The 576,716-nt window shown below is 39.5% G+C and overlaps 3 protein-coding genes and 1 pseudogene across 57 annotated transcripts, besides 36 other annotated features; 3 read left to right on the forward strand and 1 right to left on the reverse strand.

The window, feature by feature from the left end:
• Positions 34,578-35,077: an enhancer, noted in NCBI's record as "H3K4me1 hESC enhancer chr2:153183153-153183652 (GRCh37/hg19 assembly coordinates)". NCBI's record gives its function as "activates a minimal SCP1, AML or CMV promoter by ChIP-STARR-seq in primed H9 embryonic stem cells {active_cell/tissue: H9 hESC(primed)}" and the evidence as "EXISTENCE:reporter gene assay evidence [ECO:0000049][PMID:30033119]".
• Positions 42,913-43,562: a silencer, noted in NCBI's record as "silent region_12011". NCBI's record gives its function as "represses an Ori minimal core promoter by ATAC-STARR-seq in GM12878 lymphoblastoid cells {active_cell/tissue: GM12878}" and the evidence as "EXISTENCE:reporter gene assay evidence [ECO:0000049][PMID:35858748]".
• On the forward strand, positions 43,113-357,765 carry FMNL2 (formin like 2). Of its 14 annotated transcripts, none has more exons than XM_011510531.2 (28): positions 43,113-43,659; positions 229,882-229,965; positions 250,678-250,758; positions 256,960-257,036; positions 266,679-266,762; positions 268,822-268,974; positions 283,075-283,183; positions 286,827-286,903; positions 288,895-288,988; positions 315,278-315,352; positions 319,434-319,544; positions 322,790-322,939; positions 325,030-325,131; positions 326,785-327,097; positions 327,448-327,657; positions 330,476-330,496; positions 333,377-333,501; positions 334,464-334,666; positions 336,238-336,472; positions 337,595-337,663; positions 337,764-337,844; positions 339,947-340,076; positions 344,366-344,529; positions 345,512-345,613; positions 347,897-347,995; positions 348,730-348,853; positions 353,373-353,466; positions 355,735-357,765. In XM_011510531.2, coding segments are annotated over exons 1-28 (3,285 nt in total). In that variant the 5' UTR covers positions 43,113-43,542; the 3' UTR covers positions 355,736-357,765. The 14 variants fall into 14 exon arrangements, 13 of the variants coding, with proteins under 13 accessions (XP_011508833.1, XP_011508835.1, XP_011508832.1 ...); XM_011510533.4 differs by having other exon boundaries at positions 353,373-353,419; XM_011510530.2 differs by lacking the exon at positions 353,373-353,466.
• Positions 44,073-44,172: a silencer, noted in NCBI's record as "silent region_12012". NCBI's record gives its function as "represses an Ori minimal core promoter by ATAC-STARR-seq in GM12878 lymphoblastoid cells {active_cell/tissue: GM12878}" and the evidence as "EXISTENCE:reporter gene assay evidence [ECO:0000049][PMID:35858748]".
• On the forward strand, positions 97,524-98,788 carry NUDCP1 (nuclear distribution C pseudogene 1; annotated as a pseudogene).
• Positions 109,488-109,989: an enhancer, noted in NCBI's record as "H3K4me1 hESC enhancer chr2:153258063-153258564 (GRCh37/hg19 assembly coordinates)". NCBI's record gives its function as "activates a minimal SCP1, AML or CMV promoter by ChIP-STARR-seq in primed H9 embryonic stem cells {active_cell/tissue: H9 hESC(primed)}" and the evidence as "EXISTENCE:reporter gene assay evidence [ECO:0000049][PMID:30033119]".
• Positions 109,990-110,489: an enhancer, noted in NCBI's record as "H3K4me1 hESC enhancer chr2:153258565-153259064 (GRCh37/hg19 assembly coordinates)". NCBI's record gives its function as "activates a minimal SCP1, AML or CMV promoter by ChIP-STARR-seq in naive H9 embryonic stem cells {active_cell/tissue: H9 hESC(naive)}" and the evidence as "EXISTENCE:reporter gene assay evidence [ECO:0000049][PMID:30033119]".
• Positions 113,214-113,508: an enhancer, noted in NCBI's record as "tiled region #2662; HepG2 Activating DNase matched - State 5:Enh, and K562 Activating non-DNase unmatched - State 22:ReprW". NCBI's record gives its function as "activates a minimal TATA promoter and a strong SV40 promoter by Sharpr-MPRA in HepG2 and K562 cells {active_cell/tissue: HepG2 | K562}" and the evidence as "EXISTENCE:reporter gene assay evidence [ECO:0000049][PMID:27701403]".
• Positions 131,612-132,338: an enhancer, noted in NCBI's record as "NANOG-H3K4me1 hESC enhancer chr2:153280187-153280913 (GRCh37/hg19 assembly coordinates)". NCBI's record gives its function as "activates a minimal SCP1, AML or CMV promoter by ChIP-STARR-seq in naive H9 embryonic stem cells {active_cell/tissue: H9 hESC(naive)}" and the evidence as "EXISTENCE:reporter gene assay evidence [ECO:0000049][PMID:30033119]".
• Positions 132,339-133,064: an enhancer, noted in NCBI's record as "H3K4me1 hESC enhancer chr2:153280914-153281639 (GRCh37/hg19 assembly coordinates)". NCBI's record gives its function as "activates a minimal SCP1, AML or CMV promoter by ChIP-STARR-seq in naive H9 embryonic stem cells {active_cell/tissue: H9 hESC(naive)}" and the evidence as "EXISTENCE:reporter gene assay evidence [ECO:0000049][PMID:30033119]".
• Positions 160,514-160,808: a silencer, noted in NCBI's record as "tiled region #469; HepG2 Repressive non-DNase unmatched - State 2:TssF, and K562 Repressive non-DNase unmatched - State 21:Repr". NCBI's record gives its function as "represses a minimal TATA promoter and a strong SV40 promoter by Sharpr-MPRA in HepG2 and K562 cells {active_cell/tissue: HepG2 | K562}" and the evidence as "EXISTENCE:reporter gene assay evidence [ECO:0000049][PMID:27701403]".
• Positions 161,090-161,681: an enhancer, noted in NCBI's record as "NANOG-H3K27ac-H3K4me1 hESC enhancer chr2:153309665-153310256 (GRCh37/hg19 assembly coordinates)". NCBI's record gives its function as "activates a minimal SCP1, AML or CMV promoter by ChIP-STARR-seq in naive and primed H9 embryonic stem cells {active_cell/tissue: H9 hESC(naive and primed)}" and the evidence as "EXISTENCE:reporter gene assay evidence [ECO:0000049][PMID:30033119]".
• Positions 161,354-161,648: a silencer, noted in NCBI's record as "tiled region #8392; K562 Repressive non-DNase unmatched - State 22:ReprW". NCBI's record gives its function as "represses a minimal TATA promoter and a strong SV40 promoter by Sharpr-MPRA in K562 cells {active_cell/tissue: K562}" and the evidence as "EXISTENCE:reporter gene assay evidence [ECO:0000049][PMID:27701403]".
• Positions 161,682-162,272: an enhancer, noted in NCBI's record as "NANOG-H3K27ac hESC enhancer chr2:153310257-153310847 (GRCh37/hg19 assembly coordinates)". NCBI's record gives its function as "activates a minimal SCP1, AML or CMV promoter by ChIP-STARR-seq in naive H9 embryonic stem cells {active_cell/tissue: H9 hESC(naive)}" and the evidence as "EXISTENCE:reporter gene assay evidence [ECO:0000049][PMID:30033119]".
• Positions 164,048-164,638: an enhancer, noted in NCBI's record as "NANOG-H3K27ac hESC enhancer chr2:153312623-153313213 (GRCh37/hg19 assembly coordinates)". NCBI's record gives its function as "activates a minimal SCP1, AML or CMV promoter by ChIP-STARR-seq in primed H9 embryonic stem cells {active_cell/tissue: H9 hESC(primed)}" and the evidence as "EXISTENCE:reporter gene assay evidence [ECO:0000049][PMID:30033119]".
• Positions 209,131-209,706: an enhancer, noted in NCBI's record as "OCT4-NANOG hESC enhancer chr2:153357706-153358281 (GRCh37/hg19 assembly coordinates)". NCBI's record gives its function as "activates a minimal SCP1, AML or CMV promoter by ChIP-STARR-seq in primed H9 embryonic stem cells {active_cell/tissue: H9 hESC(primed)}" and the evidence as "EXISTENCE:reporter gene assay evidence [ECO:0000049][PMID:30033119]".
• Positions 273,007-273,096: an enhancer, noted in NCBI's record as "active region_16648". NCBI's record gives its function as "activates an Ori minimal core promoter by ATAC-STARR-seq in GM12878 lymphoblastoid cells {active_cell/tissue: GM12878}" and the evidence as "EXISTENCE:reporter gene assay evidence [ECO:0000049][PMID:35858748]".
• Positions 320,241-320,320: an enhancer, noted in NCBI's record as "active region_16649". NCBI's record gives its function as "activates an Ori minimal core promoter by ATAC-STARR-seq in GM12878 lymphoblastoid cells {active_cell/tissue: GM12878}" and the evidence as "EXISTENCE:reporter gene assay evidence [ECO:0000049][PMID:35858748]".
• Positions 326,156-327,355: an enhancer, noted in NCBI's record as "BRD4-independent group 4 enhancer chr2:153474731-153475930 (GRCh37/hg19 assembly coordinates)". NCBI's record gives its function as "activates an origin of replication core promoter dependent on BRD2, P300/CBP, MED14 and CDK7 cofactors, and independent of BRD4, by STARR-seq in HCT116 cells {active_cell/tissue: HCT116}" and the evidence as "EXISTENCE:reporter gene assay evidence [ECO:0000049][PMID:35650434]".
• Positions 353,551-354,750: an enhancer, noted in NCBI's record as "BRD4-independent group 4 enhancer chr2:153502126-153503325 (GRCh37/hg19 assembly coordinates)". NCBI's record gives its function as "activates an origin of replication core promoter dependent on BRD2, P300/CBP, MED14 and CDK7 cofactors, and independent of BRD4, by STARR-seq in HCT116 cells {active_cell/tissue: HCT116}" and the evidence as "EXISTENCE:reporter gene assay evidence [ECO:0000049][PMID:35650434]".
• Positions 357,766-359,670: 1,905 nt separating the features above from the next.
• PRPF40A (pre-mRNA processing factor 40A) lies at positions 359,671-425,958 on the reverse strand. Of its 28 annotated transcripts, NM_001354432.4 has the most exons (28): positions 425,770-425,958; positions 425,295-425,564; positions 423,934-424,065; positions 420,243-420,306; positions 402,481-402,561; positions 400,977-401,007; positions 398,901-398,917; positions 389,165-389,275; positions 387,291-387,411; positions 386,995-387,048; positions 385,390-385,414; positions 384,344-384,718; positions 381,537-381,645; positions 380,917-380,981; positions 380,398-380,562; positions 379,212-379,320; positions 378,170-378,320; positions 377,076-377,209; positions 372,077-372,191; positions 371,815-371,918; positions 371,594-371,710; positions 370,974-371,111; positions 370,542-370,637; positions 367,209-367,295; positions 367,032-367,128; positions 366,887-366,948; positions 365,828-365,959; positions 359,671-364,337 (listed from the first exon to the last, which is right to left on the reverse strand). In NM_001354432.4, the coding sequence occupies exons 5-28, from the start codon at positions 402,559-402,561 to the stop codon at positions 364,245-364,247; spliced, it is 2,589 nt and encodes an 862-aa protein (NP_001341361.1). In that variant the 5' UTR covers positions 420,243-420,306; positions 423,934-424,065; positions 425,295-425,564; positions 425,770-425,958; the 3' UTR covers positions 359,671-364,244. The 28 variants fall into 28 exon arrangements, with proteins under 28 accessions (NP_001341361.1, NP_001382406.1, NP_001382402.1 ...); NM_001395477.1 differs by lacking the exon at positions 420,243-420,306 and having other exon boundaries at positions 371,815-371,906; positions 425,295-425,370; positions 425,932-425,958; NM_001395473.1 differs by lacking the exon at positions 420,243-420,306 and having other exon boundaries at positions 371,815-371,906; positions 425,932-425,958.
• Positions 359,852-360,557: an enhancer, noted in NCBI's record as "NANOG hESC enhancer chr2:153508427-153509132 (GRCh37/hg19 assembly coordinates)". NCBI's record gives its function as "activates a minimal SCP1, AML or CMV promoter by ChIP-STARR-seq in naive H9 embryonic stem cells {active_cell/tissue: H9 hESC(naive)}" and the evidence as "EXISTENCE:reporter gene assay evidence [ECO:0000049][PMID:30033119]".
• Positions 370,559-371,758: an enhancer, noted in NCBI's record as "CDK7 strongly-dependent group 2 enhancer chr2:153519134-153520333 (GRCh37/hg19 assembly coordinates)". NCBI's record gives its function as "activates an origin of replication core promoter dependent on BRD2, BRD4, P300/CBP, MED14 and CDK7 cofactors, with strong dependence on CDK7, by STARR-seq in HCT116 cells {active_cell/tissue: HCT116}" and the evidence as "EXISTENCE:reporter gene assay evidence [ECO:0000049][PMID:35650434]".
• Positions 402,298-402,347: an enhancer, noted in NCBI's record as "active region_16650". NCBI's record gives its function as "activates an Ori minimal core promoter by ATAC-STARR-seq in GM12878 lymphoblastoid cells {active_cell/tissue: GM12878}" and the evidence as "EXISTENCE:reporter gene assay evidence [ECO:0000049][PMID:35858748]".
• Positions 408,814-409,441: an enhancer, noted in NCBI's record as "H3K27ac hESC enhancer chr2:153557389-153558016 (GRCh37/hg19 assembly coordinates)". NCBI's record gives its function as "activates a minimal SCP1, AML or CMV promoter by ChIP-STARR-seq in primed H9 embryonic stem cells {active_cell/tissue: H9 hESC(primed)}" and the evidence as "EXISTENCE:reporter gene assay evidence [ECO:0000049][PMID:30033119]".
• Positions 408,814-410,127: a biological region, named in NCBI's record as "MED14-independent group 3 enhancer GRCh37_chr2:153557503-153558702".
• Positions 408,928-410,127: an enhancer, noted in NCBI's record as "MED14-independent group 3 enhancer chr2:153557503-153558702 (GRCh37/hg19 assembly coordinates)". NCBI's record gives its function as "activates an origin of replication core promoter dependent on BRD2, BRD4, P300/CBP and CDK7 cofactors, and independent of MED14, by STARR-seq in HCT116 cells {active_cell/tissue: HCT116}" and the evidence as "EXISTENCE:reporter gene assay evidence [ECO:0000049][PMID:35650434]".
• Positions 410,400-410,901: an enhancer, noted in NCBI's record as "H3K4me1 hESC enhancer chr2:153558975-153559476 (GRCh37/hg19 assembly coordinates)". NCBI's record gives its function as "activates a minimal SCP1, AML or CMV promoter by ChIP-STARR-seq in naive H9 embryonic stem cells {active_cell/tissue: H9 hESC(naive)}" and the evidence as "EXISTENCE:reporter gene assay evidence [ECO:0000049][PMID:30033119]".
• Positions 425,100-425,399: an enhancer, noted in NCBI's record as "active region_16651". NCBI's record gives its function as "activates an Ori minimal core promoter by ATAC-STARR-seq in GM12878 lymphoblastoid cells {active_cell/tissue: GM12878}" and the evidence as "EXISTENCE:reporter gene assay evidence [ECO:0000049][PMID:35858748]".
• On the forward strand, positions 425,587-470,335 carry ARL6IP6 (ARF like GTPase 6 interacting protein 6). 15 transcript variants are annotated; one of them, NR_146425.2, is made up of 5 exons: positions 426,025-426,058; positions 428,472-428,525; positions 440,470-440,519; positions 442,933-443,065; positions 467,686-470,324. NR_146425.2 is itself a non-coding variant. In NM_152522.7 (4 exons), exons 1-4 carry the CDS (start codon positions 426,564-426,566, stop codon positions 467,777-467,779), a joined length of 681 nt encoding a protein of 226 aa, NP_689735.1. In that variant the 5' UTR covers positions 426,559-426,563; the 3' UTR covers positions 467,780-470,335. The 15 variants fall into 15 exon arrangements, 3 of the variants coding, with proteins under 3 accessions (NP_689735.1, NP_001358901.1, NP_001336997.1); NR_146427.2 differs by lacking the exon at positions 426,025-426,058 and adding an exon at positions 426,263-426,519; NR_146428.2 differs by lacking the exons at positions 426,025-426,058; positions 440,470-440,519 and adding exons at positions 426,559-426,963; positions 427,837-427,943.
• Positions 425,800-425,899: a silencer, noted in NCBI's record as "silent region_12013". NCBI's record gives its function as "represses an Ori minimal core promoter by ATAC-STARR-seq in GM12878 lymphoblastoid cells {active_cell/tissue: GM12878}" and the evidence as "EXISTENCE:reporter gene assay evidence [ECO:0000049][PMID:35858748]".
• Positions 425,948-426,653: an enhancer, noted in NCBI's record as "NANOG-H3K27ac-H3K4me1 hESC enhancer chr2:153574523-153575228 (GRCh37/hg19 assembly coordinates)". NCBI's record gives its function as "activates a minimal SCP1, AML or CMV promoter by ChIP-STARR-seq in naive and primed H9 embryonic stem cells {active_cell/tissue: H9 hESC(naive and primed)}" and the evidence as "EXISTENCE:reporter gene assay evidence [ECO:0000049][PMID:30033119]".
• Positions 425,948-426,729: a biological region, named in NCBI's record as "NANOG-H3K27ac-H3K4me1 hESC enhancer GRCh37_chr2:153574523-153575228".
• Positions 426,120-426,189: an enhancer, noted in NCBI's record as "active region_16652". NCBI's record gives its function as "activates an Ori minimal core promoter by ATAC-STARR-seq in GM12878 lymphoblastoid cells {active_cell/tissue: GM12878}" and the evidence as "EXISTENCE:reporter gene assay evidence [ECO:0000049][PMID:35858748]".
• Positions 426,210-426,299: an enhancer, noted in NCBI's record as "active region_16653". NCBI's record gives its function as "activates an Ori minimal core promoter by ATAC-STARR-seq in GM12878 lymphoblastoid cells {active_cell/tissue: GM12878}" and the evidence as "EXISTENCE:reporter gene assay evidence [ECO:0000049][PMID:35858748]".
• Positions 426,530-426,729: an enhancer, noted in NCBI's record as "active region_16654". NCBI's record gives its function as "activates an Ori minimal core promoter by ATAC-STARR-seq in GM12878 lymphoblastoid cells {active_cell/tissue: GM12878}" and the evidence as "EXISTENCE:reporter gene assay evidence [ECO:0000049][PMID:35858748]".
• Positions 426,770-426,819: an enhancer, noted in NCBI's record as "active region_16655". NCBI's record gives its function as "activates an Ori minimal core promoter by ATAC-STARR-seq in GM12878 lymphoblastoid cells {active_cell/tissue: GM12878}" and the evidence as "EXISTENCE:reporter gene assay evidence [ECO:0000049][PMID:35858748]".
• Positions 426,870-427,069: an enhancer, noted in NCBI's record as "active region_16656". NCBI's record gives its function as "activates an Ori minimal core promoter by ATAC-STARR-seq in GM12878 lymphoblastoid cells {active_cell/tissue: GM12878}" and the evidence as "EXISTENCE:reporter gene assay evidence [ECO:0000049][PMID:35858748]".
• Positions 512,792-513,003: a silencer, noted in NCBI's record as "fragment chr2:153661367-153661578 (GRCh37/hg19 assembly coordinates)". NCBI's record gives its function as "represses an EF-1alpha promoter that drives an FKBP-Casp9 reporter gene in an ReSE screen in HepG2 liver carcinoma cells {active_cell/tissue: HepG2}" and the evidence as "EXISTENCE:reporter gene assay evidence [ECO:0000049][PMID:32094911]".
• Positions 554,250-555,449: an enhancer, noted in NCBI's record as "MED14-independent group 3 enhancer chr2:153702825-153704024 (GRCh37/hg19 assembly coordinates)". NCBI's record gives its function as "activates an origin of replication core promoter dependent on BRD2, BRD4, P300/CBP and CDK7 cofactors, and independent of MED14, by STARR-seq in HCT116 cells {active_cell/tissue: HCT116}" and the evidence as "EXISTENCE:reporter gene assay evidence [ECO:0000049][PMID:35650434]".

The following is a 576,716-nucleotide window of genomic DNA, read 5'->3' on the forward strand; positions in this document are numbered from 1 at the left end:
ATCTAATGCCTGATGATCTGAGGTGGAACAGTTTTATTCCAAAACCATCTCCTCACCCCCACCCCACCACCATCCATGGAAAAATTGTCTTCCATGAAACCAGTCACTGGTGCCAAAAAGGTTGGGGACCGCTGATACAGATGATATGCTTTCCAGATGGCCTAAACCCATAGTGGCAAGGATAAAAGCTGAATGAGCTCTCAATGAGAATGAGAGGAAAGGGATGGGATTAGGAAAACCATCAAGTCCACATCTAAGAGAAAATAAAGTTATGATCCAAGTCAGTCAGTCGAAAAACCAAGTCATTCAGCCTAAATCATTTTTGACTTGACACAGAAATAATTGGACTAGGCGGGGTGGTTCATGCCTGTAATCCCAGAACTTTGGGAGGCTGAGGTGGGTGGATCACTTGAGTCCAAGAATTCAAAACCAGTGTGAGCAACATGGCAAAACCTCATCTCTACAAAAAATACAAAAATTAGCCAGGTGTGGTGGTGCACACCTGTAGTCCCAGCTACTTGGGAATGAGCTGAGATCATGCCATTGCCACTGCACTCCAGCCTGGGTGACAAAGCAAAATTCTGTCTAAACAACAACAAAACAAATTCCCCCATCTATGTGTGGTAGAAATGGGTAAATCCTAACACTTTGCAGGGAACTCTGATTCCTATGTGTACCTATTTTAATGAGATACAAATCATAACCCCTTCTTGGAATTCTGTAACCCCTGGAATACAGGGACTCATCCATCTCTCCCTCTCACTTTTTCTTGTTCCCTTATGCCTCATTGTTGAATTTGCCCCCTTAGCTTAAATATATTTAGATAGAAGCAATAACTGGGCTTATTGTTGTGAAGTAATTGTATATATTCCTTTAATAATAAAATATCTAGTTTTGACCATTATAAAAAGGAATATCATGGTCTTGATAAATAATAAAACACCCATCTAATCAACAGTAAATTTTATTCTCAGTGCTTCTTTTAAGGCAAGAGCTTTGGGTGTACTAACAGGCTCAAGTCAAGTAAAGCCAAGGAAGTTCCATCATTGTAGCAGATAATTATCCCCCTGGCAAAATCCCAGGTCTCACACCAGTGTTGACTTGGCAAATTAGCCTGGATGTTTCAAGTGCTTATTAATTGTATGTCTTTTTAAAAATTGCTTGCTTAGTGCATTTTAGCTGATAACTTGCAGGCATAGGTTTAAGGGCACAGCAAGAGAAATGGTGGCCATTAATAATGGTAACACTTGGATCATCTTAACACATAAGGGGACTGTGTGTGTATGTGTGTGTGTGTGTGAGAGAGTTAGAGAGAGAGAGAGAGAGAGAGAGAGAGTGAGAGAGAGAGAGAAACATGCCACCACGCCAACATTCCATTGTTCATGAATGGACCAGTGCCTTCACAGCAGCTGTGAGCAAGGTGAAAGAACACCAGACTTGCTCTAAGAAGACCTGGGTTCTCGTTCTACCACTGCCACAAGATGTTGGTGACCCTGTCAAGCCCTGGGACTTCTCTGAGACTCTGTTTGATGTAACGAAGAGCTTGAATAAAATGGTGTTGGAGTTTCTGCCAGCATACAATATTCTAGTATATAATTCCAAGATTATTAAAGAGGCTCATAGTTTCTTTCTATCTTTCTCTAGCTCATCCCACTCCAGTAGAAGGTTTGCATTTCCCTAAGACAGCTCCCTTCATCATTATGCTCCTGCCTATCCTTGCTCCTGCACACCAAATTGGCTCTTCTAATTTCTTATATATACAGATTATATCATAATCTGGTTTATTTCTGAGCCAAGAAGCAAGTTGCAAAAACCCCTCATCTCCAGTTCAGTCAGACTTGAGGAATTATGATACACTCCCTAAGAGCCAGGATGTGGTGCCCTGTGCCAAGCACTGGATGCTTTGCTATGCTCCAAGTTGCAGGTCCCTCCATATTCTCATGCTCTGATAACTGGCTTTTAAGTTTCTTCTCCTGACTCCTCCTCTCTACCCTAGGCCAAATCACTGGGCTTCAGGCTTCTCCCTATATATTGTTCCACTTTCTTATTATTAAAGTTCTACATGATCATGAAAGGAGATTTGAAAATTAAGAAACAGAGAAGAAACAATATATAATAATTCCACTACCCAGACAACCACCTTAAACTTTTCGGGTACATCTGTGATAAATTGTTGCAGCACCTCCCTGTAGCCGTACCCTCGAATATTCTTCTCTGACTCTGGGTTTGGCCAATGGGACAACAGCAAAGATATCACAGCAGACTTTTAAAATGGTTATGATTGGGCTTGCCCTTTCTTGCTGCTCTTGGAATATACTGCCACCATGTAAACAAGCCTCTGAAAGCCTGTTGAATGAAGAGAGATACGTGACCCCATCACATCAGCCAACACCTCAGGTGATGGCAGCTCAGGTGATCACCTGAGGTGATCAGGCAAAGCCTCAGGTGATGGTAGCTGAACACAGACATGTGAGTGAACCTAATCGAGACCAGCAGAACCACAGCTAAGCCCAACACAGAGTGCCAACCCACTGAATCCTGAGCTAAGTAAATGATATTGTTTAAACCACTAAGCTAAATACATAGTATTGCTTATACCACTAAGCCTTCTCTTTTCTTTTTCTTTTTCTTTTTCTTTCTTTTTTTTTTTTTTTGAGAAGGAGTCTCGCTTTGTCACCCAGGCTGGAGTGCAGTGGTGGGATCTTGGCTCACTTCAACCTCCACCTCCCAGGTTCAAGTGATCCTCCTGCCTCAGCCTCCCAAGTAGCTGGGACTACAGGCGCATGCCACCACGCCCAGCTAATTTTTGTTTTGTTTTGTTTTTTGAGATGGAGTCTCACACTGTCGCCCAGGCTGGAGTGCAATGGAGTGATCTTGGCTCACTGCAATTTCCGCCTCCCAGGTTCAAACGATTCTCCTGCCTCAGCCTCCTGAGTAGCTGGGATTACAAGTGCCCACCACCACACCCGGCTAATTTTTTGCATTTTTAGTAGAGATGGGGTTTCACTATGTTCGCCAGGCTGGTCTCGAATTCCTAACTTCAGGTGATCCACCCACCTTGGCCTCCCAAAGTGCTGGGATTATAGGCATGAGCCACCATGCCTGGCCTAATTTTTGTATTTTTAGTAGAGATGGGGTTTCACCATGTTGGCCAGGCTGGTCTTGAACTCCCGACCTCTGCCTGCTTCAGCCTCCCAAAGTGCTGGGATTACGGGCTTAAGCCACCACATGCCTGGCCCCCACTAAGCTTTTATGTAGCAAAAGCTAATTGGTACAATAATCCTTTAGCCTTTTTATATATAACAAAATCAACATTATACTGTATCTACTATTCTTTTTTTATTCCACAGCCAGTGACTGATGAATCTATATACTATTCTATAGCCAGCTCTTTTTCACATGACATTTTCTCAAGTATTTAATACTATTTTCCTCCTTATTTTAAGTTCCACTAGTGTGAGGATTTATATCTGTTTTGTTCAATGCTGTATTCCTGGCACATAGAACACTGCTGCAAACAGTGTTCAATAAATAAACAGACTCAATAAATATTTCTTAAATGAATGATTAGAGGACATATTTTTTTGATGGCTAAATAGTGTAATATAGAGATACTATCTATGCCCCATTCTAAGTTCTTGTTTCTGTAAGTTTGGCATCTCAGCTTCCCACTAGGACTGGAACTCAAGTGAGCTCTTCTACTACCCAAGAACTGAACCTCTGCTCCTAAATCCCAGCTAGGAGATAGGGCTTTGCAAAGCAGTCTTCAAAATTTAGTTCAAATAGCATCTCCTGTGAGGCATGCTTGTCCCTCATGAGGGTTTGCATATTGTGTTAGACGTCTATCATGGCATATGTCAAGTCAGAGCATGTAATTTACAATCTATGTCTTCTGTTGTCTTGTGAACTTCTAAGGATAAGAGTTGAGCTCCCAGAGTGCCTGGAACTTAGTGAACATTCAACCCAGTGCCTGTGGATAACTGAAAAAATTAACCATGCACTGCAAAGGACTCCTCTGACAGCAGCCCATATATAAGTTTTTGGTTGTTCTTGTTTTAAGAACTATATCTTTATTAGAAACAATACTTATAATAGAGATTACTGGCCAGGCATGGCAGCTCAGGCCTGTAATCCTAGCACTTTGGGAGGCTGAGGCAGGCAGATCACTTGAGGTCAGGAATTCGAGACTAGCCTGGCCAACATGGTGAAACCCTGTCTCTACTAAAAAGACAAAAATTAGCCAGTTGTGGTGGCACGCACCTGTAGTCCTAGCTACTCTGGGGGCTGAGGCATGAGAATCGCTTGAACCCAGGAGGCAGAGGTTGCAGTGAGCCAAGATCATGCCACTGCACTCCAGCCTGGGCTGCAGAGTGAGACTCCATCTAAAAAAAAGAAAAAAAATAGAGATTACAATAATATCGTGATGAAGCGTATTTATATCCAGAAGAAAAAGTCATAATTAGGAAAAATCACCAAGGAAAAATTTCTTACATGGCTTTAATTCTATTTGGATCTTTTTAGAGGCATGAGGAAATGAAGAAAGTAGGAAAATGGGAAACAGAAATGGGACATAGAGAGAAATAACACTCTAGTGTACAGTTTGTGAAGGTCCATTATCTACCACAGAGATAAGGGAAGCAATATCAGGTTTACAAGTTGGTTTAAACTAATTAAAACATATAGATTAAAGCATGAACTTAGGGAGTCTCTGAATCCGCTGTGATTCAGGGGGCTGCCTGATAAAAAATTTAACAAGAAAGCATGAACTTAGACTAATGTCAAATAAAGAAGGAATATTAGGTCTGCCAAAGATTCTAGCTCAATTTATGTTTCTCTGTTGAAAGAAATGCTATGCCTTTGTGAAAATTGCCATTCTGTAAAAGTACTACTGAAGAATAGGACTCTGCTAAGGAATGTTAAAACTTGTGTTATTCACACATTCACATGTGAAATTCCAACACATTACTCTGATCGCTGTAATAAACCTATATGATTGGTTTAGACAAGCAGTCAGGCCTTGTTATATAATAAGAGTGTATGCATAAATTTTCATTAATTAGTATGATGCTGTTCTTTCCTTTTAAAGGATGTTGGCTTAAGTTCTAACTTCAACCAAACATAATCCACATACATGAACATTTTAATCTAATCATCATATATATTTCTATTTCCAGCAACATTGCTGGTCATTCCATAACTACCAGAGGGCAGGAATAACATCTATTTTAACTCTCTCTCTTTTTTTTTTTGAGATGAAGTTTCGCTCTTGTTGCCCAGGCTGGCATGCAATGGTGTGATCTGCAACCTCTGTCTCCTGGGTTCAAGTGATTCACCTGACTCAGCCTCCCGAATAGCTGGGACTACGGGTGCTTGCCACCAAGACCAGCTAATTTTTGTGTTTTTAGTAGAGATGAGGTTTCACCATGTTGGCCAGGCTGGTCTCGAACTCCTGACCCCAAGTGATCCACCCACCTTGGCCTCCCAAAGTGCTTGAATTACAGACATGAGCCACCGTGCCCGGCCCATTTTAACTCTCTCAGACTTATGAAAAGTCAGCTCTGTCAAGCCTTTGTTTCCAGCCAGGTGTTTTAACTGTTCTAGAACAGTTTAGGGGAGCTGCTCTACTCATCCCTCACCCTAGATTCAGGCAAGCAGCTCTGATGGTATCTGATTTGTTTAAACTTCCTTGTAAGATTTCATTCAACAAAGATAAAAACAGGTTTTTATGTCCCAGTGCTATTAAGAGCAAGGCCTTCCAATCCCCACCCCTCCTATTCTCACCTATGGTTGTGGTCCCATAACTGCAGACTGAACCTGAAACCCTGACTGTCCACAAAAATGAAGCAGAGAGAGGCTGGGTCAGAGCAGGTGGCAGGGAGGCCAGGATAGCACCCCTTGGCTGTCCATTCAGTACTAAGAATTGGAAATCACCGAGAAGCATTTGTACGGCAGACACAGGCTGTTAGTTTCCTCTAAAATATCCAGTGAAACAACAGGGATTACAACAGCATTGTCAGGTAGCATATTTATATCCCAGAAAAGTCTGAGTTACAAAATAACAACAAGGAGGAAATGCCTCTTCTTCCTTGCTAACAAAATTCCAATTTAGTTCAGGGCTTCAGTGATCCCAAACCTAGGCCAAATAATGATGATTGGTCAATGTCAATCATGATCATTCTTTCTCAGCCTTTTAAAAAATAGATTTTACTTTTTAGAGTAGTTTTAGGTTCACAGCAAAACTGAGCAAAGGTAGAGAGCATTCTTATACACTCCTTCTCCTCAAACATATCACATCCCACACCACAGCGGTACATTTGTTCCAACTGATGAACCTACATTAACACATCCTTATCACCCACAGTCCATAGTTTACATTAATGTTCACTCTTGGTGTTATAAATTCTATAGGTTTTGACAAATGTACAATGTCATGTATCCACCATTGCAGTATCATACAGAGTATTTCACTGTCCTAAGAATTCTGTGTCCTGCTTATTTAACCCTCCCTCCTCACAACCCCTGACAATCACTAATCTTTTTACTATTTCCATGATTTTGCCTTTTCCAGAATGTTATATAGTTGGTAACGAACAGGATGTAGACTTTTTAGAATGGTTTCTTTCACTTAGTAATATCTGTTTAAGTTTCTCCCATGTCTTTTCCTGGCTTAAGAGTTCATTTATTGTGGCACTGAATAATAAATATTTCATTGTCTGGATGTACCACAGTTTATTTATTTATCCATTTACCTACTAAAGGACATCTTAATTGCTTCCAAGTTTTGGCAGTTATGAATAAAGCTGCTATACACATTTGCATGCAGGTGTTTGTGTAGACAAAAGATTTCAGTTCATTTGAATAAATACCAAGGAGTGTGACCGCTGAATTGGATGACTCAGCTTTTAAGAAATTGCCAAACTGTCTTCCAAAGTGACTGTACCATTTTGCATTCCCATCAGCTGTGAATGAGAGTTCCCATTGTTCCATATCCTTGCTGGCATTTGGTATTGTTAGTGTTTGGTGTTTTGATTGTTTAAATAGAAGTGTAGGGACATCTTATTGTTCTAATTGGCATATCCCTAATGATATATGATGTTGTTTATCTTTTCATATGCTTACTTGCCATCTGTATACCTTCTTTGGTGAGGTGTCTATTCAAGTATTTTGCCCAGTTTAAAAATCAAATTGTTCATTTTCTTATTGCTGAGTTTTACAAGTTTTTTGTATATCTTGGATAACATATACAAGTTATGTTCTTCCTTTATCAGATACATCTTTTGCAAATATTTTCTCCCAGTCTGTGGCTTCTCTTCTTATTCTCTTTGCTTTCACAAAGCAGAAGTTTTTAATTTGAACGAAGTTCAGCTTATCAATTATTTCTTTCATGGATCATGTCGTTAGTGTTGCATCTAAAAAGTCACCGCCATACCCAAGGTCATCTATATTTTTTCCTATGTTATCTTCTAGGAGCTTGAAACTTTTGTGTTTCACATCTAAGTATGGTGCCAATTTTGAGTTAACTGTTGTAAAGGGTATAAGGTCTGTGTCTATATTTATCTATTGCATACAGATGTCCAGTTGTTCCAGCACTATTTGTTGAAAAGACTACCTGTTCTTTATTGTATTGCCTTTCCTTCTTTGTCAAAAATCAGTTGACTATATTTACATGGGACTATTTATGGGCTCTCAATTCTGTTCCATGATCTATTTGTCTGTTCTTTCACTAATATCACACTGTCTTGATTGTTATAGCTGTATAGTAAGTATTGAAATTGGGTAATGTCAGTCCACTGACTGTTCTTCTCCTTTAATACTGTGTTGGCTATTCTGGGTCTTTTGCCTCTCTGTATGAACTTTGTAATCAGTTTATCAATAGTCGTAAAATAATTTGTTGGGATTTTGATTAGGAATGCATGGAACCTATAAATCAAGTTGGAAAGAACTGACATCTGTTGAGTCTTTCTATCCATGAAAATGGAATATCTCTCTATTTAGATCTTCTTTGATCTGTTTCATCAGCGTTTTGTAATTTTCCTCATAATACTGTACACATTTTGTTAGATTTATACCTAGGTACTTAATTTTTTGTGGTGCTAATGTAAATAATATTGTGTTTTTAACTTCAAATTCTACTTGTTCATTACTATTGAGTTACTTGTTCATATCCTATATTCATTTCATGTATAGGAAAACAATTGACTTTTGCATATAAACTTTGTATCCTGTAACCTTGATATAATTACTTATTAGTTCCAGGAGTATTTTTGTCAATTCTCTCAGATTTTCCACAGATGGTGATATCACCTGCAAACGAAGACTGTGTTATTTTTTGCCAGTATGTATACCTTTTATTGCCCCTTCTTGTCTTACTGCATTAGGTAGGACTTCCAGTGTTGAAAAGGAGTGGCGAAAACATATATCTTTGTCTCGTTCCTGATCTTATCAGGAAACCTTCTAATATCTCACTGTTAAGAACGATGTTAGCTGTAGGGTTTTTGTAGATAATGTTCTTTGTCCAGTTGGGAAGTTTTCCTTGATTCTTAGTTTGCTGAGAGTTTTTATCATGAGTGGGTGTTAGATTTTGTCAAACGTTTTACATCATTGTGATTTTTCTTCTTTAGCCTGTTGATATGATGGATTACATTAATTGATTTTCACATGCTTTCTCTGCATTTTTAATGGCTGGGTGTGGGCCTTGTGACCCAGTCTATTCAACAAGGTCTTAAATAAAGTCCGCTGGGTATGTGTAAGTGGATATGTTCTGGGAAAGATTTCACTTTCTTGATAAACAGGAGGGAATACAACTAGCACTTGGCCTCTCTCTTTAATTTGGTCTTGAATGTGGATACAATCGCTGGAGATACAGCAGCTATCTTGCCATTATGAGGGAGGAAAAGGCTAGAAGAATTGCAGAGACATTAGCTGTAAAATCACTGCGGTGTTGTTAGCAAATATCTACCTCTAGACATCTTGCTGTATGAGAAAAATAAACCCCATTTTGTTTAAGCCACTGTAGTTGGGTTTTATGTTAAATGTAGCCACACTTGTTTTCAACAAATACGTCTGTCATTTCCACAATAAGACACATGGAAGTCATCAAAGAAGAGCATGTTATTGCTTTGGTTCTGCAAGTGGTGCTCTCATGCCTAAGCTTAGGTAAGACTGACTAGGAAAGTGTAGTTGGCAGGGGCTGGAAGGGAGGGTTGTTGAGTGACACGAACAGAGCATCTGATTGCTAGGAAACCTCCCAGTAAGACCAGTTCCGAATAGGGAGATCAACACATGGCCAAGGGCAAGACCCACATCCCAGGGAGAAGGTGGAAAAGTATTCGAGAAATGGCAAAATATAGTGATGAAGCAACATAATGTAGTACAAAGTAGATGACTCTAGGGGCCAAAGAAATGGGAAACTGAGTCCTAATTCTGCCACTTCTTCTTGGATGTATGACTTGGTGAAATTATTCCACTACTATTGGCCTCAGATATCTCTTCTATAATATGGGGAGAAAAATTGTCTGCCTCATAAAGTCAGTGTAAAAATTAAAAGCAATAATGTACTATATTTAAAGCCCACAGTCATACACCTTTGTTCCATTGCCCTTTTCACATACTCAAAGTCAAAGTAAGGTTAGCAAAGAGATCAAGGCAACATCTGTCAGAAAGACATAAATTGGAGTGAAGCTTAGGTGGTAGTGAGTTACACTGATAGAAGCTCTGTGAATTAGAGGTCTTTTAAAGTCAGCAATCAGGCTGGGTGCGGTGGCTCATGCCTGTAATCCCAACATGTTGGGAGGGCAAGTTGGGTGGAACACTTGAGGTCAGGAGTTCGAAACCAGCCTGGCCAACGTGGTGAAATCCTATCTCTATTAAAAATACAAAAACTAGCCGGGCAAGGTGGCAGATGCCTGTAATCCCAGCTACTCGGGAGGCTGAGGCAGAAGAATTGTTTGAACCCAGAGGGGGAGGTTGCAGTGAGCCGAGATAGTGCCACTGCACTCCAGCCTGGGTGACAGAGTGAGACTCTGTCTCAAAGAAAAAAAAAAGTCAGCAATCAAAAGTATCTACCTGGATTTGACCACCCTTAAATGGGTCAAGGCTAGGGAGCAAAAAACCCCTCCAAACCTAATTGAATAAAGAAGTCAAGATATTAATATTCCCAGGCAGAAATACAGAATTACTGGCATCTTCTTTGTACTGCTGGCAATAATAACCTGAATGTTTACAGTAAATATTTGTTGAACTAACAATATGTTAGAACACTAAATCTCTTTAGGTGTCCCTATAACAATATTTACTTGGCTTATAAAATCATTTTAGTATTTGCTTCCAGTTATAACTGGAGGGAATTTTTCTAGCTTCCACCCAAGAAGAGGTCTAAAATGAATTAAAGAACAAACACCTTGAGAGTGTTGAACCAATCTGATATGATAGTTCATCACAACCAAAGTAAATTAAAATTATATTAGTTTAGGAAGAAGCAAAATACAAAGATTTATGTAGTTTAACTTATGAGGTTATGTGGATTATACTAATTGAAGTTGGTATTAGGGGCACGTTTGGTGAAAATTGCAAATATTTCTATACAGTAGGAAAGATTTCCCATGACTGGATTTCCTTCCAAAGTTAGATCTATTCATTCCTTAATCCAACAAGCAACTAGTGAGAATCTTCCACGTGCCAAGCATAGAACTGAAAGTATCTGGAGTATTAAAAAAACCCACAACACTACCATTCTAGTACCTATTCTTCCAGTGCAATGGGTCCCAAACTCTGTATGTGCAAGAACTACATAGGTAGCTTTTAAAAAATGCATACTTCTGGCCGGGCGCGGTGGCTAATGCCTGTAATTCCAGCACTTTAGGAGGCCAAGGTGAGTGGATCGCCTGAGGTCAGGAATTTGAGACCAGCTTGGCCAAAATGGTGAAACCCTGTCTCTACTAAAAATACAAAAATCAGCCGGGTGTGGTGACTCACACCTGTAATCTCAGCTACTCGGGAGGTGGAGACAGGAGAATCGCTTGAACCTGGGAGGCAGAGGTTGCAGTGAGCCAACATTGCACCACTGCACTCCAGCCTGGGCGACAGAGCAAGACTCCATCTCAAAAAAAAAAAATGCATATTTCTTGGGCTTACCATATAAATGCTGAGGGTGAGGCTAATAATCTGCATTCTCATAAAGCACTTTAGATGATTCAAATGCATATGGATGTGAACCACACTGTAAAGCACATTATTCTACAGCTAGAACTTATAAACTAGTCTGAAATATTTAAAATATGTGTGTGTGTGTGTGTGTGCGCGCGCGCATGTGTGTGTGTGTATGACATCTAGATAACATAAACATGTTCAAGGTAATGCAAAATAATGAGTTTCTTTGCTTGGAAATTAGGGGGGTGTATGAAGTGGGAGGAAGAGAGGAGTTTTATCAAGAAAGACTTTGCTGAATAGTTAAGGTTGAACTCCAAGATGAATAGGAGCCTGGATACTTGCCAAGAGATCAGCAGGAGACAGCTACACCTGGGAAGAAGAGTTAGCTAAGGTTGAGGAAAAGGGAAACCAGTTAACATATTGCCTTGAATCCTGAAGAGTTTAGCTCTGATTCAACAGAAGCTTAAGAAAACAACTGGCATAATGACAATGTGAGCTGAGATTTCTTATCCTAGAGCCTCCAATTGGGGTGTTCTGGAGTGAGAAGAGATTCAAAGTGTCAGGGACATTCGAACCAGAGCAACTCCATCTTGAATAGGGGCTGGGTAAAATAAGGCTGGGACCTACTTGGCTGCATTCCCAGGAGGGTAGGAATTCTTAGTCCCAGGATGAGATAGGAGGTCAGTATAAGATACAGGTCACAAAGACCTTGCTGATAAAACAGCATGCAGTAAAGAAGTCGACCAAATCCCACCGAAACCAAGATGGTGATGCAAGTGACCTCTGGTGGTTCTCACTGCTCATTATACGCTAATTATAATGTATTAGCATGCTAAAAGACACACCCACCAGTGTCATGACAGTTTACAAATGCTGTAGCAATATCAGGAAGTTATCCTATATGGTCTAAAAAGGGGAAGAACCCTCAGTTCTGGGAATTGCCCACCCCTTTTCCAGAAAACTCATGAATAATCCACCTCTTGTTTAGTATATAATAAAGAAGTAACAATAAGTATAAGCAGCTGAGCAGCCCATGCCCTTGCTCAACCTATGGAGTAGACATTCTTTTGTTTCTTTACTTTCTTAATAAACCAGCTTTCACTTTATGGATTTGCCTTGAATTCTTTCTTGCATGAGACCTAAGAACCCTCTCCTGGAGGCTGCTTTGGGACTCCTTTCTGGTAACAAAAGCAGGAAGCTGTATCTATAATCCAGACCAAGGCAAGATGGTCTAGAACATGTGAAAACAAGGAAGAAAAGCTAAGAGGCTTACAAAAGAGATAGAGTCGAGCACAATTCCAAGGTGTGAGCTTTGGTAAATGAGAGGAGAATGATACCATTTGCCATATTGGGGAAAGTCATGAGGGGGCTGTTGATGCCAGGACCATAAGTGGCAATAGGTCAAGTATACAGGGTGACAGACCAGGATGAAGGGTGCCAAGGCAGAGGTAGGAAACCAAAATATGCTGGTCTGGGGAGCAGATGGACCTGGGGTTTCCTAGGAAGCTGTGATCATAGGAAACTAGAGCTAGACAAGTAAACAGTCCCAATAACAAAACAGAATAATTCCATAAGTTGAGGCAAAGCAGTGACTGAGACTGAGCAGAAGCCCACAGTAATCAAGGACAGTCAAGAATTGCAGATAAAAAATATGACTAGAAAGAAAGAGATCCTGATTCTGGTGGTAATTCTGTTTTATCCAAAAGTTCCCTACATATTTCCTATTGAGATAGAAGCAGTCCGAGGGTGTGGCTTGCAAGCAGAAGCAGGGAGTGGTGTAGGGAGAAAGTGGAGGACTGAAATGGAACCAGGGAGCATGCCCACACTTGGAGAGCAAGAGGCCTGGGAATGTAAAATATGCTGCTCTGGCCTGAGTGTGGTAATGTCCTAACTCCTTTGGTGTGGTAATGTCCATTTCACTGACTTAGCAACTGATAGTCAGCCAAAGACAGGGGTAATGATGAAAGCTAAGAAACAACCACTTCTTTCCAATATACCAGCCAGTCACTCCAGAGGCACCAGAAACACTGGGCTCTCAGTGGACATTCTCCGTGAAGGCAGATTTCAACATTAGGCATCAGTTTCCTCATCTGCAAGGTAGCAGTTAAGAATAGATCGAGACCACGGTGAAACCCCGTCTCTACTAAAAATACAAAAAATTAGCCGGGCGTGGTGGCGGGCGCTTGTAGTCCCAGCTACTCGGGAGGCTGAGGCAGGAGAATGGCGTGAACCCGGGAGGCGGAGCTTGCAGTGAGCCGAGATCGCGCCACTGCACTCCAGCCTGGGCGACAGAGCGAGACTCCGTCTCAAAAAAAAAAAAAAAAAAAAAAAAAAAAAAAAAAAGAATAATACCTAACTGATACGGTGGTAGTATTAAATATATCATATATAAACCACTTAATTTCCTGGCTTGCCCACAGTTAGCACTCAAGGTAAATTATTTATTAGTATTGTCATTATTAACCTTGGCCTGGTGTTTTCTTTAGGACCTAAGCAATCATAGGCCACTACTTGGGGTCTTTCTGATACTTTTGTTAAAATTCTAGGGCTGGACACGGTGGCTCATGCCTGTAATCCTAGCACTTTGAAAGGCTGAGGTGGGAGGATTGCTTGAGCCTAGGAGTTTCAGACTAGCCTGAGCAACATAGTGAGACCTCATCTCTACAAAAAAAAAATTTTAAAGTTAGCCAGGCACAGTGGCTTGTGCTTATAGTCCCAGATACTGGGAAAGACAAGATGGGAAGATCGCCTGAGCCTGTGATATTGAGGCTGTAGTGAGCCAAGGTTGCGCCACTGCATTCCAGCCTGCGAAACAGAGGGAGACCCTATCTCAAAAAGCAAAACAAAGCAAAACAAAACTCTGTTAGCTGTCAATTTAATTTTGGGATGTCTTTCCAATAAACAGTGCTAAGTAGCTGAGACCACAGTTGTGTGCCACCACGCCCAGCTAATATTATTTTTTAATATTATTTTTATAGAGACTGGGTCTTGCTATGTTGCCCAATCTGGTCTTGAACTTAAGGGCTCAAGGCATCCTCCTGCCTCAGCCTCTCAAAGAGCTGGGAACTACAAGCATGAGCCACTGTGCCCAGCCCTGGCTAATTAAAAAATTTGATCCTTCTGGCTGGGCATGGTGGCTCATGCCTGTAATCCCAGCACTTTGGGAGGCCGAGCCGGGCGGATCACAAGGTCAGGAGATCAAGACCATCCTGGCTAACATGGTGAAATTCCGTCTCTACTGAAAATACTAAAAATTAGCTGGGTGTGGTGGCAGGCGCCTGTAGTCCCAGCTACTCAAGAGGCTGAGGCAGGAGAATGGCGTGAATCCTGGAGGTGGAGGTTGCAGTGAGCCAAAATCACGCCACTGCATTCCAGCCTGGGTGACAGAGTGAGACTCTGTCTCAAAAAAAAAAAAAATTTGATCCTCCTGCCTCAGCCTCCCAAAGTACTGGGATTACAGGTATAAGCCTATCTAGCCTGAACTCCCACTTTTAATCATTATCAGTGCAATAGAGATTTAAGAAAAAAATTATACATATATATATATACACATATAATTATATATGTATTTTTCTTTTTGCTTTGGGGGCTTGCTTCTTTCTCATGGATTTCAATTCAATATTTTGAATGGTTTCTTTAAGAGTCTTAACAGGCCAGGTGTGGTAGCTCACACCTGTAATCCCAGCACTTTGGGAGACTGAGGCGGGTGGATTACTTGAGGTTGGGAATTCGAGACCAGCCTGGCCAACCTGGTGAAACCCTGTCTCTACTAAAAATACAAAAATTAGCCAGGCGTGGTGGCGCACACCTGTAATCCCAGATACTAAGGAGTCTGAGGCAGGAGGATCACTTGAGCCCAGGAGGCAGAGGTTGCAGTGAGCCAAGATTGTGCCACTGTACTCCAGCCTGGGCAACAGAGTGAGACTCTGTCTCAAAAAAAAAAAAAAAAAAAAAAGAGTCTTAACAAAGACCTCGTACCCTAAACTCAACAGAACAAAGCAAAGAGGCAATGAGAATTGGAGCTAAGACAGGACTGTCTGGCCCCTATTGTCAGCACTTTTCTAGTACTGTATAGATAGATGCATGAGGTTAGTGGAGGTCACTCTCTTGAGAGAGGATGAGCTCTGCAGATGTTTGTGACTAGTGATTACAGTGCAGGCAAAGGGCTTGATCCTTTGAGAGAGATCTTTTAGTTCTACTAATTAATTGCCCAGCCCTCCCCAGCTTCCTTCCATCAGTGAACTTTTCTTTGATCTTAATTGTGTATGGAAAATGATTGCAACTAGAATGACAGAATGCAATAAACATTTGTTAGTAAAATTAATCTGATAAAATCAAAATGATCTAAGTAACACTCAGTAGCTCTGGACAATTTAATTTATTCTATGCAGAAATGTAATCTTTGGCATCTATTGTCTATTTTTGGATATAAGTATGAATTGAGGGGTCAGGAAAAAAAAACTTGCACAACCAAAATTCCACCTCAATATTTGGACACCTGACAAAGCTGCCCCCTAACCAGTAATTATGTAACTGCACAACTTACATAATTGAATCAATTATGCCTTATTCTCCAAAACCTAAAAAGCATAGAAAATGCAAATGTGAGAACTGGTGACATTTTTAAGAACTTTTAAAAAATTGCATAACATATTTTAAAATGAACAATTTCTTTGGCTGAAATAACAGCAAATACAATCTTTAGAGCAGTGTATATGCTATAATTATTTCAATAGCTTTAAAATAACTTGGCATTGCTCCATAAGTAGAGGCATTATTGTTTAATTGCAGATGAGTCACTTCCCAATCCCAAGCAATTAATCAGTGTTTCCTAAACTTGTCTGAAATGGGAACCACCTGGAATTTTTGTTAAACATACAAATTCCAGGGCTCACCCAAGACCTACTGAATTGGAATTTCTAGGGAAGGCATATGGGAATCTGTATGTTCAACAAGTATCTAGGTGGATCTTATTATCAGGCAGATTGGGAAACACCATTTGGATTTCTTTGACAGTGGCATTAGCTTCGTGGTTACTATTACACTGAGTGACCAGAATGAAGTTTCGTCATTGGAAGAACCAGGACATTAGGAAGCACTCTTGACTATGAACCAATGCATGTTCTATTTTATGTAAATATATCTTCCTGTTATTTGAAACAATTACTTTGTGTTCTCCCTTTATCCATTCAGGTACTGCAGAAAATTTTATTCCTTGAGGCTGGGCGTGGTGGCTCACACTGGTAATCCCAGCACTTTGGGAGGCCGAGGTGGGCGGATCACCTGAGGTGGGGAGTACGAGACCAGCCTGGCCAACATGGTGAAACCCCATCTCTACTAAAAATACAAATTAGCTGGGCGTAGTGGCACATGCCTGTAATCCCAGCTTCTTGGGAGGTTGAGGCATGAGGATTGCTTGAACCCAGGAGGTGAAGGTTGCAGTGAGCTGAGATCACACAACTACACTACACTCCAGCCTGGGTAACAGAGTGACTTTATCTCAAAAAAAAAATATATATATATATATTCCTTCAATAATAGGTCCAAGATTAAATCCATTACCACCTTGAAAAAAGAACATAAGGAAGAAGGAAAACTCTCTTATCATGCATGAGGCATGATCCTGATGGTTGGTTTACATAAATTATTTTCCTTAATCTTAACAATTAACTCAGGCCGGGTGAGGTGGCTCATGCCTGTAATCCCAGCACTTTGGGAGGCTGAGGCAGGTGGATCACTTGAGGTCAGGAGTTCAAGTCCAGCCTGGCCAACATGGTGAAACCCTGCCTATACTAAAAATACAAAAATTAACCAAGCGTGGTGGTGGGCGCCTGTAATCGCAGCTAGTCAGGAGGCTGAGGCAGGAGAATAGCTTAAACCTGGGAGGCAAAGGTTGCAGTGAGCACAGATCATGCCACTGTACTCCTGCCTGGGCGACAGAGCGAGACTCTGTCTCAAAAATAAAAATAAAAATAAAAAAATTAACTCATGGCATAAGTATTTATTTCCATTTTACACATGTAGAAACTGAGACTTGAAGAAGTTAATAAATTTTCCCTAGATCACTCAGTAAGCAAGAGAGACAGGACTTTAATCCACCAAGCACATGATCTTACAAGGATACTAGCCTTAAGAGTATAAATTGTAAGTCGAGGAATTCAAATTCACCGAACAGAATAATTATGGGATCATGCGTTTGAGAAATTTTTTTCTCTGGAAGCCAAACAAAAAAAAAAAAAAGGGAAGAAGAAGAAGGTGGCCAGGTGCAGCAGTGGCTCATGCCTGTAGACCAAGGCTGCAGTGAGCTATGATGCCACCACTGCACTCCAGCCTGGGTGACAGAACAAGACCCTGTGTCGGGGGCGGGGAAGAGGCAATTTCTCATATATTAAACAACAGAGGGAAGAAAGGATGGGAGATTTCAGAAAGTTTGATTAACTCACATAGGTTGGCAAGCCTCTTTTCTTCCTGTGAAAGAAATTTACAGTTGTCCCCTAAAAATCAACTCTCCCAAAGAACAAATAAGAAAAGTAAATAAAATTGTTGAGTCAGATATGTAATATGTGTAATATGTATCTGTGGAATTGCATTTTACTCCAACTTATTCTCTTTCTTGTTCCCTCGAGTAGTTTTTTTCTCGTTGAAGTGGATGCAGCCAGAAACAAAAAGGCCCCGTTTGGGCTTTCTTGTTTTAAAAAATCTTTTTTTCAAAGCGTTTGTTTTCTTAGACTTGGAAGGTGTTGAAAGGTGCCAGATGGATAGCTCTGGAGATTGTGAGTCCTGTGTTTATCTGCAGAGGAGGTTAGGTGTGGATAGGATATCCTGGGCATCCCGTGCAGCCCAACTTAGGAACTCTTGCCCTCCTGGACAAAAGTTAACATTCAGTTGGGAAGTTGGGAGTACACCCTCAAATAAGAGCAAATACTGGCCGGGCTCAGTGGCTCACGGCTGTAATCCCAACACTTTGGGAAGCCGAGGCTGGTGGATCACTTGAGCCCAGGAGTTCGAGACCAGCCTGGGCAACATGGAGAAACCTCATCTCTATAGAAATACAAAAATTAGCTGTGCAGTAGTGGTTTGAACCTGTATTTCTAGCTACTCTGGAGGCTGAGGCAGAAGGATTGCTTGAGCCTAGGAGCCAGAGGTTGCAGTGAGCTGAGGTTGTGCCACTGCACTTCAGCCTGGGTGACAGAGCAAAACCCTTTCTTAAAAAGAAAAAAAAAAAAAGCAGCCAGGCGCGGTGGCTCACGCCTGTAAGCTCAACACTTTAGGAGGCCAAGGCAGGTGGATTACAAGGTCAGGAGTTCGAGACCAGCCTGGCCAATATGGGGAAACCCTGTCTCTACTAAAAATACAAAAATTACCTGGGTGTGGTGGCACATGCCTGTAGTCCCAGCTGCTTGGGAGTCTGAGACAGGAGGATCGCTTGAACCCGGGAGGCGGAGGTTGCAGTGAGCCGAGATCATGCCATTGCACTGCACTCGCTGCAGCCTGGGTGACAGAGTGAGATTTCATCTAAAAAACAAAAACAAACAAAAAAAACCCCAAAAAACAAAACAAAACAAAAGCAGACACCACAAGTCAGCAGTATATTCCTTTTTTGCTGCCATTGTTGTTGATATCATAGGCTATAAGACTTTCCCATTCAATTATTTATAAGGTAGGATGTTAAGGAGGATTTTTTGGGAGGCAAAACAGTACACAACTGCAGGATGAAGGAGAAGATGAGAATAGGTGATAACATTGTTTTTGTTTTGTGATATGTCTTTGTTTTATGTTGTCTTGTTTTTGCACGAGTTGCATCCAGAGCATCTCATATGACTTCTAGATGATAACTCATACAGTCTTCACAAATTCACAAATTCAGCTGCTTTTAAACTGGCCAATTGTTGGAGCAAGGCAGGGGATGGGTACCAATATTTAACAGCCCATTCAGAAGACCTCAATTTTTCACCTATTTTTTCCTCCTTTACCATTGGTTTATAATTCTTGATGTGTCTGGATTCCAACAGAGACATGCCTATTTAGTATATATTTAGTATATAAGCCATTTTAAAACAAGCTTTAATATATTTTTTATATGTGTGTATTTACACATATATTAAACTTACATAAATAAAATGGTTTCTATGTTACTATTTTCATGTCATTAAAAAATGACCCAGATGGAATTTTGCCAAATTGGCCTAAAGAAGATGGTATCTCAGAGATATAGGTTAGATAAGAGCTGGAATTTTAAAATTTACAAATAGTTAATAATTTTCTGCAATGGTGTCGGAGAGGTTGGAATCTACCAATGTTTTTTAAATTATGAAGGTAGCATTATTTAGTTAACATGTAATTAAAATTCACAATGATGGCCAGCTAGGATTCACACCTGTAATCCCAGGACTTTGAGAGGCCAAGACAGGTGGATCACTTGTGGTCAGGAGTTCCAGACCAGCCTGTCCATCATGGTGAAACCCCATCTATACCAAAAATATTAATGCCAAAAATTAGCCATGCATGGTGGTGTGCGCCTGTAGTCCCAGCTACTCAGAAGGCTGAGGCAGGAGAATTGCTTGAACCTGGGAGGTAGAGGTTGCAGTGAGCTGAGAGCCACTGCACTCCAGCCTGGCAACAGAGCAACACTCCGTCTCAAAAAAAAAAAAAAAAAAAAAAAGAATGGGAACTTTTACTAGAACTCTCTCACCTAGAACTTCTACCAAAATAGCATCAGTGAAATTTAAATCTCAATGAAAAGGAAAAATGCTAGATTGAACATGTCTAAAGAGTTTCTGTATTGGGAGGTCTAAGGAAATCAGATGGAATGCAGCAAAGGAATAAAGATATGAAAAATATGAAAGAATAATTAAGACAATATAAATAGAATTAGAAAATCAATGTGTAAGCTTCAGAAGGAGAAAAAGAGAAAATGAGGAAAAGATAATTTTTAATTTTTGTGGGTACAGAGTAAGTGTATATATTTATGGGGTACATGAGATGTTTTGATACAGGCATGCAATGCATAATAATCACATCATGTAAAATGGGGTATCCATTCCCTCAAGCATTTATCATTTGAGTTACAAATAATCCAATTATACTCTGTATTTTACTTTATTTTGTTATTTTTGAGACGAAGTATCGCTCTGTTGCCCAAGCTGGAGTGCAATGGCACAATCTCTGCTTACTGCATCCTCTGCCTCCCGGCTTCAAGCGATTCTCCTCCCTCAGCCTCCCGAGTAGCTGGGATTACAGGCATGCATACCACACCCAGCTAATTTTTGTATTTTTAGTAGTGACAAGGTTTCACCATGTTGGCCAGGCTCGTCTTGAACTACTGACCTCAGGTGATTCCCCTGCCTCGGCCTCCCAAAGTGCTGGGATTACAGGCATGAGCCACTGCTCCCGGCCTATACTCTTTATTTTAAAATGTACAATTAAATTATTATTGACTGTAGACACCCTATTGTGCTATCAAATTCTTTCTTTCTTTCTTTCTTTTCTTTCTCTCTCTCTCTCTCTTTCTTTCTTTCTTTTTTTTTTTTTCATTGACCAGCCCCCTCACACTTCCACTACACTTCCCAGCCTCTGGTAATCCTCCTTCTGCTCTCTATCTCCATGAGTTCAATTGTTTTGATTTTTAGATCCCACAAATAAGTGAGAACATGCAATGTTAGTATTTTTGTGCCTGGCTTATTTCACTTAGCATAGTGACCTCCGGTTCCATCCATGTTGTTGCAAATGATAGGATCTCATTCTTTTTTTTTTCATCTCTGAATAGCACTCCATTGTGTATATGTACCATATTTTCTTTATCCATTCATCTGTTGATGGACACTTAGGGTGCTTCCAAATTATGGCTATTGTTAATAGTGCTGCAACAAACATGGGAGTGCACGTATCTCTTTGATATACTGATTTCCTTTTTTTGGAGTATATACCCAGCAGTGGGATTACTGGATCATATGGTAGCTTTGTTTTAGTTTTTTGAGGAACCTTCAAACCGTTCTCCACAGTGGTTGTATTAATTAACATTCCCACCAACAATGTATGGGAGTTCCCTTTTCTCTATAGCCTCACACCATTTGTTATTGCCTGTTTTTTGGATATAAGCCATCTTAAATGGGGTGAGATGATATCTCATTGTAGCTTTGATTTGCATTTCTCTGATGATCAGTGATGTTGAGTACTTTTTCATATGTTTCTTACGTTTCCCATTTGTATGTCTTCTTTTGAGAAATGTCTGTTCAAATCTTTTGTCCATTTTTAATCAGATTATTAGACTTTTTCCTGTAAAGTTGTTTGCATCTCTTATATATTCTGGTTATTAATCGCTTGTCACATGAGTAGTTTGCAAATATTTTCTCCCATTCTATGGGTTGTCTCTTCAGTTAGTTAATCATTCCCTTTGCTGTGCAGAAGGTTTTTAACTTGAAGTGATCCCATTTATACATTTTTGCTTTAGTTGCCTGTGCTTATGGGGTATTATTCAAGAAATTTTGGCCCAGACCAATGTCCTGGAGAGTTTCCCCAATGTGTTTTGATAGTAGTTTCATAGTTTGAGGTCTTAGATTTGAGTCTTTAATCCATTTTAATTTGATTTTTATGTATAGTGAGAGATAAAGATCTTGTTTCATTCTTCTGCATATGGATATTAAGTTTTCCCAGCATCATGTGTTGAACAGATTGTCTTTTTTCCCAGTGTATGTTTTTGAAACCTTGTCAAAAATAAGTTCACTGTAGGTGTGTGGATTTATATCTGGATTCTCCATTCTGTTCTGTTGGTCCATGTGTTTGTTTTTATGCCAGTACCATGCTGTTTTGGTTACTATAGCTCTGTAAAATAATTTGAAGTCAGGTAATGTGATTCCTCCAGTTTTGTCCTTTTTGCTTAGAATAGCTTTGGATATTTTGCTTTTGTTGTGCTTCCATATAAATATTTGAATTGTTTTTTCTATTTCTGTGAAGAATGTCATTGGTATTTTGATAGGGATTTAATTGAATCTGTAGATTGCTTTGGGTAGTATGGACATTTTAACAATATTCATTCTTCCAATCCATGAATATGGAATATCTTTTCACTTTCTGGTGTCCTCTCAATTTCTCTCATCAGTGTTTTATAATTTTCATTATAGAGATCTTTCACTTTTTTGGTTAATTCCTAGGTATTTAATTTTATCTGTGGCTATTGTAAATGGGACCACTTTTTTTGTTGGTTTTATCACATTCACTGTTGGCATATAGAAATGCCATTTTTTGTATGTTTTATGTTTATGCCATGTTTTTTGTATGTTGATTTTGCATCCTGCAACTTTACTGAATTTATCAGTTCTAATAGTTTGTTTTTTTTTTTCTAGATGGACTCTTGCTCTATCCATCTGCTGCACTCTTGCTGGAGTGCGGTGGCATGATCTTGGCTCACTGCAGCCTCCGCATCCTGGGTTCAAGTGATTTTTCTGCCTCAGCCTCCTGAGTAGCTGGGACTACAGGCCTGTGCCACCACATCCAGCTAATTTTGTATTTTTAGTAGAGACGGGCTTCACCATGTTGGCCAGGCTGGTCTCCAACTCCTGATCTCAAAATCCTGACCTCAAGTGATCCACTTGCTTTGGGCTCCCAAATATCGGGATTACAGGTGTGATCCACCAGGCCTGGTCTTTTTTTTTTTTTTTTTTTTTTGAGACAGAGACTTACTCTGTCACCCAGGCTGGAGTGCAATGGCGCAATCTTGGCTCACTGCAACCTCTGCCTCCCAGGTTCAAGTGATTCTATTGCCTCAGCCTGGGATTACAGGTGCACACCACCACACCTGGTTAATTTTTGTATTTTTAGTAGAGACGGAGTTTCACCATGTTGGCCAGCCTGATCTTAAACTCCTGACCTCAGGTGATCCACCCACCTTGGCCTCCCAAATTGCTGGGATTACAGGCATGAGACACGGTGCCCAGCCAATCAGTTCTAATAGTTTTTTTTACGGAATCTTTAGGTTTTTCTAAATATAAGATTATATTGTCTGCAAACAAGGATAATTTGACTTCTTCCTTTCCAATTTGGATGCCCTTTCTTTCTTTTTTCGGATTGCTCTGGCTAGGACTTCCAGTGCTATGTTGAATAATAGTGGCGAAAGTGGGCATCCTTGTCATGTTCCAGAGGAAAGGCTTTCAGTTTTTCCCCATTCAGAATGATATACTAGCTGTGGGTCTGTAATATATGGCTTTAATTAAGTTGAGGTATGTTCCTTCCATATGCAGTTTTTTTGACGGTTTTTATCATGAAGGGATGTTGAATTTTATCAAATGCTTTTCCAGCATCTTTTTGTCTTTCATTCTGTTGATATGATATAGCACATTGATTTGCATATGTTGAACCATCCTTGCATCCCAGGGATAAATCCCACTTGGACATGATAAGTTATCTTTTTAATGTATTGTTGAATTCAGTTTGCTAGTATTTTGTTGGGGATTTTTGCATCAATATTTATCAGAAAATTTGGCCTGTAGTTTTCTTTTTTTATGTGTCTTTTTCTGGTTTTGGTATTAGGGTAATACTGACTTCATAGAATGAGTTCAGAAGTATTCCCTCCTCCTCCATTTTTTAGAGTAGTTTGAGTAGGATTGGTGTTAGTTCTTCAAATGTTTGGTAGAATTCAGCAGTGAAGCCATTGGGTCATGGGCTTTTCTTTACTTGAAGACTTTGAAATTATGGCTTCAATCTCATTACTTGCTATTGGTGTGTCCAGGTTTTGGATTTCTTCATGATTCAACCTTGATAGGTTGTATGTATCTAGGAATTTGTCAGTTTCTTCTAGTTTTCCAATGTATTGGCATATAGTTGCTCATAGTAGCCACTAATGATATTTGAATTTCTGCTGTATCAGTTGAAATGTCTCCTTTTTCATCCCTGATTTTATTTACTTGGATCTTCTCCTTTTTGTTCTTAGTCTGCTAAAGGTTTGTTAGTTTTGTTTAACTTTTCGAAGAACCAACTTATAGTTTCATTGATCTTTTGTATTGTTTTCTCCATTTTGATTTTTTTTATTTCTGCTCTAATCTTTATTATGTCATTTTTTCTACTAATGATTTTGGGTTTGGCTTGTTCTTGCTCTTCCAATTTTTAAAGATGCATTGTTAAGTTGTTTATTTGAAGTTTTTCTTTCTTTTTTTTATGTAGGCACTTACAACTACAAACTTCCCTCTTAGTATTGCTTTTGCTGTATCCCATAGGTTTTGGTATATTGTGTTTCCATTATCATTTGTTTTAAGAAAAATTTCGATTTCCTTTTTAATTTCTTTATTGACCCACTGGTCATTCAGGAGCATATTGTTTAACTTCCGTGTGTTTGTATCATTTCCAAAGTTTCTCTTCTTATTGATTTCTACTTTTATTTAATTGTGGTCAGAGAAGATGCTTGATATTATTTCAGTTTTTTTGGAATGTCTTAAGACTTGTTTTGTGACCTAATATGTGGTCTATCTGTGAGAATGATGCATGTGCTGAGGAAAATAATGTGTATTCTGCAGCTGTTGGATGAAATGTTCTGTAAATATCTATTAGGTTCATTTGGTCTATAGTGCAGATTAAGTCCAATGTTTCTTTGCTGATTGTCTGTCTGAAAGACCTGTCCAATCCTGAAAATAGGGTGCTGAGGTCTCTAGCTATTGTTGCATTGAATCCTCTCTCCCTCTTTAGCTCTAACAATATTTGCTCTATATATCTGGGTGGTCCTGTGTTGGGTGCACATATATTTAAAATTGTTATATCTTGTTGCTGAATTGACCACTTTATCATTATATGGTGACCTTCTTTGTCTGTTCTTATAGTTTTTGTCTTGAAATCTATTTTGTCTTATATAAGAGAAAATATTCCTGCTCTTTTTTGGCTTTCATCAGCATGGAATATTGTTTTCCATTCACTTATTTCCAGTCTGTGTGTATCTTTATAGATGAAGTGTGTTTCTTGCAGGCAACAGATCATTGGGTCTTCTTTTTTATCCATTCAGCCACTCTATGTCTTTTTTCTTTTTTTTTTTTTTTTTTGAGATGGAGTCTCACTCTGTCGCCCAATCTCCTCCTCCTGGGTTCAAGCAATTCTCCTGACTCAGCCTCCTGAGTAGCTGGGACTACAGGCACGTGCCACCACACCTGACTAATTTTTGTATTTTTGGTAGAGACAGGGTTTTACTATGTTGGCCAGGCTGTTCTCAAACTCCTGACCTCAGGTGATCCGCCCACCTTGGCATCCCAAAGTGCTGTGATTACAGGCATGAGCTACTGCACCCGGCTCACTCTATGTATTTTGATTGGAGAGTTTAGTCCATTTACATTAAGTGTTATTATTAATAAGTAAAAACATGCTCATGACATTTTGTTATTTGTCTTCTGGTTGTTTTGTGGTCTTTCCTTCCTTCTTTCTTTCCTTCTTGTCTTCCTCTTAGTGAAGGTGATTTTCTCTGGTGATATGAATTGGTTTTTTACTTTTTGTTTTTTGTGTATCCATTATGTGTTTACTGGTTTGTGGTTACCATGAGGCTTGCAAAAAATATAACCCATTATTTTAAGCTGATAACAAAACTGTTTGCATAAATAAGAAAAGAAGCAAAAAGAAAATTAATAAGGACTATGCCTTAACTTCATCCTCCAGCCTTTTAACTTTTTGTTGTTTCTATTTATAATTTATTGTATTGACTATGTCTTGAAAAGTTGTGGTAGTTATTATTTTTTGTTGGTTCATCATTTTGTTTTTCTATTGAAGATAAGAGTAATTTACATACCACAGTTACAGTGTTATAATATTCCAGGTTTTTCTGTGTACTTACTATTATCAGTGAGTTTTGTACATTCACATAATTTCTTGTTGCTCATTAACATCCTTTTCTTTTTGATTGAAGCACTCCTTTTAGCATTTCTTGTAGGATATGTCTAGTGTTGATGAAATCCCTCAGTTTTTGTTTGTCTGGGAAAGTCTTTATTTCTCCATCATGTTTGAAGGATGTTTTCACCAGATATGCTATTCTGAGACAAAAGTTTTTTCCTTCAGCACTTTAAATATGTCTTGCCACTCTCACCTGGCCTGTAAGGTTTCCACTGCAAAATCTGCTGCTAGATGTATTGGAGCTCCATTGTGTGTTATTTGTTTCTTTTCTCTTACTGCTTTTAGGATACTTTCTTTGTCCTTTACTTTTGGGAGTTTGGTTATTAAATTTCTTGAGGTAGTCTTCTTTGGGTTAAATCTGCTTTGTGTGTATAACCTTCTTATACTTGGATATTGATATCATTCTCTAAGTTTGGGAAATTCTCTGTTATTATGCCTTTGAATAAACTTTCTACTCCTATCTCTTTCTTTATGTTCACTTTAAGGCCAATAACTATTAGATTTGCCCTTTCGAGGTTATTTTCTAGATCCTGTAGGTGTGCTTCATTGTTTTTAATTCTTTTTCTTCTGTCTCCTCCTCTGACTGTGTATTGTTAAATAGCCTGCCTTCAAGCTCACTAATTCTTTCTTCTACTTGATCAATTCTTCTATTAAAAGACTGATGTTGAGGCCGGGCACGGTGGCTCACGCCTGTAATCCCAGTACTTTGGGAGGCCGAGGCGGGTGCATCACCTGAGGTCAAGAGTTCAAGACCAGCCTGGCTAACATGGTGAAACCCCAGCTCTACTAAAAATACAAAAATTAGCTGGGCATGGTGCAGGCACCTATAATCCCAGCTACTAGGGAGGCTGAGGCAGGAGAATCGCTGCGGAGATTGTACCACTGCACTCCAACCTGATCCACAGAGTGAGACTCCATTTCAGAAAAAAAAAGAAAAGAAAAGAAAAAAAAAGACTGATGCATTGTGCACAGTGGCTCACACCTGTAATCCCAGCACGTTGGGAGGCTGAGGCTGGCAGATCACCTAAGGTCAGGAGTTCAAGTTCAGCCTGGATAACATGATCAAACCCTGTCTCTACTAAAAATACAAAAATTACCCAAGTATGGTGGCGCTCATCTGTAGTCCCAGCTACTTGGGAGGGTGAGGCAAAATAATTGCTTGAACCCGGGAGGCAGAGGTTTCAGTGAGCCAAGATCACACCAGTGCACTCCAGCCTGGGTGACAGAGCGAGAGTCTGTCTGAAAAAAATGAAAAAGCAACAAAATTGATGCATTCTTCAGTATGCCAATTTCATTTTTCAGCTCCAGAATTCCTGCTTCATTCTTTTAAATTATCTCCATCTCTTTATTAAGTGTATCTGATGAAATTCTGAATTTCTTCTGTGTTATCTTGAATTTCTTTGCATTTCCTCAACACAGCTATTTTGAATTATCTGTCTAAAGGGTCATATAGCTCTGTTTCTCCAGGATTGCTCCCTGGTGCCTTATTTAGTTGATGTGAGGTCATGTTTTCCTGGATGGTGTTGATATTCTTCAGTGTCTGGGCTTTGAAGAGTTAGATATTTATTGTAATCTTCTCAGTCTGGGCTTGTTTGTACCCACCCTTCTTGGGAAGGCTTTCCAGATATCTGAAAGGACTTGGGTGTTGTGATTTAAGCTGTATCTGCTTTAGGGGGCACCCCAAGCCCAGTACTGCTGTGGCTCTTGCAGTTTCATAAAGGTACCACCTTGATGGTCTTAGACAAGATCCCGGAGAATTTTCTGGATTACCAGGCAGAGGCTCTTGTTCTCTTCTCTTATTTTCTCCTAAAAAAATGGAGCCTTTCTGTTCTGAACACCCTGGAGCTGGGGTGGTGTGACACATGCACCCCTGTGGCCACCACCACAAGGACTGCACTGGGTCAGACCTGAAGCCAGCACAGCATTGGGTCTTGCCCAAGGCCTGCTCTAACCACTCCCTAGGGATGGCCCATATTTACTGAAGGCCCTGAGGCTCTATAGTCAGTAGGTGGCAAAGCCAGCTAGGCCTATGTCCTTCCCACAAGGTGGCAAGTTTCCATGGGCCCCAATCATGTCCAGAGGAGCTATCTGGGAGCAAGGGTAGAGTTTAAAACCTTAGAAGTCTACCTGATGTTCTATTGTACTGTGGCTGAGTTTGCACTCAAACCACAAGATGCAGTCCTTCCCACTTTTCCTTCTCCTTTCCAAAGGCAGAGGAGCCTCATCCTGTGGTCACCACCACAGGCCCATGGGAGTTATTGCCAGACTACCACTGATGTTCCTTTAAAGCCCAAGGTCTCGTATGTCAGCCTGTGGTGAATGCTTCCTGGCCTGTGACTCACTATTTAGGGCAGTGGACTTCCCTCTGACACAACGCAGGTCCAGAAATGCCACCCAAAAGCCCTCTTGGTGCTCTACCCTGTGTGGCCAAGCTGGTACCTAAGGTACAAGACAAAGTCCCCTTTGTTTTTCCCTCCACTTTTCTCAAGTCTCCTCTTACGGGAAGGAGACTCATCCCATAGCCAGCATATCTGGAAATGTGCTGAGTCTCATCTGAAGCCACCAAATCTCAGAGTCTTACCCAAGCCCTTGACATAGTATCTGGGTATCACTGCTGGTTGTTCAGGGCCCAAAGGCTCTTCAGTTAGCAGATGATGAATCCTGCCAAGACTGGGTCCTTCCCTTCAAGGCAGTAGGTTCCTTTCTAATGTGTCTAGACATGTCATCTGGGAACTAGGGCCTGGAAAGAGGGACCCATGACTCTGACCGGTTCCCTATCCTTCCATGGCTGAGCTGGTATCCAAGATGCAAGAAAAAGTCCTCCAAACTCTTCTGGCTGCTCCCATCAAGTGGAGGGAGAGTCCCTTTTGGAGCTACAATCTGTGCAGCCTGGAAGTAGGGGAGGGGTGAGGCCAGCACTCCCTTAACTCCCCCACCTGCTGTCTCAGTAGATTGCATGCCCTCGCAATCCACTGTCTCTGGGACCAGTTCAGCATTAGGACTCACCTAGGCATTGCAGTCCTTGTGGCTTAGCCTGCCTTTCAAGTTTATTTTGGACCCCAGAGTACCTTAGCACACAGTGGTGAGGTTTGTGGGAACTCAATCTCGGATCACTGAAGTATGGTTTCTGCTGAACGCATATCGCTTTCACACCATCATGAAGTAGAAAAAGCATAAGTTGAACCGTTGTAAATTAGGGACCATCTGTATTTTAAAAAATGACCATTAGACTGACAGACCTCTCATTACCAACAATAAGGGTTAGGAGATAATGAAATAATAGTTTCAGAATGGGGAGGGAAAGGACACTTCAGCTTAGAATTCTATAATCAAATAAGCTATATTCAAGACTGAGGGCAAAAAGACATTGTCATATAAGTTTGCATATATGACTCTCAGTGAAAGAACTCTAAGTGACAGAAACGCTAAATAATGCATTTCAGTAAGAAGAAAAATAAATCCAGAAGAAAAAAGTAGCATGAAAGAAACAAATGAATTTGTAACCATTTGGTAACTCTAAATAAGGATTTGCTATGCTGCTACTACTACTACTACCACTACTAATGGCTAGTGTTAATAGAAGTTAGAAACAAAGAGGAATGAAAAGAATAGAAAACATTAACATGGAAGAAAGGAGGGGAGAAATTTGAGTTAGTGTTCTAAGTTCCTTGAAGAAAGATAATAGAAAAAATGTTTAATTTTTGACTTATTTATTTTTTGTAACAGCCTTATTGAGGTATTATTAATCAACAATAAACCAAACATATTTAAATCATGCAATGTGATAAGAATGACATATGTATACACTCGTGAAATCATCACCATAATCAAGTAAATGATCATACCTACCATCCCTAAAAGTGTCCTCACGACCTTTGGAATTCTTGCCTCCCAAATTTTCCCACCTCCCCAAACCATCACTGATCTGCTTTCTGTTCCTATAGATTGGTTTGTATTCTTTAGAATTTTATATAAATGGAATAATACAGTACCTACACTTTTTTTGTCTGGCTTTTCTCATTCCACATAGTTTTTTTTGTTTTGTTTTGAGACAAGGTATCACTCTGTTGCCAGGCTGGAGTGAGTGCAGTGGCATATTCACAGCTCACTACAGCCTCGGCCCCCTGGGCTCAATTGATCCTTCCATCTCAGTCTCCTGAGTAGCTGGGACTACATGTGCATGCCATTATACCCGGCTAATTTTTGTACTTTTTGTAGAAATGGGGTTTTGCCATGCTGCCCAGGCTGGTCTCAAATTCGGGGGCACAAGCGATCTACTCCCCTCAGCCTTCCAAAGTGTTTCAATTATAATTGTTAGCCACTGTGCCCAGCCCTGCATAGTTAAGATTCCACCATGTTGAGTATATCAGTGGTACATACCTTTTTATTACTAAAATTCCACTGTTTATATATACACCACAATTCACATATCTCTTCATTTGTTGATAACACTTGAGTTGTTTTAGTTTTTGGTCAAGTTAAGCTTCTGTGAATATCATGTAAATGTCTTTGTATGGCCACGTGCAACAGTGTTGGGAGCTGAGGTCTAATGTGAGGTAATTAGGCCATGAGGGTGGAGTGAATGGATTAATGTTGTTATATGAAAATGAGTTCCTTATGGAAGTTCAGCCCCCTTTTGCTCTCTGTTGCCCTCTCTGTCCTTTCACCATGGCATGATGCAAAAAAAAGTTCTCATCAGATGCTGGTGCCTTAATCTTGAACTTCCAAGACACCAGAACTGTAAGGAATATATCTCATTGTAGGTTTTTAATTTTTTAAAGACAGGATCTTGCTCTGTCACCCAGACTGGAATACAGTGGTAGAATCACAGCTCCTTGCAAGCTTGAAATCCTGGGCTAGGGCCATCCTCCTGCCTTGGCCTCCCAAAGTGCTAGCTTACAGGCATGAGCCAGGGTGCCTGGCCTCATTGTAGTTTTAATTTGCATTGTCCTAATGATGAATGATGTGGAGCATCTTTTCATGTGTTTATTAGCCATGGATATATTTCCCTGGGCGAAGCATCTGTTCAAGTCTTTTTTCCGTTGTACTCTTACTTAGTTTTGAGAGTTCTTTATGCATTCTGGGAACAAGTCCTTTATCAAACATATAATTTGTAAATACTTTTTCTTAGTCTGCAGTGGATCTTTTCATTCTATTAACCATGTCTTTAGCATAGCAGATGTTTTTAGTTGGATGAAGTCCAATTTATCATTTTTTTTCTTGCTGGCATACCTAAGACATCTTTGCCTAACCCAAGGTAACAAAGATTTTTTCCTATATTTTTTTCTGAAGTTGTATAGTTTTGGAATTTGCACTTATTTCTACAATTGCTTTGAGTTGTGTTGTAAATGGTGTGGGTATAGATAAACGTTCATTTGTTGCATGTGGATATCCAATTTCTGTACAACTATTGTTACAATCATTTGCTGAAAAGACTATCCTTTCTCCACTGAAATGCCATTGCACCTTTGTCAAAACCCATTGTCCATATATCTGTGGTCTCACCTCTGGACTCACCATTCTATTCTATTGATCACTCTATCTTTATATCAATAGCATACTCTCTTAATTAGTGTGGCTTTATAATAAGTCTTGAAATCAGGTAGAATTTGTCCTCCCATTTTGTCCTTTTTTTTTTTTTTTGAGATGGAGTCTTACTTTATCTCCCAGGCTGGAGTGCAGTGGCGCGATTTCGGCTCACTGCAACCTCTACCTCCCGGGTTCAAGCGATTCTCCTGCCTCAGCCTCCCGAGTAGCTGGGACTACAGGCGCGTGTCACCACGTCTGGCTATTTTTTTGTATTTTTAGTAGAGACTGAGTTTCACCGTGTTAGCCAGGATGGTCTCCATCTCCTGACCTTGTGATCTGCCTGCCTCGGCCCCCCAAAGTGCTGGGATTATAGGCGTGAGCCACCAAGCCTGGCCTTGTATTTTTTTTTTCCAAGTTGTTTTTCCTATTCTAGGTCCTTGCAATTCCACATGAATTTTAGAATTATCTTATCGATTTCTACAAAAAAAAGTCTTATGGAATTTCATTTTGGAATACAAGAAATCTATAGATCTATTTGGAGGGAATTGATGTCTTAAAAATAATAAGTTTTCTGAGTTTGGACACCATATATTGTAATTTTCAGTGTACAGGTTTTGCATATCTTTTGCCAGATTTATACCTAAGTATTTCATATTTTTGATGCTACCATAAATGGTATTTTTAATTTCAATTTTTTTAAGTTTATTTCTACTATAGAGTAACACATTTGAATTTTGTATATCAATCTTCTATCCTGAAACCTTGTTAAATTCATATATTAGTTCTAGTAACTTTAATAGATTCCGTTAGGTTTTCTACATAAAAGATCATGCCATCTGTTAATAAAGACAGTTGGCTTCTTCATTCCAGACCAGATACTTTTTTTTCCCTTTCTTTCTTTTCCTTTTTTTCTTGTAGATGGAGTCTTGCTCTTGTTGCCCAGTCTGGAGTGCAGTGGTGCCATCTTGGCTCACTGCAACCTCTGCCTCCTGGGTTCAAGCGATTCTCCTGCCTCAGCCTCCCGAGTAGCTGGGATTACAGGTGCCTGCCACCACACCCAGCTTATTTTTTGTATTTTGGGTAGAGATGGGGTTTCACCATGTTGGCCAGGCTGGCCAGGCTGGTCTCGAACTCCTGAACTCAGGTGGTCCACCCATCTCAGCCTCCCAAAGTGCTGGGATTACAGGCATGAGCCACTGCACCTGGCACTTTTTTTTTCCTTTTTTTTTTTTTTTTTTTTTTTTTTACAGAGTCTTGCTCTGTCACCCAGGCTGGAGTGTAGTGGCATGACCTCGGCTCACTGCAACCTCCACCTCTCCAGGTTCAAGCAATTCTTCTGCCTCAGCCTCCCAAGTAGCTGGGACTACAGGCATGCATCACCATGCCTGACTAATTTTTGTATTTTAGTAGAGATGGGGTTTCATCATGTTAGCCAGGCTGGTCTCGAACTCTTGACCTCAGGTAATCTGCCCGCCTTGGCCTCACAAAGTGCTGGGATTACAGGCGTAAGCCACCACGACTGGCCTTTTTGTTTTTTCAATACAGACAGGGTTTCTCCATGTTTCCTAGGCTGGTCTTGAACTCCTGAGCTCAGGCAATCCAGCTAATTTTTGTATTTTTAGTAGAGACGGTGTTTCACCATGTTAGCCAGGCTAGTCTCCAACTCCTGACCTCAGGCAATTCACCCACCTCAGCCTCCCAAAGTGCTAGGATTACAGGCGTGAGTCACCATGCCTGGCCTTTTTCTTTTCTTCAATAGAGACGGTTTCACCATGTTTCCTAGGCTTGTCTTGAACTCCTGAGCTCAGGCAATCCACCCGCCTTGGCCTCCCAAAGTGCTGGGATCGCAAGCATGAGCCACCATACCTGGGCCAAACCTGATGCATTTTATTTTGTTTTCTCAACTTACTGTAATGGCCAGAACCTTTAGGACAATGTTGAATAAAAAGGGTGAGATTGGATATTCCTGCCTTATGCCTGATTTTAGGAAGAAAGAATTTAGTCTTTGTATTTCTTGGAGTTCTCCAGAGAAACAGAAACACACACACACACACACACACACACACACACACACACATACACACACAGTTGTTGGTTTTATTTTTTCCTTTTGAGACAGTCTCGCTTTGTTGCCCAGGCTGGAGTTCAGTGGCATGATCTCAGCTCACTGCAACCTCCACCTCCCCGGTTCAAGTGATCCTTGTTCAGCCTCCTGAGTAGCTGGGACTACAGGCAGGCACCACCATGCCCGGCTAATTTTTGTATTTTAGTAGAGATGGGATTTCACCATGTTGGTCAGGCTGGTCTCCAACTCTTGACCTCAAGTGATCCACCTGCCTCAGCCTCTCAAAGTGCTGGGATAACATGCGTGAGCCAGTGTTCAGCCTATATACACTGTGACCCTTGAACAGTGTGGGTTTGAATTGCATGTATCCATTTCTACACATATTTTCTTCCACCTCTGCCATCTGTAAGATAGCAATTCCAACCCCTTCTCTTCCTCCTCTTCCTCAGCCTACTCCACATGAAGACAAGGGTAAAGACCTTTATGATGATCACTTCCCCTTAATAAATAGTATTTTCTCTTCGTTATAATTCTTAATAACATTTTCTTTTCTCTAGCTTACTTTATTGTAAAAATACAATATATAATACATATACAAAATATGTGTCAATGAACTATATTATCAATAAGATTTTTGTCAATAGTAGGCTATTAGTAGTTAAGTTTTGGAGGTATCAAAAGTTATACGTGGATTTTCAGCTACACTGGGGGGATGGTCAGCACCCCAAACCCTGAATTGTTCAAGGGTCTACTATATATATATTTGGCTCACATGATTATGGAGACTGGCAGGTTCAAAATCTGCAGGGTGGCCAGGTACGGTGGCTCATGCCTGTAATCCCAACACTTTGGGAGGCCGAGGCGGGTGGATCGCCTGAGGTCAGGAGTGCAAGACCAACCTGGCCAACATGGTGAAACCCTGTCTCAACTAAAAATACTAAAATTAGTTGGGCATGGTGGCACATGCCTGTAGTCCCAGCTACTTGGGAGGTTGAGGCAGGATGATCAATTGAACCTGGGAGGTGGAGGTTGCAGTGAGCCGAGATCGCGCCACTGCACTCCAGCCTGTGCGACGGAGTGAGACCCTGTCTCAAAAAAACAAAAACAAAATCTGCAGAGTGGGCTGGCAGGCTGGAGATGAGCCCATTGTGATTCAAATCCAAGGGCTGTCTGCTGGCAGAATTTCTTCTTACATGGAAAGATCAATCTTTGTTTTACTAAGGCCTTCAACTGATTGGATATGGCCCACTTACCTTACGGAGAAAAATCTGCTTTACTGAATGTCCACTGAATTAAATGTTCATGCCATCCACAAAAACACTCACAGAAACCCCCAGAATAATGTTTGACCAAATATCTACTTGTCCCAGCCAAGTTAACACATAAAATTAACCATCACAGCCTTTCATTGTTAAGTATGATATAAGTAGGGTTTTTTGTAGATAGCTTTTGTCAAGTTGAGCAAGTTCCCTTCTATTCCTAGTCAGTTGAGGGCTCGTATCAGGAATGGATGTTGAATTTGTCAAATACTTATTCTCCGTCTAGTGATATAATTATATGGCTTTCCTTTTTTAGTCTGTTATATTGTGAATTATATTATTTGATTTTTTTAAATGCTAAAACAACCTTGCCTTCCTAGAATGAACCCCGCTTGGTCAGGATGTATTATTTTTGTTATATATTATTGGCTTATATTTGCTAAAATTTTGAATTTTATGTTGGCTATAGTTTTCTTTCTTGTAATGTCTTTAATCAGTTTTGGTATCAGGGTAATATTGACCTATGAGTTGGGAAATATTCATCCATCTTCAATTTTCTGGAAGTGTTTGTTTAGGTAGCATTGGTACCCTTTCTACCATAAGTGGGTGGTAAAATTCCCAATATAGCTGTCTGCCCCTATTGTTTTCTTTGTGGGAGGATTTTATTTTATTTTTTCAGTAGAGGTGGGGTATTACCATGTTGCCCAGGCTGCTCTCCAATTCCTGGACTCAAACAATCCACTCGCCTTGACCTCCCAATGTGCTGGGCTTATAGGCATGAGCCACTGCACCTGGCCCTTTGTGGGAAGATTTTTAACTATAGATTCCATTACTTTAATAGATATATGGCAATTCAGGTTATCTGTTTCTTCTTGAATCAGCTTTGGTAGATTGTGTCTTTTAAGGAATGAACATATCCATTTCATTCACATTGTAGAATTTATTGACATATAGTTGTTCAAAACATTCCCTGATTATCCTTTCAGGATGTGTGGAATTTGTAGTTAACTTTGTCATTCATGATGCTGGTTATTTGTGTCTTTTTTCTTTTTTTCCTGGTAAATCTGAATAGATGTTGATAACATTGGTATTGGTATAATATTCTTAAGGGACTAGTTTTTGGTGTCATCAATTTTCCTATTGTTTTTCTGTTTTCCATTTCATTGATTTTTGCTCTAATCTTCATTATTCTTTCTGCTTCGTTTGGTTTTCACTTGTTTCTTTTTTTCTAGTTTCTTAAGTTAGACATTGAGAACATTGATTTTAAATCTTTGTTCTTTTCTTTCTTTTTATTTATTTATTTATTTATTTATTTATTTATTTATTTATTTATTTATTTTAAAGAAAGGCAGGACCTGTCACCCAGGCTGGAGTGCAGCAGTGCAATTAACTCACTGCAGCCTCAAGATCCTGGGCTCAAGCAATCATTCCGTATCAGCCTCCCAAGTAGCTGGGACTATAGGTACACATCATCACAGTCAGTTCATTTTACAATTTTTTTTTTACAGACAAGGACTTGCTGTGATACCCAGGCTGGTCTTGAACTCCTGGCCTCAAGCGATCCTCTTAATTTGTTCTCCCAAAGTGCTGGGATTACAGGCATGGCACCTTGCCTGTTCTTTCCTAACATAGGGATTTAGTGTTCTAAATTCCTAACTGCCATTTTAGCTGCATCCCACAAATTTTAATATGTTGTGTTTTCACTTACATTTGATTCAAAATACATTATAATTTCCCCTTAATTTTTAAAAATTGGTCCATGGTTCTTGGAAGTACATTATTTGGTTCCTGAATTTTAGTTATTTAGTTTTCAGATTTTCCATTGATCTTTCTGTTCTTGATTTCTAATTTAATTCCATTGTGGTAAAGGAATAGACTTTGTAATAGAGAGGGTCGTTGAAATTGCTGACTATAATTGTGGATCTATTTCTCCTTGGAGATCATGTATTTTTGTTGTTGTTGTTGTTTTGAGATGGCATCTCACTCTGTTGTCCAGGCTGGAGTGCAGTGGCATCATCTCAGCTCACTGAACTTCCACCTTCCGGGTTCAAGTGATTCTCCTGCCTCAGCCTACCAAGTAGCTGGGATTACAGGCACGCACCACCGTGCCTGGCTAATTTTTGTATTTTTAGTAGAGATGGGGTTTCACCATGCTGGCCAGGCGGGTCTTAAACACCTGACCTCAAGTGATCCACCTGCCTCGGCCTCCCAAAGTGCTGGGATTACAGGCATGAGCCACCATGCCCGGCCGGAGTTCATGTATTTCGAAACGCTGTTATTGAGTGTTATGTTCTTCTGATGAATTCACCTCTTTATTATTAAATGACTAGCTTTGGGTTTTTTCCTCACATGCATGTACTGATCTGTACTCAAATGAATACTGGAATGGCCACCTCTGAAGATCTCTGGAGATTGCTCTTCTTGCAGCTCTCTCTTTTTTGGTACTCTGTCCTGAGAACACTAGCTCCTTGGGTTCACTGAACAAGCAGCTGTGCCTCGCCAGTCAAGGATGCCCCCAGGCTCAGTCTGGGTTCCCCTTCTTTGCACTGTGCCCTAGGAACTTTCTCCAGGCAGTAAGCTGGGGTAGTCCTAGGGCTTTCTATGTTCATTTCTCATCTCTCAGGGATCACTATTCTTCATTGCCTGATGGTTAATGTCTTGAGGGTTGTTGTTTCGTATATATTTGTCCAGTGTTTTTTATTAGTTTCATGTGTGAGTATAAATGTGGTCCTTATATTCCATCTTGATCAAAAGCAGAAGTCACATTATGCTTTTATATATAAGAATAGATGGGCCAGGCATGGTGGCTCTTGCCTTTAATCCCAAAACTTTGGGAGGCCAAGGATGGAGGATCACTTGAGGCCAGAAGTTCAAGACCAGCCTGTACAACATGGTGAAGCCCCATCTCTGGAAAAAATAAAATAATTAGCTGGGTGTAGCAGCATGTGCCTGTAGTTCCAGTTACCCAGGAGGCTGATGTGGGAGGATCACTGGAGCCCGGGAGGCCAAGGCTGCAGTGAGCCATAATCTCACCACTGCACTGCAGCCTGGGTGACAGAGTGAGACCCTGTCTAAAAACAAAAACAAAAACAAAAATACATGATAATTTCAGAGAAAAATTTTAAGGCAATATAGAATACTGATTTGTGAATCAAAATACCTAATTTCCAAATCTCTCACTTGTATAAACTAGAAAAAAATTACTTTGTTGGGTCTATGCTTCCTTACTGTTGTATTGATAGGATAAAATAACATAAAGGCATTTAGTAAAATATGAAGTCATATACAAATGTAAAGTATTATTCAAAGGTACAAAATATGTGGGGAAGAAGTTAGAAGATAATTGTTGTTTACCCATTGTTTACCCACATCTATTGCCTCCTTGCTATTAGACTCTTGATTTTATCCAGGTGAGGAATATGTCAAGCCACAGGTTACACTTGGCTCTGCCCGCTCTTCTTGCAGCTAGGAATGGGCATATTACTCAGCTGCGGAAAATGAGGAATAATTGGCAGTCTGCCAGTGGTTTGATGTACCACTAGCAAGCCCCTGCTTTCCTGATAAAAGGAACAGGCTTAACTGAGTGTATAGGAGAGGAGATGTACCTGTCAGCCATAACTTAAACACATTCTGAAAATGACCCTGTGGCTTAAGAAGAACGTGTGTTTGGAGTTCTGAGCTAAGGGATCTGGAAGCGACCTATCTCATTCATTCCTTATATCTGTGGAACATCTGGGCCCCCATGCTGTGTAGGGGATGGAGGCCCTTTGTTTTGAGTCAGATGGAGGTTGTCAGGTGGAGGTTGCTACAGGGAAGGTGCTAACTGAAATTCTATATAAACTTCATGCTTGTTACAAGCAGTTGTGTTTCTCCTGTCCAGCCCACCACCACTGGATTACCCTGTGTGCAAGTCCCCCCAATAAGCCCCATATATATATCTCATTCTCTGGCTCTGGGTCATTCTCTGGGTCTCTTCTTCGGCCTCTTGAACATGGTGCCCTTCCTACTGAAGTCAAATAGGGGTCTGGCCATGACACTGACATTGCCCCTTCCCCCCTGCTTTCTGCCTGGAATACAGGCAGACTTGATTCATAGCACCCTGACTGATTCATAGCACCCTGACTGTTATTTTATAAGTACATGGGAAAGGACCAGGCCATCCTACAGATACTGGCTGTAGCCTTACTGAATTGCCAAAAAAAATTTGGCAGCTACCTTTCTCCATATTTCTTGTCATATGAGAAAAATATATTATTTAAGACATTATTAGTTGGGTGGTGAAAGCATTCCTAATTGATTCAGGAGGAGGAGGGGAACTGGAGAGTTAAGTTACATCTTGGTAAGTTAACTGTTTAAAGAAGGCTGTATAAAGCAAAAGGGAAAAAACTCATGTTTAAAATTTGTTTACAAATCAAGAGCAGTGCCTGGCACATAGTAAGTGCTCAATAAATATTCTTCAAATAAATGTAGGTGAATATGTCAATCTTGCAGAACTGTTGTAGATGTAAATTGACAAATAGCAATCCCTCTAAAATCCCAGCTAGTTCTACTTCACAATTTTGATTCAGGACTATCAATAGTTGTATTTTTCACAGAGCACTGACCTCATTTGTACATAATTACACACACAAGGAGAATCTTAGGGTTACTACTCTGTAGCCAAGTTCAGTTAGCCTTTCTAAGACACTAAGTGAACTTACCTGCAGAGCTGTTCCTTACATTTAGAACCTGAGGAGATACCAATAAAACTTAGCTCCAATCCCTCAAACAGCTGATCTTGTAGAAGTATTTGTCCTGAATAATGGAAAAGCTTCTTTGAAAGCAATCACACCATTGTAGAGGAATCCCAGACCAAGCCATCCCTGGCATAGCTTGGAAATGCACATAGAAGATAAATGTTCTAACATTTCAGTGTCCCTGGAAGCTAAGTACAGTTTTAATAGACATTTTTCTTTTTTTCTTTCTTTTTAAGATAGGACCTTGATTTTGCTCTGTTGCCCAGGCTGGAGTAGAGTGGCACACCTATGGCTCACTGCAGCCTCAACCACCCAGGCTCAAGCAATCCTTCCACCTCAGCCTCCCTAGCAGCAGCTAGGAAGACAGGTGGATGTCACACACCAAAAATTTAAAAAAATTTTTGCATATTTTTAAACATTTTAAGCCATTAGGTTTTAAAGGTAGTTTTGTTACATCACATAGATAATAGGTAAAAATATCACTTTATAGTACTTACGATTTGCAAAATATAGTATCTTCTGAGTCAGGGATCAGCAAACATTTTCTGTAAAGGGCCTGATAGTAAAAACTTCAGGCTTTGAGGGCCATATGGTCTATGTCATATCAACTCAACTCCATCCTTGCAGTGCAAAAGCAGCTATAGATAGTAGGTAAATAAATGGTTTTACTGTGTTCCGATAAAACTATTTATAAGAGTAGGCAGATGAATGGATTTGGTTTACAGGCATAGTTTTCTGAATTCTGTTCTAAGTTGACAGTCTAGAAGAAGGTATATAATTCTCATCTCATAGTATGCATCCAATTATTAATAATTAGCTTCTTTGTTGTCTTCAGAAAATTCTGTATGGGAAGAAATCTTGCAGGCTTTGTTATAAAGAATATCAAACTGGCACAGTGGCTCACACCTGTAAACCCAACACTTTGGGAGGCCAAGGCAGGAGGATAGCTGGCAGCCAGGAATTTGAGACCAGCCTGGGCAACAGTGAGATCCCATCTCTCTTTCCCATGATTCTTCCCTTAGGGTAGGCGTTCTGCATGCATGGTGCTCTTCTTACCCTGGGGAATTGAGCACACACAGTGTGTTTAGGAAGTTGTATGCATGCCCATACAACTGGCTTTCTTTTTCTTTTCTTTTTTTTTCCAGTGGAGTGTACCTGGAAGATCATACTTCGCCATTTTTGTCTCTTAATAATTTTGCATTTTTCTTAGAGATGGAGTTTCTCCATGTTGCCAGGCTGGTCTTAAACTCCTGGGCTCAAGCAATACTCCTGCCTTGGCCTCCCAAACTGCTGGGCTTACAGGTGTGAGCCACTATGCCCGGCCCAGACATTTTCTTTTTTGCCAATATTTTGCACATGAGCTGTAACAAATCATATATAATAATAATAATAAATGGAATATACATTTTTAAATGATTGCTTGATTTTAATTCTGTGGGGAGGAAGAGTGCTACAATTAAGGTAATAGAAATGTCTTTTCTTTCCTTTCCCTCCATGCCGTCTCCCCGCAAAGAATTTCCTAAGATTTTGATGGATTCTTATAGAAATTGTACAAGCCTATGGAGTGTTTATTTCTCCTCTTAATAATCACAAATAACAACCAAATATTAGAGATTCCAAACATTGAAATGGCAGGAAAGTTCTTTTGGTTCATAGATTTGCACACTTTTTCCTTGGCTTCCCTCGAAGTGTGAGCTTATGAGAGAGACTAGATGTGATAAGACGTAAGGGGAGAAAAAGGTCTTGGTTACTGGCAGAAATATAGCCGCAGGGAGACATAAATGTAATCAAAAAGGCTTTCTCAACTGCAGAAAAGAATTCCAGCCTTTTTTATCCAGATGGGCAACCCTCTGGGTGGGCTGATTTTGTGAGTCAATCAGATCCAAAGTATATGTCTAGAGATTACAAGGAAATAAATACATTTGTGGGTCAGAAATGTTTCACCTGGTCCGAACTGCTTTCTTTCTCTCTCATTTTCATTAGTTTGGAGTGTGTGTGTATCTAAACCGCCCTGCTTTTCTCTCAGATCAGTAACACATTTGCTATTAACTTTGATACAACACTGCTTTAGAAATACAGGTTACAGTTATTCAGAATTTTAAGTTGAATTTATTTATACTGTCTCCATTCTTTAAAGACTAGAAGTGGTTTAATAGAACATACATGATGTATTTGTGTGTATTTGTGTCATATGCTTTTGGAAAAAGTCACTTGTCAATTCCACAAATAGTTCTTGGGCGTCTACTATGTTTAAAGTATCTTGAAGTTTATAAAGATGAATGAAATGTCCTTGATTGAATCTTGGTGTACTACCTTGTCCAGAAACACTTGCTATTTACTAAAAGGATAACAACCTTACCTGCATATCAAAATCACCTGGGGAGCTTGTTGAAAATACACCGGCCCAGGCTTCGGCTCTCAGCTTAGGGAGATTCTGATAATACGCAGAGCCCAAGGTGTGTGTAGTTTTAACAAAAAGCTTCCCAAGCGAATCTGATACACATCTAGGATTAAGAAACACTGCTTTAAACTAAGAAAGGACTAACTGCAGAAGTTCAGCCACAAGTCAACCAGATGTATGCCCTTAACATTCACATGAGCAGTTGGCTAAAGTCTCTTATAAGGCTATTTCTATTTCCGAGGTTTCAGAACGGGTAGTTATAGTCTGAAATACACCCCAGAGGACAGAGTCAGGTCCAATCTTTTCTGTAAGACACCTTGCTCAAGACTGCTGTGAAGGAATAAGAGAGCTGCAGCCAAAGATCATCCCAAAGTCTCCCAGAACACTCTATCATTATATCCATCTCACATGAAATATGGGTGTGTACATTTTTTCCTTCACTAGATTGGCAAGTATTCCAGCGCAGGGCAAATCTCTTTTTTCTCCCACCAAGGAACACAATATCCCATACATAATAGGTGTTTGACAGGTTTTTTTTTTAAATTGAATTGAATCCTTACCTAGCTCCTAGGGTCTGACTATATATACCCATAAATTATACATCTGTTTATAAAACATTTCAATCACACCAAAGAACATATATATGGAAGAAAGAACGATAAACAAGCACCCATGGACCCACCCCCCCGTTTATGAAACAGAACTTTGCCAGTGCTTTCGAAGTTCCTTACTGAACTAGATCTTTTAAAAACAGCAACGATTTTCTGAATTTTAATCAGAAGGCATGCATTCCTTCATTCATTGATTCGATTCCGTCATGGTCAGACCCGCCTACCAAGTGTCAACATGATATACACGATGTAAGTATTCCACTGTTGGGGTGAGGAGGGTCAAAAGTGACAATATGCTATCTCCAGAGACTACGGATCGCCTTTGCTGCAAATGGTCCCAACCCGGCCTGGCGCTCTAGAGCAGGCGTGGTTTCTGCGCGCGGACACTTTGGAGAGAAACTACGCGTCCCGGCAGTCCGCGGGGCGAGTGGGCGGAGCCGGGCCGGGGGCGGGGGCCGGGCGCCGGGCGAGAGGTGGCATTGTGTAGGGGAGCGCGGAGCTGCATTTGTCTGCTCCAGGTGCTAGCCAGGCAGGCGCAGCCGTGGCCGGCTAGGGCTGGAAGTGTCAGCGGCGGCCGCGGGCCCGGCAGAAGGCCGAGTAGGAGGGACCACGCGCCGGGGGCCGCGATCTCTGGCAGGGGGCGGTGTGCCAGCGGAGCACCATGCACATAGGCGCCCAGCGCCCCAACTACCCCTCCCGAGGAAAAGAGGCCGGGGCCGCGCTGGGGCGGCGGAGAGCATGAGGGAGGCCGGGGGGCGGCTCGGCTTGGAGCGCTGCTAGGGAGCGGTGCGCGCCGCACACCCGCCTGGGCGCGGCGGAGGGCGGGGAGCCGGGCAGGTCGCGCCTGCGGGCGGCAGCCGACCGCCGGGAGCTGTTCTGATTTCCGACGCGCACGCTAGGGGCCCGGAGCAGCCCCCGGCCCCGGCGCGCCGCCGACATGGGCAACGCAGGGAGCATGGATTCGCAGCAGACCGATTTCAGGGCGCACAACGTGCCTTTGAAGCTGCCGATGCCAGAGCCAGGTGAACTGGAGGAGCGATTTGCCATCGTGCTGGTAAGTGCGCGGCGGCGGTCGGGCGCGGGGACCCGGGGCCCCGGGCCGGGCGGCGCAGCTGACCCCCGCCCCTCCCCTTCACCCCGTGCCGGGAGCGAGCCTCCATTCCCGAGGGGGAGGCTCCCGCTTTCCCCTTTGTGGCCCCCCAGCACTCCTCTTCACCCCCCTGGCAGTCCCCCGCGCTCAGTCTCTCGGGGTCCCGGGATGGGGATGGGGGCTCAGGGCCGGCTGCCCAACCAGCCTCGAACCCATTGTCTGGCTGGAGAGGCACCTCACGGCGCGTGTGCCCGGGAGGTGCGGCGTGGGCGTGAAGAGAAGGTGGCGCGGGCTGGGAGGAGGAGGTGGCGAGCCGCTTAGGCTTTTTTTTTAAAAAAAACAAAACAAAACAAAACAAAACAAAACACCCTGAGCCCCTGCGGACCATCCCTCGGGCGGCCAGCCCGGGACCTGCGAAGTCCCCGGCAGATGGGGCGCATGTGGCCGGCCGCGGGCGCCGCGCCGGGCGGTGAGCGGAGGCGAACTTGGAGGGCTCACGTCGCGGCTTGGCCAAGGGGAGCTTCCCCGAAAGGGAAAGCGGAGACCCACAGCAGTGCGGCGCCCCGGCCCTTGGCGAGGAGCAGGGGCATCTGAAACCCAGGCCGGGGAGAACCTCAGCGCGTTCCCTCTAGACTTAAATCTTAAACCACAAAAATGTGGAGTTTTGCGGGGACGTGTTGCGAGCTGTCCTGACTGCACGGGCGACCCCTCCCCTCCTCTTGCACGCCCAGCCAGGTCCCCCGCTCCCTCCTGCATTCCGCTTCTCCCAGCTTTCCAGCTCCTCAAATCCAGGACTCTGAAAACTCCCCTCTTTCTCCCTTTCCTGCTGGGACAGTGTCTGGGCCCCTCCCAGCCGAGGCTTGTGCTGTGAGCTGCAGAGGGTGTGGCGGCTTGCCCCAGCCAGGATCTGGACTGCTGTTGGTCCCCCAGACTACCAGTTTTAGTGTCCCAGCCTCTTCTAAGGGATGTTGGGAGGGACACACACAGGCGAGATTGGGCTCATTCCTACTCCTGACACTTGGACACTTCTCTTTTCCTAGTTGGTTACCTCTAAACTCCACAAGACTAGGCAGCAAGGGAAACTCGTGATCCGGGCAGCCAACGATTGTGCCTGCCTGCGGGTTTTCTTTTCTTCTTTTGTTTTCATGAAAACTTAGAACTTTGGCAGAGGACTCGAGTTCTAGATCAAAAATCGGTTTTCTGAGGTGTGCTCAGCTACAGGACGTTCAAATTGCCTGCCTTCAGGCCTTGAAAAAGGAATGGTTTGGTATGGGAAGTGATGTTCTGGATGGCAGGTTAGCTGTGTGCTCTTTGGGAGAACTGAGCTCTCTCTCCCGCCACCTGGAAACTCTGGTGTGGCCGTCGGGGAGACAGATGAGGTTGCTTGTGTTGCTTTGCATCTCCTGTGATCTCCCACAGCTGCTCCCACCGTTGTGCAAGATGGGACACTGAAATGAAACGGCCTAGGCATAACTCTCAAGGCGGCCTGGGTGCATACTTGACCTGCTTTTCCAGAGACAAACGTTTTTCTTCAAAACCCTCTTCCTACTAGACATATGGTTCTTACCTCCTGGCTCTGGCTTTTTTTCCTCCTGGCTCTGGCTTTTTTGTTTTTCCATCCATGCTGTGGTGCTCTGTGTGTGTGTGTGTGTGTGTGTGTGTGTGTGTCTGAATACTTGTGGTGGAGGAGCCAGTGACACAGGGAAACCAGTGCAGCAGCCATAATAATAACAATAATGCAATTAAGTTCTGCTTGACTAGGATAGCATTTTTTTTTGCTTGAGCTTTCATTTACCCTGCTGATTAATAACACATGGTGTGAATTAATCTTTAGAAAAATAATGTCCCATCATTAACATGGTGGATTTGTGTTCTTGTTAAGGCTAGCAGTTGCAAATATAGTATTTAGACAATTATGATTGTACATCCCAAGCTTCTTGGGGCAGGGTTGTTGTGGCTACTTTTACACTACTGTGTGTCGCAGTTACTGGGTGCAATTCCTTTTAAAATTGTTTACAATATTCTAAGCCTCTCAATCAAGAAACAAAAACAATACCAGGCTGACCTTTTATTGAGTAGAGACAAAGCTTTTGGGGGACCAGGTCAGCTTGGGAACCCTCTTCCTAGGGACGCATTTGGACCATTGATGCGTTCCTTGTCCCAGGTCAGCTCCACTTGCTCTTTGACAATCTGTGAGAGGAGTTGAAACCTTCCAGATCATCTCCGTGGGCCAATAGAAGTGCGCAGTGTTGGTGATTTCTCTTGTTTTTTTTTTTTTTCTGGAGTTGTGTGTGTGATAATCTCAACTTTGCTTTTCTTCATGAGTTGCTTAAGAAATCAGTTCAAACCATTTAATTGTGGACATCAATCTTGAAGGACAAGTTTTAAGTGGCAGATTTTTAAGTATGTATGTGGAGGGCAATGGAAATTGTGTTGGCATTATTGATACCAGTTCAACTTTCTTGTATAATAAAGATCATACGGGTGTTTTGGGAGGAAAACCAGATAGTAATACCGTATAGAAAAGTGTCTAAGCACCTCATTGTAAGTATGGCTAACATCAATAATTAACAGACTGTTTCAAGCTAGGAGAACAGTTCCTCCCAACTTCCAGCTCTAGAATATTTAAGGCCTCAGAGAGAAGTAAACAAAAATTAAAATGACAAAAGTCCATTTTATTTCTTGTTAGGAAAGCCTTAAGAGAGAACAAATCTATTCAATGACTATACCCTCCCTCCCCATCAGTTTATATGGGTTAAATTGTGCGAATATAAAAAATTAGTGGGTATGAATGGAAATGAGAGAATAAAAGACTAATGAATTAAGACTAGAGGGGTGAACTTTGAAAAGTAATCTTTTTAATAGAAAAAAATGGAGTTAGTGACTAGCAAAAATTGGATCCCAGTGTTAGGAGTTTAATCCTCCCAAGGATAGGTATCTTCAGTATCATTATAGTAATAGTTATAAAACTTACATTTAAGGGAAAAAATTACTGTCTTAGTGTATACATTTAAACCATTTGCTTCCCTGTATTGACCTTTCAGGTACAGCTGGAAGGTGAGATACACACACACACACACACACACACACACACACATATATGCATATGCCTTTGTGTGTGTGTATGTGCAATGTTTCTGTTATACTCTAACCTATGTATAATTTATATGGAAGTGTTTCATAAATTATAAAGTCAGCCACGTACTTCAATCTTTGTTCTTTTAGGATGTAAGGATGTATATATTTCATAGGTAATATTAGCCTGTGTTTTTTGGGGGTTCTTCATATCTGTAATAGCCATGTGGCCCTCCATTGTATTTATTAACCATTGTCTAATTTTGGGGGTTACATCAAGCTTGTCAACCACTGCCTGTGGGCCTCATGGGCCCAACGCAAATTCATAAACTTTCTTAAAACATTATGAGATTTATTTCATGATTTTTTTTTAAGCTCATCGGCTATCGTTAGTTTTTGTGTATTTTATGTGTGGCCCAAGACAATTCTTCTTCTTCCAAGTGTGGCCCAGGGAAGCCAAAAGATTGGACATCCTGGGTTACATACACACATCCACAAATACTCCCATGTCTTTTATTTTTAAAGATGATGATAAGAAGGTGGTTCTGGGTGGATGTGGTGAACAACTGATGGTTTTTGTCCGAGAATACCTGTTTCTACATTAGACACTGCATAATATTATTCACTCATTTTTGGCTTGCAGTCACTGTTTACAACTTAAAAGGCACACCCTTGGATGCCTTTGTTGAAGAGCTATCCTTAAAATTCTTTTGTTGAGTTTCAGAGGAAAGGACAATTTTAAGTCTGTGTCTTAGCTGCTGTATCTTGTGCAATATCAGGTGTCAGGCAGCACTGCAAACAGATTTAAAATTATTAGGAAGTAATGGTTTAGGGCAGTATTATATTTGGTATCAGGAACTGCTTTGGTATCTGATTAATTTGAGTCCATTTCCTTCTCATTTTTTTTCTGCATGTCCTGAGATTGAATGTGGTCATTTTGTTTTAGGAAGGAGTGGGAACATTTTCTGAGTATCTACTATGAGTAGGCCTTTTACATGTTCTCATTTAATGCTCACAGTAACTAATGCTATCAGCAATACTATAGATGCATAAGTAATGATTATTTAGGCTGGGCACAGTGGCTCACCCCTATAATCCCAGCACTTTGGGAGGCTGAGGTGAGAGGATCACTTGAGCCCAGGAATTCGAGACCAGCCTGGGCAACATAGTGAGATCCTGTCTCTATGAAAAAAGAAAAAAAAAGATTAGCCAGGTGTGGTGGCTTGCACCTGTAGTCCCACCTACACAAGAGGCTGAGGTGGGAGGATCATTTGAGTCCTGGAGGTCGAGGCTGAAGTGAGCTGTGTTCATACCATTGCATTCCAGCCTGGGTGACAAAGTAAGACCAGGTCTCAAAAAAGAAAAAGATATCTAAGTTGCCTAAAATTATACAGTTATTAAATAACCAATCTAGTCTTTCAGCAGAGATTTGGATCTGTTCCCTACTCCCCCTGGCCTTTCTTTTATATTATGCTTCCATAGGCTTAGAACTGGGAAGAAAAAAAGGGCCTGCGACTAGCAGTAAAAAATTCCTGTCTGGTTAGTGCAAATTTCAGACTGGATAAAGTTGGCAGAAATTCTTCAGAAGTGACTGAAGTGAGGTGCATTTGAAGTTTCTTCTCTTTAGATGTCAAGCCTTTTGGCATCTTCACTGTGCTCTTCTATTTTCAAGCATGGAGTTAAAAATTGATCTGGTCCAAAAAGGTGCTCTTCAGTTTTTCTTTTCAAGGCAGATTTGAAATACCTTGGCTGAAAAGTTTGTTCTCCAAATCAGAAGGAATAGGCAACCTGTCAGTGCAACGCATATACTCCAAATGCGAAACCTGTGAAAAGGAAAGGAAGGTCAAGTTGTTGTTTTTTTTGTTTGTTTTTCTTTTTGAGATGGAGTCTTGCTCTGTCGCCCAGGCTGGAGTGCAGTGGTGCAATATTGGCTCACTGCAACCTCTGCTACCCGGGTTCAAGTGATTCTCCTGCCTCAGCCTCCTGAGTAGCTGGGATTACAGGTGTGTGCCACCATGCCCGGCTGATTTTTGTATTTTTAGTAGAGATGGGGTTTCAGCATCTTGGCCAGGCTGGTCTTGAACTCCTGACCTCGTGATCCACCTGCCTCAGCCTCCCAGAGTGCTGGGATTACAGGTGTGAACCACTGTGCCCGGCCGGAAGGTCAAGTTTTAACATTTAAGTTTACTTCCCACTGCAAGGTGTTGCTCCCTTTCAGCCACTTCCAAGGAAAGCACTTGCCATAAAGTCTGTTAAGCAGATGGGCGGGTGGGAGTGTAGTGAGGCCATCAGATGCTGCTGATTTGTATTCTCACATTCTTTCTCCTGTTGTGAGGGGAAGAGAGTGTGGAAGAGGGGTGGTGGAGTGTTGGCACTTTGAACCATTACAGTTTCACCCTAGGCAGTAACTCCCTGAGCTGTTTTATTCTCCAAAGTGGGAATATATGGTTAGGGCTGTTATCATTATCAGGATGCATTTTTTCCTCCTAATAATACCAGTAAAAACTGTGACAATATATTGGGGTATCTAGGATAGAAGTTGATCAAATGCAAATGTTTGGCTCCAGGAAGAGACTGGCAACAGTGTAAAGTGATGAAATTTGGGGAGAGATGGTATGCGTGGCCTTAAATCCGTAAGTGATAAGAAGTACTTTGGCTTGTGGCCTGTCATTTAGCATTGGCCTGGGAGGCAGGAGACCTAGTTTCTAGAATCATATTTGCTGCACCAACTTGGACAAGTGAAACTCTTTCCTCTGGCCCTTGGTTTTCCTCCTTTGTGAATGGGAATAAAATTTGGCACAATTGTTAACATAGTCGTGAGATGATGGAAATCATACCACTTGAAAACAAAATTTCCAGAACATAATACATTGTGATTCATTAGTTGACATTGGCTTTTGAAGAGCTTTCAGGTGGAAATGTGTGTAGGGGTGTTCTGTGTGGTCTAAAGAGTAGAATTCCCCAGGGTCAGTGACTGAAAGTCATATGAGCATAGGGAAAAATATTCTAACATGTAGAGTTGTTGAAAATGGATGGTGAGTTCTCCGTTAAAGTTATTCAGATAATCTGTGTGACAAACACTGGTGATTGGAAGGCCCTTTGCAGCCCAAGAAGATAGGAAGTACATTATTGGCTCGAAAGTTGCCCTCTTTGAGGTGAGTCTGCAACTTGCAGGTTCTAGACATAGAATTATAACACCTGAGAGTGGGGAAAGATCTCCTGGTAGGTGCTTCCTGGGCTTAAAGAAGAAAAAGATACGTATGGGCTGATGTTTGTTCTGGAAATTCATTTGACTTTATAAGAACTGTTGCTTAAAGGGTTTGGTCTTAATGAACAGTGCTCTTCTTTTTCATATTTAGAGCTTGGGGAATAGGGACAAGGTAAAGTGGGCTCTCCAGCCCTCAGGTTTAAGCAAGTAATAGATGTCAAAAAAGTAGCTAATACAAGAAGCACTGATTATAGATGATTGCCCCTCCTTTGCAAGAGGACGCTGTAACTGGAGTACTTTTAGGAACAAAGCATTGAATCCTTATAAAAGAAGGAACAGCCTAGAGGAACTTAGGAGGGAAGGTGAGTTACAAGCTATACAGTTGCTTGGCAGATCTCATCTTGTAGAGCGGCTCTTTATGGAGTGCCACTGCCATCCCTGCAAATAAGAAGTGTGTCCCTAGGCTTTGGAGTCATGGTTCCTTAGAGAGCCTTCATGTACCTTCTTAGTTCTCACCTACTTGAACACTGGGGACAGAGATAGCTCATTGCTTGTCTTCCCTTTAGAATTCCATCTGTTCATACTGCAGGGTGATCTTCCTCCCTCCTCCCCAGTGACCCCTTCCTCCTTTCCAGAAACCTGTCTTTCAACATAAATGCCAAGGACTATGCAGTTTCCAACTGATAGCATATAATTTGGAAGCAATGTCTAAGGGAAGAGCTGTTAGGTTGGAGAGCTGCCTCTTGAACTGTGATCTCAACCAAGGCCCGGAGATGTGGACCAGACGGGCTTGGAATTCTGAAATTGGGCAACATTCAGCCCTATTTACCAGGTATGATGGTATTTGATGTTGACAGATAAAAATGTACATTCTTTTCACTCTCTGAAAAAACAAACAGAAAAACATGACCATCAGTGTTCACTGGTAGGCAATTATCACAAACTCTCTATGATTTCTAGTCTTGTATAGTTTCTAGGACAAACTTCATATAGTTTCTGTGATTCCATGATCTTCAGTGTTCTTGTTTAGCCTGTAATTGACTTTGGTGACTCTCATTTCACATGTAACCTTAGTCTCCTTTTTTCTTTGCAGAAGTTCTGATGCATTTGTAAGCCCCTGTAACCATTGCCACAGAAGCTGAAAGCCTTGAGGTGTTTAGACCCTGCTATCCCCAGAAGTAATCTCACTTGACTGACTTCTGTGCATAGAAGATGCCCATGGCTTGGTTTTGGGAATGATGTCAAATATCAAATAGTTCATATTTTTTTGTTTTGAGATGGATTCTCCTTCTGTCATCTGGGCTGGCGTACAGTGGCGTGATCTCAGCTCACTGCAACCTCTGCCTCCTGGGTTCAAGCGATCCTCCTGCCTCAGCCTCCTGAGTAGCTGGGATTACAGGCACGCACCACCACACCCAGCTAGTTTTTGTACTTTTAGTAGAGACAAGGTTTCACCACATTGGCCAGGCTGGTCTTGAACTCCTGACCTCAAGTGATCCACCAGTCTTGACATCTCAAAGTGCTGGGATTACAGGCATAAGCCACCACACCCGGCTTAAATAGTTCACATTTTTGACCATGTGCCTGGTGCTGGGACACTAACGTGTGACTGATGGTGCTTTTAAATAACACATCTCACTAGTCTCAAGACCTGTCTTGGTTGAGGGTTTGCTCAGGAACCTGACTTCCCTTCCTTGTTTTTTTTCTCTCCGTGGAAGTTTGGCAGAACACCTTATTTAAGCTAGAATAAGGGTATTGGTAAGTTAAAGTAGTGGTTCTCAAACTTGGTTGTGCATTGACATCACTTGGCGATCCTCAGAAAGTACAAGTGGGCCAGGTACAGTGGCTCACGCCTGTAATCCCAGCACTTTGGGAGGCCAAGACAGGAGGATCACTTGAGGCCAGGAGTCCTAGACCAGTGTGGAGCAACATAGGGAGACCTCATTTCTACTACTAATGAAAATTAGCAGATGTGGTGGTGCATGCCTGTAGTCACAGCTTACCTGGGAGGCTGAGGCAGGAGGATTGCTTGAGCCCAGAAGTTTGAGGTTGCAGTGAGCTATGATCATGCCACTGCACTCTAGTCTGGGCAACAGAGCAAGACTATCTCTAAAACAAAAACAAAAACAAAAACAGAAACCCACAAATGCCTGGGTTCCACTCCCAGAAATTCTGATAAATTTGTCTGGAATGTGACCTGGGCATCAGGATTTTTAAAAGCTCCCTAGAAGGTTTGAATGTGCAGCCAAGGTTGACAGCCACTGTGCTAGATGTTTTCCCCCTTTTTCTTCCTACCCCAAAGACCAAGCCAATTTGCCTATGAGTTAAAACCAGCAGAAAACAAGATAATGAGTGTAATAGAAAAGGGATTGTTTAAGAAGTTAAACAAAATTTTGGATAGATTAGGCAAAATTGAGAAGGTTGAGAAGAGTTAAAAAAATGAAAGATATTTGATTCAACTAAAAGCAACAAGATGAAAAAATACAGAAGAAAAGGATAAATCCTGTTGAATGGTAGAGAGACTTTATTTAACTATTTAAGAAATGACCACCAAATTATCATAATGAAAATTTGTGAGAAAATTCTATACATATGGTGTAAGATTAAGCAATGACCCAGAAGTATACTTCTGGAGTAGAACAATCAATAAATCAATTGCATTTTTGCTTAGGCCTCCATTCTGTAGCCTAATTGTTTGTTGGTTCAATGCAGCCCTTTTGCTTTGATCTCTGGTTTTACCATTTACAAAGACTTGATGAGCTTGGCTTCCTGTAGTGAAATTCAAATATACTTGTGAAATGTAAACAACATTCATTTATTAAGAATCCTATAATCAAGGCAAATTGGCATGCTTATATAAGCAATTAGCCTTGAGAATAGAAAGATAAATAGGATGCTAGGTCAAGAATGAGCTGATTGTTCTCAATGCAAGACTCTAGTTATTTCTTTATTCATTATAATGTAAGCAAATAGACATTCCTCTTATTCATAATTTTTAGCATTTGTGGTTTGGGGTTTGAGGACAGCATATGTGGTTTTCTGGAACTGAGAGGATAGTAGCAATTATTGTTTCATTTTGATTTAGAAATATAAATCAATCTTATAAGGAACTGTAGGTAGTTGATTTATGACTAGATAAAACTTTCTAATAATAGGGAACAGGGCAAGAGAGGGTATGGATTTAAATGGGAATAGTAAAGGATAATAATAGTTTTATTTTGGTGGGGAAGGTAAAGAAGATGACAATTTTACAGTGGCAGAAAGATTGAAAATAGTCTCATCTGCCCTCATTGAATAAATTGAATAAAAAAGGAATAACATTCTTTTTTTTATTGGCATAGAAGGAAGCATTATGATAACTAATAGCAGGAGAAGTTGGATATGTCATGATCAGATTTGCACCATGGCAACACTCAGTTTTGCCCAGTGAGTTCAGTACTGCTAAATGTCTTATTTGTGAAAGCTAGAGAACCTAAAATGCAAAGGCAGTGAATTGGGTGAATAGCTTTGTTAGGTTCAGTTCTGGCCCTTTCATTCCCTGATATGGTCACCTTTGTTGTTCTTCCAAAGAAATTTTCTCTTTGGTGACAATGGAGTATCTTGACTAATCAGGGTTCTTTATTCCCAAGGACTTCTGCCTGGTGAACCTAGGAAGCCAAATGTTTTGGGACCAGGATGCCATAAACTTGGATTCCCAGGGCCTTACCATAAAGTCACTCTACACCAACTAATTTGGCCATCCAGATGCGAACCTGGAGAAGCCATTTAGAACTCTGTGGCCTCCTGGGCTTGTGCAGCCCTTCCTCTTGCCAGTGTTTACACCCTCCAGTGGCCTTTTATAGCAGAATGTTTGGTTTGGTTCTCAGGGTCCACTTTTTGGAAAGCATTGTTTGGCTTAGAAATCTCCAGATCATTTGTGAATTTACCAGGTCTCATTTCTCATTTAATTAAACAAGTCTTTAACATTAAACACCTATAGTTTTTTTTTTCTTTTTCTTCTTTTTAGATGGAGTCTCACTCTGTTGCCCACGCTGGAGTGCAGTGGCACAATCTTGGCTCACTGCAACCTCCACCTCCTGGGTTCAAGCGATTCTCCTGCCTCAGCCTCCAGAGTGGCTGGGATTACAGGTGCATGCCTCTGTGCCCGGCTAATTTTTGTATTTGTAGTAGAGACGGGGTTTCATCATGTTGCCCAAGCTGCTCTTGAACTCCCAACCTCAGGTGATCCGCCCACCCCAGCCTCCCAAAGTGCTGGGATTACAGGTGTGAGCCACTGCACCTGGCCTATACTTTTATTATTTCACCAGTAATTATCAGAAGTTCTGGCAGGGTGTGGTGGCTCACATCTGTAATTCCAGTGCTTTGGGAGGCTGAGGTGGGAGAACTGCTTGAGGCCTGGAGTTTGAGACCAGCCTGGGCAACAGCAAGATCCTGTGCCTGTGAAAATTAAAAAAAGAAACCACACACAAAAAAACTGGCTTAGTGGCACACTCCCTGTAGTCCTAGCTACTTGGGAGGCTGAGGTGGGAGAATTGCTTGAGCCCAGCAGTTCGAGGCTGAAGTGAGCTGTAATCATGCCACTGTACTACGGCCTGGGTGACAAAGTAAGATACCCTATCTCTAACAACAAAAAAAGTTCCACGATTGATTTCCTCTGATGTTTCTAATGATAATGGAGAAATTTAAAAATTCTTTCTTGGTCATTTTTTAGAATGATATTACCTGATCCTCTTTTAAAAAAATCTTTTCATGGCCAGGCACGGTGGCTCAGACTGGGTGCCATGGCTCATGCCTATAATCCCAGCACTTTGGGAGGCCGAGGTGGGCAGATCACGAGGTCAGGAGTTCGAGACCAGCCTGGCCAACATGGTGAAACCCCGTATCTACTAAAGATACAAAAAATTAGCTGGGCATAGTGGCACACACCTGTAGTCCCAGCTACTTGGGAGGCTGAGGCAGGAGAATCGCTTGAACCTGGGAAGCGGAGGTTGCAGTGAGCCGAGATCCTGCCACAGCACTCCAGTCTGGGTGACAGGGCGATATTCCGTCTCAAAAAAAAAAAATTTTTTTTTCACAAACCAGACACAGTTGCAACCAACTCCCAGATCAGGAATCAGAATCCCTCCCTCCCTCTTGTTCTTCAGGAGTGGTGAGACTTGGCTTCTGGTCTCCCAGCCACAGTTATTGCTCACCTGAACTTACTTTCTCAGCGGTCACACTTCATGTGGAAGAGAGTAGGCCACAGGATTGTGCCTTGTGGTCTGACTCCAAGTGACTCTAACCATGAGGTTTCCACCACTTCCTTTGAGAGCATTCCTAGTCCAAGTAGGCCTGAGCATTAGGAAATATTGACACTGCAGCATTTTCTTGTTGCTTTTAGTTATATCATCATTGATCACCTTAATGGTATTTTTGTTTGTGTGTATAGTATCCCTGCTTTTCATAATACTGAGAAGAGGATATTTTGATTTGTGTTCCCAAAGTAAAGCATGAATGGGGAGGGATGGCCACAGAGAAAATGAGCATTTGAAATTTTGGGCATTAATACTTGGAATTACGGATATGTAGGTACAAAATTTATGTGCTCCTTCTCAAGTGTAAGTTCTGACCTTTAGCTTTTGTTATCTTTCTTGATGACTCTTGAAATATTAAAAGGTATAAGACTGTGAATTTCATGTTCTGGTTCAATTTCCCATCACAGCCCTATTGTGTTATTCCAGACATTATTAATAGATAAAATTTGAGGGGCTCATGGCCACGTTTGTTGGTCTCTCTTCTTTTCTCTGCTTTGTAACTCCTGTATCCCTCACAGCCTTCTTCCTGAAGCCAGCTACGACTTGGCCAGACCCATCTCCTCTTCTGTTTCTTTACAAGTCCCTAACTTGGAAGTTTTTTTTTTTTCTTTTTCGTTTTTTAATCCCTGTCCCCAGATTAGGCCTGTGCTTTCTCTCCTTCGTATTTTTTTCCCCCGGTGATTCCCCTGCATAGGATGGGCTCTCTTCGCTTCTCTGCTTACTGAAACTATACCAGCCTTCAAAGTTTTCTACAGTCCCACTTTTTCCGAGGGTCCTTACAGACCCACGTCAGCATGGGGGTGATGAGAAAAACAACTCTCCTTACTTTGATCGCTTTGTGGTATGAATTATCTCTTACTCATGAGGCACTTGATTAAATATCACTTTGTATAACTTCTGATTGTAAAATAGGGAGATGCTTTCATATGTAGCTTTGTAGTTGCTCATTACATTCTTAGCCATTTGTTTGTGTCTTTGTTTCACCTGCCAGTTCACACTGTGGGCTCCTGAAAGGCAAGGATCATGTCTTACGGGGTCTGACAGCTTTTACTTGGCTTAGCCTTGGGAAGGGTCCCAGCAAATGATTGCTGACTTGATAAGGGAACGGTGCCCACTGAAAGAGGACTGGGAATTGGAGTGGCTGCTCTGGATACCTATTTAACTGACCACACTAGGCTGACTATTAATTGCACATAACTTGCCTTTGTGTTGAAATGACACTTGGTCATAGATTCTTATTCATCTTGGTATTCCCCTTATCACTTGACTGTGGTAGGTGTCCAAGAATACGAAACATTCAGAGACAACAAGTTGGCATCATGCTTCCCTGACTCCTTGTGAATTAGCAGAAGAGGAGGAGGGCAGTTTATATTTTCTTTTTTGTTGGAGTGAGGTAAGTTTAAATGGGCAGCGTTCTTTGTTTTGGCATGTTAGTGCTTTGCTGTTTGCAGAGTGCTCTCCAATTGTCTTCTGTGCTTCTAAGGGTTTTTTTTTTTTTTTTTTTTTTTTTTTGAGACGGAGTCTCGCTCTGTCGCCCAGGCCGGACTGTGGACTGCAGTGGCACAATCTCGGCTCACTGCAAGCTCCGCTTCCCGGGTTCACGCCATTCTCCTGCCTCAGCCTCCCCAGTAGCTGGGACTACAGGTGCCCGCCACCGCGCCCGGCTAATTTTTTGTATTTTTTAGTAGAGACGGGGTTTCACCTTGTTAGCCAGGATGGTCTCGATCTCCTGACCTCATGATCCACCCGCCTCGGCCTCCCAAAGTGCTGGGATTACAGGCGTGAGCCACCGCGCCCGGCCACTTCTAAGGGTTTTAAATAAATGAGACAAATAGGGCATGAGACTGGATGGCTTGAAGTTATATAAGAAGGTGGTGAAGTTTGTGATCCAGTCCTAGGTCTTCATACTAAAACTCCGGGGTGCATTCCACTGTAAACTAATGATGTTTATGAATTCTCTCGAGTTCTGTTAGGTGCTTTATATGCATTATCGTTGATGCTCATGACAACTTTTCCAGGGAGGTATTGTCTTCCTTTTACTAATGAGACAATGGGCTGAGGGTGTTAACGTGGCCACTACCCAATCCTGGGGGCAGAGTTTGAATCCAGGCCTGCCTGAGACAGCCTGCTTCTTTCTACTGCACTACACTATTATGTTTTCTGAGTTAGCTCTAAGATGTCATTAAATGTATGCTTCTTGTTCGTTCTTCACATACCCTCTGTACTAAACTCATTATTTCATACAATAGCTGCTTTGAATGAGTCCAACTTGTGTTATATGCTGCAAAATCTGACCTTAATCTCAAGGGACTCAGGATGTAGCTGGGGAAACAAGCAACAATAAGCAACCCAGAGAGCTTCATAATCAGTGTAGATGTAGATATGCTAAGGGTTTGGAGGGAAGGTGCCTTTTCTGAATTCTGAGTGTTCAGAAAATGTTTCCTTGGAATAGGAAGTAGGTGAGATTCTAGCTCAGTCCCAACCACTGCTGGGCTGCACTTTTCATTCTACATTGTGCATTTTTGCTCCTTTGGTGCTTATATGCTTTATTCAGACAGTCCAAAAAATATTTCTTGAGCGTTTACTGTGTGCCAGGCAGTGTTGTAGGCACTGGAGGATGCTGTACTGAGGTGGGATCGATTGAACGTCTGCTCCCAAGGAATTTACATTTTAATGGGAGGGCGTAGAGGGGGAAGCCAGACCTGAAGGGGATGCACAGGTACAGAAATGGAGCGTTTAGATGGTGGAAAGTGCCATGAGGAGAATAAAATGGGATATGTGAAGTGGTGTCATCCCGATAAGGTCTGAGTGAGGAGGAGCAGGCAGCTAGTGTGATCAGGTAAGAGCCCTCGGGAGGGAGGAGTAGCCAGAGTACGATTTGTTTCTCCGTTTGCTGGTTCAGGAGCAGTTTCCAGGGACCCTGGAGCAAGTGAAGGGTCATTCCACAGCATATGGGATATACTCAGCCCAGACAGCTTCAGACCTTGCCCATGGGACAGCCTCAAGGTGGAGGCTCAGGAGTCTGTCCCCTCACTCTGTTGTCGGTAACAGAGCCATTTCTTATAGGTGGTTTTGTGTAGTCAGAGTTCTGCCTCTTGTTAAATTCAGGTGATTTTCAAAGAAATGAGTATTTCAGAATTGCCATTGTTCTAGACCCATGGGACAGACTGTTTGAGAATGGACTGTTTGATCAGTGTGAGCTGTGCCCTAAATGCAGGCACTCTGAAGGCCAGTACTTAGAATGGCTTTCTTTGTCTGCTTGAAGCTATAGGTTGACCTGGGACAGGCAAGGTATTACGGAAGAGAATTACTTTATTGCTGTTAACTTGCTACTAGCTTGTAGCTCAGATTCTTTCCCTCTTTTTCTTTTTTATATTTCCTTTACAAAATTATTGTATTTTAAGGGGCATACAAGAATTTTACAAAGAAGGCTGGGCACGGTGGCTCACGCCTGTAATCCCATCACTTTGAGAGGCCGAGGTGGGCAGATCACTTGAGGTCAGGACTTCGAGACCCACCTGGCCAACACGGTGAAGCCCTGTCTCTATTATAAATACAAAAATCGGCCGGGTATGGTGGCGCGCACTTGTAGTCCCAGCTACTTGGGAGGCTGAGGCAGGAGAATCGCTTGAACCTGGGAGGCGGAGGCTGCAGTGAGCTGAGATCACACCACTGCACTCCAGCCTGGGTAACAGAGTGAGACTCTTTCTCAAAAAGAATTTTATAAAGAGGTGCAATTCTTAAGATAAAAATAAAGTGAAAGTTGTGTATAGTTAAAATTATCCCAAAAATACCTGAAGTTGCCCATGAAAGTACATGTTCAATTCTGTAGTGAAACAACCCTAGAAAGCAATTATTATTTCTTTTAAATTTTACTTTAAGTTCTGAGATACATGTGCAGAACGTGCAGGTTTGTTACATAGGTATACATGCCATGGTTTGCTGTACCTATCAACCTGTCATCTAGGTTTTAAGCCCTGCATACGTTAGGTATTTGTCCTAATGCTCTCCCTCCCCTTTCCCACCAATCCCAGCAGGTTCCATTGTGTGACGTTCCCCTCCCGGTGTCCATGTGTTCTCATTGTTCAACCCCCACTTATGAGTGAGAACTTGTGGCATTTGGTTTTCTGTTCCTGTGTTAGTTTGCTGAGAATGATGGTTTTCAGCTTCATCCATGTCCCTGCAAAGGCCATGAACTCATCCTTTTTTATGGCTGCATAGTATTCCATGGTGTATATGTGCCACATTTTCTTTATCCAGTCTATCATTGATGGGCATTTGGGTTGGTTCCAAGTCTTTGCTATTGTAAATAGTGTTGCAGTAGACATACGTGTGCATGTGTCTTTATAGTAGAATAATTTATAATCTTTTGGGTATATACCCATAATGGGATTGCTGGGTCAAATGGTATTTCTGGTTCTAGATCCTGGAGGAATCACCACACTGTCTTCCACAATGGTGGAACTAATTTACACTCCCACCAACAGTGTAAAAGCATTCCTATTTCTCCACAGCCTCACCAGCACCTGTTGTTTCCTGACTTTAATAATCACCATTCTAACTGGCATGAGGTGGTATCTCATCGTGGTTTTGATTTGCATTTCTCTAATGACTAGTGATGATGAGCTCCTAGAAAGCAATTCTTATGCGTGTTAAAGTTTGAGAACCTTTAAGCATGATTAAAAGAGAAGCCACAAAAGAAAAGTGGGCAATTCTGACTTAGAACTCTCAGACCTCTAGCAGTGACTGGAGGATGGGTGGGAATTTTGGTATCTTCCTGCTTGCCAGTAGGTTTACACAATTCGATATCAGAATAAGTCTTTAAATACATATTAGTGGCTTTGTTTATTGTGAGGATTTTAAGGTAGCCCTAATGTGGGTTTAAATGTGGATTTCATGCATGTTCAGTAATAATACAATATAGGTCACTTGTGTATTTCTTTAATCGTTTCAGTAAACATGAATGGTAGCTCAGGAAACCTGAAAGGTAGGTATATCCCTGTCTCATATATGAGAAACTCAGGATTAGGGAAGTTAAAAATCTTACCTGAGAACACATATTTCTAGTAGGTAATAAAGCTGAAAATCAAATTTCTCGACTCAAAAGCCGTGCTCCTAACATTCTGTTTTGACTCCCAATGCAAAAATATTATGTAAATATAAGCTATATGTAGAATAAATATAAATGTTTCAAAGTAAATTGACAGCCTTGTGATGGCAAGCTCATCATCTTTTCAGTCTGTGTTCATTTTGTTATATACCCAGAACCAACAGTAACTACATATCCTTCAGAAAAATTACAGATAAAATGAGAACTGGATGAATAAAGCCACTGTTCACTATTGAAATAGTAAAGGCCAAATAAGCTTGTGATCAAATCTTTTTTTTTTTTTTCTAGTAACAGTTGTCCTCTGAAGGCTTTCTGAAGGCTCTCTTTCAGACAACTGTCTCTGAACCTTTGTTTTTTTAAATGCCCCTAGTAAAATGGCTGTGTTGTTACAGCTTGAAGGCTGTGTGGTAAGCCTTTGCTCAGCCCTCAGTGATAACCCATAGACTTGGACTTCCATGTGAGAAGAACAACCATTATTATATTGTGTTAGTAGGCCTTGTGTTGGAGATTGCTTATTTTTAAAAAAACAAATGCCATGTGATCTTATTTCTATTTAACCAATGTTTTGCTTGAGTGTACCAAGCAAGGCCTCTTGAGATGCTGGGACACAAAGGTGAATTTTATTTTCCCTTTTGCCTTTGAGTAGTTAACTGCCTAGTAGATGAGATACTGGAGGTAAGAGAATGAAGATTATAGGATATTTAAAGGCATTTATCATACATATATGTGTTATGTTTATAATGTGCTATAGAAGGACATATTAAAGTTGAAGTTTCTAATATTTTAGATTAAGCTGATAAATCTAGACAACTTACTTTGGCTGAAGGTTATAATACATAATTGCATGAATTCTGCTCTGTGCCTGAATGCTTAGAGATTTGAGTGTGTGTCTAGGTATATCTGTGCAAACAACTTGGAAGAATCTGGTAAAAAGTATTAATACCAGGATCAGCCTTTTAGGTGGTAAGAGAATCTACCCCAAAGGCAGTCGACTCTAAGCCTTACTTCTCTAGGTTGCAAGCATCAGAAAGTAAGTATATGTCCCTATACTCACTTTGTTAGAAAGCCCACAGTCTTTTCTGCAAAGTCTATTTAACAAAGCTTGTTTATGATCTTGGACTTTGGACTAAACCTGAGTTTGAATCAGGATTTTGCTGCTTACTAATTGATTGACCTTTCTAAGCCTTGGTAGCCACATCCGTCATGAGCTCAAGAGCTACCTTTTTGACTTGTTATGGATATTAAGTGATATTGCTTAGTACAGTCAAGTTGTGGCAGTCAGGTAAGCACCTCACAAGAAGTGGTTGTTCTGATTATTTTGTACTCTTTTAAAATTTGACTTTATTAAAGCACTGGCTTTAGGGTCCAAGCTGTGGACTTTAACTGGATTCTAGTATATTTTACAGGTAACTTTAGTTAAATCATCATCAACCTCAAATGTGAAGAACAAGTGAAGCAGGGCCCCCAGAACGCCCAGAATTGAACTAATGGTGGCTTGTATTTGCTACTCTTGCCATAAGATTGTACCTACTGACCTTCTGTGATACATCAGTGTTTTCAAAGTTCTGGTCCATGCATGCAGCCCCACTTGGATTTATGTTGACTCTTGTATATTTTGTTCTTTCTAGAAAAAGAGACCCAGGTGTTTCAGGGCATTGGGCTATTCCATTTCAGAGCCTAATGGAAGTGCTAGTGTTTTCATAATTGGAACAGACAACTGCCATGCTACATATGGTGCTGTGACCACTGAGCAGCTTGTTCACAATGAGAAAATACATTGAAGTTGTGACCATTTGAGCCTTGAAGAAACTGCTGTTGAAGTTTTGTTTGGCTCCAGCTCCATCCTGGAATGGATGGAGTCATTTGGAATTATTCTGAATTCCAGTAGTGGCAAAAAAAAAAATTGTGTAACTTGTATATAGATGGTTTTCTGTTTGATTAACAGCATTGTTCAATAAAAGATGCATTGTTTTAAATCAAGAATACGGTGCCATCTGACTTGATCTAGGAGGCACAGAAAGAAGACATTACAGATTACATTCCCCAGTAAACCCCTGCGTTATTTTTTCCAGAAGGTTCTATATTAATCTGTTTGGGTTGCGTCCTACGTGATCTTGCTGAGTCAGACAGAGCTAAGCTTATGAAACAAAGGCTAGTCCCAAATCAAATAAAAACACACCACCATCCAGAAATGAGAGCCTAGAATTTTCTAAAGATGCACACATCTTTCTTACTATCTGGTGAGGAAAATTGCTCATTTTTCTCTCAGCTGATAAATATCACTTTTGCCCTAAATTTTTGTAGTGGCAATCTACTTTTTTAAGTTGGTGAGATAAAAGAATATTTGATAGCACTGTCAGACTAGTCTGAGATAAAATTCTCTGTGTTCTCAGACCCTTAAGGGTTCTTAAATTGCATGGGCGGAAGCTGTGTGCATGTTTTTCTTGGTGCCCTATTTCCATATCAAATAGCCTTAATTTTTGTATTTTAGTAATGAAGGTATGAACCCATTCTGTCAGGCTTCTTATGCCGTTTATTGTAGCCTTTAGTCAGCTTAGAATAGCATGAAAGGAAGTAATAAGCCAACTCTAAGAAGGTCCAGATGAAAAGGATTATAATATGGTACAAAAATAATAGCATGCCTGGCCTAGCCATGTGACTCATTTCTTTTGGAGTATTCCTTTTGACAGCTTTTTTGAATCACACATCAATCACAATGCTGGTATTTTTGGCGGGGTGCTAGACGTTACTCTAATGCTCATGATGGTAACTGCCAAAAGTGAACAAAGAGGAGAATTATAAATGAAACCTAACAGCATCACAAACATTTATTTTTTCTTGAGCAGAAACAAAATTGGGAGTTAGATGATATCTTTTTCATTGCCCCAAGAAAACCACTGCTTTATTCCATTGAAAATAAGACCTTGATGGGTCATCCCCGGTCTTTGGCAGTAGAAACTATTCGTCTTGTCTTGGTTTCCATTCAGGAGCTTTCCTTCCCAAACCTTGTCCCCTGCTTTAGGAGTAATTTTTTTAGGGCTTTAGGTTTTTCTCATGTCCCAGTGACTAAGCTTGCTTTTGGGTGGTTCTCTGTGCTGCATGTAGTCCTTCTGGGAAGAAACTCCCATGAAGTTCAAAGGAGCAGCAGATATGCAGGGTGCATCTAGAAATGAAAATCTGACCCTTTGTCCCTCTCCTTTTCATCTCTCTTTTGTACAGGCCTTCTTTCCTTCTGTGCAAACAGACCCTTGTCATAGTCATAGTCCATCACGCTGTTAAATGATTTCCAGCACTGCTCTATGATGTGCTGTAATTTCAGGGAGTAGTTTTATTTTCTACAACATGTTGCTCTGTAGCACGTGTATTTCACTACTGAGTGGTAGTTCTAATGGACATATTCTTAACAAAATAGTCCCAGCATTACAGAATACTAGGTTAGAATACATACCCAAATAAATAAAATGTTACAGACACAGTCCAAGCTCGTTCTCTCCTGACTTCCTTTCTCCCGCTACAGAGGAAAATTACCCCGAATTGGCACATCTCATTCCTATGCACTCTTGTTAAAAATAACTTATAGTTTGCTTCTGAATTTATAGAAATGGCACTATAATCCATATGTACTTTTGAATCTTTATACATTTGATTTGAGAAGTATTTATGTTGATGCATGTGGCTTTAGGTCATTTATTTTATTTTGTTTATTTTTTTGAGATGAAGTCTCGCTCTGTCACCCAGGCTGGAGTGCAATGGCACATGGCAACCTCTGCCTCCTGGGTTCAAGCAATTCTGTCTCAGCCTTCCGAGTAGCTGGGATTACAGGTGTGCGCCACCACGCCTGGCTAATGTTTTTGTATTTTTGTGTAGACAGGGTTTCACCATGTTGGTGAGGCTGGTCTCGAACTCCTGACCTCAAGTGATCCACCCACCTCAGCCTCCCAAAGTGCTGGGATTACAGGCGTGAGCCACCACACCCAGCCTGGCTAGAGGTCATTTAATTTTTGAATTATGTTCATTGAATAAATGTGCCATAAATTACAGTTGATCCTCATTATATGTGAATTCTGGATTTGCAAATTTGCCTATTTGATAAAAATGTATCTGTAACCCCAAAGTTAATACAGTGCTTTTATGGTCACTCACAGACCACAAAGTGGTGAAAAATTTGTCACCAGATGTGCAGATTCTCAGCTGAGGTTGAACAAGGTGACTCTGCTTTTTTGTTTCAGCATGCATACTGTACACGTGTATCCTTTTTGCTTTCTATTTAGTGCCACACTTTTTGCACTTTTGTGCTTTTTTTTTTTTGGTGATTTTGCTATTTAAAACAGACTTCAAGCATAATGCTGAAGTGCTGTCCAGTGTTAACTAAGTGCAGGAAGGCTGAGATGTGCCTTATGGAGAAGATATGTATATTGGTAAGCTTCTTTCATGCATGAATTTAGAGAGCTGTTGGCTGTGAGGCTGTGAGTTCAGTGTTAATGAATCAATAATATATATTAAGTAATATATATAACGATAAATATTAAATAAGTTTAATATATAACGATAAATATTAAATAAGTTTAATATATAATGATAAATATTACATAAGTTTAATATATCACGATAAATATTACATAAGTTTAATATATCACGATAAATATTACATAAGTTTAATGTATCACGATAAATATTACATCAGTTTAATGTATCACGATAAATATTACATCAGTTTAATGTATCACGATAAATATTAAATCAGTTTAATGTATCACGATAAATATTAAATCAGTTTAATGTATCACGATAAATATTAAATCAGTTTAATGTATCACGATAAATATTAAATCAGTTTAATGTATCACGATAAATATTAAATCAGTTTAATGTATCACGATAAATATTAAATCAGTTTAATGTATCACGATAAATATTAAATCAGTTTAATGTATAACGATAAATATTAAATCAGTTTAATGTATAACGATAAATATTAAATCAGTTTAATGTATAACGATAAATATTAAATCAGTTTAATGTATAACGATAAATATTAAATCAGTTTAATGTATAACGATAAATATTAAATCAGTTTAATGTATAACGATAAATATTAAATCAGTTTAATGTATAACGATAAATATTAAATCAGTTTAATGTATAACGATAAATATTAAATCAGTTTAATGTATAACGATAAATATTAAATCAGTTTAATGTATAACGATAAATATTAAATCAGTTTAATGTATAACTATATATTAAATCAGTTTAATATATAAAAATAAATAAGAAACATACATAGCACAGTTTTATGTATTGATCAGTTGACAAAAATGTTGCAACCAGAGGCTCTGGGGAGCCTAACCGTGTATTTCCGCTAGAACTAATGGTTCAATGGTCAATAATTCAGTGTCCATGGTGACTTTATAGACCATAACTGTGATGGTTAATATCGAGTGTCAACTTGATTGGATTGAAGGATGCAAAGTGTTGTTTCTAGGTGAGTCTGTGAGGGTGCTGCCAAAGGAGATTAACATTTGAGTCAGTCAACTGGGAGAGGCAGATCCACCCTCAATCTGGGTGGGCACCATCCAATCAGCTGCCAGTGTGGCTAGAATAAAGCAGACAGAAGAAGATGGAAGAGCTGATTCACTGAGTCTGCTGAGTCTGCCGAGTCTGCCAGCCTTCATCTTTCTCTTGTGCCCAATGCTTCCTGCCCTCGAACATCAGACTCCAAGTTCTTCAGCTTTTGGACTCTTAGATTTACACCAGTGATTTGCCAGGGGCTCTCGGGCATTTGGCCACAGACTGAGGCCTGCACTATCAGCTTCCCTACTTTAGAGGTTTTGGGACTGGGACTGGCTTCCTTGCTCCTCAGTTTGCAGATGGCCTATTGTTGGACTTCACCTTGTGATCCTGTGAGTCAATTCTGCTAATAAGGCCAGGCGTGGTGGCTCACACCTGTAATCCCAGCACTTTGGGAGGCTGAGGCGGGTGGATCACCTGAGGTCAGGAGTTTGAGACCACCCTGGCCAACATGGTGAAAAACCCCTGTCTACTAAAAGTACAAAAATTAGCTGGGCATGGTGGTGCACACCTGTAGTCCCAGCTACTTGGGAGGCTGAGGCAGAAGAATTGCTTGAACCTGCAAGGTGGAGGTTGCAGTAAGCCGAGATTGTGCCTGGGTGACAGAGCAAGACTGCATCTCAAAAAAAAAAAAAATTCTGTGAATAAACTTCCTTCATGTATACATATATCCTATTAGTTCTGTTCCTTTAGAGAACCCTGATGAATACAATAACTACTGCAAATAATGGGAGTCAACTATCTCTTGTCATATTGATGGACATATGAGGTTATTACAAGTAACGTTACAATCAAAATCCTTGTCTATGTCACCTGATGCACAGGTATAAATTTCTTAAGGTTATATATTAACACTTAGAAGTACAATTGTTGGGTCTTGGGCATATTCAACTTAAGTGATTAGTGTTGAAGTGCTTTCTAAAGTGGCTATATTTCCTTGATGAAGTTGGTGTTAGAGAAATTCATCCCCACAGTGTACACAGATTGTACCTACATATTATGAAATTAGCAAAAAATTTTTAGTACCTACATGGCACTAGATGTGAGTACTAACAGTGAGCTGCCATCTAGGAGCTTACAGTGTATTTCCAGTGATAAGTTTTACAAACATAAATAAAATTATTAATAGTTGCCATCCATTTTAAACTTTACCTTTGAGATGAATATAGATTCGGATTGTTTGTGGAAAGCTTAATATAATAGCAGCTAATATTTATAGAGTCTTTTTTTGTGCTTTTAATGTATTTAATCTTAACAACAACCCAAGGAGATAACTGTAATTAATTCCATGTAACCTAAGAGGAAATTTAGGTGCAGAGTTTGAGCAACTTGCCTAAAGTCACACAATAAATGACAGAGTCAGGATTTGAATTTGAGTCCCCTGGCTCCTAAGTGCCCAATCTTAATTGTTGTGCTATATATTCATCATTTAATTTCACAGTTGTAGCCGTTATCTAAGAGGTAGCCTTTTTTTTTTTTTCACATAACAGGTAAAAACAACTAAAGGAACTAGGGAGAGTCAGGCATTAGGAAGTTAAGTGTGGAGTTGATTTTTTTAAGCTGGGGCAGTGGTGAGACAGAACATACAGAGGATCATCTTGGCTTCTATACTGATTATTCAATCTGTCTTTGATCTTTTGGTGGGAGAGATTCTTAGTATCCCTGTGTTTTTCACCACCCTTTACAAAGCCATTGAGCAATTTTGGAAGAAGGGGAAAATTTGTGTATTCTGTTTGTCCTGGTTTATTTGCTCAAATGGGGGTTTCTCTACTTCTACAAGAGTTGTTTTAATCTTCACTACTTTTTGAGGGCTTTTACTGTGCGATGTTTCATGTGTATTTCTCAGAACAATCCTACGGTATTTAGTATTTACTTAGCAAGTAGTTGAGGGATTTTGGCTGGCCACTCTGACGTCATTTGAACTAGGCACACATTCAACTACTCTGTCCTCTTTTGTCGAAGATAGTGAGAGTGGAGGGCCTGGAGTAGATACAAGTTGGGAAAGTGACATCCTTCAATAACAAGCTTGTAGGCTGTAAACCACAAAGGATGGCTTATTGAAATGGAATATCACTATTAGTTTCTCATTATCCTGTCAGAAAAGAGAAATTGCAACTAAAGCATAATAAAGGGGGTTTTCGAAGCCACAAACCGCATCTTTGCTCTTCAGATGTATCTTACTTGTTGAATAGTAAGTGAATGAGATTTATGAAATGTTCATAGTAAGATGACTGAGAACAATTGTTTCTCCATTTTTTAGAATCAGTTGCTTCTTTTTCTTTTTTCCTCTCTTTTTCTTTCTTCTTTTCCTCTTCTCTTCTCTTCTTTTTCTTTTTTGACAGAGTCTCACTCTGTTGCCCAGGCTGGAGTGCAGTGGTGGAATTATAGCTCACTGCAGCCTCTACCTCCTGGCTTATGTGGTCTTCCCACCTCCGCCTCCTGAGTAGCTGGGACTACAGGTACCCACCACCATGACCAGCTACGCTTTTTTTTGTTTGTTTGTTTCCCTATTAACAGATGGTCTGTATGCTGTCTTCTGAAAGTAAATACTCATGGCCTACTCTGAAGGAATTAAGATTATTCTTTGAATAATTGACAGCGACTGGTGCTAAAATATATTTTACATTTATGGCCCAGTATATATAAGTTCTGTATATTCAAAGGAAATCAAAACAAGCTTCATAAAACAATTCTTATCTTTATATGTGAATGGTATTGCATTTTCTATACCATTCTATTCTTTTAAAACATGTTGGTCTGACTTATTTTAGGTGGAAAAGATGTACTACATGATAATTAAATTCCAGAATTTATTTGTAATACAATATTGAAGCAACCTGGTCAGATATAATTTAAACTCTTTGCTCATAAAGCTCACACTGAAGAAAGGGTTTACTCTTTGGATTTGTTTATAAGACTTCTTAAGTCTTGCTGAGTTGCCAATATCTATTCCTTGTAGTAATTGCTAAGATTGGAAACATTTGCTTTTTCAAATTTTTGACTGCATAATAAACAGTGGGGAATAATTAAGACTCAAGAAGATACTGAGAAAAGGGCTAAATTTTAGCAGGCATACTAATATATTTGGGTCTATAGTCTCATTTTTTTTCCAGGTAAAAGCATTTATATGGAAAGTACTACATTTGTAAAAGGCTTTTTTTTATTCTTTGATAACTTCTAATGTGTATCTCTTGAGTTTTGCATATGTTGTGAGAACTTGGATAATGATAATAATCAATTTTTACAAACTTCTGTTTGAAATTTAGTTTGATATGGTCAACTTAATTTTTACTCACTTGAAAACTTCCAGTAAAATATACATGAAAACCAAAAACACAGGGCAGCCTTTTGGGGTGTGTGTTCTAAATTGTGGCTTATTTCTGGGGCTTTTTATATTGTTTCAATATACTCTTTCACCTTGCTAATAACTTTATAGATAATTATCCTTGTTTATTGTCTGTTTCTACCTACATCTGCGCCTCTTGACTTCAGTGGCAAAATAATATCACAACAGAAGGTGGTTTGATATTTTGTTTCTAGGTGTCTACATTTTACATGGTAGGCCACACAAGATAGCATCATTCTCATAAAATCATCCATTTTCTTGGTTTTAGCTTTCTGATTAACAGTTTAACTATGAAAGCTGGAATGACTTAAACTCAGGGGTTTTAATCCAGCTTTGCCAGCCATGTCCTTAAGATCCCCTGCATTTTAACCCCACCATCCGCAAACTAGATTAACTATCACTGTTACCGTCTTAGAGCATTGATATGGGATAAATCCTCCAAAGGGCTTTTGAGGGAAATGTTTTATATGTAATAATGTGGGATGAGGAATATGAGGAATTACACTCATTTTAGTCTTGTTACTATAAAGTTATCAAACAGAATATGACAAGTTACACTCAATGCCAACCATACCTATAAATACTTTTTTTCCCATTAGTACACATAATATATTCTCATTGTAGAATATTAGAAAACAATTAGGAATGGAAGACAAGAACATTTCTAATTACAATGCCCAGCTATAAGCACTGTTAATATTTTGGTATGTATTCTTCCAGTATGGTTTTGTTTAGCTACATGCATCCACATCATGAACATACTTTCATATCTTTAATTAGAACTTTTGAGTGTTTGCAAAGTGTTACACTAATGAGCATTTCAGTTTAACTAGTTCCTTATTGTTTGACTCTCGGGATGGTTGCACACTTGTGTTCTGAACATACTTGTAACTGAGTCTTGACATACATTCTAAATCATTTCTTAGGATGATATCAAGTACAGTGTAAAGAGTGGTGAAAAATAACAAAATGGGCACTAGGAGAATTAGATGTAAGTTTTAACTTTGCCTTTAATTGTTGCTGAAACTTTTAAATCACTTTCTTCGCTGGGCTTCATTTCCCTTCCTAGTAACAGAGGTAAAATGGAGTAACCCCTGTAGAGGATTTAATTCTGACTGCAAACCATTTGAGATATTTTATGGATAAGGAAACTAGGACTGAAAAGGACTCTAGTGTCTCTTTCTCTATGTTTGAAGGTTTTATCGCCCCAGTCCCCCACCCCTTGCTTGCTTTTTTTTTTGTGATAGTGCAGAAGGTCCTGAGTGCCTTGTGGTTCTTTAGAGTCATGGTCATAATCATCCATAATCATTGATTATTGATTAATGGTGTCTGAAGCTGATTCTATTTTGACTTAAGGAGACCCTTTTATGGACAAAATATCACTTAATACCTTATTAACTTTAACTGTTTCCTTCAAAATCAGGAGTCCCAGCAACTGATGACTAGATAAACCAAATGTAGTATATATTCATACAATGGGATATTATTTGGCCACAGAAAGGAATGAAGTGCTGATGCATGCTACAACACGGTGAATCTAGCAAACTACGCTATGTCAAAGAAGCCAGTCACAAAAGATTACATATTACATGATTCCATTTATGTGAAATGTCCATAACAGGCAAAACTATATAGAGGGAAAGTAGATTAGTGGTTGCCTAGGGCTAGAGACCCTGTGAGGATTGGAGTGGTTGATAGCTGAAGGGTTCAAGGTTTCTCACTGAAGCGATGAAAATGTTCTAAAATTGGTGGTGATGGTTGCATAACTCTGTGAATATACTAAAAACTGTCGAATTGTGTGCATTACATGGGTGAATCATATGCTATAGGGATAACTCAATAAAGCTGTTGTCCCCCCAAAACAAAAAATAATCCCCAAATAATCACACTGCAAATGATTCTGAAAACCTTTTGTTTCAAGTTTCTAGATGTTTGGATTATAACTAAATGGAAACTGGTCATATTAAACTCCTTATGTGTTGTTAGTTTGTTTCCTGAAAATCTTAGTTTAAATCCCAATGTATGAGGATGACTGAATTCTATTTTCGTTTGGAGTTTCCTTTGGGGACTTTTACTAAGATACTTGCTAATTGCAACAATTTATGATCTCTCTTTCTCGTTTCTCAGTGTTTCTGAAGTGCTTTGTAGAATAATCGGATTTTGGTATCTTCAGTGGCAGGCTCAGTGAGTTTTTTTCTTTTCTTTTTTTTTTCCCCCCCAAGACAGAGTCTCGCTCTGTCGCCCAGGCTGGGGTGCAGTGGTGTGATCTTGGCTCACTGCAACTTCCGCTTCCTGGGTTCAAGTGATTCTCCTGCCCCAGCCTCCCAGGTAGCTGGGATTACAGGCGCCTGCCAACATGCCTGGCTAATTTTTGTGTTTTTAGTAGAGATGGAGTTTCACCATGTTGGCCAGCCTGGTCTCGAACTCCTGACCTCAGGTGATCTGCCCACCTTGGCCTCCCAAAGTTGCTGGGATTACAGATGTGAGCCACTGTGCCCGACTGCAGTAGGCTGAGTTTTCTACTTGGTGTCTGGCACCTGCTAGACAATACTCTACATGAATATTTTTTGCTATAGCAGACCCCAAATAACTTAGAGTTAATTTGATTTTTTTGTTGTTGGTGGTGGTGTTTATATTGGAATTCATGGCACTGAGTTTTGTTTTATTTGCCTGAGTGTATTCTTGAGTTGCTCATGAGGTAGTTGCCTGAGAGCCTCAGATACTCCTCTATTGGGACACTTCTTCTCTTAGATATATTAATTACAGACAAGTGAGTTGAGCCAGAGAAAGCAGAAGTAGGGTTAAGAATTGAGTGTCTTGGAAATCCAGACTACATTTGGTCATTTTCAATGAAATTTTCACATCCTTTAGGAGTTTCACATCCGTTAGGAGGTTTGTGTGTTTTTTTTTTTTTTTTTTTTTTTTTTTTTTTACCAGATCCTTAGATATTAAGGTTAAAATTTAATCAACAAATTTTGTTTTTTATTTACAGAGACCTATAGGATACACATGGAGTTATTAAACCTAAGGGGTGAATGAAAAGAAAAATGTTGGCAGTTCTATCTTAAGTCTTTATTGCCTGCCTTTGCATGTTGTCATGATATTAGCCAGAGAACCAGGCTTTTAAACCCAAACATTAGTAAACCGTAAAACATATCTTGAGACAATCTAGTGCAACAAGAGCAAATTTGGCAGAATTTCTGAAGCGATTCCATGACCAGTATTTCCAATACATTAATCTATTTAGATATGCTTTGGGTACTTTTCCTGGCAAAATGGTAAATTGTGCAACTGGCGATTAACTCAGATCTTGGAATTAGCCTGTGACTTTGATCTTACATAAATAAGTTTCCTCAGTAAAGTTTTTGTTTAGTATCTGAAATCCAGCTTTTTTCAAGAGAGCTTTTAGCTGGACTATCTTCTGTATTGATACTGAGAATTCAGAATTCTCTCTCATGAGTGAAATTTGTTAATAAGTTCTTGAGAGATTGAGAGGTCCTGTCCTTCTGTCTAGAACACCCCTCCTGCAAACCCTAAATAATGCCTTAGTTAAGCTGAAGATTCGGAAAATTGAGATATAACATGAAGTAAAAGTATTTTTGAAGTCTTTTCAATCCACCTATGTATTGCACACCTGTGTGCCCAGCACATAATATATGATTATCCATTTAGTGACAATGTATTGGGTGACCATGGTGTGCTGGGTACTGTATTAGAGTATAAAGAGATGAAAAGACAATGTCTTTATGTAGTTAATGCTATAATAGGAATATGTATTAAATGGGAGCCTAGAGGTGATACATGCTCTTTGGAGGCAGAGATTGACGAGGAATTAGAAAAGGAACTTAAGGAGAGTTGACTTGAATTGGAGAGTGGAAGATGAATGTAATGGCTTGGAATTGAGGAGAGGTGGGGAGCAGTTTTGGGAGGAAGTCATTCTAGGGAAAGGCACGGTGGTATGGTGTGTTTTGAAAGACTGCATATAGTTGCTATGGCTAGAAGAACATAGTCTCTGTGGATATGGCAAGAGAAGTTGTGGTCAAACTTATGTTTTAGAAATGTTATTTAGGAGTAATGCTGGGATGGCTTAGAGTGGACAAAGACAGCCCAATCAAAAGTCTCCTGCCATGACCGGGCGTGGTGGCTCATGTCTGTAATCCTAGCACTTTTGGAGGCTGAGGTGGGAGGATCACCTGAGGTCAGGAGTTCGACACCAGCTTGGCCAACATGGTGAAACCCCATCTCTACAACAAATACAAAAAATTAGCTGGGTGTGGTGGTGGACGCCTATAATCCCAGCTATTAGGGAGGCTGAGGCAGGAGAATCGCTTGAACCCGGGAGGCGGAGGTTGCAGTGAGCCGAGATCACGCCACTGCACTCCAGCCTGGGCGACAGAGCAAAACTCTGTCTCAAAACAACAACAAAGTCTCCTGCCATAATCAGACAGTCAGCAGCTATGAGAATAGATAAGATAGGTGTCTGGAAGAATGAAGAAAGGGAGACCGAGAATTGGTGCCTCAAAAGAAAGGACAGGACTTGGATTCAAATTGATCCTTGTTTGCATCAGGGACTCCTGAGATTCTTATGAAAACCATAGCCAAGTGCATATACGTATACCCATGTAAAAATTAACATGTAGTAGCAGAAACCCATTCACAGGCTTTCAGAAGTCATGGATCCCAGGTTTAGAGCCCTTGATCTGTAGAATGATGGAGAGAAAAGAGTCAGTAACCTCCATGTTTACTAGAGCCCAGAAATTTGGAAGATTACTGGTGCAGCCGACAGATTGGGCCAGTTGGGTCATAGCAGGCAAGATGAATACAATTTTGGATGTATTGAGATTTCCCCATAAGAATGAGAACAGTGAATTGAACAATGAGAACACGTGGACACAGGAAGGGGAACATCACACACCGGGGACTGTTGTGGGGTGGGGGGAGGGGGGAGGGATAGCATCAGGAGATATACCTAATGCTAAATGACGAGTTAATGGGTGCAGCACAGCAACATGGCACATGTATACATATGTAACAAACCTGCACGTTGTGCACATGAACCCTAAAACTTAAAGTATAATAATAATAAAAAAATAAATAAAATTTAAAATGTTTGCCAACAACAACAACAAAAAGAATGAGAACAGTGCATTTGCCTCTGCTGAAGTGCTTATTGAACACCTGTGCTAAAGAGCTCCTGATGCTGGATTAATTATAATAACATACACTTGACCAGATGCAGGGTCTAGATAAGCAAAAATAAATATTAATCCTACTAGAGCTGTAGCTTGAAATGTAGTGTACCCTGGTTTAAAATGCTGTAAATGGCCAGGCACAGTGGCTCACGTCTGAAATCCCCGTACTTTGGGAGGCCGAGGTGGGTGGATGGCTTGAGCCCAGGAGTACAAGACCAGCCTGGGCAACACGGTGAAACCCCATCTCTAGAACAAATACAAAAATTAGCCAGGCTTGGTGGTGTGTACCTGTAGTCTCAGCTACTCAGGGTAGGGGGCTGAAGTGGAGGATTGCTTGAGCCTCGGAGGTTGAGGCCTTCATCTGAAGGATGGAGGTGAGCCTTGATTGCACCACTGTATTCCAGCCAGGGCAGCAGAGTGAGACCCTGTCTCAATAAATAAATTAAATTAAATGCTCTGAGCAATGGTTTTATTTTGCTTCTTTAGTTTAGGAGGCTACCCTGTTATTGTGTGTGTGTGTGTTTGTTTTTTTTTTTTTTCCCAGATGGGGTCTTGCTCTGTCTCACAGGCTGGAATGCAGTAGTGTGATCCCGGCTCACTGCAACCTCCGCCTCCTGGGTTCAAGCAATTCTCCTACCTTAGCCTCTCGAGTAGCTGGGATTACAGGTGCCTGCTGCCACTCCCAGCTAATTTTTGTATTTGTGGTAAAGATGGGGTTTCACCATGTTGACCAGGCTGGTCTTGAACTCCTGACCTCAAGTGATCCGCCCACCTTAGCCTTCCAAAGTGCACATTTAGTAGGCATTGACAGTGTTAATCTTTGAGTGGAAATAGCTGGAGAATACTCCGAATAAGGCTGAAAAAATGTGGGATTATCACATTTAAGAGGGCCCTGTTTCTATATACTTAATGCTTTTGCACTGAAATGTTTGATATTTTAGTTGACAGCGTTCTTAAGCAATAATTTTGGCATCAGAGAAGTCACTTAGATAATTTCTTGGATCCCCATGAGCACTGGTAATTTGTAGAACAGGTTGAAAGGGGATTGTGAAAATAGTCAGTCTTAGGTGTGTGAGGTCATCTTGTCTCGCTTCCTCTCCACCAGGTTAAAACCACACCTCAGGGCTCCAGGAAGCTGACTGAGCACGTAGTCCAAAGAAATTTTGCATTCTGGTATTTTTCAGTGTTTTCTTGTGATTTTCATCTTTAAGCTAATTTGTTGAGAAGGGCTTATAGGATTTGCTCTCTTTGGGCAAGCTTCCTCATCAGTATCAATGGCTGTAGTCATGCAGTCCTGTTGTGACCATGTTCAACTGAATTGACAACTAATATGTATCACGCCACACCACTCTGCGGTTTTGCCCTTTGTAAATGTTGGCTTCATCTGGGAAATTGTTAGAAATGAAGATTCTTGGTTCGTGTTCTTGACCTACTGAGCCAGTCTACGTATTAACAAGATCTCACACGTGACTCACGTGTGCATTAAAATCTGAGACTTACTGGACTAGCTCAGGAACATGGCCTCTCAGAGCCCTTTTGCTGAAGTTCAAGGCTTTTTCTGTTTATTTTCTCCTCAGAAGTGATGAGAAACATCTGGTCACCATCTTTCATGCAGTATACATTTTCATGGAATTAAAGATAATGATTTAGGTGCCTCTAAGCTGTCTCTTCTTCAAGCTTAATAACTGAAGTTTGTGTGATCTCTTTCTTCATAGAGAAGATGATCTTTTAGCCTTTCATCCTTTATTGCCTTTGGTCTCTGTTTCCTAGATAAGTTTTTAAAAAACGTCATTTCTGAAATGGGCAGAATACTCTTATCAGAGTGTGGTTGCTACTAAATAAGCAAAATAACTTAACCCATGTATTTTTTAAGATCTAGGGGCATTTGGCTAAATTTTTTGTTTTATTTTAAAAGTTTTTTTTTTTAAGCAGTAAAAATAGCAACTAATTCTTCCTTGAGGGAACTTCAAACCCAAAAAGTACCTCCTCTCTTTTCTGAAGGATGGAATAAGTTGACCAATGGTCTTTGGCATTCTTTTGGGTTGGTACTTCAGGCTAATTTTACAATAGAGGAAGGAATGATGGAAAGAGGGAAAGAAGTAAAGAGAGAAAGGAAAGAAGGAGGGAGAGAAAGGGGGAGCGAAGGGAACCAGATTAATAATTCAAAGCAGAAGAGACTATTAAAAGTCACTCAGGTGGGAAATGAGAGGTTTATTTTTGGTGACTGCTTTACAAATGTTTTGGTTTTGGGATGTGAAGGAGAATTCTTTGAACTATTAACATTTTTTTCCTCCTGACTTTTGAAGGTCAGACTTTTATCCACCTTTTGCTTATAGGAATAGTTCAATTTTGCATGGAATTACATTTGTGGTTTTTTGTGTGTGTGTTTTTTAAGGCATCAGGGTTATATCTGAATCATCATCTTTTGCATGTTTTTAGTCTGGACATCTTTTAATTCAGTGCAAGTTGTAGCTCTGAATGAGATGCTCCTTAGTTTTCTGCAATAAAGCATCCACCTGAGAAAGGGAGAGTAGTCTGAGTGTAGGATCTTCTAAAGTGATTCTTAAAATCATACTTCCCACTTTGTTTTAAAGGAAGAATGTTTGTGCAGTGTCAAAACATTAAAAGAACTGGAGAAACCTTGGCATATTCAGCATTCGCTGTATCATCTTGTCACAGCAGGAGGAGACAATAGTGGCTAATTCACTAATTGCTTCCTATCACATTTACACAAGGTTGTAGGGTCAGCATTACCTTGCTGGGTTGTAATTTAATGAGCCCAAAAGGTTTCTTTATCTTAAATCCAGATTAGTCACATGGCTGATTGGCAAATAAAACTTGGGCAAGTGCTTGCTACGCAGTTAAATTACAGTCTATTGACCTTAAGTATGGCTTTCATTAAACAGTAATGTACTTGCTTGATGCCCTGCCTTTGGTATTTCATTTTATTGAGTTTGCCTGAATCCCTGCTAATCCTCAAAATTTGTGGGTCTGGTAAGGCTGTTGGCTGAATGAAGAGGGTAGAGGTTTATTGGTGCACTTACTGCGTGCCGATTGTCTAGGCCACTGACACATGCAACTTAGCCTCTGTGGCTGGACATGTACATAGTTAACAGTAAAGCATTTCTCTCTTTCCCTAGACAGGACCATGGGGTCTGAGTTAGTGTGAAAGAATGCAAGGATGTGGAAATTTGAACCTCAGGGTTGTTCTTACTGCTGCTGTGTTTCCCGGAAAACAGCCATTGACTTTTCTTCTTTCTTTTTAACATGGGGAAGGCATTTATAGCATAATGGAGTATTGTTTGATTATTTATATGCATTTCCTTGGGTCTTTTTGCTTTTAGAGTTTTGTTGATTTGTTCTTTGCTGTGTATTGTGGGGAATAGGGTATGTGTATTTGCTGTGTATTGTGTGGGGAATAGGGTATGAAGCCTATAGGGAAGAAGGGTGGATGGAGAGGCACTAAAAGTACAGGGATTTGACTTATTTTAACAAGAAAAAATTCTGATGACTAAAGATAATTTGTGAACATGTAGTTATGGCTTCATACCTTTTGTCTTAGTTCAGGCTGGTATAACAAATTAGTGTAGATGAAGTGGCTTGAACAACAAACTTTGATTTCTCACGGTTCTGGAGGTTGTAAGTTCAAGATCAGGGTGCCACCCAGTATGGTTGGGCTCTGGTGAGTGGCTTATTCTGGGTTGTGTGCTGCTGATTTCTTGTATCCTCACATGGCAGAAAGAGAACTAGGAAGCTCCCCGGGGTCTCTTTTTATAAGGGCACTAATCCCATTCATGAAGACTCTGCTGTCATGACCTGTTTCCTCCCAAAGGCCCCACCTTTTAATACCATCAAGTTGGGGGCTAGGATTTCAACACATGAATTTGACAGTGGGACACAAAAATTCAGTCCATGCATCCCTTCAAATAATATGAGCTTTTATTACCATTAGGAGGACTACATTGATTGAGTTGATTGGAAGTAGATTTTCAGAAATGACTTCCAGTTATCTATTGATACTATAAACAAGGTGGTATTTCATTAATGATAGGACCTGTGTTGGTCCCTTAGGAATGATGCATTCTTTGCAGAGAAGAGTTGATCAAGGTGAGTCCTGTTACTTGAACCTTTGTGAAGGACAAAGTAAAGAATCATCCCAAAACAGGAAATGCCACACTTTTATTTCCTGAGGATTGAGTTCATCAGGAAAGATATAATAGTTATCTCTTGTTGTGTAAACAATAACAAACTACTGCAAAGCTAGAGGCTTAAAACTATGGTAAATATTTATTATCTCCCAGTGTCTATGGGTCAGGAATTTGGGTGGTTCTGCCTTAGGGCCTCTCACGAGGTCGCAATCATATGATGGCTTGACCGGGCCACGGGGATTTACTTCAGAGGTGTCTCGCTGATGTAGTTGGTAAGTTGCTGTTGCCTAATGATGTGAAGCCTAAGTTGGTAAGTTGCTGTTGCCTAATGATATAAAGCCTAAGTGCCACTCCATAAAGGAGTTTCTACAGACTGCATGTTAACACAGCATGGCATCTGGGAGCAATCTGAGAGACAGCAAGATGGAAACTGCAGTGGATTTTATTCCCTAGCTTAGGAAGTTCTTTACCATCACTTTCCAATATTCTGCTGATAACACAAGTCAGCCCTATTTATCATGGGGGGACTGGACAAGGGCATTAATATCAATTGGCTAGGATCATTGGAGGCTGGTTGTACCACAAAGGACACTTGATTGGCTTTTTATCTCAGTTGCTTTCTCTAATGTTGTCAGTGCTATGGTTTGAATATTTGTTCCTTCCAAAACTCATGTCGAAATGTAATCCCTGCTGGGCGCGGTGGCTCATGCCTGTAATCCCAGTACTTTGGGAGGCTGAGGCGGGCGGATCATGAGTTCAGGAGATTGAAACCATCCTGGCCAACATGGTGAATCCCTATCTCTACTAAAAGTACAAAAATTAGCTGGGCGTGGTGCCATGTGCCTGTAGTCCCAGCTACTTGGGAAGCTGAGGCAGGAGAATCGCTTGAACCTGGGAGGCAGAGGTTGCAGTGAGCAGAGATTGCGCCACTGCACTCCAGCCTGGGTGACAGAGTGAGACTCTGTCTCAAAAAAAAAAAAAAAAAAAAAGAAAGAAATGTAATCCCTAATGTGGTGGTATTGATAAGTGGGGTCCTGAGGGTTTTGCCTTCATGCATGAATTGATCCATTCATGAATTAATGGGTTATCATGGGAGTGAGACTGGTGGTTTTCTAGGAAGAGGAAGAGAGACATGAGCTAGCAGACTTAGCCCCCTCACCTTGCGATGGCCTGTACCACCTCAGGACTCTGTAGAAAGTCCCCACCAGCAAGAAAGCCCTCACCAGATGTGGGCCCTCCACCTTGAACTTCCCAGCCTCCATAACTACAAGAAATAAATTCCCTTTCTTTATAAATTACCCAGTTTCAGATATCTTATTATGAGCAACAGAAAATAAATGGAGCCAGGTGACACTACAGCTTCTTTAAGCTCACATGTCGGGTGTAGTATATGGAAGATAAGAGTCCTCAATTTGGTGGGGAGAAATCATACATCTCAGGGTAAGGATTTTTCCGTTGCTAATAAAGGTATTTTAGTCGATATAAATACAAGTACTATTTGGCATGCATTATTAGCCTGTTACCTTTGTTGAGCACTAAGAGTACTCTGTAGGTAGGTAAATTATAGTTAGAGGTCCATCTAAGGAGAGTCTAATTTAGCATTTGTGTCAGATTTATGTTTCCTAATGTGTTGATTATATGGAAGGTTCTTTTGGAAATTTGGTTAGTTGCCTGCCTTCAGATAGCTACATAAATTGCACAGCATGCACCATAGGTGCATTCTTTATATGGTTCATGGGAGGATTTGGTTTATTTTTAGAGTTTGACATAGGGTTCTTTGGGAGAAAGTTTGTTACTGCATCTGGGAAAAGATCCTCTTGGTGATGCATCTTCATCTCACCCATTTATTCTTGGGATGCTTTCTGTGTGTTAATGGAGGGTTTTCACTGCATTGTGCTCATGAAGGGCCTTGAACTCCCCCTTTGTGCTTTAACCTTGGCAGGGTCTGTATGGCTGACCTTGCACTTCTGAGAACTTCTCTGCAGTTCCCTTTGGGCGGCCTGAACATTGGCTGTTTAATACCAATTAAAAGCAAGGGCTGTTCCTCTCAGTGGATTGCTATTAATTACAGCCCGTGTTCCAGTAATCTGAGACAGAGCAGCTTCCTCTGGTTTCATTGAAGGCTACTTTAGCTCTCTGTTTTGGTTGGCTGATAAAAATCTGAGAGGCACATACTGATTTGGAATAGGAAGAGTATTCTGACCCCAAGAAGAGGTATCTGGGAGTTGGAAGATGAGTGCTCTGTTCTTATCGTGTCTTTGGGTTAGGTGGGGCATATAAGGGAACATGGTGAAATCAAACAGTCCTGGACCCATGTCAGAGATCAGGGTTCTAGTTCCAGCCTTAACACTAACAGGTTGTGTAACTTGGAACTAATCATTTCATCTCTTCCTATACCAGTTTACTGGGTTTAAACAAAGTTATCTTGATTGTCCCTTCTGTGTCTAAAATTTTGCTAAAAATTGGTTACTGTTCTTATAAATGATATGAAATATTATGAGACTATTCAAGGTTAATTCTTTAACTTGAGATTTTAAGAATCAGTTTTTTAAAATAAGTTTTTTTGGGCATTTAATGGTATGGGTGAAGTCTGGTGGTCCCTGATGATTGGTTTAGTTACTGGGATATTTTCTCCATGAACAGTTGGGGGGAGTTTTAGTTTGTGCCAGAATGTAGATAGAAGGGTATATTTGGGTTTGGTGTTTCTGAAGCACTTTAGTTCAATGAGATTTTGAAGGAAATCCCTGGATAGAGATTATAGTCATCCCTTGGGTTCTGGGGGATTGGTCTCAGGACCTCCTGTGGATACCAAAATCCATGGGTGTTCAAGTCTCTGATATAAAGTGGCATATTGTTTGCATCTGACCCATGCACATCCGCCCTTATACTTTAAATCACCTATAGATTATCTATAATTCCTAACGCAATGTCTACACATCACTTCATTCTTGTGGATTCAACGTAGTACTTGGCATGTGGCAAATTCAAGTTTTGGTTTCTGGAACCTTGTGGAAATTTTTTTTTTTTCCTGAATATTTTGTATCCCTGCTTTGTTGAATCCGCAGATGTGGAACCCATGGATACAGAAGGCTGACTGTATTTTTTTTTTTAAACTCTCAGAAATCTGGGATGTAAGAGTTCAACTCGATTCATGAAGCATAATTTATTACTATTTTTTTTTTGCACTAGAAATCAGAACACATTAATGGTTGAAGGTTTTTTGGCTTTGAGAAGAGGCTAGGAGGTGTTCTTTGCATACAAAACAGTAGATTTTCCTGTATGTTGTGATTGGTTATATGGGCAGAGGAAAAGAATATTTGAAACTATGGTTGATCTGTGTAATTCTAGGCATATGGAGGCTTTGCCTTTAGGTACTTTTCGCCTTCAGACTGCTCTTAAGGGTAGGAAACATCTCAGTTATGTATGTAATAATCATTAAATGAATGTTCCCAAATGAATAAAGAGACTTAATAACAGGTGTAGCGTTAAAAGAGAGGCTGCAAAGGGGAATCCTTCACCCTAAATTCCAAATTCCAAAGTGGAAGAATAACCACTCTGGGGTGGGAGTGTTATTTTCTCAAGTGCTAAAAGGGAGATATGAACTATCCTGCTTGGCCTGTGGGAGAGGGTCATGGTTATTAGGGTTGGGTAATATTTTTGTTACAAATGTGTAGAAGAATGTCATTAATTGTGGCCTTTAGCACGCAGATTTTCTTGATCAGATAATACCTTGACAACTCCAGACAAGTGACTGCTAATCTTGTGTCAGTTGTAAATATGTGTTTGGAAGGTGATATTGAACCAGTGGGTTATTTCAGTCAAGATGTTTGAAAAAGAGGTATACATCAAATGAAAATGACGCGGATTATGGAAAAGTCTTAATTTTAATGGCTTAAAAAAATTCTGCATTAAACCCGAAAAACTAGAGACATAGACCAGCTGGGAGGTACTATGAGAAACTGCTTTACAAATGATTTTCTGTGGAACCCTGTCACCAGCATTTAGTGAAACATGCTTTCCATTTGAATATGCATTTAGATGAGGCCAACTGGCTGCTAGATCATCGTCTAATGGGCCTGTGATCCCACATGAAGATTATTTTCCCTTTGGTCCTAGAACCACTCTCCATCCTGCTCACCCTTATAGACTATATGAGAGGGTCCCTAGGTCTCACTTTCAGGTGGGCTCAGCCAGTGGAAATCAGAGAGGTGTGAGTTCGTGGTATGTATTTTGTCCCTGCTCCCTGCTAGGCTGTCCTGATGCATTTAGACTGAGGTGGTCACTGCTTTTCACTGGTGCTATTGAACTGGAACTATAGTTTCCCATTGGTGAGATGTTGTTACTACAGTTTTTCACATACATGTATATTTCACATACATATATTTTAATTTTTTACATTTATTGTTTCTCCAGTGAGTTAAAGCCTTAGAGGATTGAGTTTACTTTTAGCACCTAAGAATACTACTACCTTTTCATGGAGGAAGATCATTGAAACTGTAAGAGTTTGCAGTTACAGAAGCAGTATCCTCTCTGGAGCACTGAACAGGTGTTGGGGGCCAGAGGATTCAAGCCCTGTCCACCATTCCCTGCTGAGCACCTTCTCTACCAGCAGTAGCTCTTCAGCCTCTGAAGGCATGGCGGAGGCCTGGAGTAGGGCCCTGCCAACCTTGAATGCTCATGCCTGGTAGGTTATGAGGATTAAGTTACATAAGATTGTATGTGCTTAAAATAGGAGTTGGCATAGAACAAGTACTCCTTGATTTTGATCTGGTCTAATTCATTCATATTTAGGATGAAAAAATGGTAGCAATGTTAAGTTTAATTCAGATGACAAGACTTACTAAAAGGTCTTTCTGATACCTCATCTATACATATAGTATTCTACTCTGTGTAGATCATCTAAAATTTCTATAAGTTGGAGATGATCTTGGCTTTTCTGTTTTAAGATTACAATGAAAGACAGTGAAATCTGCAGCTGAATTTAGGGAAGACTCCTTGAAAACATCATCAGTTGGCTTTCTCATTTGGAATACAAATGGACAGTTGTATCCTCCTGCCATTGCTTTGTTATGATTATCTAGGAGTTTTCTTATTTTTTTAAAATGTGACTTTATAGACATTTCAAGTACTATAACATTTAGCCATTGAAGCTCTCTCTCTCTCTCTCTCTCTCTCTCTATATATATATATATATATAATTATTATTATTTTTTGAGACAGTCTTGCTTAGTCCTCCAGGCTGTAGTGCAGTGATGTGATCTCTGCTCACCCCAACCTCTGCTTCCCAGGTTCAAGCGATTCTCGTGCCTCAGCCTCCCAAGTAGCTGGGATTACAGGCATGTACCACCACGCCCAGCTAAGTTTTGTATTTTTAGTAGAGACGGGGTTTCACCATGTTGGCCAGGCTGGCCTTGAACTCCTGGCCTCAAGTGATCCAACCCCCCTTGACCTCCCAAAGTGCTGGGATTACAGGCATGAGCCACTGTGTCCAGCCACTATAATTGATTTTTAGTAAATTCTGTGGAATATACAGCATTTTATTTTTCGATTCATCAGTTGGTGGACGTTTAAATTGCTTCTACTTTCTGGCTATTATGAATAATGCTGCTGTGAGCATTCTTATACACGTTTTTGTGTGGACATATGTTTTCTTAGGAGCTACTCTTACTTTGTTGCTAGCTGAGGCTTCTAGGACTGGGATCCTTCGAACACTGCATGTACCTATAATACTCTTGGAGGAGAGGAGGATTCCTCTGAAGTCAGAAATATCCTCCCTGGAGAATTCTGCAAGGAGTTGGATGGACTCATTGGGGCCGAGGAAGGAGCTTTGAGCCAGGGATGTCTCAGGAATGTGAGAGTTGAAGCACAGCTGTGCAGTGTGGCCTTGGGCAACTTGCCAGCTGCCTTACCTGTAGGGAAAGGGTGATGTTACTACTGAAAATTGTGACCTCCTCCAGACACCAGTGGTGAGGATTAATTAGTAAATGTTGGCTGTGCTAAGCTTTTCCTTTGGCTCTTCTTTATTCTCAGAGGCAGCCCTGCTTTTTAGGGCTGAAGGTAGTAAGATCTGTAAGAAAAAGCCAGAGAAACCCACCTTGTCATTGCTTTCTTGGGAATTAAGGGTTATCTTGTGTTTGGTTAGGACACCAGTTAGTTTCCAGCATTCTCAGTGGAGGTAATCAGATCTTGGAAACTTTGAGGGCATGTGATCAAGCAAACAACAAAACTCTGAGGATTAGAGGACTGATAGAGACCCTGTGAAGGGTTCACCTGGAAGGAGGCAGTATGGTGGTGTGGAAACAACCTGCTTTGTGGAGTCACATAGATCTGGGATGGAAGCCTGGTTTTACCAATCTCTCTCGAGTTACTGAATAGGAATAGTGATGACCACTTGTCAGAATTGTGGCAGGGATGAAATATGACAGCAATTGTAAAGAACCTGTCACAGTGGCTGACATACTGTAGATTATTTGTGATTATTCATTTCCTTTTTCATCTGGTTCATTGCTGAACTTCTAGGCAAACTGCCATCTTACAGAGAGACTGGGATGGAGGGCAAGCCTCCCTTGTAACTGTTGGTATCTATTTGATTTTGGACAAGACTTCCCTTTCCTTCACTAGATCTTGAAAGTTTTTTAGTGTCAAAATTCTCAGATAAGCATCTCATCTTATTTTTAGACATGTAGGAGTTAGTCTATCCTCTTTTAAAGAGTTCTTGTTGAAAGTTAATGCATTTATTTTTTATCTTCTATAGTTTCCTGTTCAATATGGTAGCAACCAGTCATATGTAGCTATTGAAACGTAAATTAAATGTAAATAAAAAATTCAGTTTCTCAGTTGCTCTAGCTACATTACAGGTACACAAGAGCTACATGTGGCTAGTAGCTACTCCATTGGACAGTATATAGGATAGAACATGTATGTCATCACAGAAAGTTCCATTGTACAGTACTGCTCTATGGAATAAGACTCTAAAAAGTGGGAGTTTCAGTAGAAGCTTATTCTTGCATTTGTATGAATCTGTCTGTGGCTAGAACTCTGGCATCCCATTACTTGGGATTGCTAAAATAATCATACTTGCAGTAATGACCCACTGAGGCCCTTGTTTCTCAAGTAGTCTTAAAGTTTTGAACTTAAAGATAAAAGATGGGCTGGGTGTGGTGGCTTACGCCTGTAATCCCAGCACTTTGGGAGGCTGAGGTAGGCAAATCGCTTGAACCCGGAAGTTCAAGACCACCCTGCCTCTACTAAGAACACAAAAATTAGCCAGGCATGGTGGCACATGCCTGTAGTCCCAGCTACTAGGGAGGCTGAGGTGGTAGGATTGCTTGAACCCGGGAGGTGGAGGTTGCAGTGAGCCAAGATTGCACCACTGCACTCCAGCCTAGGTGACAGAGTGAGACCCTGTCTTGAAAAAAAAAAAAAAAAAAAGTTAAAATATAAATTCAGCCTGTGTTTACTCTGCAAACAATCTCACCAGCTCTCCAGACCTCTACCAAGTCATAGGGACTGCCTTGCTTTGAGGTGAAAGTTTATATGCAAGTATCTTTTTAAGTAGGACCATTTAGAAAGAATATGTTTGAATTGAGTTTGCTCTAAGTAATGTTTAACACTTTAATATCCTTTTCTATTTATGGGAATATAAGCTAACAGCATTTATACTTTATTTTCAGAATACCAGTGGTTTTCTTAGCTCTGGAAGAACTATATCTTTAGATCCCAATGTAGACTTAAATTAAATAAATCCGTTTGGCTGGCTTCATCTGGATACAAATGACTACATATTTGTAATAGGTACTTGATTTCATGTTTAACTTACTTTTCTGTTTTTCCTCTGTATTTTGTTTTCAGAGCATTGAGTTAGCAATCAGAAGAACTAATGTTTATTCTCTTCCAAATCCCCTTCTTGCTTTCTTACTTATTAAGCATTGTCTGTGTGATTTGCTTAGGATACAAAAAATGATCACAATGTGGTTTTGGCTTAGGAGGGGCTCATGTGAAGTGGTCCATGACCTGTCTGCCTTATTGCTTTGTTGATGGGTTTGATAGAAGGTTAAGTGTGAAATGCTGTGTAGACAGCTCATTGTTACACAACATCTGTATTATTAGCATCCTTTTTAATGAGATAGATGGAGGTGTGGGCTATGAATGAGATTCTTCATGGCGTGAGTTTTCTGGCGGGATTTTTTAAGAGTGAGAAGAGGTGTGCCTTGAAGCAGGTAAGTAGGAGAACCTACTCCAGATATTGAGAGGGATGGCTAGAGAAGGACTGAATAGACCAGCTGCAAAAAAAAAAAAAAAAAAAAAAAAAAGCCAGGGCAGAGGAAGGAGGTGAATGCCAGGTATCTTTCTGATGACTGTACTGTGTATTTTCTAATATTCTTTGAAAACTTTGAGATCAGCAGAGATGCTGAGCCCTGCTGATGAGGAAGGGAGATTTGTTTAGAGACCGCTAATGATACTTTAAAGGTGCGTGCAGTGTGTCTGTGTACTAGGCAGGTGCCATTTAAGTCAGAAGCCACTTTCCTGCTTTAGGACAGGTGCTGGGATGTGGAAGCTAGGGATGCAAAGTTACAGCTCTGTGTTGGTTTATTGGCCACCTCATCATGAGTGCTTCTACTTCGTTAGTGACCTCTGATATGACTGCTGGATAGTCTTCTTGCAGTAACTTCCTTTAAAACTACGGTGGTTTGTGGTGAATAAAATTTATTTTCAAATTGTATTATTGCTTTTAACTGGTCTCAGAGATCTGGGCTGCCTTGATATAGGCCAGTGTTTAACTAAGCAAAGTGTTATGTCAGAATGTGGTTACTATTCCATTATTTCTTCATCCTTCAATTTTGCTTTAATTTGATCTTAAATTTGCAAGTACCTAATGTTTTTAAGAGTGTTATATATATCATTTTTCCCTAATTTTAAAACCTAAATACTTTAACAAGCTGCTCAACATGAAGAAGGGAATGGTTTGAATCAGTTTATGAAAGAATACTCTGTTCCCAGGTTGGGTGGGTGCCCTGTCAATAGCTTTATTATGTATGGCAAACACAATGCTAAGAAAACTTATTAGAAACTGAAGTCTTAAATGCTTGGGAGATTATAATGTGTTCCGACTTCAAAATTTTAAGTTAACTTCCGCTACCAGTTTCTATGAGACTGATTTCTGTAGTCTGCTTTCTGTAGTCATAGAAAATAGTAGTGAAAGCTATAGAAAGCTGTAGAAATGGAGAGGTGGGTGAGAATTTATTAAGGTGCCTTCAAACATATAAACTAGAAATAGATTCAGTTATATCAAAGATAGGCCTAGATGTGGACGGAATAGTGAATAGTTTCTGGGGCTACTCTTTCAACATGGATCTATCTGGTTAATTGATACTAGTCATTCTCTACTGCTATTTTTATAGCATTCATCACATTTTAATTTTTGTGGCCATCTCATCCTGGGCTTTGAGCAGCCAAGAATAAGGTTAGTTCATCTTTGTATCTCTTGCATCTAGCATGGTACCTGGCACATAGAAAGCATTCAATAAATACTGTACTGATTGAATGAAACATTTTTTACAAATGTGTTTGAACCAAAGGCAGCCTATTGTTAACCTTGGTGAGCCTTGGAAAGCTTTTTGCTTGTGGTGACGTAGCAACTGAAATATTTTGTAAAAAGTGAAAATACCTTCAAATGATTTATCTCTTTCTGATCTTTATTAAGACAGCAGTGTTGTATCCACACATTCCTAACTGTGTGTAGTCAGTTCTTACAAGTTCTTGCCATGCTTGTGTCCTTAAAATGTTTCACAATTTTGGCACTGAGAAGCCAGAGCGAAGTGAAGGAGTTGCTCATTGTTCTCCATACACTCTGGGTTCTCCCACCTCTGCACCTTGGCTCAGGTTTTCCCCTTTAGCTAGAATGCCCTTTTTCCTTGGCTTTGGCTGTCTCCTAATGGATTACTCGCTGTACCTACCCTTCTAGGCTGAGCTCATAGCTAGCATATGTAATCTAACATTTGAATCAGTTGAGAAAACTCTTATTTTCCTGCTCTATACACCCAGTATAGTTGGTTTGCAGGTGTCTGTGGAGTTTGTTTTATACAGTGCCTGTTGGGCTAGAGCTGCATTATAGCTAGTGTCTGTAAGACCGTTCTAGTTTAAGAGCATGCAGGGTGGCGACAGTGAGATGAGACTGGCTGTATCAGTTTATGGCTGTTCAGTTTATGGCAGGTGACTTAAACTGAGCCTTCATTTTCTCATAAGCAAAATGGGAACTTAGTATAACTAAGTAGGAAAATGTATATAATGCCTAGGAATGGCTTTTGCTAGGTGCCTAATAAGTAGAGTTTCCTTTTCTTCTCTTTATTTCAAATGATGTAAAAGAAGCCTTGTTTTGAAACCAAGAGTTGTTAATCTGACCAAATTTCATGAAAGGATATTGATCACAACATATTTGTTATCAGAGTTTGGTAACACCTGACTAATTTTTTGTATTGCTTTGGGATTTATTTAAGCATGTGAGACTGGTATTACCTAAGGTTTTAGTTGACAGAAGATGGATAGCCTGAGAGGTCGAAATTATGAGAGCAAAAGACTTTTGAAAATTTCTGCCATGGCATATTTCATACGTTTCAGCTTGGTGTCCAGGGTTTCCCTGAACAGACGAGTTTGTGACATACGAGCTCATAAATATACTTGCCTGTGCCCTCTTCCAGAAGGGAAAGCCAGATCTCCAGGGATGCTAACTGTTGGGGAGACAATGAGAGGAGCTTCTTGTCTGAATATCTTTGTTCACAGCAGAGATCATATTTGAAGTTCTTCTCTTCATCAAAAAGAGCAGAATGGAAAATGGTTTAATATTCCTGTCGTTAGGGTTTCCGCTCTGTGTGGGGTCATGAGAGTCACAGTCTTTATTCTGAATTCTGAAATGATGGTTTGTTTTACTTTTAAAAATGCATCTCACAGGGAAATAGAGAATTGTTCCTGTGAACTTCCTGCCTGCTGTACTAAACGCAGTTGCTGTGGCAGTTTTTAAAAAGAAATTAAAATGCAGTAATGCTTTAAATGTACTGCTTTAAGAAACTCGATAACTCTTGATTAGTTAGCATAACAAACAGCAAAGCAGAACTTTTTTTTTTTTCTTTTTGAGATAGGATCTCCTCCAGCCCAGGCTGGAGTACAGTAGCACAATCACGGCTCACTGCAGCCAGGCTCAATAGATCTGCCCACCTCAGCCTCCTGAGGAGGCTGGAACTACAAGCAGGCATCATCACACCCAGCTAATTTTTGTATTTTTTGTAGAGATGGGGTTTCACCATGTTGCCCAGGCAGGTCTTGAACTTCTGGGTTCAAGTGATTTGCCCGCCTCAGCCTCCCAAAGTGCTGGGATTACAGGAGTGAGCCACCATGCCTGGCCTAGAATCTTTACATACCGGTTTTAACCATGTTGTTTCACTTTTTGAAGCACTTAATAGGAGGTAAATATACTTTTGAAAGTTACATACTTAATAGAAACACACATTAATGGTACCCAAAGAACCAACTCACTCGTAGATTGTGCTCCATTTTTGTGCGGAAGTTTTTGTGCCAGCCAATTACATTTGCTTCTGTGGTAGATTTCTCTTCATTGGGTCAAAGGAGAGGCGTCATTAAGGAAAGCGCATGTGTCTTTGTTTCCTCTGGGTGTTCTGATGTGAGAGAGCCTGGCTTCTTCAGTAGAAGATTCTGGGAGGTTTTTGATAATCAAGTGTGGGAGGTCTTTTCTAATTTTCAGTGCTTCCTGGTGAGAAAAGCAGATCTCAAGAAGGGCTGAGAGAGGGTCCACTTGCCTCCACAAAGATCCTGATGCTAATAGAGGCTAAAGAGTCACTTTTGGCTTCAACTTTTAACTGCATTCTTAGGGCTCTTAATGTATTATGGACTTGAAATTTGCAATGAGAGTAGATCTCAAGTGGTCTCACCATACACACCCACACCAAGAAAGGAAACGATGTGAGGTGATAGATAATGCTAATTAGCTTGATTGTGGTAATCATTTCACAATATAAACTTATATAAAAAAATCACATACACCTTTATTATATATATAATTCTTGTCAGTCATACCTCAATAAAGCTGGGGAAAAAATAGAAGTGTGTCCATAATATTCAATAAATAATACAGTCATGAGCCACATAACATTTCCATCAAAAACGGACAACAAACTGGTCTCACAAGATTATAATAGAGCTGAGAATTCCTATCATCCAGTGACATTGTAGCTGCCTTAACATAGGGCAATGCATTACCCACGTGTTTGTAGTGATGTTGGTGTAAACAAACCTACTGTGCTGCAAATGGAGAACACATACAATTATGTTCAGTATATAATACTTGATAATGATCATAAACGACTAAGTTACTGGCTTAAAAAAATAGGAGTGTGGTGAGGGAGAGACCAACAAATAGGGCAGAGAGAGAGGTAGTTTTAATTTCTGGGAGAGATGCGGATATTAAATTTACCTCCCTTGGAAACACTGGAAGGAGGATAAAGCAAGAGGGCTCTGGGAATCTAGTGGAAACTTTTTAGGTGTGGACACTTCCGTTAATCCTTTTTTTTTTTTTTTTTTTTTGTAGTTTAGGGGGCAATAGTGTATTAGGCTCTAACTTTGGGTTTTGTGATTTCCTTTTATAAGATAAATTTAGTTTTCTTTTTTGGAGTTTAATTGTTTATTGTAATGCTAATTGTCTTCATGTAGCATGTTGTAAGCTTAAAATGTTCCGTAAGAGTAACCTGGCGTGGTGGTGCATGTCTGTAGTCCTAGCTACTAGGGAGGCTGAGATGGGATGATAGTTTGAACACAGGAGTTCGAGACCAGCCTGGGCAACATAATAAGACCCTGTTTCAAATCAAAAAACCAAAAAATATTTCATAAAAGGTAGCTGCTATTAATAATGGCATAATTATAATAATATCTTACTGTTATTATATATCCAGAATGGTTATAGCAAACTTGGTGCTCTTTGAAAATTACCACAGCAGCTAACCCTGGAAACCAAAGAAAGCCATTGAGGAAACCCTAGCCATCCCCAAACTTAGAGGAAATAAGTTAAGGCATTTATTTAGTCTTCAAGGGTTTTATTTATGGCAAAGAAATGAGGAGAAGTCATCATCAGTTTGATGATTAGCATCTGTTTTATTTAGAGAATTTTGACATCATAAACTAGGAATTTGTAAAACTGTATGTGCATATTTTTCTACATCTGGGGAGCTACCATATGTTATACAGATCTCATCCCTTACATTTCTAGAGTTGTACTGTAGGAACTATGTCTAGTAAAAATCTCACTCTTGGCTTATATGCATTTGGAATTACCCTTTCATATAATAAAGAAATAGGGTATTGATTTCTATTTTTGTGAATGCTTACTTTGTGTATATTTATCTTTTTAAGTTTTCGTAGCAGCTCTGCAAAGTAGGCATTTTATCTTTATTTTCCAGGTGAGGAAACTGATTCTGAGGAGTAAAATAATTTGCTCAAAGTTTTGTGATAGTGGCAGTACTCAGGTTGGAAACAAGGATTGGCTGACTCCAAAGTCCATTTTCTGTTTGTTACTTAAGTTGTACTTACACATTTTCCTAAATTTATTTTTCTCATGACTTGTCCTCACTCCAGAGTCTGGATTACCAGCCCCTGTGGTCTAGCAGAAGTTTGGGATGTTGAGGTAGGGCCTGGGCATTGGGGTGTAGACATCGATATTGCTGGCCAGGATAGGGGCTAGGCCATGGAATGACTGTGGGTAGAACTCAGCTGGTGGGGAGATATGGTCCATTTGATGGCTGACATTAGTGAGAGGGCAGGAGAGTACTCTTGATCAGTGATTGGTTTCCCAGGACAGAAGCAAAGCCTTCCCTCAGGCTTCCTGAGTGAAAGAGCATCCTTCAAACATCGTGCTTGAAAGGTGGACTCTTCTCCTCGGTTCAGTGGAGGCAGCCTGCCTGGGTCCCTTGAGTGCGCCTTCATCCTGGGGCATCTTGGGATTTAGGAAGCTTGTATCTGAATTTTGGAATGCAAGGGCTTCTGGTGGGGGCCATTATATTTTCAGCTAAGATTGGCCTTCCCTGGTCCAGAGCCTGCACACGTTTCTAAAATCTTTTTCAAACTCTCTGCTGCTTCATTAAAGTAAGAAAAAATAGCTACACTCTAGATTTGGTTTCTTGTTTCTTCAATGACACTTTGTCTCCTCATCCTAACACAGTAATCAACTAACCTAGTAAACTAACCCATGTTAGTGTAGCTAATATCCATAAATGTATTAGAGGAAGAATTCTTTTTTAGCAAGAAACTCCGAGGCCATGCTCCCTATCTTTGTCTAACTCCTTGGTGACTTTAGTAATGAGAATTTTAATCTAGAGGCTCCAGGGAGACACCCTCCCCACAAAGTGTGGGATTGCTCCTGTATTCTGTTAATGCCTATTTGTTAAAAGAGTTAACAGTGACCCTTGAACCATGAAGCAACTCTTTTTGGTGCTAAAAGAACACAAGTGCCCAAGAATGCAGCAGCATCGAAACTGGGGATGAAGTGATTTGTTCTTGACATCAGTTGGCAGGTACATTCTCTTGCAGAGAGTAAAGATGAAATAGAATCCCATTCATAGAAGGCAGTTTGTAGGGAGGGAGGCTGGGGATGGGAAAATGAGCTCAGGCTCAGAGGCCTTTTACGTCTTAGTGTTCTCACAAATATGCTTCCAATAAAAACCATTTAAAAGGCAAAATATAAAATTCTTCCATTTAGGAGGACCTTGCTGAGATCTATGGTGGTGGTTTAAACTGTGCCGTGATTAGAACCATGCCCTATGAATGTGTAATATGTTGTCGACCAGATGGTCATATAATGCTCACTGTCCTGGTGAGTTTGAATTAGGGAGCTGGGGAAATCTTGGCTGAGAAAAGGTAAGATAAGGCAAAAGTATATCTGCTTGAGGGGCAAAGTTGCATTCAACTGATTTGGTCTCTGCAGAAGTTTGCCATAGAAATCTGTCAGTGTGTACTGCTTTCTACTATTAATTGGGGTTTTAGTCACATGCTTTGTGGTTTGTTCATGAAGTTTTTATTTAAATGACTTATGAGAACTATCAAAATGTTTGCTCTGAAGGCTTAAATTGTGTTCTTATGCCATGGATTTTTTTTCAGATGATCAACTTACCCATGTGAAAATGCTTGAGCAGGTTGGCTGCCAAATTGTAATGAAAGGCTGTCAGCAATGCCTTGATTTATCTTTCTTTCACCTCTCCTGGATATGCTGTCTGCTTCCTAAGTCTAAGAGGGATATACTCAGTCCTGCAGACAACATCTGTGCTTCTGCATCAGGTTCCCTGCCTTTCTTGGGAGCTTTAAACATAAGAGTATCAGGAAAGGTTCCATAGTTGGTGACAATAGAAGATAGGTTAGTTTTGGGCAAATGAGGAAATGAAATGAGCTTCTCTTTCTCCTAGCATACCCTGCTGAGATTTATTCCCAGCACCTTCAAGGGGGCTATTGTAGAATGCAATCCCCAGTGCTCTCAGTGAAAGGGAGAATTACAAAGTACAGAGTCTTATCCTTTCACTGTAATCCCGGGTGCACACTTGGATTCTTGATCTGTAAGTGGGAGTGTGGTCCAGACCTCATTCAATGTAAAGCTCTTATAGAGACCCTGATTTTTTAAAGGGAATTTCTGCTGTTGCCACTTGTCTTGTCATCTTCTCCCTGAGAATGTTTTACCATAGCAGTTAATAAGTTATGTGATTTTAAATACCTCTTCACTTGGAGGAGTCAGTGCCTGTGGTAAGTCCTTTGACCATTCATTAACTCATTCAAACTCTAGGCTTTAGCTGACAACTTTTTCATTAGCAGCTTTCTTTGCTTGTTATTTTACTTTGATTTTCATGCTTTTCACCTTATATGTGTCTATCTGTTTTCCCTCTAGGACTTTCATGACCCTACATTTTCAGCAATTCATTGTCTGTCTGATTTGATGTTATTACCTTGAGGCCTGGAGATTTCTTACACAGAGGTGTTTTTCATTGACCTGGATAAACTCAGAAACAAGTCATCACTGTCTTTTGGCATCCCGCCTCCCCATTTATGTGTTATTCACCATAGTCTAATTAAATATGTTAAGTAGCAATGCCGGAAGAAGTAGATTCTGCTTTCAAAATGGTTTTAATTTATCTCAACAAAGGTAGAGAAAACCTTTGTTGCTTTAGGAGTCTAGGAGACTCCCCTGGGCAAAGTTTGCTGTTTTTTCTTCCCAGATTCCCCTTGCCCTTCACCATTCCTCCAAGACGCTTGAGGAATGATGATTTAAAAGAAAAAGGTCATGAGGGAGGACTGGTTCATAGATATTTCATGAAAAAGTGTGGCCTGTCTTGGGATTAAACCATTCCTGGGAAGTAGAAATGAGCTCTTCATTGCTTTGTAGGCAACCACAGTATATAAATACTGTAGAAGATCTGGGTTAAAAACCAAAGCCCAACTGTTATCTATAGTGTGCTGTTGCCAAGCTCCCAGTAAAGTTTTAGTTTAACAGACCACATTGTGGCTGATAATGATAATTTTGTGTTATCCCTATTGGATGAGTGGCTAGCCTGTTTCCACAGTAGACAGATGCTTTTCTTAATGGCAGACACCAGCCCAGGGCCTTGCTTTGTAGTAGGCCTTTGATAAATGTTTGTTAGATTTAATTGCCTGCTGACTTGTTGAGTACGGAGTGTGATTAGATTAAAACTAATATGTTGTAATTAAGAACTATCAGTCACAAAACAAATTTAATTTTTTTCTATAAATGTATGAAATATAAAAGTTATAAAATAATTATGACTTATCAAGGGGAAAGTTGTGACTTATCAAGCCCTGCTTATACTGCATTCAGTAGCTGAGGTTCAGTTCATTTCCACATTTGAGTTTGAACTCCATGTCTGGTTGTTTTTTAAATGTGTGTGTTTTTTCTTTTTTTTTGGTGGGAATTGGAGTTGGGGTCTCTCTGTCATACGGGCTAGAGTGCAGTAGTGCAATGATAGCTGACTGCAGCCTCAAACTTTTGGACTCAAGCCATCCTCCTGCCTCAGCCTCCTGAGTAGCTAGGTGTCATCACACCTGGCTAATTAAAAAAAAAATTTTTTTTTTTTTTGTAGAGGTGGTGTCTCACTATGTTGCCCAGGCTGGTCTTGATCTCCTGGGCTCACACAATCCTCTTGACTCAACCTACCGAAGCACTGGGATTACAGGTGTGGGCCACTGCGCTTGGCTGCACGTTTTCTTTCCACAGTTTTTTCTGTCCTTTGTTGAAAGGCTTCATTGTCCTGCTGATAATTAGGCTAATATAATAAGAATTAGGAAGATTCTTCTTTATCACCTGTTCTTAGATGACAAAGATTCTTAGAAATTCTTGCTCTGTTTATTTTGTACTTCCGGGTAATGTAGTTTAGATCTGAAGAGACATAATTGAGGTTAGCTCTCACAGAGGAGGAAAATACTTGTGTACTAAGGATCAGTTTAAATGACTCAAGAAAAGCAATCAAAGAAGTGTTATCTTTACCATTGTATTGGTCTGTTCTCACATTGCTAATAAAGACATACGTTAGACTGGGTATTTATAAAGGAAGAGGTTTAATTGACTCACAGTTCAGCATGGCTGGGGAGGCCTCAGGAAATTTACAATCATGGTGGAAGGGGAAGCAAACGCGTCCTTCTTCACGTGTCGGCAGCAAGGAGAAGTATGAACGGAATGGGAGAAAAGCCCTTACGAAACCATCAGATCTCATGAGAACTCACTATCTTGAGAACAGCATGAGCCTAACTACCCCCGTGATTCAATTACCTTCCACCGAGTCCCTCCCATGACATGTGGGGATTATGGGAACTACAATTCAAGATGACATTTGGGTGGGGACACAGCCAAACCATATCAACCATATTCTGCCTAAATTAGAAGCCTATCTCTAATCACAGCTTAATTATTCAAGTGCCTAATGTCACCACAGATTCTTCTTTTAATTGGTGATTTTCTAATACTATTGCAGGACCTTCTGATTGATAGTTTGTGCACAAGTTTTCAAAAAGAAGTTAGTGTCTCTTTTTAAGAGAAATTCATCAACTAAAGTGACATTAGAACCAGTGATTAAAAATTACTGAGGTCACATCTGTGGATGTCTATGACTGTCTACTTTTTGTTTATAGAACTCATGACTGTTTAAATGAAAGCAGTCACCTCAGTCCTCACTAAAAACAATGATTGTTAAAAATATAAAATTTAAGGTGGCTAGCAGGATGAGGCAATAAATACCAGATAAATGGAGTCATGAGTAAAAGTATTAATGTCAAGGCTTCTTTTTGGTTGAAATCTAAATGCTGTTTTTCAATTTGGACTTAACAGGGAGGGTGCTGCAAATGAAAGGAGCATTTTTTTTTTCTATAAAGCCTAACACAGTGTTAGGGTGTCTTAGTCCATTTGGGCTGCTGTACAGTAACAGAGTACTATAAATTAGGTAGCTTCTAAAGAACAGAAACTTATTTCTCATGGTTCTGGAGACTGAGAAGTCCAAGATCAAGGCATCAGCAAATTTGAGGGGAGGACCTGCCTCCTGGTTTGGAGACAGCCATCCTTCTGCTGTATCTTCATATAGCAGAAAGGATAAGTAAGCTCTCTGGGACCTCTTTTTTAGGGGCACTAATCGCATTTACGAGGACTCCGCCTTCATGATCTAATCACCTCCCAAGAGCCCCATCTCCTAAAACCATTACATTTAGGGGTTAGGTTTCAACCTATGAATTTTGAGGAGACACATTCAGTTTATGGCAGTGGGAGATACTTTGTCTTCAGATAATTAGATCTTTAACTCCGAATTCTTATGTACCTTTTAGAAATAAGGACTGATTTAGACTAGAGTTGTTGGGCCCGGCGTGACCCGAAGTAGTGGAGAGAGCACAGGACTAGAGCGCAGACCTCAGGACGTGGATCCGAGCCGGCGCGATGGGCGGAGAGCAGGAGGAGGAGCGGTTCGATGGCATGTTGCTGGCCATGGCTCAGCAGCACGAGGGCGGCGTGCAGGAGCTTGTGAACACTTTCTTCAGCTTCCTTCGACGCAAAACAGACTTTTTCACTGCAGGAGAAGAGGGGATGGCAAAGAAGCTTATCATACAGACTTTCAGCCACGACAATCAGCTGGCACAGAAGGCCCGGTGGGAGAAGAGAACCCGGGAGAAGGTGGAGCGGGTGGCCGGGCTGGCCAAGGAAGCCAAGTCAGAGACCTCGGGGCCCCAGATAAAGGCAGACAGGCAGAGAGGCTGCAGCTAGAGATTGACCAGAAAAAGGATGCAGAGAATCATGAGGCCCAGCTCAAGAACGGCAGCCTTGACTCCCCAGGAAAGCAGGAGAAGAAGGAGGAAGATGAGGAGGACAAAGGAAAACTGAAGCCCAACCTAGGCAACGGGGCAGACCTGCCCAATTACTGCTGGACCCAGAGCCTGTCGGAGCTGGACCTGGTGGTCCCTTTCCGTGTAAACTTCCGGCTGAAAGGGAAGGACATGGTGGTGGACATCCAGGGGCAGCACCTCCGGGTGGGGCTCAAGGGGCAGCCAGCAATCATCGATGGGGAGCTCTACAACGAAGTGAAGGTAGGGGAGAGCTCGTGGCTCATTGAGGATGGCAAGGTGGTGACTGTGCATCTTGAGAAGATCAATAAGATGGAGTGGTGGAGCTGCTTGGTGTCCAGTGACCCTAAGATCAATACCAAGATGATTAACCCTGAGAATTCCAAGCTGTCAGACCTGGACAATGAGACTCGCAGCATGGTGGAAAAGATGATGTATGACCAGAGACAGAAGTCCATGGGGCTGCCAATCTCAGACGAACAGAAGAAACAGGAGATTCTGAAGAAGTTCATGGATCAGCATCTGGAGATGGATTTTTCCAAGGCCAAATTCAACTAGCCCGTGCTTTTTCCTCCCTGAACTCTTGGGGCTGAGCTACAACCATCCAACCTTCTTTCCCACTCTTCTCTGGCCCTTGTGAGCCTCAGGGCTTGGGGTAGGCATGGGACTGGCCTAGACACACGGATCCCAGGGCATCAGGAGAAAGGCTGGGGCTTGGGGTCTTGTCTTCCCCAGTTGGCCTACTGTTAGGCATTAAAGCAATTTGCCCAGCAAAAACAGAAATAAGTACTGATTTATTTCCTCATTTGTGATGCCAAATTGTAAAGATTAAGGTAATTGTTCTGTTAAGGTATGAAAATAAATGACTTATAAGAGACAGAGGCAGATAGGATATTGGCAACCTTCACACCCTAGTTTGAAAGGTACTGGCCTTTCTTGGCTGTGCTGAGGCATGAATAAATACTATAGCAATAGTAACCACACCTTTGTTGTATTTTATTTCTTCAATTACCATCTGTTGTTGCAGCTTTTAGCTAAAGCAGAGCTTCCCGAACTTCCAACTTGAATCATAGCACTGCGTCTTGGTGAATTGATTCTAGAGGTGGAAGTTAGTGCCTTAAATTTGATGCAGTCACATATGCCTTTTGGGTGACTTCACTTTGAATCCTCAAAGGATGACTTAGAGAATGCCAAATAAACACCCTGGCAACTGGTAATGACCTTCTGGGAGATTCTGACAGATTAAGGTTTCACAACAAACACAGATAAAAGACAATTTTTCAGAAGACAATGGTGAAGGAACTGAGTAAGTAAAGCATAACTGAAGGCAGTAGAGGTAGTTGAGTGGAAATGCATAGAGAGCTGGGAGGAGTGGAGTTCACCAGCAAATGTGTCTTGTGTATCTGGCTGGGAGGTGTAATTGGGATGGAGAAAGGAAGGGCAGCATGCAGGAAGTCATGTGATAGGAATAGAGCTGTGTGCCAGGGGTGGCAAGTTGACTCTGTTGGTTGGTACCAAGAGTTTGCCTTACTGTAGTTAGACAGAGTTAGTTTTTGTTCTGAATGAGACACCGACTTTCCCATATTTCCCGATAGGGGTTTTGAATATAGTGACTTGAAGCAAGAACATTATTGGAACTATGGTATCAGATTTCCTGAAGGTCACATTATTCATTAATAATAATGTTGCTCTTTGAGCCCTTAAAATTGGCCTTTTTCTAGACTCCTAAACTCTATATGTTCTTAATGAAATAACGCTGGCTAGAGCCCTTACCAAACCCTGACCAGAAACAGTGAATTAAAAGATACAGAAGACTGGGAGCTAGAAGTTGTTTTTTTTTTTTTTTTTTCAAACCCATATTGTCTCGAAAACATCTACCTTAGGATCTATTCACATCCTTATTCACATGCCAACTCCTTGATTCATTTGCAAGATTGCCACCCTCCTTGCTATTTACAATAATTCATTCTTTAATTTCAAATTTTTATGCTATTTTCATATTGTTTAAATGAGGTTCTCTACCTACCCAACATGGTAGCTATTTGCCTAATATCTTAGTTGTACCTAAACATTGTGGAAGGTAGTTTCTTTTATAAATTTAAAATGTTTGGCTTTTCAAACCCCTGTTTTCTCATCTTCCTTTGTCAGAGTTCTGTTTGAGGTGACCAAAGCCACTTGGATCCTGATTTAGTGGATGATTTCAGTGAAATTAAGACTTTGGGATTGACTTTTCTCTCCCCCCCACTCATCACAGTGGGAATGCATTTTTCATCTTTTCTGTGGGGTGATTTGGAGAATGACTGAGATGGTTATTCCTTTTTTCCTCCTGTTTCAGTCTGTTCTGTGCTGTAATGACAGAATACTTGAGACTGGGTAATTTATAAGGAATAGAATTTTATTTCTCACCGTTCTGGAGGTGACTGGGAAGTCCACGATCAAGGTGCCAGCATTTGGTTTAGGGAGCATTTGGTGAGGACCCTCTTGCTGCATCCTCATCTGGCAGAAGGCATAAGTGCAAGTCATCCAAATGCGGAGTGAAGCCTCTTTTATAAGAGCCTTAATCCCATCGAGAGGGAGAAGCCATCATGGCTTAATCACCTTTAAAGGCTCCACTTGTAAATACCATCACTTTGGCAACACCTAAATTTTGGAAGGGACACATTCAAACCATAACACCCCCTGTCACCTATTGTCTGCCCTCCTTTTGGGAGTGGGCAGTGGTGCTGACTGACAGATGGATCCTCCAGGCTTCCTTGCCCTCTGGCTTCTAACTGGATTGGCCAAGGGGGAACTTAAGGAGAGCTAAGAGTGGGAGGGGAGAGAGCTGCCAGTCGCCATATCTCTTCTCTCTGCCTGCTTCTCTGCTGCAGTTTTGTCAGTGACTGTGTCCCACCAAGAAACCACTCTTGCCTGGTGGGTCCTCTTTCAGGCCTCCAGCAGGTTACTTTCCTCTCCTTGATGCTTCGAGTCACTTTCTACCTGAATGCCCCTTGTGGTACCCTTCACCCTTCCCTCATCTTTGTAAATAGTCCTTCAGTCAGATGTCTTCATTGAAACTATGTGAGTTGCCTCTATGTAGTACATGTAAGACACTGTTAATTAAAAGTACAGGTAAGACACTGTGGTATCAACACTTTAATATGAGGAAACACATAGCACATTAAATGTACATGATTATAAGATATGTCTTAATTTCAGATACATTAATACTTAGAAACAACACCCATGACTCTTAAAACAGAGGGAAACCTATGAAATTGCTACTGGTTTTTCATTGTGTTAAAGATACCATAATAAATGTCTTTATTTATAAACTTGCCTATATTTGAGATTATGTCCATAGGATAGATGAGAAGAGAGTTATGGACATTTTCTAAGACTTGTTTCTTTTTGCCGCATTGCATTCTAAAAGGGTAAAACATATTTAGAGTGCCACCTGCAGCTTCTTAGCTCTTGTTTGACTGTCCCCCTGACAGCAATGTGTGTTGACTTTTCCACAAATCTTTCCTAATCTGATAGGCCAAAGAGAGTCTTTCCATTTGGAAGTGAAAGTGAACATTTTCTATTTTATTAACAGGTTGTATTTTTCTTTTACTTTAAAAAAATCTCTTTTGCCTATTTATTTATTGGGTCTTACTGTTTTTCATATGCATGAGCTCTTTGTGTAGTAGGTCAGAGGTTAGCTAACTTTTTCTATAAAGGACCAGATAATAGACACTTCAGGCTTTGTGGGCCATACAGCTTCTGTAGGGTGAAAGCAGCCTTAGACAATAGGCAACTAATGAGGATGGCTGTGCTCCCATATGGACGCTGAGATGTGAGTATTATATAGTTTTTTATATGCCCTGGAGTATCATTCCTCTTTATTTTTTTAGCCATTTAAAAATGTAAAAACCATTCTTAGCTCACGGGCTGTAGAAGAACAGGCGGTGGGCTGGATTTGATTAGCGGGCCATAGTTTGCTGACCCTTGTAATAGATGATAACTCATTTAATTTATTTTGACTATTTTCCTCACTTCCTTTTTTAGATAAATTTTTTAGGCCTACAGAAGTTTGAATTTCTTACAACATCAAATTTTAAATTTCTGACCATTTTTGTCATGATTCTGAAAGTTAGAATGTTCTTACTAACGATCATATCCAAAAATACACGACTTAATTTTAGCTTCGGAGACAATGTTTTTTAAAGAATTCGCTTTTATTCATGTGGAATCTAGTTGTGTATAGTGTGATTTGGAGGTCTAAATTTAATTTTTTTGCAAGCAGCAAACCAATTGTGGGTTGCTTTTGAATCCTCCTGGTTAGTACTGGGTTCACTAACTGTGCTTTGGGTACCTTTGATTCTAGATTTACAGCATGATAATTTTCCCACTTTTCATTTATGTTCAAGAAGTATGGTACCAAACTGTGACATGAGTTCCTCTTAGTTCTTCTTGGCTCATCTGTTTCCATATGAGCTGGCATTCACAGGAAATTCAGAACTCTTACAGGCATAATATTAATAGATACATGTGGAAAGAGTTGTTCTCTGAAAAAAAAATTTTGACTTTTTTTTTTTTTAATGAAGAATGACAACTTGATCTCCCACACTAGGAAAGAAAAGTGCAATTAATAGTTTATATTACATAACATTAACTGTTGGGTTTTTTTTTTTTTTGGCCTTTGGAAGATACACTCAAATTTGTGATAAGTAAAATGACTTATTTATCACAGGTTACCATATAAGATTGGACAAGAACGATCTTTTATTTCTAGTCTTTTAGGTTGTTGGAGTGACCTAAAATGTAATTTGAGGATAAGCAAAACCCTGATCTGCTGAAAATTACAAAACCAAATTTGCAGGCATGGCTTTCTTGCTCCTGAGACTGAAAAATTTGTCTGCTTCCAATTCAGTTGACTATAAAGAATAGATAGCATGCTTTTATTTTCTGACAGCACTAAGAGTTATTCCTGCTGAACCAGGAATGCTGTTAGAGTGTCAAGGATGGATTTGCCTTAACTTATTTTTCCACAAAGCTGTAATTTAAAAAAAATCTGTTAACATTTCTTTGTAATTCTTTGGTTCACAGTAGACAGTCCCACTGCAGAAGTCCTGCTCCGGTCAGCCCGTATTTCCAGAGTGTTCTTTCAGAACTGGAAATGTCTGTATATTCAGCTGGGTTGCCATGGTGCTGTGGGACATGAGGTGGCAAACCCTACACAAGAGTTAAAGAGATGAGTAGTGCTTAGGATACAGATTACAGAAAGTACAGCTTGCCATCAAGTTCTAGGCAAGAGATAGAACTAAATGTCTTAATCCTAAGAGGAAAAACTTCATTCCAAGGGACATTGGGTTTAGATGAGATTCATTGTTAGATTATGCCCCAGATGGCCTGTTAGCTTTCTTAGGAAACTTGTTCCCATTTTGTGTCTCCACAATGGTTCTCAGCTACTATCTGGACCAGTCCCTTAAAATTAAAAGTTAAATTAGATGTGATGTGATTTGAAATTTGAAACCTATGTTTTTATTTAACTAGACTACAATGGTACACTTAGAATTTTTGTTCAACTTCCCCACCCAATATGAATTTGGAGAAAAACAAGAATGACTAAAAAATCAGCAGGCTCACATGAAATTGAGAGGACGGTTTGGAAATCTCCTTGAATTTCTTTTTGTAAGCCAAATTTATTTTTATAAGCCTTTAACGGAAGACAGTTTGTTCTTTGGATAATTGGCCCAGGCTTTATCCTCCTCTTTCAAATATGCTTCAACCAAATACCCAACTGTGAGATGAATAGGATAAATGAAGGTGGGAGTCGTAGAGTGGTGGGGGTGGGTGGGCCAGGGGGCGGGGCGGCGGCAGGCAAAACAGTCATGTGGAATCTTTTGTTTCATTTTTAAAATAATTCTTAAGAGCTGCTGTCTTTCGACAGAGTCAGAAAGTCCTTGCTTAAGTGTATTTGTCACTATAGAGAGTGAATGGGATTCTGAAGTCTTTAACGTGGTTCTGTAAATGTAAGTCTTGTTGTTTAATCACGGCATTTCTGCAAAAATGAACTCCTGTACCCACATCCCTCCCCCTCTCCTTTATTTTAGTGTCTTAGAACTCAGCTAAGCATTTGAACAGTCATTGCTAAGTGTTTCCACACTGGGGGAGCTAGAAGAACTTGGCTGGATAGAATTCTGATTTTCATGGGAGGGAATTAGTTTTCCGTTTTCTGCCTTAGAAGTCATATACTATACTTGCTATTTGGGCTGAACTGACTTGAAAAGTCAAACAGGAATGAGTCTAGCTACTAAATTTAGAGAACTGATTCGTAATTTCTTGATCTAATACAGTGGGCAGTCTTGTCATTGACCAGTTATTTATTTCAGTGTTTGCCAAACCTAGAATGAAATCCAAGGCTGCTGCTTAACCCTCTATAGCTCTGGTAGTTCATTTCTACTTCTCCTGCTCATTTCCGAAGATAACATGTATCCAGAGAGCCTGTGAGGTCCTGGCTTAGATGAGTCCTGCATATCAGGGCAAACTTCCATGCCTCTGGACATCTTTCACATTTCAGACATTGTCTTATTTCTTTTTCTTATCCAGTTAACAAGTATGTTTTTATTTAAGTCAGGCTTTAACTCTCCCCTCTCTCCCCTCTCCCCTCCTCAAGGGAAATTTAAATTAAGTGGGAAATTACTTTTTGTATAGATGTTCTTTTGTCTTAAATTCATGCTCATGTGACTTTCCACTTGCCATTTAGAGTAACAGTTATTCAAAGAGCATTACCTAAATTCCATCATTAAGAAAAAAACTTATGCCCCTGCTCTGCTCCTTCACCCCTCATCATTATTTTTAAAGCTCTCTAAATGCCTGTCTTGCTTAAAGAATCATAAGACTATGGAAGTGGAATGCACTTGGCATGTTGTTCACTATTCCATGAATTTGTAGACTAAATATGTTATTTCTGTGGCTCATCCAGAAGATGTTGTCATCCTTTAAAATTGCAATTAGCATTATTGTAAAATTCGTTGATGGAAAAAGATCTATTAAGGTTACGTGTATTTTGGATTTAATGTTGCTTTACCTAAGGATGTTAGGGTTCACCAAATCCTGCTTTGCTTGGGATATGCAGGGAGGAAAATTGAGAAGAAATCTTTTTTTTTCCCATTAATAAATGAAAGAACTTCAATGTGAAGAATTTAAAAAAGTCCCAAGCACAGATGGTTCACCTGGGTAATTTGCAAGGAAACTGGATGAGCATAATGTAGGTGGGGAAGACTTAGGGAAATTATTCGGATAGTTCAGTTCCTTTCCTTTTATCTGTCTGAGCCAGTTAGGGGGAAAAAAAAAAATGAGGTTTTTGGATGTCAGAATTACCTGCTGGAATTTTTCATGCACTTTTCAGAATAAAAAACGTCAAAAGAGAGAAGTTAAATTTTCCAGTATGTTTTAAGAAAATAAACAAAATGAGACATGCTGGGGAAAGTGATAGGACACTTTCAGGTTGTGAACCTCAGGGAGTTTCCTGGCTAAGACAGGTGGCTTGGAGTTTTCCCTCTTTCTCCTTCTCTCCTCCCTTCTACTTTACTTTTCTCCCTCTCTTCCTCCTTTTTTTTTCTTTTATTTGCACACCCAGAAGCATGGACCTTTCCTTCTTTTGGTCCTTCTATCCATCAGGGTCAGGTCTTTCAAGATAAGTGGACACAATACCACTGAATCTGTAAACTTCTGATTTGTATGTCATTCTTCTCTGTGAGCCAGCGTTGTCACTGGTTTAAAAAAAATAAAAGCTTTGGCTGGGTGCAGTGGCTCACACCTGTAATCCCAGCACCTTGGGAGACCAAGGCAGGCGGATCACCTGAGGTCAGGAGTTCAAGACCAGCCTGGCCAACATGGCAAAACCTCATCTCTACTAAAAAATACAAAAACTATCTGGGTGTGGTGGCAGGTGCCTGTAATCCCAGCCTTGGGAGGCTGAGGCGGGAGAATTGCTTGAACCTGGGAGGTGGAGGTTTTGCAGTGAGCCGAGATTGAGCCGCTGCACTCCAGCCTGGGCAACAGAGTGAGACTCCATCTCGAAAAAAAATAAATAAAATAAAAGCCTCAGCATGTTGTCCTCTGGCCTGCGAACTTGCTGAAGTATTATTCCTTGTTGTATCCCCCAGGCTATGTTGCTGTCTAGCCTGTGAATAAGGCAAATTCCATATTATGGAGGTAGTGGGCTGTGTGAAAAGAGCACAGATTTTTTATATGATGAGTTACACGACTTAAGGCTAAGTACCTAATTTGTAAGTCCTCATCTGTAAAATAAGAATAATATCTAGTTCAAAGAGATGCGAGAATTATAAATTCTCCTATGTAAGATGCTTTATATATTGCTTGGTATACTTGGTAGGTCCTCAAGAAATGTTTGTTTCTTTTCTGCTAGGTCTCTAGTAATTGGAATTTTGGATGACTGAACATTCAAACTGATGATTTTTGGATGATTAACATTCAACTGATTTTTTGAGCAATTAATATGTAAGGCTTTTCTAAGTCCTGAGGGAGGTAAAACATGAATGATAGGTAGCATTTGCATGCACAGGCACTGTTTTAAGCCATGTGTACATTTTATCTGGCTTTATCTTCTATACACAGTTATGAGATATGCACCATTATCTCCAGTTTATTGATAAAGAAATAGTATAGAGGATTGATTTATCTGAGACCACACAGCTAGTAAGTGGTACAGTTCGCTGAGGCATAAAGAGAGAAACTGATACATGTAATACAAGGCATAACATGGTACTTATTTTTAAAAAGGGTGAACATGACCAGATGATTGAGAAGAGAAGGCAATTGTATTTGGTTTGGGTAGGAAAATTAGGACAGGCTTCAGGGAGAGGATGTCATTTGAGCTGGGCATAGAAGGAATTGAGTGTGTTGTGGAGAGACAAACATGGGAGCCAAAGAGAGAAGAATGTGGTGGCCACGGAGACAGGAACACTTGGGTGCTGCCCCAGAGCAGCAGACAGCTTCACTGGCTTTCTGAAGAATACTGGATGTGTGATAAACAATCCCAGAAGCTGCCCCTGGACCCTGAGCTGGTGCTGGGATCCCAGACCTGAGGTCGGGTTTGAGAGTGAGGCTTCCTCTGCCCAGGGTTGCCACGTGGCAGTGGTGGAGGCTGAACATTGATAGAGAAGTGAAATCAGAAGGTAGGTGACTAATCCAAATAAAAGTTGTGGATCTGAGGGTGGAGGAGTAGAAGGTGGCAGCACAGGATGAGGGAGGATGTTTGAAATGATGGTTGAAAGGGGGAAGCCTAGAGAAGTTTGTGAGCCCCGGATGGTCTCTGCTGTGCCTTTTTAATAGATGCTGGTCCCTCTGGACGTGGGTGAGGAGCAGCTTATTAAGTATTTTCTTCATAGTATTGAAAGGAAGTAGGAGACAAAAGCCTGGGTGGGGAACCTGAGATGGGGTGTTGGACCCATGGAACCTACCTGCCAGTGTCAAGGTAGAGGTGGAAGGATTTGATAGGCTGTTGACCAGTTTTTTTTCTGGGGTTGGCAGTGAAGTAGTGACATAATGGGGATTATGCTTGAGGAAGATTGATCTGCCATTTGTATGGGGATGGATTAGGTTATTTAGACTTTAGGGAGGGAACTTGTATTGGTGCCTTTACACCTTGGGGCAGAATTTGTAAGGCTTTGCAATCGATTCGATTGAGAGGCTGGGAAGTGAGGAAGCAGTTAAAGATGACCTTAATGTCTTTAATAGTGTTTCTATATGTATTAGATATTTGGGTGAGTTCTATGTGGCAGGTGGAGTGCTAGCTACTGGATGAAGAGTGCTGAGCAAAACTGTGTGAGTAGATAGGTGGGGAGGAAGTGGAATGAAAGTGGCTCTTGGGGTTTGAACCTGGGTCCTGGGGAAAGTGGTGTGACATTTACTGAAACAGGACAGGCAGCAGAGGAGTCGGCTTAGAAGCCCTGATGATGCATTTTGTTTTGATGAGTTGAGTTTGAGGTTGATCACAGCAAGTGATCAATCATAAAATTAGACATCTTGGATAGAGATTGGAGATGGCAACAGATAGAAAGTGGGTTGAAAAACAAAGAATGGGCCGGGCGCAGTGGCTCATGCCTGTGGTCCCAGCACTTTGGGAAGCCGAGGCGGGCGGATCACTTGAGGTCGGGGTTTAAGACTAGCCTGGCCAACATGGCGAAACTCCGTCTCTAATAAAAAATACAAAAAGCAGCTGGATGTGGTGGCACATGCCTGCAGTCCCAGCTACTCTGTGGGCTGAGGCAGAAGAATCGCTTGAATCCAGGAGGTGGAGGAGGTTGCAGTGAGCTGAGATCGCGCCACTGCACTCCAGGCCTGGGTGACAGAGCCAGACTCGGTCTCAAAAAAACAAAAAAAATAAAAAAAATAAAGAATGCTCTTTTAGAGATTCAAGGGAAGCAGGCAGAGGGTATGGCCTTATGAGCAAAACTTAAATTTTAGGGGGCAGAAGGAAGATGCTGCAAAGAGTATGGAGGAGGAATCAGTATAACTTGTATATTTCTACCTACCTGTTTTCTTGTGCAGTTTGTTTCCTTTATGGCTTTAGAACAAGGTTTCTTAACCTTAACACTATTTATGCATTTGGGACCAGATAACTGTTATGTCATAGGTGTGTCCTGTGCTTTGTAGGATGCTGAGTGGCACCCCTGGTCCCTGCCCACTATAGGCCACTGAGTAGCACTGCCTCTTCCCAATTATGTCAACCAAAAATGTCTGTAGACTGCTGAATATGCCCTGGGGGGCAGTCACCCATAGTTGAGCCCCACTGCTTTAGGGGTAATGATTTTGTAGTTTTCTTTCTTTTTTCTTCCCACGTGTATCCTGCCCAAACCACAGCCAGGGAGGAATTGGAGGCAGGCGATGCCAGCAAAAGGGTTGAACCTTCATTTGGCTGCAAGGAGTATGTGACTCAGTTCTCAATAAAGTTACATGTAGGAAGATGTTGGGAATTATCCTGTGAAACAGTTTCATGTACTAGGAGAAGTGTGAACTGCTAAGACTATTTCATTGTAGCTCTCAACAGGCCTGGGCCTGTGATATGACTGCATTTATGGACACTGGGGTGGGATGGAGTGGAGGGAATTTTAGCTCTGAAAGTTTGGGGAATTTATCAGTTTCAAAAAGTATTATTTTACAGAAGTCCCTATGTAGTTCTTCAATGCCTTTAGGAGAAGCTATTAATTTAAATGTGTCCTGTCAAAGAAAATAAATGTGTGTCCTAATAAAGGTCCCTAAAAGTTCACGTTGGACATCTCACCCCTCCAAATGAAGTGACACAGGAGGCATACACAGTCCTAGTGGTTTCTGCATACCTGGCACACTGCCTTTTCACCTGGTAGATGCCCATGAGTTAGTTGAGTTGAATTGAAATCCCACCTGTCATTTATGCTTGAAGAATTCTTCCTTTTTGATCTTGAAAGGGGAAGGAGAAGTGCTTGGAGGCAAAAAGCTTTAATCTGTGCAAAATATCAAAGAATAAGTTCATGACCATGTCAGCGGCATTCACAGTTTCATTTGAAATCTTTATTTAGAGATTGGCCTTGGATTTGGGTGTGCTTGTTAGGTCAGTGGAGGGGAGGCTGTTGATTCAGGTTGGGGCTTTTTTCCATTTCTTAGAGTTCTCCAGGTGCTCCTCTCCTGCCTTTGAGCCTAAAGTTCATTTCTGACAGGTGCTTGATGAAGTGGTTATTATAATCAGTTTGGCCTAATACGCTATTCATAAAACTTGAAAATTGACCAAAAAGAGAGAGGCAGAGAAAAAAACTGAACTATTTTTAGGTAGTTTCAGATGTTGTGTTTAATCTTTTTTTTTTTTTTTTTTTTTTTTTGAGACGGAGTCTCTTTCTGTCACCCAGGCTGGAATGCAGTGGCGCGATCTCAGCTCACTGCAACCTCCGCCTCCCGGGCTCACATGCCATTCTCCTGCCTCAGCCTCCTGAGTAGCTGGGACTACAGGCACATGCCACCCAGCTAATTTTTTGTATTTTTAGTAGAGACAGGGTTTCACCATGTTAGCCAGGATGGTCTCGATCTCCTGACCTCATGATCCGCCCGCCTTGGCCTCCCAAAGTGCTGAGATTACAGGCGTGAGCCACTACGCCCGGCCGTGTTTGATCTTTTAAAAGCCCATAAATGCTAAGCGTTGTTCTCATCTGTAAATAGTGGTGAAACATGAAGGTATGAACAGGTGTGCTCTAAGTCAGAGGGCGGAGTGGAGGGGAACCTGCATGAAGTATCTTTCCTTAGCAGGCCAGGCACATTCCCTGCTGTTTTTGGGGAGCGGGCTCCAGGATCCTTTCCCTCTTGGAAAAGAGCAGAAAGTGCCAATTGGATCTCTGGTCACTGAATAAAACTGATCTACCCTCTGAGTGTGGCCCAGCTCTTAACAGGAGCAAATTGAGACCTCAACTGAATTCTGCCTTGAAGATCTTTTGTGATGTTTACTGGTCCACGAAGACAGGAGAGTGAGGGTAGGAAGGTGCAAGGACAGATAGTTGCTGCCAAAATGAATTTGGCCAGGTTCATTCATCTGCTCTCCCTTGCACACAGCTCTCTCATTCCTTCCTCTTTGACTTTTTAAAAAATAAACTTTTTGTTGTAGTATAGTTTCAGATGTATGGGAAAAATGAGGCTATAATACAGAGAATTCCCACATATCCTGTATCTAGTTTCCCCCATTATTATCTTAAGTTAGAATGGTATGTTTATCACACTTAATGAGCCAATACAGTTACCTTATAATTAGCTAAAGTCTGTGCTTTATTCACCTTTCCTCAGTTGATACTTAATGTTCTTTTTCGGTCCGGGGATCCCATCCAGGATGCGGTGTCACATTTAGTTGTCGTGGAGCCCCAGGCTATTTTTGGTTGTGACAGTGTCCCAGACTTTCCTTGTTTTTGATGATCTTGACAGTTTCGAGGAGTACTGGTCAGGTGTTTTGTAGAATACCCCTCAATTGAGATTTGTCTGTTGTTTTTCTGTGGCGATTCAACTGGGGTTGTGGATTTTGAGGGGGAGGATGACAGAGGTAAAGTGCCATTTTCATCACATATCAGTGTGACTTATCACATGCTGATCCTTATCACTTGGCGGAGGTAGCGTTTGCCAAGTTTCTGTACTGTAAACTGAAAAAAAAAAAAAACCCACAAAACTGTAAAAACAACAAGCAAAAACCCAAACAGCTCTGTCATCTTCAGAAGGACGTCACTGTGTACAGCGTACACTTGAGGAGTGGGATGTTGAGAGAGGAGGATCTATCTAACTTATTTGGAATTCTTCTGCCTGGGAGATTTGTCTCTTCTTCCCCATTTATGTATTCAGTCATTTGTATCAGTGTGGACTCATGGATGTTTTTATCCTTTGGGTTAGAATCTAATACTGCTTTATTTTGTTTGAATCGTTTCAGCTTTGACCATTGGGAGCTCCTTACTTGGCTTCTGTGTCCCTTTCTTGGCATACACTCATTTTTTTTTTTTAAGTACTTCCTTTCTGGCACTACAGAATTCCTCTTTGACTTTTTGTGTGCCTTTGTAATGCTTTCTGCCTGGTGTAGGAGTAGTGACAGATCACATACTTGGTGGCCTGAAAGCTAAGGTTTTGGTCTCAGCTCTGCTGCCCAATTCACGTCACCTTTGTGACCCTGTTGTCTCTAAAATGATCTTTAGCTAACAGAATTATAAGAAATAAATGTAGGGCCGGGCACAGTGGCTCACGCCTGTAATCCCAGCACTTTGGGATGCCAAGGTGGGTAGATCATGAGGCCAAGAGATTGAGACCAACCTGGCCAACATGGTGAAACCCCCTCTCTACTAAAAATGCAAAAATTAGTTGGACATGGTGGTGAGCCCCTGTAGTCCCAGCTTCTTGGGAGGCTGAGGCAGGAGAATTGCTTGAACCCAGGAGGCAGAGGTTGCAGTGAGCCGAGATCACGCCACTGCACTGCAGCCTGGTGACAGAGCGAGACTCCGTCTCAATAAATAAATAAATAAATGTAAAAGGACTTCACACATTGGTTATCAATCCATACCCCCCGCCTTTTTTTTGGACATTGAAGCACATCTTCAGACTTCCATCTCTGGGTCTTTCTGCAGCCCCAGAACATGTTTATTGAATGAATTAATGCATCTTCAATGAATGTAACTGTTACTACTGTGTATCATCGGTTTGTTCAGTTAAATACGTATCAATGGACAAGCTTTTCCTTTCCTACATAAACATTTTGTTTTTTGGTTATCTTGTATCTCCTCACATCCCATAGCATTGCAGTGGTTCACAGGCACTTAACAGAGAAAGGGGACACCAAGCTGAATTTAAATAGAAAAAATAATGAAATATATATCATCTTTGGGGATAATGTCATTTTCTGTTTCTTCCTACAACTTGAGCCCTCAGAATTACTCGTAATGGGGTGTTTGTGTCATCTGATTGCCAATGATGGCTGAGTGAGTGAATGCATATTTGGAGTGACCTGGAATTCTGATGTAGGTAAGGGATTCAGAAGGATTATGTTTAGATTAATTTTTCTGCAGAGTTCTCCAGCAGAGTCCTAATCAAAAATTGGTGGTGGTGGCGGTGGCAGTGGCAGCAGCATTAAACACAACAAAGGCAGAACGGATCCTTATTTGCATCATTCAGTCCAGTGGGTGCCGTTAGCTACCATCCTAGAGTGGGTGTGGAATAAATTATATGTATAAAATTTTTTTGAGAAGAGGAGGATGAGCTGGTCACATGTGGCATTTTCTCCCATGTTGAAATAACATGAGATGGAGAACATTGTGTGTTGATGTCTATCTACAAGTTGATTTTTGTCTTAAGATAAGCAGAGCCTCCCTACAACAGGCCCTGAGTACTGCATCACCTTCCTCCAGTTTGAAAAACTGACGGGGGTTCTTACCAGTCTTTGTTAATTCCTGTCTCCGGAAAGAATGGTTGGTAAAGGCACATCCGTATTCTGACATGTTGAGAAAGAAAGGATACATGCTTGGGAACAGAAGTTGAGGCTGTAAATTGTTGGTGGTCTTACTAGTATTGGGAGGCTGTTTTATCCCTGGCATCTAGCTGCTTGTATGGACGCTGGGGTTCTAGAAATAAGTTTTTACTCCTTTGGCTATAATGAGCTGGGCATTATCATTAACTAGAAGGCTGGATTGGAAAGGTTTGGGAAGCAAAGGTCCTTCTGACATTCAACGCATCTTCCTTTCTGGTCTTTTTTGGAGCAGATTTTTCTTCTGTGCTCTCTAGGAAGCTGATGTGGTTCCTGTCCTCCAACTGACCAGTACCTAGAATGTCAACAGAATGACTCATGTCCCCAACATCCTGTCCTTGTTCTGGAGAAAGGGAACTGTTTGCCTTTGGAAAACACAGTGCTTACCTCTGGAAAAACCCCAAAGCAAGCATAGCTTCAACACAGTTTTCCTTAAAGCTCTTGTGATGTCTTGTGATTTTTTTTCCTTGTGACTTTTTGTAATGAAAGTGTTGGTTTTCCTGTGTCTACCTTGCGTGCCAGGTGGTTGAGAATTAGGGAGCTTTAGGTGTTGGAAAGGACCCTAGAGACCAACTGGTCCAACTCCTCTTTATGGTTTTAGAAACAAAGGCCAAGTTGAAGTAAAGTGACTTGAGATCTAGAAACTGGTCAGTGATAATCAGGACTAATTAGTACCTGGGTCTCCTGATTCCTGGTTCTGGGTCTTTGATTTTTATGGTTTGCAGTAGGTTTTTGAACAGTTCACTTGGCTGCCTTATTGGAAGTTCTATCTATGCAGAATGATATTGATATGGGTGGATATTTAAAACTACATATATTATAACATAGTAAAGTCTTTAAGAATACATGATATACATTGAGTTGTTATTCAGAAGCTAGGGGGATGTAGAAGAGTAAGAATTCTTCTGATTTTCAGGACATTCTGTCATAATTTAGCCTTAAGACAGATTTTGGGCAAGGTATATATATCTCTTGTGACTACAAAAGGAGGCTGGATTAGATTAGTTTCATTTGTTGTTTCAGGCTCTGAAATGTTATGATTCCCTATGTCTATAAGTGTATGCTGCACATTTTTTTCCTTCAGTAGTAGAGAATGTCTGCAATGTGGTTAAATCCTTATTCTTTAATTCCAGTATTATAGAATATGGGTTCCATGTAATTTACATTCATGTTGTTTTTCTTGTCAAAGAGGGAACTGAGATAGTTATCTACTGTGTTCAGTAGCATTTTGAGTGGGGAGAGAGAGCTATAGTGTAAGCTTGAACTTGAGCAGACATTAGCACTCTGTTAGGTTACAATTGGTGTTAACAGTAGAGAAAAGAATCAGAGGAAGAGGAGGAAAGAGACTGGTGTGTGGGAGCTAAGGCCCATTATTTTGTTATGGGCTTCTTCCCCTTTTGAGTGACTTAAATGATGTGATTGAAGATATTTGATAGCTCCATCAAGATGGTAGTCTCAATTCCTTCTACAGCCCACACTTTCTCCTCCTAGATTTGAATTGTTATGATGGTAGCATAATTTTTGACAAATGATGTTTGTGTGGAAGTGTACCTTTTATCTGAGTTGAGTCATTGCTTTTGATATTATCACCTCCATTTTACAGATGAGCAAATTTAGTCTGAGAGAATGGTTAAATTTAGAATTTAACCATATGACCTTCCAGGCACCACGTACTGTTCCACTTTAAGTCTAAGACGTTTCATTTACATTTTGTTCTTACTGATTTAGAAAAGTTTATTGTTTTCATTTTCTCACATTACTTCCTGGTGCCTGGCATAGGACTATAACTGAAACATTTTTATAAATGATTTAAAGGTATTGAATGTGATGAACTGGAAAAGAAGAAAAAAGCTTCCTGAGTCACCCAGACTTCATCCTGGCTCTGTCACTTTGTAATCTTGAGAGGAAAGATTAACTTCTCTAAGCATCAGTTTTCCCACCTGAAAAAGTCAGGAAAATATTATTTTCCATACTGGGTTGCTGGGACGATTAGAAACCGAGCATCTGAAAACTCTTTGCACAGTGCTTAAGGTAATTAATGAGTGTTTGTCATTATACTTATGTTGATGTTAAATTAACATCTTAAAGAACTCTAAAATATTTTTCACTTTCTGTTTTTGTTTTTTTTTTCTTTCCCCCTGAAGCTTCAGAATGTCATTTCCTCTAAATGCCTGCCACCCTCAGGGAGTTCTAGTAATAGGGTGAACATAACATCAATGGAATATGAGGAGTTACTATTAGCAGATGCTATTTGTTTCCCTTTTCATTTCTTTTTTTACAGTCGTTTGGGAGAAACCCTTCCAGCCCTGGGCGATGCGGTGTGTCAGTGTCTGCCTTTCTGCCGACTCCTGACAGCGCCTCCCTTCAGGGGTGTGGGTGGAGCTCTTCATGCCTGCCCCTCCTGCTCACATTTCTCGGTTCACTGGAAAAGTCCCCAAATCTTTTTGTCTGCTCAGTTGTGGCCTAGTAGCCAGAGTGGCTCGTGCATTAAACGAAGAGGAACCTATGTTTCTTCTCTTTTCAGCATTTTGGCTGAATTTTGAATTTTTATCTGCCCCATTGAGTCTGTTGGCTCTGGCTGCTGCTGTACCAAGCCCTCTTTCTGGTGTTCATAAACCAATGAGAGTACAATTTCATGGCCTGGGTCAGGCTTGTTTGTTGGTTTCGTCTTAATTAGAAGCAAACCTCTTTGTCTTCCCTTTTCTTCATCTTCCAGGGAGAAATGGATTTTCTAGGCTGAGCAAATTAATCATAGTGGTGTCTAATAAAAAACAATCACCACTGCAGTACCTGGCACACAGTAGGTACTCAGTAGCTGAAAGAAACAGTTCCTGTAGCTCTTCCAAGGTATCCAGCATTTTGTGCAGGTAGGCTGGGGGCTGCTGAAGGATCTGTTTGTGAAAGACGAGAATTAGCTTAAGTAACTTGGGTTGGAAAAGTCACTCTGCCTTCTGAGTGACATATGGGGGCTGGAAGGTGGCAGAGAACAGGGTTGGAGAGTTTCTCTGGTAGGTGGATTAGTGTTGTTCCCAGCTCAGAATAAGGTACATATTTGAAAGTTACTTAACACAGAGCCTTGGATTCTGCCTGTAGGATAATAGATATTGAGTAGTTGTGATAAGTAATCATATGTAGCACTTAGGTCTTTTTATCTTCAAAGAACTTTTTTAAAAAAAACACTTTTAAACACAATGAATTCTACCTTGTATCTTTATCGTAGCCCTAATGTTCTCTTCTGTGTCTTTGTCGTATTATGTTTCTTAGGACAAGTGAGTAAGCTTTGTCAATTGGTTTATAAAACATTTATGCATTTAAAGCTTCCAGGGAGTGAGAATTGAAATTACAGTATCTGGGGCTTCATATTTGCTGGCAAACTGCTGGCTTAGCATTTTCTTCCCTCTTGTCTGTTTTTCCCAAGCTATAGCAGAGATTAAATGAAATTTAGGAATTGTGTGTGAGATTTTGTTTCTCCTTGAAATACAGATGCTCCTAGACTTACGGGTTTTTTTTTGCCCTGATAAACCCATTGTAAGTTGAAAATATTGACAATATTGTAAGTCAAAAATGCATTTAATATAGCTACCCTATGAAACATCCTAGCCTAGACTACCTTAAACATGCTGAGAACACTGACATTAGCCTATAGTTGGCAAAACCATCTAACACAAAGCCTATTATAATAAAGTGTTGAATATCTCATGTAATTTATTGAATACTGTACTGAAATTGAAAAAACAGAATGGTCGTATGGGTACTGGAATTATGGTTTCTACTGAATATATATCGCTTTTGCACCATTGTAAAATTGGAAAATTGTAAGTCAGGGACCATCTGTAGTTCTGTCAGGATGGGTGAAATGCTTGCTGTGCAGTGCATTGATTTCTAAAGTCAATCCTTAGCAGATACTTTAAAACAACAAAGAACTAGAAGTTTCCTGGTTAAGAGGGAAGAAGGGTTTGCAATTGGCTTCATAAATTTCTTCTCAGGCTTTTAAAGTTATGAGTCAAGAACCTTCGAAGCAGTGTTCGTAGGTGCATCCTTTCCTTCCTCACCCCATATTTCATTTATATAACAAGATACTTCAAAGATGCTCCAAAGAAATAAAGACAGTATAATTCCAAATGATTAGCTCAAATCCGACTGCCACATTCAAGGCTTAAAAAAAATTCTCAATTGCTGTGAGGGATTAGAAAAATGGCAGCTGGCAAAAATGCCTTCAGTATAAAGATGATAAGACGCCACTTATTAATTCTTTATATAAGCAATGGTTTTTTTTGGTGAGGATATGGAGAAAGGTAATAAAATCATGGTCTCTGCTGTGGGTAAAACTAGTTTGAGAGCCCCTCCCCTGCTGCTTTTTTCAGAAGTTTAAAAAGGAGGTCAGGAGCAGAGAGTTAGTTTCCCTGACTGGGGGAAGTTAAGGAAAGGAGTGTGAGTGAGGTCATGGAGAAGGCATGGTGAAGTTTCACAGTCTTGTGGATAAGTTTCCCATTTGATATGGGATATAGTTGAGAGTTACATCAAATGGAGTTGCCACCAACATGACTGCTAATGGTGACTCTGGGTACAGAGGACATGGCATAGTAGTAGTTATGCAGTAATCGGACCCTGATTAACGATGAAGCTGATGATGGCATTGATACTTTATGGAGAACTTTGTATGTGTTTTTCCCCCATTTAATCCTTACAGTCACCATTTTCAGATGGTAGCTGGGAGTAGTAGATAATTTTCCCAGGGTCATATTGCTTAGGGGCAAAGCTGGGATTTGTAACCATGATGCAATACTGCACCTGGTGGATGTAGTCAGGGTTATCAAAATAAAGAAAAATTGACCCAAAGATATATTTTAGAGGCAGAAACAATAATAGCTTAGTAATAGTCTAGGTGTGTGAACTCGAGACAAAACGAGTAGGAAAAAGATGGTTTTTAAGTGACAGTTTTGGAAAAGAAGCAACGGGGGTGGCAGGAATGAACAATACAGTTCTGTCTCGGTCATGTTTATGGACTCTTCTTCCTAGAGAACAGCCAATAGTCTTTCATCAGTGTTGATTTCATCTTTCAGCCTTCAGAAAACAGCTGTCAATCCAAGTGCTTGCTGTCGATATGGAGCACAGGTTGTGAACACAGTGCCTTTGTGCCATGCTTTGGTCACATGTACAGGTGTTGACTCTAGCAGCAGACCAGTACCTACTCCCAGTGGAGCTCAAATTCACACATCACACCATCACATTGTCTTCTCATTTAGCCAGTGAAATGATTGGCGTCTCACTGCAGTAGTACAGTGATAGTCATTGATTGACAAGACCTTCTCTGGGAAGGACTACATTTATTCTGATTTCTCCAGATCAGACTTTTAGAACCAGGAGAGGAAGTCTGTTCATGGTCAGAGTTCTTGCTGAGTCAATGTAGTATTTTGAAAGCTATTGTGCCAAGGCCCCAGGATTCTCAGACCTGGCTGAGCAACATGTAACTGATCCAATTTCTCACTGACTCAGGAGGAATGCTAGCTAAATCTTGAATTTGGTACTGTGACTTCAATAGTGGGCCAGTCAAGGGGCTCACGCCTGGTGGACCACCATCCCTTCACCCCCACCCCACCAAGGTCTGTCTGTGCTTGGCTTTTCGGACTCATGGTGAATGCTTGAACCTTTTTATTCCCTTAACATAAACTTATTCTTCTGGGTAAAAAAGTGAATCCTATCCCCATGAAGGATTTGCTTGATTGAAATGAGACCCCCCCTTGGGAGAGAAGTATAAATGTTGTGAGCAGAGTGGCCTTACGGTAGCTTGCTGACTTCCTAGAGGGGTCGTTGTGGGAGGAGAGCCCTGCTAGTTCCCTTTGCCCCAAATTATTTCCCCTCTGTGCTTGCTACAGAATCACTAAGTGTACTGATAGCTCTTAATTACTTCTAGTTAAAGAAGAGCAAGCCACCTGGTCTCTGAATTAATTAGAGCAATACTCTTTAAAAGAAACATCCTCCTTTCCCTCCTTCTTTGCCCCCCAGCAAAATATTTCCTATTAGAAAAAACATATGAAGCCATTGGTTAGTTTTCACTTCCTTTCCTAAGGGATAGTCAGCTAAATATGCTGTCCTGAGAGAATTTGACAGAAGCAGATAAGATTTTTGATAAGAGTTGAAGAGAAATTCTGGGAAGGGAAGGTAAATTATACTCCCTAATAAAAGCCCTAACAAACAGCAGGCATAATTGGTTGTGTATTTGGGGGTGTGTGTGTCAGTGAAGTGGTGTGTATTCTACATACCACCAGTGGGAGGAAGAATGCTGAAAAAAGAGAAGTAGGTGCTTGCTCAAGACAGGAAATATACCACTTCCCTTAGGAATCTGCCCATAGGCCATCTTTGCTTATATTATCCATGCATTTCATTGGCAGTACTCTCCTGGAGTGAGAAGTGGTGTATGAAGTTGGTCCTAAAATCCACTCCTCCCATCTCCTTCCTAAGAGAAAGTTAACCCACTTTGGGCTAACTCAAGAGCCAGCCAGTTATTTTTGCCCATCACTGTAAGTAGGATTACAGCTCACCTTAAATATTGGGGAAAAGTCCTGATCATTTGTTCATTCTATTAGCTAGGGCCAGGTGTTGTCACTGTCTCTAGCACCGCTTCCATTTCACTCCCATTAAATCTTAGCAAATTCCTAGCACTCTGAACAGTGTATTTTACTTGAATGATTCCCATGTGGCCAGACTTCTGGGAGCTGAGCACATGGTACCCTTTTATTGGGTGCCATGAGGTAACCTTGGTACCCTTTGGACATTCAGCTTTCCTTTGAGGTTATAGCTAATTCTCTGATGAACATTTAAGTGGGTGGGGCTGTGTGTTAGCCCTACTGTGTAGCTTTTGTGATCCAGGGAGGTGTGACCCCATTGTGGTATTCCCATAGCTGAGATCATAAAAGCATCCCAAGTGTCATTTGGAAGCCAAACAGTAGGTTACAAACTCATTTTGGGTTAATCTCCCTCTCCCTAAGCTACTTCATCTCCTTGAATGCTGCTAACTGTAAGCTTTTATTTCCTTTCCTGTGTTATCACTCATTAAAGCCTTCTCTGACCTGTATAAATGAGACTGGCTTTTTCCTCTTAGTATTGTCTTCGAGCACTTGGCAGGTGGCATTTGGAGCCAGAGCCTGATGAAAGTTGCCCTTGTGTATTGTTTTTATAAGCTAAATGAGAGGCACAGAAAGAATACCAAAAGATAGACTTTTTCCCTAGGGTAGGAGGAAAAAGGAGGATCAAAAATTTGCAGTTTATGTATGAATTTTGGTGGAATGCCGTTTAGAGGGAATATTTTCTGATTCTGTCTCTTCTCCCTTCAGTCTTATATTTCCTCTTACTTTCTTCTGTATATTTTATATATATATATATATATATATATATATATATATATATATATATATATATATATAAATTAGAAAAAAATTGAAACAGGGCCAGGTACGGTGACTCATGCTTATAATCCCAGCACTTGGGAAGGCAGAGGTGGGCAGATTGCTTTAGCCCAGGCATTGAAGACCAGCCTGGGCAACATAGCAAGACCCCATCTCTTAAAAAAAATACAAAAATTAGCCAGGTGTGGTTGTGTGCACCTGTACTCCCAGCTACTTGGGAGGCTGAGGTGGGAGGATCACTTGAACTCAGGAGGTGAGGCTGCAGTGAGCCATGATTGTGCTGCTGCACTCCAACCTGGGTGACACAGTGAGACCCTGTCTCAAAAAAAAAGCTAAACTGAAATGGAAATTATTTCCATATCTTTTCTTAACCAAGTAGTCAAGTATTTCTGTTGCCATTAGTTTGGACCATATGAACTTGCTGCTGTTATAGGTCAGAAATGGTTGAATAGCAGCAATCTCATGGCTCAACCTGTTGAACCATTAACCCCAGGAGGGTTAATCAGCTAGCCCCTTTCTAACCCAGCAGATAGAAAACTATGACAAAACTATTTGACTCTACTTTCCTTCCTTCTTATCTTCCTCATCTTAAAAAGTTAACAGATATAAAACATAAAAGATATCATTGGCAAGTCAAGGTGACAGTTTTTGGGGGTGGGCAGGTGGCAACAGACACTAGGACACTAGGACAATGAAACCCAGATTTTAAAACAAGGATACAATAGAGCCAGCTTCTGTAGAAATTAGTGTATTTATTCACCAGTCATTGTGTTTAGTTGTCTGAGCTACATTGTATTGTCCTTGAGGAGTAAGAATTGTGCTATTTTTCATTGCATTCCTGACATGCTTAAAAAAAAAATGCTGCTACAATCTACTGTATGTAGTTGATTGATGCCGGGAAAGTTTGCTGCACCTAACAATGGTCTTTATCCATGAAACACTCCATTGATACTTTTAGAACTCATTACTGCTAACCAAACAGTAGTGGTTTTATTACTATACTAATGGAGCCTGGTACTTGGAGGCTGGGGCATGGGGGAGGAGGAGAAGGTGGGGCAAGGAATGTGGGTAGGACTAGTGGATCCCTTTCCATGATTAATGGTGTCCCCCAGAAAAGTAGTTAGGCAGTTTCCAATAAAACAATGTGATAATCTAGATACAATGCAGGGTCTAATGTGCATATGCAAGGATGCACTAAATGAATTAGCCCTAACAGGGAGGAACAAGGGCTTTCTAAATAAAGAATCAGCAAGACAGCAGAGTTTTCTATGGCCTTCTCCAATAAAGTGATTTGCTTTCCTAACACTGCATGGAGGCAAACAAATGAGTTGTGAAAGATACGGATACCGATGGACACAGCACCATGATAGGCTTGGCAGACTCCTCCTTGTGGGCAACAAGACAGACCCATGTGGTGACTTTTATCCTCTTGCATGCTTTTTGTGATGTACTTGAGTTGTTCTTCTTCCTCACTGTCTTTGTCCATTTAAAAAGGATTTTTGTTTTTAGGTTATTTTATTTGGAGTAATGCATCTGTTTGCCATAAATGTGATTATTGATGTACACGAGCTTATGTTTGCTGTCTTACAGTTTGTTTTCTATTTGATCTACCTGTTTTATGTTTTTTTTTCCTCCTTTTTGACTTTGGATTAGGCACAGATTTTCAGTCCATTTTTCCTATTTCTGAACCTGCTAACTACACAGTATTTTACTCTTCTTGTGGTTATCCTACAGATTATAGGATACGTCTTTGATTTACTACAGTCTAATACAGACTCTTTCACCTCTTTGTTTTTTGTATATTGCTTTCCTTTGGAAAAGCTCATGATTCTTAATGAATCTCACTGGGGGTGGAGTGATGTTACCCTTATTTCCTACTTGAATCTCTCTCATAGTAGCTCTTACTTGCTGAACCTGTTTGTAACTTTCATTAAAGTTATTGCCCAGTATCACTTCTCCGTGGACATGTGTTAGTCAGAAGGGGACATCCTCACCGCTGAGCTGTGAGCTCCCTAGAATAAAGATGGAAGCTTTCTGGTTTCCCATTGAGGCTGAAAGCTCTTTCATAGCAAGGACTATCCTGTCTCTTTCTAGTATGACATCTGGCCCACAGTAGCCCCTCAAGTGGAGATTTGAATGACCAGGTCCACCTAAACCAGATGGCCCTGGCATCTGGAGAGTTCGAGGCCATTTTAGCTGGAGAGTTCGAGCTGGAGAGTTCGAGGCCATTTTAGGTAAGCTCAAGTCTTTACAACTCTGCACCTTCTACCAGTCCTTCCTAGCTGTTTCTTTTGGATGAAGATGATTCTTCTTTTCCTAACTCTGAGGTTGCCCTCTTTCATGTGCATTCACATTAACTGTCAGCCATACCTGTGTACCTCAACACTCACTGGTTGCTGCCTGTAATACTCTTACAAAAGATTTAATGAAGTGATGGAGACCTTGGGTGTCTAGCAACTGCCATTGTTTGTCAGGGGAATGTGAGATATATGTGTGGGAAGGTCCCTGAGTTCCTCTTGGACTTATCAAAATATCACAAAATTCCAGTACAAAGTATCTTTCCACAGATTCAGCTGTGCTGTGGGTCACTAATACTTGGGTCATTTTAAGCTGTGGTGCAGAAACCTACAGCAGAGGTGTGAATCTTCTTCCCTTTGGCAACTTTATGTCAGTTCTGATACATTAAAAAAAAAAAACAAAAAAACCCCAGGGATTGATCATGTTAATGTGAACACCCACCTCTCAGTGATGGAGGAGTTTTTGAATCATGCAGGTTCTTGGCTCGGAGACAGCATGGTCTATACAGAAGCAGCTTGGATTTGTCAAGACCTCAGTTCACCACGCAGCTCTGCTGCATTTTGAGTACCTGTGGGTAAATGACCTCACCTCTTCAGCCTTATCTGTACAATAGGGATGATAACACTCAGCTTACTTCACAGGCTTGTTGTAGGGAGAAGGTGATCTATTGTTTCCTAAAGCTGTTTTTGAAAACGGTGACTCACTCTACAGATATGATTTGTGTCTTCTGTTTTCTCCTGCCTGATGTTTTCCATTTTGGCAACTTAGAATCTAGGCATACCTCAGGTAGAGCTTGCTGACACACTGGTCTATTTTTGAGGTGGGTAATACTAATATTGAGTTCAAGAGAATTTTTTCCCCCCTCTGAACTATGCTATAGTTGGTATCTACTCCTAGGATATTAAGTTTGTTCCAAATAAGCCAGTTGTGGGCTCCATGCTATGCCATAGAAGTCAGAGGAGAGATAGTGCCGCCTTTAAACATTGTAAACTTTCAGAGAAAAGTTTTCCCAAGATAAATTAGCAAGTAGTTTCTTCACCAAAGGGACATGGTTGATGTGAATTGATTCTCTGAAGAAATATTTACCATAGCTGCTTCTGCCAAAGTGAATGTGGTCACCAGGGCAACAATGGCAGCCGTCTTTATCCAGATAAGTGCAAGAGCTGAATTCAGATGCCCCTTCCTAGGGCTGCCAGCTCATGTGAAGTTTGGCATGCAGGAAATGGATGTTCAGTGTTGGCCTCACTGAGTTTTGGAAAAACCCCACTTATTGGAGCATCTGCCAAGCATGGATGGAGGAGGGCTTTTCAGGATTGCAAAACTACTTCTAGAGAGACTGGTGAGTAGAGGGATAGTGTTATGGACATACGGCTCATTTTCCAGAGGTACTATTGAAACTTTCTTCGGTAACCATAAGGGAAGAGGCAGAAGTCTTCTCATCTTACCAGGATGCCTATGAGAGCTGGAGGTTGCTGGTGAAAGAGGATACAAAGATACCTCCAGAGACAGGGCAGGGAGTGTGGTGTACTTACCACATTTCTGGAATTGACTTGGGAAGTGGTGTTCACTTCTTTTATCAAAGCAAAACTAGTAACTAATAGTAACTACTGACTCATTTATTTTTTGTCTTCAGCTTTTATGAAGAATGAACTGACTTTCTAATTTCTATAAGAAACTGCACCAGAGTTTATCCCCCACTGGAGAGGGCTGCTTAGATGGTTGGCAAAGCTTCCATAACATCTCAGTTTCTCTAACATTTGAAGTAAAAGACCAAAGCTAGAATCAAATATGTTACTTCTTTCCATTGCCCAGCTGCAGCTTTTACAAATGCATCACAGTTGAAAGTGCCTGAATCTAGAGTTGTCCATGCTGACTTCTAGCCAGGCCAGGCCAGTGGCACTTCTGTGATTTGGAGGAGACTTTCAATGAAATTAGATTGTAGCTGCTATATTTAACTTTTAATTATACACTATTGGGATGTTTTAATTTCTAAAGTGTCACAGCCAAGGCATGAAAATGTGGATCAAGTAGGCAAATGGAATTAAAAATACAACAACATAACAAACTCTAACATCCACCAATTGTGTCTCAGGTAATTAATTAGAGCAGCCTGTAGTTACTAACCTGTGTGGATGTTTCACTGCTCGGGAAGAATAGTCCCAGTGTTTTCTAGATTAGTGGACTGTTCCAAGGAGGGCTGAAATAAGTTTCAACTTGAATTTGTAGATCTGGATAGTCAAACCTTAACAATACAGGCATAGGTTGTCCTCTGTGGGTATCTGTAGTGAATTACAATTCTGTATTAACTTCTACACGATTACTTATCCTAGTCTCATTAGGGAACACGAAATTACCTGAACAAACCATAAGGTAGCATAGACGTTCAAATCTGACATGTGCAAAGTTCCTTAAGCTAATTAGAAAATACACACATTGATCTGTGAATGGATGCCCTTCTGCTCCTTTAGGGCCAGTGATTGAGAGGTGTCTGTTGGAGGTTGGTGTTGAACTTGTGCTTGAAGTCTCCGGATACAAAACTTCACGGTTCTGGTTTAAGCAGAAGTCTTCATTGAATGACATCGATGTGGAGAGAAAATTCCTTGGCTTTCTGTCAGCTGAATCTGCTGATTTGTAAGACTCTTGGGGCAGGTTAACAGCCTTGTTGGTTGTTGTGCTGTGCTGACAGTGGGACCAAGCGGGGATCAGGAAATAGTCTAGGGCATTGCAAGGTTGGATTTGCTTACATTGAGGTGTTCCTGTGATCTGTGCACATCACCCAAGGTGATCAGGGCCTTGAGGCTTAGGCTGAAAGGCTGGCTTTCGAGGCAAAAGATCAGAAGGAAGAAAACATGCTGGCACCTGATGTATATCCCCTTTTGCTCTGCTTCCATCTACGGTTGCTGCCTGCTCCTCTGACATGTAACTCACCTCCTCTGTGCCTCATATTGTTAGAGCTAAATTTCCCACTGAACCCAGACTGTTATTTTTGACCTGCCCTGCCTATTTATTTGTGCACCAGTGAGTGTGTGAGTAAATGCATTATTTTTATTATTATTATTTTTTCTTTTGAGACAGAGTCTTGCTCTGTTTGCCCAGGCTGGAGTGCAGTGTCATGATCTCGGCTCACTGATCTCGCTGATTGAACCTCTGCCTTCTGGGTTTAAGCAATTCTCATGCCTCAGCCTCCCGAGTAGGTGGGACTACAGGTGCTTGCCACCATGCCTGGCTAATTTTTTGTATTTTAGTAGAGATGGGGTTTCACCATGTTGCCCAGGGTGGTCTCGAACTCCTGAGCTCAGATAATCTGCCTGCCTTAGACTCCCAAACTGCTAGGATTACAGGCATAAGCCACTGCACCCAGCAAATGCATTAATTTTTAAAAATTATAGCAGCTCTTTTGGAAGAATTGAAACATAGAAAAATTACCCCTTAGTCCATTGCATTTACATGGTGATTTTCTTTTTCATTTCATTTTTTGGCCACGTTTTTAATTTTTATTTTTTGCTGTGGTAAAACGTTAAGATAAAATTTACCATCCTTGCCATTTTTAAGCATACGGTTCAGTGGCATTAAGTACATTTGTATTGTTGGTGGTGCAATGATCTTCACCGTCTGTGTCCAGAACTTTTCATGTTCCCAAACTGAAACTCTCTACCCATTAAACAGTAACTCTTCATTCCCCCCACCCCTTCCCCTGGTAACCACTGTTCTCCTTCTCAGTCCCCATGAATATGCCTATTCAATGTAACTCATAAGTGGAATCAGGGAAGTTGTGTCCTTTTGTGTCTGGTTGATTTCACTTAGTATAATGTTGGTAAGGTTCATTCTTGTTGTAGCATTTGTCAGAATTTCATTCTTTTTTAAGGCTGAACAGTAATACTCCATTGCATGGATAGAAACCTCATTTTGTTTATCTATGCATCTATTGATGGACATATGAGTTGTTTCTACCTTTAGGTTATTCTACATAATGCTACTATGAACATTGGTTACAAGTATCTGTTTAAGTTTCTGCTTTCAGTACTTTTGAGTATGTAACTGGAAGTGGAGTTGCTGAATCATATGGTAATTCTATGTTTAGCTTTGTGAGGAAGCATCATACTGTTTCCACGGTGTCTGCTGCACCCTAGCAATGCACGAGGGTTCCGAGCCCTCCATATCCTTATATGCTTGCAAAGGATATGTGTCTTTTCCTTTTTTTTTTTTTTTAATAATAGTCATTCTGATGGGTATGAAACAGCATCTCATTGTGGTTTTGATTTGTACTTATGCATAGGTTTTTTAAAACTATGTTTAAACAGAGTGTACTTATTTTTCATCCTTGATCAGTTAATATTTTGTCATGTTCTCTTTTTGCCTTTCAAAGGACTTTTTTTGTTTTTTATTATATATGGACAAATTATAGTTGCAAATACTTAAGGGGGTACAAAGTGATGTAATGATGTTTGAACTCAATGTGGAATGATTAAATCAAGCTACCTAACCTATTCACCTCAAATATTTAACTTTTTTATAACATTTGAGATTTTCTCCTAGTGATATCGAAATGTACAGTATGCTATTATTGTATTTACCATGCTGTGGAATAGCCCTCAAAAAAGGAAGAAATTCTGTCATTTGCGACAACATGAGTGGAATTAGAAAACATGCTAAGTGAAGTAAGCGAAACACAGAAAGACACCACATGTTCTTACATATGTGGGATCAAAACAATCGAATTCATAGAGGCAGAAAGTAGATGAGTGGTTACCAGGGGCTGGGGGAAATGGTAACGTGATGGTCAAAGGGTACCAAGCCTCAGGAGGAGTAAATTAATTTATTTTTGAGATCTAAAATGACTAATTTTAATAGCTTTTTTCTGGGATCCATCCTGAAGTTACCAGTTTTCTGAAGAAAAGCATTTGAACCAAGAATCCAAATGTGGGCTTCACTACAGAAAGGAGAAACACAGGGCAAAACTGTGTCTAGGCGCCCCTGAGACCACCCCAGGAGGACTGTTGGGCTCCCTGTGACCTGTTTTGGAACTCTGGGGGAGCTTTATCAGGGAATACACTTGCTGGAAGCTGCAGAATATGGGAGAGACTCCGATTGTAACAGGCAAGTTTCTGGTGAGACAAAAATGGATTAAACCAAGACTAATGCCAGGCATCAGAGACAGCAAAATCATCCAATTTATCATCCTTCCCTCAAGGCTGAGAGGTTTTTAAGTAGTTTGGAAAAACTTGGAAAGGGATAGGGAAAGCTTGAGAATAATTTAAAAACTTGTCCCCTGCAGGCCAGTTTGCTAAAAGCCGAGTTTTACCAAAAGGCTAAAGCAGTAATTAAAGCAAAAAGCCTTTGAAAAGGAATCTTGAACTACCCCATTAACAGAGATTACAGGGTATGGTTAGTAAACACCAGAGTATTTAAAAGAGAGTAGTGACACAGAAATGAATGCCTTGTGAAAAGACGAATTTGGTCACCACAAATTATAGAAACTTTCAGAATATACAGAGAATGCCTGTAAGCCAAATGGAACTGTTGGTAGAACTGAGTTAAAAAGTGTTTTCTGTAGAGTTTCATTTGTAAACGTGATTTTTAAGAGTACAAGCTGAATATTACTTAAAATGCCAGTAGGAAAAAAAGTCACACCCCTTTCCTAGTAACTGCTTTTTGAACCTGAAGTTTTTGGAAAGAAGCATCGGTTTCTGAGTATGATCTGAAAGTACTGGCTTTAATAAGGTCTTTCTCCGAGAATTGTTGCTTATCTTACAAGGCAGAAGTGACAAGGATGGTACTCAGCACTGGGGCATTGGGTATCAATGGTGAGCTCATCTCTGTTTCAGGAAGGAGCTGACCAGCGACATCTCATTCCAAAAATTGCCAGATAGATGCAGCACTGAGCTGCCTCCCAGGTCATCCCAACTGATTAATGTGGAGATCTGCAGACTAAAGCAAAGAGAAAAGTGATTTGAATGGACCTGAGGGACTTTATCCTCCACTATGAGGTTGCAGGGGGTGCCTTCTGTGACGGTACCTTTGTAAGTTATTACAAACCTACTGGTGGAAAAACCTTGACTGAGTTCCACTCTGAATCCCAGTTGTAGAAGCATCATGAAATTGAGCACAGGAAAGACTAGGAGTAGGAAGAACTGGGTTTCGGACTCAGATTTGCCTGTTATTCGCCTGAGATGTCTGGCGTTGGTTGCTTGCCTTTCTGCAAGGATTGTAGGGTACCGTCCAACGCATCTTGTATGTGGGGACATTTTGGAAACACATAATACTGTGTAAGCATTGTTATTAGTAGGTAAAATGGTAAAACTGAAATGAAACAACGCCCTGCCCAGCCCCGCCACCCTAACAACTCATTTCCCCTTTAGGCATTTTCTTGTCAGTGGGTACAACACTTCTGTCAGTATCTTTGGCTCTGAGGAAGTCAGTGGAATGAATGACTTCAAGTCTTTGAAAAATAAATTCATGGCTTACTGTGGGCAGTAATTTGTTTTATCCCAAAGCCGGTAATGTGAGGTATTTGAACCAACCACAAATTAATTATCCTACTATATTTGCAGCAGTGTTAGGGTTACAGGTACAACCTAAGCACCATTGCCATATCATTCTGTTTCTGGACAATTAATAACATGCAACCGTGTTGGGACAACAAATCAGTGCTAACCTCTCTGGGGAAACTCAAGTGCAATTGTGAGATGTAAATCTCCATCCACAGGCTCTGCAAAGGGGGAAATATAGGAGTGGCTACTTACTATGTGAAATGCACAGACATGACTAAGAGTAGAGAGTTGTATATTCTGCCTCCCAAAATCCTCCTCATGTGGCTTTCTCCAAAGCCTTCTCAGAGGACACTGAATTCACCTAGGAACTTCGAGAAATGTGAGATGATTCAATTCTGTTGGCAGCAGTGCCTTTCCTGTTACTGATTACTGGCTACCCGGGAGCTCATTTCCTTTGTACTGAGTCATGTGCACTCAGAGAGATATGACCAGGGAGTGATGTTATAGAAATTGCGTAAGTGTAGAGAAAAGGTTTGGTTCCCTTATTTTGCATGATGATCTCTCACTGTGCATTTTATTATGTTTATATTTAACTATGAAGTAATTGCTATTACTGCACTACTGTGTTTGATGCCTACCCTGTGTCAAACATTAGGTATTTTACGTTTATTATCTCCAATCCTAAGTAATGCCTTCAAGCTAGGTAGGTTTATTGATGAGGAAACCGGTGTGGATAGGTCAAAATAAACTGTTTTAGGCCATGCAGGCTGAATTTGAAATCATCTAATCACCTTTGTAAATCTGACAGGGCCTGAGCTCTTTAGGTCAAACCTGCTGCCTCCCATGTTTAGGGGAATAGGCTTAAGAAGTTCAGGGAAAGTACTTGCCTGTTGAGGCATGTTTTCTTAGTTACAAAGGGCTTAAATTGTTTTGTGGGTATGTGAAACATTCTTCCCAGAAGCTGAAAGCCTCCTAGGGATTCCCTCGTTCTGTGTTTTGCCCATTCTTTAAGTCACGGATGCCCAATGTGAAGAGATCACATATGTTCATGATGCCCCGTGATCATCATTGTCATGCTGTTGCCTGAAGGGGGACCAGGAATAGATTGGCATCCTGGATTTTGTGACTTAATAGTTGATTCATTGGATAAATGGTTGTCTCATTCTTTTTTTGTTAATGGCTTTATTGAGGTATACTTTAAATGCCATAAAATTCACTCATTTTAAAGTATAGACCGAAATGATTTTTTTGTGGGGGAGTTTTCCTTGGGAGACAGGGTCTTGCACTGTCACCCAAGCTGAAGTGTAATGACACCATCTTGGCTCACTGCATCTTCTGCCTCCGGGCTCACCTCAAGCCATCCTCCTATCTCAGCCTCCCCAGGAGCTGGGACTACAGGCATGCACCATCACGCCCGGCTAATTTTTGTATTTTTTGTAGAGACTTGATTTTGCCATGTTTCCCAGGCTGGTCTTGAACTCCTGAGCTCAAGGAATTCACCCGCCTAGGCTCCTAAAGTACTGGGATTACAGGCGTGAGCCACCGCAACCGGCCTTGAATGATTTTTAGTAGATTTACAGAGTGGTGCCACCATTGCCACAATCTAATTTGGAAATACTTCCATTGCCCCAAAAGAAACTTTGCAACAGTTGTGTCAGTTTTAAACTGCTCTTTTAAGGTACCCTTCTCTGATGTGCTATTAGGTTCTCTAGCTGGCTATGAAGAAGAAGAAATCATCTTTGAAAATTATTTAAGTAAAATTTTTTTATTTTAATTTTTGTGGGTACATAGTAGGCATATATATTTATGGGGTACATGAGATGTTTTGGTACAGGCATGGAATGTGTAATAATCACATAATGTAAAATGGGATATCTTCCCTGAAGCATTTATTTTTTGTGTTAAAAACAATCCAGTTATATTATTTAATTTTAATCAAACAATATAGCACTCACCATATGTCAGGCACTGTTCTAAGTGCTTTGTGAAGATTAACTCATTGAATTCGTTGATTCCTCTTGACACACTTTGAGAAAGGTACTCTTAATATTTGTATTTTACAGATAGAGAAACAGAAGCATAGAAAAGGTAAATAGATTGGCCAGTGTCACAGAGCTGGTAATGATGGAGTTGGGAATCAAAACGTGTTATTCTAAGCACTCTAAAGCACCTGATGAGACCAGAAAGAATGGGGGAAGCAGTAGCTAACTAGATGGATGGAAGGCATCAGGAAGAGTAAAAGCCAGTACCTTCTAGGAAACAGCCAGAGCTTCAGATAGCCCTGGGTCTCAGATGCCTTAGTACAGAATAAAATAAGATCCGATAAATCCATCCTGGTGGTCTGCATGGCATTTGTCAGTAATCTAGGATTCCTCTGTCCATTTACCCTCCTCTTCTTTGCCTTGGTATCATAGGGAGCAAAACATGCTTTGATGGACTTTTGCTTTCTATATTGGACCTCAGAGAGCTAGAGTGATGTGCTTTTGAGGTCCCTTACCTGAGGGAGTTGGGGGTTGGGGGTGTCTGTGTTCTGGTCAAAAGGTCCTTGGTGAAGGTCTGAAAAGCCTGGTCTGGAATGATCTGTGGGAGGAACTGGGCCCATTGCCCCATATCCTTAGCCCACCTCCTTCCTCTTCTTTTGCAAATGGTTGTATTATAGTTGGTGGGTCTGCCCATTAACCTTGCCTATTTTGAAGCCTGGGACCTTTTCTTTGTTTAGGGGGAAGGCCTTTTGATCTCCTAGTGTGCTAGGATTCTGGGGAGGGAAGCTCATGAGGCTGGTATAGTCATTAAGTTCAGCTGTTCACTAAAAATTACCTTTCTCTGAATTTGGAAGATAGCAACCATGATAGTAATTCCCTCTCGGCCTCAAAGGGAAAATGACCACTCTAGTTTTTGTTTAGCATTCCCCTGTCCTTAGGGCACAAAAACCTTGTGGAAGTATTCGGTGGTACACATGAAGGAACCCGGGCTGGGTGTCTGTCCACCTTTGTATTTAGTAAATATAACGGATTAGCGCGTTTTGGTGGGAGGAAAATTTGACTCTTCATACTTAATGTGTAATGTACTTGGGATTTATTAATTGATTGATTTGCTGCTTGTGTTTTTTGGGCCTACCATCTTTTTTTTTTTTTTGAGATGTAGTCTCATTCTGTCACCCAGGCTGCAGTGCAGTGGCATGATCTTGGCTCACTGCAACCTCCACCTCCTGGGTTCAAGTGATTCTCCTGCCTCAGCCTCCCGAATAGCTGGGATTACAGGCGTGCGCCACCATGCGCGGCTAATTTTTATATTTTTAACAGAGACAGGGCTTCACCATGTTGGCCAGGCTGGTCTCGAACTCCTGACCTTGTGATTCGCCCATCTCGGCCTCCCAAAGTGCTGGGATTACAGGCATAAGCCACCACTCCTAGCCCGGGCCTACCATCTTTTTATTCTACCAAGTTATGCCCCTCCATTTGCTTCTGGCAGACTTTCATCCAGTTCAAGACCCTTTTAACTTATCAAAGGTCACAAGAAGATGCTCAAGAGGGAATCAAAGTGAGTATGTGGAATGCAGGGTATTCTGTCAAAACTGTTAGAATATATTAAAAATTGGAAAAGCCAAAGCTTGAAACACTATGTCTGGTATAACACATTAGTTGCCCATAGGAACATTTTGATCAAGTGATGGCATTGATACAAGGGCGCTGAGTTTGTGTTGTTAATTCACTTTTAACTCTTCATGTATCATTTTTGTTCTAGTTGTAAACTGGAAGAAATTTTTGGAGCTGAAAGGAACTTTAGCAAACCTTCAAAATCAACCTGCTTATTTTACATAAGTAGGCATTGAAACCTAAGAATGGTCAAGTCAGTTTTCCAAACCCCTGTAAAGAGTTAGATGAAAGGAGCAGTCCAGTTTTCTGGGTTAATTTTCTGGTGCTTTCGCATCCTGAAAATCCAATATGGGCCTTATTATAAAGCTATAGACGGGTCTATGAGATCTTTCTAGGTAAGAGTGCTATGTGCTATTTCAGTAAAGGAATTGGAGACAGAGTTATTTGAGATGGAGTAACTGCCAAGTGGTCTTATAATTTCCCTCCATTCTGTCCTGGTGATTAATCCTAAATTGGACTTCAGAATTCTCAGTTCAGTGTGATAAAAATGTTAGTAAAATCTCTGTACATGGCAGTTATAGAAACTTGTTTATTACATAATCTTTTTCTGACAATTCTGTTCTTAAATATCTTTGGCTTAATTTTCAAACAAAAACCAAAAATAAAAATAAATGATTGGTAGTCCTTCTAATACTTGTTCTAATTATACTGCTTTTTAATGATCAAAAAAGTATTTTAACAAAACAGCCATATATCTTAATATGCCAGAACCACTTAAAGTTCTACAGTCGTGTTTATACCAGGTATTTTTATTGTGAAACATGCCCCAAACACATCTTGAGCGGAGCTTTAAGTATGTCTTGTCTATAACATTGGAAAGAGATATGAACCCTCCTTTGGTTAATTGAAGTCAAGGTGTAATGCCTTTGTGGTTTCCCATGTGTTTCTAATCAATAGTTCTTGGCGGTTTCCAAACGACTTCCCCCATCCCATCTCTCTGGTATGAGCACTTCAGGAAACAAACTGTATTAACTTTGGCCAGAATACACAGAGAGGGTTGCAGGACCTTTTAGCAATTTTCTGTGGAGGATTCTCTGACCTGGTAGGTTGAATATCTCCTCTGTTAGCCTTTGGGTATACGTTGTGATAGATTTATGGTAGGGATAAATCATTTCCAGGATGATGAAGAAGTTTTAACATCTACCTCATTGTGTTATATAAAAATATTTAAGTGTTATGGCATCTGAGTAAATGGAGATGGGTGACAGGGAGAAAGGGAGTGAGGAAGAGAAGCTCAGGGTTCTTTAGGCCACAATGGACCTTGAGCTGTGTGTCATTGGCTATTTATTTTTGTGTGTCTGTGGCTGAAATGCTCTCCAGAATAGCTGTAGGAATAACAGCTGTTATTAGGAGTAAGTCAGACAGGGTACTTGTGTATTTAGAAGACCTTTTAAGCACTGGTAGCAGCCTAGACAAGCAGCCGGTAGAGATATAAGACAATGGCCCCTCGGTTGTGGTTGCCATAGCCCTTAGTATGTTTTATCACTTGCTTAGAGTTTTGTTCCAAAGGCAGGAGCCATGTGGCAGTGCACTTTCAGTGCCTCAAGCATTGTTTGTATGTATAGTTCTTGAAAATTCATCTCACTTTGTCACGTCACAAGATGAATACGTACTCAGACTTGATGTGAAATGCTTTCTTTTGATCATCAGTGCAGACACAGTGGTTCGACTTCATTAGTCAGAGGTGGGGCCCAGATACTGATGTTTTTTCAAAGCTCCCCAGATGATTCTGATGGGCAGCTGATACTGAGATTTTTTTTTTTTTGAGAAACACAGAAGCATATAAAACAACAATCTGTTTTGCATATATGCAGTACTTGGTATTTAGAAAAGCTGTTTATAGCCTATTCCTATTGTCAACTTGAATTACCATAAGGAAATATATTTAAAGTTTAGCCTTATCACCTGTTTGCATTAGGCAGTGGTCTCTAAGAAGCCTAACAGGTATTTGTAAGAAAAGTAAATTTTAAGCACAACTCATCCATCTAAAGAAATACATAAAAAATCAAGCATTTGTGGCCCATACTCTTCCTGCCATGCCCGTTGGTCTCTACCTCATGGCTCACATGGCATGTAATAGCGAGTCAGTGTTTTTGTTTTACAAAATCCTCTTCCAACTCCTCGTAGGAGAGGATTGTATCAACCTGGTTTGTTTCTCCTACTCTGATGTTGGAACGGTTAGGAGCAGGAAATCATTCTGATTAGGTCCCAAACTAGCATAAAATGAAAATCAGTGCTAGTAACCCCTGAGTCCTAAAAGATAACTTACAGGAAAGAGGGAAACCAGATGGGAAGTTTAAAAGCAGGAGAAGTTAATGCTTTAAAATCATTGTTTGGCTGGGTGTGGTGGCTCACACCTGCAATACCAGCACTTTGGGAGGCTGAGATGGGTGGATCACTTGAGGTCAGGAGTTCGAGACCAGCCTGGCCAACATGGTGAAACCCAGTCTCTACTAAAAATAAAAAAATTAGCCAGGCATAGTGTTGTGCTCCTGTAGTCGCAGCTACTCGAGAGGCTGAGGCAGGAGAATCGCTTGAACCCTGGAGACAGGTTGCAGTGAGTTGAGATCATGCCACTGCACTCCAGCCTAGGCGATAGAGTGAGACTCCTTCTTAAAAAATAAATAAATAAAATGAAATCATTTTTTGTTGTTTTAATTTCCATTATTGTCTTTTTTTTTCAACATAACATCTCTCTTAAAAATGAGACTAAAACTTTCAAGGTAATATGTGAAATGAAAACATTTCAAAAGGGTAGAACATGGGAAGACAAGACTTCCTCCTCTTCATGTAAATTCTATCCCCCAGTATTAACGTTTGAGATAACCTCTATGAAGCTTCTTATAAATCCTTCCAGAATCGTGTATGCAGTCAAGCAGGGCCCCTGGGATTAGATATATGGATTGTATTTAGATTATAGTAGGAATGACTCCCCCTGGGTTTGTGCAGTGCACATACCCTTGGCCACACGTGGTCACCCTATATGCAGAGTATACTCTACCTTTAAAACAATACAACATAGGATTACATTCAGTGTACTGTGCTATACCTTGCCTTTTTCAATTAACAGTATATAATGGAAACTTTGCCATTGTCTTTAAAGGATATTGTCACACTGCCAAATTGCCACATTCCCCCTTTGTAAAAGGCAACACCTATTTAAATTACCAGTGGTGTATGAGAGTACCTGTCTCAACCCATTCTTGCCAACTTTGCATTTTATCAAACTTGAAAAATATTTGCTGATTGGTAACATATTCATTCCAAAAATGTTTTAAGTGACTTCTGTGTGCAAGGCTTCTTGCTCTATCCTGCAAAACAAAAGCAAATCAGAACCGTGCTTTCTTCTTTTCTAGATGTCTGTGGTTTAATGGCAGTGAGGGACAAAAAGCAAGCAAACCACAATTTACAATTATTTTATGTACAGATTTATCATGGAAACAAAGGGGCAGCTGTAGTAAGCCATTATAGTTTAATGTAAAGTTTAAAATGCCATAGAAATATGGGTTATTGCTCTTTGTGTTGCCTGCAGTATTTTTCTTCTCATTTGTAAATATATTTTCCATTTAGTTTCTTGATGTCTTCTAGGTTAGCTTATTGCATAATTTAAGAGCCTTTTTCCTTTTGCTGCATCAAATATATGGTAGATAGCCAACTTTTTAAGGACTCTCTTTTAAAAACCTTCCTGAAATGATACCATTTTATTCTTTTTGTAAAGACCCCTATAGAATATCTAGGGAGGTTGAGAAGTTTCTAGTATTTTGAAATAAGAATTTATAGCAAACCCTGTGTTTTGACTAATTGTGTTCTATAATTCTGTGATGTGGCTATTGGTCATAAGTCATTAGTGACTTTGGATAGAGATAGTTCGAGTGGTGGGGTAGAAAGTGTTTCTAGTTATAATATGTCATATACCTCAAGGTCTAGTCTAATGTCTGATGCCATTTTTCTGGTCTGTCTAGAGATTCATCTAACACTGCTGCATGAAAATAGTTAAAGCTTGCATGTTCTCACTTACAAGTGGGAGCTAAATGATGAGAACACATGGGAGCATGGTGGGGAGCAACACACACTGGGGCCTGTTGTGTGTGAGGAGGGAGGAGGCAGGTGGGAGGAGGGAGAGCATCAGGAAGAATAGCTAATGGATGCTGGGCTTAATACCTGGGTGATGGGATGATCTGTGCAGCAAATCACCGTGTTTACCTACGTAACAAACCTGCACATCCTGCACATGTACCCCTGAACTTAAAATAGAAGTTGGAAATTTAAAAAAGCCTTAGAGGAACAAAAAAAAAAAAAAAAAAAGAAAGAAAATGGTTAAAGCTGAAGACAGCACGCAGTGTCCGACCAAATGTGTCCATGCAGAGCTGTCCCTTTCTAGGCCGGTGCCCCTGCCTTACATTGTGTGTAAACTCTTGATCCTTTTCTAGAGCCTAGTGAAGGGTCTAGCTGTGGGAAGTGGAGCATGAACTGGAAATAACTTCCTGCCTCTAGCGATTCATTTTTCTTTTCAGCACCATTTCAGCGATAGAGGTTTTACTGAAATTTAAAGAGAGAAAGGCTAAAAGCTTAGTATTTCAATGTGCCAGCTATTGCTGACTTGCAGTAAAGAACTGTTGCCGAATTAATGTGGTTGGTATTTACTGACAGATCCCTTAGATAGCCCACTTCTTTTGTCTTTTTTTTTTTGTTTTCTTTTCCCTTCTAAGACTTCTGTGGCATCTATCTTCAATTTGTCTTCAATTTTGGGGAAATGCTCTTTCTTTTTTAATTTCTAAGTTTTTAGAAATTGATGCTCTCAGATATGTCTGAATTGACACAGTATGATGGGGATCTAAGACCTGCTTTTGTGCCTGGGAGCCATGAACGTTACACTAAGCAGTCGAAATTTCTGTGCTGTAGTTTTCTTCTCTGTAATATGAAGGTGCTGGGATAAATAATCTGACATCTTGCTTATTCAGCTCAACAATTCTGTGCATATATTGCATTTACACATCTATCTTGGATTTTTAAAAGATGTGGCATAGGTGATGGGTTGATAGGTGCAGCAAACCACCATGGCATACGTCGTTTACTTACGTAACAAACCTGCACATCCTGCACATGTACCCCTGAACTTAAAAACAAAAAACAAACCAACAAACAAAAAAAGCAGTGGCAGCAGATGTGTGCTTTGAGCAGTTGGTTATATTGAAATTTTTATAATACTGGTTTTATCAAATTATGACTAATTATCCCTTCACTTGCAAAATAAAGTGGTTTTCATTTTCTATGTGGAAGTCAAGAGACTGTACTGTGCTTGAGTTTTGGAAATGAGTTCTCACGTTAGTCCATTTTAGAACTTGCGACCAGGCTATCCTTTGTCTCTTCCTTGACAGACAGCAGTGGGTTGCCAACGTGCCCTTGTGTGCACACTCACCTTTTCTCTTCTCTTTATTAATGTTCTGTTATAGGCAAAATGAACATTGTGCTGAAGGTGTGTTAACTCATTTAATTGGAGATGAGTGAAATATCATTTTCTAATGGCCTTCTGCATGCCTTAGAGCCCAGGCCTATGGGGTACGTTGAAGACGTGAACATTGTAATGCAAGTTAATGTTTATATACCTACTTTCACTTCCATTCATCTCTTTCTTTAAAGGTTGATTAAAGATTTATTTCAGGCCATGCACGGTGGCTCACGCCTGTAATCCTAGCATTTTGGGAGGCCGAGGTGGGCGGATTGCCTGAGCTCAGGAGTTCGAGACCACTCTGGGCAACATGGTGAAACCTCGTCTCTACTGAAATACAAAAAATTAGCGGGGCATGGTGGCACGTGCCTGTAGTCCCAGATACTGGGGAGGCTGAGGCACGAGAATTGCTTGAACTCGGGAGGTGGAGGTTGCAGTGAGCCAAGATCATGCCACTGCACTCCAGCCTGGGTGACAGAGTGAGACTTGGTCTCGAAAATATATATATATATATGTTTATTTCAGCAAATTCTGGAATTATGCCCTCCCCTCCCCCCTTTTTATTTTTGCTGATTGATGTTTAAAAGTGGACCATTAAAAAATGTAATTCCAAGATTGCCTTGCATCTGTTTTGAATGATTGTGTTTTGCTTTACAAGGGGCAGAATGACTTTTGGGGCCAAATGCTCAGCTGACTTTTTGTTCGCTGTTTTCTGCAGGGATCTTGAGAATAATGGTTCTTTTTAAGGCCAATTGTTACTTTCTTTCTCACACAAAGGAAAAAAGAGACTATCTTTAGGAAACACTGCTTTAAATCATCTTCCTTGAATATTAATTCTCTGTTGCTTCCTCCAAAAATGGAGAAAATAATCCCTACCCTCATAGGCTTATTATAAGGCTCAATTATGATAATGGTGTGAAAACTTTGAAAATTAGACTTCAGAGAAATTGAGTTAATCTGGGATTATTTATCAATGTCTTAGTAACCAAAAGTTTAAAATGTGTTTTGTTTACCAACTGGTTGCATGTACATGGTTAATCCAAAAGGCTCAGCTTTTCAGCAAATGGAAAAAGATTAACTTCTTTATGGATCACATTATGAGATGAAACACATTTCATTCTAGCTGCTGAAAAAATAGCAACATGTTTTTGAAACCATTGTGATTTTGTATTGCAGTCACTAAAACATCAAATATATCATTTTTATGTTAAAGTGCCCTAATTTGTGTTGTTACATAAAACTTGGAGTACCTTGACCAAATAGAAGAAATTAATGTGCCGCGTGTCTGTTTTAAAGATGAAATCTGAGCCCAGTGTGAGGCTCATGCCTGTAATCCCAGCACTTTGGGAGGCTGAGGCAGGAAGATTGCTTGAGTCCAGGAGTTGGAGACCAGCCCGGGCAACATAGGGAGACCTCATCTCTACAAAAAATAAAAAATAGACAGACATGGTGGCACATGCGTGTAGTCCCAGCTTCTTGGGAGGCTGAGCTGGGACAATTGCTTGAGCCAGAGAGGTCAAGGCTGCAGTGAGCTGTGATCACACCACTGCACTCCTGGTCTGGGCAACAGAGTGAAACCCTATCTTTAAAAAAAAAAAAAAAAAAAAGATTTGAAAATTTAAATCTTGAGAAGGATTCTGAAGATTTTTGAGAAAATATTTTATTCCTCTCTCTGTTATCTGTGTGTATGTGTATATACACATACAATTTTATGAAATGTGGTTTATGTGATTGTTTTCAGTATTTGGCTAATATCTATGTAAAAGAAAAATGGGCCCACAGGCTGAATATGTGTTTTCTCCTCATAAATAGGGGACTGGTGGTTGGTTGCATTTCTTTTTTTTTTTAACAGTCTCAGATGATTCTGTCTTCATTTCCACTTTGCTCCCATTCTGGCATTGCCTGTGTGGATTGAGCATGTGAAAGCTTGACATCATGATTCAATCATTCTCTGATTTTGCAATAATTCAAAGCAGAGCGGAAGCATTGTGAAAGAATCATGCCAGTTTTCTTAAGGTCTGATACACCCATCCTAATTTACAGTATTGTTCTAAAGATGCACCAGGAAACACACATGCATGCACACACACACCCTAGTGAGACATCTGAGGGGATTTGGCTGCCTCCCGTTCCTTTCCTGTCTCCTCCCTTTGTTTCCAGATGCATCAGCAGATGGCCGTCCAAAGCTCTAAATTTGTACCTTGTGTGACCTTTAGCCTGGAGAAAGGCAAATTTATTCTGAGGATAGACTTCCCTGCCATTGCAAGTAGACCTTCTGTCAGTTGTTATAAATAAACTCAAGTCTTTGGATGTTCCTTCTGAGGTTGAATTGGCATAGGGGGCCGTTAATTAAACTGTAGCCTTTCTTGGGACTCTAACAAATTTTAAAGATGAGTAAGACAACATTGGAGGTACTCCCTGATAGTCCTGCAGTGTAGGATAATACAGGAGAAGCTCCAGGATCCATCTCCTGAGAGCTGGCTTTGCAGCGTAGGATAATACAGGAGAAGCTCCAGGATTCATTTCCTGAGAGCTGGCTTCAAAAGAAGTTTTCAGGTTGCATGGCAGGCATTGACATGGACTTTGGAGTCAGGCAGACCCGGGCTTGAGTTCTGCCTCTGCTCTATACTAGCAGCGCTTACCTCATGGAGCTGTTAGCATTAAATGAGGAGGTATTTATCTATCTGTCATTTCCCAGAACTGATCCAGGACCTAATAGGCGCTGAATAAATGGTAGGCCACTTAATTTTATATCACAAGAGCACATTCTTAAATCTTTATTCAAGGACAGGAGGCCCTGGAACTAACTAATGAAGGAAAGGGAAATTGCTGTGTGCCATCAAGCAGAGGATCAGAAAAAGAATATGAGAATAATTTTATTAGCACTTACAATTCACTGCGTTTCAACTATTGCAAAATAACAGTATGCAAGAGTGTAGGTTGTCTTACAGAAATGATGTGCTCTTGTTTGTGGCAGCTCATTTTAGGGGAGAAGTCATCTAGGTTACCATGTGTTTGTAGAGCAGAAGACTTAAAAGTGGACAAAGGAAGTTGGCATTATTCTGGAGGATAGAAAATCAACCCAACTTCTCTTCTCTTCCCACCACTGGACTCTGGGTGAGCTTGAGAATGGGAAGTCTTTTCTGTTGCCTAGTGAGTCAACTCTTAATGTAGTCTACCGTGGACATCAGGGTTGGTCTGAATGTAAAGTTGCATGCCCCTGGACACAGTGCTTGGGTGAGAGATGACAGAGGAACAGCTGGACAAAGTAAATGGGGTGAGAATAATGGCCTGGAGGTCCTTGGGGAAAACTTGTCACCACCTTAGGTTGGCTGTGACTATTTACTAATATGAGCTGTGATCAGAGGCTGAGGGATAAAGCAGGCCAACATTTCCTTTTCTTCTTATTACTGATTTCTTCTAGTTCTTCCCCCATAATTGGCCCCAACCTTCTAAAGAAAAGGCTCTGCAGACAGCAGTGGGGGAAAATCAGTCTGATGTAGTCTGGAGAAAATCTTTGTCCTGCCCTGTTTTCCTGTAGCTTTGAAAATCTCAAATGCAAGGCCAAACAACGAATTATTATTAACGTGATAGAGGAAACTGGTACTATTAATGTCATGCAAGGAGAAAGCCCATTTTGAGTAGAAACAGAAGGACATTTATGAGGGGAAAGTTGGCTGGGTAGGGCAAAACTGAGTAGTAGAAAATTTAACTGTAATTATTCCATTGAATTTTTTTAGAAGGACTCTTCAAATTATTGAAAGTTGCTTAGTAATTAGCATAGTAACCATTTACAAAATACACTCTGACCTAGAGCAACAGGGAAGGGAGTCAGAGAGACAAGTTTTGTGCAGACTGTCAGCTACAGCAGGAAAGTATGCACGGTGAATTTCCACGTTAGGTCAGGCCCATGTAAAATTTACAAATGGCAGGGGGTATGGAGGAATAAAGGCATTAGCATTGCATATGACCTGGTGGCCCTTTGAAAACTGTGTTTGGGGTTTATGTTTCTAGTTGCAGCTAAATCTGAATTTGAGGTTTTAATCCTTTTGAACCAAGCTAGGTCTAAGAATTAGACATTTGATCTCATGCATCTTATCCAGCACACAAAAACTTGAGTGCTTCCTTGGCTTGGACATAAGCTGGATCCCAGCTGGCCCCTGATTTTAGTTTCTGTGAAGTGATTAGTGATTAGGTGGCACCATGGTAAGGCAGGGTGCTGTGGTGGCAGGGTCTTCCCCCCATGCAGAAGGGCCCCTGCAGAACACAGCAGTAAGTTTTTTAACTGGCCTACTCCTGCTTGCCCCAGAGGGCTGAGAATTGGTTTTTAGATAGCTGATTTGTTTGTTATTGGCTCTAATTAGGCAGGTAGGCTTAGCTCCTTTAATTATTCATGCTACTTTGCGGAAGCTTAAGCTACTTATTCAGAGTTCCAGGGCCAGGACTTGGGTGGGAATTCTTTGGCAGGGCCAGCTGCAGAATTAGCATTAATGTGATACTAATCCCTGGGATGGCCCCTCAGAGCAGTGTACCCAAATGTTTGTTTTTCACATCTAGAGTCCACAAACATGTGCTCAGTAATGTCCAGCAGGCTCTAGCACTCAACATCTAGATGGCATGGTTTATGGCCAAGGAGCTTTGGAGCATTGGTCAAAGTCTCAAGCAGAGAGATCAGAGATACAGTCTAGAAGGTATTCTTATATTTAATCTCTCTCTGGAGGCATTGGACTCATATGGCCTAAATTTTTTGACTCAGATACCTGTACATACATGTACACCCCTCACCTTGCTCTCTTCACACACTTGTTTAAGGGAAAATGAGGCCAGGCATGGTGGCTCACTGCTGTAATCCCAGCACTTTGGGAGGCTGAAGTGGGTGGGTCACTTGAGGCCAGGAGTTTGAGACCTGAGTGGGCAACATAGCAAAACTCTGTCTTTCCAAAAAATCTAAAGGGCAAATGGGACAGATTATGTAAAAATCATTCAGAAAATAATTTGTATGCAGCAAAATTAACTATATTTAGATATCCCATGTTGGTTATTATACCTGGGTATCTTTTTCTTCTGTCACTTATGCTTAAGATTTGTCTTCACGTATGGTAAATACCTGCATACCATTACTTATGAGATGGCTTTCCACATAGTTAGTGGGATGTACACTGATATTAGGATATTAGGAAGAACCTCAGACCAAGTATAAATGGCTGAAAAAAAAAAAAGCCCTCACAAGTGATGGTGTATTGGTAAAAGTGGTAAAAAGAGATGAGAAGGTCTCTAGAGCGTCTCTCTTGAATATAGAGATTCTAGCATTTTAATTTTGTTCAAGGTGGGATTGACAGATATAGCTAGTTGAATTTTCAGGAAGTAATAGAAAAATAGTTTAACAAACCAAATTGCTAATTATGTTCTCAGCGAATTGCTGTAATATTCTGGTGTTTTATTGTGTGATATTTTATAGGAGTTAGAAGGATCTTGACTGTCCCTTTCTAGAAAAAAGTCAGGGTGCAGAGACTTTACGAGGTGGCCCCCACCACAATACTACCTTGACCCAGCCTGGACTGCTGGTTAGAGCCCCAAAGATTGTTCCCTTCATTTTAGGTTTCCTCTATGGTGCTATAGCATGTATACATAAAACATTGTTTATACCACTAAAAGACGTGCTTAGTTTTTTTTTTTTCTCCATTTCATTCACTGAAGATACCTCAAATGCAAAACACCACGCGGTATTGCAATCCCGTGCTTGATAAGTTCAGGCCTTTTCCAACTTCCTCACCCCATTGCTTTTTTTATTTTTCTTTTTTTTTTGAGACAGGGTCTGGCTTTATCACCCAGGCTGGAGTGCAGTGGCACTATCTTGGCTCACTGCAGCCTCCACCTCCCAGGCTCAAGCCTGCTGACTAGCTGGGACTACTGGTGCACACTACTATGCTTGGCTATTTTTTCCAATTTTGTAGAAATGAGGGTCTCACTATGCTGCCCAGGTTGAACTCCTGAACTCAAGCAATCCGCTGACCTCAGCCTCCCAAGGTGCTGGAATTACAGATGTGAGCCATCTCTCCTGACCTACACATACTAATGTAAAAGTTGGGAACTACATGGTATCTACTATAACACATCTCAAAATTTCAGTGGCCTATTGTGACTCTGACCTAAAAGCTCAGCATAGATGTTCTTGGCAGGTGGGTTGCATATTTCTCTCTTTTTGTGCCTTACTATTCCCTGGGGCTTTGGAGTCCTCTGAATCTAGCTGGCCTATGAAAAAGAGAGGATGAAAACTCTCCATTTTGCCACCTTTGCCTGGAAGTGACGTATATCACTTCCTCCAGTGTTTCTGGTAGTGAGAAATAGTCTCAGTAACCCATCTAGTAATTGATAGAAATGGCCTGGTAAATGTAGTCCTTGGCGGAAAGCTCCTCTCCAGTGATAAGTTCATAGTATGAAGGGGGAAGTGGGAATTTTGGTGGACAAGTAGACCCCTCTGTCCACGATATTTATATGTTCCAAGAATCTAGATTGGGCAATGTCTTAGTTTGGGCTGAAATAACAAAAATACCATAGACTTGGTGGCTTCAACAACACATTTCTCACAGTCCTGGAGAGTAGAAGTCCAGCATCAAGGCACTGGCAGATCTGGTGTCTGGTGAAGGTATGCTTCATGGTTTGCAGATAGCTGCCTTATTGTCTCCTCACATGGTGGAAAGAGAGACCACTGGTTTCTTCATCCTTTTATAAGGGCACTAATCCCATTCATAAGGGCTTTACCCATATGAATTAATTATTTCCCAGAGGCCCCATCTCAAAATACCATCACATTGGAGATTTAGAGATCACCATATGAATTTGTGGGGTGGGGAAGAGGGACAAAAACATTCACTCCATAGCAGATGATATGGATACTGTGGAGCTAGACATTTGATTTGCTGCTCTGTACCTGACATGGAGCAAATATACCTCTTGGGGTATATTTCACCACTGGCCATGCCTGTTTGCATAGCTTGTTGTCAAGATTAATTGAGAAAGAATGTCTGATAGTATACTGAGCAGAGAAACTTACTGTAACTGCAAAGCAGTGGTAGAAGAATAATAATGCACCCCCCCTGCGGTGAAAAAGATGCTCTAGCCCAGCAATAATGGTATTGACTTCATGAAACCACTTCTGACCTGCGGCAGATTGCTGGATTGATTTAGTGCTGCTTTTTTTTGGAAACAAGCCTTGATTATGCCTTTTTACAGTCTATCAGTTTGTGTGAAACTGACTATATTTTACAGTCTATCGGTTTGTGTGAAACTGAGAGCAACCCTGGTGACTCTCATGGCTAGGATACCATGGTACCTTGATAAGAATTCCAGATTCAAACAACAGAAACAAAAGTGACACAGTAGTCCCCCTCTTGGGCAGTCTTCAAGCACATCTTGAAGAGTTATATAGTTGGTCTTTGAATATCACTGCCTTTTGGCTGTTTCTTCGATTTATATAAAAGAGGCCAATTTGAAGCCATTCACTCAGTACTGTATCACTCACATCTGTTGTAAAAGGCATTAGAATCTGTGGAGTGAGGAAAAAACAGAGCCTTTATGAAATGTGCGCTTGAAATGAGAGATGTTTGTCTTAAATTTGGACAGGATAAATAAGAGACTTACATGGAAACTTTGGAAGCTGTTTTAGTGAAATTTGCCCTTAAGGTCTTGTCTTATTCCAAAATGATGAGGCAGAATGCCCAAATGTTAGCATTTGACATGTGAAGAAAAGGAAAAATTGGATAAAAAGTGAAGAATATGTTCAAATTTCTCTATACAAGCATTAGAGAATATAAGAAGGCCTGTTCAGCATTGGGTTTAAATAGGGAATAATTAGGAAATGGTGTAATGTATTATTTACTCACTGTTTTTCTAGGGACAGTCATTCCAGAATCAAAATCAATTGGTCAGCTTCACCTGGTAGCTAGAAGTAAAAGCATGGCAAATTCAGATGCCCTCAAGGGCCACGCAGGTAACCTTAAGTGGGTGATGCAGGTTCTAAATTAGAGTGGGGAATGGACAGATCAAGTCCCTGGAGGAAGAGGGAGAAAGTAGATATTGAAGCTTAATGCAGAAATACAGGACCAGTGTTGTTACGTCTTCAGACTTTTAAAGGAGACTGAAATATAGGTGGTTTTTTTATTTTTTATTTTTTGAGACATATGACTTTTAATGTCAGCTCGGGTGTTTTGAGGTACTGTGTAGGTCAGTGAAAAATTGTCTGCTAGTCTTAATTTTCCTGAGAGCTACCTGTCTGTGGCATCTATTTTAGTGGCCAGGGAAAGCAGATTTGCTTCTTGGCGCGGGATGGACAGGGAGGGCTCTTTGGTTTAGCAACATATTCTCTGAGTAAACAATCAGGCTACATTTTTGCAGTCATAGCGTCAGGGGGCTGATGCCATTTTTAATCACTTGTAAAGCTCTAGGGGCTATATGGAGAACCTACTGTTACTTGATACTCTTTCATAAAGTAAAATTTTATTTACTTTATAAAAATGCCATAATCATCAGTTGCCGGCACTTATGTTTCTAGTACCCGAGATTAGGAAATCAACAAAAATGGTTTATTTGGGATTGGAAACATAACCAATTTAAGATCTCTTTAGTTACTTGAAAAGAAAGTAGAAATAAAAGGCATTCAGATTCTTGGCTGGCCTGTGAAGTGGAAGGAATTCAGTTTAATTGTGTGTGTGTGTGTGTGTGTGTGTGTGTGTGTGTGGCAATAGCTAATTGTAATGCAGGTTTAATGTCCCTATCTTTTTAGTAGGTTTGGCTTTTGGAGAAAAAAGTTGCTTGGTGTAGAAAATAATTATGTCATATATGAAAATGGTCAAAAATGAAATATAATCAAGGGGAGCTGTTAATAGTTTTGCATGTCTTTAAAAAACTGCTAGTTTTATTGAAAATTTATCAAACTTAACCTTTGAAAATAAGACAGGTTATTATTTTCAAGGTTCAAGGTTTATTTTTCCCAAGAGAAGACAAGTTTTGTTGGATATGTGTGTGTTTTGGTTTTTTAATCAAGCCAGGTTTCATTTTCTTACTTTTAAGTAATGGATATATGGTAATTAAATAAGAAAACAGATTAAAAAGACAATTTTTACCTAAAAGATTTGTTGAAACCTGAAAGTGACCTTTGTAAGTCACCATCTTTTTTCTGAACCTTCATCCATAAATTGGGAACAGTTTCCTCTATCTTGCAGATTGTTCTTTAGCATTAAATGAATATCTGTGTAATGTGCCTGTTGCAATACTTCCACGTAATAGGGACTCATTCCTTTCTTTGCTCTCTTTGATCCTGAAGACATCAAGGAGGGTGCTGACTCCCCATACTGATCCTAGCTGGGGAAAGAATATAGCTTGGGCTACTTTTGTTTTGGGGTCATATTTAAGTTAATTTGGTCTAGTATGCCGTGTCTGTGGTTCTTGGGCATCAGCATTTACCCGTTTTATGAAACTCTCTGTAAATTATAGCCATATAGCAGGTGCTTAGAGTGGTCTCACCGTTAATACATTTTTAAATCACATTTGTAGATTCTGGACAGAAAAGTCAGGACCTTAACCACCAGTAGAAAGCAGGTAATGAACTTGTGTGTACTGCCAAGTGACCTCTCTACTGAGAACATCTAAGGATAAGCCACAAAATGAGAAGTGGACGTGAAACCCCTTTGGATCAGCCTGCCTTAACTAAATGGAAGAATTGGGGCTTTACTGCATGTTTATTATTATTTTATTTTTGGTAGGCACCAGGTCTCGCTATGTTGCCCAGGCTGGTCTGAAATCCCTGGTCTCAAGTGATCCTCTTGACTCAGCCTCCCACAGTGTTGGATTAGAGGCGTGAGCCACAATGTCTGGCCTTTACTGCATGTTAATTTGGCGTTTCAGCAGCCAACTCAGCTGGGAAGTTGCTTGCTTGTTGGGAAGACATGGGCAAGAGAAAAGTTTGATAAATGTGCATGCTGTGACTTTATGCTTGCAAAAAACCAAAATCTCACAGTTGTCAGTACAGCCATAAATGCTAACATCTACTTCTGCTTCTTGACAAATGCATTGCTGATAAGGACAAGGGAAATGGCCCGCTTGACTGTGTTTAGGGTCAGGAATTCTTCCCTTTGCCTTAGAATAAAAAATAGTGTTTTCTTGGAATGTTAAGATTGAAAGTGTCTTCACCGGATTCAATTTCTGTGACATCAGTTCTAGAAGCCCTCCTTGATGTATATGGGTAGTTCACAACAGTGAGTAACTGTGGTTAAAAAACAAAGAAGAGTAAGTTGTTACAGGTAGAGGCATGTAGAGAACACATTCTTATTAGTGCCGGAAGTCCTTATCCAAGAGTCTGCATGCAGAACACAGAGGTGAATTTCATTCTTTTTCTTTGAAGCATTTTCTTAATCTTTTCACATCAAAATGAGGGAGGACTTTTGTGGGAATGATGAAAACACTACTTATGAAAGATTGTTAAGTTCTTATTTGAGTCTGAAATATGACTAAATCTTGCCAGCCTATCAGATGCAGTTGAAATGGGAACCTCTGCAAAACTGTGGGAATCAAAGAAAAACTGCCTTCACCTTGTCTTTTTCAAAGAAGGGGATGTAGGGAAGGCAAGATCCTCTTCATGACTTTTTGGAAGGGTGATTTCTATAGTCTTAACAACATTTGTAGACCATGTAATATGTGCAGAGCACTAAATGGGTTTATAGGTAATGAAATTTTAGACTTGGAGTTGACCTTAATTGTAATTTTATTCAACCTGCTTATTTTGAAAATGAGACAATTAAGAGGAAGTTTACTGCCTCTTTAGGAAGTTAAACAGCTACACATCTTTATAAATATTTTTGAGTTTTATGATGTAGCAAGTGATTGATACTCACAAGCACACCCAGCACATTCAAATACAGAGGATCTACAGAGCATTAACAAGTTCGCTAGATAATAGTGATACATTTTCTAGGAAGAGGTGGGATTTGAACCAATTTTAGTAAAAAGGGGAGGAAAGACAGAGTGGTAGTGCATGCATGTAGTGCTAGCTACTTGGGAGGCTGAGGCAGGAGGATTCTTGAGCCCGTGAGTTTGAGGCTGCAGTAGGCTATAATCATGCCACTGCACTCCAGCCTGGGTGACACAGAGCAAGACCCTGTCTTAAAAATGGGGGACAGGAGGCCAGGCGTGGTGGTTCATGCCTGTAATCCCAGCACTTTGGGAGGCTGAGGCAGGGGAATCACCTGAGGTCGGGAGTTCGAGAGCAGCTTGACCAACATGGAGAAACCCCATCTCTACTAAAAATACAAAATTAGTTGGGCATGGTGGCACGTGTCTGTAATCCCAGCTACTCAGGAGGCTGAGGCAGAGAATTGCTTGAACCAGGGAGGCGGAGTTTGCAGTGAGCTAAGATCATGCCACTGCACTCCAGCCTGGGCAACAGAGCGACACTCCGTCTCAAAAAAAAAAATTGAGAGAGGGACTTGGAGCAGTAGAGTTAAAATAGATGAGAACTGCAATAGGAAATGAGAATTGGTGGTGTGTGATAATTTGTGGGATCAGATATTGAGAGTGGGAGTTCCTACCAGTGTGTGTCTGTGTGTGTTTGTTTTTTAAAATAGGAAATGGTGGCTAGGGGAGTTTTTTGTGTTAAATCTGTGTTGTTGGAGAGTTTTTGGTTGGTGAGGGGGGCCAGGGTGACCAGATGAGGAACCGACAAAATTTAGACACCTGAGAAAGAAAGGGAGGAAATGGACTAACATATTCTCAGGTAGTTAACCTCCTCAGCGTCACCTACTGGTCCTTCTGAATGTTATCAGTTCCCTTAATGAGCCATGCTTCTCACTTCTGTCCTTTTTCTTTTTTTCTTTCTTTTTCTTTTTCTTTTTTTTTTGAGACGGAGTTTTGGTCTTGTTGCCCAGGCTGGAGTGCAATGGCGCGATCTTGGCTTACTGCGACCTCCTTCTCCCGGGTTTAAGTGATTCTCCTGCCTCAACCTCCCTAGTAGCTGGGATTACAGGTGCCTGCCACCATGCCCAGCTAATTTTTGTATTTTTATGAGAGATGTTTCACCATGTTGTCCAGGCTGGTCTGAAAAGCCTGACCTCAGGTAATCCACCCACCTTGGCCTCCCTAAGTGCTGGGATTACAGGCGTGAGCCACCACACCTGGCCCACTTCTGTCCTTTTTCATATGCTATTTCATTTACTGATAATACCTTTCTCCGTACCCCCACCCAAAGCTTGAGTTATTGTCTGTTCATTTGTGTGTTTAGACTTTATTCACCCTTCATTTTAGGATGGTTGTTTCTATAATACATAAAAGATATCTACAAATTTGACCTTTAATGTAGGAACAATGACAAACCACTGAAGGCTTTCCAATCAGGAGAGTGATGTGAGCAGATTTATATTTAAAAGCAGTGGTTCCCAAGCTTTATGTTGCATCAGAATTGTCTGAAGGGCTTGTTAAAACACTAATTACTGGGTTCCATGCTCAGTTTATGATTCAGTAGGTCTGGGCTAGAGCCTGAGAATTTGCATTTCTAACAAGTTCCCAGGTGCAGTCTGAAGATCATACTCATTTAGAGGGATCGCTCGGGCCGCAGCAGGAATGAATGGGCATTTGTGGGTGGTTGGGCAGGACAGGAGCAGGGCAAATGACCTGAAAAATGTATCACTATTTCAGGTAAGAAATAATGATGGAGAAAAGTGAGTCTGTCCAGAGATACTTATAGACGGTAGTTGATTAGAGACGAGAAACGAAGGAGGTGAAGCCGGGGTTTCTGGCATGGGGAACCAGATGGGTGGTGGTGCCATTCACTGAAATAGGGAGCACTCAATGAGCAGATTTTCTGAGAGAGGTCAGGAAGCAGGATAGTGATGTGATGGTGTGTGTGGAGACCTGCAAGTCTGTCGGTGCACTAGCCTTCACTTCAGTGGGGAGAGGCTTCTACCACTTTGGGAACCATCAGTTTGGGATTGATAGTTAACCCATTGGAGTAGATGGGATTAGCTAGGAAGGTAGGTGAGAAGAGCACCTGGGACAGAATGCAAAGGGTCACAACTCATTAAGGGAAGCTAGAGGAAGAGGAGAAGGAATTGTTAGAGAGGGTCACAACACCAGAAGTGTACAGTGCTATTGTGGAGACCAAGAGGAAGATGTGTTTAGAAGGGAGGAGAGTAGAGCTGGGCGTGGTGGCTCACGCCTATAATCCTAGCACTCTGGGAGGCTGAGGTGGGCGGATCACTTGAGGTCAGGAGTTCAAGACCAGGCTAACCAACACAGTGAAACCCCGTCTCTACGAAAAATACAAAAGTTAGCCGGGCGTGGTGGCCGGCATCTGTAATCCCAGGTACTTGGGAAGCTGAGGCAGGAGAATTGCTTGAACCCGGGAGGCAGAGGATGGAGTGACCCAAGATCACATCATTGCACTCCAGCCTCGGCAACAGAGCGAGAGACTCCATCCAAAAAGAAAAAAAGAAAAAAAAGGAGAGGAGAGAAACAGCATCAGTTGCTGCTGGGGAATGCCAGGAAATTAAGTACTAAAGAGGGTTCAGTTGAGTTCACAACATGGAAGTCCGTCGTGCATTCACACAGTGCTGACTCAGCCTGCTTTGGGCCAGGCTCTACGCTAGACACTGAGGGTTCAACCATGACTGAGATTTTCTTCCAGTGGCTTGGAAGAAGCAGAAGGCAGCCAGCAATGGGTTAGGAGGGTCAGGACAGAAACTGACTATTTAAGCAGTAAGTTCCAGAAGACTGGAAGGAGAGAGGGCAGCCGAGTAGAGGGTGGGGTAGCTGGGGGATTTTCACGATGATGATGATGATGGAAGAGACTTGAGAGTGTTTAAATGTAATAGGAAGATTCAGAGGGAGAGACTGAAGATTTGGAAGGGAGAGAAAAGCTGGATAGAGGCATGTCCATGGGAGTATGGGATGGGAAGGAGACCACCGCCCAGACCCTGCATGGGTGGTCTGCATGACTATCCCACAAGAACCAGCTTGATATTTAGTCTGATTTGAGGGTGCTTAAAGGCCCCATTCGGGTTTGCCTCACTTAGGTGCCACATAGCCTTAATTTCCAGCATGAAAGATTTATTCCTTTGGACTACTTTCATTTAGAGATATGCAAGATATTCCTGGGGCAGGCAGGATAACACATTACAGAAATAGACTCTAACGAGCAAGTAAATACTTAGCTCCCCTTTATCCTAATGGGAGGTAGTGAGCTTGCGTGCTCAGGAGGAAGAGACTGAATCCTGGAGTCTGTCCTAGCCTGCCTAGTTTCAGTTCTGATTTAGTGGAGACAAAAGGCCCTGTATGATTTTAACATAGTTGTGGCAGCTGTTTCCTTGAGATCAGTTCAATAATGGTATTAAAATATGATAGAGTCGATTGAATGTTCAGCAAGCCTATGGGTAACTCAGTGTCCCCTGCTCCACCATGTGTGAGGTTACAAATGAGGTCATATGACCATCAATATTAAAATGTTGCCAGTAATTGCGCCCACTTAGTTGGTAGGCAGGATCTCAGTCCTCTTCATGACCCCTCTTGATTCTCTCTGAGGGCATCATACATGGTTCACAAACAGTTCTGTCGTTCTCCTCTGGCAAAGCCAGTTGGGGGAGGTATCTTGCTGTTGGCACTGTGGTTTTCCATAAAGATGGAAAGCATCTGCCCAGGAGTCTCCTTGAATCCCAAGTTGCAGAACTTTCAAAGAGCCAGTTTGTGCTGATACTATTGATCCTGACTACATCAGAGTCTCAATTCTTTAAAGAAATGGAGTCTTTTACACTCCAGTCTGTGTTTCACCTGTGTGGCTAACGTGGGCAACAGTGTCTTCTTCTTCCACTGTCTTCCCCAATTCTGTGATGCTTTTCCCTGTGGAAACTGAGTCATGCAGTGGACACCTGGGAAACGCCCTTGAGATTCTGCCAAAGTAAGAATCTCACTTTTGGTGAGTACTCCCCTCCTCCCAGAATAAGAGAAGCCTTGTATTCTGTAAATTAAACTTCAGTTTAAATGTCCTAGACCACTATTGTCCAATGGAACATTTTATAATCTGTGCCGAGTAACCACTAGCTGCTGAGTTAGTGAGTGTTGAAATGTGGCTAGTGTCACTGGGGAACTGAATTTTAAATTTTACTTAATTTTAATTACTTTAGAGTTTAATAGTCACAGGTGGTTAGACAGTGTAGCTCTAGACCAGTGGTTTCGAAATTTTATCATGCATCAGAATCAACTGGAGGACTTGTTAAAACATAGATTGCTGGGCCCTGTCCTCCCCAAAGTTTCTGATTCAGTTGGTCTGGATCAGGGGTTGAAAATCTACATTTCTTACAAGTTCCCAGGTGATGCTGCTAGCCTGGAGGAAGCCACATTTGGGAATCACCACTGTAGACTTTGTTCTAGTATTTAATTAATATGCTAACTCACACAGATAGAATTGCCATCAGCCAGTCGTCAGGGTTCCGGGTCAGCTGGTTGACAAGCAGCCTAGTACCTCCCCTCCTTTCCCATCCCTAAACCACACTGGCTTCTTTTTTCCAAAAACATTACAGCTCATCTTTAAGGGTGATTCATGATACTTTCTAAACAGCCACAGTAGCTGAAACATTGGACTACTGGGGAAATTCCAGCCTTGAACAGACTTTGGTTTTCATTCCAGTTTTACTAATTTGTTCTCTAATCTTACAAGAAATTAGACCATGTGTGTGGCGCATGTAGGCTGTGAGTAATTTTATCTTTGCCAAGCTCATACTTGGCATTATAGTCAGTGATTTCTGTGTCCATGCTGGCTAGCCTGGGCTCAGAGGGACTGTCCCTAAAATCATTTTTTAATGAGTAGCTTTTTAACCCAATGGCAAAATCATTTTTAATACTTACAAATACGGTCTAATAAATATTTTTTTTAGAATAACAGAGCACTGTCTTATGGGTGATTGTTTATACAAGGTCTTTCTCAAAAGCATATTGGAATATTTACAGATGAAATGACATGCTGTCTGAGATTCACTTTAAAGGCCTGGTTGGGGGATGGTAGCTGAAACCAGATTGCAAAATGTTGATGATTGTTGAAGTATACATGGAGGTGCAGTATACTATTCTTTCAACTTTTGTGATTGTTTGAAATTTTACATAATAGGTTAAAAAAAAAGCATGCTCTTAGAGAAACTAAATACAGCATCTTTGTGAAGTACCAGGTAAATAATTGACATTAAAAATGAAAAGTAGTTTGTTGGTTTTGTTTTAGGGAATTCAACTGGATAAAGAATGTAATGGATGATCTAAAGGAAATGGAAGAGAATAGCAATTGTGTAAATGTAATACATTATAGACCATTGTTAAGGAAGAATCTGCAGATATGCAAAGGACTTCGTATGTGTGTATGGTGTTTAAGTAGGGGAAATACACCCCTACTGATTTTTCTGTATACCATTATAGATATCTCTTCTTAACAGTTCGCAACACAACTGGTGCTCACTGTGATGTGTCAAAGTTTTATTTGATTTGGACAAAGGCAAAGATTTTATAAATTTAATAAAGAGGCAGGAAGGAGGGAAGGAAGTGGTAAGTCATACCACTGGAGTTCATAGGCAGCTAAACTTTTCTGGGTGGCCCAGTTTAGATTTTTTTAGTAAAGAGATGATATTTACCCTGAAAGAGAAGAGTTTAAAAAAAAGAGACTTTGTCAATCTTCTAAAGGTTGTGTGAATAAACTCACTTTTTTTTTTTTTGGAGACAAGTTTCTTACTTTGTTGCCCAGGCTGTAGGGTAGAGTGGTGAGATAATAGCTCACTGCAGCCTTGATCTCCCAGGTTCTAGCAATCCTGCTGCCTCAGCTTCTCCAGTAGTCGGGATTATAGGCATGCACCACCACACCTGGCTAATTTTTAAAAAGTTTTTACAGAGATGAAGTCTCACTGTGTTGCCCAGGCCGATCTTGAACTCCTGAGCTCAAGCCATCCTCCCACCTTGGCTTCCCAAAGTTTTGGGATTATTGGTGTGAGTCACTGTGGTCAGCCATCAACTTATTTTTGATTTAGAAAATAATCTCAGATTTTCTTCAGCTAGATGGTAATTGAAGTTGAGTATTTTAAATTTCTTTGACAATTACAGGAAGCAAAGAAGTGGTTTTATTAAATAGCAGTGAGCTTCATGCCATTTTACAGTATGTAACCGAGACCCATGTTTTCCTTTTGATGTAGTCAATTTGTTACCATCTTTTTCCACTTTGAAATGTCTCTTTAAATGCATTTTCACCCCATTTCTATCTTACATCACCTTCACCCCCTAGTGCAATCCCTACCTCCCTCTGCCTGGATTACTGCTGCTAATAACTTCCTTACTGGATAGTCTTCCCTCAAGAAGTGTCCTTTCCCTTCCCTTTCCTCCAGTGATTTTCCTTTTCTTTGACTGTCGTTTGGACCAAACGACTTAGCATCCATTTGTTCTTCCTTGTGTGTAGCTTTTTGTTTGCCAGTTACATAAAAAGTATGCCTGTGTATTACCATATGATATGACAGTAGGTATATAACAGTGCTGGTCTTCAGTTGAAAATATTTATAAAATGTAACAAGACCACTAGTCTCTTTAGTTTTTAATACTTAACTGTAATTTGATAGAGAATAAATTTTCCAAAGGTGGCATCTTCATTGATGTATTACTCACAAGCCTGCAGGTTGAACTCATGGTCATAGATGAGTTTCCACATGTTTTCTCCTATACCCATTGAATTCGTCAAAACATACCTGACTGTATGTGTAAGGGAGCTGCTTAAAGATTTTGGCAGTATAGGTTTTTGCACCTAGCATTTGCTGATTTCTTAAAAAAAAAAAAACACATAATAACAGAAGGCTATTCTGTATCTATTTCAGCACTGCTGAGTGTTTAAGTATTTATTGCTTAATTTTAAATTTTTGGATAAAAGTATTGGATAAAAGTTGCTTAGAAGCAACTTTTAGGGAGTTGCTTCTGAGAGTGTGTTCAAAGGGTACCTTTGACTCTTGTTGGAGTTTGAGTAATGTTCAAACAAGAGTAACATAAAATAATCCTCCAGTGATCTGAAATTGTTAATTGTCGGGATAAGCATAGACTGTCCTCTTAGTTCAAACCAACAGACTGAGGAACTTGTTCATAAAACTCTCTTCTTTGACTTGGAAAGACAGATTAAATGTGGAGTAAAACTCCTCGGGGTTTTCTCTTTTTTGGACTGTCAGTATGGCATAAAAGGAAACCTTCTGTAAATTGAATACTATCTGAAACCAGATGCACTCATCAAAGCATTTGTTGAACTCCTATGCATTAGGCTCTGTAATTCTCGTGAAGCCTTGCACCATTTTCAGCATTGAATTTAAAAGTAGGTCAGTGACCACAGTGAGGTAAGAAAAACATTTTTTGCAAAAAGAAAATCCTTGGAGAGTGCTGCTTTGATAAGACGTTTAAGCTTTCCCTCAGATAGCTGATTACATGCGTGTGTCCGGATTTCCTACATCTCTCATGCTCTTGTCCCTTGAAGAGTCTCTGAAATACAGAACTGTTTAGTGCTTTTAAGCCATGCACTTTGTGTTTGTCGAGAAGAAACCAAAAGACCTGTGCCTGGCAAAGCCATGTTGAAGCCTCTAATGTCTAATTGTCTGTTGGTTAAGATGGCACTCAGTAGTCAAGACCCAAAACACTGAACTCACCAAGCAAGCACAACAGAAGGGGTGTTCAATATTTCTCTTTTTGTAAATGCTTTTGTGCCTCTTAGTTGCTAGAAAGGACTAGATGATGTCTGTTTTAGGCACACTTCTTCCTTCTTTCTCCCTCTGGTTTCTCTCTCTTTAGTTTCTCTTTCCGGAACTATGGGATTTTTGTTGCATGATAGCCTCTTAGATGTGTGATCTTCATGCTTAATATGCAGTGATATGCAGGGAACAGATTCTGGGACTACTTTTTTCCTTTTTTTCTCTGCTCATAGGCCTTGGTGTATGAGATTCCTTTTCAGGATTTTTCTACCATCTAATGGATTTCTGCAAAATTAATTAACAGTGTAAAGTTTCTCAAATTTTTTTCCTGACCTCTCCCCTTAAAATAGTCTGTAGTTTTATGGCAGGACTTGGGGGGCTCTCATCCTTGCAGGGAAGCACCGGTCAAGGTTCTCATGGTAAGTGCCTCTTTGAGAGGTTTAAAATTACATGCTTTTAGCTTCCAGAGAGGAGGGAAAACCTTCCCTTTAGGTCCGTATCATTTGAGAGGAAACTTGGGGTTGAATAGGCTAAATGTTCCTACTTGTGGCCTTGTTTTCACTGCTTGGTTACCTAGTGCAAACAGATTAATGTAAGAGTTACGGCTTTTTAGAATACAGACAGTCGTCAAAAAAATCCAAAGACTTTAGAAAATGGAATTTGCTTGTAGAAGAAGCTTCTCAGATACTGGTGTCAAACAGCTTTGCTAAAGCATTAATGTGGCTACATGTTTGACAGACTGCATAACCTTCCTACATTTTCCCAGAGTAGTCTAATGAGTTATCACCACCTTTATACATTCCATCCTACATAGAAACCTTTCCTCATTCAAACAGATTTCAAGGAAAAAGGTCATACCCTATTCCAAATCTACCTGTTGCCTCTTCTATACTCTCTTCCACTTTTAAGTCCTCTGTAACAACGGCTCCTTCTGTCACCGACATAGAAATATTCCAGTTTTTGAAATAGGCCCGCAAGGAGTTTCAATCACTGAGAGCTTGGGGAATAAAAACTAATTTTAATATTTGCATTAAAAAAACAATTAGACAAATATATTGCAGAAAATTATACACATTTCTAAACCAAATGCATAAAGCCTGTATTAATCAGAACTTGTAGTTAAGCCTTGTTTTTTTCTTTGCTTTACATTAATAAGAAAGAGGCAAGACACAAGAAAAACTGAAGGATTTAACAAATCAACAACAGTTTCCCTTCTGATTAACATAACGAAGTGAGGACAGAGCCAGCTCAGTTCTCTCCTTTTGCAGTGTTCCGTGGAGCGTGGAGACAACAGTACCTTCAGGTACTAAAGGCTTTTCATGTTTTGTAGTTACAGCAGTTAGAAATTTAGTAAGACATTTCAGTGTTATACTTAAAGATGAAAACTAAAAAGCTTTTCTGATTTTAATTAGATTGTTTATTCGAAAAACCATTCATTCTCCTAAAATTTTTGTTTAAAAAAAGATTGGCTCATCTTCATTATCCAGACTGCTGCATATACCATGCACAGCCAGAAGTTGCCATAGTTAGAGGGGCCAGGAGCAGAGCCATCCTCAGCTCCTCCCTACTCCTCCCTTCTCACTTAAGTCAGCCCCATGTGGCATCTCCTCCTGCTGTCTGACCTCCCATCGCAGTCTCCTCTGCCTGACTTCACTGTCTCCTGCCCAAGCTCTCACAAAAGCTCATAGCCTCTTACCTGTCCACTCGTTCCTTAAAATCATTGACGGTTGTCATCTTTACAAACAGGACAAGATCATGAGGTGATGTCCCTGCTCCATGTGTCCATTACCCATGGCGGTGGATTTTGAAGGTTCTTCTGGGATGTGGCAGGTCGCTGGGTCTCCAGGTCATGCCCTTACCCCATCCTCAGTTGGCACAGCTCTACTTTTGTTCTGCCTTCTACGCTTGGAGTAAGATTTTGTTGAATAAAACATTCCAGGTTGTAGAAAAGTTTGAAAACCATGGGAGGAGATAACTGCTAAAATGCTGTGTCTTTCCCTGTATTCTGTTGGAGGTGCTAACTTTGAACTCTTGGACTTCAGTTTTTTTTTGTTGTTGTTGAGATGGAGTCTCGCTCTGTTGCCCAGGCTGGAGTGTGGTGGCACCATCTTGGTTCACTGCAACCTGCTCCTCCCAGGTTCAAGCGATTCTTCTGCCTCAGCCTCCCAAGTAGCTGGGACTACAGGTGTGTGCCACTATGCCCGGCTAATTTTTTGTATCTTTAGTAGATACGGGGTTTCACCATGTTGGCCAGGCTGGTCTCGAACTCCTGACCTCGTGATCTGCCCACCTCGGCCTCCCAAAGTGCTGGGATTACAGGCATGAGCTACTGCACCCTGCCTGTGTTCACATTTCTGACACTTCTTCAGCTTGAGGGGTCCATGCTAATTGGATCCTTATTGTGACCAGTGTTTTTATGCATACTAATTTGTTTAATCTGTACCTGATTGACATAGGTACTAATATCAGCACCGTTTTATGGATGAGGAGACTGAGGCACAGAGATAAACCACCTTGCCCAGGGTTCTATAGTCAGTCAGTGGCCAAGTTAGGATTCAGAGGTTGGAGGTCAGCCCGCTTGCTCCGGAGTCCACACTCTGAAACACTAGACTCTCGAAACAAACTGAATACATTAACATAATTAGGTGGCTTTTCCAGACTTTTGAGTGGAAGAAGTACAGCCACTGGATTCCTCTTTCTACAGACTTCAGTTTCGATTGTGGGCTGAATGTGCCCTCACATTTTGATAAGCCTAGGCCTGTGTGGGGTAAGTTTGGAGGGAAAAGAATTAGAGCAGGAGAGAATACACTGTAGAGAAAAGAGAGGAAAGAGGTCATTTTCCCCAAACCCGAAAGAACCCAGGCCCGTGGGCTCCCTGGCCTTGATCTGAAGTCTGGGAGCCATTGATTTGTATGCCCATTTCATTTCTCATGCCAGGACAATGCCACAGTCACTTTGACCTAATTGTATGGCTCCCCTGTTCCCTTCACTCTTTTCATCAAAGTGAATACATTTGTTGCTTTGGCAACTCGAGGTGTTAGAATCTTTTTTCTTTCCCCATCCCCGAAAGACAGTTGAGGGACTTGCTCCCCGAAAGACAGTTGAGGGACTTGCGTGATAGATTGTGAAGAAAAATCTGGGAATCATTTAAATTAGATTTTCAGGAATATGACTTATCTAACTCTGAGAAGCTGGGCAGAAGGCAGCCTCCTCGCCTGTTGACTCCTTCCTGCCTCTGCTAGCATTTCAGAACAACAGAAGCTTGCCTGGATCTTTTCTCACACGAGTTTTGGTCCTGGAGTCGCCATTGGAAGTCTAGTCAGGGTTGTCACCTTACTGTTGTAGGCAGAAACCACTACGCAGTGGGTTGAAGGAGCAGAAACTTCTTGGCAAAGGCGAATCAATGTGGGTTGGTAGGAATTTGCACTCCTCCCCCCCCTAGTTTTCTTAAAAACACTCTTGTAATGGGACAAATGTGACTGCTCAGAAGTTACCACAGGGGCCTTTTGGAATATTTTCATATTCCCCCATCTGTGGGAAGTGAGGGGCTATTAAGTATGTGTGTGTGTTGGTGGGGAGCAGTAACCGAGCAACTCCTTTGCTGGTGGGAGGGGATGCCATGGGCCAAGGGATTCCTTTGCATACCTTTGTCGAGGGCCCGATGGGGAGGGCTGTCGATGGGGAGGGCTGTCGTACCAGGTGAGATGCAATTAGCCATGGAAGCAGCAGTGTTTGGATCTCCAGCTCTCAGTCCAAGTATAAACCAGAGTTAAGCCTCAGTGTGGTGCTGGATTAGAAAGGAAATATGGCTGAATGGCCGGGCGCGGTGGCTTATGCCTGTAATCCCAGCACTTTGGGAGGCCAAGGTGGGTGGATCACGAGGTCAGGAGTTCCAGACCAGCCTGGCCAACATGGTGAAACCCTGTCTCTACTAAAAATACAAAAATTAGCTGGGCGTGGTGGTCAGCACCTGTAACCCCAGCTACTCGGGAAGCTGAGGCAGGAGAATCACTTGAACCCTGGAGGCAGAGGTTGCAGCAAGCCAAGATCGCACCAGTACACTCCAGCCAGGGTGACAGAGCAAGACTCTGTCTTGGCGTCAGGGGGTGGGGGTGGGGGTGGGGATTACAGAAAGAAAGAAAATACGGCTGAATGAAAGGTCAGGAGTGGATTCTGGGCCCTGACTGACCCAGTGTGATTCACAGACTCCTTCATTAGGAGCAGTCTGCTCAGAAATACCCTTTGCGTATATATTTAAAAGAGCTTTCTGTGTCATGTTTGAACTGTGACTTATTGGGGATTATTAACACTTGGTGGGGAAGGGAGGGAACAAAGAATCCTCAGCCCTTCATCTTAGAGGAGGGGACGATCCAGTTTGTGGATTGCCAGGACGCTTGTTTTGTCCCCTTCCTCCCCTGCTGCCCAGCCTTCTGGCTGTATTACTGCTTATTTGCCTCTTTGTTAGAGGGAGAAACAAAAGGAGTTCAGATTCAATGCCTGCTTTTGTTTTTGGGTTAGCAGCTTTGGTTGAAGTTTAGCTGAATGAGAGAGGAGAGGGAAAGGTAAAGACTGAGCTATCTGTTAAGGTTATTGACTAATTTAGATTGTATGCCATTCTGTCCCTTGCATGCTGTCTGCGAGGGCACAGCCATTATAAGCAGAGAGTGAAAAGGGAGATTGTGTATAACAGAAAGCCAAGGCGTTAGAGCCTAATTGGAAACAATACATGCCCCAAATGTGCTCTCGTGTCCTAGCCAAGAACATGGTTTCAAAAACATGAGAAATAAGGATAATGAAATGAAAAACACTTTAGAAAGCTTAGATACCTCAGGTATTGTATTGTGGGGGAAATGAAAAATTAAGTATTAGATTTATATGTTTTCTGGCTGGGCGCAGTAGCTCACGCCTATAACCCCAGCACTTCGGGAGGCTGAGGTGGGTGGATCACTTGAGGGTCAGGAGTTCGAGACCAGCCTGGCCAACATGGTGAAACCCTGTCTCTGCTAAAAATACAAAAAAATTTAGCTGGGCATGGTGGCAGATGCCTGTAATCTCAGCTACTTGGGAGGCTGACACAGGAGAATCACTTGAATTTGGGAGGCAGCGGTTGAAGTGAGCCAATAGCATACCACTGCATTCCAGCCTGGGCCACAGAGCAAGACTCTGTCTCAAATAAAGAAAAAAAGTGGGTTTTTTCTTTGCAGTTGGGAAAAGAATATGAAATAAAGTGGCAAATATGGCTCATTTGATTATTTTCTTAATCTTTATTTTTTCTCTTGTATTAAATTTAAGACTGTAGACTTCCCACTAGATCTTGGAGACACTAAGGTGAAAATCTTCACACATTAAGTTGAAAATATCTCTTTTGGGTGGGTGTAATGTTTCACTTGTGAAAGAACTGTTAAAATCCTGCTGGATCACGGGTAGCATAGGGTGCAAAGGCACAGAAAAAGCTCATTTTTACTGAAGGAGTTTTAGAGCCTATGTCAGGTGACAAACTTTGTCTATTTCTGCCACCTTCCTGGAGTATTTGCTCCATTGTTGGCTTGCTGTGAAGGAATGTGGGCAGAAAGGGATGCTGGGAGCTCTTCATTAAGATCAAGGCCTAGTTCTTCAAGGACTACTGAATGATTGGACCTTTCATCAGCATACAAGAGGAAGGGATTGAGAGTGTCTGTTCATGCCATTGATTTAATTGGTCAGAGAAAGGGCCAAAGAAGGGGCAATAACCTCAGAGAAGAGCACTGACTGCCTGTAGCTGTTCTTACTCTGATTCTCAGGGCATTCCTGGAGGAGCTCCAGATACTGAGGGGAAGCTTGCATCAGTGCTGCGTCAGGGTGGGAAAAGCCCATCCTGATACCTTACTTTGAAGTAGACATGTCATTGAGAGGGTCCCCAGGCCTTTGTGAGGAGTCCTGGATGGAGGAAGAAACTATGCCACACAGAAGTCCTGGGGATGTTCAAAGCTGGCCTCAGAGGTTTTCTTTTCAAATGAGCATCCCTGGAACTGGGAGACAGCTCTTTCCTACAGAAGCTGAGAAGGGGAGGTCAGGCAGGGAGGGCAAGGGGAACACCAGCACCAGAAGGCAGACAGAAAAGAAAAAAATGAAGCAGATGGGAAGTACACTTGGAAAGGGTGGGAACAGGGTAGGGGCTGGCTACTTAAAAGGCAAGAGGATCAAGGCCTCGAGGAGAAAAAGCAAATAAAGAAGGAAATGGAATCAAATCAGATGAAGTCCTTTTAGGGGAAGGATGATGTGAACGAAACAAACAAATCAACAGAATGAGGAAAGGCACGGGTGAAACCACCAGAGGAAAGTTCCAGCCAGCACACAGGAGGGAGGAAAGCTCTTGTTTGAAATGGAAGCTGATGCTCTAAAGGAGCATTCAGGGTTTGGAGCAACATTTAGATATGGGGGCCACTGAAGCTTCCATTTGTTTACTGAGCACCTACCACAGGCTGGGTGCTGTACTAAGACTTAACAAAATAAAGATGAATACAACACAGTTCTTCATGGGACTCATAATGGATGACAAACATAAGCAGGTAGCTTTTAAACATTACCATAATTGTAGTGATATGGATATATATTTCATGTCATATCATATTTTTCTTTTGTTTTTTGAGAATGAGCCTTGTTCTGTCACCCCGCCTAGAGTGTAGTGGTGTGATCATAGCTCACTGCAACCTTGACCTCCTGGGCCCGAGTGATCCTCCCACCTCAGCCCCCTGAGTAGCTGAGACCAGAGGCAGGTGCCACCACACTTGGCTTATTTTTTAAATTTTTGTAGAGACGGGGTCTCACTACGTTGCCCAGTGTGGTCTTTTAACTCCTAGCCTCAATTGATCCTCCCACCTCGGCCTCCCGAAGTGTTGGGATTACAGGCATGAGCTGCTGCACCTGGCTTCATATTTTTCTTCATTGGATGATGCCCACAAAGTTTCAGTGCAATGTATGTCTTGACTAATGCATTTGAATATAAAGGTAGAACATTAGATAAATGCTAGAAGGGAAGGTTTGAGTCAGAAATTTTGTCCTTTCTCTAAGCTCCCTAAAGGTGTAAATTTATTTGACAAGCTCTTATTTTGATCAAATTTTCTTTCCAACTATCCTCTCACTAGAAAGAGGAAGAAGACTTTGTGTTAACTCAATTTTTTAGAATTGTGGATTTGGTAGATGAGGTTGAAAAGGTAAATAAGTGATCACCTTGATCTCTTACCTGTTTTAGTGAGTCAGAAGCAAGAAGAGTGCTAGAATGTTGATTGATTGTTTTGTGGAGACAGGGTTTCGCCATGTTGCCTAGGCTGGTCTTGAATTCCTGACCTCAAGCGGTCTTCCTGCCTTGGCCTCCCAAAGTGCTGGGAATATAGGCATGAGTCACTGTGCCCAAGAATGTTGAATTTAACACATTGTCTGAAAACTAGATGAGTGGCTTCTTGCTTCTGAAGAATGTGATGTGCTGCTTGATTCAAGACCGATTTATAATATGCCCTTCAGTTTACTCTTCTTTGTTACAATATGGAGAGAAGTGGTGTATTTTGAAAACATTTGGGGCCGGGCGCGGTAGCTCACGCCTGTAATCCCAGCACTTTAGGAGACTGAGGGGGGCGAATCACGAGGTCAGGAGTTTGAGACCAGCCTGACCAACATGGTGAAACCCTGTCTCTACTAAAAAAAATACAAAAATTAACCAGGCGTGGCACCTGTAGTCCCAGCTACTCAGGAGGCTGAGGCAGGAGAATCGCTTGAACTTGGGAGGTGGAGGTTGCAGTGAGCCAAGATTGCGCCACTACACTCCAGCCTGATGACAGAGTGAGACTCCCTTTCAAAAAAAAAAAAAAAAAAATTGCTACAAAGGAATCCCCTTTGGGGGAGTTTCATGATTAAAATATTTTTGAGTGACACTATACTTGCTACCAATTCTGGTTATGATAATGTGTAGCTTTTAGTGCCCGAAGAATGGAGTTGACTGTTAAACAGTCTGGTAAATATTGGAAATAAATTAGAGTTGTGGACAAGAAGTAAAGAAAGTTATCAGAGTTGGATAAGGAATTTGGAGAGCTCAGAGGGAGATGGTAAAAAAAAAAAAAAGTTGAGAAATTAAGATTTGTTTGTTAGTTTATTGAATGTCTACTATGGTAGGATCTAGCAAAATAAAGATGAATACAACACTTCTCCATGGAACTCAGAATGGGGTGACTAACATGAACAAGTGGCTTTTAAACATTCCCATCATTGTGGTGATATGGATTTGCTCTAAGACTTCCCTTGTTTTTCAAGATAAGTGAGGCTGGGAGAGAAGTCTTTGAAGCTGATGTTAGATGAAGATGTGCTAACTAGACTGGTGCCTAACTATCCCTTCTTCACACCTGTGACTTTAAGTCTCCAAAGTAGTGACACTTACCACACAGACTTCAGGGTCCACATTCAACTTAAGAAATCTCTCTCAACTCTTTGTGGTGGGTGGATGTGGATCTGAGATCACAGTGTATAGCAGAGAAGTCCTTTGTAAGAAAAAAATGACCAAAAGATGTATGTTTTCTATTGCTACTGGAACAAATTACCACACATTTAATGGCATGAAATAACACAGATTTATCATTTTATAGTTCTGGCAGTCAGAAGTCCAACATGGGTCCCACTGGGCTAAAACCAAGGTGTTGGCAGGGCTGTGTTCCTTCTGGAGGGCTCTAGGGGACAATCTGTTTCCTGGCTATTTCCAGCTTTTAGAAGCCACCACCTTCTTTGGCTTGTGGCCCCCTTCCTCCATATTCAATGCAAATAATGTCAGGGCAAGACCTTCTCATGCTTGCATGTCCCCAGTTTTTTGGCTACAACCTCAGAAGGTTCTCCATCTATGAGGATTCATGTGATTAGATTGGGCCCACCCAGATAATCCAGGATAATCTCACTTTCACAAGGTCTTTAACTTTAATCATATCTGCAAAGTCTCCTTTGCCATGTATGGTAACATATTCATAGGTTCTGGGGATTGGGATGGGTATATCTTTAGGGACCATTATTCTGCCTATCAAAGAAGGGGGGCTTGGCCCTTTCTGTAGTGCCTGTGGCTCTCTAACCCAGTTGAATGGGCCTCTATATTAGTTTTCCTTCAGATTTCTATACCTGTACCATAATTGCTAGACAGCCCCATTTGATATATTATTCCCTGACTCAGAAATACTCCTTGGCTTGGCACTCAGAGAACTCCATAGTGGGGTCCTTACCCCTTCTTATCTTAGTCCGGAGCAATAACTCTGTTCTGGTTGGATGTGTTTACTCACTGTTGCCCTTCATTCCCTGTTCTGTTGACTGCACATTTCTGACTCCCTGCCTGGGTCATTCCTTCCAAACCAGAATGTGCCCTTCCCTTATTTCTGCCCATTCTTTCTATGAAATCCTGCGACATTGGCCATCCTCACTCCACATTTGGAGTTTATCATAATTACCTAGTACTGTTATTTAACTTTCACAAGAATGCATTTGCTCTTTCCATCTATACCACCATCCTAAAATACTTGGTAAAGTCAGTCTTGGGATTTACCCTCAGAGACACTGATTACATGTTCTGGTATGGGGTCAAGAAGTTTGGCATGAAACGGCCTCTGTGGGTGATGCTGGTATAGGTGGCCCCACGTGATGCTGTGCGGGAAACTCCTTGAGGGAGGATAATTGACCTTTCACCCAGAGTGATAGGCATCATGCTTTACATGTAGGTGGAGGTTATTATATTTCTGGGAAACGATACCAGTTTTCTGAAGGCAAGTTTTAATGAAGAGAGTGTGTCTTGTGGGAAGTGTGTAATAGAGTTAAGGGCACCAAACTGTGCACCATCGTTTTGGAACCAACTGCTGAGTGTGAAAATTCAAAGGTGTACAGAGAGTCAGTCTATGTCCCAGAGTGGACATGGTAAGACAGTACAGTTGAGAATTGGTAATAACCATTGTAATGGCAAAATCACCAAACCTCTAGATTTTTTTTGTTTACTTTTTCTGTGTTTCAGGGACTTTATGCAGATTATCAAAAGCAGAAATTTTGTCATGGAAAAGATTTGAAAAAATGGAAGATGGCCAATTTTTGAGAACATATGGAGAGAACTCTCTGCTTTCAGTGCTCATTGTGATAACTAGTTCTTCTTGATGACTGGAATGCAAAGAACACCCAAAGATCTGAATTCGCACTGAACCAAGCATTTTTGGAATGAGGTCTTTCATGAATATGCCATGATTTTGATTTCTGCTTTTGTTAAGACTGCAATGGAGCCTTTGTTATTTTCTTGATTCCCTGAAGAGTTCTAGATTCCCTGAAGAGTTGAGTCTAAGTGATTGATTTATATACAAAATTGATTTTGCCTTTTTACGTTATTTTGGGATCTTATAGCATAAAATAAAACTTACTAATAGGCATATTAAGCAAAATGTTTTTTGTTTCTTTCAATTTTGTGCCTTTTATTACTTTTCCTATCAACTTTATAGACGTTGAAAGGGAAGACATCTGTTTTCATTGAGAGAAGATCTTTTAAAAAACGAGCTATTTCAGAGTTCCTATTATAATAGGGTTCTACCTATTGTAAATAAAAGAAGTTAATCTGGGCCAGATGAGGTATTAAAAATAACAGATAACTATGTGAATACACTAAAATCTATTGAGTTGCATACTTTAAATGGGTGCTTTGTATGGTATGTGAAATATATCTCAACAAAGCTGCAAAAGAAAAAATACATAAATAGGTAAAATGGAAAAGAAAAAAACCCCAGATGTTTCTGTGAGCTCTTGGAAGCTGTCACAGTGGTGAGACACTTGTTTTAGAAATCACCAAAATTTTCGTTTGAGTCCCTAGTCACCAAATAAACATAGGAAATTTTTTCATATTATCTTTTGTTGAAAGAAGAGCTATTTTAAGATAAATCATGCTAGGCACTTTAATAACAGTGTTTGAGTCAATTTAAGTCAGTTCTCTATTTAACTATTAAATATAAATATTCTGTGAATCAAGTAGGCTGTGAAAATTTATGTCCTTTTCGCAGTGGGCTCATTTATATACGTAGTGGGCATATTATGTTCATTTGGTGGTCTGATGATACCTGATTGAAATAACCCAAATGGGACCAATAGGGACAAAGAATAGCATGTTCTATCCATGTAGAACTAAATTGAAATATTGGTAATTAATGTGTTTATTTGGTTTCATATGTTTGAATTTGTTTTTAGCAGCCATTATATGGTACTGTGTCCTGCCAGATAAAAGACTGAAGAAAGTTATCATCCAAGTTCTTACCGTATGCCTTGCTTCTGGATGAAAACTGATTTGTCACAAAGCTCAGTTAAAATTCACTACAGTGTAATTTTAACAAACTTGAGAGTGGTCAAAGTATTTTGGCCTTGTAATGAATTGAGCCAGTATTTGTTGAATATCTTTCTTTCCCACAACTGCCCTCTTCATAGAGCAGGGGTCCCCAACCCCCGGGCCACGGACCTGTTAGGAACCAGGCCGCACAAGGGGCAAGTGAGCAAAGCTTTGTTTGTGTTTACAGTGCTCCCCATCACTTGCATTACTGCTTGAGCCCTGCCTCCTGTCAGATCAGCAGCAGCATTAGATTCTCATAGGAGTGTGAATCCTATTGTGAACTGCACGTGTGAGGGATCTAGGTTATATGCTCCTTGTGAGAATCCAATGCCTGATGATCTGTTACCGTCTCCCATCACCCCTGGATGGGACTGTCTAGTTGCAGGAACACAAGCTCAGGGCTCCCATTGATTCTACATTATAGTGAATTGTATAATTATTTCGTTATATATTACAATGTAATAATAATAGAAATAAAGCACACAATGAATGTAATGTACTTGAATCATCCCCAAACCATCTCCCCCTTGCCTCCCCACTACCTGGTCCATGGAAAAATGATCTTCCACGAAACCGGTCCCTGGTTCCTGGTACCAGAAAGGTTGGGGGCTGCTGCTGTAGAGGATAAGAAAAGAGTAATATGACCTCTGCCTTCAAAGAATTGATAATTTGGAACAGAGCTGAACAATAGAAATATGTGAACCATATGATGAACTTTAAATTTCCCAGTAGCCACGTTAGGAGATAAGAAAGAAACAGTTCACCTGGTTAGATAGATGGTGAAGAAAATGAGAAAAGAACAGATTTCGGAATTATTTTTAATGTATTTTATTTAACCCAGTATATTAAAATATCATTCCAACATGTAATCAATATAAAGATTACTAGTGAGATATTTTACTTTTTTTTAAACATATGAAGTCTTTGAGATCTGGTGTATGATTTACTCCTAATGCACATCTCAATTTGATGTTGAATTTTTGTTGGAAATATTTGATCTGTATTTAGATTATAAAATTTAGAGTCAAAAAAGTAGATTCACATACCACATTTGTTCCAGTTATACTTAAAAGTTTTTCAATAACTGAGTCAAACATGTTTTAAAATCTGAATTAAAAATTAATTTAAATTAATATTAAAAATTCAATTCTTTCTTCACCCTAAACATATTTCAAATGCCAATAGCCTTGTGCAGCTGGCAGCTACTGTATTTAACAGCACAGATATGGATGTTGAGAGAAGACTTTTCTACCTTTAATACTTAAATAATCAAGGTGATATGTAATTACAAAAAGAATTTTGTTCTTCTTTTGTATAGGATGGTTTTGTGCTACAGACTAGCTAGAGCTTCACTGTCTAATAGAACTTTCTGTGATGAAAATGTGCAATGTTGGCACAGTCCAGTCCAGTAAAGGTAGTCACTAGCCCTACATAGCTTTTTTTCTTTTTAATTTTTTTGAGACAAGATCTCTCTTTGTTGCCCAGCGTGGAGTGTGATGTGCAATCACTGCTCACTGCAGCCTCAACTTCCAAGTCTCAAGCAATCCTCCCACCTCAGTCTCCCAAGTAACTGGGACTAGAGGTGTGTACCATCGTGCCCTGCTAATTTTTAAATTTTTTGTAGAGATAGGATTTTGCTTAAGTAATCCTCCTGCCTCAACCTCCCAAAGTGTTGGGATTACATGTGGGAGCCCTTGGGCCTGGCCACCTACGTAGCTTTTGAAGACTTGAAATGTGGCAAGTACAACTAGGAACTGAATTTTAATCTTGTTTATTTCAAGTGTGAGTAGCTACATAGGGCTAGTGGCTGTCGTACTCAACTAGAGACTCATAAAGGAGCCACAATTTGAATTAGTTTAGGCAGTGAGAAAATGATTAAGACATTAGGAGAATAGCTTAGACCAGTGGTTTTCAAACATTACTGCACACTGGAATTATAGGGGGATTTTTAAAAAAACCTCTGATTGTCTGCCACTCCCACACATTCTGGTTTAATTGATGGAGATGACCTAGTCATTCGGAGTTTACAAAGCTCCCCAGGTGATTGTGATGTATAACAAATTTGGGAACAGATCTATGCTTGTATTATAAATTCTCCACAAATCTATTTCCTTGCTATTCATATTATATGTAAGTTTGCTAGGAACAAGAACAAATAAAGAAGGAACCACATCAATACCTTGTGTTTGCTAGATTCCTAAGACTACTACATATATACTCTTAATTGATCATACCCTGTGCATTAGATGGGGTAGAAATGATCCCACTTGGCTAACAAAAAGAGATTCAAAGGTTAGTTGACTTGCTGAAGGTCACATAGCTGGGGGGTGATGGAGTCCTGTCTTAAACCTGGATCTCATGTTTCTGCCACCACATAAGCAGAGAAATGTAGCGTATCCAGCTTCCTCCAATTCGTGGCTTGTTTTCTCTCTCTTCATAATAGAGCCCTTGTGCTTGGATTTATAAAGAATGTTTCTTTTGATATTTAGGGGGAAAAAATCTCATTAACAATTGGATGTTTGTAGTCCAACAGATTCGTTATCCTCTAAGGGGCACTGTGTTGGGTGTTAGCAGTTCTCTGCTCTCTTCCTGGTACAACATATGATCTTGGTGACCTTGGGTTAGCCAGTTAGCACGTCGGATTTCTAGTTGTTAGAAGAGGAGTTATCAAACCTGTTTGTTCTATCTCTTAAAGGATTGTTGTCAAAAAATATCATTGCTTTGTAATGGAGACCAACATTTATACTTCTGCAGTTATACTTGCTCCTGAAATAAATTTTTTTCTTACCTTTTTGAAATAATAGTTTTTAAAATTGAGCCATTTTCATATGTTAGACATGAATTAATTCAACCCTCACAACAGCCCTGGGAGATAGGGCCTATTACCCTTCTCTTGGTGATGAAGAAATCAAGGTTCAGTGACTTGCTGAAGGTCACACATCTTATTAGAGACAGAGCTGGGATTAGAACCAAGGTGGTTTTGCTTCAAAGCCTATGGTATTATCTGCTCCAGAGAACTAAATCATACCCTTGTGGCCTGAGTGCAATTTGCCTTTAATAGGATGTTTACTGCCTTCTGCATTACTGGTACCAAGGGGTGGCAAGATTTCACTAGTGACTTTGAAGTTCCCCTCTTAGACTTGTAATAGATGGTGGATATTTCCTCAGTCTTAGATAAAATAAAAGCATCTTCAGAAAATATTGCTACTCATGTGTCTCAAATTTAGGAGCAGTGAGCTTGCCATGCAAAGGTAGCTTTCAGACCATCCCCTTTCCCTCTCCCCTAGTTTTTCTAATAGGTATCCTAGAGCTCCCGGTACTACTCAGCCAGGATTTAATTTGAAATGAGTTAGTTTATAATGAATTGAATGTTGTTTTTTTTTCTCCCTGGCTTTTCCCATTTGGAGAAAAACACTTCAAACCTAGAACAGGTATCTGCTTTGTTTGATGGTTAATTTTCTTTCTTCCTTTGTGTGTGTGTATGTGTGTGTTTTGAGATGGAGTCTCGCTCTATCACCCAAGCTGGAGTGCAATGGTGCAGTCTTGGCTCACTGCAACCTCTGACTCGCAGGTTCAAGCGATTCTCCTGCCTCAGTCTCCTGAGTAGCTGGGTTTACAGGCATATGCAACGATGCCTGGCTAATTTTTTATTTTTTTTGGTATTTTTAGTAGAGACAGGGTTTCACCACGTTGACCAATCTGGTCTTGAACTCCTGACCTCAGGTGATCCGCCGACCTTGGCCTCCCAAAGTGCTGGGATTACAGGTGTGAGCCCCCGCACTCAGCCACTGATGGTTAATTTTCAAATGTATCTTCCTCCTCTGCTTTTCTGTGGGTGCCAACAAATAGAATGGTGGGTTTGTTTGTTATTCTTAACTCCTTTGGCTGGCTTTAAACATGTTCTCTTTTTAGCCTTATTTTTCTAAAAGCTTAGTGCAGAAATTTCTTGTTTGGCTTCCACTCTTCAGGGTGTGATAATTCCCAAGGTCTCTCTCTAGCTCCTCAGGAATGTACCCCCCTGATGGACTGAAATTTGTCCACTCCAGTGAAATTGTTTGGGGGAGAAGGGAGCAGAGTACACGTTCAAGATGTTTTCTCCCAGCATTTGTCTGTTGATGAGCTTTTGTAATTTCCATTTCACTGTCCTTGCCCCAGAGGATAACCTTGGATCTCAGTGTAGACTAGATTGAGTGTAAAATGAGTTAGCACAAATGAAGTGGAAACAGATCAGCGTGTGAGGAGGAGGCTCAGACGCTAAATCCTCTAGTTGGGTAAAGTTGAAAGCATTTTCCTCAGAGCCTCCCTGGGAATGCTTGTCCTATTTCTCAGAGAAATAAGCTACTGTGTGCATGTTGTTGCTGTTGATGCCTTTGACATTTGTGCTTAGCGAAGTGGAGGGTTCTGTGGGGGATACCAAAAAATTGCCCTAATCTCTGTCCTCAGGAATCTTATTGAGAAGGGGAGATGACCTGATTGCTAGACATCCATCTAGCTTCCCTCTGCTAGGCACGAGATGTACAAAGGTTTAAAAAGAGCCATGAATGCTAACTTCTTGGCTTACAGCTTAGCAGGGAACTCAGCCATGACTTGTAATACAGTGGGATCAGTACTACCATGGCAGCATCAACAAGAAACAAGTGCGATCTCATAGCCCTGCGCAAGTAGTGAACTACCAGCAAAGTCGGAGAGGCTTCATAGAGAAGGGGAGTTGAGCAGAGTTCTGAAAAGACTCCCCTCTGACTAGTGGGACAGGGCATTCGTGCAGGCAAGAACACCCTGTGCGAAGGCACTGAGGTGTGAAGCAGCCTGGTGTGTTGGTGAGTGCTCCACAAGAGCCATGTCAGACCTCAATTCAGTGCTATTTTGTGTGTTGCAGGCAGGAGGTTCAAAGGAGCCCGAGAGCAGGAAGGCTGACCAAGCCAGATTTGGAAATACTTGGCTGGGATGTTCCTGGTCAGTGGGCTATTTGGGCAAAGTGGTTAAAGTGGGACAAAGGCACAGGGAAGGAATCCATGGAGGGAAGGGGAGAAATGGCTCCTTTAGTATCTTGAATGAGGCTTTTGGATGTGAGTCCAGGTACAGTGCTATAGTTTAATTGCTTTTGCTTCTGTTTCTTTAAGGATACATTGCACTTAAACCCCAGTAATTATTCCAGATTTTGTTAGTGGATATATCCCCACCCCCCATCTGGCTCAAGCTAAGCAGTTGGCATAAGTAGGGGAACAGAAGGCTCAGAATTGTCCACTGGAAGTACTCGGCTTTTCTTTGGAGAGATCAGGTTTCTTCCATGGGAAAATGATGTCAACACACTTATCTTAGCACTTTGCCTCGAGGGCACCTGTGGGCTTGCGCCTAGAGCAAAGGAAAGGGGTTCCCTAAAACTTCCTTTCTGTTTTGGGAACATGGAGATGTGATAGAATATCCCTGATAAAAGCATCAGTTTATGGTGGAGGTGAGAGTTTATGACCAGGACCAGAAAGTTGCTAGAAAGGTTGCTAAGTGGAGAATTATGGTTGGTTATTTTCAGGAAGCAACTTAATGTTGTGGGAAGAAGCACTGGACTAGGATTTGGGAAATTTGAGGTCTAATCTTGATTTTACCTTAACTAATAAGATGATCTTGATCTTTCTGAGCCATGGTTTCCTAACAGGCAAATAAGGAGACTGGTTAGGAGACTCAAGAGAGCATATAGCAGGTGTGGTAAACCATGCAGCACTTTATAGTGTGAGGACTGTCTGAACCCTGTCACTTGGCGCCTCCATCCGGACACCACGTGTGCCCTCCTGCCCGCTGCGGGGGAGGACATGCCCCTGATGGGTCTGGGCTGCACTGGCCTCTGGGTGACTCATTGGCGTTTTGTAAACCACCTTATCTTTGAAGAAAATGTTTTCCACTACTAGTAAAATTTCTTTCTTTTCTGTCTTTATTTGTTTCTCTTTAAAGTTTTCTTAAACTGAGCTAACTTCAAAGAAGTATCTGGAATTCTCTTCTTCCTCCTTAACCACTTATAGCCCCCTTATCCCCAGTCATCATTGTAGTATATCTAATTGTTGGTGGATATAATGTGGGCCACTTTGGATTTGAGTAGTCAAAATCAGAGCCTGGCTAGTAATTGGGTTTGAAGGAGAGTTGAGCTGAAGTCATCTCATGAAACAAAAATGGCAAAAGACCATCCTATTAACACTGGACTTCCTTTGTCTTCCTTCATAAGATCCCTCAGGCTTTCCTTAGTATTAAGGAGCAGGGGGAGAAGACGGTGGCATATACTGCCCTTTAAATATGGCATTTCTGAACTTAGCTCTCCTTGTACTTTATCAAGTGAGTTGTCTTCCTCTCTCAACTAGATCCAAAGAAACATGGCAGCCTCTGCAGTCCCCGTGAAGTGCTGTGAGTGGGATGCCAGCAATAAAATCATGTCTTTCTATGGATTTTTGGTTGGTGTTCTAAGGCTTGCCGCTTCTCTTCCTAATAAGCCTGCACCGATTTTGTCCCTGAAGATTTGAGGCTGTGAAATATTCTTCCTTCTTCCTGCCTCCTCCAGTCTGGGAAGCTTCACTTATAGCCAGAGGGCTGAGTGAGGTACAGCTACTCCTACAATGAGGCAAGCCTTAGTGTTCTTGGCTTGCTTCACTGTGTTTCTGACACTGCCTTACCTTAACTCTTGAGTAAGCCCCGTTTCCTGGGCAGAATCTCACTTCTCCTTTCTTGCTGGTCATTTGGCTCTTTTTTTTCTGACAAGAGCTGGATCTTGCTTGTTTACCATCTACCCCAGCACCTTATTCTTTTTTCTTGGAAGTGCCAACATATTCCTCTACGTGCTGAACCTGTTCAGTAATTCTTGTTGGATTGTCATTCCTTTGGCAAACTGAAATGAAACACACAAATCTCAAAATAGATGTAACCAGACTCCTCAAACTTAATAAATACCGTATGTGCTTACACTAGGAATCTTGCTTGTCCCGTTTGTTAACGGGTACTTCACCCCACTCTCCTGCCTCCTGCTTCTTCCCTCGGCCCCTGTTTCCTACAAATCGAAGGCTGACAGAGCTTTTCCCCTGTGAATGCTGCTGACTTTACCAGCAGCTCATCCTGTGTAGTTACGCTGCATCTTTTGATGCCGTGCACTCGTTTGGATAGTATATGCTGTTTAAGGAACTGTCTGTGCTTGTATTATTTTGTTTGTGGAGGATGTAAATGATATAGGGTTAATTCTGATTGCCATCTTCATAGTGAGCTCGCTGTGGACTTTATCAGTATGTACACAGCATATGCATGTGTGCACACAATAGGTTTTGCCATGGAGTGCTTCTTTCTTCCGAGAGCAGGCCTGGTCAACTGTTGATGCAAGCAACAACATTTGTTTATTGAGTTCTTAATCTGCCAGGCACTGTGCTAAGCTATGTGTGTTTTAGCTCATTTAATTGTCAAAATAACTTGGTTAGGTAGGTACTGTTGTCATCATCACCCCATTTTAGGAGGACCTGAAGCATGGAGTTGTTAAGCTACTTGCAAGTGATCAGAAGATCTGGATTTTCAAGCTGGGCAGTTGGCCTCCAGAGCTCAGGCTCTTACCCATTTCTAAATCACTGCTCCTAAGTTGCTAAGGCAAATGATTGAACCAGGAATTGGTTTAGCCCCTGAATGACAAAGCATAGAGTAGTCATGGCTTCAGTGTAGCACTGATACCTTTATTTGAGGGATTCTGAAGAATTCTGACTTTATTACAGCCCTTGAGGCCTTTGATTAAGAAACTAATTCCCCTGATACATAATGAGATTTCTCTCTTGTTTCCTCAAAAGTGAGTGTGTATAGATCTAGGGCTGTGCCGTCCGATACAGGAACCACCAGCCTTTGAGGTTGTGGAGCACTTGAAATGTGGCTAGTGTAACCTAGGAGCAAACAGTTTAAGTTTATTTCAGTTCAATTAATTTACATTTAAAAACACTTCAGTTACTGGAAAACTTTTTCTGTATTTGGAACAACTTGGGTATGTGAACCTGTTTTTTTTTCATTTGTATATTTTATGAAATCTAAACATAAGTGTATCTGCTGAAAATTTAGCATGTGAATTACAATGTGCTGTAAGTAAAAATACACAAGATTTCAAAAGCTTATTTTGCATTTTTTCCCCTACTTCATTAATAATTTTATGTTGGTTACATATTGAAATGATATACCTTATTTAAGCCAGTATATCCAAAACATTATTGAAATCAGTTTCTTCTTTTTACTTTTTAATGTAGCTACTAGAAAATTTAATTCCATATGTGCTTCTCATTTTAATTCTTTTAGACAATGCTGTTTTAGAGCATAGATGTGAATACTCCCCTGTACAACAATACCTTACTGAAGCAAGTGCTCAAAAGATAATTATTGAATAGGTGATTTGAGGGTGGGAGCTGGCTAGAGAACTCATTCAATGGGGAGAGATAATGGAACCTGATTACTTTGTTGAAATTGGTACTTTAGGATATAAATGAAGTAATAATGATGCATAATAGACTCCACATAACATACACAATGCTTTATAGCCCTTTCTGTAAATTACCTCTTTGACTCACAACGTGATAAAATGAAAGTGGAGAAAATTAACATGAGCCAATTACTCTTGTTCAGATTGAGTTTCCTGTTTCTGCCATGAGCTGGAATACACTGACGCTGTTGATTCGTTTTTCTTCCTTTTGGGTGGATTTTGCAATTAAGCATATGAAGCCCTCCAGGACAGGCCTCCTCCTGGCTTCTTTTGCCTTCTTGTCTGCTGCTCACCACTTCCCTTGTCATCTGAGAACCTTTGCATACGTGTCATTTCAGCTCTTCCTGATATCATGTGTAACACCGAGGAGGAAGTCAGTGCCTCTGGAATCAGAATTAAGTCTCTGCATTGCCTTGGGACACCCCATGCCTTGAGAAGTGACACAGCTATTGTCAACACCTCTCATTATCCACCTACTTCTGACTACTTTTCTCTAGCCTCCTTGGCTAGTATCCCTTTTCCCACATGCTCCCTAAATGTTTGTTTGCACCCACAGCTGCACCCGTCTTCTGACTCATGCCATTTCTTTGTTATTCTGCATGTTGCCTGAGCCTTCCTATTCACTCTCAGGACTTCTGCTCCCCCTTGCGTGGCCTGTCCAGTGGTTGTCAAATTGGGGTGGAAATGCTGAACCTCCTGTGTCCTTATGCTCCGCTTGGAGAGGTCATCAATTGAAAATTCTTTGCTTAATTGAGCATGCAATTAAGAGTAAGGAAATACATGTTCTGATCTTTTTCTTCTGCTATGTTTTCTGGTTATAATTTTTTTAAAAAGAAAATAATGTCTCCGTCCTTTAGTTTTCCCACCTTGTAAAATGGGAGCAGTATGTGCATCCTAAGGCTAGTCTGAAGAAGCATTATGCCGTCATAGAGAAACACAGTAATTCTATGGTGTGCCGTATTTGGCTGTATACTGCATTTTAGAGTAGTTAACTACCATTGGATTTGAAATAGTACATGAAACTGAAACACTGCATTTATTAATGAGGGTAATTTATTCCTAGGAAACCTTTTTAAAAATGAATGTCTCCTTTAAGTGTTTGTTGGTTTCCCCTTTCCTGACCATACCCTCCCTGCTTTGTGTCTGTGTTATTTCTTTTAAAATTTCAAATAGATTTGAATAACTTAGCTTAAAAGATAGCCTCTCCCCTCCCTAATAAAGGACAAAGGTGGCTATTTTAGAGGTGGGTGATATTTGAGGCTGAATAATGCAATGTTTACGGCATACACAGGAAGTGGGAAGACCTGGGTTCTGGTTCCATTTCTGCCTTTTCAATCATTTTGTGAGCTGAGCAAGTCCCGTAATCTCAGGTGATGTGTATGTCCCTTAGCACAGGGCCTGTTCTCTAGTAATTGCTCAATAAATATTAACCATTATTATTGGTTGTCTTCTGAGAATATCACTTGAAGATTTAGATGAAAGTATTTGGAAGATTGCTGTCTACGATTTGTCAACCGTGGCTGACAACTAGGACGTGGGAAAGTAGAGAAGAAGCTGATAAAGATGAAAAGCTCATCTATAGAAAGATATTGAAAATTTATTTCTTCTAGATTACAAAATGACATTAGATATTATACCCTATGAGAAAAAATACGCTTAATCAACCCATTTTCCTCTTATGGCCATAATTAGTACATAGTCGCATCAATAAAGATTGACAATATAGCCTTCTCATATTGCCACTTCTAGATCCACTTGTAGGCTTAATTTTGGATCATATGCCGGATTTGAATTGTATTATGGAATCACAGAGATTGTCATGGTGATATGCAGTTCCAGGAAGGAGTGAATCGTATGTTCTGGTTATTACATGAATGAGAGACCTAAGAGCTCAGTTAGCCAATTTAACATCTAGTCAAAGGTACTGTGGCTAAGGGATTAAATATGGTTCTCATTTGAAAGTGGGAGCAGAGCAGGAACTTTGTAGTTGTGTGTTCTTTTAATAAAGGCTATTAATTTAGTTTTTTAAAAAAGAATTGGCCTCCTACCACCAGCTAACTGTCATTGCTGTTCATTTCTGTTAGTATGACCAAGCCCTGTTCTGTGGAAGTGTTACAGAATGTTTGGCTTCACATAAGAGACCTCCCTTTCATGTCTAAAGAGGCAAGGAATGTAATTTTAGGTTGTTTGGAAGATCTAATTTTCAAAGCTGTGTGATTTAAAGAAAAAAAAAAAAAGCAGAAAAGTCCCGTACGCTGTCGTTTGCTTAGTCTTATCTGAGGTGCCCTTACATTTTGCTCTTTGTACCGTTTGAACAGCCAAGGAATATTAGTTTAACTCCTAGGTAATTTGGGACCACGTTTTGTCTTTTGGAAAATGCAGTTACAAATCAGTTTTTTACAAAACAAAGTGAGGCTGTTCAGCCCTTCATTTTGATCCTCTGAGGAGTGAGGCTGTTTAGATTGAGCAAGTAAGATGTATTTATTCTTGACAAAGAAAGCCAAATTATTTACCAGAAAGCTCTTTTAGTTTCCTGTACCTAGCACTTGACTGCAGGGTGCCTTAAAAAAGCAAGGGACCAAAAATAAGCAAAAGAATGAGCTCTCAGTATAGTCCACGTGGGGGTGGGCGTCCGGCGCCTGGTTCTGTAGCAGCCCCACTCCAGAACTGGAGCCAACATTTGTTTCCTTGTGGTTACATTTAGAAACTTTTAACCTTGGCTTCTCACACTCCCTGAACTTTATAAATAGGAACCTCTTCATATACTAGATGGCTTGGAGGCCTGTTACGAGTTCGTTTGAGGTTCTGGATGATGGTGATGTTTGGGAAATGGTGATGTTTGCTAATAACACTGCCAAGACTTTTCTTTGGAAACGGAAGTCCACCTTGGTGTGTTTTTTTAACCCAGTGTTTCTCAGGTGTAGAAGCATAATGAAAGCTTTTGAAAATTTCAAATTCCAGGCTATACCCTGTACTGCCTGGATCACAGTTTCAGTAGTGCGACTCCGGTAGCAGTATTTTTTAAAGCTCCTCATTCCAGCAATAACCCAACACTAACAGCTGATCACATCTGCTCTAATCTGAGACTGGATTGTGCACTAGCCATAAGGAGCTTTCTTTCAAATGCAAAATGATGGCATAACAGAAGTGTTCTTATTGTGATACTATAATCAAACAGAGTGATTTCATTGCTTCGATTAATATAGTCTTTCTACATTATAATAGCACAGGCTTGATGAACCAAGCATATCATAATTATCCTTTATTGAAATAGAAACCTCCCAGCAGTGTCCTGAAGGGTCTTTAAGTACCTTGAGGTAGTACCTTCTAATTACCATTAATAAAAGATCAACAGGTTTTAGATATCCAATTAGTGTGTACGAAATTATCCTGGTCACTTATGTCTCAGTTTGTGCTTTTTTGTGCAGGTCCACAACCCTATGTTAATATTTTTGATTGAAAAGCTTCAAAAAAGATTTTTTTCTTTTAAAAGAACTCATTTTATTTACAAAGCCTGGCCAGACCTGAGCTCACCTGGCAGCCAACCTGACCTCAGCTAAAGGGAAGCTACTTACAGTCTTTATCCCAGTTGTGTTTGAGTACAAACATCCTAATGCTTTGACTATGGGATACTGCCCCAGATATGGCTGCCTTAAGGAGTACAAGGCGTATGCATTATCTTTATTACCTTTCCAAATTCCCAAAGAATTGTGAATTGCAAAAGACATCAGGCTCCAGGCAATTCAGATAAGGGACTGGTGGACCTGTGTTGTCATCAGGCCAATTCCAGGGTCTCATTTGCAATCACATAGTTTTCCTGCTCATTCCAGCCCTCTGCCACTGTGTGACCTTGGGCAAGTAACTTGACCTTTTTGAGCCTAAGTTTCCTGTCTGTAAAGTGGTGCAAATGATGATAATCTGTCTTAAGGGTATTGTGAAGATTAAGAGAAATAATGTGCACAGAGTGTTTTAAAAATAGAAGTTTAAGGAACTCGTGAATACAAGTTCTTCCTTTGGGCACTGTGATGGCACATGGTAAACCCTGAAATATAGGTTCCTTTTAGTAAGTGAGAGGTCCACCTTGAATTACAGTGATACACAGTAAAGTGTTGTTTTCAAGCTGTGGGCCAAGATTGGGTTTTGGAATCTGTTTATTAGGTTGTGACCTTGAGATCATTCTATATGGAAAAGAAATACAGTAATAGAATAAAAAGTATTTGTGCATTTCATCAAAGAAAGGCAATCTTTTTTTCAATACTTGCACATTTGTATATGTATGATACATATCTTTTTAAGAGTTGGGGTCTCACTCTGTCTGCCAGGCTGGAGTGCAGTGGTGCCATTGTTCACTGCAGCCTCCAACTCCTGGGCTCAAGCCATTCTCCCACCCCAGCCTCCCAAGTTGCTGGGATTACACGCATGAGTTACTGTACCTGGCTTTTATATGTTTGTTCTGAGTCATGATCCTAGTGTTGTGGGAGAGACAAACAAAAAGAGGTTGGAGTAGATTTTTATTAATAATAACAGAATTATTCTGTTCACTCTTTCCAGGGAATATAGATCTCTGTTTTTCATGGTCCACTTATTTTTAGTGTACTGAGATGGTCTAATACACAAGTAATACTCACATGGTGATTGAGATAATTGAGAAAATCATGGGGCTGATATTAGTCAAAAGTTCCTTTTGCATATACTGTCCAAAAAATCAAGGCCCAAGATTTCATATTGATTCAAATGATCTGAATAGTTGCCTTCACTCTTTATTTCATATTGCATATGCAGACCCAGTATTGAAAAGTCTTCATAGAAAATATTGACAATACCCTTCTGTTAGGACAGTCTTAGCATAAGAAATATGTACAATGAATATCTTGGACCATGGAGTATTTGTGTAGTTTATCACATTTGGAATTTTCTGCCCCTTGGAGTTTGTTTAATCGTAAGTCAAATTTATTTATTTACTTACTTAGAGTCTCGCTCTGTCGCCCAGGCTGGAGTGCAGTGACGCAATCTTGGCTCACTGCAACCTCCACGTCCCAGGTTCAAACAATTTTCCTGCCTCAGCCACCTGAGTAGCTAGGATTACAAGAGTGCAACACCACACCCAGCTAATTTTTTTGTATTTTTAGTAGAGATAGCGTTTTGCTATATTGGCCAGGCTGGTCTCAAACTCCTGGCCTCAAGTGATCTGCCCGCCTCAGCCTCCCAAGATGCTGAGATTAAGGGCATGAGCCACTGCACCTGGCCCAAATTTACTTAAAACCAAACTTTTTCTTGTCCCATCTCACTTGCTTACCCAGTGTTACCTGCTCATCCTGTTCCTGTGACACTGACATCAGGAAAGCCACTAGCTCTGTGATTTACAGTTGCCTTTTGAGTATTGGCTGAAGAGAAATTTTACCTCTAAATGTAAAGCTTTTTAATTAAATGGAAAATGAGCTTCACTTACTTTATATAATTAAGATGCAGTCAGAGCTGGGTGCAGTGGCTCACGCCTGTAATCCCAGCATTTTGGGAGGCTGAGGCATGTAGATCACCTGAAGTCAGGAATTCAAGACCAGCCTGGCCAACACAGTGAAACCTCATCTCTACTAAAAATACAAAAAATTAGCCAGGCGTGGTGGCGCACGCCTGTAGTCCCAGCTACTTGGGAGGCTGAGGCATGAGAATTGCTTGAACCCAGGAGGTAGAGTTTGCAGTGAGCTGAGATTGTACCACTGCACTCCAGCCTGGGTGATGGAGCAAGACTCTGTCTAAAAAAAAAACAAAAAACAAAAAACAGATGCAGTCAGCACTTATTTCACGTACCTGTTTAGACTGTGCTTAGTTGCCAATGATTGATAGGCATTAGTTGGGTCTGAATGGACCTATGGAGCCATGGAGCTTTTATTTAACAATTCTTTATCTGATGTCTGGGAAGCAGAGGAGAACAGAGTCACAGAGCCGTTTAAAGGCATAATGTTGTCTTATTTTTATCACTAAGTTGATTGCAAGGTTTTTGTCTTTTTGGAGGCTATACAACATAGTGACTGGAATAAAAACTTCAGTTGCACCCCTATAGCTTGCTCTCCAAGGTCTAAGTGACTGTGGGCAAGTCATTTCGTCTTCCAAAACCTGTTTGCTTATCTATAAAGGAGGAAAATGTGGGTACAGAACTCACCTTGAAGAATTATGCAAAAAATAAGTGAAGTATGTGTAAAACCATTATTGGAAACTGGTAACTGCTATTCAAATATAAAAATGAATGGTGATAGAATACTGGAAAATTTCTGAGAATAGGATCTGTATCTAGTTTATCTTTGGACCCATAAAAATATAGCTAACATGCTTTGTAGCAGTTCATTAAATTCTGGAAGTTAGTTTGCCTGTGGATGACTGAAAGCTGTTAGTTTTATTTCCCTTTTTGATATTTAGATGTGAATATGGAGAGGATGGAGATAGATGTCCAACCTCTTAGACCAAGTTCTTGACACAGAATATGGGACTCATCACGGTTAATAGTAATGTATTGTATATTTCAAAATTGCTAAAAGAATAGTTTTTTTTGGTTTCATTTTGTTTTTTGTTTTGTTTTGTTTTGTTTGAGACAGAGTCTTGCTCTGTCATCCAGGCTGGAGTACGGTAGTGTGATCTCGGCTCACTGCAACCTCCACCTCCCAGGTTCCCGCCATTCTCCTGTCTCAGCTTCCCGAGTCGCTGGGATTGCAGGTGCACACCACCACACTGGCTACTTTTTTTATTTTTAATTTAGTAGAGATGGGGTTTTGCCATGTTGGCCAGGCTGGTGTTGAACACCTGACCTCAAGTGATCTTCCTGCCTCAGCCTCCCAAAGTGCTGGGGTTACAGGCATGAGCCACCGCGCCTGGCCAAGAATAGATTTTTAACATTCTTACTACAAAAAAAAGGCAAGTTGGTGAGGTGATGAATTTGTTAATTTGCCTTATTTAATCTTTCTACAGTGTATACATAGATCTAAAATGACATTGTACCCCATAAATAGACACAATGATTGTCAGTTTAAAAATAGGAAAATTCTGCTCCATCATAGATTTAGCACTTTGAGCAATTATGTTTCTAGTGAGTCCAGGTATCCCTGAGTAGGGTGGTATGGTTTTAGGGTGAGGGTGCCCCTTGATGCACTTCACCTTCTCCTCTTTTATGAATACAATGACTATTCATTTCAAAATTCCTGTCTCAGATGGTATCCTGAGGAGCCTTGGATGATGTCAGCAGTGTGGCTTCCTTTCAGAGAGTCTGGTTGGCATCAAAATGCACCAAGATTGCACTATTCTAGGAATGGCTTTAAAACACCAGCTCTGTTTACCATTTGATGATATATTTGTATTACTTAAAGCACCAGCTATGTTTACTATTTGATTATATGCTTTAACCATTTATGTTTGGTTTCTATTTATTGTTCAGTAAAGGAAAAGCTAGTAGTACCAACATTTTGTAGAAGGCTGGGCATAGTGGCTCACTCCTGTAATCCCAGCATTTTGGGAGGCCAAGGTAGGAGGATCTCTTGAGCCCAAGAGTGTGAGACCAGTCTAGGCTTCATAGCGAGACCCTGTCTCTATTTAAAAAATGAAAAAATTAGTCGGGCATGGTGACGCTTGCCTGTTGTCCCAGCTAGTCAGGAGGCTGAAGGGGGAAGATCAGTTGAGCCTGGGAGGATCATTTGAACCCTGGAGGTTGAGGCTGCAGTGAGCAGTGATTATACCATTACACTCCAGCCTGGATGACAGAAGGAGACCCTGTCTTAAAAAAAAAAAAGAAAAAATTGTAGATGAGAGATAGTTTGGCAGTCCTCATGAGAACCCCCCATAGTGGGCGGAACACCTTGTGTAAACTTGGTATTGTTTCTAGGGTTTAAAAAATATTAATAATTATTATACTAATTCTCAGATTATATTATATTAATTTCTCAGATGTGCAGTTCTCAAATCTGAGAAATAGCTCATAGGAAGAGTTCTAAGCTGTGAGGTTGAGTCCATTTTCTGATTCATTTGGGGGCAGAAATTCCTATCTGGGAAGTTAGAATGATCATTTGTGTAAGATCTTATTTATCGTCTCAAGCTTCAAAGCAGGATTATAAGCACTTGGTTTTCAATGCATGAAAATGCCCTTGGTTAGAAATAAACAAAAAGTATGGGAATCTTAACTTTACTGAAAAGATAGGGCAAGTAGCTTGGAACCTCCCTATTTGGAAAGCTTACCATAGAGATCTAGCACAATTAAGCAAAAAGTTAGTTTCCATGAGGATTACCAAGAATTATAGTGCAGTAAGCCACAGCAGACAGCTAGCTGCTGAAATCTATAAAAACTTATTTAGAGACGAGCTTACTCATCATTAGCCTTCACTTTTGGAGCTAGAGTTTTTATTAGTTAATTTCATTAGTAAAGGAATACTCCTACAAACTGGGGAAGTCTCAGGTGCTCAGATTCTTCATCTATAAAATGAGGATGTTGGAAATAAATGACTTTTGAAAAATCTTCCAAAAAACCCCACAGTGTCTAGATTTTGGTGCTGTTTTACCCCCATCCCAAACTTGTTTCTTCTTCCTTGATTTCCTGTCAGCTCTGATTGCTGTAGATCCTGGATGATGACAAATTGGTGTCTCAGAGTAAGGAGCAAACAAGACAGGAGCCTCAAGCAGGCTGTCCGTTGATTTGTTGTTTGGGTTTTTGGTCTATTTGCAGCTTCTCAGGTCCTAGCCAATACAAATAGGTGAGGTTCTTATATAATTTTACACTGGCAAATTAGAACAAAACAAAACAGTGGAGGGAAGCGGGAGATGGACATTGAGTATAGGTTGGACAATAACGATAGAAAAGTGGTTTGGATTCTTTATAATTATGGTCTGACATGGTTCCAGTAAAGGTGTCTTTGGTTAAATTAGGTAATACGTGGTGTATATATATACACACAAACTATAGACACATGAACATAGCAGCTGCTAAATTTAATGCCCCAGCGTTGCTTCATACTACATGTAGATTTTAATGAGTCAGCACAGCCTGCTAAACCAAGCTTCTGGCACCGAGAGCCTTTTTAAAACTCATCTAAACACTATTATTGATCATTCACAAGTGGTGGTTAAATTTTTTTTTAAATAGCAGAATCTTTGTTACCCAAATTAAAAGTTACACAGAACCACAGTATATAAAATAGTTAAAAGCCAAACACTGCCTTGTTCCTGGGCTCCCTGGGGCCTCCAGGGGACTTTGAGAACTTTGGTTACATTGTTTGAAAAATTCTGACTAAAATGTATATACTTAATATACGTATACATATATACATATATATATATATATATATATTTTTTTTTTTTTTTTTTGAGACAGAGTCTTACTGTGTCGCCCAGGCTGGAGTACAGTGGCATGATCTTGGCTCACTCCCGGGTTCAAGTGATTCTCCTGCGTCAGCCTCCTAAGTAGCTGGGATTACAGGCACGCGCCAACGTGCCCAGCTAATTTTTGTATTTTTAGTAGAGACGGGGTTTTACCATGTTGGTCAGGCTGGTCTCAAACTCCTGACCTCGTGATCTGCTGGCCTTGGCCTCCCAAAGTGCTGGGATTATAGGTGTGAGCTACTGTGCCCGGCCTGAAAATTTTTTTAGTTATTGTTACAAAAAGGCAAAGTGTACCAAATAACAAAATTGCAAAACACCATTCAGGTATTATGGTGGTGATCTGATTGTGTTTTTATTTTAGTAGGAAGCAGTTCTATACATTGAAAATCATTTGTGTTTAATGTTGAGTGGTGTAGAAAATGTTCATAATATAAAGACTAATGTAGGATGAGAGCTAAATTTCAGGAAGGTTCAGTGAGTATAAATTCACTGAAAAAAGTATTTAAAAGTATTATAAAGACAAAGATGAGTTTTACTAAAAAGCTTATATGGATGAAATTAAGTAGAATAAAGATGAAACTTTGTGACCTGGTGAATTTCAAATAAGTATATTAAAACTACAGTATATGCTTGATTATAAGGCAACTCTCAAATGAGGTGATGTCCCACATTCTCAAGAAGAATAACAAATAAGTTCTGAATGTATAAACTTCTTGGGATATAGGTGAAATAATTGAAAGTATGTTAATATTTAGTTACACATATAAAATATGAGATAAATTTTAGAAAACCTTCATTTTCCCACTCCAAGTTTTCAAGAAACAGTTTTTTTTTGTTGTTGTTGGTTTGTTTTGTTTTGAGACGGTGTCTCACTCTGTTGCCCAGGCTCGAGTTCACTGATGTGATCATGGCTCACTGCAGCCTCGAACTCCTGGGCTCAACCAATCCTCCTGCCTCAGCCAATCCTCCTGCCTCAGCTTCCTGAGTAACTGGAACTACAGGCATGCACCACCACACCTGGCTAATTAAAAACAAGTTTTTAGGAGGGATGAGGTATCACCATGTTGCCTAGGCTGGTCCTGAATTCCTGGGCTCAAGTCATCCTCCTGCGTTGGCCTCCTAAAGTTCTGGGATTACAGGAGTGAGCCACTGCTTCCGGCCAAGTGAAGCAGTTTTATTTAAATCCTACATGTGCTTCAACATTACTTCATCACCAGAACCACTTTTTGGCTCCTTCTATAGTTTGAGTATGTCATCTTTATTTCTAAGTCTGTATGATATCAATTTTGCATTAGCACCTCGACTTTGATGTTTTTACATTCTAAATTATCTACATGATGTAAAAAATAATTACTTGGAAAGAAAAAGCTTAAGTACATTGGCTTTAAAATATATATAACTGGGAGATTGATGGATTCATGGATGTTGTGGGTTGTTTTTTTTTTTTTTTTTTTTTTTACTCTGTCATCCAGGCTGGAGTGCAGTGTCGCGATCTCGGCTCACTGCAACCTCCGCCTCCAGGGTTCAAGCGATTCTCTTGCCTCAGCCTCCCGAGTAGCTGGCACTACAGGCACGTGCCACCGCACCTGGTTAATTTTTTGTCTTTTTTTTTGGTAGAGATGGGGTTTTTTGGCCATGTGACTTACGTTGCATGGGAGTGTATGTCCTGCTTTACAGGTATTGGCCTTGGCCTATAACTCGTTCGGCGGAAGAACATAAATGAATGTGATGCAAGCATATACTTAAATGGGATGCCTTAAATGTAATTGGGATTTTGTGCTAATGTGAGTATCATGAGAAACTATGCCCCAGCTACCTGCTACCTCTTCAGCCTGGACACCAGAATGACGTAGGTGGTGTAGCAGACCTGATTCTTAGCCTTAGCAGGCAGGCTGAAGATCTCTAGGATACATCACACAGCAACTACCTGTTGGTCTATCAGATCTAATTTGACCACTACAACTCACAAATCTAATAATAATCTTGCATTTTTTTGTCTGAATTAGCAGAACCAGAAGTTACACTTAAGATAGGTTAGGTAATTTCTAAATTAAAAATAACTCTGGGCCAAGCGCAGTGGCTCACGCCTGTAATCCCAGCACTTTGGGAGGCCGAGGCGGATGGATCACCTGCGGTCGGAGTCCAGAACCAGCCTGGCCGACATGATGGAATGAAACCCCGTCTCTACTAAAACTACAAAAACTAGCAGGGCGGAGTGGCAGGTGCCTGTAATCCTAGATACTTGGGAGGCTGAGACAGGAGAATTGCTTGAACCTGGGAGGCGGAGGTTGCAGGGAGCCGAGATCATGTCATTGCACTCCAGCCTGGGCGACAGAGCAAGACTCTGTCTAAAAAAAAAAAAAAAAAAAAAAAAAAAAGTGAAAATCAGCCTCAAAACAAACAAACAAAACAAAAAAAACTTTGGGGATAATGCCCATCTACCAAGGGCTATGCAGTAACTTGGGATTCTTGGCAGTAGGCATTTTCAAGAATACAGTATACATGGAAACCAGATGCATGCAGTAAAAAATGTATCACCAGCCTTGAGTGCACTGTTCATTTTTCCAGTGAGACCTTCAAAGGGTCTGTGAAATGAAGCCTGGTGTTTTCCTCTTCAAGGACTCATTTTTGAGTACACTAAGAACAAAATTTTGGCCTCTCTGTTAGGCATAATTTCAGAGTCTCTCTCTACACATTCATTGGATTTTGCAAGATATGTCTGTATATATACACAAGTGGCTCCCATCTTAGTCTGCAGATTTGAAGCATATGTATGTGCTTGTGCATAGTCATTCTGCCTCTGCGCATGTTTCACTAAATTTATTGCATGGACTCTTTTATGGCTCTCTAAAGGAAAGTAAACACTTAACTGAACAAAAAGTTCAGCTTTACATTTTAAAAAATTTCTTCTAAGCAGAAGAGTTTGAGATAAAACATGTCTAGTGACGCCTCCATTTATCTACTGCTTACCTAGTTTACTCGCCAAAATAGATCATTTAATTGAAACTATCCAGTTTGTGTGATGTCTTCCTAAAATACACTTAACTGATTGAAGTTTGACCCACCCGTTCATTATTATCCATTTTCATTCAAATAATTAACTTGATTATGACTTCGATATAGCACTTTCAACAGCCAAAAAACAACGTTTTGGCCTTTTTAGTACTTTTCTACCCTGGTATTTCACGTGAGACTCACGTGGGGAGCTTTAAAAAATAGTGCTGCCCAGGCTTTTCCCCCAAGATTCTGATTTAATTTGTTTGGGGTGGAGCCCAGGCACTGGTAGTTTTTTAAAGCCTCCCAGGTGAGTCTAACTTGTAGTCAGAATTGACAGCCACAGCTACAGCTACAGCTACAGCGTTTTTGTAAACTTTATTATTGAAACTAAGCAATTCAGGTTGAAATTTGTTTTACGTGTAGGATTGTCGTGATAGGTCCTCTCCAGTGTTCAGATCAACCTGATAATGTCAGATCTTCTAGGAAATTGGTGTCATGTTTGCAGCGTTATTTATCTCCTATTTTCAACGTACTTTGGGGCCATTCTTGGAAGGCTGATCGGGAAAATTAGTTGCATAAATAAAACCTTAATGCTAGCCTGGGGATAACTACCTTCCTTTATGACTCCAGCTATTTAGGTAGTACTCAAAGTTGCCTCTTAAATCACACTGCCTCAGTCAACTTTATGGAAATGGATTTAAATAGTGGTGAACTTTCCTCCGTCATGGAGAGGAGCCCAGTGGATTTGCTCTGGTGACCTCAGTCACACTCAGCACAGTAGAGCCTTGTTAGGGACCCAGGAGGCAGCAGTCTTACCTTTCTCTGCCAGATGACTATGTAAATAGTCAATGACAGGTCGCTATAAAAGTTTCAAATTCCTAAATGAAAACCAAGTTTTCCAAGGAAGAAATACAAAGCCTTAGCATGTGTACTTAAATTAAAAAATACTTAAGTCTACTGGAACTGTGTATTTTTTTCTACCACATGAATCTTTTTTAGAAGAGGGGATTTTCTTTCTCCCCTAGCCAGTAAATATTTATCTTTTGGATATATAGACCAGCTGCATATACTGCATGGATTCCTTTCCATTCATATGTGAAATAGCACATTTTTTTCCACTAGCCAGCAAGACTCATACTAGTATATTACTCATAATAGGATGCATTGAGTCTTTTTGATTCATTCTTGCTCTTCTAGGATCCTCATCAGCTTCCATGGAAGTTTACGATCAGTTTCTTAAGACTGGCTGCGATGGGTTTTGCGTGTGAGGCAGTGTGCTTAAGGTTCTAGACTCAAACTTTTTGGATTTGAATTCTGGCTTTTCCACTTAATAACTGAAGGACTTAGTTTTTAAAAGACTTCTCTAAACCATATTTTCTCCATCTACAAAATGGGAATAATCATTGCTACCTATCTCATAGGGCAGTAGTGAGACTCAAATGAGGTCTTTCAAGCCTTTGAAACAGTTTCTGGCATTCTGTAAATGTTAGCTGCTGCTGCTACCTACCCTTCTAATTACTGGTGTAACTGCCTGATACTGTCCCCGGTATTACTCTTTGACATAATTATAAAACATCAAGTAAACACAGGTTACTGGTGAATTAAGAAAAAGGATCAACTTTTTTTTCCTAGGCCTCTTGTAGGCAGTCTCTCCTGGGGTCTTCTGTTTCATGAGTCAGAGGCTTATCTCTCTGTGATTACAGGCTCACTGGGGGCAGGCACCTATTTTATTTTACCTAGATAAATAAATAAATCCAATCCCTTCCCATGTAAAATTTTTGTGTATCAGCTGTATTGAATACTTGTGTCTATTAATATGAATCTTATGAATAGTCTTATTGCTGTAAGAATTCCATAAAGACTGGACATTGTTTTTCATGGTATTTTGACTCTTTAAAAAAACACACACGCAAACAGAAACATGGTGGAGTGGCTGAAAATTGGAAGCTTAAATTTCCAAGTTCATGTCTGTGTCACTGTAGACCCTGACTGGAAAGTCATCATTTCCTTGAACCTAGAGGAATGTGCTGAAACAGTAGTAGGTGTTGGTTAAAATTAGAACCAACTATTTCCATAACCAGAATTACAGACACATTAAAAAAAAAAATAAAGTGACAGAAATCTACTAGTTTTTCCTTGTGTATTCAAGAGGTTTTTGACCCAGTTCAGCTAACTACAATTGGATTCTGTCCCTGGACTTGGCACATAACAATGCATGGTAGACTTTCTAGACCTGGCGATGGAAACTCGGAACTCTTCCCAGGTATGAGCCCTTAAAAAAATGTCATCAGGATCTGAACAGCAAATGACAGTGACTTCTCATGTTGTCTCCTTTGTGCCCTCCTTCCCTGATGCTAAGCCCCAGGAAAAGATTCCATGTTGACATTATTTGTGTTTAATAGCTCATTACTGTGTCCACGCTCTCCAGCTTTCCTTTACTAGCAGTGAGCCTGCCAAGGCGCCAGCACTGCAACTACACATGTTTCTAGACTACTGTATGAATTGCTCATCTCTTGAAGCTATTTATTTGTAGCTAATAGCTAGCATTTGTTACCTCTTGAGAACCAGAGAAATGCACACACAGTTTCCATGGAGAGGGGGAAAAAAACCCAAACAACCTATGATCCAGGATCCTGTTTTTGTCTAAGGAATGCAGTTTGCTTGAGCAAGACTCTTAAGATGTATTTGTATAGGGTGCAGATGTTAGTCATTAGTGCTTAATGTATGCTGAGATGGGACCAGCTAATGGACCCTCTACACTGGTCAGTGGTGTTGAATCAAGCTATTGCTGGAAGGTCCTGAGGAAGTAGTTTCCAACGGTAATGGCCCTGATCCCTTTGCATATCGTTTCTTTTGGCCTTTCCTCCCTCCCATGCTGAATTATAACAGAGTCACTGGTGTGCAATTCCAGAATGTCTCAGTTTTTTCATCAGATACCTAACATTTACAAAATTACTTTAAATATTTGCCTCAGTCCAAGGTCTTGGGACTCAGCACCTTTTTTCTTGCTTACATAATTTAAAAAGTCTATGGTGCCATTTTCTCAATGAACAGGACTAGTTTAAAAGAGAGATATTGGGCCAAGTGCAATAGCTTTGCCTGTAATTCCAGCACTTTGGGAGGCTGAGGTAGGAGGATCACTTGAGGCCATGAGTTTGAGAGCAGCCTGGCCAATACAGCAAGACTGTGTCTCTTGAAAAAAAAAAAATAGCTGGAAGTGGTGGTGCCTACCCAAAGTTCTAGCTACACAGGAGGCTGAGGCAGAAGTATTCAGTTGAGCCCAGGAGTTTGAGACCATCCTGGGCAGCATGAGACCTCATCTCTATAAAAAACTTAAAAAATTAGCCGAGCATGGTGGGTAGTCCCAGCTACTCAGGAGGCTGAGATGGGAGGATCACTTGAACCCAGGAGTTTGAGATTACAGTGAGCCATGATGGTGCCCCTGCACTCCAGCCTGGGTGACAGAGTGAGACCCTGTCTCTAAAACATAAAATGAAAAGAGAGCTATCAATGGCTTTAGGATTTGGGCTGTAAACAGTGATACAGAAGAGATGAACTTTGCGAAAGAATAAAAGATGCTCTTAGGGATTGGGGAGTGTCTGGTGCATTAATGGTTCCTGTCTTGGGAAAAAGCTGTGTGTAGCAATGTTCTTGGGTGTTCACAGTAGCTCTTGTATATGAGACGTGGTCATTTTCAAGGTTGTTCACCAGTGGTAGAAGAATAGATGGCATTTGATGCTTGTTATTTTATACTTTTAACTTTTAAAATTATTCTGTAATTTAAAAATATTCTGGGGCTGGGCATGGTGGCTCCCAGCACTTTGGGAGTCCAAGGTGGGAGGATTGCATGAGCTTAGAAGTTTGAGATCATTCTGGGCAACACAGTGAGACCTGATGTCTACAAAATAATGTTAAAAATTAGCCATGCATGGCCGGGCACGGTGGCTCACGCCTGTAATCCCAGCACTTTGGGAGGCCAAGGCGGGCAGATCACGAGGTCAAGAGATCAAGACCATCCTGGCCAACATGATGAAACCCCGTCTCTACTAAAAATACAAAAATTAGCCAGGCATGGTGGTGTGCACCTGTAGTCCCAGCTACTTGGAAGGCTGAGGCAGGAGAATCGCTTGAACCTGGTGGTGCACACCTGTGGTCCCAGCTACTCGGGAGGCTGAAGTGGGAGGATCGCTTGAGCCCAGGAGGTTGAGCCGTGATTGTGCCACTGCACTCCAGCCTGGGGGACAGAGTAAGACTCTCTGCCTGTCATAGATAGATAGATAGATATAGTTTTCAACCTCTAACTGGTTTTGTGTGTGTGTGTGTTGACAATTTATCTGATGGTTCTTTGAAAACTGAAAATGTGTCCTTCATTCCAACATTATACATTTAAAAAATCGAATGTTTTAACATAAATATGGGAGGAGTACTCCATGAAGGTGAAAGCCAGTGATTCTCCTTGAAGAAGGGTATTGTTCTGTGCTAGCGGCATCTCCATTTCGCCTAGCAATTGTAGCAGAATAGAGACTGCATCCCCTCTCATTCTACAGGTAAAGAATAGTTTGAAGAGAAAGCTTAGTGATTTCACTGCCAAAAGAAAGCTTTTAACAAAATTGCTTATTAAACCACACCTCAGGCTGTGCAGGGACATGGGAGGAGCGTGCAATTTCTGAAAAAGAATATTTAGAGGAGGATTTTATTGTATAATTGGCAAACTTCTCATCTCCGAGAATAATTGCTTGATTTCATGGAAAGGACCAGAACTTGGGTATCTTGAGGCCTAAGATAAATAGATAGCAACGGATCATGCTAGTCCCCATGGTTACTGGGAACTGAGCTCAAGTGGATTGTTATCCTGAACAAGTCTGTGTCAGGATATTCTTGTCACCTTTCAGCTCTTTGGTATTTGCTCTCTTTCTTGAATCAGCAAAAGAAATCGCTGTAAAGTTAATGTAATTTACGGGAAGTTCCCGTGCCACACTGCATGCTTTTGTGTGTCACAAGACTTAAGCTTCCTGCTACCCTCTGTTAAAGGAGAACTTTTTATGTTCCTAACAATATACGATTCTTTCAGGAGCTATTTACATAGCTGGGTTGGTTAATAGACAACTGGGGACTGGGCTATAAGCATTTTGACCTGGAAATATTTCTTTGGGGTTATGTGAACTACTGTACAATAAAACCTCAATTAACTAGGATTACTTGGAGAAAAGACAGTTTCTGGTTGAATTTTCTTTTAAATGGAAGGTTAAACACTTTCCTTTTCTCAACCCTTCTTATTCACTTTCTTCCTTTGGCTTTTGGAATTCAGATGTTAAGATCTTGAAAATAAGTTAATGTTTCATTGAGTTAGTCCGTAACAGTGCTTTGGAACATCCTTGAGTTATGAAGCTTGTTATTCAGGCTTTACTTTCTTCAGAGGATTAAGAGGCTTGAACGTGGCTGCTAAGTTCTCTAAGTTGTTTTCTGGGGGGAAGAATAAATTTTTCTGTGTAATTTTGTTTTCTTGTATCTTTATCAGATTCAGAATAAAAAAGCTATCGTAACATGCCCTGCATCAGTAGGCCTTGTTAGTTACGTAATCCTACTATTTGAGGGTTTAGGAATATTCTAGCAAAATATAACAGAAATGAGCCGTTAGTAAATTGCTTAACTTAAAATATTTAGTTTTCTTCTGTGTGTGTTAAAGTCAAGTTATATTAATTTAATAGGCAGTTGGGTTGGCTCTTTTGCATAATCCAGACAATATATGGATCCCACAAATATTTATTGAGTATATACTCTGTGTTCTTCATATACCATGTTAGGCAGTTTTGTAATATCAGTAATGAGACCAGCATAAGTGTATTAACCTCTGATAACCTTCACATAAATCTTATATTCTACAGCAATGAAAACTTGTCCCTAAGGGACTTTGTGGTCACAGCAGTTCTGATTTCCTTGTTTGAAATTTTTGTAAACTTTCCAACTTCTTTGTTTTGCACTCAGTACTTAAAAATAAATTTAATGCCAGAAGTAAAAGTACTATTATTTTCATCAATCATAAGTTATAGATAACAAAAACTCAGAAATTTTTCTTGAACATAGGTAGGGAACTTAGGTGAAAGGACTGCTTTAATTCCATCTAAAAGATAAAACCTAATACTGACTTACAAATATGTTGCTAAGAGTTTAGTGTCTCCAAGTAAAGGTAGAAATTTTACATTATCTATCAATGATATCGGCGAAAACTAAAATTATTAGGAAGTAAGCTAAGAATAATTTATAGTCTAGATTTTTAACTTAAAAGTGGAACCAATTTCCAATGGTTTCTTCCCTTAGTTCTTGAGTTAGCCATACTGTGACCATTAAAAAACATCTTTAAAATGTATGTGAAAAAACCTGAAGAAAATGTGGCAAAGGGTAAGATTTGATAAGAAATGGGTCTAGGTTTATAGGGAATGCATTATAGTCTTTATAGTTATGTGTGTTTGAAATATAATAAAACACTTTTAGATGAATTCTTTCTTTTTTTTTTTTTTCCTTTTTGAGACACAGTCTCACTCTGTTGCCCAGGCTGGAGTGCAGTGGTGTGATCTTGGCTCACTGCAACCTCCATCTCCTGGGTTCAAGTGATGCATGTGCCTCAGCCTCTGGAGTAGCTGGGATTACAGGCGCACACCACCACACCAGCTAATTTTTGTATTTTTAGTAGGAGACGGGGTTTCACCATGGCTGGTGTTGAACTCCTGACCTCAAGTGATACGCCCACCTCGGCCTCTCAAAGTGCTGGGATTACAGGTGTGAGCCACAACGCCTGGCTAGATGAATTATTTCCTTTAGAAATTATTTTCTGTGTATCTGCAAAAGTGTTTCATTTTAGTACTGTGAAATGAATAGGCCCTATGCTGGGTCCTGTTGGGGTTTGTGATTTATAGATGGTAAAATACATTTCACACTTACAAGATGAAGCAATCTACCTCTATATAAAGAGCTTGCCTGTGGGTGGTTGTAGCAAGTGTCTTCTTATTATTTCACAATTGAGGGCAAGAGAGAGGTCAGACCATTGGTGAAACCCTTAGTGCAAGCAAGTCCGCAAATAAGCTTTTTAGCTACTTAAGCCTAGGTGTTTTATTGGCATTGAAGGCCAAGACACACGAGCAATACTTGCACAATCAAAAGTTCTATTTTTCCAAGACATGCTGGTCACACAAGAAAAACTGAGATAACATATAATTTATTTTTCCAAGACATGCTGATCACAAAAGAAAAACTGAGATAACGTATAATTTAGTTACTGTGTATCCACTTTGGATCCAGATTGCATATCTATATCTGTCTGTAAACAGACATATGCACACATATATATACCTGTGTGTATGTATATATGCACACACACACATATATATTTAAAATCACAGTACTTAATTAATTTGCCTCCAAAACTAATGGCCACATTAATGCCTTTGAGCTAAGTTAGACTGGCTGGAATCAGTTGGCAAGATCCTGGTAAATGGTTTTGGTGTCAACTAGGACACAAGCCAGGTGTGGTGGCTCATGCCTATAATCCTTGCACTTTGGGAGGCTGAGGCGGGAGGATCACTTGAGGCTAGGAGTTTGAGACCAGTCTGTGCAACATAGACTCCATCTACAAAAAATAAAAAATTAGCCAGGTGTGGTAGCATGTGCCTACAGTCCTAGCTATTTGGGAGGCTGAGGCAGGAGGATACCTTGAGCCCAGGAGGTTGAGGCTGCAGTGAGCCACGATGGTACCACTGCACTCCAGCCTGAGCAACAGCGAGACCCTGTCCAGCAGGGTAGAGTGCAAAGGATGCCTGTGGAATGGGAGAATCTGTTCAGCATCCATCCTCCTGCTTCCAGGCTAAACCCATGAGAAGAGTGCTGTCAACAAAAGAAGTGTTCCCTACAGTGGGGAAGAATTGAGGTTAGCAGAAAGGGTAAAACAAGAACAAAGTAATTCCTAGCCATCCGAAGAGGTGGAATGGGAAAGGCAACACCTATAACAGGAAGGAAATACTCCATCTGGGGCTGAGCCTGTCTTATTCTGAGGCCCAAGCTTGGCTGCCTTTCTCTTCATTCCCTCTGTGTGCCACTTAACAGTATGCATTTCAACTTTCTTTTCAGGGAGGGGCCAGATGTAGAAATGCCTCACACTACAGTGGAGGAGACCTCACCAGCTACCTGTACCAGTAAGATGGGATTAGCTCAGGAAACGTTGTTGTTTGTTTGAGGGACAAGAATAACATGAAAGAAGGAGCAAGATTAACAGAACAGCTGACCTAGAGCTGCTAGGCACTGGATGGTCCTCTGTGCTTATATACACAATGTAATACTTGTAAGGAAAAAGCAAAAGGCTTGGAGGAGGCTGTGGACTACCTATAGTTGACAGTATTTTCCTTTGTGGGGGTGGTGGATGTGGGACGTAGAATGTAAACTTCCTACCTTATACATTGATGTTACTTCATTGATTATAGTGAACACTTTATAGACTGAAACAAGTCTAAGAAAAATTCATCTTGAGCTGAGGAGATAGAGATGACCTGCCAAAGATTTCACATCCACAAAGTTTGTATGACTGATAGTTTTAATAAAAAAAATTTGTCAGCCAAAACATACTGAGAGTTTCTTAGTCGTATTAACTGATCTGAAACTGTTGCCACTAGGGGATATAAAAGATACTACCTGTATTTTAGTGATAAACCACAAAGAATAAAATGAGTTTTTAATTAGCATCATGCAGCCACTTAAGTATTAGCAAAGAAAATTTGTAGCTGATCTTTCAGTTCTCTGTAATATAGAAAAACAGATGCTGCATCTCTAGTTTTGCCTGTGCCTGGGGGATATTTAAAACTTGTACTAAAATGTTAATTTCGCCATGGTAGAGGTGACGGGGAAACTTGCAAAAAAAGGGGAAAGAGGAGGGAATTGGGTGCATAGAAGTGAGCATGAGGCCAGCAGTAGGGAATGAGTTTACAATAAATAAGGTGTGAGAGTGGTTGGGGGGAGTGGGAGAGGTTTGGGGGCTGGGAAGACAAGGGAAAAGAAAATGCAGGGATATGCTATTTGTGTTCATTTTGTCTTTGAAAATCGTAAGTGTACAGCATCATTCTCGGGCAGAGTCTGGGAGGACTTGAGTTGACTGCTACAGTTTATGATCTTCCCTAAACATCGACGTTCCTGGAAATCTTTGGCCTCTGAGCTGACTTCTTCTCTGTTGCTTGTGAGCCAGGAATTTAACAGCTCTGTTGTATGTGCAGGCTGCAGATGCTTCTCTTCAGCTTTTGCTATCCAATGTGTGTGTGTGTGTGTGTGTGTGTGTGTGTGTGTGTGTGTGTGTGTTGGATAAACTTAAAAAACCTGTTGCTTCCATGCAACGGCCCACACAACTTGGGACTCATGGTCAGCCTCACCTTCCACATTGGCTAAAACTCTACAGGAAACAGTTTATGGAGTTTAAGGAAAAAAAAAAAAAAGGAAAATTATCAGACTCCAAGCAAGTTATTTATGGACCAGTGTGTGAACAGAACATCTGATTGAAAAAAGAAAAAATTACAGATGGGTGGGGATGGAAAGGCAAATGTGTTGTGTAGCTGGCCAAGTAATATCTGGTTGTGTCAAAAAACGGGAAAAAACATCATCTTCAATGAGTTACGTTATTTGTATTCCTTCCATCTTGCCTGCCATGTGCCTTGGATAATGCTGCTGTCTATTAAGCCCTCTGTGTCCTACTCCCTCGCCAGCTTTGCTCCATTGTGCTGTTGGTGGGGACACAGCCCAGGTGGTTGGGTGATGCCTGTGCTTTCCTCCTGCCCTCTTTTGGTGTTGCTATTTGAAAATCACTTGTATAATGAATGTATCCTCTCCCCACTCCCATTGTTATGTGAAAAAAGCCAGTAAAAATGAACATCTGGCAAAGAAACTGTCCCAATTTAAGGAGGAAGTTTGCTAGATTTATGATCTTCCTTTGTAACTCAAGTATAAACTGGCCACTATCTGAGGAGTGAGGTCTTGCTACACAGTTTTCAGGGTCAGGGGGCCAGGCAGGGGTCGGGTAGGGTGAGTGGAAGCTCTGGGGTTGCCGCCTAGGCTGGAAAAACACTGTGCATCAGCTGAATGGCTGCCGGCCTGCCAGGATGCTGCTATTTTCTATCCTGATTCAGTTTTGTGAAAGGACAGTGGGTGTGAATTGTTGGCTGGGTCTCTGGATCACTAACCAGAAATAAGCTTAGCTAAATTGACCACAAGAAATTTCACTGTTTTAAATCCCACCAGCCAACTCCCCAAATTTTGCCTTTTTTGTCTCTTTCCTTGAAATTAGTTTAACATTGCATAGTGTATTTTATCTTCATAATGACTACTTAAAGATGGTTTTAAAACTGAACTATAGATCAGCCAGGGTGTGATGGCTCATGCCTTTAATCCCAGCATTTTGGGAGGCTGAGGCGAGAGGATCACTTAAGGTCAGGAGTTTGAGGCCAGCCTGGCCAACATGGTGAAACCTCATCTCTACTAAAAATACAAAAATTAGCCTGGCGTGGTGGCGTGCACCTGGAATCCCAGCTACTCGGGGGGTTGAGGCAGGAGAATCGCCTGAACTCGGGAGGCGGAGGTTGCAGTAAGCTGAGATTGTGCTACTGCACTCCAGCCTGGGCGACAGAGTGAGACTTCATCTCAACAACAACAACAACAACAAACTATATATTGTAAAATAGAGTTATACTGAGCTAAAGTATACATTTTAATCATTTATGTACTATGAAAAATAGTAAATTGCTTTTGTAAAAATAAAAAGTACTGGCATGAACACAGCATTGTTCCAGTGGAAGGAGTTTGTGGGTTTCAGAAGTTTATTACCCTCTGATTTAGATATGGTCCTGTCTGTTGAACTCACGGTCATGGTATAATGACATCTCTTCATTCCGTCCCCCACCCTCTGCCCCCAGAACAATTACCTTGCTTTATGTAATTTCTTGTTAGATCAGTCTCTATCTCCAAAAGCAACTGGAATAGATTAAATCAAGGCTCATACACAGCCTATAAAAACAGGAACTTCATTTCGGGGAAGATTTTTGTAAGATCGTTTTCTAAAATAGCATAGTATCAGAAATATTTCTGTAATGCTTTTCGGCAAGGAAATTAGTTCAATATTTTTGGCTTTGTCAACTCAGTTCTCAATAATAGCTGTACTCTGTTGTCATTACAGTTTTGGCTTTTCTCAACTGGAGAATGATTTTATATTAAGTGCTTTGTAATTATTTTTTTCTTGCATTTTTATCTAAGGCTTTGTAAGGGGGGTGTTCAAGTACAGCGTGGAACCAGATTCTTCTTTTCCTTATCTTTCATAATTTTCCATGTTTGTTTTGAATTAATTAGTTTTGATTCAAACAAAAAAACTAGCATTTTAAAAGATCTGGTGTTTCAGTATTTTGTTTTGTTTAATCACCCCTTGTTTCTTTTGACACTAAATTTTTCTCAGGAACTAAGCAGATCGGTTATCGTTCCTCTACTTTGCTTTATTGAACTCCCTAAGTGAAATTTGTTTTAACAAAGAGGCAGTGTTTATGTGTTGGTGATAAAAAGAAAATAGCCGATATATTATTACTTTTTTTTTCTTCTATGTCACCTTGTTATGTAAGGTTATTTCATTACCTTTGTAGTGTTTTTCATGGAAACCGTCAACAAGGAAGTACCTAACACTGCCCAACATGAAGCCAACCATAATTGTGGATAGAAATAGTAGACTCCTACTTCCTAGCCTTAAAGAATGTATAATTTAGTTAGCAAGTGAAATCCCAAGGGGTACATCATAAAGCAATGAATGATTCAAATTGGCACTGTAAGAATAAGTTCTAGGTGGTATGGGGCAGCCTATAAGAGCTATTGGAATTTAAAGAAGCAAGAGATTCTTATGCAATTATGGAAAATGTTCTCGAGGTAGAGGAATTTGAGAGTTCAAATTGTTTTCTCATCAAACTTCTCCTCATTTTAGATTCAGCATTTGATAGGTAGGCTTCCAGTGTAATTTCTTTTTTCCTGTTAACAAAATGAACCTCAGAATTCTGAAAAGGAAAGATACTGATTCATTCAAATCTCAAATGTCCTAACTTTATAGAAGAATGTGGTACTATGGAAGGGCACAAATCAAGGTGCTGTTAATATGAGCGGTGTTGTAGTTTGGATATTTAACCCTCTAAACCTCATGTTGAAATGTGATCCCCAATGTTGGGAGGTGGAGCCTAGTGGGAGGTGATTTGGGTGATGGGGGTGGATCCTTCATGAATGGCTTGGTGTCCTAATGAGTCTTCCTGGTGTTATCACTGGTGGTAATGAGTGAGTTCTAGCCCTATTAGTTCATGCAAAATATGTTTGTTAAAAGAGCCTGGCACCTCTGTTGCCACGTGATCTCTGCACACAGCAGTTCCTCTTCCCCTTCTGCCATAAGTGGAAGCAGCCTGAGGCTCTCACCAGGAGCAGATGCTGGCACAATGCTTTGTGTACAGCCCAGAGAACCATGAGCCAAATAAACCTTTTCTTTAGAAATTACGCAGCCTTGGGTATCCCTTTATAGCAACACAAATGGACTAAGACAAATAGTCACCTTTAATTTGGGTTTGTAGGATAGCCAGTGTTTAGGACCCTGTAATTTTGCTTTTAAAACCATGAAAGCTCATTTCAGATATTAACAAAGCATTTGGCTTACATATCTTATTTGCTTGGTGTGTACACAGGCTGGATTAAAAACAAAAGCAAATACAGTTTGGAAGAAAATAAAGCCAGCAGCATCCCCTGGTGAATCCCTTTAACCATCCACCCCAGGAATGTCTGCAGTGCTGGTTAGGGCAGAGTGGGGCAGTTCCTCTGGAAGACGGTATGATAAACGAGGGTCACCCAACTGTGAGGCCAGAGGAAGGGAGACTATCTTCAGGAAGCTGTGAGCTTTTCCTTTTGTATGGAGAGTGTTTTGTTGGACTAAAGTTGTAGAAGGCATTTGACCTCTGTTATTGTATTTAGTGTTTCAACCTCAGCATCTGACCCAAAATAACACATATCTTTTCAGTAACTTGGGACAGAGCTGACAAAAGGCAGTCAAATTCAGAAGGAGTCTCATTGTAAAAGAAGGATTATAAACTACACAAAGAGCAAAATTAGTAGGGAAACTACCACCACAATAATAATGCTGCAGTGTTTTCAGAGCTGATATGTGATTGTGTTTTTCCTGTCTTGATTGTTTTTAAGTTTGGTCTGAAAAATACGGGTATCAAATTAAAATTTCATAAACTGCTACGAGTTTCTCTCCTTCCAGAGAGAAAGGATATTCATTTGATTTGAGAATTGTCGTTTTGGTTTAATTAACAGTTGTTTGAAGGATGTTAAAAATCATCGTGGTGAATTGGTTTTTATCCTAACAATTGCATGATAATTTTAGATTACTCTTGAAATATGCCTCAAAATAAAAAGTTAGATGTAGTGGTCCTTTCTCATGTGCCTTGACTATTGTCAGAGAAAGCCCTGGGTTATCAGCCTGTTTAGAAGAAGTGACCTGGTACGCTTTTTGACTCTTGGCTCTGAAATCTTATCATCAGGAGGACCATGTGGATTTTATTCATTTGACAGATACTTACTGTGCACCTATTATGTGCCAGGCCCTGTTATGCAGAGGACAAGTAGAGTAGAAAATAGAACTACTAACACTTGCAACACACACAGTCAACTCTTTTGTTATAGCTCAGTTTAATTAACAGAAGGAAAAACTTTGCGTTGGGGAATACACATAACACCTGGAAACGCAGCGTTGGAACACCCGATTTGTCTATGATGCTTGCTTACTACTCCTATTATTCTATATATTACAAAGCCTGAATATGTAAATGGCAGTTCAATGGTCTTTTAGGAAAAAAATTTACTGGAAATATACTAACAGGAATAACACTAAGGAATTCAGGAGCTACAAGAATTCTTGGAGTTCTGTTATTTCAGGTACTTTCTTTGAAGTATTAAGTACATATTATCAGTAAGTTTTGTTGTGTTCCTATTCTACGTAGATCATATTATCAGATAGAATGTAAAGATAGATTAAGATGTTCATGCTGGGCCAAGTGTGGTGACTCATGCCTGTAATCCCAGCACTTTGGGAGGTTGAGATGGGCGGATCACTTGAGGTCAGGAGTTCGAAACCAGCCTGGCCAACATGGCAAAACACCGTCTGTAATAAAAATATAAAAATTAGCTGGGTGTGGTGGCACATTACTATAATCCCAGCTACTTGGGAGGCTGAGGCACGAAAATCCGTTGAACCCTGGGAGGCAGAGGTTGCAATGAGCCGAGATCGTGCCATTGCACACCAGCCTAGGTGACAGAGTGAGACTCCGTCTCACCAAAAAAAAAAAAAAGATTTTTTTCATGCCCTAAAAGCTTTTACACCTCCTAGTTGAGAGGACAGGATACACATACACACACACTTCCCTACCTGCCTGCCTGCCTCCAGGAAGCATATACGAAATGCCAATCAACTAGGATGCCTTGTTTAGTGTTAAGAACTAGAGAATGACGTGGATAGCTGTTCTGATTCTACGTTAGTATTTCTTAGCTTCTTTCTTACCCTAGTCATTTCACTATTAGGTTGGCAATAGTAATTCCCCATGTTTACCCCAGCATTAAGCTTGTGTATCTTCTATCAGCCCATACCTTATAGGTGGCAAGATTAATTTTAAAAGAATTTCAGACTTAAAAAAAGTTGCAAACTAGTACAAGGAGTACTAGTTGCTATATAATCTTTCTTACTTTCCCCAAATAATGTCTCACATAATCATAGTGTGATGATCAAAACTAGGAAATTAACAGGGACACAATACTATTAATCATTGTCCTGCTGATGCCCTTTTCTGGGTCCGGGATCTAGGGCCGGTTCCTACATTGCATTTAGTTGTTATGTCTCTCCAGTTTCTTCTAATTTGGAACAGTCAGTCTGTCTTTGTTCTTTATGATTTTGATAATTTTGGGGATTACTGACCAGTTATTTCATAGACTTTGATTCAGGCTGGGCATTTTTGGCAAGAATATCGTGGAAGTGATCTTGTGTACATATTAGTGCATTATCATCACATGCCCATGGTATCTGCATGTCTCGTTACTTTGCTAACTTGATCACTTGGTTAAGGTGGGGCCTGCCAGATGTCTCCACAGTAAAGCTATGATTTTTCTCTTTGTAATTAGTGTCTTGTGGGGAGATACTTTGCAACTCTGCAAATATCTTGTTTCACATCCTACATTTGCTAATTAATTTTAGCGTTTGTTGATTTCCTGGCTGCATCAATTATCACTGTGGTGTTTGCCAAATAGTGATTTTTAAATTTCTGTCATCCCGTCATATGAGTTAGAATTCTGTGAGGGTGAGCTATTCCTTCTCCTCTTATTATTTATTCAGTTATTTATATCTGTATGGATTCATGGATATTTGGTTATGGGTTACAATCTCTTCCTATGATTATTTATTATATTGCTCAAATTGTTCCAGATTTGGCTATTGTGAGGTCCTTAAATTTGGCTTGTAATGTTCTTTTGACATGTTCCAATTTTTGGACCAATTTCTTACTTTTGGTACCATAAGATGTTCCAAGCTTATCTTGGATTTTTTTTTTTCTTTTCCTGCTCCAGCCCTGGAATCAGTCATTTTTCTAAGAAGCTCTAGTTCGCCTTATTAGAGAAAGGTATATAGAAACCAAAATTTGGTGCTAGATGTGCTTATTGTTCCTAAGATGTCAGTACTTCTAGCCGTTCTCAACAGATAGAGCTAGGAAGTATATGTGTATACATATACATATGCACACGTTTGTATCTATATATTAAAAACCTTAGGGTTCATTCTCACTTTCCCCCTTATATGTAACTCTTTTATCTGAATGTGAGAAACCTGGTTGTCATTATCCACAATGTGTTTACTTATTTGTGCAATTCTAAGCTACACACATAGTAGTTTTCAGAATGCTAACACATACCCCACGAGAAATTTGCTAACTAGAATGTAACATTTGTGTGCATTTTTTTTTGTTTTTAGTGTTAGAATAGAGTACTGTTTTCTAAAGTTATTTAGGTTCTTCTCTACCTACTTTGTGCTTTTGTTCATTTGTAATACATTAGGTTCTCTTATTTCATTTTGATTAAAATCATGTTGGTTTTATTTATTTTTAGGTGATGTCAAATATTGTCACAGTTCTAAGACTTATAAATACATGAAAAGTATGCTCAGAAGGTGTCATTTCTTCCTCATTCTTTCTGACTCATTCCTGTCCTCTTTCTGTAGATAATCTCATTACTTCTTGGTTTATCCTTCCTGTATATATATTTTTTACACACATCAGCAGATGCATACTGTATTTTCTTATTTCCTTTTTTTATACTTGAAAGGTGGTATTTTTTGTTGTTGCACAAAAATTGCCACAAACTTAGTGGCTTAAAACAACACAAATGTATTAGCTCATAGTTTCTGTGGGTCAGGAGTTTGGACATGGGTTAGTCGGGTTTTCTGCTTTTCTGCTCAGACTCACCAGGCTGAAATTCAGGTGTTGGCCAGGGTTTCGATATCATCTGAGGCTTGGGAGTCCTTTTCCAAGCTAACTGGTTGTTGGCAGAATTCCATTGCTTGCGGTGGTTGCACTGAAGCCCTTATCTCCAAGAAGCTGCCCACATGACCTCTCCCTGGTTTGTCTCTTAGTAGTGGCTCTGCTGCTTTGGATTTTTCTAATATTTTCTCTAGCCCTAGACTATCTTTAAAGGGTATACTTCTTAAGGTCAGACCCACCCAGGATAATCCCCTTTCACCTTTGCCATATAATGTAACCTAATCATGGGAGTGAAGTCATGTCATACTCATAACCTATCTACAGTTAGGAGGAGATGATAATATATGACATGTGCCCCAGAAAGCAGGAATCTTGGAGGCTATCTTAAAATTCACCTTTTACCATGTAGCATACTATAGGTAGAATTGCAAGATAGCCTCCAAGTGCAAAAATTTGAAAAAGTATTGTTATATTGTCTATGCTTTTTCTCCATGAGATGTAGAGTTTTTGTTCAATTTATTAAAAATACTAATTTTGGCAGTTAGGGTTTGAATTTCTGTTCTAGTGTTATGTTTGTATTTTACCATTTTTTTTAAAAAAATGCCCACAGCCACAGGTTTCTTATTTAACTTTATATTATCTGGGTTGTCAGTTTTTAAGGATATTCTTGAACCCTTACCTATTTCCTGTACACCAATCCATGAACTCAGTCAAATTTCCAGTTTTACTCTTCCTTCTTCTATTTGTTTAAGTCGTATTACTTCTATGTTGTCACAACATATAATATTGTCACATTGTTCTTTCAGCTCTGCATTTCGATCTTCTGGCAGATTTTACTGACGATAATGTTTTTGTGTAACATATATTGTTGCTGTCTTATATCAGGAATCTCTCTACCACCACCCTTTTTCTTTAAAACCTTGAGAATACTGAGATTTGGGAGATCATCAAGGAAAATAAAACTGAAGACAAACAAATGTACTTACCTGAATGTTCAGAGACCTCACCATTCATGTGCATTATTGAAAACATGGCAAATGGTTCCTACTTCAGAAAGAGGCAGAATTAGTCCCCCTTCAACTTAATTAGTGAAGGAATTTGGCATCTTTGTAAACATAAAGGGCCTATGTGGTTCATGTATCTTTCTGTAAGGCAATAACCGTGAAGGGCAAAGGGGCCCTTAGTTAATTATAACTTGAGTAGGATGGGAGGGGTCAATGGCATTTTAACGTAGAAGAACCAAGTGTTAGTAAAGAGCTTTTCTTCTCCGGGAGCTTGGTCAGCTATGTTTTCTGTGAAGCCTGATTGGGGAGTCAAAGTCCCAGTGGAAAAGTGTTGATGAGAAGGCAGATTCTAGAGGATCAATATTTCGAACCTCCTTTTAAGCTCATCCAACTTCACAGCTAAAAAGCTGTTGAGGCTTCAGAAAAAGGAAAGGCACAAAGGAATGAATGAATCAGAATTTGCCTGGATGTGATGTTCCTGATGATGGTCAAAAGTCCTGAGAGTTCCAGCCTTGAGGCCTGGCTTCCCTCTCTCTGCAGGCCTCTTGCTGGTTGCTTTTGGAGGAAGCTGAGTGTTTGGGTTGTTGTGATTGCTGCTGTTGGGGATTTCATATAACATAGCTCTGGAAGGTCTTGTACTCATGACTATTAGTTATTCAAGGCCACCTAAAATCTAAATCAAAGAAATGACTAGACAGAAGTGAAAAAAAGGGCCTGATTCGTGAAACGATTTCCCAACTTTGTGATAGGTCACTCAAGGCTTAGTGTAGGCTTTTTTCAAGGTAGGTGTCTTTTAGGACTGAATCGGTTCCAAGCTATATGAGAAAGCTTGTGTGTGAATAGGTTTCTGCTGGCAGATGGTTGGCAGGCTCAACCATCAGCCTTCCAGACTTGGGATTCTAACAAAATTCTATTCTGTGGCACAAGCCTAGAATAAGTATGATCCATATAAATACATTCATTTATGCACATATTAGCAGTACACTGAGTTCTTGTTTTTGTGATTTTGATGATCTGGTGCTTTTGGTTTTCCTAATACTGGTTCATGGAGAAATAAGTTGTACTGTGTTGGCTAAAACCCGACTCTGGATGCACTAAATAATTCTTCTGAGTTTCTTTCTCTTTTTCCTCTAGCCTGGAGGAAGTCTGTCTGCTTTCTCTTTTGCAGTCTGGAGATAGAGCATTGACCCCTGAAGCAATGCTGGGTTTACTTTATTAGAGCTCACCCGCAGATGTTAATGAAAGCAGAACAGTGAATTAGTGCTGACTTCAGAGCAGAACAACTTGGGTGGGGGAATCTGTGAAGAGAACATGTTGTTATAGGCAACACCCAGGGGAAAATTGACAAATCACAGTAAGAATCATTGGATATTTCTGCCCCACCAAGAGAGCAGGAGGGTGAGAACTAAATCATCCTCTGAAATACACTTAGATTAAGAAATCAGTCTGATGTTCATTTCACAACATTCATCAGAAAGAAAAACAGGACTGATCCCAGGCAAAATTTATTGGTGGGAAAAATGTCGTGTTCTATCTCCTCCTCCTCTCTGCTTAGCCCCCCAGCACCTGATTAATTAAAACTCTGCCATCTACCGGCTCAGAACGTTTTTCTTAGAAGCACCTGAGATTCGTTCAGCTAAAGAATCAACAGCTGTCAACCGCAGCAAATAGATCCCCTACCCTCTACCATATCCCAGTATCCTAACAATGCCTTAAAATGAGCATCAAGCCGGGTGCGATGGCTCACGCCTGTAATCCTAGCACTTGGAGGTCGAGGTCGGTGGATCACCTGAGGTCAGGAGTTCTAGACCAGCCTGGCCAACATGGCGAAACCCTGTTTCTACTAAAAATACAAAAATTAGCTGGGTGTGGTGGCGGGTGCCTGTAATTCTAGCTACTCGGGAGACTGAGGCAGGGGAATCACTTGAACCCCAGCGAGGCAGAGGTTGCAGTGAGCCGAGATCACACCACTTCACTCCAGCCTGGGTAAAACAAACAAAAAAACCAGGCATCAAAACTCGGATGTCTACAGGAGTCAGTTAGGTCTCTTAAATTTGTAAAATCTGCCTGGATTTGACACAAAAGGGAGTGGTGGAACCTTGGCAAGCCTGTGAGTTAAGTCCCTGACCGAGGCAGGCGCCACTCGGCTTTAGCCCATACTGGCAAGGCAGGCCGGTGCTGTGAGGGCTTCCAAATTTTCATGAGAAGATGAAAATTTTGATTCTTCTATGAAATCTTTCACATTTTTCATGACGGTTTTAAAAGTTTTACAGGCAGTAAAAACAATTCTTTGTGCCCTTATGCCCTGAAATCAAACCCTGTGGGCCAGTAATTCCCAAATAGAGTCCTCAACCTAATATGCTTTCCTTAAAGCTAAATGTATTTAAGGATTATCTCTTTATTTTGATATTTTTATCCTTGCTATATTGTTGATGTAAGAATGTAATTGCTTTTCTAAAGTGACTCGGGGATAGGGTTAGCTTTTACCTGCATTCAGTTGAACTTGAAGGATGACCTTCCCAAAAGGGAACTCAGAAAATGTATCTGACTCTTCTAAAAGACATGTAACTTAAAAGCATAATTCTTTATGAGCTGATATTGAGAGCTCCCAATGGGTTGATGGAAATGCTAATGAAGGCTCTATTCAATTGTTAAGTTTATCTTCAATGAGCAGCCAGTACAGAGGCTCCAAACCAAACTAGCCAGCTTGCCCTGATGCTGGAAAGCAAAATCCCCCAGGATGTCCACGGTTTTGGGTGAGAGGGTCTCAGGAATATTTACACAGAAGGGAGCAAAGAGCCTGATTGTGTTCCTGGCTTTAACAAGTAAAGATATTCTGTTTCCATCTGTGTAAATTTGCGTGACTTTTTTTTTTTTAATTTTGAGTAATTAATTGCCAAGACTCCATTTAGAAGGAAGACGATGATGAGAATGAATCTTGTGAAAGTCCATACTGTACTGTTTCTCTAATGGGGTCCTGTGAACCCCCTGCGATTTACATATTGGCAGAAGGTCCAGTGTACACTTTGAATGTGATCCAAACGTTCTAGTTCATTTAAATTTCATAAGTTATAGTTTCCGGAAGGAGAAACTGTAACTGCATGGTAGCAAGTATGGAAAGGAACCTAGTTTTCACTGTTATGCCCTGTCATTTAACAGTAGCTTTGAGTAGTTTTTAAATCAAAAACAAGAAAATGTTGATGCCTTAACTTTTTAACCCCTTGTTCTTCGTGCGAGTCTATAGGGTAAGTTCTTCTTGTGGAAAACACTTGGGTTATTTTGGGCGAGGTGGCGCTAACAGAGTTTTGCTTGAGGATGTGCTTATCTGATTCTCTCTTCCCATTCAAATATAGGATTGATTGTTTTCATCCTTGGAGCACCCACTAGGTACAACCCTGTTGGAAACCTTAATGGTGAAAGCAGCGTCTATTCATTGAATTCTTTTTAATGTGTCAGAAACTGTGCTTTGTGAAACACAGGTTATAACATTTATTTTTCACAATGGTCTATGAGAGAAGAATATAAGAGGGATGGTCTCCAAGATAGGAAAAAATACCGCCTTTGGGCCGGGCGTGGTGGCTCATGCCTGTAATTCCAGCACTTTGGGAGGCCAAGGTGGGTGGATCACCTGAGGTCAGGAGTCTGAGACCAGCCTGGCCAAAATGGTGAAACCATGTCTCTACTAAAAATACAAAAATTAGCCAGGTGTGATGGCAGGCATCTGTAGTGTCAGCTACTCAGGAGGCTGAGGCACGAGAATTGCTTGAACCTGGGAGGCAGAGATTGCAGTGAGTCAAGGTCGTGCCACTGCACTCCAGCCTGGGCAACAGAGCAAGACTCCGACTCAAAAAAACCCAGAAAACCCAAAAACAACAAAATAAGTACCATCTTTATTTCATTGTGCGGAGAGTGGGAGAGGAAGGTACAGAAGTATGGTGGGTTTGCGAGTTTAGTAGCAGGAAAGGGAGCGAGTTCTTGTATAAGGGGGTTTATTTCCTTCATGACATACAAGGGGTGAGGCTATATTGAGAGAAGGGGGTAAGGAGAGGGTATGGAGGTTGGAGGTTGGAAGAGATTGTAAATGGTTGACCAGAAGAAGGTAGATGTTCCCTGGGCAGTGTTGAGGGTAGATGTTTTCCGGGCAAGTGATAGTTGGTGCTCTGTGGTTGACTGATCTTCCTGTTGCATGGCACTCTCTGCAGTCTCAGGTGCTTCTGTATCAGGAGGGACAAAATGGTATTAAAGAGGAATTACTCATGACACTCGTTCAAGATGGTAAGGCAGACTTTATTTAGTACCATCACGATAGGCGTAGGGACCACTGCAGTGGGATTTTTGCAGTGAGGGAGAGAGATTGAGCTCAATTCTGAACAGAGCATGGACAAATAGGAATTTATAGCCAAGGAGTGGAGTGGAGGTCAGTGGATGGAAAATTACTAGGAGGAAACATCAGGGCTATAGGAGTGAAGTAGGGGAAGAAAGGGAGAGAATTCTGGTTAAAGTGATCCTGACCTATTATAGGATTCTTGTTGAAGGCAGGCCAGGGTGATCAGATACCATCTGGGGAATGGGAGAGGATGAGGAACCCAATTAATTAGTGGGGGTGATTAGACATAGAGGGTGGGGAATTCTGGATAAACTGACTTAGAGTTCTTGCCAAAACCAGATTTTATAAGGAAGTGTATACACGGATGTAGGAGAATGTAAAGGAGCCTGACTAAAGTTTGGTCAAGCAAAAAATCTATATCACTGGTCAGTGAGTTTGTCTAGGTTTGGGGGTGTGTTGGGGGCTGTGCTAAAAAGACAGCTAGAGGAGCAAGAAACACTGGTGCAAGATCAAGAACATTATTTACCTGGGCCATGGATTCTAAGTTGGGTAAGGAGGGAACTGCAGAAAAGAGTGAGCTGATGGGAGTTCTTTACTAAGGGTCAGACAAATTTGGGGAAGGTATTGCAGTGGGGAAAAAAATTGTTAGGACAAGAGCCAGGATGTTCTCTCACAACTGCATTTCCACCCTTGCTTCAGGTGGGGGAACTGTTTACACATTCCACAATGAAGAACAATCAAGCTGGGCATTGTAGCACATGCTTGTAACCTCTGCGCTTTGGGAGGCCGAGGCGGGTGGGTCACTTGAGATCAGGAGTTTGAGACCAGCCTGGTCAACATGACAAAATTCCGTTCTCTACTAAAAATACAAAAATTAGCCGGGCGTGGTGGCACGCGCCTGTAGTCCCAGCTACGCGGGAGGTTGGGGCATGAGAATTGCTTGAACATGGGAGGCGGAGGTTGCAGCAAGCCAAGATCGTGCCACTGCACTCCAGCCTGTGCGACAGAGCGAGACTCTGGCTCAACAATAACAAAAAAGAACAATCAGTATGTCCTTTGCTAAGATGACTCCTACCCACATGCAGGGAGGCTTTTTTTTTTTTCTTTTCTTCGAGACGGGGTCTTGCTGTGTCGCCCAGGCCAATCTCGGCTCACTGCAACCTCTGCCTCCTAGGTTCAAGAGATTCTCCTGTCTCAGCCTCCTGAGTAGCTGGGATTACAGGCATGCACCACCACGACCGGCTAATTTTTTTATTTTTCGTAGAGATGGGGTTTCACCATGTTGGTCAGGCTGGTCTCGAATTCCTGACTTCGTGATCCGCCTGCTTCGGCCTCCCAAAGTGCTGGGATTACAGGCATGAGCCACCGCGCTCAGCCGCAGGGAGGCTTCTTAAAAACCTGTTTAGTGTCTCTCCATAGCCGCATCTCATTGTGTGTGTGTGTTTTAATATATTCATGCTCAAAATTTTGAGAAATGAGTAAATGGGTTGTTTACTGAATGTAAGCTTCTATCTCTTATGCACTGAGGCACTTGTTTATCAGTAGACCTAAGAAATTATGTACATACGGATCTCATCTCAGAGGCTTGTAAGAGATGTAGATTCCTGGGCCCAGATCTCAGAATTCCTGAATCATTACTGTCAGGCGGGGGCTTAGGAATGTGCATATCTGTGTATTAATACTCTGAAGACACTCAGAGTTCTAGAAGGTGAATGCTGTCATTCATGTTCATCTTAGGCCTTAAATGTAGAAAATACTGACGTGTAAGGAAAAGCAAAGGTGAAACCAGCAAGTTAATTTTGTCTTGAAATGCCATCACATTTAAAGCACAGTTCTTCAGAAATCAAGTTAGAGGGATATTGCATGATATTTCCCTCTGTTTATCTAAAGTTATTTGTAGTATTTCTGTCCTGTGTATGTTATGAAAAGTCACACACGAGTCTGCTCATTCTTTGAGAGTCTATATTTACTAAGTCAGAAGATTTTTTTTTTTAAACCCTGAAGCATGAGAGATTTTGTGAGAAAGAAAATCTTTGCACCTTCCATTTTTAGAGAAAGGAATAGTAGAGAGTCAAGTGTGAAAACCAGCCACTGGGTTTCTTGGGAAGAAAAAATATAGTGTTAATGAGTAAGAAATGTTGTTTTGTATGAAGAAAGATATTAAAATTTATCTAAGGGCAGGTTGAGTTACAAGGAAAAAAATGGATAGAATTAGAAACAATTCCAACTGTGACTATTTTAAAATGAAATATTAAATTTGTTACAATTGAACAAAGGAGAATTTAGAATTAATGAATTGCTTTTCTTGTAATATTTTCTTTACTCATTTCTTCTTATTTCTTTAAATAAGGAAACCCAAGTCATTACTTGGCTTATTATTACAGGTTATCAACAACTTAGTAAAACGTGCATGAAATCTGTAAGGTACAGAGCCTAATTCGTCAGTAGCTTTGGCAGCTAGATGTGCTGATTCACTGTCTACCCATTGTGACTTCAGAGTCACAGGACTGTGGGTTAGAAGAAGGATACTAAGGGTCATCGGGCTCCAGCCGGCTCCAGCCGTGTCTTCGAGTGTCTGATAATGAGTTATTTAAAAAACTGAAACCCAGAATCACACCTCTCGTTCTTGCTTAGCTAGTAATACAAGCAGACATTCATACCTTGATTTCTTCAACATGTAATTGGCTTGTAAATCAGGGCGGCCATATAATTGATCATCCAGATTGGAGTACTTTTCGAGTGAAAGGGGGCATTGTTAATAATTATGCCAGGACAGCAGGCATTTTAGATTTGTACTCTATCACAAAGCTAAGTTCTAGCAAATGGTTTTGAAACCGTGTTTAGTCTGAAAGATTTCTTTAGAAGTTACATGTGAAAAAAACTTACCTAGATTGAAGTTTATTTGCCAAGGTAACTAGGGTGCTGCGTACTATGTGATAGCCTGGTTACATGGAACCCCTAGGGAAATATCTCGTTTTTATGATAAAAATTTCTTTAGTTGAAAAATTTGTGCATTTATTTCTCAAATCAATGTCCAACTGTTTTAATAATTTCTCATATGCAGCTTAAGATTAAAATTCTTCATAGAGGGCCTTTTATTTTAGAATATGGTCTTTCCTTGGTATCTATGGAGGACTGATTCTGGGACCCCCTCCCCATGGATACCAAAATCAATGAATGCTCAAGTCCCTGATAGAATGTATTTGCCTAAAACCTATGCATATCCTCCCTTATACTTTAAATCATGTCTAGATTACTTATAATACCTGATATAGTATAAATGTTATGTAAATAGTTGTTATACTATATTGTTTAGCGAATAGTGGCAAGAAAGTCTGTACATGTTCAGTACAGATGCATTTTTTTTCAAATATTTTTGATCCATGGTTGGTTGAATCCACAGATGTGGAACCCATGGACACGGAAAATGTACTGTGCTGCGGGAAAGTAGTAATATCAGGTGTGATGGGGGTGGAGGTAGATAGTATCTAGACTAGAGGTTTCCAAACTTTTTCAGTCATAGCATCTTTAGTGTCTCAAAAATTTTCATGGTGCCTCCTAGACCAAAAGAAAAACCTAACCATTCCATTTATTAAGTACTTAGGTCTAAACAACTATTTATGTTCTACTAATTTAGTGGCTGTTTGAGAAAATATTACATATAAATTGTGAGGAAAAAACTCATTTTATTCTTCTAAAAGCATAATTACTTATCAATATGTGTGTAGCTATGGGGCACTGCACAGCTTTCACACGTTGAATTCAGATTGTGCACACACTTCCTTTCCTGTTCAGTTTTCATTTTCTCTTGTTACTTGCTTTTATCACAGCAACTGCTAAAAAAACAGTTTCGCAAAGGTAAGATGTTATGGAAAGGAAATGTTGCGTGACTCAGGGTAGAAACTTGAACCACCTCAGGCTAGTGGCTTGTGCGGTCTCTGATTTTGAGTCTTGTTGCTTCCTTTGGAAATAATCCCATAGCTTCCATTCATTTCACTGTAGTGCTTGGGGGTGCCTTGGCACTCAATTTGAGAACCACAGATCTAGACATTTCTATTTAGTTCATTATTTGGCTGTTAGCTAAACATCCATTGTGTTTATGGCACCAGAAATTTTTATGTCTGTGTGTGAGAAGCTCTCAAAGCCATTATGTTAAAGAAACTAAGATGCTCCAGCACTTTACCCCTCCCTTCTTTGAATTAGGTTGTATCATATTCTGGTACTGAATAGCTAAAGTTTATTGAACACTTATGTCAGGCACTGAGCTTGATGAAACACTTTGCATGTGTTCTCTCATTTTCTTTTTGATTTTCATAACAATCCTGCTATATAAAGCTTCTTCTATCAGGCTCCTCCTGAAATCCGCTTGGAGTAGATACTGTCCTTATTTTACAGATGAGGAGACTAAAGTTCAAGTAATTTAAGTGATTTGCCTATGAACATCGAGCAAGTAGTTTCAGTTCTGTGATATAAACTTAAATTTTCTTATTTTACCTGAAGACTAGAATCTTTGTCTGCAGCCACAGCCTCTTCTGTGGACACTGTGCTACCGTCCATGTGTCTACTACTGTTTTGATAGGTACTTTTTGTGTTTCGTGGTGGTCCTAACAGGGAGATCTTTTTGTTCTCATTTTCAAATAGAAACACCGAGACTCAGAGAAATTTAGTTACTTGCCAGAGTGAACAGCTAGTAATTGGAATTTGAACCCAGGTATGAGTAATTCCAAAGGTTGTAATTGTAATTTATTGTGATGACCAGAAGACGTTTTCTAAAATTCTGGAGTTATTTCAGAGTCATTAAAGAAAGATTAAGTTACGATAATATGGCTTTTGTGTTAATTTGATAAATCGTATTCACTTAGAAATCATGCATGGTATGTGTGGCACCTCTCTATTAAACAGTGTGCCTGTTGCCCAACCATGTGCAATAACAGAGAATATATTGTGCTTATCATTTATAAATATATGTATAGAAGAGAGAGACAATGAATGGACCTATTTGTCAGTGGGCAGCTGACTGGGATGGAACACTGCAGCAACGCTGAAACGACAGACCCCCGAGATAGGATGGTGTGTGGAGGATCAGATTTTAAAGGCTTGTTTAGGGAGGTGTGTAAGTGCTAAGTAGTTTCTCAAGTTGAAAATTAGGAATCTCTTGATCCTGTCACTTCTCTATAAAACCTAATAATCAAACAGGGATTCATTTGCACTTGGAGTTGCATTTCCCTCTGGAAGAAGACAGATCTAAATCAGAGGTATGCTTCAAGTTGGCAAACACTTTGGGTGGGAAGCAACATTAGGTACTGGATGAAGTGCGTTGCATTAGCCCTGGGCTCCTTAGGACTTGAGGTGTAATTTGCAGAAGGATAGATTGGTTCATGTGAGTTAGCTATGGTTCATCTCTTGAGTGATGGGGGCGGAGTTGTTATAGAATGTAAGAATGCAAAGATTGAATGGTCAATGTGGTATTTTGGCATTCTTCCAAATCCTTGTAGCTCTTTTGGAGAAGCATAACACTGCTTTGTAGGAAAGAGAAAAGTGTTTACATCCAGAACATATTGAGTGGGTGTACTGAGTTCAGCAGCCAGGGTCGTGTCCCCCAGGCCTACTGTTGTGGTTTACCCAGCTGAGACGCACAGAGGGTCAATACAGTCAGATTTCTGCATCCTGCCACCCCCCGCCCATTTTCATCTCTGTCTTGCATGCATGCTTGCTTTTTCCTTTTTCTTGCCCACAACCAAGTCCAGCACTTAAAATGGAATAGTGCACACTCTAGGGCCTGCTTCCCAGAAATTCTTTGTCTGTAAATGTAGGTGTGCGCCCACCCTGGAAAATGCTTTCTTCTTATTGCCTTGCTTGGTGCATGCAGTGCACATGTCACCATGCTTCCTTGTTTTAGGCTGAAACCAGACCACACACTTGGGTAGCACTTTACACCTAGAATGTACCACTGTGGTGTGAGAATATAAAACCAGGCATAACTCAAATGACATGGATTTTATTTCACATGAACCTTTTTATCTCCAAATAGACAAACATTGAAAACCTTATGCCCCAACAAGAAAGAGGTACTTCTTATTGAGGTATCTAAGGGTACCTGTTTATAATATGATTTAGTTCAGCCATATTTAATAAATAATCTATTATTTAATGTTATAGTTGTTGTGCATTGTATGTATAAATTCTAAATTTCCATGTACCACACATCAGAATTAATTTTATTATGGGATTTTTTTTTTTTGCTCAACTCATAACTGTTAGATGTGTATTGTGTATCTGTCCATGTTCTGAGTATTATAGAAAGCATCCAAATATGCCAGAGAACTTTCCCTCTCATTGGATAAAAAGTGTACACATGTGAAATGGCAACCAATACGGTCACATTTGGTCCCTTGAACAAGTGCTATTAGAGATAATACAAAGAAAAGGTCACCCCAAACATGGTATATAGAAGACTCAGGTCTTGGGTTGAGATGTAAGTTTGATGGAGAGAAGGTGAGTGGGATGGTAGGAGAGGCAGGTCAGGTCCAGGCCTGGAGTATAAGAGAAGGTATATCTGTACTCTGGACCTTTTTTTTTTTTTTTTTTTTTTTTTTGAGAGAGGGTCTTCCTCTGTTGCCCAGGCTGGAGTGCAGTGGCACAATCATGGGTCAATGCAGCCTCGAGCTCATGGCTCAAGTGATCCTCCTGCCCCAGCCTCCTGAGTAGCTGGGACTATAAGCACATGCAGCCACACCTGGCCAATTAAAAAAGTTTCTCTTTGTAGAGATGGGATCTCACTATGTTGCCCAGGCTGGTCTCCAACTCCTGGGCCCAAATGATCCTCCCACCTTAGCCTTCCAAAGTACTGGGATTATAGGCATGAGCCATGATGCTCGGCCTATCTGGAGCTTTTAAATATATATTTTTAACTTTACAGAGTTGAAGTAAACTCTGTTAGTATTTGTATAATATTTAACAACCACGTACAAATAGATAATGACTAAATTTGACACTTGCTTTTCTGTTCCTAATTACTTATTTGTTTAAAAGGAGATTAAAGATCTTGGAGCAGAATGCCTTTTGTTTATTGAAATGCAGCTTGTTTGGCTGAGCAGAATTCTGTTAGACAATAATTATGCACCATCTGAATACAAGATACTTTATTGGGGTACTGTGGCTGTAAAGAGGACTAACAAATTATTTTTCCTTCCAGGGACTTGGAGTTTTGTAAGGATAGAAAGAGAAGTCAGTAAAATAGAATGTGATTGGTGGTCCCCTCAAAAAGATCTTGATGTTGTTGAGTTGCTCTTATGTCAGTTGTTTTGGGAATTCTTCTATTTTTATGACATCTTAAGGAGTTTAGCAGTTTAAAAAATTATGAAAGTGTTCCCTTAGACATTATGTGTGAATTAACTTGTTGATTGTTGGTGTTGACCATAAAAATACCAGCAACGTTAAAGTATTACTTTAATACCAGGATGTCGTACACACAGATGCAAACACTTACTTCATGGTCTTTTCCGCTACCACGAGGGGTGAGAGCCAAAAGCTAAGTGGCAGGCTAAAGGAGTGCAAAGAAGGAGAAAACTAAGAGCAGAAAAATTAATCCACTTGTCATACACCAGAAGGCCTGCCACGCAAGACTTTCCAGCTTTCCTGCCTATCTTGGCTGGGCTTGTCTGGAGAGACACTGTGGGTTTCTGGAAATGAGACCATCAAGACTGATAAACACGTGTTGTGGTGAAACCTTAAGTTGTCTCAGTGTTACTGTGTGTTTGGATAGGGCAGAACTTTACTTCAGAACATGGCTCCTTCATGAGTTGATAGTTTTATTTTTAATTTTTTTGGTAATTTAATCTTAGGACATCATAACTTCAGGTATCTGAGTCTCTGTTTTTAATTCCTTTGTATATATACCTCATTGCAGAAATGTAGGGTCCTCTGTTGAGTGTGTGGTCAACATTTTCAGGAACCACCACACTGATTTCCATAGTAGGTGTACCATTTTATATTCCCAATAACAATAAACAAAGGTACCAGTTTTTCCAAATCCCTGCCAACACTTATTCCGCCCCCACCTTTTGAAATTACTCTTTCACTTTTAAGGACCCTGTGATTATAACTGGTTCCCACCAAGGTAATCCAGGATAATCTTCCCATCGCAAGGTTCTTAATCATATCTGCAAATCACATTTTAATATGTAAGGAAAATTCACAGGTTCCTGGGATAGAGATGAGGAAATCTTTGGGGGCCATTATTCTGCCTATGACAGCAAGTCTACCTTTGAAGTTGCAGCTGTTTGCAAATGAGAAGCCATGAATTTGAGGCTATAATTTTGATCATGGTTATGGCAAAAATATTCATTTTTAAGACAAAAGCATAATCTTTCTCTTGTTATTTCAGAAGACGTGACCTTAGTTGAACATAAACTTGAACTCTTTTCCTCCTTTGGTGATCCCCATCATAAGATTGAATAGTATGAGGCTGTAACCTGGGCCAAGCTTGAGTATAGAATCCAGGTTCAGTAATCGTTTCCAGAGTGACTGCTGTGAAAGAGAAGAGGGAGACTAGCGATAATCTTAATGTCCTGAGAAGGGAATTACAGATATGTTGCTGGGAAAGGGCTGGGGGAGAGTGAGGCCAGGGTTCCAGGGCAGTGGGACAGGTGAAATTATATACTGCTTCAGATCAGCAGGTGATACAGACTGCAGTCTCATGGCTTTCTTGTGGTAGAATCTTGATATCTAATATGTTACAATTTGAGTTTGGTATCTTCAGTTATCAAATTGAGTTTACTCTTCAGATCTTATCACATAGAAAGTTGACATTCAACAGCAGAATAAGAACACTTTCTCTGGATTTCGATGCATTTTGGTCTGTGCCAGCAAGCCTAGTACCTTAATATATTTGGCCTCATGTTGTCTAATCATTGCCCATGAAGGAGTTTTCTAGCATCTCAAGTGTGGCCTCTTGTGTAACTCCCTCATTCAGCACACAAATGTGTGGATTCAGACACAGCTCCTGGCACAGCAGTTAGCAGACAGTAGGTGAAGAGTTCTTTGAAATCCAGAACATGTCAAGAATCGTTAGACAGCAGACCTCTAATGAAAATCAGACATGAAGTTTGAAAAAAATTGCATGAGTGATTCTTTCCATTATTCTCTTTGTGTTTAAATGCAATAGGAATCTGTATTTTAGGGGCTGGCACTTTGGCCAGAGGAGGGATGTGTGGTTTTTCCATCTATTAGATGTTGAATCACTAAGCCAATGATATGGGGAGTAGTAGGAAGATGGGCTGCGGGAGAGCTTGTCCTTGACTGCTATAGCTGCACCCTTTTGTCCTGTGGACAAGATTGGCTCTCCCACCTAGCTTGGTCTGTATTGATGATAATCTGGCCTTGCAATTAAATAAATACCATAAACATAAATATGTACATAGTGAGCTCCTTTTTTAATGAACTCCTGTTTATTTGCATTTAAAAAGGATGGCAACAGTGTGACTACTTTAAAACAGTAGATAATTCACATGAGATTTAGGGAATTCATTTTTGTCTGTTAGGTTGTGTTCACTGGTTTAAAAAATGGATAATTTTCTAGAGGTTCATAAATTAACAAAATGGGTTGTTTTATGTGGATGGAGCCCAAAATCAAGGAGGAATGAAGACAGTGGCAAGTGCTGGCACTTCTGTTCTAAGAAAACTATAGTCAGGAAAAGATGGAGGTGCATTAAAGTAGCAAATTTCAAGTGTTCCAACTACTTTACATGCGTTATCTGATTTGATCTTCTGAAACTTCTGTATGTGTATTCACACACGTGCACAAACACCCTCCAACATATGTAAGTGATCCTTCTTTCATGTTAAAAGAGAAATAATAAGAGACATGTTGGCCTGAGTTCTCTTTAACAGCTTCATTGAGATATAATGGATACAGAAAAATGGTATATTTTAAACTGCATAACCTGATGTATTGATATACAGTTTTGTGTTGCTTAACAATGGAGACAGGTTCTGAGAAATACATCATTAGGCAATTTCATCGTTGTGTGAACACCACAGAGAAATGATAACCACCTAGAGACATGATCACGAGAGTCAGACTAATTAATATATCCATCATCTCTCAAGTTACCGTTTCCTCCTTTTTTAGTGTGTGTGGTGAGGACTTAAGATTTACCCTCTTAGCGAATGTTAACTATACAATACAGTATTGTTAACTAGAGTCACCATGCTGTACATTAGATCTTCAGAATTTATTCATCCTGCCTAACTGAAACTTGACCAACATCTCTTCATGTCCCCCTGAGCCTGAAGTCTTTGCTCTACCATTGGTAATAACCAGTTCTGTGAACTTGGACAAATGCTTTCACCTTTTTAGTCTGTTTTGGTCACCTATAAAAGACAGAACAGAATGAATGTATCACAAGCTTCTCTTGTAGCTCTGTACTTTTTGATTATAAAAAAGTTATGGAGGAGTCATAAGAAAGCAAGCCTTCTAAGAAAATAGACTGTACCTAAGATTGTGATTGAGAGATTAGAGGTATGTCTCATTACCACAGTTTCCCCAGAAAGGACAGCTTTCTAGTCAGCTTTTATTTCCAAGATGTTACTAGATTAGGGAGAGCCTAATTTCTCCCTTTGTGAGCTTCACTGGCTACGGCGGTGATATTAGTACCCTCAATGATTCAATAAAAATAACAGTGACAATGAAAAATGACTGACTGGTGATTCACTTTGGGGAACTATTTGGCTGGCTGCCTGAGACCTGTGCCAGGAAAGAAGCTGAATAGATTTTAGCAGCATCCTCTAGGCTAGGAAGATAATAAAATTTAGGATGCCAGGTAGTTGTTTGGACCATGAATATAGGTCATGGAAGGAAATGGATTTTAGGTGAGGGGAATTGATGGGCAGGCCATGTGCTGAATTTGCAGCCACCCTGCTGAGGCCCTCAGCTGTTGTAATTTTCAAGTGAACTCAGGAGAATTGGTACATTACTCAGTTCCAAGTGACTTAATTTGATGTCCCAATAATGGTATAAGGAAAAATGTCAATGTAGGAAGAGTTAACAGAGCAGGAGGAATCATTTACCTCATTTGATTTGAAGACCCCTTGAAGACTTTTCCTAGATATTTCTTTGGCCGATGACTTCTCACTGCCATAGAGTAAGTTTGAAATTATCTGGTTTGATGTCCACATGAACTTGGTCTCACGCTACCCACTCCTTACCTCCTGGTTTATTCTGTGTGATGCACAGCTCTTTGCCTTCTCCTGTGTTCATGCCTTTGTTCATATCTTTCCTTTTACCTAAAATAATGAGGATAATATGAATAATATCATTTAACATACTGAGTACTTTCCGTGTACTTACTTTTGTACTATTTTATAGTAATCCTCCCATATCCGTGGGGGATACTTGTCAAGACCCTCAGTGGATATCTGGAACCTTAAATAGTACTGAAACTAATATATACTATTGTTTTTCCTACATATACATACCTATGATAAAGTTTAATTTATAAATTGGGCACAGTGAGAAATTAGCAATAAGTAATCATAAAATAGAACTATTGTAACAATATACTATAATAAAAGTTTATGTGAATGTGTTCTCTCTCTCTCTCACAAAATATCTTATTGTTCTCCACGAACCTATTTTGGGGCCATGGTTGAACTCAGGGAACTGAAATAGCGAAATAACAGAAAGCAAAATCATAGATGTGGGTGAGGCTACTGTACATACATTATCGAATTTAATTTTGCCCAAACTCTATGATGCAGGTAGTAACATTACCACCATCCTCATCACCCTCATGATGCTTATCACTACCATGGTGATCATTTCCATGTCACAAGTGAGGAAGCTGAGATTTAGTATAAATAACTTAGCTGAGATGACACTCTAAATGAGTGGTAGTCATGATTGCAGCCCAGGTGGCCCATCTCCAAAGCCCACACATTAGAAACCATATTGTGTCATTTAATGCCATTCTTTACCATCCTCCCCACACATCCAGGCTCAATGCATAGTATTTTCTACTTTCCGTAGCAAAAAGTAATGGCTCCTTCTCTGAGGTTCTGTCGGATTATTTGACATGCTCCGTTTTATATTTGTGTATTCATCTTCTTTCCTTCTGCTTCATTGATGCCTTGTCAAAGCCTGAGTTTACCATGTATTTGTATCCTCACCTTGATTTGTTATTTGGCAGAGTTTATTAAGTATATATTGATTTGACACTGTACCTTGCTATCTGTATTCAGCCCAGTCAGTTTTTTGGCTCCAGTTTATATTTTTCAACATCTTAAAATACTTCAATTAAAATGCCAGTATCTTATATGAAAATATTAATATCATGCATTTCCACCTTCACTTTTCGTGCTAATGACTGTGTCTGGTTATTTAAGTGGAATTGTGAGATTGCTTAGTTCAAATAAGTCATATTTTAGAAACATTGTAGTTTAAATGTCATGGAAGGGGGATGATCATACAGACCTCTATTCTGAGTCCTGGCTTTGCCACCTACCTCATGCATGGAGGAATTACTTAACCTCCTTGTCCTCCGATTTCCTTCTCTGTTAAATAGAAAAGATAATAACTACTTGTCAGGATTATAAGACAGACTAAATTGGATAATGCATGCAAAGAGCCTAAGTGCCTGAGACATACCAGTCCGTCAATAAATGGTACATCTTGTTGTTTTTGACCCTTGATTTCGATTCTTCAGTTTTGAATTACATTTACTGGCTTTTTCGACTGTGGGGTGTTTACTAATTTCATTTGCTTTAGGATTCAAATAGTGTGGTTTAAGATCACCCGTAATTAGTAGAGTCAGGATTAGAATCTAGCTAGTCTAATTCCAGAGCCCAACTAGCAAAAACTAATAAATGAGTAAATCCTTGCTTGCACCGTCTCATTAGAATTCATTGTGCTACCCAGCCATCCAGTTGAAATCCATCCCATTTCCTTTTTTGTAGCGACAAGTAATGGCTCCGGGGAAGGGAACATGGGGAGTTGTTGTTTGATGGGTACAGAGTTTGTTTTGCAAAATGGAAAAGTTCTAGAGATCCGTTGCACAATAATATTAATATAGTTATAAACACTACTTAAAGTATAAACTTAAAAATGGTTATGAGGTAAATTTTATATTATGTTTTCTACCATAACTGAAAAATTTTTTAAAGTAATGACTCCTTCTTTTGAGTTCCTGTAAACCTCTGTATCTCTATTATTTAAGAGCTCTAAAAGATTGTCTAAGCCATTTCTTTTGTGACATGATTTTCCCTGCTTCCATAAGAAGCACTACTTGCAAAGTCCATGTTTTTTCTCTCTAAGCAAGTGGTTATATAGTAGAAGAGTTCCTGTTATAAAATCTGGTGACTGAATGCTTGTGAGTTTTAATTTAGAGATTACAAGGACAAAGATATATTACATAAGGTGTATTTCATACTGTTCAATTTCCCTCCTGTGTGTCTCCATATCACTGTGGGTTTCTAAGTATGAGCCTTGAGAATATTTGGGTAAAAGAAGGATTTTACAAGTTTGCATTAATACCATGAAACCAGGTCAGGAGCTGATATCAGAAAACTCTGTTTTGCTACCACATAGGTCTATTTGGTTGTGAATGATTTGGGCACCATCATTCTGTTCTGTGTTGTGTATGATAATCTGTGGGTATAACTTGAGATGTATAGGCTACCATAGATTCTTCTTCACCATAATTACTTTCTTTATAAAGTACTCAGGAATTTTGGGATATTCTATTTTTCTTTATTTTCTAGTTATAATTTCTATTTTCAAAAGGTTCTGAGATGGAAAACACATTTAAAAGCAAATTAAGATTGTACAATTATGGATAAAAACCAAAGTAGAGACCATACATGTAACTACCACTTGGAATAGATACCAATCTGAATTAACTGGCACTGAAACAAAGTTCAGATTCATGGTTTCATGGTTTATTGTATGTGGCAGAAGACGCTCATTTTTCTTTTCAGGAAAATATTGCTAGAATTGAAGATTTTTTTCCCCCGTGAGTTTTTTTTGGAAAATAATAAGCAACAGATATTATCATGGAATGATGTTTTACAAGAAACTGAAATACTGTTCAGTGTGTAGACATTGTTAATAGCTATAATATAAATCCTAATTCATTAAGGATATTTGCAGGCTGGGCAGTATGGCTGATTTTGTTTGCTCTTCAGTATTCAACAACCTGCTTAATGCCTACCGTTTGCCATACTGTGCCATACGTTGATGGTTAAGAAGAACATCAAAAATTGTTCTTGAAGCACTCAGTCCAGTGGGAAATTTAGGTAAGCATACAGATTGTTAGGGTACAGTGTACTAGGTGTTATATTAGAGACATGTAAACAGTGCTGTTAGAGCCCAATGAGAGGGTATGTCTTCCTGGAGTAGTGGGGGGAAGGTTCTAATGATAAATGACATTTGAATTGATTCTTACAGTTTGCCAGGTTGAGAGTGGAAAGAAAGGAACAATTTTACAGAAATAATACTCTTGGATGATCTAATTTATTTTAGCTAGGAACTTGTACAATCTAGAAAAACAATAATTAACATCCACTGAACTTTTCAATTCAAATATCATATGTCTTCCATCGACCTTTGGCGATACTTGCAGGCAGTTACTTGGTGATTAAGTTGTCTCAGATGCCTACAGTGCGGACATTCTGGTATATGGTTAAAGCCCAGGAAATATGTTGGATGGAACAATGGATGAAAAGAATGAAAGGAGAGCCCTATGTCACAGATGTCACTAAGAGTGGGTGAGGTAGAGTTGTCACCGTGTTAGGAAGACTCGGAAATTGATTGATATTTTCAGCCAAATAGATGAGCAGTCCATTTTTATAAAGGCAGCAAAGGGACCTGGAGATAGAGCCAATATTTTCCTCACACAGTAACTTGGACTCATGAATTACCTGCTCAAACATTTAGCTTGGACTCCAGAGTCTTGCCCTGAACAGCACAAGAGGAATGAGTTCACTCGAAAGAAGTTTAAAGGCAGTTATTACCAGCTAATCACAACATCCCTGAACTTTAACCAGACCTCTGTAGAGTGTCTGATTTTAAATAGAACTGCTTCCTCATGGTCCTTATGGAATTATTAAGCTGTACAATGTATGTCTGAGTAGCTCAGAGGCTTGGCTCATGGAAGGGGTTATTTTAGATGCTTGGTGAATGATTACCCAGTGGAGCTTTAGTTTGGATGTATTGATGTTGCACTGCTACTTCTGACAATAACTAATCATGCTCAAAAAGACTTCTTAAGTCTCTTCTTGTTCAGAGATTCAGACCTTTCTTTTGACCTCCAGAATCATGTATCTACCTGCCCACTTGAGTGCTCTCTTGGTTATCTCATAGCTATCTCAGGCCTAAACAGGGTCATTTATAAATCTTATTCTTCACCAACTCCTCCAGATTTATTTTGCCTTTTGTTACGTGCCCCTCTTATTAACTGTACCCCATTCACTTAGTGACTCAAGCTGGAAACAAGGTACAAATCCTCCCCAGCCCTTAAGTCTAACCAGTCAGTTTCACTTAATATTTCTGACATTTGTCCACCTTTCTTCATTCAACGTGCCATCGACCCCATCTAAGCTGCCATCATTCACTTGAACTGCTTAGTCCTGGCCTCCTACTGGCTCTCTGCTTTTGCTGTTTCTAATCTGTTCTCCTCATAGCACCTATTGTTATCTTTGAAAAACAACGTCATTATGTTATTTATCTGCTTAAAAGCCTTCAATGGCTTCCCGTGGCACTTCAGATAAAATATATTGACCCTGGTCTGCATGTCTAGGCATGATATGGCTTTGACTCACATTTCCAACTTCATCTTTTTCTCATTCCTTCTCTTTTACTTTCTCTCTGGCTGTTCTGACTTTTTTCAGCTCCTTAAATGTGGAAAGCTAATTCCTGCCTTTGAGGCTTCCCTTGTTCACTGTGCCCAGTGTGCTTTCGTCCGCCCTCTGCCTGGCCAATCCTTCTCATTTATTGGGACTCATTTGTTACTTTTTCCTGAGAGGTTTTTCCAGACTGTCTAATCTAAGACTACCCTCTGATAACCTTTCTCAAGCCTTACCAGAGTTTAAAAAGCTTTGTTTGTTTCATATGTGTCTCCCCACCATAACACAGTGCTCTCTGGGCATCGCGTCTGTTTGGATTCCCACCGTGCCACCCAGCATGTTGCACAGGGCTTGTACAGGGGCAGTGCTCCATAAACATTTGTTGAACGAAAGACTCTTTAATCAAAATAAGAGTTAGTCTGGAAGGGGCATCTTGCCTTTCTCTTTGCAGAAAACGACAGAGCCTGTGTGTAATTCCTGTGGCGATGTTTGCCAAGTGCTTCCACGGGAATGTCTAGTAGAGTACTAATAGAAGGTCATAAGCTATTGCCGTTTTGCTCTCCTGCAAAAAAAGCTTGGTGGCATATTCAGAATTTATCCTTGGGAGCCTAACAGACTAAGTTTAGGTCCTGTCTTTGTTCCTGTAAAGCTGTGCAACCTTGAGCAAGTTAACCAAATTCTCCCGGGTCTATTTCCCTATGTTAAATGGAGAAGATTATGTCTATCCCACATGCTTATTATGAGTATTAACTGAGATTACATATGCAAAGTGTTGAATGGAGTACTTGGCACCTTGTAGGAGTTCAGGCATTCTTTTTCTTATTCCCTTTATATCTCGAGATTAGTGAGGACTCAAGAGGAAAAGAACTCATTTAATTTATAATCTTATTGTTCTTACTTAATGCATAATTATAGCTGGGGTGCTAACATGAAGGTCAACACCAGTTTAAGAGGAAAACCTCCTTCTCTGGAGTGCAAATAAGCAATGATGGACTGACCATTTACCAGTAAATAACATTAGACTTCCTCAGAAAGATACACATGAAATTCTCCTTTGCCTTATCCCAGGAGTTTTTTTTTAACATTGTCAAATTGTAATAACTAATAATTACAAATAGACTTTTTCCATTGTAGTTCAAGTAGATATTCCATGAAGACAGGCCATATGAAAACATTTTCCCATATTAGATGTTTCTATATCTAAGAAGCTTTGGCAGTACCATTGAAAACTCTTTATAAAGTCCAAAGCTCTTCAAAGTAATTGTCAGCTTTGAGGGGGGGTGATTAAAATATTAAATATTTTAGGCCAGGCATGGTGGCTCACGCCTGTAATCCCCGCACTTTGGGAGGCCGAGGCGGGCGGATCATCCAGGGGTCAGGAGTTCAAGACCAGCCTGGCCAACATGGTGAAACCCCGTCTCTATTAAGAATACAAAAATTAGCCAGACATGGTGGCAAGCTCCTGTAATCCCAGCTACTTAGGAGGCTGAGGCAGGACAATTGCTTGAACCCAGGAAGCGGAGGTTGCAGTGAGCCGAGATCGTGCTATTGTACTACAGCCTGGGCAACAGGAGTGAAACCCCATCTCAAAAAAAAAAAAAAATTAAATTAAATATTTTAAAGACAGGTTATTGTAAAATCTGATGGATTAGACTCAAATAGGTGGCAGATATACTTAAGGCATACCAATCTAGATGTTAGATTGAGTTTAAGGGAAAATGCTTGGTTTAATTTATCATAATCAGTGGTTGATTTTCTATCATTAAGTCAGGACAGCATACTCACCTTTGCCTCTGTTAAACTTGTTTCACCCTATAACACAAGACAATAACCATGACCAGGGGAATTGTTTCTCCCTAAGCCAAGTCCTTCAGAGAGCTAGGAGCTTGAGTATTAAAAGTTCAAGACCTTTGCATTTGTCTGCTTGAATATTGACCCAGATAAGGGACTACATTGTTTATTTAGGAATAGGTGTGACTTAGAGTGCTGATGCCAGGGGATAGACAGGATGATAAATAGGTATAATACTTTAATTGACTACTTAGCTCAGTTGTTTAGCACATGAGAACTTTGGGGAGGCCAAAAGAATAGATCTGAATTCTTTCTGAGGCTCTCTTACTCTGCCATGGTCTTTTGCCAAAGACCTCACTTTGCATCCAAACCTAGTATCTTAAAAATGTGTATGATTGGTCATTTGGGACATTAGATTCATGACATGTGAAAGTACCTGGGAAAAAATCCATGACCAGCACTACAGAAGGTGTGCTGTGTTAAGAGGAGGGTTTATACGAGTGCTGATGTCTGGACATCTCTTTTGCCTCATGATTAATTTCCTACTGCAAACTCACCTTCATAAACCAATATAGCTCAACTGAGAATTGTGGTTATTAATGTTGACATAAATGTTAACATATGTCCTCAAGGAATACTGTCATCTCACAGAGGGGACAAAAAATAGTTGCATTGTTGTCTTTTTTTTTTTTAATTCTTTTCCTCATAGTTGTTTATCAAAGTGAGTATAATTTGAATCTATCAGTGATTCTGATCATTGTGTTCTCTTTTGGTGTTTTCTGTTTTGTGTCTGGTGGGGCTACAGTGCTTTACAAAGAAATTGGATACCTTGTGACCTTTTTGTTGAGTAGAAAGGGAGTCTGCCAAAGCGACAAGGCATCACCTTTGCTAAAATGCAAGTCTGATTGTTCAAAGCAGATCATCTCACATGTCCCACCATAGAACTTCAGAATTTCCCGCCTCTCATCTAACCGATTTGATGTTTAAGTGACTTCTGTGGGTGTTTTGGTTTAATCAGATACTAGGAATTGAGAGAAAGTCATGAAAAAACCATAGTGGTATTATTTGGTCTGCCTGCAAGTTACCAATTTGGAAGCCTGCTGTGGAATGTGACATCTTTTCTCTCTTTATTTTTTTTAAACAGAATGCTATGAACCTACCTCCTGACAAAGCCAGGTTACTGCGGCAGTATGATAATGAGAAAAAATGGGAACTGATTTGTGATCAGGTAAGAAACAGTGACACTTTCTTTTATGAAAAAAGTAATGAAAGAAGAGATCCAGTGTGAATTTTATGGTATGTCAATATCATGATTGAAAAACAAGATATTTGCTTCTGCGACAGAGATAGGAAAAAAGAAGAGAACTTCAGAGAAATAACAATATGTTTGTGTGGATCTTCTTTGGATCCCAGTTTGAACAAGCTAATTATTAAAAAGACTTCTTGAGAAAATTGGGAATATTTGATTAGTGACTGAGATGCTTCCAAGAAATTATTGTTGATTTTGTTTGATCGTAAAGTACATAGAATAATACTGGGCACATAGTAGGTGCCTCTAAACTTGTGTGGCTGCCTCTGTTGCTGCTGAAGGGCCCAGATATTAAATATTGTGACTGTTACTGTTTTTATTTTCAACTTGTCCTTAAAAGATTCAGAGAAAGTTATATCAAGTTGATATGGTTTGGCTGTGTCCCCACTCAAATCTCATCTTGAATTCCCACATGTTATGAGAGGAACCCGGTGGGAGGTAATTGAATTATGGGGGCAGGTCTTTCCTATGCTGTTCTTGTGGTAGTGAGTAAGTCTCATGAGATCTGATGGTTATCATAAGGGGGCGTTTCCCTGCACAAACTCTTTGCTCTTTTCTGCCTCCATATGAGACATGCCTTTCACCTTCCGCCATGATTGTGAGGCTTCCCCAGCCACATGGAACTGTGAGTTCTCCATTAAATATCTTTCCTTTGAAAATTGCCCAGTCTCAGGTATGTCTTTATCAGCAGTGCAAAAACAGACTAATAGACAAATATATCATTATCTGTTATCCAAACATACTTTATGGTTTGAATAGCTGTTATATGATGCTGTCAGAAAAAGCCTCAGCTATAGATTTCCAGTCTAAAAATATTACTACCAACCTTATTTGTGAAGCCTTAAAATTATGACTGTGGGGTGGTGTTGATATCCAACATACAGGACACCCCCGGGCCCCAATGCCGTGTGCACGCAAATATTAATACAAATATTAATTTTACTTCTTGGATACAAATATTAATTTTACTTAAGCATATAGCATGGATATAGTATATGTTATTTAGGATACATGTTAACAGGAAAGGTACACAAAGTGATAGATAATGTTAAAGAAATTGATTTCCAAAAGAAACTATATAAATAAGAGTGTGAGGACTTATGGAGAAATTATTTCAGGTTTCAGTTTCATGAAAAATTACCATATGGACATGGTGAATCATGGAACTGGTCATTGTTTTCCTTGGCTGCTAAGATGCTCAGAGACAGATTTGTGGCCTGAGCCACAAATTTGGTATAAATGCTTATAAGAGACCATTTATACCAACTACACAGTACTTCAATGACATGTGTTTTACCAACCTCATCCATGGCTTCATCTCATTATTCCTGCCTGCATTTTCCCTCCACACTGATATCCTCACTGAAAAAAACTTACATGAAGTTGTAAACTTTTGTAAATTATCATTTTGAACAAGATATATTTAAATATATCAGCATTACTGGTGAACAAAGATTATTCTTGCATTGATAACTAAACTGAAATGTTCTCTATGCTATAGGCATTGTACAAATTAGTGCATTGAATCTGTTCTGCTTCTCTCTAAGGAAGCAAATATGGAGTGTCACAATAAATGCTTTCTCATGACTTGACTTTATCATGAAGTGGCCGTTCATTATTTAATTTGGGGCATCCATTTTTTCATACTTCTGTATGATTGCATTAGTCTATCACTTTGTTTTGTAAGTATTTATTTAAGTGTGTCTCCCTCAAGAGTAAGTTCCTTTAGGATATGGGCCTCTAACAACTTGCTTAGTGCTTGAAACGTGCTTATTGAAAACATGTTGAATGAAAGAAATAATGGCTAATATGGAAGACAGTGGAGAGGAAGCTTGCATTATTGGCAGAGAGGGCAGAAGGGAAAAAGCAGTTGAAAGAGGTGGCCTGGAAGACTAAGCAGAAGTTTGCTGTTTCCATATCCTTCTCACCTTCCTCTACCTGTCAGTGTGGTTTGCTTTTGGTAAAGGAAAGCAATTCACTGCTCATTTTTAGGAATTACTTTAAAGAGAGAAGGATAACATTTTTAAATGTAATAATTCAGTGGTACTAAATACATTCATGTTGAAGATAAATATTTCTTAATATGACAGATGCTGATAGGAATAGAGAATAAATTCCAGAAATTCTGTCCCAAATTTAACCAAATTAAGATTAAATCCCAAAGAGCTTTCTATAGTAACAATATTGCAGAAATGCCTCTTGGTCCTTTCCTGACTCATTGCATAAATACAAAGATGACCTGAGCTTCTAGTGGGTCTCAAAGGTGAAAGTAACATGGGAGACGTGTCTAACTAATTCTGGAGGGAGTGGGGCTACGGAAGCCACGGAACAGAGACATCTGTGCTGGATTTTGGGTGCAGTGAGGTGTATCCCAGCGTACCCATTTCTGTGTTATAGTAGGTGAACAGAGTTCCCATGAAGACATTATTAATTTAAGGACTCTGTGGGGACACAGAGGCAAATTTTGTAGTGTGAGCGTAGAAAGCTAGAAATGTCAGGTTTCTTTGATAACTGCAAATAAAACCCCTGAAGCTACTTAGCTGTAAGAGCTCTTTCAGTGGCATTTACACTTATGGAAAGAGAGAAAGCCCCTTAATCTCACTTGTGCCTCAGTTTTTGGTGCAGACCCTGTGCTGCACGTTTTGGTTTTGGAGCTTTGGCCATTTCCCGTAAGTTTAGAACTCTTAGCACAGTGGGTACTGTGGATAAATGCTGGTTTAGGGGGTTTAGAGATCCTGGATGAATTTAGACTTTTAGATCATTTATATCTAGAAGGGCTGTTAGAGACCATTTATCCCAAGCCACTCTGACTTTACTTTTTCTATTGAAAAAGTTAACACATGCTTGTCCAAGAAAGCTTGTGGAGGAGCATGTGGAGTGAAGTGCGCGTCCCTTCGCCTTTCCTATCTGTTTCCCAAGCCCCTTATTTTATAGATGATGAAACTGAGGTTCATAGAGCCTAAATGAGTAGGCCAATGCCAAGGTCACCCAGATAGTGAAACGAGAACATCTGTTTCCAAACTCTACTCACAAGCTTTTTCATTTGTTGCCTGTTATACCAGGGATCTGGAAACAAGCCATTGAAGCAAAAATTATAGTAGGTAAGGGTTTCTTACCGAAGTTTTGTGTGTGGCTGCTCAAATGATTTAGGGGGTGCCTACAGAACTTACAGGTTGTGGATTCATAACTGTGCCCCTGCTGGATGATCAAGTGGAAGTGGTTAGTCAAAGAATTCAGGACATTGGAGATGACTAATGCAGATGGGTGTAGATTCCACCAACATATAATCCAGTCCAGAAGCTGTTAGAGGTGCCATCCCTATGCTGGGTTATAAAAGCTTCCTTCTGTGTTTGCTGTTGCTGAGGGTGTGATTGGTTATTTTCTGTGGTGATTTGGCATGAGTGGACCTTGCCTCCTGATAGCTGGCTGTTGCTTTGCATAGTAGCCTTGGGGCAAGGGCCCAACGGAAGGGTGAGACATGGAAAATCTCCCCTTTCTTTACTTATATAAAGCGATGGAGAGAAGCAGATTAAAAAACAAAACAAAAGATGAGCGTGAAGAGGTAGCAGGAAATTGTAGCCACTTAGACTCAGCTTCCTGTGCGAAGCGTTTCAGGGAGGTCAGACTGCATCTCTCCAGGCTTGGCATGGGTCCTGATCTAGGGAAGGGGAAGCCCTCTGCTGCCACTCAGCCGGAGCAGAGTCAGGCCAGTGGCACTAAGAAGCCTCATTACTCTCATTGTGAGAGGTGATCTCTTGTCTTTTTCAACACAGCTGACCCATACCATATACATGTATTTAATCATTAAGAATATAATTTTTTTTAAACCCTTTACTTGTGGTCAAATACTATTTCTTTAAAAAAGAAGGGCAGGTTTTTTACTGGAGAACGTGCATCAATATTTAAGCCAATTTGCCATTGGAATTAAATTTTCTAAAACATTAAAGAGCAAATATATCTCCATGGTTTTTAGTGTTGGTTATTTTTTTTGAAAGTGTTCATGTTTTTGTGAGCCAGTTAAAGCTCTTTCCTGCCTAGTAAACAAGTACTACAGAATCCTGATAAATTAGTTCCTGTGGGCCATTCCAGGTAAGGAGGACTTGTCCTTGGAGCACCAGGGGTGCTAAATGAGTAGTGACAGTGGTGGCATTTTTATAGCCTATTTTGATGTTGGTGGCTGCTATGTTAGAGTCATTTGAGCAAGCATAGGAAGAGCAGAGACAGTGGTGAAGAAGCTGAAGGAAAAGATGGTGATGCCAGCAATAACCTTTCCCTGGCCCTTTCCCTCCTTTTTGCTCCTAGACTTCAGACTTAGTCTGCCTTTTAGCCCTGTTTCCCAAGTTCCAGGCTTTGATTCTACATTTAGCTATGCTCACTCCTTTCTGGCTTCTCACTCCCAGCTGTTGGGATAGCAGACAGCCATTTCTCCCTCTCCTTCTCCTCCCTTCCTTCTATCCTCTGGCTAACTGACATGCTTCCTGTACTTAATATGTTAAATTGGTTATATTTTTATCAAGTTTACAATACTGTGGTATGATTAAATGCTATTTTAAAATTATTAGGTTTTTGCGATCTGTTTAATTCTTTTCAAATTTTGTCTTTTGACCCTTAGTTTTCTCTTATCATTTTGATATCCAGTCTTCCCCCTCTATACATTCATTCTTTTGATTGTGCATTAGTCAGATTTTTTGTTTGGTATTTGTTTTCTAGTTCATCTTTTTTTTAAAAAAATCGGTATGCACCTTATAAAATTTTTCTCTTGTATTCAAATAAGGTCATCACAATTAAAACGAATAGTAATTTCTTAATATCTCCTGTTGTCCAGTTTATTGTTCTCAATTTTCCTTAAGATGTTCTTCCTATCTAGTTTGCTCAAATGATAATCTGGTACAGGATCAGTCACATATTGTATCTGGCCATGTATTCCTTAAATTACTTTAAACTGGAGTAGACTTTTGTTTATGATGCTCATGTGGTGAATATAGTAGGCAAGCCCTCTTGTAGAAAGTTTTGTTTTCTGCACTTACCTGTTTCCTAGGGGTGCCTTAGCTCCTGAGTTTCCTGTTAACTAGAAGTTAGACTTGAAGTCATTACAGATTGATGTTGAACATCTTTGTGAAGAATATCATAGAAAAATAATGTCTGGTTGTCCCATCATTAAATAAGTTTGGCCAGTGACAACTTGATGGCCCCATTGTGTAACTGTTTTCCCCTTGTGCTGGAGAGAATTCTGTTTGGTGTCACTTTGTCACCATATATACGTCCAGTTACCTATCAACCTTGTACCTAATGGGTTTGAAACCAATTGATAATCTTTTGTTGAATCAGTTTCATTACAAACTGGAAAAAGATTATTTTCTAATCTCTCTTTCCTTCTATTAATACAGTAAACTAGTAACTAGAGCTTTCAACTGGGACTTGGTTTATCCTGGAATATAATTATTCCTGGAATTTTTCCCCTCAATTGCCATTTTTTTAAGTAAGAATTTGGATTAATAGATACCTCATAAGATGACCAGTGGGTTTTCTGTGGTCTCCTTTTTTGAATATCACTACGAACTCATGAATTTTCATGGGTTCATCATGTTTCAATCAATGTGATATTATTTTTGAGGCTCATATGATCACTTCTTTGATCTATGGGAATCCCTTGGTGCTGGTTCTTGTGTCCTTTTCACATGACCCTCTTAATCCTTGAGAGCTTGTTTTATGGTATGAAACATATCTTCTTTGTATCTTAACTTGTATCTTCTTTGCCCAGGCCCAGGATAAATCATTTCTCCAATGATCCCTTTTCTTTTTAGTGGGAGGTAGTATTAGAGATGAGGAAGTGCATGCAAAAGGTTTTTATAGCTGCTGAGTGAATTTGCTTCTCAGTGTAAGTTTCTAGACCTTGAAAATACAGGTCCAGAATTTATGGATTCAATATTTTCAAATCAATTTTCATTAATTTTCTTAATCTCTTTGATTTTATAGTTACCTTTCTTTTACAATGAAATGTTTGATTCCTAACAGTAATATAATTATTTACCTTTTTCTATCATATAAAAACTTTCAAAACAAATATGAGTATCATTACTACCTAAAACATTACTAAGTAAATTACTGACTGTAGTATAAGGTTTTTTGTAGTTTTCTGTGCACCAAATGATAGGGTAACGAATAGATGCTATCTTAGCGTCCTACGGCTGCCATAACAAATTACTGCACATTTGGTGGCTTACAATAACAGAAATGTGTTCTCTCATAGACCTGGAGACCAGAAGTCTGAAATCAGGCTGTTGACTGGGCCTTGTTCCCTCCCAAGGCCCTAAAGGAGATTTCTTCCTTTCCTCTCTTTCCTTCTGGTGTCTCTGGGCATTCTTTGGCTTGTGGCTGTGTAAATCCAATCTCTGCCTCCATCCTTACCTGGCCTTCTCCTCGTCTCTGTGTCTTTTCTTGTCTTTTATAAGAACAGTTACTGGATTTAGGGCCTACATGGATAATCTGAGATGATCACATCTTGAGATCCTTAACTTCATGGCATCTGCAAACACCCTTTTTTCCACAAATGGTTATACTCACTGGTGGTTGGGGGAGGAGGTTAGGACATGGCCATATCTTTTGGGGGCCACCATTCAACCCACTACAGACACTAAGATGTATAATGATTCACATAGTAAGGTTTTAATTTACATAATCAGGTTGGATATTGTTGGCCATTGGGGGTCAAATTCTACACAATCAGGGACCCAGGTGAGGCTATTTTCAACACACAGCTTCCCCTTCACCCTGGGAGTCATCTCTTTCCAGTCAAAGGGAGAAAGAACATGCAAATGCACACCTGGGAAGTCTGTGGGCCAGGCCTGGAATTGGCACATATCACCTGCACTCTTACTTGTTGACAAGGACCTGCAAAAAAGGATGAGAAACGGAGACTAGCTGAGCACCCACGGGGAGAAGAAAATGTTTGTTAAACAACGACTGCTAGTCTCTGCCACGATTACCAATTTTGATAGTCTTATAGTTCATTTGTTTTAGGTTGTATTCAGTATTAAAACTTGCCCTTATGTATTCATTAATTTATTCATTGACTAGGCATTTAGTTTTATAGGTGAGGGAAAGGAAAGAGTGAGGTGAGACATGGAGTGTGGATCTGAGTTTTCCTTATAAGTCAAGGAAAAGGCTCCAAATGGTTGGTAGTACCAATTTGTTTGTCCCGAGTTCCAGCAATGTACCAGACAAGAATTGGCTGTGGGACGAGGTTATTTTTCCCACACCTCAGAAGAAAAAGAAAGGCATTTTGTATCTTTGCTACTTTCTGCTTGAGATTTCGAAGGGACTCTTCATTTTCTTGAGCTCTCCAAACCTGAGAAAAGGCACTGAATTAATTGCTGTTGAAAAGAAGTCAAGTTTCTTTTCATTTCCTTCCTAAAAGCAGTTTCCTTTCCTTTAAGACTCACTCCAGGTCTCTGATTCTTTGATTCTGAAACACTGGAAAAGCAATCAAATAGCAGATGCCAACTCTTTGTATGTTGAGCTTTTGGAGTTTTGGAAAGTTGGGTCTGAACCTAGAAGTGAATTTACATTACGTCTTTCCTCTTCTAGAGGTTTCCTTTGGCCTATAGCTTTCACATGGGAGAGAAAAATGCTGGCCTACCCTACAGAGATTGGAGTCAGGGGAGAGAAAAAGGGAGAAAGGTAGTGAAAAGAGGAGAGGAAACAATTATCCCTTTTAAAACCATCCTTTTTGGTGGCTTGATAGAAATACTCTGTCAGAAATGCTGTTTGGTATTCGTTGCCAGAGCTAGACATCAAGGGCTTAGTCTCGTTTGAAATGTTTAGGCTTTAGAAGGAGCAAGATAAGTGGGGAAGGAAAAAAAAGAAAAGAAACTTTTAGGCTGTATTTTGCCAAAATGTATATCACAGTGCCTGCCTTCCTGCCTAGCAATACAAATGGAATTATAGATCCCCCACTCCCACCCCACCTTTTAAAAATGACTTAATTGCCTGAGCTGGCTTAGACTACGTGGTTGTCTTGTTTAAAGTAAAGTTTATCATATGAATGACTTTTATAAACTTGAGGACACTGAGGTTGATCTTTGACTATCTTTTAGAAAATCATTGCTAAGCAAATTAAAATGATTTATTAAGGCAGGTTAGCTAAGAATTTCTACCAAGTGATACAGATACTACCTTATGTCATTTTAACATTTGACTATTTAACTCATACTCTTTGTTTGTAGAAGGCTGTTGTTGCTCACCTTTCACACACAAACACACACACACACAGTCAAAGGGCTTTCTAGAAGTTGTACAGCAAGTGCTTGAGCTGAAACTAAAACTGAAGTCTACTGATGCCTGATTCTGAAAAATTTTATGTTTAAAAAAGTTTTTTGAGAAAACCACCATACAATTGTAGCTTCTCCACCATCAAGCAATTAAATAATTAACTTCACCTTGTGAAGCGTGATGTGCTAGATGCTAAGACCACCACGCTTCAGAAAATATTATGCTGAATGTTTCAAAACAAGGTTGAAAAAAGATACATACACTTAAAAGTAAACTGTAAAAGACTAAATATATAATGGAATGCTCTTAGCCCAGATACATACTGTTTCCTGGTTGCCTACAGTGTTCTTGATGAACTTTCAAGGAAAGAAAGAGTTTAAAAGAAGTCATTTTCTAAAGTCATTGAGGAAATTGAGGTGTCTACAGTCTTTATCCCTGCTGCAGTAGTAAAACAACATTTATTTAGGTAGCAGAAATACAAGGTAAGTTGGTTTAAATTTCTAATGATACTGTAGGTATTTGGGAGTACAGCAAGACTGGAGGAAAACTAATTAGAAATATGGTTTGGGTTTTGTAAGAAACAGCTATACATAGGGCAGAGACTGTGTATATCCTCCGTCAACATGGCGGATACTAGCTGTGGATGAGTCCAAGGCTTGTAGCAGCATCTTCAGGTACTAGAAATATCCTTATACAGATGTTTCTTACCGGTAAAACCACTGTTGGTTCTCTTCACAATCAATTGGACCACAGCCACTTAGTTATTGATATATGTACCCATATTTTCAGATAGAGTATAACTTCAAGTCAGTCTAAAACCCTATAAGATGAGCACATCTAACAGGTTAGGTGTGTGCTTATATATTTTTGTCCTCAGCAATGACCCATTTAGAGGGACCTCCTTTCTACTTTCCTTCTCTGCCTATCCTTAGATCCTATTTGAAAGTTTGGCTTAATGATTGATTTTGACCATGTGGGTCACAGATTGAAACTATTGTTTGCTTAATCATGGGATCTGAAGATGAAAAGAAAGAATGTGGGGCTAATTTGAAGGGGTGTTTGTGTTTATTATGCTAAATGTAAAATCAAGATGTAAGATCTTTTTTTTTTTCTTGAGACAGAGTGTCGGTCTGTCACCCAGGCTGGAGTACAGTGGCACGATGTCGGATCATTGCAACCTCCCCCTCCCAGGTTCAAGTGATTCTCCTGCCTCCTGCCTCCCGAGTAGCTGGGACTACAGCCGCCTGACACCACGCCCAGCTAATTTTTGTATATTTAGTAAAGACAGGGTTTCACCATGTTGGCCAGGCTGCTTTTGAACTCCTGACCTCAAGTGATCCCAGAGTGCTGGGATTACAGGCGTGAACTACTGTACCCAGCCTAAGATATAAGATCTAAGGGGAAGGCATACAGTGGGATCACTGGAGCCTGGGTTTAAGATGTAGGTCTTCATGTTATTAGCACATGTTGCTTTAGTTTTTATGTTTTAGAAGGAGAATATTTATATATCTAGGAGAATGGGATGTGGTTTAGGGGTGAGGGTGAGGTACAGAAGTTGGATCAAGCTAGTGAATTAAGCAAATATGAAATGACAGTGAAGTCGTATTAATGGTTTGTGGTATGGAGGTACATTTTTAGCCTGACTAAAAAATTGTGGTGCAATTACCATAATTTTTAATTCTTTAAATAGAATTATGAATGATATGTTTTTGAAATAGTAAAACTAAGGTTTATAGGATCCCTTGGAGTACTTTATTTCCTGCAAAAGTATTAATTGACAAAGATGAATATTTGGCTTGTCTCTGGTGCATTTCTTCTTCATTAGGGCAAGATAAACTTTTTCAAGAGAGTTGTGCTCAGTAACAAAGTAAATAAATAATATCTAAAATTACTTTGATATACTGTTTTTAATTATTTTTATTGAGGTCTAATTTATATACAATAATGTTCACCAGTTGTGTTTTCCAAAGTGGCTAGACCATTTTGCATTCCTACCAGCGATGTAATAGCGTCCCTGTTGCTCCAAATCCAATCAACCCTTGGTATTGTCAGTCCGTTAAAATTCTAGCCATTTTTATGGGCATATGGCAGTATCTTACTGTGGTTTTAATTTGCATTTCCCTAATGACTAATGATGTTGAGCATCTTTTTATGTGCCTGTTTGACATTTGTATATCTTTGTTGAAGGATCTGCTCTGTTCAAATCTTTTGCCTATTTTAATTTTTTTTCTTATTTTTTTTTTTTTTGAGATGGAGTCTTACTCTTTTGCCCAGGCTGGAGTGGAGTGGCATGATCTTGGCTCATTGCAACCTCCGTTTCCTGGGTTCAAGCGATTCTCCTGCCTCAGTCTCCCGAGTAGCTGGGATTACAGGCATGCACCACCATGCCCAGCTAATTTTCGTATTTTTAGTAGAGACAGGGTTTCACCACGTTGGCCAGGCTGGTCTCAAACTCCTGACCTCAAGTGATCCACCCGCCTTGGCCTCCCAAAGAGCTGGGATTACAGGTGTGAGCCACTGCGCCTGGCCTCTTTTGCCTATTTTTAAAAAGTGGGTTATTTGTCTTAGTGAGCTGCAGAAGTTTTAAACAATATTCTGGATACAAGTCTTTATCAAACAGATACTTTGCAAATATTTCATTAGTTTTTGTCTCACTTTTTAGTATTTATAATAGTATTTTCTGAAGAACAAAAGTTTTTCTGATTAAATTGAATTTATTTTTTAAGTGGCTCTTGCATTTTGTTTCCTAAGAAATTTTTTGTCTACCTTCAGGTCACAGAGATTATCTCTTATGTTTTCTTCTGGAAATTTTACAGTTTTGGTTCTTATGTTTTAGTCTATAATCTATTTTGATATGTGGGATGAGTTAAGGGTGGAGTTGTACTTTTTCCTCATCTGTCTATCTATCATCTGTCTGTCTATCCATCCATCCATGTATGCTTCTGTATTTATCTAACTTTACCTCCAACTGTTTCAGCACAATTTATTTAATAGACTGCTCTTTTTTTCATGAACTACCTTGGTATCTTTGAAAACCAATTGGCCATAAACGTGTGGGTCTATTTTTGTGTTCTCTATTCTGTTCTACTCATCTATATTTTTATCCTTACGCCAATATGTCTCTGGTTTGATTACTGTCTTGAAATCAGGTAGTGTCAATTCTCCAACTTTTTTTTTTTTTTTTTTTTTGCTAAATTATTTTGGCTATTCTAGTTCCTTTGCATTTTAATATAAATTTTAGAATCAGCTTGTCAGTTTCTAAGAAAAAAAAACCTTCCAGGAGTTTGGCAGAAGATGCACTGGCTCTGTAGATCAATTTCAGTAGAATTGACATTTATACAATATTGACTCTTCTGATCTATGAACATGGTACTCTATTGATTTAGGTGTTTTTAATATCTTGCAGGAATTTTTTGACATTTCTAGTAGTATACAGGTCTTACACATATTTTAAATTTATCTCTAAATGTCATGATTTTGGGTGCTATTTTAAGGGATATATTTTTAAAATGTTTCCAATTTTTTGTTCCTAGAGGAATATTGTTTTTGAACAACCTCCCACCACTTCATTTATGCCTTTGTAGAGAGAGATGGTTTATGTTATATCATCGTACTTACCAAAACCCAGTTTTATAATTAAACACTATTTTATGGCTTCTGTAATAGAAACAACTGCCTTGGATAAAAGTTGAAGTTGAGTGTTTTGAGCTTGGTTCTTATGTTTAAATCTGTGCCTAAATTAAATAAAAGCAAGTGGTAAGGGTAGGATGATTAAGATCTGATGAATTTCTCTTATTTTCAATTATTATGTTCACAAGCATGCTTTCTTTGCATGTATCAGACCCTTCGCACCACTTATTGATTTTAGTGGAAAGCAGCTTCTTTAGCTCCTCCCATGCTACTTGCTTTAAAGTTTCACTGACAATAAAACCGCCTCAGTGAATATTCCAGTTCAGTTTGATTCAGCTAGCACCTATTGAAGTTATGATAATTATACCCACAATTTGTACACTGTTTGAATTGAGGCCAATGGAGTTTCAGATAAGCCAATTAATTTAACTGTAGTCAGAAAAGCAATTCTTAAAATCGGAGCTTGTAATTTAAAAAAATTCTTGAGTAATTGAAAATATTAGTGCTCTTGAATTGCCTAATGGTTTCTACAAGAACTCTTAAGGCTTATTTTGTCTTTTTTTTTTTTTTTTTTCCTGATCAGATTTTGAACTCTGTTCTCTCCCAACCCCTAATGTTTTATTTGTATGATACATGACCATCTCTGGGGACTCTGAAAGATCATCTGTACTTTCTTTTTGTTTGAAAGGCATTCCTAAGTAAGAGGAGTAGGATTAAAGAAACCTACTCAATATTACGTATTAGAAAATGAGTTATAGGATGTTTTGGTCAGGAAAGACTCATTGAACTAGAATAAATTCTCGCTAGTCTAAATAAAAGAAAGCATTTGGAAAAGTCTCATCAGAGGTTATTTTCAGTCTGAGAGCTGTAATGGAACACTTGGAAAGTTGTCCTTTCCTCTTCAACTAGCAAAATGATTTCATATTCAGAGCTGAAGAATGTTTTGAGGCTCTCCAAGAAACTATGGCTGTGGAATGAATCTGTCGTGCTGATTTTCAAGTCCAGTCTAGCGCAGAAATGGCCAACTTTAAAAGTTGGGAACGGAGGAAAGAGGTACACAGTATTAATCATGCACGTTTTCACTATTCAAGACTCCTTGTTGTCTGTCCTGTATTCCTAACCTATTATTTGACATCCACTGTCGTTTGTTCTGACTTACCATTTAGATCCTTTGTGCAATTTTCATAAACTGGATTACTAGAACTCAGCTAAACCTCTTGAAGTTACTACCACATATCCCTCCTTTCTCTGCTTTTGTTCCCATGTTCCTGATCTGGAAAACTCCTCTGTCTCCTGCCTCTTATACTGTCCCAGGATATCTGTGCACTGCCTGCCTTCCAAAATTCAATTCAAAAGCCACTTTCTCCAGGGAGGTTCCTTTGATCATCTCAGTTGGGAAGAGCCTCACCTTTCTTTGAACTTTGAGAGGATCACATATGGCTCTTATCATATTCTACTTTGTATTACAACTATGTCTGTTGCATCTCAGAGATGAGATTTAATACTTTGCAATTGAATTTATTTCTTTTTGTGCTTTTTACAGTGTCTTCTGTAATGTGTTCTGGATAGGTGAAAGAGTAAAAAGCCTTTTTTAAAGTTTTCGTGTTAGTGCCTGGAAACAGGGGATCCAAACATGTTAGTAAGATTTAAAATGTTCAGAGGCAGGGGCTTGTTTAGCAAGATGTTTTCATCCAATAATGACCACTGGGATCCCTCTAAATAGTAGCCCAGCTGGCACTAGCTTCCTCTGGTAGTCATTATACAAATTAGAATCTCATCTGAACTTGCCTTCTTGGCCATCTATTATAGTCAGTAGGCAGAGACTTAATACTTTTTCATTTTCTGTCAATTGTCCTCTCCTATCTCACCATCCCCAACATGCTCATACGCATACTTTCTGTAGATGGGGAAGTCCGCCAGCTACTCTGAAATTTCAGAATTTTTATTTTGGGGGAAACAATGAGCATGCATTCTTTTGGGGACTTTGGTTCTCTCAGTTCTTTGGGAATCCAGGTCTATTTGTGTAAATCATTTTTTATTTGTATAAATGGTTAGCCCTGGGAGGGCAAGGTGTTAGGGCTTACCTCAGGCCCTCCTGTTTAGGGATGCTGATTGGTCTTGGCAACCCTCTCCCCTCTTCTAGCCCACCCTGCACCACGCAGGTGCACTGTTCTTGGCCTCTTCCGTGTTGGATAAATCATTTCTGTCCATATACAATATTATTGCAACATTTTATTTTCATCTTTTCCTCTCCCTGTTACTTGTGTCAGCATTATCTATTTTAGAGGGTAAAACCCTTGAGGATATGAATTATGTCTGTCAGCTTAACTCTGAAGAGTACTTAGCACTAAGCTAAATCTTACAAATTAGTACTTACTAATAGCAATAGTGCTGGTTGTAATATTGGCTCATTTAGAGACTGCAGTTTGCCTACTCAGCCTTTGGAAAGGATGCCCAACTACTTCCAGCTTCCAGGAAGAAAACATTCAAGTGTAGTGACATTATGTGAACAAAAACAACGCCCTTTAAATTGTTACTATCTAAAATGAATTATTTTAGGATCAAGATAATAAAACATTAATACTCACATAATGATGGTGACATCTAATTCATCCCTGAGGATGTTCAAGCAGTTTATGTAGCTCTGCTAATACACCACTGAAATAGAGCCAGTGACTGTGTGGCTATACCAAACGGGAGAGAAACTCAACAGTGTGTGCCCTGAGAGCCATTCATCCCCTGAGATTTCTATTTTCAGATGTCATGTTATAATTTCTTTCCTTAAGCCTCAGAATATGAAGGTATAAGATAAACTGGAATGGAATTCTTGTTTGATTGTGTATCCAAATGTGATTTATGGAGCGGAAATGCTTATAACATGCTTGTTCTGAGTCTAGCTCACACCAAATTAACCCCAATTAATTTCTCATGTAATTGGATAGAGAGGATGTAAAAGATCAGAAATGCTAAGCTAGATGAGTGGAATGTCCAAATTTCAAACCTTTACACAGAAAGGCTTTCAATGACAAACTCTATTAGATTTAAGTGGAGAAAGAGGAGGAGGACATGTAGGGAGAGGACGAACCAAAGAAACAGTTCAGCTTGTTAGAAAGAACTTAAGTCTGCCTGCCTGTGTCTAGTAGAAAAGGCTATGTTGTAGCATAGCTGATGAATTCTGTTTGCTGTGACTTACCTAATTAATTTACTACACCCCTGTCACAGCCCGTCACTTAGTTCTTTTCACAATGGTCTAGTTTCCCACCTTGGGTTGCAGTAGACTTGGTCATTAAGTGGAGTCCAATAAGTGTTTTGTTTTTTCCTTGTCTGCAAGGCAGGTATGTGTATAGGCAGCCTAACGTTCCAGGCAACCAGTAGGGAAAGAGGAAGCTAACATACGCCTTAGGGGATTGGGTTAATGAGGAAACGTATGGTTATGAAAGGCATTAGACGGCTTTAGATCTACGAGAGACACAGCTGCGGCTCATCAGCAAATGTTCTTTGGCTCTGACGTGAGCTTGACTAACTTATGTCTACTGAACCTGCTGGGGTACATCCTGTAGAGTGTGCTTATAGTCTCTTTGTTTACTTTTACATTTAAAAGTTACCCTTAATTTATGAAAGAAGTGACTTGTATGTGACATTTTTAAAAAGTTTAATTCTTTGAACATTGTTGAAGATCAACTGTGTGCCAAGTATTCTTTTACATACTGGGACTCAATGAAGAATAGAACATGTTTCCACCCTTTAAAAAATGTTTATACTATTAAATTCAAGATGAGCATGCTTATTATAGTGTAGTAAAATGAACAAGCATCAGAAAAAGTCAGAAAACTGTGTTTGAACAACAGAAACATTGGGAAAATACATCAGAGACCTTACACATACACACACACACACACAGTATATGATTTCAGGTAAGTCATTTAATCTTTAAGCCTCAGTTCCCTCATCTGCAAAATGGAGATAATATCTACTTGCCAGATATAGAAGCTTGAGTGAGCTAAGAGGTCTAAAGAATGTGATAAACTGTGAAGTATCACTGAAAGATAAGTTAAAAATCAGAGAAACAAAAAGTACTGCCCCACATGAAAAGTTAATTGTATTTGAAATATCTCACTAAAAGATATTTGAAGAATCATCTACATGATGGATTGCACGTAGCTGCTAAAGGCAAGGAGTTACGAATTACATTACTTCTAAATTAACCAGTTCAGGGAAGAGGAAGAGGAGGATTAAAATTCATTATCTGGAATATTTTATATGAGGTTTTTTTTTTTTGTTTGTTTGTTTTTTGAGATGGAGACTCTGTCGCCCAGACTGGACTGCAGTGGCATGATCTCAGTTCACTGCAAGCCCCACCTCCTGGGTTCAAGTAATCCTCCTGTCTCAGCCTCCCAAGTAGCTGGGATTACAGGCACGCGCCACCACGCCTGACTAATTTTTGTATTTTTAGTAGAGGTGGGGTTTCACCACGTTGGCCAGGCTGGTCTCAATCTCCTGACCACAGGTGATCCACCTGCCTCAGCCTCCCAAAGTGCTGGGATTACAGGCGTGAGCCACTGCACCCAGCTGTATTTTTATGAGTTCTTAAATAAAACTCATATAAAACTTTCATGGGAACCATGAAAGAAGGAGAGAGGGAGAGGGAGAAGAGAAAAGAAAACTCGGCCTACATCCAGGGACCCAAATAAAAGTGTTATGGAGGAAGAATACAAAGCCCCAACTGTTTTTGTAAAACTTGGGGTTGCCTGTCTAATATCTAAAGGAACCACTGTTTGAGTTATAAATTCAGCACCTGATTTGCCAAACCTTTTCTCTCTGTTTCAATGTGGCCAATTTGAACAACAGAAACATTGGGAAAATACATAAGAAAATTTCAGCACCTTGCCAAACACATTTATTTTGAAGGACTTCAGATGGATTATGGGCATCCTATTTATTTGAATTAATATATTTTTCCCTCTAAATATTAGAATTTTAGATATTGTATTAAAAGTCGAAACTGCTTTGGTTGGCAGTCTTCCATTACCCACACTTTTAAAACTGCTTCATATCCCATGTTATTTTCAGGACCTCGTTGCCTGCTTGCTTGACATCAATGATATAAGTACCTTTATTAAGTTACCAACTTGAGTTGCACTGTGTAGAAATGTTATTCTTTAGTCATGATGAGCTATCAAAATGAATTGAAAAGGCACCTCCAAAGTCTTGGTGATCTTGCTCCTTTTGATAGTTACCACCCCTCCATTGAGATTCCCAGCTTTTCTGTTCATTTTGATCCTCTTGCAAAAAGCACTCAAAATTGGCAGCTTCCATGACTCCATCTTCTAGAGGGTGGGTGGAATCAAGAGTGAACTTCAGAACCTTCTTTTTCTGTCTTCCTTCTCCCCATTTGCCACAAGCTTTTTCACGGGTTCCATGGCAGCAGTGGAGGTAGAAAGAGGAGATGGGCAGACTATGCCAAGGCAAATGGCCCCACCTGAGTTTTCTTAGAAGTGGATGCAATGTGGACCAACTGTGTTTTAAAGCATGAGGCTTCCTTATTTTCTCTTTCTTAATACATCAGTAAGCTGCTCAAACAAATGAAGAATATGTGGAATACAACGACAAATGCTAAATAAGCATATTTGAAAAAGTGTGAGTTTATTACATGTAGACCTTGTTCATAATTTCAAGTCCTAAGGAAATATAGTCCAGTCAACAGGACCAGCAAATGTATGTATTTGAGTAAGCCTTCTGAGTCGCCACAGTCCCAAATAGGAAATGAAAAAAAGCTGCCTTTACTGACTGTCAAAGATAGGGCTCACTAAATGAGTGAATGCTACTGCGTTACATGTGCTACTCCACCAAATTTTATTATTGTAAAAATAAAATTGAGCCCAGGAGTTCAATACCAGCCTGGGCAACATGGTGAGACCTTGTCTTTAGAAAATTAGCTGGGCGTGGTTGCCTGCACCTATAGATCCAACTTCTTAGGAGGTGGAATTAGGAGGATTGCTTGAACCTGGGAAGTCGAGGCTGCAGTGAGCTGTGATTGTGCCACTGCATTCCAGCCTGGGTGACAGAGTGAGACTCTCTCAAAAAAATTTTTTTTGAATAATTGGAATTATATTATTTAAAAGGATAATATTTATTTATATTCTGATATGTGTTTGGCATCAGCTGTTGTCATACATGAGGTTGGAAATAATGACTGGCTTCTAGATAGCTCATCAGTTCATTTTTCTGAGCTTCTTGTGATTATTTTAGCCCTCAGCTGGACTACTGCTAAATCCCCATGGCAATAGGATCCCCTCTGATTCCTTGGTGAGGTGATGGTGATTTAAAAAAAGTAGTTTATACACAGACACAGTGATGGCACTAGAGATGTTGAATAGTTGTGATTACTTAGAAATTGCTCTCGAGATAGAACATTTGAAGGAATAATTAGAAAAAGTGTGCTGTTCTTTTTTTAAAAGCAGCTTGATTGAGATAGAGTTCATATACTACAAAATTCACCCTGATTATTTTTAAATAAAGGGAAAATATTAATAGGTGTCCTACTACAAACCATTCCCCCTATTTTCAAGGATAAACAATAACAAATATAGATTTTAAATAATAAGATTATCTCATAGGTGGGAATTGAACAATGAGATCACATGGACACAGGAAGGGGAATATCACACTCTGGGGACTGTGGTGGGGTGGGGGGAGGGGGGAGGGATAGCATTGGGAGATATACCTAATGCTAGATGACGAGTTAGTGGGTGCAGCGCACCAGCATGGCACACGTATACATATGTAACTAACCTGCACAATGTGCACATGTACCCTAAAACTTAAAGTATAATTAAAAATTAATAATAATAATAAGATTATCTTTTCAGTATTATTACAGTGGCCTTTAGCATTTTAAAATCTACAAGCAAGCAAGGCTTCAGTGGACCATGCAGAATGTTGTGGTTCCCTGTGTTGGAGAAATACAAGTTTCTATGGGATAAACAAATGCATGCACATGCTGGCCAATTGTCAGAGTGAAATACCAAAAAATTCCGTTGTGGAGTAAGTGATAATCAGATTATAAAGAATTAAAGTAAGAAAATACCTTTTGGGTTGTACGTAGAAAAGAACATGATAAAGATTATCCTCATTTCTTTTTTTCTTTTCTTTTCTTTTTTTTGTTTTAGACAGGGTCTCGCTCTGTTACCCAGGCTGGAGTGCAGTGGCACGATCAGGGCTCACTGCAGCCTTAACCTCCCAGGCTCAGGTGGTTCTTCCACCTCAGTCTCCTGGATAGCTGGGACTACAGGCATGTGCCACCACACCCAGCTAATTTTTTGTATTTTTTGTAGAGATGGGGTTTCACCATGTTACCCAGGCTTGTCCTCATTTCTTGATGAATCTTTATTTTTCCTTTAGAGCTGATTTAAACTTTTTTTTGTGAGAAATATAGCATCTATATAGAAAAGGTAGTTAAGCCCGAGAACCAGCATAGTAAGTAGTATAAAGCCAGCACCTTTGTAACTGCTACTCAGATCAAGAAATAGAACTGCTGGCCTCTTAGGAATGTGCCATATTTCCCCCTTTGATTATGACTTTCCCCACTTCAGTCCTCCAACCATGACTTTCAGGCTGATCATCTCCAAGTACGCATATATACACACAATATAAAACCATATATCTATATGTATAGTGTTACCCCTTGAGTGTGTATCTGTAACCATTAAAGTTTAATGTCACCTATTTTATAAGTGTGAAGAAATGAAATCAGGTGTTCTTCTTGGCTCAGCATCAGGTTTGTGAGATCCATTCATAGGAGCATGCAGTACATGGCTTGTTTTCATTGTAATCTAGTATACCATTGTATGAACGTAAATATAAGTACTGGTTCATTTTATGGTTTGTGGACATGTGGCTTCTACCCAGGTTTTTACTGTTGCCTGTTCTGCTTTGGACATTAGGGTCTATAAAACCTGATACACGTGGCATGAATTTTTCAAAGTATGGTTCCTCTTTTGGCAGCATTAGCATAAAACGTGTTAGAAATGTTGATTCTTGGGCCCCACCTCTGACCTACATTCAGATATCACCTTGGACTGTATATTGTGTATGTTTATGCTTATTCCAGTGACTGCCTTTGCTCAGGATACTTTTGGATCTTCCAGGTTGGAATCCATTCATGTCGGCACACACATGTGTACCCATGCAAACATAACACTCCCACATTCCAGCAATTGACTCGTTGCTCATATTTGAAAAAAATTAGCTTTATCAGTTTGAGTCAAATCTTTTGTTATTTTCAAAGATAAAATAAATATCCAAAAGAGAAAGATTTGCCAACATTGAAGATATTCAAAAGAATATGCAAAAGATTGAAGACCTGCTGAAGGAGGACCTGAAACAGGTTGGGCAAAACACCATTCCTAGAATGGAAGCTGCAGGGCCCTACAGAGAAAGCAGTACTGACTCTGGAGTTGAGCAGATGTGGGTTCAAACCCACATGTACATGTGACCAGCAGTGTCATCAAAGAGAGTTCTGCATTTCTCTGAGCTTCAGTTTTCCTCCTATGCAAAGAGGGGATCACATCTACTACCAAGATGCAAAACAGTTAGTACAAAATGACTGCTCGCAGGGCCACATTTATACTGTGGATGCATTTTGGTCATATTTTGGTAACATAATCTGATGTGGCTGACTGTGTCATGGCTTCATACCTTTCATGCTTTGGACTTTTGTGCTTTCTGCAGGAACGATTCCAGGTGAAGAATCCTCCCCATACATACATTCAAAAGCTCAAAGGCTATCTGGATCCAGCTGTAACCAGGAAGGTAAGATGGATTTGTTTCCACTCTTTGTTATTGCTTCCTTATTAGCGAGCAGAATCCTCCTGCATTGGAAGAGACCTTCCTTCCTCTGCATTAGAGCCTCTGCCAGAGCCTCCACAAAAAACAACCTTGGGAGACCAACAACGTAAGAAGACAAAGGAAAAAAAACAACCTTCTCACTTGAAGATGTGTATAAAAGTTCTTTCCTGACATGAGAGTCACGTACCTCTGATGGTTGTTGAGTCACTGCTATTTCCAATTACGTAGGGCAGTGAGTGCATTCCAGAGGTATTCAGGCCCCTAGAAGAGCAGGCTTTGCAAAGGGAATACTTGCCTTTCAGTTTTTTATGCCTTGGTGCATTTCCAGAGACCTTGAAAAATCACTGGGCCTTTGTCATCCCAGCTGTGCACTCACATCCTGTGTTGATGCTTTTAGCAGCTCCCCCCTACTCCCCCCAACCCCTGCCCCTGGCCTGAGAAGGTAAGTAGAGAATAGCTGATTCCATTCTCAACAGACTCTCCCCTTTTACAAACAAGCCCTGCTTTGTGCAGCCACACAATTGGTTTAAACTGATGCCTCGTGGTAAAGCATGTAGCCTGGCACGGCCCTGTGGGCCTGAATCAGTCCTGGGATGTCTCAGGGCAGAGCTGTCCTTGCTCAAGATGGGTGAAGGGGTGCTTTACCAGATAGCATTTGTTTTTCCATTGACCTACAACTCCTGCTTTTAAGGCTCCTGCGAAAATCTCTCAGGCTGATTCTCTCTGTTGTTTCAGTGTGTGATTCTTGAGAAAAGAATGGTATACTTTACCTAGTTAGCCATTTTCAGGGCTCTTGATGCTTGCATTAAAAAAAAAATCTTTTTCTTTATCTTCTACTCTAACTCTTCCTCCCCTCACCGCCCACCCCCCGACCAAAAAAAAAAAAAAAAAAAAGTCCAGCAAAGGAGAACAGCTATTATTTCCTTTTGGAAGTTTCCTAGGCCTTTCTCTTACGGTTAATATGTAGACAAGGGGAAATAAAATCTAGTAGTGATGATGACAGTGTAGTGCAGAACTTCATCACTGGCTGTATGTCATATGTGACTTGAATGTGACACAACCTTCAATCCAGGAACGTACCTGTCAAAGTATCATGATACTTCTCCCCTCGTAAATGTGGCACACACATTTCTTTCTAAAAGACCTGTTGTCAGGTCTTACACCTGCAAATGAGACTATTGTTCAGTTCTTGTTAACTTCTCTCATTTCTCCCTTTCCCTAAGAATGTGGCAGTCTTAATTTCATCATTTAAAGAGGTCTGTAAAGGAGGATACACCCAGGCCTGGCACAGTGGCTCACGTCTGTAATCCCAGCACTTTGGGAAGCTAAGGTGGGTGGATCACCTGAGGTCAGGAGTTCAAGACCAACATGGTGAAACCCTGTCTCTACTAAAACTACAAAAATGAGCCAGGCATGGTGGCAGGCACCTGTAATCCCAGCTACTCGGGAGGCTGAGGTAGGAGAATCGCTTGAACCCAGGAGGCGGAGGTTGCAGTGAGCTGAGATTGTGCCATTGCACTCCAGCCTGGGCAAAAAGAGCAAAAAACTGTGTCTCAAAAAGAAAAATAAATAAATAAATACAGACACACCCATATACACAAAATACATCCCCAGACAGGTGTTTTTCTGCACTATTTCTTTGCAAAGGGACAGCAAGATTCTGTTTTAGAATCGATTTCTAAAGGTTTTCTGAAATCTCCAAACTTGTAACCTTCAGGCTAGATGGCTCAGACCTCAGCATTGAGTCCTAATGCTCACCCTGAGTTGAGTGTGGCAGAGATGCTGATGTTTATACAGAAGACTGAGACCTTTCCTCATGCAGAATTCATCCTACCTCCAAAAAATTCCTTCCACATTTTTCCAGTTCTGAATAGAAAGGAAAAAATATGCACACTCCTAGGGAGTGCTGCTTAGGCCCCCACTTCCATACCCCACATGGAGGAAGATGCTTAGAAGGAAGAGGTGGGCTTCCTCCTGGCACAGTTCCAATTTTCCTTTAGATCAGCTGTTTCTGGGTTTAGGCAAAGAGAACAAAGTGAAACAAAACAACAGATAAGCTTCCCAGAAAATGTTTTGCTTCCTCACAAATAATAAACTGGAGCAGGACATAAGATGTCTGTTTGGGCCTTCATTCCCGACATTTCTGCCCTGGCCCATGTGCGTTCACCTGAATGGCCATGTTTGGTCTGTGCTTCATCTTTCAAGATCAGTCATTCAGCTCAGAAAAAATAAAATGGATGGTGGATTAACCACCCCTGCTTTAGTAAGATTCTGTCAGGAGCTGGCAGGAGGAAATGATCTGTTCCACACAACATAATTGTAATGCTTAAAGCCTGGAAAAAAAGGAGATTTGTTGAAATAAGACATGGCTTGCAGTTAAAATGAGCTTAAAATTCTCAGCTGTATTATGGTGGGGGAGAAAAAGATTTCAATTCGGGGCTTTAAATTTCAGCCAGACAGTCTAGGTTGGGCAGTTTTCCTTTAACTGTGTCTGGAGTCCTCGAATACTTGATTCGTTAATCTTTTGTGCAAATTGAATAGAAGATACTTAATTTGCTTTTTTTAAAAAAAAATTTTAAGCATTTTCTATTTAGATTTTCTTCTAAATAGTTTTAAATGAAACCTCTCGGGCAGAAAAGGAAGAGCCTAAATTAGATATCTCTATGAACAGAACTCTCCAAACCAGCCTCCTTATTTAATACCAGGAAGTGATTAGTCTGTGTTTAAAGGATTCTGGTCCTTTGCTGGCGCTGCAGTTGTGAGATGAAACCTATTGTAGGGCTCATCCTGGGCTCAGCTGCCTCTGGGGGCTCATCCCAGGCCTCCCTTGATGGGGAGGGAAGGGAGAATAGTACAGACTGCTCATGGATCCTCTGTGGCTCCCCATGGGCACATAATTTCTTTTCATAGTGTTTTGCATTCTGGATAGATTTTAGAAGTGCAAAGTGTTAGCACTCATTGTGTATATATTAGAGAAGTGGACTCCAAGACTTCTCTGTGGCCCAGAATCTAGCCGAAAATTGAGCCGTTCCTTAGATAATGTAATACAGGAGTAAAGTCAGTTTAGTTTGCCTCCGTTATCAGGCAGTTGCAGAAGGGTAGTGCCTAGGTAGCATAGTCAGTGCCCAAAAACAGCGCTGCTGCTGTTATTATTACCTCATCGTGTTTTGATTTAGTTACCTGGTTTCGATACATAGCTCTTAGTCCTTCAGTGGACCCTCTTTTATACTCTGCTATGTCCTCAGTGCTACGCTGGGTGCCCTTGTGCCTGATGGCATACGTAAGGGATGACCTTGCCCCGAGGAAGCAGAAGGCGGCATTAGGGGCTGGGTGTTAGTTCCTTTGTGTTGCTATAAAGAAATACTTAAGGCTAGGTAATTTATGAGGAAAACAGGTTTATTTTGGCCTACAGTTCTTTAGGCTGTACAGGAAGTGTGGTGCTGGCATTTGCTTCTAGTGAGGGCCTCGGGGTTTACAATCATGGCGGAAGGCTAAGGGGGAGCGGGTGTGTCACATGGTGAGCAAGAGGGAGGAGGTACCAGCCTCTCTTAAACAGCCAGATCTCACAGGAACTCTTAGGAGTAAGAAGCCACTTATTATCACGAGGACAGCACCAAGCAGTTCAGGCGCTATCTGCCCCCATGACCCAAATACCTCCCACTAGGCCCACCTCCAACATTGGAGGTCCTATTTCAACGTGGGATTTGGAAGGGACAAATATCCAAAGTATATCAGGGGCCCAGCAGAAGCAAAGGCTGCAGGGAATGAGTCAGAAGTGCACATAACACAGAGCTTGGAAGGCTGAGTTATTTTCTGACAACCACCTGTGCAGGCAGCCCGAGACTTAGGACTCTGACACGGGAGTGGCCACACTGAGCAGCCAGCATATCTGGAAATGGTTGCCTTAGCTGTGTGACCAGAGACCCTAGAATTTTTTGTCTCCTTTCTCTTCCCTTCTCTATATACACAGCAGACTGCCTGCTCCATTCTACTGACTCTCCTCTACTCTATTCCTAATTTTTAGCTCCAAGGAAGAGTTTAAAGAGAGAGAATACCTTTAGCTGCCCATCCTGCATTACTTGCCCCCATTCTTTTTTTTTTTTTTTTTGAGATGGAGTCTCGCTCTGTCACCCCGGATGGAGTGCAGTGGCCCGATTTCGGCTTGCTGCAACCGCTGCCTCCCAGGTGCAAACAGTTCTCGTGCCTCAGCTTCCTGAGTAGCTGGGATTACAGGCTTGTGCTACCATGCCTAATTTTTGTACTTTTTAGTAGTGACAGAGTTTCTCCATGTTGGCCAAGCTGGTCCTGAACTCCTGACCTCAGGTGATCCACCCACCTTGGCCTCTCAAAGTGCTGGGATTACAGGCGTGAGCCACTGAGCTTGGCCATTACTCCCTTTTCAAGCCAAGTACTGTGCCGAGCCTCCTCATTGCTGGGAAGTGGTCTAGGGAGCTCTGGGGTTGGGTGTCCTCCAAACTCTCAAGTATGCCACCATTTGTTAGGCCTGTTTCGACAGAAGAGGGGAGTGCCTCTCTTTTTTCCATCACATTGGGGACATTTTTATTTCCTACTTCTTACTATACCTGGATTCTGGAAACCTGACATGGTCTTTTTAGATTGTCTTGGGAATGGCATTTATGGAGGAACTGTGAGACCATCTGCTTCCTTGGGGGCTCTGCTTAGAAGCAGCTGGTGGGGAAGCCAGGGGCTTTCAGAAGAAGATGACAGGGTAACAGGAGCCTGCTGTGCTGAGCCGTGCTTCAGGCCTTCATGGGCCACCAAGTCCCAGGTGTGGGCGTAGCTCTTGCCACCCCACATTCTGGAATCCTTACTTCCATCCTCCTTCCTTTTCTTCTTGTCCTTGGAGCTGAAGGACTCTGTGTCTGCTGCAATTGTGGCAGCAGAGGAGAGAGGTCCTTTATATCCTGAGCCAGAATTCTCAAAGCTCTTTCCTGTAAACAGTGTGACATAAAGGTGGTTCAGGTTCGTAGCACAGATAGTCTGGAACTCCGCTTAGGAGGCGCTGACATCAAGTTTTCTTCCTTCAAAGTGGCCTGAGACTGTCACTTTATATTTCTGTAGGAAAATGTGTTCCAAAGGACTGATGTGCAATGTAGCCCATTGATATCTTGGAAATGATTTAGGGTCAAGAGGCTAGAGAGGTGTATATTAACACATTTACTATCAGAGGTGGATTCAGTGAAGAAAGAAGCCCCGAGGGATTCCTGGAAGGGTAGGTGGGATTTTAACAGGCAAGGGAATGAGGAAGGGCAGTTCATGTCAGGAGGGTGGTGTGCTCTGGAGGAAGGACCCTCTAAGTGAGGAATAAGGGGCAGAGGTAGCTCTGCATGCTTATTTTTGCAACGTGTTAGGTCACGCAGAAAAAAAATTAACATAGCAGGCCTGAGACTGCTATGCTTAGCAAAGGGCCTGCCTGCAAGGTTGGCCCTTGGCTGGCATCTAGGAACTTGTGTTTGACGGGGGAAAGTTCCTACCATTTCCTGATAAGACTGTTTCGCTGTGCCTAAACAGTTTATGAAAACAATACGGCTTATGCTGAATGCCTCTTTTCCCTCTGGGAGTCTGAATTTGTGTAATGTACTAGGCAGAGAGTTGCCTATTAAACCAGCTCCCAATAAGAACCTGGCCACTGAGTCTCTAATGAGCTTTATGCATGTTGTCATTTGTGTCTCCTCGGGGAGAGGACTCCTGGAAGATTGCACCTGGTTTCCTGCACGTTTTATCCTATGCACCTTTTCTCTTTGCTGATCTTGCTTTGTATTCTTTTACTGTAATACATCATAGCCACGGGTATGACTGTATGCTGAGTCCTTTGAGTGCTCCTAATGAATCATTGAAACTGGAGGTAGTACTGGGGTCCCTGACCCATAGGAATATTGGTGAATACTGTTGTGTGTGTGGGGTAGGGAAATAAAATCTACTTACTGAAAGGCACATTACATAAAACAAGGACTTTTTGTAGTCCTTTCTCAGTAGTTAATTTTCATGGTGAGGAAAATTTGTGTGCTCTGCAACAAAAAAAGTGAGGGAAGCCCATTTTAGAAGTGAAGATATTTTTCATATTGTGTTAAATTTATTATAACTAAGCTTCAGTTATAGCAGTTGCTAAAATATTTTGTGAGAATATGTGTTCTTGAATTATAGAAATTCAGACGGCGTGTTCAAGAATCTACACAAGTGCTAAGAGAACTGGAAATTTCTTTGAGAACTAACCACATTGGGTAAGTATACCCCTTTAACATCTTAGCTCTAAAGCTTTTGGACACTTTACAAAGTAACTGAATCATACCCAAAGAATTGAGCTTCCTTATGGGCCATTATAAATTAAAAGACTGAGGTTTTAGTAGATGAAACCTTGTTAGTACTCAAATTACTTACTGCCCAAGAATCAGCAGAAGCAAGACAGATAGTCCTTGATGTGGAATTTATAACAATTCTATATTTCTTTGAGCGGGTGCAGTAAATATGGACACTTGGTTTCATGTGTGCATAACAATTCTCTGGCAAATCAGAAACCCCCAATAGTGCATGTAGACTGAGATCTTGGAAAATCTCTAAGCTTTTACTGTAGTTCTCCAAGTTGGTTGGTTGAAGCTGCTTTATTTCCCTTTCGTTAATTCTCTAGAGTTTCTGGCCAGAAGGGGACGGAAGCTGGAATAATGTCACTTGACTCACCTCATTGCACTCAGACACATTCTCAGTCTCTTTTTCATACATCTCAAAACCTCAGGACCATGAAGTGTAAATCCACTGTGGGAAAATAAAGTTCAGGGAATCTATGCACTAAGCATTCTGAGTTTCTTTCAGACAATGACATGGTGCTTTGCCTCAGGCAAGAACAGCAATATTATATTCTCCCTTACCCCTGGGTGGCCTAATTGTACTATGTCTTAAAACAAGATGGCTTCTCTCTAAGGTAGAATGATATCAGGTATCCTATTTTGTAGCCCTCCTTCTGCCCAAAGCACCTGCGTAACATTGGGCAAGCTATTTAACCCCTTTGGTTTTGATTCTTTGAGCTTTACAATGAGAGGACTATCGACTTTTAGATCTTTTAGAATTTTCCCATGACATTCTTTGCAAGTCTATTGGAAATTAATTTTGATGTATATATATTGCACTTTAGTTTTACAGAGTATGCTGTAACATACAGTAAGTTCTGTCTCGTTGATAGTTCTTCTTGAAAACCATGAGTTTAAGTGAAATAATGTTGTTATAAAACCTTTTCCCCCCCTCATCAATGTCATAATGAAATAATGTTATTTGAGGTTAAGTAAGGACTTGATGTGGATTTATTATGTAGATAAAAGTTTACTTCAGACTGCTGTAAGCCATTCAAATGGTTAATTAGCATAGTTATTTCAAAATAAACTTTTAGAAACTGTAGAAATGCTATTGTGATTGATAGGTGATGGAACTTGGGTAAGAATGTGCATTTCTTAAATGATAACCAGCAGGTTTTTCACCTTGAGAATGAAATATTCAGAAAATGAATTAATTCTAGACTTTGTCCCTGGAAATGGGCTATAGAACAAAGAATCATAGAGTCATGATTTTAGAACTGGAAGAGAAATTAAGAATTGCCTGATGCCTACTTTTACAGATTAAAAGAATTAAAGACCAGAGAAGGTGAGTGAATTGCACAAAGTCTACAGCTGTAGAGCCAGGTGCTTTGGCTCAAGTTGCTCTGTTGTTTTTCCTGTATGACTTATGCTGGCAGCCGTTTCCCTGAAAGTAAATAAGATTATCAGGGATCTGGGATCAAAGCAATGAGGCTTGTCTGCTGGGGATGAACATGGTAGTAGTTTAATACTTTTGGGCATTTAGACTCAGCACATTTAAATACTTTCTAATATTTATGAATCAGGAGCTAGATTCGATTTTGTTTGGTCCAAACCTTTGCCTTTGGCCCTTTTAACTGAAAATGGTGGAATGAACTGCAGCCAAGATTTCTACAAATTGTCAAAAAGCATTTCTTAGGCTGTGCGTGGTGGTTCACGTCTGTAATCCTAGCACTTTGAGAGGCTGAGGTGGGTGGATCACCTGAGGTCAGGAGTTCGACACCAGCCTGGCCAACATGGTGAAACCCCATCTCTACTAAAAATACAAAAAATTAGCCAGGCATGGTGGTGCGTGCTTGTAGTCCCAGCTGCTTGGGAGGCTGAGGCAGGAGAATCACTTGAACCTGGGAGGTGGAAGTTGCAAGTGAGCCGAGATCATTCCACTGCACTCCAGCCTGGGTGACAGAACAAGACTCCATCTCACCGAAAAAAAAAAAAAAAAGCATTTCTTTAAGCATTGCCGAAGTAATGTGAAATTGACCATCAAATACAAAAGGAAGATGATCATTTCCAACACAAACTTGGCTGAATAGAAGAACCTTGGTTGGGTTGAAGCCAGTGCAGTCTGCAAGCAATTGGAGTGGTTTGTTGTTGAGGATACTATAGGCATATTGAAAGATTCTTAGATTTCTTTCATCCTTACCAGGTGAAGTTTTCCCTTGCCCACCATCTATGTGAGGAACTCTGAAAGCTTTGGCTTTAGCAGCAGAAAAATTCATGGAGATGCATTGTCTGATTATATGCAACCAATCACTAGCATAAACTTACGTGAAGTAAAACCACACAACCAGATTGTGACCATCTTGCCTGTTCTGAAAACCCAAACCTGAACTCACTCTTTGTTATGTAAACTAACTGGCTTGCTCTCACTTGATAGGGATATCTTCTGAAAAATTACTCAATAATGATGAAAATAATCAGTTACTAAAATGAAGAATTCTTGGAATGCAAGGTGCTATTTAAGGAAGCCATATATTTTATTGTACTGTTTAAAATACTGTAATAGATAGATAATTCAGTGAGTGTGGTGACCCACGCCTGTATTCCCAGTACTTTGGGAGGCCGAGGCAGGACGATTACTTGAGCCCAAGAGTTTGAGACCAGCTTGGGTAACATAGTGAGACCTTGTGTCTACAAAAAAATAAAATATTAGCCAGTCACAATGTCACGTACCTGTAATGCCTGGGACACTGAGGCAGAAGGATCAATTGAGCCCATGAGTTCGAGGCTGCAGTGAGCAGCCATTGCACTCTCTGAGTAACAGAGTGAGACCCTGTCTCTAAAAATAAAAAATCGGTGCCCATTTGCTCAAATTTTTGCTATGCCCCTTTCTAGTTATTTGACCTTAGATAAGTTATGTAAGTTTTCTGCACTTACTATGTGACCCAAGTTAAATTCTCATTGATAAAATTAGTATAATACTTACATCACAGGAATATTATAAGGATTAGATGACATAACTTGTAAATTCCTAATAAAGGGTCTGAAACATAATAGTTACTCAATATATGATAGTTGTTTGTTATGCTTGTTGCAAATAATTACCTGCAGTATTCAACAGTATTATATATCTCTAAGGATATACATCTCTTATATATATCTCTAAGGAATTCCCTAAGGCAGAGAGTATTATCATCTTTATCTAAAATGATCCTGACACCCAGGAGATTATGATACCCAGAAATTAAAAAGGAGGGATTACATTTACAATCTACTTGTCCTAAAAAAATTGTTCTGGGCACATGCTTGCTTTTCAACGTTAAAGACTTGAGCTTTCCCAAGATAACATTCTGAGCTGCAGCTTTGTCAAGCAAAGGACTTCTTCTGAGTTTTGATATAAGCCTAAAACTCTATAAATGGAACAATCTTCTGAGAAAGAAAATTAATTTTCTTTGAGTCAAATTGAAATAAGAATTGGACTAGAAATAATCCCATTCACTTACTCTTAGGAACTATAATAATAGAGAAGAATTGGATTATGACTTATCTAAGCTTTTGAAATTACTTGAAATACCCTTGAAATGATCCACATAGTGTTAGAATACACTAGCCATGCAGTGTGAGTAGGCAGATGCCATGGTGCTTAAGATGTCAGAGTGATAGGATTTAAATGGTGGTGAGGGTGAACTGGACAGATTTACCAGCTTTATTCTATGGAACTGATGTGTACACTGTCTCTCCTTGCAGGGAATTTATTGTAGTAAAGCTACCTATAATGATAGAAAATTACTTTTCATCCTCAGTGCAAGGTCACAGAAGTTCTGAAAGATGCTCATTTCACTTTCTCATTGTGGTGTAGAGAGAACAGGCATGAGATGGCAGAAGGAATGTGGCAAGTTGGCAAGGAGGGGAAGGAGGTTTGTAGAAAAGGGAAGATGCTGAGGAACTGCTTAGTTGATGTCTTCTCTCCTGCCCACCAGACTTCTTTATGAATCAGTGCTGGCTGAGCCAGGCCAAAAGAAGAAAGACAGGAGAGTGACAAAGGCTGCTTTTAACATGCATACAACACGTATGGGAGTGTATGTGTGTATCAAGCTGCCTTATGATTAACTTATTCCTAGATGGTACTTTTTTAGAAACCATCAAGGTTATAATCATTTTGTCATTTATTAAGCACGGTGTTAGGTACTTTACGTTTGTTATTCTGTGTATTTCCTACAAAAATCTTATTGACCATTAGCCCTGAATCCCTGTTTTATGGATGAGAATACTGAGGGTCATTTATTAAGTACCTTGCTCAATTCCACACAAGTTAGAAGCACCGAGATTTGAGCCTAGATACGGTCACTTCTAAAATTTATTACTAAACCAGCAATTCTCACATTTTTTTTTTTTTTTTGGTTTTAGAGTGCCTTTATACTTTTAACTTATTTTTGAACCCCAATAAGCTTTTGTTTAGATGTGTCAAATCTATTAATGTTTATAATATTAGAAATTAAAACTGATAAATTTTAAATGTCTTTAATAAAATGTAATATTTAATAACATTTAATTTAAATACATATAAAATAAATGTTATGTATTAACATAAATATTAATACATTATAAATTAAATGACATGTTTTATGAAAAATATTCTTCAAATCCAAAAAAAAATTGGTGACAAAGGCTGCATTGGTTTAATTTTTGCAAATCTCCTTAGCATCTGGTTAATAGTTGGCAGCTAGATTCTCCTGAGTCAACATTCAATTTGTCGTGATCTGTTTTGATTGATGTATATGTAGAAAATTGGGTCTTATACACACTTAGAGATGAGTTTTTTAAATGGTCTTTTCAGATAATTGGGATATTCTTTTTTTAGTAGTACCCCCAAAATTGAACGGCTAGTAACTAATTCTTACAGATAGCTATAATGTAGAGTCTGAAATCATATCAGTGAACTTTTTGTGCTCTGTTATATTAAAATCCATTGGCCAGGTGCTGTGGCCTGCAGTCCCAGCAACTTTGGAAGGCCAAGGTGGGCAGGATGGCTTGAGCCTGGGAGTTTGAGACCAGCCTGGGTAACATGGTGAACCCCTGTCTCTATAAAAAATACAAAAATTAACCAGGTGTGGTGGCATGATCCTGGAGTCCCAGCTACTCAGGAGGCTGAGGTAGGAGGATCACTTGAGCCCAGGAGGTTGAGGCTACAGTAAGCCATGATTGTGCCACTGCACTTCAGCCTCAGCAACAAAGTAAGACCCTGTCTCAAAAAATCCTTTGTGCTGTCTTACACTTTGATTGGGTCTTTTTATCCATACATGAACTTGTGACATGATTTGTTAACATCATGTTGGTCATTTGGAAGATCAGAATAACTCAGTAAAATCATGTTTCTCCACTGTTGAAGCATATCCCTTTACAATGTTTTTAAAAATCACATTTGTTAATAACCACCAGTCTGATTAGAATATATGTTAAGTATTGAGAAGCTGTCAAACTGACGGTGGTGAATACAGGTTTTCCAGAATTCTAGTTTTTGTTTGAAAGCTCAAAGTTGGTCATCAGCAACAAATACTGTGTTGTCCTTGAAAGGATGGGCTCACTTCATATTTGAGTAAATGTCTGCCACATACCCCAAACTGAATCACCATAGTTTGTCAGTTATTTTTACAAGTAAATTGACATTCCATGAAAAAATGGCTAGTTCAGCTCGCAACTCAAACAATTTCACAGGTGCTTTTCCTTGAGACAACTGTGCTACTTGAGCAGGTAGCAGAAGTACTTTATGTGAGCTTCCTGTTTTGTCACACTGAAAATGAAAAAGATGTGTACTAAATGAGTAAGCTTTAATAAAATCAATATTTTTTATTGCTTATCTAAGGGCGTTCTTAAGTGAAGCTGGCCTTTTCCCCCTCCTGAGTGCACGGAGTGACAAATACAATAAATAAGTGTCTTCTTTGGTTGCAGCAGTTTTATACAGTATTTCTTTGGCATTGTAAGTGTCAGTGTCAACAGATTGAAAACAACTAATGTCCTAATATTTTTGTGAAAACAGTTTTACCTTCACAGGCGCCCTGAGAGGGTTTCAGGGACCCCTAGTGGTATATGGGCTATACTTTGAGAATCAGTTTGCAACACTGCCTAACAGAGTAGATCTGATGACCAGTGTTGAATCCACACAGTGCTTCTTTCTCTTGCTTTTCATGATTTTTCATCAACTTCAGTTCCCAACATATGTCTGTAGGACCTCTCTCTAGAGGAGGCTGGCAAAAGGAATTAACTGCTTTTTCCTTTCTGTTGTGCAACTTTGGGCTACTTGGCTTGATCTTAGAAATTGAAAGCCAGGAACATCTCTTAAGACCTATATGAGGAGAAATAAGGTTCTAAGATTTGGGGAGACAGAACAAAGATTTGATATTAAGCTGTGACCAGCCTACAATAAAACAGTGACTGTTGGCATTGGCACTTACATCTCTTCCTTGCACCCAATTTCTTCCAGAGCTATTTGTCATTGTCCCTGTCTTTTCCAGCTCCTAAGCATCTGATTTAGAATTTGCCTAAATTCAGATGTACAGCATATGGTAATTACATTGAATCCGTGAGGCACTCAGGAAGTTATGCGTTCTGTCAGAGTCAGAAATAATTCAACTTTCCAAAACCTATAATCACCCAATTTGAAACTGTTTGCCTATTGGCAACATATTAAAAAGTGTGTGTAGCATGCACAGAGGTGAAATGGAACTAATTTGCTATGGGAACCCTGAATATATGATATAGTCCTTGCATGATCATTTACATAAATCTGCAAAATGAGGCATCCATATTCTTTGAATGCCTTTAGATTCCAGTTACTGCTTTGAAAGTTGCCCGTTTTTATCTTTACCTGTTTTCTTTCCTTACTCTTATATTTCTGTAGAAGTTCACTTTCAACTCCAATTGAAAATGGCCAGTTCTCTCCAATACAGAAAGTTCCAAGTCAAGAAGGGGTAGGGACTGAGATAATAGTTAGAAAAATGGGGGCTCTTTTTTCATGTCATCCATACCCTTATTGCTGAAATGACTTTGCTAAGCTAACCTGATACCATTTGATAAAGTGGGGAAGGTAGCCAGCCCTGAAAGACTGATCTCATTCTTTCCTAAAGCAGCTGGGGGTGTCAGGACTAGATCAAATCCCAGGGAGGATCTTGTAGCTTTGAAAAAGATGTTAACTGCATGAAATTAAATCAGGGGTAAAACATGTCACACTTTAGCTGACCTTTTAGGAGGTAGGCAGCAGGCTGTTACCTTTTACTCAGAAAATTGTCTTTGAGGCCCTTTCACTCAAAGTCAGGAAGTGGTGATGGGGGCATGGATAAGGACTCTGAAGTGAAGTAAGAGGAGCCAATGAGTATTCTTTATCCCTGCATTAAAACGTATGCATATTAGCATGTTAAGCGAATTGTAACTCTGGCTGTACTTGGCTATTTCCTACCTTAAAAAAATTTAGTTTTTCTTCTGTAGGTCACTTGCCTCTTGTCCAATTGGTGGCTGAACTTTCCAAGTGAGATGGAGGTGCCTGCCAGTAGTTGACACAAGGGCAGGCACTGAGTGCATTCTGAATGGTCTGCACTCTACAGAGGCTGCATCTGGAAAATCAACCAGAAGAAACGACAATGGCTGTTTCTCTTAGCTCCTAAATTAGTGTGTTCTTATGGGCCACTGAGAATATGTACAACTGAGACTGCCCTGAAAAATCTGCCCCCCTCCCCCCGCCGTGATTATTTTTCATATTAAAAAGACACCCACCACCGAGGGCCAGTTTAAATTGTACAATCACAGCCCATAGGCCACCAATGGAAAAGCCTAAGCAAGGCTAAGGGGCTTGAATTTAAAGATTTTCTAATCATCAGATTTTGATATTGAGTTCCAGACTTTAAGTCTCCAGCCAGTTACAAAAAAGAAAAAATTCTTTTTACTATTTCTAAGCTTCTAATTACTAGTATTTAAACGTGATCAGTGTCTCCTGAGACCTAGCACCACAGAAAGTACTTAAAATAAATAAAAAATAAGTATCTAGTAGGTGCTGTGAGATTGTGTATGTGGCTGTTTTGAAATGAAACTTCAGCCTCCACCAGTAGCCAGCCCTGTTAGTTTTGTCTAGGTCTCATAACAAAGCCACTTTGTGAGGCCTACCAGGTGGTATTTTCTTTGCCACCGTTGCCACTCCAGGTCTCTCTTAAATTAAATGTTATATGTTTACAGGCAGCTATGCCAAGTGCATAGGTTTTGCAGTTGCCTCTCTGAGGCGCTTGAGGGGAAAACACAAGGCAATCTTTCCACTTTCCCACTTTGCCGCCTCCTGGAACTACCTGCAGACCTGGGCTGGGTTTGCATCATGGAGATGACAGGACTAGAAGAAAGAATGACCTTGAGGATGAAACAAAGAACCCCTTCCCCCTGCCAAAAATTAAAACAAACAAACAAAAAACCAAATATCCTGATTCCATGGGATTGTTTTCTGCCTTTTAAGACAAAGACCTCAAGGGGTTGCTCATGCTTAAGGGATACTTGGTAGAATTGTCCTACTGTTATTTTAATAACTAACAAAACTGGCTTCCATAGTCACTATCATGTCCATAGCTGGTCAGACTTTTTAGCTTGGTGTTTCTGGAGGAAAGCAACCATTGTGGAATGCAGGTGGCAGATGTACCTCAAGTGGCATTTCAGCGATAGTAGTAGATCTTTTAACTTATTATTTGTTGGAGTTTGAAACTTAGTGAAGGTTTAATCAGGTACCATATGTTGTTTGAAGATGAATGCACTGGAGGAAATCTGTAAAAGGGGGTGGTGACATTTTACATCCATCTCCCTAAAGATTCTGTTTGACCTCCCATCAGGATTATTATGAAGAACAAATAAGAATGTATAAGCATTCTCCATGCACTGTGGAGCACCATTCAAATGCAAGGAGGTATTATTTAAAAATGAATTTTTTAAAAAACCTGATATTTGTCATGTGCCGGCCTTGATGATAGTATGCGGTGCCTGCAGCTTTTTAAAAAGGTTTTAACATTCATGGAAAAAGTTAAGCAAATCATTATCCCTATTGAATTTCTAGAAGCCCATAAACAGTGGTCTCTCATTGGCTAGTTTAGTGGTTTCTGTAGCTTAGTGTGCCAAGGACTTGAACTTGGATTTGGAATCCCGCCTGGATTTTTGTGGTTATGTTGTCATGTCCCCCATCTGCCTCATTGTCCATAGTCTTGCTTCCTTCCACAAGCAGGCTGTAGATCAATTGTGGTGGAAAAAGTACATTAAGCAAGTGCCTTCTTTAAAGAAAGTTTCTTACAGATTATCTTAAATCCTCTAAGCAGTAAAATGCAAAGATGGCCCACGTGTACTTTTTGGCCCTTATTTTTGCACATTAAAAAGTTGTGGTTTTCTTAGTTACCATATCTGAAAAGCTCCTGCCTCATGTGAAGTAGTCTAGGCCTTCCTCCCTATGTCCTTTCAGGCAATGAAAGTTTCTGGTGGAAAAAACAAAACTTTGCATTGTGTCCGTTCCATGGCAGGTCATGTGATCAATTTCTCCAATGATTTTTTTTTTTTTTTCCCCAACAGATGGGTCAGAGAATTTCTGAATGAAGAAAACAAAGGTCTTGATGTTCTAGTGGAATATCTCTCATTTGCACAGTACGCGGTAACGTAAGTAAAACTTGGCTTGCTTGCATTTGAATTTTATGTGGTCACAGCAGATGCTACTCAGTGGTAAAATTATACACCACAGAGAGGGCAGAAACTCAGAAGCAGATGTGCTAGGGCTTAGGGAGGTTTGTTTCTGTTTGGGTAACTAAAAACAAATCACATAATGGTATTAGAAATGCCTTTAAGGCAGAAGTAAAACAGGTGAATAAAAATCACTCTTAAAGGAGCCCTTATTTTCAAAAGTAACGCTTTCTTTAGGGCTTAAGTTACATATATGGAAGAATAGTCTAACAGTTGGTGAAAGAGGTATGTGATAAATCACTAGGCGATGCAAAAGAGTGACTCCCTTTTTCTTTTAAAAATGATGTCTGCATGTATATTTGCATATGCTAGTAAGTGCATAGAAAATGATTGCAGAAACAGATACCAAACGTAGTGGCACTGGAGGGAGAGGTAACAGGAGGCTGTTCCTTTTTCCTTGATATGCATTTGTATTGTTTTGATTTTCTGCCCATAAGCTGAAGGGGAGTAAAAACTGGAGTGCAGTGGCATGATCTCGGCTCACTGCAACCTCTGATCAAGTGATTCTCCTGCCTCAGCCTCCTGAGAAGCTGGGATTACAGGCACCCACCACCATGCCCGGCTAATTTTTGTATTTTCAGTAGAGACGGGGTTTCACCATGTTGGGCAAGCTGCTCTCGAACTCCTGACTTCAGATGATCCACCCGCCTCGGCCTCCCCAAAGTGTTGGGATTTCAGGTGTGAGCCACCGCACCCAACCTAGAAGCACTCATTTCTATGTGTGTTTCCTTTTTCTGCTGTGTGAGAGTGAGGATGAGCTGAGAGGAACACACGCTGAATGGCGTGGGAGCTGTAGAGTAGCCTAGCGAGGGCATCAATGCCACGAGTGATTTCAGGATGCCCTCCTCGTCTTACCTTCTCTCATCTCAGTGATTGCTTTCTCTTTTTAGCAGTTAAAATTTTATTAGATTACCCCATTCTAACTCTTTTATGTTCAGTATTACCTCCTGCAGCCAAAGGCATGACAGAATTGTGACCAGTTGCCTCCATGGACTTTGTGCATCTATCTCTGCTATCTGATTAGTCTTTTATAGGTGAAAGTCATCACCAATTTTCAGATGAAGGTTCTAACCAAATATTTTATTTTGGCAGTTATACTTTTATAAAAAGTTACACTTTGATTTCCAATATGTATTATTGTTTTTTCTTCTGCAGTATCCTCTAAGATTTTCCTGAGGATATTAAGTGTAGCTACCTTCTGATTGTTCTACTGTCTGATCAGGTGTTGCTATGGATAGAAACAATTAATACAATTTCTTTTTTTTTTTTTTCTTTTGAGAAAGCACAGTTACTTTGTGAGGGGGGAAATGCATGGAGCACAAAAGCCTGTCTGTTTAAAAACTTTGTTCCTAAAACTATACAAGAGTGAGCAAGTTAACTTGTCATTTATTCTAACATGGTTAACATGAGTAATAACCTCAAAAAATGTCAGAGAAACAACAGTCTTACTTTAAAGAGCACCACACTGGGAGGAGATTCCAAAATCAAAGCAAATCCATAACTTTGCTAGTAATGTATCACATATGCTTGGAAAAGTACACTTGCCAACACACTAGGAGAAAATGCTCAGTGAAAATTGATGGGTAGGAATAAATTAGTATAAGCCTAACATATTGACTTGTTAAAGCAAAATGAAGACAGCTGTAAGATCTTTTCCCCCTTCCATCATACCAATGTTAGTGACTTATATATTAGCAAGCCTTATAAAATAAAATACAAATAATATATCACTATTTAATTTTTGCTGCTCATTGTTCCATTATTCTTTTGCCAGACCCATTATTTGTCATTCTGTATTCTTAAAGCTAACACTGAGCCCATAGAAATTCCATTATATTTCCTTTCCAGTTTTCTTTGTTTACAAAGACTTTCCATACTAAGGTGCAGATGTCTTGTAGGAACAGCAAGTTATACATGTTCGTTTATACATGTGAATGTGAATTTTTCAGTCTTCAATGGCATTTCTCTTTTGTTTTAGTTTTGACTTTGAAAGTGTGGAGAGTACTGTGGAGAGCTCGGTGGACAAATCAAAGCCCTGGAGTAGGTCCATCGAGGACCTGCACAGAGGGAGCAACCTGCCCTCACCTGTGGGCAACAGTGTCTCCCGCTCTGGAAGACATTCTGCACTGCGGTGAGTTCGTTTAATCAGGAGGCAACTTTGGCAGGATGCACTGGGACAGCAGGCTCCTACTTCTTTTGATGATTCTGGGCACTGTATCTCATAAATTGCCATACAGCACTTTCATTTGCAATGACTCTAAATGAATGTTTCTTTAGGAGTTCATGGGATCTTCCCTTGGGCAATGTTTGATAACTTTAAATAGCTTCTGGAAACACCATACCTTGATTCAGCATAGAAGGTGGGAAAATTCTGCTGCCAAGTGATAGAACAGGATAGTCTCATAGGCAGATAAGGTTTTGAAACCAGGGGAATGTTGACATCCTGATGGAGGTACTGTTTCCAGGGTAGAGGCAGCACTTAGAGATCTGGGATCTCTGCCCTTTGTTACCCTTTGTCCTTCCGCTCTCTTTCATTTCTCCAGTGGTAGCTCAGGTTGTGTGCTGTGGGTGTTTTCTTAGCCATAGGTACAGAATGCTGTAGTGATAATTTTTATTAGTGAGATGCCATTAACCAGTGTTCCTTTGATTAGATATGCTTCACTTGTCAACCTTTTTTTTTTTTTTTGAGATGGAATCTCGCTCTTGTTATCCAGGCTATAGTGCAGTGGCACAATCTTGGCTCACTGCACCCTCCACCTCCCAGGCTCAAGCGATTCTCCTGCCTCAGCCTCCCAACTGGCTGGGATTACAGGCACCTGCCACCATGCCCAGCTAATTTTTTTTTGTAATTCTAGTAGAGGCAGGGTTTCACAATGTTGGCCAGGCTGGTCTCGAACTCCTGACCTCAGGTGATCTGCCCACCTTGGCCTCCCAAAGTGTTGGGATTACAGGCATCAGCCACCACACCCGGCCAGTTGTCAACCTTATATTTTCTCCTAAGTATTCCCTTTCTCATCTCTTCTGGCTAAAATAGTACCATGCTAAGGGAGGATTGGTGCTGACCACCTGTACTAGTAATGGGTTTAATATTGCTGAGGTTGTTCATTCACTCATACCTACAATCATTCATTCACTGAAAAATATTTTTGTGCTTCTTATTTGTCAGGCGTAACACTTAATACTAATTGTATGTTGGTGGATAAATCAAACTCCTGCCTATGAGGACAGAGATATCATCTAGAACAAGTTTGTAACGGTTTCTGTGGTTCATGATTTTAACATAAAATTTTATTAATAAGACCTTCATTCCAAAATGTTGCTTATTCTTTCCTTTCATTTTTTTCTACACTACCCCCTTACTTACTCTTTCTAGCTTAAAGTGTTTCTATCTTATTTCAGGCATGATCTGGCAAGAGGACATTATTTCTCTAAGTGTTTACGATCACTCCGGGTATTCAGTCATTGTTGTAGAATCCATATGTCAGATTGCAGCCAGTGAATATGTGGCTTTCAGACCTTTGGATTTGGTTGTCTAATTACCTCTTGTCCCTTTGACTTGGTTTTTGGTCATGGAAAGTTAAACATTTCTCTGTAATGAAGTTAAGTTCTGCTGAAGGATTTGATATTTGAGTATGATACCTCCAGTAAATCATTTAGATTTTCCTTGTTTAGAACTGGAAAAAAATGTTAATGGGTTTGGAATGAATTGATTCAATATTAAGAGCAGTGTTTCAATTCACCTTATTATATTTGCAGTAGGCCAAAGGTTGTGCAACCTGCTAATCTGCATCAGCTTCACATGTGGGCAGGAATATATGGGCTGATTTGGCAGATATATAAAGAAAGGCTAATTGTCTGAAGAATTTCCTGATCACCTTGGAAATTCAGGATGAATTTCCTGATCACCTTGGTACTGGAATGGAAATTCTCACCACTAGTTTAACTGTAATTATTTGTAAGGGATTTAATTTACAAAGTACATTTTAATTTGGTTTTCTATCATTGGACACTTAGAAAGTATCATGTATTGCCAAGCTACCACCTTAGTAAGGATTTGTTTTTCTGGTTAATAATTCAGTATGCTTACTTTTTAAAGTATTTTTTCCAGTAGAGCAGAAGAATCGGGAAAATCTGGGAAACTTCCCAGGTTCAGGGAGGGATGTAACCCTGGATGCTGGAGGTCGAGGGACATCCAAGGCCAGCCTGTTTTGCTTCACAGTTTTGCTTCAAAGTGGATCTTGCTAGAATTAATTTCAAATTGGAAAGTCAGACCAAAAGCATGCAGATAGGGAAATTGTATCTGGAAAAACATAGGCATTATATATATGATGTTTCTGGTTGGCAGGTGTGCTTGAAGATGACCAGCTAAGAAACCAATACCACATTCTTCTGTTTTGTGTTTTAATATTTTCAAGCTCAAGAACAGAACATTTAAATTTCCTTTGATTCTGCTTTATGGTTTCTAGTAGCCCAAGAAAGCTGATAAGGCAGTAACTTTCATGCCACTTAAGGACCTGAAGCTTAGATTTTTGTTTTGTTTTTTAAACAATGTATATCAATAGTTTTCCAGCTCTTGTGGTTCATGGATTTATGTCTGGATTCTAATTCTGTATTTGGTCATTGGATATAGCATCTGTGACATAAAAACAGCAATCAGAAGTACAGGCATATGGTACATGTTGCTTTTCATATACCCAAACATTGTTTACATTTTTTTCTTTTCCTCCTTCTCTCCCCTTTCTTTCTCTTCTCCACACGCTGCCTTCACTTTTGGCTTTCTTTTTACCATCCTCCCTTTTCTTTTAGCCATCTCATTTCTGATTGTCTTCTCCTCTTCTACTTTGTCCTTTCTCATCCTGCTGTCTCCTTCTTCTCTGGTTTCATTAATCTCTCATGCCACCACCAGATTGGTTTCTCTGCCTGAGTATTTTCAGTTCCATTGCCACTAGAGCTGCTTCTCCCCTCTTGCCTCTGGAGCAGCTTCAGTTTACATACTGATGATGAGGCTTCAAACCGGAAAATCTCATAAGTCTCGGGTGAAAACGACATCCAAGCGAGTTCACAGTGCATGCTGGCAGGGCAATCCGACTGCTCTCCATGTTATAATATGATAACCTTGTGGCTTTGTGCTGACATGCCATACTAGAATAAAGCCTGCTGCCTTTTAAACTTTGATACACTCTGTTATCATATTATGATTCCTCATTTTTAGAATTTGAACCTTTACAGTATCTTGCATTTTAATAGCACAGGTTGTTTTTTTTTTTGAAAAAGAAAAAGTATATAAATTCATGCTCTATGAAAATGATTTATTCTGGTAGCTTTGTTTAATTAGTATATGTCTTCTGTATCCAAATGCAGATTTTAGTTTCTTCTTTTTAATCTCCCGATAATAAGACAGACATATTAATCTTATCTGATACCACTTGGCAAAAGGATTGGTTAATCTTGGAAGAAAAAAAATGAGATTTCAGGAAATTTAAAACACATTGTAAATGGGCATGATTAAAGAAAAAAATGAAAAACACTGTGTTCAGCTGGGCACAGTGGCTCATGCCTATAATCCCAGCACTTTGGGAGACAAAGGTGGGAGGATCACTTGAAGTCAGGAGTTCGAGACCAGCCTGGCCAACATGGTGAAACTCTGTCTCTACTAAAAAACAACACCAACAACAAAAACTAGCTGGGTGTGGTGGTGCACACCTGTAATCACAGCTACTTGAGAGGCTGAGGCATGAGAATTGCTTGAACCTGGGAGGCAGAGGTTGCAGTGAGCTGAGATCATGCCACTGCACTCCAGCCTGGGTGACAGAGCAAGACTCAATCTCAAGAAAAAAAAAGACAAACACTGCGTTCTAAAATACAAGGTTGGTTTTTTTTTTTTTTTTTTTTTTAACCAAATTCTAATGTTGACACACATTTTCCTCCTTGTAGTCATACTTTACTTTTTAATTATTCAAAATTGATTGTTAAACATTTTATGTCATAACATACCCCTTGAGTCATATCAGCTATGGGATTCTGTATTACCATGTATTTGTCAGCTTGGCTAGAGGGAAACTGTTGCTATTGATGCAGTAGAGACCTGGTTTGTATTGTCTTCTAAAATTAGAATGTGGTGTGCCTTCGGTTAAGATAGGTTTCTGTCAGTGCGGCTACAGAGCTAGCTAAATTTAACAATGCCATATAGGCACATATGTGCACATCAGATCTATGAAGACAAAGGCTGTGTTATTTCAGATGCAAGAGAAAATACTTTCTGATTTTTAAGAAGGTCCAAGTTAATGCTATTAACTCGAGTAAGAAATGACATAGCAAGTAAATGAGTTTTTAAAGAAAGAGGTGGAGTACTAACTTAGGGTTTGGAGGAAGGGACAAATTTAAACTGGACTTTAGGCAATGTCCAGAGTTGGTCCTCAGGGTAAGGAAAGGTTGCTCCAGGTGGAGGGGAAGTGAAAGAACATGAGTTGAGCACAGCCCTATATAAAGATCAGGTGTGCTAGGGAATGAGAGAAGAACCTGTCCTTTCAGGAACAGGTGCTTTGTGATGGAGGTGGAGAGCTGTCCAGTGGAGAGAGAGTCATAAGACAGAAACCAAGATTCACCCTTGCTATTGATCTTTGTAACCAAGGATGATCTTTTCAAAATAATTATATAATCCCGCTCATTTTTTCCTTAAAATTTTTTTGTCTTCTTTTACTTTCCTGAATATGCCCATAGTTTACATATTCCCATTGCAACGGTTTATTTTCAAATAATATCTTTTCTTTAAAAACAACACCAAGGTCCACATTGCCTTTAATACATTAACTACCATTAATATTTCTTCTACACTCCTCCAGAGTAAGAGTTTGTTTTTCTTATGATGATGATGATGATGACGATGATTTTTTGAGATGGGGTCTTGTTCTGTTGCCCAGGCTGGAGTGCAGTGGCACGATCATAGCTCACTACAGCCTCAACCTCCTGGGCTCAAGAAATCGTCCCCCTTCAGCATCCCAAGTAGTTGGGCCTACAGGTGTGTGCCACCACGCCTGCCTAATTTTTAATTTTTTCTGTAGAGAGACGGTCTCACTATGTTGCCCAGGCTGCTCTCGAACTCCTGGGCTCAAACAGTCCTCCTGCTCAGCTTCTCAAAGTGCTGGGATTACAAGCATGAGCCACCATGCCTAGCCAAGATAATTACTTTAATGGAATGGCATTTCATGAATAGTCCTTATCTGAATATTTACCACTTGTATCCTTAGTGGATTTACGTGAAGAGATGAAGAATTCAAATGTAGGTCCTTGTTTATATATTTTTAACACTGCAGTCCCATTCCTGGCGATGGTTTTCATAGAAGTAATTATTAAAAGTATTTTTCAGTGGTACAAAGATACAGATAGCGTTGATGTAATTTTTATTGGTGAGAAAGCCTTTTCTTAAATGTCTGTTGTGTGGCAGCCACTGTACTAAGGGCCTCGGGGGATTTGCTGTTCACAGTTTACTGCCTCTGTGAGATTGCTACTGTTATACCACTGTGAGGAAACTGGGGCCTGAAGTAGTAGTGAAACAACTTGCCTTGGGTCGAACAGTAAGTGAAGGAGGCAGGATCTGAATTGAAGTGGCTTATCAAGGATTGGAAAAAACACTGAAGAGGCCTCAGCAAATTCTTGTAGCTGTGGTCCAGTGCCTTCATGGGCAAGACTGATTATGGACTTAGTTTGTAAAGGGTGCCTTGCCAAGGGTTAAGGATACAGAAAGATATATTAAATAATATATTTGTATATGATTTGTGGCTGACAAGGGACTTAAGTATATATATGTTTGTGTGTACACATGTTTGTGTACATGAGCACATATATGAAATGTCATGTGAGTGTAACAAACTCTAACAATACGGAAATGTAGAGGTGAGAGTAAACAGCAGAACCTAGGGAGTGATTCACGAGACTTGGTGTGGATGTGAAACAACAATGAGTAAGACCCAGAGGGGTGGCTGGGAAAAGGGAGAAGTCAGGAGAGTGATCTGAGCGGAGGTTCAGTGGTAAGACCGCATGCTTCCTTTAGGAGACAGTGAAGAGATGAGCCTGGCTGCAAGTCGTTTAGAGACAGTTTATGTACTATTCTGAAGGTTAGTCTGTGAAATTGTCACTGCAGCTCATTGGCAGTGATTTTGTTGGTTTTTGAAAAGAGGGGATAATATGGGAAGAACATAGAAATATTTCCATTTAAAGGTCACAGGAGTGAGATGGTTTCCTTGGACACATTTCACATGGGGCTATGTCCTGATTAATTAGCCCCCCCAATAGCAAATGCCTTTGACAAATGGAATATAATGAAAAATAAGAAAAATCAGGCTAATAGTGACTCTCCATTCATATGATGGGTTGCCAGCCTCCCCTTTCATTTGCTCCATTCAAAAAGTATGCACTGAAACCTTTGATTAGAGGCTCTGATCTAGCTCTTATCTGGTCCTCTAATGGGACGTATAGACAGCGTTTCAATGCCTGATTTAAAAGTTCATTAGGAATTTTGTTTACTTTTTTCTTTCTTTCCCTCTTTCTCTTCTTGATCCCTCTACCTCTCCTTTGAATTATCTGGATTCAGCTGTTTCAGCTCTATTTCTTTTGGCTGTAGAGACAGTCAGAAAACTGCCTGGCCCCTTTTTTTAGCATCATATATTTTATGAGTTTAATTGATAGAAAAAATATGCCCAAGTGATGTCATGTCTGAAGGATAAGAAAGAGGAAACCTAAAACCCCAAATCTTGGTTAAAGTTCTATTAGCCCAGACCTTGGAACCATAAAAGACTGGTACAATTCTGCCAAATTCTGTAACATACCTCATTGGTGTTGCATTTCAGTGGGTTGAACCCTTATGTCAGCTTCCGAGGGAGTTCTATACTATTCTTTATTTATAGGTAGATATTAGTTTGAGATCTGAATAGTGTGACAGACTGCATTTTCCTTACAAAAATGCTTTTTGTCAGCGAGAAAATATAGCTTTTCTTTTACTTGTTCCCATTAGGGCTTAGATATTATGAATCTCACAAATGTTGGCATGGAAGCTCCATAGAAGGCTTGTGGAAAACCTTTTTGCTAGACTCCAGGAAAGCCTGGTTAGTTCAATTCAGGAAACATTCTTTCAAGGTTCTGCGGTATTATGTAGTCTGGGTATTGAAGCTCAAGGAGAAAGACAGACATATACACAACTCACATACTAGAATAAGTCTAAATGTCTAGAAATAAGTGTATATTGTTGAGACAATAGATGGGTGATCACAGTTACTTCAGGACATTACTGGGTGAGCAACGGCTTCCATTTTGGTGGGTTTTTTTTTTTTTTTGAGACGGAGTCTCACTGTGTCACCCAGGCTGGGATGTAGTGGCGTGATCTCGGCTCACTGCAACCTCCACCTCCCAGGTTCAAGCAATTCTTTTGCCTCACCCTCCCAAGTAGCTAGGATTACAAGCACTCACCACCACACCCAGCTAATTTTTGTATTTTTAGTAGAGCAGGGTTTTACCATATTGGCCAGGGTGGTCTTGAACTCTTGGCCTCCCAAAGTGCTGGGATTACAGGCGTGAACCACCGCATCTGGCCCATTTTAGTGTTTTCTAAGTGCTTGGTGCTTTACATGTATTAGCCTGTTGTCACACTGCTATAAGGACATACCCGAGACTGAGTAATTTATAAAGGAAAGAGGTTTAATTGACTCACATCTCAGCATGGCTCTGGAGGCCTCAGGAAACTTACAATCCTAGTGGAAGGGGAAACAAACATGTCCTTCATCACATGGTGACAACAAGAAGTGCTGAGCAAAGGGAGAAATGCCTCTTATGAAACCATCAGATCTCTTGAGAACTCAGTATCATGAGAACAGCATGGAGGTAACCACCCCCAGATTCAATTATCTCTTACTGGGTCCCTCCCACGATACATGGGGATTATGGGAACTACAGTTCAAAGTGTGATTTGGGTACAGACACAGCCAAACCATATCATTACAGATATAAATCTCTGAGTAAATCCGGTGTTTGATTTCTTCTAGCTTTTTAGCTTATGAGTAGAGGTCTTTCTCCTCTACTCCAAGAATTTTCATAGACACACCACTTAGTACTTACGTTTACCACCATTGTTATTATTTTTAAGAATGTACTACTTTATATTTTTAAACATGAAGGACTAGCTCAAAATTTTGTAGCTTCCCCCCCCGCCCCAATCTTTTTTTTTTTTTTGACTCCTTTGTGATGGGTAGTGGTTTAAAGACAGCAAAACATGACTTTAACCAGAACACTAACTAGCTTTATACATAATTCAGCCTATGAACATGTATCTGGCAAGAGAAATTCCTGATCTGTGGTTCGGCAGATCCATGAGAGCTGCTTCTCCGGATTTTCTTTGCTGGCCTTGCTTGCTTTTTGTGCTCCTGTCAAAAACTCAGGTTTCGCTTGCTGGTTGGAGCTCACTAACAAAAATAGCTTCTTTCCCTATAGCGCCTGCTGCTGGTGCTGTGCAGGTTGAGGTGTTCCATTTGTGCTCCTTGATAGATTCATTGTTGAGCATTAAGTAGGTGGCTGGGTGCAGTTGTCACCTGAGTACTAAATAGGAAATGTTCTGTGTAGATTTCTTAAAAGATATTTGCTTAGCCGGGCGTGGTGGTGCCACCCGTGGTCTTAGCTCCTTGGGGGGCTGAGGCAGGAGGATCACTTGAACATGGGAGGTCAAGGCTGCAATGTGCGGAGATCATGCCACTGCACTTCAGCCTAGGTGACAAGGTGAGACCCTGTCTCAAAAAAAAAAAAAAAAAGGAAGTTAAAAAAAAAAAAAAGATACTTGTGGCTGGGCATGGTGGCTCACATCTGTAATCTCAGCATTTGGGAGGTCAAGGTGGGCAGATCACTTGAGGCCAGGAGTTCGAGACCAGCCTGGCCAACATGGTGAAACCCCATCTCTACTAAAAATACAAAAAAATTAGCTTGGCATGGTGGCACATGCCTGTAATCTCAGCTACTTGGGAGGCTGAGGCAGGAGAATTGCTTGAACCCACGAGACAGAGGTTGCAGTGAGCCAAGAGTGCATCATTGCACTCCAGCCTGGGCAACAGAGTGAGACTCTGTCTCAAAAAAAAAAGAAAAGAAAAGATATTTGCAAAAATCGCTTAGTTTTTTAAAGTCTATCACTCATACTAGCATTGAGTTATAACTTTTTCTTTTATTAATATTTTATGTACATATAACTATTGGTATCTGCTGGGATATGCATAACACTAATAAAAGGGTTTGGAGTAATTTGTTTGGTTATGATCTTAAGTCAGTTTTGTAATCTGTAATCTGCTTCTTTCTGCATTCACAGAGCTTTGTGAATTCTAACTGGCAGCTCTTCCAAGATAGAATCTCATCTTTGAATGCTAGGGTAACATTTAGAGTTTTAGTTCAGTGGAAAATTAGCAGGTAGTTCTCTTAAGTTTATGTAGAAGAGGGGCTGGGAAATTTGGTGCTGTTAGTTTCCGTACAAAATCAGCCCTAGATATCCCTTCCCTATTGTATTTTTCTACAAATGGCAGGAGCTCCAAAAATTAGACTCAGCTATTTTCTGTCTCTGGGAAGCCCTTCTTTTGTGTACAAGCATCCAGGGCCCCAAAGGCTCTTCTTGCCAGCCTGGGAGAAGAAAGGCTATCAGCATGGCATTTAGATAATCAGCCTCAGTGGTCCAGGAATTGGGTCACAACTTCTCCATATTTCATTTCCTGTTTTTCTCTTTGGAATCTGAGGGAGTCCTTTCCAATCCTCACATCTCAGGGAACCTTCCCCAAGTCACCAGAGAGACCTGATTGTTCCATCACCTTCTTAGACCTGTTCCCATCAACTTGAAAGTTACACTTCAGAATGAATAGGTTGGAAAAGTTACACTTCAGAATGAATAGGTCTCTAAATGTCTGTTATGGAATGCTGGTGAAATGGTTGAATTAAGCCCTCTGAAAATGTTCTCATCCATAAAAGTGATAAGAAAACTGGCAAAAATTACTGGAATAAACTTTTTCAGAACTCTAGAAATTAAAGTCTTGCAGTAACCCAGGGAGCATCTATTCAGGAAAAGGGACTGATTCTCAGAGCAGGAAGTTTTGTGGCATTTTAACTTGTTCTCATTCCCATCCCTCCCTCTCCAGTTCCACAGTAGCCTTGAAAACCAGTAGCTGCAATCACAGTGAAAACCAGCAGCCTGGCAGCCTCTGGCAGGGGCAGGATGGCGTTGGAGTGTCTTCAAAGCACCTCTGCCTCCTCCTTTTCCTCCTTCTCCTCTCCTGGCTCTCCCTTCTCTGAGATTTGAGAACTGCTGGTGGAGAGGAGGGCCCAGGGGAGTGCATTGCTGCTGAAACTGATTTCAAATTTCAGTTTAGGGAACATGCACCATTAGCTGTTGACAGAGTCTGGGATCATGCAAGATGTATTACATGGGACAGGACTAAATAAAGCTCATGTGTGCCAATTATCCATGGGAGTCCATGGAGAAACTGATGCTGCCTCTCACTGGAGCTTTTAAAGTATACCACAGTGAATTGGAGGGACACTCTCCAATTTGGTTCTGCTCAAATTATGTGAAGTTTCATAATAGCTTCAGGAAGAAAATATTATAGTAACCGTTTCACTTTATGTAATTCTGTAACAGAACACATGCCAAGGGTGTTAGTTTGCCACAGAGGTACTCATGCCTCCTACTGAGTCACTGGCTTAATCCCTGCAAAGCTCAGGCCTTTGTAGAAAGTTTATTCAAACAGGTAAACTAGGATGATCAGTGTTTGGAAAACGAAGAAAGTTTAGCCTAGAGGGCTGTGGCAAAGGACCTGATGCAGGCTGCCTTATCCTCTCTTTCAAAGATAGTATATTGAATTGATTTATTTGTGTTAAGATGATTATACAACAGCATCATGTATATACATTATTTTATAGTTATAACTAGTTTCATTTGAGCGGTTTGAATGTTAATTGGTGACGGATTACTGCTGTGATTTTTTTTTCAATCTTAAGTGAATCGGTGTGACATTTATTTAGTAGAGTTTTGGGGCACTAATCAATTAGCCTCATCTTTTTTTCTGTGGAAACTGTTTGCCACTGAATTCAGCCTTATTGTTATCTAGGTGGACATTTGCAACACCAGGTAGTAAGATTTTCAAAGCTGAGTTTTTCTAATGATATTTGGTTCTTCAGTCCTGTGTATTGTGGAGGGATTTGGTCTCATCACAGAAATCTGCAAATGTGCTTCATCGGGTAGATCAGGACCAGCTCTCCATCTAAAAAGGCCTTCTAGGAGACATCCTACAGGGTGACTGAGGAAGAGTGTGATGATCCCCTTATCTAGTTAGCTCTCTATCTTAAGGTCTAAACCTAGACCATCTCAGTAATGTTTAGCATAAACAATAGGTACTTAGTAAAGCCAACTTTGGGGCTTAAAAAAGAGATTTGGTTTGATTTCCTGTGGCTGGTGAGCACCAGAGGCCATTTCCTCTAGATTGCTTACCTTGTCTAGGTGTTCTTGTTGTGGTAAAGTGGCTAATATCTTGTAAATCCTCATTCTGTTGCTGTTTTAGGGTCAGTAAAGCCATCTCCTCAGGGAAGTGGTTATTAGATAGTGTGAGCTTCTGCAGGGCGCAGTGGCTCATGCTTTTAATCCCAGCACTTTGGGAGGCCAGGAATTCGATACCCACCTGGGCAACAGAGCAAGACCCTGTCTCTACAAAAAAAAATTTTTTTTAATTAACTGGGCATTGTCTCTTGAGCCCAGGAATCTGAGGCTGCAGGGAGCCGTGATCATGGTACTGCACTTCAGCCTGGGTGACAAAGTGAGACCCTTGTCTCCAAAAAATACATGGTATCAACATCATGCGTTGGAGCTGAATTCAAAACCTGTTTTTTTTTTTTTTTAAAGTAGTCATTTACTCACATGGTAATTAAAGCAAAGAAACCAAATATACAGTTACAAAAATTGTCAGATTCCATAAAATATGCATGATGAAGAATTGATTAATGTACATGCTAACCCATGGCACAGTCCCTAAAATCTAGTCTTGTATGTTTAAGATCATCCTAAGTTGAGTCCTTTGAAAGTAAATTTTCAGAGGTAAAGAATTATGACATTTCTCAGGGTGCATTTATTTAGTGAGAGGAAATCCTTTTAAAATGATTCTAAAATATAGAGCAAAATTTCCTATTAAGTCAAAAAACATCCTCACTTTCCTAATAAGTGTCATATATAGAATAAAGATTTAAAAAGAGAAACTTGCTTACCAAGGTATTGGCCACTGTGTTCTGTAAGAGATGCCTATATGCTGCTGTTTTTGACAAACTAAGCCTTAATTCACCATGATGAAATAATTATTCAGGGTGAGAAATGACACCTATCTAGGACTGAAGCAGAAAATGCTGCCAGGATGACAGGATGTGAACATTTGATAAAGAACTAGCCAGCACAGACAGCTGTAGGCGGTAGCTTTTTCACATGATCACCCAGCAGATTGTTGATGAGTCAGGTTGATGATGAGCAACTCGTGGAAAGTGACTGTCCTAAATCGCAGTGAGGAGACTTCTGGTTTTGCCTGGTCTCATCTCATCCCTTATTTGCTATGTAGATGTAATGTCTCTGGGCTTCCGTTTTCTTAACTGTATCAAGAAAGGATTAGAGTAAATGATACCATAGCTCTTCAGTGCTATGATTTTGTTGTTGCTGTTATTGGTCGTGATGGAGGTTTTTAAATTTATAATGTTATTATTTTAGACATACAAGTTCAGATACTACCTTTTATTACTACTCTATTTTTATATAAACAAATAATTGGAGAAAATAATTTTTAAACCAAATACCATACATTTTAGAAAAACTTTAGCTCTATTGTTTTTGAGCATAGAATACAACTAATAAACAAGTTTCTCATTTTTTTATTGACATTTATATATTGCGTATTTTCTAAAGTCTTTAAATGTTAATAAGTATGTATGTGTTATGTCATATTAAATGTATTTTAAGTGTTGATCCAGAAAATGTATTTGAGATTAGCTATCTACTGCAACAAATAGAAGCCCTTTGTGTTAATGTTTGGGAAGTAGAATATTATTCTAATTAATTTTGTTGCTTTCTACACTCCATAAAATAATGACAGGGACATTTTAGCTTCTTAGAAAGAGACTATTGCAATATAGATCAAGAACTGGATCAGTAAATAAAAAGAAAGAATGTGCTACATTACTTTACACCTCTTAAGAAACACAAATAAGGCTGGGCACGGTGGCTAACGCCTGTAACCCCAGCACTTCGGGAGGCCGAGGTAGGTGGATCACGAGATCAAGAGATGGAGAGCATCCTGGCCAACATGGGGAAACTCCATCTCTACTAAAAATACAAAAATTAGCGGGGCATGGTGGTACACACCTGTAGTCCGAGCTACTCGGGAGGCTGAGGCAGGAGAATCGCTTGAACCTGGGAGGTGGAGGTTGCAGTGAGCTGAGGTCGTGCCACTGCACGCCAGCCTGGTGACAGAGCGAGACTCTGTCTCAAAAAAAAAAAAAAAAAAAAGAAAAGAAACAGATGTGTAAGGTTTGTCTACTTGCTGGAATAATGAAACTGTATTAATATTTCAAAGTGATGCAGAAATATGACACTGTAGAGAATAACCTCTCCCATTTTCCTTAGAGACTGGTTTTCATTAGTGTATCTTCTCAATCATTGCTGCATATGAATACAATTTAACAAAAGGCAGTTGATTCCATTCAAATTACTCTTTCTTTTTAAAACTTAGATTACTTTGTTTTACACTGGAAGCTATTGCTATCAACTAAAAATGAAAACTCTTTCTAGTAAACAGTCATGTACTTAACAAGTGATTCCATTAAAGAAATTCAAGACTGAGGTTAAAATAAGAAAGATAGAGGAAGGGGAAGAACTTCAGATGTAGATTAAGAAGATGATATATGCTTGGGTCTCATTGGCTGTGTGATTAGTTTTTAAAGTTGTACCAGTCTCTGAGACCTCCAAAAAGTGTGTTAACAAGCATACCCAAGATGGGCTTATGGCAAAGTGACACATTATAAAGCTGTATTTTAGAGGTTGAAATCAATCTTACTGTTGCCATTTGGTGGCGGTTTTAACCTACAATCCTTGTTTTGGTACTGGTGAAGAGTAGTGTCTGTTAAGTGCATGTGCCTATGCTAAGAAAGTAACCTGTTGTTTTATAGAAGTTTCTCTTTTTGTTTGTAGATATAATACATTGCCAAGCAGAAGAACTCTGAAAAATTCAAGATTAGTGAGTAAGAAAGATGATGTGCATGTCTGTATCATGTGTTTACGTGCCATCATGAATTATCAGGTATGTTGGAGCTTCTGGTTCTTTTAAAAAAAACCTGAATTAATCAGACTCAGAAATGACTGCTGGGTGCAGTGTACACCGCTTGGGCGAAGGGTACAATAAAAGCCCAGACTTCATCATCCTACAATTTATCTGTGTTACCAAAAGCTGCTTGTACCCCTAAAGCTGTTGAAATTTTTTTAAAAAAGAAGAAAAACCAACCAAACAAAAAAAAAAACAGACTCAGATTTTGTTCTCTTTGGTTTCTTTGTATTATTTCTATTTGAAGTAAATGCCAGGATTTAACGAGATTCTATTAAAAAAGAAAGGCCTGGTTCATCCTAATTCTCAAGGTTTAATTCTTTGCTCTCATATTTTAATAAATATATATAATTTGTGACGTATTTAAAGGAAAGGTGTTTTCCTCCTATAGAGATAAACTTACCTAGATTGCTTGGTGAATGCTTGTGACTACTAAAGATTGAATAAGCTGCTGTTGCAGGTAGTAATGAAACAACTCTAGAACACCAGGAATGGATAGAGACAGTGGTTCTCAAAGGGTTATATGGCAAACAGGCAAAAAGTTACAATTATTGACAGTTGGGCTCAGTGGTTCCTAATCTTTATAAGAAGCACCTAGAAGATCGTTGAAAATGCAGATTCCTCCTTTGGGTAATTGAGATGCAGGTTGACCCCACTGTAAAAACACTGGAAGTTACGGTGGAACACGTGTGCTGGGTTAATCTTAACAACAAAGTGGAAGTTAGAGCCTGTAGTACCTAGCGTGAACTGGTAGGGTCATCAGTTTAATTAGGTCAGCAAAGCAGGGGTACAGGGGTTCCACTTAGAAAAGTGGAATTCAAATATAGAAATAGGATTTGATTTCCATTAATATGGATGCTACAGTGGGTCCAAGTAGAAGTGGGAGATAAATACATAGGTCGAGGGTTGGTGTTAGAGTTCAAACCAACACAAAAGGTGCTGTGTTAAATTTAAGAAGGGAAACATGCATTTATTCTTTCCATTTTTTTTTGAACTTTGCCAGACGGCCCCTGTTCCACATAGGCAACTGAGAATACAGCATTGAATAAATCTGTGGCCCAGGGAACTTACTTTCCAGGGAGGGGAGACAGATGACCAACAAATAAATTGGTAAAATGTATATGTTCCAGATAATAATGATGAAATGAAAGCTAATGCTTACATGTTACACTTTTCAGGTCTAGTGCTTTTAAACCTCTTAAGTCATGTAAATAGCCCTGTGAGATCAATAATATTACTCTCCCCATTTTACTGATGAAGCTGGGACACAGAGAAGTTTGGTAATTTGCCTAAAATCACATAGCTAGTTAGTAGTGGAGTCAAGATTTGGACCCAGGAACACTTTGAACCCAGAGAACCATTACTAAGTACTGTAGAAAAAATAGGAAATAGGAACTGCTGAAAATGTGTGCGAGTTTTAAATAGGCCAGCTAGGGAAGGGTCACTGAGAGGGTAACATCTAGTAACAACTTGAATGAGGGAGCAAAGGGAGGGATATTAGGGGAAGAAGGTTCTAGGCAGAGAAAAGGGCAAGTGCAGAGACCCTGAGGCAGGAATGTCTGGTTTGCCCAAGGCACAGAAAGGAGGCTTGGCTGGATCAGAATGAGTAAGAGGGAGAAGAGTAGAAGATGAAGTCAGATGTGACAGGGAGTTTGATTATGTAGAGCTTTAGAGGCCGCTGAGAGGACATTGACTTCACTATGAGTGGAAAGCTATTGAATGGTTATAACGACATAATCTGACACTTGCATTTAACATGAGACCATGCTGGCTTCTGTGTTTAGGTTTGATCTTGGCCAGGCAAAGGCAAGAGGGGGTAGACCATTTAGGAGGCTTTTAGCAGTAATTTAGGTGAGCTTTGGTGGTCATATGGACTAGGATCATAGGAGTGGAGATGATGAGAGGTGGTCAGATTCTGGTTTTATTTTGATGTTAAAGGCCACAGCATTGGATATGAGGGAGAAGGTGAGTAGTAGAGGGTGGCACCAGGGCTTTTGTCTTGGGCACCTGTGAGATATATTTGCTATCTACAAAGATGGGAAGACTGCAGGATAGATGGATTTGAGGGAGATCATTAGGAATTCTGTTTCGGGGATTTTAACTTTGAGATTCCCCTTAGACATTCAAATGGTGATCTTAGGTGCATGGTTGGATATGCCAGTCTGGATTTCAAGGCAGTGGTCTAGGCTGGAGTTAGACATTTGAGAGTAATTAGCATATAAATGGCATAGGAAGCCAGGAAGGTGAATGAGATCAGTAGGGGTAGACTGAGAAGTAAAGAAGTCCAAAATATGAACTCTAGGGCTCTCTGTTTAAATGTCAGAGAGACGAAGAAAAGCTGGCTAGAGAGCCTGAAAAATAGCCAAGTAGGAGCCAAGTGAAGGACATATTTCAAGGAGAAGGGAGTATTCAGCTCTGTTAGATGCTGCTAAGTCAAGTAAGATGTGGAGTGAGGATTGGCCATTGGCTTCAGCAAAGTGCAGGTCTTTGGTGATCTTGGCAAGAACAGTTCATTGGGATGGTGGGGGTGAAATGCTTGATTGGAGTGGTTTCAAGAATGAGCAGGAAGTGAGGATTTATACTGAGTGTCTGGAGGAGTTTTGCTGTAAAGGATAGCAGAGAAATGAGAGGCAGTGGCTGAACACAGGTTGTGGTATCAAGAGAGGTTTTTATTGTTACTTAAGATAATTTGCATTTTTTATGCTAATGGCAATGAGTCTATGGAGAGGGAAAAATAAGGGGGAAGGGAGGAATTTCTGGAACATATGATGTTCGTGAGCAGATGCGAGGGAATGGGATGGAGGAAGGACTCATGGGAGGGGTTGGCCTTAGTTTGGAGCACAGAAGAGTTCCTCTTTAATAGGAGGTGAGGAGGTAAGCCACAAATCTGTGTGGATAGATTGATGTGGTATAGGAACTTCTGGATGTTTTCTCTGATGAGCTGAGAGTGAGTTTTGAGGAGAAAGAATATAGTTGACCCTTGAATTTTGTGGGGTGTGAGGGGTACTGATCCCTGGTGTAGTCAAAAATCTGTATATAACTGGAGACCTCACCAGTAGCATAAAGTCTGTTAACACACATTTTGTATGTTATATCTATTGTATACTGTGGAGTCACCCTGGAAGCTTAAAAACTCAGGTGCCAGGTCCCTGTAATTGAGATTCGGAGTAAATGTTTTGTTTAGTCTTCCAGGGGAGTTTAAGGAGCGGCCAAGGTTAATAATCACTGGGCTAGAGCCTTTTTATCATTTTAATAAAGAGAAACATGTAGTTCATTTGTAAAGAATGGGAAGATAATCTTTTGATAATAGCATCATTGCCGATTTTTTTTTTTTTTTTTTTGAGAGATGTGGGTCTTGTTGTCCTGGACTCAAGCTGTACCCCCCGCCTCAGCCTCCTGAGTAGCTGGGACTGGAGGCACAAATCATTGCATCTGGCATTCTTGAAATTTTTAATAGAGAAATATGCTCTGACAGTGATATACTAGAGACATAAGTGCATTTATAATGGTGTAAGTTTCATTAGGTAGATACTTCGGGTTTTTGGTTTTAAATCAATACTGACAGTTCCCTAACTTGTCTCCCAATGCTTTGTGTTTCTTTTTTTTTCCATGTTAATTTTAGTATGGTTTCAACATGGTCATGTCTCATCCACACGCTGTCAATGAGATTGCACTAAGCCTGAACAACAAGAATCCCAGGTAAGCTGCTTTTGTAGTACGCAAGTCTAAATCTATCTAGAGAAAACAGAGGGCTAGTCAACACTTAACCAAGTTTGACTTTGGAAACTTTCAAGTGTTAATCTCTGAAATAAGATTGGCTATAAACTCTTTGGCTGTGTAAGAATTTTTCCTTTTAGCCAAGTTACATTCTTAGATGGGCCAGAGTTGAGCAACTGGTGACAATTCTAGCCCTTCACTGTTCTCCTCAAGCTTTTGTTCTTTTGAGGCCTGGTTTCCAGCATCCTTGCTGCTAAATTTGGAGAGGATCAGGTTGCCAGGACTCGGGGGCCAGGAGAGTCTTGATAAAGATTTACGTATATCAGTTATTGCTGGAAGCTAGCTAAAACCACCATCCTTCGTCTACACTTCGCTTGATAACTTTACATATGTAGCTTTAATTACTGAACGAAAATAGAAAAATAATTGTAGTGGCCAGCCGCAGTGGCTCATGCCTGTAATCTCAGCACTTTGGGAGGCCGAGGCAGGCAGATCACCTGAGGTCAGGAGTTGCGACCAGCCTGGCTAACATGGTGAAACCCCATCTCTACTAAAAATACAAAAAATTAGCCAGACATGGTGGCACATGCCTGTAATCCCAGCTACTCAGGAGGCTGAGGCAGGAGAATGGCTTGAACCCAGGAAGTGGAGGTTGCAGTGAGCCGAGATCGCACCGCTGCACTCCGGCCTGGGTGACAGGGCAAGACTCTGTCTCAAAAAATAAAGAAAGAAAGAAATAGAAAAATAAAATTGTATATGCAGATTTCCTTTCATATTCACCACCTTGTAAAGGCTAGCAGCAGATATAATTCACATCACACGTTAGTCGTAAAAGCCAGTCTTCATCAATTGTAGTTATTTTAATGTGCTTTCCATTTTGGTGAAGTATTCTGTACTTCAAATGTGCAATTCCTTTTCATCCAATACCTCTCTGTAGACAAAATATCTGAAAACTGTTAATTCAAAAATCTGTTTATAAATTAGCCATTTCTGATTTGGAAAATGCAACACGAACTATCAAGTCCTCTTTACTGAATATTATTCTTTCAAACTTCCCCTGATTAAACCTTTTGCGACTGTGCGATTCCTTCCTTCGTTTACTAGAGTCCTAAGTAGCCATGCTTCTGTGTCTCTGCCTTCTACTACAGGGAAGACATTATTTTTTAAAAGACAATTGACATTGTGGAGTATCAGAACAGTTTTTGTTTAGAAGTTGGTGAAAGCTGTTATTCCAGAAAAAAAATGAAATACTTAAGTGGTCTTATGATTGAAGAAACAATGCTGTTTCTTTCTTGACATTGAATTTGAAAACTTAGAGTGTATCTCCATGTTCTCCTTCCAAAAATATTTCAGATTGAGTTTTATTTTCTTGAGTCAAAGAAAATATTCTTGTGTTAGTAAAGCTAGTAAAGCTGTAATCCAGCTCCTTCCAGTTGTCCTGCGTAGGAAGAAGAAAGGACAGAAACTTGTATTTTCGTGGGAGATTTATGGATCTGTCCCTACATGAGCAGATTTGAAATGTAGAACATGAGTTTCAGTTGATTTTGAACTTTTTTTTTTGCAAATGTTCTCTCACTGTCTCTAAAACCAGAGCAAATACTTAATCAATAGTTTGTTTTTCAGCATATTCCCATTCCCTTTGTTTTTAGCGTACCAGTAAACATTTTTCATCTGTATTGTACTGAGTCACCTGATGATAGGTCTAAGAGATTATTCTTCTCAGAACTAGTTTTCATTAGTGAGTGATTTGTCTTTTTGGTAAGTATACCTTCCAAATTTGCCATCTTAGACAAATCACATATGTAGTAGTCAGTAAAGGTTTAAAAATGTACTTTGATTAAACTGTACCTTAGTAAAATTTTTTAAAAATGTAAGGGCAAATGTTTTATTCTCATGTATCTTGGAAGGAAGAAACAGCTGACTCATCATGCCATTTTCACTGATTTGTGTTTTTCTTCTTCTTGTTTTGGCAGAACAAAAGCCCTTGTCTTAGAACTGTTGGCAGCCGTTTGTCTTGTCAGAGGCGGGCATGAAATCATTTTATCAGCATTTGATAACTTTAAAGAGGTAGGCTACACTATAGTTTTCATAAGAATACTCACACATCTTACATTTGGACATCTTTGAACGGAATTATTTACCTTTTCATTTATCCTAGGGCCTAAGGAATATAATAGTTAATTTCTAAGATCTCACTGAGAGGAATGTAATGAACTTAGTCTAAATTTGGTATCTTATTTCTAGGATAAGTTAAAAATAATCACAGTACTCTTTTTTTGTTGTTGTTGTTTTTGTTTTAATTTTTATGTTTTTAGGGAACATGGAATAATCCAGTTTGAAAACCGGTTTTGTTACATGTATGTGGTTTTCATTGGGGTTGATATTGGCACTTGATCGTCCACCATGCAAATTTTATGAACTCTTTCATCACAGTTACTTTATTTTTGCTGGATGCTATGAAAAACCTGGCAAATACTGGCACTGATTCTGGGAGCGTGTAAGCTTAAGTGGGCTTGTCACAGCCAAACAATAATGCAACAGTTGAGCATGGTTGGAAACGGAGACTGTCTGACCACAAAGAAAGGAGGGATTACACAAAGACAATATGACGCCGCGGGCCCTGCCCCAGCGTATCCAAACATCACCGCCGCGGGCCCTGCCCCAGTGTATCCAAACATCACCGCCTAGATAGTAGCTGCTTTCCCACAGGGTAGTGGGCAGTGTTGTAGGACCAAGAAGAGTACCTGTTTGTTCCCCTGGTATATGCCTGACATCAGAGGCTACTTTGAGGTGAGAAATTACAAAGTAGTCCTTAGAGAACAGGTGGAAGCCCAGGTTACAATAGGACCCTTCGCCAAGTTGTGTGTTATGCTAGAAGTCCCATTTAATTCCAAATGCTTTTGGATTAAGACCCGAGCTGGATTAAAATCCAGGTCACAGAGGGACTGTTTTCTCTCCTCTTTCCTGAAAGGTTCTGAACTAGAAACTCTGATAGTATTTATTGAGAACCTACTATATGCCGGGGCTATACCAGCTACATGCATGGCATCATTTGGTTCTATAAGAACATCTTTGAGACAAATATTAATATCTTGATTTTAGCGAAATTGAAATACATAGTTTACCTGTGGTCACATAGCTAGATAAGTGACAGAGCCAGGAACAGGACTTGGTGCTCCTGATCCTGAACTTCCTTGAAATGTGTTGAAGTTGTGGCCTTATTGTTTGTGAATCCCTTGAAGGAAATAAGGGAAATACTGAAATGAGACAGGACTTCGGAGCTATTTCCCCTGCCTCCTACCTCCTTAATTGGATTTACTGCCCAGCTGCCAAATGTTCTAGACACCAGCCTGTGAGCCTCTGCATAGGCTGGGAAGCTTCAAAGATGTGAACAGGGCAGACACTCCTCTTGCTCCTTTATTTGCATTGCCTCCTTACTGCTAGTCCATTCTTTAAGATTTTGATATTATCCATTTTGTAAATGCCAACTGTGGAGACAACCAAATATTATCTTTTTTTTTCTTTCTATTGAGCCCCAAAGATAGTGAAAAAATATCCAGCTTCCAAGAGAATGAAGAAGAATAATAGTGAATCTTTAAATTCATATTCTGGCTTCCAAGACAAATAGATTTTAGAGACAAGAATGTACGAATGCTTGTCTGTGAATGTTTTTATATATCATGTATAAATATATAAATTTTACATTTATAAATAAGGAAGTATGTTTGGGTGGATGGGTTTAATATGAAAGAGAAACAGTATGTGCAGCTCATATAACGCCCAAATCTTTATCATTAGGTCATATTTGAAAATATTGCATGCTGAGTACTTTTCACATTGGAAACATTTACTATATAGTTATCAGTGGCCCTTGTTATAATGACTCATATTATAACAGGAATCTGATTATACTGCAGGTCAGATTATATCCTAAAGATATATTTGTATAGAACAAGAATAAAAGCCAGGAATTCATGAGATGAATGATAATATTTTTTTCTCCTAGGTAAGATAGAGTACCTTTCTTATGCATAGTAGGCCCACAGATACTTGCAGAATTGAGTTTTAACTCTTTGGTGTCAGACTTATATATGCTTTAGCTATTTAGGGTGTAGTATGTGCTTAATTGAAGAAAAATGTAATCCTAAGTCTAATACCTGGACAATAGTAATGAGAACTAAATTACTTTTGACATTGAATTCTTAGAGCTTTAACCAAAACTGGCCTCATTTCTGTAATTAATCAGGAGTGATGGTAGGTCTTCAGGTACTGTCCTTGGCATAGGCATTTGCATCTGATAGAAGGTGATAGCAGTGGGCTAGGGGAGGTCCTCAAATGCTGGTGGGACCCCAAACCCTGCTGGTGTCTAGGCGCTTGACATCCTCACAAGAATGAATTCAAGTATGAGTTAGAAAATAGTGAAAGTGTGGAGATTTATTGCAAAGCAAAAAGTACACACTCAAGAAAGGGGAGTGTGGGCATGCTTGAGAGAGTCACACAAGGTGGTTTGGGGCTGCTACCTTTATGGATTTCTTTAACCAAGGGATGGAGTATTCACGGAGATTCCTGGAAGAAGCTGGAGATTTCTCAGAACTATGGTGCTACCCATTTTTACCTCAAATAACGATGTTCTGGAACTGTCATGGCACTGGTGGGTATATGATTGAATATGTGAATGAGCATAGAATAAGGTCCTAGGAGAAACCTGGATCAAATCCAGCACCATGTTGGACCCAGTTTGTCTTTGCCAGCTTGGCCCACACCCTGTTTTTCAGGGTCTTATCAGCCCCAAGCTTCTGCAGCTATTTCAGCAGTTTCCTTTTGCTTAGTCATGTGAAACTGCTGCCTAGAATTTTTTATTCTGCTGCAACCATCCTGCATTATTCTTGTCTAAAAACCATATAGACAGACCAAGCAAATGGATTATTATCCTAATAGCCATGGGAATGAAGACAAGGTAGCAACATGCCCCCGACAAACTTAGTTGTTATAGATAGGTCAGAAGAGCCTCAACCGATTTATCCAATCTTGAGGTGCAAAAGGTGTTATTCTGTGTTGATCTTGCTTTCTAAAACATGCAATGCCGCTCACAGCTCAAAGTCTCTTAAATCCCTTCCTCTTTTTCTCCCATCTTTGCGTGAGTGAATTTTTTTTTTTTCACATCATAGTAAAGTGAATTCTTTAACCTCTTTAACCAAAATGTCATTGGAATCTTCTGGTTTTATAATAATATTCATTATTATATTCTGGCATGCCTGTGCAGATAGGGTTTTGTTCAGTGAATAATTCCTTTTGAGCCACATATGGCAGAGAGAGTACCATACCAGGTACCAGGATACCAGGAAGGAGGACCAAAGAAGAGTCTTTGCCTTCGAGAAGATTGTTTTTAAAGCTTTTCATCTTTTTTAGTAAGTTGGGATTCCATTCATCTGCCTAAGAAGGATGAAAGGATTATCTTTGTTTTTATTGGCAGGAATGAGGGGTGAAGTAGGGGAGTTCAACATCTATTTTTTGCAAATAAAGTAATATGCTTTAGAGTAGCCAGATCCTTTGGGCTTTGATCACTGTTAGAGCATAGCCAAGCGTACTAACGCAATATGGAACCAGATGCTAGAAAGACATTTAAAAGGCCATGTATCTTAAGTAGTTTATGTAGCAGGATTTTTCCCCCTCTACCTCTTGAGCCAATAAATCCATTCTATCTAATTTGACCACCACTAATTAATTAGTTCAGATGTAAATTAAAGGAAGTTATTATTTGGCTGTTGAAAGATTTTTATGTATGACTACATCATTTTCTCATGTTTTGATGAATATTTAGAATCCCAATCTTATATTTTTTTTCCTTAAAAAATCTTGCTACAAATCTTGTAATAGCTGAAGTGCATGTTTTAGGAAGGCAGGGAGCACCTTTAGTTTAATGGTATGTGATGGTGGCAAGAATGTTAACCCAAAGCTTTGCTTATGGTGGGGGTGGGATTGGGGTCTAAGCCTGATGTCACTGAGCAAACACATACATGGCTTCAATGTACATGATGACAAATGAGTCTTAATTACATGAATACAGATAGTAAGCTTATACTGTGCGTGGTTTGTGACATGCCTGAAAACATGAGTGTATTGAGTAGATGAAGACTAAATCATTAACAGTCAACCATTGTGCTCCTTGAATTCTTTTTTCCTTAAAAAACAATTTTTTAAGGGGATTAACACATCTGGTTTTGTGTTGAAATATCTCTTAACGAAAATTTATGGTCTTGAAATAAAGACCAGGGTGAGAAAAAGGAGTCATCTATTTTTTCTTATTGGCTAATTTATTAATAGCCCCATGGAAGGACATATGACCATCTTACCTAAATTGATGTTTTCTTAGTTGTGTGGCAGTGTATATTTTTGAGCCCCGAGACTACCAAACAGAAAAAAATACATTTGGAAGTAAAAACCACCCTTTGGATATTTATATTAGTTCAGAGTCTTCTTTGCAAGAAGCAGAAACTGACTCTAACACATAGAGGAAAGGGTTGATCGAAAAGATGTTGAGAAAAGCACAGACTTGACAAGGAGCCTGGAGAACCAGGCTTGGAAAATGGGCAGGCATTCCTAAAATGTGGCTATACTCTGGCTCTGCCTTTGAAGCTGCGCCACCAGAAATACCATTTGGGGTTCTGGTCATGCTTTTTCTTCTCTTCCAAATGACATGGACCATAGCTAGCAATCTGCTGGCTCATAAAACTCTTATCTACTGGTTAAGGACCTCAACCAGTCCCCACTTCAGATTTCTAAACACTACGCTTCATCTCATTACCAAGGGGAACCTTGAAGTCTTCAACCTAGCTCTTGCTCTCAACTTTTTCTTAGTCTTTTTACTTTTTCCATTATATTCTTTGATATATTTGAGAAAATGGCTTGCTTTTAAAAAGTGTCTCCAAAGGTTTGGCAAAAAAAAAAAAAAAAAATGCTTCCTTCTGAAGTCAAAGAGGAAAAGTACTGAGGCCCTGTAGACTCTACAGTGGAACAGCCACTATGACATGAGTAATAAAATCCTCTGAGGGCTTTGAGGCACCAGCTCTCCCAGGCTGCTGGGAGGTGCACCTGGAATTCATCAGGATTTCGGATCAATTATAACTGTATTCTCATCTGCTTCTGTAATGACAGCATCTGGCTTTAGCAAAAAAGCCTGAGTTTGGTTATTAAAGGCTCAACTCCCTCCCACTTTTGACCTTCCAGTACAGAAAGATGGAGCCTTGTTGAATGAGTCACTCGAGGCCACCAGCACTCTTGTGCACAGCACTCTTGGCAGTAGTTGTTCTTTTTTCTGCCTGTTGCTAGAAGGCTTCCTAAGAAAGCTGATGTGTGGTTTAGCTACTGGGCATCTGAAGGCACTCGTGCTACACATTATTAAGTTGAACTAAGAAAGCCTGTCAAGTTTTATTTATAGTGGACCAAATTGGGCAGGAAGGAGAGTGAAGATTTTGGTGTGCTTCCAGCATCCCTCTGAGTTTAATCCCATGTAATCTAACCTCCCAAGCATTTGAGGGTATAGGATTGTAAATCTAGCATGAGACCATCCAGATAACTTCCTAAGTGGTAAAGTAAGGGTACTCACATTTTTCAGTCTCTCATTGAACTATAAGCAATGTATTCTCTCAAGTCTCAAACTGTAGGAGCCACAGCCGTAGAGCATGTATGTATTTCATGGTATCAGGCCAGAATTAGATTGATCTAATTAACCAAGATTCTTCTTGACTGGTCCTCCTCCTTAGCATTAGGAAGCAAAGTCCTAGTCTTAATGTGGTGTTAGTGCTGCTGAGTAACTTTTTTTGTCTGTTTATCAACTGTTGCAATTTTTTGCTGTGGATACGAAAGTACCCCACACTTCATTTTTTTAGGCTCCTGGCTTCTGTGGGTCAGGAAGCCAGGCTGGCATGGCAGGGATTGTCTCTTCTTTGTTTTGTCTGGGGCCTCATCAGGGAAGACCTGATTGACTGGGGATGCCAGTCCATCTGGAGGCTGTTTCACCCACATACCTAGTTTTTGAGCTATGATACCTCTCAAGGACTGGGCCCAGCTGGGACTATCAACCAGAGAGCCTCCATGTAGAACTCCACGTGGCTTGGGCTTCTCACAGCATAGCATCTGGCTTCTGAGGGAGAGTGCCCCAGGAAGGAGCATCTGAAGAGCCACCATTCAAAGAGCCAGAGGCTGCTGAGTGTCTTCTGAGCTGGTCTTAGAAGCCGTGTAGTGGTCACTTCTGCCATGTTATCTGGGTTCCCAGTGAGGCCCTGAGCCCAACCCGGATGCAAGGGGAAGGCAATGGCTTCTCTTCTTGATGATTGGCCGTCGGGTTACTGTGCAGAACATGTGGGGTGGGAGAGAGAGCTGTGGGCTCATACCATTGTAGTCTGTATACCTCAGTAAGTCTCGTACCTCAGTAACTGTATGAGATTTACCAAAATGTTTATTGTTATTCGTCTTTCATTTTCTCCCTCTTCTTTACTCAATCCAATACTTGGTTTTTCCTTTTGACTGAAAACTTTATAAACTTTTTGATTGGAGATAAAAAAGATAGTTTTTAATTCTTTCATGTGAATCTACTATGGGCAAATGATATTGTGAGAGCCTTCCCTAGAGAAAGGAGCCATTTTCATAGGATGTCCAAGTTTATTTTCTGGTAATGAACTAGTTATTTCTTTACCATTAGTGTCTTTAACATCTGGTTAAGGGAATGAAGGCTGGTATCCTCCTGATTGTTAAGGGATGAGTCATACTCACTTACTGAAAAAAATGTGAGTGCTTTCTATGTGTCAGAAACATTGATAAATATTGGAATATGAAAATGAATCAGACATATGCCCTGCCTTTAAAAGAGAGCCTCCCAGGCTAGTTGAGGAAGCAGATAAATACTTCGACAGTTGTAATACCAGGCTTTATAAAGGTAATTGCAAGATGCTCTGCAAAGAAGAGGAACAGCTGACCAAGACAAAGTAGGGCTGGAGGCAGATGGGGAAAGAGCTCTCAAGGAGGCTCCTTATAGGAGAGGGTGCCTGAACAGAGTTTAGGGTGAACAAGGTTAACCAGGTGTATTCCTTTCCCATTGCTGCTGTAACAAATGACTACAAACTTAGTGGCTTAAACCAACACCAGTTTATTATTCTACAGTTCTGTAGACCAGAAGAATAAAATGAGTGTATAGGGTGGTAATCTCTGAAGGCTCCAGGAGAGATTTCATTTCCTTGGCCTTGTCAGCTTCCAGAGGCCACTTAGATTCTTTGGCTTCCAGCCCCTTCCTCCAGCTTTAAAGCCAACAACATAGCATCTTGTCTCTGTCTCTCTGCTTCTCTTGACACATTGCCTTTTCTCTCTGACTTCTCTGTCCTTCTTCCTTTAAGGACCCTTGTGATGACATTGGGCCCATCCATAATAATCTAAGACAGTCTCCCCTCCTGAAGTCCCTTAATTTGATCATACCTTTGCAGATATCATCATACCTTTGCAGATATGATCAAATTAAGGAACTTCAGATGGGGAGATTATCTTTTTATTGTATAAGGCAGCATAGTCAACAGGATCAGGAATTAGCATGTGGACATCCTGGCGGGTAGGAGGAACACATCATTCAGCCTGTCACACCAGATAAAAAGGAGTGAGGATGTCATTTTATACCAAGAAGGTAGTATTTTAATAAAGCTTCAAGGACTTTAGTTTGCCCCGAATCTCCAGTTTTAAAGAGCTTAGGGCATGGGAAGAGAAAAATTGGGATAGGAAATTAAAGGGAGATCAGAAAAGGCCCCCTTGCTTATCCCAGGCTCTTCATAGTGCCACACAGCCTAAAGGGAGCAAATATGCTCCCCAGTCACATTGGCTGTTTAGATTGACTCTATTAATAAAGAATTTGCTCATATGTTTTGTTCTGAAAGTCAATTAACAGTGGGCTCAGCATGCAGTTGCTTTGATAGAGCAGGGTGTGTTTGGGGTCTGAGATTTGTTTCAGAAATCTTACCATTCATATTTCTCATTCCTTGGGCTCCTTTCTCCACCGAGAGTCATCTGCTTCATCAGCTGCCGTATTCATTTACTTATCACGTCTTCAGGACTGCCCTTTTTTGGTGGTCCTGGGGGAGCTTAAAAAAAAAAAAAAGAGGAAGTACAGCAGGGTAACAGTGCCCAGAGCCAGACCAGATTGTCACATTATCTGTTGTACAAATGTAGAGATGCTTTGCTTCACAACTTGACTTTAATTAGACCCCTTCTGCTCCACGCAAGCCTGAGTACAATTTTATGCAATAGGGAACCTCATCCTCTATTTTAAATGTAGCAGCCACTTAAAAAAACAAACAAAAAAAACAACAAAAAAAAACCCAGGGTGTTAGGGTGTTGCTGCCGTGTTATTTCTATTCCTATAAAAATGCCGCTTCTAAAATGCATGCCCTTTGCCAACTATAAAAGTTGGCATATGTGCCCTTATTTCATATTCTTGGAAGATAACGAGGAGAACCCCAAGAGAAAGCAGTGAGAGCTGAGTGTTATTTTAAACCCTGCAGAACTTGAGACAGAGACTGGTACTGTTCCCTAAACATGAGCTTTCACTTGGGAAGTATTTCTTTGACGTTTTGATATTGTCTGGTTTAAGGTACAGAAGGACACTATGAAGCACTCTGCTGTGAGCTGATCAGAAAATCGGAGTCAAAACTATGACAGCTTTGGCAATATCACCAACTCTAAAAAGCATTTGAATGGAAGTTTTCAGTCTCCGGGCAGGATTTGATTGCCATTCTGGCATTTATTTCGTGAAAGGCCTATTTAAGGATCTTCTTGGTTTGCTCTTCCTGTGTAAAGGAGCTGCTTCCCTGCTCTTCTACTCCCTCACTCCTGGACCTCCTGGGCTCAAGTGGTCCTCCCACCTCAGCCTCCTGAGTAGCTGGGACTACAGGCATGTACCACCACACCTGGCTTTATACATATATATATATATATATATATATATATATATATATATATATATGTATATGTATATGTATATATATATACATATACATATATATATACATATACATACATATACATATATATATATATAATTTCTTGTGGAGACAAGATCTTGCTATGTTGCCCAGGCTCATTTTGAACTCCTGGCCTTAAGCAGTCCTCCTACCTTGACCTCTCAGAGTTCTAGGATTACAAGTGTGGGCCACCATGTCTGGCCTTCTAGCTGCTTTTTAAAGTAGTTTTATATTGAGTAAAAATAAAAATTATTGTTTTTATGTGTCATGGAATTCTTGATTATAGCTTATTTTAGCAGTTATTTAGTCCAGTACTAAGCCCTACACACAGGGTTATATTAACCGTCTTATTAAATAAGCATGTGTGGCTCACGCCTGTAATCCCAGCACTTTGGGAGGCCAAGGCAGGCGGATCACCTGAGGTCAGTAGTTCGAGACCAGCCTGGCCAAGATGGTGAAACCCTGTCTCTACTAAAAATACAAAAAATTAGCTGGGTGGCATGTGCCTGTAGTCCCAGCTACTCGGGAGGCTGAGGCAGGAGAATCGCTTGAACCTGGGAGGCAGAGGTTGCAGTGAGTCGAGATCGCACCACTGCATTCCAGCCTAGGTGACAGAGTAAGACTCTGTCTTTAAAAAAAAAAAACCTGTAGGTTCAACTATAGCTGTTCAAATAGTTATGAAGTGCTGGATATGTTAACCAGGAAGAAGGATAAGATAAATCATATATAAATAATATATATGTGTATCAGTGTGTATGCATGTTTGTCTGTATATTTGTACATTAAATATATGTGTGTGTATAATAGGAGTAAGTGTAAAGATATATGTGTGCACAGTAATAAGCCCTAAAAGGAAGCAAATGAGAGGATTTGGAGTGGCACTGGGACAACTCCTTTGTGTGTGTTTATTTCTGTTGCTTGGACTGTTTGGTAAGTAATAATCCCTCACGTGGCTAGACTATCCCTCTTGTGCAGAGTTAGATTTTCCCTCTGATAACTTTTTTTTTTTTTTTTTTTTTTTTTTTTTTTTTTTTTTTTTTTTGAGACAGCATCTCACTCTGTCACCACCCAGGCTGGGGTGCAGTGGCGCGATCTCAGCTCACTGCAACCTCCGTCTCCCGGGTTCAAGCGATTCTCCTGCCTCAGCTCCCGAGTAGCTGGGACTACAGGCGAGTGCCACCACGCCTGGCTAATTTTTTTGTATTTTTAGTAGAGATGGGGTTTCACCATATTGGCCAGACTGGTCTCGAACTCCTGACTTCGTGATCCGCCCACCTTGGCTTCCCAAAGTGCTAGGATTACAGGCGTGAGCCACTGCGCCCGGCCTCCCTCTGGTAATATTTTATATGGCTAGATTTGTCTTTTCTAAAGATGCTCAGTTATCTTTTGTGTAACATCTCTCCAGACTACCACCTTTTCTTCAAAACTGTGAAACAGAATCAGAACTGTTTGGAATTGCCAGCAGACTGTTGAGCAAATATACTTTTTACAGTGACCCCGTTACAGGGTTAGGGGAGTTTGTTAGAAAATAAAAGGTTTCAGGCCAGGCGCAACGGCTCATGCCGGTAATCCCAGCGCCCTGGGACACCAAGGTGGAAGGACTGCTATAGCCTGGGAGTTCACAATTAGCATGAGCAACATGGTAAGACCCTGCCTCTACAGAAAATACAAAAATTAGCCAGGCATGTTGGTGCACGCTTGTGGTCCCCGGTACTCAGGAGGCTGAAGCCAGAGGATTGCTTGGGTCTAGGGGGTCAAGACTGCGGTGAGCCGTGATCACACCGCTGCACTCCAGCCTGGGCGACACAGCGAGAACCTGTCTCTAAAGAAAAGATAAGGCAGCCAGGTGCGGTGGCTAACGCCTGTAATCCCAAAACTTTGGGAGGCTGAGGCAGGTGATCACAAGGTCTGGAGTTAGAGACCATCTTGGCCAACGTGGTGAAACCCCTTCTCTACTAAAAATACAAAAAATAAGCCGGGTGTGGTGGCACGTGCCTGTAGTCCCAGCTACTCAGGAGGCTGAGGCAGGAGAATCGCTTGAACCCGGGAGGCAGAGGTTGCAGTGAGCCTAGATCGCGCCACTGCACTCCAGCCTGGTGGCAGAGCGAGACTTCGTCTCAAAAAAAAAGAAAAGATAACTCATGATTTCCGTGCCACAGAAGTTTGTATTGCCTTGAGAAAGGTAGGACTGACTTTAATAGGTATTTAGTTGAGGACCAAATATACACTAAGGTCAACACTAGGAGGACAGTAATTTAAAACTTTAAGAATTGTGCATGTATTTATATTTTTATACCTAATTGTAATTTAAACCAAAATGTTAGGTGTTATTGACAATGAATGTGTGTATTGAGCTTGACTCTCTATGTGAGTCAAGTTCAAATTTCATTTGAAATTTAAACTCTTGTAAAACATAAGCACATTTTTTATTGATGTGGGGGTCTCTCGTCAATAAGGGCTTTGTTTGTTGGTTTCTTTTAAACCAGCAATTCTCTTCAGAAAGAAAGCATGAGCAGAGTTCAGAATCAATTCCATTTTCTTCTTTATTGTCAACATTAGTGTATTTATGTCATGTACATAAAAAGGCATATACATATGCAGAAATAGTAAGGCTACTATTAGTTAATTTTCTATTTAATAAAAAATTTGTTTGTTTATTGTTTCCTTAGTGCTGGCAGACTAGTATATATTATTTTGTTAATTCTTAGATGCACCATCTGAGGTAGGAACATAGAGGGAGAGCTCAGAGCAAATGGGCCTACTGACGTCTCTAGTAAATGGCAACTCTGGGATTTTTACACAGATCCATTTAACTCAGAGTTCATATACAGCCTTACATAACATGTCTCACATTCCAGGCACTTTCCACACATGTTCGTATATTGTCCTCAATTTTCCACCGAAAAGCAAACCTAATGGGAATGGTTAGAGATTGGATAGATTATTGGGGTGTTTAAAATTACTGGTAAAATTCAGAACAGACCATACTGTTTGTACAGGGCCCAGTGGGAGAAGTGGGTAGGTCCTGAGCAGGGTGATCAGGAAGGGAAGAGACCTGATTTGATGGAGAGAATTCTGGGAGCAGAGAGATTGGCATGAAATCTGTCTCAAAGGCAGCATAAGTCAGAATATATTTGTTCTTTAACCAGGAAAAATATCTGACCAGGGTCCATGTTACAGAACAAAACATGGCAAGAGGCAGGCATGAATGAGGTTCTGAGGAAACAGTGGTGGAGAGACTGGAAACCTGTGATTAAAACAAACAAACAAACAAACAAACACCTCAACTAGAAGATAGATACAAATAGAAGGGAAAAAAGAGAAAGGGAAGAAATTCACAGTTACATAATACTTTACAGTTTAGAAAATGCTATATATATATATTGCATTTGATTCTGTGGAAATCTGCAAAAAGCCTTTTATGTAATTTGGATAAAACTTTAGGAGTATTGTGTAGCTCTGCAGAAAATACAGTAGAGGGGAGAGATGCTGGAGTCTGGAAGACAGGTGGTTCAGTTGTCAAATGACTCAGCCTTGGACCCAGTTTGTGGCCATGGCAATGAATATGAAGCCAAAAAATGAAAGAAAAGGCAATAAGAGATAGGGTGATCCACCGAATATGAGAATGGACACGAGGAGAATAAGAATCTGTTCAAATAATATACACTTAATGAAGAGGAAAGTAGCCCAACTATAGTCAACAAATACAATCTGGGGATTTCTTTTTTCAGGCAAAGAAAATAAAACTTTTTTTTTAATTTATTTTTTTAGTGGGGGTGTAATGCCCGAGGTCAGATTCTTAGCTGTGCAATGAAGGTAATGAATGAGAGAACAAGTTTAAACAGAGGTGACTAGGGAGAGAGAGAGAGAGAGAGAGAGTGTGTGTGTGTGTGTGTGTGTGTGTGTGTGTGTGTGTGTGTGAGAGAGAGAGAGAGAGAGAGAGAGCGAGAGAGAGCCAAATGGGGATTGTAACTAAGTAACTAAGGAGGAAAACTCCCCCACAGGGACCCCAGTCCAGAAGGAAAAGAGTGAAGAGACAAGGTTAGAATGGGCTAGAAGGATGCTCAGAAGAGACCAGCACAGTACAAAGGGGAAGGTGGTCAAGAGGATGAGAGGATTCCTGGTGGGTCTGGTATATTGTGATGTAAGTTTTTGCTTTAGGTGAGAAGTTAGTCAAGTGGTTTTTATATATCTTCCAAGTCTACAATTTTATGATTCTATATAAAACTTTGTGTACACATGCCTATGTATGTAACATGTATTGTGTGTACCTATTCAAATAGTTCCCTCTAAGAAAGATTAAGTGCTTCTTTGACTGCAGATATGAAAACAAGGTACCTAGATAATAAAATGATAGGTGCTTTCATTTTTCAAACAAGAACAAAAACTGACATGTTTGAGGCCAGTTGGCAGGAGAGCAACAATCCTAAAAGAGATCACTATGACTGCAGACAGTATTGTGACTTCCGGCCTAAGTTCCCTTTTATGACTACTTGGAAGGTGGCTGCGTCAATCCCTTGGCTCAAGTTTCATTTCAAAAATCTGCCATGTGTCTAAGGACGTCGCTGTTTCCCTAGACTGAGAGTGAGCTGGCTGTGCTGGCCATGCTGTTAGTACCACCGCACGAGGTACTGTTGAGGACTTGTCTGTGGAAGAAGCATCCCTGGCTTGTGTAGCTTTTGAAAGATGGAGCTTTTGAGTCTTGATTTAAGCTTTTAGTTTCCCAGCTCCCCTGTCCTACCCCAAACTGTTCTGCCCACTGCAGCTCAACAGCCATTCTTTATTCCTTTCAACACAGTGGTATATGTGGCTACTGCCCAGCTCTTTAATTCTATGTATCAGTCTGCCAAGAATATATAGTCAGACTCGGTTTTCATTCACAATTGACTGAAACACACTCACTAGAAGAAAATAGCCCAGTGGTTCCTACTTATGGTCCAACAGTCACTGTCAGTCACCCTTCATCTTGCAGTTGAGCTCTCTGACAAGATGTTCCCCGCAAACTCTGCGTCACAGGGGAGTGGAAATGGCCAGTCATGGTAACATGAGCTTTAGGCTCTGTGTTGTTTTGGCAGTTTGGTTTTGGCAGTGGAAAATAAGGGCTCCTTCCCTGCCAATAACTGTACTAGCAACACATGTGATATCCCAGATTTACTGGTTCACCACCAAGAACAACACTGAATTTTTCATTTCATTTTCAACTATTTTCCAGGAATAGATGTAAAATTAGTAAATGGTGCTTTCTATGTGGAACGTGTCAAGAACATGTTTAGCACATTGGTAAAAGATAATGATCTTTTTGTTCCTTGTGTATTTGTTCATGATTGATTGATTGATTTGATTGTTGTTGCTTTTGAGGCAGAGTCTTGCTCTTGTCACCTAGGCTGGAGTGCAGTGGCGCAATCTCGGCTCACTGCAACCTCCACCTCCCGAGTTCAGGCAGTTCTCATGCCTCAGGCTCCTGAGTAGTTGGGACTACAGACACGCCACCACGCCCAGCTAATTTTTGTATTTTTAGTAGAGACGGGGTTTTGCCATGTTGGCCAGGCTGGTCTCGAACTCCTGACCTCAAGTGATCTGCCTGCCTTGGCCTCCCAAAGTGCTAAGATTACAGGCATGAGCCACCATGCCCGGCCCATGATTGTTTGATATTATGGTGTCAGGCGTCCCAGACAAATTTGTTTACTTGGGTGGATTCATTCAGTATGAATTTCTGAACTTTGAGGAATGTGTGTTCTATATATTTTTTTTCCCATGCGGAGGAGATCTCTTTCTGTCCCTTTCCCATATTCTTGCTTGAAATCTAACATTCACCTGGCTTTGGGAAAAGAACATCTTCTAGCCTTATAATGAGTCTAATGTGACAGAGTGGGTACATCCCAGAGATAATCAGAGAACAGTTAGGGGCTGTTTCCATCCAACCTGATAAGTACCAGGGATTGTACCTGGCCTTATTAAACAGAAGAATTGCAAGGAAGTCTTTTTTTTTTTTTTTTTTTAGACCAAGTCTCACTCTGCTGCCCAATCTGGAGTGCAGTGGCACCATCTCGGCTCACTGCAACCTCCTCCTCTCAGGTTTAAGCGATTCTCCCGCCTCTGCCTCCAGAACGGCTGGGATTATAGGCATGTGCCACAACGCCTGGGTGATTTTTTTTTTTTTAGTAGAGATGGGGTTTTGCCATATTGGCCAGGCTGGTCTTGAACTCCTGACCTCAAGTGATCCGCCCACCTCGGCCTCCCGCAGTGCTGAAATTACAGGCATGAGCCACTGAGCCCGGCTGTCTTTTTTTTCTACCTTGGAAAATGGTGGAGGGCTCCTTTCTATATGAAGACACTATTGGTCTCTGTGTGATGTGGCTTCATTTTTATGCAGAGATGGTACATTTAGTAGTTCTTTGTATGGTATGGTTGATTCCCAAACAATCTTGCAAGGAATTTTACTATTAGTTATCCATTTATTTGCTTCTTTAGATTTTAGGTTTAAGAATCCATCATCTTTGTAGAAATAGAGGCTATTCTGTAATCCAGTAGTTTCCAACTTTTGGCCCCTGGAGCCCTTTTTATGCTCTTAAAAATCACTGAGGTCCCTAAAGAGCTTTTGTTTATGCAAGTTATATGTTGATATTTTCCATATTAGAAATTACAACAAAATTTCAGGCCAGGCATGGTGGCTCACGTTTGTAATCTCAGCACTTAGGGAGATTGACTCGTAGAAGATAGCTGCATTCTTAGATCTGCTTCTGCGTTTAGTCACTTCTGCTGTTGTTTTTGTTGAAGTAGATGAAGAAAATTTAGCCTCACACAGATATGTAGATGAAATAGAATTATGTCAACAGCATTTTCAGATAATAGTGGGCATTCTTCTTTGATACTATACAAACACTAGACAAGTAGTAATTTCTTAAAGGTTAGTCACAAAGTAGAATCCGAAATCGTATCGATGAACTTTTTCCATACTGTTGCATTAAAATCTATTTGCCTATATTGCACCTTGAATGAATTTATAAATTTGTAACAACATTCAGTGATCATTGGGAAAATAATGGTACACTGAGTTATCTAGATCTTCTAATAATTGGCACATTTCCTAATATACTATTTTAACAAATCACATGCATTATTTTTACCTCCAATCTCATTAGAAAATTCTTTAAATACTGGGAAGCAGTCAGACTCCTCGTGGTGGGTACAGTTTTCATGTGTTTGCTTAATTTTTATCATTGATAACAAATATTGTCAGCTGTTATCTTTAAATTAAAAGGTGCACTTTGTTCATTTTCAAGAAAATACCTGCCAAGTGCATAAGTCTGAATTTGTCAGTCATGCTTTCAAGTAAGAACAAAGAGTGGCTAGTTCATCTTGCAACTGAAATAATCACAGAAATGCTTTTTCCTCAAGACAACCATACTTCAATATGCGGCAGAAATGCTTTATGCAGACTCCCCATTTCATCATCTAGAGTATCATAAAGATGTGTATCTAGGGGTTGAGATGTATAAAATTAATACCTTTTACTGCTTCATCAATGATATTCTTAAGTGAAACTGGCTTTTTAAAACTGAGAATGCGTGGCTGTGGTGAATACAGGGATTACTGGTATAATTTGGTGCACTGCCTTGATGCATGCTATGGCACTGGCAGTATTCACTCATTGTTCCTTTTGTGCCACCAGTGCCAACTGCCAACTCTGTGAAAGTATTAAGTAACATCTTAGTAGTATTATACAAATAATGCTGCCCTCACAAACCTCATAAAAGGGCCTAAAGTACCCTTGGTGTTCAAGGACCACACTTTAAGAACTGGTACCCAAATCCATTCTCTGCTGTCATCTTGGGCTGGGTGGAAGTGGTTCCAATTGGCTAAGCGCAAAATCCTTCTGCTTAAGACCCAGAGGTGACTGTGGGTGTTAGGGTGAACTTGGGGAAAAGCAAAGATGAAAGTAGAAGGGTTGGGAAATGAGAGAAGCGAGCTGTAGACAAACTGCAGGCATTTGCCTGTTGTTGGCCTGAGATATTTGGTCTATCCAAGAGTCCCTGTCTTCAAGGTCTCTGCATTCATGGCACACCATGCACTGATTAGATTTGTAGTGATTTAGGTGTGAGGAGAGCATGGGCTGATAGCTGCCTCTTGCGCAGGCCCCAAGATCTGAAATTGCTGCAGGCTTTAGACAGCTCTAGCCACGTGCTCTTGCTGTGGTTTAGAGAACATGCGATAACCCCTAGAGATGTCATTGTGTCCCTTCCCTTGCTCAGCTTGACCTAATTGGATATGCTCAAAGGATGAAGCTGTGAAGAGAAATGATTGAAAATAAAGAACAGTGTTAGGCTCCTTCAACTTTGAGGGGTCTGACTGGTAAGTCATCCCAGAGAGGACTGAAGGCCTTTGTCATGTAATCCTCAGGTGGCTATTTAAATACCATTCTCAGGCTGGGTGCGGTGGCTCATGCCTGTAATCCCAGCACTTTGGGAGGCTGCGGTGGGTGGATCACTTGAGGCCAGGAGTTCAAGACCAGCCTGGCCAACATGGCGAAACCCCGTTTCTACTAAAAATACAAAAATTACCCAGGCCTGGTGGCATGTGCCTTTAATCCCAGCTACTCAGGAGGCTGAGGCAGGAGAATTGCTTGAAACCCGGGAGGTAGAGATTGCAATGAGCCAAGATTGCGCCACTGCACTCCAGCCTGGGTGACAGAGCGAGACTCTGTCTCAATCAGTCAGTCAGTAAATATCATTCTTTATTGAAGAAATGGAAGGTATTTTGGCTTTCTAGTAGAAATGGGGGTGTATTAGGGCTCTCCAGAGAAACAGAGACAACAGGACATCTATAGATATATCTGAAGATATAAGAGGAAACATTATGGGAATTGCTCACGTGGTTATGGAGGTAGAGAAGTTCCATGCTACGCATCTGTAAGCTGGAAATCCAGAAAAGCTAGGGTGTCATTCAGCTCAAGTCTGAAGGCCTGAGAAGTAAGAGCAAGTGGTGTAAGTTATGGAGTCTGAAGGCCTGAGAACCAAGAGCTCCATTGTCCAAGGGCAGGGGAAGAAGATGGATGTCCCAGCTCAAGATGAGAGAGAATTCACCCTTCCTCCAAATTCTTTTTGTTCTGTTTGGGCCCTCAGTGGATTGGAGACGCCCAGCCACATTGGAGAGGGACGTCTTCTTTACTCACTGTCACAGACACACCCAGAAATATTTCACCAGCTCTTGGACATCACTTCACCGTCTCAAGTTGACGCATAAAGTTAACCATTACAAGTAGCCTTGAAAGACTCTATGTGTCCTTCCTAATGACCAGGAGATGTGAGTCTTGCATTGAAGCTAGAGAGGTTCAGGCTGGACTTGAAGCATATTTCGGAAAGAGATCATTTATGACCTATTGTAAGGAGGAGTTTTACTCTCTAGAATTTATTGAAGGTCATCTTTTTTTTTTTTTTTTTTTTTTTTTTTTTTTTAGAGAGGTAGTAAAAAGACATTTCTCATTGAAGGGGTGATGCGTCAATGAGTCGTCCTTTGGGGATTTTACGATCCTTTTGCTTCTGTCTTTGGGTTCTTTATTCAGTACAGCAAAATATGGGTGTGGAAAGTAAGACAGTCATCTGGCTGCTCTGTGTGCCTCCTGCCAAACATCTGGATATCTGGAAACACCTGGAAAAGTTACTGAAGTTTTCACAAGGGTGTTTAGCATTATGCGAATGAAACCTCAGGCTCATAGTCATCTCCTGGTCCAGGATTGATACAAATGTTGTATTTATGAAGGAGGAGAGTTGACTAGGTTATAGAATACATTTAGTTGCTTAGCTTTCATTAGTTTTTGTTTTAGCGGAGTGAGATAAGGTTGTTCAGTTTCAGAGCATTTCAGCTGGATGAACATATTCACAGTTAAATCCCAAGGAGACATGAGAGCCAGCAGCAGGTTGGAGTGATCTGCTTCTGTCATGGCTGCTGCATGGTGTATGTGTATGAAATGTCCAATCACTTCAAGAGACAACAATAACAGACCATTGACAGCCACAGAACACCCCAGAAAAGTGGTTTTGTCAGGCCATTATGGCCCTCATATAGCCCTCAGACTGCTGGTGCACTCAGTAGATGGTAAAAGATGGTTTTCACCTAGGACTAACTATGAAATAACTGTTTACTTCACAAGGCCCTGAAAAGAAAACAGAACTTTTGTTCTCAGGCAGGCCCCGAGAAGGGTCGTCTAATCAGTCATAATAGAGTGTGCCTCTAAAACGGTGCCTTCCTGCAGGGAGCCTTGCAGATCACAGGGGCCTATTGTAAGAGGAGAAAAAGAAAGTATTGAGGCAGGCGCCAGGCAACAAGGCAAGAAGGAAACACTTAAGCAAAGGGCCTTTAATTTTTATATAACTAACCCAGAAGCATATTTTATAGCCATCTCATAAGAGTCAGGCCTCAATTTGGCTACAGACTTTGCATGGTTCCCTGGGAGCTGTTGCTGGGGAAAGCCAGAGACTGTTACTCACCTTGAAGAGGGACAGAGAGGTGGCTGAAGTCTGGGAGTGTGTTCACTTCAACATCTGGCTGGCAAGATAATACCCAAGGTTTTTGTAAAACCATCTCCTCTCCACTATTAGCCTTTAGGGAAAGCATCCCCTAACCGCCGCCCACCCTTTGAGATGCTTTAAACTATAGCCACCTTTGCCTCCAGGGTCCCAGATTGATCCAAATGGTTTGGGACACTGTTCACAAATGTCTTTCACAGATGTTGGAGAGCATAGTTGGAGCTTTTTTTTTTTGGCAGAAGTTTTGCTTTTGCTTCAATTCTCCTTTACATGAAAATGAATCTTGCTTGTCCTGGGAGTGGCCCACGTTATCTGTGCAGGGTATGGGATTTCATAGCTTCACAATCAGGAGTGAACCAGATGGGGCAAGAGAGTGGTTTGACCTTTATGTTTGGTATTCAGGGCCAGCACAGCCAAGTGCATTCCTCTGAATTTGTTTCTGTGGAGCTTCCATGCCAGTCAGCTTGGCCATATCATGTTCTATTGCCATGCTAGATGAGAATTTTAGACGTTCAAGAATACTGAGGGAGAGAATTTTTTTCAAATTTTTTATTTGCAATGAAACCTTTTTTTCCCCTCAAAAGCAATCTTATCAGACAACTAAGTAAGTATAAGAAAGAAGATCTGGATAGTGAGGGTAGAATTCTCAAGAACCTTACTTAGGCTTTCCCTTTCTCGGCCAAGCCCCTGACTTGGAATTCCCCCTTACTCCCAAAGCTCTGTAACCCATATAGTTTCTTCTCCTTTATTTCCTCTGTAACCCTGATGGCTTTCTTTCTTTTCTTTTCTTTTTTCTTTTTTTTTTTTTTTGAGATGGAGTCTCGCTCTGTCACCCAGGCTGGAGTGCAGTGGCACGATCTCGGCTAACTGCAACCTCCATCCCCCAGGTTCAAGCAATTCTCCTACCTCAGCCTCCTGAATAGCTGGGATTACAGGCGCCTGCCACGACGCCCAGCTAATTTTTGCATTTTTAGTAGAGACTGGTTTTCACTACCTTGGCCAGGCTAGTCTCGAACTCCTGACCTCAGGCAATCCGCCCACCTTGGCCTCCCAAAGTGCTGGGATTACAGGCATGAGCCACCGCGCCGGCCGATTGCTTTCTTAAAGTATGGCTTGCAAACCAGTAGTATTATCTAAGGCTCTCTTTTCTTTTCTTTTCTTTCTTTTTTTTTTTTTTTTGAGACAGAGTCTCACTCTGTCACCCAGGCTAGAGTGCAATGGTGTGACCTTGGCTCACTGGAACCTTCACCTCCCAGGTTCAAGTGATTCTCCTGCCTCAGCCTTCCTAATACGTGGGATTACAGGCGCCCGCCACCATGCCCAATTAATTTTTGTATTTCTAGTAGAAACGGGGTTTCACCCTGTTGGCCAGGCTGGTCTCAAACTCCTGACCTCAGGTGATCCACCTGTCTCGGCCTCCCAAAGTGCTGGGAGTACAGGTGTGAGCCACTGCACCTGGCCTAAGGCTCTCAACTTGATAGATGTGAAAACTGAAGTCCAGGGTTGTTTGCTGAATGGTCCAAGCTAACAACAGGGTAGTGGCTGAACTGTGACTTATAACCCAGGTTTTACAGTCTTGTCTAATGTGCCACATAGTCCCATTTCTACCCTTATAGCCCTTTACCCCCATCAGTCTTAGAGCTTGAAGGTGCAAAGAGAGGCAGTTGTATTAGGCAGGACCCCACAGGGATGGGCAGATAGGTGGCTGTGTTAGCAGACTGAAGTCTCTGGTCCAGGATTGGAGCCTGATCATTTTTACATTAACTGGGATCGTGAATTTATTCACTTGCAGCCGGTTTATAGATGATTTATAATGAAGATGCCTCTTGGTTTTCAGTAGGGTACATACTTTTCCAGGGCATATACTTTTATTTGTCTGCTGGTTTACTTAATTGCTGGTAGCCCCAGCTGCTAGCAGTAGTAGTCTAATTCCTGATAGGGCAGTCCAGTGCACAGAAGGGCTCCTTGCCGCTCTGCTCGGCTCAGTTTTTCTGTAGCTCTTAAACTTTCTCCCCACCCCACTTAATAGAGTACATGTTATTGATTTGGAAACTGGTATCAAAGCTGGTGGGAGAACGAGATATACCAGTGAATATAAAAGTCAAGAATGACACGTTTCAGCTGCAAGAATATAGCTTTTTTATTAAAAAGTTTTTGCACCGTGTATTATCTGGCCTTTGTGGGCAGATGGAAGTGATGCCCATCAATATAGAATGTGTAATGATGTACACGTGCAAATATGCTCCTGGCTCTTAGAAACGTTTTGATGAAGCGCTCGAGTTCATTCCCATGCAGGCCAATGCATGGATTCTGAAAATAACTGAAAATTAGTGTCTCGTTCCTTTCATCCTCACCGATTTTCTAAAGAGGCCACCGCAAAGGAGAGAGCATGTTCCACCATGATGGTCCTGTTTCACCCAGTGCGTGGGGGTGCTCCAGATGTGAGCAGTATGAACGAAGACAACTTTCCTTTGATGTGGGACACAACTTTTACCAACCTTCCCCAAACATATCTTCCTGTTTCCTGTGGGATTGTAGTGTACACTTGTTTAATGATTGCTAAAGTAATGGAGAAACAAATGTGAATCTGGCCTGCATGCTTCCTTTCCTTCCTCAGAAACAAAGTGGGGCTCTGGAATCCTTGCTGTGCCTGTGGAATGTGTCAGGAAACACAACCCTGAGTTCATTAGTTGAGATTGGCAGCAAAGCAGCCTTGGGTCTGGTGGAGCTGTGGTAGTAGGGGTCCTTCTAGTCCTTACCATGGAGAGTGGTCACTCTGTTGCTTTCAAGGTTTCCCAAAGCCGGCATTTGTATTCATAATGTCATTTTGTGCATTTGGGTTATTTTCGCCAAGTTCATAGCAGCTGTAAATAAGAAGATATTTAAGTCTGTTTTTTTTTTTTTTTTTAAGATTAGAGGTATTTCTCTGTTTTGTAACGCACATGTTCTCAGTAGGGATTTGTCTGTTGACAGAATGAGGGCTCTCTAAAGAAACACATATATTCAAGGCTCTTCTTAACATCTACTTCAGGTCTATCTGCCAGGCTAGTGATGTGTTTTTTGGGATCCTTATCCACCATGAAATCTAGTGTTGCTTGTTCTATATTTGATGCCATCTTTTAAAGTAACAGGCTATGAGTAGTTTGTTGCCGTCCACATGTGCTTTTCCAGCCATTCAAAACCTTTTTTTTCTAAGACCCAACATGCACCCCTTGATTATTTTTGGGTTACCTTATTATTCATTGCACTTATGCAGGGGCAGTGGGTCCATTCCTGCGGCATTCCTATGATATCCAATTATAGTAACTGTGTTTGTGTTGCTCAGTTAGAAGTTGAATGAGCTGGAGATTTAATGATCTAGTTAATCAGTTTATAATTGGTAATCAGAAAGACTGAGGGTTTAATCAGCCAGTGTGATATCATATGAGCCATTGGTTCCCAGATGCTGGTCCAACAACCACAAGTATTCACAGATTTCTAGGCCCATCTGGGGAGATTCTTATTCAGTATGTCTCAATATAGACTCTAGGAATCTATCATTTTTCGAGGTTCCATGGAAGTTTCTGGTGCAGGGATGTCAAAGTATGCATGGTATAATGACTATGTCTTTTAGTGATAATGTTTTTCATCTCTGTGTGTCTCAGATACTGCTGGAATGCCTTAACTACCTTCTTTAATGGAATATGTTTATATGGGCATTCTGGGCTATGTGGGAGAAGGAACCTCAGGCTGGCCATCGGGGACCTGGTTCTAGCCTTGGTTCTGCCACTCTCTCAACCTTTCATCAGGTTAGAGAAGTCTAATCTCTGTGTAGGTCTAATTCATAAATTGAGAGCATCAGATTATGCAAAAGGCATTTTTCAGCTTTCTAACATTCTTCGAAGAGCTTTGCCTCCCTAGGAATTGCTTTTGTTGTCACTGTTCACGAACAGCTGTTGCCTCATTTAGTTTAGCGTGTGCCTAGCCCCTCAACCAAACATGAATCACGGTCTGCTTCTCAGGAGAGCTGGTAGCTCTCCCCGAATTCAGGATGGCCTCTTTTCCTCTTCTGTTACTGCCACTACCAATCACCCACAACAAGACCAAAGTACACTGTTTTTTTTTTGAGACAGAGTCTCACTTTGTCGCCCAGGCTGGAATGCAGTGGTATGATCTCGGCTCACTGCAACCTCTGCCTTCTGGGTTCAAGCAATTCTCCTTCCACAGCCTCCCAAGTAGCTGGGATTACAGGTGCATGCCACCACTCCTGGCTAATTTTTGTATTTTTAGTACAGACGGGGTTTTACCATGTTGGCCAGGCTGGTCTCAAACTCCTGACCTCATGTTATCTGCCCACCTCGTCCTCCCAAAGTGCTGGGATTACAGGCGAGAACCACCGTGCCCAGCCTGTATTGGGGTTTCTGCTAAAGAAAATTCACATTGCAGTTCTGACCTTTCGTATAAAACCTCAGGGTTTTTTACCCACAGATCCCTTTTTGCAGGCAAGAGATGCTTGTCTCTTTGGGCGTAAGATGTGACTGATGTCATAGTCTAGGGAGCTGGGCCTGTACTGCCTCACCCCCTTCAACAAACCTTTCATTTCCAGGAACTTGCTGTAGATTGTCTAGGGGGGCCAGCTGAGGAGGGGGGCAGAACATGGTAACCCCTTAAATCTCTGGTTGTCAGCCATTGTGGAGCATCAAAATGATCCATAGTGCTTTTAAAATTGTGCATGCCCGTGTCCCCCCAGCACCACCTGGGCCAATTGAATCAGACTCTCCAGTGTGGGACTGGTCATGTGTGTGCGTCTGTGCGTGTGCGTGTGTGTGTGCGTGTGTGTGTGTGTATTTTTGAGACAGGGTCTTGCTCTGTTGCCCAGGCTGGTGTATGGCATGATCATGGCTCACTGCAGCCTCGACCTCATGGACTCAAAGTATCCTCCCACCTCAGTCTCCTGAGTAGCTGGGACTACAGGTGCGTGCCACTGCACCTGTCTGATTTTTTAATTTTTATTTTCAGTACAGACATGGTTTCATTATTTTGCCCAGGCCAGTCTTGAACTCTGGGGCTCAAGCGATCCTCCCGCTTTGGCCTCTCAAAGCCCTGGGATTACAGGTGTGAGCCACCATGTTAGGCCAATTTTAAAGACTTTACTTTAGACTCTACCTTCCATGCACTGTCCCTCTGCATTCTGAAATTATTTTTTGTTAAGTCAGGTATAAATAAATTTTCACGGAGAGTTGTCATGAAAATGCAGTAAATGGTGGTCTGAATCTGTTGGAAATACTGCTTTGAGACTAGGAGGCCCTCAGAGGCTGAAGGCTGTTCACTTTAACGTTCCCAGCGTATGGTTTAGAGATGGCCACCACTAAGGATTTACCCCCGGTGGTGCCTGTCTACCATGGTTTAATGCTTCATCATGGAGAACAGGAAGTCATTCATCGTTTTGTGAAGTGAATTTTAACATAATTACTCATTTATCTTCTATTCAGTGCAATTTAACAAATACGATTGGGAACTTACAATGTACTAAGCATTGATGTAGATGCTATGTAGTGAACTAAACAGAATTCCTGCCTTCGTGGGAATTTCTCTTCACCAAAATATATATATATTCACTTGGAGTTTCACACGACTGAATTAAATGGCTGCATTATGAAATAACATTTTAGAAGAATTTTTGAGGATTGACCTGAGTTATCCCTAAGATCACAAATGGAATCAGAAAATTTGGAGTTTAGCATGTGAAACCTGGATTAAATTAGCAAAATGTTAACCAAGGGACTGTGTCTTACTAATGCAGCAAATAGTCAGGAGTGGTTTGGAGAAATATTTTCTGAAGGTGAAATGAATAAACCAGTGGGTATAGGACTTTGCCCCAAAAAAGTCAACCAAGGACATTGACAGAATTAAAGTTTGTCCTTTGACTTTAAAAATAAGTCTTCAGAGCTGGGTATGGTGGTGCCTGCTTGTAGTCCCAGCTACTTGGGAAGCTGAGGCAGGAGGATTGCCTGAGCCCAGGAGGTTGAGACTGTAGTGAGCTATCATTGTGCTACCACATTCCAGCTTGGAATCTAAAATTTAAAAAAAAGAAAGAAAAAAAGTCCCCAGAGAGTCATTTGATAGAAATCTTTTTTGACTCTTTTTTTTTTTTTTTTTTTTTTTAGCTCCATGTATTTTATTTCATGTATATGCAAATACCTTTGGGCCCTGGAGTTACCAGTATTTTATGTTTGTTTCATCTGATCAATGAAAACATTAATTAGCTGAATGCATATGTTTCAGGATTCTGGGATGCTACTTCACAAATTACTGCAGATTTCTATACTCACCTTAAATGGGTTAATATAGCTTCCACGGTGTCTATTTCTGTATTGTAGTTTATGCACTGAGATTTTTTGATTCAGTTATACATATGAACATTTTAAATGTGCCTTTTAAAGAATTTAAATACTCATATCTTTTTGCATGTCTTTTTTCCTTTTTACAAAAGGAAGCTATGGTCGTTTTTTTTTTTTGTTTTTTTTTTTTTTTTTTACCATGACTGCATTCTTGGATTCCAAATGTATGCTAAAAAATTCGTGAGACTGCAAAGGCAACCAATGAAAGAAAAACACATTTGATATGGATTTCAAAATATCAAGAGAATCTGGAAAGGAAACCAAGATCAGCTTTTGGTTGCAGCTCATATGGCTGTTTGTGAGTTAACTAGCTTAGAAGGGAAGTAAATAGTTTATGAGAGAGAAAAAGATAGATATTCTGGAAATCATTATTAAGCTGAAATTTCTGCATCTAATTTTGGAATGTTTATGTTTAGAAAGTCACATGCACAATGAAAATGTGTGTTTCAGGTTTGTGGAGAAAAACAGCGCTTTGAGAAGTTGATGGAACATTTCAGGAATGAAGACAATAACATAGATTTTATGGTGAGTTATTTCAGTATTCAATAAAGCAAACTCAGTTTCAATACTTTTTTTCTAAATACACACACACACACACACACACACACACACACACACATATTTATATTACAAAGGACAGGGAATTGCAATTAATATGCTATAGATCCAATCTAGAATGTCCCTCTTAATCTGTATTTCTCTTTGATTTCCATTTTATTCCTTACATACACGGTATAGTAAAGACAAAAGTACTAATCATAGCAAATAAAGGGGAAGCCGTGCAGTTGGAAACAGCCATGCCTGGTGCAAATGCTGCCATTGTTTAATTGTTGATGATGCTGCATAAGAATCCTTAAGGTAGAAGCAATCTTGACCTTTTTTATTTTTGCAGGCCCCTGCCAGTGCCCTTCTCCAGACTATATTCTTAAAAATTAAAGTGCTTTGGTTTGTAGAGTTGACTGTATGTATCTCCAAAATGAATATGCAGCAGTGATTTTTTTTTTCCTCCCTGATCTCTTTCCTGCTTTGGTAATTCTGTGAGGGTATAATCATATTGGGGCTGTCCTTGGCAGGTTAGGTGACATACAAGAACATGCGGTTCCACAGCAGTCCTGTCATTCTCGGGTAAGAACATCAAAGTGAGTTGCAGCACTTCTGCATTCATACACGTAAATCTTAATCTGGAAGGAAGATAGAATCTACCATAGTGAATTTCTCCAGAAGTTTTACGCTTGAGTGCACCCAGATCTGTAGGCGTTGACCCAATCCAGTTGCCCTAGGGAAATTCTAGACCCAGGAGATCCTAACCGGGCTGTAATTTCCCAGATCACTTCTAACCTGAAGCAGACGTACCAATGACTCCTTACCTTGCAGAGCCTATGCTTAGGATGCCAAGTGAATTTTTCATTTGAATTGCTTCAGTGATTATAAAACATGAAACATAGCTTTGCAGATTTCTAACCCTTTTTGTGAAAAAAAAAAAGAAAAAAAAAAAAAAAAAGTTTGGAGTCCTCAAGTTTTATATGCGTCTTAGCCCTCAGCCCCTTCCAAAACCAGTGAGAAAGATGAAATCCTTTATAGAGAAGATTTTCTGTTGCATAAAGCATGTTATTTGCTTTTCAAAGTGTGTGTGTCTATATATATATACTTTATATATATACATATATATGTATATATATGTGTCTATATACTTTATATATATACACACACATATATGAAACAAGGGACATTTTTACACTGACTTTTAAAATCTTGTTATTAGGATTTTTTAAAGAAGTTAAGGCTGATGCTGGCCCTGGTGATAAATACGTAAAGAGATTGGTGCCTTGTCTCATGATGTGAGTTTCTTTCTTGTGCCTTTTTAGGGGAACTTATTCATTCTGTTAGAGTTGAGGTTGCAAACTGTAGGCTTTCATGCTAAAGCCAACCTACAGGCTTATGAGTTCAGTCTGACAGTGATGACCCTACTTAAACAATTTGGACATGATGCATAAAAAATACACATCTGATTTGCTTGGAAACTGAAAATATTTGAGAACACTAGGCCCCTGTTCCTGCAGAGTGTCAGCTGCTGGAGCCAAGCAGCCCCTATTGCTTTAGTCCAAAGATGTCCTCTCTAGTTTGTCACAGTCCACACCATTCCCTTTGCGTGACACACAGCCCAGCCTGCTCATTTATGATACCTGCCAGACCTCCTTGCCATTTGAGTTTCTGCTGAAATTACAATTATATAAAGCCCTTTAAAACACCTGTACTATCCATACACAAACTAGGTTCCATTTTCTGTCAGTTCGTTTATTCACATATACATGCAATGAGGTACCTTATTTAGAGGCTGCTATTACACAAGTTCTATGTGCTAGATTCATGTGTCACCTTCAGATAGTTGCCTCTTAGGCATATCATAAAACTCAGTAGATCATTTAGACCTGTTTTCCGAAGAGAAATGGAAAGATGCCAGAATCTAACCATGTTTTCTCTCCAGAATATGAGGCTTTTGATAAACTGCCTTGGGAATGCAATTAGGTTGCACAACCTCTGAAACAACATATTCCTCATAACATATAATATAAATTTTTCTAATGTAGTATAAGACATTTCTACCCTTTTTCTGTATTTTTTTGTGGACAAAAGAAAACAAAAACCATTTTGTTTCTTTAAAAAATATTTTTCTAGTTTGTATTTTGTACATGCCTTTGTAAAGATATATTTTTTAAAGCTCATTTAGTGATAGAACCCGAGATGATTTTTATTTTTTTATTTTTTTTTAGTAAGTTGCAGTAGAGTCCTTTTGTAAGCTAGAGAGGTTACACATCTTCCAAAGATATCCAATGTATACCATATCTTCAAAGAAGAATCTAACTTGATAAAAAAATTTTTTAAAAGATAAAGGAAATTAGGTTTGGAGAGAGACAAGGAATAAGGTGGTTCTCAGGATAAGTGTGACTCTGCATCCCTCAATCATATTCCCTCCTTGCCAGAGACTCTCCTGGGTGACAGCCATGGAGGGAAAGCATTAGTAAGATGTTTCCACCATAAATAGACTGATAGTCACTGTGGAAAGCAAAATAGATCTGTTGAATGCTGTCCTTTTATTTACCAAACCAGGGACAGGTTTTCTCTTTGGCAGGTCTCAGGGCCAGTGGTGAAGTTGTGGGGAGAAAGCAGTAAATCCCAGGCTTTTAGGGAATGCAAACTCGTTGATTATATGGAAAGATGGGTCAAGGATCTGTTACTATCCTGTTGATAGGGAAGAGTTCACAGGGAATTTTTAGATGTGGTTACCTTTTGGTGAGATTGTAGGTGATTTAAATGTTCTTCTTTAAAAAATGTTCTTTGTAATAATTTTCACATTTTGTACAACATAACTATAATAATTTCCACAGTTTATCTTATATACCTATATGACTTTCACTGAGATATAATTAACATACCATCAGATTCATCCAATTTATTTATAATCCAGTGCCTATTTAGCCTATTCACAGGGCTGTACAATCCTTACCACAATTTAGGACACAGCGTCACCCCCCCAGAAAAAAGTCCTGTACCCATTGGCAGTCCCTCCCATTTATCCCACCCTCAGCCCTAGGCAACCACTAACCTGCTTTCTATCTCAATAGTTTAGCCTGTTCAGGATGTTTTGTATGAATGGAATCACACAACATGTGGTCTTCTATAACGGGTTTTTATCATTTAACATGTTTTCAAGATCACGTTGTAACATGTGTTGGTAATTTATTGGTTTTTATGGTTTCATAATATTCCATTGTTTGGATATACCACATTTTGTTTATCGATTAATGGACATTGGCTTCTTTCTACTTTTTGGTTGTTATTAATGATGTTACTCTGAACATCTGTGTAAAGATTTTTATGTGGACGTATATTTTCATTTCTCTTAACTGTATATCTAGAAGCGGAATCGCTGGGTCATATGATAATGCTGTGTTTATCATTTTGAGTAAAAGTCACACTTTTTAAAGTGGCCACCCTTTTTTACATTACCACCAGCAATGGATGAGGGTTTTAATTTCTCCATATCCTTCCCAACTTTTGTTACTGTATTTCTTTTTTATTATAGCCATCTGAGTGGGTGCGAAGTGGTGTCTTATTGTGGTACCTCTGTGACTTTTGAATTTAAAAATAAGTATAAAATATTTTTAAAGAGGCCGGGCGCAGTGGGTCATGCCTGTAATCCCAGCACTTTGGGAGGCCCAGGCCGGCGGATCACGAGGTCAGGTGTTTGAGACCAGCCTGGCCAGCATGGTGAAACCCCATCTCTACTAAAAATACAAAAATTAGCTGGGCGTGGTGGCACCTGCCTGTAATCCCAGCTACTCGGGAGGCCGAGGCAGGAGAATCGCCTGAACCCAGGAGGCGGAGGTTGCAGTGAGCCGAGATCATGCCACTGCACTCCAGTCTGGGCGACAGAGCAAGACTCCATTTCCAAAAAAAACCATATATATATTTTTAAAGAACCAATGAAATGAAGGAAAAGGAAATCGGTAAGTGAGCCTTTTTTATGAAATTGAAAGCACATGTCTGCAGTTAAACTGAGAAAAAAGTTTGGAGCCCATCTAACCCCTTGACAATTTCATTTCAGGTGGCTTCTATGCAGTTTATTAATATTGTAGTCCATTCAGTAGAAGATATGAATTTCAGAGTTCACCTGCAGTATGAATTTACCAAATTAGGCCTGGACGAATACTTGGACGTGAGTATAGCTGTGACCTTTGGCTCCAATATAAGAATTGACTTATTATTGCCTGCCCTCAAAGGTACGCTTCCATAGCAGCTAAAGAATGCCTAAAGCTCTATGCAGTCAACTACTGTAGTGCTAGTTAAAGGGAACTGAGCTGAGTGATGTACTCTGCCAGAGATGCTGGATTCTTGCAGGGCTCCTGGGATCTCAGGTCATCTTCTGCTAGCAGCCTTTTAGTACGGGAGTCAGATAACCTCTTGCAGCCTTGCTGCAGCTTTCCTCTCCTTTTGAGCTTCATCTGGGTCAAGTCTCATTGCATCCTTCATCTGGGCTATTGGGCAATTTGTGTTCTTGGTTACTCCGGGGACCCCATCTGGGCAGAGAAAGTCAAGCCAAGACTGTAGAGTGATGAGTCAGTGCTTAGAGCATAAAAAAAAAATAATGAGGAAATGGACACCAGAGACTTCCTCCTGAAGCTGCTAAATTCTGCTTCAAGTGTTTGTGGCTTTAGAAGTTCCACTTTTAGTTCTTAGGAGAAGGAGGTTTAAAGTTTCCCTTTTTCTCACTCCCTTGCAGAAGAGTTTAGCCAGTTCCCTGAAGTTCTTCAGTTAAGAAACAGAAACTTGTGAAAATCAGAAATGGTCTTGAAAAGGCTGATGGCTCACACCTGTAATTCCAGCACTTTGGGAGGCTGAGGTGGAGGATCACTTGAGCCTAGGAGTTCAAGACCAGGCTAGGCAACATAGTGAGACCCCATCTATACAAAACACCAAAAAATTAGCCAGGTGTGGTGGTATGTGCCCGTGGCCCCAGCTGCTTGGGAAGCTGAAGTGGGGGGATCATTGGAGTCCAGGATTTCTAGGCTGCAACAAGCTGTGATTGCACCACTGCACTCCAGCTTGGGTGGCAGAGCGAGACCCTGTGTCTAAAACGGAAAAGAAGTGGACCTGAGGATCCAGGCAGTTTTGTTTTCCCTTTTGTATAGGAATGGTCTAGTGATAGAGCAAGAATTGTTGACCTCAATTTCCTTCCTTTTTTTTGAGACAGGGTTTCACTTTGTCAACCAGGCTGGAGTGCAGTGGTGCAATCTTGGCTCACTGCAACCTCTGCTTCCTGGGTTCAAGCGATTCTCATGCCTCAGCCTCCTGAATAGCTGGGATTACAGGCACTATGCCTGGCTAATTTTTGTATTTTTAGTAGAGACTGGGTTTCACCATGTTGGCTAGGCTAGTCTCATACTCCTGCCTCAAGTAATGCACCCAGCCGGTGACCTGAATTTCAAGCCTGTTTCCAGCTGTGAAGAATATAGAAGTACTTCCTTTGGGCATCTCAGGAATTCAGTTGCCCATCTTTGTTAGAGATAAACCCAAGGGATTGCACAGACTGTACCCTCAGTTTATTAGGAGACGGAATCACAGAGGTGGTTACTCTCAACCTGAAGGCCTTGCTTCCTAGACTGGCTGGGCTGCCCTTGAATAGATGGGCCTACTGTTGTCTAAAGACTACTCAGGGAGAGGCGTAATAGATTTCCATTAAAATGTTGTTTGAATTGCTTTCCTTTTTATTTAAAGGCTCATTTATATCACTGGCAGAATATTGTACAGAAAGACTCTTTCTTACTTTGAGATCAAGGTTTGTCTATCCCTTTTTCTCCTATGCTCTAAAAGTATCAGTATTTGAACAAAAATTGGATGTATAAATTCCTAGCGGTGTTTTGGGTTTGGTTTTGTGGTGTCTGAGCAGAGCTTGTTTATGCTGTAGAATATAACGGCAGGTACCCACTTATCACTGAACACCTGTTATTCATTGTGAATCTCATGAAAAATCCCATTAAGCTGCTTCTCCTTTTGTTCTAGCCTTTGCCCTTATTTAGAAGCCATTCTCACTTGTGACTCATAAATGAAAACAGAACACTCTCTCTTCAGAATAAGCTGTATTGTAGAATTCCAGATTAAACCTAGGGGAAAATCCATTTTTCTGAAAATTTATGTAGAGTGGAATTTCTCTTAAAAATGTAAGATTTTTTGTCAAAACTCTGTATTTCTTTAACTTCATCATGTGTTGACTCTGGAACCTAATAGAGGTGGTTAGAAGAGTAATGTAAATGTATGCTATATAAATGCTTCACTAGTTTACAAAAACCCAGCCTTGTAAGTAGCCATTGATTTGTTCAATAAATGTTGATTGGCATCATCCATGCACCAGGTATTATTCTAATCACTCATCTGTTCCCCAGGGAAAGTCATGACTTATGTTACTTGTAGGGAAGATTCACTGATTTATTTGACCTCTAATTTCCAGAGCTAGCTGAGTCCCTGCAGGATGCCTAGTTTGGGAGGCAGTGAATTGGGGAAAGCTTTCTGATCTGCCTTGGGGAGCCCTGAGCTGTTCATGCTGTATACTGACTTAGGGAGGGATGTGTGGAGGTTGGGCTCTAGCAATTTGTGCTAAAATAATCCCCAAGGCTAAGTATAAACTCTGTCAGTGTCTGCCCCACCTCTCGCCTAACCTTCTTCCCCTACTGGAACCACTGTAACTAACCAGGTAAGATACCAAACACTCCAGTCTTTTCCACTACACAGATACCCCTCAGGTTTTATGTGGCCATGACTATAACCTGTTAAAGCTGCTTTTAATTTTTCTGTTGTCCCAATTTCATGTATATCAAAATGTTTTACATAGGAATATAACTACATGGGGCAGTAAGGATTTGGGGGAAAATGTGTGTGCATTTGGGAGAGCGTATTCACCCGAAAGTCATCTGATGATACTGCTTAGGCAGTCACTCCATAATTCTCTTAAGGAAGATGACATGTTAAGCTCTCTTGGAAAGGGCTGGACTATTTGTCGAAAAGAAAACACATAGACTGGCTGGGTGTGGTGGCTCACGCCTGTAATCCCAGCACTTTGGGAGGCTGAGCCGGGTGGATCACGAGGTCAGGAGATCGAGACCATCCTGGCCAACAGGGTGAAACCCCGTCTCTACTAAAAATACAAAAATTAGCTGGGTGTGGTGGCGCGTGCCTGTAATCCCAGCTACTTGGGAGGCTGAGACACGAGAATCGCTTGAACCCAGGAGGTGAAGGTTGCAGTGAGCTGAAATCATACCATTCCACTCCAGCCTGGGTGACAGAGTGAAACTCCATCTCAAAACAAAACAAAACAAAACAAAAAACAAAAAAGACAGACTCTTAGGAAATGATGTTCTATTTCCATAGATGAGCTAACACCACGTTCTCTCCTATTCTGGTTTTTAGAAGCTGAAACACACTGAGAGTGACAAGCTTCAAGTCCAGATCCAGGCTTACCTGGACAATGTTTTTGATGTAGGAGCTCTACTGGAAGATGCTGAAACTAAGAATGCTGCCTTGGAGAGGGTGGAAGAACTGGAAGAAAACATTTCTCATGTAACTATATCTCAGAAAAGGAAAAATTGCTTACATTTCAGCTGGTTGCAAAGCAGAATTAATGTCAGCTTTTATGGTGGTAAATTTAAGGATTTGGAGTATAGGAATAGGCCATACCCTGCAAGAGAGAGCTATCAGAAGCTGTTCTGTGTTTTTTCCAAAAAGCAGATGTGTTATGTAAAATGAAATAGAATCTGTTGCTTTGCTTTAGCTCACTTACCTGCTCAGTTTCTGCTGAGGTGCATTTCCTGGCAGTCTTGCTTACAGGCTCAAGCAGAGTGGGGGTGTTTGATGATTGGCATTACGTAAATGATTAGAGGGAAATTAAATATGAGAATTTGGCCTGAGGCGAAGAGGTATCTTCTTATCAACTATGTCCACACAAACCCATGGACAGGATTAGCTGGTGTCTCTGTGATGCATGTCTGAACATTCCTGTCTTACGGTACTCAAATTCTTAATAGAGTCATTTCAACAATAGGCATTTTCAAGGACATCGGTGTGCTTTCTCATATATCCTGTTCTTTGAAGAATGTCCTCAGTATCGTTGTCAGCTCTATCACAGGACAGGGTCTCATTTTTCTTTGAGGGATTTTTCTTGCCATAGACTGATTTGAATATGACTCTAAGGGCCTTTAGAGATTATTTGTTCATTCATTAACCACATATTTCAGTAGTAAAAGAATTAACAGAAAAATGGTGCTTCTCAAAAACCCAAGCATTATGAAGACCAAATTCTTTTGGTGAGTCTGGTGAGCACTTTCCTTGATTATGAAATGAAGTGTCTCCTTTTGGAGGATTATTATTTTCTCCTTTGAACAGTTCATTTATTTTTCTCCACATGTTTTTTAAAGAGTGCTGCATATGCTCAGTTTCCTTCACCTTTCCCCATCACTGTGAAAATGGGTCTCTTCATGGCTGTGGGTAAGCCAAGTTGGTGAGCCAAAAACCCTCCCTTTAAAAGTGCCGCTATGACCCAGCTGGCATCCGCTTAAAAAGAGAATTTTACAGGCCCAGTATATCTTCCCTTAGAAGATTTGTGTTATATGCTGAACCCAATCAGTGTAAATCTCCACTCTTCCTCCTTACCTTGCCTCCCTGGTTTTCTTTACTTGTAATGAATTTAAAGGAGATGTTAGAAATCAGAAGTTGCTCAGTGTTAGAGCCCTATGTGAAAAGCAGCTGTTTAACACATGGCTCACCCTGTCTTTCTCCTGAAGCCTCAGCCAACATTGCATGACCATACTTACATGTCCACTTTTGTAGCAGCAATCTATTTGAATGGCCTCCCCCAAATAACTTTTATTATTATTATTATTTTTGTGGGTTTTTTTTTTTTTTTTTTTTGGAGATAGAGTCTTACTCTGTCACCCAGGCTGGAGTGCAGTGGCGCGATCTTGGTTCACTGCAACCTCTGCCTCCTGGGTTCAAGTGATTCTCCTGCCTCAGCCTCCCTGGTAGCTGGGATTACAGGTGTACTCCACCACACCTGGCTAATTTTTGTATTTTTTAGTAGAGATGGGGTTTCACCATGTTGGCCAGGCTGGTCTCAAACTCCTGACCTCAGGTGATCCGCCCACCTTGGCCTCCCAAAGTGCTGGGATTACAGGCGTGGCAACCAACTTTTATTACTTGCATAGTTTGGTCAAACCAAGCAGTAGTTGTTTTTCAACTGGCTACCTAGATTGAAAGAACCAAGTTTACTGTGTTACCAATTTTCAAAAGCTTTAGGCTGATGGCCCTTTCTTGGCATGGAGTGGGGGATGGAGGTGGACTTTCCCTCCTCTTTCTCCTTACTTTCCTCTACCCTTGCTAGCCCCTGCAGAAATGGAGGGAGGCACACTGTGTATGTTGAACACTAAGGAGCAGACATGTGGGTCTTATTAAGAATCATGTCTAAGTTATCAATTCCTGGTAGAAGCAAATATGTATTCAGAACCATATTATAAACATTACCATTTCCAGAAAACAACTTGCGGAACACATGCAGGGCCCTGGTCCCTAATAATCTTGGAGCTGCACTTTCTGAGAACTGAGGGCTGATCAAGATGATCCTGTATTGTGACAGCTTTCTTTTCAAAATTTTACAGTTATCTGAAAAACTGCAAGACACAGAGAATGAAGCCATGTCCAAGATTGTGGAACTGGAAAAGCAACTCATGCAGAGGAACAAGGAGCTGGATGTCGTTCGGGTAAGTGTAATGATGACAACTGCCCAGATGGGCACGGTAGGGAATGTACTCCAGCTTTCGTCCAGTGGAACGCAGAGTACCTTCATTTCAGAGGAATGCATTGATGCAGCATATTTATTGGAAACCTTTGAGAGGTGATGCTCAGTTGAAAACTACACATAGTCGGCGTTATGTATACACATGTGTGTGCAATCAGATACTGGGGGTTCAGTATTTCCTTATCACAGATTTTGGGAGCAACAGTGTTTTCCCATCTGGAGGAGGCTGAGTTAATTCTGTGGAACACCCATTTGGTTGGAAATAAAAACACAGCATGGATTTAATTCATGCCACTTATTTATTTTTATTAGGACTTGAGCTTCTTTGTATTTTTTTGCTTTGCTTCCACTCAAAACCAGATTTGGTGGTTGCTGTGTAAACAGTGAAATACAACACAGGCTAGGCTTAATGGCATTCACCAAAAAAAGGGAGGGGATGTGCAAAGCAAACCCAATCCATTTTATTATCAGCTAATCCCAGCTATTTTATTTGGCCTTAGTATTGTTTACCTTATGTGCCAGGTATTTATGGAGTGCCATCCCTGTGCTTGGAATTGTGCTGAACATAAGAACACCAAAATGCCTGGAGAGCTTTAAGGCAAATGGCTTGCCTTTACACCACTGCTAATGAAATTGCACCTTTTATGTGATGGTTATCGTGTCTGTGTGTGTCTGATATCCTGACATGTCCTACAGTTCAGTCCAGGAAATATATTTTCTGGCACGCCTTCGAGACAGAGTTGTAGCATATGGACTCAATTCAACTTCAGACTCTTAGATTATTAGTAATAGACAGGGTGTGAAGAATGTTTCCCTGCTTGCTGGAGGTTTGTGGTGAGAGATCGCTTGTACAAGGCCCAGCAAGGAAGTTCAGTTCCATAAAACCCTTTCACTAGAACCTCTATGGGCCCCCCCCTTATAAAAGGAACCAGGACAGTCTTTGAATTGAAAATTGTAACTTCTTTGTTTTCTGCTAAAAAGCTAGACAGAAATAAGTAATTAGTGAAGGGAAGCTTTGGCCTGTTTTGTTAACCGCATTACCGATGGGAAAATGTTACAACAATCGCTATCCTGAGCTTGGTCAAGGGGGCGTTGTGAGGGCCAGAGAAAGCCATTCAGAAACAGTCAGCCCCTGGTTACTCATGAGTAGATTATTCCATGCTTTGCAGATTTTTAATCCCAGTCTGATTTGTATCCAAGTCTGATTTAGGGCCCTTTTGTCTATTGTTAGCTGATATGTGTATCTAAGAGTTACAAATGAATGTTAAAATAAAAGGAAGGAAAACATGCACCACCAGAACACCCTCAGGAGATTCCAGAGTCAGCATTCCGGGTCATTTCTGCTCTGTTTCTTTCCACCTGCAGGGAAAATTGAGTTAGCTGCATTTATTAAATGGAAAGAACTTCATTACCAACAACAATAGCTAGAATATATTACATGCATTACTAGCATACAACTAATAATTAATGGGACTTTATAGGTTCTAGCTGAATTCCAAAGAATTCCCATTCATATGAGTATCTTTTTTTCTCTTTATCCTCAGTTTGCCAATCTGATGCTACTAAGTATGAATGTTATGTGAAGATAAACTCTTGACCTTGGACTTTATTGCAGGAAATCTACAAAGATGCAAATACTCAAGTTCACACATTAAGAAAAATGGTCAAAGAAAAAGAAGAAGCAATTCAAAGACAGTCTACCCTGGAAAAAAAGATTCATGAGCTAGAGAAACAAGGGACCATTAAAATTCAGAAGAAAGGGGATGGGGATATCGCCATACTGCCAGTTGTGGCTTCTGGCACATTGTCCATGGGGTCAGAAGTGGTAGCAGGTAACTCTGTGGGACCCACAATGGGGGCCGCTTCCTCAGGACCCTTGCCCCCTCCTCCACCACCACTGCCTCCCTCATCAGACACACCTGAAACAGGTAAGAAGCCTTGGCAGGAGGACTGAGGAAGTTTTGGAATATTTGTATTTCTTCTTTTGCCAACTGTCCACTTCTGTCCTTTGTCCGTTTTTGTTGGCATGTTCTTTAAGAATTGGTTTTCTTGAGTAGTTCTTAACTGTTTACATTTTGAGATTAAATTTATAAATCCTCATTTCACATATGTTGAAATATTTTTCCCACATGTCAATGAGGACATTTTTTGGTTTTTGAAAACAGTCCTTTGTCCTTTTAAGTGTGTTGTTTTCAGATGGCTTTATATGCACATGGCTTATTGCAGGAAAGCCATTCCCGTATTTTCAAAGTCCATCTGTTTCTTTTTTCTTTGCTAGTGCAAAATGGTCCAGTAACACCACCTATGCCACCGCCGCCGCCGCCCCCTCCTCCACCTCCTCCTCCCCCACCGCCCCCTCCGCCTCCTCCTCTCCCAGGCCCTGCAGCTGAGACTGTACCAGCTCCTCCCTTAGCACCTCCCCTTCCCTCTGCACCTCCGCTGCCTGGAACATCTTCACCCACAGTGGTTTTCAACTCAGGATTAGCAGGTAAGAGCACAGAATTCAAACCCAGGTACTCATATCAGAAATGCTGTCTTATCTCGGAGAGTTGAAGCTATTCTTTCAAAGTCCAGGTCTCTTGCAATGATGTGTATCTCTTCCTAGTATAAGAAATTCCTGCTGATGTAGCCGATAGAGGGAACATCATCACGCATGGGAGGCACTTTGCTCTGAGTAGTCTTTGTCACAACCACACCCCACAATGGGAGGTTCTGATCTCCTACACCATCTTCCTGCCTTCCACTGGCCCCACCGAGAGAATGGAAGAGAGACAAGCTACCTGCTTGAGGATCAGTGCATTTTTGTGGGTTCAGCAGATACTTTCTGGACACCTGTAGTATTCAAAGCTCAGTATTAGGCACAGACATTGAGTGCTTCTGGATCTTTTTTTTTTTAAATGGTATTTTTGATGTCATCTATAAAAGGGAAACATGCTTTTATGTGTAATTGCCTGACGTAGGCTTCCAGGCATGTCTTCTGAGCATTCGAGAACATCAGAATTTGCTAGAGTGGATTTAAACTTCAAGGAGGAAGTGCTGCCAACAGCCGTATTATCATGCCTTAAAATGCTGCCAAATAATTCATGTCCTCTTGCCAACCAGAAGATAGAAAACAGCATCCTCACCTCACCAGAAATAAAATGGGAGGTAGGGGTTAGAGCAGGAGGAAGAGTCACTCTAATGCCTTGAAATCTAAGCTCTTTGTTTTGACTCACGGAAACAAAGATGACGCTACGAGCCGTTTTCTCAGTCCTGAAGTGTTTCCCTGGCATCTGGAATTGCTCTAAGCTTTGCCATCCCTGTGACGTGGGGTAATTCTGCCTCCTCATTTACTTCAGCCTGTTCATGAGGTCTCTTATTTACAATAAAGAACTACCACTCTAATAGCCTCCATTTCCAAGGCTGTGATAGTTCTCAGAGCCTTTTGCCCAAAGTCTAAAAGCCAGTCTTAGCTGTAAAGATTTCCCAATCTCCATCCCTTCCAGGATCCCATCTGCAGCTCTGCCAGCCGGTCACTGGGGCTCATTCATCCCAATGACTGGAGCCCTTTTGGATGCCCCAGAGTCACCTAGAATAAATTCACTCCACATCAAATCCATGGTTTTACTTCCACCCCGACTTCTATATAAAACTGTCAGGGAAACAAGATTCCAGTTCACAGTAAGGTCCACAGTAAATCGGTGACTTATTTCTACCCTTCAAGATCTTCCCCGTCTACCACTTTCTTCTAGAACTTTTATTACTTCTGAAGGAGAAAAGTTGGAGCAGAGTCATCGTGGAACTGATGGACTATGGAATATAAACAGACAAACAAGAAACCTCATATCAAGCCCCGGGAATGTGTTCCATCACCAGGCTGTTGTCAGTAACTGGGTGTGGAAACCCATTATCGTCCCGTGCACCTGGCCACCCTGATTAGGCACTCTTGGTAGCCCCCAAGGCGCACTTGCTGTGAGATGTGTCTGCTGTGGTATCTCATTTGGGGCTGCTTCCTTTGTCTCTGACAAACGCTGATGTGTGATTTAGCACCCACTTCCACGCACCTGAGCACTAACATAGACCTCAGAACCGCCTTAGCCGAGTGAGAGCCCAGAGGCTGAGATGTGTCTAGAGCTTCCTTCCAAGGGGCCATGTCCTGTGTGATTGATCTATTTATTAATTGTTTTGCTTGGGTTCTTCCCACTACTTGATTTTAAAAATGTGTTGGCTCTGTCAATTGCCTCAATATTTTAAGGTGTAGAGCTCTGTGCTTGGCTGATAACCAACTGCTTTTAGGGTTTGCTATACTTGGAAGTGGTCCCTGTTGTGGCTCATGCAATTTAGAGGACTGTAGGTGGGAATACAGGAACTCTTTATTTCCATAAGTGTCCACTAAATGATTGTGAGGGATGTCTTGGAAGCATTATAAGATCCTTGTGAGTCTTTGATAGCTCGAGATCAGGCAATTTCTCCAAGGCCTTTAATCTTTCTTTATTATTCATCCTTATTTAGACTGTTAATTCTTAGTGATTGAAGCCCATTTGGTGAGATGTTTTGCTAGTGTGTTGAGTAACTCTCTCTCTCACTCTGGAACCAAGAGGCCAGACAGAATCAGGATGCCCAGTAGAATGAAGAGACAGAGCTGAGCTAATATTCTGAAGCCTCCTGGGAAGTCAGAAACCTATGACATCACTTGGCCTCTGGACCCACAGGCAACACGAGGGTCTTATCTCTTCAATGGGCAGGTGTGTTCTTGGAGACCAAGACAGAAGACCAAGAGGAGAGCCCCATAGTTTATCTAGTTGAGAGTTTTCTTTGTATTTTATAGAGAAAATAGTAGTAGTGTGAAATATGCATTTGAAGAAGAAGGCTTCCTTCCTCTCAAGTCTGTGATAGAACAACCTGGCTCCCTTTCCCCCGGTAGGTCACCTGAGACAGGCTGCTGAGCAGGTGGAACCTTTGCCGTCTGTCTGGGAGGATGTGCTCGGATCCTCACAATGCGAATTTGGACTTTGGTTGATTGTTTTTCATGTAAAAATTATTCCTATCCTATGGAATGCCTAGCACAGTTCAGTATTGCTGTTTGGTACCACTACGATGAAATAATTTTTTTCTTCCCTCTTCTAAAAAGGATAATTTTAAAAATGAAATAGTTGAGTCTTGGAGGCAGGCCTGAATGGAAATGAATTTTTGGCTCTGTGCCGCCTTGTGAAATGTGTCCAAGAAGCATGAAATTCTATGCTGAGTGCGTGAACTGCTGAGCCACTTGACTCTAACCATATCTAATTTTTTTTGTATTTTCTCTGTTCTTTCTGCTTCCACAAAAGATGGGCCAATCAAGCTTTTCTGTAGGTTGCTCCTCACTGAGTGTGTTGAGTATTTGCCATGTGTTTCTGTTGGTCACACTGTGCCTTGACATCTTTCCACTCCATTTTGCTTTGATCCATTGCATTTTGACTTTGTGTCTGCGGGAAGTCTTGGTGGTGGCTGATGATGATTCCAGGTTTGCCCACACATTCTAGTTGAACCTACATAAGAGACTATTGTCCTTGAAGCAGACATCCTGGATTCATATGCCCTCTTCCATTTCCTCTGAGAAAAGGTTTTTTTTTTTTTTTCTTCTTCTTCTTTTAATTTTTATATTTGTATCTGAGACTTCAACTCTAAGAACAAAAAAAAGGTGCCAGGTGCCCCTTTTCCATTCCCTCCCTCATGCTGGTCTCTGGCCCACTCCAGGGAGCACTCACCCGCCTTTAGCCCGAGCCATGGGGACACAGTGTGTCCAGTGGTCACCTATGTGCTTTCCTCCTCTTCCCACTCCCACCCTGGTTAAAGCCAGGAAAACCTTTCCAAGGAGGAGAACTTTCTTGCCTGTGTTCTGATCTCAGGCTTATTCCTGACCTTGCTAAATAGTTAGAAGGGTGGTTGCAAATGGCAAACTTCTAGCGAGCGTCATGAGCCTACCATGTCTGTGGGAGGAAGGTAGGACGCCATTGGCACCAACCTGTCACCTCAGGTTATGAAAAGACTCCTCTGCGGCCCTTCTGCTGCTCCCCAGATCCCTAACATTGCCGAAGTGCCAGAGGCAATGCTAGGGCAAGTGCTAGAGGAAAGTCTGTTCCTTTGTCCCATCGAGAACATCTGTTTTCCTGGGTAGCGTAGACAAAATGCTGTACGGTGAGGAATCTGACACTGTGGCGTAGTGGGGACAAAGGTGTCATGTTTGGTGGTGGAGAGGCCTGGTTTGGCTAAAGCTGTGTCTGTTTTTCTGCATGCTTTTGTGTGGATTTATCAGATGACATTCCTGCTGTTTAAATGGCCTTTGTAACTCTGGAGGAATGAGAGGCACTGTCTGTCTCAGTTAACGCCAACTGAGGCAGGCAGGCAGGCAGCCAGCTACAAGCTTAGTCGTGTGTTGCTTTTATTTTGTTCTGCACTGAAGCGCTGAAGTTCTCCTCCCTGTCTTGCTAATAATGACAAATAGTGAAGCTCCCAAGTAGTGTGGTAGGCTACCCAGAACAGACTGACGAAGCTGAATGTGTATGGCTAAATGGTTTGGGAAGACTTCTTTATGATATATAATAGATAAATATAATTTTAAATGGATTACCTTTTTTGGCATATTCCCGCACAGTGAGAGGAGTTGGCACTCCCCATAGTCCCTTAAAGATACATCCCATTCTCTCTATTAAGAGGTTTTCAGTATTTTTAATGAGTGTGTAGATACCTCCTAGTCAAACACAGCTGACTCCTGGGAAGAACTTGCTTTTCAAAATGAAGGGCAAGGGACTGTGGCTATTTCTGAGTCTGAGAATCCATACAATTCCTTCCCTTCCCTCCCCTCCCCTCCCCTCCCCTCCCCTCCACTCAATTCCCTTCGCCTCCCCTCCCCTCCCTTCCCTTCCCTTCCTTCCCATCTCAAAAAAGAGGAGTTTCCTCCCTTCCTCCCTTCCTTCCTCTTTTTTGAGATGGAGTTTCGCTCTTGTTACCCAGGCTAGAGTGCTATGGCGTGATCTCGGTGCACTGCAACCTCTGCCTCCCGGGTTCAAGCGATTCTCCTGCCTCAGCCTTCCGAGTAGCTAGGATTATAGGTGCACACCACCACAACTGGCTAATTTGTGTATTTTTAGTAGAGACAGGGTTTCACCATGTTGGCCAGGCTGGTCTTGAACTTCTGACCTCAGGTGATCCACCTGCCTTGGCCTCCCAAAGTGCTAGGACTTTGAGCCACCACGCCCAGCAATTTCTTTTCCTTCCCCCCCGCCCCTTTTATTTATTTATTTTTAAGACAGAGTCTTGGTCTGTATGTACCCCTTTTTTCACTCTGTTGTCTTAAACATTTTCTTAGGCTGGGCAAGATGGCTCACGCCTGTAATCCCAGCACTCTGGGAGGCCGAGTGGGGAAGCTCGCTTGAGTTCAGGAGTTTGAGACCAGCCTGGGCAACATGTGAAACTCTGTCTCTACAATAAATATAAAAATTAGCCAGGCATGGTGGCACACAGCTGTGGTTCCAGCTACTTGGAGGCTGAGGTGGGAGGATTGCCCGAGCCTGGGAGGTCAAGGCTGCAGCGAGCCATGATTGCGGCACTGCACTGCAGCCCGGGTGACAGAGCAAGACCTCAAAACCTATTTTCTCATTTAGGCCATTCATATCCCTTAGTCTGCTTGAAATAACCCAGCAGCCAATATATCTTCATTATCGGAATCACCCACAGGAAGTCAGCCTTCATGACGTTGTACTTCTGGTAGTCTAGTCAGCCACTGTCTGCAGTCCCTGATCATCTTCTAAGGTTTGTTTGTAAACATGTGGTCTGCAACCAAGAATTTAGGATGTCCAAATATGGCAAGTTTTTGCCCTCTCTGCTATCTAGTAACATGAGTAATAATCTTTGCTCTCCAACACTTTTTATTTGTCCCAACCATTGTCCTAATATTGTAACTGTAATGCAGCAAATTAGTTGCCTGAGTTAAAAGAAAAAAAAAAATCAACCCTTGGCCCTTAAGACGTCTTTTAATACAATGATGTGTTAGTCAACCAAATGATGACCTCAAATGGCTCTGGCCAAGGCCATGTGTGTTGTTTTCCAGCTTTAAAAACCTACTTGCGCGCCTCTTGCCAACCTTCCTCCAGTGTCAAAGTGTCATCTGCAAGGACTGTTGTCTGATTGTTCCTGAGGGTCGTAGGCTTTTGGTGGGATCTTAATTCCATTCTCTTTGATGTCTTTAGCTGTGAAAATTAAGAAGCCAATCAAGACGAAGTTCAGAATGCCAGTGTTTAACTGGGTTGCTCTGAAGCCCAATCAGATCAATGGCACAGTCTTCAATGAAATTGATGATGAGCGAATTCTGGAGGTATTTTTCTCATTGGTTAGAAACTAGAGGTGCACTCTGTGCAGCAAAGCCGGCATGGGTGTTCTGTTAACCTGGAAGTGTCAGAGATAAAGTACTAGTGTTTTAAGTCCCCTGATGTAAAGAAGAAACATGTATGTAATATTGGAGAATAACATTTGACACTGTTTTGTAAGGTGGCTCTAAAACTGTTCAAAGAGTTATGTTAAATTGGAATAAATGCTTTTGAGCATCTTTAGTGTATGCCACAGAATATAGATCTGACATAATAATTCCTTCCCTTAATTGAGAGAAAGACATAAAAACTTTTGGACTGCAAGTGAGCTCAATTATCACACTCACTGCCTTATCTGATGGATAATTTTAATCTGTGGCAGCTGTCTGTGCAAGCTAATTATTGAAAAGTAATTGAATTAGTGGGTTAGAATCGGTAGTCTAATGTTCACTTATTTTTTTATTTTATTTTATTTTTAAATTATTATTATTATTATTTTTTGAGACGGAGTCTCACTCTGTCGCCCAGGCTGGAATGCAGTGGCGCAACCTCGGCTCACTGCAACCTCTTCCTCCTAGGTTCAAGCAATTCTCTGGCTTAGCCTCCCAAGTAGCTGAGATTACAGGCACACACTACCATGTCTGGCTATTCTTTGTGTTTTTAGTAGAGAGCGCATTTCATCATGTTGGCCAGGCTGGTCTCAAACTCCTGACCTTAAGTGATCCACCCGCCTTGGCCTCCCAAAGTGCTGGGATTACAGGCATAAGCCACCACATCCGACCTATGTTCACTTTTGTGTATGTGCCAGAAGTTGTACTATAACAAAAACAAGAAAAATAGAGGAAGCCATGGCCAAAGACAAGTACTTAATAGAAAAAGTGACGTTTTTGCTTAAGAAACTAACTGGTGGCTTCCGGACTTCATTTTTAAATATAATCCAATTTTCCATGGTCATTCCTCTCTATCTTAGGATTTAAATGTGGATGAATTTGAGGAAATATTCAAGACAAAAGCCCAAGGACCTGCCATTGATCTTTCTTCAAGCAAACAGAAGATACCACAGAAGGGATCAAACAAAGTGACATTACTAGAAGCAAACAGGGCCAAAAATCTTGCCATAACTTTAAGGAAAGCTGGAAAGACTGCTGATGAAATATGTAAAGCTATTCATGTGTAAGTTCAGGAAAATTATATTCTAGTTAGTTTATGATAAAATGAAAATGAGAAAGTTATGAATTAGTAGATGACAAATATTTCAATAGTGAGACAAGACCTAAGATAAAAGCTGGAGCAATTTTTGATATCCACACTTGAGAGATCTGAACTCTGTGTGTGCTACTTCAAAGTTGAATATGATGCCAACACGAAAGAGGTAGACCAGAAATCACCCTGGGGAGTGTTGTATTAGAACCAGTAACTAATTGTTTTAGAAGAATAACATCTGGATTGTGACATCATTTATTATCTGGGTCTACTCTCTTATGCGGGCCTCCAGCAATGCTTACATAAAAGGAAAGTTGAGCTGAGCGTGGCAGATGTTAAGAAAAGGTAGAAAATGTCAGTTTTCTCTGGAGTATCTGGATTTTATCCAGATTTGTTGAATACAAATTTGATGGCATTTGTGGAATGATACAGTTCAATGCCAGATGCAAATATGATACAGATGCATATTTTAATTCGTAACAACAGGAATGTGAATTGTTTTGCTTTCAGTACTTTCAGGACATTTTAAACAAAGTTCATTTTTTACTCTTGAACTGCATAGAAGGCATTGGTTTTACTCCTCTATTAGAAGAATCCTTCTATTCTTCTTGTGGCCATGGTGACTTTCAAATGTGATGAAGACATTATTAAATGTTTTAGGAACTAATTATTTATAAATTGATTATCTTATACATTTTGGTTAGAGGCTTCGAGGTGTAAATGACCCTAAGAAATCCTTTGTTCCAATTTTGTGTCCTCAACCAGGGTCATAATCTGGTAGTCCAGTGCCTCCTACAGTCTGTTCTGATTTCTGTCATTGAATCCTGAAGTGCAGCCTGGCTTTAAATCTTTATATATCTTGTTTGTCATGATGATTAAATGTAATTCTATTATTTAGCTGAACAAAGATTGTCCAGAGAATAATAGAGAATAGAGACTGTAACAAATACTTCATTTGTTCAAATTAAGCATATATCCAAAAAGAACTTCAAGGAATGTATGCACTTAACCTAAAACATTCAATAATACAGGCATTTGGATGCATTTTTTTCCAAAGAAGAAAAAATACTACCAGACTATTGGTTTAATTGAAATATTTTACATAATTCACCAGATATTCTGTACTAATGTGTACAGTGTTAATCTCCTGAATTAGCTGTACTTCACAATGCCTGTCAACTATGTGCTTGAACCATGAAACCATCAGATGCTTTGGCCTTGGTTCTACCTCTTCCTATTTTCATTTACTCCTGATTCCAGAGGCTTAGAGCTATGCCAGTACCCTAAAAACTGAGGATGGCAGTTGTGACAAGGTCCACGTTTTCAGGAAGAACCAGTTAAGTTACCTGAGGCATAGTCAAGAACCAGCACCAGGGTGGGACTTCACAGGACAGCTGGAGAAATCTTAGACTCGTTGATTTGGTGTTTGATGAGCTGTACCAGATGGATGATGGATGGATGAACCTGAAAAGATGGATGAACTTGAAAAGGGGGTAGGAGGTTTTTCTCTCTAATGCTAATCTCTCCACATCTGTCTTTAGATTTGACTTGAAGACACTGCCTGTGGACTTTGTGGAATGCTTGATGCGGTTCCTACCAACTGAGAATGAAGTGAAAGTGCTTCGGCTCTACGAGCGGGAAAGGAAGCCTCTGGAAAACTTGTCAGATGAAGATCGGTTCATGATGCAGTTTAGTAAAATCGAGAGGCTCATGCAGAAGATGACCATCATGGCCTTCATTGGGAACTTTGCTGAAAGCATTCAGATGCTGACTCCTGTGAGTGGACTGACTCTGGCAGGGGAGGGGGTCCAAAGAAATGTGGAATCGTTATTTTTTAAAGTCTCTCCCAGAATCGTACTCAGTGTGATGGGTTCTAAAGACTCCTTCCCAGAACTTTCTAAATTGCATTTTTATTTCAACCATCTTTTCCACATTATGTATGCAAAGTAAATTTGAAAAATGGGGAATGTTCATATTCCATATTGCCATTCTTCCGAAAGAATGCCATTTTTTGTGTCTACAGATGTTCTCTAGATTTCAAAAGGACAGGGGACAAAGAAACTTGGTTCTTTTCTCAAACTTGGTTCCTCTCTGAAGATACTAGTCTTCTGGCAGTGTTGGCAAGACTGAAAATAAGACTTTCATTTCTAAAAATGTTGCCTCATCTTTAGTGAGCAGACTTACAAGCTTTTGCTGAAAGCTTTATATTTACCATAAGAGTTTTCTTTCTTGGAAGTTTGTTATAATAAACTGTGGTGATATAGACATAATAGCCAACCATCTCTCATTCCCTTGTGTTAATCTGGTGGAGATTTATGAATATCATAAACTTCAGTTCTCTCCCAATTCTGTTTCTAAATAGACTTTGTTACTGATTATAGTAGTCAGTTCTTTCCCAATTCTGTTTCTAGATAAATTTGTTGGTTTCTGCTTATAGTAGTATGTCTGTTGAAAACATGTTCTGAGAACTTCTGGAGGGTGTTATATTCCCCTCCCTTTTTTTTCATTTTTGATGCCTCCTTCATTGATTTAAAAATATTAATTGTATGACATGATTAGAGGTGGTAGGCAGGAAATTGAGTTCTACCAGAAGCAGCTGTGGACTCTTAACTCTGAGTCTTAGTGGTTGTAGATTGGTTACAGATTTTGTGATAAGCAAGTTCCTATGTTACTTGCTATTGTGAACAGTTTCAGTAAAGATCGTGCATGTAACAATATTACCTGAGACCTAGCAAGACAATTAAATTTGTTATACTTAGAAAAAGTAGACTCTCACCATGAAGCCTGTATGCTCTAAATGCAGGCCTGTTTTCTTCTGTCTTAATATTTACTTGCCAATTAGTTTCCCATTTTTAACATGTCTTTTTTCCCCTTTTTCTTTCTTTGATTGGAATCTAGCAACTACATGCGATTATAGCAGCATCTGTCTCTATAAAGTCGTCCCAAAAACTCAAGAAAATTCTGGAGGCAAGTGCAGTTTTTCTTGTAGGTATGAAGGACTACTTCAGCTGCGTTCAGTGCCTGATGTGCTGTACTGATGGGCTTCTGTTTTCACCTTCTTTTGCAGATCATCTTAGCCCTTGGAAACTACATGAATAGCAGTAAAAGAGGAGCAGTTTATGGATTTAAACTTCAGAGTTTAGATCTGGTGAGTGGACTAAAAGAAATTTGAGAGCTGTTTGAAGGACAGATGGCTGGCAGAGATGAAGTTAGGGTGGTGGAGGATGTTTTGATGAATATTTTCTGCTATGGGAGGATCAACTGGTACTAATTTTCTGGAACACCATTTGACAGAGAGCACATAGAACCTATAATTACTCATACCCTTTGACTCAGTATTTCCATTTCTAGGAATTTTTTCTCAAGTGTCTGAATTTTGAATCCTGTATTTTATTTATAATTGCAAATTAACAATCTAAAGGTCTAACTGTGGGAATGATTAAATGTGCTGTAACACTAGTTAATACAGTGAACTATTATTCTTCCACCGTTAGCATACTGATGAAGAGTGTCCCAAGAAAGATTTGTGTTTAGAAAAGAAAGCAGGGTATGCTTTGCATGTACAGTTGAATCTCAGCTAAGTAAACTATGTGGGGAGAAAGACTGAATGGAAATAGGTTAAAATATTAGCAGAGGTTGGATGGAATCAGGAAATTTTTTCAAACTGCTTTTTGTAAGTACTTTTCTATATTTTCTTAAATTTTTGTTGTTGTTGTTGCATGCAGGGTGCTCTAATTTTCAGAGTCACCTAACTAATGTGAATAAGACTAGAGAAAATCCTCCGTGGACTCCCTCCAGACTGTGCAGGCCTAACGTGATTGTCACATGAGAAGGCTGGGCAGTGGGTTGAGTCCCCCGACCAGGGAGCTAGTTATTTAATATGGAGTGTCTAGTCAGTCACAGTTCTGGCCTCCAGCAGATCATGATCAGTTAAGCATGTCTGTTTCAGGTCTTCACAGGCTAGGAAATAAGGGAGGGCCTAAGCTAAATGTAAAAACTGGAGCATAGGAGCCCTGCTGTGTAGGAGGCACCTGCATGCACCTGCTGGCTGTACATCCCCATTTCTCCTCTGGCTTTTTACTTTGAAGAGCACTAAAATTAGAGCCGTCCTGCTTTTAAGGCAAGGAAGGTGGGATAGCAGATGCAGGGCTGGGAGAGTTCATGTAATCAGTGTCCCCCTTATCCATGGGGGCTGTGATCCAAGACCCCCAGTGGATGCCTGAAACCTCAGATAGTACTGAATCCTATATATACACTGTTTTTTTTCTAGAGATGCATATCTGTTATAAAGTTGAATTTATAAATTAGGCACAGTGAGAGATTCACAATAACTAAAAAATAAAATAGGCCAGGCCTGGTGGCTCACACCTGTAATCCCAGCACTTTGGGAGGCTGAGGCGGGAGGATCACCTGAGGTCAGGAGTTTGAGAGCAGCCTGGCCAACATGGCGAAACCCTGTCTCTACTAAAAATAGGAAAATTAGCTGGGCTAATTTTTGGGTCACAGGCACCTGTAATCCCAGCTACTCGGGAGGCTGAGGCAGGAGAATCGCTTGAACGCAGGAGGTGGAGTTTGTAGTGAGCCAAGATTGTGCCACTGCACTCCACCCTGGGCGACAGAACGAGACTCCATCTCAAAAAAAAAAAAAAAAAAAAAAATAGAGCAGTTAAATAAAACACGTTACTTGAACACAAACACTGCAATAGGCGGCAGTTAACCTGATAACCCAGATGGCTACTAAGTGATTAATGGCAGGTAATGATTACAGCGTGGATCCACTTGACAAAGGGGTGATTCTCGGTCTAGGGTGGATGGGAATGGCACGTGCGAGGTTTTATCATGCTGCTCAGAGTGGTGCGCAATTCAAATCTGATGAATTGTTTATTTCTGGAATTTTCCACTTAGTATTTTTGGATACCTGAAACCTGTGGGTTTCCTGAAACCATGGGAAGTAAACCTGTGGGTAAATAGGAACTACTGTAGAGGAAAGCTGCGAATCATTCTTAGGTGCTTAGAGTCATCCCTATAGTTAAGCATGTGCCCTGGTTGGAAAGTCCTTGAGCCAGTTAAGCATCAATGGACTGGTTCACTAAGGAACAAATGGAATCCTGACCCTCCTCTGGGAATGCTCCAGCCTGTTGGGCGACTGTTACTCAGTTAATGACTCTGGGTGGGAAATCGTCACCTGAGGGGTAAGTGTCTTGTTACCCTTTACTCTTGTACCTAACCCACGTTCCCTTTTGTTTTCAGCTCTTAGATACAAAGTCAACAGACAGAAAGCAAACACTGTTGCACTATATATCCAATGTGGTGAAAGAAAAATATCACCAAGTGTCCCTGTTTTATAATGAGCTTCATTATGTGGAAAAAGCTGCTGCAGGTACTTGATTTCAGCTATTACCGTTCGTCTTGGGTATTTAATGCCTTTAATTGTGGTGGAGCCATTCCCTGCTTAAACACTTTTCAGAACCCATTTAAAAAGCCAAGGCTAAGAAGTCAGACACACTGAGCTGGAACACATCGGCCGTGGTGTTGTCCACCCCTGAGAGCAGAAGAGCACATGGGTGTAAAGGTGATCTCTGTGTCCTTTCTGTAAGACACAGGCCACTGAGCGTCATGTCCCTTCCCTCTTTTATTCACTGCCCTTTTTATTCTGCTGCTATTGTATGAAATGTGAGAATGAGAATCTGAGAATCATCACCCAACAAACACTTTTAATTTGATTTTGTGCCATTCTACTTGCTCAAGTGTGGCAGTTGTAAACATTTTGCCTTTGCCTGGACACTAGTTAAATTATTAGCACTTCTTGGTTGCTACTTTGCTAAGACAGTTATACATTTTGTCATTTAAATCATCTGTGACTCTAAGATAGCTGGGATGTACAAGGTAATAGTATCTCCATTATTATAGGTGAGAAAATTGAGATTTTTCGAGGTTAAATGTCTTGCCCAAAGTCACATGAGTAGAAAGTGATAGAAACAGGACTAGAAACCTGGTCTTACTTCTCATGAAGTGTATTATCCAATGTACCATGTTCCCTCAAAAGCATATTCGATTAGCAAAAGGAATGATATGCAGATTGACCTTACAGTCATTTATAGGCTGTGATTCTCAAATTGTGATATCGAACCATAAGCAGCCAGTGTTTATTATAAATTCAGATTCCTGTGGGGTACCTCAGGCATCTGGAATTTTGGAGGGTGAGGCCTTCTCTAACTCAGCCATGGTAAATGGCTGCTGCTTCTGTGTTCTCACTAAAGAACACTCTGGTCTACCCTCTCGTACAAGATTTCTCATACTGTATTACAACAATTTGCATGTCCATTGCAATCTGTGCTCTTCTTTTTTTTTTTTTTTAGACAGGGTCTTGCTCTGTGGCCCATGCTACAGTGCAGTGACATGATCACAGCTCACTGCAGTCCTGACCTCCCAGGCTGAAACGATCCTCCCACCTCAGCCTCCTGAGGAGCTGGGACCACAGGCACACACCACTATGCCCAGCTAATTTTTAAAATTTTTGTAGAGATGGGGTCTCCCTGTGTTGCCTAGGCTGGTCTTGAATTCCTGGGCTCAAGTGATCCTCTCGCCTCAGCCTCCTAAAGTGCTGGGAGTACAGGTGTGAGTTACCATGCCTGGCCAATCTGTGCACTTCTTAAGGGTATATCAGGTTTTATTTATCTTTCTATTTCTCTCAGCCCCTGAAAATTGGATGTTGGAAATAAATGAATGAACAAGTGAACAAATGAATGAATGAGATGATGCACTGTTACAGGGACAAATGCTGCAGAAGCTGTGGTGGAGACTGAGAGGCAGATGGAGATGACTCTCTGACTATGAAGAACTATATGACGCAGGCTGGATAGACCTAGAGCAAGTTCGGGGCTCACTTAGACAGTAGGCAGAATTTCTGTTCTGACCAAATGATTTTCCTCCTTTTAAGTTTCCCTTTGCCTAAATTAATTACACCTCACAATTCTAATTAAGAAAAATGTTAAAAAGCTATTATAATTTCTACCTGACCAATGGGTACTAATTCATTTTGTTTGGTCCAAATGGTGTCATTTGAAAAACATCGGTGGGGAAAATGGGAGACTGGGTTGCTCCCTGGCAGAACTGTTCTTTCTGTTTGCTCTCTGGTGCCCAGGTTGCCCAACACAGATTCTGTATTCCTTCACTCATGTGTTCACTCACTCCTTCATTTATCCAGTGAACACCTTTGAGTGCCCTCCATGTACTTGGCACTATCATAAGTATTAGAGAATCAAGGATGATAAGACAGTGTGAGTCTACTGAGGGAAAAACCTACTGCACTGTTTTAGTAGGTTGGTGCAAAAGCAACTGTGATTTTGGACCGTGAATTATCAATCATTATAACTAGGCTCAAACATCTTTATTATGGCCGGGTGCGGTAGCTCATGTAATCCTAGCACTTTGGGAGGCTGAGGCGGGCGGATCACTTGAGGTCAGGAGTTTGAGACCAGCGTGGCCAACATAGCGAAACCCTGTCTCTACTAAAAATACAAAAATTAGCTGGGCATGGTGGCACATGCCTGTACTCCCAGCTACTTGGGAGGCTGAGGCAGGAGAATTGCTTGAACCCGGGAGGCAGAGGTTGCAGTGAGCTGAGACTGTACCACTTCACTCCAGCCTGGGTGAAAAGAGCGAGACTCCGTCTCAAAAACAAACAAACAAAATACATCTTTAGTAATCAAAACAGGAACCATTAAGATCAACACATTTTTGCCAATGAGAAATAAGTTTGTTTATTCCTGTAGTGAAAAAAATCTGTGCTTCTAGATTCAACAACTCTTGGAAAGCATTTTCCGCATCCTGCTGGTTGTGGAAGCATTTTCCCTGCAAAAAGTTGTCGAGATGCTTGAAAAAGTGGTAGTCGGTTGGCAAGAGGTCAGGTGAATATGGCGGATGAGGCAAAGCTTCATAGCCCAATTTGTTCAACTTTTCAAGCGTTGGTTGTGCAATGTGCAGTTGGGTGTTGTCGTGGAGAACTGGACCCTTTCTCTTGACCAATGCTAGCTACAGGCGTTGCTGTTTGGGGTGCATCTCATTGATTTGCTGAGCATACTTCTCAGATGTAATGGTTTCGCTGGAATTCAGAAAGCTGTAGTGGATCAGACCAGCAGCAGACCACCAAATGGTGACCATGACTTCTTTTTTTTTTGATGCAAGTTTGGCTTTGGGAAGTGCTTTGGAGCTGCTTCTTGGTCCAACCACTGAGCTGGTCATTGCTGATTCTCATATAAAATCCATTTTTTGTTGCATGTCATAATCTGATTGAGAAATGGTTCGTTGTGTAGAAGAGGAGAAGATGACACTTGAAAGCAACGATTTTTTAAAAAGTTTTCTCTCAGCTTATAAGGCACCCACTTACCAAGCTTTTTCACCTTTCAAATTTGCTTTAAAAGACTGTAGAATGGTTGATGTTGAGTTCTTCAGCAGCTTCTTGTGTGGTTCCAAGAGGATCAGCTTCGATGATTGCTCTCAGTTGGCCATTGTCAACTTCTGATGGCCGGCCACTAAGCTCTTCATCTTCAAGGCTCTCGTGTCCTTTGCAAAACTTCCTGAACCACCAAATGCATTGCCAAATGCATTGTTGATGTTGCGAGTTGTCTTCACTGCTTTACAACCCGTTTTGAACTCAAATAAGAAAATTGCTTGAATTTGCTTTTTGTCTAACGTCATTTCCGTAGTCTAAAATAAATACAAACAGCAAGTTAATACGTCATTAGCAAAAAAAGTGAGAAGTGTGCATTAAAATGATGTATAACATAACCACATTGATTTAAGAATGTATTCCAATATCAAACAGCAGATTTCAGCAAATACTGCAGTTACTTTTGCACCAATAATTTGTCCACGTGCAGAGTTGAGTCAGGCAAGGGGGCCCAGAGCTGGTACTCAACGTCCTAAAGAAGCTGCTCAGGAGGCTGTGGGGGAGTGCCTGCCCCGGGAGGGGCCACACTGCAGACAGAAAGGTTCACACTAAACCTTGCTGAATAGGGAGGGGTTGTTAGCTGTGCAAGGCTGCTTTGGGTCCTAGTAATCAATACAACCTATGGTCAACCGACAAAAGGCTGCCCCCTGCTGGAGAGTCAGAGAAATGCAAAAAGAGTTGTAATCCCAACACTTTGGAAAGTCGGGGCAGGAGTTTGAAGGTGCAGTGAGCTATGATGGAACCACTGCACTCCAGCCTGGATGACATTGTGAAACCTTGTCTCTAAAACACACAAAACCTTAGGCTTGCTGCAGATAAGGACCTCTGAGCCTACGGGCCCACCCATAGGCTATTCTTGTAAGAGAAATGGAATAGTTTTGTGCAAGTGTGGGATTTAGAGTCCACATTTGTTACCTGAACTCCTCTGCCACCTACTAGCAGTGTGACCAAGGGCAGGCCACAGAACCTCTTTATGCTGCTTTTGCTCATTGACAAAATGAGCTAATGATGCAAATGAACTAGTGCATGCAAAGAATGTAATGTAGTGCTTATAATGCTTCTTTGCATTAAAAGATCTCTGTGCCAAAAGCTGGAAGCTAGGTTTAGGGCCCTTGAGTAAGCCTAAGAATCTCCTGAGAACTTGGCCCAGCAGCCAGATTCGCTGTGGTTGTGACTTCCCCATTGAGTTTCACTGGGATGTTCTTTCTCTGCTTTAGTCTCCCTTGAGAATGTTTTGCTGGATGTCAAGGAGCTCCAGAGGGGAATGGACTTGACCAAGAGAGAGTACACCATGCATGACCATAACACGCTGCTGAAGGAGTTCATCCTCAACAATGAGGGGAAGCTGAAGAAGCTGCAGGATGATGCCAAGATCGCACAGGCAAGTATTGGTGCCCCTGAAACCTGTGAAGAGGCTGCATCCATTAAAGCTGCCTGTGGTGCAGGCCCTGTATTTGGGGAGAAATGTTCCATTTCCCTCTGTTTGTGGAGGGTAGCTTTCTTGTTGTAACTATTATTTATTACGGGGGGACCATTCCCAGGGTTATTCTTGGAAGGGCCCCGTCCTCATTGTCCTTTTCTAATCTGGGGCTCTTTACCCTGTCCCCTCCCCCTCCCCTTTCACTTCAATACTCACTCCAGTGTGGGTGCTGTATTCAGTTCAGCCCACATGCGTCAGGCCTGTGCTCGGCAAAGCAGTGTTTCCTGTGTAGTGGGTTTCTGTAGATCTTGTCCTTGAAAATCTTACACTATACTGGGGGTTGCTGATAGATAGGCAGGCCTGCAAAACAGAATGAACAGTACGCTATCAGAAGAGGCAGAGGCAAAGTTGGGGGATGGGGACTCAGAAAGCAGATTCAGTGGAAGGGCCTCTGGTTTGGGGCAATCTTGTATCATGGAAGAGTTCAGGCAGAGACTGAGTGTCCCCTGTGTGAGGCTGTCATAGGGAGTGTTGAAGCAAGGAAGTGGAATTTAGGGTCAGAGTGACCAAGATCCCTTTTGACCTTGTTGGTTTTAAGGGGTTCTGCCACGGCCTTTGGAAACTCCTGTAAGAAAGATTTCCTTGTTTTGTATGTGGGGTGTGTGCGTGTGCATGCATGCATGTATGCCTGTGTGTAGAAGTGGCAGGAGGTCCTGCAGATGAATTCCTGTGCCCCACTATTGCATTCCTCGGATTGCCTCTGCTGAGGCGTTTGGAGGAAACACGGAGGCGTTAGGCAATCTTGGGAGGTAAGGGAGGTGCAGCAACGCAAGGCCATGGGAGCCTCTGTCTTGTGGCTGCTGCTTTGCATCAGCGTTCCCCCTAGAGCATCCAGTTCAAATGCCTAACTAATGAAACTCAAGAAAAATTTGCTTCTTCACAGGATGCCTTTGATGATGTTGTGAAGTATTTTGGAGAAAACCCCAAGACAACACCACCCTCTGTCTTCTTTCCTGTCTTTGTCCGGTTTGTGAAAGCATATAAGGTATATGTTAAGGCCCTCCTTGCCCTTATTTCTCAAGCAATTGCCCTCCTTGAGATGTGTCTGAGTCCCAACTCTCTGCAGAGGCCTCCCAGTTCCTGTGGACAGCAGATCTGGGTGGCATTCACGAGATAGCAGTCCCTAGCTCTGTGGAGGCTGAGGGACATTATGGTCCCTTTCTCCACCTAGCCAGTCCTCTGCCTCAGCCAGAAAACAAAGCTCTTGGCAGCCCCCTTGGGGCAAGGGAGATGCTCAAAGACATTGCTGCCCCATTGACTGTTCACCTAGGCAGGCAAGGTGAAGTACTTGAAAATCCAGGCCTCTTGTGGAATTCTTTAATGGGTAGAAGTGAGCTGTGGGCTGTGGTGAAGGTGCATGATACAGCTGAAGTTAAGGAGAGCCTGCTTGTGTAAGTCATAGCACAGGGCTTAGGACCTCTTAGACCAGCATTTCTCTAGTATGGACTAAAGGATGGTGCTTTTAAGGATGGGCACTCTCTGTTTCTTTGTGTGGATCAGTAAGTGGCCCTTCCTTTAAATGGGAGGCCCTCTTGGACATAATCCAGGGCTGTGGTCTTGAAAAAGCCTATGACGCAAAGAGACATGTATCAGAAGGATTTGTCCATTTGAGAAATTACAAGAAGGCTGTTAGAAGATTTTAGCTGACCTTGGCAACACCTCAATCTATATCCTCCAGGCGTATCTTCATGTAGCACTGATAACACTGGTGGAGGTAGGAGGAATGTTTATTGCAGAGGGGAGGAGGGATGTGGCAGGGTTCTCCACACTTTTGAGAAGTCCTGTTGGAAATAGGGGGACACTTCCCTAACACCACTAGGGGCTGAAGGCTCTGGAAAATCATTATTGGGCCTTTTACTAAAACTCAGAAAGTCAAAATATTCTTAGCCCATCTTCCCTCAGCATGGCTTAATGTAGCAGTAGAGCTATAAGCTGCTGGTAGAAGGAACGTCTGTGGCAGTCAGGGTGAACAGAAACACAGCACAAACTCCGTGTGCCAGACTCAGGATTTGCTCGTGATGAGAAGGCTGCGGGCCACCAACTGCTGCCGTCTGCAGTGCTTGGTAGCCCAAGCCCACTGGCTGGCTGTGTTTATGTGCTGTAGAGATAGTCTGCGATGGCCCTTGTCATGTGCTGTGCCATTTTTTTCACATAAAAACATGTAAGTCTAAGGTCAAAAGAGAAAATATATTTTAAAATCGGCTAAGACAGGTTGGGAAGTGGCTGGGGTTTGTCTCAAAGCCTGAGGCATCAGCAGGGATATGCGTGGAGCAGAGGAAAAAAGAAGCTGCCCTTGGTGGTCTGGGCTGTGTTGGAGGTCCCAGCCTGTCCATCAGCGTGCTCCTTCCACCTCACTGTTCCTCCCTGTGATTTTTCACAGCTGATTCAGTGAAGCATGTGCCAGGCAGTGATGTGACTGCCAGGATGTTTTTCTTGCCCTATACGTGATGAATAGCCTCCTAGCCTGGCACTCACCTAGGGACTTTGTAGGCAGAGGTTGGGGTTTTAGGACATCATCCCTCTCATATAGACCAAAATGAAAACAAAAGCAATGGAGACCCAAATGTAAACTTTATTACTGATAACAGCTGGGCTGGAGGATGTGGTGTCTGTGACCTTCTGCTTCAGCTGCAAATTAGGTAGATGACCTGTCCATCAGTTCACAGCTTGACAACTAGAGGTCTCTTCGGGGAGGCCGGCTTCAAAAGAAAGAGTGCCCAAGAGGGCTGAGCTGAGGTGAGCCTATTCACTTTCTTCTAGATTCATCAGACTAGTCACACTGCCTTCCTTGGGAAGGAGCAAGGCATGGGAGAGTCCAAGAGTGTCACTCTGGTGAGGCCCCGAAAAGAAATGAGGGTTTTCCCCTAACAATAGGCAGAAGGCAGAAGAATCTTAGATCCTGCTATCAGAGGAACTCTAGGTAGGCAGACTGTCTCTGAAAGGAAAACAAAATCACTGAGCACAGCTGCCAGGATGGTAGGTGCCCACCAGTGTGTGGGACAGAGACTAAGAGAAAGTTCAAACAGGGAGCGATCATCAGGAAAGGACTTCTGGATGAATTGAATCTCAGCTCCCAGCTTTTAAAGAGATGTGACAGGTAGCGAAGCCCAGAAGCAGAGCTAAATACAGGCATAAAGTGTAGATCTTCTCAACCTTCCATTTATTGTAATTCTCAACTCACTAAGGATGCTTGAAGAATGACTTTAAAAAATCTTGGCTGCTCTCATTTCCATTAACATCATCTTTCTGGTTCTTTTGATTTACCCAGCAAGCAGAAGAGGAAAATGAGCTGAGGAAAAAGCAGGAACAAGCTCTCATGGAAAAACTCCTAGAGCAAGAAGCTCTGATGGAGCAGCAGGATCCAAAGGTAAGAAGTGCCGCACTCATGAGACAGGTCCGTGAGGAGAGGCTGAGAGGGCTCTTCAGAGCAAGCCATACAAAGGACCAGCAAGCCAGGTGTGCCCAGGATCCTGACCACTTCCTTCTGGTGCCTGGACACTTGGCAAATGGAAATATGCTCATTGATTACTTTGTTCTGCAACCACTGGAATGAGGCTAAGAGCATGTTTGTGTAGCATATCCAAGCGTATAGACATCTGGAACTTAGTTGGATATACAGAGAGGCCACACCAGATGACCCAGTGACCAGAGGGCTTAGCATCCAGAGAAGGCTTTATGCAGATGCCCATTGGTGCTGGCCTTGATAGCTGGAGGGACTTGCTAGCAGGAATGGAGGGAACATTTCATGGAGGGCAACCTCGTTAGTAGGTAAAGAGCATAAAGGCTGGCAGTCCAAAGTTTTCTTCATTGTGATCCTTGGCAACACAGTTTAAGACATCTATGGTCATTACCAGTTGCCTCTTGTTGCCGTAGACTCCAGCCTTCTTGTTGCTGCCAGGTGAAGTTTTGTGTGTTCGTCAGTGGAAGTTTTTGTTTCCTTCCCAGAAGCTTGAGTTCTCTGCAACTGAGCAGAATGTGGGATGTGTGTGTGTTTTTGGCCGAAGCTGCTTATTAGTAACATAATGCTCAGGCACATTTTGGATTTTCACAAACTCCTAATGGGTGCTGGCCTCACTAATCTCTGCCCTTCTTTCTTCTCAGTCTCCTTCTCATAAATCAAAGAGGCAGCAGCAAGAGTTAATTGCAGAATTAAGAAGACGACAAGTTAAAGATAACAGACATGTATATGAGGGAAAAGATGGTGCCATTGAAGATATTATCACAGGTAAAAGATATTTCTTCACTGTGGCCCATGGAGATCCCACTGGCCTCACCTAGACTGGGATGCATGCAGATTTTGCAGCTTCTTTTGTCCAGGGTTGTCAAGTTCATTAGTTGACTTTATTCACACCCAGAGTGATGCAGAGAGGCTTTGAAGTCCATTTACAGCAGCATGTATACTGCCCCAATACTCTGCATTGGAACCCTGTAAGTTTCAGCAGAGCTCCTTCATTTAAAGGATTTCCATTGTTATTGATATGTCATCATGCTCCATTTTTTTTTTCCTCGTGGCCACACCTAGCCACCTGCCTGATTAATAAACACTGTGGACAAGACCCATTCAGCAATGTACTAATCACAGTCCATGGATGCTCTTTAAGAGCCTCTTTACTCATTCAAAGTAACTGAAGTCAGTAGGTACTTTAATTTGGGTGAGCCAACAGGCTTCCAGCCCAGGGTTGGGAACTGGTTTTATCAGCCAAGAATTGTGTTAACCCAGCCTGGTTCCTGTCTGATTGAATTAGCATAATGCTATCTCCTCGAACCAATTCTCCCAAATTTCTGTACTTCCTTTTACAGATCAGAGTAATAACTTGGGCACTAGTAGGAGAGGCAGCAAGTGACTTTTCCTTCATGTCTGTTGCACATGAATGTTGCTTATAAGCTTCCAGATGCTTATAGCTTTTTATAATGGGACAGTCCAATAATATGCAGATGTACTGAAAATAGTATGATGAGGTCCCATGTATCCCTCATCCATTTCAACAATTACGAACTCATGGCCAATCTTGTTACATGTACACTCTACCTACCCCCATATCCAACCCTTGACAACCAAGACGTAGAATTTCACTTGGAAATATTTCAGTATGTATCTTCAAAAGATAAGGACTCTTAAAAAATAAAAACAAAAACATACTTTACACCATTATCACATCTAAGAATCCCTTAATATCAAATATCTAGTCATTAGTTCACATTTCCCCAACTGTCCTGATTTTTAAAAATAGAATTCCTAGACTCTTGATGTCTCATTTCTTTTTTTTTTTTGATGGAGTCTCATTCTGTTGCCCAGGCTGGAGTGCAGTGGTGCTATCTCAGCTCACTGCAAGCTTTGCCTCCTGGGTTCACACCATTCTTCTGCCTCAGCCTCCCAAGTAGCTGGGACTACAGGCGCCCACCACCACGCCTGGATAATTTTTTGTATTTGTAGTAGAGATGGGGTTTCACCGTGTTAGCCAGGATGGTCTCGATCTCCTGACCTCGTGATCTGCCCGCCTCGGCCACCCAAAGTGCTGGGATTACAGGCGTGAGCCACCATGCCCAGCCTGTCTCATTTCTTGTTATAGCTTAGTGAACATTGTACATTGGGATCCTAAATGGTCAAAACCACAAATTTTTTTCTCAACAGCTCAAACCCAGGGAAATTAAATACATAGGTTAGGTGATTAGGTAGATTAGATAGATTAAAAAGGAAGTCAATAATGAATTCCCTTCCAGATTAAAGCAGTGTAGGTCTTAGATAGTAAGTGGCTGATGAAAATGCCATTCTCTACACATGGCACACACACTCTGCACAAATGTGCCTATTGGTATCTCAGTGTACATAGTGCAGTGGCTTATAGATGCCCCCCAGATAAAACCTTCATTGTAGCACTCTCCTTGCCTCCTCCATGCTGGGGGAGAAACTCCACCCTGAGCAAGACCAGGAGCAGAGCTCCTTCCTAGGTAAGCACTTTTTGGTCTCAGTGCCATAAAATGAAGTTGTAGTTAGGGAAGCATCCAGCCTTGCTCATTAAGAACTTGGAGTTCCTGGCTGGGCGAGGTGGCCCATGCCTGTAATCCTAAGCACTTTGGGAGGGTGAGGCAGGTGGATCACTTGAGATCAGGACTTCGAAACCAGCCTGGCCACATGGTGAAACCCCATCTCTACTAAAAATACAAAAATCTTAGCCAGGCATGGTGGCTGGTGTCTGTAATCCCAGCTACTTGGGAGGCCGAGACAGGAGAATTGCTTGAACCTGGGAGGTGGAAGTTGCAGTGAGCTGAGATCATGCCACTGCACTCCAGCCTGGGCAATAGAGGGAGACTCTGTCTCAAAAAAAAACAAAACAAAACAAACAAAAACCAAAGAACGTGGAGTTCCTTTTTCATTAGTATGTCCTCCATCCCAATTACACCTGGCGTTATAAAATGAATGTACATTTTCTATTTGCTTGATCTAAGTCATTAATCTACTAGAAGAGGGGAATGAGTATCTGTTTATAGGGCAGTTTTTATCCTCCTTGGAGTATTTTTCATTTTCTGATCCACCCCAAAGCCCCAGATAAATTCCTTTGTACCTTTATGAACTAACTTGAGTATATATTGCCTTCCCCCTTTCCTGCCCATCTTCCCCACCCCCATCCCCAGGTATGATTAACAATGCACTAACCATGTACTAATGCAATAGATCTTGGCTTTTTATTCTCTTCTGTTTGTGTTGTTTGGCTGTCATTTTCAATGCAGTGCTGAAGACTGTGCCCTTTACTGCTCGCACCGCCAAGCGTGGCTCTCGGTTTTTCTGCGAACCTGTTCTCACTGAGGAATACCATTACTAAACTATTACTCTTTCTCACCTGATGCTCTTAAAAGGTTGCTACAGGTTTTTTGATGTCTTATGTCCCCCTCTGTGTGTCTGTCAGGGCCCACCAACATGCTAGCATGGAATTGCCATCTCCATCATGTTATATTTTGTGTTGTTCTCATGCTGCATGGTTTTGCATTTCAATTATTATTGCTCACTCACTGGCCACTTTCAATACATGTATGTATTCACATTGCTGTAACAGTCTGGGTGTGTTTGACAGCTGAATTCATAGAATTGTTCACAGAAATTTTCAGAAAAATAGAGCAAAAATATTAAGAGCACTTCTTTGAGAATCAGTATTGGTACCAAGTAGATTGCTTATAAGATTTTTGAGCTAATGTCCTTCAACATATCCATTAATAACAATAACTGCTATACCTAACATGTATTAAGAACTTACTGTGTTCAGGTTGGATGCAGTGGCACACGCCTGTAATTCCAGTACTTTGAGAGGCTGAGGCAAAAGGATCACTTGAGCCCAGGAGTTTGAGACCAGCCTGGGTAACATAGGGAAGCCCCATCTTTACAAAAATCAGCTGGGCATGGTGGTGCACACTTGTAGTCCCAGCTACCCGGGAGGCTGAGGTGGGAGCATTGCTTGAGCCCAGGAGGTGGAGGTTGCAGTGAGTGGAGATCCCACCAATGCACTCCAGCCTCGGCAACAGAGTGAGACCCTGTCTCAAAAAAACAAAAACAAAAAACAAAACATACTGTTCTAAGTAGGTTTACAGATATTAACCTAGCCCTTTTATCCTATACCCAGTTAATATGCTTTGATAGCATAATCACCTGCCATATGAAAGTGCTCAGGAATGCGAAGTGCTCTAAAGTGCAAAATGACTTGCAGAAGGAACTGTGAACTATGCACAGCTGCAAATCAGGCCTTTCTTAACTCTCTTATACGTCCATAGCATGATGGAACTCGTAATATGAGCTTAACACAGGGAGCCCTTTTAACCTAGCTTGTATATGTAGATATAGGCAATCCATAGCTTTATGTCACCCTACTTTAGTAGGCCACCTCTATTCCTTCTGAATGTCATGCCCATGTTCAACTATCAGTAATTCCATGTTGGAGCAAAGCTGTGAGGCAGGACATGAATACAAAGGCTTAGGTCCTCCCACTGTCTTATCTCATTCACGCATCTTCACCGGTAGCTCTGTTCCATGTCAAACCCAGGCTATTTCTTCTGTGATCAGATCATATCTTGACCTGCTTCTTTGGTCAGGATGATGGCACCAGAAATACTAACAGCAAATATCATTGGAAAATGCCACTGTTTTTAAATTGGGGGGGAAAAAAGGGTCAAACTTTTCAAAGTAACCTCCTGGGCACAGTTTTTGATGCCTAATAAGAAACGAACTTCTCTCCAGTGTCTAGTTGATTAGAAAAGAGACAAGGGAAACACATACTCTAATTGGACGTAGCCATTGACTCCTGTGCTGAGATTGACATGGAATTGGGTATGTGTTTATTTTGTGGCATAACTATTCTATGAATTGCACTTATGTATGTTCTTCTATCTCTGATATCAAAGGACATAGAGTGTCATTGCCTGCTCTGCAGTGTACTTACCCACCAGTGCTTATTAACAGGCTAGAAAACTGTCATCTGCTTGGCTGATGTTTGCTGTCAGTTTTGCTGTTGGACTATATCTATCTTTCTGGAGCCAATCTTCAAAGCAGCTTGGAACTGGGTGGTCAGAGAGCTGGGTGGGAAGATGCACTCATCCTTCCCTTATTTGATCTAACATTTCTTGTAGTAATGGCTTCTCATTCTCTTCCTCTGTTGGCTAACATGCCTGGGAATGTTGAGCACTAAGTTGAGTTGCTTTCCATTTTCATCCCATTTTTTCTTAACCATCATTTTGTGTTTTTGTTTTTTTCTGTTTAGCCTTAAAGAAGAATAATATCACTAAATTTCCAAATGTTCACTCGAGGGTAAGGATTTCTTCTAGCACACCGGTGGTGGAGGATACACAGAGCTGGCAAGCATCACTTTTTACTTAGCTTCCTCCTCTCTCTGTATGCAGATCAATGGTTTTCAATCTATGGCTGAGGGTAATACTGGTGAGAATCTGACCAGGGAGTTTTTGTACCTCACATTCCAATGATGCAGGGATTGAGCCTCTCTGTTGGACTCTTTCTCGGCCTGCTTTTAAGTTCTAAGTGTGATGGCTTGGGCAAGGGTATTTGCTGATGATTGTATTTGCTTTGAGTGTTGGGCTGTCCTTCCCTTACCCCTGTCTTGGCCTTTGAGTTACTCAGTTAAACCCATTTTGATCTGAAGCGACTGAAAGCAGGTCCTGGCCAGGTAACATTACAGCCTTTGAAGGATTAAGATCTTTAGAACTAATTGCTCAGAGGATGAAGAACCACAAAGCTGCATATGAGGCAAAAGTGTAATTCTGGCCTTTCATTACCAGTGTGGGCTAGGAAGCAGAGGCTTGAGAGGATTGGGGTATGCAAAACTATTTTTTCCTTAAATTTAAGAGTAGAGGCTGGGCATAGTGGCTCACACCTGTAATCTGTAATCCCAGCACTCTGGGAGGCCGAGGTGGGCAAATCTGTTGAGTTCAAGATCACCCTGGGCAATGAAGCAAAATCCCCATCTCTACAAAAAAAAAAAAACAAACAAACAAAGTTAGCCAGGCATGGTGGCAAATGCCTGTAGCCCAGCTACCTGGGACGCTGAGATGTGTGGATCCCTTGAGCCCAGGAGGTGGATGCTGCAGTGAGCAGAGATCACCACTACACTCGAGCCTCAGTGACAGAGACTGTCCTCCCCTCACAACCCCCGCCCACCCCCCCAGAAAAGAGTAGGGCAGGGTCACACAAATTCCAATGAGTCAAGGAGCCAGGAAGGTAACAGGCCTGGTAGGAACTGTGCTGAACCTAGAGCACAGATCTTAGCTCCAACTTCTTTTTGCTGTGTAGGAACTGGGGCCCGGTTTTGCCAGATCTTCCAGTTTTTCAAAAGAAGCCAGAAACCCTGGTCTTTATGTTAATTACCAATTTAAACACCAGGAAACTGTACATGTGCGGGGGGTGGGGGGGCACAGTGGAGCAAACATTCTGTGGGTCAAATGTGGTCCATCAGCTGCATTTTCAACTTGTTGAGTAGATAAAGGGATACAAAAGATTCAATTTGGTTTAATTCTGTTATTTGTTTGTATTTCCCTTTCTAAAGATAGCATGTATTCTAGCAGAAGTCAACAATACTAAGTTAATGAAAGGGAAGTAAATACTAATTAAACAGGAAAAGTATAAAGCCTGCTTTACTTTTTTCACTATGCCCTGACTTCATCAAAGGGAGGCTGCATAGCCTAGCCTGCTGGCTAGCTACCTGACTTACTCAAGAAAGCATGCCTTCATACTGAGTTCTTGTATAAAATTCCTCTGCTCCTCCCACTTCATCCTGACAGAGCAATGCCTATTTGGACTGGTATGCAGTGATTGACTCATTCATTTAACAAGGATTTTCTTATGCAGGAGGGCCCACACAACTACTTCTTGCTGACGTAACATAAAAAATATTGGGTGGTAGAGCTCGGTAGTCCCCACTTCTCAGGAGGCTGAGGTGGGAGAATCGCTTGAGACTGGTTCAAGTCTGGCCTGGACAACATAACAAGACCCCATTTCTTAAAAAAAATAGGTGGCAGAAAAGGATGCCAGGGAATAGATTATTATTTTGGTTTAGATTTAATGGTTAATTGAACATCATTTTGTTTAAAATTTACAAAATAATAAACTCAGCTAGCTTAATGGAATGAAAATAATAGAGCCCTTATCTGCAAACTGAAGGTCTTTAGGTTCTTGTTAAAACTGCGAGGAAAAGATGGGACAGGACAGTCTGCTTTATTAATTTTGCAGTTTAAAATTTATTGCAGTTACTATTTATTCATTCAGGCTTCCAGAATAAAAACAAAACAAAAAAATTAAGCTACAGCTGCTTCTAATTTAAGAAACATTTCAAAATAAGACTTCAGCTAGACTCTGGCCAGTGACAGAAATAATCTATGTATTTTTCTCTCAAAGTCCTAGAATCCTACCAGTATTACATCCTGTTTTGTTTGATTGTAAATATTGAAGGCAAATGTTTTATGTCTTTGATTCAATGCTCAGTGAGTTTGAAGGGCCCATTAGCTGACTTTTCTACACAAGCTGCTTTGATTGGCTGCCAGCTGGCCTTTGTCCTGCTTAGACACATGCTATTAAAGGTTGCTATTCTCTCACTGGCACTCTCCCCTTTACAGATCTTAGAAACCAACCATACAGACGAGCCGATGCGGTGAGGAGAAGCGTCAGGCGGCGCTTTGATGATCAGAACTTGCGTTCTGTTAATGGTGCCGAAATAACAATGTGAACCTGAGACTGGCCTGCATGAATACAGGGTGTGCGTGAATGAAACTGCCCACATGAACTTTATGTGCTACGATTTAACTGCAGCCTTGAACACACACAAAAATATTCTTAAGGGCTCAGATTTAGCAAACACGGAAGAATTTTAAAATGAGCTCTCCTTTCAACCCTTGTTAACAAGTGCCTAAAAATGGAAGTACCTGTTCAGATTAATCAAAGCAATAGGATTTGATTTGATTAGGTATCTTTTTACACCAGTATGTTATTTTTAACCAAAATGTAAAGTTCTTATTAAACTCATTACCTGCCATTGTGATTGTCCCATCATGGCCCACCTGGTTTCCTGATGTTGTAAATAACATCAATGCATCTGCTGTGGGTCCTTTGCTGAGATGTCTTCGAAGGAATTTTGTTTTAGCCATATCCATCAACTTTGTATTTTACTTGCAATTTGGAAGAAGGAAAGTCACATGATGAAACTCCTTTTGTCTATAACCAGGCCCTGGCAAAGTGCAAACAGGATGCAACTGCAGTGGCACAAAGGTCACTCAATCCTTTGTTTCCAGTTTCACATTCTACTACTTCTGCGCTAGAGAACGATGCTCTGTGAGAGGCATTCACTAGTATGAATGTGGGGATATAGTGTATAAGACTTATTTGCAGTACTGTGTTCTTCAGCTAGAGGCAGCTTTTTAAATAATGCAAGTGTATTTATTAGCATTAAAATTAACATCTCAGTAATCAGCATTAGCATTTCTGAGGACCATTATTAATTCTGAGAACAGAAATTGGTGCCTTGCAAGGAAGTTTACTAGCTCTATCAACAAGCATTCAAGGTTACATCTGCTAGCAGAGTAGTGTTAGGAACCTGGCCTTACTCTCCTCTGACAATCGCAATTTTTTCTTATTTTTTATAAATTCAAGAAGATACACTTGGCATCGTGTATCGAGGCTAAGTTTTTCATGCATTTCCCAGACTACTTATGGAGAATTGCAGTTTAAGTTGCTGAAAAGTATTAACATGGTATTAAGCTTAAATAATACGTAATGGGACTAGATGGCCCACTAAGCCACTGTTATTTTCCTTCCTCTCTGGCAGGGCACTTGATCCATTCCAAAGTCAAAAACTGGACTGAAGCTAAATTTGTACTTTTCATAATATACATTCTGCTTCTGGCTTATCTTCTTGGTACATCAATATATTAATTGTAAAGTTTATTGTATAGTATTTAACCGCTGAAGTTCCTATTTTATGTTGTGCTTATGTGAACCCCTTGGTGAAGGTCCCTTTTCCTTGGATGTGTAGTTATATGATCTTTTTAAATGTACAGATATTTTGCTATAAAATCGGTGCAGTTTTTTATGGTTTTTACACTTCTCTTTAATTCCCACCTAAGCCTCTGGGTAATATTGTAAATATTGTTTTAAAATGCATCAGCCTATGCTATACAATCTGAATGTTATTTTAACTTATAGTTTTTTTTAATATATATATTTAACTATAAGGACAGTTTAGGGAACAAGTTACCTACCACATTTCACTTTAGTGTACCTATTTACAGAAAGATTAAACTGCCACCTGCGGGCACATTCCCATAAATGTGTACTTTACTTTAAAAAGAACATGCCACGATTTTGTCTTTCTGTGGACTCAACATTCACTTCGATTAAAAATAGCAATTTGACCAAGTTGGACTTCCACTACAAAGCAGCTGTTTTCCAAAGTTCAATGCTGACATATATGTATATTAAAATAATTGCCTATTTATTAATCTACAAATAGACAACGTTGGCATGTTCTTTTCTGTTTGTCTATTAATGGGCCTGCTTCTTAGCAATATTAGAATGTTTTATAAAAGCAATTCATGTTACTTTTCTGGTCTTTTCATGGCATATGAGCAAATAATAAACTATTTACACTACTATTCTGTAATATGTTGTAATCTTTCAATGGTACAATTTAGGGGGTTTTAGCAATATTATGTAGACTTACCTTCTAGAAACAAATATATCTTGCTATTTGAACTCAGAATCCAAATATACTTGGTAAACGTCAGGAAGGATTCCTCCCTATGTGAACTCTTGACCGCTTGCTATATAAAACATAGACAATGGATCTTGGAAGTGAGACTACATCTCCAAAATTGCATTTATAAACATACACCTTCTAGGTAAACAGCACCTTTGTTTGGTGAAATGCCACAACGCCCCCAGCAGCCCCACCAAATGTTACAATTAGGATGTTGTACAAATAAAGATAATAGGCTATATATTAACTGCATAGTTAACCCTGCACCCAATAACCATACCAGTTGGCAAGGCAAACAAGCAGTTTGGCCCCCATTGCACAAACAGTTGTAATAAAACTCCCAGTCATCAAAAGTTTATGTGTAACATTTCATATGTTCTTTTTATGGAAACAAGAAAAATTTTAAATTTTAGAATACCTTTCAAGTGGCTTAAATTTAGAGGCATATATATTATAGTCATTTAAGGAATTATAATTTATATAATTATTGTCACAACTACCACAGCGTACTTTGCATTTGTCACACACAACTGCTTACAGATTAAAGGCAATAATCTTTATTCCTCACAAGAAGCCTGTGAGGTATTTAACACTGTTGTGCACATTGGGAAACTGACTCAGCAAACTGACTTGCCCAGGGTGCAATCTAATAAATGCCTATAATAAAGCCTTAGGTCTTTTGTTCGCAATTCAGTGCACTTTCCACTAAACCAGTTATACAATGTGTTAGAAGCTTTATTTTATGAGAGAAAAAGTCTTGCGATCAGTAAGGATCTCTACTTTTGTTTTACCATCAGACTGGTGCCTAATGGTAAAAGAAAAATCTTTTAATATTCCACAAATTCAGAATGTTTTCAAACTCAACTACAGCAGTTAAGTTCAAATGAGGCAGATAGAGTAACATTCATCTTTCTTTTAAAAGGTATTTACCAATGACTTTGAATTAAATACTCACGTTCCCCACTCCCCATCATCTAACACTGAAATTCACTGCAGTGCCCAGTGGCCATCCTGACTCAACTCTGCTCTCAATAGAATAGGGCTTGATACCCATCACTGACTCTGCTTTGGTTCAACATACTGGAATCTTCTCTGTAGAATAAGGTGATTTTACACTGGAAAATAAATAGATGATACATTTCTTATACTCGCTCCATAATCCACATTTTGTTTGTTAGACAAGGTCTGGCTCTATCACCTAGGATGGAATGCAGTGGTACAATCTCGGCTCAGGGCAACCTCTGCCTCTTGGGCTCAAGCCATCCTCCCACTTCAGCCTCCCGAGTAGCTGGGACTGTAGATACGCACAACCACACCTGGCTAATTTTTCTAGAAATAGGGTTTTGCCGTGTTGCCCAGGCTGGTCTCAAACTCCTGAGCTCAAGTGATCTGCCTGCCTCATCCTCCCCAAGTGTTGGGATTACAGGCACAAACCATTGTGCCCAGCCACACATACCTATTTAATGTTTGATAACTCTTCTTAACCCTAATATATTTCCTAATTTTTATCAGAAATGTCTCCAAAGATGAATTTATCAGATTTCATCAAAAGGATTTGTTTTCCATTTCTTTTTAAACTAACAGCCCATCTATGCCCAAGAAAAATCTGAAGAAACAAACATGTACGTGAAATCAGTGATGGGTTTTTTTTTTTTTTTTAAGTCTTTTTATCAAGAAAAAGAGGAATTACACTGAGAAAACATAACGTGGGCCTCCAGCAACTCTCACAGCATAGAGCTTGCTGCCTGAGTGGTGCTTAAAGGAAAAAACTGACACAAATCCAATTTAGTAAAAGATACCATTTTTTCTAATAAATTATATTTATTTACAAAAGGTCTAATTTTATATAACTATGAGGTTCTTTTACATCAGAATAATATATAAACAGAGGTGAAAATCTGGTAATTACAAACACAGAAAATAGAAACCTTGTTCCCTTATTTATTACTCACCTTTCAGAACAAGTCCTTGGCTCAGTTGTAGAGGTGGGGAAGACCAACACCTACCGAAGTTTGCAGGCAGGAGCCCCCAAAAATGTTTATAAATAACACATTTAGATACCCTAAGGAACAGCAGTGAAGAATAGCATCAAGGAATGGCTTAGTTTGAATCTGATCTAATTCACCAGCCACTCACTGTTTCATTGTCCACGACTAGGGGCAGGGAGGATTAGCCAGTATGAATGTCAACTTTACAAGTAGGGTAATTACCATCAAATTAACAATTACCAATCACTAGCACTGAGATGGCTTTGAACTAGATCCTACTGAGAATCACAAAAGCAGTTTTGATAGTCTTAAGCTATTATAGCTAAGTGTCTTAAAATGGAGGGTTAGGGAGAATGTGTGGGTAATTAGAGCAAAATCATCTCTCACTTTCCACCTCACCTTTAAGACAGCTCCAAAAAACTGAGTGCCTGACATGTCACCATATTTCAGCCCTATTCAAAAATAGCCCAAAATGATGAGTTTTCAACTTTAAATTGTATGTTCTCACAAGTTTTGGACATGTCTGAAGTAAAAGCTAAGGTACAGTCACTGGACCTTATTTTGGGTGCACTTCAATTATGACTGTGACTTTAGTGGTGGGTTAGTATGGTTTATTGCAATGATGCTTTTTTAAGCCCTTTAATACAGATGATGGGTACCATGGATGCCAGATGAATACATATTTCAACTAGTATTTTACATTCATTCCAAAAGTGCCTATTATATGCCAGGCACTGTCCTATTCCACAAGGATATATAACAGTAAATGAACCAGATAAATCCCTGCCACCGAGGAACTTACATGACCACCAGTTAAAATCAAAACAATTGGAAGAGTAATGTAAGAATAAGGATGGTAAGAATCATCAGACTGGTATACGCCATTACCAGAAGCACAGAATGAGATTATAAGCCTGTTAGAACACAGTTCCATGAAAGTAACGACATTATTTTGCTTTCATGTAAAATGAGTGTAATTTTATATAGAGAATGTAGGATGGTTGAATTAACATCTACCTAACACTGAGAGAAATATATACCCAAGGGAAAATAAAAAGTCTCAGATTTAAGATAGAAGGAATTAATGTACTTTGCTTCATTTTGTTTAGAAAGTTTTAAAAGCTGAAGTTTTTTAGTTTGATAATTTATATTTAAATTACATAATATACTTAAATATCCTTTTTTAAAAAAGCATTCATCACTCCTCCCTGGGTACTATGTGATTACAAATAGTTTTCTCTTACATAGCATCTAAGCTTAAAAAAAAAAATCTTCATATAAAGGGAGTTACTCCTTTCTGGATGCAAAAATACGAGTGGCTGCATAGCCAGCACTCAGCTGACTCTAAGACCAGAAGAAAACCGGGAACATTTAGACAAATGTTTTTTAAAGCATATAACCAAATTATATAATTGAATGAAAACTGAATTACACAGTTTGAAAACTTTCCAGAAAAATGCACACAGGTTTTTTTCTAGGAGTTTTTACAGTTTCTTCATCCTACCATTAACTGATTCCCTTACTTTAGGACAATCCTTTTTCATGTTATAGTTGTACGAAGTGAGGCCCATAAGCAAAAGTCAAAAGATGACAAAGCTGTGACAAATCATTATCAAATTTACTGGGAGGCATAAAATGCACTTTTGAAGTTGGAAAACATCAATAACTTATATGCTGAAGCTACTCTGGCTAATGATAACAAAATGCCAGCTACTATGCTGAAAAAAATGTGGTGGGACCACTGCTTTTATTTAAAAGCATTACATTATTTAAATTCACTTAGGAAGAGTGTATACTTCATACTTGATTAGCTTAATTATCTAACTTTTCATACAAATTCAATTTTCGCACAAAGAAATATGAACTGGGAGAAAAAAATATTTAAAGTCCTGATTTTGAATAACTATGATATTAAATGTATAAGTGAATTTGATCTAATAGTTCATTAGTATTAATGACACTGGGGGAAGACAAACCCTCAACATTTTCCTAAGACTCCAAGACTTTAATGAAAAGTATAAATTCCCCTTATCTGAAAATAAACACGCTTTCCTGTTTTACCATATTTAACTCTAATAGAACCAATATTCCAAGACGTTTCAGTTTTTTACCAAATTGAAGATTTAAAAACATAACCTATTAGTTTAAAAATATTCACAGAGAACAAAATCTTATCACCTGTGCCTTCAGACTGTCAAGTATCTTTCTAGCAACTAAATCCCATTTGATGGGATCCTGAAAGGTAGACAAAGGATCACAGTCACTTAAGTTACATCTTTTATGGCAAGGATGTTGCATTTTGAATTGCAATTGGCTTACTACTATGGTTGTTTTTAAGTCAAATAATTTTCATGGGTGAACTACAGGGAAACTTTATACTGTGTTGTAGGGATTTGCGGTTATAGTAAGATTATCTCTGTAAGAAATACAGGAATCTATTTTGAGGACATGCTAAAACACATCAATAGCTTTTTATTTAAATAGAAAAATCAAAACTTTAAAGTTATACTTTAGAAATAATTCATGGAAGTAATTAATGTTTTCTACAGATTCTAAGATTCTTTTGTGAAACATCAGTAGTATATATTTGCCAGTATCAAATGCATACTTTAAAGATTTGCCACTGACTTCCATGTCAAGTGATTGACATGATTAGCAATATTAACTCACTACAATGGGACCTCTGAAAATTGAGTCTAGACAACTCCCTGTTGCCAAAGTTATTATGTGTTTTGGCTCTAATATACAATAGGAGACTAATCTCAAGCAATTTGATTACTTCACATTTTCTCCAAGATGAGTCTTCCTACAAGCCTGGTCATATTTCACAGCAGAAAAATGACTTGGGAGACAAAATGAGAAACAATCCCCTCACCCACCCCTTCAGCCTTTAAAGAGTAGACATTATATTTAATTCAAACGGGGCAAAATGGGAAAGAGACATTCTGGTCAGGCCCACTTTCAAAACTCACTAGGATGGGTAAGAAAAAAACTTTTTGTTCTTCAAAATCCCAACTTTGAAATAGGATCTCTTCAAGTGTACACATTAAAAGAATAACACAGATAATACCGAAGAATAGGTGCTAAAATTTACTTATTTACTTAAAAAATCTCCTGCACTGAAGGAAAATAGTATAAATTACATTACCAACCTTCAAAAGTTAGCATGTAAAGAGTATTCTGTCTTCAAACCACAGCCTCTCTAAAATAGTCTGTAAAAAATTCATAGGTGAAAAACAAATCTAGGGACCTCAAATGCACTGATTTATAATATTCTTAAATATTAAAAAAGGAAAGTAAACTAGCGGTGTGGGTAAGATGAAGCAAAATTTCAGGGATTTAGTACCTTTAAAGTGATCATACAATTTCTTTAGAGCTGAGCAGTTTAAGTAGAAATAAATACTAGTACACACTAGAAGAGAAGGTTTAATAATTGATAAAAATGTACAAAAATATTCAAATCAGAAATGCTTTAGAATGTGTACCACGAAGTCAATACTTCTCAGTGAGTAGGGAAGGCAAAATACTTCCTCAATAGCAGGGAAAAAAAAGCAAGAGAAAGACTGAATTTAGAAAAAAAAGACAACTGTTAAAGAAAATGTTTAAGTCAACTTTTTTTTTTTTTTTAGACAAGGATATTGCAACTATCACTTAAAGTCTGGTGGCACATTCTTTAGTAGGTCCTTAAGGCAATATATTTAAATTAATTTACAATTTGATTTGATGTTAAAGTTTTTTTAAACATCACCTCAAAATAGATGCTCAAAATAATGCCCTCACAATAGCCTTTGTAAAATGTATTCAGATGTTTGATAAAAAATAATGGTGGCTTTATATTACAGTAGTGCTCATTAGCACCACTATAATTAAGGGTCTACCAAGTTTCCAGCAAAACCACCTGTTTCTTAGGAGTTTCACCATAAAAGATCACATTGGCTTTAACCAGTTGGGTAGCGCACAAAAAAGCAATTTTTATCAGTTGCTGGTGCTTTTTTTGTACTACTATATTATCAAAAAATTTTTCATTAGATCTTCAAAATCCAGCTTCTATAAAGTAAATCAAATCACCTCATGACTTAGATTTTAGAACAAAGTAGAGACATCTGCAGTTATCAGTAAATTGCCACCTTTAATCCATCCTACAGTGCCCTGTGAAAGGGTCACAGAAAGACAGTTATGACTGTATGAAAATATGATTCTTGATACAGAATCAAAAGTTACTTTCAATTTCCTTTGCTTTTATAAAGTCCACGATAACAATACTTAAATGCACTTTTTTTTTCCTGTGATATAATTAAAACCCAGTGTTATTTCAGTTGAACTTAAAATAGAGTCCCTGGTCTGAATCAGACTTTAAATCATACTGTAAACATATATTTGGTATAATTTATTGATCATCATCCAGTTGCTCCAAAAGGGTTCTTCTGCGCTTTTCCAATTCCCCTTCACTCAGTTCGCTGCCAGAAGTATCCCAATTACCCTGAAAAGACATTGATTACAATTATAGTTGACATCAGTACTCAGAGGTTTACGGGCTGAGCCTTTGAAAAAAGAATCCAATATCTATATAAACTCTCTTCCAAAGAAACACATTTCACAGGGTTTAAAGACTGTGTGAATATGAAGCAATATTTCCATTTAATGGAAGCCAGGTATTCATTTCCTAGATAATACATTCCTTGCTAATTTTTTTGTTGAGACAGAGTCTTGTTCTTGTCACCCAGGCTGGAGTGCAGTGGCACGATCTCGGCTCTCTGCAACCTCTGCCTCCTGGGTTCAAGCAATTCTCCTGCCTCAGCCTCCTGAGTAGCTGGGATTACAGGTGCCTGCCACCAAGCCCGGCTCATTTTTGTATTTTTAGTAGAGATGGGGTTTTGCCATGTTGGCCAGGCTGGTCTCGACTCCTGACCTCGTGATCTGCCCACCTCGGCCTCCCAAAGGGCTAGGATCACAGGTGTGAGCCACTGCACCTGGCCTATTCCTTGCTAATTTTGTAGCTTCCCCCTGGTTCCACAAGTATTATCACAGAAACAGAAGTAGTATGCTTTAAGCATATGGATTCCTGTGCCAAATAAATACACAAGACTAATGAGCAGGACAAGATTTAGGCTGAACAAACAAAAATAATACTGCACCGTAAGACACAACCTTTGAAAAGTGGATAGTTCCCATATCGTCCTCTTTCATTCACTCCAGGGATTTCATTTAACCCACCATAAGCTGCTAGAAAGTACAAAGGAAACATTCACTCTTCACTTACGATGTGACTCAGACTCACCTGTTTCAGCTCTAAAAAAAAACCCACCCTATACCAACGAATCAGAATATCCAGAGATCCCTAATAGGGTTTTACCTACATAGTTTATGCTCTCCAGTGATGATTCATAGGCATTTACCCTTGCTAAACCCACAGCATTTGCATTATTAGGCTCTGTCATTCATATATACATATATTTGAAAAGGACTAATTATGTAATCTGTTATTGAAATACTAACTTTGGCTTATATTCTCCTCTCCTATTTATTTGCCCTTCCTCCACCCCAAATCAGTATTTCTAAAAGTTACTGGAATTGCTACCTTTTGAAACAAAGGATTTAATAACAGTGACAACTGTAGACATCTGTAGAATCCCAGATTTAGTCTCTCACTTAAAAAAAAAATTTGAAAATTAGGTAAAAAATGTCCAGTGGCACTTCTTAGTGACCATATCCTTTCTTAGTGAGTTAATAAGGCTATAGTTATGAAATGCTATATTTAAAAAATATCAAATTTAGGAGAATAAAATCTAGGATCATGCATGACCAAAAACTATGATATTGTGTGAAATGTACTTAACTGAATTTTCACTGTTTTCTTCAATGGTAGCACACCTGGAAAAAAGCCTATTCTTTCAACACCATCATGGTTTAACCACAGAATACATTTTTGCATTTTGAAAATACAGGCATGAAACAATTCTAAATACTTACAGAATCCTTTCCAGTCTTTTTCTTAGGCGATTTGTGTTTTGATTCTGATCTTTGTCTAGTTCTGTCTTTTTCACTTTCCCGATCTTTTTCTTTTTTATCCTTCTCTCGCTCAGCATCGGATTCTGGAGAGTCCTGTATGAATAGAAAATAACAGGTTAGCATTTTGATGAAGATACCATTGTTATATAGGTAATATTTAAGAACATCTATGTGTAACAGGTTATGTGCTCTTAGAGAGATGAAATAAAATGTGAATTGTTAACCTCAAGGATTTAGTAAAATTTACCCAAGATTCATGGGGACAGCTTTCCCTTGGGAAGGATAATATTCTGAAGGATAAAATACCACTCATGAGACTTACTACCACATAATAGATGTGTAGTATCTATTATGTAAATACAGACAGATACTACATTTCTCACCAACTCAATATAATATTGGTTTATATATGTACATAGTATACTGCTGTTAGCTTTAACACATAAGGCAGACAGCTGTATTAATAAAATTATTTTCTTGAAATTGCTGAGTAGGAATTATTTAAAATTTAACGTTAGTGCTTAAATGGTTATTCATTAGATATGCACAAATTCAAATAAAAAGAATGTAATTCAACAGGTCTGTGGTGATACCCAGGCCTTCAGATTTTCAAAAAGTTCCTTAGGTGGATCTTAATGTACACCTAAGAATAAGAACTGCAAGAGTAGAGTGGTTGTTTTAACATTTAAACTTGTGGTTCTCAACAACAGCTGCAATCTACACATACACACAAACATACATACATACACAGAGACACATGCACACACACGAGTCTCTTTCTAGAATATTAATTTTAAAGACCAGGATGGGGATCCTAACACTGGTGTGTGTATTTTTTCAAAGCTCAACAATTGATTTTAATGGAAGATTAAGGTGAAGAGCAACAACAAAACTCTAAGTTTATGTGCCCACCTGAACTGTCCTGGGCTGCAGAGAACTAGATAGAAAAAGGTTCTATGATCTCTGAGGAAGTTAAGGGCAAAAGCCTAGGTGAAACGTAAAAATTAGAAGCTTGCTTACAGATTTATGTCTCCTCTTCTTACTTTTCTTCTTATGCTTTTTTGACTTTTTATAACTTCTCTCTGAGTAGCACAAAAGGATAAAAAGTGTCAGACTTTGAGTATATCAGTGTCAATGATTTAATCAAATAAATAGAAATGCTCACCAGACTCTGCACTAGAAGAATGTTCTGAAGCAGAACGAGACTCTGATCGCTGTCTTTTTTTCTTTGAATGGCTATCATCATCATCTGAATCTGACCCCTAAAAAACACAAATAATTTCATTCATAATAATGCTAACACTTTAATACACTCATGACACCATATAATAAATTCCCTTACCGATCGAGAGCGGGAACGTTTCCTATGATGTTTTTTAGATTTCTTAGAATGTTTCTTGTTCTTTGAATGATGATGCTGACATTCATGCTACGGGGACAAAAAAAAAATTTCAAGAATTTACACTTACTGTAGACAGACTGTAAAGAATCTTTAAAAAGCTACGGAAGTAAGTTCTTAGAGTAAAACTCTACAATATATAGAAATGTAATCCCTTGAAACTGTGAAGAATTGTCAATTTTTTTTTCTTTTCCTTCTTGCCCATCCTATACCCACTCATTTAGACATCTAAACAAAACAATGTTAAAAACTGTTAGTAGAAAAAGTAGGGCTTTTTTTGTTTTTGTTTTTTTTTGAGACGAAGTCTCGCTCTGTCACCCTGGTTGGAGTGCAGTGGTGCGATTTTGGCTCAATGCAACCTCCGCTTCCCAGGTTCAAGCAATTCTCCTGCCTCAGCCTCCCAAGTAGCTGGGATTACAGGTGCACACCACCACGCCCAGCTAATTTTTGCATTTTTGGTAGAGGCAGGGTTTCACCGTGTTGGCCAGCCTGGTCTCAAACTCCTGACCTCAGGTGATCCACCCGCCTTGGCCTCTCAAAGTGCTGGGATTACAGCCATGAGCCACTGCACCCAGCTGAAAAAGTTTTTGTTTGTTTGTTTTTTTGAGATGGAGTCTCACTCTGTCACCCAGGCTGGAGTGCAGTGGCGTGATCTAAGCTCACTGCAAGCTCCGCCTCCCGGGTTCACGCCATTCTCCTGCCTCAGCCTCCCGAGTAGCTGGGACTACAGGCGCCTGCCACCATGCCCGGCTAATTTTTTGTATTTTTAGTAGAGATGGGGTTTCACCATGTTAGCCAGGATGGTCTCGATCTCCTGACCTTGTGATCCGCCCACCTCGGCCTCCCAAATGCTGGGATTACAGGCGTGAGCCACTGTGCCCAGCCTGAAAAAGTATTTTTTAAGGAAGAGAATGGTGTGATTTAGAAGAAAAGTGTAATATGCAGTGACATCTGCTTTTAATGACAGTCAAATACAATGACACTCAGACATGGTTTTTGTAATCAATCTGGCTTTGGTCAGCAAGTTAGGCCAAGCACTAAGATAAAGAACAACCTGAGAGCCATCCTTGAATTGAGATATATAAGGCTGATGTCAGAATAAATGCAAAATCTGCTACCCCTCTTTCATTTCCCCCAAGGAGCCATTTCCTTCCTCCTCAAACAAGACATTGTTAGACATCCATATGCTGTCTTTGTGGATTTCTACTTATTAAAACAATTACTAGGTTAGCAGTGATGGGGGGTGCTACAGTACAAGCTCCTTGCCCCTAAACATTTCTATGGCTTTGAGAATAAATTCTACCTCAGTTACAGAAGTGGAAATGGAAAATCTGGATCTCAGAATGGACTATTCTCCTTTTGATCTCACTGAATGCTAACCTACCTTTCTTTAATACCTCAAGCCTCAGATTATTAAGGCCCCAAAATCTGAATGTGTTCAGCCCTTCCCTATGGTACCATTTTTACTCCATTTACCACCTAACTACTTTACCCCCAGTATAGATCATGAAAGAATCTGTAGACTCTTGAACTGGGGGAAAATAGGTTAGTCACTATCTAGAGCAGAGCTTCTCAAAATTAAATGTATATTTTAATGCTTGGGAATCTGGTTAAAATGAAGTCAGACGCAGGATTTCTGCCCCATGGGGCCTAAGGTTCTGCATTCCTAAGAAGCTCCTAGGTAATGCAGATGCTTCTGGTATGCACTACATTTGGCACAGAAAAGATCTAGAGGCCCAGCATGGTTGCTCACACCTATAATCACAGTACTTCAGGAGGCCAAGGCAGGAGACTTGCTTGAGGTCAGCTTGCCCAACACAGCAAGATCCCATCTTTATAAAAACAAAAACCAAAAAAGCCCCACAAAAAGCCAAGTGTGATGGCACGTGCCTGCAGTTCCAGCTACTTAGGAGGATTGTTTGAATCCAACAGTTCAAGGTTGCAGTGACCCATAACTGCACCGCTGCACTCTGGCCTAGGAGTGGATGGATGACAGAGACCCCGCTTTAAAAAAAAAAAAAAAAAGGCCAACAGGACCACATCTAGAGGCAGCTGTGAAACAATACAGGGCCTTCGTGAGTACATGGTACAGAAAAAACTGTGGTTAACATTATATTAATCAAGAACAATAAATCAAGAAATAGGAAATAGTCAATTTAGTGACCTATGCCCATTTACAATGCAACACTGTAATATTAAGCACCTACTAGTTTTTAGCTTATAAAGTATTAGCTACTCTAAAACTGACAGCATGGCATACTTGTTAAAAGCACTGACCAAGGTCAACATGCCCGGCTTCCAACCCTGTAAGTCACTTTACTTCTCTCTGCCTTAGTTTGTTCACCTATTAACTTCACAGGCTTATTGAAAGGATTCAGTTCATAAATATAATATACATAAAGCAATTAGAACACTGGCCCACATAGGCATCGAATACTATTATTCAATAATTATTGGTCAATTCAGCATACTTACAAGGGCCTAACTGAAACTGTCATCAAAATACTTTTTTTTTTTTTTTTTTTTTGGGGAAGGAGTCCCGCTCTGTTGCCCAGGCTGGAGTGCAGTGGCATGATCTTGGCTCACTGCAACCTCCGCCTCCTGGGTTCAAGCAATTCTCTTGCCTCAGCCTCCTGAGTGGCTGGGATTACAGGTGCCCGCCACCACTCCCTGATAATTTTTTTGTATTTTTAGTAGAGACAGGATTTCGCCATGTTGGCCAGGCTGGTTTCAAACTCCTGACCTCAGGTGATCAGCACACACCTTGGCCTCCCAAAGTGCTTGTTTTACAGGCGTGAGCCACCGTGCCCAGTGAACCTTACCTATTAAAGTGACCTGAGATGTTATTGTTTCATTGCTTATTTTAACAAAAACTTACCATTTATTCCATTACTTTCCAGAAACTTTCTTTTCTACACAGCTAATGTGGTATAATACCTCAAATGTGCCTAAAAGCTGTCTTCTATCTGCTTTACAAGAAAAATTTCAAGTTTTCTTTATTAGTCAATCAATCCATGTGGCTGCCAAACTGCTCAATTTCTAAAACTTTCTAAAAATACAAAACAGTCTTCACATACAAATCTTTATATTCCCATGGAAACTTAATAGTTTCTTTTACTTAAAAGCAGTTTTTATAGGAAAAAAACCATTCTCTAACCATCCAGGTAAGTACATTTGTATAAAAGCAGTGAATATTAAGCAACATACTTTCATCATTCTAAGTTCTTCAATTTGTTTATATTTTATATATTTTGTATATGAGAATTCTAAAATTACCTCAAGCACATGCATAAAATCTTTAAATATTCGTTTTCTTTCAGATTCTAGAGTTATGTCCTCAAATGCTGGCTCTTTTACAAATCTCTCACGGATCTGAAAAATTCAGATACAAAATAAATATATGAATACCAAGAAAAGTACAACGATACATCTAAAATAAATCATAACAGCAAGTGAAAACTGTGATGAATCAGTCCCCTTAAAGTCCATTATTTCCTCCCTTCAAAAGTCCAAACCATTCTTTACAAATATTCCTAAACAGAGTCAACAGCTGATTTAATGCTTTTATTATATTCTAAATATATTTAATATATTCTACAAATAAATTTAGCTTATTTTTGTGGCTATAAAATGAAAAATAAAAATATTTTAAATTTCTCAACTGTAAAGAAAAGAATTCCATTAGAAAAAAATAACAAGTATACATACATCTTCCCAGACAGCATCCAATTCTATCGGAGGAGCAGCTTGTTTTAACATACTCTTAAATGCAGATTCTTTTCGTTTCATCTTCCGAGCCTCTTCTTTTTCTCTTTCACGTTCACGGGCTTCTGCCTTTTCTAGTAACTATTAAGAAAATCATATTTAATCAGTTATAATAGTATCATAACTATTAGCTGAAATAATTTATTGTTAATTTAGGAATCACGCATTGTTTAAAACGAGCTTGTCCAACCTGTGGCCCAGGACCGCTTTGAATGTGGCCCAACACAAATTTGTAAACTTTCTTAAAACACTATAAGGATTTTTTGCAATTTTTTTTTTAAGCTCATCAGCTATCGTTAGTGTACTTTATGTGTGGCCCAAGGCCTGATTTATAATGGCCATTTTATGTATAATACCAGTTAATTTGAGCAAAGGAAGTTTAATATCAATCCATCATCTAAATAAAGTTTTTTGTTTTACCTTACCTGAAAGACTGGCTACCACTCTGTAAAATTCTATTCATATTCCCTTATTCCAACACTCTGCAACTTAGCTGCTTTTATCTGAATAAATTAAAAACTATACTACTAAACTAGTTACTTACAACAGAAAACATAACTTACACTATTGAAAGCCAATTTGATATTTCCAGCATCTAATGTAGTTGATCTTTTAGTTGAACTGATTATCGCCACAAAATCTTCAAAAGTAGTGTTTACTTCAACTACAAATCCTTTATCCTAAAAAAAAGAAATCTTAACATTAATAATGCATAAATCAAAGGAATACAGTACTAACTTTTAAGATATACTATTGGTTAAAAGGTAAGAATAAATATATTTACCTTTAGAATGTCTTTTATTATCTTCTTCTCGTCATGATAACGTGCTTTAAGATCCTCAACATAAAACTTGAAAAGATCAAGTGCAGTTGATCCTAATGAAAAAACTAAAGAAGTCAAAAGCTAGCTCTAACCAAAGAGCTGCAATTACTTTGTTGTTTAAAAAACAAAAATAAAGCACCCTTTCCCCCAACACAATCACCTTTGCATTTGGCCCATTTCAACTACTACCATAACGGTAAATTAGGAAAGAAAATAATCTTACCAGGCTGACCAAGCATATTAGTGAATCTAATATCAGAACTAATAGTTGGATACAATTCCATCCAAGATGACATAGAATGCAGTTGTCCATGTTCATGTAATTCATCTAAAAATATCTAGGGAGAAAAATTATATTTGGAAAGTCATCTCGAGTACATGAGAAATAAGCGTCTAACATGAAAACACACAAAAACTTTGACATAGTTAAAACTCTTCTACCAATGTTATCCCAAACCTGTTTGGGCACAAAGAATATTTGCTATTTGGGCAAAGTAACAACTGCCTCTAGGCAAAAAAATATTTTGTCCTTTAGAGAAAATAACTTTTGAAACTGCACATTATCTTCCTAAGGTTCTATTTCCTACCCTTTAAGATAGAACCTAATTTTTAGCTTTAAAAAAAAAAAGGTAAAAGTTAACTTAAATTACTGGATATCTACCTCAAATGATGAGGCTAAAGAATGTATATGCATGTTTCCTTAAATATATACTTTCTGTCTTTAAAAATAGTGCCTAATGTGTTCTAGGTATTTTTATTTACTTTTAAAAAACAAGGGGCCTTAAGAGGAGGATGTATAATTTTCCCAAAGTAGTTTGGAGACCTAGGATTCAAACCCATATCTAGTTTCAATTTCCACACTTCCTGCTTCCAACCCAATCCTCAGGGAGTTTAATCCTATACACCAGGGGATCCCAACCCCCAGCCACGGAACCGGAACCAAGCCACACAGCAAGAAGTGAGTGGTGGAACAAGCATTACCGCCCCAGCTCCACCTCCTGTCAGATCAGTGGCGGCATCAGATTCTCATAGGACTGCAAACCGTATTGTGAACTGAGCATGCCAGGAATCTAGGTTGTGTGGTCCTTATGAGAATCTAATGCCTGATGATACCAACTCCCCACCCCACCCCACCAAGAAAAACTGTCTTCCACTAAACCGGTCCCTGGTGCCAAAAAGGTTGGGGACCGCTGCTATACACAAATGTGCCTAAAAGAAACTGTAACCCTATATTCTGTTCCCACAATTCCTATACCTGCACTGTTCAATAAGGTAGCCACTGACCAAACGTAGCTTCTCGGTACATGAAATGTAGCTAGTCTGAGTTGTGATGTGCTGTTAAGTACAAAATACACAATGATCTTGAAGATTTAATACCACAAATATTAGCAATTTTTAAAAATATTGATGTGTTAAAATAATATCTGGTTATATTGGGTTAAATTACTAAAATAAATAGGAAATTAAAATCGCATTTGTGGCATTCACATTTTTATTGGATAGAGCTGTCCCAAAGTAACATCAGGCACTTACAACTGCACTCACTCCTCTTCAAACAAGACTAAATATGTCCATACTCCCTTACAACTCGGAAATTCTTTTCTCAAACCCTGCCTGTATCTACCCTTCTGTCAACTACCCTTACCCTTCAACATAAATGGAATTTTGTCTTAACCACTCTTGTTGTGCTCACCAGCTTCCTCACTTGCTCCCTGAGTATCTAAAATAGTTTGGAAACCATCTTTAGTGATGCTCTAGTACCTTAGAACTTACCTCACTCTATCATACCTGTTTTGCTAGTGTTTCTTACACTTCCAGACTGGTGAGATCTGTCTGATAAAGTCAAAGAACTGTGAGACTGAAATTATTTCAATAGTGGATCCCTAACCTGAAAGAATCACCTGAGGAATATTTTTTTAAAGCAATATGAATTAATATCCAGATATTTGGAATATTAGATGACTGATGTGAATTCAGGTTTGAAAACCACTCTGACAAAACTGTATGGTTCTTATTCTATTTTACTTGCCCCATTTTAGGGGTGAAAAAGCCTTGCCTTTTACATTATGGAAAGCAAGTTGCTTCAAAGATGGCTGAGCTTGATGTTTCTTCTTCCCGTGGCACTAATGACATCTTGGATGACGTAATTTTTTTTTCTTTCTTTCTCTTGGTTGAGGGCGGGGTATGTTTGAGCCCTGTACATTGCAGGATGTTTATCAGCATCTCTCGCCTCTACACACTAGATGCCAGTAGCATGTTCCCCACAAATAGTGACAATCACAAAATCTTTCTTGGTTGAGCACCACTGTCTTAGATCCAAATCGGTATTAATTTTTCTCCATCTTCATCCTTCTTTTTGTTCTCTTATATACTGTTCTCAATGTAACTGTATTCATATATATGCTTGAATTCCCAACTTTCCGAGATGTTGTTTAATGAGACTCACCCTTATTTTTCAATTCTTCCTTCATTCTCTCCCTCTTAACTGGTTTCCTCTTACCCAAGAAAAGCCTTTCTCTTAACTGCAAGCTTATTTGAATTTTACCTTATTGAATATCTTTCAACTATTTGGCAGACCTTTAACTTTCCCTACCATGCCAATGGTCACTAAACACCTTAAATGCCACTCTTAACACCTTAAATGCCACCCTTAACAGTATTCTTTCAGTCCTCATTCCATAAAAATTTCTTAACATGTTACTTTAGGTGGATTCCTTTACCTCAGGGGTTTCTCAAAGACTCATTTGAAGGACTGTTTAAAAAAATCATATTGTTAGGTCCCATTTCCAGAATCTGATTCTGTAAGTCTGACGTGGAGTTTGAGAATATGCATTTTCATAATTTCCCAGGTGATACTGATTCTGTGCATTTGGGGATCATGCTCTATCTTAAAATTCCAAACTCTTGGCTTCTGAGACACTATACATTCCTCTGGTTCTCCTTGAAAGCCTCAGATCAATCCTTTCCAGACAAAACTGACTTCAAATACCAGTTTTAAGACATAAGAAAAACAAGATCATAGTTTCCTTGTCACAGACATGATGAATTTTCTGATTAGCAAATGAACACTAAATAAAAAGCTAGTCATCATCATAATCATAACTACTGAGAAGCTCTCCATTAATGATCTTTTATTGTCTAATGCCAATCTTCTCTTTTAATTCATTTCACTAAAGTCCTAAATAAATCTTTTGAAATAGCACAACAGGAAAATTACCAGGCTGAATATCTGAAAGAATATTAATACAACATACTTAACACCAATTATATTAGTAGTAATCAGAAACTATGCCAGACACATAGCAATCTGATTCAAAGCCACATTTAAGCTTATTTAAGGAACCGTAACAGCCTTCACATCAAAATTTTGCCTCACAGTCTCCATCTTCAATATTGTTTACATTATAGTCTCGTATTTTCTATGACCCAGACCTTATTTTCACTGTATTATTATTTTTTCATATATGTCTCCTTATTTTAAACCACTGCAAAACCTTCATCAGAGACATTAAAGCTTAAGTTGTGGAAGAGTGTATAATAGCCCTCCTAAGAATCTGTCCTCCCCTTCTTTCTGGGCACATGGCTGCTTAGCTAAAAGCTAAGTTTTCTAGCCTCCTTTGTGTAGCTAGTTGTGGCCCTGTGACTAAATTCTCAGCAACTGAACCCAAATGAAGGAGGTGAGCAGAACTTCTACATCATTAGCTTTAAGAAGAACTGTTCTTTCTACTTTTTCCAAGTTAAAATGTGAAATGGGGGCAGCATACCCCTAACTCTGCAGAGAAGGTTAACATGCTAGCGCACTGGTTCTCAAACTATGGTCCAACAGTATCAATATCACCTGGAAATTTAGAAATGAAATTTTCAGACTCCACCCCAGACTTACTAATTCAAATTCTTCAGGTAAGGCTAAACAATTTGTGTTTTTAACCGTTGTAGAACATGATCAAGTCTAGAAAGTCACTAAGATAAAGGAACCTATCAAGAGTAGTAAATGTTAAGTTTTCATTGAATAAGGACTGAAATCTTTCTACTGGCTGTGACGTTTAACACAGTAACCTTTGGCATAGCGCGAATAATTTTTTTTTTTGGAGACAGGATCTCGCTCTTTTGCACAGTCTAGAGTGCAGTGGCACCATCGCAGCTCACTGCAGCCTTGACCTCCTGGGCTCAGGTTCTCCCACCTCAGCCTCCTGAGTAGCTGGGACTACAGGCATGCACCACCACACCCGGCTAATTATTATTATTATTATTTTGTATTTTTAGTAGGGACCGGGTTTCATCGTGTTACCCAGGCTGGTCTTGAACTTCTGGACTCAAGCAGTTGCCAGCCTCAGCCTCTCAAAGTGCTGGGATTATGGGCATGAGCCACCGTGCCCGGCCAGAAGAAATTTTTTAAAAATCCTCCACTTCATTCTGATACACTGAATTTTGAGAACCACTGCCTTAAGGGATGGCAATATGCCCTGCCCTAGACCAAAAAGACTGTTACTTCAAGAAAAAAACTTATTTAAGCCATTGTAACCTAGCATTTATCCTAATACAATGGTTAATGGAAGAGACCCTGTAATCAAAACTGCATGGATTCAAATTCTGGCTTCACTATTCAGCAGCTGTTGAACTTGGGCAAGTCACTTCACCTCTCCATTTCCTTAGTTATATAAACTTATATAACAAAAACAGTAAGTACCCTTATAAGGTAAGACTGTCATAAAAATTGAGATTACAAATGTAAATTGTATTGACAGTAAGCAATCAAAGAATATTAGCTATTATAATTATTGAAATAGGTGAGATATGAAATGCAAAAAATTCATTGCTCCATGATATTTTCTATCACTGAAAATAAAAATGATACTTGAAGATGAAAACGAACTACTACCTAAAAAACATGCAATCCCAGGTCCTTTTCTTAGTGTTTAAGAAATTATGGCCCATCCCCAAACTATACCTTAGCAGTCCCTTTGTCCTCCAGAGACTAAATATCATCTACTACTGACTCACCACACATATCTTGTTTCCAGTCATCTCTCCTGTTGTTTTTCCCAACCGAAACCTCATTTACCAATGTTCATCTGAAGAACTTAAAGAGTTAAATGTGTATGAGTCCTCACAAAGCCTAAGTCTATGATCTGGGAACAGTTGTCTCAAAACTCTTTGTATCACTGTCAAAGTTCAGTAAATATAATATAAAACTAAGTTAAAAAGAGAGCTTTTTCTTTTACCTGGAAAGATTCCCTATTTTTTCGCTGTCGTCTCCTTTCTCTCAGCAAACTCTTCTGTTTTTCTTCTTCTTCCTCCTTTTCTAAAGCCCGAATGTGTTCTTCAAAGCAAATTAATGCATCTTCTTTGTCCATATCTAAAGTATTTGCCAGTTAAAATTTAGAGTGTCAAATGTCAACAAGTAAAGTAGTTTACTTGCATTAGCTCCCCCAAAATTTCAAAATCACCTGTCAAAAATACTTGTAGTTAGGCTAGGGTGTGGTGGCTCATGCCTGTAATCTCAACACTTTGGAAGGCTGAGGTGGGAGGATTGCTTGAGCCCAGGAGTTCAAGACTAGCCTGGGCAACACAGCAAGACCCCGTCTCTAAACAAACAAACAAACAAACAAACTTGTATTTAAACTCAAATATGATTTGTGATCATCTGCATAGGAAAGTTTTAAGGAAAATTTCACAAAGAACTCAATAAAAGACATTCTGAAACATGTCATAGGATAAAACAAAGGACGTGCATATGGCAAAACTAATGAAAAGTGTTATGATAAAATCTGTTTGCAATATCATAATTATTCCAGGAGCTTTTCAAAGTATAGAACTGTACACCCTATAAAAAAATCTACTGAAGCATGATTTTTAGAGGGGTAGCTGATAAAGCTATAATTTAAAAAGCAATTGGTTAACTCAGAAAGAGTACTTAGGGAAGCCTAATGTTAAGATAATTCTAATACATTTTTTTCTTTTTACAAAATCTATAATGTTATTACCTCAAGAAAACAACCTGAGTAAAATGCGGTAATTCATTTAGTTCTTACCAAGTTACATACAAACGGCTAAGCAGAATTTCAAATGTGACCTATAATTTAAATATTTCAAGGATTACCTGATAAAGCTACTTTAAATTTGAAAAAATATTTTGTCATGAATCACAAACTCAATCAGAAAGAAATATCCTATTTGGAAATAAATAAAACTCTTTTTCAGAAATAAACAACTGCATAAAATTCAATTAGTTATCTCATATAAAAAGTGAAAATAATTCTTTGCTGCTGGAGGACGCTGTTTAAAACTATTTCTCTTACTTAGCCATTATTCTTACTTTGTAACTCCTCATCTTCTGCAAAAGTTGGATTATCCATCAGATACTGCTGGGCTTCAGACCAAGTGGTAGAGTATGTTACATTAGCCATGTTGTCAAGTATGTTTTTTAAGGCTTCCCAATTTCTCTTTCGCAACTGCTTTGCTTGTTCCTATAGCAAAAGTATGAATATGTATGTTTCAAAGTTCCAAGAAATTAAGATATTTAAATTGCAATTAGTGACGGCTTCTTTATATTCTAACGGATGACCAAATTGCAAAGGTTAAGTCAAACTTCAAGTAAATTTCATTTACTTTAAATGGCCACACTGCTGACTTTGCTAATGCTCTTTCCTAAGCGCTTGGCTTTGGTACTTAGCTTCAAATTTTCCACCTCCTTCTAAAAGCCAGAATCTGGAAACCATGTTTTTGGCTTTTCCCCCATACGACATAAACCTTTCTACCACTATGTATTACAGACAGTCTGAAACTAAGGTTACTATGGACAAGTCGCATTGCAGGTAAATGCTAAAATCTTCAATGACCTTCAGCTATGTTTAAATTTGATAATACTTGCATCTGTATGTGTTCCTTGGAAACCAGATAACATAAAATATAATAGTGCACAATGAAAAAGAGACATGAGTAAAATAGGTATTTTAAAATGTTGTAAGTTTAGTAGAAACAACTGCATGTTGCTGTCATTCTTGTAACAATCATGCTGGTTATAAGCAAAAAAACCCAGCATTTTTAAACCTAATGAGCAAAAAAGGTATCTTTTCAAAGTGAGCATAAGATAGCCAACTAATGACAATACAAATAATTGAATGAGTACCCACTGAGTCTACATCAGTACTTAATATGCTACATGAACGATAAAGAAGATTATTACAGAAGCTATACATTCCATCATTAAATTTTACTTCCAATAAATAAATCTGCTATACCACATAAACTGGATAAACTAAGCCAGAAAAATGTACATATTATAAAACCAATCCTCATCCGAATGAGGAAACATCTTGTGTTATCTATAAATACCAATAACTAAGAATAAAGAATACCTTTTCTTTTTTTGAAAGAAAGAACAAAACATCTTCATAGATTTCAAGACGATCACGTTCTGATATTGCATTCCAAACTTCCATCTCTCCAAACATTTGCTCTGCTTTTCTGTTAAAAAAAAATTATACAATAAAAATTAATTTTAACCAATTTTTAAACTAAATTTAAAACTACAAAATGAATACTTCCTATTCAAAGTTCATAAATATATTAAAGACAAACTCCTGGATAATTATGAAAAAACAAAACAAAACAAAACAAACAAACAAAAAACACATGCCTCCCTCTCTCCTTAGAGATAGAGGGGATAATTCACATTAGGCACTGCTTATAGTCTAGACTATCTCTATATCTAAAGGCAGCTACACAGACTACCAAACTGCCTACAGAACTAAATTACAGACTTCTCTGGAATACTGAGGAGATCAAAGAAATACATACAGAAAATAGGCTTCATAACATATCAAAAATATTTTAATATTACCCACAATTTTACATAATAAAGCAATCTAAAATGAAGAATGCTACATAAAACAATTATTCAAAATGCTATGCCTACTTAATGAAAATAGCCTCTTTTTACTCCACAAATATCAATAATTTCAATGTTTTTAAGTAAAAGGCAATCAAATTTTCTTTTTCTTTTTTTTTTTTTTTTTGAGACAGGGTCTCGCTGTCACCCTGGAGTGCAGTGGTGCAATTATGGCTCACTGCAGCCTTGACATTCCCAGGCTCAAGTGATCTTTCCACCTCAGCCTCCCAAGGAGGTGGGACTACAGGCACGTGCCACCATGCTCGGCTAATTTTTGTATTTTTTTTTTTTCCCCTAGAGACAGGGTTTTGCCATGTTGCCAAGGCTGGTCTTGAACTCCTGGGCTCAAGCCATCTGCTTGCCTTGGCCTCCCAAACGGTAGGGATTATAGGTGTGAGCCACCACGTCTGGCCTCCAACTTGATTATTGAATACAGTCTTTCTCCCCTTCTTCCAGTCTCTCAAAAACTTATTAAGTCAACAAGTTAAATTCTACATTTAACTACAGATTTATTTTGTACCTCATCAAGTTTCCACATTCATAATCATCTAGTTTTATTTAATGAGCTCTGGATCAGCTACTGCACATGGCAGAAAAGTATGACACAAACAACAATGTAGTAAACATAGGCCATGTAACACTAAACATCTTACTTGTATCTGGTTGTAGAAGTCATTTTCTCATGATTTTCAAGAAAACGCTGAAAGGATTCCTTAGCCTCTTTGTACTTTGATCTTGCTTCTTCTTTTTCTTCTTTTTCTGTCTGGACTTTATAGGCATTAAAGGCTTGCTTTTTTTCACTTAACTTTGCCAAAGCACTAATATAAAAATACCATGTAAGAGTAAACACAGGCAAAAGAATCAAATATTAGTGGTTTGAAAAAAAAAATAAAACTGTTTACACATATAATTTAAAAATTTTCAAAAATTTATTACAAATGATTGTAGAAAGTAATTTCTACTTTTAAAATAATTATTATTTTATATGTAGCGGAGTACTCAAATTGTTTGATAAGCCTTTGACTTTTTGGTTATTAGACATAAAACAACTCTATACTTGGTATCCTAAACAGAAGTCAACAGTTAAATGTTTTATCTTTCTACACAACTTTAAATGTGCTAGGCCTGCTATATGCTCAAAGTGAAAAGTAAATAAAAAGTTGAAGTACTACCTGTATCGTGGATCATTAATAATCATTTTCATAGCCTGCTCCCATGAAGCATTCGATGGTACCCGCTGAAAATAATTTAAATGAAAAATTAAAATTTCACACAAGAATAGTTTAAGTCACATAATAGGAAACTGAGTATAATACTAACTGCAAACATCAAGCATTTCCCTTTGCAGGAGTTTGAAACAAGTTATAAAAAATAGTTTTTTACTGAAGGCAAATCTGTGTAATACACCTATGAACTAAAATGAAAACTTTAACTGAAATTTAAATAGAACATAAATGCTTTTTTCTTAGACTATGGATAAAAGATAACTATTATGAATTAAAAAAAAACCCTTACATTAAATATTGGGTAGAAATGTGCTTGTGTAGTACCTTGTACACAATAGTTTTTGTGTTGAAAGTTTCACAAAAGTGTACTTCAAAAAAAAAAAAAAAGACATATTTAGTTGCTTTTCAGTTACAACAGTTCATGAGATTGGTATTATCAATACCATCAAGGTTTAATTAAAGAGTAACGTCATTTGTTGGGTAATTATTACACATCACATAAAAATCCATAATACATGCTTGATGTCAAAAAGCTAAGAAACAATAAAAATCTGCAATATTAATACCTTTTCTTTCAATAATTCTTTAAAAGCTTGCTTTGCCTCTTCCTTTGTATTCCAAGTGTATGTTTTCTTTGCTGGTTGGCTCTCCTCCTCTTCTTTTTTGGGAGTAAAACTAGAGAGAAATTCAAATGTGGTATTTATCAATTAAATAAATTTTTGCTTCATTTAGAAAAATAATGTCTAAATTGTTTAAATGTTTGATGTTGAAATAAAATTTGACATTTAGAATAAAAGCTATATGAACTCTAAAAACACACTTATCTGAAGACAAAGAAATAAAGATAATCGTTTCCTAAAAGTTCAGTTATTAAATCAGTTTTTAAGACCCTGGACAAATGACAAAATAAACATTTAACTGACTTAAAACACTAGCTCCTCTGGCCCATAGGTTAATAGTTTTAAATGGCTTATTAAACTCATTCAGTGGTTTCACATTAGTGCTATAATAACTCTAAGGATTTGGGCAAGTGTGAAGATAAATAAGATGTAAGGATCAATCTAAATCAGGATTGACAAACTACAACCCACTAGACAAATTCAGCCTATTAATTTTTGTAATTATAGTTTTACTTGAAAATGCCCGCGTTCATTTGTTTACACATTATCGCTGACTGTGCTACCACAGCTGAATTGAGTCACCATATAAAGACTGTATGACACAAATAATCCAAAAATATTTCCAATCTAATATTTCATGAAAGTTTGCTGAACACTGATGTCAAACAAAAATTACAACTACCCAGAATTACTAACTTGTTTAATAATTGGGGGTTTTCCTGATGAGAAAAAAATGGTAGAAGCCTTACATTTCTTTCTACATAATAAGGGAATGCATGGGTGGGGGCCAGGGAATGAAAAAAAAATAAGTAGAACGCTTAGGCGAAGAGACACTGTAGTAGATACTGACAAAAAATGATCTCTGTTATAGTAATTAAAATCAAAAGCGTATTATGACTCAGACACTATACCAAGGAAATGCTGGAATGAAAAAAAGCAGGAAACAACTGTTTAATGTTAAACTTATGGAAAACATTGAAGAAAACTTTCAGTATGACAAGACGCAAAATAAAGTTATTCCAAAAAGCCTAAATATCTATTGATAGAGGAGCACTTCCATTTATGCACAATCAAATGATAATAACCCATCATTTGACATGATGGGTACACATTTCTATCAATGTGGAAGATGTCTCTGATATATTAGATATATGTTCGTGTATCTTAAATGTAGAGAAAAGGGGGAGAAAGTATAAAACAAAATGTTAATTTCATTTTCATGCCTTCAAATACACCATACAGATTTCTTTTAAAACTTTTGAAACATCAGAAAAAGTTAAAAATCTATTTTGACTCTGGGAAACTAACATACGAAAAACAAAAGAACACTTAAAATAGGGGATGGATGGATGAAGGCAACATGCTTAAATATTAAGATGGATAATCATGTTTCAATAATGAGATTATGGTGAACTATTCAGGCCACCCTTAAAGTCAAGAAATTTAGCTTGACCTCACTTTCTAAAGCTCTATAAAGCATAGCCATATAAAATGTACTAGACTACAGGGTATGCAAGTACACACAAACCGTGAACTCTGACAGATAACAGCTTTGCTTTATTAAAAAGTTGTATTACTATAGTCTCACTAAGAGTGAAAAGAGAGTTTTCTTGTATCTGGTGTTATCTTTTAAATGTTTCTCTACTTGACTTTCACTTAGAAAAATAATCACAGTATTATTTTAACTTGTATTTCTTTATTATTATGGCTGAATGGCTTTTCATATACTTCCTAGACAACTTTCTTTCTCTGTAAATTGCCTTTTTTCCTTGGCCAGGTGGAGTGGCTCGCACCTATAATCCCAGCATTTTGGCACGCTGAGGCAGGCCAATGAGCTAGGCATGGTGTGTGTGCCTGTAGTCCCAGCTACTCAGGAGGAGGCTGAGATGGGAGAATCGCTTGAGGCCAGGAGGTCGAGGATGCAGTGAGCCCTGATCACGTCACTGCACTCCAGCCTGGGTGACAGAGGGAGACCCTGTGCCAAAAAAAAAAAAAGAAAAAAAAAAGAGAGACAGGGTGGCCTTGCTGTCTCACCCAGGATGGAGTGCAGCGGTGCAATCATAGCTCACTGCAGCCTTGAAATCCTAGGCTCAAGTGATCCTCCTGCCTCAGCCTCCTCAGTAGCTGAGGTTACAAGTGCTGGCTAATTTTTAAATTTTTTGTAGAGACAGAGTCTTGTTATGTTGCCCACGTTGATATTAAACTCTTGGCCTCAAGTGATCCTCCTGCCTCATCCTCCCAAAGTGCTGGGATTACAGGTGTGAGCCACCATGCCCAGCCATAAACTGCTTTTTTTTCCCCCATAATTCATTTTTCTACAAAGCTGTATTTTTTTAACTGATTTATAGGAGGTTGAAACCCAAAACACCAATAACCAAAGAAGAAACAATACACCTGTCTTAACTGAAAATACTGATAGTTTGTTAATCATGAATTTTTGCACTGATCTGATGTAAAATATTGCATCAAAATATGATGTATCTTGCTTACTAAGGTTTTTGGCAATCTTTTAGATTTGTGCCCCAACTCCCTAGCCTTGGCTCTACTTGTTAAAATTTCACTGAACTATTTTTCAAGTTTGCTGGCATAACCCTCCAAAATTCGGCCTGAAAACTGATCAACTGTCTTAACGGTGATATTACGATTCTCAAAAAAATTTATTTAAACTATTAATGGCCACTAACTAAACTGGCAATTACTTTTATTTAATGCAATCTGGTACTGATTTTCAGAAGACAAGTTACTAAACTTACTCAGCTACAGTTTCTTGCTTAGATGTTTCTTCTCCAGTATTACTGGATACTTCCACACTTTGATCCTGAATAGCAGGGGTACTAGTAAGTTGTGCTTGTTCCTCAGTTGAAATAGTTACTGTATTCTCATTATCTACAACAGTAGCAACAATGGAAGTAACTTCAGGCTCAGGAACAACTGGAACAGTTCCACTGACAGTATTAGAAGCAGAAGTGGAAGCATTAGCATTGGCTGCAGCTGCTGCTGCTGCTGCCGCTGCTGCTGCTGCAACAACAGCAGCTGCTGCTTCGGCAGCAGCCATGGTGCTCATTGTGGTCGGAATTTCTGTTGTAGGGACTGGGGCTGTTGATGTTGTGGTGCACTCTTCTTGCTTACTATACATTAAAAAAAGAGAACACTGGTCATTTCATTATTGTAATCAGAAAGCTAAATAAAGGTAGCTTTAAAATGGTCATAAAATCAAATAATAAGAAAAATAATTGAAGGAAAAAACGGCAAGAAATGCCAAGCCCATTAAAAAAGATTTTAAAACCACAGAATGTAACTGTACTACTTTAATTCCGTTAACATTCATGGTAATGTATTACAGGCACTCAAAAGTTCAGTAAGCGTTCACATTTATAAAATACCCAATCTATCAGACTGTATTTACACCACGAAAAATGACCTGTATTAGAAAGTTCTCTAAGAACTTTAAATTTTCTCCAGTTTGCCCATTTAGAGGAAACCCTATATAAAGGAAGAGATACACAGATATATTTCGTCCATTCCCTAATCAACTCAAACGGAATTTGGGACTCTTCTGTAACACAGTCTTCTTAATTTGTTAAGGGATACAGTCCAAATTCTAATAATTACTGTATAGCAAAACATCAAATTGAGTAAATATCCCCCTCCCTAATTTTTCCTCAACAAAATGCTACAAGGACATCAAAATATCAAGCCTAACATGTTAATTATTTGTATTATGAAAATTGAGAAAACACAAGGATATCATAGGAGAGACCAAATTTGTAAATAAAAATTGATGTCCAAAATTGCTTACCTGCTTTCTTCAGCTTTGATCATTGCTATTAAAGAGAGAAAAAAAGTCATCTACTAGTTTTAAAATATAATCACTGAAAACAAACTTTAAAAGAAGATAAAGTATCATACAATAGGATTTCATTTACCATCCTAAAAAATAAAAAATCACTTTTACAGAACAAATTCTTGCTCCGAAAGTCTAGTATAGCAAATAAAGAATACAACAAACTTAAATAACAGTAATTACTAGGAAAGCTTATTCCATGCTGCTGCTTTCCCAAAGGCTGCTGCAACAACTCTATGAAAGTATCTGCATAATTCTGGATGAAAACTGTATTTTCTTCAGGGATGAGACTAGTTTGATATATTTTTAAGATACTAAATTCAAAATGGGATCAAATTTATTATAAAATTCCAGCACATATATACTAGCATTGACAAGTAGATAGATAGTTACGCACACCAACTATTTGTAGTAGGGTTATATCAGAAATGAGCTTGATAATTCATAAATGATCAACTGGGAATCTACCTATCTACAATATTATTATTAGCCAATGCTAGTATAGGTAACTTAAACTGAGCTTTAAAGATCTGCACAATTTCATTTTTCATTCCAGTACATTTTCCTTTGGATGTAACAAAAATACCTTTTATTTAACATTACTAGGGAATGAGGTTCTCCACATTAAGTAATAATACAAGCCTAACTCTTTATAAAAAAAATTTTTAAAACTTATCACCCTTTAAAGAAAAACATTTCTGAAAATCTGTTTAGGATGGCTGAAAAAACATACTTACAAAGTTATCATTAATAATATAAATTAACATTTTTCTGATACAATGATGATCTATCTATCTAATGAGGTGGCACAAGGAAAAGGTAAAGGGGCTTAATATGACAGTCTTTTAGGAAATTTTTATTCTCTTTTCCTGCCAGATGTCATTCCACATCACTATCTACTTTATTAGCCCCATTCTCCTACAATCTGCTGCTTCTAGTTTTGTATAATTTATGACACTAGATTCTATTAGAAGTGAGTATAAAAACTAGATTTTCAATCCTTACTTATTATCTCTATTTTAAGTCTTAGGTTTTATATTTAGTATTAAGTATTTCTAGATTTTTAAGGGTTATTCTGATTAGTTCCAATGTTGAAAAATTTTCCCTTTATAAGTAAGGCATGATACTTGGTTTACCTTAATTCTTCCATAAAGAACATATCAAGGCTATTTTGCAACACTGTGCTAAACAAAACTAGCATTAAATATATAGTCTGACAATATACTAACAAAATATAAATGGATACAGATTCAAGGTTCTCCACTATCTATTACCATGAAATGAGTTAAAACACATGTTCTATGTATGCACCACTCATAGTAGGACTTGGAAATTTTGTATATGAACTCCTTGTTCAATTGAATGATAAACGATCTTTTTTCTAAAAACCAAAGTACGACTTTAAAAGCTACAAGCTCATTTATAATATAACCCTTTAATGAAAAGAATTCTTAGAGATTTTTCACTGCAGATTTATCCAATTATGGTTAGTGAATATTAGTGACATACTCTAATAAAAATGTTAAGTATGACAGAAAATGAATTATCAAAGCAGCTCACCATGCAGGTTTGATTTTGTAATAAGACTTCCAGCAACAATGGTATTCTGGTATCCTAGTTTCAGTGGAATCAAATCAAATAAAAATCTATTTAAAATCTACAGAACTGAGATCTAAAGCAACAAGAAAATAAGAGCCCAAAAAACTGTTATACGCCATTTTAAATGTTCTAATCATTTAATTAAAAAAAAAAATAAGGCCTTTGTTTGAACAATCCTATTCTGGAGGAATTGTTTCAAAGTGAATGGCATATATATGTAAAACATATACATTGAAAACTACTTTTCCCCATTTTACCTTCAAGATCCTCAAGTTCTTTAGGTTTGGCCCAGCGAGATTCTTTTGTTTGAGAATTATAATAGTAAGGCTTTCCAGAATCTGATTTGTATTCCTTCCAGGGGCATTTAGATAAGAGTTGCTGAAAAGGAAAAAACTGTTTGTTAATAATAATATATTTAACATCACTGATCATTTACATGGCTGTTTTCACTAGAAATTACCAATTGATACAATTCTAAAACTCGTGAGATGATGGTAATAATATAAACTATCAATTATTGAATATTCACTGAGTGATGCCATTTGAATACATTATTTAATCTTTATAACACTGCAAAATGTGTAACATAATTCTGTATCTAGGGACTGTTACTTGAAGTCAGAAAGTAACTTGTTTAAGGTAATATACTCATTAAAAAGCAGAGACAAGATTCAAAACCAGTTCTATATGAATTTCAAATCCTATTTACTGTAACCATTCACACCCCATTATAGGTCAAGATTATCATCCACATTTTTTTTTTTTTTTTTTTTTGAGACGGAGTCTCGCTTTGTCACCCAGGCTGGAGTACAGTAGCTCGACCTCGGCTCACTGCAAGCTCCGCCTCTCGGGTTCACGCCATTCTCCTGCCTCAGCCTCTCTGAGTAGCTGGGACTACAGGCGCCCGCCACCACGCCCAGCTAATTTTTTGTATTTTTTTTTAGTAGAGACGGGGTTTCACCGTGGTCTCGAACTCCTGACCTCGTGATCCGCCCGCCTCGGCCTCCCAAAGTGCTGGGATTACAAGTGTGAGCCACCGCGCCCGGCCTATCATCCACATTTAACAGACTTCTCTGATACTAATATTAGTTGGAAAACCATAAAAGTTCAAAAAAAACAAAATCTAATTTAGTCATGCTTAGATTTCAGTTTCGTAGTTTATGAACGAATTAACTTATTATGTAAGAAAACATGTAGGTATAATATACTTAAAATCGAATAAACAAAACCTGTTAGGGTAGTATGAGAAATCTATTCAAAGTGTGAATCCAAACAGAGTGTCTTGGACAAAGTATGTAATTAATATCATTGGCTATAAATCAGTACTGGAATACATGTTTTTAAAAATCGTCCGACCTCCCCTCCCAAGCACTGCTGTTCATGTTAGTACAGCAACCTGGAAAATACTTTTACCTTCTCAAATTCCTTAATTAGGAAGAGAAGAAAACAAAAAGGTATACCACCAGCTAGGATGAAACTTAAGCATAGCCTGGAGTGCCAGATCAACTCTTACTTACTTAGCACCCCAGAGTTTCTAATTAAACAACATGTGACATTGCTTAATTCAGTTTATTCCTTCAACCTTAACTTTTTCTTCAATATCTGTATATTTTGAATGGTAAAACTTGTAACAAAAAACAAAATAAAAACACACTTTTTAAAAGGGCATTTCCTGCAAAGAGAAAACTTCCCACTCTAAGAGAAGGAAGTATTTGTAGGTAACTTAATTTCATCTCCACTACCCTTAACCCTACTGGAAATTTAAGAACTCAGTAGAAGTCATTTAAAATCACCCAGTTTTGCTATCAGAAAAAAAAGCCAGCGGCAGGCAAAGAAACAGTCTTCCCCACTTCCAATTTATTCTTTAAATCACCTTTTTAAAATTGATCCCACTCTACTAGGTTTTCTAAGCAGGGGTAAAATCAGTAAATAAAATTATTCTGTTGAGTTTTATTGCTCTTCTTCCCGATTGGTGTGACTATACTAACCCTCTTTTTTTCTGAATGTCTTTACAGATCCTCTTCTGACATTTAAGCAGTACTGCTCTTTGATAATCGACTACTTATAGAATCCTAAAAAATACGCCCCAGTCTACTTGACAGTCCCTGAATTCCAGCTCTCAAACTTTTACCTCAGCAGGTGTTTTAAGATCATCTGGTTTCTCCCAGGTAGACTGTTTGGTTTCAGTGTTGTAGTAGTAAGTCCTTCCATCAGGTGATTTATGTTCAGTCCACATTGATTTCTAAAGAATAAAGATTAAAAAAGATGTAAATTATGTAACAATGCCATTGACAATATCAGTATCATTAGTTCCAAGGCAATAAATATATTAAGAAATCAATCAAAAGTAAAAACTGGGCATATTTTGACAGTTTAAGTAATCTAGAATAATTCATCAATACAAGTAGGAAGGGAACTGAAAAACAAGGTTTTTAGAGTACTTCAAAAGCAGCAAGGGTAAATTCAAGTTTCAGGATCTCTCTGAATTACAAAGATAAGACTACTCTCCTAAGAACAGTAACTTTATAGCTTACATACAAAAGACAATCTTTCAGAATACAAATCTGTGCCTAGTGGATAAAGAAAATATAGGAACTAGATGCTAATATATTTGAACTGACTATGTGATCATCTATTCATCTACTGTAGTCCAAGGAATACTTGTATCAACTTAGACAAAGTTCTAATTGATATTCCATAAAGAAAGACACAGCTGTCAAAACACAGCTTCTGGACAACAATCAGAATTTAACTATCAACAAGATGAAATTTAACAGGGATAAAATGTGTATGTGAATGCCTCAAAACAAGATAGGTGAGATAAAATTTTACATGAATGAAACTACAGAATATAAATCCACTATTAAGGTCAACAGAACACACTAAGAACCTACTAGAAGTTGCTAATGATACTCCAGGCAACACTAGACATCCCTCAGATAAAAGTTGGTTAAAAGTTTTAAAAGGCATCATGAATGAATGATTTACTAAATGATATCAAAGGTAGTAAACCTAGTTTCAAGCACCAGATTTTCCAGATGGTGACAAATTTAACTATGCTTGAAGGGTTACAAAAATGATTTATATAATATTCCCTCAAATCTAAGACATATTATTGTACAAACCTCTTAAGAAAAAATAAAATCGCTGTCAAATGACCCTATGCTTTTTTACCAGATTTTACTTCAAACTTATTGAAAGTTAGTCTTACTTCCACATTAATTTTACCATATACCACTTTTATGCATACATAATGAGAAAAATAGGCAAATAAAGTACTTAAGAGATCCCTTAAATTTCCTCACACTGAGACTTTCTGTGTCAGAGTTGCTGATATCCATTATATTCCAAATATAAGCCCTTTAGCATCAAATACGTTGGTAATATAGTATATCTTTAAAAAAAATCATAAAACAAGTGAAAAATCACTGGTACTGGTTCTTAATGTCTTTTGTACCTATTTAAAACGCTGATTTTTTATTTTTTTCTTATCAACTTTAAAGAGTAAGAGCTGACCTAGTTTTGACTTCTGTTTTGGGAATGTGACTGAACATATGTGATTCATTTCTTTACCAATTTTTTCACCATAATCATTTTATTCCTAGCTCCTAAGGGAGTGCCATTACTTTTATAATTTTCTTTGAAACCAGTGACATCCATTCTTTTGATGTGGGCACTTTTGCTGTTTACTCATGCACAACTGCTACCCTGACAACGGAGGTCACAGACACTATGGATTACAGCAGGGGTCTCCAACCCCGAGGCCATGGACTATGGAGCAGTTCCAGTCCGTGGCCTGTTGGGAACCGGGCCGCACAGCAGGAGGTGAGCAGTGGGTGAGCGAGCAAAGCTTCATCTGTATTTGCAGGCGCTCTCCATCACTCGCATTACCTCATGAGCTCTGCCTCCTGTCCTATCAGTGGTGGCATTAGTTTCTCATAGGAGTGCAAACCCTATCGTGAACTGTGCATGTGAGGCTGCATGCTCCTTATGAGAATCTAATGCCTGATGATCTGTCACTGTCTCCCAACTAGATGGTCCCATCTGCAATAAATTTCTGCATGCTGTAGCAGGATAATTAGATAATTCCAAAGCTGTGTTAAATTCTAGCACTTTAAAATGGATAAAATCACCATAATATCTCCAAAGCAAATATAAAACAGGTGCTGGAAAAATCTCCAAAGCAAATATAAAAACAGGTGGTGGAAAAATAATCTGGCTTTCTGCTATTAGCCTGCTTTAACTTCTTTTCATCAAAAGGTGGTGCAATTAGAAACACAAATGTGGAAACTTCGACTATATGGTAATGCTTTATTTCACAAATTAAATGGTGTTAAGACAGATAAAGGGGTTTATATTTTCCTTTTAAAAACAACTAATGATGTCAGTAGCATCTCAAAACTGCACCATCACCACTTAAACAGAGTTCTACCATAAGCTGCAAAACTGTGTAGACTATGTTCAACTTTTCAAGTCACATCTGCTAAGGAGCATCAAGGAAAGAGCAAAATCAGCAAAACCACAAGGAGATAAAAGAATAAAAAAGAAAAGGACACTGTATAGTTGACCAAATGATGAGGAGGGAGAGGAGACACAAGCTAATAAAACAAATAGAAATCAACTTAATATTCTCTAACTATTTATTTGAGCCTTATAACTAATTACACTACAAAGCAGGTATAATCACTATCTTTCTACAGATAAGAAAACCAAGGTTTAGCAAGGCTGGTAACTTGCTCATAGGGACTTGGGAAATGACACTAGAACATCGAGCTGCTTTTCAAGACCACAATTATTTTATTACCAACAGTTATTATGCTAATAAAAAAATTAGATATGAAACAGCAGTTCTGGGAACTGAATTAAAACAACTTTTTTGGGGGAGTAGGTAGATAAACTGGGAGTGTATCAGCAAAATAAGGGATAAAATTATCCTTACTATATCTACAATCAATATGAAAACACAGTCTAATGGAAAAATAAACATGGCCATAGACAGAATACAGTTATTATATTAGATGTTCAACTTCACTAGCCAATCAAAAAACCACACATTAATAAAAACTTTTTGCTCATCAGATAAATGACAAAGACCATTAATATACAATGCGAAAGGTGTGTGAGAAAAAGGGTACTTTTTCTCACTCTCATGTGTTACTGTTGGGAATGAAATTAGCATAAAGGCAATTCAGCAGTTCTTACAAATATTAAAAATGCAAACATCACCGCTTGAACCTGAAATTTCACTCTGAAAACTTCCATTCATATTGTTGCAAACATGTACAAGGACGTTATTTATAATATTACGTGTAATGGTGAAAAATTACAGTTAACTCAATGTACACCCATAGGAAAACAGGTCAATTATGGTCCATTCGTATTACTGATTATCCTATTTGTAATAAGATAGAAAATGTCTAAAATGCAGTGCCAAATGATACAGTGGCAAAAATTTATACAGAAAAATCATTTGAAATGCAAAGAAAACTGGGCATAAGGAAAAAAGCATACACATGTAACTATCACAAGTAATAAGCTCTTCAGAGTCAGAAAAAGCTAGTCAACAAGACACAACAGTTTTAAAGAAATTCAATATACTCAAACTCAACCTTCTGTGTGTCATGGAGACAAACACATATACACACACATTTGTACAATGTATAAACTGAATTTATGAAAACTTAGAAAAAATGGCTAAATCCAAACACTGAATAGAAAAATCCCCTCACTACTCTAAATAAGGAAAATATTAAAAAGCCGTTCAGGTATGGTGGCTCACACCTGTAATCCCAGCACTTTGGGAGGCTGAGATGGGCAAATCACCTGAGGTCAGGAGTTCAAGACCAGCCTGGCTAACATGGTGAAACCCCGTTTTCTACTGAAAATACAAAAAATTAGCTAGGCGTGGTGGCACACGCCTGTAATTCCAGCTACTCAGGAGGCTGAGGCAGGAGAATCACCTGAACCCGGGAGGCAGAGGTTGCAGTGAGCCAAGATCGCACCATTGCACTCCAGCTTGGGTAACGAGCAAAACTCTGTCTCAAAAAAAAAAAAAAAGAAAAAGCCAAATAATAAACAGAATTGAGGAAAAATACAATCACAGATACAGATTTACAACCAATCAAAACCTAGAGAAAATGATTTCCAAGCAAATCACTTAACCAAAATTGACCCCAGAAAAAGCACATCACACTTGAACATCCCAACAACACAGACACAACAGAAAGATACAAAACCAGATGGTTTCACAGCAGAATGTTATACAACCTTTAAAGAACACAGAATTGCAATGTTACATCATGATTTCAGATTATGGGGAAAAAAAGATGAAATGCTCTCCATTAATTAACAAGAAGCAGAAAAGATACCAGAAGAGCATCATGAATTTAAATTTAACAACATACACACTCTGACCAAGCAGAATTTACTGTAGAAGTGCAAGAGTAGTTCAATATTAGAAAATCTACAGAAGAAATTATTTCCACTATCTAATCAAATGAAAAAAAAAAAAAACACGTGATCCCACTATTAAACTTTGTATGATCAAATCACACCCAGAAAACTAAGTTCACAAGTATTCAAAAAATAAAAAAATAAAAGCAAAATGCTCAAATGAAATAATTTAAGAAATAAAAAACCTAAATGATTAAAAGGCAATCAGTTATCACCCTAAAGCCACTTCCATTAAAATCACAAAAACATGCCTGGAATCACTAAAATTCTAGCAAATATACCACAGCAATAAAATGAAATTACTGGTGTAAATTTTGGAGAAGTAAAGTTCTCTTGCCTTTACTGCTATTTTTACACATATAAAATTCCAGTGAAATCTAGTTACAGTTTTAAAATACTATTTGAATTGATAAGGAAATCTGGTAATGTCATTGGTTACAAGACAAATACACAAAATAATCTGAATAGACGATAACCAGGTTAAAATAAAAATAGGAAAAATACTGTACTCACAATGTAACAACTTTTTCTTTTTTTTTTTTTTGAGAAAGGGTCTCACTCTGTTGCCCAGGCAGGAGTGCAGTGGCAAGATCACAGCTCACTGCAGCCTCAAGCTTCTGGGCTCAAAAGATCCTCCCTCCTGAGCCTCCTGAGTAGCTGGGACTACAGATACACACCACTATGCTGGGCTAATTTTTTATTTTTTGTAGAGACAGGGTCTCACTTTGTTTTCCAGGCTTGTAATACATTTTTACAATGCAAACAGAAACTTTAAAAATAGGGTACCTATTTACCTTACCTAAACAGAATTTAAAACAAAAATCATAATGGAAAAGTGGGAGACTATATACTGGTAAAAAGTAACAGATCAAAAATTATCCTAAACACATATGCATATGGCAATTTAACCTTGAAATTCAGACAGGCAACAGAAAAATACAGGGAGAAACAGATGACTCATCTTTTCTAGTTAAAGATTTTAATTCACTATCTTCTTATGTAGATCCAAGCAGATGAAAGACATGCCAAGATGCAGGAATAACAAAGTAACTTTATATAGCACACAGAATATTCTTAAAAACTAGCCCTGAACAAGAACATACATGAAGCTTTAATAAACTGTAAAGAACTTTACATCTTACAGACTGTACTTTCTGATCATAATGCAATAAGGATAGCTCATAAAAAAAAAAGTTCCCCAAAGATACAATCCATGAAATAATTGATAGGCTGAAAGAACAGATTTAGTTTTCATTAAAGTTAGAAACTTCTGCTCTGTTAAAGATAGTCTGAAGAATGAGAAGATAAGCCACAAACTTGGAGAAAATAGTTGCAAAAGACTTAATATGATAAAAACCTGTTATCTCAAAACTCTACAATAATAAAACAATCTGATTAAAAAATAGGCAAAAGATCCAAAGAAACACTTTCCCAAAGATGTAAGGATGGCAAATAAAAAGATGCTCCACATCACATATAATTAGCCACAAATTAAAGCAAGATACATTACACACCTACTAAAATGGCAAAAGTCCAAAACACTGATATTATCAAATGTTGGTGAAGGTGTGGTATACCAGAAATTCTCATTCATTGCTGTTAGGAATTCAGAGTGGTGCAGCCACTTTGGAAGACAATTTCAAGGTTTCTTAACAAAACTAAACATACTCTTACAACACAATCCAGCAATAGTGCTCCTCGTTATTAATATCTACCCAAATTAGCTGAAAACTTACGTTCACACAGAAAACCTGCACATGGATGCTTTACTCATAATGACCAAATCTTGGGAACAACCAAAACGTTCTTCAGTACATAATGGATCTGGATGTGGTACATCCAGATAATGAGTATTATTCAGTGAGAAAAAGAAATGAAGTATCAAGCCATAAAAAGACAATGGAGGAAACTTAAATGCATATTACTAAGTAAAACAAGCCAATCTGAAAAGGCTACATACTGTATGATTCCAACTATATGAAATTCTTAGAAAAGCAAAACTACGGAGGCAGAAAAACAAACAAACAAACAAACAAAAACAATGGTTGCTGGAGTAGAAGAGGAAGAAATGAATAGGCAGAGCACCAATTTTTAGAGCAATGAAACTATTCTGTGTGATACTGCAAGGGCTGATACATACATATTCATTATACATTTGTCAAAATATATAGAATGTACAATATTAACAGTAAACCCTGATATAAACTGTACTTTGGATGGTAACAATTTGTCAATGTATATTCACCAATTGTAACGTATGCACCAATCTGGTGTGATATGCTGACAGTGTGGGAGAGCAGTAAGTTATGTGTTGGGGTGGGGGGGCCTATAATCTGGGAACTCAACTGTCCACTTTATTTTGCTATAAACCTAAAACTGCTCTAAAAAAACAGTTATCTATTTTTTAAACAAAAGTCCCATGTCTGGAAACCAAGAAAAACATACCCCTTAATAAAGAAAAAAAAGATTTTTTTTGAGATGGGGTCTCCCTACTAATGTGCGGTGGTGGCGTGATCTCGGCTCACTGCAGCCTGGATCTTCCTGGGCTCAAGCAATTCTCCCACCTCAGCCTCCCAAGTTGCTGGGACTACAGGTGTGTGCCACCATGCCTGGCTAATTTTTGTATTTTTGTAGAGATGGGGTTTCACCATGTTACCCTGGCTGATCTCAAACTCCTGGGCTCAAGAAATCCTCCCACTTCTGGCTCCTAAAGTGCTAGGGTTACAGGTGTAAGCCACTGCACCTGGCCAGGAAAAGTATTAATATTGGTTTAGAAAAACACAAACAGAAATAAACAGTGGAAAAGGAAACACAGATATAAATCCCAGAATATATGAGAATTTAAGATATGACAATAAAGAGCTTTCAATTAAAGTCAGAAAAAATTTTTTGATAGCTGACACAACTGGCTATCCATCTTATAGACAGATATTCCAGATGAATCAAACACTTAATGATAAATAAAGCAATAAGAATCTTCCAAGAAAATGTAAGAATGAGGAAACCTTTGTAAAAACTTCAATAAACGCATTAGCTAAAAATGATAACCTATCTAATTACCACATTAACATACTAAAAGGTTGTGTGGCAAGATCATTAAAAGCAAAATCAACAGACCAATGACAGACTAAGAAAAATATTTGAAATTCATGATTATTAAAGGGTTAACATCAATAACATTAGAAAAAACTCTTAAAATGAAATTTACAAGAAAAAATAAAAAATAACCCAACCTAAAAACAGGAAAGGACAGGGATAGGTTAACAGAAGAGAAATCCAAATACCAAATAAAATGTTCAATCTCATTAAGAGTCAAAGAAGAACTATCACTTTAAACCCATGTCCACTCACTAAAATTCAAATAAGTGATACTGGCTATTGCTGCTAGAGATTCTTGAAGAAAAAGACATGTTACTACACCATTATTAGATATGTCTTTTACATTCTTGAAAAACAACATGACTAGTTACATACTCTCCATTCCAAATATGTTATTCCTGGAATACTTCTTAGGTGTTAAAAAAAAAAAAATTCATAATTGGGAGGGGATCCAACATGTAAATTGAATTTCCATTAATAAGTGAATGGTTTAATGTGTCTCTATGGCAAAGAATACTTTATAAAGTCATTTAAAAAATTACATCTACATTAAGGAACTTACACAGATTTTCACAATAAAGTTTTAAACAAGAAAAAGTGTATTTAACAAGTAACTTAAGCATATGTAATGTGAACCAATTATGTAAAATGTGTATGTATTTGTCTATGCTTAAGTAACATGCAAAAAGATCTTCAGATAAGATATTAATGGTGGTTCCCTCATGGTCAAAAAATTAAGGATGAATTTTACTTTCTTTTTAACTTATGTCTGCTTTGTTTTCCTCCCAATGAGCCTGCATTACTTAAATAAGAAAACAAACAAACAAACCATTAAGTTATCCTTTCTCAAAAATAAAAGCAGGTACTTATAGTAGAATAATACCAAATGGGCTGGGCGTAGTGGCTCATGCCTGTAATCCCAGCACTTTGGGAGGCCGAGGTGGGCGGATCACTTGAGGACAGGAGTTCAAGACCATCCTGGGCAACAAGGTGAAACCCCATCTCTACAAAATACAAAAATTAGCCAGGCATGGTGGCACATGCCTGTCGTCCCAGCTACTCAAGAGGCTGAGGCAGGAGAAACGCTTGAACCTGGAAGGCGGAGGTTGCAGTAAGCCACTGCACTCCAGCCTGGGCAACAGAGACTCTGTCTCAAAAACAAACAAACAAGCAAAAAAAAAAAAAAAAAAAAAGATATTTTGCAACCATTTAACTTTTAAGGCAAAAGACACAAGAATGTTTTAAAAACATTTAAATACAATTCTTAATTTAAAATTTTCTCCCCAAATGCGAAAAATAACGTATTTGCAATCAATTCCGTTAATTGTAACAGTAGCATAACAGCTACCTCTCAGGAACGTTATGATTAAATGAGATTATAAACAAAACTCTTCCTTCCATTGATCTTTAAGGAATAGCAAAATAAAAAAAAAATCCTTGAAGCTAAAGCATGGACTAATATCAAGAAGCATAAAATAGCTATCTTTAAATATTATTCTCTCCTTTCCTAAATAAAAATCAATGCTATTCTGAATATTCCATTTTTCTTTCTAACACAGTGTTAAGAAGGTATAACAAAAGGGTTTTTTAAATTAAGGTACATAAATTTTCATTTATATATACATACATACATACATATATATATATATGTAAAATTATCATCTAACATCTGTCGGGCACTGTGGCTCACGCCTGTAATCCCAGCACTTTGGGAGGCTAAGGCGGTCAGATCACTTGAGGCCAGGAGTTCAAGACCAGCCTGGCCAACATGGCAAAACCCCACCTCTACTAAAAATATAAAAATTAGTCGGGCATGCTGGCGGGCGCCTGTAGCCCAGCTACTCGGGAGGCTGAGACATGAGAATCACTTGAACCCAGGAGGCGGAGACTGCAGTGAGCTAAGATCTCATCACTGCACTCCAGTCTTAGTGACAGAGCAAGGCTGTGTCTCAAAAAAAAAAAAAAAAAAAAAAAAAAAAAAAAAAAAAAGATTATCTCCTAATGTAATGCTTAACTTGTAATTACTAGGTTAAGCACTGTGTACCTACAAGTTCTGCTTCCCTTCTAATTGTGATGGGAAGAATTTAAATCCTTTTAAAAGTTGATACATGTAATTCTCATCTCTCATTAAGTCCCACCAAAACCAGATTTTAAAATAAATCAATTTTTCAATCCTTGTCATAGAAAAAAAGGGGAAAACTATGGATTAATGTAAAGATTTAGCAGATAATCCTTAGAACAGAAATAAGAATAACTGTAAAGTAGGTTAAAGTATAGTAAAATTAAAATATTACAAAGGTTAAAAGAGTACTTACTGCACCAGATGCTGTACCTAAAAAATAAAAAACAGGCAAAATATTTACACCATGATAAATCATGCTCTCCTTCATAATAGCTTTAATATTTATTCATATATTCATAGTACTTACTCCTCCTCATCCTCTCTAAAGATTTTGAGACTGTCTCATATAACCTAAGTGCTTGCTATCTTTCCCACAAAATAAACATCTATAGTGCAAAACATGCTCAGAGTTTGAACTTTCAATGCACAAACTTACTTGGACTCACTTGGAGGCAGTTTGATAAGTATTCAACTTAGCCTTTTGTTTCTCTTTTCCCTACTATAATAGGTATCTATCTTTCTTATTCCTCCTTCTCTACTAAGTATATTACCAAAGCACAATAACACCTCTAACCACTGATTCTATAGCTTTAGATTCCTGGTAACTTTATCTAAATTCCAGATTTGTGCTGTAAAATACAGTAGCGAGCAGACACCAGACATCCCTTTAAATTAAAATTTAAATTAAGATTAAATAAAATTTTAAAAATTCAGTTCCTCAGCTGCACCAGCCACACTTCAAATACACAATAATTACATGTGTCTAGTGGCTACTGTATTAAGCAGTACAGATTACAGAACATTTCCATCACTGCAGAAAGTTCTATTAGATGGTACTGTCCTATACTACTATAGAAAACTCAAGGGATTTTGAAATGCATGTTAGTCACAAAACTCCTAATAATAATCTCAAACTTTAGAAACTAGTAATTTAAACATGTAAATAAAAAAAGACGGAGATTGTATGTAAAACAAAACAAAACAAAGTTCATATATACTGAGTACACTCAAAAGAAGCTACTATAGAAAATAACTGTAGAGCCAAAGCGTATTAAAAGTAACTAAAAAAAAAAAATTATGTAATTTTCCAAGATTACTGAGGGTAACAGTACCCAGCTCTGGATATCTAAATAAAAGAAAATAATTGTATTAGGTATTTAAGAACATTTTAAATAATGAAATCTGTGAAACATCTTAAAAAAATCAATTTAGTCCCATTTGAACCCACAGAAAGGCACACAGTACATTTTCAACACCTTTCGACCAATACTGTTTATAACAAAAAAAATATTGTCATAATTGTGTCATAAAGTTCGGCATCTGGAATATCAATTTATGTGGAAAACTATGTAATCATGATACTGGAGGCATTACTATTATATATTAAAATCTCACTAGTCAAAATGGCCAGTTATTGGGAACTGATATTTACTCCAATGGCTATTAATACAAGGGCCAAGGAGATGACAGAAAAGTAACTCTGAAGTAGTCTAGAACCCCAAGGAGAGCCCAGACTAAACACCTAAAGAATGGAGCCACTACGTCATTCTAGTGTTTGCTGAGTACAAATATCAACTCAACCAGAGTTCATTTAACGTATATTCTCTGAGCACCTACTGTGTTGACAGGACTACTGTTAAGTATTGAATAGTCAGATCATCCAACTTTTCAAAATAAATTCAAACTCAAAATCTGCAGACTATAAATGTTAGCGATAATTACAAAATTGAAGAACTTTGTGTGGGCCAAAGTATATCTGCAGACCAAATTGGGTCCAGAACTCCTGACCTAAAACTGTAAAAATTTCCTAAGAATTCAATTATCGCTGGGTGTGGTGGGCCATGCCTGTAATCCTAGCACTTTGGGAGACCGAGGTGGGTGGATCACGAGGTCAGGAGTTCGAGACCAGCCTGGCCAATATGGTGAAACCCTGTCTCTACTAAAAATACAAAAATTAGCCAGGCATGTGCCTGTAGTCCCAGCTACTTGGGAGGCTGAGGTAGGAGAATCGCTTGAACCTGGGAGGCGGAGGCTGCAGTGAGCCGAGATTGCACCACTTACTCCAGCCTGGGTGACAGAGTGAGACTCCGTCTCAAAAAAACAACAACAAAAACAGAATTCAATTATCAATCCTATCCCAATTTCCTATTGCAGAAAAAAGAAAAAGGAGGTTATATAAAGTCCAAGAGATCCTGCTTTTACTCCTCATAATAGGGCTGCTACTGTCCAAATGAGGTCTAACACATACCACCATACAGAGTATACGTACCTGCTGCTACATCCATACTATTTACTCCTGGCTGTAAGAAGAAAAATGAAATTAGTATTATTCATCTTTTTAAAAGTGTATTTTATATAAGTTCCTCATAAAGCACAGTGAAATCAGTACCTGCTATGTATAATCCTCAAGCCTCTGACTCATATTCTTAGCAAAACTTTTAGTGGTCTCAGTTCCCCGAGCTTGCTATAAATTGTAAAAGAGATCAGCAACCGAGACTACGGGAGTAGTTTAAATGTTATATGGTCACCAAGTGTACACAAGGTCCTCAATCCTTTACCCACAATTCTGGAAACCAAAACCCTCTGAAAGCCAACTTTTTTCAAGTATGGTACCAAAACTCACTATAGTGGCAAAACCTGCCCTACATGAACATGAAACTCCACATCTTCATTTATCCCACTTCAGAGTGAATATCCGTTTAGTTTAGCTGCAAAAATATTAACATTATTAAGTTAGACAGCATTGCCCTGGACCCCACAGGAAATGTTTACATATTATATGCAATGTGTTACTTTCCAGTATTATAAAGAATTTTTGAAATATATCTGGTCTTAGGGTTTTGGGAAAGACACTGCAAACTTACCACCCCAAGGAGTATGCCACATCTGTTTATTACAACCACAACCACATAAAGAATAAAGAAGTTAAACTAACTTGAATTTCATAGTAATTTATATTGCTATACTACCCGACAGAGGTGGTAAGGCTGTTCAATAGATTTTCTAATTAATTTGCCACAGCTGAAGTCTCAGAACGTGGATTTCCAATTAAATATTGATTCCTAAATCTAGTATTAAATCACATTATACCAATTTTTAATTAGCGTTCAGTGAAGTAAATGTTTACCCTTTAAAACTTAAATGTTATCAGACCAATAAAATGCTTCTGGCTCACAATGTATACTTTTCAGTATTCTGGTCTTAATACAGAATTAACCTAGTAATTAAGGATGTACATATAATATCAATATAGGAAAAAATGTAAACGTCTATCATTGTAGTTATAGAAACTAAATCCAGGACAAGCACAGTGGCTCATGCCTGTCATCCCTGTGGGAGGCCGAGGCAGGAGGATCATTTGAGCTCAGGAGTTTGACACCAGCTTAGGCAACACAGGGAGACCTCATCTCTACAAAAAAAATTTAAAAATTAGCTCGGCGTGGTGGCACGTGCCTGTGGTCTCAGCTACTCAGAAGGCTGAGGTCGGAGGATTACTTGAGCCCACGAGGTTGAGGCTGTAGTGAGCTGTTATCATGACACTCACTGCATTCCAGACTGGGTGACAGAGCAAGACTCTGTCTCAAAAAAACAAAGAAAAGAAAAGAAACTGAAACTGAAAGTCCACGGTAATTCTTGTATTTTATTACAGTACTACAGAGGCACTTCAACAGCTAACATGATTGCCTATAAAATACATAGATATTATTCCATATATATAAAAGCAATCAATCAAAACATTACTTCACAGAAAATAGTTATTTTCACATGATTACCGGTAAGGCAGGCTGCATGGAAGCCTGAGACATATGAGACATCATCATTCCAGGCATTACTGACGACATCATTCCAGGCATCTAAAATAAAAGTAAAAAAAGGTTACCATAAGACCAAAGCACTTAATATGACTTTAAGAATCCCATAACTTAAGATTTAAAACCACTAAACACTACACCATGTGAATAGTATGCTTAGTAAGTGCTTGTTGAATGAATGAAGTACTTTATCGATAATCTATTTTAATACTTATGTCACAGTTTATATATATGGTCAAAATTATTTTAACAAGTAAATTTAAAAGTTTGGACTATTATGTTATTTCTAGCCTGAATTTAAAAAAACATTAATCTCCTTTTAGTTATAACACAACATTCATATTTTTCTCACTTCTTTGGAGCAAGAGAATTTAAGATAAAATTTTTTCTGTATTTTTCACCTTTGATTTTTAATATATGCACTGAATAAATTTTACAATGTGGCACATTTCAAAATCCTAGATCAAAGGTGCTTAATATCCAAACAATGACTTAAAAAATAATCTAAAAAAACCCTTTTTAAGTCACACGTCATTTATCCCCTCTCATGTACAGAAAACTTAAGGCACATACATAAATATCTGAAGGTATTAGTTTGGGAGCTCAATCTAGTTTACCAATAACTACCATTCAAATCTATGAATTAATTCTACTAAGTTTGAATATAAATCCTGAAAATTAACACAAGTTTCTCAAGAATTTGACCCAATGTTCATCTATATTAGTATAATCCCACGTTCCAATTTTGATTTTAATGACCATTAAAAAGATCTAAGGAAATTCAGAAGGGGACAAAAATTACATACAATAATCACAGGTATTGGAACAAGGTAACCAGTTATTAAACAATTTCAAAGTAAATGAACATTTTGAGAAATAGAAACAACAGAAAAGAATAAGCATATGGCCAGCAGGAACATATAGATTGAAGCCTTTTAAAGGTATGTAAGAACATTCATACACTGAATTGTATTCCTTGTGAAAGTAACCCATGAAGCTAAACGAGGCTAAAGTACCTATTAAAATAAAGTAGCATTGAGTTAATGGGTTAAAAACAACCAATAAACTGTCTAAACATCATTAAACAAGAACTTTTTGACAAAAATTGTGACTATAAGAATGTGGTGGCTGACTTGGAATATGGTCCAAATAATATGTATTTTTTTCTAAGGTATAGAATTTGAAAACTGAAGCACTGGCAAGCCTCCATCATCCAGACTAAGAGAATCAGATAAATAATTTACAAAGTAAGGAGAAAAAATACAACAATCAAATGAGAAAGAACTACAACTAGGCTTACTCCCAGCCCATACATCTCCCGCCAACAGATATATCCTCATAATTAATTTTGCTTTAGGCCAATGTAAAATACGCTGAATCAGGTAACTGGTTGTGTGGGAAAGCAACCAAGATGCATGACAGGCAACAGGGAAACTGCCTGCTACTTTAAGTAACCTACATATAAAATCAAAAGCTAGTAACATAACCAAAACTAGAATTCTAAGCTAAATTGAGATCAAGGTCTGAAAACTTAGAGAGAAAAACTAATCAAAGTAACTTCTCGGAAGAATTAAAGGTATTTTTTAAAGTAGAGTAAAATCTGCATAATGCAATAGAACAGTCTCTCGCCGGGCGTGGTGGCTCACTCCTGTAATCCCAACATTTTGGGAGGCCAAGGCAGGCGGATCATGAGGTCAGGAAATCGAGATCTTCCTGGCTAACACGGTGAAACCCGTCTCTACTATAAATACAAAAAATTACCCAGGCATGGTGGCACGCGCCTGCAGTCCCAGCTACTTGGGAGGCTGAGGCAGGAGAATCACTTGAACCTGGGATGCGGAGGCTGCAGTGAGCTGAGATTGCGCCACTGCACTCCAGCCTGGGCAACAGAGAGACTTCGTCTCAAAAAAAAAAAAAAAAAAAAAAAAATTCTCTTATGGTAGCAGCAGACTGTACAAATAAATATAAATTCAAATTGAAATATCCTGACTTTATCACACACATAAAGATAAAATCTTCTTTAAAACCAAAGCCACAAAAAAACAAATATTTAAGAGTTTAGTAGACCAGGCCAATGAGACCTCCAGTAGGCAGTAATTGAAAATCACTGAAGAACATAGAGTCTGACAGAGTTCTCTCTTTAATTGTTCTTCTTCCCATACCTAAAATGTTTAAACACCTCAAAAATGTTCTTTCAGACTGGAAATCATGGTATTGATTATAGAATGAGATTTAATGTCAAATAAAAAGCTACATTCTCCCTTGGTATCTCTGTAAATACTGGGGGTGAAGACTAGTTAATCTTGTTTTACCCAACAAACTAATCTGCAAGTCCTAAATTAAATATAACTGAATATCCTGAGAGTAAATCGATCATTCATTAATGTAATTTAAACCAAAACTGTGATGTTTACATAAAACCAAAGAACAAAACCACAAATATGCAAAATACTGTATTTTGTATGAAAAACTATTGTAAGAATTTGAGAAATTTAGAGTTCCTTTAGAGGACTGAGCATCCCAGAAAAGTCTGTTTTTCAAAGTCTAAAAAACCTACTTTGTGGCAATGTTATGATTCCCATTTTCTATTAATTCTAGGATATACATAACATAGAGATACTTTTTATAATCTCTTTCTTTGAAGCTGAATCTTTTAAAGAATTTGTGTTGATTTATGCCAGTCACTTTGGCAGCACCATCAATCTGAGACCATTAAAAGTTTCTAAGCTATCTATAACACTTACTGTTAATGGGAATACAGGATGCAAACTTATGAGAATTGGCTACGGCTCAACTCCTCAGACGTGATTTTTTCCTCCCTCATCCCAATAATAAGAGTTAAAACATTCAAATTTCTTTACTGTCTCCTCTGGCATGGTAGGTATAGTTCTTCTTTCCATGGAGGGTATAGCCCTTTGGTGTCTCAACTTTATCTGTTGAGTAAGTTTCAGATTTTCCATTTAGGTGTTTTTTTTTTCCCACTTTTAGGGGCACATAAAATACAGTCATGTGTCATTTAATGACCGTATGTTCTGAGAATTGTGTCATCAGGAGATATCATCATTGTGTATCATATAATGCACTTACACAAACCTGGATGGTTATAGTCTACTACACATCTAGGCTATTATGGCATAGCCTATTACTCCTAGGCTACAAACCTTTATAACATGTTACAGTACTGAATACTGGAGGCAACTGTAACACAATGCTAAGTATTTGTATATCTAGACATAGAAAAGACATAGTAAAAATAAGGTAGTATATGATCTAACAGCACCACCATTGTGTATGTAGTCTGTCATTTACCAATATGGCACTATGTGGCACACAAATGTAATACTGTGTCTCTCCATTTAAGTTCAATGAAAATGGGATGTTGCTTCAAAATACTGAAGGTGAAAAATTATTAACTTAGTTGCTACAATAACGCCACAACAAATTCCATGAGCCACATCATTCTTAAGGCTACAAAGTGGTAGAGTTCATATTTACTTAATGTGAAGCATACTATAAAATCAAAACCATGTACTGCTTTACAAATTCCCATTTAAACAACTTTGGTATTATATGTAAAAGTGCTGTAATTAAAAATTTTTAGTTGTTTGAGACATAAACTAAATTTCCTAAAATGTTAAACATCTGAATATTATGAACAATTTGGCACCTTTAAAAAACGTAGCTGATATATATTTTATACAATTCATAAGTGGCCAACCATATGTATATTTATACTATGTAAACCATTTCTGTTTCCTATTCTTTTAATACGTATAAAACTAATTATCAAGATGTTCTCAGAAGAATCATCAGTTTGAGGAAAATAAAAAATAAATGAACAAAACACTAGGGAGCATCACACAACCTGTTCAGTCATTCTGAGCATCCCAGAAAGTTTCTAATGTTAGATATAAACAAACATATTTCATTTATCACTCTACATATTTTAAAAAATGAAAATAAAAAGTGGTAGTAATGAAGCAATATCAATGCTACAGTGAGTGAATTTTACAAAGTGTAAATTCAGTTGGTCCAATTTTACCATGATATGAAAAGAAAGCACCTTAAAAGTGAAGAACTTCACATGGGGACTTCACAAGTTCTTTCCTTCATAGTTATTTACTGAAGTTTTTCCTACCGGAAAGAAATCACAAACAATTGGACGTATCTCTTGTCTAGTATTACAAACAAAATCACCTGAAAAAAAAATTAACTCCTAAATCTGGTGGTTTTTTAAAAACCATTCTTGCTGCAAACCTGTAGCAGCAAATTGATAATCTAAGTAAGTTTCATGTCTACCTTTTTACTTGGGGTTCTTCATAAGTGTGCTAAAGTAAAATTCCGTAAGATAAGTACAACCTACAAAGGCTGTTTAGTATTTTAAAACAACTATCTCATATACCACTAAATTATTTTATGAACATATAAATAAATACCAAAAATCCTGAATAAATGCACAAACTGAATCTTTAAAGAGAACTAAACATTCATTCGATCGGAAATAAATGGAAATATCCTTAGCAACCAAAAGTAACTGGTGGCATTTTGTGGAAATCATTTAACCTACTTCCTCTTCATCTAAAGCAAGCCTGTCCAACCTGCAGGCCATGGGCCACATGTGGCCCAGGACAGCTTTGAATGTGTCTCAACACAAATTTGTAAGCTTTATTAAAACATTGTTTTTTTGGCTGTTTTTTTTTTTAAGCTCATCAGATATTGTTAGTGTTAGTGTATCTGATGAGTGGCCCAAGACTATTATTCTTCTTCCAAATGGCCCAGGGGAGCCAAAAGATTGGATACCCCGATCTAGAGCAATATAAATTCAAAACATCATTTTTTGATAAGAAATATTTAGATAAATAAAGGGTAGACAATATTTGTACAAATTGTTATCATGCAGAATAGAACCTTACCATGTAATAAAACAAGTGCCAGTATTCAAAATTTGCTAAACTTTCTCAACCTACAGAATTTAGAACTGCTGAAGTACAGCAACCCCTTCAGGGTCTAACGAAATTAACTCAATTACATAATCTTATACTGATATATATAGATAATGCAGTCTGAAGGAAGACTGGAAGAATTCTTATCCCAATTAACAAAGGTGCGATCTTGGGCTAATTTATTTGACCTCTCTGGACCTCAAACTCTTCATCAATGAGAAAAAACATTACCCATCTGATAAGATTATTATAGAGAACAAATGGGATAATACAGATGTGGCACTTAGAAACGGGCTTAATAAATAATATAATAGGCATTATCAGTGCTCTCCATTTAATCAAGGTATATCTTATGTCATCCCTTCCCTCATCTATTCCTTATCTAGCTCTCAAGTACTTCAGTTCTTTTAAGGTGTCTAGGGAAAATATTGTAAAACCATGATAATATTCAATAGAAACCAATCCATGTTAATAAGTCAATCTCAGATTAAGATCATGTTTAGTGCTGGCTCTGCAATGTCACTGAATAACTCACTAAACTCTCTGAGCCTTCCTATTCCCATTTGTAAATTGGACATCCAATCCATCTAGCCAATCCACTTTTCAGTCAGGAGGATCAAATTCAATAGGCTACATGAATCTCTCTAAGTTTATATAAGCATGGTGACAGTTATAATTCTTGACACAAATTATGTGACACAATTTAGAAATAGAGCTAAATGACAATGAACTGTATCACTTTATATTTTAAAAAGCTCTAATCGTAACTGGGGATACACAAAAATTGTATTGCCTCAAGCCATATAGAATGACTTTAAAACTTACTCTAAAAAGTCATCAAAGCCTTCTTTTAGACAAAAGTGTACAAGGACACAAGACCATTATTATCCCCTTCCCCAGGTCTCTCAAATTAGATTCAGTAGCATATCAAGCTAAATCTTTATACTTTATTTCAGTATAAGGGTCTAATTTTCTATACCTAAGAAATATATGATCACAAATACACGATGACTTAGAGATTACTGAAAAATCATCTTTCGAAGAAGTAACAACTTTCTTGATTCCGCATGGCCAAATGGGTGTTTGCAAACAAGAACTTAATGCTCATTCATTTATCAAAAGCTAGTTTTAAAAGTCTTAGCCTAAATTTAAGATTAAGACCTAATGACAAGGATCCCATTCACAATGTAATGTGAATTTTGTTTAAAAAGATCAAAGTTGGCCAGGCGCGGTGGCTCACGCCTGTAATCCCAGCACTTCGGGAGGCCAAGGTGGGTGGATCACGAGAAATCGAGACCATCCTGGCCAACATGGTGAAACCCCGTCTCTACCAAAATACAAAAAATCAGCCAGGCATGGTGATGCGCACCTGTAGTCCCAGCTACTTGGGAGGCTGAGGCAAAGGAATTGCTTGAACTCGGGAGGTGGAGGTTGCAATGAGCTGAGATTGCGCCACTGCGCTCCAGCCTGGCGACAAAGCAAGAGTCCGTCTCAAAAAAAATAAATAAATAAAAAATAAAAATCAAAGTCTAAGATAAATGTAAGATTTTCGTTAAAATAAAAACAAAAACCAAAGCCTAAGACAGAGCAAACTGAATTTCAACTCAAGACAGTGTTCACTAGTTCTTCATGACTAACAGAATCATTCAGACTGGGAGAAGATTCAGATTCCCACTTTGAGTACACTGAGCAAGAAAGCAGCAGAAGTGGCTTTCCTTTTAAATCCACCAATGCAAAATATCATGACAGAGATGATAAATTCCTCTTCAAAAGGTTTTAATTCCCAGTTCTTCCACTTCGTTTTTCTGGTTTCTGTAGTTATCCATGCTATAACTAACCCTTCCTGCCCTTGCCGCGCCCTGACATGCCTAGACATGTCTTACGCCATAACGCATAGCCTTCCCCTTCCCGCCTAGATATCTGTGTTCAATTACAAACAGCAGCCAATCGAGTCAGTTTAGATTGTGCAGTCCAACCCTAGCCAATAGGGGAAAGACACAACAGTAGGGACCAGCTGTTAGGAATAAGAACCCCTTTCCCTCCCTTGTCCAGTGTGCTCTTGCCATTGCTCCATCCGCGAGACACACCCTTCTACAGAAGTAAATTGCCTTGATGAGAAAACTTTTGCCTGAGTATATTTTCACTTTGTGACACCAAGCATTTACTTCCAACAATTTGGGGGCCCACCCAGGATTCCCATTCTCCTCCGGGGAACCGGTCTCTGGTCACTTCTTGTGGGGAGGCGCATCCCATCGCCTTGTTGCAGTGGCCTCAGTGTGAGAGATTGGAACCCATCCAGTGCAACAAATAAACCCAGACTCTCGGCAACAAGAAAAGATACAGGCCAGCAGCTTGGCAAAAGGATTCTCACATGCTGCAGCAACCAGGTAACTCTGCACAGACCAAGGTAAGAAATGTTGCAGGGGTGACAAAGTATTTCCTTGGTGGTTGGGATATTCTGGAGGATGAAAGTGTGTGTGAATGATCACAAGCACTACTGCTTGCGGTGCTGCTTGTGTGAATGGTACCAAGCACTACTGCTGTGCAGAGTGAGTGGGTCCTATCTGCAGTTCTGTGGTCACTTCATACAGCTTAGGGCGGATCCTGCTGTGGGTTTCATACCGGCATGCCAATGCCAAGAGGGGCCTAAATTCCCACGAGGGAAGTAGCCAGAGTGGACAAAGCAAAAGAAGGATGCAAGGATCCTCCAGGAGGCGGGGTTAAAGGATAGGCAAGAAATCTCTAATACAAGGGACTGAGCCTTAACAAGCCTCCAGAGAATAGGCAAGAAGTCTCTAATACTAGGACCTGACATGGGAAATACCCTAAGCAAGACAAGGAGTAAAAAGGATAAAGGTAGCAGTAAAGATATTGCCCCGATAGTCCCCTAGGTCTCATGTTAAAAGACTGGAAAGATAATGAGAAGACTAAACATAAGCAGCAGCAATTACTGTTTTATTTGGACTCAGGGACCCATCCTCAAACCCTCAATCTTCTGGCCAAAGTTTAGGTCAAATGAGAGTGCGATGTGTCAGCTTTTGATTCAATATGTCAATGATAAAAGCCCAGCTTCTTAAGAGGAAATGGACTATGCTCTTTGTTGGAGGCAGGGACCTGTCCTCCTTTTTCCCTTTGAGACAACTAGGAAAGAACCTGATCTAGCATCACAAAAGGAAAAATTAGGTAAGTTAGTTCCAATGCTCAAAGACTCCAGCACATGGGATCCCCTAGACCATCTTCCCCCACTCAGTGACCCCAACCCCTCTCCTCAGGCAGCCGCTGCTGCCCCAGATCCCACTCTAGATCCTTCACCTACTCATGTTACTCCTCCTCCTTACAATCCTGACTTTTAGAAATTATCATCCCAGGAGCCTGTCCCCTATCAGCCTAAGGACCCCTCCCTAAAGGGACTCCAGTGTGAAATAGAGCAATGTAAAAAGGATATCCAGAACTTCCCTTTCCCCTCTACAACTCAAGAGTCAGCCCCTGCTCTCTTTCCCTTAAGAGAAATGCCATAAAGAGGGGGAACCATTGGCTCCGTGAATGCTCCCTTAATCAGTTCAGAGGTCCAGAATTTAAAGAAAGAGCTTAAGCCACTGCAAGATGACCCTTATGGAGTGACAGATCAAACTGATCAATTTTTAGGACCTCAGTTATACACTTGGGTAGAGTTAATGTCCATCTTGGACATCCTCTTTTCAGGAAAAGAAGGGAGTGTGATTCGTAGGGCTGCTATGGTAATTTGGGAACGTGAGTGTCCTCCCAGTCAAAAAGTTCCTACTGTGAACCAGAAATTCCCCGCCCGAGACCCCCAGTTGGACAATAAAAACATGCAGGACCTAAGGGAGATGATAATAAAAGGAATTCAGGAATCAGTACCCCAAACCCCAAATCTCTCTAAAGCATTTGATATATAACAAAAAAAAAGGATGAAGGGCCTATGAGATTCCTAAATAGACTGAAAGAGCAAATGAGACAATATGCAGGCCTCAATTTAGAAGATCCCCTTGGGCAAGGAATATTAAAACTCCAATTTGTCACTAGAAGATGGCCAGACATCTCAAAAAAAATTACAAAAGTAGAAAATTGGGAAGACCATCTCCTAAGTGAACTTCTCAGGGAAGCTCAAAAAGTATATGTGAGAAGACATGAAGAAAAGCAAAAACAAAAGACAAAACTTATGTTATCCACCTTCCAACAGATGACTCCAAACCCATATACTTCTAAACAGAGCTTCAAGGGGCCAGAACCATAAAGGGTCCAAATACTCCTTTAAAGGACTAAGGACCTTGTTTACCAGGCCCTCTAAAGAGTATGGGGAAGCAAAGTCAAAGAATCCCAGAACTGAGAGGGGGTAAGGGCAAGATAGGTGCTACAAATGTAGAAGAACAGGCCACTTCAAGACAGAATGTCCTGAATTTAAAAAGGAGAAAGAAGCCCTTCCACTCATGACTTTCGAGGAAGAATACGGGGGTCAGGGGCCCTGTCTCTTTTATCTTGAGTCCCACCAGGAGCCCTTGATAAATCTAGAAGCGGGACCTAAGCATGAGCTTATCACCTTTTTGGTCAATTCAGGGGTGGCTCATTCCTGTTTGTTTCCCCCCATCTAATATTGCCTACAGAACTTTTGGTAACTGGGGTAAAAAGAGAAGGATTTAAAGAAAAATTTTAAAAAACACAGAAGTCAGATACCAGGATCGATCAGCTCATATTCAGTTTTTGTTAATCCCTGAGGCAGGGACTAATTTATTAGGGAGGGATTTAATGCTGAAGTTAGGCATAGGCCTACAAGTCAGCCCAAGAGGATTCCTCATCTCTTTAACCTATTCATCACTGCAGATGAAAAATACATTAATCCTAATGTCTGGTCCAAAGAGGAGAACTGAGGGAAACTCCGAGTCTCCCCAGTCCACGTCAAGGTAAAACCCCCCGGGGAAGTTGTAAGGAGGAAACAATACCCCATATCCAGAGGACATGATAGGGTCGAAACCTATAATTAAAGGTCTTATTAAAGATGGGCTTTTTGAGCCCTGTATGTCCCCTTATAACACCCCAATATTGCCAGTCAAGAAATCAGACGGATCATACCGGCTGGTACAGGACCTTAGAGCTATTAATCAAATAGTCCAAACTACCCACCCCGTTGTCCCCAGTTCTTACACCATTCTCAGCAACATTCCATTTAATCATCAATGGTTTACTGTAATAGATTTAAAGGATGCTTTTTGGGCACGTCCCCTGGCTGAAGACAGTCGAGATATATTTGCTTTTGAGTGGGAAGGTCCCCATTCAGGGCGGAAACAACATTATCGATGGACAGTCTTACCCTAAGGGTTCACAGACTCCCCTAACCTTTTTGGTCAAATTTTAGAACAAGTATTAGAAAAAGTTGTCATCCCAAAACAAATATGCCTACTCCAATATGTTGATGATATTCTTATATCTGGTGAGGACATACAGAAAGTAACTGGCTTCTCTACACATATTCTTAACCATTTGCAGTTCAAGGGGTTACGAGTCTCAAAGGAAAAGCTTCAGTATGTGGAGCCTGAAGTTAAATATTTAGGCCACTTGATAAGTGCAGACTAGGGCCCGAACAAGTTGAGAGAATTGTGTCCCTACCCTTGCCTCAAACTAAACAAGAACTCAGGAAATTTTTAGGGTTAGCTGGATGTTGCCACTTATGGATTAACTCATATGCACAGTAAACTTTCATATCAAAAACTTCCCCAGGGGAAGCCTGACCATCTCCTGTGGACTTCTGAGGAAGTCGATCAGGTCAAAGAGCTGAACGAAAGGCTCATAACTGCCCCTGTCTTAGCCTTACCTTCCCTAGAAAAGCGTACCACCTTTTTGTGAACATGGATAATGCGGTAGCTTTGGGAGTGCTTACTCAAGAACACAGTGGCTGTCGGCAGCCCGTGGCCTTCCTGTCAAAAGTCTTAGATCTAGTTACTTGTGGATGGCCTCAATACATCCAATCCATTACAGCTACAGCAGTATTGGTCAAAGAAACCAAAAACTTAACCTTTGGAGAAAAATTGACAGTAAGCACGCCCCACTAAGTTAGAACTATCTTAAATCAGAAAGCAGGGAGGTGGCCTGCTGACTCAAGAATCTTAAAAGTATATGAGGCTATTCCGTTAAAAAAAAAAAAGCTGATTTAACATTAACCACTGATAATTTGCTTAACCCAGCAGGTTTCCTAACAGGGGATCCAAATCTAAAGAAAAAACACACAGGTTTAGATTTAATCGATTACCACACAAATGTCTGACCAGACCTAGGAGAAACTCCCTTCAGGACAGGAGGACACTTATTATAAATGGTTCCTCCCAGGTGATTGAGGGAAAAAGACACAATGGGTATTCAGTAATTGACAGAAAAACTCTCAAAGAAAGAGAGCCAAAAAAATTGCCCAGTGATTGGTCTGCCCAAACTTGCGAGCTGTTCGCACTCAGCCAAACCTTAAAGTACTTGCAGAACCAGAAAAGACCCATCTGTACAGATTCTAAGTACACCTTTTGAGTGGCTCATACATTTTGAAAAATTTAGACTGAACGAGGCCTCATTAATAGTAAAGGTCAAGACCTTGCTCATAAGGAGCTAACCACTCAAGTATTGAATAACCTTCAGTTGCCAGAAGAAATACCTATTGTCCACATCCCCAGACACCAGAAAAGCCTTTCTTTCGAAAGTCGAGGAAATAACCTAACAGATCAGATAGCCAAACAGGCTGCCGTTTCCTCTAAAACACCTATTTTTCACTTAACTCCTTACCTTCCTCCTCTTACCGTGATCCCCCTTTTTCTTCTAATGAAAAAAAAAAACCCTAATAACAATAGGTGCTAAAGAGAATTCAGAAGGAAAACGGATGTCGCCAAACCAGAGAGAAATGTTATCCAAACCCCTTATGAGGGAAATCTTATCCTAACTGCATCAAGAGATCCATTGGGGGCCCCAAGCCATGTGTGACGGAGTCCTCAGTTTATGGGAGCACAGAAATTTATACCCTGGCCAAACAGGTTACAGACAGTTGCTTAGTTTGTAAGAAAACTAATAAACTATAAAAAGATTACCCCTTATGGGAAGGAGTCCAGGCTTCAGTCCATTCCAAAGTATCCAGATTGATTACACAGAGATGCCTCCAACAGGGCGTCTAAAATACATACTAGTGACAGATCACCTCAGTCACTGGGTCGAAGCTATCCCTTTTCAAATGCAACAGCCAATAATGTAGTTAAAGCCTTTACTAAAAATATAGTGCCTAGGTTTGGGTTAATAGAAAATGCTGACTCAGACAGTGGAACCCATTTTACCACACACATCATTAAAAAGCTATCCCAAACACTAGACATTAGATGGGAATATCATACTCCTTGACACCCACCTTCATCACGGAGGGTAAAAAGAATGAATCAAACTCTGAAGAACCACTTAACCAAGTTGGTTCTGGAGAATTGATTACCATGGACCAAATGTCTTCCTATTGCCCTGTTAAGAATCCAAACTGCCCCTTGGAAAGATATTCATCTTTCCCCTTACGAGATGCTCTATGGAATGCCTTATTTACACTCCATTGCGGACATTCCTACCTTTGAAACAAAAGACCAATTCCTTAAAAATTATATACTTGGTATATCTTCTACTTTCTCTCCTCTTAAAACCAAAGGTCTCCTAGCACAGGCACTGTCCCTGGAGTTCCCAGTACATCAACATCAGCCTGGGGATCACGTCCTCATCAAAAACTAGGACGAAAAGCTCAAACTGGCCTGGAAAGGACCATACCTAGTGCACCTAACTACTGAAACCACAGTCCAGACAGCAAAAAAAGGATGGACCCATCACACCCGAGTCAAAAAAGTGCCGCCCCCTCCAGAGTCATGGGCCATAGTCCCAGGGGAAAACCCTACCAAACTAAAGCTAAGGAAAATTTAACTCTCTTTCATCTATTCTATTACTCCTTCTTCTTTCCTCTCTATTGCTGATCACCTCATTATTAATGTAACCGAGTCAATTTCGCCTCAAACTATTATATTTGATGCTTGCCTTGTTATACCCTGTGGAGACTTGACACGTCGAAGCAGCTCTCCACTCCAAAAAAGTACCTCTGTCCTTCCTGGCTCTGCTCAGACTGGATATTAGTGAATCGGGATCATTTAGTCTGGAAAGGTTTCAATAAAGACCCCAATGTCAACTGGGAGTATTGCCCCCCACACCCCGCCAAGACAGAGCTTTTATGCTGCAGTTGGTCCAATGTTCTGTAGACCAATAAAGAGCACAGATGGACTGCCCCAACCAGTAGTTGTAAACGTTCTGTAGACCACTAAAGAGCACGGATAAACTGCCCCAACCAGTAGCTGTAATTTCCTAAAGCCATACATTCACTTTACTAAAGAAACAGCTTCCCCTAGCTGTGAGCTAAACCAGTACTGTCCAATACAGGTTATTATCTCAAACCCTCCAAGTTCTTCCCCTTCTATAAGCCGGTTCCCTTCTTTAAGCCAGTTTTATGGCATGGGGGCTGAGGTTTCAGGAACAGAACCTATTGGATCCTTTGAAATATGCTGCATTGATCCCCTACTGCCTACACTTTCCCCTAAGCCTTCTTCCAAAACCTCTCACAACAAAACTATTGCTCCTCCTCCATCTAATGAAAAGACCAAGGTAGCTATTGTAGAAGTTAAAGACCTAAAACAAACTTTGGCAACTGAGACAGGATATCAAGATGTGAATGCTCTTAAATTTAAAACTCGAGATCAAATAGCTGCAGGATTTGAGTCAATATTTTTGTGAGTGACAACTAATAAAAACGTAGATTGGATAAATTACATTTATTATAATCAGCAGTGGTTTATAATTACACCACGGATGCTGTCAAAGGGTAACAGAACAATTGGGGCCCACTAGCCAGATGGCCTGAGAAAACAGAATGGCCCTAGATATATTAGCCAAAATAGGGGATGTTTGTGTTATGATTAAAATTCACTGTTGTACCTTTATCCCAAACAACACTGACCCCACTGGGAACATAATAAGCGTCTTACAAAGACTTACCGCTTTATCCAATGAACTAACTAAAAATTCTGGAGTCGATAACCCTTTCTCAACATGGCTAGAGAGGTAGTTCAGTAAATGAAAAGGAATCATAGCCTCAATCCTTCTCTTACAGCCATTATAGGTGTGCTCATTCTTACAGGATGCTGTATCATACCCTGTACTCATAGTTTAGTGCAAAGACTTATAAAAACAGCTCTCACCAAAACCTTCCTCAGCTCTCCTCCACCTTATTCAGATAAACTCTTCCTTCTCCTAGACATGCATTGTGTCATAATGGATAGCCTTTCCCTTCCAGCCTAGACAGCTGGGTTCAATTTCAAACATTAGTCAACTGGGTCACTTTAGATTGTGCGGTCCAACCCTAGCCAGTAGGGGAAAGACACAACAGTGGGGACCAGCTGTGTTAAGAATAAGAACCTCTTCCCCTCCCTTGTCCATCTCACGATTGCTCCATCTGCAAGACACACCCTTCTACAGAAGTAAACTGCCTTGCTGAGAAAACTTTTGCCTGAGTGCTATTTTCACTTTGCAACACTGAACATTCACTTCCAACAATCACATCTCTAATAACTGCTAAGTACAACTAACTTGCTTAAAATAAGTGATACATAATGTACAAGTACTTGACCAGACAGCGAAAGAAGGCAAATACAGGTTGAGAGGCCTTTATACAGAATGCTTGACACCAGACTGGGATTTTTTCAGATTTGCAGATATTTGCCTTTTTACCTACTGGTTGAGCATCCCTAATTCAAAAATCTGAAACATTCCAATGAGCATTTATTTCGAGTGTCATGTTGGCACTCAAAGTTTTAGATTTTGGAGCATTTCTGGTTTCCAGATTACAGATACTCAACCTGTATAAAATATTCATAGCCACTAGATTTCCAAATGTACGGAAATACCATAACAACCAAATCAGCAGTTAGAAGACAAAAATGAGTTCAAAATGGCATCTCAGGAATGACCTCCTTGAGAGCAGGGCATACATCACCTGTACACTAGGTACCACACCCAAGATACTTAAATGTGTACTGAATAAAAGAAAAATAAAGGTAAGGAAAAAAATAAGAATGAGACTGATAATTTCTACTTGGAATGTCATCTATTAATTCCTACTTATAAACCTTCACAACATGGACCTATTTCTCTAGGTTAAAAACAGGTTGGGCAAGGCGGCTCATGCCTGTGATCCCAGCACTTTAGGAGGCCAAGGCAGGAGAATCACTTGCGCCTTGGAGTTCGAGACCAGCCTGGCCAACATGGCGATACCCTGACTCTACTAAAAATACAAAAATTACCTAGGCATGTGGCACGCACCTGTGATTCCAGCTACTTGGAGAACCTGGGAGGATGAGGTTGCAGTAAGTGGAGATTGCACCATTGCACTCCAGCCTGGGTGACAGACACTCTGTCTCAAAACAAACAAACAAACAAACCCCAAAATCCCTAGTACACTGCTATGGTGTAGCATATGTACCAAATCTTTTTTTTTTTTTTTGAGACAGTTTTGCTATTGTTGCCTAGGCTGGAGTGCAATAGCGCGATCTCAGCTCACTGAGACCTCCACCTCCCAGGTTCAAGCAATTCTCCTGCCTCAGCCTCCCAAGTAGCTGAGATGACAGGTGTGCGCCACCATGTCCCGCTAATTTTTGTATTTTTAGTAGAGATGGGGTTTCACCATGTTGGTTAGGCTGGTCTCAAACTTCTGACCTGAAGTGATCCATCCACCTCGGGCTCCCAAAGTGCTGAGATTACAGGCATGAGCCACCGTGCCTAGCCTCAAATCTTTACTATCTATTAATACTACTATTAGTCTTATCATGATATTCAACAAGCCTAATTTAAAAATCAAAGGTTAATCTATTGACTTGTTTCCTCTTTTGATCCACTATCTAATGAATACATTCATTGCACTACACAAGCTGTTTCGTTTATGCATATGTGTGTTAACACTAACTTATTTTGATGTTGCCTTTTTCTCCTAAAGAGCAAACTAAAAGAATAAAGGGCCCTAATTCAGCATTTCTCACAAAATGCTAATTTCATACAATGTGCTACACAAAGCAAAACAAATGCTTTATGTGGGAGATTTATGGGGGAGATGGTCAAATAAGACAGAAATACTAAGTAAAAATTGTAAAAGGCTTCTGCAAGACTTCTCATCACTTTAGTAAATATTATGCCTTGTGAATTTCAAAAGGGGAGCAGGGGATGCCGGTCATTCTTCTCAACTGATGTGGTCCTCCTTAGATCTTTCCACACTAAGTTTGTGAATAGATGAGCTCATATTTAAATGAACTGCTATCTAAAGATAATGAAAATAAACGTATTTGTAGTCTCACTATTAACATTTGTCAAAAATCTAACCACATTGAGTCAAGAATTTACAGACATTAGGTCTGAGTTAAGATATTTTTTAAAAGTACTTGCTTGAGTCATCCACATGTACCCAGAAGTTACCCAGATTCAAGAATTATGAGCAGATGACCTAAAAAACAAAAATTCTATCTCTTTTTTGTCACTGGCTAATGCCCAATTCAATGGCATGGATCCTGTAGCTACTCAAAAGGAAGGGTAATTCAGAAGGAACAGCAACAAATAAATTTGTCAAATCAGTCAGGTAAGTCTAAGGTACCAATACACTAAATTTCTCTGCAAGGCCTATATCCTACTTTGTTATTTTTTCCTCTACATTACCTCTACATTACTTATAATACCTTACACAATGTAAATGCTATAAAAGTTATTATACTTTATTTTTAAAAATTTGTATTTTTTTGTTGTTGCTTTTTTAAAGACTATTTTCCATCGCAGTTGCTTGAATCTCTGGATACAGAGGGTCGACTGCAAATGGAAATATTTTAGTTTTATTCTCCAAACAAAAATTATTTATTTCATCTTATTTATCTTCCATTTTTGTCAAATGAAAAAGTAAGAGTAAAGAGGCAGACACTAAAAACAAGAATAAGTAGTAACAACGTAAAGTCACAAGTAACCACTGGAAACAGTCACATTTAACACTGACTGACTTATGGGCTTATACTGCAGGAAAGAATACCTGTGTATTTGTTTCATTCATTCAACAAGTATTTTACTGAGCACCCATGATGTGCCAAGAACTGTGCTCAGCACCTATAGGCTTCTTAAAAAGTACAGAACATAGCCCCTGCCCTCTAAGAGCTTACAATCTATTACTTGTTGGAAAATTAAAGCAAATTAAGAAACCATAAAACAAGTCAATAACTAGGTGCCAAAATAAGTGAAACGGTAAGAGTTATGGGTAGATTACAAATATTTTCTTTAATAATCTGAAGGGGAGGTATATGTTGGCAAAAGTCATTTTTGAGAAACTTTTGGAGAAGGCAGGACTTGAAATAGTACAACATAGGTAAGCAAAGCAAACTTCATGGTGATACTGAGCTGGGGGCAGGAGGGTAAGAAGAACAGCCTAAGTTTGAAGTTGTGAACTAATATAATCACTCAAGACACCGTGAAAAGACCAGCCTAAGTTCAAATTAGGGAGTGTAAAGACATGCAGCCTTGAATCCTGCTTTGACATGTACTATGGGGAGGTTCTTTAAAGTTAAGCTGTGGAATTTAGATACTATGTTATAGGCACTGAAAGTACTGGAGATTCTTGGGCAAGGAGATAACACATTGAAATCTAAAATTTGTGGGGGCAGGGGGGCATCCTTGAAGCAAGAAAACCAACTCAACTCAAAAACTGTTGAATAACCTAGGCATGGGAGAGTGACGACTTGGGCTCATGTGGTAGCAGGAACTGAAATAAAATAAGATCTATTAGAGCCAGCCTTACTCAATATAGGAGCAAGAAAATCAAACTCATTTGTAAAAAGCAATTATTCATTTATCAGTTTACTGACCAAAGACCAAAAAAAAAAAGCACTGAATAAATAGAATTAGGGAGGCATTACTAAAGGAATTTTCTGTTCTTTCCATATCATCCCATAAAATCTGATATCTACTCTTATCAAATGATCTGAACTGAATCATAGGATGTTAGAGCTGAAAGGGACCTTAACTCAATTACTCTACTCTTCTCACTGATAGAGGAAAATAAAGACTCAAATAGGGAGGAAAAAAAAAGAGCCAGCTAGCATGACTCTGGGGCAAAGGCATAATCATCTGTGATAAAGATGGCAGGACCTGCATGTCCTTTGTGTAGAAAACACAAAAGACATGAAAACAGTATTTACTATGGACACTGAGGAAGAAGACAGCCTCACACATAATTTTATTGATAGAAATCTCTACAGAAAATCTTTATTTTTTTGAGATAGGGTCTCACTTTGTCACCCAGGATGGAGTGCAAGGCGTGATCTTGACTCACTGCAGCCTCGACCTCCCAGGTTCAAGCAATCCTTCTGCCTCAGCCCCCTAAGTAGCTGGGACGACAGACGCACACCACCACACCCAGCTTATTTTTAAATAGTTTTTGTAGAGATGGGGTTTCACCATGTTGCCCAGGCTGGTCTCCAACTCCTGAGCTCAAGCGATGCACCCGCCTCAGCCTCCCAATGGGAAATTTTTGAGTACTGCCATCCAGCAGGGAAAATTCTTTATCTTTCTTTACTAACATTTAACCAGTGATCCTCAAAGCATCTTAAATCACATATTATTTAAAGCTTAAACAACCTGTAAGGTCCCTTTCAGCTATAAGATCCTATAACTCTAAAAGTATGACTTTCCTATAAAGTTATATAGAATAAGAGGCAAATTTAATCTACAAGATAGAAAACTGAAATAAACCTGAAAGAATATTAAGCTCAATTTGATAATCATCAAATATTTATTACTACTAAGAGTCAGCCTAAATGCATGAGATGGCACTCTAGGTCATCTCATGAATTAAGAAAAAAAAAATTTGAACACACCACTTCTTTAAGCTAAATAGCTTGATGCATTTGAGAAATTATGAACCCTGGCTTCCGTACATCATTATGCTACCCAGTCTGCATATTATTTTACAAACAAGTTTTACAGTTTCATGTCATATTGGTAACATTCCAAAGACCACAATTATTTGGCAAGTAAGACTGCCACCAATTTTAGTCTTTAGCTAGTCCCAGCATGAGATGTTCATGCAAACCAGTCAACACATGAAGGTTTTTATAACCTTCAGTCCCAAAGTCTAAAGAATTTGTGAACTGACTTTTTTAAATTGCATGGCAGAACCCTCCCAACTGTCACTACTGTGAATGATACAGACAGACATCCTGCTTCTTCTCAATTATCTTCTGACCACTTATTCCTCCTGAGTACTTCCAAGAGTGGCAGAAGAAATAATGCAGGAAAAAGGATCAATTGTCCTATTTATTATCACCTTTAATTTTTAAAGCAATGTTTACAGAGTTTCAAATATGATTTCTGATTTGAGAATTCAAATTATCCATGCTCTCCCAGTCTGTTATAAAGCTAAAACAAGAATTTGTTTTACCAAGATTTGGGACCCATATTTGTTAGTGAAATATTAAGGGGATAAAAGGGAATTATATAATTCTGACAAAAACAGCGGAGATTCTTTTGGGACTTTCAGGGCATAACTCCTACTAAAACATTTATTTATTATACTAACAGGAGCCTTCAGAGGGAGAAGAATTCTAAACATCTAAATAATTAGGTCTACTTAAAGGCACGTGGCATATATTAGCCTAGGAAAAAGTAGAAGAAAACCACACCAAAAAAATCAGTTATTTGAATGGATGTGTACCGAGTAGCAAGTAAACTTACTAGAAAGATGGTCACTGATACAGCTAAAGAGAAAGGGCCATAAAGCAAACTGTGACCAGCTTATGTCAATGAGATACATGAAAGTACTTTTAAAAAATAAAATCTGCATTTTTTTTTTTAACTAGAACTATGACTAGCTGGTATCTTGGTTTTGGTAGTGCAATAGCACCATTACAGCAAGGGTAAGCAGGTCAATCCCTTGCAAAACTTACCTTGATTGGCCCAATGGAAACAGAAGGCCCCAGAAAAGAGAGAAGCATCTGGCAGTAGCAAATTGTTTTATTTTATCTTTCTGTGGAAAGAAACTAATTTTAAATAAGAACCAGAGCATTTAAAGAATAAATATTTTTAAAGCTCATTATCTAGTTAGAGCAGCTCTACCAAGAAAACAAGAAGAGCTCCTTGCTCCTTAGAGATGGAAAGAAACAGAAGAGGAATCAAAGTTGTTTCTCCATCACCTAGAGAGTTTTAAAATTTGTGTTATTCTAGAGTAACAGAATAAAAGGCTCTTTTATTTAAAGAACTCCTGCAAGCAGAATCTTTTGGGGCTGGTGCCTTTGAATAAAGGTTTTGTTTTGTTTTTTAACAAAATTAAGGGCAATATTCCAAATTAAAAAAAAAAAGAGGAAAATCACTGGACATTAAGCCCTTCTACTCTTAAGGTTAAGTAAAAAGAGACAGACACATAGCAAGCTCCTTTTCCCACTGCAATTTCACCAATAACTTTAACCATGAAAGCTTAAACAATTATCAAACAGTACTAATTAGCAAAAGATCACATGAAATTGGCTTCCAAAATATTTTGTTAGCCTAAATTTTTGATGATTTATGGAAATACTCAAATGGAAATAACCCAGCCACCTAAAGATCTATTATAGAACTTAACATGAAGCACAAAATTACTCATGGTAACTGAACCTGTTACCTTTCTTGGATGCTTCTCTAGAAACTCAGTTCTACCGAAATCACTGAATCAGCATTAAAACCTTTTGATCCAAATCACTCCTACAAAATGTCCATTTACAATTTATGCTAGAGATGGAAGGGACAGCTCATAAGCAGGAGTGTAGAAGCAACAAGCATTAAAAAAAAATAGTATAAGTGGAAAATGAACTACCTATTGGCACTGTCCTATGAAGAATCAGAATTATAGAGCACAAACTCCCCACCCTCCCTCACCCTCCTCCAACACACAAAGAGGAAGATATTTCAGGAATAAAATTCGCTCTAAACCAAAACAATAGCTATTTTCAGATTCTATTTATTTACATGGTCTACCAAAATCAGTTATGTTGCTGTATCAGATAATATTTACTTAGACCATCAACTTCAATTGGCATTCTTGAAAAAATAATCATTAAAAATAAAAGCCTGGATCCACACTTTACTTTTAAATAATAAAGAAAAAAATTCTTAGTTTTGAGGTCATCAGTAAATTTCTCAGAAGACTTTTTCATTATTTAAATTTCTCAGAAGACTTTTCCATTATTCAAATTTCCGTTACAGTCATGATTTAACATTTGGCTTATTTGAAATTATTCGGGCATAAACTAATCATTAAACAGCTATAACTACTGACCTAGATTCTGAAATCTTGATAGAATACCTGAGGCAAAAACAAATAAATAAATGCAAAATAAAACAAAAACAGTCTTACTTGTCCCATTGGTGGCCCTCCCATAGGGGGCATCATCTGCGGCATCATTCCATGAGGTACAGGAGGCATATTCGCTCTCTGACCCATAGGGTGCATTCCCATTGGGGCATAATGCATGCCAGGGTGCCCCATCTGAAAAACAGTGAACATTTTTAAATGAGCAAATAATACTAAATGCTTCTCAAAAATCTCATTTCAACAGATCAGTTATCTGAAGCGACATAATATTAAGCTTATGTGTAATAACATCATTGGATTAGTCTATACCTTGTTTCAAACAAAACGCATTCTGCTAGTATTTAAAACGAGCTTGCAAATTCCGTAAAAAAATGGGAAAAGTTAAGATGAATCCTGGACCGCTGGATCATAGGTTTTCTCTCTCTTTTTTTTAAGCACTGACTTAACCAGCTACTAATTGGCTTGCTAAGCTTGGAGGATACACATTGAATACTAATTTTAAAACTGTTATGGTGAAAACAACAACTCTCCTATTTCATGCAGATATAAAAGATAGCCAGCTATTGTTATTTTATAACACTACTGATTTTAAACTTTAAAATGCTCTATCCAATTAACTCAGGTGAGAGTCGGTCTTACAAAACACAAACAGTATGGCTACCCAGGCACAATTCACTCCTAACAAACTTATTTCCTAACATAACCTTTAAGACAGGTAAAATTCCTTCTGCCAAAAATACATTTTCAAAGACTGAGGTTCTGTCACTCACGGACACTAAATGCAAACAACTAATTCATCCTTTTTAACGCAGTTTAAAAAGACAACTACTTTCTTTACCGATGAGTCCATTGTTCTATGTTTTAAATTAAAACCACCTAATTATCTCCTGCCAATTGTCCCAACAGTTCCCCCTGCAGACCACCCCGACGACTAATGAAAACAAATTTTGGCAGCCGCTGTTAAAGTCTTACAGTATCAAGCCCCTGCCTCCCCCTCCCAGCTAAAATCGGGCCTAAAGCTCCAAGACGCTCACCCCGCCCAAGAGCCAGCACCTTCACCACGCATCTGTCTAGGCCAAGCCCACGGGGAACTTCCAGGGTCTCACATCCTTCTCTTTGTGCATTTCCACCCTCCACTTCTCTCCCTCAGAACATATCCCACCATCTCGAGTTCTTCCTTCGTCCACTCTTATCTTCTTCTCCTTTCGGAGAAAGCTTCCTGTTTCTCACTCCGTTTTTCATTGTGCCGCCTTCCCCCTGCCCCACTGATCCCTTACCGAGGGCCGTCTCCTCAGGAAGCCGTCAGCAGAGACCCAAGAGCCGGAGCAGAGGCTTGAGCCGGACAATCTCCGCTCCCCGTCCCCAGGACCCTGCGAGGGAGGATGGCTCTCCATTTCACTCACCATGAGGCCTCCACGCTCAGCTCCCGTCCCCGGCCTCATCGTCGGGCTCAGACTGCTCCGCCGGCGGCCACTGCCGCTACACATACCAACAAGAAGCGATCTGAGTGGCTGGCGCCCACTGGGGCTAAAGGTTAAAGGCTGCCCTGCGCTACGGGGCGGGATCAGCGGGGCCAACAGGCTGACGGGCTTCCCCGCTGTCCAATCAGAATGCGCCGCCGACACGCAGCTCTGCGGCGATTCGCCCCCAGCCTCAGCCTCACTCGGCGTCGCCTGCATGGGGGGGGGGGAGGAGGAGGACGGAGGAAGTTTCTGCGCCGAGTCCTCCGTCGGGAAAACTCTACCAACTTCCCCAGGGGAAGGGAAGACAACAGTGTCCCAGCTTCCCGAGCTTAGACCGCCTCACCCCGTAGGGGGTGGGGCAGTGGGGGTCTGCCACCTTCACCCTCCCCGCCCGAGTTACGTACGCCCCACAAACCTGAGGCCGCCAGGGGTAGGGTGGAGGGGGCGGGGGTAAGCAGCCTGTAGTGTTAGCGGTGGCTGGGACCGAATGCGCGCGCGCGGTGCTCGAGGCGGAGGGGAGGAGGCGGGGAAGGCGAAAGGAGGGGTTCGGAGGAGAGGGTTCGATCTCCGTACGCACCAGGTGGAGAGCGCGCGCCTGGGGAAGGAGGCGTGTCGAGTAGCGGGAGGGAAGTTGTAGTACGGGTGGGGAGAACCACACTAAAGGGAGATGGGGGTGAGCAGTTAAGGAACCGCGAGAGCGCCAGGTAGAGAGGTGCCCTTAATGGGGGAACCTGGAGAAGAGTGTGAGCGTAGTGGGGAAGAAGGGAGAAGACAAATAGGTTCGGGAATGTGTCTCCGAGGGCGCGAGCGGGCGCTAGGACCCGGCGTCGAAAAGATGAGGCTTTGGGGCTGTCGGGGCGCGCGCTCCCGTTGGTGACGCGGGGGTGGCGGAGGTCTCCGGCCGGGACGAAGCCCCGCAGGGAGTGGATACTCGACAGCCTTCGGCCTCCGCTCGCTTCTCCCTGCGCGCTTTCCTGCTCCCCTTTCCGGCTACAGCCCTGGGGTCGAGCTCTGGTCGAAGCGCATTCCGCCTCTCCTTTGGCCCTGCGGCTTCCTTTGCAACCCGCCGCCCACCCTTGCTCTCCGTGGTTTACCCCTGGGCTCTGAGGCCTGGTGGTAGCGGCCACTGCCGCGGATTGGCTGTTGCGGACCCGGGGCGGGGCAGGTGGGAGAGGCTCGTTCTCCGCGGGTTTCGTTGTGTTTCGCGCCATGTCGTTTGCTGAGAGCGGGTGGCGGTCGGCTCTGCGGCGCCGCGGTCCCGGCACCCCGGGCCCTGTGGCTCGGCCATCGTATTCCTCCTTTACTCAGGGGGACAGCTGGGGTGAAGGCGAAGTCGACGAGGAGGAGGGATGCGACCAAGTGGCCCGCGACCTGCGGGCGGAGTTCTCGGCTGGGGCGTGGTCAGAGCCCAGAAAGCGCTCGGTGCTCCCGCCGGACGGGAACGGGTCGCCCGTTCTGCCCGATAAGCGCAATGGTATCTTTCCCGCGGCCGCGGGCAGCAGAGCCCAGCCTCGGCGGTGGCCGGTCCAGGTCCTCTCTATTCTCTGCTCGCTGCTCTTCGCCATTCTTCTCGCCTTCCTCCTCGCCATCGCCTACTTGATCGTTAAAGGTATTGAAGCCGACGCCTTGAAAGTCTGTCCAGAGTAAAGTTGAGCCAGGGTGTGGCTCTCGTCTCCACCCATCTCCCTTTCCCTCGCGCTAAGCCCTCAGGCTGGCAGCTGCTTTCACCCAGAGTCCTCATTTGCATCTTACTTTGCTCTCCCGCCCTTTGCCTTTTCTAAGTGGAGCGTCCTGATCCATGATCAGGAGACGTATTTTTAAAAAGGATCGTTTGATTAAATGGGTACTCTTGAAGAAATATCTTCAAGTCCTTGAACACTGGGGATGAAATATTGTGAAGATTAAACAAAATGCGAAACACCCACCATTAAAAGGAGACAGTGAAAAGTGCATATAATTAAAATAGGCCATGTTCAATGGCCTTCATCCACAAATAAAGATGTGCTGTCCACCAATTCCTCTACACAGAATCTTGAGGGACAAAGATTTTCATCGCATAGTCCAAATTTCTTCTTTTATAGGTAAAATAATTAGCCTCTCAGTTTTTAAGTTTGTATCCAGGTGTAGTGCACGGAGTTCTGTTGCAGAAAGTATAGTCCACTCGTCCTCTAATAATTTTGTTTTTCTGTCTGAAGTTGAAATATTGGCCGGTTGAAGTTTATTGCAAGGCATACGGTTGTATAATTTAGTTGGCTAGTGTATATTATAGTGGAAAGAAGCAGAGTTAAGTTTAAATTTCCATTCTCACTAGTTTGTGACCTTTGCCAAGTTACTGAAAAAAAAAAAAAAAAAAAAAAAACAAAAGAACTTTGTTGTATGAAAAGCACCCAAAACATTGTCACTGAAGTGTTATTTTTGTACTTCATTAAATATAATTAAATCTATTTAACTCCAGTTTTTATTTGTCCTCATTGCTTCCCAGCGTTTAGTGGGCTACAGATGGCATGGCATCTAAAACCTTACAATGCTTGATTTTCATACAGAAGACACTTTGGCCAGTTGATGTGGGTTTTACCTCTTCATAAAATGGTAAACTGAATGTGCATAAAATGCAAGCTGTCAGTCTTAAATGATTGGCTGCCAATGTTTCATTTATCATTCCCCTCCCCACTTTTTTGCCCTTTTTTGCAATTCTGATAGTTTTGTCTCCTAGGTGGTTTATTTCTGTTTTGCTCGGAGACATTGCCTTTGTATCATAAAGTCACAAAACCATGATAAGTGGAATTCCATTGCAGAAGACATTGAACTGTGCTTATTTGGAAGAATAGAGAAAGGAACTGAACTCCACCTAGTATGCCCTTTAGTGTTTACCACTACCTTAGGGAATAAACAGTACTCTCATCCTATGTACGGTATATAGCTGTTGGCTCCCTTAGTGGTCAACACATTAATTTGCTTGCTGAAGGTCACATAGCTGGTAAATTGAATCAGAATTTGAACCCAGTTCTTTGTGACTCCAGAGCACTTTCCACAGCTCCACAATGCCTTCACAGCCCTTGAGTTACTTTTCAAATTATAGTATTGCTTTCCTACCTAAGTCCCTCTTTGTATTTGCAGAGTTGCATGCTGAGAATTTGAAAAATGAAGATGATGTAGACACTGGACTATTAGGTATGGACTTAATTGCCGCTTGCTTTGGTTTTGAGCTCACGTTTGTGTTTCTAGATCATGTTTGAACTAACTCTGGGATAAAATACTTAATGTATTTCTATGTGCAGTCATTCAGTCTTGTTTTTAATTTGCATATGTTGGTGATAAATGTTATTAGATTTCCTTTATATGTGTGGAGTATGTGTATGCATATATGGTATGTTTGCTATAATTTTTTAATGGGGCCAGGTGCAGTGGCTCACATCTGTAATCCCAACACTTTGGGAAGCTGAGGCAGTAGAATCACTTGAGCCCAGGAGTTCCAGACCAGTCTGGGCAACATAGTGAGACCCTGTCTCTACAAAAAATAAACAGAATTAGCCAGGCATGGTTTCACTCATGTTTGTAGTCCCAGCTACTTGGGAGGCTGATGTGGGAGGATCACTTAAGCTGGGAAGTTCAAGGCTGCAGTGAACCGTGATAGTTACACTGCACTCCAGCCTGGGCGACAGAGTGAGACCCTGTCTGAAACAATAATAATTTTTTTAATGGGTACTGGTATGTGTATGTACCACACACACTAGTAATACATTTTAAACACAACTGCATGTGACTCAGGTCCAGAGAAATATTTAACATTTTCTAATTACCTTCTGGAAGAGGCTTCCCACAGCTCTTCTCAGGAATTTAAAAACAAAAGAACTTCCTCACTATCCTAGCAAAGGTAAATAATGTCTTATGTAGGCTTCAGGAGGAATTTAAGTTCAAATATCTTTATGTGCAGCTTTTTTTTTTTTTAAAGCATTGACCATCCTTGCACAGGTAAATGACTAGGAGAGTCAGACCTCAGTTTCTGCAGTGTCTGTAGAATGCTGTAGTTCACAGGTTTCCAGTGAAAAAGGTTATTCTATATTTCTCTCCACCAAAATGATTCTGAAGAGTTGAAAACTTTACCTGTCCAGCATATTTTACTCCTATTTGCTTTGATCACTCTAAATTGGGGAGGGGAGATCAAACTTAATCACTCTACATTCGATCACATGAATCAAGTCATTTGATGTGATCACTTTAAATTAAATCATTTGATTTGATCACTGTAGATAGGTGGTTGAGACACTATGACACATGTCCTCCCCTCTCCCATTCTTTCCTAAACTCTCTAATCTACCACTTTATGGCTAATCACCCTTATGGTGACACTAAGTATAGTGTACCTTATTTCAGCAGAAGGGGAAACATGAACCCTTTATCTTCAAATTGCAAAGAAGTTGGTTTCTTAGATATTGCATGGAAACTTTTGTCTGTTCTTGTCAACATCTTGCATGAGAAAACATACTTTTTAGTTACTCATTTTATCAGTGTATGTTTTTACATTGTTTTATCTCTAGAAATAAGCCAAGATTATTAGGCTTCTCAGAGCTTTTATTGATCTGTCACCTCTTGATGCAGTGGAAACAGAATCTTATGAATTAGGCATGAATTCTAAACCTTTTGCTGTTTAAAAGTTGTCCTGATTTCTCATTTAGGAGTAGAATGACGGGCAGTTGTTATCTGAAGGAATGGCTTGCTCAATATCAAAAGGAATGTGATAGGTCTTTTGACATGGTCCTGCTTCCTTTTCCACTTAGGGTTAAATAATCCCATGTTGCTTTTAGGTATGCATGATAGATACTTAATATTTTTACAGCAAATAGGAAAATCATTAAGATTTTGCTAATGGCATGAATTTATTGTCAAGAGTCAGGAATGAGCAGAAAGTGTTGTATCTTTATGGTGAAAAAAACCCAACAGCTATGCCAAAACAAAGCTCATTATTTTGAACCAATGGTCAGATGAGCTCCAGTGGTCAGATGGAGAATAAAAATAGTTAATATCATTTAATGGGCTAATTCAATCAGTTTCCTGGGGGTTAATTTTAAAGAATAGTTATAGCAGATGTATGTATTATAACATATGGATAGAGAATAGTTGTCTCTACCAGAAGAGGATTCTTAAAAATCTGTTTCAGTGAAACAGGGCCAAGATGATTAAGCTCTTAATAAGATTGAGGTGATCGGCCACGCGCGGTGGCTCACACGTATAATCCCAACACTTTGGGAGGCCGAGGCGGGTGGATCACTTGAGGTCAGGAGTTCGAGACCAGCCTGAACAACATGGTGAAACCCCGCCTTTACTAAAAATACAAAAACAAAATTAGCTGGGCATGGTGGCACAGGCCTGTAATCCCACCTACTCGGGAGGCTGAGGCAGGAGAATCACTTGAACCGGGGAGGTGGAGGTTGCAGTGAGCCAAGATTGCGCCACTGCATTCCATCCTCAGCAACAGAGCAAGACTCCAACTCAAAACAAAACAAAAGATTGAGGTAATTGTGGCAACACCTGCCTTTTTTTCTAAGCTGCAATTCTCTACTGTTTTCAAGAAAAATACAAGTTAGCCTATTTACAGAATGTTTTGAATTGACTCCTGTCCTCTGGTTAAAACTCCTCTTGAGATAATTGATAGCTGAAAAGGTAGGATGGTTCTCTCAAACTTGACTTCCATCTAAATCAACGCTGAGTTGATTAACTTAGATATCAAGAAAAATTGCCTCATTAGTTTACCCCTGAGGAGATGCCTATGAAGTTACATCCTTTTTACAATTAATAAGACAGTTTTCACATGAAGAAACAATTTGAAATATTTAATAAGAAAATGTGTTGAAGTCATCCATTACGTTTGGGAAAAGTACCATGCAGCCTTTTATCAGATGATAACGATTTTATTATATTTCACTATTTATTTTGCCCTGTTTATTAGGAACCTCGTAGCCAAATGTAATAATGTTTGATTGTTTTGTATATTACTCTTTATTTCTTGGCATACTTATTATTGCCCACACATGCTATTATCTTAATATTTCCGTGACTCATATTTAAAATTTACTGCAAATTTCCTCATTCTTTGTTTGAAAGTAGGTTGGTTTTTAGAAAAAGCAACGTGAGCACAGTAACTGCTCTACCATGAAAGAGTTCTCTTTCTTTTTCTAGACAGACTGACAAAAATTTTGTACACTGCAGAATTTAATTGCAATTTAATCCTAGTCCAAGATTGGCATGGCAGTCAGTAAGAACAGATTATAGCAGCAATTCTCATTTTGGTATGGGTAACAATCACTTGGGGACTTGCTTTTTTAAAAGCACCTGTAGATTTTGTTTTGGCCATCATGATTTCGTGATACAGAACATTAGAAGTGTTAAAAAAAGTCCAAGAGAAAGGATGTGTGGGAGGTGGCCCATTCTCTTAAAAAGACACAAGTTGAGTAAAACTCAGTTTCATCCTTACAATGAAAATTGATTGAAACTCTGAACTTGAACTTTTTAGCCAGTGTGTGGACTTTATAATTTGAACCTATACTCTATTAAGAAAGTGTTACAGTGCTATCTGTGGCTGGGTGGGGTAGCTCTAATATTTCATCTAAAAAGTCACAAATATCCTATTCTATAGCACAATTTTTGTAAAATTGTCTTACCTATTTGTATTATTCAAGAAATGATGACTAAGGCCAAAAAAAAAAAAAAAAAAGAGAGAAAGCCAAAAAGGACTGGAAGGATATAATCAAAATGTTAGTTTATCTGGGTTTCCGAATTGATTGGTTGTATTTATTATTTTTATTTTCTACAATGTATAAGTGTAACTTGCAATAAGAAAAACTTTAAGGGAAAGCACAAATTTAAGTTTAGAGAATAATGTTTCAGTAATTAACAATAACACCATTTATTGCACTTTTACAATATGCCAAAAGCCATTAATTTGTGTGTTATTTCCTCTAGTATTCTCAACTACACTGTATCCATCAATGTTATTTTCTTCTAAACCAAAACTCAAGAAAGTATGTATTATAATTTTTATACCATAGATAGTCTAGGTAGTATAGCAAGGCAGAAAAAGAATGGGTTATCAGCAAGAATTAGCCATGTGCAGCTAAATTATTAGTCATGAAATTATTACAGGACTCTTCTTAACACATAAAAGCAGTAATAAGAACCAGACATTAGGACCCCTAAATCTCAATAAATTGAGTTGACATTGTGTGGTACTCTGTAGTCCAACTTTGGTGGTTGGGAGGGACGTTTCTTAGGCTAATGAAGTCAAAAGTTAGCTGGCATCAGAATCACCTGAAAGATAAATTTTGCTGCTCTTCACATGGTGCAGAATATCTGACTCAGTAGTGTGAGATGGAGCCCAAGAATTTTCATTTTTGACAAGTTTTGAGTTGATGCTCTGCATGCTGCTAGTTAGGGGGCTATATATACTTTGAACACCACTGGCCTAGTAGTTCCCAAACCTGACATAAAAAAAAAAGCAAAAAAACGAAGACCCTGGAGATTTTCTTTTTTTGCTTTTACGGAATCTTAGACCCTATAATTATCTACTGAATCGAAGTAACTTAATTGGCTGTATGTGTCAGTGTACACTGTACAATCAGGGCTCATTGGACCATTTTTCATTTCTGAATTATTTCGAGCAGTTCTGTTTGTAAGGATTGAAATTTCATGACTTATTCTTTCTTAGGGATCTTCAAAAGAATAAAGAAAACTGAGCTATATTTCTCATAAAGTTTATTTGATCTTGAAATTACCACATTGGTCTATTGGACATTTTTTAATTTTGAAATACGTTTTGGGATTTTAGTGGTCACATATTGTTCTTTCTCAAAACATTCTCCTATTTCATTATTTTAGTATTACTCATCAATTCTCAACTATGGTCGAAAGAATAAAATAATTATGATGGAATTAGGATTCCAGTAAGACTTTCCTAAGACTTTAAGTATTTTTTTCATCTTTTATGAGGTCTGCATCCTAATTTATTTGATACTGTTTGTAAGTGGACAGATGCTAAGGGCAGATGTGTATACAAAGGTGATTTGGAAAAAAAAATGCAAAAAAGAATTATTGGGTTGACCATTTGAATTGTTTGTAATCTAAAAATGAAAATATGTTACAAATTATGGAGCAAAGAAGATTGTTGTCCTCTTTTCGTCAAAATAAGCCATGAAAGGCTTAAAAATTCCTTCAAACATTGTGTTTTAATGACGCAAGTGCAAAAAAAAAAAGCAGGAATAATGACAAGCTGTAACCAATTTGAGATGTATCTGAAATCTGGAAGTGGTATTTACAAGATGGATATGTTGTAGATTCATACATGAAGTTAGTAAGCAATTATTTGCACTCAGGTCGTGCCCATTTTTGGTGTACATGACTTTAGGGAAACTGGGAATTGAAATTCGGATTTGCTGTATTTATTTCTTATGAAAATTTTTAACAAAGTTTTTTTCCTGCTGTCTTTTTGCTCTCTAAATTATTCTTCAAGTGTCATGAAAATAAAGGAAATAAAAAAGCCTCTTTGGACTTATATGATAAAAATATTGATGACTGTTTTCCCTGTTATACTGAAGATTACAAGCTTCAGAGGAGAATATAAATTTAACAGGATTGCCCATGAATTAATTGTTTAAAGCTGGATGATGGGTATATGAGTTTTATATACTTCTCTCAACTTTTTCCTGTGTTTGAAATGATCTGTAATAAAAGTGTTGGGTTTTTTTTTTAATTTTCCCATGTGAATCTAATGATTTACCAATGTTGGGAACTACAGGTGTTATTTATTTTTGAAATTTCAGTCACTTAATCTGTCAGAGGATCACCTTCCTCATCTGTTTCAACAGAAAGATGTAGAAATGCTACAGTCTGGGTTGCAGGTGGTCGGGCGATTGGGTGAAGGCCTTAACCAGTGTAACTGCTATAGCTACCATGCACTCTGCACCCACTATGCTCATGTTGCATTGGCAGGAGAGGAGAGAGCACTTTCCTCTGCTCCTGCACTTGGCTTTGACGTGTAAAGAGACACTTTGCTCTAGGGATTTAAAGACTTGAGCTATCTATAGAATGTGATTTAGAGAGGATACCAAATTATTTAAAATAATGGTCATCCTCTCAAGTTAGAAAACTATAGAATCTAATAAAGTTGAGAACATTTGCTTACATAAACATTTAAAAATTGATGGTTAGTTTCATGCATATGATACATCTAAGTTTTATTAGTAGCCAGCTGGTAATAGTTTTTACAACTTTTAAAGTTAGCTAAGTACAGCCATACACCACATACCATTTTGGTCAACAGTGGTCTGCATATATGCCTGTATGATGGTGGTCCCATAAGATTACAGTGGAGCTGAAAAATTCCTATTTAGTGGCATTGCAACTGTCCTAACTTGGTAGTACAATATATTGCTCACATGTTGGTGTTGATGCTGGTATAAACCAACCTATTACCAATCTAGTTTTATATAACCTTCCAGTCATAAAAAAAAATACAGCACAATTACGTGCAGTACATAACATAATTCTTGATAAACAATTATGTTACTGGTTTATGTATTTACTATGCTTCTTATTGTTTTAGATTATATTACTTCTGCTTAAAAAAAGTTGACTGTAAAACAGCCTCAGGCAGGTCCTTCAGGAGGTATCCCAGAAGAAGGCATTGTTGTCATAGGAGATGACAGTTTCATGCATGTTGTTGCCCTTGAAGACCTTTCAGTGGAAAAAGATGTGACAGTGAAAAACAGTGATATTACCTTGACCCTATGTAGGCCTAGGCTAATGTGTGTGTGTCTTAGATTTCAACAAAGAAGTTTAAAAACTAAAAAATTAGAAATAGAAGCTTATAGAGTAATGGTATAAAGAAAAAACATTTTTGCACAGCTGTACAGTGTCCTTTTGTTTTAAACTGTTAGTAGAAAAGGGTAAAGTTAAATTTTAAAATTTATAAAGTAAGAAAGTTACAGTAAGCTAAGGTTAATTTATTAATGAAGAGAAAAATTTTTTAATTTAGCGTAACCTAAGTGTACAGTGTTTATAATAGTCTATTGTAGTGGACAGTAGTGTCCTTGGCCTTCACCTTCACTCATCAGTCACTCGCTCACTGATTGACCCAGAGCAACTCTTTGTCCTGTAAGCTCCATTCATTGTAAGTACCCTATACAGGTGTACCATATTTTATCTTTTACACTGTATTTTTACTGTACCTTTTCTATATTTAAGTATGTTCAGATACACAAGTACTTATTGTTGTATTACAGTCGCGTGCAGTATTTGGTATAGTAACATGCCGCACAGGTCTGTAGCATTGGAATAATAGGATATAACTGTATAGCTCATAGGTGTGTAGTAGGCTATATACCTAGGTTTTTGTAAGTACGCTCTTGTGATGTACAAACAACAACGAAATCACCTAATGATGCATTTCTCAGAACATATCCCTGTCATCAGTGTATGATTGTATTGTATTTTCATTGTTAGTATCATAAAATGCATTAGTTACGTAAGTAATTTAATCTCACCAGGAAAGATTCCAACAATTAAAGCAAAGGCTTTCACCGATCTACCTGTGTGTCTTTTTACATCTTTTTCTCTTTGTTTACATATGTATAGTCATTTAAAATACATGTTTTTTTCACTGTTATAGGAAAAATATAATTGGAATCATGTATATTTTGCAGCCTTGTTAAAGTGCCTTTTGGAGTATATTCTGTATTAGTATACATAGGTCTACCTCATTTTTTCATGACTGCATTGTATTTCATAATATAAGTATACCAGTTTATTTAAACATTTCAAATGTCAGAATCTCTTACCCAGGACTTGGAAATTACTAGTATACAGTCACGTTTAATCCCATTGTTTACTTATGAAGTTTTATGAAGTGTGTGCAATTGATTGCCTAACACTTATTTAATAGGAAACCTTTCCCTAGTATAGGAACCATGAGAGTTTTGTTTTTTTCTGGTGTATTCTGATTATATATAATATGTGTAAATTGGTGCCTCTGTGTCTGACTTCATAAAACTTCTTGAAAGTTGCCTCATCCCCGTAAGCTAAAACTGTTAAACAAAATGAAAATATTTAGAGCATATAACAGCCTCTTTTGCTGGAAGGTTTTATAGAAATAAAGTTGCCAGCATATTTTTAGAAGAGTAACTGCTCCCTGACACCAGAATGGCTTATTTTGAAAAATAAGCCAAAACAAATATACCCTTAGATAGGTGTCTATAATATTCCAGCAAAGGGATTGGGATAGGAAATTCCTACCCATCCCTGTTTTTGCTTTGGATGAAAACAGTCTTAAGAGGTTTCAATTGATGGAAAAGATTAGTATACATCATTTCATTGGCCAGACGTGGTGGCGTCTGACTGAAATCCCAGAACTTTGAGAGCCCCAGGCAGGCGGATCATGAGGTCAAGAGATCAAGACCAGCCTGGCCAACATGGTGAAACCTCGTCTCTACTAAAAGTACAGAAATTAGCTGAATGTGGTGGTGCACACCTGTAGTCCAGCTACTCTGGAGGCTGAGGCAGGAGAACTGCTTGAACCTGGGAGGCGGAGGTTGCAGTGAGCCGAGATTGCGCCACTGCACTCAGCCTGGCAACACAGCAAGATTCCTTCTCAAAAAAAAAAAAAAAAATTAATATACATCACTTTGGCTGGGCACAGTTGCTCACGCCTGTAATCCCAGAACTTTGGGAGGCTGAGGCGGGTGGAACATGAAGTCAGGAGTTCAAGACCAGCCTAGTCAAGATGGTGAAACCCTGTGTCTACTAAAAATACAAGAATTAGCTGGGTGTGGTGGCAGGCGCCTGTAATCCCAGCTACTTGGGAGGCTGTGCCAGAGAATTGCTTGAACCTGGGAGGTGGAGGTTGCCTGGGTGGCAGAGCCAGACTTTGTCTGTGTGTGTGTGTGTGTGTGTGTGTGTACACACATATATGCACACACATCATTTCATCAACTGATGAATATTGAGCTGTAGAGAAGAACGAAGGATGTGTGTATTTATTTAAAAGCCTGCAACCTTTGGTAGCAGTTATTCTGGAAATTTGTAACATCTATGTCCTTGTACAACTGTACCCTTAAATACAAGAATGTTCCTTGGAGCATTGTTTGTAATAGAGAAAAGCTAGAATTAAAAAAAAACACACACACAACAGAACTGTGGCTGTGGGTGCTGATAGGAAAGGTCTCCAGAATATGTGAAAAAAGCAAAATGCAGAACCATTTTTCTGGTGAGAATCTCACTTGTGGAAAATAAGCTGAGAAGATATATATACGTTTTATATATAACTAGCTTTATATATGTACCTGTATTACCTAGATATGTATATAATTTTTGGAAAGATGCACACCAGACTCTTAGCTGATCACTTTTAGGAATGAAATTGGCAAACTGAGGAAGGAAGAATTTCATTTAATATGCTTTCATTTTTATATTCTTTTTAAAGTTGTTAATTCTTTCTAAGGGCTTATAAAACATCAAAATTTTAGCATGAGGATTCTGCAGGTACTGACTTGTAAAAAATTTAGTTGTTGGGGAGTTACCATTTTCTGTGGCTTTTCTGCTTATTTGCAAATGAATTAGGTAATTTCCCGAATCATAAACACTTCTAGACCACAATATTGCAATGTACTTTTTTTACCCCTATCATTGTGACCTGACTTACCCATGATGCAGCTTCTGATTAGTTTAAAATGAACATAAAATAATAAAAATGCTCAATGCGAAGTAAGTACTTAGATTGTGGAATAGTAATTTTGGAAAAACTCAAGAATATTCTTGTATTAAATTTGACAGGTACCCTATTAAAGCACTCAAGTGAAAAAGTTCAACAGGCTTTAGAAAGCCTCACATTTGATTATTTTTATGTTACTTTGTGTCTTTCCTCACTTATCTAGAAGTTTCATCGTTCTATAGCAGTCCCCAAACACTTTATTTTTCTTAACTATCATCTTTGTTCTGGAGAAGTATGTTAAACTTTGAGTAAACTTGTCAATTATTTTCTCCCCTCTTTAGACATAGTCATCTAAATAATAGCAAATAACAGCTATTTGGCAGTATAGCAACCCCTAAGTTGTAGTTGTAGACTAAATCTTATAATTTTTTTTTTTTACCCTCTATCCTGATAGATTGGTAGGAAGGTTATTCTAAGGTTCTGTTCACCCAATTCCAGGTTGGGTTGAGGTGCTAGAGGTGGATACTGTGCCAGGATATTGGGGTGAAGGTGCAGACTAATCCTCAAGACATTTGCTATAGTGAGTATTGAAGTATCTTTTATTGTGGTCAGGATGGTGTTTCAGATGTGGCAACTTCCAGCCACATGACCATGTGGTGTTTCTATGCCAGGCTTAGGGCAGAGGCATCTGCAGGCTTGGCTCTGTACTTACCTACCAAGATACTGTACACAGCTATACTCCCTGTGTGGTTTTGCATGGGCTTTTCTAGATGCTTTTGTCAGGAAGCCCCAGTAGCACTACTCCCTTTCCCCATTTACACACATAAGTGCAAACATGCATACAACCTACTTTATTTAAACTAAGGAAATCTTTCTCACTTGTCGATAAGCCCCTCACTCTCTCCCTGTTCCACACAAACATTTTATCTGTACTCCAATCAACTCATTGTCTTTGCTGTGCATTCAAGACATATTGTGTTTATCCACACTCCTATCCCTGATTATATCTGTACACTGGTTTCTGTAAATATTGTGCAATGTAAAGTAGAAAAACAGGCTATTTCTTCTTTCTGCTTTGCCACATCCCTCTTCTGGAGAAATGAACACAGAGCCCATTAGCTCTTTAACAGGTGGGAGATGGGAGGAGGGAACTATCAGGAGATATAATTTACCACACTTTCTATTAATAATTCTTCTGAGTCTGTACTTTAACAGTTTTTTCAGTCTGTTACTGAGCTTCACAAGATTTACAAACAGTCCATTGCATGTACTTTTTACCTGCTTCTTGCTAAAATAAGACTGGTGGATAATTTGTATAGTCAGGAAATTTGATAATTCGTAAGTCATCTGCTAGGGTTCTCAACTCTTCCTGTATTCTTGAGGCATGGAACACACTCTCAGAAACCTGTTTTAAAGACGCAGTTTAAAAATGAGTCCACAAAGATTCTGATACGACCTCCTTGCTGCTCCTCTGTTCAAAAAGTACTACCTGACTGAATTTTTTTATTTTTTACAAATTTACTTAGTTCTATTTTGAATAGGTAGAATAGTCATATGGGTCAAAATTCAAAAAGTGTAAAAGAGTATAGACTGAAAAGGCTTACTCTTTTCTCCCAACCACTCTTTCCTCCCTCCTCAGAGAACCAATGTTAAATTCTTACATCCTTCCAGAAATTTTTTAAAATATCTAAGTACAATATACATTTCTTCATATATACAACATATGTATATATGTATGTGTATAATACATATTTTCCCCTTATTTATACAAATGCATAGAGCTGTTCTGAACTTTCAGTTTTTCAGCTCACCAGTATATTTTCAGGATCTTTCCATATCAGTACCTAAAGAGCTTCCTCATTCATTTTTATAGCTGCATAGTATTCTATTGTATGGATGTACTTAATTAACCAATCCTTTACCTTCATTACTGATAATTTAGGTTGTTTTCAATCTATGTTATTATGAACAAAGCTACAGAGAACAATCTTGTATATACATCATTTTATACAGGTTTGTATAATATACAAAGGTATATATATATAAAATTGTATATTATAATATACAGAGATATATTGTCCTAAAGACATATAAAGTTACTGGAGTAAAGAACATATATGTGCATCATTTTAACAGATACTGCCAAACTGCTCTCCATAGAAATTAAAACAATTTACTCTCCAAAACAGCCATGCATGAAGAGTTTCTGTTTATTCACAGCCTCAGCATCAGAGAATGTTATCCAACTTTTTGATTTTTGTCAGTTGATGAAAAAATGATACCTAATTTCTCTGATTATTAATGGTATTGAATTGAGCATCTGTTCATGTTTTAACATTTGTAGTTTTTATTCTGCAATTGCATTTAACTTTATATTTGGATTTTGGATTGCTGGTCTTTTTTTTTATTGGCTTCTAGGAATTATCTGTATTAGCAGGAAATTTTCCCTTATGCTGTAAGTTGCAAAGGTATGTTTTATTTAAAAATTTTTTGTCATTCAATTTGACATTTTATTTTGCTATGCATATATAGTAATATGTGTGTTTACCTATATACAGTTGTCCCTCAGTATCCATGAGGAATTGGTTCCAGGACCCCCTCTGGATACCAAAATCTGGATCCTCAAGTCCTTTATATGAAATTGGATAGTATTTGTATATGACCTATGCACATCCTCCCATTTACTCTCTCTAATACCTAATATAATGTAAATGTTATGTAAATAGTTGTTATACTGTATTGGTTTTGATTGGCATTATTTTTATTGTTGTATTGTTACTTTTTTTTTTTCCAAATATTTTTCATCCAAGGTTGGTTGAATTCCAGATACGGAACTTGTGGATAGGAAGGGCTGACTGTATATAGTTGAAATTCTGTGTCTTATATGAGTCTTGAATTTTTGTATCATGGTTAGAAAGGTCTTTATCTCTCCAAGGCTATAAATGACTTTTCCAGTTTTTCCAATGATTGCTTCTACAACTTTATATTTAGATTATTTGGTACGTTTTAGAATTTAGTCTGGTATAGGGTATCTGGTATGGATCTAACTTCTTTTCCTTTTTGTAAGTGGTCACCCCATTGAATTAGTAACATTTTTTATTAATCTATTTGGGCCTTCTTCCGAATCTTGTGTTCTGCTTCGTTCTGTTGTTTGTTTGTTTGTTTGTTTTTGAGAAAGAGTCTCACTCTGTCACCCAGGCTGGAGTGCAGTGGTGCTGTCTTTGCTCACTGTAACCTATGCCTCTGGATTCAAGTGATTCTCCTGCCTCAGTCTCCCAAGTAGCTGGGATTACAGTCATGCACCACCATGCCCAGCTAATTTTTGTATTTTTAGTAGAGGTGGTTTCACCGTGTTGGCCAGATTGGTCTCAAACTCTTGGCCTCAAGTAATCCTCTTGCTTCAGCCTCCCAAAGTGCTGGGATTACTGGCATGAGCCACCACGCCCGGCCCTGTCGTCTATTTGTATATCAGTACACACCGTTTTAGGTATTCAGTTCCTATACTATTTCAATATTTGGTTGGACTAGTCTCTATTTTTGCTTATTATTTCATGTCAATTTTAGAATTAACTATTATTCTTCCAAGAAAAATATGCTTACATTTTCCATCTGAATTCTGATGTTACCTCCTTAAAGTGGTAACATCTTATTTATTCAAAATAGTTATCACAATATATAGTTATCTTGTTAATTTACTTACATGTTTTATTATCTTCCTATCCCACTAGAATTACTTCATGAAGACAGCAATCTTTTTTATTTTGCTCATCCCTATATCCCCATTACCTAGCACAATAACCAACACATAGTAGCCCCTCAATATAGATTGAGTGGGTGAATAAGTGAGTTAATTTATAAAATTTTTGAAAACTTGACATCAAAATAAAGCTGTACTTCTTACTAAAGGGAGTTGACCACTTAAATATCAGTATTTCCTGTCTTCCTATAACCACAAGAAGAAGTCATTATCCTTTTATTATTATTAATGGGTTATGAATAGTATCCAAAAACCTTTAAATTAGCTTACTCCTTTCTTTTCCCTTTATGCCTCCTATTCTTCTCAACCGTTTTTCCTTAAGTCCATTATAATATTGTTCTTTTGACTTGACTTCTGTGAGAAAATACAGTTCCAAACTCAGTGCGAATAAAATCTAAGGTCCCACACATTTGTAAATCAGGAGTCAACTTTTGTTCATATACTGAGCAAGGTTAAAGAATCAGAATAGGTTTATAATGTTCATAAGAAAACTGTAAAGAGGGGATACCCCCAAATTGAGGCAAGTTTCAAAAGTGCATGGCGTGGAATGAAAGGAATCACTTAGTACTAAATAATAAAGATAGCAAGGTATGATTTATGAAATTAAATGAAAAATCTGATGAACTTTTTTTCTTTTTCGAAGCGGGGTTTCACTCTGTCTCCCAGGCTGGAGTGCAGTGGTGCAATCTAGGCACACTGCAACCTCAAACTCCTGGCCCCAAACCATCCTCCCACCTCAGTCTCCCAAAACACTGTGATTGCAGGCATGAGCCACCTTGTCTGGCCTCAAGACATCTTAAGAGTCTTGTGAAATGTTTTGACCATGTTTTCTGTAGTTGAATTTTATAAAACTGAAGATGTTATGTTCTTGTTGAATTTACCCTTTTTTCCCACGTATTATCATTTAATTAAAATATTCAATGATATGACTTCTAGTTGTGCTTTAGTAATGTACACTTATTTCTACATAAGTTAGCTTGCAATAAGTTCAAATCTCTTAAAATATCAGATCCATATAATTTAGAAGATGAGAAATATACATGATCTGAACATGAGAGTACTGGTTTAATTTAAATTGTTTTGGTGTTAATAATGTACTTTTTCCCCTCTCTTTTCCTGTTAAGGATTCTGGACTCTACTTATAATATCCCTAACTGCTGGATTCTCCTGTTGCAGCTTTTCTTGGACAGTGACTTACTTTGATTCTTTTGAACCAGGAATGTTTCCTCCTACTCCTCTTTCACCTGCCAGGTTCAAGTAAGTATTCCTGTTTCCTGTTTCTTTTTTAAATGCATTTCAACTCTTGAAAATACTAAAATACTCAGAAGCAAGAGGCTGATCGTGAGGTATGTTGAGGTTTCAGTCTTTATAAAGCACTAATAACAGGACTTTTCAGCTTGTAGGCTCAGCCTTTAGATACATGAGAATAATATTTAAAATTCTATATCTAGATAATGCTTTTTTTTCTAAAAACTGAAATTCAGGGGCTTATTTCACAAGTAAGAACCTTTGATGGCTATTTGTCCTTTTGGAATAGAATTTGATTTAAAACAGTTTATAAAGGCAAAATTAATACCAACAATTTGAAAGTTTTACTAGGTTCACACATGGTCAGACTTACAAGAACATAATAATTGGATTGGACTTTTCCTTAGGATTTTAACTTTGTGTAATAATTAGCAAACATTTATGGTACCCAATTTATATGTCTAGACCAGATTGGATGCTTTTCGTAGTGGAACAGTATTAAATTTCTTTGGTCTATATTTTCCATGTTTCAGAGAATTTTAGAAAATTCAGTAGTGTTCTAACCTAGTTTATTCATGCCAGGAAAGTTCCAATTTTAAATATAAATTCCGAAATAAGAACATCTAAGATCTCTAGTTTATTCTGGAAATTTGGGGAGGACATGAAGACAAGAAACTAAATTATATTAAATTTATGTATGTTATTCTAATACTTACTATTGTTACTACCAGGTCTAGCCTACCTCATGGACAGGTTGTAGAGATAAAAACATTTACTTGAGAGACTTTATAAAATCAAAATTGTGCTAGTATAGTTATTAATAATCATTGGTACTACTGGCCTTCATTATTAGTAAACTCCCAATTTTTTTTGTCTCATATCTTTTAAAATTTTGGCTCGACTTCAAATGAAATGTGAATTTGTATATATGTGTATTATGTATATGTATACATTTTTAGTGTTTTAATCCCTATGTGTATATGAAATGTAAGTCATATGCTTTCCAATAAATTTTAGTTATGTGTTTTTGAGGTGGATAAACAATAATCTAAATTGACTAAGAGTTAAGCCTAACATTACAATGCCATCCCGTAGTTTACATGGGTACCACTCAATTAGAAGTTTACTTTAATAACAGGTATAAGTCTAGGGTAATGAGACTCGTTTCAAAAAAATCACCAAAAAAGTAATCGTATTTTTTCCTTTTATTTATATCTCACTTCCCTGAATTCTAGCCACACATTTCTTGCTGTTTAATAGACCTTGCTACCCAGATTTCAGAAAGCATTTTGCACTTAGAGTGATTAAAACTCTGTCTTTGCTTTGAAGCCATCAATATCCACCCATTTCACTCACCAGAGCTTGAAATTCTTATTCATTGTATTTGTCTATTCACCAAGTCCAGTCCTTCCTGACTTTTTAAATGTCATTAGAATGCTTCCTGTTTGCATTTTCACTGTTTTTGTACTATTTAAGGCTAGTGTACTTGACTTCTTGGCCTTCTGTCCTCTAAGTTCTCACTCTTCTAATTCACTCTATATACAGTCAGCCCTCTGTATCCATGGGCTCCACATCCTTGAATTCAGCCAACCATGGATAAAAAATATTTGGGAAAAAAATTACAATACAACAATAAAAAGTAATACAAATAAAAAACAGTATAGACAACTATTTACACAGCATTTACTTTATATTAGGCATTATAAGTAATCTAGAGATGATTTAAAGTATAGGGGAGGATGTGCATACGTTATAGGCTAATACCATGCCATTTTATATAAGGGACTTGAACATTCATGGATTTTGGTGTTTGTGGGAATCCTGGAACCAATCTCCCAGTGGATACCAAGGTGCAACTGAACTGCTGTCTTTCCATTAACAAAAAGAGATACAGTCACAGCCCTCTATTGGTTAAAAGCCTTCAGTAGCTTTCCTGTTGCCTTCAGAATAAAGTCCAACTCTTAAGTATAGCAGAACAGTCCTTCCCCAAATGACCCTACCCTACTTTTCCAACCTCAGCTATTTCCCTACTGCACCCTATATTGTAGTCACATACCAGATTAGCTTGACATCCCCCTCATAAACTATGCAATTTTGAGAAGTCATGATTTTACTCTTGCTGTTCTCTCTCCCTGGATTATCATTTTCCCTTTCATGTTGTCTTTTACCACTGTCACGATTCATTAACCTTATAAGTGTAAGAAGCCTCTGGGGTTAGAGAAGGTTTTAGTATTCTGTTAAAGATCTGCTATTCTGAGGGCATTTAACTAATTTTAAAAAAAATTATCTTTGCATTTTGTATTAAATTAGAATCAATTTAATAAAGGGCCTCAATTTTCCATGTATTTATTAATGTATTAGTCTGTTCTCATGCTGTCTAATAAACACATACCCAAGACTGGGTAATTTATAAAGGAAAGAGTTTTAATTGACTCACAGTTCCACATGGCTGGGGAGGCCTCACAATTATGGTAGAAGGCCAAGGAGGAACAAAGGCACATCTTATATGATGGCAGGCAAGAGACTGTGCAGGGGAACTGCTCTTTATAAAACTGTCAGATCTTGTGAAACTCACTCACTATTATGAGAACAGCAGCATGGGGGTAACCACCCCCATAATTTAATTACCTCCCACACGGTCCCTCCCACAACACATGGGAATTATGGGAACTGCAATTCAAGATGAGATTTGGGTGGGGCACAGCCAAACCATGTCATTCTGCCCCTGACCTCTCCCAAATCTCATGTCCTCACCTTTCAAAACCAATCATGCCTTCCCAACAGTCCCCCAAATTTCAGCATTAACTCATAAGTCCACAGTCCCAGGTCTCATCTGAGACAAGGAAAGTCCCTTCTGCCTATGAGCCTGTAAAATTAAAAGCAGGTTAATTACTTCCAAGATAACAATGGCGGTACAAGCACTGTAAATACACCCATTCCAAATGGGATAAATTGGCCAAAACAAAGGGGCTACAGGCCCATGCAAGTCCGAAATTCAGTAGGGCAGTCAAATCTTAAAGCTCCAAAATGATCTCCTTTGACTCCGTATCTCACATCCAGGTCACACTGATGAAAGAGGTGGGTTTCCATGATGTTGGGCAGCTCTGCCCCTGTGGCTTTGCAGGGTACAGCCTCCCTCCTGGCTGCTTTCACAGGCTGGCATTGAGAGTCTGCAGCTTTTCCAGGCACATAGTGCAAGCTGTCAGTGGATCTACTGTTCTGATGGCCCTCTTCTCACAGCTCCACTAGGTAGTTCCCCCGTGGGGACTTTGTGTGGGGGCTCCCACCCCACATTTCCCTTCTGCACTGCCCTAGCAGAGAGGTTCTCCATGAGGGCTCCACCCCTATAGCACACCTCTACCTGAACATCTAGGCGTTTCCATACATCCTCTGAAATCTAGGTGGAAGTTGCCAGACCTCAGTTCTTGACTTCTGTGCACCTGCAGTCCCAACACCACATGTAAGCCACCAAGGCTTGGGGTTTGCACCCTCTGAAGCAACAGTGTACATTGACCCCTTTTAGCCACGCCTGGGACACAGGGTACCAAGTCCTGAGACTGCACAAAGCAGCAAGGCCCATGAAACCATTTTTTTCTCATAGGCCTCCCAGCTTGTGATGGGAGAGGCTGCTGGGAAGACCTCTGACATGCCCTGGAGACATTTTCCCCATTGTCTTGGCAATTAACATTTGGCTCCTCATTATTTCTGCAAATTGCTACAGCTGGCTTGAATTTTGCCTCAGAAAATTGTTTTTTCTTTTCTGTCACATAGTCAGGCTGCAAATTTTCTGAGCTTTTATGCTTTTCTTCCCTTTTAAACATAAGTTCCAATTCCAAACCATGTTTTTGTGAATGAATAAAACTGAATGCTTTTTTTTTTTTGGGAGATGGAGTCTTGCTCTGTCACCCAGGCTGGAGTGCAGTGGCGTGATCTTGGCTCACTGCAAGCTCCGCCTCCTGGGTTCATGCCATTCTCCTGCCTCAGCCTCCTGAGTAGCTGGGACTACAGGCGCCCACCACCACGCCCGGCTAATTTTTTTTTGTATTTTTAGTAGAGACGGGGTTTCACCATGTTAGCCAGGATGGTCTCGATCTCCTGACCTCGTGATCCGCCCACCTTGGCCTCCCAAAGTACTGGGATTACAGGCGTGAGCCACCGCACCCAGCCAAAACTGAATGCTTTTAAGAGCACCCAAGTCAACTCTTGAGTGCTTTGCTGCTTAGAAATTTATTCCACCAGATACCCTAAATCATCTCTCTCAAGTTCGAAGTTCCACAGATCTCTAGAGCAGGGGCAGAATGCTCCCAGTCTCTTTGCTAAAGCATAGCAAAAATCACCTTTGCTGCTCCAGTTCCCAATAAGTTCCTCATCTCTGTTGGAGACCACCTCAACCTGGACTTCATTGTCCATATCAAGATCGGCATTTTGGTCAAAGCCATTCAGCAAGTCTCTAGGAAGTTGCAAACTTTCCCACATTTTCCTGTCTTCTTCTGCACCCTCCAAACTATTTCAACCTCTCCCTGTTACCTAGTTCCAAAGTTACTCCCACATTTTCAGGTATGTTTACAGCAGCAACCCGCTCTACCGGTACCAATTTACTGTATTAATCTGTTCTCACACTGTTAATAAAGATATACCTGAGACTGGGTAATTTATAAAGGAAAGAGGTTTAATTGACTCACAGTTCCACATGGCAGGGGAGGCCTAACAATCATGGCAAAAGGCAAAGGAGGAGCAAAGGCACATCTTACATGGCAGCAGGCAAGAGAGCATGTGCAGAGGAACTGCCCTTTATAAAACCATCAGGTCTCAAGAGACTCACACACTATTAGTGGAACAGCCACATGGGGGTAACCACCCCCATGATTCAATTACCTCCCACCAGGTCCCTCCCATGACGTGGGGATTATGAGAACTGCAATTCAGGATGAGATTTGGGTGGGGACACAGTCAAACCATATCAATTAGTAATTAGCATTTTTTGTTTTTGGGTTTTTTGAGACAAGGTCTGGTTTGGTTCTGTTATCCAGGCTGGAGTGCAGTGGCATGATCTTGGCTCAGTGCAACCTCCACCTCCCAGGCTCAAGTGATCCTCCTGCCTCCACCCTCTAATAAGCTGGGACTGTAGGTGTGTCAGCATGTCAAATAATTTTTTTATTTTTTGTAGAGACAGGATTTTGCCATGTGCCCAGGCTGGTCCCAAAACCCTGAGTTCAAGCAGCCTGCCCACCTTGGCCTCTCAAAGTGCTGGGATTACAGGCATGAGCCACTGCACCCAGCCTAGTGATCCAGTTTTAATATGAAATGGTGTCATATTAGAGCCTTAGATTATGTACTTATTAATAAATCTAAAAATGGTTTTGAAATGTATATAAAATATATGTTGTGTATGCACAAATGAATACAAAATATAAAATATAAAATATACACATTCATTTCTATACATACAAAATTTAGATGTGTATATATATTTGTGTATGTGTATATATTTGTATATAAATAGAATATATACACATTATAAATGTGTATAAATACAAAATAATGCATATATATATTATGTAGTCCTAGCTACTGGGAGGCTGAGGCAAAAGGATTGCTTGAGCCCAGGAGTTTATTATACAAAATAATGTGTATATACATTTTGTATTTGTACAAAATAATGTGTACATGTATACAAATATAAATGATATATATACCCAAATATAAGTGAAATATTTACACACACACACAAATACAAATGAAGTTGTTTTATAGTCAAAACCCTGCCCTCTAGTGTTTATGGAAAATATGCCGTTATTTCAGAAATGTCAGATTAAGTATATTCTCTATGTCACCAGTAGAGTGAGTCCTTGTACAGGGAAACAACTTCTCCACATTTTGAGAAAGTTGAAATCTTCAGACTTTTATTTTCTTCAAAATCAAATTGATATATTTTATCAATATGCGACATCATACTTTTATAAAAATATCTTTGTGACAGGTTATGTATTTTATCACCTAAAATAAGCAATAATATTAATGTAAGCATTTTTCCTAATTATATAAAAGTAATTCAGATTCTTTATTGAAAATTCCAAAAAAGAAAAAGAAAAATGGAAATAATCAAGGAAAATTACTGCTGACATTTTAACATATATTTTTCCATTCTTTATGCATATTTTAAAAATTGAAATTGGGATCACAATGTATATACTTTTTTGTAAGAGAGTAAAATAAATCATATATAACTGGTTTGTTAAAATAGTAGTCTTTTGCTATCTCTGCAGACTTAAGTACCTGGGTTTTTTTTTTTTTAACAGAATAGTTGAAGTGGGAAAACCATTTGAGAAGACCATATTTACTGTGACTATCAATTGTGTTTCCTTAGAAACAAACCCCTCAGAGGAAGAAAAAAAGTAACATTTATTACTGTTTAGTAAATATTAGGTGACATATTTAATGAAATCATCAGTTTGGGTCAATAATTCATAAGAAGAGGTTGAGATTAGAAATAAAAGCATTTTCCTTTATTCAAATTTTTTATGTTTACTGTTATATATTAGATAAATCTTAGCAATTTTCACTTTTACGTAAGCACAAGATGTTTAGGAAATACAAGATAGAGAACTTTGCAAGATATATTTCCAGATAGGTACTTAATGGACTTCAACAGGCATATTTTTTGGAAAGATGGTTCCATGTATTTGTAAACTTCGCTAAGTCAAAAGGTATAGTGCAATATCACATATATAAACTTGTCAATTAGTAAGCTATCCTTTTCTTTGTGTATTTAATCCAGTAGACTGGATGGAAAGTCTTGTTTTGGTTGTTATTAAAGGTTTGTTAACAGTGTTAAAGAACAAGAGGCAGAGGCAGTAAGTTTAGATTTTTTGGAATATCTAAATAGGCATTCCCATGTTTCACTATGTTATAATTCATTATCCTGCTTCTTCTACACTACCTACTCAACATCTCCAGTTCATTTCTCATCACTTTTCCCTGTTCATTGTCTGGGTTTTGTGAGTGATTTCCAAGAGACAAATGTAACAGTGTATATATAGTCAGTATTTTAACATTTTGGTTATCAGCTTTAATTATAGTTTTCAGGAGTTAATGCATCTAACTATGTTACCTACCCGTGGAAAAATACTGCATGCAAAGAAAAGCTAGAACTCTAAAGATAATCGTGGGCTGGGCATGGTGGCTTATGCCTGTAATCGCAGCACTTTGGGAGGCCAAGGTGGGAGGATGGCTTGAGCCTAGAAGTTTGAGACCATCCTAGTCAACATAGTGAGATGCTGCCTCTACAAAAAATTTTAAAAAGTATCCAGGTGTGGTGAAATGAGCCTGTATTCCTAGCCACTGGGAGGCTGAGGCAGAAGGATTGTTTGATCCCAGGAGTTGAAGGCTGCAGTGAGCTATTATATCGTGCCACTGCATTCCAGCCTCAGTGACAGAGCAAGATACGCTCTTTAAAAAAAAAAAAAAAAAAAAAAAGAACTTTGGGGTTCATTCTAGGCTTGGCCATTGGCAGCAGAACTTTAAAGTCCTCTTGATTGGGAAAATGTTAGTTATGGATACCAGCTGTGCCTTACAGTACATTTTCCTGAACAAGTCTACCTTTTAAGCTAATATTCTAGGATTTCTAGGGATGTCTTAAGAGAGTCCTATTAAACATTATGGGGGAACTAATGCCCTCCTAAGCCACCCATCTCGTAGGTGTTACTATTAGTCTGGTGTTTCCATTTTTTAATAGATGAAGAAACCAAGTCTCAGAAGTTTAAGCCACTTGCACAAAGTCAAGTAATTTGCAAGTAACATAGTTTGCAACTGACTGTTTATTTTTATTCACCATACTAGCTAACTTACCTCCTCTGCATTATGAAATTCATCATCAATAGGAGGAATTTCACTAATTGAAACAGCATCATTTTATTGACAATTAACAGGCACTCTGAGCTTTTGCTATGTGGCAGTTTTGCCCCCACAGTATTGCTAAATCAAAAGACTTTCTCTGTCTTTTCCATTGTTTTCTCCTAGTACCTGTATTCCACTTTAAGACTGCACTCCACGGTTCACATCACCTATGCTCAAGCTTCATCTAGTGGTGAAAGTATGTAGCTGCAGGTTAATAGTTATTCAGTGTGCTAGAAATAAAAACCACTCTGATAATAAATGTCACATCTAGGATAGAAATGTTACTCTATAGTAATAAGCTTAGTGGAAAAATGATAACATGAGTGATGGGTCGTATTGCTGACATGAAAAAATGTTCACTATTTAGATCAAACGTCAAATTTAACAGCATATACTCAAATAACCTTCACAGTAGGACATTAACATTGTAGGAATGTAAAACAACCTGGGGATTCCAAAATAAGTCATTCTTGGCAAGTAAAGTTGGTTTATTAATTTTAAGTCTAGTTAATTTGTATAACCTAAGCATACAGAGTAAAGTGGCAAGCGCCCCTAGCATGTAATGATTTCCGTAGCTGAAATCATTGTGAAGGGAGTTACTATGCCAAGGAAGCTCCTTAATAGGACTATTATTTTATGCTAAAGATATCCATAGATATTTATTTCCAAGGAGGAAAAAAAATCAATGCTTGTATTTAAAGTTGTGAGGATAGTTCAACTATATAAATGGAAATAAAGTACTGCTGGAAATTTCAAATTGCAAGCTTATGCTGATCAAAGGTATATAAAAGTAAGATTTCTGGTGAATTGGATATCTGAATCCAAAGCTTGGATTGTTGAATCATCCAGTGAGAAACTGATTTTAAATAATTTTCTCTCTGTTTTGAGAAATGCTATAGAAATAGCATGTCTTGCAGTCACAGCATTGTAGTTTTTGGAGCATGTCTCAGTTCTTAAATCTTCAGTTGACTTCTATGCTAAGAGATTTCTTATCCTGAATCTTACAAGTGAACATGAGTCTTTTTGAGGCATAGATTGAATTGTTTTGAAAAGAAATCTCCACCTTGAGTATAACTCTGTTCAGTTTAATGACCTCGAACATCTATGTTTATGCTAAAAATATTTTTGAAAGGCATGATTTAAAATTTTCCTAGATAGCTTTTAAAAGAGACCAAAACCTTCAAAGTCATCTCACAGATAGTCATTTTGAATTACCAGAAGTCAAACAAAATTATTATATTTTTATCATAACTAGACTCAGTTTTAAGCTACAGTATTCTTCAGGTGTCCTTTGAATAATTACATTTGTGCATTTCCTAGGCAGATTGGAAGACACAGTTGAATGTCTATTTTATAGAAGTCAGCATGAATTTACTCTTACATTTTTAGAGAAATTTGAAGTTTGGTATCTTCTCTTTAGATATATTATTGGTTGTATTTATGGCTTATTTGATATAGGGTTCATGGCCAAAATGCAGGGAAACTTCAGTTATTAGTGTTATATCATGATTTCTAGGCATATGCCAAGGTAAAGAGTGGTGTCTTTTTTTCACAAATGCCTGCTAAAATATAATCTATGAGATTAGATTGGGAATTTGCATTATTTCACAGTTAATATACAAATCAGCGGGTATCTGCTACCTTCCTCATGCTATCAATCTTTATTGTCTGATCACTATGAATTATCCATCTTTCCATTTCTTCTTCTTCCAACCACAAATAACATTTGATAAATATCCAGACACTCAATTTTAGAAAACATGCTTTTAATTTAATTTTTATTTAATGTAACATTATTTATATGCATCCTTGTTTAAAAAAATTGTATTGCCTTACAATGCAATCTGGAATCTGCAAAATAAATTGTAAGTGAGAAAGAAAAGGGAACAAGTTAATTTTAGTTTGAATTAATTTTTGGTAAATTGTTTTTAGTAACTATTTTAGAGAGTAACATGATCTATTACTCTTTTACATGTGTTACTTCCTATGTAAAGCGTTCTGTATGTAATTAGATGCTAACATTTGTGTGTGAGAGTGTGTTGTTAACTGTAGTAGGGAGCAGCAGATAGTAAAATACTTTGACATGTGAATTTCCTGGAACATTCAGGATTCAGTATTGGCATCCTGTATTATAATGTTACTTTTCTATTCAACATTAGTTTGGGTCTTTAAAATATTGTTATTAGGGTTTTTCTCTGACGTCTTCACATTGAGGGTTAGGAAGATAGAGAACAAATAAAACAGTTGAATCATAATATGCAATTCAAGAAAAGGGAACAAGTTGATTTTTGTTTGAATTGCTTGAAATTTGAAATTTCCAGCAGCACTCAGTTTTCTTTAATACAGTTAGCCTATCCTCATAACTAAATACAAGCACTGATTTTCCCTCCTTGGAAATAAGTATATGTGGACATCTTTAGCATAAAATAATATACGAGTGTTACAGGTTCTTAACTTGGGCATATATATAAGCCTTGGAGGTCAAAAACAGTGGGTTAGTTAGTATTCAAATTAGAAATTTCTTTTCCATGCAGACTAGATTTAACATTGAGCACAGTGAATTGACTCTACTACTCTTTGATACAGATTTTGGAGAGCTGCCTCTTTGTCGAATCAGATTCTTTATTGCCATGAACTAATGAAACAGATGTCAGATGGCTAATTGCAGTAGGAGAGAAAAGCTACTGACAAAAGAGATGGTTCAGGAACTTGGCCTTGATATTTGAGTATCATGAAATCTCATTATCTGGGGACTATTCAGAGCCATCAATTACAGTGCTGTCACTATTAATGAATATATTGATGGCATTGCACCGCGGCTTCTTGAAGTAAAGGGTTAAAGTACATGCATATTGTGTAAGATATATTTCATTACTGTTCTGAATGGAGATATGCATAGATATAACAAAATCCTCTAGGAAATTGTATTAACTATTGGTTTTATTGTTTCCATAAAGTGATACAGCTAATGAGTGCTTGCTTTGTACCTTTTTTTTTTTTTTTTTTTTTTTTTTTTTTTTTAAAGACAGGTTCTCACTTTGTTGCCCAGGCTAGATAGCAGTGGCATGATCTTGGGTGACTGCAACCTTTGCCTTCTGGGCTGAAGCGATCCTCCCACCTCAGACTGCTGAGTAGCTGGGACCACAGACATGCGCCACCACATCTGGCTAATCTGGCTAATTTTTGTATTTTTTATAGAGACGGGGTTTTGCCATGTTGCCCTAGCTGGTCTCGAACTCCTGGGTTCAAGTGATCCACCTGCCTCGGCCTCCCAAAGTGCTGGGATTACAGGCATGAGCCACCTTGCCCAGCTGCTCTTGCTTGTGCTATTTACAGTGTTATATATGAGTAGCTGAAGAGGGACAAGTGTCCATATGCCCAGAGCAATACTGACAAGAAATACTTGAGAGACAGTGCTTGCCAATTTTGTACTTGGAACCCTTTTTGTTTGTTTAACAACCTATAAATTACCAGAGGCAGCCTGATATAATTAAAAAGGGTCTTGAAGTCAGGAGAGGTAGCTTCCAAATCCAACCTACCCTAGCAGAAGGACATTTGAGCAAGTCAGTTAGTATATCCAAGCTATAACTTCCTCATCTCTAAAATGGAGTAAAAATAATGGTACCCTCATAGGCAGTAAGTGTAAGTTTACTAAAGCAACAGATACGTCAGATGATAAAGCAGACATAGTGTCAGAGGTTTTCTTTTCTTAAGGTTTTTTGAGCTGGAAGTCTGACCATGGCCTGCCACAAGTTGCCAGTTATCTTTTCTTGGATAATTGTTATTTATCCTGAGATTTTATCCTTTCTTTTTTTTTTTTTTTTTTTTTTTTGAGGTCTTGCTTTGTTGCCCCAGGCCGAAGTGCAGAGTGGCACAATCATGGCTCACTGCAGCCTCAACTGCCTGGGCTCAAACAACCCTCCTGCCTCCGCCTCCCAAATTGCTGGGACTACAGGCGAGTGCTGCTATGCCTGGCTAAATTTTTTATTTTTATTTTGTAGAGATAGGGTCTCACTAAGTTGCCCAGGACAGTCTTGAACTCCTGAGCTCAAGCAATCCTCCTGGCCTAGTCTCCCAAGGCACTGGGATTACAGGCGTGAGCCACCACGCCCAGCCAACAACTAATTGTTAATATTATCTCATTTAGTTTTAATAAGAACACTAATGAAAGGAATTATTATCCTCATTTTAAAGATTGAGAATTAGATTTTCTGGTAGGTTAAAATAGTTCTGTGACTAGTACAGCCATGACTAAACTCCAGTGAGGAGAGAGCTAGCTTTCCAGGTCTTTCATTCTGATCATATTAAACAATTGAGCTTCCTATTCTCTCCATTGTCTCTTGCTTCTGCGCATACTGTTAGGTGTTTAGAACACTAAATCCCTCATACTCAATTTTAGTTCAGGTATTAGCTCTTCTTTGGAATTTTTTCTCCCCTTCTACAAGCTGAATGGCTCCTTTATGTTCCAGTAATACTGCCTGCAAAACAATCTACTACGTCACAAGATTCTGTTATCTTCGAAGGCAGTACTGACTCCTTACTCATTTCTCTCTCTTTTTTTTTTTCCTTTTTTTGTTGGTTTGAGATAGTCTCACTCTGTCACCCAGGCTGGAGTGCAGTGGCATGATCTTGGCTCACTGCAACCTCCACCCGCTGGGTTCAAGCAATTCTCCTGCCTCAGCCTCCAGAGGAGCTAGGATTACAGGCCACCACACCCAACTAAGTTTTTGTATTTTTAGTAGAGATGGGGTTTCACCATGTTGGCCAGGCTGGTCTCAAACTCCTGGCTTCAAGTGATCCACCCGCCTTGGCCTCCCAAAGTGCTAGGATTGCAGGCGTGAGCCACCATGCCTGGCCAAAATTTTTTTTGTAGAAACAATGTCTCCCTATATGCTCAGGCTGGTCTGGAATCCCTGACCTCAAGCCATCCTCCTGCCTCAGCCTTCCAAAGTGTTGGGATTACTGGCATGAGTCACCGCATCCAGCCCTACTAATTTCTCTATCTCCTGTATGTAATTTAATACCTGATACCGAGTATTCTGTAAATCTTGGTGAATGAAAAGGGAATTGAGAAAGTTATAAAGAACTTTAGAGTAAAAAGTAAGAGGCAAAGTCATGTGTGTTATTTTTTCCTTAAGGAGAGACATAGCAAAGAAGTGAAATTAGGGAAGCATTCTCTTTAAAATTCTAACCCTGATTTCTTAAATAACAATGGTCAAGTTCATTGAAATCAACTTTGTCTGCTCTTCAGCAATTTCTAACAAGTAATTTTTAGGACAAAAGGATATAATAAAGTTAATGTAGTTTTACGTTTCTAAAAAGGAAATGCTTTTTAAGTTAATAAAATACGGTGTTGCTTGTTTTTTTGTTTTGTTTTGTTTTCCAAGTTTCAGGTTTAGTGTTAAGATCTTTTGATTCCAGATAAAGAACTAACTGATAGTAACTCCAAACAAAGCTTATACAGCTTAAAAACTTTTAGCAATTGGAGATTCCTGGGCTAGGGATAGAATGAGAAAACAAAGGCAGCTCAGATGTGTGAAAGGGGAATAGATTAGTACCATCTTGCTCATCCCTTCTCCCTCTGAGCCAATCAGACACAGAAACGAATAGCCAGTTGGGTCTTAAGATGGGCCTTTAACATATCTTCTTATTCTGGCAAGCACAGAGCGCTTTCTGCTTAAAGCAGTATCAGCTGGAAATGAAGTTATTATTTTAAATTACAAGAGTTCTGTCATAAAAGCATCTCTGACATGTGGGAATACCTGTGTGGGAAAGAAAATACAGGAATAAATATGGCATGGAACAATTATTCTAACAGAGTGGAGTCTGGTGTTTAGTATTGTAGTATAGAGATTCAGTTCAGATCAACCAAAACTAGCATAAAAACAATAAACAACCTGAAACATGACAAGAGACCTGCTCAGTTCTGTTATTCTGTCTCTAACTTTTTCTTTTTAAGGTAATTTATTTGGAATTTTTGGAAGTTGCTTATTCAGTGCTTTAATTTATGCTTCAAAATATAAGAATGTAGTCACTTAAATTGCCAAAGTCATTGAATTCATTTGAATCTTATATTTTAAATGTATTCCATTCCTGAAAAATGAAAATAATTATAATTCTTTTATAATATATTCACTTTGCAAGTTACTATTTAATAGTAATCTAAATATATTGCTAGACATTATATTTTCACAGAACAAAGTCTAGATATAAATAATGGAAGTCTGGGTTCTCCAGTGAATTATAAAAGAAGTCGTTATGTAGGAAGAGGGTAATATCAAGCAGAAACACACACACAAAAACACACACACACACACACACACGCACGCACGCGAGAGAGACCTTTAATTCTCCCATTTCTTTCTTCCATCTACTTCTTGGGTTTGCTTTTATACTACTATTGTTTGTTTCTTTGTTTTGGTTTTAAAGCAAGCTTAGGTTTAGGTGTTTTACTTGGAAGGGAGAATCTAAGTAGATGGTCAGAAGAATTTTTAAAAATCTCTTCTGTACCTAAGTTTCTTTACTATATAGCTAAGATGTATTGATCATTTACTATGTGCCAGACACCTGGTATTCACAACAGCTTTGTAAGGGTAGATTCTATTTTTGTTTCCATTGTATGGAGAAGAAAATTGAAGGTCAAAGAGGTCAAACAATGTTGCCATCTTCATACCCCTTGTAAGAGGCAAGGCTGGCACTCAGACCCGTGTTTATCTAATCATAGAGCTTGAACTCTTAACCACTATCAGGGACTACATAAGTACTTCATTGTAGAATTTTTTATTATTGAAAGGAATTCTCTAGAACCAGAAAAAGGTCATACCTTCTATATAGCTTATCTTTCAGGATATGGAAGTAGATCTAAAGAAACGTTCTGGTTTTGCCATTGGGTACTCTATTTTACTACTTATTCTTTCATATGGTCAAATGAAGAGTCACATCTTAACAATGTTGATTTAGCAGGTTAAATTATATCCATTAATTTTCATCATAGATAGGTCTCCTTAATTGACTCTTTGGGACTAAAATATTTATATCCTCTGCATCATTGTTCTAGTTTTAAGTACAGGTAATGTTGACCAATAACCTGTTTTAATAGGTAAAAAACTGTACATAATCTTTTTGAGGTGTTTTTTAGGATTATTTCTTGCTACCTGGGATACTTACAGAAATGTAGAACTGAGACCGAGCGCAGTGGCTCACGCCTGTATCCCAGCACTTTGGGAGTGCTGGGTGGATCACCTGAGGTTAGGAGTTCCAGACCAGCCTGGCCAACATGGTGAAACCCCATCTCTACTAAAAATACAAAAATTAGCTGGGCATGGTGACACGTGTGTTTGTGACCCCAGCTACTTGGAAGGCTGAGGCATGAGAATCGTTTGAACCTGAAAGGCGGAGGTTGCAGTGAGCCAAGATCACACCACTGCACTCCAGACCAGGTGACAGAGCAAGACTCTGTCCAAAAAAAAAAAAAAAGAGAGAGAGAGAGAGAAAGGAAGGGAGGGAGGGCGGAAGGAAGGAAATGGAAGGAAATAGAAGCGACCTTAGGTTCATCTGGTCCAGTTTTTCTCCTGAGAAGCATGAAATCTTAAGTTGGAGTTCCACTTCTGGTTCTTTTCTTTCCCTTTACACAATGTACCTCTTTTGTCTGTCAGTCCATTGCTGTACCTTTTAAAACCTGGGTTAAAGCTTGTATCATTAAGGAAACTTAACCTTGTTAATAATATTGTGTGCTCTGCTCGTTTACATTTTATATCCAGTTAACACAAAAGCATTTTAAAGCAAAGGAATGTTTTAGGAAAATTCATCTGTGCAATGTATTTAAGTACATGGAGAGAATGTCAGCAACTTAGAATTTCTTTGTGAATTTGTTTTAACCTGTCACATTCGTATATGCAAATAATAATTGTAGTAACATCTCCACAAATAGTCATGCCATTTTCAAAAATATATAAGCCTTGTAAATTTTGAAGTAAAATGGAAGGTCTTCAAAGTGAAACATTTCTATGATGTTGCCATGAAACCGTGGGATTTTTTTTCTTGTTTTTTTCTTTTACCTCATTCAGTAATGCAGTTTTATCTACTACCCACTTTTGAAGTTTGGCAGTATTAATAATAAATAATGCTGTAGTTTTACTTGAATGGAAATTTTTTAATTTTTATCTGATCAAGTTTCCCACGTTTGACTTTTTTTTTATTTTTAGTTGACACATAATAATCATATTCATTAGTGGAATACAGAATGAATGATAGTCCCATACAATGTGTAATGATCAAATCAGGCTAATTAGCATATCCATCACTGAAAACATTTATCATTTCTTTGTATTGTGAGCATTCAAAATCTTCTCTTAAAGCTTTCTGAAAATACGCAATAAGTTACTGTTAACCATATTTACCCTAAAGTGCTATAGAACACTAGAAGTCATTCCTCCTATCTGATCGTAATTTTGTATCCGTTAACTAACCTCCTGCTATCCTCTCTCACCCCACCCACTGCTGTTTCTTCCCCGGCTACCCCACCACCCTTCTCAACCTCGAATAACCACAGTTCTACCTTCTACTTCTATGAGCTCATTTTTTTTAAGCTTACACATGTGAGTGAGAACATGTGATATTTATCTTCTTATGCCTGACTTATTTCACTTAATGTCCCCCAGACTCATCCATGTTGCCAGGAATGACAGTATTTCATTTTTTTTTAATGGCTGAATAGTATTCTGTTGTGTATATGTACCACATTTTCTTTATCCATTCATCTGTTGATGGACACTTAGATTGAGTCCATATCTTGACTATTGTGAATGGTGCTGCAGTAAACATGGGGTACACATATCTCTTGAATATACTGATTGTCCTTTCTTTGGGTAAATACCCAGTAGTGGAATTGCTGGATTATATGGTAGTTTCATTTTTAGATTTTTGAGAAACTTCATACTGTTTTCCATAATGGCTATATTAATTTATATTCCCATCACCATGTTAGACTATTACACAGAATTTCAGAAATTATAGTCATTTTGCTTTATTGATCTAAATTACGTAATAAAGGTAAGTTGCTTCTGATCAGGCTTATTCTTCTGGGATTAGGTCCTTTCCTTTCCCTTATCTTTCTCTTCATGAAATTGTAGAAGAACCAATGAATAAAAATTACATATTCTCTATTCAGTCTTTTCAAACCCCTCTACCCTTCTGTTACCATTTGCCTAACAGTGTTTTCCTGCTTCAGAGTATGGAAATAAAAAGTCATGACCTGCAATAATAAGAACCATTTTGGAATCCATAGTAGACTCCATGATGAAACTGAACAAAACTGAAACCAAGCCTGGGCAACATGGCAAAACCGTATCTCTACAAAAAATCAGCCAGGTTTGGTCATGCGTGCCTCTAGTACCAGGGTTACTTTTAGGAATGCCTTGAGTAAGTTGTCCAGGTCGTTGGCATTTTGAACAAAGAATTGAACAAAACCCTCAAAGTAACAAAGGAACAAAATACATGAACGAAGCAGCGACAGCAGGGATTTATTAAAGTGAGAAAGTGCTCCGCAGGGTGGAATTGGGCCCGAGCAAGCGGCTCAAGGGCCTGGTTACAAAGTTTTCTGGGTTTTAAGTACTCCTTTTGAGGTCCCTGTTGGCTGCCTCTCATCTGGATGAAGGATTTGGTCTTTTGCTAATTAAAGGCTGAGGTGAATAGGCACCCTATGCAGGATGTTTGCCCTTTCCATCTGAGATGTAGTGGAAGCGAGAAGGTTGTAGGGAGAATAATAGTCTTTGATCCTTTGTTACTCCGGTGTGGGGAGATGGGGCTTTTCCTTTCAGTTTAGCTTTAAGAAGTGTGCCTTAATTGGCTTTAGGTTCCCTGCCCTAGACCCAGGTGTTTTCCCTTTGATTGAACTTTAGGAAATTGGCCTTAGATTCCCTGCCCCCAGATCTTGGTGTTTCTCTTTTAGGAGGTTAGCACAGATTGGCCTTAGATTCCCTGCCTCCAGACCCTATTCTCCTGCCTCACCAGCTACTTGGGAGGCTGGAGTGGGAGGATCACCAGAGCCCCGAGAGGTGGAGGCTGCAACGAGCCATGATCATGCCACTGCAGTCCCGCCTGGGTAACAGAGTGAGACCCTGTCTCAAAAAAAAAATAAAAGCAGGAGACTGAAAGGAAGCCACCATTCTTTTTACTCCATGTAGATATGACAGCTCTTTTGAAAATAAGCTGAATCTTGATTACTTCTACACTGCTAAATAAAAAACTGATTCTTAGGAATAGGGAGGAAGGGACCTGTAAAGAATTAATTATAGGTTTTGTTCCTCTGACCTAAAAATGCCTTATTGGTAAAACATCTCATCACCACCACCCACATACATACGCTCAGAAACATAGATCTGTTTTTAGATGCTGTAGTCTATTCAGATGCCTTTTTTATTTCTGTATCAGTTTACTTCTTTTTAAAATTACTTTGATTTTAGGTTATGATTTGAAATTTTAGAATATTTATTCTTTTTGCACATTTATTGTATCAGTTGAACTGAGTATCAAAATGCCAATTTTCTACCAAGAAAAATCCTATTGAACTACTACTGAGATCTCATTGAATTTATAGGTGTTTATTAAAAAAAAAAAGAAATTGACACCTTTACAATGCTGAGTATTCCCAGGTTATGGTGGAGACCTCCCTTCATTCAGGTCCTCTTTTTTTTTTTTTTTTTTTTGACGGAGTCTCGCTCTGTTGCCCAAGCTGGAGTGCAGTGGCGCGATCTCAGCTCACTGCAAGCTCTGCCTCCTGGGTTCACACCATTCTGCCTCAGCCTCACGAGTAGCTGGCACTACAGGCGCTCGCCACCACGCCACGCCCAGCTAATTTTTTGTATTTTTAGTAGAGACGGGGTTTCACCATGTTAGCCAAGATGGTCTCGATCTCCTGACCTTGTGGTCCACCCGCCTCGGCCTCCCAAAGTGCTGGGATTACAGGCGTGAGCCACCACGCCCGGTCCAGGTCCTTTTTAATGTCTGACAGTAAAGTGTTTTTTTGTTTTTTGTTTTTTTTTTTCATATAATTTACATAGGATAAAACTTTACTCTTAAAATGATTAAGTATTTAATATTTTCACTAAAAACTACTGAATAACAATATTCAGCAACCATCACTGCTAGAACATTTCTATCACTCCAAAATGAAAACCCCATACCCATTAGCAATCACTGCACCATTTCCTCCTGCCTCTATCCCCTGGAAACCCATAGTCTACTTTTCGTCTCTATGGATTTGCCTATTCTGGACATTTCATATAAATGGAATCGTACAGATTTTTTTTTAATGTAGTCTTTTGTGTTTACTCCTTTCACTTAGCATACTGTTTTCAAGGTTCATCCATATTGTGGCATATGTCAGTACTTCATTCCTTTTTAAGGCTGCATGGTTTTCCGTATGGATATACCATTTTTTAAATCCGTTCATCAGTTGATGGACATTTGGGTAGTTCTACTTTTTTACTATTAGGAATAATGTTGCTATGAACACTCAGGTACAAGTTTTTGTGTGACTTGTTTTCAGTTTTCTTGGATATATACCTAGAGTGGAATTGTTGGGTCATATGTTAACTCTGTGTTTAACTTTTTAAGAAACCTCCAAACTGTTTCCTACAGCAGCTGTATCATTTTACATTCCCACCAGCAATGTTCAGGACTTCTGATTTCCCCACATCCTCACCAACACTTGTTTTCTTTTTCTTTTTTTAAATTATAACCATCCAAGTAGTGAGTAAGATGTGCTATATCTCTTGTGGTTTTTGTTTTCCATTTCCGTATAACTAATGACATTGAGCATCATCAGCTTTTCATGTCCTTATTGGCTATTTGTATGTATGTGGGCGGCAAGCCACCCAGGTGCCAAGGCAAGAGACCGAGGGCATGAGCTGTTCCACTATAATAAAATATATAAAATAAGAATAGTTATACTAGATATAGATCATAGATGTGATTATATATGAATATCATTAATCATTAGTTTGTAGCAATTACTCTTTATTCCAATATTATAATAATCCTCTCTCTACAATCATAACCTAGGAAAAACCAGGCCATACAGAGATAGGAGCTGAGGGGACATAGTGAGAAGTAACCAGAAGACAGAATGGGAGTCTTCTGTTATGCCTGGCCAGGGCCACCAGAGGGCTCCTTGGTCTAGCGGTAACGCCAGCATCTGCGAAGACACGCGTTGCCAAGCGGACCATGGTCTAGCGGTAGCGTCAATGCCAAGGGAAAACACCTGCTACTTAGCAGACCGGGAAGGGGAGTTTCCCTTTCCCCGGGGGAGTTTAGGGAAGACTGTACTCCTCCACCTCTTGTGGAGGGCCTGACATCCGTCAGGCCCGCCTGCAGTTATCCGGAGGCCTAACCATGTCCCTGTGATGCTGTGCTTCATTGGCCACGCTCCTGGTCCACCCACTTTCATGTTCCATCCTGTACACCTGGCTCTGCCTTTTAGATAGCAGTAGCAAAATTAGTGAAAGTACTAAAAGTCTCTGATATGCAGAAATAATGACATAAGCCTGTCTCTCTCTCTTCCTCTCTCTCTCTGCCTTGGCTGCCAGGCAGAGAAGGGCCCCCTGTCCAGTGGACACGTGACCCACGTAACCTTACATATCATTGGAGATGAGTCACACTCTTTACCCTGCCCCTTTTGCTTTGTATCCAATAAATAACAGCGCAGCTAGACATTCGGGGCCACTACTGGTCTCCGCGAATTGGTGGTAGTGGTCCCCCGGGCCCAGCTGTCTTTTCTTTTATCTCTTTGTCTTGTGTCTTTATTTCTGCACTCTCTCATCTCCACAAATGGGGAGAAAACCCACCGACCCTGTGGGGCTGGACCCTACATGTGTATATCTTTGGATAATTGTTTATTCAAATCCTTTGCCCTTTTAAAAATTTGACTTTTTGTCTTTTTATTTTTTACTTATAAGAGTTATTTTATATCTTAGTAGACTCTATCAGATATAAGATTTGCAAATATTTACCTCCATTTTATGGGTTTTCACTTAATAATGTCCTTGGAAGCACAAAGGTTTTTAATTAGATGATGTCTAATTTAGGTTTTTTCTTTAGTTTCTTGTGCTTTTGTTGTCATATCTAAGAATCTGTTGCTTAATTCAAGGTCATGAAGATTTATACCTATGTTTCCTTCTAAGAGTTTTATAGTCTTAGTTCTTGTATTTAGGTCTTTGGTCTATTTTGAGTATATTTTGTATATTGTGTAAGGTAGAGGACCAAATTCATTCTTTTGTGTTCAGTGTCCTATAACACAAAAAATACACATTAATTTGAGATGAATTACAGATTTAAATATCAAAAGAAGAAAAGTAAAACCTCATTAAGATACAGAATATCTTCATAACCTTGGAGTAGTCAAAGATTTAATGAAAAAGCCACCAAAAAAGCACTAGCCATTTTTTAAAATATTAACTGGACTTTATTCAAATTAAGAACTTCTGTTCATCAAAAGATCTTATTAAGAGAGTAAAAAAAGACACACCATAATAAACATTATTTACAACACGTATCTTTAACAAAAGATTTGTATCTAGAATACGTAAAGAACTCTATAAACCAATAGAAAAAAATGAGAAAAAGTTTTGAACACAAACATCAAAAAAGAGGCTTTCTGAATGGTCAGTAAGTACATTAATCATCAGAAAAATAAATATTAAAACCACTACAACATACTCTGCAGACCTACTAAAATGGTTAAAATTTATAACACTGATAATACCAAGTGTTCATGGTGATGTGGAACAACTTAAACTCATACGTTGATAGTGGAAGTGTAAATTGGTACAACTATTTTTCATACTTTCTACTAAAGCCTAATGTATATCTACCTTGTAACTCAGCAGTTCTACTCCTAGGATCTATCCAAGAGAAATAAGTGCAGATTCCCACCACCCACCGAAGACGTGTTCATAGTACCTGTATGTATAGGAGCCCCAAACTGGAAACACCCATCAGTAGTAAAATGGGTAAATACATTTTGCTATATACTGCAGTAGAAAAGAACAAACTAATACTACATACAACATGGATGAATCTCACAAAGACAGTACTGAGCAAAAGAAGGCAGACGCAGAAAAATATTTATTGTATGATGCCATGTAGATGTAGTTTCAAGAGCAAGTGAAACTAATCTTGGTGACAGCCCTCAGTATTGCAGTTACCTCAAGATCTGCAGGAGGTAAGTTGAATATTTAAAAGGGATCTTTTTGCAGTGCCAGAAATGTTCTCTATCTTTATGTGGTTGGTGAGTATATGAGAGTCTACCACAGTAAAAATGCATTGAACTGTATATAAATGTTAGACATTTGCATTTTACTGGTATGCTTTAATTAAAAAAGTGAAATGCATGTATAGATATAGATTGGATGAGGTAGACATTGTATTTAATTATCATTTATTGAAGATATTAAACTCATTAATTGAAGATAATATTTTCATTTTACTTGAGTCAATTTTAAATAAGTCCTCTATAGAGTTTTGACAAAGGAGAACCATAATTCCTTCAGTCTTTGTTAACAGACTTTAGAGATCACAAATGAGAGTCACAAGAGAGAAAGCCTGCAGGGATTGTCTGTCTTCCTCCAAAGAGGAAAATCATGGTGAATATTTTGAAAAGCTTTAAATTAAAGCAAGTGATTCTTCAAAGATTTAAGTCCTTTACCTAGCAGTAGTCTGTGACAATTGCTACAGTGTTCCCAGTGGGAATATGGTACATTTGAGATGACAAAGACTAGGAACCACTACTCCCGAGCATTTTTTCATTGCCATTAAAATGCATTGCTTTGCCTGCTTAGTAAGGAAGTCACTGAACATTTGAGCATGTACATCTCAGTAAAATTCAATTCTACCAACATTGTAGTTGTCGGCTTAGTAAACTGAACTTTAAAGGTTTTTCTATTTTTGTGGGATTGTGAGGATCACAAACTACTAAAACAGAACAATTAACTCTGGAAACCTTTTGATGATTAACTTTATTGGGTGAGTACAGTCATCCCCCTTTATCTGTGAAGGACTGGTTCCAGGATTCCACACAGGTATCAACATCTGAGGATACTTGAAGTCTCATTCAAAAATGGCTTAGTATTTGCATATAACCTAAGCATATCCTCTCATATACTTTAAAACATCTCCACATTATTTATAATATTATACCTAATACAATGTAAATGTTATATAAATAGTTGTTTTATTGTTCAGGGATTGACAAGGGAAAAAAGTGTATACATGTTCTGTACGGATGCATTTTTTTTTTCAAAATATATTCTACCTGCTTGGTTCATTTCGCAGATGTGGAACCCACTGATATGGAAGACCGAACTGTATTAATTTAAAAGTTTTTTGGATCGTCACTAAATATTTTATGATGAATGATAATGCTGATTGTTCAACTTTAGGTTTCTGTTCACTAGTCATCAACATATATTTGAGGAATTTCTTTTTTAAAGGGACAAAGCATTATACCTATTTTACGATGTAGATAGGTAATATAGGTAGGTAGATTAACCCTTAATAACACATGAGAAGCATCTTTGACTAGCCCTAGTTGGGTAAAGAAAGGTTGAGTCGAAAGTAAATAATAACTCCCTTGGAACAGAGCAGGGAACCATCAGGAAGCATCAGGGTCTATGTAGCTTCAGATGAATGCAAAGGGCTCTTCTTTGAAGAATGTACCTTCTTCAATCTCTGCCACAGATATTGTGCGACTGGAATCACTATGAGGTGCTCTTCAAGTGTTAGTTCACAGCTAAGTGCTTCTCTGGCTTTGGCTACTCCTTAGGAAAGGAGGAGAGGATATGGGTATTTATGACCGTCTCAGTCCAGGGCCCTTACTGCTTTTGTCTTTTGGCTTTTACTTCTGCTAGTGCACCTTCCTGTGTGTCCTCAATTTGTTTTGCTCCAGAAAGGAGAGTATTCTGTTCTGCCTTCTAGAGAGTCTCAGTTGGATACTACCTTCTTTTCTTTTTAATATGTCTGATTCTTACTAGGATAAGCAAATAGTATTATTGCAATACAGTTAGTGGGAAAAACTGTTGTAAGATTGTTACAAGATAAAGGAAACAAATGTCAGGGAATATTCATGCACATAAGAGTTATTAAACTAGTTGGCACTCCTAGCAATCATAAAAGAGATGTGTCTTTGCTGATTCTTAAGAACTCATTGAAAACCACTTCAATTAAGTAACCTATTAGAATGATAGCTGAAATATCTATGAAAGACATAGGGAGTTCCTTCATATAACCTAAAAGTGGTGCAAACAGAACAAATACTTGAAATAATATGTATTTTAAGTCAAATCAAAGTAAGAACAGACAGCATGGAAACACACCGCTAATTAATGAAAGAACTGTTTGTAAAATAACAAAACTTATACCTTAGAATTAGGTTATGGCTACACACAGTGACAATGAAACACAGTAAAGAAATAATAGGGATGAAACTCAGCATTACTCATCAGTAATGATTTGAAACAACTGTAATTGTTAACCAGTACAGTTTTGACACAGGACTTAATAAGATCTATCCACTATTTATCCTGCAGATGTCCAATATTCTTTAAGTTTTGTATTCATATGTGAACATTTGGGAAATACACTCCAAGGTCATAAGTATTTTCGATGAAAACTTTTGGTGTCTTTGTTATACCACGTTACATTTTTCTTTTTTGATTTGTGTTTTTCTTTTTTTCTAGGAAACTGACTGGACATTCTTTCCACATGGGCTATAGCATGGCGATTTTGAATGGCATCGTAGCTGCTCTTACTGTAGCATGGTGCCTCATGTAAACCCACACTGGAGCGATATTGTTGGCAAAACTTAATCATGATTGTTTTGTAATAACAAGAAGGAGCATCACTGTCTACTCAGAAGACTGAGAAACCTGCTGTTCATTATGTAGTTCAGATATTTATCACAATCATCCTCATTATGGAAGACCTTTTAAAGCATTGTTTTAGAATGTCTGAGTATTAAGATACAGATTAATTGGGAATATCTGAGTATTAAGTACTTTCTTCAGAGTATAAGATGTTTACCTCATCTTTTTACTTTTGTGTGTGTAGTTCTTTCAAGTTGTAGGAAACATTTTAATGGAATTTAAACTCAAAAACTTGAATACAGGACAATGCTTGCCTTTTCATGTATGTACTACATTTTTTGCTAAGAAATACTGATATTTCTGTTTAGTTGAGCTAGAAATACTTCTTATTTATACATTTAGGAAAGCAAATAATGCCTACTACTCCGACTTTTATAGAAGCTACTTTTAAATCAGAATATTTAATTTTTGATATTCATATAATTAATAGAAGTTGCATTTATATTTTTTATGGGGCATAGTTCCTTATGTGTTTTTTTAATGTATTTTCATACTACATACTGAATTTGTATGTTTTTAAAATTGTTACATCTAGACAACTGTAAACATTATTTTTTTAGCTAGTGCAAACCTAGTACCTGCCATTTTTACTAATTTTTGTCTTTAAAAAAAGCAAAAAAGCACATTGACCTAAGTTGAAAATTAAGTAAGTTTATTTTTAACAAAAAATGCCTGAAAAAAGCTAAATTATTTAAGTCATTAAGATATTGAGAAAAAATTTGAAATTTTTACTATTTCTGTTTCCACAATTCCAAATATTTATCTTGGTGTATATATTGTTACTTTAACAGAACTTGCATTATTTTGTTTTTAATAAATATAAACATGAAATTTTTGTATGTGAGAATGATTGAACTAGTTTGTTCTTAATCTCAAAAATTTAGTTACCAAAGTAGAAAAGGTATTTTGATACTAGATATTAAAAACTACATATAGTTAATATAATTTTATAATTTTTGTAATTAAATGTGCTCCTGTAATTGTGATATTTTGTTTTCTAAGTAATTAAGCCTTAATTTTTCCCCTATGTTACTAAAGACTTTTAATGTTTAGAAAGTTACCTCAGTTTTAGAAAGATGGACTACTTACAAAGCTGTTTTCCCTGGCCATAGGAAAACTTACAATAAGAAACCATTAAGTAGTCAAACTGCTTATTCAGGCTAAGTGGGAAATGAATTTGTGCAGTGTGTTCCCTTAATTATCTACTGAATGTTGTTACCGACTAAACAAGGTTTCTAAAAGTCTCGCATTTCTTTTACTATTCAAAACTCTTTGGTTGGAAATGACTAATACTGCTCCAATTTAAATTATCTGAAATGTGTGTGTGTGTGTGTGTATCTAAATATCAATCCCATGGCTTAAGTATTCCTACCAGAGTGGTGGTTGCCATCAGTCTATTTTCACTCCCTGCCTTCCTTCCTGCACGCTTAAACTCTTCACCCTTTGACTCCAAAGAGCCCTTTCATTGCAAAGATGTACACAAGTAACAGAATCAATTTATCTTCTCTCCACCACTCTGTATTCCCACGCACCACCAATGTGAGTAACTCCCTCCAGATTGTTTGTGTCTAATGACTAGGAAAGTTATTAACAGTAGACCCTAGATAGAGATATGTACACCCTAGACAGTCATGTGCCATATAACAACGTTTTGGTCACAACGAACTGTACTTATGATAGTGAATCCCCCCGTAAGATTATACTGCTGCATTTTTTACTTTATTTTTTCTCTGTTTAGATACACAAATATTTACCATTGTGTTACAGTTGCCTGCAATATTCAGTACAGTAACATGCAGTACAGGTTTATAGTCTAGGAGCAATAAGCTATACCATATAGCCTAGGTGTGTAGTAGGCTATACCATCTAGGTTTGTGTAAGTATACTCTGATGTTCACACAATGATGAAATTGCCTAATGACGCTTTTCTCAGAATATATCCTTGTCATTAAGCCAAACATGACTATATATACCTACAAGATATATATTAATATAGATAAATATAGAGAGAGATGTATCCGTAAGATATTTTTGTGGAATCCTAATTCTTCTGGACTGTTACTCCCCTTTTTTGGGAAATGACCCTCCTCTCTCCAGTCTGACACAGGGTCCAAATATAAATCATCTATATGCAGAATGATTAGGCAAGGATAGTCACCTAACTCTGGCTGAGCTAATCCTAATCTCATTTTGCCTGGCTACAATGAGTAGAATAGAGAAATGACTTCAGTGAAGTATGTCTCTTCCCAGGATTTTTCAGCTTGAAATTAAGATGTGACGAAGCTGGGAAAATGCAAGCCCAGGAAATGCTGGCAGCTGTAGTTCAGCCAGGCTCAGTGGGAAAGAATAAGGCTGATAACGGATATTGCTAATGGCGTTACCCTGGTCCCTGAAGCCCAGTGGCAATCCTGCCATTCTTGATACGTGAGTCAATAAATTTCTGTCTTTTGGCCTTTGCAGTTTACATTGGCTTTTGTCATTTGCAACAAAACAAGTCAAAATGAGCTTATCTAGCAGCTGGAATCCATCTCTATTGTGAAACTGACTCAGATGATCTCATCTCCTTATGTGTAGCTTACAGCATTCTATTTAGTTACTTGTGAAAGATAAACGGGGTGTAAGTATTCCTGTGGCTAGTGATTAGTCTCAGGGACTTGAAAAGACATTTTAGAATAAATTAAACTATTATTAATCTTGCTGTTTCATCAAGAAATTATGTCCCCAAATTCAGTTCCACCTTAAGTGTTATCAGAAAGAATATTACTGTAGTTATCAAGATATGATTCTTTAGTTAATACAACGTAATGAGTTTGAACTACAACTGTTACTTAATATCTTAGCATTTCCCGGTTTCCTTACCTGTCGAATGGGAAGAATAATACTTAACAAAATACTTAAACTACAGTGAAAATACTACATGTCAGAATTTGTAGGACCTAGATAAAACACTGTGTAAGGGTAATTTATAACTTCAAATACATTTATCAGGACGAAAGTACTATTGAAAGCTAAAGAGCTAAGAATGCAGATAAAAAGCACAAGCAGCAGAGTAACATCCCCGCCCCCACCACACACACAAGAAAGATTGGAAATAGGAAAGATAAGGATACAATCAATGGAGACTCACACCAAAGAAGTGGGGACAATATCCAATACCAAAAGTCGTTTCCTGGAAAAGATATGATTGACAGACTTCTGGTAAGTCAGATTTAAAAAGAGATTTTCTATATTTGTCTATTTTCCTATTTCTGCCCATGCTCTTGGTTATGTCAGCTGCCAGAAACCATCTGTATTAGGGTTCTGTAGATGGACAGAACTAATAGGATATATGTATACATGAAAGGGAGTTTATTAAGAAGAATTGATTCACACGACCACAAGGTGAAGTCCCACAATAGGCTGTATGCAAGTTGAGCAAGGAAGCCAGTAGTGGCTCAGTCCGAGTCCCAAAACCTCAAAGGAAGGGAAGCCAACAGTGCAGCCTGCAGTCTATGGCCAATGGCCTGAGAACCACTGGTGTAAGTCCAAGAGTCCAAAAGCCGAAGAACTTGGAGTCTGATGTTCGAGGGCAGGAAGCATCCAGCACAGGAGAAAGATGAAGGCCAGAAGACTCACCAAGTCCACTGCTCCCACCACCTGCCTGCTTTATTATTGCCTCTCTGGCAGTTGAGGGGATGGTGCTCACCCACATTGTGGGTGGGTCTGCCTCTCCCGGTCCACTGACTCAAATGTTAATCTACTTTGGCAACACCCTCACAGACAGACCCGGGAACAATACTTTGCATCATTCAATGAAGTGGACACTTAATATTAACTGTCACACCATCTGACTAAGGAAAAGGGAATCAGGACTGGTGGGGAGGAACCTAGAAAGTGCCAGAGAGTCAAGGAAAATGAAGCAAAGGGACTGTCTGATAGTGGGAATAGCCTGGTCAGGATAATGTATATAGATGGATCCTTGCAGAGAGTGCCCAGTTGGCCAAGATTAGACTGTGTGCCTACTCCTTTGGCTTCTCTAGTTGAAGGCAGCATCTGAAATTATTTTGGGATGGTTGAATGGATATCAAGCAACCACAAATACAAATAATCACTGTACACTCTGCTGGTCAGCTTCTCTTTTCACCCTTAAGCTTACAACAGTACTCATATGTAACAATGTAGCCATTGTATACTATATCCAATACCAAAGCCAGGACCTTCAGATTATGTCCCTTCTAGTTTTGCCACATTCTCTTATTGATATTCTACAAATTATACTAGTCATTTTAATACTTATTAAGACATTGCTTTTTTATGTGAACTAGAACAATATTTTTAAGAAGGACAAAAAGATGGGAAACTTGTTAAAATACACTTTATATATGAGAGCAAGAAAATACAGATCAAAGTTACTGTCATTTAAATTAAGCATTTGGTTATGACACCTTCCCTTCTATACACATGTATTCTATTTTATCTTTGCTTTGGCTACTACGTTGGCTAAGTTTCTTCCCTGATAATGGCGACCAAAGCTTTATTTCTGACACATTTCAGCTCTTAGTTCATCTTTTGCCACTGTATGTGGCAGTACGAGAACAAATATATTTTCCTTCTATATTCTTCCTTGCTTATTATGTGGCAGCATTTGTATTATAATGTTAAAACACACCAACTAATATAGTGACCCTCTTTTTTGCATGATTATTCATGGCATACAGAATCTAAAATTACCAGATGGCAGTTTGAACTTCCGGTTCTTCTGAACCAGTTTTCTTTTTGAACTTCCTTAAGTACTAAAACCTTTAAAACAGAGTTCAGACTCAGAAGAACAGAAAGCAAAAACTTTATTATTGGGTCACTGGGTGTAATAGAAACATCCGGCAGTGTCTTGGTTCTTGAACCCATGTAATATGGGCATGGGAGAAACCAGCAAAAATCAGTTCTTGGATAAAAACATACATTGCATCCAGAAAGATGCCATTTTAGTGTTAACTGTCAGCTAGCTTAATAACTAACTCTTGAATAGATTATTTCAGTGTTGAAGGTGCATTATAAGAGAGAAGTCAACAAAATAAGAATTGAGTGTGGCCAAGTGTGGTGGCTCACACCTGTAATCCCAGCACTTTGGGAGGCTGAGGTAGGCAGATCACTTGAGGCCAAGAGTTCAACAGCAGCCTGGGCAACATGGTGAAAGTCTGTCACTACTAAAGATACAAAAACCAGTTGTGGTGGTACATGCCTGTAACCCCAGCTACTAGGAAGGCTGAGACAGAATCACCTGAACCCAGGAGGCAGAGGGCAGTGAGCCGAGATCACACTACTGCACTCCAGACAGATTCTGTCTCAAAAAAAAAAAAAGAAAAAGAAAAAAGAATTGAGCAATTGAGCACGTTGTCTTACCTCCTCAGGGTAGTAAGTTCCTTGACCAGAGCAATGTGGTGGGAATCCATGATAATGTATAAATTATGCAGTAAATAGTAGGGCTGCCAGAGGCAAGGAAAGCAAATCTAAGACCATAATGTATCTACCAGTGGGGACAAAACTGCTAAGTGCTACCTCATCTAATGCAATTAATTGGCTATCAGGTAGCTGGCTCATCCCCCAAGATATGATGCCATAAAGAGAGAGAGGGAGAGAAGTTGGTGGGGTGGGAGTGGGGCAGCAGAGATAGAAAGGCAGCAGCAGCCAGGAAAGCCTCTGAAAGTGTGGGTCCATCTGACTACCCCACCATCCTAGCATTTTATGCTCCCATTAAGCATTGGCTTGACAGAGACTACCATCTACAGTATAGGTTATGCTGTCCACCTGATTATTTAGAGCCTCTTTCGCAATGAAGGCTTTGTTGTGAGCATTCACATAGCTCAGAAATATTCTCAATTCTGGGTCCATTTAAAGAGCTCCATCTATATATCTCTTCCCCACCTTTCTTAAGTTGGCACCAGTCCTTTGTCAAGTCCCTGGCAATCCAGCCAAACTACTAGTTCACTCTCCTTGAATATACATAATCCTTATTTCATACCATACTTCTTCTAGCCAAGGAGACAACAGTATGAACTGCTTGAAATTTATATTGAACTCCCTAGGAAAAATTTCTTTTTCACTGCACATTGCTACCACCTATGAATGGGGGTTTATGCCCCCCACCACCTCATTTTTGGCTGGTAGTAACATATTACACAGAATCATCTATAAATTGGGCTTGAGTTTCAACATCAGTCAATTATCTATACCAAACCCTCGTGAGGCCAGGCTGCGGACTGAATGAAGAGAGGCTGCATGACAGTAGGAAGCAGGATGGGAATCTGATCATACAACTTACTCAGGACTTGAGGAAAATGAAAGGATGCATCTATGTCAGTGGTTCTTAAGCAAGGGCAATTTTGCCTTCCAGGGGCAAAACATAGAAATTTAGCTAATTACTTAGCAATGTTTTGAGATGTTTTTGATTGTTACAATCGGGGGCTGCTACTGGCAACTAGTCAACAGGCCAGATTGCCAAAGATTCTACAGTTCCCAGCAGAGAGGACAGTTCCCCAGGAGAGAGAATAATTCAGTCCAAAATATCAATAGTGCCAAGGTTGAAAAACCCTCATCTATGTTGATGACAAAGTGAATCGGATAATATCTGGTCCAGAATGGAAAGCTGAGGTCATAGGGTTACCTGGAGTTCTAAGATGTGGTGTTCATTCTCGAAAATGCCCCAGTAGAAAGAGCTGTTTCTCTAAAGAGTTATTAGCTAAACAAGACTTCTCTCTGCCAGTACCCTACAGACGTTTGCGTCGCAAGGTCTGCCAAAGTTTTCAACTACTATGGCCTTGTATATTATTAAAGTTCCCCATGTAATGTAGCCTCTAGCCAAAGAATTCTACTCACAAAACCAAAAAACATAACCCATAAAAAATTTTCTTCCCATCTCCATAGGCAGCCTATTTTTGTTCTCAAAGGAAAAATACTTCTGTAAGGTTACACACAGTGCTGTTAATGAATTGAAGCTGAGACTACATTTGGCCATTTAAAGTTCCTTATATTACTAGACAATAGGCAAAATGGCTATTCTGGTACTGATTGCAGTGATTAATAATCCATCTACCAATGGGAAATCCAGTTACTGCAATACAGTGGAAGCCAGAAGGAATATGGACAAAGGTCCGAGCTGCTTCCATGTTAGACTCTCATGTTTAGTTAGAGAAATATTACAACACCTACATTGGCAGAGGCTCAAATCCCTCAGGAATGAAGTTTTGGTTAGCCTACTTGATTAAAAAATCCCTATATTTGTTAGAGTTTTGGCTGAAAGCCAAGGGAACATGGAATAGATATTGAACAGAATAAGTCAAATACTAGACTAGAGCCTTATCAATTTCAAAAATGAAGAGCCATAACCTCTACTCATTTCCTTTGTATGGCATGTGTGTTCCTGCTTTTTTTCTTCATTTCTTCCATTATTTTATGTAGGATTTTAAACATTTGGCTAACTTTATAACTTTATGTAGGGTATAGGTTACAGAATATTGTGATGAAATTACTATAGAACAGGGGGGCAGTGGAGAATTCCTGAGATCCTGGATATGGCACTGAATACAATAGTAACCTATGAGGCTCTTGATTGTCTTCCTGTAAGGAAGGGGTCAAATGAACAACAACTTGTTGTATAGTATGAGGTGGAATAGTTTTTTGGAGGAAGAGTTCTCATGGGAAGTAGTGAGTTTGTGTGTGTGTGTGTGTGTGTGTGTGTGTGTGTGTGTGTGTATTTTAGAAGGGGTCTGACTGTCACCCAGGCTGGAGTGCAGCGGCCTGATCTTGGCTCACTGCAACCTCCACCTCCCAGGTTCAAGCAATACTTTCACCTCAGCCTCCCAAGTAGCTGGGATTACAAGTGTGTGCCACCATGCCTGGCTAATTTTTGTATTTTTAGTAGGGACGGGGTTTCACCATGTTGGCCAGGCTGGTCTCGAACTCCTGACCTCAAGTGATCTGCCCGCCTCAGCTTCCCAAAATGCTAGGATTACAGGCATGAGTCACTGCACCCGGCCTGCAAGTTTGTGTATATTGGTATTAGTCCATTCTCACACTACGATGAAGAAATATCTGAGACTGGGTAATTTATAAAGGAAAGAGGTTTAAGTGACTCATAGTTCTGCAGGGCTGGCAAGGCCTCAGGAAACTTACAATCATGGTGGAAGGGGAAGCGCAAATACATTCTTCATATGGCAGCAGCAAGAAGAAGTGCAGAGCAAAAGTAGGGGAAAGCCCCTTATAAAACCATCAGATCTCATGAAAACTCACTATCACAAGAACAGCATGGGGGAAACCACTCTCATGATTCAATTACCCCTCACTTGGTCCTTCCCATGACACATGGGGATTATGGGAACTACAATTCAAGATGAGATTTAGGTGGGGATAAATATTGGACAGGCAAACAAGTGGAGTCTATTGGATATTTTGTCATTTTTTGACTGCTCAACCCCAAAACTCAGTTATATTTTGCGAGAATTCCTTGTTATATGAGTGTGGGAGACAAGTCTTCAGGATGCATTAGAGAAGGCTAAATATTGGATATTTACTTTCTCCCAACCTGATTGCTAGTGAATATAACCTTGGTGCCACCAATTTTATGCTCCTGCCCAAGTCTTTGAATTGTGAATGAATGACACAGTAACTGACAAAAAGTTGAGAATTCAGTCACAGTTGTACCATTCAGTGGTAGTGACAATGGCTTCTAGCTGTCTTTAGCAGCAGTTGGGCCACTAATTGAATCCTAATCAAACTATTTTAAAGCAAAACCTTAGCTGTAATCTCTGCTACCAGCCTTTCCTTGGTGTCTTGTCATTTTATGATCCTGGTTCTCTGGCCTTTCCTTCAATTCTGTGAGCAACTCCCTAATGTTATAACAAAATTATTTTCTTCTAAAGCTAGCCAAAGTTAGATTTCCATGTTTAAAACCAAGAACCAAACATTCATCGTATCTCAACTCTCCACCACTACCTATCCACAAAGCCCCATTAAAAAAACCTTTGTTCCACCACAATTTCTGCCATCTGGACTCATTTCTTATAATACTAATTTTAAAAAGTATAATATGCTATCTACTCTTATTATTTTATAATGACTCATCTTTTTAAAGTCTTTTAGACTCCTTTTTATGTGCATAATACCTAGGCTGTGAAGGGGGCCAGCCCCTCCACACCTGTGGGTATTTCTTGTCGGGTGGGACGAGAGACTGAGAAAAGAAATAAGACACAGAGACAAAGTACAGAGAAAGAAAAGTGGGCCCAGGGGACCAGCCCTCAGCATACAGAGGACCTGCACCGGCACTGGTCTCTGAGTTACCCCAGTATTTATTAATTACTATTTTCACTATCTCAGCAAGAGGAATGCGGCAGGAGAGCAGGGTGATAGTTGGGGAGAAGGTCAGCAAGAAAACATGTGAGCAAAGGAATCTGTGTCACAAATAAGTTCAAAGGGAGGTAGTACGCCTCAATGTGCATGTAGGCCAGATTTATGTTTCTCTCCGCCCAGACATCTCAGTGGAGTAAAGAATAACAAAGCAACATTGCTGCCAACATGTCTCGCCTCCTGCCACATGGCGGTTTTTCTTCTATCTCAGAATTGAACAAATGTACAATTGGGTTTTATACTGAGACATTCAGTTCACAGGGGCAGGCAGGAGACAGTGGCCTTCCTCTACCTCAACTGCAAGAGGCCTTCCTCTTTTACTAATCCTCCTCAGCACAGACCCTTCACGGGTGTCAGGCTGGGGGACGATCAGGTCTTTCTCATCCCACGAGGCCATATTTCAGACTATCACATGGGGAAAAACCTTGGACAATACCCGGCTTTCCAGGACAGAGGTCCCTGCGGCTTTCCACAGTGCATTGTGCCCCTGGTTTATCGAGACTAGAGAATGGCTATGAGTTTTACCAAGCATATTGCTTGTAAACATTTTGTTAACAAGGCACTTCTTGCACAGCCCTAGATCCCTTAAACCTTGATTCCATACAACACATGTTCCTGAGCTCAAGGCTGGGGCAAAGTTATAGATTAACAGCATCTCAGGGCAAAGCAATTGTTCAGGGTACAGGTCAAAATGGAATTTCTTATGTCTTCCCTTTCTACATAGACACAGTAACAGTCTGATTTCTCTTTTTTTTCCCTACAGCCTGGAGCTTACACACAACAAGCGCTCAGTAATTGTTTTTGTTTGTTTTCAGTTGGGGTCTTGTTCTGTTACCCAGGCTGGAGTGTAGTGGTACGATTAGTGCTTACTGCAGCCTCAACCTGTCAGGCTCAAGTGATCCTCCCACCTCAGCCTCCTGAGTAGCTAGGACTGCAGGCGTGCACCACCATGCCCAGCCAATTTTTAAATTTTGTTTTAGAGACAGGGTTTTGTTATGTTGCCCAGTCTAATCTTGAACTCCTGGGCTCAAACAGTCCTCCTGCCTCCGTCTTCCAAATTATTGGGATTACAGGCATGAGTTACTGCCACTGTGCCTGACCCTCAGTAACTGTTTATGACATTTACTGAACTAGTCTGTGCATAGAATTACAAAGTCATATAAGGAAAAAATGAAAAAATTTTTGGAAGATATGACTTCACTTTCTGAGCATCTTATAATGCACAAATAGACAATAAGAAAACTTACTACAAGCACATAAGCAAGTATTTCCTATGGTAGTACAAATATCTTTATACAATACTAAATTTTTTTCAAAAACACAAAAAAGGGGCCAGGTGCAGTGGCTCACGCCTGTAATTCCAGCACTTTGGGAGGCTGAGGCAGGTAGATCACCTGATGTCAGGAGTTCTAGACCAGCCCTGCCAACATGGTGAAACCCCTGTCTCTACTAAAAATACAAAAATTAGCCAGGCATGGTGGCGCACACTTGTAATCCCAGCTACTTGGGAGCTGAGGCATGAGAATCACCTGAACCTGGGAGGCAGAGGGTGCAGTGAGCCGACTGCACTCCAGCCTGGGTGACAGTGAGAATCAGTCTCAAAAAAAAAAAAAAAAACAAAAAAAAACCCAAAAGGTAAAAGTAATAAGTATGGTTTTAAAAATAAAGTGTATTTCTGGATTTTCTTAAGATCTGACCATTTGCAGTTTCATTGGACTGAGCAGATAAGTGATGTGATTAAGGGACAGATAATGTGATTTATCCATATTTTTATAAATTAATATATCAGAGCAAGCCTCCACAATAAAGTATTTTTAAATACTGAGTCATTAGAATAAAAGCCCAAATTATAAAAAATTACAGGTCGCTTCTCTGTGTAAAGACATATCCAGCAATATGAGAAAGTCCATTAAAAAACAGTGCTTAGAATGATAATTTTATTTATAACCTGAAAAAGTTGTACACAACCAAACATCCAAATTTACAGATGACACTAAACTCTCCTAGGTATTGGAATTTGGAAACATTTTATAAGAATACCTCAGAAAGCCATACAAATGGGCAGGAAAATGACAGATGTTTAAGAGTGGACAAAACTTGGTAACATTATGAGGAAAAAAAGCCCCCAAATTTGTACATCAGGAACCACCAGGGAAAGCATTAAAAACAATTGAAATACATAACTTTGAACTAAAGTTCTGGCCTCCAGTACTCAAGAAAAACATTTCAAATCCCTGCTGAAAAGATATACCAAATTTAAGAGTTCTCAATTCCAGGACTCCACTTCCCCCAACCCCAACCCCAACCCCAACCCCACAGATACCAAAATCTGTGGATGCTCAAGTTCCTCTTATAAAATGGTGTATTTGTATATAACCTATGCATATCCTTCAATAGGCTTTAAATAATCTCTAGATTACCTATAATACCTAACACAGTGTAGATGCTATATAAATAGTTGTCATGCTATATGAATAGTTGTCATACTATTTTTTATTTGTATTATTTTTATTGTTGTATTGCTATTTGGGTTTTTTTAAACTTTTTTGAATATTTTTCATTGGTGGTTGAATCTTCGGGTTCTGGAGGGTCATCTGTATGTATTTGCCAGATGTGGAGGGAGGGCCATAGTAATTAGTGGTTTATTCAATCATAGAGGGCATAAGTAGAATTAAAATAGGCTTGTGCAAATATTATATATTCCCAATATAAAATATTACATATTCCCAAAATATAATAATAAGGGGTCCTCAGAGCTCCTAATTGATAGTTTTAGAAGAAAAAAAATTCTCAGTGCATTGCAAACTTACAAAATATAATTTCTATCTAGAGGTAGAATGAGCTGTTGTAAGTCTAGATAGTTTTGATAAAGGTTTATAGAACCATGAATAATAAATGCTGCAGCTTTTGAAGGCAGAATGTTTCAGAAATAAAATTAATCTTACAGGAAAAATGTTCTGGAAAGTAATGAAGAATTGTTTTGTGTTACCACTATGAAGAACACTGAAATGGATGAACGATTATTTTCTGACATTGACCTTAGCAGCCTTTTCTTTCCAACAAAACTTAGTAACACTGTTTTCTTGACACTTCTTTCAGCATGGTACTCCTTGCCCCTCCCTCTGTTCCCAGAAATCAACTGTGTTTTACACTTACTATTGAAATTAACTGTGGAGTTGGGCCCATTCTGGACTCACTGAGCTCTTCTTTTCCTTCTCTTTAGAGAAGACTAAAGAGCAGCCACTTGGTGGCTTTGGGTCAGCTCCAGAATGGATCTGGATATTCAGTTCAGTGTAATATGAAGGGGAAAACAGGAATCCCTAAGAGCAGTTTAATGTTAAAAACAAAGTCCTGATCCCCCCGAAATTTTTGTAGGTGTTAGCACTGCTGCTGCAATTTTAACCTTAAAAAAATCTACCAGCCGGGGGCAGTGGCTCACGCCTGTAATCCCAGCATTTTGGGAGGCTGAGGCGGGTGGATCACAAAATCAGGAGTTCAAGACCAGCCTGGCCAAGATGGTGATACCCCGTCTCTACTAAAAATACAAAAAATTAGCTGGGTGCGGTGGCAGGCGCCTGTGATTCCAGCTACTCGGGAGGCTGAGGCAGGAGAATCGCTTGAACTCGGAGGGCAGAGGTTGCAGTGAGCCAAGATCGTGCCACTGCACTCCAGCCTGGGTGACAGAGTGAGACTCCGTCTCAAACAAAAACAAAAACAAAAAACAAAAAACTACCATCTTAAAATCTGTAAGCATAATTTATATTTTTAAAAATAGGACTTTTTAAATCTGTATTTCAGCTAGATACCAGAAAAGTAATTACTACTTCTGGGTGAGTTATAATCAGTCACAATTCTTAGTGCTGTACAAACCTGTCCAAAGTGAAGGTTAGAATGCTGACTCTAAAAGTGTAATGACAGCATAATTTTCCACTTGGCATTAAATACAGGTAGTGCTTACACTGTTGGATGTTATAAGTTCCTATTGATATAAAATATAAAGTGCATGACATATTCTACATAAGTTTTTATACAAAATTGTACTTTCAAATTGAGCAAATTTCTATTTGTATTAGGTTCACAGAAACAAAGTAAGAGTCATACTTAAGTATAGTGTAGGCATCTAATAAGAAACGTTTTATATAATTCATAGAATAAATTTTTTTACCTGTTTCTTGCTATCAATGGAATAGAATAAATTATTTTAAACTGAAATACCTACTAGAGTGAATTTCCTGAAAACCTTTCTTGTTAAACAAATTTTTATACTTAGTCTTATGGCAGGTATAAATCAAAACTATTAGTAGATCCTATTTCTCTGTCTCCCAGTAAGAACTGAGTTTTTATTTTGTAGAAATGTCTCAGAAATAAGGTCAGTGAAAAAAAGCTTATTTTAGTGCCATAAACATATACATGTAAAAGAAAATAAGCAGTTTTCCATAGAAAAAAAATCTTTTTTTTGAGACAGGGTCCTGCTCTGTCACCCAGAATAGAGTGCAGTGGCATGACCACAGTTCACTGCAGCCTCAACCTCCAGGATCCACTGATCCTCCCACCTCAGCCTCCTGACTAGCTAGGACTACAGGTGTGTGTCACCACGCCTGGCTAATTTTTTTTATTTTGTGGATACAGGGTCTTGCTATGTTGACAGAGCTGGTCTCAAACTCCTGGGCTTAAGTGATTCTCACACTTTGGCCTCCCAAAGTGTTGGGATTATAGGCATGAGCCACTGTGCCCAGCTGAAAAAAAATCTTAGAAAAGAAATTTTATTTTGGTAACTTATTACTACCAAAAACGGGCAGATACACCTCAAACCAACAATGAAGATTTTAAGCAATTGGAAATTTCTTAGTATTTAAAGAATAAATCTTAATGATTTAGGTAATATAATAAAGAATATGCCCTCCCAGGCCCCCCAGTGCAATATGAACTGGGAAATCAAAGGAAAATTTTAAAAAGTAACTATAGCAAGGCTCTTATAATATATTTATTCATGTACTCCTATATTAAGAACATTTTTTATAATACAGGAAAAAGGAAAAAATGTGTAGCAAATGGCTGATGTTGATACCATGAAGCTAGGGGAATATAAGAGTATTAAACTGTAGTTTAGGACATGCTCCTTCCTGGTTAAATATCTGAAGGCTTTGTAGGAACAATTCAATGAGTGACTAATGAAAATTTCTTTTGGTTTGGCAATATGTGTTAAGAGCTTTGATCTCCTAATTTCACTTCTAGGGCTTTATCCTAAATAATACAGAGCACAAAAAAATTCTATATACCAGATATATCCTTTATAGCATATAATTTATTGTGGTAGAAAATAATGAAAGTGAACTAAAAAACCAATAACATAGTACAGAAACACAATGGAATACTGCACAGCATTTAAAAATAATGGCTGTCAAGAGGAATAATATAGGAAATGTTATAACATTAAATAAAAGAAAGATACAGAATGAAGCTGTATTTCAACCATGTAAAATAACTGCATAGAAAGAAGATGTAAAGAAGATTCATTGAAATAGAGGTTTTCTGTGAGCCATTAAATTACAGGTGATGTTAATTTTCTTCTTTACAGATTTCTACATTTTCTAAATTTGCTATAAATGTATATTCTATAAATAGAAAACTTATTTTTAAAAATTAGGAATAGTAATTAGCTACTTATAATTCTTGTGAGGATTAAATAAGATCCTGAATATGAAATTGTCTACACATGCTGTTACCTTAGGAACAATAAGAGAAGGGGTGGCTCCCCTATCTAGCAATCAGAGTTGCTTTTATTACTGTCAGAAGAAAGTAACACAAATTAATCCCTGCATGCTGCATATAATCAAATTCTATAGCTCTATTTATACACATTTTCAGGGATATTCATTGAAGAATTGTTTTAATAGCAAACAGCAGGAAACAACCTAAATGATCACAGCAGAGGACTGATTAAATCTATTTTGTTCATCTACACGGTGGAATACTAGGCAGCATTCAAAAGAATGAGGTAGATCTGTAGGTATCGAAAAGAAACATCCATGGTTTAGCTGTACTTGAAAGCTAAATTGCTAAAAAAGAATGTATTGTATAATCCCAGCTTCGTCAAAGACAGAATAAAGACAAATTCTTACATGTTATACACATGGGTCTGATACAATACTCTTTTAATGGGCTAAACAGGTGATATATGACTAAATCTCTGATTTAAAAATTGAGAAAATACCAAAGTGTCCAACTACTTTTAAGATGTTAATGTTTAAAAGCATAGCATACTTCAGATGTTTTTTACCTCTATTACTGCGAGACGTCAGTAATTTATTAAGAGTAATAAAGTATCTGAGATGGGCAGGGTGGCTCCTACCTGTAATTTTGGCACTTTGGGAGGTCAAGGTTGGAGGATTGCTTGAGCCTAGGAGTTTGAGACCAGCCAGGGCAAAAAAGTGAGAACCTGTCTCTATAAAAAGAATTATTAAATAAAAAATTTAAAAAGAATAATAAAGTATCTGTTAAGACAATACGGGTTCAGATGAAAGAAATGTGCTCGGGATACTTTATTATATAGATGCTGTGTAATCTCTCAGAAACAAAGGTTGAAATGCAAAGCCTTTTTGTATACCCAAAGTCTTGGATCATGCTGTACCACTTTGACAAGGTAAGTTCATACCAAGGATGTGATTTATGGTGAATATCTGCGTTTGTTCTGGGGTGAGAAGGGCTGGAGCCTATGTGAATGATTCCCAATAAAAACCCTGGATCTCAAGGCTCAGGTAAGTTTCCCTGTTTGGCAACACTTCACACATTGTCACACATCATTGCTGGAAGAATTAAGCATGTCCCCATGGGACTCTGCTGTGAGGGGACACCTGGAAGCTTGCACCTGGATTCTTCTGGACTTCACCTCTTGCCCTGAAGTATTTAATATTATGAGCTAGGAGCAGCTCAGGAAGAGTGTAGCCTCAGCATGAACACTGATTGATCCCCAAGTTAGTGGTGGGAATGAGTTAACTTACTACAAATCTCACAACAGGTTCTATCTTGAAGAAAAAACTGAATGGCACACCTCTAGGACTACTACAATTCCAAGATCTAAAATTCCAGGATTATGATGATTCCTCCTTTTCATTCCATAGAGAGAGAGGAAGAGAAGAGAGAGAAAGTGAATGAGAGAGAGAAAAAGAGAGAGAGAGAAAATCAGTGTCTCAATTTGAGCACCATAGGCCAGGTTTGCTAGGAAGCTGTGTTGTGAGTGTCCCTGCTTGCTTCAACCTGCTCCCTCCTGTGTGATGTAGATTTATTTTTCTTCTCTCTCATGCTCCTTTTAGCCTGTCACTCTGAAAGTCCGTTTACCACTTTCTTTTCTTCTACTAGTGATATGATAGGGAATCCTGTGAGGGCTGGCAGCATCATTTTATCTTCTCTTTGTAAAGGAGTGCTTCCCAACCTTGGCTATATGTTAGAATCATCTGGGAGCTTAAAAAATGTCCAATGTCCAATGTCCAGGACATGCCCCAGACATAGTAAATCAGAATCCTTCAGGGTGGGACCAGGTATAAATATGTTTTAGGGCTCTGCAGATGATCCAATGGGCAGGCAAGGTTAGCACTGCTTCTGAGGATCATAGCTCAGGGGAAAGGAGATGCACAGGCTAAATTAATAAAAACAAAACAAAACAAAACAAAACAAAAACCAGACCAGCAGCAGTATATTCTTTTCTTTCTTTCTTTTTTAATTTTGTGTTTTTTGAGACAGGGTCTTGCTCTGTTACCCAGGCTGGAGTGCAGTGGTGCAATCTTGGCTCACTGCAACCTCCACCTCCCAGGCTCAGGCAATCCTTCTGCCTCAGCCTCCCGTGTAGCTGGAACCACAGGCGCTTACCACCATGCTCAGCTATTTTTGTATTTTTGGTAGAGATGGGGTTTCACTATGTTGGCCAGGCTGGTCTTGAACTCCTGGGCTCAAGTGACCTGCCCCCCTCAGCCTCCCAAAGTGCTGGGATTGCAGGCATGAGCTAGCGCTCTCAGCCCTTTTCTTTTCTTTCTTTCTTTTTTCTTCTCTCTCTTTTTTTTTTTAAGACACACAGCTATTTCTCTTGCTTTTTGAATTAGAAATAGAGGGCACTACTTTTATTAAATAAGGGCTGCAAATTTAAAGTTCTTACTATCTCCCACTGTTTGTCATTTCTGAGTCTACCATGCAACATATTCATAACTCAATTCTTCTCTTCTTGTCCATTACATTATTATTTCTTACTGTTTTATGTTTAAGGGGAAGTTATTTTTCAATAACAATAAGGTTTTTGATCTTTTTGGGACAGAGTTGATTTCTATAATGCTTTTATGAGGTTGGAACAGTAGTTCTGGCAGAATAGCTGAGTCAAAGTAGCTTTTAAAGCACCTTTGGAGAGTTTTAGATGGGACTTGTTCAGTTTTATGCTATCTAGCACAAGATCACTGCTATCATAAAAACACTTAACATTCATTGATGTTTCTTCAGGTGACAGGTATTTATTGTGGGCCCACTCTGTAGTGGGCACTGTACTTGGGAACATCACAAACATAAATAAAACAGGTTGAGTGTACCAATATGGAGATGGTTGACTAATTTATGGAACATTCTTACAATAGATATGACTCTAACTTCCAAAGAGTACATCAGATACATACTTATGACCCTGGAAATTTTATCATTATAATGCTCTTAGGTATTCGTAGTTTGTTTGTTTTAAAACATATTTTATTTAAAAATGGTGTGTGTTCACCGGGGCCTGTTGTGGGGTGGGGAAAGCGGGGAGGGATAGCATTAGGAGATATACCTAATGTTAAATGACGAGTTAATGGGTGCATCACACCAACATGGCACATGTATACATATGTAACAAACCTTCACGTTGTGCACATGTACCCTAAAACTTAAAGTATAATAAAAAAAACACATAGGTAATATCACATTGCAAATGCTAAAATACTTTAAAATATAGACACACACAAAAAAATGGTGTGTGTTTATAAGCATATTAAAAAATTTTAGAGCATTCACACACAATAGTAGTTATAAATGGAGAGTGGGTTGAAGCAAGCAGGAGGAGTCTTTCACACTTTTATATAACTTTTCTTTTTAAAGAATAGTGCGATAAGTGACTGTAGACATGGAGTTTTCTGGTATTTTTGAAATTAAAAAGATGTAAAAGAAGTAAGTTAATTTAAGGAACTGAGAAATAATTTCAAGATGTTTTAAAAAGTCATTGCCAATAAATTCAAAGATGTCTTCCTGGTTTCCCAGTAGTAAAAGAGGTTGAAAAATATACGTATACACATATAATATTTAATATCTCTTTCCTGGTATCCCTGCTTTGGTTTGAAATAGTGAATCTAAACTTTAAAAAAGTTAACTTCTTGGTCCGGCGTGGTGGTTCACGCCTGTAATCCCAGCACTCTGGGAGGCTGAGGCAGGCGGATCAGGAGGTCAGGAGATTGAGACCATCTTGGTTGGCAAACACGGTGAAACCCCATCTCTACTAAAAATACAAAAAATTAGCCAGGTGTGGTGGCGGGCACCTGTAGTCCTAGCTACTCGGGAGACTGAGGCAGGAGAATGGCTGAACCCGGGAGGCAGAGCTTGCAGTGAGCGGAGATCGCGCCACTGTAACTCCAGCCTGGGGGACAGAGCGAGACTCCATCTCAAAAAGAAAAAAAAAAAAGGTTAACTTCTTTACAATAGAAGCATATAAAACTAATTTGTAGCAACCTAAGAGCAAACATTTCTCTCAGAAAGTAATTGGCTTTGCCATTCTGGGGCTGTTCAAAACTATGGGCAAGTTCAAATCTATAGGGCATGCTGTCAGGAGGGGCAAGCTGGAAACTCCTGGGCAGCAGCTGATGCAGTAGAATTTCTTCTTGCTCAGGGAAATCTCACTTCTATCTTTCAACTGATTGGATCAGGCCCACCCAGATTATCAAAGATAATCTCCTTTACTGGCAGTCAACTGATTTGTAGATGTTAATCACGTCTGCAAAATATCTTCACAGCAACACCTAGATTAGTGTTTGAATAATTGGGACTACAGCCTAGGCAAGTTGATATATAACACTGACATCACAGTCCACCCTTCATCAACTTGGTACCCATCCACATCTCCTTAAACCATACTTAACTTCAAAATAAAGACAACACTTCTTTAAATTCTGTTAGGTGGAAGGTTATACTTCTGTTAGGTTAACCTATACTTCTGGAAGGTTAGCCTTCTGTTAGGTGGAAGTATAACCACCATAGTTTATACTTCCACCTAACGGAAGTATAGGTTATATTTCTACCTAACAGAAGTATAGGTTATATTTCTACCTTACAGGATCTCATGTATCCTATCCTATGTGTAACGTTTTTCAGCTTTATTGAGATATAACTGACAAATAAAAATTACATATAGTCAAGGTATACAACATGATGGCTTGATTTACATATACATTGTTGTAATGTTTACCACAATCAAATTAATCAAGACATCTATCACCACACATAGTTATCCTATTTGTGTGTATTGGGGAGCAGGGTTGAGGATGCTTAAATTCTACTCTTTCTGCAAATTTCAATAAATAATACTGTATTATTAACTGTAGTCATCATGCTGTATCTTAGGTCCCCAGAACTCATTCTTCTTATAACACAAAGCTTACATACTTTGACCAATATCTTCCCATTTCCTCCAGTCCCTGTTCCACATCCTGCTTCTATGAGATGGTGGACTTTTTTAGATTCCATATATAAGTGAGATCATACAGCACTTTTTGTGTGTGGCTTATTTCACTTAGCATAATGTCCTCCAGTTTCATCCACGTTGCTGCAAATGGCAGGATTTTCTTCTTTTTGTGGCTGAATAATATTCCATCACACACACACACACACACACACACACACACACACACATCATTTTCTTTATTCATTCATCCATTGATGGACACTGTATTAGTTTGTTCTCACACTGCTATAAGGAAATACCCAAGACTGGGTAATTTACAAATGAAGAAGGTTTAATTGACTCACAGTTCCACATGGCTGGGGAGGCCTCAGGAAAATTACAATCATGGAGAAAGGGGAAGCAGGCATCTTCATCACAAAGCAGTAGAAGAGAATGTGAGTGCATGTAGGAGGAACTGTCAAACAGTTATAAAACCATCAGATCTCATGGGAACTCACTATCACAAGAACAGCATGAGAGAAACCACCTCCATGATCCAATCACCTTCCACCAGGTCCCTCCCTCCACATGTGAGGATTATGGGGATTACAATCGGGTATGAGATTTGGGTGGGGACACAGAGCCAAACCATATCAGACACCTAGGTTGTTTTCATATCTTGGCTATTGTGAATAATTCTGCAGTGAACATAGGGGTACAGATATCTCTTTGAGATACTTATTTCATTTCCTTTGGATATGTACTCAGAAGTGGGATTGCTGGATTGTACAGTAGTTTTATTTTTAATTTTTAATGGCATCTCCATACTGTTGTGGGTGATGTTCACTCTCCTTCTTGATATCTGTAGCTTAAATACAGTGATGTAAAGTTCACTAGTATTAATGCATGTTGTATTAGATGATGGGGGTTATGAGGGAATGTTTGCTTTATGTATACACAATCAATTACATTCATAACAAAATAAGCAAGAAATACTTGTAACTATTACAGTTCTCATTTCAGCAAGTGGTCACATGGCTGTAGCTGATATATAACTACCTTTTTCTCTACCCGTTTTATATTCTCTTTGCCCTCAGCAAACACCTCAGGTGCTTCAGGATGATGGGGAAACATGGTGAGATCAGTGAATTCCAGGAGAATGGGCCCACTGCCACATTTCATTTGCTGTGAAATGAGTTCCTTAGTTAGAAGCAACGCTAGGTGGAACACCATGATGCTGCTAAGGCATTCTGTAAGTTCATGGACGGTAGTTTTGGCAAAGGCATTGTGTGTAGAGATGGCAAATTTGTATTCAAGGTAAGTATCTGTTCCAGTAAGAACAATTCCCTTCAATGATGGAAGCAGTCCAATGTAATCAATCTGCCACCAGGCAGCTGGCGGATCCCTCCAGGGAATGGTGCCATACTGGGGACTCAGTGTTGTTCTCTGCTGCTGTAGTTGGATACTCAGCAGTGGCTGCAGCCAGGTCAGCCTTGGTGAGTGGAAGTCCATGCTGCTGAGCCCTGTATAATCTCCATCCCTGACAGGATGGCCATTTTGTTCATGAGCCCACTGGACAATGACAGTAGTGGCTAGGGAAAGAAGCTGGCTGGTAGCCATAAAATGGGTCTTAATAGGCTCTGGATTATTAAAATTCTCCTCTGGACCCTCCCAGTGTGAATGAGCGGGTCTTACTTGATAAATCCACTCTGACATCCCAATCCCCTTAAGCCTTTTGATATCTTCCTCTACAATATACCAAGGCAGTTCTGGCATTTCAATTTATTTAGCATAGGACATCTTTTGGTCCATGTTTCAGTCAACCAAACTGTCAGAGCCCTTTCTAACCCCTCAAGCAAACTTGCTGAGTCCAGAATCTCTGCTTGTGAGCCCATATCAATAATTTCAGCCTGCCTTCCTCTTTTTCCTTCTTTCCTTCTTTCTTCCCTTTCTTTTTTATTATAAAGTATTTTGAACAATGAAAAATAAACAGAATAATATAAATTCTCACCATCCAGATTTTTTAAAAAGGATTAACTCAGAGGACTTGTGGTGTTTAAACCCTGCACATTCCAAAGAAAGGCCAGGCCCTTAATTGATTCCTGGGAGATAACCTATAAGCTTGTGGAATATTCTGCCTGATAAAAGTATCTGTATACCAGGGGCTTTGGGCCATGTCAAATAGTTTATGCTAACAACGTGATTTATAGTAAATGCTAGTTTTTGTTCACCTGTGTTATGGCTATATCAGTTTGACTTCCGGGGAGGCAGGCTAGAGACTGAATAGTTAAGGTTGATCATGTGGTTGTTCTGTGCCTATGTGAGTGCCCCTAGGCACCAAGGCTTGGAAGAGTTCCCTTTGTCAACAAAGGGAACTCTGTTACACACAGGTGCTGGGAGAGTTAAGCATTTTCTGTATGACTCCACTGGAAGAGGCCAACTGGAAGCATGTGTCTGGTCTCTCCCAGACTTTGCCCTATAAATTTATTGTTTGATGGTTTGATTAGGTGCCCTATTGCTGTGATATATCATAACCATGAGTATAACAGCTTTTGTGAACCCTCATGAATCATTGAACCTCAGGGTAGCTTTATGGATTCCCAACACAGATGTTAACATTTGCCATATGTTATGCTTCCGATCTTTTTTTGTTTAAAGAAATATATTGGCCAGGTACGGTGGCTCACACCTGTAATCCCAGCACTTTGGGAGGCTGAGGTGGGTGGACCACCGAGGTCAGAAGTTTGAGATCAGCCTGGCCAACATGGCGAAACCCCGTCTCTACTAAAAATACAAAAATTAGCTGGGTGTGGTGGCGTGCACCTGTAATCCCAGCTACTTGGAAGGCTGAGGCAGGAGAATCACTTGAACCTGGGAGGTGGAGGTTGCAGTGAGCTATCACGCCACTGCACTCCAGCCTGGGTGACAGTGAGACTCTGTCTCAGAAAAAAAAAAAAGAAATATATTACAGAAACAGTTTAAGACCGCAATATTTCTCCTCTTTATTTCATTCCCTTCCTCCTTATCCAGAAGTAGCCACAATTCTGAGGTTTGTGAGTGCTTTTGTTTCTGTTTCATATGTGTGTGTATATATAGTTATAAATACGAATGTAATTTTTTTTAGAGATGGGGTCTCACAGTGTTTGCCCAAGCTGGACTCAAACTCCTGGAGTCAAGGGATCCTCCCAGCCTAGCCTCTTGAGTAGCTGGGACTTCAGGCACAAACCACATGCCTGGCTGATTTTTACATTTTTAATTCATATGTGTGCATTTATAAATAATACATAGTATAATTTTTATTTTTTTGAGACACAGTCTTGCTGTGTTGCCCAGGCTGAAGTGCAGTGGTGTGCTCTCAGCTCACTGCAGCCTCCACCTCCCAAGTAGCTGGGACTACAGGCAGGTGCCCCCATGCCCAGCTAATTTTTGTATTTTTAGTGAGGCATGGTTTCGCCATGTTGTCCAGGCTGGTCTTGAACTCCTGACCTCAGGTGATCCACCTGCCTTGGCCTCCCAAAGTGCTGGGATTACAGGCATGAGCCTGGCCAATACATAGTATAATTTTGTATGTGTTTTATTTTTAATATAAATGGGATCATATTATAGCATGTGGCAGCCATAACAGTATACCTCTGGGTCTCTGATTATGAAGAGTATAACTGACTGAGTACCCCAGCTGCTATGCTCTGAAATCCACAACCATATTCATATTGAGGCCACATTTGCTGAGGGCTATGCTTAGCCAGTGATGACCATGGCAGGAATACTGAAGTGGGCCTATTCTTGGGAGACAAGGGACCCCTATGACAGGTGACATTGACTTGAGGATGCCCTGTCTTCTTTGCCAAACTTTCTTAGAATTGCACTGTAGTCTAAGAACCTTCCACCAGAGCTTTCCTCCTTCCCTCTCTGCTTCACAAGAGTCAGATCTACAGCATAGTTTGACAACTCCTGGCCTCCTTGAACTCCAGCCCTACTTTCCCTCACAGGTATTTCCTTTCATTAAACCTTATAAAATTTCTTGCATGTCTAATCCCGTCTTGGCATCTGCTTCTCACAGGCCCTGAATCACCAATTTTATTTTCAGTTTGCTTTTTTTTTTTTAAACTCTACATTGTATTTTTGAGATTTATCCATGTTGTTACACGTATTCCTAGGTCATCTATTTTAACTGCTGCATAGTGTTTCATTATATAAATGTACCACAACTCATTTATCCATTTCCTCATTGCTTCAAATTTTTATTTATTAAAAAAGCCATTGCATAGAATGTCCCTGTGTGCAACTGGTGCACATGTGCAAGGGTTTCTTTGGTGTATATTCCTAAGAGGAATAGATGAGTCAAAATTATATGCATGTTCTCTACTAGGTATTGCAACTTGCTCAACACAGTGGTAGTATCAATTTTCCCTCTCATGAGTCACGTATGAAAGTTTCCATCTCTTTTCCATTTTTGCCAACACTGTTATTTATTGTTAGACTTAAAAATTTTGGAGTGCTAGGCCAAAATGCAAACAACTTAAATGCCTAGGGAATGATAACTGGATAAAGAAAATATGTTATATCCATACAATTGAGTAATATTAAGTTGTAAAAGTACTGATACATGCTACAACATAGATGAAACCTGAAAACAGTATGTGTTCCCAGCTAAATTATAGGCAAGTTAAGTCTAAGGACCATATATTTATACAACTTTGTATCCTGCATAGTTTTAAGCACTGTGCTGAACAGTTAGACATAACGTGTAAGTACTTTTGACTGCTCTTAGTACATCTCCTTAACATCTGCATCATTCCTAATAAATAAGTGGGTAAAAATTTGGTTTATTAAGGATTCTAATTAGTTAAATTATAGTAATTGATATCTTATTATACATTAAACTTCTTTTTAAATTGTTGCCCTATTTTACATTAGGTCTTCTGACTTTTTAACCATTTAATCTTAATGACTGGCTTGGGCTGCTCATAAAAGTAATGGCCCATTCATTTATTTTATCCATCTCAATAACTGATGCAGTCATTGAAACCAGTGGTTCAACTGGTGTGACTGACATGGAAAGTAAATATAGCAGAAAGAAGTACAACAATCATTCCAGAGCCTGGTTTCTATACTGCAGTGTTGTGATCCTCAGAATAAAAGCATTTCTAGGAAGCCCTCTTAGGGGCCAGGGACACCCAAAAAAGGAGGGTCTGGGTCCTCTTTTCTCATTTTAACTAGAGTCATTAGTCTCTTTTACCTACTAAGATTCCTCATAAGGTACTGTTTGAGCAATAGCTTTTCAGACTAAAAACAAATTTTGAAAATTATCTGCCAATTGTATAAACATGACCAAAGTCGTCTTAGTTCTCAAGTGTATCATCATTCATTCATTCATTCGCTCTTTCATTTATTAATTTATTCAACAAAATTTTAGAGCAATATATGTGCTAAGTAATAATTTAGACTCTGTCTCTCTCCTTAACAGCACCAACAGCTGGTTGTTCTGGATGCAATAATTTATGCCTAGTGATAGAAAACAAACATAATTTGCAAGGTTTCTTTCTTATTCTCTTATTCCAGCTTATACAGTTTTCTCTTCCCTTGTTCTTGAGATAACAAAATCAATGAGAATAATTAATGTTTGACAAGTTTGCAGTCACAATAACAGTAAAATAAAATATGGTTAATGTCCAGAATTTGGCTAAGAGATAAGAAAATATCACCCTTCAAAATTAAAATTGACCCCTGTATTAGTTTGCTTTCACACTGCTATAAAGATACTTCCCTGAGACTGAGTAATTTATAAAGGAAAGAGGTTTAATTGACTCACAGTTCCACATAGCTGGGGAAGCCTCAGGGAACTTAGCAATCATGGTGGAAGGGGAAGCAGTCACTTTCTCCACAAGACAGCAGGGAAGAGATGAGCAAAGGAGGAACTTCCAAATACTTATAAAACCATCAGATCTTGTGAGAACTCACTCACAATCATGAGAAAAGCATGGAGGAAACTGCCCCTGATCCAGTCACCTCCCTCCTTTGACACGTGGGGATTACAGGTCCCTCCCTTGAGACATACGGATTACATTTCAAGATGAAATTTGGGTGGGGACACAGAGCCAAACCATATCATTCCACTCCTGGTCCCTCCCAAATCTCATGTCTTTTATACATTTCAAAACCAATCACGCCTTCCCAACAGTCCCCTAAAATCTTAACTCATTCCAGCATTAACTTAAAAGTCCAAGTCCAAAGTTTCAGCTGAGACAAGTCAAATGTGTTCTGCCTATGAGCTTGTAAAACCAAAAGCAAGTTAGTTACTTCCTAGATGCAACGGGGGTAAAGGCATTGCCTAAATGTTCCCAGTTAAGATGGGAGAAATTGGCCAAAACAAAGGGGCTACAGGCCCCATGCAAGTCCAAAATTGAACAGGGCAGTCATTAAATCTTACAGCTCCAAAATGATCTCCTTTGACTCCATGTCACACATCCAGTTCACATTGATGCAACAGATGGGCTCCCACAGTCTTTGACAGCTTCACCCCTCCTGGCTGCTTTCACAGGCTGGTATTGAGTGTCTGTGGCTTTTCCAGGTGCATGGTGCAAGCTGTTGGTGGATCTACCATTCTGGGGTCTGGAGGATGGTGACCCTCTTCTCACAGCTCCACTAGGCAGTGCCCCAGTGGGGACTCTGTGTGGGGGCTCCAACTCCACTACCCTAGCAGAGGTTCTCCATGAGGGTTCCACCCCTGCAGCAGACTTCTGCCTGGACATCCAGGCATTTCCATACCTCCTCTGAAATCTAGGCGGAGGTTCCCAAACCTTGATTCTTGACTTCTGTGCACCTGCAAAACCAACACCACATGGAAACTGCCACGGCTTGGGACTTGCTCCCTCAGAAGCAAGGCTGGAGGTGTACCTTGGCCCCGTTTAGACATGGTTGGAGCTGAAGCAGCTTGGACACAGGGCGCTATGTCCTAAGGCTGCACAGAACAGCAAGGGCCCTGGGCCTGGCCCAAGAAACCACTTTTTCCTCCTAGGCCTCCAGACCTGTGAAGAGGGGGGATGCCGTGAAGATCTCTGACATGCTCTGGAGACACTTTCCCCATCTTCTTGGCGATTAACATTCAGCTCTTCATTACTGTGAACTCCAAATATCTGAGACAAGTATCAGTTAATTTAGAAAGTTTATTTTGCCAAGTTGAGGATGTGTACCCATAACACAGCCTCAGGAGGTCCTGACGACATGTGCTCAATGTGGTTGGGGTATAGCTTGGTTTTATACAATTTAGGGAGACATCAGACTTCAGTTTATATGTGTAAGATATACATTGGTTTTTCCAGAAAGGCGGGACAACTGGAAGCACGGAGAGGGCTTCCAGGTTACCGGTACATGAGAGACAAATGGTTGCATTCTTTTACATTTCTTATTAGCCTTTCCAAAGGAGGCAATCAGATATGCATCTATTTCAGTGAGCAGAGGGATGACTTAAATAGAATCAGAGGCAGGTTTGCCCTAAGCAGTACCCAGTTTCACTTTTCCCTTTAGCTTAGTGATTTTGGGGCCCAAATATTTATTTTCCTTTTACTTTACTTGTGGAAATTTCTGCAGCCAGGTTGAATTCCTCCCCAGAAAATTGATTTTTTTCTACCTCATGGTCAAGCTGAATATTTTCCAAACTTCTATGCTCTGCTTCCTCTTGAATGCTTTGCCGCTTAAAATTTCTTCTGCCAGATACCCTAAATTATCTTTCACAAGTTCAAAGTTTCACAGATCTCTAGGGCAGGGGCACAATACGGTCAGTCTCTTTGCTAAAGCATAGCAAGAATGACCTTTACTCCACTTCCCAATAAGTTCCTCATCTCCATCTGAGACCACTTTCACCTGGACTTCATTGTCTGTACCACTATCAGCATTTTGATCAAAACTATTCAACAAGTCTCTAGGAAATTTCAAATTTTGCCACATCTTCCTGTCTTCTTCTGAGTCTTCCAAACTGTTCCACTTCTGCCTGTTATCCAGTTCCAAAGGCACATCCACATTTTTGGGTACCTTTATAGCAGTACCCCACCCTCTGTAGTAGCAATTTATTGTATTAGTCTGTTTTCACACTGCTATAAAGAACTTCCTGAGACTGGGTAATTTATAAAGGAAAAAGGTTTAATTGACTAACAGTTCTGCCTGGCCGAGGAGGCCTCAGGAAGCTTACAATTACCATGGAAGGGGAAGCAGGCACCTTCTTCACAAGTCAGCAGGAAAGAGATGAGCAAAGGAGGAACTTCCAAACACTTACAAAACCATCAGAACTCACTCACTGTCATGAGAACACATGAAGGAAACCGCATCCATGATCCAATCACCTCCCTCCCTTGACGTGTGGGGATTACATTTTGAGATGAGATTTGGGTGGAAACACAGAGGCAAACCTTAACAACCTCTAACTCTGTCTTATCCAATTCCCTGAGCCTAGCAGCTTCTAGGGCAGGGGTCGTGGGCTCCAGAGGGTTCCAGCTAGAAAATGTTACAGTGCTTTTTAATTTCTGAGGCCAATGAGAGACTTGAGACCAGCATTGCATACTCCATGTTGAGATCCTGGGGACAGTTGGCCTTAAAGGTCCTTGACCTTCAATGGAAAGGTCAACATTGGTCATGGAATTGTGCTTATTCTTTTTGGCCTCCAGGAAATGGAGGAGGAAGTAAATGGTGGGCTGATTCCTCTCTGCATTGTGGTGGAGGGTGAAGAATAGGGAGCAAATGATTTCATGCTTATGCTTTGAAGGAGGACTGAAAACCTGTCTGTTGTTACACAGGTCCTTCCACTTATTGTGATTGTCCTCATTTAAGGTGTCAGCAGTTATACCAAAGTCCCAATGGACAGAGGAAAAAAAAATCACAGCACGTCTAAGCAGGCCTAACAGTGGAAAAAGATAAAGGGGATAATCAATCAGAATAGGTCTCTAATGACATAGAGATGCTGGATGAGATAGACAAGAACTTGACCAAAGCAGTAATTAGAACACTTAAAGGCTTTGAGTAAATCACAAATTAGGTTTCCTAGAAATAAAAAAGCATACTCCAAATAAAAAATCCAATATGTGACTTGTAGGAAGGGAATGGCTACTTACATAATCAGGAAAGAACAATACTCCTATATTTTCATCTTGAAAAAATATGTTGAGAATCTACTATGTGCTTGGCACTGTGCTAAGTACTGAGGATAAGTGGCAACAAGAAAAATCATGATTTTACCTTCCTGGAGCCAAAAGACTTGAGAATGACAAAAGGGGTGGTCAGAGAAGACTGTTCTGAAAAACGACATAATAATTAAATTTTAAAATAGAATGAAGCTCAGAGAAAAAAAAGTGTAATGGATGAGAGTGTTCACTTATTTGAAGTTATCTAAGATAGATGAAATGTAAATATGCCACTTATGTTGTCCAGTGATCATCAAGGAACTAAGGAGTCTTCCAAATTCCATTAAGTAAAGTAAAGTGTAAATAATAGAATAATGGCCACAATACAATTAATTTCATTACAACCAAGGATATTTCATAATATGAGTGCAGTGGATTGACAGCAATGAACATTTTTTAAACATGTGTACCATGCACTGTGCAAAGCACTGCATTTATTGTCTTATTCGGTCTCTTTAAAGTAGCTTCTCTTCTGGAGGCTGAGGTAGGAGTATCACTTGGACCCAGGAGTTGGAGGCTGCAGTGATCTGTGATCATGTTACGGCACTCCAGCCTAGGTGACTGAGAGAGACCCTATCTGAAAAATAAATAAAATAAAATAAAAACATAAAGTAGCTTCTCTACCTCTCCCATTTTATGCATGAAAAATGGAGGGGCAGAATATTTACATGTTTGTCCATTCACAAAGCTAGTAAGTAGCTGAGTCAGGATTCAAATACAAGTATTTCTGACTGCAGTGAATTAGTATCCACTACCCCATACTCCTCTAACCTGGAGTCTTGAGAGTCAAAGAAGTGCGGCCGGGCGGGGTGGCTCATGCCTGTAATCCCAGAACTTTGGGAGCCTGAGACAGGCGGATCACGAGGTCAGGAGATCCAGACCATCCTGGCTAACACAGTGAAACCCCGTCTCTACTAAAAATACAAAAACAAAATTAGCCGGGCGTGGTGGTGGGCGCCTATAGTCCCAGCTACTCGGGAGGCTGAGGCAGGAGAATGGTGTGAACCCGGGAGGCGGAGCTTGCAGTCAGCCGAGATCGTGCCACTGCACTCCAGCCTGGTCAACAGAGCGAGACTCCGTCTCAAAAACAAAACAAAACAAAACAAACAAACAAAAAAACAAAGAAAGTGCACACATTCTTGTGTCTCTGGCATGGTTTTGGGAGAAGCCTGATGTTCTGACAACCAGTGGAAAAAGAAATTACATTTTTTTGAGCCTATTAAACAGTTCACTCGGCAGACTGCTGTACTTTGCTGAAAATACCCCTTTTAAAGGTAATTCAGTTTTCTTGTCTTTAATTCTGGACTCTCAATCAATATATTGTTTTTTTATCTTTAATGTGTTTTTTGAGTGAACTTGGATCCTGTGAATATGATTGCTGGCTTTTCTAACAGATATACTTCCCTTTGTAATTTTTTTTTTTTTTTTTTTTTTTTGAGATAAGTTCTCACCTAGGCTGGAGTACAGTGGCACAAGCACAGCTCACTGCAGCCCCAGCCTCTGGGGCTCAAGCGATCCTCCTACCTCAGCCTCCCAAGTAGCTGGGACTACAGGTGTGTGCCACCATGCCCGGCTAATTCTTTGCATTTTTTTGTAGAAACAAAGGTCCTGCTGATACGGAAGGGAAGCTCTGGGAAGGGAAGGGCTTGGTCCCTTTAAATGAAAGGGGGAGGCGTGGTCCCTGGCTAGGTCTCCATCCGCCCGCCGCCCCACACCTGTGCCTATGGACCTAGGTGAGGACAGGCATTTTTGTTTTCCTGCCCAAATGTTGCATTTCCCAAGACCACCCTGTCCTGCCACGTCCCCATCCTGTGCCTATAAAAACCCCAAGACCCTAGCAGGCAGAGACAAGCAGTTGGATGTCTAGAGGACGTTGAGAGGAGCGCCAGCAGGCAGGCAGGCTATCTACTGGCGGAATGCGGTGGAGTTTGGCTGGGGAAGTTGGACGAGAGCCCAGGGGAAAACCATCTCTCTTCTGGCTCCCCCATCTGCTGAGAGCTACTTGCACTCAATAAAACCTTGCACTCATTCTGCAAGCGCAGGTGTGATCCAATTCTTCCAGTACACCAAGGCAAGAACCCCGGGATACCGAAAGCCCTCTGTCCTTGAGATAAGGCAGGGGTCTATTGAGCTAGTTAACACAAACCACCTACAGACAGCTAAAGTAAAAGAGCACACTGTAACACACGCCCACTGGGGCTTCAGCTGTAAACATTCACCCCTGGACACTGCCGTGGGGTCGGAGCCCCACAGCCTGCCTGTCTGTATGCTCCCATAGAGGGTTGAGCAGCGGGGCCCTGAAGAAGCGAGCCACACGCCCATTGCACGCCCTGCGAGGGGGACAAGGGAACTTTTCCCGTTTCACTGCCATGTTGCCCAGGCTGGCCTTTGTAATTCTTAAATTGGCTTTTTATGAATGTAGTTAGTAGGAATCATTTCTCAGACCTATTCATGGCTTTTAAAATGTAATTTTTAAAATTTTAATTTTTTTTTACTTTTAAAGCAAAAGACAGACACCCTGTAAAACAGTCTCAGTAGTCATCTCTTGTACTTTATTATACATTTATCTTAATGAAGAAATTTTCCATAAGTGGATGTGTTCAGATAAAATAAATATGGCCTATACATTCAGAAGTGATACGATAACTGTCGTTTTAAAATACAAACATAAAATAAGCATGCACAAAAACATAAGTGAATTATGTGGACTCCACAGAGGATTGCACAGAAGAGACAGAAAGAAAGCTTATTTGGGTGTCCTCTCAGCTAATACATTAACAATTTGCCTTCAAAATTTTATTCTCTCAGGCCTCACTTAAGTTTGGCCTCAAAAAGGAGGTTTATGTACAGAGAGGTTTGTATGGTACATATTAAGGTCTTTGTATTTTTTAACTAAACTCATTCTACTAGATAAATTCATTGTTACAGGTAGTTAGGCATGAGCTGGGCAGGAAAAGGCTCTCCTCACACCCATTAGGAATGTCAGGTGATGGTTCAGCGATTATCTCTAAAAATAACTTGGCAGTGCTAGGGAGAGGCCATTTCCTGATGGTCCACACCTGTTAACATCAAAATGTTAATTGAATGCAGGCCTCAGGGAGAAGCAACTTCCTGGGCATGCGTGTTAAGAGACAAACATGGTGAAGTATGATCTTCTGGGTACACTCCACTGGAAAACTAAAGAGAGCCTCAGATGGGCGTGCATATAACTCACCAAACACACTGTGCATGCTCACTTCCCAAGGGTAAGGAGGGCTTTGCATGTACTGGAAGCCCATCGTAAGGAAAGAATCATGAAAAAGAGGTGAGCTCACAGTTAAAAGGGGGCACTTGACAGTCTCTCTTTCACCTTCACATGCCCGTTTAGGTCTCTTCCAAGCTCACTTTCCTTTCTTTCCTGTTCTAAGCCCTTTTTCTTTCTGCTCTGAAACCTCCCTCTTTTTCTGCTTTATGTCCTTCAGTCAAATTTTTTCTGCTGAGGAGGCAAGGACCGAAGTTGCTACGGACCGTAAGGATACGCTGCCAGTAACTTGGGGTTACTTGGATCTCTTCCACTGCTAGCACCATTACTATGAGGAAGCCAAGGCCCAGATGAGGAAGCCAAGGCCCAGAGAAGGTAAGTGGCCCAAGATCACACAGCTAGTAAGAAGCAGAGCTGGGCTTGCACCTCAGACTCTTAAGTGTTCAGTTGTTTAACCATCACAATCTTCTTCCTTTTTATCTTCCGTTTCCCTGAGAATATTCAGATCCTGGGCTTCTGTCTCCTTCCTGTGAATTTTCTCTGGGGAACTTCCCCTTCTCTTTCTCCTGTTATGCAGAGGAGTCTCCTAATTCCCTAAGTGTGCACTTTAGAATCTCACTCCCACTTCAAGCATTAAAATATTTCCCTCTGTGAGAGGAATTTTGGCGAGTTTCACTGTTCTCCACCTTTTTGCCTAGATGAAATGGAAAGCGATATACAGGAAGGTCTCTGCTGCAGGAGAGGGTAGGGACCATCCCTTTGAGGGAGGCTCTTGAATTGCAGGATCTCCTCAGATTACATCTGGGAACCAGCGATTAGTCTGATGTGGTCATTTAAGATGAGACGACTTGTGTTAGGCCAGGTCTCACTAAGGCAGGCCTCCATAACAACTGTTTCAGCACTGACTGAGTGGTTAAGTTAAATGTTAAAAGCTGAGAAAGTCAGTGCCCTTATACAAAGGCTGGAATGTAACAAAAGCCCACCAAGAGTTTTGCCCAGGCCTTAAAGCATGGCAAGATAATGAAGGAATTCTTAACGGGATCTATTTAGGATTAAACAAGTTTTACTGGGGGTCTGAAGAGACTCCCCAGGCCTCCACAAACAAGTTTTATTAGGGGTCTGAAGGAACTCCCCAAACCTCCATGATTTAGCAGGAGACAAGATAAGGGTAATCTCCCCAGCACCTGAACCCATTTAGATTAAGTAAATCTACTGAGGCTCCAGAGGAAGGTCTTCAGGATTCAGATCTTAGTTACAGGTTAAAAGAAGTTAGTGCACACTTACACGTAGACATATGGCTTAGAAGGTGTATAAGCTCTGGAAAACTTTGTAATTTTGGGTTGGTCTGGCAATATTTTTCAGGCCTTCTCCCTGTAACCAGTTACAGAAATAAAAACTCCCTCCTTTCCCAGTTCACCTGCATCTCATTATTGGCCCACAAGAATAAGCAGTCCGACCCTCGGTTTAGTCTGGGAACAGACTGACATCTAGAGAAGTGAGACAACATCCCCCGGATTTCACAACTAGACAAGTGCCTGAGGCAGGACTAGAACCCGTAACTCATTCATAATTCTACAAGTCAAATGGAACCCAGGACCGTGACTTAAGGCTTGGACCTCTGCAGCTTTTCAGCTTTTGGGCTCCCGACCCCCAGAGGTCAAAGCTGTTTTTGTAGTCAAACACTTCAGAAAGGGTCCAATCCATTTCCTGGTATGATAATTAATGGGAAGCAGCTGTCTTCTCTTTTATTTAAAATGGAATTTATAGGAGTGATATGGGGATTAATATTTATAAAGTATTTTTAAGAGGCAGAAGCACTGTGATTATTCAATAGAGTGTAGAGTTATTGGATAGTGACATGAATCAATCTCTTGAAATCTTCTTAAGTAGGCAAAATGAATATGACAAAGGACCTGATCAAAAGCCCAAAATAGACGTCAGGTGCACATCGATGCATCCTGTCAGGCTTGCCAGCATTTTAGAAAAGTCACAGGTATCACTCTTCCTGTGAGTCCCCTTCGAGTGTAGCTTCTTACGGGTATAAAACCTTGAGACTCATGGGCAGCTGTTGCTCATGCTCACCTAATTGTTCTTAGCATGATGTTACTTTAGCAGAAACTGGCCAGCTCCCCAAAGTAATGTCGATTTTTCCTGAAGATTTAATGGGGAATGGAGAAGGGAGTTTAAATTACATATACTGCAGCAATGCTTAGTAAAATATATTACATCTCTGATCTATTCCCAAAGTTGCTTTCTGGTTGACAGATCCTCATGCCCACACCCTTATCTTTCCCACAGCCTTCAAAACCTCATCTATCTTCTGGAGCCCTTCGGCTCTTTCCATACCTCATTTTGCAAAACAAAGCATGATAGCTAGCCAGCCTTATGCCCTTGAGAAATCAATTCAGGTTCAGGGACTATCTATTATTTCTCAAACCTGTCCTTGAAGCTTTAGTACTCCTAGGCTACACACCCATACAGCATGGTACCAGAGTACTATAGGCAATTGTAACAGAATGGTATTTGTGTATCTAAACAGTTCTAAACATAGAAAAAGTACAGTAAAAATATGGTATTATAATCATTATAATCTTTTTTTTTTTGAGACATAGCCTCCCTCTGTCGCCAAGGCTGGAGTGCAGTGGCACGATCTCGGCTCACTGCGACCTCTGCCTCCTGGGTTCAAGCGATTCTCCTGCCTCAGCCTCCTGAGTAGCTGGAATTACAGGCGCGCACCACCACACCGGGCTGATTTTTGTATTTTTAGTAGAGACAGGGTTTCACCATGTTTGTCAGGCTGGTCTCGAACTCCTGACCTTGTGATTGGCCCGCCTCGGCCTCCCAAAGTGCTGGGATTACAGGCGTGAGCCACTGCACCTGGCCTTGGTATTATAATCTTATGAGACCACCATCGTATATGTAGTCTGTCATAACTGAAACATCTCATTACATGGTACATGACTATATTAACATCCAAAAAGATATATGGTGAGGATGGGGGAGGAAAGAGGGAGGCAATTCTACTGTTAAAAGAAATAGGATTTTCTTCTTTTTCTCCATGTGCTAACATCTGGATTTGTCCTCCCATATTTAGATTTAGCTGGTACCCAGAGTCAATCAGTTAAACTTAAGATTTGATTTGGGATAAATAACATAAAGCAATATTATAAAACCAGTGCCTAAATTTCTTCATCTTTTTGTTTTGTTTTGTTTTTTTGGTTTTTTGGTTTTTTTTTTTTGAGACAGAGACTTGCTCTGTCACCCAGGCTGGAGTGCAGTGGTGTGATCTCGGCTCACTGCAAGCTCCGCCTCCCAGGTTCATGCCATTCTCCTGCCTCAGCCTCCTAAGTAGCTGGGACTACAGGCGCCCGCCACCATGCCTGGCTAATTTTTTAAATATATTTTTAGTAGAGACGGGGTTTCACCGTGTTAGCCAGGATGGTCTCAATCTCCTGACCTCGTGATCCATCCGCCTCAGCCTCCCAAAGTGCTGGGATTACAGGCGTGAGAATTTCTTCATCTTTTAAGGCATCCCAATAGATACTTTTACTTTCAAATAATTTGTGAAAAGAGTTTAAGAAACTGCAATTGAATAACTGAAACTGTATTGATAGTAAAGTATTATAAATATATCCAAAAAATGTGATTACATACTAACAAAACAATATAAAGAGTGGTCTAAGAACAAATGAATAGAAATTGAGTGAAAAATAACATTTGAAGGTTGTTTAAAATAAGGAGTAAACTTATCTTTGAGGGCATTTTATTTAGAATTCATAACATTGAGAGATGATGAAGCAGAGAAGACAAGGTTTATAATTTGGATCCATATGTTTTATATGAACTTGGTTTGAAACAAATACAAGCAAAATATAAATTAGAGAGAAAGTATAACATTAAACACTACAAAATAGGCCATAAGGTTAAAATTAAGAAAATGTTTATAAAGTTGACTCATCAAGTGATATTCAATATTCAAAATAGGAACAATGAAACACCCTCTTGTAAGTATTCAAGAGTTTATTTTTAGTAGATAATTATGAAATTGAATAGATCACTGAGCTCACTGGGAAGCCATACTCATTAGGCTCATTATCTTAACAGGACTTATTCAAAGGTAAACATGCTTGATGTGGCCCATCTACATGTGGCTTTTAGAAGGAGATGTAAAGACCAAATTGCCACCAATGACAAGTTGTTAGTGCTTTGGGCAGGATGATCCTTCTAACTGTTTCAAATTTAAAATGCTGGCATATCTGATTCTATGGGAACTATTTTACTACTCTGAAATGCGTACATAACTGATAGCAATGTACAATAGTTGTCTATAGACCTGCAAACTCTATTCTGTAGAGGATTCAATTGACTTTCCTCCCCTCACTGAGGAATTTAGTTAGTTTTGCCTCCACCATTTGCACATTCATTTCAAGATTTCTTATCTATAAATGTCTGTTCTTTGAATTCTTCTTTTACTGGTTATAACATCTTATTAATTCTCTCATTGATGAGTTAAAGGAAGTTTTTAACGTGTTCATTTTTATATCTGTGTGAAAGTCACAGTTTTACTATTTTAAAAAATTGTCCTTTAAGATTACTTAGGAAACAAAATTCCTGTACACTCAATTAGTCAAAATGAGTGAAGAGAACATCTATTTCAATGGCATGCTATATTTTCCCACACTGATTAAACATATTTTCTGCTTAGTGAATATGTTAAAGAAGTTTCTGCTCTAATTAGTTTCTCACTCATCAATCATTTTCAGTCTGATTGTCTTCTCTGCAGGGGATGCAGGGAAGTAGGGTTTACCCAAGTGTAATCTTGGTAACTGCATGCTAACGGTTCATTTTGCACTGCAACTGCTTTTCCTTTTTCATAGGCCAGATCCTATTCTGTGAAGTATAGAACTGAGTCTTCTATTAATCTCATAGCTGCCAACTATGAGATTAATAGAATAAAATATGAAGGCCCTTTTCTTTCCTGAATGATGGGAAGAATTCTGGTGTGTCAAGTGAGTCATCACGCAATAAGCATTTAAGCACCTAGTATACGTTGAGGCCCCTGCAAGATGCTATTGGAGGAAACCAAAATATTCCTCTCTAAAATATGAGGATTCTTGGGCTAAAGAAGGTTGAAACGCAGGAGTGGACACTCTGCCCCTTCTTCTGCTTGCCTGATGGCAGGGCAGTGATTTACAAAGACAAAAGGTCATCCTGTCTCCTTTCTGCCTTTTTCCACCTCAAGACAGGCCCCTTTGCCACACTTGCTTATCAGCTTAGATACAGTAATGCTAGGGAATCTAGGAGCAGACTTTACTCCTTTCATAAGTGTACATTCCCATATTTCCACACATTTGGGAAGCCTGAAGATACTCACTTCTTTGTCTTGTCATTGTAGGATTTATGGGTCATTGTTTAAGCAAGGCCCCTAAGCCACTGCCCTGAGAGAGGAATAATTTTGAACGGAGGCCACTCCTGCATGATGGGTACAGAACATGTCAATAGACCTCTGCTGACTTTTCTCTTGTAAATCTGTCTGTTCTCAGGAGAGTGTCACAACTAACAACCTAGAGGGAAAGAAAAGAAATTGTGTTTTTTCCCCTGTACTATGACGTATAAGACAAGACACCTTTCCTCAACATGTTTACAATCCAGTTGGCAAGAGAAAATTAAGGTGTAAGAAAACAGAAATCAATATGTCAATTTAAGATAATGAAAAGGATCAGAATGTAGTTTAAAGAGAGTTTATTCAAGGGTAAAGTTTGAAGGTGGGCCACCTAGGAAGCATGGATTTCAAGGAATGAAGGTGAGTATTCCCAAGTGTAGAAGTTTGAGATAATTTATATAGACAAAGTTTAGGGAAGTTTAATAGAATTTTAATATCTCTTAATGTAAGGCTTAATGTGTGGTTATAATGATCTGATTAGTCAAGGTGGTCTTTTTCTTTTGGTAAAGGAATATTTAACATTCTATGCTGAAGATGCAATGTCATGGGGTCTTGGGTGCCATTTGGTCTGAGGTAAGTACAGGACAAAAAAGGAGGCAGTTAATCTCTAAGAAAGACTAGTGATTGGAAGGGTGAGGGTCTGTGCTCTGGTTTCTCTTAGTCATTTACAGAACAAGGACAATGAGGAAGAGAACTAAGCTATAATCTAAGCAGCTGAATTGTAAACATGCTATGTGACTCAGTCTCCAGGACTTAACCTCTCCCTTGGCACAATAAGTTTAGAGGACCCTTCAATTTCATTTATGTATTTAAGAAATAAAATACTAAATTGGTGAATATTAAGAATGCAGTAGAAGATCAAACAAAGGAATAATCAGCATGGACTGGAGTATTCAGGGAAGGCTTCCTGAAGGAGGTAATATTTGAGCTGCTATTTAAAGATGTTATGGTCTGAATGTTTGTGTATCATAGAAATTTATGTTAAACCTAGTCTCCAATGTGTCGGTATTAAGAAGTGGGGCCTTGGAAAGATGATTAGGTCATGAGGGCTAATCTTTCATGAATGGAATTAGTGCCTCTATAAAAGAGGTCCCAGAGAGCTGCCTTGTCCCTTCCTGTAACTGCTCAGTGGGTTCTCTCTGCCTGCTGCCTAGACAGAGCCAATTTATCAAGACAGGAGAATTGCAATAGAGAGTTTTATTCATGCAGAGCCAGTTGTATTGGAGACTGGAGTTTTTTTATTACTCAGATCAGTCTCCCTGAAAACTCAGGGATCAGGATTTTTAAGGATAATCTGGTGGTAGGGGGCCAGTGAGTTGGGAGTGCTGAATGGTTGGTTTGGAGATGAAATCATAGGGAGTTAAAGCTGTCCTCTTCCACTGAGTCAGTTCTTTGGTGGGAACCACAAGACCAGATGAGCCAGTTTATTGATCTGGGCAGTGTCAGCTGATCCACTGGGTACTGGATCTGCAAAATATCTGAAGCATTGATCTTAGGTTTTACAATAATGATGTTATCCCTAGGAACAATTTGGGGAGGTTCGGAATCTTACAACCTCCAGCTGCATGACTCCTAAACCATAATTTCTAATCTTTTGGCTAATCTGTTAGTCCTATAAAGGCAGTCTAGTCCCCAGGCAGGAACGGGGCTTGTTTCGGGAAAGGGCTGTTATTGTCTTTGTTTCAAAGTTAAGATAAACTATAAAAGTTAAACTATGGTACAAACTGTAAGTTCTTCCCAAAGTTAATTTGGCCTACACCGAGGAATGAACAAGGACAAGTTGGAAGTTAGAAGCAAGATGTAGTCAGTTAGGTCTGATCTCTTTCACTGATATAATTTTCTCACTTATAATTTTTGCAAAAATGGTTTCAATCCTCCTTGTGAGGATACAATGAGAAGACCACAATCTATGAACCAGGAAGAGGGCCCTCACCAGACACTGAATCAGCCAGTGCCTTGATCTTGGACCTACCAGCATCCAGAAGTATAAGAAATATGTTTATGTTGCATACTTTAAGCCACCCAGTTTATGGTATTTTGTTACAGCAGCCTGAACAAATTGGGTTTGTTATATCCAATTCAGCCTGAGCTGAAATTGGATATAAATGTTAGGGGTGGAGGTTAATCATTTTAAACAGGGATTTTTAGCCCAGGATCCATGTTTGTACTTCAGGAAATCCCTAAAATTGTTTTCAAGATTTTGGGCATATTTGTGCTGGTGCATTTTTTTTTCATGATTGGGTTCATCATCTTTATCAGCTTCTCAAAGGGGTCTGTGACTACTCAAAAGTAAAGACCCAGGAGGTGGCAAGACATTACAGTTAATGTCATCTCAACACTTGTAGTCGTGAACACCAGCTAGTTGTCATGGGTAGCAATCAACTGGGGCAGGCAGCAGGGGCAGTAAAGGAATTTACCAAAAACAGTTGTTGGTAAAGAAAGGCAGATTTAGTAGAGAAGGTAGAAAACTATGAAACTATGTTGCAAGAAAGCAATGGGAAGATCAGCAAGAGAGGAGCTGACTGCAGAGGCAAAGGCTTGCTGGGGATTATATAGACTGATGCTTGTGCTGGGGAGGGCTATGGGCAGTACTGATAACGCCAAGGTTGCAGGGGGCTAACTTGCATTTTTCTATGAGCCAAGGGTCTAGTGATAAGTTGGGCACAGGGAGATTCTGAGTATTTGTGCAGGAAGGCTGTGTGTCCTGGACCATGAAGAAGGGCAGACTTATAGCTTATCTGCTTTTTCTTTTTACTTTCTTCTGCTCCGGCCTGCCTGATGCCTTTTCCCTTATTAGGACTCCACAATAGTGAAGGAGCCTGCCCAGGGAATTTCACCCCAAAATATGGCACCCTAGTATAATAAGTATTTTCAATTAAAGGCCCTTGGAGATGCTAGAGTAAACATTTCTCTTATCTGTGTAAAGATGACCTGCCAAGGAGAACAATTACTTTCCAACCCCTCCCTGAAATCTTGTTATCTATCTCAGAAAAAAAGATCTGGATGGACCTTTTCACAAGATAAGATCTGTATTTTGGGCTCATTCAAATTTCAACGAGAGCCATTTACAGGTTATTTCTGTCTCCCCTCTCCCGTTGATTCTCCCTAATAACCATTTATGGATTCTCAAAACAATTACCTACATTTCCAATCTTCCCCCTCTGCTATAAAGAAAGATATGAGTAATTGGGCCTCATTAGGTTAGTGAGTAAACACTCTTCTGTGATTTCCCCTCAGGCACATTAAAATACATTTGTATAACTTTTTCTCTTATTAATCTGCCTTTTGTCAGTTCATTTTCAGCAAGCCTTCAGGAGGTAATGGGGAAGTTTTTCCTCTTTGCTCCTACAATAGCAGCTTCTAACATGCAATGTGATGAAGCATTGGTAGGTAGAATAAAGGAGCTAAACACATTCCTGTGAGCAGCACCAGGAGAAAAGCCACTTTCTCTACTCTAATCGAACTTCTGGACATGTGTAGGAGTTTTGCATTTGGGTTTCCTAACTTAAATTGAATACAGTTACATGGTTTCTACCTTTACATTAGAAAAGTGTAAGTTTCTTGTAAAACAGATAAATCTTATAAATTAAAACTTGTTAGATTTTATCTTCTCAAACTTGGGCATGCTTATTCTTTACTCCTATGCTCATGATCTCTCCCTCTCTCTCCCCCTGTTAAACTGTTGAACACAAAGGACATAAAGTTGTTGACGTAAAGAAAGAAACTGAGGCAAAACTGATAAAGCAGACAGTTTATTTAGGCCAAATTTGAGGACTGCGACCTGGGAGACACAGATTTTTTTTTGTTTTGTTATTAGAATCTAGCACATCTTGAGAGACACAGAGTCAAGTTGCCTGGAATATATGCTCTGATTAGTATTACTTACAAGTGGGTTTTTTAAGAAAAAAAGAAAAGGTAGTTCCTAAGTTGAACATGAGCTATCGATTGACACGTTGAAATTGTACCACAAATTCAAGGAATACGAAGATAATGGGTGATAGTCACTGTGCAACTTGGGATAGCTTTCAGGTAATTTATCAGCTAGTGTAGAAACTACAGGGAAGAAAAAAAAGAACAAAATGCCTTTAAACAATTAAACCCAGTCACGGGTGTGGCGGTAGGGGAAGAATAATTGAAGACTCTTCTCATGTATCTATGGGTCTCTTAAATTTTTCATACCTCACGTTCTTCAGACTGCTCTGAGCTACTTTTTGGTCTCATTTCTTCCTTTTGCTTGTGATCTTTCTTTTTTGAAAGCATTGATGATCAACATTTCAGATGTAAGTTTTTCCCATGTCTCTGATGAGGCTCATTTTTAGGTAGTCTAGTCTTACATCAGAGGGAAAGAGGAGAGATACCATGGCTTAAAAACTTAATGAGGTCTCCAGGCAAAATTGATTGGCAACACAAAGGGACAGAACAATAGGATCTCAGGCTGTCCTCTTACAAAGGACCTGTTGCATGTTGGATTATTTCTAAGCATCTAGCTATTATTTTAGTCCTTGTTGTTGACATTAGACATCTAGATATGCAAAGCATAATCAATTTAAGGATAAAAAATATGACCCAAGGTCAATTATTAACAAAACAATTTGTATTCTAGAGCTGTAAAGTGTTCTTATTCCCAAAGATAACCAATCAAATAAATCATGTAAGAAGTCTTTCTAACATCTTGCAGCCATTTAGCCTTTCAAGTAATTTTTAACTGATTTTCCCTGTCTTGGCCTCGTCTGAAGGACAAGGTGACTGCTGGCAGGTCAGTTTCAGTTGGAGATCTCTGGTAATAGAAAATGTCCACTCAGGCAGGGCTGTCTTTTAAAAATGGGAAATGTGAATTTATGAGTCAATGCATTTGAGTTTAGCTCCACAAGGATTGGTTAATAATACCTGATAGGGTCCCTTCCAACATGGTTGGAGGAAGTACTTTATTTGGTGGAGTTTCCAAAAAACAAAATCTCCAGGTTGGAAGCCATAATCTTTGATGTTTTCATCTCCTGGGAGCTTGCTGTTAAAAATCTTTACTCGATGTAAAATTTTTTTAGTAAGAAGCTTTATAGGCCTTGACAATAATGAAGAATATCATCTTTAAGGAGAGCTGGTTTGTAGGGCTCCATCTAGGGACATGGGCCTTCCTGTTACTATTTCAAAGACAGAAAGCTGATGTTTTACAAATGGGGTAGATGTAAATTAAGCAATACTACTGGAAGAGTCTTAGGCAAGGGAAGTTTAAAAGTTTCTATAAGCTTTGCCAGTTTATCTGTATTATCTCGTGTGTGTTCTACCAGTCTGGAAGGTTGAGGGTGATATGCACAATGGAAGTGTTGAAAAAATCAGCCATATGTTGCAAATAGACTGAATTATTTGGCCAGTGAAATGGGTTCCTTGATTGTTGTGAAACTTGGAAACATTTCCCTGTATTAAATTTGTTCTCACACTGCCATAAAGAAATACACGAGACTGGATGATTTATAATGGAAAGAGGTTTCATTGACTCAACAGTTCCACACAGCTGGGGAGGCCTCAGGAAACTTACAATCATGACATTAGAGCAAGCAGGTTCCTTCTTCCCCAGGCGTCAGGAGACAAAGAAGAGTGAAGGGGGAAGAGCCCCTTATAAAACCGTCAGATCTCATGAGAACTGAATACTCACTATGACAAGAACAGCATGGGAGAATCTGCTCCCATGATCCAATCAATCACCTCCCTTCCTCGCCATGTGGGGATTACAATTTGAGACGAGATTTGGGTGGGGGCACAGAACCAAACCATAACATTCCCCAAGAAAGAGTGGAAAAAGACTTAAAATGGCCATGATTAAAAATGAAACTGACAAAGAAACTTGGTTAATTTTTGTGTGAACCAAAATTCAACATAGTAATCATAATTGTGACTGAATACATATACCAAGACATATCAGCTTTTTAGGAAATCTCATACAATCTTGGAACACACAGTCAGAACACATTCATACAAATATTAACTCAAAAAAGTTAAATGCCATTTTTTAAAGTTTAGCAAGGCTTCCCATTTTTTACATAGCAAAATAAGCCTAATGCCTAATACGTTCCTTTTGAACTTTCAGGAGTTCTTTATGGAACGTTTGAAAGTTAATTTGAGGTTAAAAAAAAAAAGACTTAATGTAAAAATCTGATAATTCCTTTTGGAAAGTTGATTCAAGTGCCAAAGGGTTAAAACACTTGCTATTAAGATAAAAAAATTTAGAAGACTTGATCAAAATACTGTGCCCGGAATTGGTGGGTTCTTGATCTCACCAACTTCAAGAATGAAGCCATGGACCCTCACAGTGAGTGTTACAGTTCTTAAAGATAGTGTGTCCACAGTTTCTTCCTTCTGATACTCAGATGTTTTTGGAGTTTTTCTTCTCTCCTGGTGAGTTCGTGGTTTCACTGGCTTCAGAAGTGAAGCTACAGACCTTTGTGGTGTTACAGTTCTTAAGGCAGTGTGTCTGAAGTTGTTCGTTCCTCCCATCCGGAGTTGTTCATTCCTCCCAGTGCGTTCGTGGTCTCACTGGCCTCAAGAGTAAAGCTGCAGACCTTCACGGTTAAGTGTTACAGCTCTTAAGAGCAGTGCGGACCCAAAGAGTGAACAGCAGCAAGATTTATTGCAAAGAACAAAACAACAAAGCTTCCTGACCCGAGCACGTTGCCGCTGCTTGACGGGGAGGCCTGCTTTTATTATCTTATCTGGCCCTACCTGCATCCTGCTGATTGGTCCATTTTACAGAGAGCTGATTGGTCTGTTTTACAGAGAGCTGATTGGTCTGTTTTGACAGGGTGCTGATTGGTGCGTTTACAATCCCTGAGCTAGACACAGAGTGCTGACTGGTGCATTTACAATCCTCTAGCTAGACATAAAAGTTCTCCAAGTCCCCACCCAACTCAGGAACCCAGCTGGCTTCATCTAGTGGATCCTGCATTGGGGCCGTGGGTGAAGCTGCCTGCCAGTCCCGTGCCACTGTGTGCCTGCACTCCTAAGCCCCTGGGCGGTCGGTGGGATAGGGTGTTGTGGAGCAGAGGATGGTGTCTGTTGGGGAGGCTCGGGCCATGCGGGAGCACACGGGGGATTCGGGGGGGAGGCTTGGGCATGGCAGGCTGCAGGTCCTGAGCCCTGCCCTGGGGGGAGTCAGCTGAGGCCCGGCGAGAATTTGAGCGTGGCACCAGCAGGCCGGCACTGCTGAGGGACCCAGTGCACCCTCTGCAGCTGCTGGCCCAGGTGCTAAGCCCCTCACTGCCTGGGGCCGGCGGCACCGGCTGACCCCTCGGAGTGTGGGGCCCACTGAGCCCACGCCCACCCGGAACTTGCGCTGGCCCAGGAGCGCGCAGCCCTGGTTCCCACCCGCACCTCTCCCTCCATACCTCCCCGCAAGCAGAGGGAGCCGGCTCCGGCCTTGGCTAGCCCACAGAGGGGTTCCCACAGTGCAGTGGTGGGCTGAAGGGCTCCTCAAGCGTGGCCAGAGTGGATGCCGAGAGCGAGCGAGGGCTGCTATCATGTTGTCACCTCTCAATAGGATCACAGATCACTGTAAAATAATAGTCATTTGTTTAGCCAAAGTGATAATTAAAAGATTTCATAAAGCAAAAACCTTTACTCTCCCCAAATTCCTATATCCATTTCATTTTATCTACCTTTTTTAATTCCTGCAATTTAAAACAACCTTTATATACCTCTAAACTAAGAAAAATTACTTTTCCTGTAACAAAACTGCACTGACATATCTTCTTTAATAACCTTCACCAAAACACATTTTATTTTCTTTATACACTATATAGAATTGTTTCTTTTATATCTAGTCCTTTTAACCACATATGTTAACTATAATATTAACTCTTAGTAACCCTAATTTCTAGTGAAAGATCTAGGAAATAATCTTGAACTGTTTTATAACAGTATTTGTAGATGAAAATCATTTCATAATGTTTTAAAAAGATGTTTCCTCAATTTTTTTGTTAATTGACAGATCTAAACATTTAGATTTTCTCATATAAATATGACAAATTATATGAACTTAAACTCATGTTAAATGTTTCAGTGTTTTAGTTAAAAGTAACAGACATTTTTATAATTATCAATTATTTGACTTCAAGATTTTAAATTACTGAAAATAATTCTGAAACTATTACATAGGTACCCTCCCTACCTAACATCTTCTTAAGTCACATGACACATAGGACAGCAGTGAAAGGCAAGATCTGTCTGGGTCATGAATTTAAACATTAGTTGTAGAGCTCAGGATGGAAGACAGAGCTGTGAGGAGGATTCCTGGGGGATCCTACTCCCTTTCATCATGGCCAGGAGGCACAGGTGCTGAAGACACACATGTGTTTATAGGTCTCACCATGGCTACTTTTCTACACCACAGAATCTAAAGACTCAAAACCAAAGACATAAGTTCCAGAAATATCAAACTATCAAAAATGTCACAGAAGCAACAATTTTATAGCCTTAAAACAACTAGCACAGACAGCACAAACCTGTTTGACCAATAGATCCAGGTAAAAACATACGAACTATATTTAATATTGACAGTTCTGAAGATGTTCAAATTTCATTTTATCAACAATTTAAAAACTAGGGTTTTCTTTTTGTTTTTGTTTTTTACAAATTTTATTTTAAAACTTTTGTTTTAGATTCAGGGACTACATATGCAAGTTCATTACATGGGTATGTTGTGTGATGCTGACACTTGGGGTATGATTGATCCCTTCATCCAGGTAGTTCGCATAGTACCCAATAGGTAGTTTTTCAATATTTACTCGCTTTCTTTCCTCCCCCTTCTGGTAGTCCCCAGTGTCTACTGTTTTCATCTTTATGCCTATGTGTTTCCAGTGTTTAGCTCCCACTTATAAATGAGAACATGTGGTATTTGGTTTTCTGTTTCTGTATTAATTTGCCTAGGATAATGGCCTCTAGCTGCATCCATGTTGTTGTAAAGGCCATGATTTTGTTCCTTTTTATGAATGTGTAGTATTCCATGATGTACATTTACTATAGTTTCATTATCCAGTCCACAGTTGATAGGCACTTAGGTTTACTCCATGTCTTTGCTATTATGAATAGTGCTGCAATGAACATAAAAGTGCATATATCTTTCAAGTGGAGTGATTTATTTCCCTTTTGGTATATATCCAATAATGGAATTACTGGGTTGAATGGTAGTTCCTTTTTTTAGCTCTTTAAGAAATGTCCAAACTGCTTTCCACGGTGGCTGAACTAATTTCATTCCCATCAATAGTTTATATGTGTTCCCTTTTCTCTTCAGGCTTGCCAGCATGTCATCTCTTGAGGTTTTAGTCATAGTCATTCTGACTGGTGTTAGATAGTGTCTCATTGTGGTTTTGATTTGGATTTCTCTGATGATTACTGATATGTAGCATTTTTTTCATTTTTTTTTTGGCCACTTGTATGTATTCTTTTGAGAAATGTCTCTTCATGTCATTTGCCCACTTTTTAATGGGATTGTTTTTTGTTGTTATTGACTTGTAAAACTACTTTTGTTTGCCGAAAATTACAAAACTCACATGAATTTGAAAAGCATTTGAACTTATTTACTCAATTTATGAGCACTTATTTATTTATTAAGTTAATGTAATACTATGTAGGCAGTATACAAACACACATGTACACACATGTGCACATAAAATACAGGCAAACATAAAGACTTTATAGCTGCTGGGCATGGTGGCTCACGCCTGTAATCCTAGCACTTTGGGAGGCCGAGGCAGGAGGACTGCCTGAGCTCAGGAGTCTGAGACCAGCCTGGGCAACGCAGTGAAACCCCATCTCTACTAAAATACAAAAAAAGAATTAGCTGGGCATGGTGGCATGTGCCTCTAGTCCCAGCTGTTAGGGAGGTTGAGGCAGGAGAATTCCTGAACCCAGGAGGTGGAGGTTGCAGTGAGCTGAGATCGCGCCACTGCACTCTAGCCTGGGTGACAGAGCGAGACTCTGTCTCTTAAAAAAAAAAAAAAAGACTTTATAGCTTTGATTTTAAAATTTTAGCCACGAGTCAGGTAAAACTCACTAGTTAGATTAAACTCTGTCTCTGTAAATGGAATAGATTACAGTTTATCTGTTGCATGAGCGCAAAGCACTTGCCAAGTTTTAGAGAAAACAGGATACAAACTTACATCTCGAATTTGGCACAGAGAAAAAATGTAGGCATTTTTAAGGAGTTTAGGTGTTTTGGAGGAAGATGATAATTGGATGCCATCACTTTATTATTTTGAGGTATGTTTCTTCTATGCCTCGTTTTTTTGAGAGTTTTTATTAATAAACGATGTTGAATTTGATCAAATACTCTTTTGTGCACATATTGAGATGATATGTTTTTTGTCCTTCATTCTCTAGATGTGATGTCTCATGTTTATTGACTTGTATATGTTGAACTATCCTTGCATCCTTGGGATTAATCCCACTTGATCACAGTGTATTATCTTTTGATGTGCTGTTGGATTTAGTTAGTCTCTTGTTGAGAATTTTTGTGTCTTTTCATCTGGGATATTTGTCTGTAGTTTTTTTTTTTTTTTTTTTTTTTTTTTTTTTTTTTTTTTTTTTTTTTTTGAGAGGGAATCTTTCTTGCCCAGTTGCCAGGCTGGAGTGCAGTGGCACAAACTCGGCTCACTGCAACCTCCACTTCCCAGGTTCAAGCAATTCTCCCTCCTCAGCCTCCCAAGTAGCTGAGATTACAGGCACCTGCCACCACACCCAGCTAACTTTTGTATTTTTAGTAGAGGTAGAGTTTCACCATGTTGGCTTAGGTGCTCTCGGACTCCTGACCTGAAGTGATATGCCCACCTCAGCCTCCCAAAGTGTGGATTACAGGCATGAGCCACTGTGTCTGGCTAGTTTTCTTTTTTTATTGCATACTTGTCTGGTTTTGGTATCAGGGTAATGTTGCTTTATAAAATAAGTTAGGAAGTATTTCCTCTTTTTCCATTTTTCGGATAGTTTGAAGAGAATTGGTGTTAGTTTTTCTTTGAAAGTTTGGTGGAGTTCAGCAGTGAGGCCATTTAGTCCTGGGCTTTTGTTTAAGTAAGTTGTTGTTAAGAGACTTTTTATTGATTCAGTCTCATTACTTGTTAGTCTGTTCAGGTTTTCTATTTCTTCTTGATTAAATCTTATTGGGTTTTATGTGTCCAGGATTTATTCATTTCTTCTAGATTTTTCAGTTTGTTAGTTTATAGTTCATAATAATCTCTGATCATCTTTTGTATTTCTGTGGTATGAATTGTAATGTCTCCATTTTCATTTGTAATTTTGCTTGTTTTTTTTTCCTTTTTTTTCTTGGTTAGCCTAGCAAGTACTTTTTCAATTTTGTTTATCTTTTCCAAAAAATCAACTTTTTGCTTTGCTGTTCCTTTATATTATCTTTTAGTCTCTTTCATTTAGTTTTGTTCTGATCTTTATTATTTCTTTTCTTCTGCTAATTTTGAGTTTGGCTTATTCTTATTTTTCTAGTTCCTTGACATGCATTGTTAGAGTGTTTAAGGTTTTCTACTTATTTGATGTAGGTTTTTATTGCTATAAATGTTCCTCTTTGCACTGTTTTTGCTGTGTAGGTTTTGGTTTTGGTAACTGTGCTTCAATTTTCATTTGTTTCAATAATTTTTTTTGATTTCCTCCTTAATTTCTTCCTTGATGCAATGCTCATGCAGGAGCAAATTGTTTAATTTCTGTGTATTTGTACAGTTTCCAAAGTCCCTCTTGTTATCAATTTCTAGTTTTATGCCATTGTGGTCTGAGAAGATACCTGATATAATTTTAATGTTTAAAATTTGTTAAGACTTATTTTGTGTCCTAACATACTATCTGTCCTAGAGAATGTTTCATAAACTGATGAGAAGAATGTGTATTCTGTAGCTGTTATATGAAATGTTCTGTAAATGTCTGTTAGGTTCATTTGTTCTACTATGCAATTAAATCCAGTGTTTCTTTGTGGATTTTCTATCTAGATCATCTGTCTAATGCTGAGGGTAGGGTTTATAAAGTCCCTAGCTATTATAATATTGGAGTCTATGTCTCCCTTTAGGTCTTTTAATAATTGCTTTATGTATCTGTGTGCTTTGGTGTTGGGTGCATATATATTTAGAATTGGGTGCGTAGGTGTTACATCTTCTTGCTGAATTAATCCCTTTATCATTAGATAATGACTTTCTTTATCTCTTTTTTTTTTTTTTTGAGATGGAGTCTTGCTCTGTCGCCCAGACTGGAGTGCAGTGGCACGATCTCGGCTCACTGCAAGCTCCACCTCTGGGGTTCAGGCCATTCTCCTGCCTCAGCCTCCTGAGTAGTTGGGACTACAGACACCCGCCACCACGCCCGGCTAATTTTTTGTATTATTAGTAGAGACAGGGTTTCACTGTGTTAGCCAGGATGGTCTCGATCTCCTGACCTCGTGATCCGCCCACCTTGGCCTCCCAAAGTGCTGGGATTATAGGCATGAGCCACCACGCCTGACCCTTTCTTTGTCTCTTTTTACCATTTTGATGTAAAGTCTTTTTCTTCTTGCTGTCTGTATAATTCAAAATAGCCTGTTTTATCTGATACAAGAATAGCTACTCTTGCTCACTTTTGCTTTTTGTTTGCATAAAATATTTGTTTTTCCATCCCTTTACTTTTAGTCAGTATGACTTCACAGGTGAAGTGAGTTTCTTGTAGGCAGCGTGTAATTGGGTCACTTTTTAAAAAATCCATTCAGCCAATGTTTATCTTTTTTTATTCTTTTGAGATGAGTTTCACTCTTGTTGCCCAGGCGGGAGTGCAATGGCATGATCTTGGTTCATTGCAACCTCTGCCTCCCAGGTTCAAGTGATTCTCCTACCTCAGCACCCTGAGTAGCTGGGATTACAGGTGCCTGCCACAATGCCTGGCTAGTTTTTTGTATTTTTAGTAGAGAGAGGGTTTCACCATGTTGGCCAGGCTAGTCTCGAACTCCTGACTTTGGGTGATCCACTCACCTTGGCCTCCCAAAGTGCTGGGATGACAGGTATGAGCCACCATGCCCGACCCAGTCAATATCTTTTAAGTGAAGCATTTAATGTATTTACATTCAAGGTTACTGTTGATACATGAGGTTTTGAGCTTGTCATATTGTTCCTTGTTTTTTCATAGCTTTTAAAAAATCTATTTTTTATTTTTTGAGATAGAATCTTGCTCTGTCACCCAGGCTGGAGTGTAGTGGCACAGTCTTGGCTCACTGCAACCTCTACCTCCCAGGCTCAAGCAATCCTCCTGTATCAGCCTCTTGAGTAGCTGGGACCACATGCACCACCATGCGTGGCTAGTTTTATGTATTTTTGATAGAGACAGGGTTTCACCATGTTGCTCAGGCTGGCCTTGAACTTGTGAGCTCAAGTGATCCATCCACCACCTCGGCCTTCCAAAGTGCTGGGATTGCAGGCATGAGCCACTGTGCCCAGCTGCTTTCTAGTTGTTTTATAAATTCTTTGTTTCTTTATATTTCTCTTACTGTTTGTCACTGTGGTTTGGTGGAATTCTGTAGTGGTACCATTTGATTCATTTCTCTTCCTCCTTAGTGTGATTGCTTTACCAGTGAGTTTTTTTTCTTTTATGTGTTTTCATGATGGTAGATATTATTCTTTTGATTCCAGATGTAGGACTTCTTTAAGCATTTCTTGTAGGGCCTGTCTAGTGGTAATGAATTCCCTGTTTTTGCTTGTGTGGGAAGTGTTTTTTTTTTTATTTTTCTTTCACTTATGAAGCATAATTTTTTGGGGTTATACTGTCCTTGGCTTGCAGTTTTGTTTCTTTCAATACTTTGAACATATCCCGTTTTCTCCTGGCCTGTTTAAGGTTTCTGCTGAGAACTTGCTGTTAATTAAAGAGGGTTCTTTTATAAGTGACTAGATGTTTTTCTTTTGCTGTTTATAAAATTCTCTTTTGTCTTTAACTTTTGGCATTTTGACTGTTGTGTGCCATGGAGAAGAACTTTTTTGAACTGTGTCTATTTGAGGGTCTCTGAGATTGCTGTATCTGAGTGTCTAAATCTTTTGGTAGATTCAAGAATTTTTCATCTACTATTCTTTAAATATGTTTCCTAATCCTTTTGCTTTCTCTTCACCTTCTAAAACCCCAAATGTTTGAGTATTTGGTCACTATATGGTGTCTTATATACCACATAGGCTTTGCTCATTTTTTTCCCTTCTTTTAAAAAGTTTTCGTCTGACTGGGTTATTTCAAAAGAATTAGGTCTTCAAGTTACGAGATTTTTTTTTTCTGCTTGATCTAAGCTATTGTTGAAGCTTTTGAATGTATTTTGTATCTTATTCAGTGAATTCTTTAGTTCCAGAATTTCGGTTTGGTTCTTTTCCTTGATATCTGTCTGTTTGGTGAATTTTTCATTTGTATCCTGAAGTGTTTTTCTGATTTCTTTGTATTATTTATCTGTGTTCTCTTGTATCTCACTGAGCTTCTTTATTATCAATATTTTGAATCCTATTTCTGGGATTCTATGATTTTTTAATGGAATATGTTGCTAGAAAATTATTGTGTTCCTCTGGAGATGTTATATTTCCTCGCTTTTTTAGTGTTTCTTGTGTCTTTATTTCTGTCCATTGGGTGTAACAGTTGCTTCTTTTAATTTTTTTGAATTTGCTTTTGGAGAAGAGGACTTTTTTCTAAAGATGTATCTATGGTATTGGTTGAGCACTTTGGCTTTGATTCTGGGTGTGTGCAGTAGTCTAGCCTCTATGATTTCTTTAACTGTAAACAGAATCAGTGGCATCTGTGATTTCCTCAGTGGCTTAGGGTGTGGTTTTTAGTACAGGTTGTGGTGACATTTTACTGGGGCCTGGGATGACAGATGGGCCAGTCTTTGGATGCCAGTAAGTAGCAGTGTTAGGCCGAGTGTGCCTGTCCTTGGGCCCCAGGGCTGTGTGTGCTGGCACACCAGAGTTAGCGGGTCCTGGGAGGCCAATTCTTGGTTCTCTAGATGGCTTGTTTGGGTGCTAGGAATAGCAGCAGTGGACCAGGGGAATAGGTGGATTCTCAAGCCCCTGGGCAGCAGGTGTGCTGTGGGTGATGGCAGTAGCAGTGGTGGGACAACCTTCTGGGTCCCAAGTGTTCCATGTTGGCATTGGTGGTAGTTGCGATGGGTTGTGTGGACCAGTCCCCAGGCCAATAACTGGTACGTGTGAGTGAGTGTCAGCCATGGTAGTAGTGGCAGGTTGGGTGTTTCTGACCTCAGGCCCACAGGGGATGTCCTCATGTGCCAGTGGTGATGGACTAGTCTGCATGATCTCCAGGCCTCAGTCAGTGTATGTGGGTAATAAGTGGACTAGGAGGACCTATCATCAGGCACCCTGGAGGTGCATGCAGGCACTGGCTGTGGTATGGTTATCCTTAGGCCACTAGCAGAATGCTTAGATTGTGGCTGCAGTGGCTGTACTGTGGCCCTGCTCCTGAGGCGGGTGGGGCTGTTTTCAGTGGGAGCAGCCATTGGCAGGCAGCTGGGGGTATATGCTTCACTTGCATTTTGGTCCTGGGGGCAACAGTATAGCCTGTAGCAACAGGGCTGAAGGCAGTGAGGTTTGTCCTCAGGGGTGGGGGTGGGCTTGTTGCCAGTGGCTCTGGATTCAGCCCTGGCAGCAGCAGCAGTCAGGAGCAGTGGCAGCTGCAGGAGGGAGGTATCCCTTCATTGCAGCTGCCTGTCTGCTGGGTGGAGAAAGTTGCTGCTTGTGGCTTGTGCTACCTCCTCAGTGGTGGCAGCAGCCAGCAGCAGCAGCCAGCACTGGTGGTGGCTGTGTGTGGGTTAGCTTTTCATCACAGCTGCTTCTCTGTGGAGTGGACAAGGTTACTGCCTTCAACTCTGCCTTGGCCCTGGTGGCAGCTGCCAGCAGGGAGGCAGCTGTGGGCAGGGAATGTCAATGGAGCTGTAGATGCAGGGGCTGTTGGGCCCCCAGGGAAGGATGCAGTCTGGTGGGGGCTGTGCTTTCAAAATGGGATTGTGCTGTAGCTGATTAACACTCTGGGGTTTGTGGACTCAGTGTGAGCTTCTTCTCCTGAGCAATACTATTGTATAGTCTCCTGGAAGCTCCCTATGTTAGCTTCAGGACCTGTAAAGGTCAAGGTGAAACCAACTGCGTTTGCAAAATTGTGACTGAGACAGTGAAGGAGATCTAACTTAACCAACTCCATCTTGCTTCTAACCTTTGAGCTGTTCTTGTTCCTTCCTGGACGTAGGATAAACTAACTTTGGAAGGAAATTAGTTTATAGTTTTACAGTTTAAAACAAAGATGATATGCCTATAATCCCAGCCCTTTTGGAGGCCAAGGTGAGGGGATCACTTGAGGTCAGGAATTCCAGACCAGCCTGGCCAACATGGTGAAACCCTGTCTCTACGAAAAATACTAAGAATTAGCTGGGCGTGGTGGTGCATGCCCGTAATCCCAGCTACTCAGGAGGGTGAGGCAGGAGAATCTCTTGAACCCGGGAGGTGGAGGTTGCAGTGAGCAGATTGTGCCATTGCACTCCAGCCTAGGGGAGAGTGAGACTCTCAAAACAAAACCAATGACAAGAAAACAAAACTAAAGATGATAACAGCTCTTTCCCAAAACAAACCTCCTTGCCTGGGGACTAGACTGCTTTTGTAGGACTAACAAATTAGCCACAAGATTAGAAATTATGATTTAGGAATCATGCAGCTGGAGGCAACAAGATTCTGACCCTCTCTAAACTACTCCTAAGATCAGTGCTTGAGATATTTTGCAGACCTCGCACAGATCAGCTGGCACCACCCAGATTGATAAACTGGCTCATTTGATCTTGTAGCCGCCACCCAGGAACTGACTCAGTGCAAGAGGACGGCTTTAGTTCCCTATGATTTCATCTTCTACCTGACCAGTCAGCACTCCTGGCTCACTGTCTTTCCCCCACCCACCAAGTTGTCCATAAAAACTCTGATCCCTGAATGCTTGGGGAGACTGGTTTGGGTAATAATAAAACTCCAGTCTCCTGCACATCTGGCTCTGCATGTATTACCCTTTCTCTATCGCAATTCCCCTGTCTTGATAAATGCTCTGTGTAGGCGGGGGGCAAGGTTAACTCATTGGGTGGTTATAAAGGGGCTCTCTTGTGGCTAGGACTGCAGGATGTTGTGGTGGAAATGTGGACTGGGGATATCTCATCTAACTTTTTCCCACACTAAGGATTCTCTCCAGGCTCCTAGCTGATTCCAGCCAAGCAGCTAGCCTTGTTTCCTTCTCCTTCCTTGCATTATGTATGTCCTGTCACTTCTACGTTTAATTCCAGTATTTTCTCTTAGATGATCTATTTGAAGTGTGGTTATCTACTAACTAATTTGTTTTCTTTTTTGGGGGAAGAGGTGAGTACCAGATGTATCTAGTCAGTCATCTTGAAGCACCTCTGGAATTTGATTTTTAAGTCCTGTAAACTATTCTATTGGAATTACATCTAACATATTGATTAACTGGGCAAGAATTGACCACTTTATACTATTAAATTTTAATATTCAGGAACATGATGTATCTTTTTAAAAATTTAGGTCTACTTTTCTGCCCTTCATTAAAGTTTTATAGTTTGCTTTATGTAGGTCTTACATATTTATTTTAGTTTACTCGCAGGCATTTAGGAGTTCATTATCATTATGATGAATGGAATAAATGTTTCTATTACATTTTCTGATTAGAGATTGTTGATAAATAAACTTTTTTTGTGTGTGTTAAGCTTGTATCACCTGGCTTACTTTTCACCTTGGTTTTTAATAGCCTTTCATTTGATTCTTTTGGAGATTCTAGGAGAAAATTGTAGAATTTACAAATACCAACAGTTTTCTGTATAGCCAGAGTCTTACTGGCGAAATTAGAAACTACTTTGAGTATTTACCACAAAGGGAACTTAAAACAGGAAAGTGGTTAAAGAGGTGAAAAGGCCCTTGAAAAACCACACCAGTAACAAATAGATAACCCAGGGGTTAATAATAGCAGACTGAATAGCAGCTTCTAGACTGAAGCAGTAAAGGAAGGAGGCAGTGTTAGTGGAGCCAAAAGCCAGGCACACAAAAGAAGCCAGAAGCATGGTAGACCTGTCCTTTGGGAGAAAGCAGGAGTCATAAAGGAGACTTAGCTTCTGCCACAGAAGGTGTCAGAGGCAAAAAGGAAGTGGGAGAAATACCCTAGATTCTTCCTTCTGCCTCTCTGAATCCTCCACCGGTGCTTTCTACCTGTATGAGTCAGTGATGCCAACTGAAAAGAAAGCATGGTAAATGCGGTCTGTAGGAGCTGGCCAACTCACAATAGAGAGCAAAGGATGGGTGGTTCAGGAATGGATCTGAGGGCAGGTAGACCTAGAATTGGCCCACTTTTTAATATTTAATCCTCTTAATTATTTTTCTCATTTTATTGCATTGGTGAGGACAATATTGTAGTGTGCTGGAGATAGGAAGTCTGTGCTTGTTCATGACTTTAGTAATAATATTTCTAATGTTTCAGTCTTAAATAGGATGTTTGCTATTGCTTGTAATTACTTTTTATCAGATTTTTAAAAATAAAATAATTTTTAGCACTTAGATGCTTTTATACACGCGCGCGCGCGCGCTATATTAATGTAGCGAATTATACTAATAGATTTGTTAATGCTGAATCAGCCTTCCATTGTTGGGAAAAACCTTACTTTATCAGGATATATCTTTTTTTTTTTTTTTTTTTTTTTTTTTTTTATGAGACAGGGCCTTGCTCTACTGCCTAGGCTGGAGTGCAGTGGCATCATCTTGGCTCACTGCAATCTCTGCCTCCTGGGCTCAAGCAGTCCTCCTACCTCACCCCTCAATCCCCAGCCCTGTCAGATAAGTCACTGCATTTCCTCTATTCTCCTACCACTTTTACTTAACAGAATATTCACCCTATGTCTGGTCCCTTCCTGGAATCCCTCCCATCTCTACCCCCATTTCATATGCTGCAGCCACTGGGACCCCAGAATAATTCCCCCCGGTAAACCATATTAGGAAGAAAGAAGTAAGAACAAGGTACTTTGTTCCAGACGTTGTGCTAAGGTGTTTTACATACATTAAATAAAGCCAATTGCCCCCAACAATGGTTCTCAAACTTTAAAGAAGAATCATGTGACTTCATATTTTTAATTTGATTTTTAGTACATAATTTTGAGATCTGCTGATTTAGCTACAAGAGCTCAGCTCCTTTTATTAGGTAAACTCAAATTGAAATATATCTTTTCTGCTTATTACCTAGGTGGCATTGACAAGTGTATTATACATTTTAACATTAGTTTCTTTATCAGAAAATGAGTATATTAATAACTATATTGAGAATAAAGGAGATTAAATGTGCACATTGAGGGCTTATCACAATGCCTGAAACAGTGTCCGTAACCAATCAACAATCAGTTGCCACTACTCAAGTTAGAAGACCTAGATACTTCCCCTAAATAGGGTGTTACTTTGGACAACTTACATTACTTCTTTGTGTTAATATTTAATCAACTGCAAATGCATTTGTTTGGCTTTTTAAAAATAATTTTGAAATATGCTTTTACATCTCTTCCGACAACTTTGTATGGTAAATACTGTTCGTTGTTTAGAGGAGCAACTTGGCTTGAGTGCCTTACCTAAAGTCACAGAGTTAATCAGTGGTAGATGAAGGCTTTGAACTCAAGTTTTCTGATGTTAGGTCCTGATTCTTTTGTGTAAATATCACAATGGTCCTCAAATGAAAGAGTTAAACACATGATCTGTGTAATTCTTTCTGTCACTAAGAAGTCTGTTATCAAATGTACCAATCTTAGGGATAGTGCTAAAGGAATTGGGTGTTAGACTGCCATCACTCCCTGAGATAAGACAAAGAGTAGACAACAAAGCCTCATTTATACCACATCCTTGGTTAGGATACCTCCAGCCTAAATGAGAGAGCTGGGGGACTCAATCACAATGGTGAGGCCAAGAGTGGATTCAAATCTGCTTTCTGGAAAGTATTTTTGAGAGATACAAAGTCTCCATTCCTCTATGGCCATTCCCCCTGGATAGGCACCAAAATCTGGGGATGAAATGAACATGCAATCTACTGAGTTGGAAAGTCTGCTTAAATTTTGGAGGCTATAGGTCTATGCAAGTCAAGTTGGGTTTTTCCGATTTTCTCAGATCCTTCTGCACCCAAGTTTTGTTTTCCAGTCTTCTTGGATGGCACAGAAGAAGCTGGTAGTACCATTAACCTTTTGCCCTGCCCTGGTACCCCAACTCAATGTAAGAGGAGGATGGGGAGGGGAGGTAGAGGGCATGTCCTTTTAGGGGGTTCACAAAGGGTCATTTTACTTTTTCTTTCTTCTTATGGAGCAGCCATCTTTCTTCTCCAAAGCCAAGAGATGGAATCTCCTGGAAAGTTCTTCATAATAGTCTGGGATAGCCTCCAAGCAGGGCGATCTGAATTTTGTTATCTACAAGATACTTGATGAGCAGCAGAACCTACAGGCATAACTTGAATGTCTTCAGAGTTGTAAGAGGAGAGAATTTCTGGAGAATGTACTGTGAACCTAGATGTTCCCTTTTATTATGAGGTGATTACACAGTTTTCACCCAAACTTAGATTGTTTGAGAGTAAAAGGGGACACTATAATTTTCTCTGGATAATAAGTGCAAAATAGGACTCTCCAAGGATAACCAGGTTGTCTGATTACTCGATCTCAAATTTAGTTTAATATACTTTATCACAGAGCGTGTGATATATGCATGTTAATTTTAATCTACAAACTCTATAAGTGGTTAGTTAATATTTGAAGTACCCTAATTGAGAATGCATGCTTTCAAAGGAGTTAACATTTGAATGACTAATCAGAAGCCCACTCTTCTAAGGTGACATTGGCTTCAGTTATCTTTGTTAATTAGCATCACAAAAATATAAGAAATTTTTCATTAGTGAAGTCAGTGTTATTCAAATGCATGCATAGGCCAGAAATATTGTACAGGCATTTCCCCTCTTACATTAACAGTGTATATAAGTATTTAGGGAACTCAAGCGCCTATGCTATTTGGAATAGACTTCTAGGCTTAGGATTCCAAGGAAATTGTGAGACTGTTTTCAGTTTCCCAATGGAATATTTTTTTTCCTGATTCTGACCAGAAGGATAACTGAACATCATTGTGTCTGATTCAAGAGATCCTTTCAAGCACGGATGAGCATAGAGCTAGAATTTTATTAAGCCTACAGGTTGTAAGACTGTTTTAAGCCTGCGAGTTGTAAGACTGCCTGCCTTCTACAATACTTGCTAGTAGGGGAGGCAAATTTATCATAGTACGCTACATGATTGCAAGGATGAGGGGAAGGAGCTATATAGTCCTTACCTACCTCTAACTTCAGAGGGCTATAGATATCTTCCAAAAAGTTCTGAATTGGCTTAGACTAGTATATGAAACATCATTTTCAGGCCATTCCCTACCATGGAGAAGAAGGGATGCTTGATGTTTGTCCTCTATGATTTGAGGGTATGTTTGAACTTAAAGACAGGTGTCCAGCTGGGTCCTGGAGATTTCTGAAAAAGGGAGGCCAGTGGAGTAACAAATGCTTCCAAAGCCTGAAAAAAAAACATGCTATAGTGTCTCAGAAGTGGGGGCAGAGGACGAATTGCTAAGACATCCATTTTCCAAGGTCTTTGGAGGGTAAGGAAAAGGATTCCACATGAAGGAATCCAAAAATTACAGGAGGTGAAGGAGTTCCAGGCTGTATGCTAGAGAAGGGGTGGACATTTTATCACTAGAAGGTCCAAGAGAGGCCTTATTTTGGACACAGCTGCCATTTCTTTTTTCTTTTTCTTTTTTTTTTTTTAACGATGGAGTCTCACTTTGTCACCCAGGCTGGAGTGCAATGGCACGATCTTGGCTCACTGCAACCTCCGCCTCCTGGGTTCAAGCTATTCTCTTGCCTCAGCTCCTGAGTAGCTGGGATTACAGGCACCTGCCACCATGTCCAGCTAATTGTCTGTATTTTTAGTAGAGATGGGGTTTCACCAAGTTGGTCAGGCTGGTCTTGAACCTGACCTCAAGTGATCCACCAACCTTGGCCTCCCAAAGTGCTGGAATTACAGGCATGAGCCACTGCACCTGGCCCATTCAGCTGTCATTTCAAAAGGGGCCTCCATGGTGGAGGGGGCCAGAGTGAAGTTTTATGCCATTCCAATAAAACCATGTACAATGTTTGTTCGGTAGCAACTATATCATCCAAGGCTATCAAGACTACCTGGCAGAACCAGAGCAGGGTAGGGAACTCCTTCTAATTGTCTTCATATGCTCTGGTTATTATAACAAAATATCATAAACTGGATGGCTTGAAAAGCAGACACTTATTTTCTCACAGTTCTGGAGGCTGACAGTCTGAGATCAGGGTGCCAATGTGGTCAGGGGATGTGTGACCTCTTTCGGCTTTGTAGAGCCTACTCTCTCTCTGTGTGCTCACATAGGCTTCCTTGGTGTGCATATATATATATATACATATATATATATATAGCTCTGGTGCCTCTTCCTCTTCCTGTAGGCACACTAATCCCATCATGGGGCTCTACCCTCATGACCTCATTGAAACCTAATTACTTCCCAAAGGCCCCATCTCCAAATACCATTACAGTGGGAGTTAGGGCTTCAACATATGAATTTTGGAAGGGACAGAAACATTCAGTCCATAACACTAATACTTAAAGGAGTCTCCTCATGACCTCTGCCTTCCCATCTGTCCTCCTGTCCTCATACTCTGGATTACAGGTCCTAGAAGAGGAAAGGGAACATATGTATCAGAGCCTATTTCTTCCCTCCCACTCCAAGCTCTCAGAAACAGAAACAAATGTTCCACCAAAGATTTTACAGGCCGGCCAGTGGTTTCATGACATATCAAAAGAAGAAAGTTTTTTTTTTCTTTGAACTCTTCCCTCATTTGTCCTAGAAAACTCTCCCTTTATGTGTGGTTTAAACTAAAAGCTTCAATTAAACTACTACCACCCATTGGGGGAAATCTGTGGCCATGCTCTTTTGATTGTTACCATAGAGGGAGGGTACTGCTGGTTATCATGAGCTGGAGCCAGAGAAGCTAATGTCCTGCAATGTGCAGCAAAGTCCCACATAGCAAGAATTGTGCCACGTTCTCCATGTTTCTTGAATATCCTGCTGGATATTCATGTAAGTGAGAAATTCTGTTTGTAATTATTCTGGGCCTAAAACATACTTACTTATGTGTCTCTGTGTGTTTGGCATGGTTTTAATATACTAGATTTTCCAGGAATTCAGCTGCTATGCAAATTAAGAAGGTGGTGGCTTATTTTGTCTGAAAATTTTCTGAGAATGTTTGTTATATCAGAAAATGGTATCAGAAGTGGCCATACCACTTAATGGTATTTGAGGGGCCAATGAAACCTACCAACATCCATCTGCATTTGTAGCTATTACAATCATGGTGACTCCATTGTAGATATAAGTGTCTGACTACCTCATTATGGGCCATATGGCTGAGCAGTTATACATTCAAATGCCTATTATATGATTGTACATAGCTTTTCTTTTAGTTCTCCTCTATATTTAGGGTTGACAAGGTTCGCAAATAACAAGACAGGAAATCCAGTTAAATTTGCATTTCAGGGCCGGGTGTGATGGCTCACACCTGTAATCCCAGCACTTTGGGAGGCCAAGGTGGGAGGATCACTTGAGGTCAGGAGTTCATGGTTCGTGACCAGCCTGACTAACACGGTGAAACCCCGTCTCTACTAAAAATACAAAAATTAGCTGGGTGTGGTGGCATGCACCTGTAATCCCAGCTACTTGGGAGGCTGAGGCAGGAGAATTGCTTGAACCCGGGAGGCTGACGTTGCAGTGAGCCAAGATCATACCACTGCACTCCAGGCTGGGTGACAGAGCAAGACTGTGTCTCAAAAAAAAAAAAAAAAAAAAAATCAATAAATTTTTAGTGTAAATATGTCCTAAACAATGTCCTTCTATTTTATCTGGCAATTCTATTTATAGTACATTTAGGGAATTTTATTGAATTGTTTGAAATATGTGGGGATAGAAAATATCCAATAATTTAATTTCTTGATGTTAAAGGAGTATTAGTTAATAATTATCCTAAGAAGAAGTTGATGGGGCTAGATAGAATTTAAAACCACTGGTTTAGTGGAAAACAGACGTAGCAAAGGAGGAACTACCTACTGCCTACAAGCATGCTCCTTGGACAGAGGGTCTCACACTTCCCACTCTCATTCCTACTCACACAAATGGTTAAACAAATATTCTCCCAATTAAAAAAAATCTTCTTTGGGAAGAATTACACTGCTAACGAAGAGAATTTCTTTATTTTGTTACAAGTAAATCCAGATTTAATCAAAGTACAGGTTCCCTGGAGACAAAGGGGTGTCTTAGTACATTTGGGTTGCTGTAACAAAGTACTGTAAACCGACTGGTTAAAAGCAACAGAAGTTTATTTCTCATCATTCTTGACCTCACAACTCTGGACACTGGAGAGACCAAGATCAGGGCTCTGGCAGATTTCGTGCCTGGTAAGGGCCTGTTTTTTTCCGGTTCATAGATGGTGTCTTCTTGCTGCGTCCTCACATGGTGGAAGGGATGAGATTAATTTCTGCAACTTTAATATTTGATTAAAAAATTGCTACCAAAAGGAGTAAATAATATTTTAAGGTAATACTCCCTACTGAGAACAATCAGACATTGAATTATGGCTTTTTGATTAGAGTCAGGGAAAATCTGATGAACACAAGTATCAGAATGCCTCCAGCTAAACTTTACAAGGTTCAGGAAGAATCACTCAGTAATTTACAAAGGGCAGAGATATTTTATGGTTCAGAAAACTGCAAAATAAATTACAAATAAAAATCAAATAAAAGTCATTCAGAGAAGGAAAGGCTTACGTGGTTTATTCCAATGTAATTGTAGTTACTAGAGCCAGGAAGCACTATAGTCAAAACACATAATTCCCCTGCTTAGGGACCTTCCATTGAACTCCGAGTAAAGTTCAAAATTGTCTACAGAGCCTTGCAAGACCTACTTCCTGCTTCTTTCTTCAGCCTTATCTCATATGTCTGCTCCAGCCCCACTAGACTCTGTTCTCCGGTATTTTTCCTTAGGCTCCTGCCTTAAGGTCTTTGAACGTGCTGTTCCCTCTGTCTGAGACCTCCAGACCTTCAGCCTTTGCCTGCTAACCGGTTGCTTAGATCTCAGTCTTAATGTCTTTCTCAGGGAAGACTTCCTACCTCCCCAGACTAGGTTTCAGGGCCCTCGTCATATGCTTTCACAACACCCTGTTTAGCCTATTTGAAATTATTTGATTTAATGGATGTAATTATTTATATGAATTGGCTTAGATCAATGTGCAACACTTGTCATTTTCAACCTCCTTCATACTATGGAGAAGAGAGGGATTCTTGACATTGGTCTCCTTTGATTTGAGGATATGTTTAAACTCCAAACCCTTGAATATCTGTCTTGCCCGTTAGACTACAGTCTTTGCTAGGTCTTGGATCCTATCTATCTTCTTTTCCATTGTCTGTTGACTGACAAAATAGGTGCTTAATATATGATTTTCAACAAATGTAATGATGTTGATAACAATGTCATCTTTAGGATTAGATAATGATACACATTCCTTATATACTTTAGAAATGTAAGTATCATGTTTCTCTAGTTTGCTTGGCATTATACTGGCAATCTCAGATATATATGGTTATATTAGGCATATATTCATTTACTTAATACATGTTAATTGAGTTCTTATGTGCAGGGCACAATGCTAGGCACTGGGGATAGTGAACAAGAACAATGAACAAGTCAGGCATGATCCCTGCTCTACAGGAAATTGGAGCAGAAAGTAAAAATAAATTTACACCTTTTGTTATTGAATTGTAATGCTGATGAGAACAGTGAGGTAAGGATTAAGGTGCTAAGTGACTGTGACCCTCTTACTTGTTTGCTTTCAGAAAACTGCAGTCTGATGTATGCTACCTGTGCCAGTTAGATGAATTTAAAGATTATAGCTTCTGGTTTTAACTAAGCAAATCACCACAAAATTGGTATGAATAAAGGGTTAGCAAACTCTTTCTCCTTCTGCATAAAAACTTGACTTTTTGTTAGCTTTCAAGCTCTTTCTTCAGAGTGCCTAGAAAGGTAATGTGTCAAATATGTTGCTAGGCAACATTGCTTACTGTGAAAATGACTGAGTAAAAGGCTACAACTGGACTCAAAGAACTATACGTTCTTAGCTTTTGGTTGAGTGTGGTAACTCTTAGAGCTGAGTATGTCTCCGTGGGAACCTGGAAGCTATGCCTACAGAGTTGTTATATGAGATGTTGGCTACCAGGGCAGATTCTGAAATAAGCCACTGTGGAGGATGTCATATTCTTGAACCTGAGCTATCACACAGGGAGGACAGAGGCCATCCCCGCAACTGAAGCAAGGACTCCAGGAGAGCAAAGCCTAGCTCTGTCCTCTGGCAGGCTGTGACTCCTAGCCTATGTCTATCTGAATAAATCTGAAGCCAAGTGTGGCCTGAGATAGTCCAAGAGTCTGAATATTTCATAGAACCTTAAGATCCTCTGGTAGGCATCATAATGGCTTCCAAAAGATTCCTGCAAAAAACTTGCCAGTTAGAAATAATACTAATAATACAAACACAAGGAGACAAGAAGAAAATGTCAGAGTCAACACCTCTTTGACTCCTAGTACAGGCTCTTCATCGGGCACATTGCAAGGTAAAAACAGTGACAATCTAATCAGATCTAATAAGCAGTCGGCCAAAAAGATTACAATGATCAAGAAGGGTCTTTGAAATATGACTTTATATCCACTATCATTAAAAATACATGTTTTTGGCTAGGCATAGTGGTTCACGCCTGTAATCCCAGCACTTTGGGAGGCCGAGGTGGGCAGATCACAAGGTCAGGAGATCGAGACCATCCTGGCTAACATGGTGAAACCTTGTCTCTACTAAAAATACAAAAGAATTAGCTGGGTGTGGTGGCAGGCGCCTGTAGTCCCAGCTACTCAGGAGGCTGAGGTAGGAGAATGGCATGAGCCCGGGAGGCGGAGCTTGCAGTGAGCCGAGATCATGCCACTCCATTCCAGCTTGGGCAACAGAGCAAGACTCCGTCTCAAAAAAAAAAAAAAAAAAAGTAATAATAATGCATGTTTTCAGATACATAGCTACATATTAAATGTACGGTGCCTTGAACTATTTTGAGATGTAAAGTGCGTGTAGTATGCCATGAGAGTGTAACTAGAGGCGTGATGAAGTCATCTTAACGAGCTTAGCAGACATTTAAGAACTAAGCTTCTGGAATTTCATTAAGAATAATATTTTCACTGACAGAGTTTGATTCCATTTAGAAACAAAAAAATTTTAACAAGTTTATTTTTGTTTTATATTTTAAGAATTTCCATTTTTGTATGTTTTCTAAATCTGTAGTACATAGTATAGTAAAAATGGCTTATATTAGGTTGGTGCAAAAGTAACTGTGGTTTTGCCATTACTTTTAATGGGAAACTGGAAGCTATGCCTACATTACTTTCAATGGCAAACTGCAATTACTTTTTCACCATCCTAATATTTTATAAATATAGGCTGCATAATTAGGCTGTTCTTGCATTGCTGTAAAGAAATACCTGAGACTGGGTAAATCATAAAGAGAGGACATTTAACTGGCTCATGGTTCTGCATGCTGTACAGGAAGTATCTGCTCAGCTTCTAGGGAGGCCTCAGAAAGCTTCCAATCATGGTGGAAGGTGAAGGGGAAGCAGGCATCTCACATGGCGGAAGCAGGAGGAGAGAGGGTGGGGGTGGGGGGAAGTGCTACGCATTTTTAAGTGACCAGATCTCATGAGAAATCACTCTCACAAGGACAGTACCAAGGGGAATGGTGCTAAACCATACATGAGAAATCTGCCCCTATGATCCAATCACCTTCCACCAGGCTGCACCTCCAACACTGGGGATTACAATTCAGCATGAGATTTAGAGGGGACACATGTCCAAACTATATCAAATAGATATTCATATCCTATAGATACGTATGTGCTGAATTTTTTTCTACTATGAAGATGGACAAAAATACTTGAAGACTTTTAAGTAATGATTCACAACTCTGGCTAATATCAAAGTCACTTGTGGAATTTAAAAAACTCTCATTAATTCTTGAGCTCCTTGCCAGACACGCAGTGTTAGAATGTCTGGGAGTAAAGCCTAGAAATTCATAGTCTTAAAAGTGCTGCAGCTAATTGTGATGTAGAGCCAGGACTCGGATGCAATCTCTAGAGACAAGGGTTAAGAATTTCTCAATAGTTACTTAATTCCCAGAGTTCCCAGATCACCTGCAACAGGATTACCAGGGCAAACAGCTCCTGGATTTTAAAATACAGATTGCCAGGCCCAGCACCAGATTCACTGAATCAGAATCTTTTACTTAAGAGTTTCCAAGAGAAAAAAAATGATTCGGAATTTTAGGACTACGTAGGTACTCTAGGTTTGGTATTGTGCTAAGACTTTTGCACTAATTATTTTGTTTTAAACTCTCGACTACCTTTAATGTGGACTGATTTCCCATTTTGTACATGAAAATACTAAGGGTCTGAGAGGATAAGATAAGGATTCATTCAGGATAAGGGTGACACAGGTTCAGGTAAGTATGGGGGATCTGAATTTTTAACAGGCTCCAAAGGCAAGTCTGATACACACCGGAATTTGAGAAGCATTAGAATTTGAGAGGCTTGCCTCCTTACTGGTCACCTTCACATTACGAAATTACAAAGTAGCCACTGGGAGCTATCACGCCAAAGAAAAATACCTTCCCACCCTTAAACATGCACAGCAATTATAGGAGTTTATCAGCATGAAGTAAATTCATATTAAAGAGTCTCTAGTTAGCATTTATGTTATTTTGATCATTCTGTTATTGCAAAGTAGTAGTGATTCACTGGAAAGGCTCAGAACAATAGCTGCCCTCTGTTATTTCACATTATTCATACAAGCAGAATACACATAAGTAAAATGTAATTTTTAAAATGAGTATAATCAAGGTTGACAGAAGCTAATTAAGTAGGATATATGCAGAAAGGTTCTTAATTAGCCTTTAAAAATTATCACTTACCTTGTGACTTCAACTCTTAAGAAAAAAGCCAAAAGAAATGGCAAGACACATGTGTGTTGACAAAGGCCGTGACTCAGACCATCTGGGCACAAAGGCAGTTGTTACAAACACAGGAAAATGGCTAAGGCTGAATGACTTTGACCTTGTGTTGCAGAATTGTTGTCTAACTAAATGGAAGAGAAACTTAATATGATAACATCCCCTGCTGGAATTAAATTCATGTCATCATGTTGGGAAATAATCAGTTTGAAGAAAGAAAATGAAGTAGGTGATTTCTGACAATATGTCCCAAGAACTGTATGCATGCCACAAAGTGTGTATGTTTAGCTATAGAGATGTATTTGTCTACATGTACCAAATTCAGGCTATATTGCTGTTGTTAGCGTATTTTGTCTTTCTCCACAAGTAAAGGCAGCAAACCCGTGGTTTATTGGATGGCACAGGACAGCAGACAAATTTTGTTTGACCTTACAGCATTGGCGAATATAATGTTTTAATAATTTTGACTTCTCTGTCAACATTTAAACATGGAAAGATTCCACATTAAATTCCAGATTTCTGCTTCACCTCTCTCATTAGAAGATATAGTAGTATTGGGTCTATATTCTTAAATGGCATTCTGTACTATCTCTTATTCTCAAGCGATTTTAACTCATTTACCTGCATTTAATTTGTGACACCTACCCTAGAAGGATAAAATGAAGGAGTGGGGTGTGGGAGGGCTGACTTTATCAGGTGCTTATTCTGTGCTGAAACTTTTATACTCCTGATTTATTTAAAACTGTCAGGGCTGGGTGTGGTGGCTTATGGCTGTAATTCCAGCATTTTGGGAGACGAGGTGGGTAGATCACAAAGTCAGGAGTTCAAGACCAGCCTGGCCAACGTGGTGAAGCCTTGTCTCTACTAAAAATACAAAAATTAGCCAGGTGTGGTGGCAGGTGCCTGTAATCCCAGCTACTTGGGAGGCTGAGGCAGGAGAGTTGCTTGAACCGGAGAGGTGGAGGTTGCAGTGAGCCAAGATCGTGCCATTGCACTCCAGCCTGGGCGACAAGAGTGAGACTTCGTCTCAAAAAAAAACAACAAAAAAAACAAAAACAAACAAAAAAAGCTCTCAAAACTGTCAAAGCACATTTACTAGATGGAAATGCTGACGTTCAGAGAGGATGAGTAACCCCAGCAAGGTCACACAGCTCATGGCAGAGGAAGGAGCAAGTCAAGGTCTACTTTGGCCTTTTCTGCTATTCTATGATCATAACAAGATAAAAATTGTGCCCTTGGACTCTTGTACTCATGTATTTGCCTTTCTATACTGACTGTTTTTGGTAGTCAGCTTTATTTTCAGGTATCTGTCTGCTATATCAGGTCTATGAATGTCAGAGGAAACAAAAATAAATGTTTATTAGCAGCTGTTGTATGAAAGGAAATGAATTAGATACGTGCTTTAGACATGGTCTCAGTTTATGCTGGAATAGAAGCATTAAGATAAATATACAAATAACTACAATCTAAATGCAGTATGTGGATGTACGATGAGCATGGTGGAAAGAAAGTACTATAGGAGATACAAGAAAGAAGAGATCTGTTACAATGTGTGGCTCCTACGTGGTCATCAGCTTTTACCTTTATGTTTTTTCTTCCCATATTTTCAGGTCATATATATATAATATGTGGTAAATATATTAATATGTAGTAAATGCTATGTGTTAGCATTATAATAGTTCATTAGATTTTAAAAACTGAACATCAAATACCTAAATTAGTATTTTAAATGACTCTAATGATGTAAACTTTCAAATAGCTTTATTGAGGTAAATTTAACATAATAAAATGTATCACTTTAAAACATACACCTATTTGCATTTAAGATTATATATATTATATATGTATGTAAAGTCAGCCAAAATATACGTATATATTTCCAAATGTGTTTGTGTGTGTATAGACATAGAGATACATTTGTTTATACATACTTAAATACAGGGAATGGGCCCAAACAGTGATCTGAAACTCATCTCAAAATTATCCAAGACAGTAGAACCAAGTACAGTGGCGCACAACTGTAGTGCCAGCTATACAGGAAGACTGCTTGAACCCAGGAGTTCAAGGCCAGCCTAGGCAATACAATGAGAGCTTGTCACTGTTTTTAAAAAAAGTTAAAATTATACAGGTCAGAATCCAGATCCTTGCTTTTAATAGATGTTAAATGCTGGTGTGACAATCACTGGATAGGAAATGTACAGTAGAGGTTAAGGGCTTAGATTTTGGACCACATTATCTGGGTATAAATCTCAGCTATGCTGTTTATCAGCTGTATAACCTTGGGCAAATTACTTAATCTTTGTGTGTCTCAGTTTGCTCATCTCTAAAATGGGGTAAGAAGAGTGTACCTGCCTTCTATGGTTATTAAGAGAATTACTGAGTTAACATACATAAAGTACTTAGAATAATGCCTTCCTCATGAGTTCCATATTAGAATTAGTGATTGTTATTATTAAAACACTTAATCACTATGCTTGATACTTTCAATATTCAAATAAAAAAAGTTTAGTGACCTTCCTTTTTTGGTCGCCTTTACATTTAGTAACATAAATAATGCAAAGTCACTGTTCTTGAGTCAGTGCATAGCTTCCTCACATTGCTGAGCTTGATGTAAGGCTGGCTTATGTCATGGTCAGCACCACTGGGAAGATTCTAAGAAAGTGGAAGAAGGAAAGGATGGGATTTTAAGTGGCATTAGAAGTTTGTGACACATGAACCTAATGGAAACCCATGCTGCCTGCCAGTCCTTCAATTACTCAGAGATCTGAAGTACTGCACCTTCAGGGGAAGACCCCACATATGTCTCACTGCTTGGAACAGAAAGTTACTTCCTCCCCAACTCCTTATTTAGGGTGTGTGCCAAATTTTTTATGTAAAGGAAGAATCAGGGACACAATTAAAGTCTTTCAATTCTTTGTAGATAATTATTTTCCATTTCATTTTATGGGAAAATATAGGCTTTGCACTAAGAAAACAATAGTTTGGACATTGTGAACCTTTATTAATATGTAGTAAATGCTATACTTTAGCATAATAGTTCACTAGGTTTTAAAAATTAAACATCAGATATCTAACATTTTAAATGACTTTAATGATGTACATTTTCAGATAATTTTATTCGGGTAAATTTAACATAAAATGAATCACTTTAAAATGTACACATATTGAATTTAAGATATATAAAATTTTCATCCTCTGCAAAAGTTTACTTACACCATGTTCTAGTTAATTGCCATTATGACTCTACTCCTGGCCCCAGGCAATAACTCATCTGTTTTCTGAAATTATAGATGACTTTTGTTTTTTTTTTTAGAATTTCATATACATGGAATAATACAATATCCTTTGGTAAGCATTGTTTCATGTACTTATTGGTCATTTATATATCTTATTTTGTGTAGTGTTTGTTAAAATCTTTTGCCCATTTTTTACAGTTGATTGCCTTCTTATGGAGTTGTAAGAGTTCTATAAATATTCTGGATACAAGGCCTTTGTCAAAGATATGTATTGTGAATATTTTCTCCCAGTTTGTGGTTTATCTTTTTGTTTGATTTAATGGTATGTTTTGATGAGCAGAGCTTTTAAATTTTGATAGAGTCAGCTTGAAGCTGTTTTTACCTTTTATAATCTTGTTTCTGAAGTTACATAGCGTCACTCCTGTTGTCCTGTAGTGGTAGAAACAGTTGCAAAACCCTGCTGAGTTTCAAGGGTATGAGATACAGACTTCATGTCTTAATGGGGCAGAGGAAGGCTCTGAAACAGCATTTGGTATGCGAATTATTGTTGAAACAATTTTGAAAAATACAGTCTGCCAACATCTTTCCCAAAATGTGTCCATTTCATCTAATAGATTTATTGGCATTAAATTTTTTGTGACAGCCTCTTAGTACTTTAAAAATGTTAGTAGGATCTGTAATAATATCCCTTCTTTCATTCTTAGTTATGGTTATTTGTGTCTTCTCTTTTTTCTTTATTAGACTAGTTAGAGGTTTATAAATTTATTGATTTTTTTCCCCTAAAAAACCAGGTTAAGATTTCACTGATTTTCTCTATTTTTTCACTTTTTACTTTTATTGCTTTCCACTCTTATCTTTGTGATTTCCTTTATTCTCCTTACTCTGGATTTAATATGTTCTTTTTATTTATTATTCTTCTTACTCTTACGTTGCTTATTAAGAAAGAAGCTTAGATCATTGGTTTAGATTCTTATTATTTTAAATATGAGCACTTAAAATGATAAATATTAATCTAAGCAATGTTATAGATGCATCTCATAAATTTTGATGTGTCATACATGTTGATATTACTATCACTCTATTAAAATATCTTCTAATTTTCCTGTTGAATTCTTCTTTGACCCAAGAGTTATTTAGAGGTCTTTTGTTCAGTTACCAAATAACTGGAGATTTTTCTACTTTTTGCTATTGATTTTATTATTGAGGTAAGATTCATGTAACATGAAACTAACCATTTTAAAATGTAAAATTCACTGGCATCTGAAGTCCATGCAGAATTTTGTGCAACTATTACCTCTATTTAGTTCCAAAATATTTTCCTCACCCTGAAAGGAATGCCTGTACTCTTTAAGCAAGCACTCTACATTCTCTCTTCTAACAGCCACTAATATTTTTCTGTTTGTATGGATTTGTCTATTCTGGATATTTCATATGAAAATTGGGTACTAAAATGTGTAACATTTTATGTCTGGCTTCTTTTATTTAGCACAATGTTTTTTGAGGCTTATATATGTTGTAGAATGTATCAGTACATCATTTCTTCTTATGAATGAATCATATTCTATTGTATGAATATACTATATTTTGTTTACTCATTCATCTGTTGATGGACAATTTGTGTTATTTCCAACTTTTGGCTATTGTAAATAAGGCTGCTATGAACATATGTGTACAAGTTTTTGTTTGAAGACCTGTTTTCAATTTGGGCATGTACCTAGGAGTGGAATTGCTGGGTCATATGGTAATTCAATGATTAACTTTGTTAAGAACCACCAAACGGTTTTCCATAATGGCTACACTGTTTTTTTATATTTCCACCAGCAATGTATGAGGGTTCCAATTTCTTCACATCCTTGCTAATCTTTATTTTCTATTTTTAAATAATTATAGCCATCCCAGTGGATTTGAGTGAGTGAGTGGCATCTCACTGTGTTTTGATTTGCATTTTCCCTATTAACTAAAGATGTTGAGCGTCTTTTCATGTGCTGGTTGGCCATTTGTATATCTTCTTAGGAAAAATGTCTATTTGTATTCTTTGCCTATTTAAAAAATGTTTTTGGTCTCTTCGGGTTGAGTTGTAAGAGTCCTTTATGTATTTTGGATACTAGAACCTTGTGAGAGATATGATTTGTAATTGTTTTCTCCCTCTCTGTGGGTTGTCTTTTCACTCTCTTGATAGTATCCCTGGATGCACAAATGTTTTTTAATTTTGTCAAAGTTCAGTGATTTGTTTTCTTTTTTGACCTTTTGGTGACTTATCTAAGAATCCGTTGCCAAATCCACAATCACAAAGATTTACCATATATTTTCTTCTTGTTGAAGAGGCTGTTTTTCCCTATTGTATGGTCTTGACACTGCTGTTGAAAATCTGTTGACAAGGGTATGGGTGTATTTCTAGACCCTTAATTCTATCCTGTTGGTCTATATATCTATCTTTGTACCAGCATCATACTGTTTTGATTATTACTGTAGCTCTGTAATAAGTTTTGAAATACAGAAGTGTGACTTCTCCAAATTTATTATTCTTTTTCAAAATTGTTTTGGCTATTACGAGTCACTTGAAATTCCATATGAATTTTAGGATCTGCTTTTCCATTTCTGCAAAAAGGCCATTAGGATTTCGATAGAGATTACACTGAATTTGTAGATTGCTTTGAGGAGTATTACCATCTTAACAATATTAGGCCTTCCAATACATGAACATGAATGTCTTTCTATTTATTTATTTAGAGATGGAGTCTCGCTCTGTCACCCAGGCTGGAGCGTGGTGTCATGATCTTGGCTCATTGCAGCCTCTGCCTCCCAGGTTCAGGCCGCAATTCTTGTGTCTCAGCCACCCGAGTAGCTGGGACTACAGGCGTGCACCACCACATCGGCTAAATTTTGTATTTTTAGTAGAGATGAGTTTCCACCATGTTGGCCAGGCTGGTCTTGAACTCCTTGGCCTCCCAAAGTGCTGGGATTACAGGTGTGAGCCACTGTGCCCGGCCATGTCTTTCTATTTATTTAGATCTTCTTTAATTACTATATTCTGCAACTTTGATAAATCTGTTTATTAACTCTGATAGGTTTTTTGTAGGGTCTTTAAGATTTTCTACGTATCAGATGTCTTATTCTGTTTGGGTTGCTATAACAAAATACTGTAAGGTAGGTAGCTTATAAACAACAAAAACACAGTTCTGGAAACTTGGACGTCTGAGATCAAGGCACCAGCAGATTTGATGTCTGGTGAAAATCTGCTTTTTGGTTCACAAACAGCACCTTCTTGTCTTTTCTTCTTGCATGGTGGAAGGGATGAAAAGAACTCTGGGGTCTCTTTTATGGTTCACGAGGGCATCATCCTTACGAACAAATTACCTTCCAATGGCCCCACCTTCTAATACCATTACCTTGGGGTTAGAATTTCAACATGAATTTTGGGAGAACACAAACCTTCAGACCATAGCGTAGAGATAATCTTATTTATTCATTTCCAATTTGGATGGTTTTTATTTATTTATTTATTTGGCTAATTTCTCTGGGTAGGACTTTTAGTAGAATATTGAACAGAATTGACAAAAGTGGGAATCCTTCACTAGTTCGTAATCTTAGGAGAAATTTAGTCTTCCATCATTGGGTATAATGTCAGCTGTGAGTTTTTCATACATGCTCTTGATTATGTTGAGAAAATTCCCTTCTATTCCTAGTTTGTTGGGTGTTTTATGTACCATTGTTTTTAGATTTATTTATTTATTTTTGAGACAGAGTCTTGCTCTGTCTTCCAGGCTGAAGTGCAGTGGTACAGTCTCAACTCACTGCAGCCTCAACCTCCTGGGCTCAAGCAATCCTCCAACCTCAGCCTCCTGGGTAGCTGGGACTACAGGCGCGCACCACCGTGCCTGGCTAATTTTTGTATTTTTTGTAGAAACAGGTTTTTGTCATGTTGCCCAGCTGGTCTCAAACTCCTGAGCTCGAGTGATCTGTTCTCCTTGGCCTCCCAAAGTGCTGGGATTACAGGCGTGAGCCACCTCACCCAGTCTGTTTTTACATTTAATTCTGCTATGGTTAGAAAACATACTTTTATTATATCAATCTTTTAAAACTTATTGGGATTTGTATAATGGCCTATATATAGCCATTTGGATGAATGGTGAATTCTGGAAAAAAAAAAAAGAAGTCTTTTTTCCAGTTGTTGAATGTAGTGTTCCATGACTGTCAATTAAGTTAGGCTGATTGATAGTCTTGCTCAAGCTTTCTGTATTCTTGGCTGATTTTCTGCCTACTTGTTTTATCACTTATGGGAGAGGAGTGTTGAGATTTTTCAGCTATAATTATAGATTAGTTTGCTCTTCCTTTCAGTTATGTGAGTTTTGCTCCACGTGTTTTGAAGTTCTGTAATTATGTGCAAAGAAATTTAGGATTATTATGTCTTTTTGACAAATTAACCCTTTTATCATTATGAAACAGCCCTCTTTATTTCTGGTAACATTTTGTGTTTGGAGCCTAATTTTCTAACGTTCATATGATCACTTTAATTCTCTTATGATTAGGAGAAAATGGTATCTGTTTTATGGTCTTTTTATGTTGAACCTATGTCTTTATATTAAAGTAAGTTTATTATAGATAATGTATAATTGGATACTGCTTTACAAAATCCTGCCTGACAATCTGTCTTTTAAGGCAGTGTTTAGCCATTTGCATATATTATACTTATCAATGTAGCTAGGTTTAAACCTGTAATCTTGATACTTTTTTATATTTGCCCTATTTATAGCTAATGTATTAGCTATATTTCTTCTATTGTTTTAAGTGGCAATTAAGATGTATAGTATCCACTTCACCTTGTCACATTTCACCTTCGAATAATATTATGCCACTTAATATATAATGTAAGAATCTTACAAAGGTATAATTCAATTTTCCCTCTCCCATCCTTTCCATTATTGTTTCTTTACATTTTTCTTCCATGTGTTATACATTCGCAAATACCTTGTTATTATTATTGCTACTAAAGTTAATAAATAACCTTTTTAAAAGTGAAAAACTGGGCTGGGGACTGTGGCTCACGCCTGTAATCCTAATACTTTGGGAGGCTGAGGTGGGAGGATCACTTGAGGTCAGGAGTTTCAGACCAGCCTGGCCAACATGGCAAAACCCGTTCTTTACTAAAAATACAAAAATTAGCTGGGCATGGTGGTGCTGGCCTATAATTCCAGCTACTCAGGGGGCTGAGGCATGAGAATCACTTGGGCTTGGGAGGCAGAGGTTGCAGTGAGCCAAGATTGCACCACTGCACTCCAGCCTGGGTGACAGAGGAAGAATCTGTCTCAAAATAAGTAAATAAATAAAAATGAAAAATAAAAGTGAAAAACTGAGAAAACTAAATTTTATATTTATTTATTAATCATTTCCAGCACTCTTTATTGCTCTTTGTACGTCTGTGTTGCCATAGGATATTGTTTTCCTACTACCTGCATACTTCCTATAGTGCAGGTGCTGAGTGAATTTTTTTTCAACATGAAAATAAAATGTCTTTATTTAATGTCCTTTTAAAAAAACTTTTAGAGACAGGGTCTCACTCTGTTGCCCATGTGGGAGCGCACATATTTTCTGGTGAAAAATCTGCTGTCACTCTTATCTTTGTTTCTGTATGTTGTATGCCTATTTTCCTCCCCAGCTACTTTTAATGATCTCTTTTCATCCTTGATTCAGTAATGTAATGATCATGTGCCTTGATGTGGTTTACTGTGTTGTTGCTTATAGTTCATTGAGCTTCTCGGATCTGGGGATTTATAGTTGTCATCAAGATTGGAAAATTTTTGCTTCTTATATCATTAAATATTTCTTTTACTCCTCTCTTTTGCTTCCCCCATTCTGGGATTTTAATTAAATCCCTGTTAGACCCTTTGATTTTGTCACACAGGTAGCAGAGGTTGTGTTCATTTTTTTTTTTTTTTGAGATGGAGTTTTGCTCCTGTTGCCCAGGCTGGAGTGCAATGGCGTGATCTCGGCTCACTGCAACCTCTGCCTCCCGGTTCAATCAATTCTCCTGCCTCAGCCTCCCTAGTAGCAGGGATTACAGGCATGCACCACCATGCCTGGCTAATTTTGTATTTTTAGTCGAGACAGGGTTTCTTCATGTTGGTCAGGCTGGTCTCGAACTCCCGCCCTCAGGTGATCCACCTGCCTCGACCTCCTAAAGTGCTGGGATTACAGGCATGAGCCACCACACACAGCCAGTTTTGTTCATTTAAAAAAAATAGTTTTTACTCTATGCTTCATTTCAAATAGTTTCTATTTTTATGGACTCAAGTTTGCTGATTTTTTTCTTCCACAGTATCTAATCTGTTGTTAAGCTCATTCAGTGAATTTTTCTTTTTGGATATTATATTTTTCATCTTTAAATATTCCATTTACTTTTTAATAACTTCTATTTTTTCTTATTTTCATGTTTTCCTCTAACTCCTTTTGTATATTTATATAGCTGTTTTAATATCTCGGTCTGGCATTCCATCATTTCCACCATTATGAGGCTTGTTATTACCTAATGATTTGTCTCTTTGTTGTAACTTTTATTTTTTTAAATCTGCAGTCATTTTTTATTGGATCCCAGACATTGTAGTGTCAGTACTGAGTGTTTGAATTTTGTGTTCCTTTAAAGAATATTGAATTTTAGCTAGCAGATTCTTTTCTAGTCTTTTTTTTTTTTTTTTTTTTTTTTTTTTTTAAGGGTAAGTCTGAGTAGTTGTTACGTTAGGGCTGGATTTCCTTGGCACTCAGTCATGACTCTCCAGAAACTTCTAACTTATATATCAGGTGTTCAGCAAGGTTTTTCCCACTCTGGCTGATTGTGACTTGATCATCCCTCAGTCCTGTGTAAGTTCTGGGAATGGGTCAGTTTCCTACAATCCTTTCCCTGCAGCCCTTTCCCTGATCTGATGGAGTTTGTATTCAGCGACAGATTATGATTCCTATGGAGATTTCTGGGACACTTTGTTTGCATTCCTCCCCGCTATATGGTGTACTCTGTCCCTAATATTTCAGTTGTGTTGGTCTTCTTAAGTTCAAACTCTGTCTTAGCAATTTGCAATTTAGTATGACCGTCATGATCTGCTTGGGTTTTCCCTTTCTGTGTAATGATTTGAAAGGTTCTTTTAGAAGGCCAAGATGATCCTTACCTATTTGCTTCTTTTTAATCAATGATCTCAGGCCTGTGCTGCCTATCTTAAATATCTGAAACAACTGTTTTTTCTATTTCTGCTCAGTTTTTAAATTCTTTATGGTGGAAGGACAAATCTAGTACCAGTTATTCTAACATGGATAGAATTAAATTTAATTTTAATAATTAAGTCTAATGTTAATTGGAGTAGAATTAGGGTGAGAATTGAGTATTAGTAACTTTTTTCATTTTAAAATAAATGTTTTATTTTGAAATAATTTTATGTCTATAAAAATTATGTCTATAGAAGAGTTGCAAAGATAGTACAGAGTGTTTCTGTATACACTTCACCTAGTTTCCTCTAATGTTAACTTCTTGTATAACCTTGATACACTTATCAAAACTAAGAAATGAACATTGGTTACTATTCACCAAACTATAGCCTTCATTAAGATTTCACAGTTCTGCTTTTACACTGTTGGTGGGAGTGTAAATTAGTTCAACCATTGTGGAAGACAGTGTGGTAGTTCCTCAAGGATCTAGAGCCAGAAATACCATTTTACCCAGCAATCCCATTACTGGTATATACCTAAAAGATTATAAATCATTCTACTATAAAGAGACATGCACATGTATGTTTATTGCAGCACTATTTTAAATAACAAAGACTTGGAACCAACCCAAATGCCCATCAGTGATAGATTGGATAAAGAAAATGTGGCACATATACACCATAGAATACTATGCAGCCATAAAAAGAATGAGTTCATGTCATTTGCAGGGACATGGATGAAGCTGAAAACCATCACTGTCAGCAAACTAACAAGGAACAGAAAACCAAACACCACATGTTCTCATAAGTGGGAGTTGAACAATGAGAACACATGGACACAGGGAGCATCATATACTGGGGCCTGTCGAGGGTTGGGGGACTAGGGGAGGGATAACATTAGGCGAAATACCTAATGTAGCTGATGGGTTGATGGGTGCAGCAAACCACCATGGCACGTGTATACCTATGTAACAAACCTGCACATGTATCCCGGAACTTAAAAAAAAGAGATTTCGGCTAGGCGTGGTGGCTCACGCCTGTAATCCCAGCACTTTGGGAGGCCGAGGCAGGTGGATCACGAGGTCAGGAGATTGAGACCATCCTGGGTAACACGGTGAAACCCCGTCTCTACTAAAATTACAAAAAAAATTAGCCGGGCGTCGTGGCGGGCACCTGTAGTCCTAGCTACTGGGGAGGCTGAGGCAGGAGAATGGCGTGAACCCGGGAGGCGGAGCTTGCAGTGAGCCCAGATAGTGCCACTGCACTCTAGCCTGGGCTACTGAGCAAGACTCTGTCTCAAAAAAAAAAAAAAGAGATTTCACAGTTTTTACGTTGTTTTTTTCCTCCTGTATATCTAGGATACCACACTGCATTTAGTCATCATGTCTCCTTAGCCTTGAGAAGAGTGTGTTCGAAACTTTTTTAAAAAGCACTACCTGCAGTGCTTGAAAAACAGTGGATAGGCTTTCTTTTATTTTTTATTATTTTTTAAAAAGTATGTATTTTTAATTTCCATAGCTTTTGGGGTACAAGCAGTTTTTGGTTATGTGGATTAATTATAGAGTGGTTAAGTCTGAGATTTTAGTGTACCCATCACCCGAGTAGTGTACACTGTACCTAATATGTAGTTTTTTAAATCCCTCATTCCCCTCCCACCGTCCCCACTTCTGAGTCTCCAAAACCCGTTATACCACTCTGTATGCCTTTGCGTTCTCACAGCTTAGCTCCTACTTATAAGTGAGAATACACAGTATTTGGTTTTCCATTCCTGAGTTACTTTATTTAGAATATTGGCTTCCAGCTCCATCCAAGTTGCTGCAAGAGATATTATTTCATTCTTTTTTATGGTTGAGTGTTCCATCGTGTATATATGTACCACATTTTCCTTATCCACTCATTGGTTGATTGGTACTTAGGTTGGTTTCATATCTTTGCAATTGTCAATTGTGCTGTGATAAACATATGTCTGCAGGTGTCTTTTTGATATAATGATTTCTTTTTCTTTGGGTAGATACCCAGCAGTAGGATTTCTGGATTGAATGGTAGATAAATTTTTTGTTCTTTAAGAAATCTCCATACTATTTTCCATGGAGGTTGTACTAACTTGCATCCACCAGCATTGTATAAGCATTCCCTTTTCCCCACATCCACACAAACATCTATTGTTTTTTGATTTTCTAATAATGGCCATTCTGGCTGGGGTAAGGTGGTATCTCATTGGTGGTTTTAATTTACATTTCTCTGATGATTAGTGATATTGAGCACTTTTTCATATGTTTTTGGCCATTTGTGTATCTTCTTTTGAGAAATGTCTATTCATAACATTTGCCCACTTTTTGATGGGATTGTTTGCTTTTTTCTTGCTGATTTGAACTCCTTGTAGATTCTGGATATTAGTCCTTTGTTAGATGCACAGTTTGAAAAACAGTGCACATGCTTTCAGCTGGGCTCAGCTGCATGGGTCGGAGCAGTTTGAAGGGGACTCAGAATCAGAACCAGACTCAGGGACAAGTTGGCCATGGACAAGGGAACAACCCTAGCTCTGGCACTGTGGGAAGTTTAGTCTGCAGCCACAGGCATTACATGGCATCCAATACCATCAGGAAGTTTCAATATGTGGTAATGATGAGATGGACAATTAGAATGAAGTCCTTAATATATCTGTGCATGGTGGTAAGGGCTTTACAAAGTGTAATGGAAATCTTCTTTTTTTTGTTTGACTATTTCTTTCCCTTCTTGGAAACTTTCTTTGGGGAAATGTTCCTCCTGTATACATGCTTTTTTCTCACCTCTCCAAGCCACAGATATGGTCACGTTAAACAATATCCCATGTTGTGAGTGATTCTTAAAAGGTGGACGTGCAATCGCTGAAGGGCCAATTAAACATCTTCACTGGGACTTATTTAGAAATTCTTGAGAAAGATAATCTCTGTTTTTACTGGGGTTGCTGAGTTAAAATGATTTAAGTCTTCAGCTGCCTGTGATTGTGTCTTCTAGGTAGATGAGGACGGCTCTTCTGTATTAAGAGAAAATGATGTTAGTGTCCAGAGAATCAGAGGCAAAAAAAGTGGAAAGAAGACATAATGATGTCATTTACACCTCTAGGTCCAGTAGTTTTTATTGCCCCCCTTTTTATTCCTTGAATGGTGTTTCTAAGATTTTTAACTAACACACACATTATCCCCACATAGTCTCATGATAACCTTGTGAAAGGGTTATACCTTGTTACCCTTGCATTTCAGAAAAAGAAATCTCCACATCCTTGCTAACCCTTGCTAGCACTTGCTATCTCTTGTCTCTTTTTTTAATTTATAATAGTCATTCTAACAGGTTTTAGGTGATATCTCATTGCGGTTTTGATTTGCATTTCCTTAATGATGGATGATGTTAAATGCCTTTTCATATACCTGTTGGCCATTTGTATGTCTTCTTTGGAGAAATGTCTATTCAGATCATTTGCCCATTTTAAAATAGTGTTATATCTTTTTTTTTGCCATTGAGTTGTGTGAGTTCCTTAGATGTTTTGGATTTTGACACCTTATCAGATATACGGTTCACAAATATTTTCTCCCAATCTTTAGGCTGCCTTTTCTTTTTGTTTATTGTTTTCTTTGCTGTGTAGAAATGTTTTAGTTTGATGTTGTCCCATTTGTTTGTTTTTTCTTTTGTTGCCTGTGTTTTTGGTGTCCCATCTAAAATTTTCCCCAATGTTTTCTTTTAGGAGTTTTATGGTTTCAGGTCTTATATTTATGTCTTTAATTCCCTTTGAGTTGATTTTTGTGTGTGATGTAAGATAAGGGTCCAATTTTATTCTTTTGCATGTGGATATTCAGCTTCCCTAATACCATTTGTTAAAGAGAGACTATCCTTTTCTCATTGTGTCTTCTTGGTGCTCTTGTCAAAAATTTTTTGTCTGTATGTGTTTGGATTTATTTTTGAGCTTTTCTGTTCCATATTTCTATGTGTTTTTCTATGACAGTGTCACACTGTTTTGAATACTATAGCTTTGTAATGTAATTTGAAGTCACTAAGTGTGGTACCTATAACTTTGTTTTCCTTTCTCAGGATTACTTTGACTATTTGGGATCTTTTGTGGTTCCATATGAATTTTTGAATTTTTTTCTACTTCAGTGAAAAATACCATTGGAATTTTGGTAAGGATTGTATTGAATCTGTATATTGCTTTGGAAAGTATGGACATTTTAATAATATCAACTCTTCCAATTCATGAACATGGTATATCTTTCCATTTGTTTGTATCTTCAATTTCTTTTGTCATGGTTTATAGCTTTTAGTGTAGAGATCTTTCATCTCCTTGGTTAAATTTATTCCTAAATATTTTATTGTTTTTGATGGCATTGTAAATGGTTTTTTTTTAATTTATGTTTTTGGATAAGGTTATTGGTATAAAGAAAAGTAATTAATTTTGTATGTTAATTTTGTATTCTGCAACTTTACTGAATTCATTTATTAGTTCCAACAGAATTTTTTGAGAAGTCTTTTGGGTTTTCCATGTATAGAATCATGTTGTCTGTAAATGTGGATAGTTTTACTTCTTCCTTTCCAATGTGAATCCCGTTTGTTTCTTTTTCTTGTCTGATTGTCTTTGGTAGTATTTCCAGCATTAAAATGTTGAACGTAAGTGGCAAAAGTGAGCAATCTTGCATTGTACCAGATCTTAAAGAAATATCTTTCAGTTTTTCCCCTTTGATTAGCTGTGAGTTTTGGATAAATGGCCTTTATTTTGTTGAGGAAATTTCTTTCTATACCTACTTTGTTGAGAGTTTTTATCATGAAATTATGCTGAACTTCGCCAATGCTTTTTTTGCATCTATTCAGATGATCATGTGTCTCATTCACATGTCTCATTCAATTTGTCTCATTCATTTTGTTAATGTTGGGTATCACAGTAGTTGATTTGCATGTGTTAAATCAACCTTGCACCCTAGGGATAAATCTTACTTGATCAGGATATATAATCTTTTTGATGTGTTGTTGGCTTCAGTTTGCAAGCATTTTATTGAGGATTTTTGCGTCTATGTTCATCCAAGGTATTGTTCTGTAGTTTTCTTGTGGTGTCTTTGCCTGGCTTTGGTATTATTAGGGTGATGCTGGCCTCATACAATGAGTTTGGAAGCATTCTTTCTAATTCTATTTTTTGTAAGTGTTTAAGAGGGATTGGTATTCATTCTTTTTTGAATGTTTGGTAAAATTCAGCTGTGAAGCCATCTGGTCCTGGGATCTTCTTTTTTTGGAGGCTTTTAAATATGATTTCAATCACTTTATTTGTTATTGGTCTGTTCAGTCTTTCTATTTTATCTTGATTTAATTTTGGCAAGTTGTACGTTTCTAGGAATTTACCCATTTCCTCTAGGTTATCCAATTTGTTGGCATGTAGTTGTTCATAATAGTCCCTTATGATACTTTTTATTTCTGAAGTATTCATTGTAATGTCTCCACTTTTATTTTTTATTTTATTTACTTGAACCTTTTTTTTCTTAGTTTGTCTAGCTAAGGATTTGTCCATTTTGTGTATTAAAAATCTCAATTGTTAATTTTGCAGTATTTTTCTATAATTTTTGTATTCTATATTTCTGCTATGACCTTTATTACTTCCTTTCTTCTGTTAATTTTGGGTTTAGTTTGCTTTTCTTTTCCTAGTTCCTTGCAGTATAAAGTTAGATTGTTTATTTGAGATCTTTTTTTTTTTAATGTAGGCATTTACGGCTATAAACTTCCCTTTTGGAATTCCCTTTGCTACTTCCCAAAGGCTTTAATATGTTGTATCTCCTTTTTTGTTTGTTTCAGTAAGTTTAATGTCACTGTGCTGATATACAAAAGGGTGTTGCTGTTGGTATTTAATATTCTAGTAGCCTCTTAACATTTTTAATTCTTTATCTTTGAATTTGTGTTTTAGTAAGTGAAGTCTGCTGGGACAATAGAGCGTACCCCAGGGGCTTACAGTCTTAGCTCACAGACCCCACCTCTCCTGCCTCCTTACCTCCTCTGGAAGTTTCTTGTCTGCTAGCTCTCTACCACCTGGGGGCTCAGAGGCTGCCCTGCAATGCCTGCCACCCTCTCTCTATAGTGGTAACCTGGTTGTATGGGTTGGGGTGGGATAGGAAGCGGGAGCATGTTCTGCTGTTTCTTTTTACAACTAGCAGGGGCCTGGGTGAATGTGTTGGGTGTGCGGTGGTTGCACTTGGACTTGAGAGTCTCTGCCTTGGGTTAGCAGCATCATTGGCACTTTTGGTGGGCAATTTAGTGAGAGCCTTTCACCCACCCTTGATCTAGGTTGAGTGCCTCTTGACGTAGAGGTTGCAATCCCTTGAGTGTAGCCCATCCACCACCAGTTGGGGCAGTGGGTATATGGGAAAGAGGTACTGACTTCCATATTCCCAGGGCAGGCCTCAGATTTTCATTATGCACTGGGCCCTGCAAATTATTTAGCTGGCTCCAGTCAAGGAAACTGGATATTTTTATTCCAATTCTGGAGACTCATTTTGGAGGGTTGCTTGGTGGTGATGGTGATGTTGCTAATTCCCTGGTACTATGAACCTGTGAGGCATGGTGCTAATGGCCTTTCATAGGTTTGTTATAAAGCTTTCAGGCCCAGGGATTCAGACACTGGCAGCTAGAAATCTACAAGGGCACATGGAATATTCTGAAGGATATAGGGGAAGGGAAGTGCTGACAGTGTCTATGAGACACCTTATTTTATATAATAAACATAAATTATAGCTGCATCAAATACTTAAAATTTTTTTAAAAATAAAAATCTTAGATGAAAATTAGTGAAATCCAGATTGAAGAGGCCCTTTAAGCAAGACATGGAAGTGAAAAACCATAAAAGTAGACATGTATGATTACATTAGGAAATTAGAGGATAAAAATTTCATAAACAAAATTAGGACAAATGAGACACTGGGAAAAATATGCATTCTATAAAACAGACAAAGAATAAATATCAATGATGGGCAAAGAACTGTTATAAATAGAAAACAAATAGCAAACTCTCTTGGAAGTTTTTCTATTAAAGTTGTAGCTAGGTAACTCACAGAAGAGCAAATCCAGAATGAGTAATGAACATATGAAACAGTTTTTAAACGTTAGTACTAATAAGAAAAATGCAAATTAAATATTGAGTTCTCCTTTCTCAACCATCTATTGAATTGGCAAAAACTTAAAAAGATGGATAAACTTACTGCTGGCAGGGATGTGGGAAAGGGCACTGTCATGCACTGTTTCTGGACATGTGTGTTGTGTGTTGTTACAGCCTTTTTGGAAAATAATCTGGCAATATCCACAATAAGCAAATTAAACACACGATTTGACCCAGAAATCCTACTCCAAGAACTCTATTGTAGAGAAATCAAGCTTCAGTGTGTAAGGACGTGTATGTACATACCACCCCCAAGAATGTTTATTGTGGTATTTTTCTGGAAATAAGTTAATGCATATTAATATATTTTGCCAATTCGTAGGATGGAATGGTATGTAACCAATAAAAATAATGTATTAGTTCTATACAGATTTATACTAGTTTTGCTTTGAGAGAGTTCCATAATGCATTTTTTTCTATCTTAAACTTTTAAAAAAAATAGACACGGTGTCTCCGTCTGTTGCCCAGGCTGGTCTTGAACTCATGGACTCAAGCACTCCTCCTGCCTTCGCCTCCCAAAGTGCTGGGATTACAAGTGTGAACCACTGCACCCAGCATATAATGTATTTTTAAGCATGAAATGAAAGATGCCAGAAAGTACATATATATATTAATATCCTATTAAAAAGCCAAAAATTGAGGGAAAACCCTTATGTGTGTATTGAGTGTTCTGTGAACCTAGAAAAGCAATGAAAGATTACACTAGGTTGTTAACAATAGTTTCCTGGCTGGAGGAGAGGGAAGAAGTGGAATTTAGAGGTTGAAGTGATGAAAAACGAAGGACTAGGGGAGTTTTCCACACTAACAAAAACAACACATGTTGCAGAATTTCATTTATGTGAAACTTAATACATGTGTATGTACATACCTGTATAGACATGTATGAAGAGGTGCATTAAGGTTGGTTATAAAATATTAACTGTGGTTATCTGAAGGTGTTGAGATTTCAGGTGATTTTACTGTTTCTCTCATAGTATCTTAGCTAATGTCACATGGCTGGTAAGTGGCAGAGCCAGGATTCAATGTATTTGACCTCAAAGTCGTTCTACTTTTACATACAGTGTACCTCTTCCCATAGGACTACAGCAATGGTCAGTTACCAACACAGGGATATAAGCAGAAACTCATTAACCAGAATAGAGGCACAAACTGGGATGTGGATGGAGGAAGAAGGCAGTAGTCTAGTTATCAGAACTGAGACCCAAAAGTCTGTCTCTAAGAACTCAGTGTAGCTGAGTCCCTGCATGCAGGATAGAGTCACTTACCTATATCTGGCTGAAGGTCAAGCCTCTTTTAGGCAGTGGTTCTACTTCTACTCATGGCTACACCTAGGAATCCACGGGAAGAGTGAGAAAATACTGATGGCTGGGCACAGTGGCTAGTGCCTGGAATCCCAGCCCATTCAGGGCCCGAGGCAGGAGGATTGCCTGAGGTCAGAAGTTTGAGACCAGCCTGGGCAACATAGCGAGAACTTGTCTCTACAAAAGAGAAAAAAAATTAGCCAGGTGTGGTGGCGCACACCTGTAGTTCCAGCTACTTGGGAGGCTGAGGTGGGAGGATCACTTGAACCTGGGAGTTCAAGGTTATATGAGCTATGATTGTGCCACTCCACTCCAGCTTCAGTGACAAAGTGAGCTCTGTCTCTTAAAAAAAAAAAAAAAAGCTAAAAAAATACTGATACTTGTTCCCCTCTCCCCATTTGTATTGTTAGGCCTCATTCTCATCTTGGGAATAGGGATTTTAAATTGCTCCACAGGTGTTTCTAATAGGTAGCCAGAGTGGAAGTTAATAAATGGTAAATGAATCAAGAAACATTATAGTTAAATTGTGTTAACTGTCACACATAAGAAGATGATGTGGCAGAGCAGCAGTTCTCAAACTTCCACGAGCGTCAGAATCACTTACAGGGCTTGTTAAAACAGATTACTGGGATCCAACCCCAGAGTTTGTGACTCTGTGGCTCTGTGGTGGGACCTGAGAATCTGCATTTCTAACAAATTCCTAGATGCAGCTGAGGCTGATCGCTGGGGCCCAGTTTGAAAACCACTGACCTGAATAGAGAAGGGACCTGAGGTCAAGGGTCCAGTGGTGGCAGATTTGAGGAGAGTGGCTGCAGAGACCGGGAACCAGGCAGGGCCTGCTGATGTGATTGACCTTTTGAATTCTCCGCACTTGATCCATTCGTCTACCTGCCACCTCCCTTCAAAGCAAGACCTACTCCAAAAGAGAGATTTAAGGATCATTAGCTGTAATGAGATTTTATACTAATAAGATTTTATTGCTAACCATAAAATATATACTCTGCCAGTTTGCCACAAAGCAGTCTGTCCTAAATGAGAGGAACCCAAGTTTGCCTGACAAAATAAACGGATGTGATACATTTTACCAAGAAGTATCTTTCATTTTTATGTTGTTTGTTGACATTCTCATTTTCTGAATTCAACAGCACATCATTAGTGTGGTTTCTAGGTAATTTTCATAATGTAGCAAGAATATAGCACTTTCCAAAAGCACTGAATTAATTGATCCAGATCAATCTTCTCAGCATCCCTGGTAAGTAATTAGATGTATCTGTTCTACTGATAGAATCTCACTGCCTTGAAAGGAGAAAGCGAGCCGGCATGACTCAGCATGTGCTAGTAGTTAAGGCCTGTGGACTGCTGGAATATTCCTTTTGGAGTTAGTCTTCTTTCATTTGTCATCCTTCCTGAACCCTAGTGCATGCAATTAATGTGATTCAAGCATGCAAAAATTCCTGGCTGTGTGCATTCCCCACCAGCCTGTGACAGTTTAATTCCTGTTGCGTTGAACATTTGCTAAGGTTATTTTAAGTAATGGAAGCTTAATGTAAGGATATGTAGTGAGAAAATCTTATTAACCACAATTTAAAAAAATTATTTATTTTTATTTCAATAGCTTTTGGGGTACCAGTGGTTTTGGTTACATGGATGACTTACACAGTGGTGAATTCTGAGATTTTAGTGTACCCATCACCTGAGTAGTGTACATCATACCTAATGTGTATTTTTTTTTATCCCTGGCCCCCCTGCCATCCTTCCACTTCTGGTCTCTAAAGTCCATTATATCGCTCTATATGCCCATGCATACTCACAGCTTAGCTCCCACTTAAAAGTTTGCACATACACTTTTTGATGTCACCTAGAATAATGGCATCCAGCTCGATCCAGGTTGCCACAAAGGCCATTATTTTGTTCCTTTTAATGGCCCAGTAGTATTCCATGATGGAATGGACGCCCTATTTAATAAATTGTGCTGGGAAAATTGGCAAGCCACCATTTATTAAATAGGGTGTCCATTCCCCATTTTATGTTTTGTTTGCTTTGTTGAAGATCAGTTGGCAGTACATAGTATTTGGCTTTATTTCTCGGTTCTCTATTCTGTTCCATTGGTCTATGTCCCATTTTTATACCAGTATCATACTGTTTTGTTAACTATAGCCTTGCAGTATAATTTGAAGTCCGGTAATGTGATGACTTCAGATTTGTTCTTTTTGCTTAGGACAGCTTTGGCTATTTGGGCTCTTTTTTGGTTCCATATGAATTATAGAATTTTTTTTTCTAATTTTGTGAAAAATGATGTTGATATTTTGAGAGAAATTGCATTCAGTCTGTAGATTTTTTGCACAGTATGGCCTTTTTCACAATATTGACTTTTCCAACCCATGAGCATGGGATGTATTTCCATTTGTTTGTGTCACCTATGATTTCTTTCCGCAGTGTTTTGTAGTTCTCCTTGTAGAGACCTTTCACCTCCTTGGTTAAGTATATTTCTAGGTATTTTATTTTATTTTTTGCAGCTGTTGTAAAAGGGAATGAATTCTTGATTGGATTCTCAGTTTGGTCATTTTGGTGGATAGCAGTGCTACTAATTTGTGTATATTGATTTTGAAACCTGAGACTTTATTGAATTCATTTATCAAATCTAAGAGTCTCTTGGAGGAGTCTTTAGGATTTTCTAGGTATACAATCATATCATCTGCAAACACCAATAGTTTTACTTCGTCTTTTCTGATTTGGATATCCTTTATTTCTTTCTTTGGCCTAATTGCTCTGGCTGGTAATTCCAGAACTCTGTTGAATGGGAGTGTTGATAGTGGACATCCTTGTCTTGCTTCTGTTCTCAGGGGAAATGCTTTCAACTTTTCCCCATTCAGTATAATGTTGGCTGTGAGTTTGTCATATGGCTTTTATTATTTTTAGGTAGGTCCCTTCTATGCCTAGTTTGTTGAGAGTTTTTAATCATAATGGGGTGCTGAATTTGTCAAATGCTTTTTCTGCAGCTATTGAGATGACCATATGGTTTTTGTTTCTAATTCTGTTTATATGATGTATCACATTTATTGACTTGCATATGTTAAACCATCCCTGCATCCCTGGGATGAAATCCACTTGATTGTGGTGAATTATCTTTTTGATGTGCTGTTAGATTGGGTTAGCTAATATTTTGTTGAAGCTTTTTGCATTTATGTTCATCAGGGAAATTGGTCTGTAGTTTTCTTTTTTTGTGTCCTCTCCTGGTTTTGGTATCAGGGTGATACTAGCTTCAAACAATAATTTAGGTAGGATTCCTTCTTTCTCAATCTTTTGGAATAGTTTCAGTAGGATTCATACCAATTCTTTGAATATCTGGTAGAATTCAGCTGTGAATCTATCTGGTCCTGTGCTATTTTTTGAGTGGCAATTTTAAAATTACTGATTCAATCTTGCTGCTTGTTATTGGTTTTTTGAAGGTTTCTATTTCTTCCTGATTTAATCTAGGAGGGTTGTATGTTTCCAGGAATTTGTCCATTTTCTCCAGGTTTTTTCTAGTTTGTGCATATAAGGATCTTCATAGTAGTCTCAAATGATCTTTGTATTTCTATGGCGTCAGTTGTAATGTCTCCAGTTTCATTTCTTTTTTGCTTTTTTTTTTGTCGTTGTTGTTTTTGTTTTTTCATACAGAATCTTACTCTGTCACCCAGGCTGGAGTGCAGTGGTATGATTTCGGGTCACTGAAACAGAATTAAATGAAATTGCTTGGGTTCAAGCAATTCTCATGTGTCAGCCTCCCAAATAGCTGGGATTAGCTGGGATTACAGGCATGCACCACCACACCTGCCTAATTTTTTTATTTTTATTTTTATTTTTTTTTTAGTAGAGACAGGGTTTTGCCATGTTTGCCAGGCTGGTCTCTAACTCCTGACCTCAAATAATCTACCTGCCTTGGCTTCCCAAAGTGCTAGGATTACAAGTGTGAGCCACCAGGCCCGGCCTTTGTAGTTTCATTTCTAAATGAGCTTATTTGGGTCTTTTCTCTTCTCTTCTTGATTAATCTAGCTGCTGGTCTATCAATTTTATTTAGTTTTTCAAAGAACCAGCTTTTTGTTTTATTGAGCTTCTGTATTTTTTTTTCTTGGAATTTCATTTAATTCTGTTCTGATCTTTGTTATGTCTTTCCTTCTTCTAGTGTTAGGTTTAGTTTGTTCTTGTTTCTCCAGGTCCTTGAGGTGTGACATTAGATTGTCAATTTGTGCTTTTTTTTAGACTTTTTGATGTAGACATTTAATGCTATAAACTTTCCTCCTCATACTGCTTTTGTTGTATTCCAGAAATATTTGATAAATTGTCTCATTATTATCATTCAATTCAAAGAATTTTTAAATTTCCATCTTAATTTCATTGTGAACCCAGATATCATTGAAGAGCGGATTACTTAATTTCCATGTATTTGCATAGTTTTGAGGTTTCCTTTTGGAGTTGATTTCTAGTTTTATTCTACTGTAGTCTGAGAAGATACTTGACATGATTTTGATTTTTAAAACAAATTTTTTCGTGTTACAGAAAACTAACTTTAATTTTTGTAACTTTTTTCAAAAGGGAAAACAACACACTCCTCGGAGAAAGGTGAGAGGTTAAGAAGACAGGCTCTGGTTAAAAATTCTTATGACAGCAGCTACAGTTGATAGGCCTGCCTAGGAGAGAACACAGGCACTGCCACACCACCACAGGGGACAGCTGCTGTCTGGGTGAGCAGACCAGTTCACGTGCCACACAAGGTTGCTATAGATTGAAGTCATAAAAATCTTCCAGCTCATCATGAAACAAGTCCTACTCATCTTCAGAGTCTATCAGTTCATCATCCCCACCTGCAGCCAAAAGCATAAGCAACATCTTGCCCAGCTCAAAGGTGACAACCTCTTCTTCATCATTGTCAGTGGGGTTGCTGTTCTCTCTTCATTGAGTTCTCAGAAATGGTTGCTTCGTTGGGCCCAGTATCTGCTTGATGTTCCCACTTTTTGTCTCTGTGGCTTCTCTCTACGGCCATCAGGGTACACATGCTTGTAAAAACAGTTCTCTCCAAATGGGCAGCTCCCACATCCTTCATCAAAATACTTGCACACCTTGTTGCTCATTGCCTCCTTGTATTTCCGAAGGACTTTCTGCTTCTCTTTTTCTCCTCTCCTCTTTCTTTCTCTTTCTCTTCTTTCACCTCCGCCTATGGTGGTGGACAAGGGCTTCTCCAAGGCCCTTCATGTGCACAAGGGCTGACTCTTGGAATAGAGATGAAGACTTTCTCTGCTGAGCCCAGCACTTCAGCTGTGCCTCTGCTGAAGGAAGCTTTCCACCAGTAGAAGGATCTGGTGCTTACGGGGCTGCTGTCTAGATTCTTTAGTCCCACAGGATGCTCCCTTGATGTGATGCACTCCCCTTTCTCCTAGGAATGGGCGTCCCTGGGAGCCAGACTACTGTAAGTGTTGTTGTTCCTCTGGGTCTAGCTGCCCAGTGAAGTTGCCACATTCCACACTGGTGTTGGGGAATGTCTGCAAGGGATCCAGTGATGTGACCTGTCCTCAAGTTTCCTAGCAGTGGGTTAGCAGTACCACCTCTAAATGGGGGTGGCATGGGAGTGACATAGATTCTGTGAAATTCCTTGGTTATTGGTAGCCTTAGCATGTTGGCTTTCTTGAGTGCTGCTTATAGCAGTAATGAACTGATCACGTGGACAGACTCATGACCTCCTGGTTAGTCAGAGTGGTGCAGACAGTGGTGATAGCTGAGGTCATGCAGCCATTTTCTCCTTCCGAGGTATGCAGTGTTATTATACCGGGACATGCTGTAATGGACTGTGTTGGTTGGCCTCCGGTCAGGAGGTGACACTTGTGAGAGAGCACCAGCTGCGGTAGTAGCAGTGGGATTTTTGCTTGCCTTTTGTTGCCCAGGAGGGGTACTCTGGTTTCCCAGGCAATGGGCAGGGCCAGGAAGCTCCCAAGAGATTCTGCCCTTTGTGTTAAGCTACCTGGGTAGGTGGTGGGGCAAAGCAGCATTGGGTCTAGGTCAGGCAGGTTTGTGCTCTGATTCTCCATGTGCAGGGCAAGCAGCAGCCCCTGTGGGTGTTGGGGACAGAAGCAGATCTCAGGCCACTGTGTTGATGTTCCAGAGGATAGCGTGCCTGCCTCTGATGCTCAGAAAGGTTTGTGCAGGGAGTGGGGAATAGCAGGTGATGATAAGCCCCACAGTTCCTGTGTACTTGGCAAGACAGATCCAATCCCACAGTGTTCTACTGGTAGCAGCAAGATGAATTCCAGTCAGCCTGTAATCAGAACTCGCCTCTGCCTGGAGTCATAGACTTTCCTTGTGGAAATGCTAACTTTGGCTTTCAGGCCATGCCCCTCCCTGTCCGCTGCAAAGCCAGCACCTGGCTCCTGCACCCACAGCTCCTGTACCCATGGCTCCTGCACCTGTGGCTCCTGCACTCAGGACTCTTGAAACCACAGCCCGCTTTTTACTCTCCCCTGTCCTGGCCCTAGCCAAGGGACTTCTATTGTGAACCCCCCTTGGGGGCTTCTTTCAACCTGCAACCACTGCCTGAACTTTTTTTCTGTCCTCCACAGGGTGCCCTGTGAGGTATGGTAAGGAACAGCTACCCTTGGTCTGTGCTGGGATCTGGGAGTGCATGCAAGTGTCTTCCCACTGCTGCTCCTACTTTGATATTCCACAATGCTCTCCAAATTGGTTCCTGTGCTGGGTGGGGTTAGGGCCTTACTCTGTGTCCTGGACTTTCAGGGTCCCTGGTGGGGGTGTGTATCCCAGAGGCAAACTCCCTTTCACAGTCTGGGGACTTGCAGCCCTTCTCTGACTCACAGTGTAGGCTGCAGCCCCCTGCTTCCTTCAAACGGTCCATAGATTCATTTGGATTTCCTGTTCAGTATCTGTGTTGTTTCTTGAAAAAAAGTTTACAGTGTGAATCTCTACACACCATTTTGTCCTTTGAAGTGGGAGAGGTATCTAACCACAATTTTTAAAAATTCGACTTAAGTAAAGATTATAGTGAAATCACGAGACACAAATTTCAATGGTATCTAATAAGAAACTTTGATTAAAGATTTTGAGTCATGATTTATCCTCCCACCAAATATAAACCAGACAAAATCTATGAAACAACAGTTTTCAAGATATTGATCATCAGGCAGTGAAGGAAAGTGATTCCCAAGAAATGAAAAACAAACATGGTGAGTCCTATGATTGTCCCAGTTTACCGTTTTGAGAGAATTTCCAGGCCATGGTGCAGAAAGGGTGAAACCACGTGGAGCCTGGCAGATACCTCGAGCTGAGAAAACAAAGCTGAGAGTCTAGGGGTCCAAGGCAATGAGAGTTCTCAGGAGAGGATAGCAGAGAAGAGAACCAGGTATCTGAAGGTCCCCCTCGAGCATTCAACAAAGTACTGATCAGGGTCTTTGCAAAGGAGCTACCTAAGACTCAAAAAAGAATCACTGAAAAGGTTAGGAAACAGTGCCCTAGCTCCTCTCTGTGCTAGTCAGGGCCCACTCCCATATGTCTGTGTCCCCTCCCAACCCTCATCACACATTGAGAGAGAGGATTATTGGGTAGATGGTCTTTCCTCTGTCTTCCCCTCTTCAGAATTTCTTGCCTCCTTTAAGGGGAAGGTGCAGACTTGGAAATTAATCTTATTTACTTGTAGGGTCAGAATAGAACATGTCCAGTGCTCAGCTCCTGTGTTCTGACTTTTCCCAGGCAAAATTTACTTAGCTGAATTTCCAGCATGAGTATAGTTTGCAAGAAATGCTCACGCCATATGAAAAAGGTAGGCAACTTTTCTTTCTTTAAAAAATATTTTAACTTATTTTAGGTTCAGGAGTACATGTGCTGCTTTGTTATATAGGTAAACTCATGATTTGGGGGTTTTGTGCACAGATTATTTTGTCACTTGGGTACTAAGCATAGTACCCAACAATTTTTTTTTCTAAACCTCTCCGTCCTCCCACCCTTCTCCCTCAAGTAGGCTCCAGTGTCTGATGTCTCCCTCATTCTGTCCATGTGTTATCATTATTTAGCTCCTACTTATAAGTGAGAACATACAATATTTGCTTTTCTGTTTCTGTGTTAGTCTGCTAAGGATAATGGCCTCCAGTTCCATCCATGTTCCTGCAAAGGACATGATCTCATTCTTTTTATGGCTGCATAGTATTCCATGGTGTATATGTACTATATTTTCTTTATTCAATCTACCATTGATGGACATTCAGGTTGATTCCATGTCTTTGCTATTGTGAACAGTGCTGCAGTGAACATACATGTGTGTGTGTCTTTATAACAGAATGATTTATATTCCTTTGGGTATGTATCCAGTAATGGGATTGCTGGGTCAAATTGTAGTTCTGTTTTTAGTTCTTTGAGGAATCACCACGCTGCTTTCCACAGTAGTTGAACTAATTTACACTCCCATCAGCAATGTATATGCATTCCCTTTTCTCTGCAACCCTGCCAGCATCTGTTATTTTTTGACTTTGTAATAATGGCCATTCTGAACGGTGTAACATAGTATCTCGTTGTGGTTTTGGTTTGCATTTATCTAATAATTAGTTATATTGAGCATTTTTCATATGTTTGTTGATTGCATGTATGTCTTCTTTAAAAAAGTGTCTGTTCATGTCCTTTGCCCACTTTTTAAGATTAAAAAAAAATATTCATTTTTATTTTAATTTCTGGGGTTGCCCAATTTTAATGGGGTTGTTTATTTTTCTTGTACCTTTAAGTTCATTGTAGATTCTGGATATTAGACCTTTGTTGGATGTATAGTTTGCAAATATTTTATCCCATTATTTAGGTTGCCTGTTTACTCTGTTGCTAGTTTCTTTTGCTGGGCAGAAGCTCTTTAGTTTAATTAGATCCCATTTATCAATTTTTGCTATTGTTGCAATTGCTTTTGGCATTTTCATCATGAAATCTTTGCCAGTTTCTATGTTCAAAATGGTATTTCCTAGGTTATTTTCTAGAGTTTGTATACTTTTAGGGTTTACATTTAGGTCTTTAATCCATCTTGAGTTGATTTTTGTATATGGTGTAAGGAAGGGGTTCAGTATCAATATTCTGCATATAGCTAGCTAGTTATTCCAGCACCATCTGTTGAATAGAGAGTCCTTTCCCTATTGCTTGTTTTTGTCAGCTTTGTCAAAGATCAGATGGTTGTAGGTGTGTGGCTTTTTTTCTAGGCTCTCTATTCTGTTCCACTGGTCTGTGTGTCTGTTTTTGTACCAGTACCATGCCGTGTTCGTTACTGTAGCCTTATAGTACAGTTTGAAGTCAGGCAATGTGATTACTTCAGCTTTGTTCCATTTGCTTAGGATTGTCTTGGCTATTCAGGCTCTTGTTTGGTCCCATATTAATTTTAGAATAGTTTTTTTCTTATTCTGTGAAGAATTTCATTGGTAGTTTGATAGGAAGAGCATTGAATTTGTAAATTGCTTTGGGCAGTATGGCCATTTTAATGATATTGATTCTTTCTATCATGAGCATGGAATGGTTTTGCATTTGTTTGTGTCATCTCTGATTTCTTTCAGCAGTGTTTTGTAATTCTTATTGTAGAGATCTCTCACCTCCCGGTTTAGCAGTATTCCTATGTATTTTTCTTTTTTTTGGCAGTTGTGAAAGGGATTGTTTTCCTGATTTGGCTCTGCTTGGGTACTGTTAGTGTATAGCAATGCTACTGAGTTTTGTACATTGATTCTGTATCCCAAAATTTTGCTGAAGTTGCTTATCAGCTCAAGGAGCTCTTGGGCAGAGACTGTGGGCTTTTCTAGATTTAGTATCATGTTATCTGCAAACAGGGATAGTTTGACTTCCTCTTTCTTATTTGGGTGCCTCTTATTTCTATCTCTTGCACAGGAAACTTCTCTTCCTTGGATTCCAGAGATCTGTCCCTGCTTGAGTTGGGAAGACAGTTCAGCAGAATGTGAAAAGTGTAGGGTCTGCAGGGAGCAGAGATCCATGTCTGACTTTCCCTCTGGAGAACTCACGATTCTGGACATCTCAGTAACCTTTCAAAACCTTGGTTTCTTCGAGGTATGAAATAGAAGCTCTAATCATAGACACTTCCTTATAGGATGGTTTAGATAATTAAATAATAATCTACATGAAGCATAGTCCCCATCATGTGGCCGAGGGAATCCCCAATCTCTGAGTTTCTAGCAGCCTCTAGGTCTTTCCCATATAAACTGCAGTTCACTAGGTATTGGCTCACTTTACAGGTTGATCATAGCTACCCTGTTTGTGGCTGTTGCCCTGTAGAGGTAGCAATTTGGGAGCATGTTTGCCAACCAGGATGCAAGTCTTGTTCTCTAGGATGTTTGCCCCTTCTCCTAGTGCTTGAGTGCCAAGAACTGTCTCAAATAGCTAACGTGACTCTAAATGTTGGTTTCTTCCCCATGGTCTCCCATTAGCGTTACAAATAGGGACAATTAGGGGTGTTCTTAAGAACTTCCAGACAGCCAAGTGTTTCTAGTCTAAATAGCACCAATAAGTTACACCAATTCAGCCTCTATGACTGATTGTTCTGGATAATTATGTTCCTTTCTGCTTTGTTCTTTGCCTCGCCAACCACTTAACCCTTTTTAATGCCATGGACCCCTTTGGTTGCTGGAAAAACCTATAGACTCCTCAGAATAATGCTATAAAATACATAAAATACCTAAGATTACAAAGAAGCCAATTACACTGAAATGCAGTTATCAAAATCAGGTGATTACAATGCATGTCCTTTTAAATTAACACATTAATAACAAAATATAGCATAAATTCTAATATGTACTCTAATTTTAAAGTAGCAACACATAGAATATTTCCAGATAGCTGCAATAAATGTAATATACTATGAAAATATATATGATTTATGTTGTTGACAAAGTCACAGTACTTTTAATTTTACTGTGTTTTGTTGCCTACTTTCAGAGTAAAGCCACATGCTAAATAATCAGATATCCATGCAAATAAAGATTAATTTTTTCCCTATCCAAGTTTGTGGGCCCTGAATTCTTTTTGAAAAATTGTGTTTTAGTTTATTATTTTATTTTTAAAGACAGGGTCTCACTGTGTCACCCAGGCTGGAGTCTGGAGTGCAGTGGCACAATCATACCTGACTGTAACCTCAAACTTCTGGGCTCAAGTGGTCATCCTATGTCAGTCTCTCAAGTAGTTGGTAATACAAGTGTGTGCCCCTATGCCCACCTAATTTTTAAATTTTTTGTAGAGACAGATTCCTGCTACATTGCCCAAGCTAATCTCAAATTCCTGGGGTCAAACAACCTTCCTGCCTCAGACTCCCAAAGTGCTGGGATCACAGGCATGAGCCCCTGCACTGAGGCCCTGTTCTGATCAAAGTACTTATACAGATTTTTTTTTCTTCATATGGATACATGGCTAAAAATCAGACAAACTTTACAACGTCCTGATAATTGCCCCAGTTCCACGTGTGCTGTTAATGTGTATTAAATAGGATTTATAGGATTTATGTGTATTAAATAGGATAAATATGATTTGTACAAGAGCAGTGGGTGTCAAAACAGATGTTAGATACACAGTGAGTAATTTAATGTATTTGAAATACAAAGTGTGTCATGGAGAGTGTCTGGTGTCTTACAGAAATTTTATTTTCTTATTTTAATTGACATGCTTAAAATATGCATGTCAATATGGGGAACCATATCTTCCAACGATTTGGTCACAGGCCTTTCCTCCACTGTCCCTTGTGAGGTGTGCAAACCACAAGGGACCCTTAATCCACATATTGATGGGCTCTATGTGAGAACTGTGACAATGAAATCCAGCCTCTGATATCTGTGTGGAGGGAAAGGAGGGTGAGGATTATTGGCTGCTCCCAGTTGATTTAGAGTAGTGGTTTTCAAAGTTAAAAAAATAAAATCAAGACCAATACTGTGTGTTACCCAATACTGTATACACACACACGTATGCACAGATTACACCCATACATGAATACTTATGACTGAAACAATGTTCTAATACTATGCCCAACACCTTCTGATATTTTCTATTCTATTCTATCCTGTTCAATTCAGTTCTATTCTTTCATTAAAATGTACTTAATTGATTTCATGACCCAATAATGGGTTAGAATCCTCAGTTTGAAAAGCACAGACTCTGAGGCTTTGAAATTAAATGGATTACATTGCAAATATACTATATTCCTTTTTTTTTTGACAACATGAAAATTATTGGTCCCATGTGAGAAAAGGGAGCTGGATGGAAAATTCAGTATTCCTCCTTTCCCATTGACCTCAAGATCTCTTCTTTATAGTTTATTTGTGCTGTTTTTTGTTTGTTTGTTTGTTTTTTTGTTTTTTGTTTTTGACAGCGTCTCACTCTGTGGCCCAGGCTGGAGTGCAGTGGTGTGATCTCAGCTCACTGCAACATCCACCTCCCGGGTTCAAGCGATTGTCCTGCCTCAGCCCCCCAAGTAGCTGGGACTACAGGCACACACCACCACACCTGGCTAATTTTTATATTTTTAGTAGAGATGGGATTTTGCCATGTTTGCCAGGCTGGTCTTGAACTCCTTGCCTCAAGCAATCCACCCTCCTTAGCTTCCCAAAGTGCTGGGACTACAGACGTGAGCCACCGCACCCAACCATCTGTGTCTTAATTAAGCTTTTACAATGTTACCATGACTTCCTACACAAAGAGTCTTTGCTTTTTCTGAAACTGCATTTTGATTAAATAACTAGGTCTTTTGTGCCTCTTGGTGGTGAGAGGCTCTTCAGATGCTTGTATTTGTTTTTGCATTACTGTAGACTCCTTAAATCTTTTGTCCTCCTGCTGTTGTATGCCAGTTTGTCATCTCACAGCTTCCAGAATGTAAGAGCCACTTGTCCTAGGATACCATGACTTGTCTTTTGTGGATTGGGGTCCTATTCCTTTCAGTCACTGCCCTAGACAGTCAAGTCACATCCTGCTCATGGCAACATCGCCCTGCTGGTGCTGCATGACTGTGCCACACAAGAGCTGTGTTGGGCAGGCAGCTGTTGGCATTCGAATTGTGCCTGAAAAGGAGGTTCTCTGTCTTGGGGACAGAAATGAGTAAAGGAACACAAATGAAGGAGTGATGACAGTGCCATGGGAACACATTCTGCCCATTAATGTCAGTAAATTAATTGCCACTGGGGTGTCCCCAGCTGGGCACAGAGGCTGGCTGCCCCTGGGAATTGTGGAGAAGAGCTGATATCTGTGTGGAGGGAAAGGAGTGAGGGTGAGTAGCTTTTACCAGTTGATTTAGAGTAGTGGCTTTCAAACTTAAAAAAAAAACAAATGAAGACCCAGAGAAATGAATACATTTTACGTTGTTACCCAATACTGTATACACACACACTCTCTCTCTCTTTTTCTCACAGATTACATCCAAACATGCATATTTATGATGGAAGCAATGTTTCCCATTTCTTACTTAAAGAATACTTAACACTGTGGCTAGCCTAATGGGTTTTCTGAAAACTTACCAGTGTCAGCTCAGAGGTTCCTGGACATGCAAAGCTGCTATTAATACCTTCATACACAGCACAAAAAAAGAAAGAGTTCCGAGAAGACACAATGTTGTTTACAGGTAATTTAGCCTCTTTTTCTTTTAAAATATTTCTGCTATGAGATTTACTTGTTTGGACCTTGTGATTTATTCAGATCTTTTCTCAATTTAGTGGCAAGAGAACAGTCATAATATGTCAGATAATCAATTTATCTTTAAAGTCGTCACCTATATTATTTGACTTTAATAGAAAAAATGTACTTTCCTTTCTCTATTTAGCTTAGTACCCACTAACTAGATATTTAAAATCTAATCGTCTCCTTGAATGGAGAAAATTATGTTTTCTATGATATTTTATATCTGAGAGGATTCATTAATAGGGATTTAAGTCTCTTACTCCTAGGTAATACTGAACCTGGACTTAAACCTAAACAGAACCTGGCAGAAATCTGTACTGAATGTGTAAGCTCATCCCTTGAGATTTCAGTACCCCAGCATTTTTAGTGGCTGAAATAATGAAAATTCTCATTAGGCCCTTGCCTGCTTGCGCATGTTAACTGCTCACTTTTTGCCAAACATCCCTTGTTCCCACAATATAATTATAAATTGCCAGTGTACTGTTTCTTTGTCAAGCAGGAAGAGACAACTTCAGGGACACAAACAATTTTGGGAGGAGGATTGTATGCCTTTAAAGATGTTGCAACCAGCTGCTGACACCCAGAAGTCTGGTTGTATAAGGTGTTATCTGAGACTGAGGAAACACAGACTTTTCCTCTTAGTTCCCTGAAACTTCTTCCCCCTTTTCTCTAGCTGTATAAAAACTCTCTGTTTCATCTTTCTGTTAAGACAAATTTGAGGCTGGGCGTGGTGGCTCACACCTGTAATCCCAGCACTTTGGGAGGCCAAGGCAGTTGGATCACCTGAGGTCGGGAGTTCGAGACCAGCCTGACCAACATGGATAAACCCCATGTCTACTAAAAAAATACAAAAATTAGCTGGGCCTGGTAGCACATGCCTGTTATGCCGGCTACTCGGGAGGCTGAGGCAGGAGAACTACTTGAACCCAGGAGGCCGAGATTGCAGTGGGCCGAGATCGTGCCACTGCACTCCAGCCTGGGCAACAAGTGCAAAACTCCATCTCAACAACAACAACAACAACAACAAAAAACCCAGACAAATTTGAGAGTTCTTGCTCTCCTGCCTTCTTGCTTTGGCCAACTTGAACACATCTCTGCATCTCCAAGCACCAATATCTTAGTGTTCGGCTCCAGCTATGCACTGGGTACACAGTCGTGAATTTGGGGTTGTACAACATTTGCATACTGTACTCATTCAGTGGTCACTAGTAATTTGCCTCCCAGCTCAGTGTAGCTAACTAGATACGGAAAATGACTAACTGCAGTGTAATAGCATGATGTCTGTGGCATTACTAATGGTTGGAATACATTAGAAAGCCAACGTTTAGTTGCTGTAATTATTGTTATCAATTTTCTATTGTTTATTTGAAGAGTCCTGATCCAGGCTCAGAGGTGTGTTAGCTATAAAGTCATTAGAGTGCCTCTGGGGGCTACGACCTGGAGACGAACACTGTGAATAAAAACAAACGTGTTTCTGTGAAGTGTGGGAACGGAGAAGGAGGATAAATAGCAGCAGAACAAAGATCCCTTATTTCACCGTGGTGGAAAGAAAACTTTGCTAAGAGCCCCCCAAGGCAGGATCCTTGGGGCATGCCAGGCCTCATCTCAGGAATTTGTGCTACATTGAACCATTCTTCAGCCCTGCCCACATATAGATCTGCAGGAGAGTGTGGATGCCCTGAGAGGTTCAAGTTGCTCCTGAGTTGGCTGCTAATTATATGTCATAACCATTCAGAGGCACCTCTAAGATTTGGGGAAGAGGGAAGCTGAGGAAAGTTGAAGTTTTAGTTGATATTGCATATGGGATTCTGGGAACTTAGCTGGTGTTACAGGTTGGTTTTTCCCACGCAATGCTGAGATGGGATTTGGTGTGCAGGATACTTATCAAGGATTAACAACTGTGGAAGAAAAGAGGTAGGAAGCAGGATTGGGCGGATAAAGAAGTTGAAATGTGACACAGGCGCCACTAGCTATAGTCAACACCAGGGGGAGCTCCTGAGTACATTCTGTTGATCAGAATAAATTGTGATGCCCCTGTGTCAATAACGTCTCAATCAGCAACTGGTTGTTGGCTGTCTTTACAGGGTGTGTTCTCAGTAAGGTGACTCTGCAGCTGAGGAAAACCCTGAATGCTGACAGCTGGGGCAACAGGTCACCCCTAGAAGGGAGTCTGGGTGACACATCTCAACATCTAGCACAACTAGTAAGTGACAGAGCTGAAATTGAGCTTGGGTTCTACTCATTCCAAGGCTGACAATATTCCTTCTTTTCTTCAGTTAGCAAATATTTTTGAAGACTTTCTTAGTGCTAGGCATTGTTTTAGGTGTTAACGATTCAGTATTGAGTGGAAAAGAAAAACGGGAAAAAAATCACTATCCTTAGGGAATTACATTGTAGCAGTGTTGGGGGAGATAACACATAAATAAAGAAGTAAAATACACAGTATATTGGATGGTGGTAAGTTCTATGGGGAAAATAAAATAAAATACAAAAGGTGGAAAGGACTGTGTGAGTGTAGGAGGACAGGATAGAGGGTATTGTTATTGAAAACAGAATAGTCACAGCCTGAGCAACATAGTGAGACCCAGTCTCTACAAAAAGTGAAAAAATTAGCTGAGCATGATGGCTCCTGCCTGTAGTCCCAGCTACTCGAGAGGCTGAGGTGGGAGGATCACTTGAGCCTGGAGGTCAAGGCTGCAGTGAGCAATGATCGTACCATTGCACTCCAGCCTGGGCAACAGAGTGAGACCCTGTCTCAAAACAAACAAAACACAACAAAACCAAACAACCAGACTAGTCAGACAAATACTCACAAAGGAGAGGACATTTGAGCTAAGAGCCAAAGAGGAGAGGGAGCATATCTTATGCATGTGGAGGAATCATTCCAAGCTGAGAAAACAGCCAGTGCAAAAGCCTGAGGTTGGAGAACACCTCGTGTATGCTTGTCGTAGCATTCCTGTAAAAGATTTTGTGCATAGCACATCTAGCCTTGCGGAGAATACAGTATTTCCAAACTTCACTCATTTATGTACCATTGTGATAATTTTTGTAATATTCATGTACCATCCATACTATTATGTAATTAGATTTTAAGTAAAATGCCCTTTTCATATTTAAGTACATTTATTTTAGGAGACTTTGTGAAAATAAACAAAGACCACCCAAATGAGAAAACACAAAGGCTATTTATTCAGAGCTTATTACAGTAAAGGAGTCAGCCACTACCACTTGTGTTTGGCTCCAAGGCAGGCAGAGAAGTGGGAAAGCTTTATAGTAGAAAAAAGGGGAGACTTAGGTATGCTGTGATTGGAGGCTGTTGGAGTAGGGAAGCTGAAGGTAGGTTAACTAGAAGCGGAGCATCCTGTATGATTGGTTAGGGGTGCATATTTGGCTTTCTCTGGTTAGTCCTAAGTTGGAAGTGGAGACAAAAAATAGAGAAGTTAGTAACCAAGACTTGATTAATCTGTTATTAATCAAATCTTGGCTATTTAGAGGACATTGTTTACAACAGTTATTTCTTTATTATTTTTTGTGTAGTGCTTTCCTTTAGTTTTTTTAAATTTGCACACAATTCTTACACATACTCAATTATTATTTGATTAAAAAAATTTTTTTTCTGTTAGCTGGGCATGGTGGTGGATGCCTGTAATCCCAACTACCTGAGGCTGAGGCTGGAGAATCGCCTGGGCCTGGGAGGCGGAGATTGTAGTCACGTGAGATCATGCCACTGCACTCCAGCCTGGGCAAGAGAGTGAGCCTCTGTCTCAACAAAATTTTTTTTTTCTAATAGAGATAAGGTCTCACCATGTTGACCAGGGTAGTCTCGAACTCCTGGCCTCAAGCAATCCTGGCCTCCCAAAGTGCTAGGATTACAGGCCTCCCAAAGTGCTAAGATTATAGGTGTGAGCCACCACACCCGGCCATATGCTCAATTATTTTATCTATACAGAGACCTTGGGAGAAAAGGAGAGAAAATATCATAAATCAACTTTTTAAACTTTAAGCTCCAGGGTACATGTGCAAGTTTGTTACATAGGTAAACTTGTGTCATGTGGGTTTGTCGTACAGATTATTTCATCACCCAGGTATTAAGCCTAGCACCCATTAGATACTTTTCCTGATCCTCTCCCTCTTCCCAACTTCCATGCTCTGATAGGCCCCAGTGTGTGTTGTTCCCCTCTATGTGTCCATGTGATCTCATCGTTTAGCTCCCACTTACAAATGAGAGCATGTCATATTTGGTTTTCTGTTTCTGCATTAGTTTGCTGAGGATAATGGCCTCCCACTCCATCCATGTCCCTGCAAAGGAGGTGATACTGTTCCTTTTAATGGCTGCATAGTATTCCATTATGTATATATATCACATTTTCTTTATCCAGTCTCTCATTGATGGGCGTTTAAGTTGATTCCATGTCTCTGCTATTGTGAATAGTGTTTACAGCAGTTGTTGTTTGACTTCCTGGACTGGTTAATAGAGATAGTGGTCTGACTTCCTGCAAGTCTGATTTATAGATAGTAGTTTAACCTCTTGGGCTTGTTCCTGTAGATAATGAGTTGGCTTCTGGGCTGGTTGCTGCAATTTGTGGGTCAGAGTTGTATTTTTATATATGTCTATTTGTATATTCAGTTTTTCAATTTTATTACCCTTAAATGCAAATCTAGTATCATTTGGTATACCACTTTTATTTTCAACATAATTACATGTAAGTAACTACAGAAGCATACACACACACACACACACACACCCCACACACAAAGAGACACACAACTATTAAAAATGTTTTGTAAGTGAAACCTGAAATAATTTTATGCAACATCAAGCATACATCAAGAGAGATGTGTATCACGCTTTTGAAAAAACTAAATTGTTGGTACTCAAGATTTATGTTAAACTCTCAGATTATGGGGTAAACAGTATTTCCTAAATCAAATATTGAGTGTATTTCCATTGATTTTAAAAAATACTTCTGTCTTGGTGCTTCCTCATTTCCTGGGAGGATTAGCGTGCCACATCACTAACTTATTTTTCAGTGAGAATTGTTGTGAGAGGATTTGTTTTAACTGATTGATGTTAGTTTCCCTAAGATCTTGGAGGTTTTGACGCAGTGGTGAAATGGGTTGGATTAATGCTTTGGGAAGCCAGAGAGATGGCCTCGGGGCATTGAGTATTGGAGGAGAGGAAAAAAAGGGGGACCACGAAGATGAATGGGTGTCAAAGACACATTTTTTACAGGCTGTGGGCACTCAAAGCCACATTCTTTGGGCCATATTCTTCAAGCTAGTAAAGAAATTATCACTTTTACCAGCCCTGTTTTGCCTGACATTCACAAACACTCCTTTTGTATATGTACATATAATGTGCTTATTCATTTAGTTTAATGTCATTTTGTGCTTATCTTTCGTGGTTGACTGTGAAATCCTTGAGGGTAGCTATAATTCGTCTTATACATGCTTGAACTCCCACCTATAAGTTCTGAGTTTGCCAAATAGCAGATGCTCAAAAAATGTCAACTAAAAAAAATTAGCAAACAAATCTTCAGGGCCTTTGCATATTTACCCAAAATATTGTGGTTGCAGTTCTTGAGCCTGGTGAAAGTAATGGCTAGCAGTGTCTGTGTCATTCACCCCAGGGAATTTCCCACTCAAGTAGGCCCCTATTACGCGTTTGATGATCAGATGAAAAGAAAGTGAGGAGGGTCAGCTGTTTGACTCCACAGTGTCGAAGCTCATGATTTAACATTATGCTTTGTGGACATTTGGCCAAAGTGTAACACATTCTGTGCTCTCTGCCTGATGAACAGCCCCACTCTGCAGTTGTGAAGTTTGCTTTTGTAAAGATAAGAAACAAGGCATTTGATGGAGGATTTAGGGAAAGATTGCCAGTACCCACAGTAGTATAGCTTGGCCCTTTTTCATCCATCTCACTTTCACTCTTCAGAACAAAAAGGATGCTCCCGTACTTTCATTTTCTCTAGATATTCCTATTTCTGATGGTCAGGATTGTCACATTAACTGTATGTTTTGAGTATCCTAAATATGTATATTTCTCTAAGAATGTGAGATGAATCTAATTTAACAGATAATTTTAAGTGGTTTATATATGCCCATATGAAAATTATTATTTTAAGAGATTCTCTCAAAAAGCACAAATTTAAATGTTCACAAACTTAATAATGTAAGAAAAATTCCACCAAAATGAGCATCTGAATTGTCGAGGGAGACATTTGTGTTATCCTTGCTTATCTTAGCCTATCAAGGTTCAGAAGCAGTAATTAAAAAAATAAATTAGACATAGATATAGGCTGAACCAAATGTGCCAACTTGCTGGTTAGGAATGTGTTTTACAACCTGAAAAATACCAAAAGCAGCATTATAAATTACAGAAAACCTGTTTTTTTTTTCTTCGAAAGATATTTGGTTACAATACTTGTTATGATGTCTGCAATTTACTCCAAAATACTTTAGCATAGTAATGTGATTTTGGGTTTAAGTTAGTTTAGGCTATGTTCTAAGGGCAGGGGAAGTGAGTTAACATTTAATAGAAATGACCACTCCATAAATGGCTACTACAAGCACTGCAACTACCTTTGGTCAACATTAGACATTTTCCTAACAAGTGTTACGAATGCTAGAAATCAGTTTTCGTAGGGGGAATTAATATCTAGTTAATCGGCATAATGGGTTGACCAATTAGTCCCTCATTAGAGAAATTAGTGGTACTTAGGATTGTGTGACTTGGCTAAAATATTTTAGAGACAATTGCCACTATTGCATGAAGAAGGTATAAGAAAACTGCCAAGCCTTATAGCCCTGGGCATGGTACTTGAGGCTGATCTTTACATAGTTTGTGTCCAGCCATTGGGTCAGAGAGTTCTGTAGCCTGATACTGATGATAGGGCTAACCAAATCCTGCCACTGGAATCACATCTGCCTTGAGTGAACTTTCATGCAAGATGATGATGAAGCACCTAAAAAGACAGAGAACTGAACTTCATTAAGTTTACAGCACAGACTGTAAAAAGTTTTGCCCCTATTTTGCTAATCAATGTTGTTTAGTCAAAGCTTATAATATGGCAAAATTTGGCCTGAGGTTTTCTTTCATCAAAACTAGATTAGTGAGGTGGTTGTGATATAACTATACTTTGCCTACCTAGACTTTTTGTAGACTACTCTCACCTATCATGAAGAACCTAAAAGTTGTTCGTGACGAAATAAGTGACCCCTTCGAAACAATTTTTTTTCTTTTATACTCAGTTTTGCTGTGCTGTAATCCCCAAATCCCTTGTATCATCAGGGTTCAATAGGAGAAAGAGACCCACAGGAGATATATATTAAAAGATTTATTGCAAGGAATTGGCTTGAGTGATTTTGGGGTCTGGCTAGGCAAGTCTGAAATCTGTAGGTCAGGTGGTCAGGAATTTGCAGGCTGAAACTTTCTAGCAAGGGGCGAAGCTGCTGTTCACAGGTGCAATTTCTTCTTTTTCAGAGAAGCCTCAGTTCTGCTGTTAGGCCTTTCAAGTGATTGAGTCAGGCCCACTCAGGTATCAAGGATAATCATTCTTGCTTAAAGTCAACTAGTTATGGACTTTAATCATATCCACAAAATACCTTCACAGCAACATCTAGATTGCTGTGGGACCAAAAAACAGGGGACTGTAGCAAAGCAAAGCGACATCTCAAAAGAGCATCATATTCTTTCTTAATTTTAAAGATAGCAAAGGCAAGCTTGGTGCCAATCATTCCTGTCCAAGCAAGATCTAATTACAAAGAGTCATTGATTGTGCTTAGTTTCAAGGGAATCTTTTTAGTCTCTTTCATCATTCTTTGTTCATATTCATGAAAATAAAAAAAATAGTGTTTATAAAGCAATTACGTCACATAGCTTGTCTTAACTTCAGTGCTTTTTTCCTCCTTGAAAAGCTGTTTGGACTTGCAAAATGGGCTTCTGCAACCCAATTCTCTGAGGCAAAAGGGCTTTTGTCTCCAAACACATTTTCCTGAGCAGGTGCCACACTCTTCTATGTTCTCTTCAGAGCAGTGGCAGCATTGCAGAGTGAATAACAATGGGACAGGCATGGGACTTAGAGTCAGAGACACTGAGCTCCAAGTCTTTCCTTATGAGCTCTGGTACCATGGGCAAATTACTCATTCTGCTTGAACCTTGATTTCCGCATCTATGGCATAGAGCTCTGATGGTACTTCCCTTCAGGAATTGTGATGATGATCGGAACAATTCCCTTCAAGAATTGTCATGGTGATAGTATTGGGAAAGTGACTGGTACATGGTAGACTCTTAACACACAACTACAATAATCATCTAACCAAAAACAGTACCCTCTATTCTACTAAATGCTCTAATCAATATTCCCTTCCCACCAAAAAAAAAAAAAAAAAAAAAAAAATCCCGAAGACCAGAGCGCTAAGAGGAAAAAAAGCCTTGTGTTAATACCTTCAATATAAATATTATCCATATAAATGTCCATGTTAAAATATTGATAAAGACCAAAGGATATTTATTATCCAATTAGTGGTAATAAATCCTTCATGACATCACATATTCTTTCTCCCCTCTTTGGAATTGAGGAATTTGCATTTATTACATCTTCTAGTTTTTATTATTGGTCTTAAAAATGTCAGTCATAAAAAAATGTCTCAGAGCCTGGATTTTACCACAGCAAGCCCCTTTTACCACTGTTACAAGTTGTCTTTTATTCACTCAGTATAACCAGATTTCTGCTAATGTTATGTATATACTACACCTTATTTTAATATTAAACATTATAAATGGGAGATAATAAAATAAGCCAGGTCTTTTATAATTGGCAAAATATAATTCCTCTTCCCCTAGAAACAGAGAGTGTCAGTATTTTTAATCTCTGACTTTATTGAGATCTAATATTTTGTGCTTCAGGCTCTTGAGAAATATGTACTTGAGTTCTTTGATTAGTGGCATGAAGACCGACCAATTGACAACACATTAGTGCACGCTGTGTAACAGGAATAATTTTATATCTCAAAACTTTTGAACTTGTACAAAACAAATAATGATTTCAGAAGAGTTGCCATAGTACTGGGTTTGGGAATGATTCTTTCAGACAGGGATAGCTTGGGATAAAGTTGCATATATAAATTAGTTTTGCTGCCTCTACTCTTCCCTAATTTTCTACCTTCCTAATTGTTGTTATTATCACATAGTCCTCAAGTTAGTTATGTCTGGAAATGT

The sequence above is a fragment of the Homo sapiens genome, chromosome 2 (genome assembly GCF_000001405.40).
Source record: "Homo sapiens chromosome 2, GRCh38.p14 Primary Assembly".
NCBI lineage: Eukaryota > Metazoa > Chordata > Mammalia > Primates > Hominidae > Homo > Homo sapiens.

Excerpts from the sequence above, each read along its gene's own strand:
- FMNL2 (XM_011510530.2), top strand. The coding sequence starts at position 43,543 with ATGGGCAACGCAGGGAGCATGGATTCGCAGCAGACCGATTTCAGGGCG. Across the intron at positions 336,473-337,594 it reads GCATTCAGATGCTGACTCCT|CAACTACATGCGATTATAGC; the intron begins GTGAGTGGACTG and ends ATTGGAATCTAG. Across the intron at positions 348,854-355,734 it reads CATTGAAGATATTATCACAG|ATCTTAGAAACCAACCATAC; the intron begins GTAAAAGATATT and ends TCCCCTTTACAG.
- PRPF40A (NM_001395488.1), bottom strand. The coding sequence starts at position 425,570 with ATGCAGGCGACGCCGAGTGAGGCTGAGGCTGGGGGCGAATCGCCGCAG. Across the intron at positions 387,412-389,164 it reads ATCTTAAAACACCTGCTGAG|CAACTCTTATCTAAATGCCC; the intron begins GTAAAAGTTTGA and ends TTTCCTTTTCAG. Across the intron at positions 367,296-370,541 it reads ATTTTATGCATGTGCTTGAG|CATGAATGTCAGCATCATCA; the intron begins GTAATTTTAGAA and ends TTGTCCCCGTAG.
- ARL6IP6 (NM_152522.7), top strand. The coding sequence starts at position 426,564 with ATGTCGTTTGCTGAGAGCGGGTGGCGGTCGGCTCTGCGGCGCCGCGGT. Across the intron at positions 426,964-428,471 it reads CGCCTACTTGATCGTTAAAG|AGTTGCATGCTGAGAATTTG; the intron begins GTATTGAAGCCG and ends TTGTATTTGCAG. Across the intron at positions 443,066-467,685 it reads CTTTCACCTGCCAGGTTCAA|GAAACTGACTGGACATTCTT; the intron begins GTAAGTATTCCT and ends CTTTTTTTCTAG.